The sequence below is a fragment of the Hemitrygon akajei genome, chromosome 13 (assembly GCF_048418815.1).
Source record: "Hemitrygon akajei chromosome 13, sHemAka1.3, whole genome shotgun sequence".
In the NCBI taxonomy this organism is placed as follows: Eukaryota; Metazoa; Chordata; class Chondrichthyes; order Myliobatiformes; family Dasyatidae; genus Hemitrygon; species Hemitrygon akajei.
Genome location: NC_133136.1, coordinates 109171834 through 109748549, shown reverse-complemented (window position 1 = coordinate 109748549; position 576716 = coordinate 109171834). Strand labels below are relative to the sequence as shown.

The 576716-nt window shown below is 41.8% G+C and overlaps 2 protein-coding genes and 1 non-coding gene across 4 annotated transcripts; 1 reads left to right on the top strand and 2 right to left on the bottom strand.

Annotated features, from left to right (window-relative positions):
* Positions 1–71508: 71508 nt before the first annotated feature.
* On the top strand, positions 71509–224872 carry LOC140737557 (transmembrane protein 144-like). Its single transcript, XM_073063999.1, has 12 exons — positions 71509–71546; positions 71635–71804; positions 83511–83633; positions 104011–104110; positions 149262–149342; positions 156069–156183; positions 157453–157520; positions 169372–169490; positions 174889–175008; positions 194259–194356; positions 206253–206306; positions 224598–224872. The coding sequence occupies exons 1-12, from the start codon at positions 71509–71511 to the stop codon at positions 224691–224693; spliced, it is 1182 nt and encodes a 393-aa protein (XP_072920100.1). The 3' UTR covers positions 224694–224872.
* A 5378-nt stretch (positions 224873–230250) lies between these two features.
* ptpn13 (protein tyrosine phosphatase non-receptor type 13) lies at positions 230251–525228 on the bottom strand. Of its 2 annotated transcripts, none has more exons than XM_073065248.1 (46): positions 524867–525228; positions 502161–502281; positions 480498–480667; positions 475656–475721; positions 451753–451938; positions 449786–449864; positions 414438–414977; positions 396716–396811; positions 379645–379747; positions 367361–367559; positions 365994–366068; positions 360730–360904; positions 356703–356853; positions 352375–352513; positions 349163–349315; positions 343267–343449; positions 342028–342190; positions 340108–340540; positions 337330–337439; positions 332439–332528; positions 331978–332085; positions 330516–330665; positions 329412–329845; positions 327863–328006; positions 322563–322656; positions 321890–321975; positions 319498–319678; positions 318122–318333; positions 309252–309604; positions 306338–306539; positions 304886–305044; positions 295409–295580; positions 287974–288184; positions 285135–285226; positions 283389–283450; positions 282837–282992; positions 271689–271863; positions 266909–267039; positions 250627–250712; positions 250211–250305; positions 246462–246610; positions 244738–244828; positions 243412–243749; positions 242226–242441; positions 232237–232299; positions 230251–230906 (listed from the first exon to the last, which is right to left on the bottom strand). In XM_073065248.1, the coding sequence occupies exons 1-46, from the start codon at positions 524867–524869 to the stop codon at positions 230823–230825; spliced, it is 7479 nt and encodes a 2492-aa protein (XP_072921349.1). In that variant the 5' UTR covers positions 524870–525228; the 3' UTR covers positions 230251–230822. The 2 variants fall into 2 exon arrangements, with proteins under 2 accessions (XP_072921349.1, XP_072921350.1); XM_073065249.1 differs by having other exon boundaries at positions 327878–328006.
* Positions 475175–475281, bottom strand: LOC140738151 (U6 spliceosomal RNA). Its single transcript, XR_012101316.1, has one exon. It is a non-coding gene; the product is annotated as a U6 spliceosomal RNA (small nuclear RNA).
* Positions 525229–576716: the final 51488 nt, after the last annotated feature.

Genomic DNA, 576716 nt, shown 5'->3' with positions numbered 1-576716 from the left:
GGGGGAAACACCAACTATATAATGAATAAAGACTTCCCACAGTGTGGGAAACACACACCAACTATATCATGAATAAAGACTTCCCACAGTGTGGGAAACACCAACTATATAATGAATAAAGACTTCCCACAGTGGGGGAAACACACACCAACTATATAATGAATAAAGACTTCCCACAGTGGGGGAAACACCAACTATATAAAGAATAAAGACTTCCCACAGTGGGGGAAACACCTACTATATAATGAATAAAGACTTCCCACAGTGGGGGAAACACACACCAACTATATAATGAATAAAGACTTCCCACAGTGGGGGAAACACCAACTATATCATGAATAAAGACTTCCCACAGTGGGGGAAACACACACCAACTATATAATGAATAAAGACTTCCCACAGTGGGGGAAACACCAACTATATCATGAATAAAGACTTCCCACAGTGGGGGAAACACACACCAACTATATAATGAATAAAGCTTCCCACAGTGGGGGAAACACCAACTATATCATGAATAAAGACTTCCCACAGTGGGGGAACACCAACTATATAATGATAAGACTTCCCACAGTGGGGGAAACACCAACTATATCATGAATAAAGACTTCCCACAGTGGGGGAAACACACACCAACTATATAATGAATAAAGACTTCCCACAGTGGGGGAAACACCAACTATATCATGAATAAAGACTTCCACAGTGGGGAAACACCAACTATATAATGAATAAATACTTCCCACAGTGGGGGAAACACCAACTATATCATGAATAAAGACTTCCCACAGTGGGGAAACACACACCAACTATATAATGAATAAAGACTTCCCACAGTGGGGGAAACACCAACTATATAATGAATAAAGACTTCCCACAGTGGGGGAAACACCAACTATATAATGAATAAAGACTTCCACAGTGGGGGAAACACCAACTATATAATGAATAAAGACTTCCCTCAGTGGGGGAAACACCAAACTATATCATGAATAAAGACTTCCCACAAGTGGGGAAACACCATCTATATAATGAATAAAGACTTCCCACAGTGGGGGAAACACCAACTATATAATGAATAAAGACTTCCCACAGTGGGGAAAACACACACCAACTATATAATGAATAAAGACTTCCCACAGTGGGGGAAACACACTCCAACTATATAATGAATAAAGACTTCCCACAGTGGGGAAACACCAACTATATAATGAATAAAGACTTCCCACAGTGGGGGAAACACCAACTATATAATGAATAAAGACTTCCCACAGTGTGGGAAACACACACCAACTATATAATGAATAAAGACTTCCCACAGTGGGGGAAACACCAACTATATAAAGAATAAAGACTTCCCACAGTGGGGGAAACACCAACTATATAATGAATAAAGACTTCCCACAGTGGGGGAAACACACACCAACTATATAATGAATAAAGACTTCCCACAGTGGGGGAAACACCAACTATATCATGAATAAAGACTTCCCTCAGTGGGGGAAACACACACCAACTATATAATGAATAAAGACTTCCCACAGTGGGGAAAACACCAACTATATCATGAATAAAGATCCACAGTGGGGAAACACACACCAACTATATAATGAATAAAGACTTCCCACAGTGGGGGAAACACACACCAACTATATAATGAATAAAGACTTCCCACAGTGGGGAAACACACACCCAACTATATAATGAATAAAGACTTCCCACAGTGGGGGAAACACCAACTATATAATGAATAAAGACTTCCCACAGTGGGGGAAACACCACCAACTATATCATGAATAAAGACTTCCCACAGTGGGGGAAACACACACCAACTATATAATGAATAAAGACTTCCCACAGTGGGGGAAACACACTCCAACTATATATGAATAAAGACTTCCCACAGTGGGGGAAACACACTCCAACTATATAATGAATAAAGACTTCCCACAGTGGGGGAAACACCAACTATATAATGAATAAAGACTTCCCACAGTGGGGGAAACACACACCAACTATATAATGAATAAAGACTTCCCACAGTGGGGGAAACACCAACTATATAATGAATAAAGACTTCACACAGTGGGGGAAACACACACCAACTATATAATGAATAAAGACTTCCCACAGTGGGGGAAACACCCTCCAACTATATAATGAATAAAGACTTCCCACAGTGGGGGAAACACCAACTATATAATGAATAAAGTCTTCCCACAGTGGGGGAAACACCAACTATATAATGAATAAAGACTTCCCACAGTGGGGGAAACACCAACCATATAATGAATAAAGACTTCCCACAGTGGGGGAAACACCAACTATATAATGAACAAAGACTTCCCACAGTGGGGAAACACACACCAACTATATAATGAATAAAGACTTCACACAGTGGGGGAAACACCAACTATATAATGAATAAAGACTTCCCACAGTGGGGGAAAACCACCACTATATAATGAATAAAGACTTCCCACAGTGGGGAAACACCAACTATATAATGAATAAAGACTTCCCACAGTGGGGGAAACACCAACTATATAATGAATAAAGACTTCCCACAGTGGGGAAACACCAACTATATAATGAATAAAGACTTCCCACAGTGGGGGAAACACCAACTATATAATGAATAAAGACTTCCCACAGTGGGGAAACACCAACTATATAATGAATAAAGACTTCCCACAGTGGGGAAACACCAACTATATAATGAATAAAGACTTCCCACAGTGGGGGAAACACCAACTATATAATGAATAAAGACTTCCACAGTGGGGGAAACACCAACTATATAATGAATAAAGACTTCCCACAGTGGGGAAACACCAACTATATAATGAATAATGACTTCCCTCAGTGGGGGAAACACCAACTATATAATGAATAAAGACTTCCCACAGTGGGGGAAAAACCAACGATATAATGAATAAAGACTTCCCACAGTGGGGGAAACACCAACTATATAATGAATAAAGACTTCCCACAGTGGGGAAACACCAACTATATAATGAATAAAGACTTCCCACAGTGGGGGAAACACCAACTATATAATGAATAAAGACTTCCCACAGTGGGGGAAACACACACCAACTATATAATGAATAAAGACTTCCCACAGTGGGGGAAACACCAACTATATAATGAATAAAGACTTCCCACAGTGGGGAAACACACACCCAACTATATAATGAATAAAGACTTCCCACAGTGGGGGAAACACCAACTATATAATGAATAAAGACTTCCCACAGTGGGGGAAACACACACCAACTATATAATGAATAAAGACTTCCCACAGTGGGGGAAACACACACCAACTATATAATGAATAAAGACTTCCACAGTGGGGGAAACACCAACTATATCATGAATAAAGACTTCCCACAGTGGGGGAAACACACCCCCAACTATATAATGAATAAAGACTTCCCACAGTGGGGGAAACACCAACTATATCATGAATAAAGACTTCCCACAGTGGGGAAACACACCCAACTATATAATGAATAAAGACTTCCCACAGTGGGGGAAACACCAACTATATCATGATAAAGACTTCCCACAGTGGGGGAAACACCAACTATATAATGAATAAGACTTCCCACAGTGGGGGAAACACCAACTATATCATGAATAAAGACTTCCCACAGTGGGGAAACACACACCAACTATATAATGAATAAAGACTTCCCACAGTGGGGGAAACACCAACTATATCATGAATAAAGACTTCCACAGTGGGGGAAACACCAACTATATAATGAATAAATACTTCCCACAGTGGGGGAAACACCAACTATATCATGAATAAAGACTTCCCACAGTGGGGGAAAAACACCAACTATATAATGAATAAAGACTTCCCACAGTGGGGGAAACACCAACTATATAATGAATAAAGACTTCCCACAGTGGGGGAAACACCAACTATATAATGAATAAAGACTTCCCACAGTGGGGGAAACACCAACTATATAATGAATAAAGACTTCCCTCAGTGGGGGAAACACCAACTATATCATGAATAAGACTTCCCACAGTGGGGAAACACCATCTATATAATGAATAAAGACTTCCCACAGTGGGGGAAACACCAACTATATAATGAATAAAGAATTCCCACAGTGGGGAAACACACACCAACTATATAATGAATAAAGACTTCCCACAGTGGGGAAACACACTCCAACTATATAATGAATAAAGACTTCCCACAGTGGGGGAAACACCAACTATATAATGAATAAAGACTTCCCACAGTGGGGGAAACATCAACTATATAATGAATAAAGACTTCCCACAGTGGGGTAAACACCACCAACTATATAATGAATAAAGACTTCCCACAGTGGGGGAAACACCAACTATATAAAGAATAAAGACTTCCCACAGTGGGGGAAACACCAACTATATAATGAATAAAGACTTCCCACAGTGGGGAAACACACACCAACTATATAATGAATAAAGACTTCCCACAGTGGGGGAAACACCAACTATATCATGAATAAAGACTTCCCACAGTGGGGAAACACCAACTATATAATGAATAAAGACTTCCCACAGTGGGGAAACACACACCAACTATATAATGAATAAAGACTTCCCACAGTGGGGGAAACACACTCCAACTATATAATGAATAAAGACTTCCCACAATGGGGGAAACACCAACTATATAATGAATAAAGACTTCCCACAGTGGGGGAAACACCAACTATATAATGAATAAAGACTTCCCACAGTGGGGGAAACACCAACTATATAATGAATAAAGACTTCCCACAGTGGGGAAACACCAACTATATAATGAATAAAGACTTCCCACAGTCGGGGAAACACCAACTATATAATGAATAAAGACTTCCCACAGTGGGGGAAACACCAACTATATAATGAATAAAGACTTCCCACAGTGGGGGAAACACACACCAACTATATAATGAATAAAGACTTCCCACAGTGGGGAAAGCCCAACTATATAAAGAATAAAGACTTCCACAGTGGGGAAACACCAACTATATCATGAATAAAGACTTCCCACAGTGGGGGAAACACACACCAACTATATAATGAATAAAGACTTCCCACAGTGGGGGAAACAGCAACTATATCATGAATAAAGACTTCCACAGTGGGGGAAACACCAACTATATCATGAATAAAGACTTCCCACAGTGGGGAAACACACACCAACTATATAATGAATAAAGACTTCCCACAGTGGGGGAAACACCAACTATATCATGAATAAAGACTTCCCACAGTGGGGGAAACACCAACTATATAATGAATAAAGACTTCCCACAGTGGGGGAAACACCAACTATATCATGAATAAAGACTTCCCACAGTGGGGAAAACACACACCAACTATATAATGAATAAAGACTTCCCACAGTGGGGGAAACACCAACTATATAATGAATAAAGACTTCCCACAGTGGGGAAACACCAACTATATAATGAATAAAGACTTCCCACAGTGGGGAAACACCAACTATATAATGAATAAAGACTTCCCTCAGTGGGGGAAACACCAACTATATCATGAATAAAGACTTCCCACAGTGGGGGAAAAACCATCTATATAATGAATAAAGACTTCCCACAGTGGGGGAAACACCAACTATATAATGAATAAAGACTTCCCACAGTGGGGAAACACACACCAACTATATAATGAATAAAGACTTCCCACAGTGGGGGAAACACACTCCAACTATATAATGAATAAGACTTCCCACAGTGGGGGAAACACACACCAACTATATAATGAATAAAGACTTCCCACAGTGGTGGAAACACCAACTATATAAAGAATAAAGACTTCCCACAGTTGGGGAAACTCACACCAACTATATAATGAATAAAGACTTCCCACAGTGGGGGAAACACCAACTATATAATGAATAAAGACTTCCCACAGTAGGGGAAACACACACCAACTATATAATGAATAAAGACTTCCCACAGTGGGGGAAACACCAACTATATCATGAATAAAGACTTCCCACAGTGGGGGAAACACACACCAACTATATAATGAATAAAGACTTCCACAGTGGGGAAACACCAACTATATCATGAATAAAGACTTCCCACAGTGGGGGAAACACACACCAACTATATAATGAATAAAGACTTCCCACAGTGGGGGAAACACCAACTATATCATGAATAAAGACTTCCCACAGTGGGGGAAACACCAACTATATATGAATAAAGACTTCCCACAGTGGGGGAAACACCAACTATATCATGAATAAAGACTTCCCACAGTGGGGGAAACACACACCACTATTTAATGAATAAAGACTTCCCACAGTGGGGGAAACACCAACTATATCATGAATAAAGACTTCCCACAGTGGGGAAACACCAACTATATAATGAATAAAGACTTCCCACAGTGGGGGAAACACCAACTATCTCATGAATAAGATTTCCCACAGTGGGGGAAACACCAACTATATAATGAATAAAGACTTCCCACAGTGGGGGAAACACTAACTATATCATGAATAAAGACTTCCCCACAGTGGGGGAAACACACACCAACTATATAATGAATAAAGACTTCCCACAGTGGGGGAAACACCAACTATATAATGAATAAAGACTTCCCTCAGTGGGGGAAACACCAACTATATCATGAATAAAGAACTTCCCACAGTGGGGAAACACCATCTATATAATGAATAAAGACATCCCACAGTGGGGAAACACCAACTATATAATGAATAAAGACTTCCCACAGTGGGGAAACACACACCAACTATATAATGAATAAAGACTTCCCACAGTGGGGGAAACACACTCCAACTATATAATGAATAAAGACTTCCCACAGTGGGGGAAACACCAACTATATAATGAATAAAGACTTCCCACTGTGGGGGAAACACCAACTATATAATGAATAAAGACTTCCCACAGTGGGGAAACACCAACTATATAATGAATAAAGACTTCCCACAGTGGGGGAAACACCAACTATATCATGAATAAAGACTTCCCACAGTGGGGGAAACACCAACTATATAATGAATAAAGACTTCCCACAGTGGGGGAAACACCAACTATATCATGAATAAAGACTTCCCACAGTGGGGGAAACACACACCAACTATATAATGAATAAAGACTTCCCACAGTGGGGGAAACACCAACTATATAATGAATAAAGACTTCCCACAGTGGGGGAAACACCAACTATATAATGAATAAAGACTTCCCACAGTGGGGGAAACACACACCAACTATATAATGAATAAAGACTTCCCACAGTGGGGGAAACACCAACTATATAAAGAATAAAGACTTCCCACAGTAGGGGAAACACACACCAACTATATAATGAATAAAGACTTCCCACAGTGGGGGAAACACCAACTATATAATGAATAAAGACTTCCCACAGTAGGGGAAACACACACCAACTATATAATGAATAAAGACTTCCCACAGTGGGGAAACACCAACTATATCATGAATAAAGACTTCCCACAGTGGGGGAAACACCAACTATATAATGAATAAAGACTTCCCACAGTGGGGGAAACACCAACTATATAATGAATAAAGACTTCCCACAGTGGGGGAAACACACCACCAACTATATAATGAATAAAGACTTCCCACAGTGGGGAAACACCAACTATATCATGAATAAAGACTTCCCACAGTGGGGAAACACCAACTATATAATGAATAAAGACTTCCCACAGTGGGGGAAACACCAACTATATAATGAATAAAGACTTCCCACAGTGGGGGAAACACCAACTATATAATGAATAAAGACTTCCCACAGTGGGGGAAACACCAACTATATAAAGAATAAAGACTTCCCACAGTGGGGGAAACCACCAACTATATCATGAATAAAGACTCCCACAGTGGGGGAAACACACACCAACTATATCATGAATAAAGACTTCCCACAGTGGGGGAAACACACACCATCTATATAATGAATAAAGACTTCCCACAGTGGGGGAAACACCAACTATATCATGAATAAAGACTTCCCACAGTGGGGAAACCACACCAACTATATAATGAATAAAGACTTCCACAGTGGGGGAAACACCAACTATATCATGAATAAAGACTTCCCACAGTGGGGGAAACACCAACTATATAATGAATAAAGACTTCCCACAGTGGGGGAAACACCAACTATATCATGAATAAAGACTTCCCACAGTGGGGGAAACACCAACTATATAATGAATAAAGACTTCCCACAGTGGGGGAAACACCAACTATATAATGAATAAAGACTTCCCACAGTGGGGGAAACACACACCAACTATATAATGAATAAAGACTTCCCACAGTGGGGGAAACACCAACTATATAATGAATAAAGACTTCCACAGTGGGGGAAACACCAACTATATAATGAATAAAGACTTCCCACAGTGGGGAAACACCAACTATATAATGAATAAAGACTTCCCTCAGTGGGGGAAACACCAACTATATCATGAATAAAGACTTCCCACAGTGGGGGAAACACCATCTATATAATGAATAAAGACTTCCCACAGTGGGGGAAACACCAACTATATAATGAATAAAGACTTCCCACAGTGGGGAAACACACACCAACTATATAATGAATAAAGCCTTCCCACAGTGGGGGAAACACACTCCAACTATATAATGAATAAAGACTTCCCACAGTGGGGGAAACACCAACTATATAATGAATAAAGACTTCCCACAGTGGGGGAAACACCAACTATATAATGAATAAAGACTTCCCACAGTGGGGGAAACACCAACTATATAATGAATAAAGACTTCCCACAGTGGGGGAAACACCAACTATATAAAGAATAAAGACTTCCCACAGTGGGGGAAACACACACCAACTATATAATGAATAAAGACTTCCACAGTGGGGGAAACACCAACTATATAAAGAATAAAGACTTCCCACAGTGGGGGAAACAACCAACTATATAATGAATAAAGACTTCCCTCAGTGGGGGAAACACACACCAACTATATAATGAATAAGACTTCCCACAGTGGGGGAAACACCAACTATATCATGAATAAAGACTTCCCACAGTGGGGAAAACACACACCAACTATATAATGAATAAAGACTTCCCACAGTGGGGGAAACACCAGCTATATCATGAATAAAGACTCCCACAGTGGGGGAAACACACACCAACTATATAATGAATAAAGACTTCCCACAGTGGGGAAACACACACCAACTATATAATGAATAAAGACTTCCCACAGTGCGGGAAACACCAACTATATAATGAATAAAGACTTCCCACAGTGGGGGAAACACCAACTATATAATGAATAAAGACTTCCCACAGTGGGGGAAACACCAACTATATAATGAATAAAGACTTCCCTCAGTGGGGGAAACACCAACTATATGATGAATAAAGACTTCCCACAGTGGGGGAAACACCATCTATATAATGAATAAAGACTTCCACAGAGTGGGGAAACACCAACTATATAATGAATAAAGACTTCCCACAGTGGGGAAACACACACCAACTATATAATGAATAAAGACTTCCCACAGTGGGGAAACACACTCCAACTATATAATGAATAAAGACTTCCCACAATGGGGGAAACACCAACTATATAATGAATAAGTCTTCCCACAGTGGGGGAAACACCAACTATATAATGAATAAAGACTTCCACAGTGGGGGAAACACCAACTATATAATGAATAAAGACTTCCCACATGGGGAAACACCAACTATATAATGAATAAAGACTTCCCACAGTGGGGGAAACACCAACTATATAATGAATAAAGACTTCCCACAGTGGGGGAAACACCAACTATATAATGAATAAAGACTTCCCACAGTGGGGGAAACACCACTACCCCAACTATATAATGAATAAAGACTTCCCACAGTGGGGGAAACACCAACTATATCATGAATAAAGACTTCCCACAGTGGGGAAACAGCAACTATATAATGAATAAAGACTTCCCACAGTGGGGAAACACCAACTATATCATGAATAAAGACTTCCCACAGTGGGGGAAACACACACCAACTATATAATGAATAAAGACTTCCCACAGTGGGGGAAACACCAACTATATCATGAATAAAGACTTCCCACAGTGGGGGAAACACCAACTATATAATGAATAACGACTTCCCACAGTGGGGGAAACACCAACTATATCATGAATAAAGACTTCCACAGTGGGGGAAACACACACCAACTATATAATGAATAAAGACTTCCCACAGTGGGGGAAACACCAACTATATATGAATAAAGACTTCCCACAGTGGGGGAAACACCAACTATATAATGAATAAAGACTTCCCACAGTGGGGGAAACACCAACTATATCATGAATAAGACTTCCCACAGTGGGGAAACACACACCAACTATATAATGAATAAAGACTTCCCACAGTGGGGGAAACACCAACTATATAATGAATAAAGACTTCCCACAGTGGGGGAAACACACACCAAACTATATAATGAATAAAGACTTCCCACAGTGGGGGAAACACACACCAACTATATAATGAATAAAGACTTCCCACAGTGGGGGAAAACACCAACACCAACTATATAATGAATAAAGACTTCCCACAGTGGGGGAAAAATCCAACTATATAATGAATAAAGACTTCCCACAGTGGGGGAAACACCAACTATATAATGAATAAAGACTTCCCTCAGTGGGGGAAACACCAACTATATCATGAATAAAGACTTCCCACAGTGGGGGAAACACCATCTATATAATGAATAAAGACTTCCCACAGTGGGGGAAACACCAACTATATAATGAATAAAGACTTCCCACAGTGGGGGAAACACACTCCAACTATATAATGAATAAAGACTTCCCACAATGGGGGAAACACCAACTATATCATGAATAAAGACTTCCCACAGTGGGGGAAACACCAACTATATAATGAATAAAGACTTCCCACAGTGGGGGAAACACCAACTATATCATGAATAAAGACTTCCCACAGTGGGGGAAACACACACCAACTATATAATGAATAAAGACTTCCCACAGTGGGGGAAACACCAACTATATCATGAATAAAGACTTCCCACAGTGGGGGAAACACACACCAACTATATAATGAATAAAGACTTCCCACAGTGGGGGAAACACACACCAACTATATAATGAATAAAGACTTCCCACAGTGGGGAAACACCAACTATATCATGAATAAAGACTTCCCACAGTGGGGGAAACACCAACTATATCATGAATAAAGACTTCCCACAGTGGGGGAAACACCAACTATATAATGAATAAAGACTTCCCACAGTGGGGGAAACACCAACTATATCATGAATAAAGACTTCCCACAGTGGGGGAAACACACACCAACTATATAATGAATAAAGACTTCCCACAGTGGGGGAAACACCAACTATATCATGAATAAAGACTTCCCACAGTGGGGGAAACACCAACTATATCATGAATAAAGACTTCCCACAGTGGGGGAAACACCAACTATATCATGAATAAAGACTTCCCATAGTGGGGGAAACACCAACTATATCATGAATAAAGACTTCCCACAGTGGGGGAAACACCAACTATATAATGAATAAAGACTTCCCACAGTGGGGGAAACACCAACTATATCATGAATAAAGACTTCCCACAGTGGGGGAAACACACACCAACTATATAATGAATAAAGACTTCCCACAGTGGGGGAAACACCAACTATATCATGAATAAAGACTTCCCACAGTGGGGGAAACACCAACTATATAATGAATAAAGACTTCCCACAGTGGGGGAAACACCAACTATATAATGAATAAAGACTTCCCACAGTGGGGGAAACACCAACTATATCATGAATAAAGACTTCCCACAGTGGGGGAAACACACACCAACTATATAATGAATAAAGACTTCCCACAGTGGGGGAAACACCAACTATATCATGAATAAAGACTTCCCACAGTGGGGGAAACACACACCAACTATATAATGAATAAAGACTTCCCACAGTGTGGGAAACACCAACTATATCATGAATAAAGACTTCCCACAGTGGGGGAAACACCAACTATATAATGAATAAAGACTTCCCACAGGGGGGGGAAACACCAACTATATCATGAATAAAGACTTCCCACAGTGGGGGAAACACATACCAACTATATAATAAATAAAGACTTCCCACAGTGGGGGAAACACACACCAACTATATCATGAATAAAGACTTCCCACAGTGGGGGAAACACCAACTATATCATGAATAAAGACTTCCCACAGTGGGGGAAACACACACCAACTATATAATGAATAAAGACTTCCCACAGTGGGGGAAACACCAACTATATCATGAATAAAGACTTCCCACAGTGGGGGAAACACACACCAACTATATAATGAATAAAGACTTCGCACAGTGGGGGAAACACCAACTATATCATGAATAAAGACTTCCCACAGTGGGGGAAACACCAACTATATAATGAATAAAGACTTCCCACAGTGGGGGAAACACCAACTATATCATGAATAAAGACTTCCCACAGTGGGGGAAACACACACCAACTATATAATGAATAAAGACTTCCCACAGTGGGGGAAACACCATCTATATAATGAATAAAGACTTCCCACAGTGGGGGAAACACCAACTATATAATGAATAAAGACTTCCCACAGTGGGGAAACACCAACTATATAATGAATAAAGACTTCCCACAGTGGGGGAAGCACCAACTATATCATGAATAAAGACTTCCCACAGTGGGGGAAACACACACCAACTATATAATGAATAAAGACTTCCCACAGTGGGGGAAACACCAACTATATCATGAATAAAGACTTCCCACAGTGGGGGAAACACACACCAACAATATAATGAATAAAGACTTCCCACAGTGTGGGAAACACCAACTATATCATGAATAAAGACTTCCCACAGTGGGGGAAACACCAACTATATAATGAATAAAGACTTCCCACAGGGGGGGAAACACCAACTATATCATGAATAAAGACTTCCCACAGTGGGGGAAACACATACCAACTATATAATAAATAAAGACTTCCCACAGTGGGGGAAACACCAACTATATAATGAATAAAGACTTCCCACAGTGGGGGAAACACCAACTATATCATGAATAAAGACGTCCCACAGTGGGGGAAACACACACCAACTATATAATGAATAAAGACTTCCCACAGTGGGGGAAACACCAACTATATCATGAATAAAGACTTCCCACAGTGGGGGAAACACACACCAACTATATAATGAATAAAGACTTCCCACAGTGGGGGAAACACCAACTATATCATGAATAAAGACTTCCCACAGTGGGGGAAACACCAACTATATAATGAATAAAGACTTCCCACAGTGGGGGAAACACCAACTATATCATGAATAAAGACTTCCCACAGTGGGGGAAACACACACCAACTATATAATGAATAAAGACTTCCCACAGTGGGGGAAACACCAACTATATCATGAATAAAGACTTCCCACAGTGGGGGAAACACACACCAACTATATAATAAATAAAGACTTCCCACAGTGGGGGAAACACACACCAACTATATAATGAATAAAGACTTCCCACAGTGGGGGAAACACCAACTATATCATGAATAAAGACTTCCCACAGTGGGGGAAACACACACCAACTATATAATGAATAAAGACTTCCCACAGTGGGGGAAACACCAACTATATCATGAATAAAGACTTCCCACAGTGGGGGAAACACACACCAACTATATAATGAATAAAGACTTCCCACAGTGGGGGAAACACCAACTATATCATGAATAAAGACTTCCCACAGTGGGGGAAACACCAACTATATCATGAATAAAGACTTCCCACAGTGGGGGAAACACCAACTATATAATGAATAAAGACTTCCCACAGTGGGGGAAACACCAACTATATCATGAATAAAGACTTCCCACAGTGGGGGAAACACACACCAACTATATAATGAATAAAGACTTCCCACAGTGGGGGAAACACCAACTATATCATGAATTAAGACTTCCCACAGTGCGGGAAACACCAACTATATAATGAATAAAGACTTCCCACAGTGGGGGAAACACCAACTATATAATGAATAAAGACTTCCCACAGTGGGGGAAACACCAACTATATCATGAATAAAGACTTCCCACAGTGGGGGAAACACACACCAACTATATAATGAATAAAGACTTCCCACAGTGGGGGAAACACCAACTATATCATGAATAAAGACTTCCCACAGTGGGGGAAACACACACCAACTATATAATGAATAAAGACTTCCCACAGTGTGGGAAACACCAACTATATCATGAATAAAGACTTCCCACAGTGGGGGAAACACCAACTATATAATGAATAAAGACTTTCCACAGGGGGGGAAACACCAACTATATCATGAATAAAGACTTCCCACAGTGGGGGAAACACATACCAACTATATAATAAATAAAGACTTCCCACAGTGGGGGAAACACACACCAACTATATCATGAATAAAGACTTCCCACAGTGGGGGGAAACACCAACTATATCATGAATAAAGACTTCCCACAGTGGGGGAAACACACACCAACTATATAATGAATAAAGACTTCCCACAGTGGGGGAAACACCAACTATATCATGAATAAAGACTTCCCACAGTGGGGGAAACACACACCAACTATATAATGAATAAAGACTTCGCACAGTGGGGGAAACACAACTATATCATGAATAAAGACTTCCCACAGTGGGGGAAACACCAACTATATAATGAATAAAGACTTCCCACAGTGGGGGAAACACCAACTATATCATGAATAAAGACTTCCCACAGTGGGGGAAACACACACCAACTATATAATGAATAAAGACTTCCCACAGTGGGGGAAACACCATCTATATAATGAATAAAGACTTCCCACAGTGGGGGAAACACCAACTATATAATGAATAAAGACTTCCCACAGTGGGGGAAACACCAACTATATAATGAATAAAGACTTCCCACAGTGGGGGAAGCACCAACTATATCATGAATAAAGACTTCCCACAGTGGGGGAAACACACACCAACTATATAATGAATAAAGACCTTCCCACAGTGGGGGAAACACCAACTATATCATGAATAAAGACTTCCCACAGTGGGGGAAACACACACCAACAATATAATGAATAAAGACTTCCCACAGTGTGGGAAACACCAACTATATCATGAATAAAGACTTCCCACAGTGGGGGAAACACCAACTATATAATGAATAAAGACTTCCCACAGGGGGGGAAACACCAACTATATCATGAATAAAGACTTCCCACAGTGGGGGAAACACATACCAACTATATAATAAATAAAGACTTCCCACAGTGGGGGAAACACACACCAACTATATCATGAATAAAGACTTCCCACAGTGGGGGAAACACCAACTATATCATGAATAAAGACTTCCCACAGTGGGGGAAACACACACCAACTATATAATGAATAAAGACTTCCCACAGTTGGGGAAACACCAACTATATCATGAATAAAGACTTCCCACAGTGGGGGAAACACACACCAACTATATAATGAATAAAGACTTCGCACAGTGGGGAAACACCAACTATATCATGAATAAAGACTTCCCACAGTGGGGGAAACACCAACTATATAATGAATAAAGACTTCCCACAGTGGGGGAAACACCAACTATATCATGAATAAAGACGTCCCACAGTGGGGGAAACACACACCAACTATATAATGAATAAAGACTTCCCACAGTGGGGGAAACACACACCAACTATATAATGAATAAAGACTTCCCACAGTGGGGGAAACACCAACTATATCATGAATAACAGACTTCCCACAGTGGGGGAAACGCACACCAACTATATAATGAATAAAGACTTCCACAGTGGGGGAAACACCAACTATATCATGAATAAAGACTTCCCACAGTGGGGGAAACACACACCAACTATATAATGAATAAAGACTTCCCACAGTGGGGGAAACACCAACTATATCATGAATAAAGACTTCCCACAGTGGGGGAAACACACACCAACTATATAATAAATAAAGACTTCCCACAGTGGGGGAAACACACACCAACTATATAATGAATAAAGACTTCCCACAGTGGGGGAAACACCAACTATATCATGAATAAAGACTTCCCACAGTGGGGGAAACACACACCAACTATATAATGAATAAAGACTTCCCACAGTGGGGGAAACACCAACTATATCATGAATAAAGACTTCCCACAGTGGGGGAAACACACACCAACTATATAATGAATAAAGACTTCCCACAGTGGGGGAAACACCAACTATATCATGAATAAAGACTTCCCACAGTGGGGGAAACACCAACTATATCATGAATAAAGACTTCCCACAGTGGGGGAAACACCAACTATATAATGAATAAAGACTTCCCACAGTGGGGGAAACACCAACTATATCATGAATAAAGACTTCCCACTGTGGGGGAAACACACACCAACTATATAATGAATAAAGACTTCCCACAGTGGGGGAAACACCAACTATATCATGAATAAAGACTTCCCACAGTGGGGGAAACACCAACTATATAATGAATAAAGACTTCCCAAAGTGGGGGAAACACCAACTATATCATGAATAAAGACTTCCCACAGTGGGGGAAACACACACCAACTATATAATGAATAAAGACTTCCCACAGTGGGGGAAACACCAACTATATCATGAATAAAGACTTCCCACAGTGGGGAAACACACACCAACTATATAATGAATAAAGACTTCCCACAGTGTGGGAAACACCAACTATATCATGAATAAAGACTTCCCACAGTGGGGGAAACACCAACTATATAATGAATAAAGACTTCCCACAGGGGGGGAAACACCAACTATATCATGAATAAAGACTTCCCACAGTGGGGGAAACACATACCAACTATATAATAAATAAAGACTTCCCACAGTGGGGGAAACACACACCAACTATATCATGAATAAAGACTTCCCACAGTGGGGGAAACACCAACTATATCATGAATAAAGACTTCCCATAGTGGGGGAAACACACACCAACTATATAATGAATAAAGACTTCCCACAGTGGGGAAAAACCAACTATATCATGAATAAAGACTTCCCACAGTGGGGGAAACAGACACCAACTATATAATGAATAAAGACTTCCCACAGTGGGGGAAACACCAACTATATCATGAATAAGACTTCCCACAGTGGGGGAAACACCAACTATATAATGAATAAAGACTTCCCACAGTGGGGGAAACACCAACTATATCATGAATAAAGACTTCCCACAGTGGGGGAAACGCACACCAACTATATAATGAATAAAGACTTCCCACAGTGGGGGAAACACCAACTATATCATGAATAAAGACTTCCCACAGTGGGGGAAACACACACCAACTATATAATGAATAAAGACTTCCCACAGTGGGGGAAACACCAACTATATCATGAATAAAGACTTCCCACAGTGGGGGAAACACCAACTATATAATGAATAAAGACTTCCCACAGTGGGGGAAACACCAACTATATCATGAATAAAGACTTCCCACAGTGGGGGAAACACACACCAACTATATAATGAATAAAGACTTCCCACAGTGGGGGAAACACCAACTATATCATGAATAAAGACTTCCCACAGTGGGGGAAACACACACCAACTATATAATAAATAAAGACTTCCCACAGTGGGGGAAACACCAACTATATAATGAATAAAGACTTCCCACAGTGGGGGAAACACCAACTATATAATGAATAAAGACTTCCCTCAGTGGGGGAAACACCAACTATATAATGAATAAAGACTTCCCACAGTGGGGGAAACACCAACTATATAATGAATAAAAGACTTCCCTCAGTGGGGGAAACACCAACTATATCATGAATAAAGAGTTCCCACAGTGGGGAAACACCATCTATATAATGAATAAAGACTTCCCACAGTGGGGGAAACACCAACTATATAATGAATAAAGACTTCCCACAGTGGGGAAACACACACCAACTATATAATGAATAAAGACTTCCCACAGTGGGGGAAACACACTCCAACTATATAATGAATAAAGACTTCCCACAATGGGGGAAACACCAACTATATAATGAATAAAGACTTCCCACAGTGGGGGAAACACCAACTATATAATGAATAAAGACTTCCCACAGTGGGGGAAACACCAACTATATCATGAATAAAGACTTCCCACAGTGGGGGAAACACACACCAACTATATAATGAATAAAGACTTCCCACAGTGGGGGAAACACCAACTATATCATGAATAAAGACTTCCCACAGTGGGGGAAACACACACCAACTATATAATGAATAAAGACTTCCCACAGTGGGGGAAACACACACCAACTATATAATGAATAAAGACTTCGCACAGTGGGGGAAACACCAACTATATCATGAATAAAGACTTCCCACAGTGGGGGAAACACCAACTATATAATGAATAAAGACTTCCCACAGTGGGGGAAACACCAACTATATCATGAATAAAGACGTCCCACAGTGGGGGAAACACACACCAACTATATAATGAATAAAGACTTCCCACAGTGGGGGGAAACACCAACTATATCATGAATAAAGACTTCCCACAGTGGGGGAAACACACACCAACTATATAATGAATAAAGACTTCCCACAGTGGGGGAAACACCAACTATATCATGAATAAAGACTTCCCACAGTGGGGGAAACACCAACTATATAATGAATAAAGACTTCCCACAGTGGGGGAAACACCAACTATATCATGAATAAAGACTTCCCACAGTGGGGGAAACACACACCAACTATATAATGAATAAAGACTTCCCACAGTGGGGGAAACACCAACTATATCATGAATAAAGACTTCCCACAGTGGGGGAAACACACACCAACTATATAATAAATAAAGACTTCCCACAGTGGGGAAACACACACCAACTATATAATGAATAAAGACTTCCCACAGTGGGGGAAATACCAACTATATCATGAATAAAGACTTCCCACAGTGGGGGAAACACACACCAACTATATAATGAATAAAGACTTCCCACAGTGGGGGAAACACCAACTATATCATGAATAAAGACTTCCCACAGTGGGGGAAACACACACCAACTATATAATGAATAAAGACTTCCCACAGTGGGGAAACACCAACTATATCATGAATAAAGACTTCCAACAGTGGGGGAAACACCAACTATATCATGAATAAAGACTTCCCACAGTGGGGGAAACACCAACTATATAATGAATAAAGACTTCCCACAGTGGGGGAAACACCAACTATATCATGAATAAAGACTTCCCACAGTGGGGGAAACACACACCAACTATATAATGAATAAAGACTTCCCACAGTGGGGGAAACACCAACTATATCATGAATAAAGTCTTCCCACAGTGGGGGAAAACACCAACTATATAATGAATAAAGACTTCCCACAGTGGGGGAAACACCAACTATATCATGAATAAAGACTTCCCACAGTGGGGGAAACACACACCAACTATATAATGAATAAAGACTTCCCACAGTGGGGGAAACACCAACTATATCATGAATAAAGACTTCCCACAGTGGGGAAACACACACCAACTATATAATGAATAAAGACTTCCCACAGTGTGGGAAACACCAACTATATCATGAATAAAGACTTCCCACAGTGGGGGAAACACCAACTATATAATGAATAAAGACTTCCCACAGGGGGGGAAACACCAACATATCATGAATAAAGACTTCCCACAGTGGGGGAAACACATACCAACTATATAATAAATAAAGACTTCCCACAGTGGGGAAACACACACCAACTATATCATGAATAAAGACTTCCCACAGTGGGGGAAACACCAACTATATCATGAATAAAGACTTCCCACAGTGGGGGAAACACACACCAACTATATCATGAATAAAGACTTCCCACAGTGGGGGAAACACCAACTATATCATGAATAAAGACTTCCCACAGTGGGGGAAACAGACACCAACTATATAATGAATTAAGACTTCCCACAGTGGGGGAAACACCAACTATATCATGAATAAAGACTTCCCCACAGTGGGGGAAACACCAACTATATAATGAATAAAGACTTCCCACAGTGGGGGAAACACCAACTATATCATGAATAAAGACTTCCCACAGTGGGGGAAACGCACACCAACTATATAATGAATAAAGACTTCCCACAGTGGGGGAAACACCAACTATATCATGAATAAAGACTTCCCACAGTGGGGGAAACACACACCAACTATATAATGAATAAAGACTTCCCACAGTGGGGGAAACACCAACTATATCATGAATAAAGACTTCCCACAGTGGGAGAAACACCAACTATATAATGAATAAAGACTTCCCACAGTGGGGGAAACACCAACTATATCATGAATAAAGACTTCCCACAGTGGGGGAAACACACACCAACTATATAATGAATAAAGACTTCCCACAGTGGGGGAAACACCAACTATATCATGAATAAAGACTTCCCACAGTGGGGGAAACACACACCAACTATATAATAAATAAAGACTTCCCACAGTTAGGGAAACACACACCAACTATATAATGAATAAAGACTTCCCACAGTGGGGGAAACACCAACTATATAATGAATAAAGACTTCCCACAGTGGGGGAAACACCAACTATATAATGAATAAAGACTTCCCACAGTGGGGGAAACACCAACTATATAATGAATAAAGACTTCCCTCAGTGGGGGAAACACCAACTATATAATGAATAAAGACTTCCCACAGTGGGGGAAACACCAACTATATAATGAATAAAGACTTCCCTCAGTGGGGGAAACACCAACTATATCATGAATAAAGAGTTCCCACAGTGGGGGAAACACCATCTATATAATGAATAAAGACTTCCCACAGTGGGGGAAACACCAACTATATAATGAATAAAGACTTCCCACAGTGGGGAAACACACACCAACTATATAATGAATAAAGACTTCCCACAGTGGGGGAAACACACTCCAACTATATAATGAATAAAGACTTCCCACAATGGGGGAAACACCAACTATATAATGAATAAAGACTTCCCACAGTGGGGGAAACACCAACTATATAATGAATAAAGACTTCCCACAGTGGGGGAAACACCAACTATATCATGAATAAAGACTTCCCACAGTGGGGGAAACACACACCAACTATATAATGAATAAAGACTTCCCTTAGTGGGGGAAACACCAACTATATCATGAATAAAGACTTCCCACAGTGGGGGAAACACACACCAACTATATAATGAATAAAGACTTCCCACAGTGGGGGAAACACACACCAACTATATAATGAATAAAGACTTCCCACAGTGGGGGAAACACCAACTATATCATGAATAAAGACTTCCCACAGTGGGGGAAACACCAACTATATCATGAATAAAGACTTCCCACAGTGGGGGAAACACCAACTATATAATGAATAAAGACTTCCCACAGTGGGGGAAACACCAACTATATCATGAATAAAGACTTCCCACAGTGGGGGAAACACACACCAACTATATAAGGAATAAAGACTTCCCACAGTGGGGAAACACCAACTATATCATGAATAAAGACTTCCCACAGTGGGGGAAACACCAACTATATCATGAATAAAGACTTCCCACAGTGGGGGAAACACCAACTATATCATGAATAAAGACTTCCCACAGTGGGGGAAACACCAACTATATCATGAATAAAGACTTCCCACAGTGGGGGAAACACCAACTATATAATGAATAAAGACTTCCCACAGTGGGGGAAACACCAACTATATCATGAATAAAGACTTCCCACAGTGGGGGAAACACACACCAACTATATAATGAATAAAGACTTCCCACAGTGGGGGAAACACCAACTATATAATGAATAAAGACTTCCCACAGTGGGGGAAACACCAACTATATAATGAATAAAGACTTCCCACAGTGGGGGAAACACCAACTATATAATGAATAAAGACTTCCCACAGTGGGGGAAACACCAACTATATCATGAATAAAGACTTCCCACAGTGGGGGAAACACACACCAACTATATAATGAATAAAGACTTCCCACAGTGGGGGAAACACCAACTATATCATGAATAAAGACTTCCCACAGTGGGGGAAACACACACCAACTATATAATGAATAAAGACTTCCCACAGTGTGGGAAACACCAACTATATCATGAATAAAGACTTCCCACAGTGGGGGAAACACCAACTATATAATGAATAAAGACTTCCCACAGGGGGGGAAACACCAACTATATCATGAATAAAGACTTCCCACAGTGGGGGAAACACATACCAACTATATAATAAATAAAGACTTCCCACAGTGGGGGAAACACACACCAACTATATCATGAATAAAGACTTCCCTCAGTGGGGGAAACACCAACTATATCATGAATAAAGACTTCCCACAGTGGGGGAAACACACACCAACTATATAATGAATAAAGACTTCCCACAGTGGGGGAAACACCAACTATATCATGAATAAAGACTTCCCACAGTGGGGGAAACACACACCAACTATATAATGAATAAAGACTTCCCACAGTGGGGGAAACACCAACTATATCATGAATAAAGACTTCCCACAGTGGGGGAAACACCAACTATATAATGAATAAAGACTTCCCACAGTGGGGGAAACACCAACTATATCATGAATAAAGACTTCCCACAGTGGGGGAAACACACACCAAATATATAATGAATAAAGACTTCCCACAGTGGGGGAAACACCAACTATATCATGAATAAAGACTTCCCACAGTGGGGGAAACACACACCAACTATATAATGAATAAAGACTTCCCACAGTGGGGGAAACACCAACTATATCATGAATAAAGACTTCCCACAGTGGGGGAAACACACACCAACAATATAATAAATAAAGACTTCACACAGTGGGGGAAACACACACCAACTATATAATGAATAAAGACTTCCCACAGTGGGGGAAACACCAACTATATCATGAATAAAGACTTCCCACAGTGGGGGAAACACACACCAACTATATAATGAATAAAGACTTCCCACAGTGGGGGAAACACCAACTATATCATGAATAAAGACTTCCCACAGTGGGGGAAACACCAACTATATCATGAATAAAGACTTCCCACAGTGGGGGAAACACCAACTATATAATGAATAAAGACTTCCCACAGTGGGGGAAACACCAACTATATCATGAATAAAGACTTCCCACAGTGGGGGAAACACACACCAACTATATAATGAATAAAGACTTCCCACAGTGGGGGAAACACCAACTATATCATGAATAAAGACTTCCCACAGTGGGGGAAACACCAACTATATAATGAATAAAGACTTCCCACAGTGGGGGAAACACCAACTATATAATGAATAAAGACTTCCCACAGTGGGGGAAACACCAACTATATCATGAATAAAGACTTCCCACAGTGGGGGAAACACACACCAACTATATAATGAATAAAGACTTCCCACAGTGGGGGAAACACCAACTATATCATGAATAAAGACTTCCCACAGTGGGGGAAACACACACCAACTATATAATGAATAAAGACTTCCCACAGTGTGGGAAACACCAACTATATCATGAATAAAGACTTCCCACAGTGGGGGAAACACCAACTATATAATGAATAAAGACTTCCCACAGGGGGGGAAACACCAACTATATCATGAATAAAGACTTCCCACAGTGGGGGAAACACATACCAACTATATAATAAATAAAGACTTCCCACAGTGGGGGAAACACACACCAACTATATCATGAATAAAGACTTCCCACAGTGGGGGAAACACCAACTATATCATGAATAAAGACTTCCCACAGTGGGGGAAACACACACCAACTATATAATGAATAAAGACTTCCCACAGTGGGGGAAACACCAACTATATCATGAATAAAGACTTCCCACAGTGGGGGAAACACACACCAACTATATAATGAATAAAGACTTCCCACAGTGGGGGAAACACCAACTATATCATGAATAAAGACTTCCCACAGTGGGGGAAACACCAACTATATAATGAATAAAGACTTCCCACAGTGGGGGAAACACCAACTATATCATGAATAAAGAGTTCCCACAGTGGGGGAAACACACACCAACTATATAATGAATAAAGACTTCCCACAGTGGGGGAAACACCAACTATATCATGAATAAAGACTTCCCACAGTGGGGGAAACACACACCAACTATATAATGAATAAAGACTTCCCACAGTGGGGGAAACACCAACTATATCATGAATAAAGACTTCCCACAGTGGGGGAAACACCAACTATATCATGAATAAAGACTTCCCACAGTGGGGGAAACACCAACTATATCATGAATAAAGACTTCCCACAGTGGGGGAAACACACAGCAACTATATAATGAATAAAGACTTCCCACAGTGGGGGAAACACCAACTATATCATGAATAAAGACTTCCCACAGTGGGGGAAACACACACCAACTATATAATAAATAAAGACTTCGCACAGTGGGGGAAACACCAACTATATCATGAATAAAGACTTCCCACAGTGGGGGAAACACCAACTATATAATGAATAAAGACTTCCCACAGTGGGGGAAACACCAACTATATAATGAATAAAGACTTCCCACAGTGGGGGAAACACCAACTATATAATGAATAAAGACTTCCCTCAGTGGGGGAAACACCAACTATATCATGAATAAAGACTTCCCACAGTGGGGGAAACACCATCTATATAATGAATAAAGACTTCCCACAGTGGGGGAAACACCAACTATATAATGAATAAAGACTTCCCACAGTGGGGAAACACACACCAACTATATAATGAATAAAGACCTCCCACAGTGGGGGAAACACACTCCAACTATATAATGAATAAAGACTTCCCACAATGGGGGAAACACCAACTATATAATGAATAAAGACTTCCCACAGTGGGGGAAACACCAACTATATAATGAATAAAGACTTCCCACAGTGGGGGAAACACCAACTATATAATGAATAAAGACTTCCCACAGTGGGGGAAACACCAACTATATAATGAATAAAGACTTCCCACAGTGGGGGAAACACCAACTATATAATGAATAAAGACTTCCCACAGTGGGGGAAACACCAACTATATAATGAATAAAGACTTCCCACAGTGGGGGAAACACACACCAACTATATAATAAATAAAGACTTCCCACAGTGGGGGAAACACCAACTATATAAAGAATAAAGACTTCCCACAGTGGGGGAAACACCAACTATATCATGAATAAAGACTTCCCACAGTGGGGGAAACACACACCAACTATATAATGAATAAAGACTTCCCACAGTGGGGGAAACACCAACTATATCATGAATAAAGACTTCCCACAGTGGGGGAGACACCAACTATATAATGAATAAAGACTTCCCACAGTGGGGGAAACACCAACTATATCATGAATAAAGACTTCCCACAGTGGGGGAAACACACACCAACTATATAATGAATAAAGACTTCCCACAGTGGGGGAAACACCAACTATATAATGAATAAAGACTTCCCACAGTGGGGGAAACACCAACTATATAATGAATAAAGACTTCCCACAGTGGGGGAAACACCAACTATATAAAGAATAAAGACTTCCCACAGTGGGGGATACACCAACTATATAATGAATAAAGACTTCCCACAGTAGGGGAAACACACACCAACTATATAATGAATAAAGACTTCCCACAGTGGGGGAAACACCAACTATATCATGAATAAAGACTTCCCACAGTGGGGGAAACACACACCAACTATATAATGAATAAAGACTTCCCACAGTGGGGGAAACACCAACTATATCATGAATAAAGACTTCCCACAGTGGGGGAAACACACACCAACTATATAATGAATAAAGACTTCCCACAGTGGGGGAAACACCAACTATATCATGAATAAAGACTTCCCACAGTGGGGGAAACACACACCAACTATATAATGAATAAAGACTTCCCACAGTGGGGGAAACACCAACTATATCATGAATAAAGACTTCCCACTGTGGGGGAAACACACACCAACTATATAATGAATAAAGACTTCCCACAGTGGGGGAAACACCAACTATATCATGAATAAAGACTTCCCACAGTGGGGGAAACACCAACTATATAATGAATAAAGACTTCCCACAGTGGGGGAAACACCAACTATATCATGAATACAGACTTCCCACAGTGGGGGAAACACACACCAACTATATAATGAATAAAGACTTCCCACAGTGGGGGAAACACCAACTATATCATGAATAAAGACTTCCCACAGTGGGGGAAACACCAACTATATAATGAATAAAGACTTCCCACAGTGGGGGAAACACCAACTATATCATGAATAAAGACTTCCCACAGTGGGGGAAACACACACCAACTATATAATGAATAAAGACTTCCCACAGTGGGGGAAACACCAACTATATCATGAATAAAGACTTCCCACAGTGGGGGAAACACCAACTATATAATGAATAAAGACTTCCCACAGTGGGGGAAACACCAAGTATATAATGAATAAAGACTTCCCACAGTGGGGGAAACACCAACTATATCATGAATAAAGACTTCCCACAGTGGGGGAAACACCATCTATATAATGAATAAAGACTTCCCACAGTGGGGGAAACACCAACTATATAATGAATAAAGACTTCCCACAGTGGGGAAACACACACCAACTATATAATGAATAAAGACTTCGCACAGTGCGGGAAACACACACCAACTAAATAATGAATAAAGACTTCCCACAGTGGGGGAAACACACACCAACTATATAATGAATAAAGACTTCACACAGTGGGGGAAACACACACCAACTATATAATGAATAAAGACTTCCCACAGTGGGGGAAACACCAACTATATCATGAATAAAGACTTCCCACAGTGGGGGAAACACCAACTATATAATGAATAAAGACTTCCCTCAGTGGGGGAAACACCAACTATATCATGAATAAAGACTTCCCACAGTGGGGGAAACACACACCAACTATATAATGAATAAAGACTTCCCACAGTGGGGGATACACCAACTATATAATGAATAAAGACTTCCCACAGTGGGGGAAACACACACCAACTATATAATGAATAAAGACTTCCCACAGTGGGGGAAACACACACCAACTATATAATGAATAAAGACTTCCCACAGTGGGGAAACACACACCAACTATATAATGAATAAAGACCTCCCACAGTGGGGGAAACACACTCCAACTATATAATGAATAAAGACTTCCCACAATGGGGGAAACACCAACTATATAATGAATAAAGACTTCCCACAGTGGGGGAAACACCAACTATATAATGAATAAAGACTTCCCACAGTGGGGGAAACACCAACTATATAATGAATAAAGACTTCCCACAGTGGGGGAAACACCAACTATATAATGAATAAAGACTTCCCACAGTGGGGGAAACACCAACTATATAATGAATAAAGACTTCCCACAGTGGGGGAAACACCAACTATATAATGAATAAAGACTTCCCACAGTGGGGGAAACACACACCAACTATATAATAAATAAAGACTTCCCACAGTGGGGGAAACACCAACTATATAAAGAATAAAGACTTCCCACAGTGGGGGAAACACCAACTATATCATGAATAAAGACTTCCCACAGTGGGGGAAACACACACCAACTATATAATGAATAAAGACTTCCCACAGTGGGGGAAACACCAACTATATCATGAATAAAGACTTCCCACAGTGGGGGAAACACCAACTATATAATGAATAAAGACTTCCCACAGTGGGGGAAACACCAACTATATCATGAATAAAGACTTCCCACAGTGGGGGAAACACACACCAACTATATAATGAATAAAGACTTCCCACAGTGGGGGAAACACCAACTATATAATGAATAAAGACTTCCCACAGTGGGGGAAACACCAACTATATAATGAATAAAGACTTCCCACAGTGGGGGAAACACCAACTATATAAAGAATAAAGACTTCCCACAGTGGGGGATACACCAACTATATAATGAATAAAGACTTCCCACAGTAGGGGAAACACACACCAACTATATAATGAATAAAGACTTCCCACAGTGGGGGAAACACCAACTATATCATGAATAAAGACTTCCCACAGTGGGGGAAACACACACCAACTATATAATGAATAAAGACTTCCCACAGTGGGGGAAACACCAACTATATCATGAATAAAGACTTCCCACAGTGGGGGAAACACACACCAACTATATAATGAATAAAGACTTCCCACAGTGGGGGAAACACCAACTATATCATGAATAAAGACTTCCCACAATGGGGGAAACACACACCAACTATATAATGAATAAAGACTTCCCACAGTGGGGGAAACACCAACTATATCATGAATAAAGACTTCCCACTGTGGGGGAAACACACACCAACTATATAATGAATAAAGACTTCCCACAGTGGGGGAAACACTAACTATATCATGAATAAAGACTTCCCACAGTGGGGGAAACACCAACTATATAATGAATAAAGACTTCCCACAGTGGGGGAAACACCAACTATATCATGAATAAAGATTTCCCACAGTGTGGGAAACACCAACTATATAATGAATAAAGACTTCCCACAGTGGGGGAAACACCAACTATATCATGAATAAAGACTTCCCACAGTGGGGGAAACACACACCAACTATATAATGAATAAAGACTTCCCACAGTGGGGGAAACACCAACTATATAATGAATAAAGACTTCCCTCAGTGGGGGAAACACCAACTATATCATGAATAAAGACTTCCCACAGTGGGGAAACACACACCAACTATATAATGAATAAAGACTTCCCACAGTGGGGGAAACACACTCCAACTATATAATGAATAAAGACTTCCCACAGTGGGGGAAACACCAACTATATAATGAATAAAGACTTCCCACTGTGGGGGAAACACCAACTATATAATGAATAAAGACTTCCCACAGTGGGGGAAACACCAACTATATAATGAATAAAGACTTCCCACAGTGGGGGAAACACCAACTATATAATGAATAAAGACTTCCCACAGTGGGGGAAACACACACCAACTATATAATGAATAAAGACTTCCCTCAGTGGGGGAAACACACACCAACTATATAATGAATAAAGACTTCCCACAGTGGGGGAAACACCAACTATATAATGAATAAAGACTTCCCACAGTGGGGGAAACACCAACTATATAATGAATAAAGACTTCCCACAGTGGGGGAAACACCAACTATGTAATGAATAAAGACTTCCCACAGTGGGGGAAACACCAACTAAATAATGAATAAAGACATCCCACAGTGGGGGAAACACCAACTATATAATGAATAAAGACTTCCCACAGTGGGGGAAACACCAACTATATAATGAATAAAGACTTCCCACAGTGAGGGAAACACCAACTATATAATGAATAAAGACTTCCCACAGTGGGGGAAACACCAACTATATAATGAATAAAGACTTCCCACAGTGGGGGAAACACCAACTATATAATGAATAAAGACTTCCCTCAGTGGGGGAAACACCAACTATATCATGAATAAAGACTTCCCACAGTGGGGGAAACACCATCTATATAATGAATAAAGACTTCCCAGAGTGGGGGAAACAACAACTATATAATGAATAAAGACTTCCCACAGTGGGGGAAACACCAACTATATAATGAATAAAGACTTCCCACAGTGGGGGAAACACCATCTATATAATGAATAAAGACTTCCCACAGTGGGGGAAACACCAACTATATAATGAATAAAGACTTCCCACAGTGGGGGAAACACCAACTATATAATGAATAAAGACTTACCACAGTGGGGGAAACACCAACTATATAATGAATAAAGACTTCCCACAGTGGGGGAAACACACACCAACTATATAATGAATAAAGACTTCCCACAGTGGGGGAAACACCAACTATATCATGAATAAAGACTTCCCACAGTGGGGGAAACACCAACTATATAATGAATAAAGACTTCCCACAGTGTGGGAAACACACACCAACTATATCATGAATAAAGACTTCCCACAGTGGGGGAAACACCAACTATATAATGAATAAAGACTTCCCACAGTGGGGGAAACACACACCAACTATATAATGAATAAAAACTTCCCACAGTGGGGGAAACACCAACTATATAAAGAATAAAGACTTCCCACAGTGGGGGAAACACACACCAACTATATAATGAATAAAGACTTCCCACAGTGGGGGAAACACCAACTATATCATGAATAAAGACTTCCCACAGTGGGGGAAACACCAACTATATCATGAATAAAGACTTCCCACAGTGGGGGAAACACACACCAACTATATAATGAATAAAGACTTCACACAGTGGGGGAAACACCAACTATATCATGAATAAAGACTACACACAGTGGGGGAAACACACACCAACTATATAATGAATAAAGACATCCCACAGTGGGGGAAACACCAACTATATCATGAATAAAGACTTCCCACAGTGTGGGAAACACCAACTATATAATGAATAAAGACTTCCCACAGTGAGGGAAACACCAACTATATAATGAATAAAGACTTCCCACAGTGGGGGAAACACCAACTATATAATGAATAAAGACTTCCCTCAGTGGGGGAAACACCAACTATATCATGAATAAAGACTTCCCACAGTGGGGGAAACACCATCTATATAATGAATAAAGACTTCCCACAGTGGGGGAAACACCAACTATATAATGAATAAAGACTTCCCACAGTGGGGAAACACACAACAACTATATAATGAATAAAGACTTCGCACAGTGCGGGAAACACACACCAACTATATAATGAATAAAGACTTCCCACAGTGGGGGAAACACACACCAACTATATAATGAATAAAGACTTCACACAGTGGGGGAAACACACACCAACTATATAATGAATAAAGACTTCCCACAGTGGGGGAAACACCAACTATATAATCAATGAAGACTTCCCACAGTGGGGGAAACACCAACTATATAATGAATAAAGACTTACCACAGTGGGGGAAACACCAACTATATAATGAATAAAGACTTCCCACAGTGGGGGAACACACACCAACTATATAATGAATAAAGACTTCCCACAGTGGGGGAAACACCAACTATATCATGAATAAAGACTTCCCACAGTGGGGGAAACACCAACTATATAATGAATAAAGACTTCCCACAGTGTGGGAAACACACACCAACTATATCATGAATAAAGACTTCCCACAGTGGGGGAAACACCAACTATATAATGAATAAAGACTTCCCACAGTGGGGGAAACACACACCAACTATATAATGAATAAAAACTTCCCACAGTGGGGGAAACACCAACTATATAAAGAATAAAGACTTCCCACAGTGGGGGAAACACCAACTATATAATGAATAAAGACTTCCCACAGTGGGGAAACACACAACAACTATATAATGAATAAAGACTTCGCACAGTGCGGGAAACACACACCAACTATATAATGAATAAAGACTTCCCACAGTGGGGGAAACACTCACCAACTATATAATGAATAAAGACTTCACACAGTGGGGGAAACACACACCAACTATATAATGAATAAAGACTTCCCACAGTGGGGGAAACACCAACTATATAATCAATAAAGACTTCCCACAGTGGGGGAAACACCAACTATATAATGAATAAAGACTTACCACAGTGGGGGAAACACCAACTATATAATGAATAAAGACTTCCCACAGTGGGGGAAACACACACCAACTATATAATGAATAAAGACTTCCCACAGTGGGGGAAACACCAACTATATCATGAATAAAGACTTCCCACAGTGGGGGAAACACCAACTATATAATGAATAAAGACTTCCCACAGTGTGGGAAACACACACCAACTATATCATGAATAAAGACTTCCCACAGTGGGGGAAACACCAACTATATAATGAATAAAGACTTCCCACAGTGGGGGAAACACACACCAACTATATAATGAATAAAAACTTCCCACAGTGGGGGAAACACCAACTATATAAAGAATAAAGACTTCCCACAGTGGGGGAAACACACACCAACTATATAATGAATAAAGACTTCCCACAGTGGGGGAAACACCAACTATATCATGAATAAAGACTTCCCACAGTGGGGGAAACACCAACTATATCATGAATAAAGACTTCCCACAGTGGGGGAAACACACACCAACTATATAATGAATAAAGACTTCACACAGTGGGGGAAACACCAACTATATCATGAATAAAGACTACACACAGTGGGGGAAACACACACCAACTATATAATGAATAAAGACATCCCACAGTGGGGGAAACACCAACTATATCATGAATAAAGACTTCCCACAGTGGGGGAAACACCAACTATATAATGAATAAAGACTTCCCACAGTGAGGGAAACACCAACTATATAATGAATAAAGACTTCCCACAGTGGGGGAAACACCAACTATATAATGAATAAAGACTTCCCTCAGTGGGGGAAACACCAACTATATCATGAATAAAGACTTCCCACAGTGGGGGAAACACCATCTATATAATGAATAAAGACTTCCCACAGTGGGGGAAACACCAACTATATAATGAATAAAGACTTCCCACAGTGGGGAAACACACAACAACTATATAATGAATAAAGACTTCGCACAGTGCGGGAAACACACACCAACTATATAATGAATAAAGACTTCCCACAGTGGGGGAAACACACACCAACTATATAATGAATAAAGACTTCACACAGTGGGGGAAACACACACCAACTATATAATGAATAAAGACTTCCCACAGTGGGGGAAACACCAACTATATAATCAATAAAGACTTCCCACAGTGGGGGAAACACCAACTATATAATGAATAAAGACTTACCACAGTGGGGGAAACACCAACTATATAATGAATAAAGACTTCCCACAGTGGGGGAAACACACACCAACTATATAATGAATAAAGACTTCCCACAGTGGGGGAAACACCAACTATATCATGAATAAAGACTTCCCACAGTGGGGGAAACACCAACTATATAATGAATAAAGACTTCCCACAGTGTGGGAAACACACACCAACTATATCATGAATAAAGACTTCCCACAGTGGGGGAAACACCAACTATATAATGAATAAAGACTTCCCACAGTGGGGGAAACACACACCAACTATATAATGAATAAAAACTTCCCACAGTGGGGGAAACACCAACTATATAAAGAATAAAGACTTCCCACAGTGGGGGAAACACACACCAACTATATAATGAATAAAGACTTCCCACAGTGGGGGAAACACCAACTATATCATGAATAAAGACTTCCCACAGTGGGGGAAACACCAACTATATAATGAATAAAGACTTCCCACAGTGGGGGAAACACCAAGTATATAATGAATAAAGACTTCCCACAGTGGGGGAAACACCAACTATATCATGAATAAAGACTTCCCACAGTGGGGGAAACACCATCTATATAATGAATAAAGACTTCCCACAGTGGGGGAAACACCAACTATATAATGAATAAAGACTTCCCACAGTGGGGAAACACACACCAACTATATAATGAATAAAGACTTCGCACAGTGCGGGAAACACACACCAACTATATAATGAATAAAGACTTCCCACAGTGGGGGAAACACACACCAACTATATAATGAATAAAGACTTCACACAGTGGGGGAAACACACACAAACTATATAATGAATAAAGACTTCCAACAGTGGGGGAAACACCAACTATATCATGAATAAAGACTTCCCACAGTGGGGGAAACACCAACTATATAATGAATAAAGACTTCCCTCAGTGGGGGAAACACCAACTATATCATGAATAAAGACTTCCCACAGTGGGGGAAACACCAACTATATAATGAATAAAGACTTACCACAGTGGGGGAAACACCAACTATATAATGAATAAAGACTTCCCACAGTGGGGGAAACACACACCAACTATATAATGAATAAAGACTTCCCACAGTGGGGGAAACACCAACTATATCATGAATAAAGACTTCCCACAGTGGGGGAAACACCAACTATATAATGAATAAAGACTTCCCACAGTGTGGGAAACACACACCAACTATATCATGAATAAAGACTTCCCACAGTGGGGGAAACACCAACTATATAATGAATAAAGACTTCCCACAGTGGGGGAAACACACACCAACTATATAATGAATAAAAACTTCCCACAGTGGGGGAAACACCAACTATATAAAGAATAAAGACTTCCCACAGTGGGGGAAACACACACCAACTATATAATGAATAAAGACTTCCCACAGTGGGGGAAACACCAACTATATCATGAATAAAGACTTCCCACAGTGGGGGAAACACCAACTATATAATGAATAAAGACTTCCCACAGTGGGGGAAACACCAAGTATATAATGAATAAAGACTTCCCACAGTGGGGGAAACACCAACTATATCATGAATAAAGACTTCCCACAGTGGGGGAAACACCATCTATATAATGAATAAAGACTTCCCACAGTGGGGGAAACACCAACTATATAATGAATAAAGACTTCCCACAGTGGGGAAACACACACCAACTATATAATGAATAAAGACTTCGCACAGTGCGGGAAACACACACCAACTATATAATGAATAAAGACTTCCCACAGTGGGGGAAACACACACCAACTATATAATGAATAAAGACTTCACACAGTGGGGGAAACACACACCAACTATATAATGAATAAAGACTTCCAACAGTGGGGGAAACACCAACTATATCATGAATAAAGACTTCCCACAGTGGGGGAAACACCAACTATATAATGAATAAAGACTTCCCTCAGTGGGGGAAACACCAACTATATCATGAATAAAGACTTCCCACAGTGGGGGAAACACACACCAACTATATAATGAATAAAGACTTCCCACAGTGGGGGATACACCAACTATATAATGAATAAAGACTTCCCACAGTGGGGGAAACACACACCAACTATATAATGAATAAAGACTTCCACAGTGGGGGGAAACACACACCAACTATATAATGAATAAAGACTTCCCACAGTGGGGAAACACCAACTATATAATGAATAAAGACTTCCCTCAGTGGGGGGAAACACCAACTATATCATGAATAAAGACTTCCCACAGTGGGGGAAACACACACCAACTATATAATGAATAAAGACTTCCCACAGTGGGGGAAACACCAACTATATAATGAATTAAGACTTCCCACAGTGGGGGAAACACACACCAACTATATAATGAATAAAGACTTCCCACAGTGGGGGAAACACACACCAACTATATAATGAATAAAGACTTCCCACAGTGGGGGAAACACACACCAACTATATAATGAATAAAGACTTCCCACAGTGGGGGAAACACCAACTATATCATGAATAAAGACTTCCCACAGTGGGGGAAACACCAACTATATAATGAATAAAGACTTCCCACAGTGGGGGAAACACCAACTATATAATGAATAAAGACTTCCCTCAGTGGGGGAAACACCAACTATATCATGAATAAAGACTTCCCACAGTGGGGGAAACACCATCTATATAATGAATAAAGACTTCCCACAGTGGGGAAACACCAACTATATAATGAATAAAGACTTCCCACAGTGGGGAAACACACAACAACTATATAATGAATAAAGACTTCGCACAGTGCGGGAAACACACACCAACTATATAATGAATAAAGACTTCCCACAGTGGGGGAAACACACACCAACTATATAATGAATAAAGACTTCACACAGTGGGGGAAACACACACCAACTATATAATGAATAAAGACTTCCCACAGTGGGGGAAACACCAACTATATAATCAATAAAGACTTCCCACAGTGGGGGAAACACCAACTATATAATGAATAAAGACTTACCACAGTGGGGGAAACACCAACTATATAATGAATAAAGACTTCCCACAGTGGGGGAAACACACACCAACTATATAATGAATAAAGACTTCCCACAGTGGGGGAAACACCAAATATATCATGAATAAAGACTTCCCACAGTGGGGGAAACACCAACTATATAATGAATAAAGACTTCCCACAGTGTGGGAAACACACACCAACTATATCATGAATAAAGACTTCCCACAGTGGGGGAAACACCAACTATATAATGAATAAAGACTTCCCACAGTGGGGGAAACACACACCAACTATATAATGAATAAAAACTTCCCACAGTGGGGGAAACACCAACTATATAAAGAATAAAGACTTCCCACAGTGGGGGAAACACACACCAACTATATAATGAATAAAGACTTCCCACAGTGGGGGAAACACCAACTATATCATGAATAAAGACTTCCCACAGTGGGGGAAACACCAACTATATCATGAATAAAGACTTCCCACAGTGGGGGAAACACACACCAACTATATAATGAATAAAGACTTCACACAGTGGGGGAAACACCAACTATATCATGAATAAAGACTACACACAGTGGGGGAAACACACACCAACTATATAATGAATAAAGACATCCCACAGTGGGGGAAACACCAACTATATCATGAATAAAGACTTCCCACAGTGGGGGAAACACACACCAACTATATAATGAATAAAGACTTCCCACAGTGGGGGAAACACCAACTATATCATGAATAAAGACTTCCCACAGTGGGGGAAACACCAACTATATAATGAATAAAGACTTCCCACAGTGGGGGAAACACCAACTATATCATGAATACAGACTTCCCACAGTGGGGGAAACACACACCAACTATATAATGAATAAAGACTTCCCACAGTGGGGGAAACACCAACTATATCATGAATAAAGACTTCCCACAGTGGGGGAAACACCAACTATATAATGAATAAAGACTTCCCACAGTGGGGGAAACACCAACTATATCATGAATAAAGACTTCCCACAGTGGGGGAAACACACACCAACTATATAATGAATAAAGACTTCCCACAGTGGGGAAACACACACCAACTATATAATGAATAAAGACTTCGCACAGTGCGGGAAACACACACCAACTATATAATGAATAAAGACTTCCCACAGTGGGGGAAACACACACCAACTATATAATGAATAAAGACTTCACACAGTGGGGGAAACACACACCAACTATATAATGAATAAAGACTTCCCACAGTGGGGGAAACACCAACTATATCATGAATAAAGACTTCCCACAGTGGGGGAAACACCAACTATATAATGAATAAAGACTTCCCTCAGTGGGGGAAACACCAACTATATCATGAATAAAGTCTTCCCACAGTGGGGGAAACACACACCAACTATATAATGAATAAAGACTTCCCACAGTGGGGGATACACCAACTATATAATGAATAAAGACTTCCCACAGTGGGGGAAACACACACCAACTATATAATGAATAAAGACTTCCCACAGTGGGGGAAACACACACCAACTATATAATGAATAAAGACTTCCCACAGTGGGGGAAACACCAACTATATAATGAATAAAGACTTCCCTCAGTGGGGGAAACACCAACTATATCATGAATAAAGACTTCCCACAGTGGGGGAAACACACACCAACTATATAATGAATAAAGACTTCCCACAGTGGGGGAAACACCAACTATATAATGAATTAAGACTTCCCACAGTGGGGGAAACACACACCAACTATATAATGAATAAAGACTTCCCACAGTGGGGGAAACACACACCAACTATATAATGAATAAAGACTTCCCACAGTGGGGGAAACACACACCAACTATATAATGAATAAAGACTTCCCACAGTGGGGGAAACACCAACTATATCATGAATAAAGACTTCCCACAGTGGGGGAAACACCAACTATATAATGAATAAAGACTTCCCACAGTGGGGGAAACACCAACTATATAATGAATAAAGACTTCCCTCAGTGGGGGAAACACCAACTATATCATGAATAAAGACTTCCCACAGTGGGGGAAACACCATCTATATAATGAATAAAGACTTCCCACAGTGGGGGAAACACCAACTATATAATGAATAAAGACTTCCCACAGTGGGGAAACACACAACAACTATATAATGAATAAAGACTTCGCACAGTGCGGGAAACACACACCAACTATATAATGAATAAAGACTTCCCACAGTGGGGGAAACACCAACTATATCATGAATAAAGACTTCCCACAGTGGGGGAAACACCAACTATATAATGAATAAAGACTTCCCACAGTGTGGGAAACACACACCAACTATATCATGAATAAAGACTTCCCACAGTGGGGGAAACACCAACTATATAATGAATAAAGACTTCCCACAGTGGGGGAAACACACACCAACTATATAATGAATAAAGACTTCCCACAGTGGGGGAAACACCAACTATATAAAGAATAAAGACTTCCCACAGTGGGGGAAACACACACCAACTATATAATGAATAAAGACTTCCCACAGTGGGGGAAACACCAACTATATCATGAATAAAGACTTCCCACAGTGGGGGAAACACCAACTATATCATGAATAAAGTCTTCCCACAGTGGGGGAAACACACACCAACTATATAATGAATAAAGACTTCACACAGTGGGGGAAACACCAACTATATCATGAATAAAGACTACACACAGTGGGGGAAACACACACCAACTATATAATGAATAAAGACATCCCACAGTGGGGGAAACACCAACTATATCATGAATAAAGACTTCCCACAGTGGGGGAAACACACACCAACTATATAATGAATAAAGACTTCCCACAGTGGGGGAAACACCAACTATATCATGAATAAAGACTTCCCACAGTGGGGGAAACACCAACTATATAATGAATAAAGACTTCCCACAGTGGGGGAAACACCAACTATATCATGAATACAGACTTCCCACAGTGGGGGAAACACACACCAACTATATAATGAATAAAGACTTCCCACAGTGGGGGAAACACCAACTATATCATGAATAAAGACTTCCCACAGTGGGGGAAACACCAACTATATAATGAATAAAGACTTCCCACAGTGGGGGAAACACCAACTATATCATGAATAAAGACTTCCCACAGTGGGGGAAACACACACCAACTATATAATGAATAAAGACTTCCCACAGTGGGGGAAACACCAACTATATCATGAATAAAGACTTCCCACAGTGGGGGAAACACCAACTATATAATGAATAAAGACTTCCCACAGTGGGGGAAACACCAAGTATATAATGAATAAAGACTTCCCACAGTGGGGGAAACACCAACTATATCATGAATAAAGACTTCCCACAGTGGGGGAAACACCATCTATATAATGAATAAAGACTTCCCACAGTGGGGGAAACACCAACTATATAATGAATAAAGACTTCCCACAGTGGGGAAACACACACCAACTATATAATGAATAAAGACTTCGCACAGTGCGGGAAACACACACCAACTATATAATGAATAAAGACTTCCCACAGTGGGGGAAACACACACCAACTATATAATGAATAAAGACTTCACACAGTGGGGGAAACACACACCAACTATATAATGAATAAAGACTTCCAACAGTGGGGGAAACACCAACTATATCATGAATAAAGACTTCCCACAGTGGGGGAAACACCAACTATATAATGAATAAAGACTTCCCTCAGTGGGGGAAACACCAACTATATCATGAATAAAGACTTCCCACAGTGGGGGAAACACACACCAACTATATAATGAATAAAGACTTCCCACAGTGGGGGATACACCAACTATATAATGAATAAAGACTTCCCACAGTGGGGGAAACACACACCAACTATATAATGAATAAAGACTTCCCACAGTGGGGGAAACACACACCAACTATATAATGAATAAAGACTTCCCACAGTGGGGGAAACACCAACTATATAATGAATAAAGACTTCCCTCAGTGGGGGAAACACCAACTATATCATGAATAAAGACTTCCCACAGTGGGGGAAACACACACCAACTATATAATGAATAAAGACTTCCCACAGTGGGGGAAACACCAACTATATAATGAATTAAGACTTCCCACAGTGGGGGAAACACACACCAACTATATAATGAATAAAGACTTCCCACAGTGGGGGAAACACACACCAACTATATAATGAATAAAGACTTCCCACAGTGGGGGAAACACACACCAACTATATAATGAATAAAGACTTCCCACAGTGGGGGAAACACCAACTATATCATGAATAAAGACTTCCCACAGTGGGGGAAACACCAACTATATAATGAATAAAGACTTCCCACAGTGGGGGAAACACCAACTATATAATGAATAAAGACTTCCCTCAGTGGGGGAAACACCAACTATATCATGAATAAAGACTTCCCACAGTGGGGGAAACACCATCTATATAATGAATAAAGACTTCCCACAGTGGGGGAAACACCAACTATATAATGAATAAAGACTTCCCACAGTGGGGAAACACACAACAACTATATAATGAATAAAGACTTCGCACAGTGCGGGAAACACACACCAACTATATAATGAATAAAGACTTCCCACAGTGGGGGAAACACACACCAACTATATAATGAATAAAGACTTCACACAGTGGGGGAAACACACACCAACTATATAATGAATAAAGACTTCCCACAGTGGGGGAAACACCAACTATATAATCAATAAAGACTTCCCACAGTGGGGGAAACACCAACTATATAATGAATAAAGACTTCCCTCAGTGGGGGAAACACCAACTATATCATGAATAAAGACTTCCCACAGTGGGGGAAACACACACCAACTATATAATGAATAAAGACTTCCCACAGTGGGGGATACACCAACTATATAATGAATAAAGACTTCCCACAGTGGAGGAAACACACACCAACTATATAATGAATAAAGACTTCCCACAGTGGGGGAAACACACACCAACTATATAATGAATAAAGACTTCCCACAGTGGGGGAAACACCAACTATATAATGAATAAAGACTTCCCTCAGTGGGGGAAACACCAACTATATCATGAATAAAGACTTCCCACAGCGGGGGAAACACACACCAACTATATAATGAATAAAGACTTCCCACAGTGGGGGAAACACCAACTATATAATGAATTAAGACTTCCCACAGTGGGGGAAACACACACCAACTATATAATGAATAAAGACTTCCCACAGTGGGGGAAACACACACCAACTATATAATGAATAAAGACTTCCCACAGTGGGGGAAACACACACCAACTATATAATGAATAAAGACTTCACACAGTGGGGGGAAACACCAACTATATAATGAATAAAGACTTCCCACAGTGGGGGAAACACCAACTATATCATGAATAAAGACTTCCCACAGTGGGGGAAACACCAACTATATAATGAATAAAGACTTCCCACAGTGGGGGAAACACCAACTATATAATGAATAAAGACTTCCCACAGTGGGGGAAACACCATCTATATAATGAATAAAGACTTCCCACAGTGGGGGAAACACCAACTATATAATGAATAAAGACTTCCCACAGTGGGGGAAACACCAACTATATAATGAATAAAGACTTCCCACAGTGGGGGAAACACCAACTATATAATGAATAAAGACTTCCCACAGTGGGGGGAAACACCAACTATATAATGAATAAAGACTTCCCACAGTGGGGGAAACACCAACTATATAATGAATAAAGACTTCCCACAGTGGGGAAACACACACCAACTATATAATGAATAAAGACTTCGCACAGTGCGGGAAACACACACCAACTATATAATGAATAAAGACTTCCCACAGTGGGGGAAACACACACCAACTATATAATGAATAAAGACTTCACACAGTGGGGGAAACACACACCAACTATATAATGAATAAAGACTTCCAACAGTGGGGGAAACACCAACTATATCATGAATAAAGACTTCCCACAGTGGGGGAAACACCAACTATATAATGAATAAAGACTTCCCTCAGTGGGGGAAACACCAACTATATCATGAATAAAGACTTCCCACAGTGGGGAAACACCAACTATATAATGAATAAAGACTTACCACAGTGGGGGAAACACCAACTATATAATGAATAAAGACTTCCCACAGTGGGGAAACACACACAACTATATAATGAATAAAGACTTCCCACAGTGGGGGAAACACCAACTATATCATGAATAAAGACTTCCCACAGTGGGGGAAACACCAACTATATAATGAATAAAGACTTCCCACAGTGTGGGAAACACACACCAACTATATCATGAATAAAGACTTCCCACAGTGGGGGAAACACCAACTATATAATGAATAAAGACTTCCCACAGTGGGGGAAACACACACCAACTATATAATGAATAAAAACTTCCCACAGTGGGGGGAAACACCAACTATATAAAGAATAAAGACTTCCCACAGTGGGGGGAAACACACACCAACTATATAATGAATAAAGACTTCCCACAGTGGGGGAAACACCAACTATATCATGAATAAAGACTTCCCACAGTGGGGGAAACACCAACTATATAATGAATAAAGACTTCCCACAGTGGGGGAAACACCAAGTATATAATGAATAAAGACTTCCCACAGTGGGGGAAACACCAACTATATCATGAATAAAGACTTCCCACAGTGGGGGAAACACCATCTATATAATGAATAAAGACTTCCCACAGTGGGGGAAACACCAACTATATAATGAATAAAGACTTCCCACAGTGGGGAAACACACACCAACTATATAATGAATAAAGACTTCGCACAGTGCGGGAAACACACACCAACTATATAATGAATAAAGACTTCCCACAGTGGGGGAAACACACACCAACTATATAATGAATAAAGACTTCACACAGTGGGGGAAACACACACCAACTATATAATGAATAAAGACTTCCAACAGTGGGGGAAACACCAACTATATCATGAATAAAGACTTCCCACAGTGGGGGAAACACCAACTATATAATGAATAAAGACTTCCCTCAGTGGGGGAAACACCAACTATATCATGAATAAAGACTTCCCACAGTGGGGGAAACACACACCAACTATATAATGAATAAAGACTTCCCACAGTGGGGGATACACCAACTATATAATGAATAAAGACTTCCCACAGTGGGGGAAACACACACCAACTATATAATGAATAAAGACTTCCCACAGTGGGGAAACACACACCAACTATATAATGAATAAAGACTTCCCACAGTGGGGGAAACACCAACTATATAATGAATAAAGACTTCCCTCAGTGGGGGAAACACCAACTATATCATGAATAAAGACTTCCCACAGTGGGGGAAACACACACCAACTATATAATGAATAAAGACTTCCCACAGTGGGGGAAACACCAACTATATAATGAATTAAGACTTCCCACAGTGGGGGAAACACACACCAACTATATAATGAATAAAGACTTCCCACAGTGGGGGAAACACACACCAACTATATAATGAATAAAGACTTCCCACAGTGGGGGAAACACACACCAACTATATAATGAATAAAGACTTCCCACAGTGGGGGGAAACACCAACTATATCATGAATAAAGACTTCCCACAGTGGGGGAAACACCAACTATATAATGAATAAAGACTTCCCACAGTGGGGGAAACACCAACTATATAATGAATAAAGACTTCCCTCAGTGGGGGAAACACCAACTATATCATGAATAAAGACTTCCCACAGTGGGGGAAACACCATCTATATAATGAATAAAGACTTCCCACAGTGGGGGAAACACCAACTATATAATGAATAAAGACTTCCCACAGTGGGGAAACACACAACAACTATATAATGAATAAAGACTTCGCACAGTGCGGGAAACACACACCAACTATATAATGAATAAAGACTTCCCACAGTGGGGGAAACACACACCAACTATATAATGAATAAAGACTTCACACAGTGGGGGAAACACACACCAACTATATAATGAATAAAGACTTCCCACAGTGGGGGAAACACCAACTATATAATCAATAAAGACTTCCCACAGTGGGGGAAACACCAACCTATATAATGAATAAAGACTTACCACAGTGGGGGAAACACCAACTATATAATGAATAAAGACTTCCCACAGTGGGGGAAACACACAACCAACTATATAATGAATAAAGACTTCCCACAGTGGGGGAAACACCAACTATATCATGAATAAAGACTTCCCACAGTGGGGGGAAACACCAACTATATAATGAATAAAGACTTCCCACAGTGTGGGAAACACACACCAACTATATCATGAATAAAGACTTCCCACAGTGGGGGAAACACCAACTATATAATGAATAAAGACTTCCCACAGTGGGGGAAACACACACCAACTATATAATGAATAAAAACTTCCCACAGTGGGGGAAACACCAACTATATAAAGAATAAAGACTTCCCACAGTGGGGGAAACACACACCAACTATATAATGAATAAAGACTTCCCACAGTGGGGGAAACACCAACTATATCATGAATAAAGACTTCCCACAGTGGGGGAAACACCAACTATATCATGAATAAAGACTTCCCACAGTGGGGGAAACACACACCAACTATATAATGAATAAAGACTTCACACAGTGGGGGAACACCAACTATATCATGAATAAAGACTACACACAGTGGGGGAAACACACACCAACTATATAATGAATAAAGACATCCCACAGTGGGGGAAACACCAACTATATCATGAATAAAGACTTCCCACAGTGGGGGAAACACACACCAACTATATAATGAATAAAGACTTCCCACAGTGGGGGAAACACCAACTATATCATGAATAAAGACTTCCCACAGTGGGGGAAACACCAACTATATAATGAATAAAGACTTCCCACAGTGGGGGAAACACCAACTATATCATGAATACAGACTTCCCACAGTGGGGGAAACACACACCAACTATATAATGAATAAAGACTTCCCACAGTGGGGGAAACACCAACTATATCATGAATAAAGACTTCCCACAGTGGGGGAAACACCAACTATATAATGAATAAAGACTTCCCACAGTGGGGGAAACACCAACTATATCATGAATAAAGACTTCCCACAGTGGGGGAAACACACACCAACTATATAATGAATAAAGACTTCCCACAGTGGGGGAAACACCAACTATATCATGAATAAAGACTTCCCACAGTGGGGGAAACACCAACTATATAATGAATAAAGACTTCCCACAGTGGGGGAAACACCAAGTATATAATGAATAAAGACTTCCCACAGTGGGGGAAACACCAACTATATCATGAATAAAGACTTCCCACAGTGGGGGAAACACCATCTATATAATGAATAAAGACTTCCCACAGTGGGGGAAACACCAACTATATAATGAATAAAGACTTCCCACAGTGGGGAAACACACACCAACTATATAATGAATAAAGACTTCGCACAGTGCGGGAAACACACACCAACTATATAATGAATAAAGACTTCCCACAGTGGGGGAAACACACACAACTATATAATGAATAAAGACTTCACACAGTGGGGGAAACACACACCAACTATATAATGAATAAAGACTTCCCACAGTGGGGGAAACACAACTATATCATGAATAAAGACTTCCCACAGTGGGGGAAACACCAACTATATAATGAATAAAGACTTCCCTCAGTGGGGGAAACACCAACTATATCATGAATAAAGACTTCCCACAGTGGGGGAAACACACACCAACTATATAATGAATAAAGACTTCCCACAGTGGGGGATACACCAACTATATAATGAATAAAGACTTCCCACAGTGGGGGAAACACACACCAACTATATAATGAATAAAGACTTCCCACAGTGGGGGAAACACACACCAACTATATAATGAATAAAGACTTCCCACAGTGGGGGAAACACCAACTATATAATGAATAAAGACTTCCCTCAGTGGGGGAAACACCAACTATATCATGAATAAAGACTTCCCACAGTGGGGGAAACACACACCAACTATATAATGAATAAAGACTTCCCACAGTGGGGGAAACACCAACTATATAATGAATTAAGACTTCCCACAGTGGGGGAAACACACACCAACTATATAATGAATAAAGACTTCCCACAGTGGGGGAAACACACACCAACTATATAATGAATAAAGACTTCCCACAGTGGGGGAAACACACACCAACTATATAATGAATAAAGACTTCCCACAGTGGGGGAAACACCAACTATATCATGAATAAAGACTTCCCACAGTGGGGGAAACACCAACTATATAATGAATAAAGACTTCCCACAGTGGGGGAAACACCAACTATATAATGAATAAAGACTTCCCTCAGTGGGGGGAAACACCAACTATATCATGAATAAAGACTTCCCACAGTGGGGGAAACACCATCTATATAATGAATAAAGACTTCCCACAGTGGGGGAAACACCAACTATATAATGAATAAAGACTTCCCACAGTGGGGGAAACACACAACAACTATATAATGAATAAAGACTTCGCACAGTGCGGGAAACACACACCAACTATATAATGAATAAAGACTTCCCACAGTGGGGGAAACACCAACTATATCATGAATAAAGACTTCCCACAGTGGGGGAAACACCAACTATATAATGAATAAAGACTTCCCACAGTGTGGGAAACACACACCAACTATATCATGAATAAAGACTTCCCACAGTGGGGGAAACACCAACTATATAATGAATAAAGACTTCCCACAGTGGGGGAAACACACACCAACTATATAATGAATAAAGACTTCCCACAGTGGGGGAAACACCAACTATATAAAGAATAAAGACTTCCCACAGTGGGGGAAACACACACCAACTATATAATGAATAAAGACTTCCCACAGTGGGGGAAACACCAACTATATCATGAATAAAGACTTCCCACAGTGGGGGAAACACCAACTATATCATGAATAAAGTCTTCCCACAGTGGGGGAAACACACACCAACTATATAATGAATAAAGACTTCACACAGTGGGGGAAACACCAACTATATCATGAATAAAGACTACACACAGTGGGGGAAACACACACCAACTATATAATGAATAAAGACATCCCACAGTGGGGGAAACACCAACTATATCATGAATAAAGACTTCCCACAGTGGGGGAAACACACACCAACTATATAATGAATAAAGACTTCCCACAGTGGGGGAAACACCAACTATATCATGAATAAAGACTTCCCACAGTGGGGGAAACACCAACTATATAATGAATAAAGACTTCCCACAGTGGGGGAAACACCAACTATATCATGAATACAGACTTCCCACAGTGGGGGAAACACACACCAACTATATAATGAATAAAGACTTCCCACAGTGGGGGAAACACCAACTATATCATGAATAAAGACTTCCCACAGTGGGGGAAACACCAACTATATAATGAATAAAGACTTCCCACAGTGGGGGAAACACCAACTATATCATGAATAAAGACTTCCCACAGTGGGGGAAACACACACCAACTATATAATGAATAAAGACTTCCCACAGTGGGGGAAACACCAACTATATCATGAATAAAGACTTCCCACAGTGGGGGAAACACCAACTATATAATGAATAAAGACTTCCCACAGTGGGGGAAACACCAAGTATATAATGAATAAAGACTTCCCACAGTGGGGGAAACACCAACTATATCATGAATAAAGACTTCCCACAGTGGGGGAAACACCATCTATATAATGAATAAAGACTTCCCACAGTGGGGGAAACACCAACTATATAATGAATAAAGACTTCCCACAGTGGGGAAACACACACCAACTATATAATGAATAAAGACTTCGCACAGTGCGGGAAACACACACCAACTATATAATGAATAAAGACTTCCCACAGTGGGGGAAACACACACCAACTATATAATGAATAAAGACTTCACACAGTGGGGGAAACACACACCAACTATATAATGAATAAAGACTTCCAACAGTGGGGGAAACACCAACTATATCATGAATAAAGACTTCCCACAGTGGGGGAAACACCAACTATATAATGAATAAAGACTTCCCTCAGTGGGGGAAACACCAACTATATCATGAATAAAGACTTCCCACAGTGGGGGAAACACACACCAACTATATAATGAATAAAGACTTCCCACAGTGGGGGATACACCAACTATATAATGAATAAAGACTTCCCACAGTGGGGGAAACACACACCAACTATATAATGAATAAAGACTTCCCACAGTGGGGGAAACACACACCAACTATATAATGAATAAAGACTTCCCACAGTGGGGGAAACACCAACTATATAATGAATAAAGACTTCCCTCAGTGGGGGAAACACCAACTATATCATGAATAAAGACTTCCCACAGTGGGGGAAACACACAGCAACTATATAATGAATAAAGACTTCCCACAGTGGGGGAAACACCAACTATATAATGAATTAAGACTTCCCACAGTGGGGGAAACACACACCAACTATATAATGAATAAAGACTTCCCACAGTGGGGGAAACACACACCAACTATATAATGAATAAAGACTTCCCACAGTGGGGGAAACACACACCAACTATATAATGAATAAAGACTTCCCACAGTGGGGGAAACACCAACTATATCATGAATAAAGACTTCCCACAGTGGGGGAAACACCAACTATATAATGAATAAAGACTTCCCACAGTGGGGGAAACACCAACTATATAATGAATAAAGACTTCCCTCAGTGGGGGAAACACCAACTATATCATGAATAAAGACTTCCCACAGTGGGGGAAACACCATCTATATAATGAATAAAGACTTCCCACAGTGGGGGAAACACCAACTATATAATGAATAAAGACTTCCCACAGTGGGGAAACACACAACAACTATATAATGAATAAAGACTTCGCACAGTGCGGGAAACACACACCAACTATATAATGAATAAAGACTTCCCACAGTGGGGGAAACACACACCAACTATATAATGAATAAAGACTTCACACAGTGGGGGAAACACACACCAACTATATAATGAATAAAGACTTCCCACAGTGGGGGAAACACCAACTATATAATCAATAAAGACTTCCCACAGTGGGGGAAACACCAACTATATAATGAATAAAGACTTCCCTCAGTGGGGGAAACACCAACTATATCATGAATAAAGACTTCCCACAGTGGGGGAAACACACACCAACTATATAATGAATAAAGACTTCCCACAGTGGGGGATACACCAACTATATAATGAATAAAGACTTCCCACAGTGGAGGAAACACACACCAACTATATAATGAATAAAGACTTCCCACAGTGGGGGAAACACACACCAACTATATAATGAATAAAGACTTCCCACAGTGGGGGAAACACCAACTATATAATGAATAAAGACTTCCCTCAGTGGGGGAAACACCAACTATATCATGAATAAAGACTTCCCACAGTGGGGGAAACACACACCAACTATATAATGAATAAAGACTTCCCACAGTGGGGGAAACACCAACTATATAATGAATTAAGACTTCCCACAGTGGGGGAAACACACACCAACTATATAATGAATAAAGACTTCCCACAGTGGGGGAAACACACACCAACTATATAATGAATAAAGACTTCCCACAGTGGGGGAAACACACACCAACTATATAATGAATAAAGACTTCACACAGTGGGGGAAACACACACCAACAATATCATGAATAAAGACTTCCCACAGTGGGGGAAACACACACCAACTATATAATGAATAAAGACTTCCCACAGTGGGGGAAACACACTCCAACTATATAATGAATAAAGACTTCCCACAGTGGGGGAAACACCAACTATATAATGAATAAAGACTTCCCACAGTGGGGGAAACACCAACTATATCATGAATAAAGACTTCCCACAGTGGGGGAAACACCAACTATATAATGAATAAAGACTTCCCACAGTGGGGGAAACACCAACTATATAATGAATAAAGACTTCCCACAGTGGGGGAAACACCATCTATATAATGAATAAAGACTTCCCACAGTGGGGGAAACACCAACTATATAATGAATAAAGACTTCCCACAGTGGGGGAAACACCAACTATATAATGAATAAAGACTTCCCACAGTGGGGGAAACACCAACTATATAATGAATAAAGACTTCCCACAGTGGGGGAAACACCAACTATATAATGAATAAAGACTTCCCACAGTGGGGGAAACACCAACTATATAATGAATAAAGACTTCCCACAGTGGGGGAAACACACACCAACTATATAATGAATAAAGACTTCCCACAGTGGGGGAAACACCAACTATATAAAGAATAAAGACTTCCCACAGTGGGGGAAACACCAACTATATAATGAATAAAGACTTCCCACAGTGGGGGAAACACACTCCAACTATATAATGAATAAAGACTTCCCACAGTGGGGGAAACACACACCAACTATATAATGAATAAAGACTTCCCACAGTGGGGGAAACACCAACTATATCATGAATAAAGACTTCCCACAGTGGGGGAAACACACACCAACTATATAATGAATAAAGACTTCCCACAGTGGGGGAAACACACACCAACTATATAATGAATAAAGACTTCCCACAGTGGGGGAAACACCAACTATATCATGAATAAAGACTTCCCACTGTGGGGGAAACACCAACTATATAATGAATAAAGACTTCCCACAGTGGGGGAAACACCAACTATATAATGAATAAAGACTTCCCACAGTGGGGGAAACACCAACTATATAATGAATAAAGACTTCCCACAGTGGGGGAAACACCAACTATATAATGAATAAAGACTTCCCTCAGTGGGGGAAACACCAACTATATCATGAATAAAGACTTCCCACAGTGGGGGAAACACCATCTATATAATGAATAAAGACTTCCCACAGTTGGGGAAACACCAACTATATAATGAATAAAGACTTCCCACAGTTGGGGAAACACCAACTATATAATGAATAAAGACTTCCCACAGTGGGGGAAACACCAACTATATAATGAATAAAGACTTCCCACAGTGGGGGAAACACCAACTATATAATGAATAAAGACTTCCCACAGTGGGGGAAACACCAACTATATCATGAATAAAGACTTCCCACAGTGGGGGAAACACCAACTATATAATGAATAAAGACTTCCCTCAGTGGGGGAAAAACCAACTATATCATGAATAAAGACTTCCCACAGTGGGGGAAACACACACCAACTATATAATGAATAAAGACTTCCCACAGTGGGGGAAACACCAACTATATAATGAATTAAGACTTCCCACAGTGGGGGAAACACACACCAACTATATAATGAATAAAGACTTCCCACAGTGGGGGAGACACCATCTATATAATGAATAAAGACTTCCCACAGTGGGGGAAACACACACCAACTATATAATGAATAAAGACTTCCCACAGTGGGGGAAACACCATCTATATAATGATTAAAGACTTCCCACAGTGGGGGAAACACCAACTATATAATGAATTAAGACTTCCCACAGTGGGGGAAACACACACCAACTATATCATGAATAAAGACTTCCCACAGTGGGGGAAACACACACCAACTATATAATGAATAAAGACTTCCCACAGTGGGGGATACACCAACTATATAATGAATAAAGACTTCCCACAGTGGGGGAAACACACACCAACTATATAATGAATAAAGACTTCCCACAGTGGGGGAAACACACACCAACTATATAATGAATAAAGACTTCCCACAGTGGGGGAAACACCAACTATATAATGAATAAAGACTTCCCTCAGTGGGGGAAACACCAACTATATCATGAATAAAGACTTCCCACAGTGGGGGAAACACACACCAACTATATAATGAATAAAGACTTCCCACAGTGGGGGAAACACCAACTATATAATGAATTAAGACTTCCCACAGTGGGGGAAACACACACCAACTATATAATGAATAAAGACTTCCCACAGTGGGGGAAACACACACCAACTATATAATGAATAAAGACTTCCCACAGTGGGGGAAACACACACCAACTATATAATGAATAAAGACTTCACACAGTGGGGGAAACACACACCAACAATATCATGAATAAAGACTTCCCACAGTGGGGGAAACACACACCAACTATATAATGAATAAAGACTTCCCACAGTGGGGGAAACACACTCCAACTATATAATGAATAAAGACTTCCCACAGTGGGGGAAACACCAACTATATAATGAATAAAGACTTCCCACAGTGGGGGAAACACCAACTATATAATGAATAAAGACTTCCCACAGTGGGGGAAACACCAACTATATAATGAATAAAGACTTCCCACAGTGGGGGAAACACCAACTATATAATGAATAAAGACTTCCCACAGTGGGGGAAACACCATCTATATAATGAATAAAGACTTCCCACAGTGGGGGAAACACCAACTATATAATGAATAAAGACTTCCCACAGTGGGGGAAACACCAACTATATAATGAATAAAGACTTCCCACAGTGGGGGAAACACCAACTATATAATGAATAAAGACTTCCCACAGTGGTTGAAACACCAACTATATAATGAATAAAGACTTCCCACAGTGGGGGAAACACCAACTATATAATGAATAAAGACTTCCCACAGTGGGGGAAACACACTCCAACTATATAATGAATAAAGACTTCCCACAGTGGGGGAAACACCAACTATATAATGAATAAAGACTTCCCACAGTGGGGGAAACACACTCCAACTATATAATGAATAAAGACTTCCCACAGTGGGGGAAACACACACCAACTATATAATGAATAAAGACTTCCCACAGTGGGGGAAACACCAACTATATCATGAATAAAGACTTCCCACAGTGGGGGGAAACACACACCAACTATATAATGAATAAAGACTTCCCACAGTGGGGGAAACACACACCAACTATATAATGAATAAAGACTTCCCACAGTGGGGGAAACACCAACTATATCATGAATAAAGACTTCCCACAGTGGGGGAAACACCAACTATATAATGAATAAAGACTTCCCACAGTGTGGGAAACACCAACTATATAATGAATAAAGACTTCCCACAGTGGGGGAAACACCAACTATATAATGAATAAAGACTTCCCACAGTGGGGGAAACACCAACTATATAATGAATAAAGACTTCCCTCAGTGGGGGAAACACCAACTATATCATGAATAAAGACTTCCCACAGTGGGGGAAACACCATCTATATAATGAATAAAGACTTCCCACAGTGGGGGAAACACCAACTATATAATGAATAAAGACTTCCCACAGTGGGGGAAACACCAACTATATAATGAATAAAGACTTCCCACAGTTGGGGAAACACCAACTATATAATGAATAAAGACTTCCCACAGTGGGGGAAACACCAACTATATAATGAATAAAGTCTTCCCACAGTGGGGGAAACACCAACTATATAATGAATAAAGACTTCCCACAGTGGGGGAAACACCAACTATATCATGAATAAAGACTTCCCACAGTGGGGGAAACACCAACTATATAATGAATAAAGACTTCCCTCAGTGGGGGAAAAACCAACTATATCATGAATAAAGACTTCCCACAGTGGGGGAAACACACACCAACTATATAATGAATAAAGACTTCCCACAGTGGGGGAAACACCAACTATATAATGAATTAAGACTTCCCACAGTGGGGGAAACACACACCAACTATATAATGAATAAAGACTTCCCACAGTGGGGGAGACACCATCTATATAATGAATAAAGACTTCCCACAGTGGGGGAAACACACACCAACTATATAATGAATAAAGACTTCCCACAGTGGGGGAAACACACACCAACTATATAATGAATAAAGTCTTCCCACAGTGGGGGAAACACCAACTATATAATGAATAAAGACTTCCCACAGTGGGGGAAACACCAACTATATCATGAATAAAGACTTCCCACAGTGGGGGAAACACACACCAACTATATAATGAATAAAGACTTCCCACAGTGGGGGAAACACCATCTATATAATGAATAAAGACTTCCCACAGTGGGGGAAACACACACCAACTATATAATGAATAAAGACTTCCCACAGTGGGGGAAACACACACCAACTATATAATGAATAAAGACTTCACACAGTGGGGGAAACACCAACTATATAATGAATAAAGACTTCCCACATTGGGGGAAACACACACCAACTATATAATGAATAAAGTCTTCCCACAGTGGGGGAAACACCAACTATATAATGAATAAAGACTTCCCACAGTGGGGGAAACACCAACTATATCATGAATAAAGACTTCCCACAGTGGGGGAAACACACACCAACTATATAATGAATAAAGACTTCCCACAGTGGGGGAAACACCATCTATATAATGAATAAAGATTTCCCACAGTGGGGGAAACACACACCAACTATATAATGAATAAAGACTTCCCACAGTGGGGGAAACACACACCAACTATATAATGAATAAAGACTTCCCACAGTGGGGGAAACACCAACTATATAATGAATAAAGACTTCCCACATTGGGGGAAACACCAACTATATCATTAATAAAGACTTCCCACAGTGGGGGAAACACCATCTATATAATGAATAAAGACTTCCCACATTGGGGGAAACACCAACTATATAATGAATAAAGACTTCCCACAGTGGGGGAAAGACACACCAACTATATAATGAATAAAGACTTCCCACAGTGGGGGAAACACCAACTATATCATGAATAAAGACTTCCCACAGTGGGGGAAACACCAACTATATAATGAATAATGACTTCCCTCAGTGGGGGAAACACCAACTATATCATGAATAAAGACTTCCCACAGTGGGGGAAACACACACCAACTATATAATGAATAAAGACTTCCCACAGTGGGGGAAACACACACCAACTATATAATGAATAAAGACTTCCCACAGTGGGGGAAACACACACCAACTATATAATGAATAAAGACTTCACACAGTGGGGGAAACACACACCAACAATATCATAAATAAAGACTTCCCACAGTGGGGGAAACACACACCAACTATATAATGAATAAAGACTTCCCACAGTGGGGGAAACACACTCCAACTATATAATGAATAAAGACTTCCCACAGTGGGGGAAACACCAACTATATAATGAATAAAGACTTCCCACAGTGGGGGAAACACCAACTATATAATGAATAAAGACTTCCCACAGTGGGGGAAACACCAACTATATAATGAATAAAGACTTCCCACAGTGGGGGAAACACCAACTATATAATGAATAAAGACTTCCCACAGTGGGGGAAACACCATCTATATAATGAATAAAGACTTCCCACAGTGGGGGAAACACCAACTATATAATGAATAAAGACTTCCCACAGTGGGGGAAACACCAACTATATAATGAATAAAGACTTCCCACAGTGGGGGAAACACACACCAACTATATAATGAATAAAGACTTCCCACAGTGGGGGAAACACACACCAACTATATAATGAATAAAGACTTCACACAGTGGGGGAAACACACACCAACAATATCATGAATAAAGACTTCCCACAGTGGGGGAAACACACACCAACTATATAATGAATAAAGACTTCCCACAGTGGGGGAAACACACTCCAACTATATAATGAATAAAGACTTCCCACAGTGGGGGAAACACCAACTATATAATGAATAAAGACTTCCCACAGTGGGGGAAACACCAACTATATAATGAATAAAGACTTCCCACAGTGGGGGAAACACCAACTATATAATGAATAAAGACTTCCCACAGTGGGGGAAACACCAACTATATAATGAATAAAGACTTCCCACAGTGGGGGAAACACCATCTATATAATGAATAAAGACTTCCCACAGTGGGGGAAACACCAACTATATAATGAATAAAGACTTCCCACAGTGGGGGAAACACCAACTATATAATGAATAAAGACTTCCCACAGTGGGGGAAACACCAACTATATAATGAATAAAGACTTCCCACAGTGGTTGAAACACCAACTATATAATGAATAAAGACTTCCCACAGTGGGGGAAACACCAACTATATAATGAATAAAGACTTCCCACAGTGGGGGAAACACACACCAACTATATAATGAATAAAGACTTCCCACAGTGGGGGAAACACCAACTATATAAAGAATAAAGACTTCCCACAGTGGGGGAAACACCAACTATATAATGAATAAAGACTTCCCACAGTGGGGGAAACACACTCCAACTATATAATGAATAAAGACTTCCCACAGTGGGGGAAACACCAACTATATAATGAATAAAGACTTCCCACAGTGGGGGAAACACCAACTATATAATGAATAAAGACTTCCCACAGTGGGGGAAACACCAACTATATAATGAATAAAGACTTCCCACAGTGGGGGAAACACCAACTATATAATGAATAAAGACTTCCCACAGTGGGGGAAACACCATCTATATAATGAATAAAGACTTCCCACAGTGGGGGAAACACCAACTATATAATGAATAAAGACTTCCCACAGTGGGGGAAACACCAACTATATAATGAATAAAGACTTCCCACAGTGGGGGAAACACCAACTATATAATGAATAAAGACTTCCCACAGTGGTTGAAACACCAACTATATAATGAATAAAGACTTCCCACAGTGGGGGAAACACCAACTATATAATGAATAAAGACTTCCCACAGTGGGGGAAACACACACCAACTATATAATGAATAAAGACTTCCCACAGTGGGGGAAACACCAACTATATAAAGAATAAAGACTTCCCACAGTGGGGGAAACACCAACTATATAATGAATAAAGACTTCCCACAGTGGGGGAAACACAGTCCAACTATATAATGAATAAAGACTTCCCACAGTGGGGGAAACACCAACTATATAATGAATAATGACTTCCCTCAGTGGGGGAAACACCAACTATATCATGAATAAAGACTTCCCACAGTGGGGGAAACACACACCAACTATATAATGAATAAAGACTTCCCACAGTGGGGGAAACACACACCAACTATATAATGAATAAAGACTTCCCACAGTGGGGGAAACACACACCAACTATATAATGAATAAAGACTTCACACAGTGGGGGAAACACACACCAACAATATCATGAATAAAGACTTCCCACAGTGGGGGAAACACACACCAACTATATAATGAATAAAGACTTCCCACAGTGGGGGAAACACACTCCAACTATATAATGAATAAAGACTTCCCACAGTGGGGGAAACACCAACTATATAATGAATAAAGACTTCCCACAGTGGGGGAAACACCAACTATATAATGAATAAAGACTTCCCACAGTGGGGGAAACACCAACTATATAATGAATAAAGACTTCCCACAGTGGGGGAAACACCATCTATATAATGAATAAAGACTTCCCACAGTGGGGGAAACACCAACTATATAATGAATAAAGACTTCCCACAGTGGGGGAAACACCAACTATATAATGAATAAAGACTTCCCACAGTGGGGGAAACACACACCAACTATATAATGAATAAAGACTTCCCACAGTGGGGGAAACACACACCAACTATATAATGAAGAAAGACTTCACACAGTGGGGGAAACACACACCAACAATATCATGAATAAAGACTTCCCACAGTGGGGGAAACACACACCAACTATATAATGAATAAAGACTTCCCACAGTGGGGGAAACACACTCCAACTATATAATGAATAAAGACTTCCCACAGTGGGGGAAACACCAACTATATAATGAATAAAGACTTCCCACAGTGGGGGAAACACCAACTATATAATGAATAAAGACTTCCCACAGTGGGGGAAACACCAACTATATAATGAATAAAGACTTCCCACAGTGGGGGAAACACCAACTATATAATGAATAAAGACTTCCCACAGTGGGGGAAACACCATCTATATAATGAATAAAGACTTCCCACAGTGGGGGAAACACCAACTATATAATGAATAAAGACTTCCCACAGTGGGGGAAACACCAACTATATAATGAATAAAGACTTCCCACAGTGGGGGAAACACCAACTATATAATGAATAAAGACTTCCCACAGTGGTTGAAACACCAACTATATAATGAATAAAGACTTCCCACAGTGGGGGAAACACCAACTATATAATGAATAAAGACTTCCCACAGTGGGGGAAACACACACCAACTATATAATGAATAAAGACTTCCCACAGTGGGGGAAACACCAACTATATAAAGAATAAAGACTTCCCACAGTGGGGGAAACACGAACTATATAATGAATAAAGACTTCCCACAGTGGGGGAAACACACTCCAACTATATAATGAATAAAGACTTCCCACAGTGGGGGAAACACACACCAACTATATAATGAATAAAGACTTCCCACAGTGGGGGAAACACCAACTATATCATGAATAAAGACTTCCCACAGTGGGGGAAACACACACCAACTATATAATGAATAAAGACTTCCCACAGTGGGGGAAACACACACCAACTATATAATGAATAAAGACTTCCCACAGTGGGGGAAACACCAACTATATCATGAATAAAGACTTCCCACAGTGGGGGAAACACCAACTATATAATGAATAAAGACTTCCCACAGTGTGGGAAACACCAACTATATAATGAATAAAGACTTCCCACAGTGGGGGAAACACCAACTATATAATGAATAAAGACTTCCCTCAGTGGGGGAAACACCAACTATATCATGAATAAAGACTTCCCACAGTGGGGGAAACACCAACTATATAATGATTAAGACTTCCCACAGTGGGGGAAACACCAACTATATCATGAATAAAGACTTCCCACAGTGGGGGAAACACCAACTATATAATGAATAAAGACTTCCCTCAGTGGGGGAAAAACCAACTATATCATGAATAAAGACTTCCCACAGTGGGGGAAACACACACCAACTATATAATGAATAAAGACTTCCCACAGTGGGGGAAACACCAACTATATAATGAATTAAGACTTCCCACAGTGGGGGAAACACACACCAACTATATAATGAATAAAGACTTCCCACAGTGGGGGAGACACCATCTATATAATGAATAAAGACTTCCCACAGTGGGGGAAACACACACCAACTATATAATGAATAAAGACTTCCCACAGTGGGGGAAACACCATCTATATAATGATTAAAGACTTCCCACAGTGGGGGAAACACCAACTATATAATGAATTAAGACTTCCCACAGTGGGGGAAACACACACCAACTATATAATGAATAAAGTCTTCCCACAGTGGGGGAAACACCAACTATATAATGAATAAAGACTTCCCACAGTGGGGGAAACACCAACTATATCATGAATAAAGACTTCCCACAGTGGGGGAAACACACACCAACTATATAATGAATAAAGACTTCCCACAGTGGGGGAAACACCATCTATATAATGAATAAAGACTTCCCACAGTGCGGGAAACACCAACTATATAATGAATAAAGACTTCCCACAGTGGGGGAAACACACACCAACTATATAATGAATAAAGACTTCCCACAGTGGGGGAAACACACACCAACTATATAATGAATAAAGACTTCCCACAGTGGGGGAAACACCAACTATATAATGAATAAAGACTTCCCACATTGGGGGAAACACCAACTATATCATTAATAAAGACTTCCCACAGTGGGGGAAACACCATCTATATAATGAATAAAGACTTCCCACATTGGGGGAAACACCAACTATATAATGAATAAAGACTTCCCACAGTGGGGGAAAGACACACCAACTATATAATGAATAAAGACTTCCCACAGTGGGGGAAACACCAACTATATCATGAATAAAGTCTTCCCACAGTGGGGGAAACACCAACTATATAATGAATAATGACTTCCCTCAGTGGGGGAAACACCAACTATATCATGAATAAAGACTTCCCACAGTGGGGGAAACACACACCAACTATATAATGAATAAAGAGTTCCCACAGTGGGGGAAACACCAACTATATAATGAATTAAGACTTTCCACAGTGGGGGAAACACACACCAACTATATAATGAATAAAGACTTCCCACAGTGGGGGAAACACCATCTATATAATGAATAAAGACTTCCCACAGTGGGGGAAACACACACCAACTATATAATGAATAAAGACTTCCCACAGTTGGGGAAACACCAACTATATAATGAATAAAGACTTCCCTCAGTGGGGGAAACACCAACTATATCATGAATAAAGACTTCCCACAGTGGGGGAAACACACACCAACTATATAATGAATAAAGACTTCCCACAGTGGGGGAAACACCAACTATATAATGAATTAAGACTTCCCACAGTGGGGGAAACACACACCAACTATATAATGAATAAAGACTTCCCACAGTGGGGGAAACACACACCAACTATATAATGAATAAAGACTTCCCACAGTGGGGGAAACACACACCAACTATATAATGAATAAAGACTTCACACAGTGGGGGAAACACACACCAACAATATCATGAATAAAGACTTCCCACAGTGGGGGAAACACACACCAACTATATAATGAATAAAGACTTCCCACAGTGGGGGAAACACACTCCAACTATATAATGAATAAAGACTTCCCACAGTGGGGGAAACACCAACTATATAATGAATAAAGACTTCCCACAGTGGGGGAAACACCAACTATATAATGAATAAAGACTTCCCACAGTGGGGGAAACACCAACTATATAATGAATAAAGACTTCCCACAATGGGGGAAACACCAACTATATAATGAATAAAGACTTCCCACAGTGGGGGAAACACCATCTATATAATGAATAAAGACTTCCCACAGTGGGGGAAACACCAACTATATAATGAATAAAGACTTCCCACAGTGGGGGAAACACCAACTATATAATGAATAAAGACTTCCCACAGTGGGGGAAACACCAACTATATAATGAATAAAGACTTCCCACAGTGGTTGAAACACCAACTATATAATGAATAAAGACTTCCCACAGTGGGGGAAACACCAACTATATAATGAATAAAGACTTCCCACAGTGGGGGAAACACACACCAACTATATAATGAATAAAGACTTCCCACAGTGGGGGAAACACCAACTATATAAAGAATAAAGACTTCCCACAGTGGGGGAAACACCAACTATATAATGAATAAAGACTTCCCACAGTGGGGGAAACACACTCCAACTATATAATGAATAAAGACTTCCCACAGTGGGGGAAACACACACCAACTATATAATGAATAAAGACTTCCCACAGTGGTGGAAACACCAACTATATCATGAATAAAGACTTCCCACAGTGGGGGAAACACACACCAACTATATAATGAATAAAGACTTCCCACAGTGGGGGAAACACACACCAACTATATAATGAATAAAGACTTCCCACAGTGGGGGAAACACCAACTATATCATGAATAAAGACTTCCCACAGTGGGGGAAACACCAACTATATAATGAATAAAGACTTCCCACAGTGGGGGAAACACCAACTATATCATGAATAAAGACTTCCCACAGTGGGGGAAACACCAACTATATAATGAATAAAGACTTCCCTCAGTGGGGGAAAAACCAACTATATCATGAATAAAGACTTCCCACAGTGGGGGAAACACACACCAACTATATAATGAATAAAGACTTCCCACAGTGGGGGAAACACCAACTATATAATGAATTAAGACTTCCCACAGTGGGGGAAACACACACCAACTATATAATGAATAAAGACTTCCCACAGTGGGGGAGACACCATCTATATAATGAATAAAGACTTCCCACAGTGGGGGAAACACACACCAACTATATAATGAATAAAGACTTCCCACAGTGGGGGAAACACCATCTATATAATGATTAAAGACTTCCCACAGTGGGGGAAACACCAACTGTATAATGAATTAAGACTTCCCACAGTGGGGGAAACACACACCAACTATATAATGAATAAAGACTTCCCACAGTGGGGGAAACACCAACTATATAATGAATAAAGACTTCCCACAGTGGGGGAAACACCAACTATATCATGAATAAAGACTTCCCACAGTGGGGGAAACACACACCAACTATATAATGAATAAAGACTTCCCACAGTGGGGGAAACACCATCTATATAATGAATAAAGACTTCCCACAGTGGGGGAAACACCAACTATATAATGAATAAAGACTTCCCACAGTGGGGGAAACACACACCAACTATATAATGAATAAAGACTTCCCACAGTGGGGGAAACACACACCAACTATATAATGAATAAAGACTTCCCACAGTGGGGGAAACACCAACTATATAATGAATAAAGACTTCCCACATTGGGGGAAACACCAACTATATCATTAATAAAGACTTCCCACAGTGGGGGAAACACCATCTATATAATGAATAAAGACTTCCCACATTGGGGGAAACACCAACTATATAATGAATAAAGACTTCCCACAGTGGGGGAAAGACACACCAACTATATAATGAATAAAGACTTCCCACAGTGGGGGAAACACCAACTATATCATGAATAAAGACTTCCCACAGTGGGGGAAACACCAACTATATAATGAATAATGACTTCCCTCAGTGGGGGAAACACCAACTATATCATGAATAAAGACTTCCCACAGTGGGGGAAACACACACCAACTATATAATGAATAAAGACTTCCCACAGTGGGGGAAACACCAACTATATAATGAATTAAGACTTTCCACAGTGGGGGAAACACACACCAACTATATAATGAATAAAGACTTCCCACAGTGGGGGAAACACCATCTATATAATGAATAAAGACTTCCCACAGTGGGGGAAACACACACCAACTATATAATGAATAAAGACTTCCCACAGTGGGGGAAACACCAACTATATAATGAATAAAGACTTCCCACAGTGGGGGAAACACCAACTATATAATGAATAAAGACTTCCCACAGTTGGGGAAACACCAACTATATAATGAATAAAGACTTCCCACAGTGGGGGAAACACCAACTATATAATGAATAAAGACTTCCCACAGTGGGGGAAACACCAACTATATAATGAATAAAGACTTCCCACAGTGGGGGAAACACCAACTATATCATGAATAAAGACTTCCCACAGTGGGGGAAACACCAACTATATAATGAATAAAGACTTCCCTCAGTGGGGGAAAAACCAACTATATCATGAATAAAGACTTCCCACAGTGGGGGAAACACACACCAACTATATAATGAATAAAGACTTCCCACAGTGGGGGAAACACCAACTATATAATGAATTAAGACTTCCCACAGTGGGGGAAACACACACCAACTATATAATGAATAAAGACTTCCCACAGTGGGGGAGACACCATCTATATAATGAATAAAGACTTCCCACAGTGGGGGAAACACACACCAACTATATAATGAATAAAGACTTCCCACAGTGGGGGAAACACCATCTATATAATGATTAAAGACTTCCCACAGTGGGGGAAACACCAACTATATAATGAATTAAGACTTCCCACAGTGGGGGAAACACACACCAACTATATAATGAATAAAGACTTCCCACAGTGGGGGAAACACCAAATATATAATGAATAAAGACTTCCCACAGTGGGGGAAACACCAACTATATCATGAATAAAGACTTCCCACAGTGGGGGAAACACACACCAACTATATAATGAATAAAGACTTCCCACAGTGGGGGAAACACCATCTATATAATGAATAAAGACTTCCCACAGTGGGGGAAACACCAACTATATAATGAATAAAGACTTCCCACAGTGGGGGAAACACACACCAACTATATAATGAATAAAGACTTCCCACAGTGGGGGAAACACACACCAACTATATAATGAATAAAGACTTCCCACAGTGGGGGAAACACCAACTATATAATGAATAAAGACTTCCCACATTGGGGGAAACACCAACTATATCATGAATAAAGACTTCCCACAGTGGGGGAAACACCATCTATATAATGAATAAAGACTTCCCACATTGGGGGAAACACCAACTATATAATGAATAAAGACTTCCCACAGTGGGGGAAAGACACACCAACTATATAATGAATAAAGACTTCCCACAGTGGGGGAAACACCAACTATATCATGAATAAAGACTTCCCACAGTGGGGGAAACACCAACTATATAATGAATAATGACTTCCCTCAGTGGGGGAAACACCAACTATATCATGAATAAAGACTTCCCACAGTGGGGGAAACACACACCAACTATATAATGAATAAAGACTTCCCACAGTGGGGGAAACACCAACTATATAATGAATTAAGACTTTCCACAGTGGGGGAAACACACACCAACTATATAATGAATAAAGACTTCCCACAGTGGGGGAAACACCATCTATATAATGAATAAAGACTTCCCACAGTGGGGGAAACACACACCAACTATATAATGAATAAAGACTTCCCACAGTGGGGGAAACACCATCTATATAATGAATAAAGACTTCCCACAGTGGGGGAAACACCAACTATATAATGAATAAAGACTTCCCACAGTGGGGGAAACACACACCAACTATATAATGAATAAAGACTTCCCACAGTGGGGGAAACACCATCTATATAATGAATAAAGACTTCCCACAGTGGGGGAAACACCAACTATATAATGAATAAAGACTTCCCACAGTGGGGGAAACACACACCAACTATATAATGAATAAAGACTTCCCACAGTGGGGGAAACACACACCAACTATATAATGAATAAAGACTTCCCACAGTGGGGGAAACACACACCAACTATATAATGAATAAAGACTTCCCACAGTGGGGGAAACACCAACTATATAATGAATAAAGACTTCCCACAGTGGGGGAAACACACACCAACTATATAATGAATAAAGACTTCGCACAGTGGGGGAAACACCAACTATATAATGAATAAAGACTTCCCAAAAGTGGGGGAAACACCAACTATATAATGAATAAAGACTTCCCACAGTGGGGGAAACACACACCAACTATATAATGAATAAAGACTTCCCACAGTGGGGGATACACACACCAACTATATAATGAATAAAGACTTCCCACAGTGGGGGAAACTCACACCAACTATATAATGAATAAAGACTTCCCACAGTGGGGGAAACACCAACTATATAATGAATAAAGACTTCCAGTGACTGTTAACTGTCACAACAGAGCCATAGGATTCTCAGAAAGATGGTGTCTTAGAAAGGCAGTGTTCATTATTAAGGACCTCCAGCACCCAGGACATGTCCTTTTCTCACTGTTACCATCAGGAGGGAGGTACAGAAGCCTGAAGGCACACACTCAGCGATTCAGGAACAGCTTCTTCCCCTCTGCCATCCAATTCCTAAATGGACATTGAACGCACGAATACTACCTCACTTTTTTAAAATATACAGTATTTCTGTTTTTACACTTTTTTGTAATCTATTCAATATACATAATTGATTTACTTGTTTATTTATTATTATTATGTTTTATTTTGCTGCTGTTAAGTTAACAAGTTTCACGTCACATGCCGTTGATAATAAACCTGGTTCTGATTCTGAAGTTTGCAGTCAAGGTACCAATGTCTATAAATTGGATCCATTCAGGTAAAAAGCTGCCTTTTTGAAGGAGCACACCAGGCCAGGCCCCCATAAAAATAGGATGCATGGAGATGTTGTAAGGAGAGGAATAGGTATGATAGGACACATGATAGCGTCCTTCCCAATGAAATGAACAGCTTTGTGTATAGAAAATGGAAACATAGAAAACCTATAGCACAATACAGGCCCTTCGGCCCACGAAGTTATGCCAAACATGTCCTTATCTTAGAAAGTACTAGGCTTACCTATAGCCCTCTATTTTTCTAAGCTCCATGTACCTATCCAAAAGTCTCTTAAAAGACCCTATCAATCCACCTGCACCACCATTGCTGGAAGCCCATTTCACGCACTGACAATTTTCTGAGTAAAAATCTTACCCCTGACATCTCCTCTGTACCTACTCCCCAGCACCTTAAACCTGTGTCCTCTTGTGGCAGCCATTTCAGCCCTGGGAAAAGGCCTCTGACTATCCATATGATCAAGGCAAGTGTGTGTGTGTGTGTGCAGATTAAATTATCTTGGTGCCATTGGTTTGTGACTAACATGTACAAAGATGCTACGGAAGGAAAAGTTTGCAGAACTTTGGGCAAATTGACTACATTCCCACATGATCTCTTGCCTGATGGAGTCGTTGCCATGAATGGACCCCAGCCACTGGCATGCATAAAGTGAAAAGGCTAATGCAGTGTAGGAGCAAGTAACCATATAAGTATTCTGATCGTTTGAATATGAGTCTATAGTTACTGTGATTGAAAAAACCTCCAAATTGGAATGGCAACATTATAAGTCTCCGTGGGGATCTCAGTGGGAAGTGCTGCTTCTTTCTGTGATAGGTATGTAGTAATGGTTTCCCCATTGTGGGAGGTCTAAGTACAGCCAGAATGGAATGGAAATTGTAGTACTGACTGTGGGATGTCACTGTATGTGCTTCTGATACTGGCTAGAATATGGGTCTGGACTGGAAGTACCGATGGGAGTTGCTTATTTGCAATCTTACGACAATTGCAATCTCACCCAGACTGATACAGAATGTGATCATTCTGTCCTCTGGGTGAAAGTGGTATTTTATTGTGATGTCACAAGGAAATGTTGAAATCAGTGGTGCTGTTATGACATCATAAAAAATATTCTACAGTATGGTGGCAAGCAGAATCAATGGTACATACTGCCACACCTTCAGAATGAAGGTTAACAAGAGAAATAAACAGCAGGAATAAAGTCAAGATCTAACGAGTTCTTGTTGCTTTCAAAAGCATTCCCAGTGTGGTGAGTATAATATCGATCAAAAGTGTATGTACATTAAAAATAAGTTACAAATTATTACACTAGCAAACACGAAGAAATCTGCAGATGCTGGAAATTCAAACAACACACACAAAATGCTGGTAGAACGCAGCAGGTCAGGCAGCATCTATAAGGAGAAGCACTGTCGACGTTTTGGGCTGAGACCCTTCGTCAGGTCTAACTGAAAGGAAAGATAGTAAGAGATTTGAAAGTAGTGGGGGGAGGGGGAAATGCGAATTGATAGGAGAAGACCAGAGGGGGTGGGATGAAGCTAAGAGCTGGAAAGGTGATTGGCAAAAGTAATACAAAGCTGGAGAAGGGACGGGAGGCCTCGGGAGAAAGAAAAGGGGGGGGAGCACCAGAGGGAGATGGAGAACAGGTAGAGTGATGAGCAGAGAGAGAGAAAAAAACAAACAACTAAATATGTCAGGGATGAGGTAAAAAGGGGAGGAGGGGCATTAATGGAAGTTAGAGAAGTCAATGTTCATGCCATCAGGTTGGAGGCTACCCAGCCGGTATATAAGGTGTTGTTCCTCCAACCTGAGTGTGGATTCATTTTGACAGTAGAGGAGGCCATGGATAGACATATCAGAATGGGAATGGGACGTGGAATTAAAATGTGTGGCCACTGGGAGATCCTGCTTTCTCTGGCGGATAGAGCGTAGGTGTTCAGCGAAACGGTCTCCTAGTCTGCGTCGGGTCTCACCAATATATAAAAGGACACACCGGGAGCACCGGACACAGTATACCACACCAGCCGACTCACAGGTGAAGTGTCGCCTCACCTGGAAGGACTGTCTGGGGCCCTGAATGGTGGTGAGGGAGGAGGTGTAAGGGCAGGTGTAGCACTTGTTCCGCTTACAAGGATAAGTGCCAGGAGGGAGATCGGTGGGAAGGGATGGGGGGGACAAGTGGACAAGGGAGTCGTGTAGGTAGCGATCCCTGTGGAAAGAGGGGGGAGGGAAAGATGTGCTTGGAAGTTGGATCCCATTGGAGGTGGCAGAAGTTACGGAGAATTATACGTTGGACCTGGAGGCTGGTGGGGTGGTAGGTGAGGACAAGGGGAACCCTATCCCGAGTGGGGTGATACCCTTGTAAGCGGAACAAGTGCTATAAGACGTGAGAGCAGAATTAGGCCATTTGGCACATTGAGATGCTCTGTCATTTGAATCCTGTTGATCCATTTCCCTCTTATCCCCTGTTCTCCTGCATTCAGTTAAGGAAGCATTAATGTTTAGGAGGCTGGGGATAAATGAATCCTTTGATGACCATAGCAAGATTCGGAATACTCTTAAGAGGGAAAACAAGAGAACAGAGAAAGGGTGTGAGAAGCATCTGCCAGATAATGTTAAGAGAAGTCCCGAGAGGTTCTGAAGATACAATAACAGTTGAAGCTGACTAGAGGGAGAGCAGGTCCCTTAGAGATCAGCAGAACTCCCATGTCTTGAGCCGAAGGAGATGGGTGGGATTTATAATGAATCATTCTCATCTGTGTTTACTGAGGAAGAAAGTGCCATCAAAATTTTCTGATATGACCTAAGTGTGGATAAAGAGACACCAATGCAGGCCAACAGTTCACTGATTTTATTGAAAGTTGTTGCAGAATTTAAAGGAAGGGGAAAACAATAAATGCCAGGCCATCAGGACCATTAACTAAAACTCTCAAACTGAAAGTTAAATGCCAACATTGCAGATGGTAACAATAACTAAATCAATACCGCTCCTTTATGCCGCCAGTCAAAATGGTAGTCCTCTTTTCCAGGCAAGGACTAGAGTAAGCAGGGAGAGTAAACATTGCTGTACTTTTGGTCAAGTCTCAACAAGAGGTTAAATACAATCATAATGATATAGACATCTACTGATGTCTATTATATCTCTGGAGACAGCTTATGTACTGGTCTACTATAAACCCATGGACTCTCACAGCTACCTGGACTATACGTTTTTCATTCTAGAACGAAGGAGATGTCCTTCTTCTTCAAAGAAAGGGGCTTCCCTTCCTCCACCATCAACGCTGCCCTCATCCACATCTCTTCCATTTTATGCACATCTGCTCTCACCCCATCCTCCCACCACCGTACCAGGGATAGGGTTCCTCTTGTCCTTACCTACCACCCCATCAGCTCCGTGTCCAGCTGATAATTCTCCTGAGCTTCTGCCATCTCCAACGGGATCCCACTCCCAAGCACATCTTTCTGCTTTCCATGGAGATCACTCCCTATGCAACTCCCTTGTCCATTCGTTCCTCCCCACTGATCTCCCTCCTGGCACTTATCCTTGCAAGCAGAACAAATGCTACACCTGCCCCTACACCTCCTCCCTCACTACGATTCAGGGCCCCAGAAAGTGAGAGGACACTTCACCTGCGAGTCTGTTGGGGTCATATACTGTGCCCAGTGCTCCCGGTGTGGCCTCCTATATACTGGTGAGACTCGACATTGATTGGGAGACTGCTTTGTTGAGCAATTATGATCCACCCGCCAGAGAAAGCGGAATCTCCCAGTGGCCACCCATTTTAATTCCACTTCCCGTTCCCATTACGATATGTCTATCCATGGTCTCTCTACTGTTACACTGAGGCCACACTCAGGTTGGAGGAACAACGCCTTATATTCCTTCTGGGTAGCCTCCAACCTGATGGCATGAACATTGGTTTCTCAAACTTGCAATAACGCCTTCCTCCCCCTTACCATTCCCCATCCCCTTTTCCCTCTCTCACCTTATCTCCTTGTCTGCCCATCCCCTCCCTCTGGTGCTCCTCCCCCATTTCTTTCTTCCATGGCCTTTTATGTCTTTGAACTGTACTGCACATGAAAAGCAAATTTCACATCAAATGATAGTGGTAATAATCAAATTCTGATTCTTAACACAAACATATATGGCTGAAATGCAGAGTAAAGTTTAGGACTGAAAGGAAAATATATTGTGATACCACTGCCAAAGAAATGCACCAAACTTCTGTATACATTACTTTTGTCATATCTTCTGCTCAAGGACATTCAAAAAGATTTCAATTTCATGGCTAAAAACAAAAAAATTGTATATTCTGCGAGTTAATAGCATCACTGGAAAGAGAAGTAGAGTTAATGGTTCAGCTTGTTAGTACTGGGAAAGGGAATAAAAGTTTTCAGGTTTCAGAGCATCTGTTAGATGGCCATTGTTAAACAACAGCAAGTGATGCATTTTACTGTTGTGCTTTGACATTCTCGTGATAAATCAACTTGATTCTTGAATCTTGAAGTAACAGTGATCAAAGAGGTCTCATTCTGCTTATTTTTGGATGACACCAAAGAAGGTGCTTAGTATGCACAACTAAACCAGATTTCATGTCTGTGACTCCCTCACTTTGTCATCCAGACTATCCAAATCAGAAGTTAACTGAGCAGGACAGCAGACATTTCACCCTGTAGCACTGGGTCAGGCATGAATGGCATAGCTGCAGGGTCAAATGTGACCAAATCTCTCCAGTTCTCTAACCTGAGTTTTCCCCGGTGCCCACTCTCTACCAGATGTCTCTCACACAGGTAGCTTGATTACGACAGAATGATTGGACTCCACGTTTTGATGGGTACTATGCTGTTTGTATAGATTCACATAAAGGAATATGTTTTCTGTTCTTTACGTGTTGGTAAAGAGACTGCCTTCCTTACTGAGACTTTCTCTATACATTTCTGAGCAATTTACTTTCTGCCAAGTATGATCCACCTCTAACATCTACTCATCAATCCTGTCCTCAGAGGTATGATGTTTATACATTGTTATCCTCAAAACAGATTCCCAGGATTCCTGAAATTGTATCATCATACTGTAGGGTTGCAAGGCACACAATGGAATGTGTTAGGTTTCGGGATCTCCATCTGGAGTGCGTTGGTTTGGAGATGTTGGAGGTGATGAGTTAGCTGCAGGGATGTGGGGAGAGGGAATGTGTCAGGGTATGGGATTCTAGAATGATGTAAAGTGATCCTGGAGTGGTCATTTTGTTATATTTTGCTATACACCCAAAGTCCAGAATAGGCCTTAACAATCAGGAGCTCCTTTCATTCCACTTTGTGAGCAATATCTCGTTTCTACAATAAAAATGTTTAAAATTATTTTCCCTTTTCTTTGGCAGGTAATGTGCAAAGTTCCAACATAAATAATGACACTGTAGACAGGCTGAAGTTTCTCATCATCGCCTGTGTGAAGGCATGCCTTGTCACACTGTGCAGCTCAGCCTTCACGAGACCAGTCACTGCAGAACCGTGGTTCTCTGTCAAGCAGCATGTTACCTGGCCTGAGATGGTCTCTAGTGTTGATCTGTGTTGCAGCAGTGTATGGCATGGGATGCAGCTCAACAACTCCCAAGAGAAGTTTCAACAACAGTAAGTTAAATACATCTTCCAGATAGCAGTTACACCCTGCAAGAGAAATAAATGACATTGTTCATTGTAGTTTCTTTCTACAAGACAGGATATTGAGAAATGACTCTGTGGAGAAGGGATTTACTTATTCAACAGAAGCCGTAGCAAAGAATCTCACAGGCACTTTGCCACTAGTGAAAGGTTTTGTTGCCACAGCCGTCGCTGTGATCTGCTTTGGCAGTAATTTTGTTCCAGTGAAGAAAATTGATACTGGAGATGGTGAGTTCCTTGTTATACTTGATTTAGACCCTGTAATAACTTGTAATAGTTGAGGCAAAAATATATTTACTGAGTACACCTTTGCCAGTAAACTGTCTGTCCCAATCCATATTTGGCAGATCACTTCTGATACCATCAAAACTGTCCTTTCTCCAAATTAGAATCTCAACCCATAGACCAGACACATCTTTTTCCATAGTTTTTGAAACTAATGGCATTATGATCACTAGATGCAAAGTGTTTCGCTACTCAAATTTTTGTCACCTGCTCTGTCTCATTCCCTGATAGCAGATTTAGTATCATGCACTCTCTCGTTGGGACTTCTATTTAAGGAAATTTTCATGAACACATTTGACACACCCTATTCCATCTAGTCATTTTACAGTATTGGCACCCCAGTCAATATGTGCAAAGTTAAAATCACCTACTATCACAACCTTATGTTTCTTGCAACAGTCTCCGATCTCGCTACAAATTTGCTCTTCTAAATCCCACGGACTGTTGGGTGGCCTGTAATACAGCTCCGTTAACATGGTCAAACCTTTCTGATTCCTCATTTTCATTCATAAAGGCTCTCTAGACATGTTCTTCAGTCTGTCCTGACTGAGCGTCCTGTGGCATTTTTCCTAACTAGTAACACCACCGTTCCTTCCTTAATCCCTTTCACTCTGTCGCGTCTAAAACAATGTTACCTTGGAATACTGAGCCACCAGTCCTGCCACTCCTGCAACCAAGTCTCACTAATGGCTACAATATCGTAATTTCATGTGTTAATCCTTGCCCTGAGCTCATCTGCCTTTCCTATGATGCTTCTTGCATTGAAATATATGCAACTCAGAACATTAGTCCAACTTTTTGATTCCTGACTTTGCCTTAACAATATCTTTTTCCACAACCGCACCACAATCTTTTCTGGGAATCTGGTTCTCATTCCTTGTAACTCTAATTTAAACACCCCTGTGTAGCACTGGCAAACTATCCTGCTGGGATATTTTAGACTACTTCCAGTTCTGGTGCAAACCTTCCTTCTGTACAGGTCTCATCCTCCCTGGAAGAAAGCCCAATGATCCAAAAATCTGATGCTCCCCCTCCTACACCAACTCCTTAGCCATGCATTAAACTGTGTAATCTTCTTGTTTGTGGCTTCACTAGTATGTGGCTCAAGTAACAATACTGAGATCACAGTCCTGGGGAGGTCCTATCCTTTAACTTAGCACCAAATTCCCTGAACTCACTTTGCAGAACCTTGTTACTCTTTCTATCTATGTCATTGGTACCTTTGTGGACCCACCTCTGGTTGATCACTCTCCCACTGAAGAATGCTGAGGACTCAATCTGAGATGTCCCCGGACCCTAGCACCTGGGAGGCAACATGCCATCCAGGAATCTTGTTCTTGCCCACAGAACCTCCCGTCTGTTCCCCTAACTAATGAATCCCTTATCACCACAGTTCACGACTTCTCCTCCCATTTCTCTTCTATAAAAACCAGAGGCAGATTCAGTGGCAGAGACCTGGCCGCCATGACATTCCTCTGTTAGGTAATGCCCCCAGCAGTATCCAAGGTGGTAAACTTGTTGGCTACTGGGATACTCTGCATTGGCTGTTTAACCCTTTCCCCCTTCATGACTGTCATAGTTTCCTATATCCTGAACCTTGGGAGTACCTCTCTCTGTTCTATCCATCACCCCTCAGCCTCCTGAATGATCCGGTGTTCATCCAGTTTCAGCTCCAACTCCTCAACATGGAGTGTTAGAAGCTGCAACTGGGTGCACTTCTCGCAGGTGTAGTCTCCCTGTCTTCCCACATCCTGTAAGACGAGCATTCAACTCTCTTGCCTGGCATCCCTACTGTTCTAATTGAACAAAAAATCTAACCGTAGCTTTTTGCTTTCTCTCACTCAAACCTCTCCTCACTGAAGCCTCAAAATCTCCACTCTAACACTGTTCACTCCAACAATGGCCGCTCCACCAGTGACTGATCTGCTTGCCCCTGCTTTCTTTTAGCTTGTTCTTGCCAATCAATCCTGATTGCTGATTGGCCGCTGCTCTAAAACACCTAACTGCTGTGTGTCGATGCCTTATGTACTCAGTCTTTGAAACTGAGTGAGCTACATCTTCTCATGCTTCGGATCTCCAGTTGGCAGCTGCTCCAAAACTCAATTATATGGTTTTGTTTCTTTATTCGCATTAATATGCTGACATATAATCTCTATCATTTCTAAAAGAGATGTGGCCACTGTGTTTCCCCAGTTCTTCCACCATTTCTGTAAGTCCAAGAGTTATAAACTTTTCTGGAGTAACAAACAGAAGATGCAGAAACTCAACGGGTCAGGCAGAATCTGTGGCGGGTAGTGGACAGTTGGACGCTGTCGGTCGAGACACTTCATCCACAAGATACAGGGGAGATAGCCAGTATAAAAAGGTGGGATAAGGGACGGGGCAAGTGATAGGTGGAACTTGGTGAGGAGAGAAGATTGGAAAGATCATCAGAGGCTACTTATTGCTCCTCCTCACCTGGATCTAAGTATTATTTGCCAGATCTTGGTCCATCCCTTCCTCACACCTCTTTTTACTGGCTATCTCCGCTCTGTCATTATGCCCAAATGAAGGGTCTCAACCCAAAACATCAACTGTCCATTTCCCTCCACGTTGCTGCCTGATCTCCAGACTTTCGTGTGTTGGTCCAGATTCCAGTATCTATAGTCGCTTATGTTCCCATTTACCTTTTCCGGGGCACAACTCATAAATAGGCATACAATGGCTTCAAGATGCATAATAGCTTCCATCTTGCTGGCAACCTGTTATCTTTACTGGCTATCTTGCAAGTCTCTTTGACATAATTAGTTATAAATCTACTTTCTTGTTCAGCATTTTAGTTGCTTCCAGAATAAACAATAAAAACACAATGTCTTTCAAAAAGAAAGGAAGTGGAGTCTCAAGGGGCAGAGAGAGTGTGCAATATTGTAAATAGAGCTTAATAGCACCCCAGCAGTATCTAAATCTATCTGAGGGCACCTTATATTTGGTGACAAGGCCCTGTGAAGTTGCAACACCGTAAGTACAAAAATGAAATTCTCTTATCATTTTAACAGTGCTTCTTTATTCCAGACTTCATGTGACCCAAAGGGGTAAAAATAGTATAAAAACAGGGGCAGAGTGTTACAGTCCTCAAGCATCAGATGTGTAAATTTAATGACAAAACTCTAGGCCTGTGACCTCAAACACACACACACACACACACACACACACACACACACACACACACACACACACACACACGAGAGAGAGTTCATGAGTGAGAGAGAGATAGAGAGAAAGGGAGAGGAAGAGAGAGTGAGAGAGAGCATCTGCACTGGTTTGCTAAATAGCTACACTTGATTTTAAAGGTACAGTAACTAAACTTAAAGTGAAATTATAGCAAGAAAGATAAAATCAAAAAATAGAACATACTGAGAATGAAAGTACAAAAGAAGGAAATATGGCCACTTTATTGCACTCAAAAATCTGTAAAGATTTTGAACTTTATGGAGAGGTTGATGTGTTGTTTAAAAGATGAAATTCTAAGCCACAAAATATTTGCATCTGAATTGATTTTTGAGCTGCATCATTCGTGGAGATGGCAGCCAAGATTTCAACAGAATTCCTGACTGCCAGATACATCTGTCACGAACAATGTCATGTGATTACATATAGCACAGAGGGTTTATTTATCCAGATCTTTTAGAGTTCAAGTGCTACAGCTTCCAGAAGAACATACAAAGCACAATGGGTTTGAAAATGGAACATAAAATAACACGGGGAATATTACCGTACTTGTATTAACATGAAAAGCATGTCTTCTATGAAAATGCACACAAGGGGAATCTGCACAGTATTGAACCTGCTGTGGATGACATGGGACGGGACTTTAGGATCACAGTCCTGACTGATGGGTGACCATTTGAGATACAAGTCAATACAATCTTATGGAGAAAGACAATCAGGACAAATGGTTTCCTTCATCAAGAACAAGCACTGTGTTGAAGATTTTAAAGTGACATATGCTGGAGACAATCAGCTAGTCAAGAGGCATTTGTTGGAAGGGTGGAAGGTAGGAATTGTTGATATTAGTGGTGAGAATCCTGCATCAGGGACTGAGGGTGGAGAGGGAAGGCAGATGGCTAGTTTATGGAGGAGTAGGAGAGTGGTGAGACTATATCCAGTGGGTTCCGGTTTAAGATGGCACTACCAAAGATGTGCAGCAGCTTACTGGTAAATCATAAGGCATGAGATTCGACTTAAAACATTACTTATTACATCTTTTATGAAGCAAATTGTGGTGAACAATGGCCGCAGACAGAGAGGAGGCAGGCAGAGGCAAGGCAGGTTTGGGGGATGAGCCGTGCTGGGGCATTGCGAGGCGCAACGTGTTCAAGCAGGGTTTTGTAGACATTGATGGAGATGGAGTGAGCGACTTGGAGAGGAGTGGATGCGAAAGAGATTTGATGCTCATCCACCTAACCTGGCTGCGAGGTTGGATCGATTCAAGTGCCGAGATGATATGGTGAGATCAAGAATAGCTCTGGCTGGGTGGCCCAAGCAATATCAGGGTGCTGGGGTCCGGGTCCCAGAGCGTGGCACTGCCCGGTGCTTAGACAATTTAACCATTGGCTCAGATAGACTGGAAGCCTGAGTGTTGGGTACGGAGGCAAAGGTCGGGCTGAGGGCACTGAGGCTTGGGCCTACTCTGGCTACTCCGGGAGCAGATCTGGGACTCAGTCTAGCTTGGGATGCTGTTGGCTTGCTATTGTTTACACTATGTGTGATTTTTTTCTCTCTCGCATTCTCTGCACAATGGTTTTCTGTCTTTTTTAAAATTGGGTTATTTTGGTTTCTTGCTTTGTGGCTGCCTATAAACAAACACATTTCAAGGCACATGTAAGGAAGGACAAGCCAGTGATTGGGTACAAATGCAGACAGAGCAAAGAGTTAAGTTGTACCACAGAGGTAAAATTCAAAAGAGCAAAAATGCAGGACTGAAGGTGCTGTATTTAAATGCACATTGCATTCGGACAAACTCGTGGCACAATTAGAGACTGGTCGGTATGATGTTGTGGGCATCACTGAGTTGTGGCTGGAAGAAGGCCATAGTTGGGAGTTTAACATCAAAGGATATACTTTGTATCGAAAGGACAGGCAGGAAAGCATAGGTGGAGGTGCGGCTCTATTGGTAAGAGCTGGAATTACATCTTTAGAAAGAGGTAACATAGAGTCAGAAAATGTTGAATCTTTGTGGATGGAGTTAAGAAACTGTGAAGGTTGAAAATAAACATTATTGGAATCATACGTAGGCCTCCAAATAGTAGCCAAGATGTGGGATTGAGATTGCAAAGGGAGCTGGAAAGGGCTTGTAATAAGGGGAATGTCACAATTTAATGGGGGACTTCAGTATGCAAGGGGATTGGGAAAATCAGGTTGATGTTGGATCTCAACAGAGGGAATTTGTTGTATGCCTGTGAGATGGCTTTTTAGAGCAGCTTGTGTTTGACCCTACTCAGGGAAAGGCTATCTTAGACTGGGTGTTGTGTAATAACCCAGATTTTATTAGGGAGCTTAATGTAAAGGAACCCTTAGGAGACAGTGATGCAGTGATCATAGAAACATAGCGAACCTACAGCACAATATAGGCCTTTCAGCCCACAATGCTGTGCCGAACATGTACAAATTGAATTCATGCTGCAATTTGAGAGTTAGAAGCGTAAGTCACATATATCAATATCACAATGGAATAAAGAGAATTACAGAGGCATGGGCAAGCCCAGGTGGATTGGAAGGGGGATACTGGTGGGGATAACAGCAGAACAGAGGTGGCTGAAGTTTCTGGGAATATTTCACAAGGAGCAGGATAGATATGTCTTACAGAAGAAACAGTTCTCAAATGGTATGGAGAGGCAACCATGGCTGACAAGGGAAGTTAAGGACTGCATAAAACCCAAGGAAAGGGCATATAAGGTAGCAAAAGTGAATGAGAAGTTGGATAATTGGGAAGCTTTAAAAATTCAACAAACGGCAACTAAAGAGCCATAAGAAGGGAAAAGATTAAATATGAGGGTAAACAAGCCAATAATATAAAAGAGAATACTAAAAGTTTATTCAGTTATATAAAAAGAAAAAGGAGGTGAGTGTTGATGTTGGAATATGATGCTGGTGAGGTACTAATAGGGGACAAAGAAATAGCAGATGAACCTAATGGGCACTTTATTTCAGTCAAAAATGTGGAAGACACTAGCATTGTGCCAGAGGTCCGTGAGTGTCAGGGAGCAGGAGTGAGTGCCATTGCTATTACAAAGGAAAAAGTGCTAGGCAAACTCAAAGGTCTTAAGATGGATAAGTCAACTGGACCAGATGAACTACATCCCAGAGTCCTGAGAGAGGTTGCTGAAGAGATAATGGATGAATTGGTCATGATCATTCAAGAATCACTTGATTCTGGCATGGTTCCAGAGGACTGGAAGATTGCAAATGTCACAATTCTCTTTAAGAAGGGAGAAAGACAAAAGAGAGGACACTTTAGGCCAGGTAGCCTAACCTGAGTCAATTATTCAGGATGAGGTTTCTAGGTACTTGGAGACTGATGATAAAATAAGTCAAAGTCAGCATGGTTTCTGTAAAGGGAAATCTTGCCTGACAAATCTGTATAGAGTTCTTTGAGGAAGTAGCAGGCAGGGTGGACAAAGGAGAGGTAGTTGATGTCACTTACTTAGATCTTCAGAAGGCATTTGATAAGGTGCCTCACATGAGGCTGCTTAATAAGATAAAATCCTATGGCGTTACGGGAAAGATACTGGCATGGGTTGCGGAAGGACTGACAGGCAGGAGGCAGGGAGTGGGAATAACGGGGACCTTTTCTGGTTGGCTGCCAGTGACTAGTGGTGTTCCTCAGGGGTCAGTATTGGGACCACTACTTTTCACATTGTTTGTCAATGATTTAGATAACGGAATTGATGGCTTTGTGGCAAAGTTTGTGGATGATATGAAGATTGGTGGAGGGGTAGGTAGTGTTGAGGAAGCAATACGATAGCAGCAGGACTTAAACAAATTGGAAGAATGGGCAAACAAGTGACAAATGGAAGTGTTGGGAAATGTCTGATAATGCATTTTGGAAAAAGAAACAACAGTGCAAACTATTATCTAAATGGGGAGAAAATTCCATCTTCAGAGATGCAAGGAGTCCTCGTGCAAGACTCCCAGAAGGTTAATTTACAGGTTGAGTCTGTGGTAAAGAAGTCAAATGTAATGTTGGCATTCATTTCAAGGAAAATAGAATATAAAAGCAAGGAGATAAAGCTGAGCCTTTATAAGACACTAGTCAGGCTGCACTTAGAGCATAGTCAACAGTTTTGGGCCCCTTATCTCAGAAATGATGTGTTGTCATTGGAGAGAGTCCAGAGGAGGTTCATGAAGATGATTTGAGGAATGAAAGGGTTAACATATGAACAGTGTTTGCCAGCTTTGGCCTGTACTCAAGAATGAGGGGAGATTTCATTGAAACCTGCTGAATGTTGAAAGGACTAAATAAGGTGGATGTTTCCTCTGGTGGGGGTATCCAGAACTAGTGGGCACAGCCTTAAAACTGAGGAATGACATTTTAGAACTGAAGTAAGGATGATTGTTTTTAGCCAGAGTAGTAAATCTGTAGAATGCTCTGCCACAGACTGCGGTGGAGGCCAAGTCCGTGGGTATACCTAAAGTGAAGTTGATAGATCCCTGATTGGTCAGAGCATCGAGGGATGTGGTGAAAGGGCTGGTGTATGGGATGGTCTTATCGTCTAAGGTGTATAATTTAAAGATTCTTTGATTAGAAATGCGCTTTGAATCTTTTGATTGGTAGGCCAAAGAAGGGCATAGAATGATTTACAGACAGAGCCAATTGGGGGAGTGTGGAGAATCTGTCCTCCACACTATTAGTCTCAGTGGGCTGACAGAGCAGTTCTACAAGCTGTCAATGAGAGGATGAACCCAGCATGGACAAGAGACCATGCGGAGAGTTACAGACATCTTAGAATTGCAGTTTTGAATCAACAATTCATTGACAATATTTCAAACAGGGACATGATTCATTGTTCCCACATGTTATATCTCAATGCATGGAGTACAAGAAATAAGATGGATGATTTTGTTAGCAAACATGAGGAAATCTGCAGATGCTGGAAATTCAAACAACAACACACACAAAATGCTGGTGGAACACAGCAGGCCAGGCAGCATCTATAGGGAGAAACGCTGTCGATGTTTCGGGCCGAGACCCTTCGTCAGGACTAACCGAAAGGAAAGATAGTAAGAGATTTGAAAGTAGTGGGGGGAGGGGGAAATGCAAATTGATAGGAGAAGACCGGAGGGGGTGGGATGAAGCTAAGAGCTGGAAAGGTGATTGGCGAAAGTGATACAGAGCTGGAGAAGGGAAAGGATCATGGGACGGGAGGCCTCAGGAGAAAGAAAGGTGGGGGGGAGCACCAGAGGGAGATGGAGAACAGGCAAACAACTAAATATGTCAGGGATGGGGTAAGAAGAGGAGGAGGGGCATTAACGGAAGTTAGAGAGGTCAATGTTGACTTCTCTAACTTCCGTTAATGCACCTCCTCCCCTTCTTACCCCATCCCTGACAATATTTAGTTGTTTGTTTTTTTTCTCTCTCTCTGCTCATCACTCTGCCTGTTCTCCATCTCCCTCTGGTGCTCCCCCCCACCTTTCTTTCTCCTGAGGCCTCCTGTCCCATGATTCTTTCCCTTCTCCAGCTCTGTATCACTTTCGCCAATCACCTTTCCAGAGGCCTCCAGATTACAAGTAGGATAGATAAAGTTGATACAATCGATATTGTATATTTGGACTTTCAGAAGGCCTTTGGCAAGGTGCCACACATGAGGCTTCTTACCAAGTTAAGAGCCCATGGTATTACAGGAAAGTTACTGGCATGATTAGAGCATTGGCTGATTGGTAGGAGGCAGTGTGGGAATAAAAGGATCATTTTCTGGTTGGCTTTCAGTGATTAGTGGGGTTCCACAGGGTTGGTGTTGGGACCGCTTATCTTTAACTGTATATCATTGATTTAGATGATGGAATAGATAGCTTTGTTGCCAAGTTTGCAGATGATATGAAGATTGGTGGAAAGCAGGTTATGTTGAGGAAACAGGAAGGCTGCAGAAGTACTTAGACAGATGAGGAGAATGGGCAAGAAAGCAGCAAATGAAATATAATGTTGGAAAATGCATGTCATGCACTTTGGTAGTAAAAATAAATAGGCGGACCATTTTCTAAACAGGGAGAAAATTGAAAAATCTGAGATGCAAAGAGACTTGGGAGTCTTGTGCAGAAGACCCTAAGGGTTAACTTGCAGGTAGAGGTGGTAGTGAGGAAGGCAAATGCGATGTTAGCATTCATTTCAAGAGGTCTAGAATATAAGGGCAGGGATGTGATGCTGAGGTTTTATGATGAGGTAAGGCTTCACCTTGAGAATTGTGAACAGTTTTGGGCTCATCATCTAAGAAAAGATGTGCTGGCATTGGAGAGTGTCAAGAGAGGGTTCACAAAGATAAATTCGGGATTGAAAGTGTTCATACAAGGAATGTTTGATAGCTCTGGATTTGATAACTCACTGGAATTTAGAAAGATGAGGGGGGATTTCATTGAAACCTTTCAACTGTTAAAAGGCCTAGACAAAGAAGATGTGGAATGGAGTCTAGGACAAGAGAGCACAGCCTCAGGATAGAGGGGCGTCCATTTAGAACAGAGATGTGGGGAAATTTCTTTAGCCTGAGGGTGGTGAATTTGTGGAATTTGTTACCACATGCAGCTGTGGAGGCCAGATCATTGGGTGTATTTAAGGCAGAGCTTGATAGGTTCTTGATTGGCCATGGCAGCAAAAGTTATGGGAAGAAGACCGGGGAGTAGGGCTAAGGAGGGGAGAATAAAAGAGTCTAGGACTCAGCTATGATTGAATGGCAGAGCAGACTCGATGGGACAAATGGCCTAATTCTGCTCCTATGTCTTATGGCCTATTCCAAGTGTTCTCAGGGAAAGGACTGTAGAGAAGCTAGTTGCCAACTATACTAGAGTCATCAACATGAGGTCATTAATGTGAGTTTTATTGCTACTGGTTTATTGGGTATCCATTTCCATGCTTCTTTTGACTTGCAGGGACTTGATCCCTACACTGATCCCACTCACTGGATCTTCATTTCCAGGGTCTCTTCCTGGTTTTCCTTGACTCACCTGACTCTGATCCCATTCTGCTGTCAAACTCATAAGATTCTGTTCCCAAGATCTCTTAAAACTCCCTTTGATACATAAACACTCTTTCAACCTACCAGTTAACTGGAAAATATATCATGTATCATTTGAAGTTGTGTTTCATTGAAAAATATGAATTAAAATCATGTGTTGGAATATTAACAAAGCAACTGAGATGTTAGCTGGTCCTGAGCATATCAGATTAATGATATTATACTATAATTGGAGTAGCCTCTTACTGAAGGCGGTAGCTCTATACTGTCCAAATAGATTGTGATTCAAACTGATTCAAAGCAGGATTTTACACATTTATACATTGCTAGGATAACAGCATTCAAAACACCCTTGCATGAAATAGTGTAGTCTGCTTTTAACAAAGATACAAGGGCAGTTTCAAGTAAATTCATAAACTTGGAGATCACAATGTAGATAGCAACAAAAAAACTTGTGACAAAGAAGATCAGTAACGTTAGCTACGTTGGAAAATTTATAGAAGATGTTTTGCAACACTTTGAAAGAGCTGGATGTCCATTATTCAACAATGCTTGCAGATTACTTCACTTTTTTCATTTTCAATCTTTTGTTATTGATTTTAAAAAATTATATGAATAGGTACAAATCAGAGGAGAAGTTATATCAAATACATAATACAATAAACATACAAAGAAAGGGTTATACACTGTCAAAATCATCTATAATATTAGGCTAGTATATATAAACAGAGAGCCACAACTTCTTGACGATTCATTTAAAAAAAAGACTGGAAATTTACTATTGTTAAGAAGAAAAAAAACCCCACTAAACTAACCTAAAACAAAAAAAAAGAGACTGGGCAGTCCATTTGAGGATAAAATTACAAAAAAAAATCCTTCCGGTCAAATCTGAAACTTTGTGAAGGGAGAAGAAAAAAAATTACCTAAAAAATAGAAAAGAAAAAAATTAGATCATATGAAAATATTGAATAAAAGGTTGCCAGGTTTGCTCAAATTTGAAAGATGTATCAAATATCCGACTTCTATATTCCTCCAAACTTAAACAAGACATAATGGAGGAAAGTCAGAAAAAAACAGTAGGTGGATTATCATCCTTCCAATACAACAAAATAGCTCTCCTAGCCAATAAAACTGAAAAGGCTATCACATGTTGAGCGGAAGCAGGAAAATTTCCTGCTTCCTTTGCAGATTTCTTTTTTCATGGACAGCACGGCCTAAGTTCTTTTGAAAAAGCAGCACAATTGTAGAACATCTGTTATGAAAAAAATGTAACTTTATGGCCAGCTCTCATTTCTAATGAAATGTTTTGTCATTGACCAGAGACCAACAATTGAACTAACATTGGTGTAAATCATTTTGAATTCAGTGTCATAGCCTAAGATAAATTGTTCATTCTGTGCATCCTGTTGTTAATCCTAGTTGAGGTTTTAAACTTTGTGTATTGCAGGCTTGTTTTTCCAGTGGATATTTTGTACTGCAGTTTGGGTTCTGTCACTGGTGATCCACCTTATCCAACAGTGTCCAAGGTTCTGGCCTCTCACAATGCTTGGTGGATTTCTGTGGGCCACAGGTATGGTTAATTGGTATTGTATAATTACACTAAAAATCACTTTCCTTTCATGGCAGGGGTGGGTCATTTTTCTGGATTGTGAATTATTGAAAGAGATATGTCCAAAGTTTTATTTTCTGAGAGGTATAATTTCTGATAGAACGTTTGAGTCTGGTATTGAGGCAGGAATGAGCTTGGGGTCATAGTGCTCTGTCTTGTCACTGCAAAATCCTTGTCATATCAGTCATTGAAAGGCTCACTCTAGTGCCTTGAGACAGAACTTGAAACAAGGAAAGAAATGGAGTGGGAATCTATTCCCTGATTGCTGACTGAAGGGTTTGAATGATCTGTACTTGGTTTATATAAAATCCTCCTGGATATTGTGGTGTAGGATTTTGTGAATAAAACATGCAAGAGTCCTTTTGTGTACTTAACAAAAGCCACAGTCCCTTTACTTCCCTTACCAACAAAACCACAAGCAGTCACCTTACACTGATGTCATTACGCCAGACACCGTGTCTTAAGGAGAACACAACTTAGTGACGGTGTTTGTGAATAATGTAGAACAGTTTCTACTATGAACAATATGTGTCATCTGTCACCCATTACATTACCCTGCACAAGCCCCATGCCCCCCCAGAATTGACCAAAACCGGGGCTGTGTTGGAGCTTGAATGAGCTCCTGGTTCGGGTCCTTTATGCCTTGGTCCCATCCTGCGCACGGACTGTTTGATCTGCTTCCGTCTGGTAGGCACTTCAGATCCCTCCAGACTAAGACTAATAGGCATTGGAGAAGTTTTTCCCTACTGCGGTCACTTTGCTGAACAGTTAACTGCCGGTTAACTGTCGGCTAACTATTACTTGGATTGCACTACCTGTATGTATAATCTATATTTTCATTTATATTTATCATTATTATTGTTATGAGCAGAGAGACAACATCTGTCGGAAGTAAATTCCTTGTATGTGCATAGGTACTTGGCGATTAAAGTCTGATTCTGATTCTGTTTCTGGTTGGAGCAACAGCAGATGCCTCTGGCTCATCCAGGGGAGTACTGACACACACGTGGTCATGTCGTGATGCATGGTTGAAGGTGATCTATGGAAATATATTCAGGTTTACCCTTCCTAACGACAATAAAAATCCTCTTTTCCATTCCAAAGTGTGGAATGAGCCATTGTAAGGGGGCTTAAAGGGGTTTTGATCTGTATCACCGCGGACAAATATGAACGAGATAGAACAAAGGTTAACTGGAACCCAAGAGAGCTATACGCCATGATGGGAGGTAGGAAGAGGTGTAAAAGAATTGAGTTCACTGAGGAGGATGGAAGCTGCTGAGACACTGACCAGACAGTTGTGGCTTCGGGAATAAACATCACTTGGCACCCGTAGCGGCTGCCCGTAAACCAACTCAGCTGTGGAGGACTACAGATCCTCTTTCAGAGCCATTCTGAACTCAGCAGGAGCCGCAGGAGATGATCGTGCTAACACTCATCCGTCCTCAGATCAGCCTTTAAGGAACGGTTAAGATGCTTGCATAGGCTGTTGGACCATGAATGATAATGCTGTGGTCTGTTGTGAACTGGCAACCATAGTTAGAAGAAGTATCAGATGGGGTGCTGAACGGAGCGACCCAGATGTTGATGAACACCTAAGTCCCGACCGCAGGCCTCGTTCACCTCTGGCCACTTGGTGGTTCGGTCCACCATGGTAAGGAGATGCATGAAACCATGGGAGGGAGGTAGAGGATCAACCAGGTCCACACCGGTGTGGTCAAAGTGTCACCCAGGGATCTTGAAGGGTGCTGATGGTGCCTGAACATGACAGTTAATTTTTACCCACTGACACACACAGGCTACACTCCAGTCTTCCCTAAGGCCACGCCACACAAACTTTAAAGCAAACAGCTTCTGAGAAGCCTTCCCTCCTGAATGCGATAGGCCGTGAATGTAGCTATAAATGGCATGTCTCCAGTTTCCAGCCACTATGGGGTGAGGGTGATAGTGTTACGTACCCGTGACACGTGACAGTGGTACCCTTGTCACGTGACTGGGGTTGAAGTTATACTGGACTTGAGGTAATGGTCTTGTGATGGTGGAGTGACATCATTTTCCCGCCAGTAGAGATCATGTGACAGGTTTTTTTTACAGGGTATAAAAGGAAGACCCCACCCTGTGAGGGGGGGCAGTTCGTGGCTGGATTTGCCAAGTTGACTTCATGCCACTGCATGATTTAATGTTATGACGCAGCTTAGTTGAAAAATGAAGTTTTATCTAATGCCTAAAGTTTAAAAGGGCATTGCCAGCAGTTTCTTTACAATACTGCTAGTGGAGAGTGAAGATAAGAGTTCGGGAGTTAAAGATCGAGGAGAATCGATTTTCGACATTGAAACGGGTTCGACCTTGTGTGATCCTCATTCAGAAGGATTTCGTTGACTATTCTCGTGTTAATCCCTGGGATTCCAGAAAGGATTGAGAACAGTGCAGTAAAGGAAAGGTCAGTGCCTTTAAGCCGTTACGTTTCATAAAATTCTTTGTGGGAAGAGTTCGACGCCGGGAATCGAAGGATAACGACGTGGAAGAGAATTTAAATCGCCTTAAAAAGTCTCTCCTTTTAAATGGACTGAGCATTTTGAACTTTTGGCAATATCGCTTTAAACAACTGTTTTTGCAACATCGCTTTAAGAACTGTTTGAGCTGCATCGCTTTAAGAGCTGTTAAGCTGCCGCACAGCAGCTGTTTTCCGGTTACGTTAGTGTTTGTTTACTTTTGGGGGTTTGTTTTCAGTGTTTAATAAACGTGTTATTTGTTATAAAAACACTTGCCTAACTCACATATATTTATTGTTGCCTGAATACGTAACATAAATATGGGGGCTGCGTCCGGATTGGATCGTTTGAGTTTAAATGCTTGTTAACTTTTGAATCGGTGTTTTGGAAACGGGGAATACTCGATTCTTTTGTTTGATTGGCTTGTGAGTGGTATTCAGCAATGATGAATATTGATGAGAAATTAGCACATTTACAGCTAGAGCAGAAACAACAGATGAAGGAATTGATTTTTAAATATAAGGATTTGTTTCCAGATGTTCCGAGAAGGACTACTATAGCTTCACATGATGTAGATGTTGGAGATGCCAAACCTATCAAACAACATCCATATAGGATGAACATGGAAAAATGTGAACTTGCTGAGAAGGAAATTGAATACATGTTAGAGAATGATATTATTAGACATTTTAACTCGAATTGGAGTTCGCCATGTGTTATGGTGCCAAAACCTGATGGTAGTATAAGGTTTTGTACGGACTATAGGAAAGTGAATGCTGTAACGAAAACAGATGCATATCCAATTCCTAGAGTAGATGATTGTGTAGATAAAGTTGGAAAAGCAAAGTTCCTTACAAAGATTGATTTATTGAAAGGGTACTGGTGTGTTCCATTAACGGACAGAGGTAGAGAGATTTCTGCATTTGTAACTCCATCTGGGTTATATGAGTATAATGTTCTTCCATTTGGGATGAAGAATGCCCCAGGTACTTTCCAGAGGATGATTAACTCTGTGATTCAGGGATGGAAAGATACTGATGCTTATATTGATGATTTAGTGACAGGAAATGATACTTGGGAAGCACACATTATTGCGGTGGAGAAATTGTTTGAAAGGCTTTCAAAAGCTAACTTAACTATTAATTTAGCTAAGAGTGAATTTGAACATGCCACTGTGACTTACCTTGGTTATGTTGTGGGTCAAGGTAAGGTAGCTCCTGTTCAGGCAAAAGTTCAGGCAATTTTAGAGATTCCCACTCCAATGGGGAAAAAAACTCTTAGAAGATTCTTGGGAATGGTAGGATATTATCGAAAATTTTGTAAGAATTTTGCTAATGTTGCCCTTCCATTAACTAACCTTCTGCAGAAGAACATGAGGTTTGTGTGGACAGTGCCTTGTCAAGGAGCATTTGAAAAATTGAAAACAATGATATGTCAACAACCTGTGCTTAAGGCACCTGACTTTGAAAAACCTTTTTCATTAGCTGTAGATGCTAGTGATGAGGCTGCGGGAGCAGTATTAATGCAAAGGAATGAGGGTGATGAGGTTGATCATCCAGTAGCTTACTTTTCTAAGAAATTTAATAAGCATCAAAGAAACTATTCGACCATAGAGAAAGAATTGTTATCTCTTGTTTTAGTTTTAGAATATTTTGAGGTATATGTTGGTACAACTCAAAAACCACTTATTGTTTACACTGATCATAATCCGTTAGTTTTTCTGAGTAAGATGAAAAACAAAAACAGAAGATTATTAAATTGGAGTTTGATGTTACAAGAGTACAATATTGTGATAACTCATATTAAAGGTAAAGATAATGTGGTTGCTGATTGTCTATCTTGATGTTGAATGTACAATGTAATTTTTTTTATGGAGTGGTTTTCCCAATTGTAACACTCCTACTGTATTGTGAGTTGTAAGATGTTATGTGATGGTATTGTATATTGTGTATGTTATATAATTTATACTTTTGTTTTTCTAGTAAATAATTTTTGAAATTTTTGTTCTTGTCAGACCAAAAATGTTTTTTTGGAGGGAGGTGTTATGTACCTGTGACACGTGATAGTGGTACCCTTGTCACGTGACTGGGGTTGAAGTTATACTGGACTTGAGGTAATGGTCTTGTGATGGTGGAGTGATGTCATTTTCCCGCCAGTAGAGATCATGTGACAGGGTCACAGGGTATAAAAGGAAGACCCCACCCTGTGAGGGGGGGCAGTTCGTGGCTGGATTTGCCAAGTTGGCTTCATGCCACTGCGTGATTTAATGTTATGACGCAGTTTAGTTGAAAAATGAAGTTTTATCTAATGCCTAAAGTTTAAAAGGTCATTGCCAGCAGTTCCTTTACAATACTGCTAGTGGAGAGTGAAGATAAGAGTTCGGGAGTTAAAGATCGAGGAGAATCGATTTTCGACGTTGAAACGGGTTCGACCTTGTGTGATCCTCATTCGGAAGGATTTCGTTGACTATTCTCGTGTTAATCTCTGCGGGATAGCAGAAGATTGAGGACAGTGTGATAAAGGAAAGGTCAGTGCCTTTAAGCCATTATGTTTCATAAAATTCTTCGTGGGAAGAGTTCGACGCTGGGGATCAAAGGAAAACGACGTGGAAGAGAATTTAAATTGCCTTAAAAAGTCTCTCCTTTTAAATGGACTGAGCATTTTGAACTTTTGGCAATATCGCTTTAAACAACTGTTTTTGCAACATCGCTTTAAGAACTGTTTTTGCAACATCGCTTTAAGAGCTGTTTGAGCTGCATCGCTTTAAGAGCTGTTAAGCTGCCGCACAGCAGCTGTTTTCCGGTTACGTTAGTGTTTGTTTACTTTTGGGGGGTTTGTTTTCAGTGTTTAATAAACGTGTTATTTGTTATAAAAACCCTTGCCTAACTCACATATATTTATTGTTGCCTGAATACGTAACAGTGACCAGTTGAGATATTACACAGGAGCGAAACTCCTGTGTCCTCGAACTTGATGTCAGCTAAATGTAGCCCGCAACTGCTGGCCTGTGAGCCTGGACCCCTAGGTTGGCAGCTTGCCGACTGCCATGCAGCATAATGGCGTCGATGGCGGGCTGTGAGAGGCAATCACCCCCAGCTTTATTTTTCCCTTTGACGTGCTGTATGCCATCATGAATTCCAACACGTAGGCCAGGTGACGTTGCTATCATGCAGACCAAAGGGTCTGACACTTAGGCCATCGTATGCACGAGGGGTTTGTGGTCAACTTCAGTTGAAAACAAAAATGGCAGACAGCCAGATAGAGAGTGAAAAGCTTGTGGTCAATCGTGCTGTACTTCTTCACGGGGGTGGGGTAGGGTCTGGCTGCTGAAGAAGGCGAGCGGCTGCCACATGCCTCCAGCCGATTGCTCATGCACAGCAGCCGCAGCATTGTCTGAGGTGTCAGTGGTGATGGCTATAGGTGTGTTGGGGGGACGAGGCATATGCACCAGTAAGCTGTGTTCGAAAGAGCTCATTTGGTGTTTTCAAACGCTCTGGTCATGTTGGTTGACCACTCAAGCATGCGATTAGGGGCACTGTCTTTAAGGGCACTATACAAAGGAGGCATAAGTTCAGCAGCTCGAGGAATCCAATGGTGATGGAAATTCACCATGCCTAAAAACTCTCACTGTACTTTGGTAGAGCAGGGCAGCAGAAAGTCCATACTAGTGGCAACTTTTAACGGCAAGCGTGTCGCACCTTCTGTGGGGATGCAGCGGCCAAGAAGATAAATTGTAGACAACCTGAACAGGCATTTAGCAGGGTTAATGATCAAAGTGCTCAGTTTTGGATATGAGGGTGTGGGGTGATGACAATGACAATGACAACAAGTATGTCATTCATTTCTTTAGTGATCAAGGCATGACTCCGCAAGCATGTGGATATCAGCCAGGTAGAACAGCGAGAAGAGTGTAAAAGGAGACAGATTTATAGAGCAGGCGCCAGAGGATCGGGCGATGAACTAGAGGGAGACAGAGTAGGAAGGCTTTGGTTCAACAGTGATAATGGGTCGAGGCACAGTAAGTTGCCTGTGTACAATACAGACAAGAAGTATGTGTGTGAGGCCGGTTTTCTGTGCTCAGTATCAGATGTAGGAAGTCCAGGAGACTCCTAGCCTCCCGGATGGCCACATCTGCACCAGGTGTGTCGAGCTGCAGCTCCTTAGGGACCACGTTAGGGAACTGGAGATGAAGCTCAATGTCCTTCATCTGGTCAGGGAGAGTGAGGAGGTGACAGATGGCAGCTATAGGCAAGTAGTCACACCGGGGCCTCAGGAGACAGGTAAGCGGGTAACAGTTAGCAGATGGAAGGGCGAGAAGCAGATACTAGAGGGCACCCCTGTGGCTGTCCCCCTTAACAACAAGTATTCCTGCTTGAGTACTGTTGGCGGGGGCGGCCTTCCTGGAGGAAGCAACAGCAGCCGTGCCTCTGGCACAGAGACCGGCCCTGTGGCTCAGAAGGGTAGGGAAAGGAAGAGGATGGCAGTAGTGATAGGAGACTCTATAGTCATGGGGTCAGACAGGCGATTCTGTGGATGCAGGAAAGAAACACGGATGGTAGTTTGCCTCTCAGGTGCCAGGGTCCGAGATGTTTCAGATCGCGTCCACAATATCCTGCAGTGGGAGGGAGAACAGCCAGAGGTCATGGTACATATTGGTACCAACAACATAGGTAGGAAAAGGGAGGAGGTCATGAAAACTGACTACAGGGTGTTAGGAAGGAGGTTGAGAAGCAGGACCTCAAAGGTAGTAATCTCGGGATTACTGCCTGTGCCAGGCGACAGTGAGTATAGGAATAGAGTGAGGTGGAGGATAAATGCATGGCTGAGGGATTGGAGCAGGGTGCAGGGATTCAGATTTCTGGATCACTGGGACCTCTTTTGGGGCAGGTGTGACCTGTACAAGAAGGACAGGTTGCACTTGAATCCCAGTAGGACCAATATCCTAACAGGGAGGTTTGCAAAGGCTATTGGGGAGCGTTCAAACTAGAATTGCTGGGGGGTGGGAACTGAACTGAAGAGACGGAGGAAGAGGTGGATGGCTCACAAATAGAGAAAGCTTGGAGTCAGTTCAAGAGATAGGCAGGTGATAGAGAAGGGACACACTCTGACCGATGGTTTGAGATGTGTCTATTTTAATGCAAGGAGTATTGTAAACAAAGTGGATGAGCTTAGAGCGTGGATCAGTACTTGGAGCTGTGATGTTGTGGCCTTTACAGAGACTTGGATGGCTCAGGGACAGGAATGGTTACTTCGAGTGCCAGGCTTTAGATGCTTCAGAAAGTACAGGGAGGGAGGCAAAAGAGTTGGGGGCGTGGGACTGTTGATCAGAGATAGTGTCACGGCTGCAGAAAAGGAGGAAGTCACGGAGGGGTTGTCTATGGAGTCTCTGTGGGTGAGGTTAGGAATAGGAAGGGGCTAATAACTCTACTGGGTGTTTTTCATAGACCATCCAATAGTAACAGGGACATCGAGGAGCAGATAGGGAGACAGATTCTGGAAAGGTGTAATAATGACAAGGTTGTTGTGGTGGAAGATTTTAATTTCCCAAATATCAATTGGCATCTCCCTAGAGCAAGGGGTTTAGATGGGTTAGAGTTTGTTAGGTGTGTTCAGGAAGGTTTCTTGACACAGTTTGTAGATAAGCCTACAAGAGGAGAAGCTGCACTTGATCTGGTATTGGGAAATGAACCTGGTCAGGTGTCATCTCTCAGTGGGAAAGCATTTTGGAGATAGTGATCATAATTCTATCTCCTTTACCATAGCATTGGAGAGGGATAGGAACAGACAAGTTAGGAAAGTGTTTAATTGGAGTAAGGGGAATTATAAGGCTATCAGGCAGGAACTTGGAAGCATAAATTGGGAACAGATGTTCTCAGGGAAACGTATGGGAGAAAGGTGGCAAATGTTCAGGGGATATTTTCGTGGGATGGTAGGGTACAGGAACTGTGATGTACAAAGAATGTTGGAAATCTGGTCAAGAAGAAAAGAAGAGCTTACAAAACGTTCAAATACTAGGTAATGACAGCAAACTAGAAGATTATAAGGCTAGCAGGAAGGAGCTTAAGAATGAAATTAAGAGATCCAGAAGGGGCCATGAGAAGGCCTTAGCGGACAGGATTAAGGAATGCCCCAAGGCATTCTACAAATATCTGAAGAGCAAGAGGATAAGACCTGAGAGAATAGGTCCAATCAAGTGTGACAGTGGAAAAGTGTGTGGAACCGGAGGAGATGGCAGAGGTACTTAATGAATACTTTGCTTCAGTATTCACTATGGGAAAGGATCTTGGTGATTGTACGGATGACTTACATTGGAGTGAAAATCTTGAGCATGTAAATATTAAGAAAGAGGATGTGCTGGAGCTTTTGGAAAACATCAAGTTGGATAAGTCACCGGGACTGGACAAGATGTACCCCAGGCTACTGTGGGAGACGAGGGAAGAGATTGCTGAGCCTCTGGTGATGATCTTTGCATCGTCAATGGGGATGGAAAAGGTTCTGGAGGATTGGAGTGTTGCAGATATTGTTTCCTTATTCAAGGAAGGGAGTAGAGATAGCCCAGGAAATTATAGACCAGTGAGTCTTACTTCAGTGGCTGGTCAGTTGATGGAGAAGATCCTGTGGGGCAGGATTTATGAATATTTGAAGAGGCATAATATGATTAGGAATGGTCAACATAGCTTTGTCAAAGGCAGGTCATGCCTTATAAGCCTGATTGAATTTTTTGAGGATGTGACTAAACACATTGATGAAGGTAGAGCAGTGAAAGTAGTGTATATGGATTTCAGCAAAGCATTTGATAAGGTACCCCATGCAAGGCTTATTGAGAAAGTAAAGAGGCATGGGATCCAAGGAGACATTGCTTTGTGGATCCAGAACTGGCTTGCCCACAGAAGGCAAAATTTGGTTGTAGACAGGTCATATTCTGCATGGAGGTCAGTGACCAGTAGTGTGCCTCAGGGATCTGTTCTGGGATCCCTACTCATTGTGATTTTTATAAATCACCCGGATGAGGAATTGGAGGGATGGGTTAGTAAGTTTGCTGATGACACAAAGGTTGGGTGTGTTGTGGATAGTGTGGAGGGATGTCAGAGGTTACAGCAGGACATTGATAGGATGCAGAACTGGGCTGAGAAGTAGCAGATGGAGTTCAATCCAGATAAGTTTGAGGTGTTTCATTTTGGTAGGTCAAATATGATGATAGAATATATTATTAATGGTAAGACTCTTGGCAGTGTGGAGGATCAGAGGGATCTTGGGGTCCGAGTCCATAGGACACTCAATGCTGCTGTGCAGGTTGACTCTGTGGTTAAAAGGCATAAGATACATTGGCCTTCATCAATCCTGGGATTGAGCTTAAGAGCCGAGAAGTAATGTTGCAGCTAAATAGGACCCTGGTCAGACCCCACTTGGAGTACTGTGCTCAGTTCTGGTCACCTCACTACAGGAAGGATGTGGAAACCATAGAAAGGGTGCAGAGGAGATTTACAAGGATGTTGCCTGGATTGGGGAGCATGCCTTATGAGAATAGGTTGAGTGAACTCGGCCTTTTCTCCTTGGGGCGACAGAGGATGAGAGGTGACCTGATATAGGTGTAAAAGATGATGAGAGACATTGATCGTGTGGATAGTCAGAGGCTTTTTCCCAGGGCTGAGATGGCTAGCACAAGAGGGCACAGTTTTAAGGAGCTTGGAAGTGGGTACAGAGGAGATGTCAGGGGTAAGTTTTTTATGCAGAGAGTGGTGAGCGCATGGAATGGGCTGCCGACAGTGGTGGTAGAAACGTATACCATGCCATTGGTCCCTGCCTTTGGCTGATGTCATTACGTCAGACACCATCTCTTAAAGTGAGCACAACAACTCAATGATGGTGTTTGTGAATTATGTATAACAGTTTGTTATGAACAATACGTGTCATCTGTTATCCCATTACATTACCCAACAGCAGCAAAGAAAATTTAACAAAAATGTACATCGGCTGCTTCCCATGCAACTCCGGAGCTAGTTGCTGCATCTGGTTGTTACAATTGGGCACCATTTCTTCTGGACTGACACTGCTTAATTTTAGTTTATTCAGGTAATATTATTAATCCAGCCTGCCAAAGTTCAAAAGTACATTTATTGTCAAAGTATGTATACTTTATACAACTTTGAGATTCATCTCCTTACAGGCTGCCCTGAAGCAAAGAAACCCAATAGAACCAATTAAAAATAAAAGAAGTCCATCAAACACCCAACGTGCAGAGAGAGAAGAAAAAAGTCACGCAAACAGTAAAAGCAAGCAAAGAGCATTCAGAATTGAAGTTCACAAAGTCAGAAATCACGGAAGCCAATCCAGAGGTCCACTGGTTGCAGGCCACGGTGAGGAGCAGCAAACCGAACTGGGCCATCCCTTGCCTCCGACCCTGAAACCCTGACCATTTCAATCTGACTCTACGCTTAAATCATCCAGATCTCAGGCTGTCCTCGCTTTCTGTCATTTCGATATGTCCCTGGGCTCTGCCAGTATGATTTGGACAGTACCCACTTTCCAGTTTGGCTCAGCTCTTAAATCAATCAAACCTTGTATCTTTCCTCAACTTCACCTTGCCTCAGCTTCACCACATCGAATTGCCTCCAAGTCTGCTCCAGCAACTCCAACCCAGACCAGCTACAACCACCCTGCCCCTCCAATACCCCAGCCCACACCGCAAAAATGCCCATTTGTACAGGTGAATCAGTTCAACTTCGACAGGGAAATCACAGGACTCTGTTTGCAATGATCATTAACCAGAAAAAGTGTGAAGAGCGAAGTAATTAGTTGCTTTCTGTGTTTCATTGGACTTCAGCAGTCACTGAACTTCAGCAGTGCCATCTTAAACTGGAGGCTTCTGAACACCAGTGAAAATTAACCAGATTAGGGTTAGTAAACGTGGCTTTATGTGTGGTAAGTCATGTCTAACCAGTCTTAAAGAGGTTTTTGAGTAAGTTACCAGGAAAGTTGATGAAGGAAAGGCAGTGGATGTTGATGAAGGAAATTCCATTTAGACTTTGGCAAACTTTTGACAAGCTCCTGCATGGGGGGTGGGTCAGGAGGGTTCAATTGCTCAGCACTCAAGATGAGGTAGTAAATTGCATTAGACATTGGTTTCAGGGGAGAAGCCACAGAATGAGTGGTAGTAGATTTTTGGTTCTCTGACTGGAAGCCTCGAGGATCGGTGCTGGGTCCCTTGCTGTCTGATCTGAGTGATAAGGTGGTTAATTGGATCAGCAAAGTTTCGGATGACTCCAAGATTGCGAGTGTACTGGATAGTGAGGACGGCTATTAAAGTTTGCAGCAGCATCTGGACCAGCCGGAAATATGGGATGAAAAATGGCAGATGGAATTCAATGCAGACAGATGTGAGGTGTTGCACTTTGGGAGGACCAACACGGTGAACGGCAGAGCATGGAGGATTGTTGTAGAATAGAGGGATCTGGGAACACAGATCCATAATCTGTTGAAAGTGGTGTTACAGGTTAATAAAGAGAGTTCTTGGCACATTGGCCTTCAGAAATCAAAATATTTTCAAGAACCACATCAATAAGACAAAGGCAAAATTGAGCGCATGAAACAACATCCGGAATAAGCTCACTGACAGAAAACGGGGAGCAAGCTGGAAAACATTGCGAGCTAGTGCACTTGCCCTTTGCTATTCCACTGCCGAATACGCCTGCCCTGCATGGGAAAGATATACTCGTGCTGAGAAGATGGATGCCATTCTGAATGCAAGCTGCCGACTTATCACAGGTTGTTTAAAACCAACAAACACCAACAGCCTATGTATCCTGGCGGGTATCGCTCCCCCGATATAAGAACGGTAGCCAGCAAGAAAGAACGACTCTGTCAAACATCAGATGAGAGGCACCCTCTACATGGTCATACACCCACACCCAGCCGCCTAAGGTCAAGGAAGAGCTTCATGAACAGTGTTGTCCCATTACAATCAACCCCATCTGAAGCCCACATCGCCTTGTGGAAGGACCGGCTCGCCAGTCTCAAACAACCCCCAACCATGGAAATTCCACCGGATGAAAGCCTTCCCCCAGGAGCTAATTGCAACTGGGCAACCTGGAAGTGCCTGAACAATCTTAGGATTGGTGTAGGTTGTTCAAAGGTGTCACTAGGCAAATAGGGATACACAACCAGCCCGACAAGTTGTGAATGTGGAACTGAACCACAAACTCTGCAACTTCTGCTGCAATGCCCATCACTAGAAGAACCCTGTACTGTTGCCAAATTCAACAACAAGGCACAAAAATGTGTCCAGTTCTGGCTGGGCCATGTATAGACTGTCCGTCTTTCGCATGTTGATGGGGCTTGAGGACCTGTGTTATAGGAAAAAGTTGAACAGGTTAGGACTTTATTCCCTAGAGCATGGGAGAGTGAGGGGAGATTTGATAGAGGTATACAGAATCATGAGGGTATTCACAGGGCAAATGCAAGTTGGCTCTTTCCACTGAGGTCTGGTGAGACTAGAACTAGGGGTCATGGGTTAAAAGTGAAAGGTGAAATATTAAAGGGGAACGTGAGGAGGAACTTCTTCACTCAGAGGGTGGTAAGACTGCGGACAAGCTATCAGTGGAAGTGGTAGATGTAGGTTCATTTTCATGATTTAACTGAAGTTTGGATAAGTACATGGATAGGAGGGATACGGAAGGCTATGGTCCTGGTGCAGGCGGACGGGCAGAATAATAATTTGGGACAGATTATATGGGCTGAAGAGCCTGTTTTTTTAATGCTGTAGTGTTCTATGACATCATGAATGCTATCACCTCCTACAAAATGAAACCAAGCAACACAGGGGACATCAAAGCATCACTCCCAGATGTGCTCAATTTCCTTGATGCTCGCTTTGACATGGAGGCACCTTCACAGTCCCCAGTGACCCAGTGATTTCAGTCTCTGAGTATCCATCAGGAGGAGTGAACCGGTCCAGACAGGGTATCCGGATGAGTTCCAAAGACTTATGCATATCAACTGGCTGAAGTGTTCACTGATATCTTTAACCTTCCACTTCAGCAGACTGATGTACCTACCTGCTTCAAGCAGTTTCAGTTATACCAGTGCCTAAGAAGAACATGGTAACCTACCTCAATGACTATCGTCCAGTAGCACTTACATCCACAGTGATGAAGTACATTGAGAGGTCGGTGATGAAACATATCAACCCCTGCTTGAGAAGCGATTTAGATTGCCTCCAACTTGCTGACCATCACAACTGGTCCACAGCAGATGCTATTTCATTGGCTCTTCACTCAACCCTGGAACATCTGGACAGGGAGGGTACATACATCAGGATGCTCTTCATTGACTGCAGTTCGGTTCAGTACTATCATCCCCTCAAAACTAACCAATAAGCTTCAACATGCAGGCCTCAATACCTCCTTGTGCAACTGGGTCCTCGATTTCCTCACTTGCGGACTCCAGTCAGTTCAGATTGGCAACAATATCCCCATCAGCATAGGTGCTCCGAAAGGCTTTGTGCAAAACCCGTTGTTCTTCTCACTTTACACTTATGACTGAATGGCTTAGCACAGCTCCAATGCTATATTTAAGTTTGCTGACAACACCACTGTCATTGGGCAAATCAAAGGTGGTGATGAATCACCATATAGGAGGGAGATTGAAAATCTGATTGAGTGGTGCCATAACAACAACCTCTTTCTCAGTGTCAGCAAGACCAAAGAGCTGATTATTGTCTTCAGGAGAAGGAAGTGCATTTACTTCCTTAGGAGTTTGGGAAGATTTGGCATGACATCTAATACTTGACCAACTTCTAAAGATGTTTGATGGACAGTATATGGACTGCTTGCATCACAGCCTGGTTTGGAAAATTGAATGGAAATTCCTACAAGAAGTAGTGGATACAGCCCAGTACATCATGAGTAAAGCCCTCCCCACCATTGAGCACATCTACATGGAGCACTGTCGCAGGAAAGCAGCATCCATCATCAGAGACCCCCACCACCCAGGTCATGCTCTCTTCTTGCTGCTGCCATCAGGAAGAATGTGCAGGAGCCTCAGGACACACACCACCAGGTCCAGGAACAGTTATTGACCCTCAACCATCAGGCTCTTGAACCACTTACCCCATCACTGAACTGTTCCCACAACCTACGGACTCACTTGCAACAATTCTTCATCTTGATATTTATTGCTTTATGTATTAATATTATTATTTCATTTTTAAATTTTGTATTTGCACCGTTCATTGCCATTTGCAAACTGATTGTTAGACTGTCCTGTTGGGTGTGGTTTTTCATTGATTCAATTGTGTTTCTTGTATTTACCATGAATGCTCACAGGAAAATGATTCACAGGGTTGTCTATGGTTACATATATGTACTTTGATAATAAATTTACTTTGAACTTTGATGTTATTTTCTGTGAAGGTTCTACTCAAATTCAGAAGTGTGGGAATATGTGAAATTTTAAAAACTACTTTAATTAGAAAATGTCTCAATTGTATTTTCTCTTTTAAAATTTTTTTTATTAGTTTTTCAAAACATTTTACAAAATTAAAAACCCCAAATCCCAATGAGGAGCATTAATACAATGCAAGATTAAGCATACAATAACAATATGCTACAAAGGAAGAGAGTTTAACAAAAAAGCACCTAAATTGAAGACAAGTGAGCTTAGTGTCCTCCCCAAGCCCCACAACACAAGAAAAAAACAACAACAACAACTCCTCCAGACCAACCATCACACAGTATAAAGAGTATAAGTCCGGACAGTCAAACTCCCAGACTGTAAATACACTTAGTAACAGAGGATAATAATGCCTACTACCAGAAAAAAAAAGGAGCTGAAAGCAAGGGACCGAAAAGAAGAAATAAACACCCTAGTCAAGAGGAAGGTTATGAAAGTACTCGATAAAAGGTCCCCAGACCTTATGGAACTTTAGATCCGAATTCAGAACTGAATAATGAATTTTTTCGAGGTCCAAGCAGGCCATAATGTCGTTAAGCCATTGTGCATGAATGGGCGGGGCAACATCTCTCCATCTAAGGAGGATCAAGCGTCTCGCCAGGAGAGAGGCAAAGGATAGTATTCGGCATTTGGTCGGACCCAGACATAAATCTGTCTCGCCCCAAAAACCGAACAGAGCAATTAAGGGGTTTGGTTCTAGGTGCTGATTCAGAATACCCGATAATGTAGTGAAGACATCTTTCCAGAATTTCTCCAAGCTAGGACAGAGCCAGTACATATGGATGAGAGAGGCCACGCCCCTCTTGCATTTATCACAGAGCAGACTAATGCCAGGGTAGAATCGAGATAGTTTAGATTTAGACATATGGGCTCTATGAACAATCTTAAACTGTAAGAGGCAATGGCGAGCACAAAGAGAGGTTGAGTTAACCGATTTGAGAACTGAGTCCCAGCTCTCCTCGGATAAGGAGATATTTAAATCCTGCTCCCAGGCCATTTTAATTTTATCCACAGGGGCCCGTCGTAAGGCTGCTAGTTTATCTCGGATAATTGAAATTAAACCTTTACCTAGTGGATTAATGGAAAGAAATAGGTCCATAGCATTTTTCGCAGGCATTTCAGGAAAGTTAGGAATTAAAGGAGCAGTAAAGTGTCGGATTTGGAGATATCTGAAAAAGTGAGCGTTAGGCAGGTTGAACTTAACGGAGAGCTGCTGAAAAGAAGCGAAGCGATTATCAATGAAGAGATCTTCAAAATGTCTAATGCTCTTCCTGTACCAAACATGGAATGCTGAATCATACGTAGTAGGTAAAAAAAGGTGATTATGTGCGACAGGGCTAGAAACGGAAAACCCCTGGAAACCATAGCATTTCCTGAACTGAGCCCATATACGCAAAGTGTGTCTAACCAGAGGATTAGCTATTGATCTGGGCAGACTGCTAGGGAGTGCAGAGCCAAGAAGTGCAGATATAGATAATTCTTTAGTGGAGCTCAACTCCATTGCCACCCAGTTAGGGCACTCGGGTTGACCATGGAAGAAAGACCAGAAGGCAGCACAACGTATATTAGCTGCCCAGTAATATAAGCGAAAGTTAGGTAAAGCCATGCCACCCTCTTTTTTAGATTTTTGGAGGTGGATTTTATTAATTCTAGAGTGCTTATTCTGCCACAGATATGACAAAATAATAGAGTCTAAGGAATCAAAAAAAGATTTAGGAATAAAAATTGGGATAGATTGAAATAAGTATAAAAATTTGGGGAGAACATACATTTTAACAACATTAATACGACCTACCAAGGACATAGATAGAGGTGACCATTGTACCAGACTCTGTTTTATAGCATATGAAAGATTGACAAAGTTTTCACGAAAGAGATCTTTAAACTTCCTTGTGACTGTAATTCCAAGATAAGTAAATTGATTATGGACTACTTTAAAAGGGAGATCACAAAATATTAGTTCTTGTGCTTCTTTATTAATTGGGAAAAGTTCACTCTTATGTAAGTTGAGTTTATAGCCAGAGATCTGGCTAAACTGGTCAAGAAGTGAAAACATTAGAGGTAAGGATGTAGACAGATTTGAAAGAAAGAGTAATAAGTCATCAGCATAGAGAGAAACTTTATGCTCAACACCCCCTCTCCAAATCCCGGTCAATTCAGGACAATTTCGAAATGCTATCGCCAGAGGTTCTATAGCCAAATCAAAGAGAAAGGGACTTAAGGGGCATCCCTGACGGGTGCCACGTTTGAGATTAAGTACTTGGGATTTCTGAAAATTAGTTAGAACAGAAGCAGTAGGACACAGGTACAGCAATTGGATCCAAGAGATGAAACTTTGGCCGAGGTCAAATTTTTCTAAGACTGCAAAAGGTAGTTCCACTCTATACGATCAAATGCTTTCTCCGCATCAAGGGAGATAACACATTCAGGAGTCCCAGTTGGAACTGAGTATAAAATATTAAATAGACACCGAATGTTAAAAAAAGGGAGACGGTTTTTAATAAAGCCTGTTTGGTCATCAGAGATAACGGAGGGAATAACGGTTTCTAATCTATGAGCCAACACTTTAGCTAAGATCTTTACATCAACATTGAGCAGAGAGATCGGCCTGTATGAGGAACACTCTGTTGGGTCTTTGCCCTTTTTTAAAAGAAGGATAATAGATGCCTCATTGAAAGAGGGTGGCAATTTGCCGTAGTTAAACGAGTCAGATAGTACTGAAAGTAACTGAGGGGAAAGAAGTGAGGAGAATGATTTATAAAATTCCACAGGGAACCCATCAGGTCCAGGAGATTTCCCTGAGGACAGTGCAGAAATTGCAAAAGATATTTCTTCTGGTGATATAGGCGCATTGAGTTTGGCTTTGAAATCAGATGAAAGTGAGGGGATGTTCAGATTCTGTAAAAATTGATCCACAGAGATATTGTCATTCAGGGATTCAGAGGAATAAAGCCGAGAATAAAAAATTTTAAATGCGTCACTAATTTCTAAATGATCCGATGTAAAGTCTCCGTTCTCCTTCCGGATCTTTGTAATCAATTGTATTTTCTGTGAGGCCATTTCCCCTTTGGACCATGCCCTTCTCTCTTACTTCCTGCAGATTTTTCCGCTGGAAACTCACCTCATGTTGAGGAAGCCAGCATTCTTCCACTATTAATTTGCCAGGGGTCCTCTGCTGTATATTTAACTGGATGCAGATTAGGATTGGAGATGAAAAGCTTAATGATTAAAATATTTGGGGAAATGTGTGGAAAATCTGATCTTTGAACCCAAATGTAATTACAGTTGGCTCTCCTTATTCACAAGTTCTGCATGTGCGAATTCAACCAACCATGAATCGAGAAAATCTGGAAGTGCTTTTCCAGCACTCATTGTTCGAACATTGGTCGCCTCGCGTCTCGTTCATTCGCTACTTTGTTCCTGTGAAAAAATGGCTCCTAAAAAGCAATTACATTGTCAAAGCAATTCCTCAAAGGCTAGGAGGGAGCGTAAAGTGCTCTCTCTTGCCGAGTGTGTGGCTAAAGGACATGTCACAGAAGCATATCCCTGTCAATGGCCAAATTATATGTAAAAAAGCTCTTAGTCTCTACGAGCTGTGATGGGGTTGATGAGAGCGAGAGAAAAGAGTTTAAGGCTAATAAGGGATGGCTGGTTGGCTATGTAAAGCGCTAAAGCTTCAAGATTGTAAAGATCACGGGAGAATGGGCATCGGCTAATGACGAAGCCAGGGCGACATTCCCAGAGGAGCTCAAGAAACTCATAGAAGAGAAAAGCTACCTTGTAAGATTTGTTTGATGATGCAAAGAAAAAGAAGAGACAGCTTCCTATAACAATGTTTCTAACTAAAGCATGTGTAATTCCGAAGTCTCGACGTTCAACGCTTGAGGGTCCTCAGCCCTCAACCTCCACAGTTCCTGACTTTAGTATTATCGAGCCTCCTCCAAAGCGTCCTAGTGGGGTGCCGCAAGGTTCGGTGCTGGGACCGCAGCTGTTTACAATATACATTAATGATTTAGATGAAGGGATTAAAAGTAACATTAGCAAATTTGCAGATGACACAAAGCTGGGTGGCAGTGTGAAGTATGAGGAGGATGTTAGGAGAATGCAGGGTGACTTGGACAGGTTGGGTGAGTGGGCAGATGCATGGAAGATGCAGTTTAATGCAGATAAATGTGAGGTTATCCACTTTGGTGGCAAGAACAGGAAGGCAGATTACTATCTGAATAGAGTCAAGTTAGGAAAAGGGGAAGTACAATGAGATCTAGGTGTTTTTGTACATCAGTCACTGAAAGTAAGCATTCAGGTACAGCAGGCAGTGAAGAAAGCTAATGGCATGTTGGCCTTCATAACAAGGGGAGTTGAGTATAGGAGCAAAGTGGTCCTTCTGCAGTTGTACAAGGCCCTGGTGAGACCCCAGCTGGAGTATTGTGTTCAGTTTTGGTGTCCAAATTTAAGGAAGGACATTCTTGCTATTGAGGGAGTGCAGCGTAGGTTCACGAGGTTGATTCCCGGGATGGCAGGACTGTCATATGTTGAAAGATTGGAGCGACTGGCTTGTATACACTGGAATTTAGAAGGATGAGAGGGGATCTGATTGAAACATATAAGATTATCAAGGGACTGGACACACTAGAGGCAGGAAACATGTTCTCGATATTGGGGGAGTCCAGAACCAGAGGCCACAGTTTAAGAATAAGGGGTAGGCCATTTAGAATGGAGTTCAGGGAAAACTTTTTCACACAGAGATTTGTGGATGTATAGAAGTCAGTGGAGGCCAATTCTCTGGATGCTTTCAAGAAAGAGTTAGATAGAGCTCTTAAAGATAGCGGGGTCAAGGGGTATGGGGAGAAGGCAGGAACTGGGTACTGATTGTGGATGATCAGCCATGATCACATTGAATGGCGGTGCTGGCTCAAAGAACCGAATGGCCTACTCCTGCATCTATCGTCTATTGTCCTTATTCCCTAAATGAAACAGTGTAACAACTACTGAACAGGTATTACAAGTTTTACTCATCATTTGATCATTGTTCGCCTCGTGTCTTGTTCATTCGCTGCTTGTGTTGTGAGCGACAGGAACATGTACAGTTTTTTTTCTTGTCAATATTCCCTAAACAAGACAGTGTAACAACTATTTACATAGCATTTCCATTGTATTAGGTGTATAAGTTCTGTAATCTAGAGACAATTAAAAGTTTTACTTGTTGTACATTCCTTTTTGTGACTAGTGTTGCAGTAAGACTTCTAGATGATACAGAAATGGTCATTTTTTATATACATTAGTGGTGATGTCTCTGGGTAACTAATGAGGCTTCTTCATGTGGAAAGAAAGCAGAATCCTATAACAGTATTTTAATAAACATTAGAATGTTTTTGATTACAGTATGTCTTTTCTTCTAGGGAATGTCTCAGTTATTCCCATTTTAAAAACTATTGGCCTTGGCATGGGAGCTTTGATCTGGGCTACATTTAGCCTTCTAATGGGCTGGGCTAGTTCAAGGTAGGTAAGAAACTTTAATATAATTATTAAGTTAGTGCCTTGTGGTAATTAAACAGCCCTGAAAATGTCTCTCAAGACCAAAGAATTGAAGTGCCACAGTAGGAATTGCACTTCAATTAGATTTTCTGATGGTAAAATTGCCCAGACTGCAGACTCACTGGTTCAATGGTTCCAGTTAGTATCAGAGAATGTGTACAATATACAACCTGAATTTCTCACTCTCCAAAGGCATCCATGAAACAGAAGAAAAGCCCTGAAGAATGAATGACAGGGAAAACATGATCCCAAAAGCCCCCTGCCTCCATCCCACACACAAGCAGCAGCAACCAGAGTTAACCCTCCCTTCTCCCCCTCCCCCTCCCCTTCCCCTTCCCTCACTTATTCTAGCCAAAAGCATCAGCACCACCTACCATGCAAACAACAGCAAAGCCACATAGAGAGACCATGGTCCTCAGTCCATCGAAAACTATGGTTCATCCCAACAGCTCAATATCCCTCAGGCTCTCTCTCACCCCAGTAAGGAGTCAGAGGTATTACTTCTTCCACAGAGAGAGTGGGGAGACAGGCAGTCTCCATTTTGATGTTACAGTCTGACTGTAGCACTGCTTTTATTTTGAGTTTCAAGAACAAACTCTCATTCACCATCGAGAGTGGGAGAGAGAGGGCGATTTCCCAAGTGCAGAGGTCTCTGACAGCCATACACGCTGTGTCAATGTTCCGACTCTCCCCCAGCACTTCAGTTCATGACACTGACAAGAAATCGGGTCCACAGGGCTGAACCGCGAAGACATCTATCTTCAGACCGGTCCTGGAGATGTCAACCACGCGGCTGATCAGCGAGCTCCAAGAATGGGAACACGCCACCGTGCAGACCCACAGCTGTAGATTGTGGACTGTGACAGGACCCCAGCCACCTTGAAAAGGAAGATGGGATTCAGCCTATCTAACTTTGTTTGTAAGGAATTGGAAATATAGAATATAGAAGGATGGGAAAAGAGAAGGGTACCATGCATGATCTATAAGAATAGATGAATTTGAAAAAACACTGCAGAACTACCCATAGAAGAAAGACTCTAGTGGCAGTGGCAATGGGTACAGATAAGGAGATTAAAATTCTGCATCATGGGCTAATACTGATTAGATCCCCTCCATGATCACAACAGTAGTGGAGCAAAAAGTGTTTTCTCCTCAAGGTACTCCCAGGATTTGGTTGGAGAATCTTTCGTAGATGAGAGTGAGTTTATGACTTGATCCATCAATGAGAAGGTAAAAAGCAAGAAGCCTCTCTGTACCGTTTCTGGATGAAGAAATTAAAGTTGCAGCAAGCCTTTTGCCTGAATTGTAAAGTAGTTGAATAACTGGTGTTATTATAGGAGTATAGTAGCAGTCAGTCATCTTGACCCCAGCTGGTCTCTGCAGGAACTGTGTTTTTGACACCATCCTCCCTCAGCTGTTTCCTTACCAATATCCAACACTACATAGAAATGGGAATATTCCCTGATGGTTTCATAATGCCCAATTGGAAAAAAAAAATCTTTTTAAATAGTAAAAGAATTGAGGAAGGGCTAATGGAAGAAAATGGAATTGGGAGGTAGGATTAGCAGGGAAGCTATTGAATGAGAACTAGAAGCAGGACTGGACATGAGAGGCAGATTAGCCAAGTCCTGCTTTTAGTCCTCAGGTCTTTATTAGTTCCTCCCCATTCTTCTTTCCACACAGCCTTCAATTTCTTCTTACCAGGATCTTCTGTCATCAAGTCAGATAACAAATATTTGCTCAAAATCCGTCATTTGCAGTAATTGTTTCCTAATTCTAATTTCCCATTCTTATTCTGTATGCACAATATTTACTTTAATTAAGAAGCTTCATATTCTTTAGAAGATTGTACTGTCTGTATTTGCATTTGAATCTCTTGCTAAATTACTCTTATAATCCAGCTTATTCCTCATTTTTTCAGCTGTAATGTAGCATTTATTAAAAATTCCCCATCTATTAGACTCTCACTATTCTGTACAATAATTAATGTTTTTCTTTCTATTCTATATAATGTTAAACAGCTTTAATTTGCTACAAATGGATCATCCTTCTCATTTGAGTGTTTTTTTCTTTCAATAGATAATATTTTTGTCAATAATTATTGTAGTGTTCTGGGGTGGAGTGGGGGGAGGCATGGTTGACAGCCCACCCCAACATTCTGAGTGGCCTAGCAGCTAGCGCTGTTTATTGGTCCTCTTTTAAAATGCTTTTGTGGGATTATGGTGGGATGTTCAAGTTCATTTATTGTTACATTTTTGCTTGAGTTATTCACATGTGTGTTTGTGTGTCCTCCTGACTGTTACCAGGGTGTGTGATCCTCACCTCCCCCATTTGTATGTGACTGAGTGGGTTCCCTCCCCGGTCACAGAGCATCATCTGTTTTTGTGCTTCTCACAATAAAAACAGCAGTTGAGCTAAATAAAAAAGATTTTCTCATCCATCATCATGGACCAAATGCTCGCTACGTTATGAAATATTCTCAAAAATGCCGTAGTTTATCAGTTGTCTTACTTTTTAATGTTTTCCCATCCCAATCTAGCCATCACTGTCTTTGTACTTTTATATAGTTTTATTTAAGTTTAATTTTTCTTGGAAGTTTAAGACAATAGTTTCAGACCTATTATTTTCAGTCCAATTGATTATGAAATTCAATCATAATGATATTCTATCATTCTCCAGAGGATATTTGACAATGAAATAATTAAACATGATTAGGTCTTAAAAGCCTGTCCACTGGCTAATCCACATTTTATTCTAAGAAATTATGCCAAAAACACTTCATCAACTTGTCCTCAAGTCTGTTATTTGCCCATTTAGGTTTCCAATCAATATCAAAATCATGTCACTCACATTAATTTTAACAGCTACCTTCAATAGTTCAAATGCTCGTAGAAGGCCTGACAATTACTCTCACCATTCACCTTGATAAGAAGAAGTTTGTTTATAGTAGTTGCCAAGCCATGCATTAATATGCAAAGATAGGTTCGTTTGATCTTTTGATGCAAGATTTTTCACTTTGTAATAATCCTTTATTAACAAAGCTAGTTCACTTCCTTCCTCTTTCTGGCTATCCTTCCAAAATATCAGAGATGCTGGAATATTCACTTCCCAATCTTGATCAGATTCTCACTCTATTAGCTGTCAGATTTAAGTTATCAGTCGATAATTAGTGCTAAGGGGAGTCATTGCATTAAAAGAAATAGAACCCTACACTCATTTCCTCCTGCTTTAGATTAAAACTGTAACAAAACTTTCAGTTTCCCTTTAGCAGACTGTGTTCACAATAACAATGTTTGCTTGATTTAAATAACAGTCTATAACTAACTTCACTATACTAAAGATCCAGTCTTCAGCATGGTGCACTGTTTCCTTTAGGATAGTGCCTCTGGACCTGTGGCAGGTGTCTTGTTAAAGACAGCTTTCTCTGTTGCAGGTATCACGTTGCTGTCTGTGACGTGATCATCACTGAGCGGTAAGTCTGGTGGATGCAATGTGTCCATCTTGTTGCGTTCTTTGGCTGAGCATCCAGGATCTGGTCCACATGACATCTCCCTGTATGATCTCCAACATCCACTGTGTACATCAATGGTATGGATGTAGTAGCTATCCTACCGGGTGTCCACTTGTCTTCTCAGCAATCATGTGCTAGAACTTCCTGTCCAACCTCAATGTTCCTTGCTGATTTACTTGGCAACTGGCTGAACTGTTTATTCTGCACTTCCCTCCATAGACCTAGATTCGGGGTGTCTATGCAAGATCTCAGATTCCTGCTCATGAAAAACATTGCTGTGTTTCACTCTAAACTGTACACCAGAGTGTTAGAAGGACATCTGGGAAGAGTCTCGCCTAGAGCTACATGTGATGGCCAGGAATAGATAGACAGATTGAAGACTAGACCAAAAACTGTTAGGGATATCACAAAGTTCAAAATGCACCACCACGGGCATCTTTACACCCATGAGAGTGGCTGTTTTCGCCATTGCAAAGAGTGCATATTGACTTTGCTGGGCCATTCATTCATGAACTCCACATTTCTAATTGCTGTGGATGCTCCTTTGAAGTGGCTAGAGGTGATACCAATGAAGTCAATCACATCAGAAAAGATTGCTTCCACTCTGAGGAATTTCTTCTCCAGAAATAGCTTACAGGAACAAATTGTGAGTGACAACAGACCACAATACACACCAGAAGAGTCCAGACTATTCATGAAGAAAAATGGAATCAAACATTTCAAGTTAGCTTCTCACCACCCAACATGAACAGAGTTCAGACACACAAAAAGGAAGTTGTCAGCCTGGCAGACACTTTAGTAAGGGTCTAGAGGTACTCTTCATCAGTCTTGCCAGTCATGATGATGTTGTCATGGTGGCATCGCGTTTCTGGAATATCTTGGAGCACTTGGTCTATTGCTCTTTGCCAAATTGCTGGAGCTGATGCGATCCCAAAGATGAGACAATTATATTGGACAATCCCTTGTGAGTGTTGATTGTGAGGTACTTCCTGTTTGACTCCTCAATCTCTATTTGCAAATAGGCTTGTGTTAAGTCAATCTTTGAAAACCTCTCCCCACCTGTCAAAGATGCAAAAATGTCTTCTATTTGTGGCAGGGGATATTACACAGTTTGCAGCACTGGGTGGATGCTCACATTGAAGTCCCTGCATATGCAAACAGCTCCAGCCTTCCCTTTTCTGATCACCGGGACAATGGGCAGGGCCCAATTGCTCCACTCAGCCTTGGAGAGAATGCCAGGTGTGTCCAAGCTCTGAAGTTCAGCATCTACTTTAAGATGTGATGTGTAAGGCTCTGGGCACACTTCAAGGAACCTTGGTGTTGCTGCTTCACCCAGTTAAATTTTGGCCTTCATGTCCTTGAGTTTACCAATACCTTTCTCAAACACATTTTGCTTAGCATTAAGCAGCTGTGACAGTCTCTGCTTGGTGCTAACATCTGGGCTGCATTTGCTGGTTGATGACACATTGAGAGCTTTGATTATGTGCCAGACTAGTTGGATTTTTCTCAACCATTCATGTTTGAAAAGTGCTGGGTTTTTGCTCCACTTTTCAATACATTAAGTTCTAGCTGCTGTGTTTTGCCTCTGTACATTGAATTCACTTTCAATTTGCCTTTGGAAGACACTTTTCGCCTGTGTAGGTCTTTTAGCATCGTAACTTAGAAAACAGTCTGTTGTTTGTTGTAGTCAGCCTCAGAAATTACAGACAAAGCAGACCCTGTATCTAGCTCCATTTTCAGTTTTACCCCAGAAACATCTGTTGTGCTCCATTATGATTTTCTGATCTGCTTCAGTAATGCTATGCAATTCTAGGCATGGCAGCTTACCTTTGTCAAGCTCTTGTCTGATTCAGTTTCATATTCAGTCACTTTATGCACTTGTTTAGTTCTATGTTTGAAACTTTTCGCACTGTGTGGTTTTTCTCTTTGGTTGTGCTTTTTATCAAACTTACACCTTCTTTCTATGTGTATTGTCTGTGACAATTTCTGCAAAGTTTTTCTTTGAACAAACAGTTATTTTCATCATGTGAGAATTTACCCCATTGATAACATTTTGGCTTTTTGCACTATTCAGGGACATTTTGTGCATCTCACATCCTAAACTGTTTTTTAATAGATCTGACACATCCTTTGCTGCTGTCTCCATTGATATTGCAATGGTCAATGCCCATTCTAAGTTTTTGACTCTGCATGCCACATACAAGCCTGTCCCTTAATGCATCAGAAAGTCCACCTCCAAAGTCTCTGTACTGGGAAAGTTTCTGCAGTTCTGCAAAGTATTTAGAAATGCTTTCAACCTTTGACTGGTTCCTTTTTGAAATCTAAATTGCTTAGCTATTACTAGAGGTTTTGTGTTCAAGTGATTTTGTAAAATTTCAACAATTTTGTTGAATGTCTTGCTTGCTGTCTTCTCAGGAGTTACTAATTTGCATAAGAGACTGTATGTTTTGGCATCCATTAAGCTAAGAAGTGTGGAGACTTTCTTTTCCTTATCCACATCATTAGCATTACAATACAATTCAAAGCTCTTGATATACAATTGTCAGTCCTCATTAGCACTATCAAGTACGGAAACTTTCCTGACTAAGGCCATTATCACATTATTTTCACTTTAGCTTAGCAAGTTGTGCGTCTCTCACTGTGTACTGTGTACTGTCACTCATGCATTCCTGTGCTAGCATCCAAGACTACCCTCTCTATACTGATTCACTCTTTCCTCTCACTGTCTCTCTCCTTTCCTCTGAGTTCTGTCATCTTGTAACTATTAGTGAAGTTGGTGATACTCATTAATATTCAGACTTGTACTCGTCACCAATTAGTTCTGTCTGTACAACCACATATCAAATAAATAAAGAAACACACCTGGAGGTGAAGTTAACATGTGTATATTCACTTTCCAGACAGAGTAACAAATCAACGTGCATGGGTAAGTTATCAGTCAATAATTAGTGCTAAGGAGAGTCATTATGCTAAAAGAAATAGATCCGTACACTACATTATCCTCTACCAACACTTTACTCTTTCTCTTTAACCTTCCATGAATTGAAATTTATTTCTTCCTCACTAATCTTTGAACAATTCATTCAACTCTCTGGTTCTTGCACTTTGTATATGGCGCAGCTAACAATCTTGAGGCCGTGGGGTAGCCTGGCTGGAAGGACTGTAAGAGCCTATTCTGTGTGGTGTCTCAATAAATTCTAAAACCACAAGACAGATGCTTATTCAAGCAACTTATTTAGAATATTACCCAAATGCACAACATTCCTTCCTGCTTAGCTATAAACTTCAACTCAACATAGAATTCAATTTATACACAGTACAATTTGTGATTCAACTACTATATAGACAATAGACAATAGGTGCAGAAGTAGACCATTTGGCCCTTCAAGCCTGCACCGCCATTTTGAGATCATGGCTGATCAACTACTATCAATACCCGGTTCCTGCCTTGTCCCCATATCCCTTGATTCCTCTATCCATAAGATACCTATCTAGCTCCTTCTTGAAAGCATCCAGAGAATTGGCCTCCACTACCTTCCGAGGCAGTGCATTCCAGATCCCCACAACTCTCTGGGAGAAGGTTTTTCCTTAAATCTGTCCTAAATGACCTACCCCTTATTCTCAAACCATGCCCTCTGGTACTGGACTCTCCCAGCATCTGGAACATATTTCCTGCCTCTATCTTGTCCAATCCCTTAATAATCTTATATGTTTCAATCAGATCCCCTCTCAATCTCCTTAATTCCAGTGTGTACAAGCCCAGTCTCTCTAACCTCTCTGCGTAAGACAGTCCAGACATCCCAGGAATTAACCTCGTGAATCTACGCTGCACTTCCTCTACAGCCAGGATGTCCTTCCTTAACCCTGGAGACCAAAACTGTACACAATACTCCAGGTGTGGTCTCACCAGGGCTCTGTACAAATGCAAGAGGATTTCCTTGCTCTTGTACTCAATTCCCTTTGTAATAAAGGCCAACATTCCATTAGCCTTCTTCACTGCCTGCTGCACTTGCTCATTCACCTTCAGTGACTGATGAACAAGGACTCCTAGATCTCTTTGTATTTCTCCCTTACCTAACTCTACACCGTTCAGATAATAATCTGCCTTCCTGTTCTTACTCCCAAAGTGGATAACCTCACACTTATTCACATTAAACGTCATCTGCCAAGTATCTGCCCACTCACCCAGCCTATCCAAGTCACCCTGAATTCTCCTAACATCCTCATCACATGTCACACTACCACCCAGCTTAGTATCATCAGCAAATTTGCTGATGTTATTTTCAATGCCTTCATCCAAATCGTTGACGTAAATTGTAAACAGCTGTGGTCCCAATACCGAGCCCTGTGGCACCCCACTAGTCACCACCTGCCATTCCGAGAAACACCCATTCACCGCTACCCTTTGCTTTCTATCTGCCAACCAGTTTTCTATCCATGTCAATGTCTTCCCCCCGATGCCCTGAGCTTTGATTTTACCCACCAATCTCCTATGTGGGACCTTATCAAATGCCTTCTGAAAATCGAGGTACACTACATCCACTGGATCTCCCCCATCTAGCTTCCTGGTTACATCCTCGAAAAACTCCAACAAATTAGTCAAGCATGATTTACCCTTGGTAAATCCATGCTGGCTCGGCCCAATCCTATCACTGCTATCTAGATATGCCACTATTTCATCCTTAATAATGGACTCTAGCATCTTCCCCACCACCGATGTCAGGCTGACAGGTTGATAGTTCTCTGTTTTCTCCCTCCCTCCTTTCTTAAAAAGTGGGATAACATTAGCCATTCTCCAATCCTCAGGTACTGATCCTGAATCTAAGGAACATTGGAAAATGATTACCAATGCATCCATAATTTCCAGGGCCACCTCCTTTAGTACCCTAGGATGCAGACCATCCGGACCTGGGGATTTGTCAGCCTTCAGTCCCATCAGTCTTCTCATCACCGTTTCCTTCCTAATGTCAATCTGTTTCATTTCCTCTGTTACCCTATGTCCTTGGCCCATCCATACATCTGGGAGATTGCTTGTGTCTTCCCTAGTGAAGACAGATCTAAAGTACTCATTAAATTCTTCTGCCATTTCTCTGTTTCCCATAACAATTTCACCCAATTCATTCTTCAAGGGCCCAACATTGTTCCTAACTATCTTCTTTCTTTTCACATTCCTAAAAAAGCTTTTGCTATCTTCCTTTATATTGCTGGCTAGCTTGCGTTCGTACCTCATTTTTTCTCCACGTATTGTCTTTTTAGTTAAGTTCTGTTGTTCCTTAAAAGCTTCCCAATCATCCGTCCTCCCACTCACCTTAGCTCTGTCATACTTCCTTTTTTTTAATGCTATGCAATCTCTGACTTCCTTTGTCAACCACTGTGGCCCCTTTCCCCCCTTTGAATCCTTCCTTCTCTGGGGGGATGAACTGATTTTGCACCTTGTGCATTATTCCCAAGAATACCTGCCATTGCTGTTCCACTGTCTTTTCTGCTAGGCTATCCGTCCAGTCAACTTTGGCCAGCTCCTCCCTCATGGCTCCATAGTTTCCCTTGTTCAACTGCAACACTGACACCTCCGAGCTGCCCTTATCCTTCTCAAATTGCAGATAAAAACTTATCATATTATGATCACTACCTCCTAATGGCTCCTTTACTGCAAGATCGCTTATCAAATCCTGTTCATTACAAAACACTAAATCCAGAATAGTCTTGTCCCTGGTCAGCTCTCGTACAAGCTGTTCCAAGAACGCATCCCGTAGGCACTCTACAAACTCCCTATCCTGTGGTCCAGCACCAACCTGATTCTCCCAGTTCACCTGCATGTTGAAATCCCCCATAACTACTGCGACATTACCTTTGCCACATGCCAATGTTAACTCCCTATTCAACTTGCACCCAATATCCATGCTACTGTTTGGTGGCCTGTAGACAACACCCATTTGGGTCCTTTTGCCCTTACTGTTCCTCAGTTCTATCCACACAGACTCTACTTCTCCTGACCCTATGTCCCCCCTTGCAAAGGACTAAGCACTATAGCAGACTAAGTACTACACTGTCCAATTCAGGTCTAAAGATTTAATTACTGAGGATCATTTCTTACTCTTGTGGGATAATGTCTTTCCTGAAAAGGTGGAGGGTGGGGGGGGTGGTCACTCTGCTTGGTGGGACAGACCGTGGCTCTGAAACAATCTGGGGTTCTGGGACCTCCTTCGTGGTGGTTGAAGGAGGTGTCTCTGGGACTGCTGGAAGTGGTTCTGACAACTCTGGACATGTTTCTTCCCTAACAATTGACTCTGCTCTTCTCAACTGATCGATGTGTCATCTCCAGATGGTACCAGACTCATCTCCACTGTCCAGTTCTGTCGCTATTCTTTTCAAGTACCCACTTTTGATCACCTCGGTAGTCCCTCAACAGAATTGCTTGTCCAGAAGAAATGAAGCATCGAAACTCATTGTTTGAGGAGCCCTCAATTTGTCTCAGCTGTTCGTCCTGCATACTCCATCTGAGATTGGGTTTGAGGAAATCCAAGTGTGAGCATAAGGACGAACCCAGGAACAGCACAGCTGGTGAGCTGTTGGTTGTGGAATGTGCCGCATTACGATATGCAAGGAGAAAATCGGTGAGCTTCTGGTTCACTGGCAGTGTAGCATGTTCTGCTGACATTGCTTCAGTGTGTTCTTTAGACTCTGGACAAACCTTTCCACCAAGCCACTTGTAGCCGTGTGCTGCTGTGCAGATGTAATATGTCTTATTCCATTCATTTTCAAGAATGACTGAAACTGCTCTGCTACAATCTGTAAAAGGACTAGACAGGATAGAGTCTGTCAAATGTTTTCATTAAAGTTTCATTAATCAGTAACAGGAGTCCCAATGAGATAGTGTGCAATACTGTTAGGGAATGAGTCAGGGCAGGTGACAGAGGTTTGTGTAGGGGATCTAGTGATCATAAGGCCACTTACTTCAAAGTTAATATGGAAAAAGATAAGTTTGGTCAGCAGGTTGAGATTCTAAATTGGAGAAAGGGTGACTGATGGTATCAAGAAAGGATCTGGCAAATGTGAATTGGGACAAGCTGGTAAAGATGCACATGGTAAGTAGGGTGCCTTCAAATATGAAATTGCTTGAATGTTCCTGTCAGAATATAAGGTAAAGATAACAGGTTTAGGGCATCTTGCTTCTCAAGAGATTTTGAGGCCCTAGTTAAGAAAAAAGAAAGGGGGTACATAACAGGTATAGGCAAGTAGGAACAAATGAGGTACTTGAGGAGTATAGGAAATGCAAGAGAACACTTGAGAAATAAATCAGGAGGAGTAACAGAAGGCATGAGGATGTCCTAACAGACAAGGTGAAGGAGAATCCTAAGGGATTCTACAGGAGCAAAAAGATTGCAAGGGATAAAATTGGTCCTCTGGAAGATCGGAATGTTAATATATGCTTGGAGTGAAAAGACATGGGGAGATCTAAAATATATTTTTTTGCATCTGTATTTACTCAGAAGATGAACATGGAGTCTAAAGAAATGAGGCAAAGTAGTAGTGAGGTTATGGACTTAATACATATTACAGAGGAGGAAGGGTTAGCCATCTTGAGACAAATTAGGGTGGATAAATGCCTTGGGCCAGACAAGGTATTCTTTCTGACCCTGTGGAAGGCAAGTGGAGAAATTGCAGGGGCCCTAGCAGAGATACCTAAACTATCCTTAGCGACTTGTGAGGTACTGGAGGATTGGAAGACAGCTAATGTTGTTCTGCTGTATAAAAAAGGCTCTGAAAATAAACCAGGAAAATATAGGCCCGTGAGCTAGTGGGAAAGTTATTGGAAGGTATTCTAAGGAACAGGATATATGACTATTTAGATAGACATGGGCAGACTAGAGATGGTCAGTATGACTTCGTGCGTGGTAAGTCATATCTGACCAATCTTATAGACTTTTTCAATGAAGTCACCGGATGAAGGATAGACAGTGGATGTTATCTACACACATTTCTGCAAGGCATTTGTCAAGATCTCATGTGGGAGGTCGGTCAAGAAGGTTCAGTTGCTTGGCATTCAAGAATGATGTAGTAAACTGCGGTAGTCATTGGCTTTGTGGGAGAAGCCAGAGAGTGGTAGTAGATGGTTTCCTCTCTGACTGGAGGCCTGTAACTAGTGGAGTACCGCATGAATCGGTGCCGGGTCTGTTTTTGTTTGTCATCTATATCAATGATCTGGATCAAACCGGATCGGCAGATGACACCAAGATTGGGGCTGTAGTGGACAGCGAGGAAGATTCTCAGAGCTTGCAGGGGGGTTTGGACAAGCTGGAAAAATGGGCTGGAAAATGGCAGATGGAGTATAATGCAGACAAGTGCAAAGTGTTGCTCTTTGGTAGGAGCAACTAGGGTAGGTCTTACAATGATAGGGCATTGAGAAGTGTTATAGAGGACAATAGAACAAAAGGATCTTGGAATACAGGTCCATAATTAATTGAAAGTGATGTCATAGGTAGATAGGGTCATAAAAAAGTCTTCTGGCACATTGGCCTTTATAAATCAATGTATTGAGTAGAGGAGAATGGATGTTATGTTGAAGTTTTATAAAACGTTGGTGAGGCTTAATTTAGAGTATTGTGCGCAGTTTTGGTCACCTACCTACAGGAAAGATGTAAATAAGGTTGAAAGAGTACAGAGAAAATTTACAAGGATTTTGGCAGGACTGGAGGACCTTAGTTATATGGAAAGATTGAACAGTTTGGGACTTTATTCCATGGAACACACAAGATTGAGGGGAGAATTGATAGAGGTATACAAAATTATGAGGGGTATAGATAGGGTAAATGCAAGCGGGCTTTTCCCACTGCAGTTGTGTGGGACTACAACTAGAGGTCATAGGCTAAGGGTGAAAAGTGAAAATTTTAAAGGGAGCATGAGGTGAACTTCTTCACAGTGGTGGTGAGAGTGTGGAACAAGCTGCTAGTGCAACTGATGCATGCAAGCTCTATTTCAATGCTTAAGTGAAGTTTGGACAGCTACACGAATGGTAGGGTATGGAGTGTTATGGTCCAGGTGCAGGTCGATGGGAGTAGGCAGTTTAAATTATTTGGCATGGACGCGATGAGCTGTCGGTCCTGTTTCTGTGCTGTGCTTTTCCATGACTCTATGTCTTTATACCCATTTTCTGCCTTTTTTTTAACCTAAACTGACTCTGTCCCTTCCCGAAGAAGCACATGCTTAAATGTCTCCAATGTCTCGCTGAGCTTTTTTAAAAAGCTGAATTCCTCACTGCGCTTCAACAGGTAGGTAGTCACCTTGGATTTGTTTAAAAACTCCTCATCACCATTGTTGTGTTTTCTAACCCCAAAACATAAATCTTATTGAAATAAAAGCATGAAGCTGGGATTGTGTGTCTTAGTTTTGTTTTGACTTTAACCAAACTGTGCACATATGACATGGTGGCATGATAACGTATGCCATTCACAAACTTTCACATATAACCCAAAATGCATTATGTAATCAATAAATAATACTTAATCAAACAATATGTTTACAATATTACTCAAATATTACTGAAATATTAAATATACATTTAGCACTTAAAAAGATGTTGCCCTTCCATTCAAAGTTCTCTCTGATATGTAAGAGGAGTCTTTGATCCTGCCTTAAGATAGCCTTAAGACTGACATTCATGGCTGCCAGAGAACAGTATGGATTCTTACAGCAACGCATTCCTTTTTCCTTGGACAGTTTGGAAAGCCCTATGTACCACAACACATTGACCAGTTTGACTATCATCTTACCAAGGCCACAAGAACCTTGGTCTGGGTGAACAACTGGCAGAGATAAGAATCTTTCGGGCTGTGGTGCTGGTCATTGGGAGTAGGGTGGTTAAATGGTTTCAGTATGGACTAGATGGGCCTAAAAGCCTGTTTCTGTGCTGTATTACTCTATGTTCTCAACCCCCTGTACACGTAAATACACCTTCCATTGCCCAGACCTACAATATAAGTGGTATGATTGTCTCCTTGAATAATGTATCCAGGTTCATGAATATGAGGAAGATGGAGGGATATAGACATTGGGTATGGAGGAAGGATTATGTTCTGTGGGTTTTGAATTACCTTTTAGCTGGTTTGGCACAACATTTCAGGCAGTAGGTCTGTTTCTGTTTCCATTAATCAGAATCTGAAGCTTTCTGAATCAGTCCCAAAACTTGCTCAACTGTGGATATTTATGGAAATGGCTACACGTGTTTCCAAGAAGGGAATATTAAAAAAACATTTCCATGAAATTTATGTGGATTCCAGTTGCTGAACTTATTGTACATAATACCACAAGATTGATCACTGACCAGCAATTCAGTCACCAGTTATATTAGTTGCCAGTGCAGGTCAGAGTCTTGGTGATTTAGAGAAAATGATTCATATCCTGATGTTTCAGGGCCTTCCTGACATCTGTGAAACTGAAGACAGGGTTATGGTAAAATACTGTGTATTTTGATCGGCATTCCATTCCCACTCTGACATGTCTGCCCATTACTCCGTCACTCTCAGTCTGTAGCTACGTGTAAACCAGGGGAGCAGTACCTCATATTCCGCCTGAGCTATCATCAACCTGGTGACATTGACATCGAATTCTCAGACTCGCAGTAATCTCTCCTACTCTTTCTGTTTCCCTAATTTTTCTTTTCTCTCTCCTCCTGATTCACCTATGCCTCATCATTATCTCTCTCCCCTCTCCCACACTCTCCTCCGTCTGCCCCTCACCCACATGTTCCTCCCACCAGTTCCCATCCCCACCTTCCTCCTGCTCCACTGTTGTCCTTTTTTATTAGTTCCATCATCTCAATTCTTGAAAAATAACACACCTTTATGAAAAGCATTTCTATTTCTTTGACCAACTGAACTGAGAATAGTAGAAACATCATTTTCTTCTTAATTCTTTATTCCTCGTCTGTTAGGGTTAGTAGTTTAGTGAGAGTGGCTCAGGGGCAGTGATTTGCACTGCGTGTGAGATGTGCAGACCTCCAGTCTCCCAGAAAAACACATCGGCAGCTGAAGCACCCAGCTGCAGCTCCTGAGAGAACTGAAGCTGCCTCTCGGTGCCCCTTGTCTCATACAGGAGAATGAGGAGGTGAAAGACAAAAGATGAGAGCTACAGGGAGGAATTCACCCCTAAATTGCAGGAGATGGGTGATTGGGTGGCTGTCAGAAGGAGGGGGAATGCGCAGCCCGTGCAGCGTACTCCTGTGGCCCTTCCCCTCAATAACAAGTGGGCCATTTTGGGGGAATGACACACTGGGGGAGGGTGAAGGGCACAGTGACCAGGTCTCTGGCACTGAGGCTGGTGCTGTGGCTCAGAAGAGAAGAGAAGTGAAGAGGACTGCAGTGCTGACAGGAGATTCCACAGACAGAGGAACAGAGACGAGATTCTGCGGACGTGATAGAGGCACCTAGATAGTACAATGCCTCCCAGGTGCCAGGACCAGGGATGTCTGGGATTCTAAAGCGGGAGGGTGAGCAGCCAGAACTCTTGGTACATGTTGGCACCAATGATATAGATAGAATAGATGAGGAGGTCCAAAGACAGATTTAGGGAGCCAGGTTGAAAGCTGAAAAACAGGACCTCGAGGGTCGTAATCTCGGGAGTGTTGCCTGACCCTGCTACATGCCACCGAGGTTAAGAATAGGATGAGTTTGCTTGTGAATGTGTGGCTGAGGAACTGGTGTAGGGGGCTGGGGTTCAGATTTATGGATCATTGGGATCACTTCTGGGGAAGCTATGACCTGTACAAAAAGGAACTGGTTATACCTGAACTGGAGGGGGACCTATATCCTCGTGGGCAGGTTTGCTAGAGTTGTTTGGGAGGGTTTAAACTAATTTGGCAGGGGGTGGGATCCAAAGGATAGTGAGGTAGCTGGATTACAAACAGAGTCAGTGTGTAGTGAGACTGCTGGCAAGGAGAGACTGACGATAGGGCAAAATTGCAGTCACTAGGATGAGTTGCAACATAAAAGATGGACAAAATTGAAAAAGATGAACACAGGACTATAGGTGCTATATTTGGAAACATGCAGTATACAGAATAAAGTAGATGATCTTGTAGCACAGTTACAGATTGTCATGTATGATGTTGTGGGCATCACTGAATCATGGCTGAAAGAAGAGTATCTCTTAGAACTAAACTTTCAAGGATACACATTATATCGAAAGGACAGGCAGGTAGGCAGAGGAGGTGGCCTGGCTCTGTTGGTAAAAAACAAAATCAAATCATTAGAAAGAGGTGATATAGGTAGAGCTAAGGAACTACAAGGGGAAAAACATCCTTGGTAAGGAAGTTGCATACAGAACCCGAAACAATGGTAAAGATGCAGTCTACAAATTGCAACAGGAGATGGAAAATGCATGCCAAAAGTCATGGGGGATTTCAATATGCAGGTACATTGGGATAGTCATGTTGGTGCTGGATCCCAAGAGGGGGAGTTCCTAGAATACCTAGGAGGTGGCTTTTTAGAGCAACTCATGGTTGAGCCCACTAGGGGATCAGCTATTCTGGATTGGGTGTTGTGCAATGAACCAGAATTGATTAGACAGCTTAAAGTAAAGGAACCCTTAGGGGAATATAATTATAATATGTTAGAATTCACCCTGAAATCTAAGAAGGAGAAGCTAAAGTCAGATGCATCAGTATTATAGTGGAGGAATGAGAGAGGAGCTGGATAAAATTGATTAGTAAAGAACACTGGCAGAGCTGCAATGGCTGGAGTTTCTGGGAGCAATTCGGAAGGTGCAGGATATATACAGCTCAAAGAGGAAGAATTATTCTAAAGGCAGGATGATACAACTGTCAAAGCCAACATAAAAGCTAAATAGAGGGCATAGATATAGAATGAGTAGAGACATAATAGAAGTTTTCAAAATCATTAAGGGTATAAGTAAGATAGGTGCCAGCTGCTACTTCAAAATTAATCCATCATCAAAGACACAGAGTCATAGGTGAAGATTGGTTAAATGGGAGATTTCAGATTAATTAACATCAGGAAGCATTTCTTTACATAGTGAGTGTGGGCACATGGAACAAACTACCTAATTATGTATTTGAGAGTAGTACCTTAGAGACTTTCAAATCTAAACTCAATAGTTATTTCAACACAATATGTGAACAGGACTTTGAAAGGCTTTGTTGGACCAAATAGCCTGTTGTTGTCAAAATCTTTATAATGTTGTAATTTTCTAATATAGAGCAAAACTTAGTGAAAAGTTAGGGAACTGGGAAGCTTTTAAAAACCGTGAGAAGATTACTAAAAAGTCATAAGGAAGGAAAAGATGGAATGCAAAGTTAAGCTAGCCAATAATTTTAATTTTTTTCAGATACATAAAGTGTAAAGACAAATGTAGAGGCAAGAATAGATATTGGACCACTGGAAAATGATGCTGGAGAGGCAATAATGGAAACAAGGAAATGGTGGATGAACTGAAAAAGTATCTTGCATTAGTCTTCACTGTGGAAGATGCTAGCAGTATGCCAGAAGTTCGATAGTTTCAGGTGGCAGAAATGTGTGAAGTTGCCATTATTTTAGGGTGAAGGTTCTCAGGAAACTGAAAGGTCCGAAGGTAGATAAGTCACCTGGACCAGATGGTGTACCCCCAGAATTCTGAACGAGGTGGCTGAAGGGATTGTGGAAGCTTTATGGATGATATTTCAAGAATGAATTGATTCTGGCATGGTTCTGGAGGAATGAAAAATTGCAAATGTCACTCCACTCTTCAAGAAGGGAGAGAGGCAGAAGAAAGGAAATTGTAGACCAGTTAGTCTGACCTCAGTGGATGGGAAGATGCTGGAGTTGATTATTAAGGATCTAATTTTGGGGTACTTGGAGGCATATGATAAAATGGGCAGGGTTTCCTTAGGGAAAATCTTGCCTGACAAATCTGTTTGAGTTCTTTGAGGAAATAACAAGCAGGATAGACAAAGGGTAATTTGTGGATGTTGTGTACTTGGATTTTCAGAAGGCCTTTGACAAGATGCCACACATAAGGCTGCTTAACGAGTTAAAAGCCCATGGTATTACAGGAAAGATACTAGCATGGATAAAGCAATGGCTGATTGGCAGAAGCCAAAGAATGGGAATAAGGGGAGCCTTTTCTGACTGGCTGCCAGTGACTAATGGTGTTCCAAAGGGATCTGAGTTTGGACTGCTTCTTTTGACGTTATGTGACAATGACTTGGATGATGCAATTGATGGCTGATAGGTGGAGAGAGAGGTAGTTTTGAGGAAGTAGAGAGGCTACGGAAAGCCTTAGATTAGGAGAATAGGAAAAGTAGTGGCAGATGAATACAGCATCGGGAAGTGTATGGTCATGCACTTCAGTCGAAGAAATAAAAGGGAAGACTATTTTTTAAATCAGAGAAAATTCAAAAATCTGAGGACCAAAGGGACTTGGGAGTCGTTGTGCAGGATTCCCTAAAGGTTAATTCGCAGGGTCAGTTGGTGGCAAGGAAGGCAAATGTGATGTGTTGTGATACTAGTATTAATTTCAAGAGGACTAGAATATGAAAGCAATGATGCAATGTTGAGACTTTATAAAGCACCAGTGAGGTCTCACTTAGAGTATTGTGAGCAGTTTTGGCCCTTATCTGAGAAAGGATTTGCTGACATTGGAGCGGGTTCAATGGAGGTTCGTGAAAATGGTTCTGGGATTGAAAGGCTTTTCATATGAGGAGTGTTTGATGGCTCTGGTACTCTACTCACTGGAATTCAGAAGAGTTTTAGGGGTGACTTCATTGAAATTTGTCGAATGTTAAAACATCTCAACAGAGTGGATGTGAAGTATGTTTCCTATAACATAACCATATAACATATAACAATCACAGCACGGAAACAGACCATTCCGGCCCTCCTAGTCCGTGCCGAACTCTTAACCTCACCTATGGTGAGGGTGTCCAAGACCAGAGGACACAGCCTCAGAATAGAGAGGAGTCCTTTCAGAATGGAGATGAGGAGTAATTTATTTAGCCAGAGAGTGGTGAATCTGTGGAATTCGTTGCCACAGGCAGCTGTAGAGGCATATTTAAGGCAGAGATTGGTAGGTTCCTGATTAGTCTAGGCATGAAAGGATATGGGGAGAAGGCAGAAGATTGGGGCTGAGAGGGGAAAATGGATCAACCATGGTGAAATGGTGGAACAGATCCTATGGGCCTAATTCTGTTTCTATATCTTATGGTCTTATCGTCTAATTGCAGCAGTGCATTTAAATCTGGGCTGTAAACTGATCATGCTAGGTAAGAGGATAAGAAGGACCATTTCAAATCTGCCAAATTACATGACAGGAAAGGTAACACTTGACTCAGTGGCATTAATATATTTTAGTCATATGTTCCAGATAATCTAGATGAAGTGATTTATTGGTACATAACTTATTCCTTTAGCTTTCTTGTTATTTTATTATCAAAAAACTTTCATTAGCTTTAGACAAAAGGAAGAAATATTTTTTTCCAGGATACATGCAGTCCTAATAAAGGAATAAGCATTAGAGCAGTGGGTAGTTCTTGGATTTCTTGTTATTAGACTTAGTTTTTATTTTCTGATAATACTGATTGTACTTAAATTTAAAAGGAATAATTTCAATCTTTTCCATGTAAGGCAGTAGAAATCTGGAAGTGCGCCACATGGAAATTCCCTGTCAAGTGAGAACTTTTATAACATTGCAACACACACAAAATGCTGGAGAAACAGGTCATGCAAAACCTATGGAAATGACTAAACAGTTGATCTTTCAGCTTGAGACCCTCCTTCAGAATTGAAAAGGAAGGGAGAAGATGCCGGGATAAAAAGATGGGGGGGGGGGGGGGAATGAGGACAGTGCGAAGGTGATAGATGAAGCTAAGTGGGTCAAGGATTGGAGAAGAAGGAATCTGATAGCAGAGAAGAGTGGACCATAGGAGGAAGGAAAGGAGGAGAGGTCCCAGGGGAAGGGGAGTCCTTTCTGTTACATCCTTCTTTAAGATATTGCCAAATTATTTTCAAATCTTTTTCTTATTATTATTATTATTATTATCCAAAATACAAGAGTACATCGAAGTTAGAAACACAATGTCTCAAAAGAGAAAAAAAATAATATTAAGGATTGAAAAATATGGTGACACAAAAAAAAGAAAAGAAAAAAAACCCTACTAAAGCAAGAAAAAAGTGAGGAAAAAAAGAACCCATGAGGTGTTCAACCCCGGAGCCATGTGTCGTACAAAAAGCTTCTAAAGATAAACATCAAACCGCCAGCAAAAAAAAATTATACCAAAATTTACAATTAGATCGTGGAGGAAATCTATCAATTAACTCAAATGGTAGTAACGAGCAAATGAACCCCATCTTTTCTCAAAATCAAACATAGGTTCGAAGGTTCGACTTCTAATTTTCTCCAAACTAAGACATAACATCACTTGAGAGAACCATTGTGACAGAGTGGGAGCCGACGTATCCTTCCACTTCAACAGAATGGCCCTCCTAGCTATCAATGTAACAAACGCAATCACATGTTATTGCCAAATTCATAAAACATCTGTGATTAATCAAATGCTTGTCAATTAGATAATTTAATTTCAAGACAGGGAAACATTAAAATATAACAGTCTTTCCCAAAATAACATATTCTGTAATGTATTCAAAACTGTTTATCAGCACAACATATTTAAGTGTAGAGAGAAAGGATCATACTGATTCCAAGATAAACAAAAAACTCTGTGTTTAATTAATATACATTTGCCATATTATGATAAAGAATGCACTGCAGCAAAGTACTGAGGAAATCAGCAGGTCAGGCAGCAGCTGTGGAAGGAAATGACCCTTCAACTTCTTCAAAAGATAGAGCAGAGATAGTCAGTGTGAAATGGTAAATGGATGGTGTAAGAGTTGGCAAGTGATAGGTGGATCCTGGTGTGGAGTTACGATAGGTAGTTGGAAGAATGAAGATTGCCAATAATGACAGGACTAAGGAGTGAAGCTGGAGACAACAAAGGGATAGATGGAGAAAATTGGAATCAGAATCATGTTTATTATCACTGACTAATATATGGTGAAATGTGTTGGTTTGTGGTAACAGGACAGTGCAGAGATATAAAATCATCATAAATCACAAAATAAGTAAATAGAACTAAAACCTGACAGTGGAAGGAAAGAAGCTGTTTCTGAATTATTGAGTGTGGGTATTTAGACTTGTGTACCTTTTCCTTGATGGTAAAAATGAGAGGAAGGCATGTCTCAGATTGTGAGGGTCCTTAAAATGTTGTTTTGTGGTAGTACTACAGTGCAAGGCAGAGGAATTACTGTAAGTCACAAAAATAAATAAATGCTTACATACATAATGCAAAAAGTGAATAGTATTCAAGGATTCAAGGGCTGTTCAGAAATCTGATAGTGAAGGGTCTTCAGGCTCTTGTACCTTCTTCTCAATGGTAGTAACTCGAGGAAGGTATGTCTTAGATGGTGAAGGTCCTTAATAATGGATGCTGCCTATGTGAAGCACCACCTCTTCAGGATATCCTCAATGGCAGGAAGCATTTTCCCGGTGATGGAACTGGCTGGGTCTAAAACCCTCTTGCAATCTTGTGCACTGGAGCCTCTATACCGGGCTGTGATGCAACCAATCAGAATGTTCTCCACAGTACAACTGAAGAAATTTGCAAGAGTCTTTGGTGATATATCAAACCTCCTGTAGCTCCTAAAAACAAAGAGCAGCGGACATGCCTTCTTTGTGATTGCTTCAGTTTGTGGATCCAGGACAGATCCTCCAAGATGTTAATGCCCTGGAACTTAAAGCTGCTCACCCTTTCCACTGCTGACTCCTCAAAGAGGACCAGACTGTGTTGAGCACGGCAAAGTTGTTGGGATACCACTGAACCACCGTGGATCAGGCAGGGAGGTGAAACATTGGATCCAATAGGGAAGTCGGAAAGGCCACATGGAAACAGAAGGGAGGGACAGGAATCAGTGAGAAGAGTGTGTGAGTGACTGGCAGATGCAGTAGGTGAAGGAGGAGAATGAAACAGGGTGAAGGGTGATCTGGAGGGGAGAGAATTGGGACAGAAGGGGATCAGTTTACCTGAAATTGAAGATATCAGACTCACCACAGATTCCAGCAACTGCAGATTCTGTTAGTAAATTACTGAGGTTTTATTAATAAAACTGACTTCCTTCCCTACATGGAGGGAGGGTCACACATATGGATTTTAAATTTACTTAGGGAAGATTGTAAATTTAAAATCCAGATAAACTGAGCTGCAAAAAAGGGGTAAACAATCAAGGGAACTATTTGATGATATGTTTGATACAATAAATAAATCTGTATAAACAGCTAAAAATCAAAGAACACATTGGAGCAATTTAACAGACTTGGTCCAAAAATAAAACATAGGATGGCTTTAATTAAAAGTAAAAATATGCACAATATAAGGAAGAATGAATACCAACAGACTAGGAGAGATAGGAAAACAGCAAAAAGTAAGCCAGTAATTTGGACCTTACACAACTTTAGTATCCCAAATGGATACTGATGTAACTTAGTCTCTAACGGTGACAGCGAAATAAAAGTCAGGAAAAATCCCCTTGAAAAGTCATTCGATTGATTTCACACTGATTCATTCGTAAAAATTTTAACTGCTAAAAAACTGAAAGGGTAAAAAGACCCTGATGGAAGTTATATACAGGCCTCCAAACTGTAGCCAGGATGAGGGGTACAACAAACAGAAGAGGTATACAAAAAGGGATTTCAATATGCAGGCAAATTGAGAAAAATCAAGTTGGTGGTGGATCCTAAGAGAAGAAATTTGTAGAATGCCCTTATGATAACTTTTTAGAGCAGCTTGTGGTTGAGCCTACAGGGAAAGGGCAATTCCAGATTGGCTGTGGTGCAATGAAGCAAATTTGATTAGGGAATTTAAGATATAAGGAATTCTTAAGGGACAATGACCATAATATGATAGGATTTACCCTACAGTTTGAAAGGGAGAAGCTAAAATCAGACATATTAGCATTGTAAAGTTAAGTACTACTGCATGAGAGAGAAGCTGGCCAAGTTTGATTGGAAAGGAACACTAGCAAGGATGATGGTGGGGCAGCAATGGCTAGAGTTTCTGGGAACAATTTGAAGATACAGGATTGGCTCATCTCAAAGAAGAAGAAGCATTCTAAAGGGAGGATGAGACAACTATGGATGATGAGGAAAATCAAAGTCAAGTCAAGTTTATTTATATAGCACATTTAAAAACAACCCACGTTGACCAAAGTGCTGTACAGATCAGAGCAGATAGCTATAATCACAAATACAAGAAACACAGACATAACCAACAAGGCAAACAGCTTATAGGCAGGAAAGAAACAACACAAGGGCCTAGGCACAAGCCAAAAATCAGCCACATCAATAGGATTCAAACGCTAGTGAATAAAGGTAAGTTTTGGGCCTGGATTTTAAAGAGTCAATGGAGGGGGCAGATCTGATAGGGAGGGGAATGCTGTTCCACAGTCTAGGGGCTGCACCAGCAAAGGCGTGGTCACCCCTGAGCTTAAGTTTAGATCGTGGGACAGCCAGGAGCCCCAGGTCAGCCGTCCTGAGGGACCTGGAAGTGGAATAAGGGGTTAGAGGGTCTGCGATATAGGAGGGGGGGGGGGGAGCCAGCACATTTAGGGCTTTAGAAACAAACAGGAGAACCTTAAAATCAATTCTAAACTGTACTGACAGCCAGTGCAGAGAGGCCAGGATCGGAGTAATATGGTCCCTCTTCCAGGCACCTGTCAGGAGCCTGGCTGTGGCGTTCTGGACCACTTGCAGGCGGGACAGGGATGAATGACTAATCCCACTAAATAGGGGGTTGGAGTAGTCCAAGCGGAAGGTTATAAGAGCGTGGATGACTTTCTCGAGATCTTTGAAAGAGAGAAACTGCTTGATTTTGGCAATAGTACAAAGCTGGAAAAAGCTGGCTTTTACTACTGCATTAACTTGCTTGTCAAACTTAAAATCAAATATCACACCAAGGGATTTTACGTGAAGTTTGACGAGGGTGGACAGGTTACCAAGACAGTTGGTGATCACTTTGATGGAGTCAGGGGGTTCAAATAGGATAACTTCAGGCTTGCCTTCACTCAGCTTGTGCCATCCAACACTTTATGTCCTTAAGGCAGTTCACCAGGCTGACTAGATTTGACTAGTCGCTTGGCTTCAGGGGGAGATAAAGCTGTGTGTCATCAGCATAACTGTGGAAAGAAATGTCGTATTTTTGAATGATTTGGCTGAGGGGAAGCATATATATAGAGAAAAGAATGGGGCCTAGGATGGAACCTTGTGGGACCCCACAGGAGAGACTAGCTGTGGGAGAAGAAAATTTGCCTATGTTGACGGAGAAGCTTCCATCTTTGAGGTAGGATGTGAACCAGTTCAATGTAGTGCTATCAACACCAACCCCGTACTGGAGACAGTCTATTAAAATGGCGTGATCCACAGTATCGAACGCTGCACTGAGGTCAAGAAGAATTAGAATGGCAGTCGCCTGAGTCGATAGAGAGGAGCAGGTCATTGTACACTTTCAGCAGGGCAAACTCTGTGCTATGACAAGCCTTAAAACCTGACTGAAATCTTTCCAAGAAATTTGTTTTAGTGTAGGTAGGGCAGCAATTGACTGAGAACAACCTTTTCGAGAACCTTTGACAGGAATGGAAGTTTAGAAATAGGTCTGTAGTTACTAGGTAAGGTAGGGTCTAAGCTGGGTTTTTTCAGGAGGGGCTGGACCACGGCAGGTTGGAATGGTGCCAGTGGCCAGGGAGCTGTTGATAATAGAGAGGGTGCTGGGACCGGCTATGTCAAAGACATCCTTCAGGAAGGTTGTGGGGACAATGTCAAGGGGGCAGGTTGCAGGTTTCATGGTGGACACAATCTTTGTAAGGACGGGAAACGTGATGGGTTGGAAGCAGTCCAGTTTAGATGAAGAAACCAGTGAGACAGCTAGGTCATGGGTGGGGGAGGAAATGTTCATTCTAATGTCCTCAACTTTGCTAATGAAGAATTTTTAAAATCCTACGCACTTAGCAGGGGACACATCTAAGCTGATACTAAGTTTAAAAGCTAAAGGGAGATATATAAAAAATACTAGTGGGAAGTTAGAGGATTGGGAAGCTTTTAAAAGTCAACAGAAGGCAATTAAAAGAGAAAAGATGGAATGATAATATAAAAGATTATACCGAAAGTTTTTTTTCAGATATATAGAGAGTAAAAGAGAGGAAAGAGTAGCCATAAAATCACTGGAAAATGATGCTGGAGAGTCATGGGGAACAAAGAAATGGAGGATAAACTCAATATGTATTTTGCATCAGTCTTCACTGTGGAGCATCACAACAGCATGCCAAAAACTCAAGAGTGTCAGGGGGCAGAAATGAGCACAGTGGCTATTACTAGAGAGAAGATACGTTGGAAGGTGAAAGGTTCAAAGGTAGATAAGTCACCTGGATCAGGTGGGCTATACCCCAGAGTTCAGAAAGAGGAAACTGAAGAGATGTGGATGCATTAGTAGTGATCTTTCAAGAATCACTATATTCTGGAATGGTTCAAGAGGACTGGAAAATTACAGAAGCCACTCCCCTCATTAAGAAGGGAGGGAGGCAAAAGACAGGAAATTATAGGCCAGGTAGTCTGACTTCAGTGATTGGCAAGATGTTGGAGTTCAGTATTAAGTTGAAAGTTGATAGGCCAGACATTCGAATGGATCGTTGCCACCACGAGGACATATGATTGGCCCCAGGTTACCTAGAGTCACCAATTTGTCACTACCTTCCCGAGTTGGGAGTGGGTAATTTGTGTGCCTGTTGCTTTCCTTGGATGTGGTAGCCATTTCTCAGGCTCTGGATTCAATAGGGTATTTTAAGAGCCTCTTAGATAGGTACACGGAGCTTAGAAAAATACTTGGCTATGCACTAGGGAAATTTTAGGCCATCTCGAGAGTAGGCTACATGGTCGACACAACATCGTGGGCTGAAGGGCCTGTAATGTACTGTAGATTACTATGTTCTATGTTCTATTATTAAGTACTTGGAGGAACATGATAAAATACATGGAAGCCAGCATGGTTTTCTTCAAGGGAAATCCTGCCTGACAAATCCGTTGGAATTCTTGAAAAAAATAACAGGCAGGGAAGGCAAGTTCAAATTCATGTTTAATTGGCATTCAACCATGCATATGAATACAGCCAAATGAAGCAGCATTCCTCCAGGGTTAGGGTGCAAAACACAGCACCAGCACACAACACACAGCACATAAAGTTGCATTAGAAAAACGTATAGTCACAAAATTACATCTAAATATAGCTCAAGTCCCTGAGTGTCATGGCCTGTAGACTTGTGGTGTGGCAGTCCTCATCACTTGCTCGTGCAGCCGTAGACGAATTCAATGAAACTTGTCTTCCACCATGCGAACACTGGAGGGCAGCACCAATGGGAGGGTACAGCCCTCAACCCAGAATGAACTCCAGCTTCCTCCACCCCCTACCTCCTACACTGGCTCCAACATCTCCTTCCTGATCAGCTGCTCCAGGGTACCCCGTGTCACGAGGACCTGGTCCGTGCACCAAATGAGGCCATGCAACTCCCCTGTCGGTCTTGCCAATGAACTAGCGAACTGAATTTGGAGTATTATTGATGTCTAACAGGGTCTTGAGATCACAAGAAAAATGTCCAAAACAATTATTTGCACAACTTGGTGGACAGTGTACCACCTCTGTGCACATCGGATACCTTCCTCCTTAAGTGGCTGTAGCCACTGGCAACACAGTGTGCAGTAAGTCCAGCTCCACTGCCACTGAGCTTCTCATCAGTGGGACAGATTTGCAGCACTTGACGTCCTCCACAGGACAGTCAATGGATCTTGCTTGCTTGGATTTTCAGTAGGCCTTTGACAAGGTGCTGCACATGAAGCTGCTAAACAAGATCAGAGCCTATGGTATTACAGCAGAGATGTGGGCAATGGGTAGAAGGTTGGCTGATTAGCAGGAGGCAAAGTCTGGGACTAAAGGGGAACTTTTCTGGTGGCTCAAGTTGAATGGTGTTGTGCCGCAGGAGCTGGTGTTGGGTCTGCTGCTTTTCATGTTATATGTTAATGGTCTGGATGATGAAACTTTCAATTCCCTGGCCCTGACCACCTCATTTTCACCAAGGACATTCAGTCCCTTTACACTTCTACCCCCATCAAGAAGGCCTTAAAGTTCTCTGCTTCTTTCTTAACAAAAGAACCAACCAATTCCCCTCCATCAGCACCCTTTTCCTTCTGTCAGAACTGGTCCTCACCCTCAGCAAGTTCTCCTTCTGTCAGTCAATATAAAAATGGTCTTTGCATACAGGCAATTTTATTAGCTGATATGTACTTAATCAAGAACTGCTTTGGACTGTCTCCCCCATGAACTAATCCACTTGGTCAGCCTAATATGTGCAAGACAGGTTTGTTTATTTAAAAAATGCACAATTAAAATAAACAATGAAATTTGAAATGCAGGCTGCTGAATTTAATTGCATAGAGTCGATTCATTTACAAAGCTTTGCCTGAGTGTCCATGGCAAACCTTCAACATTTTCTACTTGAAGCATGTCTTTTTGTTATTCTAAGGTTAACATTATATAACTCACATCAGGGTCCTGCTACTTTATTTGAGTGGTGTCCTAAACAAACCTTTCCATTTTAACTAATGACACTGAACAGTCCATCATCATCAGGGGCCATGCCCAGTTCCAGGGCCCACACACTCCTGTTTCGGGTCAAGTGGATCAATTCATTGATATTCATTTCCAGTTCTCTGGCTGCCGTCTCCATCATCATTTGTCTTTGCCTTCCTCTTGCTTTCTTCCCTTCAATCTTTCCCTTAATTACCATGCATTCTAACTCCTCTTTCCTAATCACATGTCCAATGAAGTTATGTTGCCTTTTCATGATCTCATACATTATTTCTCAACTTTGAGAAAGTGGTAACTCCACATTCCCCAAAGCTCTGAAACTCCCCAGTCAGAGCCTCATCACCATTTGCAGTTCAGAGTCATACCCAGGACTGTACTGAACAGTTACTCCTGAGATAACCCTGACTGAGCTGAAAAGCCTTAAAGCTGATTTATACTTGTGCGTCACATCTACGCCATAGGTACCACATACCCTACACTGTACCCTAGGCGTAGGGTGATGTGCTCCTCCTTAAAAAGGTAACTCACATGTTGCGACGACGCAGACTGCAACAACTGTGATAGGTCCGCTTGGTAGCATCACATTCCCTCCTATGCATTTCCGGTTGCTTCTTCTCCGCCATGTCTGTACACTGATGTGAAACAGATGAGCCAAATCATCAAATCTACCTGCCGACATGCGAAAACGTTTGAAATGCATTTCCTCGTCCATGTCTCTCATGAAGAAACTCAACAGAGTGGCATAGAAACCCCACTGCCAACTAACGTTCTGGCACACTCCAACGCATGCTTGCTACGGTGCAGAGCCAATGCAGGAGTATAAATCAGGCCTATGGCATAGGCTATGGCGTAGCCCATACGCACAAGTATAAATCAGCCTTTAGATTCCCCAGTCTGAACTCAGAACATGGCATGTGTAATGAGGAAAAACCTCACAGCGATTTTTAACATTCAGCCAGAGGTCCAAGCTCTCTGGAATTTCTAGATTACTAAAATAGCACCTAATTTTCAAAAGAGTAGTCTAAAAGCATGCTGCAGCTAGTGTTGTATTCTCAGCTAAATTGAGATCTTTTCATTTGAGAAGTTCAACTTCCTGCAAGCTTTAGAACATAACATAGAACTTAGAATATTACAGCACATTACGGGCCCTTCAGACCACAATGTTGTGCCGACCCTCAAACCCTGCCTCCCATATAACCCCCCACCTTAAATTCCTCCATATACCTGTCTAACAGTCTCTTAAACTTCACTAGTGTATCTGCCTCCACCACTGACTCAGGCAGTGCATTCCACGCACCAACTACTCTCTGAGTGAAAAACCTTCCTCTAATATCCCCCTTGAACTTCCCTTCCCTTACCTTAAAGCCATGTCCTCTTGTACTGAGCAGTAGTGCCCTGGGGAAGAGGCGCTGGCTGTCCACTCTGTCTATTTCTCTTAATATCTTGTACACCTCTATCATGTCTCCTCTCATCCCCCTTCTCTCCAAAGAGTAAAGCCCTAGCTCCCTTAATCTCTGATCATAATCCATACTCTCTAAACCAGGCAGCATCCTGGTAAATCTCCTCTGTACCCTTTCCAATGCTTCCACATCCTTCCTATAGTGAGGTGACCAGAACTGGACACAGTACTCCAAGTGTGACCTAACTAGAGTTTTATAGAGCTGCATCATTACATCGCGTCTCTTAAACTCTATCCCTCGACTTATGAAAGCTAACACCCCATAAGCTTTCGTAACTACCCTATCTACCTGTGAAGCAACTTTCAGGGATCTGCGGACATGTACCCCCAGATCCCTCTGCTCCTCCACACTACCAAGTATCCTGCCATTTACTTTGTATTCTGCCTTGGAGTTTGTCCTTCCAGAACGTACCACATCACACTTCTCGGGGTTGAACTCCATCTGCCACTTCTCAGCCCACTTCTGCATCCTATCAATGTCTCTCTGCAATCTTCGACAATCTTCTACACTATCTACAACACCACCAATCTTTGTGTCATCTGCAAACTTGCCAACCCACCCTTCTACCCCCACATCCAGGTCGTTAATAAAAATCACATAATGTTGAGGTCCCAGAACAGATCCTTGTGGGACACCACTAATCACAACCCTCCAATCTGAATGTACTCCCTCCACCATGACCCTCTGCCTTCTGCAGGCAAGCCAATTCTGAATCCACCTGGTCAAAACTTACCTGGATCCCATGCCTTCTGACTTACTGAATAAGCCTACCGTGTGGAACCTTGTCAAATGCCTTACTAAAATCCATGTAGATCACATCCACTGCACTACCCTCATCTATATGCCTGGTCACCTCCTCAAAGAACTCTATCAGGCTTGTTAGACATGATCTGCCCTTCACAAAGCCATGCTGACTGTCACTGATCAGACCATGATTCTCTAAATGCCCATAGATCCTATCTCTAAGAATCTTCTCCAACAGCTTTTCCACCACAGTCGTAAGGCTCACTGGTCTATAATTACCTGGACTATCCCTACTACCTTTTTTGAACAAGGGGACAACATTCACCTCCCTCCAATCCTCCGGTACCATTCCCGTGGACAATGAGGACATAAAGATCCTAGCCAGAGGCTCAGCAATCTCTTCCCTTGCCTTGTGGAGCAGCCTGGGGAATATTCCGTCAGGCCCCGGGGACTTATCCGTCCTAATGTATTTTAACAACTCCAACACCTCCTCTCCCTTAATATCAACATGCTCCAGAACATCAACCTCACTCATATTGTCCTCACCGTCATCAAGTTCCCTCTCAGTGGTGAATACCAAAGAGAAGTATTCATTGAGGACCTCTCTCACTTCCACAGCCTCCAGGCACATCTTCCCACTTTTATCTCTAATCGGTCCTACCTTCACTCCTGTCATCCTTTTGTCTTTCACATAATTGAAGAATGCCTTGGGATTTTCCTTTACCCTACTCGCCAAGGCCTTCTCATGCCCCCTTCTTGCTCTTCTCAGCCCCTTCTTAAACTCCTTTCTTGCTACCCTATATTCCTCAATAGACTCATCTGATCCTTGCTTCCTAAACCTCATGTATGCTGCCTTCTTCCACCTGACTAGATTTTCCACTTCACTTGTCACCCATGGTTCCTTCACCCTACCATTCTTTATCTTCCTCACCGGGACAAATTTATCCCTAACATCCTTCAAGAGATCCTTAAACATCAACCACATGTCCATAGTACATTTCCCTGCAAAAACATCATCCCAAATCACACCCGCAAGTCCTAGCCTTATAGCCTCATAATTTGCCCTTCCCCAATTAAAAATTTTCCTGTCCTCTCTGATTCTATCCTTTTCCATGATAATGCTAAAGGCCAGGGAGCGGTGATCACTGTCCCCCAGATGCTCACCCACTGACAGATCTGTGACCTGACCCGGTTCTTTACCTAATACTAGATCTAGTATGGCATTCCCCTTAGTCGGCCTGTCAACATACTGTGACAGGAATCCGTCCTGGACACACTTAACAAACTCTGCCCCATCTAAACCCTTGGAACTAATCAAGTGCCAATCAATATTAGTGAAGTAAAAGTCACCCATGATAACAACCCTGTTATTTTTGCACCTTTCCAAAATCTGCCTCCCAATCTGCTCCTTGGTATGTCTGCTGCTACCAGGGGGCCTATAAAATACCCCCAGTAGAGTAACTGCTCCCTTCCTGTTCCTGACTTCCACCCATACTGACTCAAAAGAGGATTCTGCTACATTACCCACCCTTTCTGCAGTTGTAATAGTATCCCTGACCTGTAATGCCACCCCTCCTCCCCTTTTCCCTGCCTCTCTATCCCTTTTAAAGCACTGAAATCCAGGAATATTGAGAATCCATTCCTGCCCTGGTGCCAGCCAAGTCTCCGTAATGGTCACTACAACATAATTCCATGTATGTATCCAAGCTCTCAGTTCATCATCTTTGTTCCTGATGCTTCTTGCATTGAAGTACACACACTTTAGCCCTTCTACCTTACTACCTTTACACCCTTTATTCTGTTTCTCTTTCCTCAAAGCCTCTCTATGTGTTAGATCTGGCTTTACTCCATGCACTCTTTCACTGCTCTATCGCTCCGGGTCCCATCCCCCTTGCAAATTAGTTTAAACCCTCCCGAACCATGCTAGCGAACCTACCTGCAAGGATATTGCTCCCCCTCGAGTTCAGGTGCAACCCATCCAATCTGTACAGGTCCCACCTTCCCCAGAAGAGATCCCAATGATCCAAAAATCTAAAACCCTGCCCCCTGCACCAACTCCTCAGCCACGCATTCAACTGCCATCTCCTCCAATTCTTACCATCACTATCACGTAGCACTGGCAGCAATCCTGAGAACGCCACCCTTGAGGTCCTGTTCTTCAGCCTTCTGCCTAGTTCCCGAAACTCACACTTCAGGACCTCATCCCTCTTCCTGCCTATGTCGTTGGTCCCAACATGTATCACAACTTCTGGTTGCTTTCCCTCTCGTACCAGGATGTCATGAACCCAGTCAGAGACATCCCGGACCCTGGCACCTGGGAGGCAACAAACCATATGGGTTTCCTTCTCACGTCCACAAAATCTCCTGTCTGCTCCCCTGACTATAGAGTCTCCAATGACGACAGCTCTCCTCTTCTCCGTCCCATCCTTCTGCACCACAGGGTCAGACTCAGTGCCAGAGGCCCTGCCACCGTGGCTCACACCTGGTCGGTCGTCCTCACCAACAGCATTCAGGACGGTAAACTTATTATTCAGTGGAATGGCTACAGGGGTGCTCTGCACTACTTGTCTACTCTCCTTCGCTTTCCCCCCTCGGACTGTCACCCAACGACCTGCTTCCGGCAGCCTAGGTGTGACTACCTCCCTGTAGCTCTCATCTATGACTGCCTCATTCTCCCTTATGAGTCGAAGGTCAGATTCCTCACACGGTCTTCCAGATCGCCCAGCCGCAAGCACTTCTGGCAGATGTGACTCTGCGGGAGAGGGGAGTTCCCCCAAGACTGCCTCATCTCACAGGAGAGGCACATCACCGTCTCATGAATCATTGTAAAGACTAACTGGGAACAAACTCGTCCTCCGCCTCTTCTCGTCGAAGCCTCTTGAGTCAAAGTCTCAAATCTCCACTCCTTCACTGGCCCACTCACTCACTGGCCACTTTTTTATCTGCATATGTCAGACAAGAAGTTGGCCAGTTCGACTCAATATTTAAAATTATTAGCTTGGGGCCTCTGGAGCATTCTTCTATTCTCTGGAACAAGCTTGCTCAAATGGGGTTCCATGAGAGGTCGTAACGGGTTCTGCGAGCGATCACAGTTAATAAAATACATCATCTCTTGATTTTCGCGCAACGCGCAATCCTAGTATTGGCAGTGATGGGCAGCGACCGAGCAGCTCCATTGGCAATCTCATTAGAGATCTCTCAACCCAGTGTGTCAGTGCACAGTAGGACCATGTTTATTGTTTGAGTTCATTCTCAGTTTTTGACGCAAAATAGGAGAGGCTGTAGATAATTGGTGAGTGTTGTATTGCACAGAGGGGAGGACGGTAGGCTGATAATTGGTGAGTGCTGTATTACACAGAGGGGAGGACGGTAGGCTGATAATTGGTGAGTGCTGTATTGCACGGAGGGAAGGACGGTAGGCTGATAATTGGTGAGTGCTGTATTGCACGGAGGGAAGGACGGTAGGCTGATAATTGGTGAGTGCTGTATTGCACGGAGGGAAGGACGGTAGGCTGATAATTGGTGAGTGCTGTATTGCACGGAGGGAAGGACGGTAGGCTGATAATTGGTGAGTGCTGTATTGCACGGAGGGAAGGACGGTAGGCTGATAATTGGTGAGTGCTGTATTGCACGGAGGGAAGGACGGTAGGCTGTTGAGGAGAGTGAAGTGTGTTTTCCAAGCTTTGAATGGACTCGCCCACTTGGGCTGTGATGTCAGACTCTCCCTTCTGATTACCTCCTGCAAATTCCCCTGACGTGCCGCCGACGGACTTATGGGAGCAAACAAACTATCAGTGTCGTAGAAAATTGGACGGAAGTTCTCATTCTAAAGACAGTCCATTGTGGTGAATTCTGAAGAGGGTTCTAGGCCTAGGCTTACGGACAATTTTGATAAGGTTAATGATGAAATATTATAATCTTCTGAGTTTTACTACACTAGTACAACAACGGACACAAAAAGATCCATCTTTTTTTAGTAGAAGTTTATTTACACAACAAATACAGAAAGTAGAAACATTATTTACAAGGCAGTGAATAAATTCAAATTAAACCATGATTACTACTCTTTATAAAACAGTCAATTCCCTGGAGAGTCCGCTGTTCCTGGAACTGCCCCTCTGTACCCATTGTGACCACATGCTCCCTCTCAAAGGACAGTCAGGCATAAATGTACCCTCAGAAGAGGGGCAGGAAGTTGGCCCTGGTAGAGCCCTTAACTTTCCGCCGCCTGGGTCCTTGAGTGGCCATCTTGGCCAGGCCCGGGAGCAAGCCCACCAGTAGATCCTCCTGCCGCCCAGCTTCCTTCCATACTGGGTGCCCGTATGTGAGGAGCGCCGGGCTGAAGTGAAACCAGAACATGAGCAGCAGCCTCTATAGATAGAGGGGCCGCAACCCCTCACACTCCAGGTAAGCGTGGTACATCAACTATTCCGAGACGCAGAATGGACAGGTGGACAGGGTATCAGTGAACCTGCTTAGGAACCTGTTGCACAGTACAGCCCAATGCAATACCCTCCATCCCAGGTTCCAAATGTACAGGGGATGGACCCCTCCATAAAGAGATTTCCACCGGGGACCTCCTCCGCTGTCGGATGGTAACACAGACCGCCTTGATGAGTCAGGTCAGCAGATGCAGGCAAGGAGTGAAAGGTGTGCAAGAGGCAGCTCGTACAAGAAACACTTTGGAGCATCATGATAGAGGACAGTGGGCATCCCACTGGGACGGCTCACGTTGTGCGGGATCCTCCCCTGTGTGGTATCCCGAGGCCTGGATACAACAAGCAACTTGGCCCATCGGGTGGTGCTGCAGCTGGACCACTCCACTTCCCCGAAACGCCCTCTACACCCAGAGTGTTAGGATGAGAACCAGTGCCCCATGCAGCAGAGCACCCTGTTTGGATGAGACTAGACCCCAGGGTCAGACTGAGCTAGTGCGGGGCCTGTAGCATGTCTTATAAAGGGGCCCTAAATTTTAAAAATGTGCATGAGTATAAAAACATAAATTATTTACTTGCATAGTTAAGTAATTCAATTTTTTCATTTGCTGTACAGCCGAATAATACAACAAATGTCTGACACTTCAGTAATCGTAGTACTTACATGTAGGTATCAGTTTCAAATGTCAAAAGTAACAAAACTACAATTTAAAAGTTACATTTTCCAGATTTAGCATGAGCAAATTTGTGATTGATACTGGAAATGTCTATTTCATGCAGAAGTTCACGTTCAATGCTTATTAGAGTGAGATTGTTCAATCTGTTTTGACCCATGGTGCTCCTTGGTTCATTTTTAATCCTTTTCAGTTTTGAAAATGAGCGTTCTCCACTGCAGTTGGTAACCATGAGTGACAAATAGACACGCAAGGCATTTTCTACATTTGGAAAACATGACTCCAAAGAATTATCAGTTTTCAACAGATCAGTAAACTGCACAAATTCTTCATCAAGACTTTCTTCCAGATCTTCCGGATATGATTTAATAAAATTTGATGACCTCTGGTCAAGACAAATGTAGGTCCTTTACAGTCAGAAACAGGTGAATTGATCATAGGGAACAAAGACATGGCAGATCAATTGAATAACTACTTTGGTTCTGTCTTCACTAAGGAGGACATAAATAATCTTCCGGAAATAGTAGGGGACCGAGGGTCTAGTGAGATGGAGGAACTGAGGGAAATACATGTTAGTAGGGAAGTGGTGTTAGGTAAATTGAAGGGATTAAAGGCAGATAAATCCCCAGGGCCAGATGGTCTGCATCCCAGAGTGCTTAAGGAAGTTGCCCAAGAAATAGTGGATGCATTAGTGATCATTTTTCAAAACTCCTTAGATTCTGGATTAGTTCCTGAGGATTGGAGGGTGGCTAATGTAACCCCACTTTTTAAAAAAGGAGGGAGAGAGAAACCGGGGAATTATAGACCGGTTAGTCTGACATCGGTGGTGGGGAAAATCCTAGAGTCGGTTATCAAAGATGTGATAACAGCACATTTGGAAAGAGGTGAAATTATCGGACAAAATCAGCATGGATTTGTGAAAGAAAAATCATGTCTGACGAATCTTATAGAATTTTTTGAAGATGTAACTAGTAGAGTGGATAGGGGAGAGCCAGTGGACGTGGTATATTTAGATTTTCAAAAGGCTTTTGACAAGGTCCCACACACTTAAAGCACACGGTATTGGGGGTATGGTATTGATGTGGATAGAGAATTGGTTGGCAGACAGGAAGCAAAGAGTGGGAGTAAACGGGACCTTTTCAGAATGGTAGGCAGTGACTAGTGGGGTACCGCAAGGCTCAGTGCTGGGACCCCAGTTGTTTACAATATATATTAATGATTTAGACGAGGGAATTAAATGCAGCATCTCCAAGTTTGCGGATGACACGAAGCTGGGCGGCGGTGTTAGCTGTGAGGAGGATGTTAAGAGGATGCAGGGTGACTTGGATAGGTTAGGTGAGTGGGCAAATTCATGGCAGATGCAATTTAATGTGGATAAATGTGAGGTGATCCGCTTTGGTTGCAAGAACAGGAAAACAGATTATTATCTGAACGGTGGCTGATTAGGAAAAGGGGAGATGCAGCGAGACCTGGGTGTCATTGTACACCAGTCATTGAAGGTGGGCATGCAGGTACAGCAGGCGGTGAAAAAGGCAAATGGTATGTTGGCATTCATAGCAAAAGGATTTGAGTACAGGAGCAGGGAGGTTCTACTGCAGTTGTACAAGGCCTTGGTGAGACCGCACCTAGAATATTGTGTGCAGTTTTGGTCCCCTAATCTGAGGAAAGACATTCTTGCCATAGAGGGAGTACAGAGAAGGTTCACCAGATTGATTCCTGGGATGGTAGGACTTTCATATGAAGAAAGACTGGATCGACTAGGCTTATACTCACTGGAATTTAGAAGATTGAGGGGGGATCTTATTGAAACATATAAAATTCTAAAGGATAAGGAGGGCCAACTGTATATTTGCCACTCATGTTGCTGGCATTTTCATAACTTTGACCAAGGCAGTCTTTTATATCAATGTCATTTTCCTTTAAAAAGTCAAGTAAACTTTGAGCGAGCTGTTCAGCACCATGACCTTCCATATCCAAAAACTTCATGAATCTTTCAACTGGTCCAGATGGCAAAACATAGCGCACAGTCGAAGTCAGCTGGTCCACATTAGATATATCTGGAGTAGAATCCAATGAAACAGAATAATACTTGTATTTCCTCACTTCACCAATAATGTGATCTAGTATGCTGGGTCCAGTCAGGTTGATGAATTCCTCACATGTTGTTTCAGATAGGTATGATTTATGTCCCCTTCCTTAGTTTGCATGAGCATTTATAAGCTCTGCCAGAAAAGGGTCAAACTTGGCCAGCAATTCTAACAACCCCAAGCAACTTCCATTATGTGGAGAGCCAACAGTTTCATCACTACCACGAAATGAAAGGCCTCGTTCTGCTAAAAACTTTGCAACTTCAATTATTCACTCTAGAAGTGTGTGCCAATACTTTTGTTCAGTCTCCATTTCTTTCACAAGGTGGGAATCAACACATTTACCTTTGCTTTTGCGCATTGACAGTTAAATTAAAGCTTGTCTATGTGAGGAACTTTCTTCATGTCGGCGTAATAGATTGCTTGCATTTTTCCAGTCATTAAACCCCTCTTCCCTAAACTTTGATGAACATCCTGAAGTCATAACCTTGCATGGGATACAGAATAGGCTTCCTTTGCTTTCTGAATGGTATAACCAATTGTTGTGGCTCTGAGCACGTGTGGATCACGTGCACCCAACAACCAACTAGGAATAGTGTTCTGAAAATTATCTGTTTAGGTGCTTATTGAAACTCATTTCAATTGGGAAATACAGGTTGAAACTCACAGTCTAATCTGATCTTGTATGTTCCTGAGCTGGTTCAGACTATGTAAAATCAGGAAAACAATGAGGAATCATGAACTGGGTGACATAAAACTGTTGAGTCGCACATCCCTTGTTGCAGGCTCACCGCGGCGGCGCACCCTCCAGCAGCGTAACAGCGCACGCTGCAGCGGCTTGGGAGCGTGGGAGATAGCACGAAGGTCACCACGACACAGCAAGGAGCCAACACACACCTGCACACACACACACCACGCAGCATGCAGCTCCCCCGACATGAAAACAACAGCGTTGCCAGATCATCGTGAGAATACGGTGAGATGCTGATTTGTGCGGGGCCTGTAGCATATGTCCGCTGGAAGCCTCACGCCCTCATGCAGCCAAACTCCTTGGCACAGAAAGTGCGTTGCCAGTACAAGCCATCTCAGAGGGTGATTGGTATACAGGTATCTCCGAAAGATCCTGAGGCGGAGAGCCAACAGCTGTCTGTGCACACAGCAATGACTGTGATTGGAAGACTCATGACCATAGCAGAGACCCAATGCCTCCTGTTGCCCCAGGAGAAGTCCACCAGCCTCTTCTGGGTCCTGGAGGCAAAAGCAGTGGGTGGAACTAAAGTAATCGGCTGGTACCATATCTTTACAATGAAAGCTCTTATCGATGGATTTCACATGGACTGGTGATCTAAGTTGTCCTATTCCATTGTGCCTAGTCTGTGGCAAACAAGTTACAAATATAGCAATGGTTCCTGCAAAATTGAGAAGACACTTAACTACAGATCACAGCCATATGACATGTAAAAGTGCTGATTATTTTAAATTACTATTGAAATCTCACAACAACCAGATTAAAGCTTTTGAAAATACTGCAAAGTCACAGTTAGTAAAAGGATTCAGGAAGCATGTTATTTAGTAGCTTTAAAACCAGTTCACTTGAAAATGTTTTAAAAACTGTGTGAAAACCTGGACAAAGAGCACACCAATCTCCTGCTACATACAGAAATCCGGTGGCTTAGGAGAGGAACAGATCTCAACAGGGTGTTTGACCTGAACAGTGAATTGCAGGACTACTTTCAAGAAAATGAAAGATTTTGCTAAGTACTTTGAAGATGAATGACTGCAGAAACTAGTCCACTTAACAGGCATTTTTCATCAGATGAACCAGTTGAACACGTCTCTGCAAGGCCCTGGAGAAAATGTTTTGATGTCAAGTGACAAGATTCTTGGATTTAAAAGAAAACTGAATGTTTGGAAAGATCATGTTGCAAAAGGAAATCTTTAAATGCTTTCACTGATGCTTGGGCTTGAGAGTAAGGAAGGATTGAGTCTTATTGAAAACACCTGAAAGAACTGCAGAGCAAAATTGAACAATATTTTTCCTCCCTTTCAACACAAGTTTATGACTGGGTGAGGGGCTCTTTCTCTGAATCTTCTGCTCAGCCTGAGAACTTAACTTTAAGAGAAGAGTAAGATCTTTGTGAGCTGCATTCTGATTACGTACTCAAGATGAGATGTACTGACTTGCCCCTGGACAAGTTCTGGATTTCTGTGGAAGAAGAGTATCCTACCCTCCATAGGAAAGCAATGAATGTTTTGTTGCAGTTTTTTCAACTACTTACATGTGTGAGCAAGCTTTCTCTTTAACAAGCATCAACAGCAAGGATAGAAATCATCTCATTTCAGTTGAAGGTGATATTTGTGTGTGCTTAACTTAAGTTTGACCCAGAGTTGAGAAATTTACTATGTTTGCCTTATGAGTTTTTAAAATTGATGAAAGAGAAAAGAAGAATAATTTCAAGCTAAGCTTAACTATCTTTTTTTTCAAGGAAGGTTGGCTAAAAACTCATTCTCTACTCAAAAGAGCATTGACAACTATTTTTGGATTATTATATCTACAACTTACTGATCATGCTAACGTGCCATGAGCTGTAACTTTAATAGTTTTTATGCAGGGGTTCCCTGAGACCTGAAAATTATTTCAGGCATTCTTCCTAGGCAGAAAGGTTGAGAAAGGCTGCTCTGGAAGGAAGCTTAGGCCAGAGAACATAGACCACAGACCATACAGCTTAGGCCAGAGCCAATGGATTTAATTCAAAATAGTTCCGGGTTTGTGGTTAGACTGCAGAGGGTGCATTTTTGCTCATAACATCCAAGAGGGCTGATAAGGTCTCACTGGAGTGCTTGAAATGTTGAGATTCTTTTATTATGACCAATAAAGTTAAATTGTTTCTAACTAATGGATTAACAACATTGGGGTGATGTGATTTGGTAAACAAATAAAGGCAACACGAGGAAGACTTTAATGCAAAAATATATAGAGGGTTTAGTACATCATTAGTAGGATGAGAGAAACAGATCCAAATGTAACTTTAAAAAGGGAATTTGATAAATATCAAGAAAAAGATTCAGATTCGGAGTAAGAAGGCTGCGAGTGAACGGCTAAGGATTTCCAGAGCGAAGACAGTTTTACTACTCGGGGTAAAAGAGAGGCAAGACTGCGCAGGCGCATGATGTCAGCCAGTAGAGTGGGAAAGGTTTAAAAGGAAGACCGCCATATCCAGTGGGCACCGTTTGGAACGGGCAGCGGAGTGAGAGGCGGCAGAGTGATAAGGCTTTGGCTCAACAGGCTTAGATGCTAATGGGATGAGGCGAGATAGGTTTACCTGTGTTAATTGCGGAAAGGAAGTAATATGTGTGTGAGGTCGGTGTCAGATGTGGGAGGTCCTGGAGTCTCCCAGCCTCCCAGATGGCCATATCTGCACCAGGTGTGTCGAGCTGCAGCTCCTACGGGACTGAGTTAGGGAAATGGAGATGCAACTCGATGACCTTCGCCTGGTCAGGGAGAGCAAGGAGCTGATAGAGAGGAGTTATAGGCAGGTGGTCACACCGGGCCATGGGAGACAGACAAGTGGGTCACGTTTGGGGGGGGAAGGGGAAGAGTCAGGTACTAGAGAGTACTCTTGTGGCTGTACCCCTTGACAATAAGTACTCCTGTTTGAGTACCTTTGGGGGGTGGAGACAGCCTACCTGAGGGAGGCAACAGTGGCCATGCCTCTGGCACAGAGTCTGGCCCTGTGGCTCAGAAGGGTAGGGAAAGGAAGAGGATGGCAGCGGTGATAGGGGACTCTATAGTTAGGGGGTCAGACAGGCGATTCTGTGGACACAGAAAAGAAACTGGGATGGTAGTTTGCCTCCCTGGTGCCAGGGTCCGGGATGTTTCAGATCGCGTCCACGATATCCTGCAGTGGGAGGGAAAACAGCCAGAGGTCATGGTACATATTGGTACCAACAACATAGGTGGGAAAAGGGAAGAGGTCCTGAAAAAAGACTACAGGGAGTTAGGAAGGAAGTTGAGAAGCAGGACCGCAAAGGTAGTAATCTCGGGATTACTGCCTGTGTCACGTGACAGTGCGTATAGGAATAGAATGAGGTAGAAAATAAATACATAGCTGAGGGATTGGAGCAGGGGTCAGGGATTCAGATTTCTGGATCACTGGGATCTCTTTTGGAACAGGTGTGACCTGTACAAAAAGGACAGATTGCACTTGAATCCCAGGGGGACCAATATCTTGGTGGGGAGGTTTGCTAAGGCTACTGGGGAGAGTTTAATTGTTGGGGGGTGGGAAATGAACTGAAGAGACTGGGGAAGAGGCAGTTGGCTCACAAATAGAGAAAGCTTGGAGACAGTGTGTGAGGGAGGATAGGCAGGTGATAGGGAAGGGACATGCTCAGACCAACAGTTTGAGATTTGTCCATTTTAACACAATGATTATTGTGAACAAAGTGGATGAGCTTAGAGCGTGGATCAGTACTTGGAAATATGATGTGGTGGCCATTACAGAGACTTGGATGGCTCAGGGACAGGAATGGTTACTTCAAGTGCCGGGTTTTAGATGTTTCAGAAAGGACAGGGAGGGAGGCAAAAGAGGTGGGGGCGTGGGACTGTTGATCAGAGATAGTGTCACGGCTGCAGAAAAGGTGGACGTCATGGAGGGATTGTCTATGGACTCTCTGTGGCTGGAGGTTAGGAACAGGAAGGGGTTAATAACTTTACTAGGTGGTTTTTTATAGGCTGCCCAATAGTAACAGGGATATCGAGGAGCAGATATATGATGGGAGATTTTAATTTCCCAAATATCGATTGGCATCTCCCTAGAGCAAGGGGTTTAGACGGGGTAGAGTTTGTTAGGTGTGTTCAGGAAGGTTTCTTGACACAATATGTAGATAAGCCTACAAGAGGAGAGGCTGTACTTGATTTGGTATTGGGAAATGAACCTGGTCAGGTGTCAGATCTCTCAGTGGGAGAGCATTTTGGAGATAGTGATCACAATTCTATCTCCTTTACCATACCATCTAGGGCTAGGAACAGACAAGTCAGGAAAGTGTTTAATTGGAGTAAGGGGAATTATAAGGCTATCAGGCAGGAAATTGGAAGCTTAAATTGGGAATAGATGTTCTCAGGGAAAAGTACAGAAAGAATGTGACAAATGTTCAGGAGATATTTGTGTGGACTTCTGCATAGGTACGTTCCAATGAGAAAGGGAAGTTATGGTAGGGTACAGGAACCATGGTGTACAAAGGCTGTAGTAAATCTAGTCAAGAAGAAAAGAAAAACTTACAAAAGGTTCAGAGATCTAGGTAATGATGGAGATCTAGAAGATTATAAGGCTAACAGGAAGGAGCTTAAAAAGGAATTTGGGAGAGCCAGAAGGGGCCATGAGAAGGCCTTGGTGGGCAGAGTAAAAGGAAAACCCCAAGGTATTCTGCAAGTATGTGAAGAGCAAGAGGATAAGATGTGAAAGAATAGGACCTATCGAGTATGACAGTGGGAAAGTGTGTATGGAACTGGAGGAAATAGCAGAGGTACTTAATGATTACTTTCCTTCAGTGTTCACTATGGAAAAGGATCTTGGTGATTGTAGTGATGACTTGCAGTGGACGGAAAAGCTTCAGCATGTACGTTTGTACGTTTGTAGATATTAAGAAAGAGGATGTGCTGGAGCTTTTGGAAAGCATCAAGTTGGATAAGTTGCTGGGACTGGATGAGATGTACCCCAGGATACTGTGGGAGGTGAAGGAGGAGATTGCTGAGCCTCTGGTGATGATCTTTGCATCATCAATCGGGACAGGAGAGGTTCCAGAGGATTGGAGGGTTGCAGATGTTGTTCCTTTATTCAAGAAAGGGAGTAGAGATAGCCCAGGAAATTATAGACCAGTGAGTCTTACTTCAGTGGTTGGTAAGTTGGTGGAGAAGACCCTGAGAGGCAGGATTTTTGAACATTTAGAGAGGTATAATATGATTAGGAATAGTCAGCATGAATTCGTCAAGGGCAGGTCATGCCTTACAAGCCTGATTGAATTTTTTGAGGATGTGACTAAACACATTGATGAAGGAAGAGCAGTAGATGTAGTGTATATGGATTTCAGCAAGGCATTTGACAAGGTACCCCATGAAAGGCTCATTGAGAAAGTAAGGAAGCATGGGATCCAAGGGGACATTGCTTCGTGGATCCAGAATTGGCTTGCCCACAGAAGGCAAAGAGTGGCTGTAGATGGGTCATTTTCTGTATGGAGGTTGGTGACCAGTGGTGTGCCTCAGGGATCTGTTCTGGGACCCTTACTCTTCATGATTTTAATAAATGACCTGGATGAGGAAGTGGAGGGATGGGTTAGTAAGTTTGCTGATGACACAAAGGTTGGGTGTGTTGTGGATAGTGTGGAGGGCTGTCAGAGGATACAGTGTGACATTGATAGGATGCAAAACTGGGCTGAGAAGTGGCAGATGGAGTTCAACCCAGGTAAATGTGAAGTGGTTTATTTTAGTAGGTCAAATATGATGGCAGAATATAGTAAGACTCTTGGCAGTGTGGAGGATCAGAGGAATCTTGGGGTCCGAGTCCATAGGACACTCAAAGCAGCTGCGCAGGTTGACTCTGTGGTAAAGAAGGCATACTGATTAATGAGGCTATTGGCCTTCATTAATTGTGGAATTGAATTTAGGAGCCAAGAGGTAATGATGCAGCTATATAGGACCCTGATCAGACCCCATTTAGCGTACTGTGCTCAATTCTGGTTGCCTCACTATAGGAAGGATGTGGAAGCCATAGAAAGGGTGCAGAGGAGATTCACAAGGATGTTGCCTGGATTGGGGAGCATGCCTAACGAAAACAGGTTGAGTGAACTCGACCTTTTCTCCTTCAAGCGACGGAGGATGAGAGGTGACCTGATAGAGGTGTATAAGATGATGAAAGGCATTGATCATGTAGTTAGTCAGAGGCTTCTTCCCAGGGCTGAAGTGGTTGCCACAAGAGGACACAGGTTTAAGGTGCTGGGGAGTAGGTACAGAGGAGATGTCAGGGGTAAGTTTTTTACGCAGGGATTGGTGGGTGCATTGAATGGGCTGCTGGCAATGATGGTGGAGAAGGATATGATAGGGTCTTTTAAGAGATTCCTGGATAGGTACATGGAGCTTAGAAAAATAGAGGGCTATGGGTAAGCCTAGTAATGTTTGGCACAACTTTGTGGGCCAAAGGGCCTGTATTGTGCTGTAGGTTTTCTATGTTTCTATGTTTCTGAAAAAATGGTGCTGTTATCAGGGACAAAGGAAGGAGGTTGGGTTGCAATTGGGCAAGGTGAATTAAGAGACCATGCAGACTTGGGCTCAAAACTTTGAATGTTTCATGATTTTTTTCTTTTTTTTTATCACTAATTTTTATTGCAACACCAACAAATTACCTTCAATACAACCAATTGCCGATTACATTTTGACTGTTTAACCCAGCCACCCCCCAACCCTCATCCCCATCCCCCTCTCCACCACTCTCTCTCCCCCCCACCCCTCTCCCCTGAACCAACCAACTGAATAGTAGTGCACACACAGAAAGAGCATTCCTATTTTAACAAAAGATCTTTTAAGTTAGTTATCAAATTTGTCCACATTAAGATTGTGTTTGGTCGTGCATCATTTTCTCTTGTTGATGATAATTCCAGGTAAGAAATGTCCAAAAAGCTCCGAAGCCAGTGAGTACTTGAAACATCACGAGGAGGTTTCCAACGCTGGACTACACTCTTCTTAGCTGCAGTCAGGCCTGCCAGCCAGACTTCGTGTGTTTTTTTCATAAGGGAAAGGTGGGAATCATCATTTTGAAGATGTACAGTGGGGTTCATTGGTAATTGTACCCCCATTAGTTCTGTAAGAGTACTGATAACCTTCCCCCACAAGCCAAAAACCCCTGGACATTCCCATACAACATGTATAAAAGAGCTAACGGTTCTGTGGGGGCAAAATGAGCAATATGGGTCAGGAACCAGTCCCATTTGATGTCTAATTCTCGGTGTTAACCATGCTTCATGATTTTTCATTGAGTATTGATATACTAAGATTCTACACCGCTTGCGATTTCATCCTCAGCTACTTTTGTGTTATTCATTATGTCAGCGTGCTGTCAATTTTTTAGTCTTCATTAGATGTTAGCCAGCACTTATTTATCTAGTTTTGTTTGTTCTGGAGATTGTGGGCCGCCCTTGTGGATTAAGTCACCCTGTAAGGTAGCTTGATGTGTTGAAGGAAGCCTGCACAATGCCACAATATTTCACAGGTTCTTTCAAGGGATGTGCTGTAATGTTAGGCAGGTAATAAATAGCGTATATTACTTCAAAGGCCTAACACTTTCTACTTCATCACCACCTTCTGATGCTAATCTTGGAATAACATTGAAAAATTGAGTGTTATTTAATGGGCAAGTTGTTTGCACATGAAATGCTAATTGGTTTCCTTTTACTAGAATTAATTTGTATTATATTGTTATTCAATGGTATGCAAAAGCACATACACCTGTTTAATGTGATCAGATGTCTAAAATGATCTTTCCTCAGGTTTGGCTGGTTTGGATTGAATGCACAGAGTGTTCCAAGTCCCATCCTAAACTATATTGGAACAGCAATGACAGCACTAAGGTAATATTGATTTGATATTCAGAATGGGAGTTCACTGCTAGATTATTTATGCCACACTTCCACTCAGGAAGGCATACAGTTCTTCCAATATGTGTCATAGATTCATGGAACTATCCAATGATAACATACAGAAGGATTCCAGTTGAACCTTTGTAACATTGTTGGCCATTGGTAGAGAAATCCAATTTATCTCACTATCTTACGTTGTCCCTGCTGTCTTACAACACAATTTTTTCATTCAAATATTTATTCAAACTACTTTTGAAGTTCCTTTTGAATCATCTTCCATCAGCCTTTCACATTGTGAACTAGCAATGTGCTGCGTGAAGAAAAAGGTTTCTTCATGTCACTTGTGGTCTTTTTTGTAAGCTCCCTTAAATCCTTGCCCTGAAGGTCAACTCATCTACAAGCTGCCTAATATTCTTCTGTGAATTAAAGAGAACAATCCCAGATTCCATAATTGAACATAAGGAACAGGAGCAAAAGTAGGACGTATGGCCGTTTGAACCTGCACTGACATTCATTGATTCCTTTTACCTCTGCACTATTTTCCAGCACCATCCTTGTATCCCTTGTCCCATGATGTTGACCTCTGTTTTGAATGAGTTTCCACAGCACTGTGGAGTAAAGGGTTCTAAGTGAAGAAATGTCTCCTTGCTTAGGGAAAACATTCTCTTGTCAAGTTCTGTTAGGATTTTGTCAGCTTTAAGGAGATCTCCTCTCATCCTTCAAAACTCAGTCCAGTCCACTCAATCTCTCCTCTTATTGTAAATTCACTATTCTAAAACTGGACAAATGAATTGTTATTCCATTCCCTCTATAACAAATATATCCTTTTTTTTTAGAAAGGTAGACTACAATTCTACACATACCTGTATGTGTGGCCTGACCAAGACCCTGTACAGTTGCAACAGGACTTCCTTACTCCTTCAAAAAGTCCTCTTGTAATAAAGGTTAAAATACAATTTGCCTTCCAGAACCTGCATGAACCTTCCTGAACCTTTTAGTGTCTTGGGTATAACAACACAACCCAATCTCTAGCCATTTAATACTATTCTTTTTCTCTCTTTTGTGGATTAAAGAGATGGCCTCCCATTTTTGCACATTATGTAGCATAACGTGGAAAGATGTGAGGTCTCCACTCACTCAGTTTGTTCTTATCACCTTGAAGCCCCTGCACATCTTCCTCTATATTTCCTGTCCCTCCTTCTTTAATATTGTCAGTCCTGGAAACAAGACATTTCATCCCCTCTGACAAGCTATTGGTATAGTTTATAATTAACTAAGGTCCAAGCACAAAAGCTTACTGTAGCTCTGTAGTCACAACCTTCCAACCTCAGGACATTCTGTTTACTTCTATTCTTTGCTTGCTGAATTGCTTCCTGTAACTGACCTTTTATCCCTGGATCATAATTCTCTTTCATCCCTGGATCATAATTCTCTTTTGCATCCTCTATATACATAGTCAGTCTCTGAACGGAATTGCCCACAGAGCTCTATATTGTGTCTAAACAGCAATTATACAATGCTTTAGGGTAACGTTCAAGCTCAAGTTTATTGTCATTCAGCCACACACATGTATACAGCTAAACAAAACATTATTCCTCTGGAGCCAGGGTGCAAAACACAGAACATACAGTCACACACAGCACATATTGTTATTATCCAGCACATACAGTCACAAAATAATATCAGTACAAATCCCTGAGTGACATGACCTGAAGATTGACAGGTTGACATAAAGTGTGAGCTGCATGTTTATGTAAGACAGTATAATGTTACTGGTACTATTATAGTAAAACAAACAGTTGTGTAAATATGTGAAACAGCAACAATAAAGGATGAAAAGTGAAGAGTGGAGGATCAGAGGATGTCTGCGAGTTGGGGGAATGGTCTGGTGACCATTCAGACAGGATGTACAGTGTGCTGGGTGGCTGTAGGGTGTTAAAAAGTCTAACACCCCATGGGAAGAAGCTGTTACCGACCCTGACAGTTCTAGTTCTTATGCTGTGGTACTTTCAGCCTGATGGTAGGAGGTAATGTCGGAAGGATGGGAGGGGTCTTTGACATTGCTGGAGGCACTGAAATGCAGCACTTTGATGGGGAGGGAGATCCTGATGATGTTTTCATCAGTCCTTGCTGTCTGTTGCAGGATCGTTGCAGTTCCTATACCAGACGGTGATGCAGCCAATAAGGTCTCTGGTGGAACGTAGTGAGGATGGGGGGTGAGGGTTGGAGAGCTTTGCTTGTCTCAGTCTCCTCAGGAGGTGGAGGCACTACTTGCTCTCTCAGCTAAAGAGCTGGTGTTGAGTGATCAGCTGAGAGCATCACTAATGTGCATGCCAAGAAACTTGACTCTCTCCACTGAGAAGCCGCTGATGTGCATTAGGGAGTGGTCAGCCTGAAGTCTACAATCATTTCCTTAGCCTTGTCCCCATTGAGAATCAGGTTGTTGTGTTTACACCAGTGTTCAACCTACTTTACCTCCTCCCTATGAGCTGGTTGGCCACACCATAATTACACTGTTGTGTCATTAGCAAACATAATGATGTGGTTAGAAGTGGATCTGGCTGAACTGTCATGCATTAACAGTGTAGACAGCAGCAGGCTGAGCGTGCAACCCCATTCTTAGCACAATGGCGCCAGAAAGATTACTGTCAATACACACTGTCAGGGAGTCTAAGATCCAGTTACACAGGGAATATTCCATTTGCATTCTATTCTATTGAAGAAAACATAAACCCTGCATGGCTTTAAAACAGCATTTATGCTATCCTACTATCTTCAAGGAGTGTTGTACATACAAATCCAAACTCAGTTACTAGCTTTCTTTTAAACTTGTATCATTTAATTTATATTGTTTCATACATTTCAGTTTCATTACCTTACCTTACACTTCTTCTCTTTTTGCACGTTTATCATAGTTTATTAAATTTCTGAGCTTTGTGCCAACTCTAAATTTTAAAATTATGCTCAAAAAATGAGAATAAGACAGTCATTAATTCCATATAACCATATAACCATATAACAATCACAGCACGGAAACAGGCCATTCCGGCCCTCCTAGTCCGTGCCGAACTCTTAATCTCACCTAGTCCCACCTACCCGCACTCAGCCCATAACCCTCCACTCCTTTCCTGTCCATATACCTATCCAATTTTACCTTAAATGACACAACTGAACTGGCCTCTACTACTTCTACAGGAAGCTCATTCCACACAGCTATCACTCTCTGAGTAAAGAAATACCCCCTCGTGTTTCCCTTAAACTTTTGCCCCCTAACTCTCAAATCATGTCCTCTCGTTTGAATCTCCCCTACTCTCAATGGAAACAGCCTATTCACGTCAACTCTATCTATCCCTCTCAACATTTTAAATACCTCGATCAAATCCCCCCTCAACCTTCTACGCTCCAATGAATAGAGACCTAACTTGTTCAACCTTTCTCTGTAACTTAAGTGCTGAAACCCAGGTAACATCCTAGTAAATCGTCTCTGCACTCTCTCTAATTTATTGATATCTTTCCTATAATTCGGTGACCAGAACTGTACACAATATTCCAAATTTGGCCTTACCAATGCCTTGTACAATTTTAACATTACATCCCAACTTCTGTACTCAATGCTCTGATTTATAAAGGCCAACGTTCCAAAAGCCTTCTTCACCACCCTATCTACATGAGACTCCACCTTCAGGGAACTATGCACTGTTATTCCTAGATCTCTCTGTTCCACTGCATTCCTCAATGCCCTACCATTTACCCTGTATGTTCTATTTGGATTATTCCTGCCAAAATGTAGAACCTCACACTTCTCAGCATTAAACTCCATCTGCCAACGTTCAGCCCATTCTTCTAACCGGCATAAATCTCCCTGCAAGCTTTGAAAACCCACCTCATTATCCACAACACCTCCTACCTTAGTATCATCAGCATACTTACTAATCCAATTTACCACCCCATCATCCAGATCATTTATGTATATTACAAACAACATTGGGCCCAAAACAGATCCCTGAGGCACCCCGCTAGTCACCGGCCTCCATCCCGATAAACAATTATCCACCACTACTCTCTGGCATCTCCCATCTAGCCACTGTTGAATCCATTTTATTACTCCAGCATTAATACCTAACGACTGAACCTTCTTAACTAACCTTCCATGTGGAACTTTGTCAAAGGCCTTGCTGAAGTCCATATAGACTACATCCACTGCCTTACCCTCGTCAACATTCCTCGTAACTACTTCAAAAAATTCAATAAGGTTTGTCAAACATGACCTTCCACGCACAAATCCATGCTGGCTACTCCTAATCAGATCCTGTCTATCCAGATAATTATAAATACTATCTCTAAGAATACTTTCCATTAATTTACCCACCACTGATGTCAAACTGACAGGTCTATAATTGCCAGGCTTACTTCTAGAACCCTTTTTAAACAATGGAACCACATGAGCAATACGCCAATCCTCCGGCACAATCCCCGTTTCTAATGACATCTGAAAGATCTCCGTCAGAGCTCCTGCTATCTCTACACAAACTTCCCTCAAGGTCCTGGGGAATATCCGGTCAGGACCCGGAGATTTATCCACTTTTAAATTTCTTAAAAGCGCCAGTACTTCCACCTCTTTAATTGTCATAGGTTCCATAACTTCCTTACTTGTTTCCCACACCTTACACCATTCAATATCCTTCTCCTTAGTGAATACCGAAGAGAAGAAATCGTTCAAAATCTCTCCCATCTCCCTCGGCTCCACACATAGCTGACCACCCTGATTCTCTAAGGGACCAATTTTATCCCTCACTATCCTCTTGCTTTTAATATAACTGTAGAAGCCTTTCGGATTTACTTCTACCTTATTTGCCAAACCAAACTCGTAACTTCTTTTAGCTTTTCTAATCTCTTTCTTAAGTTTCCTTTTACATTCTTTATATTCCTCGAGCAATTCCTTTACTCCATGCTGCCTATATCTATTGTAGACATCCCTCTTTTTTCGAACCAAGTTTCTAATATCCCTTGAAAACCATGGCGCTTTCAAACCTTTAACCTTTCCTTTCAACCTAACAGGAACATAAAGATTCTGTACCCTCATAATTTCACCCTTAAATGACCTCCATTTCTCTATTACATCCTTCCCATAAAACAACTTGACCCAATCCACTCTCTCTAAATCCCTGCGCATCTCCTCAAAGTTAGCCTTTCTCCAATCAAAAATCTCAACTCTAGGTCCAGTCCTGTCCTTCTCCATAATTATATTGAAGCTAATGCTATTGTGATCACTGGACCCGAAGTGCTCCCCAACACATACATCTGTCAGCTGACCTATCGCATTCCCTAACAGGAGATCCAACACTGCCCCATCTCTAGTCGGTACTTCTATGTATTGTTGCAAAAAGCTATCCTGCACACATTTCACAAACTCTAAACCATCCAGCCCTTTTACAGAATGAGCTTCCCAATCTAATTCACTAATAAATATCTCAGACCCTCTTTAAATTTCTTCACCTACCTAACTTTCTTTCCAGCATTTAGAGACTCCATAAAATCTCTTTCTGACCAGAATTTGTCATCTACCCTCATATGTGTCTTGGTGTCAAATTTGGTTTAACCTTGATCTGCTTGGCAGTGTTAAAGGTGTTGGATAGGCCCATAAGCTTGTTGCCATGGAAAAGCTGCATTTCTCTTCTACAGTCAATATTTTTGATAGACAAAGCTATTTACCTGTAGCAAGAGTTGATCACAACTCACTTTAAGTTTTTGGCGCGAAACCATGCATCTTGTCTCAGCAGAGTGTGGAAATAGGAAACCTGCCTTGATATGTTTTTTATTGCCACCAGGGACTTGCCCATTAATATGTGCTTATCAGCGTTTCAAGGCCAACCTAGCTGAGCCTCTGCTTTGCTGAATAGAGGTATACTGATGGATGAGGAGTTATAGCCTTACGCAAAGGCCGGCCCCGGCAGACGGTTTATTGCCCATTGTCTCACAAAAGAGGGCAAATGGGGCAGGCTGGATGGAGTGGAAGCTCTTTCCTCTGTATCATTGCCAGCATATCTCTCTGCATGTGGTGTTAACAATCTTGAACCTTTCCATTTATTTTAAATAAACTTTCTTCCCACGGGACTTGGTGTGAGGTGAAGAGGGGTTCTGGGCACCAGCAGCAGGAAGTAAGATTGAAATCTCTTGTCTCTGATGTGCAGACTCTACTTTGAATTGATAGATAAAGATGCGGTTATGAAACATCCATCAGCTCAAGACAGCCTAGAGTGGTTTAACCAATAAAGTGGGATCACTGTCATGGTAGATGAATATAAAGAAAGTGAGATAAAAATCTAAACTCTCCTATCTGCAAAGCACAGAAGTAAAATGTAAAAATTAGTCAGATTAAAATTACTTGGAACATCTCCCTTTCTTTGTGCATGAATTTAACATGAATTTACTGAACTATTAAAAATTTGCTTACGATGCCCTTTCTAGTTGCTATCCATGGGTCGTTCTTTTCTCACATTTGAATTCCGAGCCCATCAGTGAGTTACTCTTCGAACGTATGGAGCATAACTCAAAGCGATTGGCAAGAAACTGGCTAATTTTCTATATTTAACTGCATGTTGATCTAAAATTTGCTTGCTAATTTGATTTTTTAATTAAACGCAATCATGATAATGTGAGTTTTATCCTCATTTTAAAATCCACGTCTTTAGTTAAACAAATCTGGTTGTTCTACAGTGCTGGGATTCTTATATTTGTGAAAACGGAGAGTAAAGACCCACCGCCAGAAGAAATATCCCCCTTAATACAGGAAAAGAAAATGGAAAAGGAGAAGGAGCTGGGAGGCTTACAGGTTTGGGAAATGATCAAAAACATTGACCGTCATGCATCCTTTTAGACAATCCTATTTTATTCCCCACACTCCCACCTACTACCATCCCCCATCTGGATTTTACCATTCATTTACAGAGTAAGGGCAATTTACAGTGGGCTATTAACTTGCCAACCCACACACACTTGAGACATCAGATCACCCGGGGAGACGTGGAGACAGGGAGAACACAAACTGTAGATGCCAACGCCTGAGGTCAGGACTGAGCTTGGATCTGTGGAACTCAGGTGCAGTAGATCTATTAGCTGTGCCATTGTGTCCCCTCAATTGCAGAGAAACTTCATTCTTGAACCACCTTTGCTCAGTTTTCTCTCTGGTTGTCAATGTGTGGAGAACTCTAAGCTTATGGTGGGTGCCAAGAGGAGGCAAAGGGTGCACACACTTATGTGGAAATGATAGGTGCCAAAGGAACAGAGTCCTGAGAGAAAAGTTAGTAAGAAGTCTGGCAACAAGAGTGTTTCTTAGCAGAGGGAAAATACGAACAAGAGAAAGAACATATATCTGAAACTTAATCACCTTTATTTAGAAGAAAGAAATATAGCAACTTGACAAGAACTTAACAGTATTGGTGTAATAGAAAGACAAGAAGGACAGATCAGAGATTAGGCGACCTCTGGATTATCAGAGGTCTTATTGTATTGGTTGCAGTCTGTGGGTACACCTGATGTGTTGACATCAATAAAGGACTGATTTCAATGACTCACAAAATAATTTTCAAATACTAGGTCACAGTAATCAGCTGCCCCCTCAACAAAGATATGAACACACCAGTGCACCTTCAAGCATGTTTGTAGAAGATAGCTTCCTTTTGTTCTTAGTTGCCTTCTCTACAATGTTGGGAAAATTTGAGAAGTGATTAATGGTAAATTGTGTTGCTTTTTCACATTCCTTAATAAGACTCAACATGGAACATTTGACACATAAAAAGCGGGATGCCCTTTTGGCTTCAATCCATCAAAAGGATTCACGAGAATGAAGTCATCTCCCCATTGGCCAATGATTCACAACTGCTTTAATGCTGAATAGCATCATGTCTTTCTGAATTTTGGAGCTGGATTTAGAAGGCTTACCTCATTTAGTATAATGAGATAACACTTCTTTTACTGCTATGATTTTTGATTGTTGATAAACATCGATTATGTCTGAAAAAAGTGTGAAGAAAACATAGGAAACCTGCCATATGCTTCAGGGTTACTATTGTCTTTTTTAAACCAGTTCTCATCTTCATAGGAGACTTCTACAAAACAGGGAGATACCTGTTGGACTGATAAACTCAATCCACCGCAAAAGAAATTGGTGTAAGTAAACCAACTCCACACTAAGAGCATTTTATATTTCCATAAGACCATAAGACAAAGGAGAAGAATTAGGTCAATTGGCCCATTGAGTCTGCTCTGCCATTCAGCCAAGGCGAATCCTTTATTCCCCTACTCAGCTCCACTACCCAACCTTCTCCCCATAACCTTTGATGCCTTGTCCAAGCAATGATCTATCAATGCCTTAAATGCACCCAACAGCCTGGCTCCTACAACTGCCTGTGGTAATAAAGGCCAAATTTCTGCCAATAGCAGGCCAATTATTAGTCATAAGACTTTAGTTTTAAGGGATTGCTTATTTCATGTAAGTATTTACTGGTAAATAAATTTCCTTTTTGTCTCAGTGCAATTTCTAGTGATTTTTGTCTTGAACCACAGACTTGGCCAGATAGATTCCGATTTAATAATTTCATCAGAAAATCAACAAGGATGCCAATGACCAGACATCAAGAAAGTTACAACTGTGCATCATAACATATCTGCAGATCCAAGGCATTTTCACCCAGGAAATCTTCTTTCCGGGGTGCCTCTGCCTGATTTTGGGCTCTGAAAGTTGAACACATGATTGGTTATTTGTTTGTTATTGTTATGGGTATAAAATTGTAATGAAAAGCTTTTGCTTTTTAAAAATCCAGATAGACTATTCCATACGTAAATACTGTACCTCAAGGTAGTACAAAACCGTCGCAACCAGGGGTCGTTTTTAAAAGGGGAAGAAAAGTTTTTTCCCTTTAGTATGTGGGCTGTATTTTCTCAGTGTCACCTTGTGGGTATACAGTGTTTCTTGGATTGCTTTCCTTTTATGTTTAATTGTTTGTCTTTGCACTGGGTTTTCACTTTGTTTTCCCGGTGTCTCATTTGGGGTCTTGGGGATTGTTACACTCTTTTTGTATTTATCACTTTCATTCAATTTTGGATAATTAAATCAGCACGAAGTTTTCAATATCTTGCATTGCAGTTAATATCTTTGGGGGTTATTGCTTCCTCTGGACATGTGGGCTGTCTGATTGGTCCTGAATACCTACTTGCTCCAGGGTACATTTCTAGGAGCCATGCCAACCCCTCTTTCCTCATTGGTTGTGGATTTTTGGTGAAACTCTGACTGAGTTCTTCGGTGTATCTGTGATCTCAGTTCTTCAAGATTCTGTACAGTTTGCCTGAGTTCTTGTTAGTTTTGCTGGTTAATTCCTGTAATAAATATTTTGTTTTGTTTGAATAGCTGAAGTCTCTGTGATTCCTGAACTTGAGTTTGCTAGTGACAGAAACAGAAAGCAGAGTACGGTGTTGCTGTTAGACAGAGCAGATAGACAAATAAAGTGCAGGGTTCATGAAGCAGTAGAGAGAGATGTTTCTTACCTTGAGGATGTGGAGAAGGACTAAGAATAAATGTAAGGCAGGTGGAAAAACTACTTGGAAGGAAACCTTATTAGAAAAACCTACATTAGTGTATGCAGTAAAAGAGAGAAGTAAACATTATAATGTTTATAAGTAAAGATAAAACCTAGGTGGGTTATCAGCTCCTTTTGAACTTTGCAGGCACCATATCTTCAGGACAGGGAAACCAACCACAGAGGGTTTATTAATTGAGACAAATGGAAAGACACTTTTATCCTGAAACCTGCAGGCATCTGTATATTGTCTGTGATTTTTCAAAAAGGAACTGTCCAGACTAATTCCGCTTGCTATCACTAAGTTTATAGCTCTACAAGTCACATCTGCTCAAGATGACTTCTGCTTCCATCACCTTTCAGAAAGTGAGGTGCAGGCCTTTATTAGTAGTGTTAGTGCATTCACTCAAGCTGAGTATGATGTTCTCCTGAGGGGTTGTCTATAGGTAGGTCCTCAGGCCGATCTGGGATCCACCTTTCTGGTGTAATGTGGGCTATGAGTAAGTGGTGGCTGTGGTCAGTGGTTGGGTCTCCTGCTGGTTCAGTCTCTCCTTTCACAGCTGCTGCTTGCTCTCCGTGGCACAGCAGAGGACGTTCTCACCTGGCACAGCCCAGATTCTTTTCACTGTATTTTTATAATTTCTTCCTCATTGCAATTTGGAGTTTCTAAAATTATGAAAACAATCTTCTGTGAAGAATCTATTCAGACTGCTCCTCAGCATAAAATATAAAGGGAAAATAAAATTAATAAAGGAAAATATGAGAGAAAACATTTCAATATTATTACTTGTAGTGGTGCAATAATTCAGATCTTAATCTCCTGTACTGAAACTTTTATCATCTATTAAAACCAAATGTAAAATTGAGATAAATCTCACTACTATTTTGTGCTTGCCCAGTTAAGGACGGTTATTACTTCAGAACTCCAGAATGATTTTTGTTTTAACTATGTTGGCAGCAACAATTCTCAGATCAGCTACAGTGTGTATTTCTCCTAATTATGTCCCCATTCCTTGCCTCTGGGCTGACTGAATGAAAATGACACTGCTTGCACTCTCCTCTTTAATCTGTCCAGCTATAACTTCAGGTAGTTTAAATTGATTGGCTCAATACCCACTGGAAGCTGTTGGGAACACCAGTAGCACTCAGCAGGCCATAGATAACTGAGACTTTAACCCCGTCAGTCTGACCGGGTTTGATCTCAGCTCCTGGAGGTGAAAGGGCCAAGAGACCAGAGGAAGTGTTTAACAGTCTGTAGCAAATACTGAAATGCCAGTTTAAGATTGGATCTATATTTGACAAAATAGTTTTAACTAGAATTTTCAATGCCCTTTTAAAAGTATGTACTGAATAAGTGACCACAGTATGGGAAGTTGGGTTTGCAGCAGCTGATCTGCTGATTTTGGGATTTTGGAGAGGAAATTAGCCAAGACCCCTTTCAGTGGAAATGCTGTCAGATCATGTGTTGTGGCCCACAACGAGTGGTGTTCACAAAGCAGCATCTTAAGAAGATAGCATCCATCGTAAGACCTTCAAACCATAAGTTATAGGAGCAGAATTAGGCCATTTGGCCCATTGAGTCTGCTCTGTTGTTTAGGGAGTCCTGCACAAGGATCCTGCGCATCCATCATTAAGGACCCTCCCCATCCACACATACCTTCCTTCCATTTATACCAATGGGGAAGAGTGTAGGACCCACACTCGGCAAGTCAGGAACAGCTTCTGCCCCTCCGTCCTCAGATTTCTGAAAGTCCACGAATCCATGAACACAACCATTTATTCTTTACTTTTTACACTGTTTATTTATCCTGTCTAATTTATAGTTTTTTATATCTTTGCACTGTACTGCAAAACAACAAGTTTCATATTTTATGTCAATGATAACACATCTGATTCTAACTGTGTTAACGAGCGGAGGGGTATTGTGCTTCCTGTTGAAGGGACACTTGAAGGCCCAGCAAGTCACAGTAGTACTCAGCTATGCGCTAATCCTTAGCAGTAGTGACTTGCCTAACATTTTGAATTGCCTACCTTTGAGACTTCTCCATGGAGTAGCACTACAAGGCACTGACCAACAACACAGGACTGGGACCTCTTCAATACACATTGGAGTTGTTTTCCTTAAAACTGTTCATCTGTCTTTTATTTCCCCTTGCCACACTGCCCTTTGGTAACGGATTGCAAAGCAAACCTTTGAACGGCTGGTTGGAATAGTTAATAATATTCTACCTGTTGCTCCTCCCGCTACATTCTGGGTACCGGGTGCAGCTGCTACAGGAGAGCAGACCATAAATATGCCCATAGATGGCACTTGTTAACCCCACTGCCTTTCCTATTCCTCTTCTTCCTGCTCCCACTTGTCTCTGAAGCAACAGACAAAGTATGTGGGGGCCCGAGCCCAGTGCTGCCCCAGTCTCAGTGCCTCTCTCGTTTGCAATGCCCTGTGGTCTGGGGATGACGAACATGGAGTTGCTCACTGCCCCACGATACACTGGTGTTCTTAAAATATTTTGCTCACTGATGTTGAGTATTGGCAGGAACCTCAACACAAACTCCACCACCCAAGATAAGTGTTAGAGCGTGCCCCAGGTCATCCTGAAGAACAACCAAACCCTTTCAAACAAAGTTTGGTGTATCTGGGGGAAAAGCCCACCAGCCAGCCTGTGGACTTCTGTGTGAGGGGACTAGCGTTCCCTCCAGGCACACTGGTCAGTTGAAGGAAAGCAAGGTGGTGGGGAGGAGGAGGATCTTTGAAAGGAGCACCCACCTTGTCTGTGAGCTGCTGGGCCATGGATCAATGGGTGATAGAGCTGGACTCTGTGGAATTAATGCATCATTCCTCTTCTCTACCTTCTGTATGTATTCCCTTAATATACTAACACCCACCAACTGTTTAATTAGCAACTTAATAATATGAAATTATAACAAAGTAACATAATAATAATTATTATTATTATAAATCAAGTCTTCTCGGCCTCTCTGGGTAACGTATGCCCTGCTTTGGGGAATGAGTCTCCACAGGTACATCAGGTGGATCTTTTGACATCCAGAGCAGTTCTTGGTCATGTCCTCAATTTGTTTATCGATCCCTGGCCACTGTACATAGGCACGGGCAAGACTTTTCATCTTCACGGTACCCAGGTGCCCCTTGTGCAGTTCCTCCAGCACTCTGGTGCGTAGCTTGGGAGGATCCACAACTCGTGAACCACACATTAGTGTTTCCCGACACACTGACAACTGCTCCTTCCTTGCTGAGAAGGCTGGAAACAGTGTGTTACCATGTGCTGGCCATCCCTTTACCGTGATGTCATACACTTTTGACAGCATAGGGTCATTGCGTGTTTCCCTTTCAAAGATGCTGTTCATTACTGGTAATTCTTCAACTATTGTTGTGTGAAAGATCTCTGCTGGATCCATTTGTGTAGTTATCTCTGAAGTGGGCAGTGGTAAATGTGACAAACCATCTGTGTTACCATGTTGCCTGGTCCCCTTGTGTTCGATGTCATACCTGTGACCTCCTAAGAAAAGTGACCATCGCTGCAGCCTTTGTGCTGTCATCACTGGAAAACCTTTCCTTGGGTTGAAGATTGACACGAGAGGCTGATGGTCAGTCAACAGGGTAAACTTTTGGCCATACAGGTAGTGACTGAATTTCTTGACTCCCCACACGAGGCCTAATCTGTCAATCTGTGCGTAGTTGCATTCAGCTGAAGTTAGCATTCTTGAGGAAAAGGCTATTGGTCTTTCTGAGCCATCTGGAAACTTGTGCAATAACACAGCACCTATTCCATGGGGCGAGGCATCACAAGCTAGTTGGATAGGTAAGGAGGGGTCAAAGTGCGCGAGCACCCTGTCTGAAGTTATGAGTCTTTTAGTTTTCTGAAATGCTTTCTCACAGCTCTCAGTCCACTTCCATTGTGTCCCTGTTTGTAACAGTGCGTTTAGTGGGTGTAGGACTGTGGATAGGTTATAGAACATAGAACATACAATAGTACAGCATATTACAGGTCCTTCGGCCCACAATGTTGTACCGACTCTCAAACCCTGCCTCCCATATAAACCCCCACCTTAAATTCCTCCATATACCTGTCTAACAGTCTCTTAAACTTCACTAGTGTATTTGCCTCCACCACTGACTCAGGCAGTGCATTCCACGCACCAACCACTCTCGGAGTGAAAAACCTTCCCCTAATATCCCCCTTGAACTTTCCTCCCCTTACCTTAAAGCCATGTCCTCTTGTACTGAGCAGTGGTGCCCTGGGAAAGAGGCGCTGGCTGTCCACTCTGTCTATTCCTCTTAATATCTTGTACACCTCTATCATGTCTCCTCTCATCCTCCTTCACTCCAAAGAGTAAAGCCCTAGCTCCCTTAATCTCTGGTCATAATCCATACTCTCTAAACCAGGCAGCATCCTGGTAATTCTCCTCTGTACCCTTTCCAATGCTTCCACATCCTTCCTATAGTGAGGCGACCAGAACTGGACACAATTCTCCAAGTGTGGCCTAACTAGAGTTTTATAGAGCTGCATCATTACATTGCATCTCTTAAACTCTATCCCTCGACTTATGAAAGCTAACACCCCATAAGCTTTCTTAACTACCCTATCTACCTGTGAGGCAACTTTCAGGGATCTGTGGACATGTACCCCCAGATCCCTCTGCTCCTCCACACTAGCAAGTATCCTGCCATTTACTTTGTACTCTGCCTTGGAGTTTGTCTTTCCAAAGTGTATCACCTCACACTTCTCGGGGTTGAACTCCATCTGCCACTTCTCAGTCCGCTTCTGCATCCTATCAATGTCTCTCTGCAATCTTCGACAATCCTCTACACTATCCACAACACCACCAACCTTTGTATCGTCTGCAAACTTGCCAACCCACCCTTCTACCCCCACATCCAGGTCGTTAATAAAAATCACAAAAAGTGGTGGTCCCAGAACAGATCCTTGTGGGACACCATTAGTCACAACCCTCCAGTCTGAATGTACTCCCTCCACCACGACCCTCTGCTTTCTGCAGGCAAGCCAATTCTGAATCCACCTGGCCAAACTTCCCTGGATCCCATGCCTTCTGAATAAGCTTACCGTGTGGAACCTTGTCTAGTGCCTTACTAAAATCTATGTAGATCACATCCACTACACTACCCTCATCTATATGCCTGGTCACCTCCTCAAAGAACTCTATCAGGCTTGTTAGGCACGATCTGCCCTTCACAAAGCCATGCTGACTGTCCCTGATCAGACTATGATTCTGTAAATGCCCATAAATCCTATCTCTAAGAATCTTTTCCAACAGCTTTCCCACCATTGACGTAAGGCTCACTGGTCTATAATTACCTGGACTATCCCTACTACCTTTTTTGAACAAGGGGACAACATTCGCCTGCCTCCAATCCTCAAGTACTATTCCCGTGGACAACAAGGTCATAAAGATCCCAGCCAGAGGTTCAGCAATCTCTTCCCTCGCCTTGTGGAGCAGCCTGGGGAATATTCCATCAGGCCCTGGGGACTTATCCGTCCTAATGTATTTTAACAACTCCAACACCTCCTCTCCCTTAATATCAACATGCTCCAGACCATCAAACTCACTCATATTGTCCTCACCGTCATCAAGTTCCCTCTCAGTGGTGAATACCGAAGAGAAGTATTCATTGAGGACATCGCTCACTTCCACAGCCTCCAGGCACATCTTCCCACCTTTATCTCTAATCAGTCCTACCTTCACTCCTGTCATCCTTTTGTTAATCACATAATTGAAGAATGCCTTGGAGTTTTCCTTTACCCTACTTGCCAAGGCCTTCTCATGCCCCCTTCTTGCTCCTCTCAGCTCCTTCTTAAGCTCCTTTCTTGCTACCCTATATTCCTCAATAGACTCATCTGATCCTTGCTTCCTAAACCTCATGTATGCTGCCTTCTTCCACCTGACTAGATTTTCCACTTCACTTGTCACCCATGGTTCCTTCACCCTACCATTCTTTATCTTCCTCACCGGGACAAATTTATCCCTAACATCCTTCAAGAGTTCCTTAAACATCAACCACATGTCCATAGTACATTTCCCTGCAAAAACATCATCCCAATTCACACCCGCAAGTTTTAGCCTTATAGCCTCATAATTTTCCCTTCCCCAATTAAAAATTTTCCTGTCCTCTCTGATTCTATCCTTTTCCATGACAATGCTAAAGGCCAGGGAGTGGTGGTCACTGTCTCCCAGATGTCACTGACAGATCTGTGACCTGACCCGGTTCATTACCTAATACTAGATCTAGTATGGCATTCCCCCTAGTCGGCCTGTCAACATACTGTGACAGGAATCCGTCCTGGACACACTTAACAAACTCTGCCCCATCTAAACCCTTGGAACTGATCAAGTTCCAATCAATATTAGGGAAGTTAAAGTCACCCATGACAACAACCCTGTTATTTTTGCACCTTTCCAAAATCTGCCTCCCAATCTGCTCCTCGGTATCTCTGCTGCTACCAGGGGGCCTATAGAATACCCCCAGTAGAGTAACTGCTCCCTTCCTGTTCCTGACTTCCACCCATACTGACTCAAAAGAGGAGTCATTGCTACATTGCTCACCCTTTCTGCAGCTGTAATAGTATCCCTGACCAGTAATGTCACCCCTCCTCCCCTTTCTCCCCCCTCTCTATCCCTTTTAAAGCACTGAAATCCAGGAATATTGAGAATCCATTCCTGCCCTGGTGCCAGCCAAGTCTCCGTAATGCCCACTACATCATAATTCCATGTATGTATCCAAGCTCTCAGTTCATCAGCTTTGTTCCTGATGCTTCTTGCATTGAAGTACACACACTTTAGCCCTTCTACCTTACTACCTTTACACCCTTTATTCTGTTTCTCTTTCCTCAAAGCCTCTCTATATGTTAGATCTGGCTTTACTCCAAGCACTTCTTTCACTGCTCTATCGCTCCGGGTCCCATCCCCCTTGCAGATTAGCTACGTGAGAACTTGTGGTAATAGTTCACTAGACTAAGATATGCTCTCAGCTGAGACACATTTTCAGGTGGTGGTGTCTTAAGCACAGCTTCTATCTTGTCTTGAGACATGTGTAAGCCATCCGTGTTGATCGCATGCCCACAGTATGAAATTTCCTTTTTGAAAAGCTCACATTTCTGTCGATAGCTCTGAGCCCATATTCTTGTAACCTGGTGAGTACTTGTTTAAGGTTAGAAAGATGTTCGTCATCATGTTTGCCAGTGACAATGATGTCATCCAGGTAACACTGAGTCCCTGGAATCCCCTGCAGGACCTGGTCCATCGCCCTTTGCCAGATTGCAGGAGCAGATGCTATCCCAAACACCAACCTGTTGTACTGGTAAAGTCCTTTGTGTGTATTTATTGTCAGGTATTTCTTGGATGCTTCTTAGATTTTCTTTTGAAGGTAAGCCTGGGTCAAATTAATTTTTGTGAAATGTTCCCCTCCTGATAGGGAAACAAAAATGTCCGCAATACGAGGTAGAGGATACTGTACCGTGCGGAGAACTGGTTAACAGTCACTTTAAAGTCTCCACATATGTGCATCTTGCTTGGTCTTCCTGGTTTTGTGCTGGAGGTTTTCTTCATCACTGGAACAATAGGTGTGGCCCATTCACTCCAATCCACCTTTGACAGGACCCCAGTCTGCTCCAGATGTTTCAGCTCTGCCTCTACTGTAGGACCGATTGCATATGGCACTGGTCTGGCTTTGTGAAATTTTGGACATGAATTTTCCTCAATCTCAATCTTTGCCTTCATGCCCTGGAGTGTTCCTGTTCCTTTCATGAACACTTCCTCAGAGTCAGCAAGTATTTGTGACAGTCTCTCAGATGTGGCCTTGCTGACACATCTAGTACCTTGATGGTGTGCCAATCTAACTGGATTTTCCTGAGCCATTCACGTCCAGGCAATGGTGGTCCTCCATTTTCAGTACATAGAGGTTCAGCTGCTGTGTTTTACCTCCGTGGGTCACTGTCACTTTAATTTTGCCTTTGGGACGCAGTTTCTGTCCTGTGTAAGTCTTTAGCAGTAGTTTAGTTTGTTTCAGAGGGATGTGCGAAAACAGTCATTTGTAGTCGCGTACAGAGGTCACTGTTAAGGTTGAGCCTCTGTCCAACTCCATTTTCAGTGTCACGCCTGCCACTTGTGAAATGATCCATGTTACTTTTCAATCATCTGTCTCTTTCACGCTGTGAAGTGGCAGACAAGACAATTCACTTTTGTCTGAGTCATTTTCATCAGAACTGCTTTCTTTCATTTGGTGCACATTGTTGTATTTTCCTTTCTGGGGTTTCTTGTTTCTCTGTATTTTGCCCTTTTCCTGCTGTTTAGCTTTGCATACTCTGCCAATGTGGCCCAGTTTGCCACAGTTTCCACATTCTTTATCATTAAACCAACAACCATCAGGGTCATGTAACCTGTTCCCACAATGGTAACATTTCTTTCCAACATTTCTGCGCGGTGACATTTTATTCGTAGCATATTCCAGAGATTTTTGTTGTATCTCTGGAGCACCTCGTGTGGCTATTTCTAATGAGATTGAGGTGTTCAACGCCTTCTTGAATGTAAGGTCTTTTTCACACAGGAGCTCCTTCTGGGTGGTTTCACAGTACATGCCACACACTAACCTGTTCCTCAATGCATCTGATAGACCCGTTCCAAAATGATGATGTTCTGATAATATGCGCAATTCAGCCCAATATTCAGAAATGCTTTCGTTTTTGCTCTGACTCCGATTGTAAAATTTAAATCTTTCAGTAATGACCAGTAGTTTGGGGTTTAAATGCTGTTGGAGGGTGTCTACTATTTGCTTGAATGTTTTGTCAGCTGACTTTTCAGGGGTGAACAAGCTCCGTAGTAGGCTGTATGCTTTCGTGCCCATAACCCTGAGTAATAAGTGGGCTTTCTTTTCATCACTAATACCATTAGCATCATAATATAACTCCACCCTTTCAATGTAAGATGCCCAGTCTTCAATGCCTCTATCAAATGTAGCAATGGTTCCAATTAATGCCATCCTTGTTGTGTTGATTTATCCTTGTTATGTAAACTTAACCCCAGTCCCTTGTTTTCTTGACTCACGTGACCTTTTTTTGCGAGCGTTGCAAGTGTGCTCTGGCTAGATGTGTGTGTCACTCCTTTTCTTTAAATTTCCCTTCCGAGGCAGGCAACCCTGGGGTTCAGCCCCGACTGTGGTCTTGCCTGGACGTGCCACGGCTTCGACTGTGTCTTTCGGTCTCCCGATGTTCCAGACTCTGGCTGAATTCCCGCTTCCTTCCAATTGCCGTTATCAATTAAAACAGGGCGTTCTGATATGATGTAGGTTCATTAACCTCATCGCCAATTTTTTGTGTATGTGACCAGTTACACAACAAAACTATAAGTAAAAACACTAGAGGCTGGAGCTAAGTTAACAGGGGTTTTTACTTACGGAACCCAAACCGAACACATATATATACACAGATCAATACGCACCTAATAGCACATACTCAATAACATGTTACTACGACATAAAATAGTCCCATATTATACAGTAGGCTATATGGTACAGCTGGAATAATAGTTTACCCAGCCACCTTTTTTATGAAGTTTTCTTATCTTTTCAATTCCAGCTGCAAACTAATCTGCTCCTTATTTATATATAGTGTTGTGATGATGCTTGCCCAATACATGCTCACATCCTTTTCGTAACACCACAAGAGACACTACCATGCTGATATCTACTGCTCACCCTTAACATTTTCAGCACTGCATGCACAACACTGGGAACATTGAGGGCAAGGAACAAATTTGCTCGCTTGTTGGTTTTATACTGGATCTGTCTTAGTTTGAATCAGCGATATGATTCCCAACATGATCAACAACAACAAGCTGTATTTCACTAGTACCTTTAACTTTGCAAAAACGGCCAGCTGATTATCAAATTGAAACTGAACCAAGCCACACTTTGGAATTATCTGGACAGCTGACCTAAAGCTTGGCCGTAGGTATAGGGTGCAATGCATAGAGGAGGTTAGGGTTTCGGCAGGTAAAGGTATATTTATGAACAGATAAAATGAAGATGTACCAAAAGCCCGAGATGGAGGAGTGATCAAGTGTGTTGTGGGATATCTGTAAACGGCTGTGGAGGCTGGATTACTGATGCCTCCAAGACACAATTTTTAATGTGAAAATATCTAAGGTTATGGATCATATTGATTAAGAACAACAGTGAGATACAGATCAGGCAGCATGCAATTAAATGTCAGAATAGACTAGGGAAGGTGGGATATCCAATCTTGCTCCTACGCTGTTATTTACTCCTCTAGCTCTGTCTTTCTTATTGCAGCAGCTATTTTAAGTTACAATTAAACTAAAACTGTGACAATGTAAAGGTATATGATGCTTATGAAACATTTGGCTTGGCTTTCCGATTCATGCCTAATTTATTATTTTATAATATTCCACAGAGGCTGCAGTCTTGCAATGTGTGCAGGGTTGTTTTATGGTTCCAGCTTTGTACCAGTCCTCTACATTAAGAACCATGCTGAAAGAAATGAAACTGAATTTTTTGGAGCTAGTCAGTTTGGTAAGAAATTTAGCTTCTTCAAGCAGAACTTAAATTTACATCCCTTTCTACTGCAAGAATATTTACATCCCTTTCTACCGCTAAGTGTTTTTTGGCTTAATGCAAACCAGTCTTAGTTTATCAAACATCTGGGAATTTGAATTACTGTATGTGCTAATGCTAGCCTTGAAAGTCCTGTCAACAAAGGCATGTGATGACTAACTTGGTATTTATTGCAATATCAGTGTCGTTTATAAATTGTTTACTCTCTGAAAGTTTTCTACTAATGCTTTGACAAACTCATGTTACATCTTATTTGATTCCATTACAAATATGTTCTAAGCTCATAGATAAGTAAAACCAGAATGTAAAAGGAGGATTGTTTGGCGTACTGTGAGCAGTTTTCATCCCCATGTCTAAGGAAGAATGTGGTGGTGATGGAGAAGATCCAGAGGCCAAATAATTAATCTACGAGGAAATCTGAGTCAGGGAGTAATAATGTGGCTTTATCAAACTCTAGTTAAGTCAGGTCCGGTGTATTGTATTCATTTTAGTCACTCCATATAGAAAGCATGTGATGGCTTTGGAGAGGGTTACCAGGATTAGGCATGTCCTACAAGGAGAGGTTGTTTTCTCTGGTACAGTGGATGCTAAGGGGAGACCTGACAGAAATTTATACGAAAAGTATTGAGAACGTAAGTGTTATATAGAGTGGGCAGATGCTTGGAATGTCCTCCTGGGAGTGGTAGTGGCGGTAAATACGACAGGGGCTCTTAGGTAGGTACGTGAATGTGCAAAGAATGACAGAGGGATATGCATAGTTTGCAGGAGGGAATTAATTTGGTTAAGTATTTAATTGCTAGTTGAGTTGGTTCAGCACTACATTGTGGGCTGAAGGGCCTGTTCCTGTGCTGTACACACAAAGTACACTGCAGATGCTGTGGTCAAATCAACACGTACAAAAGCTGAATGAACTCAGCAGGTCGGGCAGCATCCGTTGAAAGGAGCAGTCAACGTTTCGGGCCGAGACCCTTCATCAGGACTGAAGAAGGAGGGGGCAGGGGCCCCATAAAGAAGGTGGGGGGGAAAGTGGAAAACCAATCAGAGGAAAGATCAAGGGCTGGGGGAAGGGAAGCAGGGAGGGGATAGGCAGGAAAGGTGAAGAAGGAATGTAAGGGGAAAGCTCTATGGGTAGTAGAAGAAGGTAGAATCAAGAGAGAGGTGATAGGCAGCTAGAAGACAAGGCAGAGTGAAAGTGGGATGGGGGAAGGGAGGGGAAGGGAATTACCGAAAGTTGGAGAATTCGATGTTCATGCCAAGGGGCTGGAGACTACCCAGACGGTATATGAGATGTTGCTCCTCCAACCTGAGTTTGGCCTCATCATGGCAGTAGAGGAGGCCATGTATGGGTATATCCAAATGGGAATGTGAAGCAGAGTTGAAGTGGGTGGCAACCGGGAGATCCTGTCTGTTGTGGCGGACGGAGTGGAAGTGCTCAACGAAGCCGTTTCCCAATCTGTGTCGGGTCACGAAAGAGAAGCTATTATACACTTCAATTCCCCATCATGAAGGCCTCAAAGCCCTCCGCTACTTTCCTGACAATAGACCTCACCAGTTCCCCAACACACCACACTCCTCCCGTTGGCAGAACTGGTACTCACACTTAATAACTTCTCTTTCGACTCTTCCCACTTTCTTCAGATCAAGGGTGTAGCTATGGGCACTCGCATGGGCCCCAGCTATGCCTGCGTCTTCGTGGGTTATGTGGAACAGTCTATGCTCCAGATCTATACTGGTACTGCTCCCCAACTTTTCCTTCGCTACATTGACGACTACATTGGTGCTGCTTCCTGCACCCATGCTGAGCTCGTCAGTTTCATTGACTTTCACCCAGCCCTCAAATTCACTTGGTCCATCTCGGACACTTCTCTCCCCTTTCTCAATCTCTCGGTCTCCATCTCTGGAGACAGACTGTCCACTGACATCTTCTATAAACCCACTGACTCCCATAACTACCTTGATTATACCTCTTCCCACCCTGCCAAATGCAAAAATGCTATTCCCTATTCCCAGTTCCTCTGTCTCCGCCGCATCTGTTCCCAGGATGAGGCTTTCCGTTCCAGGACATCCCAAATGTCCTCTTTCTTTAAGAATCGTGGTTTCCCTTCTGCCATCATCAACGATGCCCTCACCCGCATCTCCTCCATTTCCCGCACTTCGGCCCTCACCCCATCCTCCCATCACCACAACAGGAACCGTGTCCCCCTTGTCCTCACCTATCACCCCACCAGCCTCCAAATCCAGCATATGATCCTTCTGCAAATTCCGCCACCTTCAACAGGACCCCACCACTAAGGACATCTTTCCCTCTCTACCCCTCTCTGCTTTCCGCAGGGATCGTTCCCTCCGCGACTGCCTGGTCCACATGTCCCTCCCCACAGATCTCCCACCTGGTACTTATCCCTGCAAGCACAGGTGCTACACCTGTCCCTACACCTCCTCTCTTACCACCATTCAGGGCCCTAAACAGTCCTTCCAGGTGAGGCAACACTTCACTTGTGAGTCTGTTGGGGTCATCTATTGCATCCGGTGCTCCCAATGCAGCTTCCTCTACATCGGCGAGACCTGACGCAGATTGGGGGACCGCTTCGTCGAGCACCTACGCTCCGTCCGCCACAACAGACAGGATCTCCTGGTTGCCACCCACTTCAACTCTGCTTCACATTCCCATTCGGATATGTCCATACATGGCCTCCTCTACTGCCATGATGAGGCCAAACTCAGGGTGGAGGAGCAACACCTCATATACCGTCTGAGTAGTCTCCAGCCCCTTGGGACAAACATCGAATTCTCCAACTTCCGGTAATTCCCTCCCTCTCCCTTCCCCATCCCAGCTTCACTCTGTCTCCTCTTCTAGCTGCCTATCACCTCTCATGACTCTTCCTTCTTCTACTACCCATAGAGCTTTCCCCTTACATTCCTTCTTCACCTTTCCTGCCTATCCCCTCCCTGCTTCCCCTCCCCCACCCCTTGATCTTTCCTCTGATTGGTTTTCCACTTTCCCCCCACCTTCTTTATGGGGCCCCTGCCCCCTCCTTCTTCAGTCCTGATGAAGAGTCTCGGCCCGAAACATTGACTGCTTCTTTCAACGGATGCTGCCCGACCTGCTGAGTTCATCCAGCTTGTTTGTCCTGTGCTGTACGGTTTTCTGTTCTATGTTCACTCTCTGCTTTATCATACACACACAACACATATTCAGGAGGTCTGTCAATACCACTGAAAACTAAAACATAATTCAAATGATGAGACATATCAGATCACATTAAAATGTGGACTGTATCTTTCCCTGTGCCTCAGATATTATTTCAACCTCTTCAATGTCACAAAAACAAAGAAACTGGTTGTGGATTACAGGAGGAATGGAGATGGGCTAATCAATGGATCTGGGGTTGAGAGGGTGATCAGCTTTAAGTTCCTCGGCATCCACATCACCGAGGATCTCATGTGGTCTGTACACACCAGCTGTGTGGTGAAAAAGGCACAACAATGCCTCTTTCACCTCAGACAGTTGAAGAAGTTTGGTATGGACACTCCAAATTAAATGAGCTTTCTATAGGGGTACGATTGAGCTCATCCTGATTGGCTGCACCACTGCCTGGTATGGGAACTGTATGTCCCTCAATCGCAGGACTCTGCAGAGAGAGGTGTGGACAGCCCAGCGCATCTGTAAATGTGAACTTCCCACTATTCAGGACATTTACAAAGACAGGTGTACAAAGAGAGATCATTGGGGACCCGAATCACCCCAACCACAAACTGTTCCAGCTGCTACCATCTGGGAAATGGTAATGCAGCATAAAAGCCAGGACCAACAGGCTCCAGGACAGCTTCTTCCACCAGGCCATCAGACTGATTAATTCATGCTGATACAATTGTATTTCTATGTTATATTGACTGTCCTGTTTTACATGCTATTTATTATAAATTACTATAAATTGCACTTTGCACATTTAGACAGAGATGTAACGTAAACATTTTTACTCCGCATGTATATGAAGGATGTAAAAAAAATGACACTTACTGTATTTTGCAGATGTTACAAACACCCTGGACTCTGCTAATGTGGGAACATCCTGGAATAAGAATGAAGTAGAGAGCCTTATGTTGTGAAGTATCAAAAGTGTGTGAACAGTTAGATTCAGGGTAGAGAACACCAGGGATCAGGAATGTGGGAAGTTTTTGGCTGGAGTCAGGCTGAAACAAAGAAGGTAATGAAGGACAGTTTGAGAACCATATGGTTTGAGTAGAAAGTGGGAATAAAAGAACAGAGTGCAAAAGGAAGGTAGAGAGAGATACAGTATTTGCTTTAAAACTCAAATTTGTTGGCATTTTCACAAGGGATTAGTTAAGGCAGTGAACATAGATCAGGTAGATGTCCACATGCATAAGTTTCATTCACTTATGAGGCCATTTCCTAGAAAATTATTCTTCCACTATACAATTAAACATACATGCCAATGAAGATTTTTGTTTTAAACACAATCCTTAGGTAAGCTTTTCTGTGGCTAAGATGCTGTCTCAGAATTACCATCTCAGGTTTCTATAGTTAAACAAACTCTGGGGACCCTATGTTCATGCATTTATCATTGCTGTCCAATACTGGGTTATGTAATAGATTAAATAGCACTGGCAGCAAAGCACTTGGTATTGTGAATCACATAACTGTAGTTAGTTGTATGTTCCCTCAGAGATTTCTCAAAAGCAGATCAAAGAAATATATTGAAATATAAATGCATCCCTATTGCTTCTTTAGAATTTCAAACACAAAGACAAATTAAACAAATTAAGCCCCTTATAAGGCTCTGCTTATCTTCAGTAAATGGGAATAGTGACACTTTGTAAGATTTGCAAGGGGAGATTTACTCAAACCCCCCCCCCCCCCCCAACTGATGCTTCTTTCTGCAGCTGGACAGGAAACCTAAAGATTGTCCAATGAATCGTTCCTGGCTCTGAGTTTTCTCAACTGAGGAACCATTCAACCTGGCTGCTGCTTTGCTAGATATGGACATCCATGGATACTACACCCCGGCTAGTCTAGTTGCAAGGATTTCCAAACATTATACCCAGTTTCCTCCAATGAGCAAATCTCCTAGCTTGTCGCCATTCATAAATCATTATCTTGGATATTAGAAAGTGCTGTCTTTGATATTAATTCAAAGAATGTCAATTGTTTAATTGTTTAAAATTTCCACGTGCCTAATTGTGAGAGGTCACAAAACAAGATGGTGTGGAATGATCTACAGTGGGTTGATTGAACTATAGACTAGGTTACAAAGCATTGCATATTTTACCAGCTTGACAATGTAATTGCGTGCCATTTTCTAGATAAACTCCTAATTGTCTTTCTTTTCTATTTTAGACATGGATTATGTTTTTGCATACTGCAGCGGGATTATTCTAACCAGTACCATTTATTTTCTCATCTACTGTGGTGTGAAGAAAAATAAACCATCTGTTTATTCAACAGCAATATTACCCGGTAAGGTGAAGTGACTCATAGTCGCAATGCACAAGATACCCTTATCCAACATAAGCAGGCAATTTGGAAACATGTTATCATAGACTAATCCTGTGGGGATTTTCCATATTCATCTAAAAGGAGATTATTTTGCTGCTGGAGAATAATCTGTTATCTTAAGTTACTAACTGATTGATTGTGAAATAAGTCATAGTGCTACTCTTCCCAAGAGCAGAATGAGTAATAAGTTTGTCATTGCATCAATGCTCTTGACCTCAGCTCAGCCAACATTAACGTTCAACTGGCTTTTATAAACAGAGCTGCCAAACTAATGTTTTCAATCTTCTGTTGATTTAGGAAGTTGAAGGGATAGATAATTTAATAAACAAGATGCCTGTAAGGTACATGTCTTCAATGAGATAGGCACGTAAGGGGGCAAAAAGAAAATAAGGAAAGGAAACTTTTCACAGAGAAATATAAGAATATTAAATTTGGTAGGAAGAACCAAAATCAGAACATCATTTAATTGGTTGAAATGACCAAATTTTGGCACTGAGAGGAATCAGAGCATTCCCCTAATGAATCGTGGAAAATCTGCATAGAGATGTCCCAGGTACTTAGGACGATTTTTGACCATTATTGCAGAGGTGACGGCGTGTCAGGGTGTTCAGTCTGCTACTGTACAGGTCACTGGAGGGAATGCACTTGTGCCTACAGCACAGGTCTTAAATGAGAATAAATTGACAGATACGGTCAGAGGCCATAGCTGCAGAATCATTGACCCTACTGCAGGCTGAAACAGATAGTTTTTGTACCAGAGGATTCAAAATATAAGAGGCCATAAAGAAGATCAAAGTATTGGGCAGGTAAATGAGATTTTATTCATTTATGTGATGTGGGTATTAATTTTGTTGGCGAATTGTAGTAAAAGAATAGATAAACCATAATCTTTCTGAGTAGCAGAGAATGCTTGCTACCAGTATGCCTGTTTCAAACACAGTTTCATTTGAGTCATGTTTTCTTGGTGTCAATTAAATAATGGCTTGCAATCATAGGCAAAAGCCTAAATCCACTTTCCATTGGACGAGTGCAAGGTCAGCTACATGTACGTAATGCTTTTGGATTTCTTTACACAATATCCATTTTTTACACAAAGCTTTTTGATACTTAATGCAGGAAACTTGCTTAGTTTTAGAATGTCAGGGTGCAAGTCTTGACAAGGTGCAAGTCTGTTAAAGCCAGGTCCGTCCTTCTGTGGATATTTGCAGCTCACATCCAACTTCAAACTTGTCCATAGAAGAGTTATGTTCTTATCACAGGTTATTCCTGCCTGGATTTTCCATGTTCCAAAAAAAAAGATTTTTTATTAAATCTAGGCTGCAGAAGTAAGGGAGAATTACTAGTTTAGATTTTAGTCACTTGTCTACTAATTGATTGCAAAGAGAGTCAGCAGAGAGAAAACAAAGGATCAGTTAAACACAATTACTAATGAATAGTGAAAAGCAGTTCAGATCTGCAGGGAATGCCCAACAAAGAGAGAAAAACCGAGCTAATGTTACAGATAGATAAGCTTTAATATCAATGGAGAGAGTCAATTGCCTAAAATTGTTGAATCCTAAACATAAATGAAAGCACAACCCAGAAAAATGTAGAAATTATGACTTTTGAAGAAAAAGTCAACTAATTGAAGAGCATGATTCTCAAAGGAAAACACCTCCACAATCTGAACAGATAGATGTCGACAAAGAAGTATTGAACACCTGGCTCAGAGTTGGAGATCTCTTCCCAGAAACAGACACTTCTTGTGGCAATATGGGACCAGGGCTTTCACAGAAAAATGATCAAAAATACAGAATAAAAGACCAATAAATTCAAGATGATAAATGCAGAAAAAACAAACAAAAAAAACCCCAGAGACAATCCAACACATTACAAGAATCTGCAGTAGTTTAACTCAATCTTATTACTTACACAGGCTCAATCAAGTTATTCACCAAAATCTTGCTTCAAAATACAAATTCATAAAAAGACACCATACCTTCTATAAACACACGCCTGATCCAATTTTAGAGTCAGAATCCTACAAATTCATCATTGACAGATCCATCCATCATTGCAGATAGGACAATCCACAATAACCAGCCAAATATAATATTACAGGATAAACAAGCAAGGAAAATTTACTTAATAAATATACACATTCCATACACACAAAACACGCAGAAATCCATAACACCAAAAATATGCAGAATTAAAAGAGGAAATTGAAAGACTATGGAGCATGACCAGGTTGTTCATGTCTCAATAGTAATATCTACAACTGGTAGCCCAAAATTAGTATTAAACAATTAAAAAAGTATTAAACAATTAGACAATAGACAATAGGTGCAGAAGTAGATCATTCGGCCCTTCGAGCCTGCACCGTCATTCTGAGATCATGGCTGATCAACTACTATCAATACCCGGTTCCTGCCTTGTCCCCATATCCCTTGATTCCTCTATCCATAAGATACCTATCTAGCTCCTTCTTGAAAGCTTCCAGAGAATTGGCCTCCACTACCTTCCGAGGCAGTGCATTCCAGACCCCCACAACTCTCTGGGAGAAGAAGTTTTTCCTTAACTTTGTCCTAAATGACCTACCCCTTATTCTCAAACCATGCCCTCTGGTACTGGACTCTCCCAGCATCTGGAACATATTTCCTGCCTCTATCTTGTCCAATCCCTTAATAATCTTATAAGTTGCAATCAATTAGGTCCACACAGCAGCAATGTTTATGTAAATCTCCAGAAAGCCACAATAGTAAACACCACTGGAATAGCAATTGAGAAATGAGTGTTCTTGTTAAAAGTGAAAGTCTATCCTGAGCCTTAAGGGCTCATCAGGCAGGTGCTTATGAAACGGCTGAGAGTACGAGACTCCGCCCCCCCCCCCACCCCGGATAGGACGCCAGTCTATCGCCAGGTTAACCCCCAGCATTTTGCCGGTACCCATTTTCAGCTGGGTGGATTGGAGCAATGTGTGATTAAGTGCCTTGCTCAAGGACACAACATGCTGCCTTGGCTGGGGCTCAAACTCACGACCTTCAGATTGCTAGCCTTAACCACTTGGCCACATGCCACACATTCCATGGCCAAAACTCAGAAAAAAACCCCAAAAGTAATCATTTATTTATACAGCACTTTTCGTACTTCCGGTTTAAGATGGTGCTACCAAAGATGTGCGATGGCTTACTTGTGGCTCGAAAGTAAAGGAATTCAATTAAAAATATTACTAATAACACTTTATTTTGAAGTAAATTGTGGTAAACTATCACCGCACACAATGAAGAGACGAGTGATGGCAAATTGAACTGGAGAGACGTACCCTGCTGGTGTGCTGCAAAATCAACACACTTGGAGTTGGATCCGTGCTGGTTAGAGTGACCGATTCAGAGAGGAGAAGTCGGGACAGAGGAGTTTCAATGCCCGTCCAACCAGTTTGGGGGCAAGAGTGGATCGCTCTAAGAGCCTAGCTGATGTGGTGAGGTCGAAAATGGCTTCTTTGGCAGCAAAATCCAGGTCTGAAGTGAATCACTGGGCAGTGCATTCTAGACCCAGAGCAATTCGCTGCAACGAGGCCCAAGTCCTAATGCGAGGTACAATAAGCAGTTTGGACAATCTAAACGCCAGCCCAGGTAGACTGGAAAGGCAGGGTGTTGAGAGTCGGGCGAGTTAGACTGCTCAAGGCTCTGAGTTGATTTGGAGAGGTTGAGAACGGCTTCTTTGGCAGCAAAATCTAGGCCCGGAGCGATTTGCCTCAGTGAGGCCAGGTTCCTAGTGTGAGGATCTGACTATTTAAATACCAGCCCAGATAGTCTGGGGGCTCCTCTCTCTGCACTGCTAAGGCTGTGAGACTGCCCCAGCTGCTATGCTTCCTCTCTGTGAACTTTGTGGCGATTTGCCCTGCTAATACAATGAACTGAACACCAAGGCTTTGGGATGCTCTGAGGATTTGGATCTGGGAACTCAATTTGGTTTGGAATGCTGTTGTTGTTGTTGCTTGCTTCTATTGTTTGCATGACTTGTTTTCTCTTTCTCTCTCTCTCTCTCTCTCTCTCTCTCTCTGTGCATTGGAGGTTCGTCTTATTCTTTTTAATTGGGTTCTTTCGGATTCCTTGCTTTGCGACTGCCTGCAAGCAAACAAATGTCAAGGTTGTATGATTTACACATTTGTTGACAATAAATGCACTTTGATTCTTTGAATCATACAAACAATGTAGTTGAATGTGGAATAAAATGCAAACATGAAAACAAAAGACAAAAAGGTGTTAGTTACAAGGAAGATTAATAAATAGTGTTTGGGCTGGTGTTTAAAAGTGTCAGCTGAGTCTGCATCCCTTATCGTTTTATGTACTGAGTTCTGCAGTTTAGGGGCATAGTTTAAAAAGCTGACCTGCCTGCCAATTATCTTTTGAGGGAGACTGTCTAAATTTAAGAGACTGGCAGAAGAAGGTCAAACAGGATTATAGAAGGAAAATGATTCTGTGACGTACTTCTTCCCAGATCTTTGAGATTACAGATGGTGACAAGGAGCCGAACAGGAGTGAGACAGATCAGCTGGCTGAGTGGTGTCACAGCAACTTCACACTCAGTAATAGCAGTGGGAAAGCACATTGCCAGTCCTCACTGAGGGGTCAACAGTAGAAAGGATGAACATCTTGATCTATCCTGGACCCAACAAATTGATGTAATCGTGAAGAAGGAACACCTTTGGCTTTACTTCACTAGGGGTTTGAAGAGATTTGGTATGTGAAGCCTCTTTTTGCCAGACGTCTCTAGAGATGCGGCTTGCTCACCTCTGGCTAATGGCCACCAGACTCAGTGGTGAGAAAACCACCTTTCCCAGACTCTGTAAGTCTAGGGTTGGTATAATTTGGGTCCTACCAAAACTGGGAAGTTGGGATGCCTTGCCCTCCCGAACTCTGATCTGTGTGAATACTGTCTAACTACTGCCCCCATGCAATTTGCCATCGGCAAGAAATAACAGATCGTACACTGCATACAATTGTAAAGAAAGTATATTTATTTAACCAAACCATTATTAAAGAAGAAAGCAGGAAAAAAAAAAGAAAAATAGAAGGGCCCATTATAATTAAAACAGTCAAATGTGCAGAAGGTCAAATGTGCTCACGGTCCTATTCACTGATCACCCCTCTTGAACCCAATTGACTCACACATTCCCTATGGCTGGTTCTCTCAAGATTCTTCTCTCTCCATCTCCCACCAAAAAAGACCTCGACCCACCCCAGTGTCCATAACAAAAACCTCTCCAGCCAGCGTTCTCTAGAATCTTCTCCCAATTCTCCCATCCTGTCTGGATGACATGAACATCACACCCCCTTATCCTTAACAGTAACCCAAACACTACTAGTAGAACACATTGCTAATGTTGTAGGGTGTTTCATTTTGCTTAATTGAAATATCCTACAACATTAGTAGTAAAATCTTAACTAGGATGTTACATTCTCCTCCACCAACATGTCCTCATGACTTTTAAATTTGTCAACCCATCATCAATAACAAAGTTTTCAAAGGAATTTTGTGATGCCATGACTTCTAATCCATTTGTAAATAGTGGTGACACATCTCACTAAGGGGATAGACACCACATTCTGGTCTCCCCATAGGTCAGCCTATCTGGGGGTTTCCTGACTTTTTGAGACCTCTTTATCCCATCTTCTACTTCTTCAGCCTCAAGCATTCCTTGGGATCTTTCCTGTCTACTTGAGAATGCCTCACCCTGTCCATTACTCGTGCCCTCTGGCAACACAAGTCACCCTGCCACTCGACTAAACTCAGCTTCATCCCAATTACTTTGGGATCTTTCCTGTCATTCTCCAGCTGCAAGACTGCCTGTCCTGACCACCGCCCCACTACATCTGAGTCAGCGTGGGGAGGTTTGGGAATCTTTTCATCAATTATTGGGGAGTTTGCATGAGGTAACATATACCATGCGTATAAGACGTAGTCCTTGACTTCTCAACTCCAAGCATGATCAGTAACTCATGTATGAGCCAACTCTCAAAATCCCTTCCCTGATCGCTGTGTATCCATCTTGGAAGGCCATCATGAATGAAATACTTTTCCCATAACACTTCGACCTCAGTGGACACCCTCTGATCTTCTGGAAGGAAGGCTTGAGCATATCTGGTGTAGTGATCAGTAATAACCAAGACATTCACAGTGTTGCTGGAATCAGGCCTCTATGGATAGGAAATCATACATACTAAATCAAGTGGCCCTGCACTCTGTAAATGGCATAAGGGAGTGACCCTTGTAGGCAGCATCTGAATACATCAAATGCATGACTTGCAGTACTCTTCGACCTCTGGTTCCATTCGGGGCCAGTAGAACCAATCTCAGACGAATCCATAGCTCTTGTCAAACCCCAAATGACTTGAATGATCATGAAGTGACTTCAACACAATCCTTCGATACTTCTCCTGAAAACTGACTACAGGGAGTTAGGAAGGAAGTTGAGAAGCAGGACCTCAAAGGTAGTAATCTCAGGATTACTGCCTGTGCCACATGACACTGAGTATAGGAACAGAGTGAGGTAGAGGATAAATGCGTGGCTGAGGGATTGGAGCAGGAGGCAGGGATTCAGATTTCTGGATCATTGGGACTTCTTTTGGGGCAGGCGTGACCTGTACAAAAAGGATGGGTCGCACTTGAATCCAAGGGGGACCAATATCCTGGCAGGGAGGTTTGCTAAGGCTATTGGGGAGAGTTTAAACTAGAATTGCTGGGGGGTGGGAACCGAACTGAAGAGACAGAGGAAGGGACAGTTGGCTCACAAATAGAGAAAGCTTGTAGACAGTGCAAGAGGGAGGATAGGCAGGTGATAGGGAAGGGACGGGCTCAGACCGATGGTTTGAGAAGTGTCTATTTTTTTTCCATTTATTTTTATTGAAGGAATGACACAATATAGAATACATAATGCATTACATTTTCCTCCAGTTTGCTTTTATACCTTACCCCTAAACAAAACTCCCCTCACCCACCCTCCCCAAACATACCATGGCAGCTAATGTATTTACAATACAACACTTCACAGATACAAGTACGGACATTTCACAGCCACAGTCCTTCAAGACGAAGGCCCACACACATCCACAACATGTCAGACGATCCAGAATACACTCACATTGCAATTCATCAGCCACCCTGAGAGATAAACCAGATGCGTGTTAAAAGGGGCCAAATCCCCAAGTACAATTAAATGCCCTTAACTAGTAGGTAATTCTAAGACTCCCAAAATATGATGAGAAAGGTCCCCATTTCGAATAGAACTTTTTCACAGACCCACTCGGCGTGAATTTAATCTTTTCTAATTTCAGAAAAAACATTATGTCCTCTAACCAAGCAGCATCAGATGGGGGAGTGGCAGATTTCCAGACCAGCAAGATTCTCCTACAGGCCAAAAGCGATGTAAATGCAACGATATCCGACTGGCTTGCATTTAAACCCAAAGCATCATCTGCCACACCAAATACAGCTATAAGCGGGCAAGGTCTCAGTGTCACCCCAAAACCTCACTGATAATTTTAAAAACCAGTGCCCAGTAGCCATCAAGCCGAGGGCAAGACCAAAATGCATGCACTAAACCAGCCGGAGAGAAGGAACACCTGTCACAGCCAGCGTCTGTCCCGGGATATATGTCAGCAAGCCTGGCTTTACTTAAATGTACCCTGTGTAAAACTTTAAATTGTATGAGCCCCAGTCGAGCACATGATGACGAGGAATGAACCCTATTCAATGCTTTTGCCCAATATTCCTCAGCCAGATCCATACCAAGGTCATCCTCCCACCGAGTCTTAGTTTTGTTTAGGTCTTGAACTCCCAAAGACATCAGCTGAGAGTATCGAACAGAGATCAGCCCTTTATCATTAAAGCTAAGAGTGAGTTTTTCCCACAACATAGCAGGTGGTAGATCAGGAAAAGAGGGAAATTTTCCTTGACAAAGTGGCGAATCTGTAGGTATTTTAAAAAATGATTATGCGGAAGGCCATATTTACTGTACAGGTTATCAAAACTATCAAATATATTATTGGCGTACAAATCCTTAATGCGCATAAGACCATTCAAAACTCATTGTCTAAAAACTGAATCGAGTGTTGAGGGAAGAAATAAATGGTTTCTATGAATGGGACCCAAAACTGAAGCTGATGTGAACTTATACTGGCAGCGAAATTGATTAAAAATTTTGAGGGTGGAGAGCACAACCGGGTTAGATGTGAATTGAGAGGATTTCAATGGCAAGGAAGAATACACTAAAGCTGGGAGCGACGAAGAGCGCAAGACCGTGTCTCAAGTAGGCCCCAGTTTATATCTGGCCGGTGGAGCCAAAATAATACCTTTTGAATGTTCGATACCCAGTAATAATGAATAAAGCTAGGAAGGCCCATTCCACCTACGTCACGACCTTTTGGAGACTGCGCTTATTAATCCTTGGGACCTTATTTTCCCAAATATAGGAGGTTATAGCTTGGTCGACTGATTTGAAAAATAACTTAGATAAGAAAACTGGCAAGCACTGGAACAAATAAAGAGATCTAGGAAGTACAGTCATTGTCACTGATTGAATTCTCCCAGCTATAGTAAGGGGTAAACTGGGAAGGACAGTCATTTTCACTGATTGAATTCTCCCAGCTACAGTAAGGGGTAAACTGTGCCATCGCTCACAATCAGCCTTCATCTGGCTAACCTGAGGCCTGTAGTTAGCTTCAAATAGAGATGTAAAAGAGTGAGTAACGTGTATTCCTAGATATACAAAACCATCTTGAGATAAAGGAAAAGGCAAAGATTCCTGTCACATCTGTAGGGCCAAGTTATTAATGGGAAAGCATTTGCTTTTTTGAAGGTTCAGTTTATAGCCAGAGAAGGCTCCAAATTGACACAATAGCAGGTCTGCTACCTACAGGGTCGCTCACATAATGTAGGAGGTCATCAGCATATAGGGATACATGGTGTTCCATGTCCCCTCTCCTAATGCCTTGAAATAATGTAATTGACCTAAATACAATAGAAAGAGGTTCAACTGCAATTGCAAAAAGAAGAGGGGACAATGGACAGCCTTGGCGAGTGCCACGTGTTAATGGAAAACAGTCAGATCGAAAATAATTCATCTGTATACATGCTAAAGATGAGTGATATAACAGCTTAACCCAGGCTACAAATATTCTGCCAAATCCAGATTTCTTCAAAGCACTAAACAAGTATACCCACTCCACTCTATCGAACGTCTTCTCCCTGTCCAAGGAGATAACAACCCCCGGACTCGGAGAATCACTGGGTGAATAAACCACATCAGCCAGTGTATGGACATTAAAAAAAGAATGGTGATTTTTAATAAAACCCGTTTGATCATCTGCGATATCTTGGGAAGGGGGTGTTCTAAACGGCACGCAAGCACTTTAGGCAAAATTTTCACATCCACATTCAAAAGTGAGATAGGACGATATGATCCACATTGAGTCGGATCCTGGTCCTTTTTAAGAAGAAGTGAAATAGATGCCTGTGAAAGAGTAGGGGGTAAGGAATTGTTCTCCAAAGATTCCTGAAACACTTCTCGAAGGACCGGTATGAGCTTATCCTTAAATTTCTTATAAAATTCTATCGGATAACCATCAGGACCTGGAGACTTAGCACTCTGCATAGTCATAATGGCATTATTAATGTCTTCCTGCCCAGGAGCCTGATCTAAATTCTCCACCCCCTCTGGTCCAAGAGTTGGTATTTCCAAATCATCTAAAAAACGTTCCATATTTGTTATATCTGAGGGAAATTCTGAGGTATACAGAGAGGAATAAAAAGCTGCAAAGATATTATTAATCTCTTTTGGATTGTTTGTCAAGTTTTGGTGCATGTCTCACATCTGGGGAATAAGTCGTGTTGCAGCTTGACGCCTCAACTGATGAGCCATAAGCCGGCTCACCTTGTCACCATATTCATAATAGAGGCCACGTGTCTTAAGAGTTAATTGTTCTGACAGGTTTGTAGATAGAAGATTAAACTTTGCTTGTAAATCAGCCCGGCTTTTATATAATTCCGCAGTGGGTGCCTCAGAATATTGCCTAACCAGGTCCAAAATAGATTGTGATAACACTTGCATTTCCTGCCTACGCTCTTTATTGGCATGTGAAGTATAAGATATTATATGACTCTCAAGTAAGCTTTTAAAGTTTCCCAAAGTAAAGAGTATGATACCGACTCAGTTTGTTAGTCTCAAAGAATGTGTCAATGTTAGTTGATATATAACTACAAAATTTCTCATTGGAAAGCAAAAGGGGGTTAAGTCTCTACAGAGGCCATTCTCTAATGTTTAAAGGAAAACATAGGTCTAGTTTCACGAGTGAGTGATCAGATAAAACTATAGCAGTGCACTCAATTTGTCTAATCATTGGTATCAAGGAGCTATCTATAACGAAATAGTCTAGCCTGGAATAGGAGTGGTGAACGTGAGAAAAGAAAGAGAATTGCCTAACCAATGGATTCACCTATCAAGCAGTGGGTCAATAGCACAGTTCAAATCTCCTGAAAAGATTAGCTGGTGTGTATTCGGGTTAGGTATTAATGACAAAACCTTATTTGCAAAGTGGATGTCGTTCCAATTAGGGGCATAAACATTTACCAAAATGACAGGTATCTGAAAGAGAGATCCAGAGACTATAATAAAGCGACCATTAGGGTCACTGATCACATCAGATGGTGTAAACTGCATTCTTTTGGTGACTCATATTGCCACCATCCCCCCCCCCCACCCCCAGACCTACTATTAAATCTGGAAAAACCTGACTAATCCATGCTTTACGGAGTCTATTATGGTCTTCCACTCTTAAATGTGTCTCTTGTAGAAATAGTATATCCGCTTTTAATTGTTTCAGATGAGAGAAAACTTTAGCTCTTTTAACAGAACCATTGAGCCCCTTTACATTCCTAGAAATAAACCTCACAGGGTGGCCTCCATCAGCAGCACCCATGTTAACCATATCAGGAGACACACAGGGCCCACAATCCAAAACAGTGCACAAAACAGCACAAGCTGCACACAATAGCGCACAATGAAAAGAAAGTCTGGCCAATCCGTAACACACAAAAGAATAAGCTGCCATGGTGATCTCTGAAAACACTCCCTCTACCCCTTTACACAAACAAGAAAAACAATTAACCCCTGAAACCTAGATCTACATCCCCAACTGAGGATGATCGCAGGCATTATCAAACAAAAAACTTCCAAAGCGTTCTCCATACAACCAAACCTTCAATCTAATCTAGGGTGGCTCCCCTCCTTAGAATTTATACCAACACTTATTCTACCTTTGATATATATAGGCTAAAGATAACACAGGTCAAGCAAAGCATTAAAAACACAAAAGAAACTAGGAAACTAAACACCAGAGATGCAAATCACAAATATTTACATTTTGCTGGTTGAAAGTTTTTGTTTATCAGATTCCGCAGCATAGCAGTTCAACCTGATCGTGTTTCACAAGAAGTGAATTGCGAAAATCAACAGTTTCCCTTGGCGGGAGACCCCTTCAAAGCTGCATGAGTAACCTAAAAAAAAGTCATTGCTGTTCTCATTCTTCTTCCAGCGCGAATGGTAAAACTCTTTGGCCACCTTTGGTGCATCGAAATAATGCTTTTTACCTTCATTGATGACCTGGAGCCAGGCAGGATACAAGAGGCCAAACCTGACCACTTTCCCGTAAAGTAGGGATTTCACCTCCTTGAACACTGCTCGTTTTTTCCCCAGCTCCGCACTAAAATCTTCATGAAAAAAATACACCTTATGTTCGCGGAAATACAGCTCCTGCTTTTGTCTACTGATGATGCGTTGCTTCTCTTGAAAGAAGTGAAAGAGAACCAGGAACATTCTTGGTCACTCAAAGCTGCTGCGCAGGTTGACTCTGTGGTTAAGAAGGCGTACAGTGTATTGGCCTTCATCAATCGTGGGATTGAGTTTAAGAGCTGAGAGATAATGTTACAGCTATATAGGACCCTGGTCAGACTCCACTTGGAGTACTGTGCTCAGTTCTGGTCACCTCACTACAGGAAGGATGTGGAAACTATAGAAAGGGTGCAGAGGAGATTTACAAGGATGTTACCTGGATTGGGGAGCATGCCTTATGAGAATAGGTTGAGTGAACTTGGCCTTTTCTCCTTGAAGCGGTGGTGGATGAGAGGTGACCTGATAGAGGTGTATAAGATGATGAGAGGCATTGATCATGTGGATAGTCAGAGGCTTTTTAACAGGGCTGAAATGGCTAGCATGAGAGGGCACAGCTTTAAGGTGCTTGGAAGTAGGTACAGAGGAGATGTCAAGGGTGAGTTTTTTACACAGAGAGTGGTGAGTGCGTGGAATGGGCTGCCAGCGATGGTGGTGGAGGTGGATATGATAGGGTCTTTTAAGAGTCTCCTGGTACATGGAGTTTAGAAGATTAGAGGGCTATTGATAGCCCTAGGCAATTTCTAAAGTAAGTACATGTTTGGCACAGCATTGTGGGCCAAAAGGCCTGAATTGTGCTGTAGGTTTTCTATGTTTCTGTGTTTCTAAGTATCATCTCACTGTGCGGCCACCACTTCTCCAGAACTCAATGCAGGCAACTACTGCTTCATATTCAGAGTGGTCAAGTTGCAGTAAGCTTGTGGAATGGTGCAATCAGAAGCTCCCAACTGATCCAAAGCTCTATCCTGCCCTGGCCTTGCCTCTGATTTCCCTATGGCAGAAGACTGGGCACATTGCTTTTACTCCAGATGCAGGAACGCTCTCCCATTATCCGTTCATTTCTGGCCCTTCACATGAATGCATCCACATGAACGTTCAGCTCCTGGCCTGTACTTCAGGCTGAAGTCATAAGCAGACAATGCCACCAACCATAATGACCTGTGGCATTCAGTTTTGCCAAGTTCAGGATAGAAGTCAATGGATACTCGTCAGTCCTCACCTAGAACTTGGCACCATGTAGATAACCATTTAACTTATCTACCACAGCCCATTTCAACTTGTGCATGAGATAGTTTTGCTCAGAGGGTGACAGACTCCAGCAGACAAAAATGCCAGATTTCAACCCTGATCGTGATATAAACCCTCTTGGCTGGTGTCTGTTTGTAGCAAATGGGAGTTTGCAAAGGCCAACACAGATGTTTTCATCAGCAGTTCCTTCAGCAACTGGAAGACCTCTTCACATTTTGCATCCCATCTTGCTCCAAAAGGCTTGGAAGGGCTACGATAAGCTTTACCATCCTTTCCTTTTATCGTCCTTCCTTTCTTCCTCAAGGAGGGGTAACGGCACAGAAGCTGATTCAAGGGGCAGTGGTGGCTTACTTTGGAGTAGTCCTTCATGAACCCCTGGTAGTACCCACAGAATAGAAGGAATGATCGCAGGGCTCTCACATTCATGGGCCTTGGCCGTGTTGTCCCTTCCTCTATCAAAGACAGATCTGTAGCTACTCCATCCTGTGAGACTCTGTGTCCAACATGGTTGACAGTTGTCTTGCAGAACTGGCACTTGTCCAGTGACAGCTTTAACCCTTCAGCTTCCAGGCAGTCTAACACCTTCAGTAGCTTTTTCTCATGCTGTTCCAGGGTGGACCCAAGCACTATGGGATCATCCAGGTACACCAGTACCTTAAGCAAGCTCATGTCCCCAGCAGTCTTCTCCATGACACTTTGGAAAGTAGCCTCCTACTCCTCCATCGCGTTTTCCTTCTCTCTTACTTCTCTGATCAGCTCACCAAACGAGGGAGAGAGTGCATCCTACGAGATATTCAGAGGCTTAAAGCAATCACGTCTCGTGACTATGTGCCCTTTGCCAGGTGGTCCAACCTTTTAGTTAATTTGCCTCAGCCGGATGAATGGCCCCTTTGTGCTGTCTCTGTAGCTGAACAATGTAGGCAGGAAGTTTCGCCCCTTTCTCCTGGAACTCCACCATGATCTCTATTGGGCTTCCCAGCATGCCAACAATGCTTCTAGCACTTGCATGTAGCCTGCAGAAGTGGGAAGTGGATTCTCTGCCTTCAAGGACCTCACTACTTTAGCAGCCGGGCCTTTTAGATGCTCTACCATTTGCTGTCCTTTCACATTATCAGAGCACTGCCATTCATCCAGCATCTGAGATATCTGCTCCACCCAAGTCTCATACTCCTCCTTCCCCTCAGGGTGGGCTTCACACCCGAGAACATGCTCAGCCTACGATAACTTTGACTGTGTGTCAGTGCACTTTACAGTTTATCCATCAGTGACATAATTGCCAATACCAACTCAAAATTTTCACCCCTCGCTGAAGGACTCATTAGTCTCTCCACAACAGACAACTGCTTCCTGTCACTCCGCAGAAATGAGAGCAACTTGTCTTTAAAGTCTCCATCCTCAGCTATAGGAAACTCGGCTTCCAAATCGGCACCCTTGCCTACACTTCCATCTTCTCTGAAAGTCTGGATTTCCCATTGCTCTGCTTCTCCAGGTACCCCAATTGTAACAGGCAGATCCACTCCTCTCATGTCATTGTCAGTCTGAACTAAAATGACATCTTTGTCCGCCATTTGGTAAAACTGCAATTCCATGATCGTAACTTTCCTTAAAACTTTAACATTACTTAAAACCATAATCAACGATTCATCTGGGCTGCAATATCCACCCCACTCAGAACACAAGCTTTAGTTACGAGTAATCTCTTTGAATTGCATCAACACTTAATTCCTGCAGCATCCATAACCACATATCCTAATCACTTTCCTGGACAATAGTTTAACACGCTTAAACACACAAACCACTTAATCAATTCTTTGAGCAATTACACAGTATTCAGATACTCCAGTCTCGGATGAGCCCCCACAATGGAGCCCCTTTTTACCTGGCATCTCTGGAGATGCAGTTCATTAGCCCATCAGTAACAGCCACTGGACTCAGTGGTGAGAAAACCACCTTTCTCAGACTCCAGACTCCATACGTCTAGGGTCTAGGGTCGATTTAACTTGGATCCCACCAAAACAGGGAAGTTGCGATGCCTCACCCACCCAAACCCGATCTGTGTAAATACTGTGTAACTACTGCCCCCATGCAATTTGGCATTGGCAAGAAATAACAGATCATACACTGCATACAATTGTAAAGAAAGTATACTTATTTAACTAAACCATTATTAAAGAAGAAAGAAGAAAAATAAAGGGAAAAAAACAAAAGTTCCCAGTATAATTAAAACAGTCAAATGTGTATAAAATTGGAACTCAAATCTTCCAAAAGCCGTGCCTGATGTACTCACTGCACTAACTCCTATTTACTGATCACCAGTAGAAATTCTCCTCTTGGACACCATCAAATTGCACATTCCTGTTGGATCAAATCCTATGGCTGGTTCTCTTGAGATTCTTCTCTTTCCATCTCCCACTGTAAAAGACCTTGACCCACCGCAGTGTCCATCACAAAAACCTCTCCACACAGTGTTCTCTAGAACCTTCTCCCAATTCTGCCATCCTGATTGGATGACACACATTCCTAAGCTATCACAACTCTTATCTTTAATGGTAACCCAAACCCTACCAGCAGAACACACTGCTTCTACAGAAAACCATTAAATGAAATATGCTACAAAATTAGCAGTGAAACTTTTACAAGTTTCTACAGGTGTTTGGTGTGGAGCGTCCTGACTGGTTGCATTAGAGCTTAGTATGGAGGTGCCAATGTATAGGATTGCAAGAGGTTGCAGAGGGTTGGAGACTCATTTAGCTCCATCGTGGGCACAATGCTCCCCACCATCAAGGACAACATCAAAAGGTGATGCCTCAAGAAGGTGCTATTCATCACTAAGAACCCTCACCATCTGGGATTTGCCTCTCTTCTCATTATTACCATCAAGATGGAGGTGCAGGAGCACGAGGACCCACACTCAGTGAGTCAGAAACAGCTTATTCCCCTCCACCATCGGATTTCTGAATGGTCCGTGAACACTACCTCAGTACTCCTATTTTTGCAGCATTTATGTTGTACTTTTTTAGCCATTTTGATGTCTTCGCACACTATTGCTGGTGCAAAACAACAAATTTCATGGCATCACAAAGCAGATAATAAATCTGATTCTTATTCTGATTTTTGCCAATACAAACATTAAGCAATAAGGTTATTAAATCCAAACAGTCAAGTACCTCTACAATAGAGTCACAATCAAACTTCAATATCCCGTCCATGCCTTGGACTCCTTCATTTTCAATTTCAGTCCACTTTATGTGTTGGCACAGTTGTATCGGTTATAAATTCCAATGTATAATTTGAAGCCTCATAAAGAATTTGAGTGGAGAAAACAGTGCGGAGCTTTGAGTTTCTTTCCAAGATGTTGGAGACATGCTGGAACATACACTGAGCCTGTTTGCTCTGTCTGCCACAAGTGGTGGGATTTTCTGGTGGCAGCCTATTTTATTTTACTTCCCATTCCAATATGTCAGACAATGACCTCCTCTACTGCCACAATTATGCCACTTTCAGGTTGGAGGGAAAACATCTCATTTTCCATCTAGGTGGCATCCAACCTGACAACATGAACATGGCTTTTGCTAACTTCCAGTAATTTCTCCCCAACACCACCCCACTTCTCTTTTTCCATTCCCCATTCTGGGTCAGCTCTTACCTTTCTCTTTTCCTTACCTGCCCATCACCTCCTTCAGGTACCCCTTTCTCCATGGCCCACTCTCCTCTCGTATGAGATTCCTTCTTCTCCAGCCCATTGTCTTTTCTGCCTATCACTTCATTCCCCCCTCCCCATCCCCTGGTATTTCCCGCTCACCTGGTTTCACCTTCACATTCCTTGCTTGTCTTCCTTCCCCTTGCCCCATCTTCTCATTTTGGCTTCTTTCCCTTTCCTTTCCGGTCCTGATGAAGGGCCTCAGCAATGAACAATAGCTGTTTGATCCCCTCCACAGACGCTGCCTGACCTGCTGAGGTCACCCAGTAGCTTTTGTGTATTCAACATCAATTTCTCGAACTTCTGGTAACTGCCCCCCACCCCTGTTATTCACCATTCCCCAGTCCCATTTCCCTCTCTGACCTAATCTCCTTTCCTGCTCATCACCCCCCTCTGGTTCTCCTCCTGCTTCCCTTTCATCCGTAGCCTTCTGTCCTCTCCGATCAGATTCCCCCTTCTCCAGCCCTTTATCTATTTCACCAATCTACTTCCCAGCTCTTTACTTCACCCCTCCCCCTCCGGATTTCACCAACCACCTTGTACTTCTTCCTCCCCTCCCTCGCCTTCACACTCTGACTTCTCATCTCTTTTTCCAGTTCTGCTGGAGGGTCTCGGCCGGAAACGTCGACTGTTGACTCTTTTCCATAGATGCTGCCTGGCCTGTTGAGTTCCTCCAGCGTTTTGTGTCCGTGTTGCTTGGATTTCCAGTGCCTGCAGATTTTCTCTTGCTTTTGTGTGTTACTCGATACCTCCTGCCTCTGCAGAGTCTCTTGTGTTTATCACCTGCTGAAAGATCCCTGAGCTTCAGCCACAACATCCGGGGACTGACTTGTGTGAAAAGCTTAGGCAGACATGTGTTTTTAGCCAGATAATGAGGAAATGAATTGATCATAAATTAGGATTAATGAAGTAAAGAGAATGTAAAGGGATGTTCCTGAAAATTACACAGGACTCAATTGCCATTTGTGGACCAGGGAACATAACTTCAAACTGCTGAATATGAAAATTAACATTTCACCAGGAAGTTGTTATTCGCAAAAAAGTTATCTAAATAAGGCTCAGATGTTTAGAAAGGCAATGAAGAAGCTAACAACTGCATGTGTAATGAAGAGAGTGAAGGGTCTTCATCCTTGAACGACCACAAAGTCAAAGACTTTCCGCATCCATTTCAATAACAATCGGTTAAAAGCTTATTCCAGAAAATTTAGAAATTAAGATTTAATTGACAGAAACTTGATGGCACATTAGACTGATGATTCTCATAACCACCTAAACTTTATGCTGGTTGTATTTTTTTAAGTGAATTAAGTGGTTCAATGCAGTTTGAAACTTGCTTCTTCAAGCAGTGACAGAAGCCAAAGTTTTCACTGTATTTATTTCCTACAGTGTTTCTCTGAAAACTGATAGAAAGCTTGGATTGCTTTTAATCTTCCAGATCCAAAGCCACATTCTCAGAGGATTCAGTAATGTTTGAGTGTTTGGTGCAATAACAAACTGATTTGGCTAGCAAGAAGCAGGGTTTGTATATCTGATCCATTGCACTTTTTGATGATCTAATGAGAGCTTAATTATTGTTGAATACTCCTGGAAAAGTTCAAAAAAGTTCAAAGGAATTTTATTATTTAAGTACATATGTGACACCATGTACAACCCTGAGATTCAATTTCTTGTGGCATACTCAATAAATCCATAATAGAATAATAACCAGAATAAAGTCAATGAAACAACCACACCAGTTTAGGTGTTTAACCAGTTTGCAAAAGACAACAAAACTGTGCGTATACAAAAATAAATAAATAATTACAAATAAATAAGCGATACATATTTAGAACATGAGATGAAGAGTCCTTGAAAGTGAGTCCATGGGTTGTGGGAACAGTTTAGTGATGGGGCAAGAAAAGTTGACTGAAGTTATCCCCTCTGGTTTAAGAGCCTGATGGTTGAAGGGTAATAACTGTTCTTGGACCTGGTGGTGTGAGTCCTGAGGCTCCTGTACCTCCTTCCTGATGGCAGCATGACCTGGATAGTGAGGTCCTTGATGACTGGTGCTGCCTTCCCATGACAATGCTTCATGTGGATGTTCTCAGTGGTTGGGAGGGCTTTACTCATGATGAACTCCACTACTTTTTGTAGGATTTTCCATTCAAGGGCATTGGTGTTCCCATACTAGGCGGTGATGTGGCCAGTCAATATACTCTCCACCACACATCTATAGAAGTTTATCAAAGTTTTAGATGTCATACCGAATCTTCACAAATTCCTAAAGAAGTAGAGGTGCTGCTGTGCTTTCTTTGTAATTACATTTATGTGCTGGGCCCAGGACCAGGTCCTCTGAAGTGATAACACGGAGGAATTTAAAGTTGCTGATCCTCTCCACCTCTGATCCTCCGATGAAGACTGGCTCATGGTTTCCTCCTACTAAAATCAATAATCAGCTCCTTAAGATAAATCACGAGCTGCTAACACTTACTGATTAATTTCCCTAACAGTACTTTTACAGATGCCAACAGTCATCTGCTAACACTTAATAATTCTCCATTCCTTTTTTCCTAGCTTTCTTCTCAGGATTGCTGTGGGGAATTGCAAACAGTGCTTGGTTTCTGGCAAACTACTACCTTGGTGCAGTTATCACATTCCCTCTTATTACTGCCGTAAGTATCATAAAGGACTGCTCATATTGATAATAAAAACAGTGAATGCTGCAAACACTCAGTAGGTTAGGCGGCATCTGTGGAAAAAGAAACAGTTAATGTTTCAAGTTCAAAGGCCCCTGATCAAAACTGGGGAAGACAGAAAGCAAGTCAGGTTTAGGTTGCAGAGATGGTAGATGGATGGGTAGAACGCAGGAAGTATCTCTGATAGAGTGGGCTCAGCTGACCGAACGTTGCATTTAAGGAGTTGATAAGAATGGATTAAGCTTCAAGGGTGTCATCATGTTCAGAGGCACAAGGAATTTGTAGAAAAGTTGGCAATAATGCAAAGTTTGAAAGAACGGAGAGAGAGACAAGCAGTAAAAGCAATAGTCCCCATGCTTGCTGATCAAATTAAACAAAAAGACAAAGAGGTGGAGAAAGCTACAGTACATAAATCAAACCTGATGTCTGCAGGAGAGGATTTGTGGTTTCAGCAGGAAATGCTGGTGTTCCAGACACATTGTCTGGCATCTGTTCACCCTCTGGCCTACTGGCATGTAGATACTCTATGACAAGCATCAGGTTGCTTGTACTGTAAAGCATTGTGCTAACCACTACCTTCAAGGGTTTTTACACAGAGTGGAACATCCTGCCAGGGGTGGTGGCAGAGACAGATACATTAGGGCATTTAAGGAAGTCTTGGGCACACGGTTGATAGAAAAATGAAGGGCTATACGTGAGGGAAGGGCTAGATTGATCTTAGGGTAGGTTAAAAGGTTGGTCTTTTGGGACTATTGTTTTTTGTGGATCAAAGGGTGTGTACGGTGCACTTGTGTCTTTGCTATATGTACACACTCATTCGTGTGTATGCCAGTGAGACCAGGAATTGTTGGCTACCCTACTTATTCCAGTGGTCATGCTGAGCTGTCCTCTTGTATTGTCTCAATCCAGTGAACAAACTACCTGTCGTTTGTATCGTTCCCCGGAATCAGATGGCCTGCAGGGTTGTCAGTCTATCTCACAGCCTAGATGCTATTCATGGTCAACCCTGCTCTGTCCGCAGTGGTTGTAATTGTTGCCCGGGTTCCCGTAATGTTGGATTTTTATGGGAATCTAACTCTCTCTGTATTGAGTTTGCATTTAATACCACGGTCCTGTTGTTTTGACTCCCATTTTTTTAAAAGCTACTGTCCTGAGTTCTGACCTGCACAGTGAATTTGAAGGAGTAGGTGAAGGGCGATTGTCGGCGAGACTCTAAACGTTATTGCAGTCACAGGACTCAGTCATTGTTTCTCGATCTTGTTTCTTGTTTCAGGAGATGTTGTTCAATTATCTGTAATGTTGCACCCGGTACCGACTGTATTCCCTCACGTTCCAAACTACCATGTCCATGGAAACTTCAAAGCTGCACATAAAATCCAGTGGTTTCTGTTGGATCTTTAAACCTCTCAGTTTTCTGATAGGTATGAGCTGTTAAAAATAGGTTACTATCTCTGATTCCTTATCTACACAGTGTTTTGAGGACCAGTAAGCTTGCTATCACTTTCAAATGTCTACGGGCAAACCACTTGAATAAAGTGTATCATCTGAAAAGAGCTTGAAGACCACTCTATTGAACTAATAACAGACCTGTCCTCTGGGTGCACACTCCAAAAGCTTCCCAAAATTATAAAATCATGTTAGATCTTTGAGAACATCTATTTGAGCACTAATGCTTTCTTCCTGCTTCTGGACATATCTTTCAAATCTCTTAAATGGCTGAGGTTGAAATAATCTTCCAACATTTATAATACTGAATTGAGTAATCGGTAGCTTCCAGGAAATTAGCTAAATTAGCGGACATGTATTACATTTCAAAGCTAATCATAATGATTAATGTTTGTTTCTTTCACGGCTGTATTCAACATCAGATGCTGAAAGCTGGAGCTACTCACGAGTATCTTGGGTCAGGCAGCATCTGCAGATGAAAGTTAACACTTCTGGTTGAATCCCTTCAGATGATTAACAGATGGAGGGTCTTGACTTGAAACATCAACTGGCCATTTTCCACTAGAGATGTACGTTGGGCTGCGGAGTTCCTGTCACGCTTTGTGTTACTCTGGCTTCAAAGCTTTACTGAGCAGGAGAAACATCTCCATCCTCTCCTCATAGGCTGTGAACAAATCGAATGCTTTGTTAAATACTCCAAGTTGCCAGAGAAACCTGGCTAATCCTGAACCGCTGTTTCATTTCTTCTTCCACACCCAAACCACTTGTACAGTAGGACATTTACTTCTAGCTTTGTGCAGACTTGCACAATATTTCTTTCAATTTACTTTAAAAAACAAATGCAGCTTTAAGGACAAGTAGTGTTGGTTCTCGTGCAAAACAAAATCACTCTCCTCCTTTTGATCTGATCAATAGGATTTGAGCAAATGGACTGACTTAGCCTATGATGGGAGATTAACTACTGGGTCCCTTTTGGTGCTGCTCCTTTTGCTGTATTTACTTACAGCCTCAAAATTGCCATGGCCTAGAATAGTTCTGATTCTGAAAAGAAATGCCAAGGACAAACAACAACTTGTTCAACCCCACTAAAGCTTCCCTTCCCGTTTGTCACGAGGGCCCACAGAAACTCACGGAAAATGAAGGATGCCCAAAATGTTCATCACAATTGTTCAGTGACTTCATGGTGATGTAATGGCCATATATAACCATATAATGTAATGTTCATCACAATTGTTCAGTGACTTCATGGTGATGCAATGGCCATATATAACCATATAATGTAATGTTCATCACAATTGTTCAGTGACTTCATGGTGATGTAATGGCCATATATAACCATATAACCATATAATGTAATGTTCATCACAATTGTTCAGTGACTTCATGGTGATGTAATGGCCATATATAACCATATAACCATATAATGTAATGTTCATCACAATTGTTCAGTGACTTCATGGTGATGTAATGGCCATATATAACCATATAACCATATAATGTAATGTTCATCACAATTGTTCAGTGACTTCATGGTGATGTAATGGCCATATATAACCATATAACCATATAATGTAATGTTCATCACAATTGTTCAGTGACTTCATGGTGATGTAATGGCCATATATAACCATATAACCATATAATGTAATGTTCATCACAATTGTTCAGTGACTTCATGGTGATGCAATGGCCATATATAACCATATAACCATATAATGTAATGTTCATCACAATTGTTCAGTGACTTCATGGTGATGCAATGGCCATATATAACCATATAACCATATAATGTAATGTTCATCACAATTGTTCAGTGACTTCATGGTGATGTAATGGCCATATATAACCATATAATGTAATGTTCATCACAATTGTTCAGTGACTTCATGGTGATGCAATGGCCATATATAACCATATAACCATATAATGTAATGTTCATCACAATTGTTCAGTGACTTCATGGTGATGCAATGGCCATATATAACCATATAACAATTACAGCATGGAAACAGGCCATCTTGGCCCTTCTAGTCCGTGCTGAATGCTTACTCTCACCTAGTCCCACTGACCTGCACTCAGCCCATAACCCTCCATTCCTTTCCTGTCCATATACCTATCCAATTTTGTTTTAAATGACAATACCAAACCTGCCTCTACTACTTCTACTGGAAGCTCATTCCACACAGCTACCACTCTCTGAGTAAAGAAATTCCCCCTCATGTTACCCTTAAACTTTTGCCCCCTAAGTCTCAACTCATGTCCTCTTGTTTGAATCTCCTCTACTCTCAATGGAAAAAGCCTATCCACGTCAACTCTATCTATCCCCCTCATAATTTTAAATACCTCTATCAAGTGCCACCTCAACCTTCTACGCCCCAAAGAATAAAGACCTAACTTGTTCAATCTTTCCCTGTAACTTAGCTGCTGAAACCCAGGTAACATTCTAGTAAATCTTCTCTGTACTCTCTCTATTTTGTTGACATCTTTCCTATAATTCGGTGACCAGAACTGTACACAATCCTCCAAATTCGGCCTTACCAATGCCTTGTAAAATTTTAACATTACATCCCAACTCCTATACTCAATGCTCTGATTTATAAAGGCCAACATACAAAAAGCTTTCTTCACCACCCTATCCACATGAGATTCCACCTTCAGGGAACTATGCATCATTATTCCTAGATCACTCTGTTCTACTGCGTTCTTCAATGCCCTACCATTTACCATGTATGTCCTATTTGGATTATTCCTACCAAAATGTAGCACCTCACACTTATCAGCATTAAACTCCATCTGCCATCACTCAGTCCACTCTTCTAACTGGCCTAAATCTCTCTGCAAACTTTGAAAACCTACTTCATTATCCACTACACCACCTACCTTAGTATCATCTGCATACTTACTAATCCAATTTACCACCCCATCATCCAGATCATAAATGTATATGACAAACAACATTGGACCCAGTACAGATCCCTGAGGCACACCACTAGTCATCGGCCTCCAACCTGACAAACAGTTAACCACCACTACTCTCTGGCATCTCCCATCCAGCCACTGTTGAATCCATTTTACTACTTCAATATTAATACCTAACGACTGAACCTTCCTAACTAACCTTCCGTGCGGAACCTTGTCAAAGGCCTTACTGAAGTCCATATAGACAACATCCTCTGCTTTACCCTCGTCAACTTTCCTCATAACCTCTTCAAAAAGTTCAATAAGATTTGTCAAACATGACCTTCCACGCACAAATCCATGTTGACTGCTCCTAATCAGACCCTGTCTATCCAGATAATTATATATACCATCGCTAAGAATACTTTCCATTAATTTACCCACCACTGATGTCAAACTGACAGGCCTATAATTGCTAGGTTTACTCTTAGAACCCTTTTTAAATAATGGAACCACATGAGCAAAACACCAATCCTCCGGCACCAACCCTGTTTCTAATGACATTTGAAATATTTCTGTCAGAGCCCCTGCTATTTCTACACTAACCTCCCTCAAGGTCCTAGGGAATAACCTGTCAGGATCCAGAGATTTATCCACTCTTATATTCCTTAAAAGTGCCAGTACTTCCTCCTCTTTAATCGTCATAGTTTCCGTAACTTCCCTACTTGTTTCCCTTACCTTACACAATTCAATATCCTTCTCCTTAGTAAATACTGAAGAAAAGAAATTGTTCAAAATCTCCCCATCTCTTTCTGCTCCACACATAGCTGTACACTCTGATTCTCTAAGGCATATATGTCAAACTCAAGGCCCGTGGGCCAAATCCGGCCCGCGGTGGAATTATCTTTGGCCCGCGAGATAATATCTAATTACTATTAAAGCTGGCCCCAGTAATCGAAGCGCCTATGGCTGAGTTTATTCAGGTACCAGGTTTTCAGGGTTTTTAGTGTTTATTCGGCAGTCTTGCTCGGCAATCTTCTTCATAAGAAACGGAATTTGTAAAGTGAAACACTTTGTAGTTATAGCAGAGACTGAGACACATGAGAGCAGGCTGAAAAAATGGAGGCAACGAAAGCTGCGTTCGCACGCGTCCGACTGATCCGGCCCGCATGAAGCTGCATTTTGCTCAATCCGGCCCGTGACCTAAAATGAGTTTGACACCCCTGCTCTAAGGGACCAATTTTATCCCTCACTATCCTTTTGCTATTAATATAACTGTAGAAACCCTTTGGATTTATTTTCACCTTACTTGCCAAAGCAACCTTGTATCTTTTTTTAGCTTTTTTAATTTCTTTCTTAAGATTCTTCTTACATTCATTATATTCCTTGAGCACCTCATGCTGCCTATATTTATTGTAGATACCTCTCTTTTTCCTAACCAAGTTTCCAATATCCCTTGAAAATCATGGCTCTCTCAAACTTTTAACCTTTCCTTTCAACCTCATAGGAACATACAGATTCTGTACCCTTAAAATTTCACCTTTAAATGACCGCCATTTCTCTATTACATCCTTCCCATAAAACAATTTGTCCCAATCCATTCCTTCTAATTCCTTTCGCATCTCCTCAAAGTTAGCCTTTCTCCAATCAAAAATCTCAACCCTGGGTCCAGTCCTATCCTTCTCAATAATTATATTGAAACTAATGGTATTGTGATCACTGGACTCAAAGTGCTCCCCAACACATACCTCCGTCACCTGACCTATTTCATTCCCTAACAGAAGATCCATTACTGCCCCTGCTCTAGTCAGTACTTCTGTGTATTGCTGCAAAAAACTATCCTGCACACATTTTACAAACTCCAAACCATCCAGCCCTTTTACAGTATGGGCTTCCCAGTCTATGTGTGGAAAGTTAAAATCTCCCACAATCACAACCCTGTGCTTACTACAAATATCTGCTATCTCCTTGCAAATTTGATCCTCCAATTCTCGCTCCCCATTAGGTGGTCTATAGTACACCCCTATAAGTGTTTCTACACCTTTCCCATTCCTCAATTCCACCCAAGTAGTCTCCCTAGACAAGCCCTCTAATCTATCCTGCCAGAGCACCGCTGTAATATTTTCTCTGACAAGCAATGCAACACCTCCCTCTCTTGTCCCTCCAATTCTATCACACCTGAAGCAACGAAATCCAGGAATATTTAGTTGCCAATCGCACCCCTCCTGCAACCATGTTTCACTAATAGCTATAACATCGTATTTCCAGGTATCAATCCATGCTCTAAGCTCATCCACCTTCCTTACAATGCTCCTAGCATTAAAATAAATGTATTTAAGAAATTCTCCACCTCTTCCTCTCTGTTTATCTCTAACGGTACAAAGAACTTTACTGTCTTCTTTTTCTTCCTTCTCCCATACATCTGTTCCTACACTCTGGTTCCCCTCCCCCCTCATATCTAGTTTAAATCCACTGGAGCCTCTCTGGCAAACCTACCCACAAGAATATTTGTCCCCCTCCAGTTCAGATGTAAACCGTCCCACCAGAACAGGTCCCACCTTCTCTGGAAAACTGCCCAATTAACTATAAATCTGAAGCCCTCCCTCCTGCACCATGTCTTCAGCCATGTGTTGATCTGCACTATCTTACTATTTCTAAACCCACCTGCACGTGGCACTGATAGCAATCCTGAGATTGCTATTCTGGAGGTCCTGTCCTTTAACTTGGCACCTAGCTCCCTAACCTCACCTTTCAGGACCTCCTCACTCATCCTACCCACGTCATTGGTCCCTACATAGACCACGACATCCGGCTGCTCATCCTCCCTCTTGAGAACACTGAGAACTCGATCCGAGATATCACGGACCCTGGCACCAGGGAGGCAACAGACCATCCGGGATTCTCGATCTCTTCCACAGAACCTCCTATCTGTCCCCCTAACTATCGAATCCCCTATCACTACTGCTCTCCTCTTTTCCCTCCTTCCCTTCTGAGCTGAGGGTCCAGTCTCGGTGCCAGAGACGCAACCACTGCAACTTGTCCCTGGTAGGTCGTCCCCACCAACAGTATCCAAAACGGTATACTTATTGTTGATGGAACAGCCACAGGGGTGCTCTGCTCTTCCTGTCTATTCCCCTTCCCTCTCCTGACAGTCACCCAGCTACCTGTCTCCTGACTCCTAGGGGTGACTATCTCCCTGTAACTCCTGTCTATTTCTGCCTCTGCCTCCCGAATGATCCGAAGTTCATCCAGCTCCAGCTCCAGTTCCCTAACTCAGTTTGTCAGGAGCTGCAGCTGGATGCACCTTTTGCAGGTGTAGTCATCAGGGACAGCTGTGCTCGCCCTGACTTCCCACATACTGCAAATGGAGCACTCAACTGCCCTAACTGCTGCCTCCATTACCTACTCCTAAGCTAATTAGATTAATTAAAGGAGCTTACCCGACCTTACCTCACCTGGAGTGAAGCTCCAGGTGAGGTAAGGCCAGAGTCACAGATGATGGGGAGCCTTCAGTCCCATTCCCAGACACCTGTGATAGGAATCAAGACGATGTGCTTGCCCACGCACTATTGGGTATAATGTTCACTGTAATGTAGTCTGATGCCTACCCAGATAAAGAAGATTTAATCAAACTTGAATACAGAACTACCGGCACTCTTCTTAATCTAGGATGGATTCTCAGCAGGAATCAACGTATGAGCGAACACTTCTTTGCAGATGACTGGGCACCCAGTGCCAGCTCAGAGGAGAGACCGGACAATTTTGCCAGTGTCTGCGGTCACTTTGGCCTCACAATTCACACAAAAAAGACAGAAATGCACCAATCTTCAGCAAACACCTCAAAGCACTGACCCAAACATCCTGGTGAATAGTCAGAAGCTTCTGCTACTGGGCAGGTTCGTATAACTCGGCAGGAAATCTTCACAAACTCACAACGTAACAACAATAGAGTTGCTTTTATTCGGTATGTATTTAATACGTAAAATAGCCAGTGGGAGTGTTATTAGTCCTATGTCTACAGAGAGAGAAATGTGGAGATGTTCGGATGTGTCCAGAAGCGCAATCCAAGATTTCAGTTTCGAGACTGTCTTTAAATGGAGAAAGAGGGAAGCAAGCCTATTTAAGGCATGATTTCCAGAAATCAGGCTAATAATGGGTCAATTATTATCTGGGGCTGTGCAAGAGGCCCAATTGTGGAGATCTTGGAAAGCTGTAGGGTTGTTATGGGGATAAAGCAGATGTTGGACCTAGGAACGATATTGTGGTTAACAGCCTGGTTCACCCTCAGATCCTGTTCCGCTCTGAAAACAACCTTTGCTACTAGGAAATAATAATTATTAGCACCCGTCATATTTTCTGATTCCTGTTATATTCAAGTATCAGAAACAATTCATTGCAATAGTACAAAATGTTCAATGGCAGATGTACTGTAGCATTGCAAGTTATCTCGTAGAGGGGCTGTATTTTTCTTAAACCTTTGCTCATTGAGAGGAAGTTCAGTCTGACTTGCGATTGCACACGTGAGTCCTGTTGTTTGAGAGGTTGCCCTGCCACCTTGTGGAACGAGTGAGAATAACAAGCATTATCCAATAATACTAGATAGAACTGGAATCTGTCAACTCATTGGCCAGAAAGGTTATTGCCGTCCCTCTTTTCGATGATATTCCTGACTGCTGAAATCTTCAGGATTTTCTGATGGATCAAGATTTTCAGTACTTCCATTGTTTTTCAGCATTATGGTTATTTCAATGCACCCTAGGTCAAATGACATATTAGGAGTGCAAGGATTATAAAGTGTAGCGCCAATTTGAATTGTAAAATGTTGTATATAATATTGTAGTGCTCCGGGGGGGAGGGGGAGGTGCGTGTGGTTGACAGCCTACCCCAGCATTCCTGGCAACCTGCGCTATTTATTGTTCTTAAGTTAAAATACTTTTGTGTGATGTTCATTTATTGTTACATTTTAGCCTGGGTTATACATGTATTTGCCTGTGTGTGTGTGGGTCACCCTGACTGTGACTGGGGTGTGTGATAATCACCTCCCCATCCGTATGTGACTGAGTGGGTTCTCTCCCCGGGTCATAATGCCCGGTCTTTTTTTTATGCTTGTTACAATTAAAATGGCTGTTAAGTTCAACGAGCTTTCCTCGTCTGTCATCATGGACCGAATGTTTGGCTCATTGGTGTCAGGAGCGGGATTAGAAATTGAATGCAAGATTGAAGAACTACAGTGTTGGATGGACCTGGGGAATAAGTCAAGGGGCCTAGCAGCAGGCCTCCCCTGCACCCCTGGGCCGGGCTCATGAAGATGGGACTCCAATCCAGAGGGAGGATCTGGGAAGTCCCCAGAGAACTCCGATGAGGTGAGTGTCCCCAAGCTCCTCAACCCAGGGGACACTGGCATCACCTACCTCCCTTGTGGCCCGCACCAGGGAACCCAAGTTACTGCAGACATGGGAGGACGGGCAACAGGGCAGGTACCACCAACGCTGCCAGAGCAAGTGGAATACCTATGGGCCTCAGCAACTCAAGCGACAAGGTCCACCCTGAAGATCCCCAGATACGATGGTGCCAGTCGCCCGGAGCCTTGCCTGGCACAAGTCAAATGCCACATGGCACAACAGGTGGAGTCCCACCGATACAGTGGTGTAGCTTGCCTGGTGCTGGAGGGGAATTCCCTGCGGACCCTCCTCAACCTAATGAGCAATATGACTACAGGGCTCTCGTAGCAGCGTTTTGCACAGAGGCCATTGGAAGAAGCAATCAGGGAAGATCTGGGCAGCGGGCGGCCCCGTATGGAGAAAGCTGGGGGCGTTTGCAGCAGATATCTGTTTTCAACATGGCTAATCCCAGTTTCCTCCCGTGGTCCAGAAAGAGCTTGCCCTCCACGCTTTTGTAAAGGCTCTGGTGCTGGAGCACCTTGGGCAGTGTGTTCGCCTGGCATCGCCACCATCGCTGGCTAAGGAGCAGGCTGAAGCAATTTTAGCCCCCCAAGGTGTTCCTGCATCGCCCTGCATGCTGCGAGACTGGGCTTCTGTCACCGAGGCGGTGTAGTAAACTGATGAGGAGGAGCTGTGAGGAAGGTCTCACTGTCGCCCACCCGTCCACGTGTGTGGTGAGACAGGCCATGTGGCCCGGGACTGTCCCATTCCAGTGCCACGTTATGGACAATTCAGACATCAGGAAGCACCAAGCGGGCAGCGCTGCCCGAGTCCTCCGACAGACCTCTCCATTGTCGCCCCTCTGGCTGTGCATTTGGGTGAAGAGAAGAGCTTTTACGTGGACTGCGTGGTGGAGAAAATCTGACGCCAGGCAGTGGTGGACATGGAGTCAACCGTCACCATCATCCTTCCCAGGGCAAGTAGTGACAGCCGGCAATGAGATAGACCTCCCCACCATTGACCAGCAGCAGCAGCAGCAGCAGGGGAGCGATCTGCTGCTTGTCCAGGTGAGGGGACGGCCAAGCGTGGGCGAGACCAGAGCCCCAGACTCTCAGTGGAGATGCGCGATGGGTTGCTGTTCCAGCATTGGCCATTTTCAGACAACAACAGGCACCTCCTACAGCTGGTGGTCCCCGGGGACTCCACGCGGCAGTGTGCAGGCTAGTGGAAGCCGGCCATTTCCGCACAAAAGCTACCACTGGCCTGCGTACAGGCAGGCCATGCAGCTGTTTGTGCACTGCTGTGATGCTTGCCTGTCTCAGAAGGTGCCGAGCTTGGAAGCCACTGGAAGGGTCGGGGAGAGGTCTGAACTGCATCTCCAGTGTGGTATAACTCCAGAGGGGCAGAAGGCGGATGTGCTGCATCGGGACCGACTGGCACCATACTGGCCCTCGGCCACCGTCTACCCAGCGAGGCTGAGGGAGGGAAGAAACACTCCGGGTGCCCTGACTCTCACCTCACCAAACAGTGAAGGGGCTACAGACATCCCATTGCACCACAGGCAGCGTCAGCTGGACTTCCGGACTTTGTTGTGGACTCTGGGGTTGCTGGGGATGGCTGGCCCCTCGGTGTAGTGCTCTGGTGGGGGGGGGGGGGTGCATGGCTGACAGCCTGTTCCAGCGTTCCCAGTGGCCTAGTGGCCTGTGCTATTTATTCTTCTTGTATTAAAATGCGTTTGTGGGATTATGGTGGGATGTTCAAGTTCAGTTATTGCTACATTTTAGCCTGGATTATACATTTATTTGCTTGTGTGTGTGTGGGTCACCCTGACTGTGTGTGTGATAATCACCCCCCTATCCATATGTGACTGAGTGGGTTCTCTGTCCGGGTCGTTGTGCCCGGACTGTTTTTATGCTTATCGCAATAAAAGTGGCTGTTGAGTTAAATGAACCTTTCTCATCTGTTGTCATGGACTGAATGCTCGTCACAATATATTCAGTGAGCTGCACCACAGGGATGAGGTACTCCAAGCATAGTCTGGCATACAAGAAAATAGATTGGAAGAACTTATTTTTACAGCAGTATTAAAAGTAATATGACAGTTTTTCTTTATTGAAATAACCCTAACTTTTCTTTCTACTTTACAGGGTCCATCTGTAATTTCGCTAACATGGGGAGTGTTTTATTTTAAAGAGATAAAGGTTGGTTGATTTGAATTTCACTAACAAAATTGACTCACTTTTTTGAAGTGAGAAACAACATTTTCTTGCAGTGGCGATTAATGGCTTGTTACATGGTTCTACGGAGCAATAACTTGTGGGTTTAGTAGGGGACTGCACTGAGGTATGAGCTCAGACAGGCCATTAGTGAGTGACCATCAGAGGTGAAACTAAGCTGGTATAGATCAGGATCATGAACCAGTAAGAAAATAGCTAACCCAATCTGTTTCAATGGGTTACATTGGCAATGTTAGCTGTATGATTGTACTATTATCACCATACCCAAGCTGCACCTGTGACTAGCTGGGACAAGGGCAACTACTCTGACTGGCCCGTGACCGGGATACTGTCTCAGCACTGGGTGAAAAGAAAGGGAAGACACTGAATGGTACATTACTCTTTCTTACAAGTCAGATTAGCCCCCCATAATATTAGAAAGCAAAAAGTGAAGCAGTGTTAAATATATACAGTACTGATTGGAATCCTGGGCCCTACGTTACTCACAGATTGGAAACACCGGAGAAAGCTATGAAAAGATTTACAAGAACGAAGGTTACAAGGGCAAAGTCAGGTTTCCTTTATCTTAAAAAAAGATGAAATTATGAAGAGGAATGTTTGTCTTGTAGAAGTATATTCAATAATGAACCCAGAAGCAATTGCTCAAGGGTAATAGGATTGTGGAACTCACCAACACATGGAGAGATTGAGGTGAAGAGCACAGGGGCAGGTGAGAGGCACCACATGAACAGGTGAGGGTGCAATTGTGTAAGGTGGGAGGAGAAGTTTATTGAGATGATATCATAAAAAAATTTTAACCTTGAAGGGTATATTACTGTATATGAGCTAGAATTGTCCATTTCTCTTCCATAAACACTGTGTCATTTTGCTCAATGAAATAATTGAATGAAAAGCACCTGATAGCTTCCTGGATCCAAATGCAAGACCCAGCTTGTTAATTCAAAATTGGTCAGCCAAAGTTTATGCTGACTGTCATGTTTAAAGAAGCTAAGGTGTTGGATCATTTTACAGCACACTCAGGGCAGCAGATTTGGGTATTTCCACTGTAACTCAAATCTTTATAAAGTAGAGATGATTGTAGGCACAGAAAACTGCAACACTACAGTTGTGATTTACTAATACTTGAACTTAATAGACATAACTTCAATTTTTAACTGATTTTGCAATAACAGATCTGGGAGCGTTTGTTCAAAACAGGAAAGTGCATCGTTACCCACTACTGATACATTTATTCTATCCTGACTTATGGAAGTGAATGCTGGACCATTTCCACAGCAATGGAAAAGAGACTAGAAGCAGCTGAATTACAGTTCTACAGGAGAATGTTAAAAATATCATGGACCACACACATCAAATGAAGAAGTTCTCAGAAGAGCCCGAGCAGTTAGATCACTCATACAAATGATAAGAGAAAGACAACTCAGATTCCTAGCACACATCATGCGGAAAGATGAACTAGAAAAACTCGTACTCTCTGGAAAGATTGAGGGCAGCAAACCTAGAGGAAGACCTCGGCTTATGTACATCAAAAGCCCAGCCAGGTGGCTACACATGGAGGAAATGGAAGTCATCCAAAGAACGAGGGATAGATCTGAATGGAAAACCAATGTCACCAACATCCGCATTGGATAGGGTACCTAGACAGACAGATAGCCCACACCTGGGTGATACACTAACAATGAGAATTGCTAAAGCAGCTGAATTAAACCTCATTAACGCACACTCACCACTTCACTGAATTTATTGACAGGCAATTAAACCAGCAAATAACAAAATAGGTTCTTAGTGGCCGTTTATGTTTGCAAGTAAAATAAAACTGTTTTGCCTGAGTTTCTGGTTATGTCTGAAGTAGAGCAGAGAGCTGAGAATAATCAGGCACCGTCTACATTTCAGATAGAGTTTTTACACAATGACAGGTGGCATAAGAAATTGAATGATATGAAGAGGTCATAATGCAGGGTAAAAGAACAAACAAAACACAAAAGCAAAAGGTGGATCTTAAGGTGCAAATGCTGAATAAGTATTTTGGCTTAAAAGTTGGATGTTAAATGAATATTAGAATTTTGAAGACGCCCTGGCATCTAAAGCTGTTGAGTTGAACATTGTATTCGGAAGATTTTAGTGTGCCTGGATGGAAGCTGAAGTGATTGGAATAGTGTTCTTCCAGAGGGAGAGTCTTGAACAAGAAGACAGAACTAAATGATAAAGGTCATTTCATACTGAAAATTCCTCCTGTGGAGGTGTGTCTTTGGAATTCTCTGCTTTGGTAGCCGGTAGAAGCTGGAACATGAGAAAAATTAAAAGTGGCGGTGAGCAAATATTTGATAGACCAAGGAATGGAGGATGATGGAGAAATGACACAGGAGCCGAGGTCAGTATTGATCAGTCATAATCGTGTTAAATTGTGCCGGAGGCTTGAGGGGCTTGATAACTTATTTCAGCTTCGGTTTTCCTGAGTTCCTGTGAGTAATGGAGGCTTAAAGCGGGAAGATTGGCATGTGGTTTGATGGAAATTTGAAGTTCTAGGCAACTGGAAGCATTGGGGTCATGTTTGCAAGCTGAACAAGAGAGTTCCACTAAATAATCACCCAATAATCATTTGATCTCCCACCTCAGACCCCTTCACCACACTTCTCCCATGAAGTGTGAGTCAGTAATTAAAAGAAGTTATTTTGTCGGATTGGGCGTTACAGGCAATCTACTGCCCTTCTCCTGAATGTACTTGTGAAAGTCATGGCGAACTGCTGCAGTCTCACTGCCCTGTTGGGGGAGTGAATCTGGAGCCAGCAGCAGTGGGAAAGCTGTACACTTTTAGATTGGGATGGCTTGTGACTTGAAGGTTTGAGGTGAGAAGAAGGAGTTTTATGGGGGATCTGCTGGATTTTTTTTAAAAACCAGAGATTGTTTGCTATCTGGAAAGAGGACAGTAATTGGTTCCACCTTGTCTTCAGGACTCCACCATCATGGAGTTGCGTCCTCCAATTTATTTTATTTGTCCTCCATTGCTCAAGACAAAATGTGACAGCCCTGCAGAACTTTGATGATTGCTTGTTTGTGGCCGTTGCAAACTGGTCTTTGCAGAACACAGTATACTAAATAAAAGTGATATTGAGTTGTCGTAAGCCTCTTTGGATTGTCCATCCGTAGATCCTTAGAGGAAGCAGGAGTTTAAATAAAATCTATGGGATGTTTTCCTGTAGTAGCCCACAGCAGGGCTATTGCACTGCCTGCAATACTAGTTAGAACACAACCTGAGAAGGGCATACAGTTCTGGTCATTACAGGCAGAGAGAAACAGAATTAATATCTCAGGTTACACACACAAAATGCTGGTGGAACACAATAGGCCAGGCAGCATCTATAGAAAGAAGCACTGTCGACGTTTCGGGCCAAGACCCTTCGTCAGGACTGACAAAGGTTCTCGGCCCGAAACTTCGACAGTGCTTCTCCCTATAGATGCTGCCTGGCCTGCTGTGTTCCACCGGCATTTTGTGTGTGTTGTTTGAATTTCCAGCATCTGCAGATTTCCTCATGTAATATCTCAGGTTGATGGTTTCAGAAACAGAATCCGTTTTCTTATCACTGCTTCACATGGTGTGAAATTTCATCAGTTCTGATGCTGCCTGATCGACTATTTCCTGTACTTGCAGTTATTAGCTGAGATTTAATGTTTTAAAATCAGAAGTGATTGGTAATTGGTTTATTATTGTCAGACGTACTGAGGTACGGTGTAAAGCTTCTGTTTCCGTGCTACCCAGACAGATCATTTCATATATACAGTGCCTTGAAAATGCATTCAGCCCCTTACCCTTTGAGTATTACAAACAGGAATTTTTAATACTTTAACTGAGAATCTGTATTTGCGAATCTCATCCTCTTTTTTTTCCCACAGAGAGGCCCAAAAACAGGGAAAAATTTTAAAGCATGAAAAACTAAAAGCTCAAAAACTGAAATGTTAGTAGTTCATAAGTATTCAGCACCGCCCCCCCCCCCCCCACCACCCCCGAGCCTTTGCTCGGTATTTAGTTGAACCACCTCTCACAGCTATTACAGCCAGTTGTCTCTTTGGACAAGTCTCTATTAGCTTTGCACAAGATTTGCCCGTTGCTCAGGGCTGTGCCAGGTTAGTTGGGGAGCAGCAGTGGACAGCAACCTGGCCAGGGATATTTGATTGGGTTAAGGTCAGGACATCAGGGACATCAATTTTCTTCATTTGAAGCCACACATGGTTGCTCTGGCGGTGCGCTTTGTGTCATTTCCCTGCTGAAAGATTAACTTCCTCCCCAATTTAAACTTTCTGGCAGAAATGAGCAGGTTTTTCTCCAGGATCTCCATTTATTACCATTCCTCTCCCCATCAATCCTGACCAGATTTAAAGTCTCTGCAGCTGAGAAGTGTCCCCATAGCACGAGGCAACCTCCACCATACTTCACAGGAGGGATGGTTAATGCCACACATATCAACCCCATGAGGCAACCTCCACCATACTTCACAGGAGGGATGGTTAATGCCACACATATCAACCCCATGAGGCAACCTCCACCATACTTCACAGGAGGGATGGTTAATGCCACACATATCAACCCCATGAGGCAACCTCCACCATACTTCACAGGAGGGATGGTTAATGCCACACATATCAACCCCATGAGGCAACCTCCACCATACTTCACAGGAGGGATGGTTAATGCCACACATATCAACCCCACGAGGCAACCTCCACCATACTTCACAGGAGGGATGGTTAATGCCACACATATCAACCCCACGAGGCAACCTCCACCATACTTCACAGGAGGGATGGTTAATGCCACACATATCAACCCCATGAGGCAACCTCCACCATACTTCACAGGAGGGATGGTTAATGCCACACATATCAACCCCACGAGGCAACCTCCACCATACTTCACAGGAGGGATGGTTAATGCCACACATATCAACCCCATGAGGCAACCTCCACCATACTTCACAGGAGGGATGGTTAATGCCACACATATCAACCCCACGAGGCAACCTCCACCATACTTCACAGGAGGGATGGTTAATGCCACACATATCAACCCCACGAGGCAACCTCCACCATACTTCACAGGAGGGATGGTTAATGCCACACATATCAACCCCACGAGGCAACCTCCACCATACTTCACAGGAGGGATGGTTAATGCCACACATATCAACCCCATGAGGCAACCTCCACCATACTTCACAGGAGGGATGGTTAATGCCACACATATCAACCCCATGAGGCAACCTCCACCATACTTCACAGGAGGGATGGTTAATGCCACACATATCAACCCCATGAGGCAACCTCCACCATACTTCACAGGAGGGATGGTTAATGCCACACATATCAACCCCATGAGGCAACCTCCACCATACTTCACAGGAGGGATGGTTAATGCCACACATATCAACCCCATGAGGCAACCTCCACCATACTTCACAGGAGGGATGGTTAATGCCACACATATCAACCCCATGAGGCAACCTCCACCATACTTCACAGGAGGGATGGTTAATGCCACACATATCAACCCCATGAGGCAACCTCCACCATACTTCACAGGAGGGATGGTTAATGCCACACATATCAACCCCACGAGGCAACCTCCACCATACTTCACAGGAGGGATGGTTAATGCCACACATATCAACCCCATGAGGCAACCTCCACCATACTTCACAGGAGGGATGGCTAATGCCACACATATCAACCCCATGAGGCAACCTCCACCATACTTCACAGGAGGGATGGTTAATGCCACACATATCAACCCCATGAGGCAACCTCCACCATACTTCACAGGAGGGATGGTTAATGCCACACATATCAACCCCATGAGGCAACCTCCACCATACTTCACAGGAGGGATGGTTAATGCCACACATATCACTTAAAATTCAGGCCAGAAAGTTCCACTTTAGTTTTATCCGACCACAAGACTTTCTTCCACATCCTTACAGTGACACTTTACAAAGTCTTTAAAGGGAAAGGCTTTTTTTTTATTTTCTTTTTTTGTAATTTTTTTAATTGAAGTTCATCATCAAACAAACATTTCCATAAGATGTATTTCAGACATTGTACATATATATCATATAATCATATATATCACAAATATCCACAAAGTATTTATCTGAGGTATACACTTATAGAAAAGTGTGAAAAGAAAAAACAAGCAAAAGGAAAGAACTATGTACAAGTAGGGAGTGATCTTTTTTTTTACAACAGATTCACTGATTTGTGAGAATAAAATCAGGCCTATGAGGCATTATGTAGTTAAACCATTTTTCCCAGTATGAATTAAATTGTTCCAGCTTATGATTAACAGATGCTGTTATCTTCTCCATTTTGTAAATGTCCATTGTAATTTCCATCCATGTATTTAAAGTCCGGCTCTCCTGTGATAACCATTTCCTAGTAAGAGTCTTTTTACCAGCCACCAACAGTATATTCATTAAATATTTATCTCTTTTCAACCATTCTTGAGGTATATATCCAAAATATATGGTCTTACTCTCCAAGGGTAGTTCACATTTAAAGATGTCTTGCAGGGCATTGTGTATCCCCCTCCAATAGTTTTTAATAACAGGGCAGTCCCAAAAAATATGATAATGATTTGCATTTTGATTTCCACAATTTCTCCAGCAAACAGGGAGGTTACTATCATAATGGGATTTCTGAGCGGGTGTAATAAAATATCTTATCAAGTTTTTCCATCCAAACTCCCTCCATTTCTGTGAATTGGTACACTTCCATTGTTATCTCCATATTGTTGTCCATTCTTCCTCAGATATAATTATCCCTCCTTCCTTCTCCCATTTTGTTTTAATGTATGAAGTCGAATGTGTTTTAAGATTTGACAACCCCTTATACATGCTTGAAATGATTCTACTACCATTATCTGAATTATATGCTTTTCTAAAGAGCTCTATCAAGCATGTATTTGCCTTGGTTACATTTTTACGCGTCTTATTAACATATTGTCGCATCTGTAAATACCAATAAAAATCTTGTTTTTCTAATAAGTGTTTCTCTTTAAGCATTTCAAAACTGAACACTGTTCCTTCTGTCATTATGTTGCAAAGAACTGTTATTCCTTTAGCTGTCCAGTCCTTAAATCTAGCATCCAATTTATTTGGTGTAAAATCAGAGTCATATGCACACCATTTAAGAATTGCAATATCTCCCTCTAGATTATATTCTTTTATAGTAGTTTTCCATATTTTAAGAGTCAATTTCACCCATGGGTTATCAATAGTATTTATGTACCTTTGCAGGTTGTTATCAGCCAAAATTGCTTGTATGGGGATGGGATGTACCCGCTCCTCAATGTTTTTCCATTGAGCGTTATATGATGGGTTACACCAACCTATCACAGCTCTCAACTGTGCTGCAAAATAATAATCTCTAAGAGAGGGTAGTCCCCATCCCCCCCTTTTCCTTTGTTAATTGCAAAGTTTTGAGACGAACTCTAGGCCTTTTACCCTGCCAAATATACCTTGATAGCATCTTGTTCCATTCATTGAATTGATTTTGATTAATCTCTATTGGTAGGGTCTGAAAGAGATATAACAGTCTGGGCAGTATATTCATTTTAATAGACTCAATCCTTGAACTGAGACTGAAAAAAGGAATCAGGCTCCATCTTGCCACATCTTCCTTAATTTTTTTATATAGAGGCTGATAATTACATTCTGATAATTTTGCCAAATCTTTTGGCATAATGATGCCCAAATATTTGAAAGACTCTGTGTGCCATGCCCAGGGGTATCGACTTTCAATTTCTCTTGGTGGGCTATAGTAATATGAAAGTAATTGGGTTTTATCTATGTTGATCTTGTATCCTGATAACTGACCATATTGTTCAAAGGATTGCATCAATCTAAGTAAAGAGTATGTTGGTTGCCCTAGATAGATCAAAATGTCATCTGCATAACAAGCCAATTTATGCTCTGTCCCTTTAATAGTAATTCCCCTGATATCTTCATTTTGTCTGATGTATTGAGCTAATGGTTCCAGATATAATGCGAAGAGTAGTGGTGACCATGCACAACCCTGTCTCGTGCCCCTTTCTAGGGTAAGACTATTTGATAAATATCCATTGATTTTAATCCTAGCAGTAGGATTGTCATATAGTGTCTGTATAGTTTTAATAATTGTGTCTTGGAAACTAAGTCTATGTAGAACTCTGTAAAGAAAATTCCAATTAACCGAATCAAATGCTTTTTCAGCGTCCACGCTTATCACTATTGCTTCGATTTTATTTTTTTGTATATGATCCATAATGTGAAGTGTCCTTCATATATTGTCTTGTGTCTGGCGTTGTCGTATAAAACCTGTCTGATCATTACGTATCAGTATGGGTAGAAACTCCTCTAATTGTTTGGCCATGATGGAGGTAAATAACCTATAATCTACATTATGAATGGATATTGGTCTAAATGACCCGCATTCCATTTTATCCTTGCCTTCCTTTGGTATAGCTGAGATTATCGCTTCCTTCCAACTGGGTGGCATTTGTGCCTTTTTTAGAGCCCAGTTCAGTGTGGGGAGTAAAACAGGAATTAACTCATTTTAAAATTCTTTGCACCACTCTGCTGTATACCCATCTGATCCTGGTGACTTGCTTAATTTAAGCTACTAATTGCAGCTTTTAATTCAACTTCAGTTATGTCAGCAGTCATCGTTCTATTTTGTTCTTCGCTTAAAGTGGGTAACTCTAGAGAATTCAAGAAGGTGTCAATTTGGATTATGCTTTCCCCTAGAACTTTGGAATATAGCGTTTTGTAAAACACTTCAAAAGCTTCTTGAATTTCACTTAGCTTATTTTTTATCATTTTCATTCTTGGGTCCCTAATTCTATGAATTGTATTTCCTGCTATCTTTTTTTTTCAGTTTCCATGCTAGTATTTTCATAGATTTCGATCCACTTTCATAATGTCTCTGTTTCAGAAACATTAAGTTTTTCCTGATTTCTTGCGTAGCCAAATTATTTATTTCATTCCTAATTCTTTTAATTTCCCCTAATGTATCCTGTGCCAAATTCAATTTGTGTTTTTTTCTCTAGTTCCTTCAGCCTATTTTGTAATTCCTCTAATGTTTTATTCCTTATTTTTTTCTTATATGAAGATATCGCTATAATGTTCCCTCTTAAGACCGCCTTCAGAGTATCCCATAAAATGAGAAATGAAACCTCACCATTATCATTAATTTCTAAGTAGAGACCAATTTCTTTTTTAATTTGTTCCTTAAAGTACGGATCATTGAGTAGACTTGAATTTAGTTTCCAAATAGTATTCTTTGGTTGTTGGTCAAAATCAACAGATAAATATATAGGGGCATGGTCACTTACATCTATTGTCCCAATTCCACAGGTGTTTATTTTGTCTTTGTCTTTTCCAAATGTTATGAAATAGTCTATTCTTGTATATACAGAATGGGGAGCAGAATAATGAGTGTAATCCCTTCTGTCGGGGAAAAGGTCCCTCCATATATCGATTAAACCAGCATCCTCAAAAAGTGTATTAACTTTCTTATGTAAAGATTTTGTTTCATAGGTTTTTCTATTGGAAGAGTCTAAGTTTGGTTGTAATTGTAAATTTAAGTCTCCCCCACATATCAGGAGACCTTCTGTTTCTGCTACCATAATATTAGTAATTTTCTAAAAGAAACCAGTATCACTTCCCGGGGGTGCGTATATATTCAATAGAGTAACTGAATTGCCATCTATATTCGCCATTACCAGAATATATCTGCCCTCTTTATCTCCCATTTCGAATACTTTTTCAAAATTTAGCTTACTTGAGATAAGAATAGCAACTCCTCTCCTATGTCCTGATTTATACGAGGTGAAAAACAGATTAGTGAAGCCCATTCTCTTTAGTTTTCTATGCTCATTATCACTTAAATAAGTTTCCTGTAAATATACTACATGGGCTTGTTCTTTTTTCATTTTGGATAAAATTCTCTTACGTTTGATTGGATTTAATAGCCCATTTACATTAAAAGAAATGAATTTTACCTTGTCCTTAGCCATCTGTATTTATCTGTCAATGTATCATTGAAATTAGAATAAAACTTAATCGATCTACTCCCTGAACAAATAAGAACCAAGAAACTCAAATAATAACAAAAATGGCAACGAACGTGTGATTCCAAGGCTGAGGTCTCTAGTAGATGACCCTGCGTTGAGCTGGAGGAAATGTCTAGCTGTGGGAGATAACCCCTCCTACTTGTGAGTTGAGGGCCCCCATTGCAGTATTCATAAAAGTCAGTGAACAAATCCATTACACAGAAAAGATTTCCCTGTGTACTTCTATATATATATATATATATATATATATATACACACACACACACGTATATTCTCATTTTGGTGGGGAAAAAGGATTAAGTGAGCGAATAAAGAATAACAACTAAGTAATATAAAATCCACATTATAATAAGTATTTCTCGAGATAGGTATATCACCGTGTGCTTTTGCTTCTGTTTAGCTTCTCAACATTTTTAAGGTTAGCCAAACCTTATGGCTCTTCTGAAGGGGGTGAGGACTGTCTTTGGGAAACTCCCAGTCTCTTCCTGATATGTTTCTCTCGGCCTCCTCCGGTCTCCTGCCTTTTCGTTTCTCGCACTATTTCCCAAGCCGAGCGGGACAATTCCTCAGCCAGGCTTTCCTTTGTTTTGGTCATGCTGACGGGCAACCCTCTGGCCTTCATGTCTGTAGTCGCCTCTTCCACTGTCTGGTACAACTGCGTCCCGTTGTCATAAAACACTCGAAGTTTAGCAGGGTACGGAGTTTGAAATCTAATCTTATTTTGCTTTAATACTCGCTTTACTTCAGAGTATTCTCATTGAAAAAAACTGATCCTCCAATTTTCTACTTCATCAAATTGGGTGAATTGTTAAGGTAATAGTATTGCACCTGAGGAAAGTTAGTAATTACAAAGAGGATGAATACTTTCTCAGCTTCACAATTTTAATTTTTAGTAAATTGTTGACAGCTTTTGGAATTGTTCTTTTGATTTGACATGAAGCAATGTTCTGTAGATCAGCTCAAAAATCTTACTTCAGTATATTATAATTTAAATATAAATTTAGAAAATGAGAGTAAAATGAGAAAATCGTGGGGGCCGAATACTGTTTCAAGGAACTGTAAGTACATTGCAGTAGTACAAAAACAATGCAGAATGTAGTGTCACAGTTACAAAGAATGTGCAGTGTGGGGAGACAAATAAAGTACAAGGCCATGATGTGGTGGACTGTGAGATCAAGACTTCATCTTTAGTGCAAGGACTCCATTCAAGACTTAAATAAAGATGTTGCCAGAGCTGGAAAACTTTAACTTTAATGGAAGATTACATAAGCTACAATTTTTGTTTTGGAATGGCTGAGGAGCGCTGCACTGCGGTTTATAAAATATACAGGAGCCTGAGTAAATAGGGTGAAGTAAAAGTAATTTGGAGGAAAATAAAAGAAGAAGGGAACATTTTTTCACCCAGAGAATAGTAAGGATCTAGAATACTATCTGGAGTAATCCACAGATTACTACCTTGGAGATCCTGCTCTGCAGCCTCTTTCCTAACTCCCTATACTCACTGCACAGGACCTCTTTCCACTTTCTACCTATATCATTGGTACCAATGTGCACCACTGCCTCTGACTGCTCTTCCTCCCTCAGGAGAATACTCCGCAGACACTCTGAGACCTCCTTGGCCCTAGCACCTGGGAGACATCATCCTGTCGTCCCTTTCTTGGCCACAGAACCTCCTGTCCATCCCCCTCACTGTTGTGTCTCTTATCACCATCACTCTGCCTGTCTTTCTCCTCCCCTGCTGAGCCTCAGAGCCGGCCGCAGTCCGACTGCTGTGCCTGGATAGGGAACCCTGCACTGACTGCTTACTCCCCTTACTTTCAAGCTGATGTTTCCACATATACAACACTCCTTTCTCAAGTCTGAGGAGCACAGACGTGAAAGTTAGTGCCAAACATTTGCTACAACCATTCACAAGCAAGGGATGCCGATTCTTCAAAATGTAAACCCAAACATTCCCTGAAGATCCAAGCATTAGTCCTGAACTTCCATCTTTCTTATTTAAGCTTGTTTTAGCTTGCCCATTAGATTTGCCTCCTGGTCATACATCAATAATGATAAGTTCTGCACCCAACTTCTTTTCCTCACAGATGCGGCAATGGCTATTGTAAACAACGTGCTCTCTTCAGATTCTGGCGTCCTCATCAAATCTGCCATCATCATGCTTAAACTGATTCTTAACTTGCAAACAAATTATCTTGCTTGAATATGTTGAACCTCCTACATCCATGTCCCTATACCTGGAATTCCATGTTTAGGTCCTTCCTGTCCTCTACCCTTGCCCCTGAACTGAAAGGTTGCCTATCAGGTTGTGTGTAGCTGCTGCAAACTACCCTTTCCACACACTATTCGTTTCTGTCACTCAGATGAGGGTGTCTTCCCTCGTCTGGTTCTTCTTATCAATATACTCACAGCTGTAAATGGCTTCTCTTCTTTCTCCTATGTTATTCTCCCTGGTGTGGCCTGGGATTCTGTTCCTGGCCCTATCACATTTCTCTGCTGAGTACCGCCATTCAACGTTATCCATACACATCCTTGCTGCTGACACTCAGCTCTGCCTCATCACTACCTTCCTTAACCTTCCCATTGTCACACTGCGTATCAGATCCTCAGCAAAAAACGTGCCAACACTGAGTACTCTTCACTTGCCTGCAGCGTATTGGCTGATTGTGTGCACAAACCCATCTATTTAAGTACAGGTCCTGGAACAGCACAAACCATAGCGCAGGTCCTAAGTAACCTAATAAACATCAGGTTTATTATCAAGTGTCATGAAATTTGTTAATGTAGCAGCAGCAGTTCAATGCAATACATGATATAGAAGAAAACAACAAATACATAAATAAATTACTGTATATATGTATATTGAATACATTAAAATTGTGCAAAAACAGAAACAATGAATATTCAAAAGTGAGGTAGAGTCCAAAGGTTCAATGTCCATTTAGGAATGGGATGGCAGAGGGGAAGAAGCTGTTCCTGAATGGCTGAGTGTGTGCCTTCAGGCTTCTGTACCTCCTACCTGATGGTAACAGTGAGAAAAGGGCATGCCCTGGGTGCTGGAGGTCCTTAATAATGGACGCTACCTTTCTGAGACACCGCTCCTTGAAGATGTCCTGGGTGCTTTGCAGGCTAGCACCCAAGTTGGAGCCAATTAAATTTTCAACCTTCTGCAGCTTCTATCGGACCTGTGCAGTAGCCCCTCCATACCAGACAGTGATGCAGCCTGTCAGAATGGTACATCATTAGAAGCTTCTGAGTGTTTTTGTTGACATACCAAATCTCTTCAAACTCCTAATAAAGTATAGTCGCTGTCTTGCCTTCTTTATAGCTGCATTGATAGGTTGGGACCAGGTTAGGTCTTCAGAGACCTTGACACCTAGGAACTTGAAACTGCTCACTCTCTCCACTTCTGATCCCTCTATGAGGATTGATATGTGTTCCTTCATCTTACCCTTCCTGAAATCTACAATCAGCTCTTTCATTTTACTGATGTTGAGTGCAAGGTTGTTGCTGTGACATAACTCCACTAGTAGGCATATCTCACTCCTGTACGCCCTCTCGTCTCCAGCTGAGATTCTACCAACAATGGTTGTATCATCAACAAATTTACAGGTGGTATTTGAGCTAATCCCAGTCACACAGTCATGGGTACAAAGAGTAGAGCGGTGGACTAAGCACACCCCCCTGAGGTACATCAGGGTTGATCATCAGTAAGGAGGAGATATTAGCACCAATTTGCACAGATTGTGGTCTTCTGGTTAAGAAGTCAAGGATCCAATTGCAGAGGGAAGTACAGAGGCCCAGGTTCTGTAACTTCTTAATCAGGATTTTGGAAATGATGGTGTTAAATGCTGAGCTATAGTCGATGAACAGCATCCTGACATAGGTGTTTGTGTTGTCCAGGTGGTCTAAGACCATGTGAAGAGCCATTGAGATTGCATCTGCTGTTGACCTATTGTGGCAATAGGCAAATTGCAATGGGTCCAGGTCCTTGCTGAGGCAGGAGTTCAGTCTAGTCATGACCAACCTCTCAAAGCATTTCATCACTGTCGATGTGAGTGCTACTGGGCAATAGTCATTAAGGCAGCTCATATTCTTCTTCTTAAGCACTGGTATAATTGTTGCCTTTTTGAAGCAAGAGGGAACTTCTGTCCATAGCAGTGAGAGGTTGAAAATGTCCTTGAACACTCCCACCAGTTGATTGGCACAAAGTTTCAGAGCCTTACCAGGTACTCTTTCAAGGCCTTCCACCTTGCAGGGGTTCATTCTCTTTAAAGAGAGCCTGACATTGGCCTCTGAGACAGAGATCACAGGGTCACCATGTGCTGCAGGGATCTTCACAGCTGTAGTTATAGTCTCCCTTTCAAAGCGGGAATAGAAGGCATTGAGTTCATCTGGTAGTGAAGCATCGTCGCTACTCATGCTATTGGGTTTCACTTTGTAGGAAGTAATGTCTTGCAGACCCTGCCGGAGTTGTTGTACATCTGATGTCACCTCCAACCTCATTTGAAATTGTCTGTTTGCCCTTGAAATAGCCCTCGGCAGATCATACCTGGTTTGCTGGTACAGACCTGGGTCGCCAGCCTTGAATGTCACAGATCCAGCCTTCAGCAGATGACGTACCTTTTGGTTCATCAACAGTTTTTGGTTTGGAAGTAACCAAAAGTTACTTCTACAAGCAAAACCAAAGTAACATTTCTTGCAAATGTTCAAAATCTAAATGCCATGAAAATATAATTTCAGTAGCCGAAAAGGCACAAACAATTTGCATTAGGGGAATACGTCAAGAGGAGTGTTCTCTTTTGTAAGTTTTTAAGGTATTTCCTTTTCCAATGATAAACAGGACAATCCATCAGTTTTTCCATGATTAGTTGACTTCTTGAATTCAGCCTTGTAACTGTGTCTTCCAAGAAATGGAGCCCATCTCTGCGTTTGTGCTGCTGCCGTTAGTGGAACACCCTTCTGTGGATTGAAAATGGTCACTAGTGGTTGATGATCTGTAATGAGGGTAAACTCTCTCCCAGACAAGTAATGGTTGAAAGGTTGTACATATCATGGCCTCTCTATCAATCTGTCCATTATTCTTCTCTGTAGCAGTAAGGAAGAATGATGCAAAGGCTATGGGGTGCTCACTTCCATCGCTCATAATATGTGACATGACTGCACCTAGATCATGAGTCACAGGCAAGCTTCAGTTCACAATCTGGATCATAATGTGTGAGTACAATGCCTGATGTCACCATTTTTTGAAAAGCCACCTCACACTGCTTTGATCATTGCCATTTCTTCCCAATCTGTTTTAGTGAGTTCAAGGGGTTGAGTACATTATTCAGGTTTGGCAGGAACCTGTTATAGTCATTGGCAAATCCTGAAAAGGACCACAACTGTGACATGTCCTTTGGCCTTTGGGCATGCTCCACTGCTTGACTTTCTCAGCACACGCGTGTAATCCTTGTGCGTCGATGGTATAACCATCGTAAGTGATGCCTGGTTTAAAGAACTCACACTTGTTGCATCATACTCTGAGCCCATAATCTTCTAATCTTTTTAACATTGTCTTGAAATTTTGGAGATTTTCTTTGTCATCCTCACCTATAATAATAAAGTCATTCAGGTAACACTTGCAGCACCTGTTCCATAGCTTTCTGCCAGAGTGCAGGTGCAGATGCTATTCAAAAAATAATCTTATTATAGCAACAAAGCCCTTTGCAAGTGTTTACGTTGAGGAACACTTTGGACTCTTCTTTCATCTCCAGCTGTAGGTAGGCCACTCTGTGAAGTATTCCTCTGCTGAAAGTTTTGCAAAGGTATTTTCTATCCCAGGCAGAGGATATTGATCTACTTTCAGTACTGGGTTAATAGTGACTGTAAAATCACCAGAGATCTTGACAAACCCATTCTTCTTGGCTACTGGGACAACTGGTGTTGCCCATGAACAACATGGAAACCTTGGAAAGAATTCCTTCAGACTCTATACGATCGTGCTTACTGACTACATTATCATGGATGGTATAAGGAACAGGGCAAGCTTTGTAAAACTTGGGTGTGGCATTTTTATCTGCACTATTTTGCCCTTGATACGTTTGATTTTTCCAGTGCCACCCTTGAACACTCCAGTGATATCATCCAGTAACCTTCTTAAATTGCTTCCAGTTGACTCTATTGCAGAGGATGTGGCATGGATGGATCTCCAATCAAGTTGTAGTTGTCTCAGCCATTCACACCCCCACAATACTGGTCAACATATAATCCCAATGTGGCTTGTTGGCTATTGTATTTCACTATTACGAATGCCATTTCTACAGAAGTCTTGTTTCTTTAGTACAAGTCCTTAGTTAGACATCTTAGCTTTGAAATGCTGCTCAGACTCACTTTGTGGAATGATTGAAGCAGCTGTCCAGTTCAATTTTAATGAATTTGCCGTTCACTTCTGTTGTGAGGCATATGGCTTTTCTATTGTTAGTTTTCACACTGTAAAAATTAAGGCTACGCAGTTCTGTGTCACTCTCATCATTATCAGATTTTTCAACAACAACATGCAGATTAGTGCCCTTTTTGAAACTGTAACTTGACTTTTTATCTGTTTCTCTTCCCTATGCAGTCCATTTATTTTTGTCTGCCCAGTTTGCTATTTGTATGTGTCCTAATTTGTTGCATTTTCTGCAAGTTTCACCTTTAAATCTGCATGTGTCTGGTGTATCTGAGCCCCTGCCACAGTGGTAACAGTTTGTTCAGCCAGGCAATTTTCTGTTTAGATGTCATATTTGTTCATGCTCATTTTTATTCCTGACAATGTCTGACTACTGTTTCCATTGATACAGCAATTACAACTGGTCTTTTCAATGTGAGTTGCACTTCAATTAGGAGGCATTTTTGAATACTTTCTTAGAAGATTCTACAAACTAAACCATCTCTCAGTGCATCATTAAGGCCATCACTGAAATGGAAATGCTCAGGCAATTTCTTCAATTCAGCTATGTAAGCTGAAATAAACCTCCCTGCCTTTTGGTTCCATTTTTGACACTGAAAACATTCTGCAAACAATGGTTTTGGTTCTAAATGCTCCTGTATTACTTACATGATATTAACAATGGTCATTTCAGCTGGTTTGGTTGGAGCAGTTAAACTTCTATGTGAATTGTATGCTTTTCCACCTAGTAACCTCAGCAAAACTGGCACTAATTTAAAAAAATCAACTATTCATTTAGAATAGTCACACAAAATGCTGGAGGGACTCAGCAAGCCAGGCAGCATCTATGAAAAAGAGTAAACAGTCAATGTTTCAGGCCAAGACCCTTCATCAGGACTGGGAAAAAAAGATAAAAAGTTAGTGCAAGAAGCTGGGGGGAGGGGAGGAAGAAGTACAAGGTGGCAGGTGAAAGGTGAAACTGGGAGAGGGGAAGGGATGAAGTAAGAGTGTGGACATGCTCCTTGGAAGGATACGTGGCTGTGGTGGTGTGTTTGGGTGAGTACGTGGTGGGAGAGTTGGAAGATAGCAGAGATCACAGAGGGAGAGCAGTGAGAAAGATTCACAGAACTGTCAGTGGAGGCTCAGTGGTGAAGAAAGCACAATGTATGCTTTCTTTCATTGGAATGGGCATTGGTTCTAGGAGCTGGGACTTCATATTTCTGCTGTGAGAGTGCATTTAGGATGTTGCTGGTACTAGAAGAGTTTTGTTATGAGGAGAGATTGGACAGGGTTGAATTGTTTTTCCTGGAAAAAAAGGATGACCACGGAGGTTTATCAAATCATAATGGGCAACGGTAAGGTGGATGGCTAGAGTCTTTTTATGGGCTGGTCTAAAACTAGAGGGCATATGTTTAAGGTGAGATGGGGCATTTTAAAAGAGGACCCAAGGATGCAAGTTTTTCCACACAAAGGGTGGTATGTATATGGAATGAACTGCCAGAGGAAGTAGCAGTGACAGATACCACAACAACATTTAAAAGGCATTTGGACAGGTTCATAGATAGGAATGGCTTACAGGAATATGGGCCAAATTGGTCTAGTTTGGTCTGTATAGATGAGTTCGGCTGAAGGACCTACATCCATGCAATATTTGCTCACCACTTGTTAGACATTTACTGATTTAATAAAAAGTTCATCCAAAGTTAACTATGTTTTTTTGTGTTTTTTTTTTAAATGTCTCCAGGGCTCAAGGAATTTCATAATACTTGGTGTTGTGCTAGCCACTGCTCTTACTGGAACCATACTCATAGGCTTGTCGAAAGTGGAGGGAATTGTTTGACCTAACTTGTGGAACAACTGAGTTACGGAGTTCACCATTTCTCAGAAGCAAACGAAACCTGATAAAATAAATAATAATTATCTAATTGCATGCCTGTGTATAGTATATCATGCTGCTAATTTAAGATAAAACATCAGGAAACAGAAACTCATGATTTTGAAGCATTGACTCAATTACATAAAGTGTACAGGATAGACAGGAGTGCCTTGGTAGTATTTGTGTCATAATGTGAAAAATTATTGTCTGGATTCTGACTGTCATTCAGTATTATTGCTCTAAATTAAAAATTTACCATATGAAATGTTTTGTCAGTAACTTAAGTGGGTGATTTGGTATCCACAAAACATTAAACAGGACGGGAAGTAGCTCACTCTCTACTATAATCACAAATGAAATCCAAGTGCAGTGTTCCACCCCCCCCCCCTTTGTCTGTTTTGGTCCAATTAGAATAAATCTCAACTTCATCAATTAATTTCCTTTTTTTGTCTCTGCACATGAGTAAGCAAGGAGGAATCAATTTGTATAGAAAGCATTAATAGTTAAAAGTCAGTTAAATATGGGACAGAGAATACAATTTTATTATGGTTAAAGAAAATTGCTAGTCAGGGATTTCAATCAATAGGCAAATACTTTATGCTCAAAGATATCCTGGATCTGCAGACAATAATGGATTACTAAAATTCAGTCACAATGAGCAATGAGATCAAACTGGTAACCTACTTTGAAGTAGAGTACAAATATGAAAAATAATCAAATACTTTATAATAAGCTTTCACTTTGATGTTAGAAATATTGAGCACTCAATCAAGAATAGATCAAATATTAATGAAAAGTAGGACCTCCTCAAGGTTGGACTAAACACACATTATGTCTACAGCATTAGGCTTTGTTGTGTTAATGTCATTATGCAAGAGATGTATTACGAGGACAATCAACAGCTCTGTTTAGTACAGGACAATGCAAGTAAATAGGTGAAAGTAATGTAATGATAACAGCATTAGAGATAAGTAGATGCTTTGAAAATTGCAAATCGAGAGGGAATGGCATTAACAAAGGTACAGAAAAAAAATTATTTGATCAGAAGTGATAGTCTTCAACTTCTAAAGCTTCAATGGGGAAAGATTTTAATTGGATAATTATTTTATATTGTAAAGTGCAACACCGCAGGAAAATCATTGGCATTGGATTAATGCTATGGTAAATGCATAAGATTAACTGTTATGTAGAAATTGCAATGTAAGTAAATCTTTGAACCTTTGTTTTCCAGTCTAATTTGAGCATGTGTAAATTTATTAATGCTGTCAATAGAATATGTTTTTCTCTGTGTTGGTACTGAACACCTGAGATCCCAGCACAAATGGAAAAAAAAATCTCCCCCATTGAGGCCAAGTCATATTTAGTCACAATTAAAAATCTGTCAGAAGCCCAAGCATGGGGAGGAAGTCTAATGCAGATCAGTATACATGTTTACTGGTATCAATCCACTACTCACAAGTAAAAGTACAGATAATTTAGTTTGAACTTGAAGTACTTCAGAGTAATGGTCATTCTTTTTACAAAGGTCGCCAGTGTGGGCCCTAGTTTAATCTCAGAAACTAAAATCAGAATCAGATTTAGTATCAGCAGCATATATCATGAAATTTGTTACTACTGCAGCAGTACAATGCAAAACATAACAAAAAGTGAATTACAATAAATTTAAAATCATAGATATAGTAAAATAGTTAAATTATAAGAAATCGGATGGCAGAGGGGACAAAACTATTCCTGAATTGTTGAGTGTGTGCCTTCAGGCCCCTGTACTTACATTCTGATGGTAGCAATGAGAGGGCATGTCCTAGGTAATCAGGGTCCTTAGTGATGGATGTCACCTTTCTGAGGCATGAGGTATCATTCCTTGATGTCTTAGATGCTACAGAGGGTAGTGCCCATGATGAAGCAGACTGAGTTCACTACTTTCTGCGGCTAAAAATACTTCCCATGTAGCAGCCCATCCCATCCCACCCCAAACCCCCATACCAGACAGTGATGCAGCCAGTCAGAATGCTCTCCGTGGTACATTTGTATAAGCTTTTGAGTGTTTTAGTTGACAAGCCAAATCTCCTCAGACTCCTTATGAGATATAGCTGCATCAATATGTTGTGTCCAGGTTAGGTCAGAGATATCATCACCCAGGAACTTGAAATTGCTCCCTCTCCACTTCTGATTTTCAATGAGGATTGGTTTGTGTTCCCTTGACTTACCCTTTCTGAAATCCACAATCAGTTCTGTGGGCTTACTAACATTGAGTGCAAGGTTGTTGCTGCGACACCACCCAACCAGGTGATATATCTGGCTCCTGGACTCCAAAGGGGGCATCTGACAGCATCTGAAATTGTGTCTTCAGCAAATTAATAGATGACATTTGAGCTGTGCCTAGCCACACAGTCATGGGTGCAGATAGAATAAATACAGAAGTGGGCTAAGCACATATCCTTGTTGATTATCAGTGATGAAGATGTTATTTATAATCCACCCAGTTTGTGGTCTTCTGGTGAGGAAGTTGAAGATCCAGTTGCAGAGGGAGCTACAAATGCCCAAATTTTGGAGCTTTTCATTATAATTGTAGAACCAATGGTGTTAAACACTGAGCTGCAGTCAATAAATAGCATTCTGACATAAGTATTAGTCTTGGCCAGGTAATCCAAGGCCACATGAAGAGCCAATGAGATCACATCCACTGTAGACCTATTGTGGAAATAGGCAAATTGCAGTGGGTCCAGGTCCTCGCTGAGTCAGGAGTTAAATCTAGTCATAACTAACCTCTCAAAGCACTTCATTTAACATAGATGTGAGTGCTACTGGACAATAGTACCCTGCTTCTTCTTGGGTCCTGGTACGATTGTTGCCCTTTTGAAGCAGATCTTCCGACTGTAGCAACTAGAGATTGAAAATGTCTTTGAACACACCTGCTGGTTGGTTAGCACAGGTTCTCAGAACCCTACCATTTACCCCACTGGGGCCTGTTGCCTTGGGAGGGTTCACCCTCTTGAAGGAGGCAAAGATCACAAGGTCACTGGGTGCTGCTGGGATCCTCATAGCTGTAGTTTTATTCTCTCATTCAATGCGAGCATAAAAGTCATTGACCTGACCTGGGAGTGAAGCATCACTGCTATTTACGATGTTAGGTTTCATTTTGTAGCAAGTAATAGCCTGCCAGCTCTTTCAGAGTTGTCTGCCTATCTCCAACCTCAACAGAATTGTTCATTTGCTCTTGAGATAGCCCTTCATAAGTTGTAGCTGGACTTCCTCCGTAGTCCATACTTGCCACAGATCTAGCCCTCAGCAGACTATGAACCTCCCAGTTCATCCACAGCTTTTGATTTGGGAATGTGCAGTATGTTGTTATAGACACACACTGATCCACAAAGGTTTTAACGAAGTCAGTGACCTTCAGACTCAAAGAATCCCTGAATATAGTCCAGTCCACCGAATGAAAGCAGAAATTATTAAACAATGGAGCAAACATGAGTATGTGTTTTTGAAAATTTATAAGAGATTCTTTGAGAGATAATGTGATGGGACTCAGATAAAGGCCAAAGAGGAGTATAACATGGGCCAAAGTGAAGGAACCATAATTTAACAGATTACCGTAGATTCCGGACTACAGAGCGCACCTGATTAAAAGCCGCTGGCTCTAATTTTAGAAATAAAATCAATTTTTTTACTTGTAAAGGCCGCACCGGATTTTCGGCCGCAGGTGTCCCACGTTGTAATATGAGATATTTACACAGAAAGATATTACACGTGAGGATTTTTTAACTTTTAATTAAATCCATATGGTAACAAAAACAAATACATATTGCAAATGCTTTTTTTCGAACTGTGTCCGTAACGCGGCTACTTTTAAATATACGTTGCGTATACTTCTTTACTGAACAACATTCCAATATCTCCTAACGACTGGTAAAAAATATATATACTGCAGCCTACCAGGAAAAGTTATTGATCGCCTTTAACTTAAAAGCAGCGTTTTGGCTCCGCCGCTCCGCTCGCGTAATGCCGCTCCCCCCCGCCATCCCGTTTTATCGCAAACCGGCGTTTTCCCACAAGACGCGGCAAAACCGGGTGTGACGTCATAGCATCCCGCGATGTAGTACAGAAAACAAATATAGTTAAAACTCTTCTAACTTTAACTAGAAAATGAATTACTAAGCGAAAATATTATAAACTAAATAACTGCCATAAGGCAGCACAATGCTTCGAGTGTTTTCCATGTTGATGAGGGTGAGTACAAATGACTGATTTACAATAATTTAATTGTGAAAGTGCGCTTGATTTATCGTACAATTTCATTGGACCTCTGTGAACTACTCATCAATTTTATTGGTCTACTGTTACGAGGCAAAATGTTTACGAGGCGGCATGAAAAAAATCATGTATTAGCTGCTCCGTTTTAAAGGCCGCAAAGTTCAAAGCTGTTCAAAATGTGGGAAAAAAGTAGCGGCTTAAAATCCGGAATCTACGGTACCTTGGAAATGGCAAGGACAAAAGATTCTGCAGCATCTGTGACAGGCCTGGTTTGATTGAAGTTTCAAGTTTTGATATCAATTTTTATTTTAAACTTTAAATTACCATTCTCACTAAGAAAAAGAATAACACACAAAAACGTTCCAGGTTTTACAGTTGGCAATTTCTGCCAAGCCATGCAGTCAGGATGGTTTGGTAGAATAGCAGTTAGTGCAATACTTTACAGCATGAGCTGTAAACTCTGGGTTCCATTTTCACTGCTGTCTTTAAGAAGTTAGTAAGTTCTCCCCATGACAGTGTGGATTTCCTCTGGGTTCCTCCATCATTCCAAAGGTGGTGTACAGATAGGGTTAGTGAGTTACAGGGACTGGAAGTGTGGCGACATTTGTGGGCTGCCCAACACAATCCTTGCTGATTTGCTGTGACAGATAAAGCTAATCTTCCTTCACTAGAAGCACGACCTGGGATTTTAGAAAGCGTCAGTGAAGAAAGTCTATTCTGAATATTGAAGAATGTTACATAACTTTGGGCCTTAATTTTCTTTTTTCATACTAGATTTCCCCACCATATCCTGATTTTATAACACCACTTCATCTTGAAAATTAAGATACGCAGCACCAGTAACTGAAAGCACTGCACTATCATATTAGGATTGCATTCTTCTGTCCTCTAACTTCTCTCTTGCCTTTGTCAAGTCCAGCAATATGGAAATCATTTTGCTGCCCTGCAATATTGCTTAAAGAGACAGATCTTGGATGCCTTTTTTGAAATGAAGGGTTAATGCCACCTTTTATTTCTAGTAGCTTTGTAGTGAAAGTTGGGTCTACTTCCAAAGATATATCGGACTTAATAGTTCCCAGAAAGAGCAGCATTTGAATTTGACCACAATGTTATGAACACAAGCAACCATGACCTATTTTAAAAGAAGCAATCACTCGGGCAGTTATGCTTCATGCTTGATTATTGTAGGGGAATAATAAACCTTTTAGATGCTTTTCCAGCATGTCTCATTGAATTACAGAATTAACTGTAACTATACAACAAGATGCTGAAGCATTTTCATTTTTTATTTTCAATTTTTGGTCATCTAGTTTATAATATGTTTAATTATATCCAGATAAATGTTAAATGTAACTATGTACAAAAACACCATAAATGGAAAGCAATTTGAAAATTGTTTTATACAGAAATCTCTAACTTCCAATGTAAGTAAATCCATGAAAGATATAAAATCAATACTGTTTTTATTATCTGTACAATAAAATATAAAATGCATTGGGTTTTTTTAAAACAAATACCTCAATATTTTGACAGATGTAAACTAGGGATTAAAATTACTTATGCATGTGCTTAAAATCATTGTTATCAATTCTTAAATATAAACAGCTTAATATTTGCATAAAACAAATCAATTTAGTAAGTTTACATTATAATCTACTGTATGGCAGATCCTGGTAAGTACAAAATATTCAACTTTTGACATTTTTTTCCTGAAAGTTGTTCCTTGAAATATTCACAATGTCTTGAGGTCAAAATAATTAATAAAAAAATGTGGTTCTAGAATAAGGCAGGTATGTTGGTGTCAAGAGTACTTCTGTTCCTGTAGGAAAGAATTGTTTATCATATCTTTGCCATTTCTTTCTCCTTCTGTTGAAGTTGAGTGAGAATATGTAGAATGACTTGATAGCAGAATAGGTACTGAGCCTACATATAGCAAAAGATAAAGACTTTAATAAAGTTGCACTTAATTGAAGGAAAAATCATTATTCAGTATACTTGTTATATTCTACCTATCATCACAATTACACAGAAAGTGAATGGATTTGATGCCAATATGTCGTAATAGTAGCTACGAGATTTTATAACTATAAAATTAGTAAACAAACTGAAGTTTTAGCTCCATTGACAATAGGTTACTGAAAAGTAGTGACTTAACAGAAGACACAGCCATGACCTAAAAAGAATGCTGTTCTTTTTGCATGAATTTGAATCCAGGTGGAATTCTCCTTCATGTCTCACTTATCCCAATGAACTAATATCCTTTCTCCAAAGGCTTCACCTCCCAACAGTGCATAGTTCTTGGTCTCCTTCTATACTTGTGTGTGAACTTGTGCTACAAAATTGAAACTTCATGTTTTATTCATTTATTATTTCATAAAATAGATAATATGGCACAAATGCAGTGCATTAAAATTTCATTGCACAATTTTGCTGCAACACTTCCTGAAAATTTGCAGTGAAGTTGAACATTCAAGAGATCTCACCGATTCACAAAGTAATAGCTATTTGTAACCTTTGATTTATAGACTCCAGATAATGGGTTTTCACTAAATACATAAGAACATGTGCCCTTGATTTAGACAACAGAAAGCCTACTGAGCAGAGGATGATTTTTCCTCAGCTGTGTCAACACTGAATGGCTTCCACACAACTTAGCTGCCCAACGGCATGCAAGTAGTGAAGAGGAAATGGGGAATGGTAGGAGAATGAGAAGAGGGATGTGCAAGAGCTGGTGGGGAGGAAGTGAGTTAAGAGAGTGGCTGGGCAAGCAGGGCAGAGGGGGAATGCAACATGACACAGGACAGAATATTGATGTGGGTAGCAGGAGAGAGGCAGAACACAAAACAGGGAAAGGGAAGAGAGGGAAATGTAAAGGTAATGTGCAGGGTCTAATTAGAGTGGGTTGGCTTGAGTGTAAGGAGCTTCAAAGTTTCCTGGTGAATTTCTGAAAGGGCATATTATGAACAGTTTAATCACATCTTCTTAATTGTCAATACTTTATTCTTTCAATTACACTAATGTATTTTTAAGTGCTTAGGTATCCTTGATTGACTGCAGCTTTGAAATGTAAAAAAAAAGAAATTAGATTGAAACCAATAGGAATTCTTAATCGATTTATAAGTTTTAGTTTGATGCAATATTCTTTCACGATATAAACCCTCCATAGGTTAAGGAATACCAGATCTACATTCTGAAACAACTCACCAACTCAACAATGGAGCAGTTTCATACAGCTATACTTCCCAAAACTCACCTCAGTCTGGATCATCCCCTGTCGTTGGCTTCTCATGGACTTAACAATATGGGAAATATCAAACTGTTTTCAAACAAAAAGAGAAGTTAGAAAATCTGAACACTTCAAATAGAACAGTTGCAACATGGGCCTTGTAAAGATTTCAGAACATATCCAAAATGCACGGGTTTTATCAAACCTTTACAACTCTGAGGTATGACAAGATACCTTCCACTATTTCCAGAGCTGTGCTTCCTACCTGAGATTCACAGCTTTGCAATTAAGTGAGGTTTCAAAGTTCTTATATCTCTGGATCTGTTACTATGCTCTGTGGCTGGTGACAGCTTCTTGTTGTCCTTCAGCAACCATGGTTAGAGAGCTGATGTGAAGAAGCAAATTATAGCAGTTTTTTTGGTAATTATAGTGATTCTTCATCTTATGCTCTCGATATCTATTGCTTATCTCTATTATTAATTTTTCTTTTTGTATTTGCATAGTTTCTTGTCTTTTGTACACTGTTTGTACGCCCAGTTGGTGCAGTTGTTCATTGATTCCATTATGGGTATTGAATTTATTATGGGTATTGAATTTATTGAATTTATTGATTCCATTATGGGTATTGAATTCATTGATTCCATTATGGGTATTGAATTCATTATGGGTATGCCACAAGAAATTGAATCTCAGAGTTGCATGTGGGTGACATATATGCACTTCGATAATAATTTTGATTGGTTTGGTCCAGGAGGTTTTTCCCCCAGCATGCTTTTCTTTCTACATTTGCCTTTGATAAGTGCAAGACTGTGGTTTATAGAAAAAGTGCATTTGGGCAGTAAGCTCCACTTGGCAAAATAACATGCACCTTTTTAATTCACTTCTGTAACTACAATTAATCCTCATTACCTGCAAATCTACTATATATGGATCTGCACGCTCATGATACAAGTCAAACCCAGGCACAACTCGAGATTTTTAAGATACATCTAATACATATTCAGATAACCACACAACTAATGATCAATTTCCAGTCCACTTGTCTGGAATGGCTGCCTGCTATTCACTATCCTAATAGGGAGCAGTCTTTGTTAACACAATTGCATACGGTGATTTGGAAATCTATCTTTGCTTGCTAGTTTGAATACATTCAACTGAAATGGCTTGTAACCAAATCACTTCCTTGTGGCATTTGATGTTTTAGTTTAATAATATTTTTAGATTATTCAACATACTTATAAATATTTGGGCAGCATATCAAATATAAAAGAGAGAGCCTTAGTTGTATTTAAAATGTGTTATTTGTGAGAAGTCTGTACACCTGTCCCTTGCAGATAACAAGGACTTGAAGAAGTCCAATCTATTTGATAATGTGAAATATAGAAATTGCTCTGATGTATCTTCTGTAATAATTTAAGATCAATTTATAAGAGATATTTCAGTAAGCAATAACAGCTTAGTAGAAGAAGCGGGACTTAAAACGCTGTAAATTATTAGCAAAGGGTAAGGGACCAGGGCATATTTTACAGAGGATGCCCTGGAGTTTATGCTCTAGATATTGAAAGGCGACCACCAATGAAGCTTTAAAAAATATGCACGTACTCAGAGGAAAGTGGGTATGGAGGAAGCTGAACAAGCAAAAGGATTGTAGCCAGGAAAGGATCTGAAAAAACAAGAAGGATTTTTAAAGTGTGGGTTTTCGAAACTTGGTCTTAATATTTCTCAGCAGGTAGTGAGTTAACAGATGAAAATGTCCCTGTAGAAACTAAGGGCATGATTAGCAGAGTAAATTAATTATTTGGAAAGCATTCTCCTAGAAGTAATACACCGTTTTCCTATAGTACAATCAAATTAAATTGGTAAATTTGTCAAATTAGTTTATTATTGATACAAGTACATAGGTACAGAGAAATAAGTTGTTTTGCATTCCATCCATAAAGTTAATTTCATCACATCAGTACATTATGGTAGAACATAGTAACTACCACATTGCAGAAAAACAGCAAACTAACAAATGCTGAGGGAAGATTCAGCAAACTGATGCAAGGTTTGATTCAGAACCAAATAGAAACCACATTAACAGGACAAAACTGATAGCTGGTCATGTGCTAAATTATGAACTAGCCTTGTACTTTGATCATTTTTGTTGTGGAGATAAATTTGTCACTCATCCATAATGTTAATGGATTCCAAGCCAATTGTAAAATCCAAATCTAACAGATGAGATTTTTACTAGATAAAGTTATTAAAGAATGCAGGACAGTATCGTGTAAGTGACAAGTCAGCCATTATCTCAGTGAATCTGGGACAGGCTACAGATCTAAATAAAATCCTTACTCTTTGTATGTTAGAACAGATGTAATCCCTACAGTACACCAGCTTGCTGATGAGAACTGAATTTCTAATAGGCTCACCTTCCCCATAAAACTTGTTCTTTTAATATATGGACAACAACTTTATTGCACAACATTCAAGCTCAACAGCCCTAAATCCTACTAAGTTAACAGTTAACTTGATGTGGAAATGCAAAAAAACAAAACTGCTGGTAGGTCGGGCACTGTATGTGGAGGCAGAGGGATGATTAACATCTTGGATTAAGACCTTGCACCTGGTCTGAGAGTAAACAGGAGAGACAGCCAGTATAGAGCGCATGGGGGAGTGAGGCAGGAGCTGGCAGGTGACAGGTGAAATGAGGTGAGGAGGATGGATGGATTCAGGTGGGAACTGGGAGGGGCAAGGCTGGAGATCAGAGACAAATGTTGGTGAATGACAGTTAAGAACAGATTGGGTGAGAAAAATAGAGGGCACGTGGGACCCAAGCAGTGAGAATGAAGGGAGAACATCAAGACAGAGGTGAGAAATGATAAATGGAAGTGCTATGTGGAAACACAAGAGGCTGCAGATGCTGGAATCCAGTATGCTAGGGCAGTGATAGAAAAGTACAGCACAGCAACAGACTATTCAGCCCATCTAGTCTGTGCTGAACCATTTAAACTGTCTAGTCCCATCAACCTGCACTGGGACCATAGCCCTCCATACCCCTGCTATCCATGCACCTATCCAAACTTCTCTTAAATGTTGAAATTGAGCTTGCATGCAGCACTTGTGCTGGCAGCTCCTTCCGCACTCTCATGGCTCTCTGAGTGAAGAAGATTCCCTCATGTTCCCCTTAAAGTTCTCACCTTTCATCTTTATTCCATGAACCTCTGACCCCCCCCCCCCAACCTCAGTGGAAATAGCCTGCTTGCATTTATCCTATCTATATGCCTCATAATTTTGTATACCTCTATCAATTTTCCTCTCAATCTTCTATGTTCTAAGGAATACAGTCCTAACCTATTCAAACTTTCCTTATAACTCAGGTCCTTCAGACCCAGCAACATCCTTGTAGATTTTCTCTGCAGTCTTTCAACCACGTTTACACCTTTCCTGTAAGTAGGTAATGAAAACTGCACTACTCCAAATTAAGCCTCACCAACATTTTATACAACTTCAAAGTAAAGTCCCATCTCTGTACTCAATACATTGATTTATGAAGGTGAATGTGCTGAAAGCTTTCTGTAGAACCCTATATACACTTGGTATTGAATTGTATATCTGTACTCCCAGATCCATTTGCTCTAACACACTCCTAAGTGCACTACTTCGCTGTGTAAGACCTACCCTGATTGGTCCTACAGAAGTGCAAAACCTCACAGTTGTCTGCATTAAACTCCAGCTGCCATTTTTCATGTTGATGCAGATCCCTCTGCAAGCTCTGATAGACTTCCTCACTGTCCATTACATCCCCAATCCTTTTTATCACCTGCAAATTTGCAGATCCAGTTAATCACATTATCATCCAGATCATTGATACAGATGACAAACAACAATGGACCCAGCACCGAACCCTGTGGCACATAGTCACAGGCCTCCACTCAGAAAGGCAACCCTCTACTACCACTCCCTGGCTTCTCCCACAAAGCCAGTGTCTAATCCAATTTACTATCTCATCCTGAACGCCGAGTGACAGAACCTTCTTGACGAGCCTCCCATGCGGGATCTTGTCAAAAGCCTTGATAAAATCCATGTAGACAACAACCGCTGCTTTGCCTTCATCCACTTCCGGTAACATCCCTGAAAAACTCTGTAAGACTGTTTAGACATGACCTACCAAGCACTAAGCCATGGTGACTATCCTTAATCAGTCCATGTTTATCTAAATACTTATATAGTTGGTCCTTTAGAATAGCTTCCAATAACGTTCCCACAACTGATGTCAGACTCACTGGTCTATAATTTCTTGGTTTCTGTTTAGACAGTGTAAACAGTGGAACAACATAGGCTATCCTCCAATTCTCTGGTACACCTCCTGTTGCTAAGGATGTTTTAAGTATCTCTGCTAGGGCCCCGGCAATTTCTGCACTTGACTCCCACAGAGTTCGAGGGAACACCTTGTCAGGCCCTGGGGAATTATCCACCCTGATTTGCCACAGGGTAACAAAAACTTGTCCTCTGTAATCTTTACAGGGCCCATGAAGTTGGTGCTGTTTTACCTCACTTCTAGACTCTGTATCCGTCTCCCAAGTAACTGCAGATACAAAGAATTCATTTAGGATCTCCTCCACACATTTTGGCTCCATACAAGGATTACTATTCTGGTCTTCCAGAGGACCAATTTTATCCCTTGCAATCCTTTTGCCCTAACATATCTGTAGAATCCCTTATGATTCTCCTTCACCTTGACTGCTAAAGCAACTTCATGCCTTCTATTAGCCTTCCTGATTTCTTTCTTAAGTGTTCTCTTGCATTTCCTATACTCCATAAGCATCTCATTTGTTCCTGCTTGCCTATACTTGCTATGCACCTCCCTTTTTCTAAACCAGTTCTCAATATCTCTTGAAAACCAAGGTTCCCTACACTTGTTATCTTTACCTTTTATTCTGACAGGCTTATACAAGCTTTGTAATCTCAAAATTCCACACAGTAGGCTTATTCAGAAAGTCAGAAGGCATGGGATCCAGGGAAGTTTGGCCAGGTGGATTCAGAATTGGCTTGTCTGCAGAAAACAGAGGGTCGTGGTGGAGGGAGTACATTCGGATTGGAGGGTTGTGACTAGTGGTGTCAATAGACAATAGGTGCAGAAGTAGACCATTCGGCCTTTCAAGCCTGCACTGCCATTTTGAGATCATGGCTGATCATCTACTATCAATACCCGGTTCCTGCCTTGTCCCCATATCCCTTGATTCCCCTATCCATAAGATACCTATCTAGCTGCTTCTTGAAAGCATCCAGAGAATTGGCCTCCACTGCCTTCTGAGGCAGTGCATTCCAGACCCCCACAACTCTCTGGGAGACGAAGTTTTTCCTTAACTCTGTCCTAAATGACCTACCCCTTATTCTCAAACCATGCCACAAGGATCTGTTCTGGGACCTCTACTTTTTGTGATTTTTATTAACGACCTGGATGTGGGGTAAGAAGGGTGGGTTGGCAAGTTTGCAGATGACACAAAGGTTGGTGGTGTGGATAGTGTATTGTCGAAGATTGCAGAGAGACATTAATAGAATGCAGAAGTGGGCTGCGAAGTGGCAGATGGAGTTCAACCCAGAGAAGTGTGAGGTGGTACACTTTGGAAGGACAAACTCCAAGGCATAATACAAAGTAAGTGGCAGAATACTTGGTCGTGTGGAGGAGCAGAGGGATCTGTGGGTACATGTCCACAGATCCCTGAAAGTTGCCTCACAGGTAAATAGGGTAGTTAAGAAAGCTTATGGGGTGTTAGCTTTCATAAGTCGAGGGATAGAGTTTAAGAGTCGTGAGGTAATGATGCAGCTCTATAAAACTCTGGTTAGGTCACACTTGGGAGTACCGTGTCTAGTTGGTTGCCTCACTACAGGAAGGATGTGGAGGCATTGGAAAGGGTACAGAGGAGATTTACCAGGATGCTGCCTGGTTTAGAGAGGATGCATAATGATCAGAGGTTAAGGGAGCTAGGGCTTTACTCTTTGGAGAGAAGGATGAGAAGAGACATTATAGAGCTATACAAGATATTAAGAGGAATAAGTAGAGTGGACAGCCAGCGCCTCTTTCCCAGGGCACCACTACTCAATACAAGAGGACTTGGCTTTAACATAAGGTGTTGGAAGTTTAAGGGGGATATTAGAAGAAGGAGTTTTAATCAGAGAGTGGTTGGTGCGTGGAATGCATTGCCTGAGTCAGTGGTGGAGGCAGATACACTAGTGAAATTTAAGAAACTACTAGACAGGTATATGGAGGAATTTAAGGTGGGGGGTTATGTGGGAGGCAGGGTTTAAGGGTTGGCACAACATTGTGGGCCGAAGGGCCTGTGCTGTGCTGTACTATTCTATGTTCTAAAATTTTGTCTTTGAATGCCTCCCACTTTCCAAGTACACCTTTGCCAGAAAACAGCCTGTCCCAATCCACACTTGCCAGATCATTTCTGATACCATCAAAATTGGCTTATCTCCAATTTAGAATCTCAACCAATGGACTAATCTATCTTTTTGCATATTTACTTTGAAACTGATGGCATTATGGTCTCTAAATGTAAAGTGTTCTTCTACACAAACTTCTGACACCTGCCTTGTCTCATTCCCTGATAGCAGATCTAGTATTGCACACTCTCTTGTTGGGACTTCTATGTACTGATGAAGGAAACTTAGTGAACATATTTGACAAACCCTAGTCCTTTACAGTATGGGATTCTCAGTCAATCTTTGGAAACAAAATCACCTACTATAGCAACCTTATGTTACTGCCATGACATTTTCCCTGATTAGTAACACCATTCCTCCTCCTTTAATCCCTCCTGCTCTGTCACGTCTTAAACAACAGTACCCCAGAGTATTGTGCTGCTCCTCCTGCAACCGTCTCACTAATGGCTACAATGTCATAATTCCAACTGTTCATCCATGCCCAGAGCTCATCCGCCTTTCCTATGATGCTTCTCGCATTGAAATATACGCAACCCAGGACACTAGTTGCAGCACGCACAATCTTTTGGTTCCTGACTCTGAGCTCTTACCAACATCTGCCTCTACAACCTGTTAATTGTTCTGGCACTCTGGTTCCCATCTCCCTGTAACTCTAGTTTAAACCCCACCGTGCAGCATTAACAAACTTTCCCACTAGGATATTAGTCCTCCTCCAGTTCAGGAGAAAACCATCCCTTCTGTACAAGTCCCACCTTCCCTGGAACAGAGCCCAATGTGATCCAAAAATCTTATGCCCTCCCTCATACACCAACTCTTTAGCCATGTTAAACTGTAGAATCTTTCCATTTCTGGCCCCACTAGCACGTGGCTTGGGTGGCAATCCTGAGATCACAACCCTTTAACTTTGCCCCCAACTCCCTGTGCAGAACCTCAGCACTTGTTCTACACGTCACTGATACCTACATGGATCATGATCCCAGGCTGTATACCCTCTCACTTAAGAATGCTCAGAACTTGATCAGAGATGTCCTGCACCCTGGCACCCAGGAGGTAACATACCTTCTGGGAATCTCATTCTCGCCCAGAGAACCTCCTGTCTGTTCCCCTAACTAATGAGTCCTCTTATCACCACAGCATGCCTCTTCTCCCCCTTCCCTTCTGAGTCACAGAGGCTGACTCAACACCAGAGACCTGACCACTGTGACTTTCCAGAGTTAGGTCAACCCCTCCAACAGTATCCAAAGTAATAAATCTGTTGTTGAGGGGGATGGCCACAGGGGTACTCTGCACTGGCTCCTTAACCCCTTTCCCCTTCCTGACTGTCACTCAGTCTCCTGTGACCTGCTCCTTGGGTGTAACTACTTCTCTACATGTCCTTTCTATCACCCCTTCACCCTCCAAACGATTCTGGAGTTCATCCAGCTCCAGCTCCTTAACACAGACTGTTGGAAGCTGGCAGCTGGATGCACTCCTCACAGACACTGGAGATCTCCCTGCCTTCCACATCCTGCAAGAGGAGCATTTCACTATCCTGTCTGGCATCCCTATTGTCCTAACTGAGCAGATGCAAAGAAGGGAAGGAACAATAAAACTTCACCTCAAACAAGAGAAAATCTGCAGATGCTGTAAATCTGAGCAACACACACAAAATGCTGGAGGAACTCAGCAGGCCAGGCAACATCTATGGAAAAAAGTACAATTGACGCTTCGGGCCAAAACCTTTCATCGTTCATAAGGGTCTCGGCCCGAAAAGTCAACTGTACTTTTCTCCATGGATGCTGCCTGGCCTGCTGAGTTCCTCCAGCATTTTGTGTGCGTTGATAAAACTTAAGCCTCGAAGAGCTAAAGCCTCAAAAATCACCATTCTGACACTGTCCACTCAGACGATGGCCACTACTCTTACCCCTGCCTTCCTTTAATTTGCTCTTGCTGGTCAATCTCGAACGTGGATTGGTCAGTGGCCAAAGCTCGATTATGCTGCCGTGATCTGCCACTGCCTTTTCGCAAGTTGAAACATAAAGACAGACGGCAGCCATTGGAATAGTAGGTTAAGTGAATGCATGGTGAACATATGGAACCAGATTAGGGAGGAGGCGCAGAATTAGATAATGGGGGCGTTGCTGGGGCTTGCATAAAGAGGGGTGAGAGCACCTGGGTTGATCAGAAGGAAGAATTTGAATATCCAAGGGTCACACTTCTAGCTTATAGATGACCAAGGCAGAACACAAGGTGTTATTCCTTGAGTTTACATTTGGCCTGACCCTGGCACTGGGGAAGGCTGAGGGCAAGAAGGTCAGAGGTCAATGAGAAGGGGAGCTGAAATAGCAAGTGACTGGGGGCTCAAGATGGACAGTGCAGACAGAGCTTAAGTGCTCTGCAGGGAATTTAAATGCTTTCACTATTGAGTATTGGTGAAAGTGTAAGCCACAGAACTACATTGAGGAAGACTTTTGGGATAGTGTAGAAGGTGGTCATACATAGAGTGGACAACCAGTGCCTTTCTCCCAGCTTGGAAATGGCTAATATGAGGGGCCATAATTTTAAGGCAACTGGAGGAAAGTACAGGGGTGGATATCAGAGGTAGGTTTGTTTGCTTCATATAAACACAGTGAGCGATGGGTGTATGGAATGCACTGCTGGGGTGGTCGTAGAGGGAGGATATATGAGGGGCATTTAAGAGATTCTTAGATAGGCATATGGATGAAAGAAAAATGGAGGGCTGTGTGGAAGGGAAACATTAGAAAGATCTGGGAGATGACTGAAAAATTGGCACAATATTGTGCGTTGAAAAGTCTGTACTGTGCTGTGCTGTTCTATGCCAAGTTTTGTGACAATGTCACCATAAATAGCCCAAGCTTGGATAGGCATCTCTTGTTTACATGATAAACTAAGTACAGTTGCCCACCAGTTATTTCTACAAAAAGAGACCATTTAAAATTTTGACTTTGGGGGCCCAAGCCATGACTTTTTACTGGAAGCTACAACTTGTCACTATATTCATTCTTTCATGTCCAGCATACATCTCACTAGACATTCTTCCTCAGGGCACACTCTTCTGTTCTTTAATGGCGTGGTATGGCAACTCTAGGAATCCCAGATATCACCTTTGGCAATGGGCTAATGTATTTCCCGGGTATTTTCTAGCTATTATTGTCAACAATATTCAAGATAATGATGGGAACGTGTGGATCATCAGCTGCACAATGTACAGATGAGTTAACCTACTTTTACCGCTGACCTTTACAATAAGAACCCACCTACCCCCACTGGCTCGTATTTTGACTTTTACTCTTGTAGTTTATCAATATTTCAACAGAATCTGAGTTTACAAACTTAAAATTCCATTACCATTTCTTCACAGTTCAAATAATGTAACTGCATTTTGTAATCTTAATTTTCCTTTTTTTTAAAAAAAAATCACATCCTTTGCAATACTAAACAAGTTTAATGGTTATATTTCCAAAGGTAAATTGATGACATGCAAAATTATCTTTTGCTGTGGCAGCTTGGATTATATCTTCATATCCTATGAGTGGGTAAGAATAATTTTGTATGAATCATTAATTTAAAGTTATACTTACATCAAGACCTTTGCTGATGAATGTCAGCACTGCATCTAGACAAATAAGAGTCCCAGAACGGCCAATCCCAGCACTGCAGTGGGCAATGAGGGGCCCAGAATGTTTGATGTACCTCAAGAAGGTGAGAAAGTCGACTAATTGTTCTGGTTGTTTTGGAGTCCCATGATCTGGCCAGGCAGTAAAGTTCAGATGAGTAATTTGTCGTGATTCGCCACTCTATAAATAAAAGAATTGTTATCAATTACAAACCAATCGTCATCTGGAAGCAATAATCAAATGGAAACGTGATTGCCAGTGTTCCTTTGGACTTAAAACCCCGTTTTGTTGTAGTTCCAATGATTTAAACCCATCAGATTCAGATAATATATTTTAAAAAAAGGTCTGGCAGCCTCCAGGTGGAGGCTCAGATACTGAAGTATGAGGAAGAAAGTCCGCTGTTGAGGCCAACTGGCTTCACATTAGAAGAATTCAACATCTGGCACCTTGGGAACAATATAGCTAAAGGCAAGGAGTTATCCATCTAATTTGCTGCAGCACTTTGTGCTACAGTGCACATTACCAATTATCAAGCTATTCTGTGCTATTATAAGGAAACAAAACAGCATAGTGTATATAACACACGAGATGCTGAAAATCCACAGCAACACACACAAATTGCTGGAGGAACTCAGCAGGTAGAACAGCAACTTTGGAAGTGAATTAACAATCGATGTTTCGGGCAGAAACCCTTCGTCGGGATTGGTAAGGAAGGGGGGAGGATGCCAGACTAAGAAAGTGAGGGGATGGGAAAGAGCACAACTTAGATTATGATAGGTGAAGCCAGGGAAAATGAGGGATGAAGTAAAAAGCTGAGAGGTGATAGGTGGAAAAGGTAAAAGGTTGGAGAAGGAGGAATCTGATAGGTGAATGGACTATGGGAGAAAGGAAGAGGAGCGGCACCAGGGTGAGATGATAGGCAGGTGAGGAGAAGAGGTAAGGGGGGCAGAGTGGGGAATTGAAGAGGGGGAAAAGATTACTGGAGGTAGGAGAAATTGATGTTCATGCCATCAGGTTGGAGGCTACCTAGATGGAATACAAGGTGCTGCTTCTCCAACCTGAGAGTGGCTTCATTGTGGTAGAATAGGAGTCCATGGGACTAACATGTTGGAAAGGTAATGGAATAGTGTAAATACTACTTTGTGCCTACCCATACATCATTTATCTCAATTTTCCGAATAATAAATTCTTTCAGTAGTTCACTGCTCCGAAGGATTATCTTCATTCTGTTATTGATCATCATGGATTGGCCCTGAAGTTCTGGCCAGTATCTTTGACACTTGATTTTCCCCCCTTCGACCTCTAGGGTCATCATGGCAATGACATTAGATTTCTGTTCCCAAACCATTTGCCAGAAGTCTGCCACTGTGAGAGTTAGTGGTCCCTGACATGCAATATATATGCATTCTTTCTTATCCACAGGAATCCTTATAAAGCTGGCATTAATGTATCCATGCTCTGCTCCAAGAGGGACCCGTGTGCCATCATCTATAGGTAAAATATAAATAATTGAACAATTTTTACAAATATTTCATAACTAATCAATGTCAAGACAGAATTGAGAATTATACAAAAAAATCAAAGATTCAAAGTACATTTATAATCAAAATATAAATTATACAACCTTGAGATTCATCTGCTTACAGGCAGCCACAAGAAACCCAAAAGAACCCGATTTTAAAAAGACCAACACCCAGTGCGCAGTGAAAAACACAGATCATGCAATCAACAGAGGCAAGCAACAGCATTCCCAGTCAAACTGAGTTCATAAATATAAAAGTAACTATGTTTTGATAAAATCATATGAAAAATTATGATGGTTACACATTGAATTCAGTCTTAAAGTTGTTTTTGTGAGTAGAACTGATGAGGGGACAAGGAAATAAAAATAGAAAATGCTGGAAACACTATGCACGTCAGGTGATCCCATGGAAAGAGAGAGCTTCAGATCAAAAAACCTTTTACTTCTTCTAAAGTTTCTGAAAAACTGTATTCAAAATTAGGAGATGCATTGTTACCAAAAGTTCAGATCTTAAATGAATGGTACAGTGTATTAGTCTTACAATGAATGTGTGTACTGAATCAATTCTTGTTAACAAGATCTAGCTGGTCACCATTCCTTTTCTCCTTTCACATTTGTCTGGTCTCTTCTACACAGCAGAGCTCCCTTACAGTCACAGTGATGTTACTGCAGTAACATTTAAATGAACCCAGTCTTTAAAAAAGAAAGTGAATTAAAATTGTGAAGCATCCAATAGTTCAGAAAATCTGCTGGATAGACATAACCAAAGTCCCAGACATGCCAGTTCATTGGAGTTTTACTACCTTAGAGGCTATGTGGGAACTTCGGACCGGTTAGCTTTTAATTAAGGTTGTCATGTCTAGACATCTAACATCTTTGATCTATACTAAATGATTGTTATTTATGTACCAAAGGATCACTCATTTAAAATATAAAATAATACGTTTTACTTACAAGGCAGTATATTTTTATATCTGTTCTTCCTCCGATTTTCTTTTGTTTGTCCAACTAAACATTCATCTAAAGGTTTCAGGTCCTGTAGGTGCTATTGAAATGTATCATTTAGATTAAAGAGGTATAATGTTCTTTTACACAACACTGCCTCATATCTGATTAAAAACTCTCCTGAGATTACGATTCCCTCACTGTAGACTTCCCAGCAAGGGGAGACACCTTGCTATTTGCACTTTAGGTAGCCCTGCAGAATTCTGTATGTTTCAATGAGGACTCCTCTGATTCTTCTAATCTCCCCTCTAACGATAATCCTACCATCGCAGGATTGTACAATTTCTCAAGCATTTCCAACTAAGACTCTATACACATTACAGTAAGGCATCATGCTCCTGTGCTCAAAACATCCTTGCAATGGGACACCAGTTGCTTCCTTAAACGCTTACTGCACTCTTGATGTTTTCTTTCAATAACTCTGGTCCCTTTGCCCTAATCTATCATCATTTTCCAATGGTGAAATATTTACATTTATTTATATTGCCCTGCATCTTCAATATAGTTGCCTACTCACTTAAATTACTGTCTTAAAGCCTCTTTATTTCTTCATAACCCACAATTCCACCCAGATACATTTCATTGGCAAATGCAAAAGTATTACATTTAACTCCATCACCCAGATCATGGGTATATAGTCTTACTCAAAGCACAGATCCCTGTCACCCTCTTCTTACCACAGAACAGGGCACCATTATGGATCGGTTGGCAGGAACAAACCCATCATTCACTTCTTTGTATCTTGCCTATCAACCAATTACCAATCCAAGTTAGTATAATGCCATAGTGTCATAGAAAGCTACAGCACAGAAAAAGGCCCATTCAACTCATGTAGTCTATGTTGAGCCATTTAAACTGCCTTCTCTCATTGACCTGCACTCCATACCCCTCCCATTTACGTACCTATCCAAACTTCTCTTCAACAATGAAATCAAGCTTGCATGCACCACTTGTGCAGTTCATTGCACACTCTCATGAGCCTCTGAGTGAAGAAGTTTCCCCTCATGTTCCCCTTAAACTTTTCACTTTTCAGCCTTAACCCATGACTTCTAGTTGTAGTCCCACCCAACATTGGTGGAAAAAGCCTGCTTGCATTTACCCTATCTATACCCTTCATAATTTTGTACATCTCTATTAAATCTCCTCTCAATCTTTTATGTTCCAAGGAATAAAGTCTTAACCTATTCAATCTTCCCATCTCAAGTCCTCCAGACCTGACAACATCCTAGTAAATTTTCTCCGCACTCTTTCAACCGTATTTACATCTTTCCTGTTGCTAGGTGACCAAGACTGCACACAACACTCCAAATTAGGCTCCACCAATGTCTTAAAGAACTCCAACATCCCATTTCCTATACTCAGTACTTGGATTGATGAAGGCCAACGTGCCATAAGCTTTTACCTATCTTCCTTAATCCCACCTGCTTTGACTTTGCACAGCAGCTTTTAATATCAGATTTTAAAAGCAAGCTTTTAAAAACCCAAATAAAGCACACCCACTGACTTTTCCTCATCTATTCTTCCAGTTACATTCTCAAAAATAAAAACACTCCAGAAAGTTTCTCAACTACAACTTCCTTTCATAAATCTAGGATTACTTTTCAAATCCTGTCTATGTGCTCTGTTACTACATCCTTTATAATAGACTCCAGTATATATGTTTGAGAACATACCTCAAATTCTTGCATAGGAATCTTTTGTTCCAGCAACCTGTGTAGTGTTTTAATGATCGCCTCCAGTTTGGAGCCTGTATACTGACTCTCAGGGGGAACCTTTACAACTGAAAGGGCAACTAGCTTCTCTCCCATTGCTGGATGTTCTTCTGTAGTATAACAAAGAAAAAAGTTATCAGTTTATAAAGTAACATAATCACTGTGAACAAAGTACAGCAATACTGTGATTTAGATATTCTTATTGTTAAAAACTAAAATTCAATAATTTCTGGTGCAATTCACAAGTAACAGAAATTAACATAATTAATTTTCTTATGAATTAAAGCTTGCTACATTTAGTCAAATGCAACTACATACAGAAATACACATGAAATTATGTCCCATTCTGTAGCAATGCAGAGTACAATATTATTCCAGACCAGAATATTCAGCATAATTTACTTCAAAGTTCAAAGTAAAATTTATCATCAGAGTATATACATATACAACCCTGAGATTCATTTTCCTGCAAACCTACAGAACAGTAACAGTAAACAGGATCAATGAGCAACAAACTGTGCGAATGCAAATATAAATAAATAGCAATAAGTAATGAGAGCATGAAATAACAGGATAAATAGTCCTTAAAGTGAGACCATTGTTTGTGGGAACAGCTGAATCAGGATGAGTGTAGTTGTCCCTTTTGGTCAAAGGCCTGATGATTGAGGTGTAGTGACTATTCTTGAACCTGGTGGTGAGAGTCCTGCCACCTGTACCTTCCACCTAATGGCAGCCTTGAGAAAAGAGCATGACCTGGGTGGTGAGGATCTTTGACGATTGATGCGGCTTTTCTATGACAACGTTTCATGTAGATATGCTCAATGGTTAGGAGGTTTACCCATGACTTACTGGACCAAATCCGCTACCTTTTGTAGGATTTTCCACTCAAAGGTATTGGTGTTCCCACACCAGGCCATAACATTGCCAGTCAGCATACATCTATAGAAGTTTGCCAAGATTTTTGGTGCCATGCTGAATCTCCGCAGGCATTGCTATGTTTTCTTTGCAATTACATTTATGAGTCCAAGACTTACTTGAGAAACAGAGGGAAACTGAGGATTACACAGATATTTATCCTTGCAAGGGCTTTCTACCTTCCTAAAGTGCAGCCTTGATCAGTTCAGGGGCACCTTTGCTTTAGGATGGGAACCAAAATAATTCTTCCATCACTGCCGTGGGCGTAGCCTTCTCTCCAGAGACTGGGTCCCAGCAAATTATGAGTTCACAGTGCAGAGCAGGAGCTGCCTCAGGCAAACAGCAGTCTGCTCATACTTTGACTCCGAAACTCAATGAGGGCCCATTCCCTGCCATGCTACTTTCAAATTTGTCTCCAATATTCATACATTCATACATCTCTAAAAATATAAAAATAACCGCACTTCCTGTTTTGGCTCAGTTCTGTAAGAATCTGTCCATCTCCCAATGCAGATACAAAAAAATCTATTTAAGAACTTTTTCGTCTCTTTTAGCTCCATAAGAGACCACATTGACCTTCAAATTAACCAATTTTGTCCCTTGCTAGCTTTTTGTTCGTAATATATCCATAGAAGCCCTTAGGGATTTTCCTTCACCTTATCTGCCAGAGCAACCCTATAGCTTCTTTTAGTCCCCATGATCTTCCTCATGTATCATCACTACTTATACTTCACAAACACCTCATTAGTTCCTTGCTGCCTATACCTGCTATGCACCTCCATCTTTTACTTCTTAACCAGGGCTTCAACATCACTTGAAAATCAAGATTCCCTAAACTTTTTAGCCTTGCCTTTTATTCTAACAGGAACATACAAACTCTGTACTTTCAATATTTCACTTTCTACTTGCCGAGTGTCCCTTTGCCAGAGAACAAATTATCCCTATCCACACCTGCCAGATTCTTTCTGATGCCATCAAAATTGGCCTTACTTCATTTTAGAATCAGACTCATCCTTCTCCGTAATTATCTTGAAACTAATGGAATTATGATCACTTGATCCAAAGTGTTCTCCCATTCATACTCTGTCACCTGTCCAGTCTCATTCCCTAATAGGATACACAGTACAGGCAGTCCCCGGGCCACGAACAAGTTCCATTCCTGAGTCCGTCTTTAAATTGGTTTTGTAGGCAAGTTGGAACAAGTACATCCGGTATTATTTAATGTCAGTTAGTCAAACGTTTGTCTTAGTATATACAAATCTATATTTTACCTTTCTATGCATATAAAACTCTTAAGAAATGTATGTATTCCAATAATTAAACCACTGCGTTGCTTAGTAATAATTGTAGCTTTCATCAGGGCAGGGCCTTTCACATGCTCCATTTTTCGACCAGAACCGGGGTGTGGGGGCGGGGGGGGGGGGGGGGGGGGGCTGGGATCAGGGTGAATCTTGCTAAGAAAAATTTAAATCAAATACAAAGTTACACACTCAACACAATGTCAACTGCAACAACTTAAAATAGCAGACGGCGTTCTCCTTCCTCGGTTCGTAAGTACAAGTTGTCCATAAGTCGGGCAGGTAACAGGTAACTCGGGGACTACCTGTATCGCACTCTCTCTAGTTGGGACTTCTTTGTATTAAGGAACCTTTCCTGAACACATTTGATGAACTATCCCATCTTGTCCTTTTACAGTATGGAAGTTCCAGTCAGCATGTGGAAAGTTACTTTCACAACCCTTTTTTCCTTAGAAATGTCTGCTTTCTCTCTATAAATTTGCTCCTTTAAATCCTGCTGACTATTGAGATGTCTATAATGTAATCCCATTAACATGGTCATCCTTTATTTAATCCTCATTTCTATGTATGTAGCCTCAGTAGTCCTCCAGTCTGTCTTGTCTGAGCACTGCTGTGACATTTTCCCTGAAAAGTAGAGCAACTCCTCCCCCTTTAATACCTCCACTCTACCATGTCTAAAACAAAGGGGCCCTGGAACACTGAGCAGCCAGCCCTGCTCCTTCTGTAAGCAACTTTCACTAATGGCTGCAATATTATATTTCAATGTGCTGATCCATGCTCTAAGCTCATCTGCCTTACCAACAAATCACCTTGTCACTCCTTTTTTTTGTCGCTATAGTTGTGCGATTTTGACTGGGGTAGACTGGCTCTGCAGCTTGGCATTAACAAATGACGCAGCGGTAGATTGAGCTGAACTGAATATTGCCTGGACTGGTCCAATGATTTGTGGTTTGTTGTTTTATATTCTCTGTCTCTTGCTAATTTTTTTTGCTGTTTGCACAATTTGTTTCTTTTTTTACTGTGCGTTAGGGGTTTGATACTTTCCTTTGAACTAGTTCCATGGTTATTCCTCTTTGTTTTTGTGGCTGTCTGTGGGAGGATGAACCTCAGGGTTGTATACTGCATACATACTTTGATAATAAATGGACTTTGAACTGAAATAGATGCAACCCAGAATATCAGTCATATCATGCCCAACCTTTCAGTTCCTGTCTATGAATATAGACAACCACTTCACTAGCTGCCCTGGCACTCTGGATCCTATCACCCGGCAACTCCAATTTAAATGCACCACCCCAGAGCAGCACCAGCAAACCAGCACCTTCCACTGGTCCCCATCCCTTTTCACAGGTCACACCTTCCCTGGAACAGAACCTAATGATCCAAAAAATAAAAATAAAAATTTGAAGCCCATCCTCCTGCACAGTCAGTCAACAGTCAAATAGGTGTTCAGTATTCTGAAATGTAACATAGCTCATTAAAATTGTAGGAGTTTACCTTTGGATAAATGGGTCTGCTGAAGAGAATCAACTGGAAGTTCTTCACTGCCCCAGGTAATCTCATCCTCTCCTGTGTTATTCAGGCTGACTACCCTACAGTGATCCAATAATCACACAGTTGTTATTGTCAGCAGAAGTCTATATTTAACAGGTCATAACATTACTGGATAAGCATATTTTATCTTCCAGCAATACAAAGCCAAATTGAAATTAATAATTGTTTGACAAACATATTTGCTTCAAGTATGCAAGTACATTTTGATATACATAGTTAACCATAAATTCAAGTTCGGATTTCATTTTGCAGTCAAGGCAATTAAAAATCTGATTGGACTTTGTGTCAAGCAGGTGGAAATTCCAGGTCATTTAACAGCATAGCTCTCATCATTGCTTGAATTGTTTGACGTATATTACCTTTCCGAGGATATATCTTTAACAGAGGATTCCTGGACTATATCTTCTATATTTGTTGGAAAATGGCAGCAATATTTCCTTGCTGGCTGTAACATTAAAATAAATGAAAATAAATATTTAAATAAATTAACATTAAAGAGTAGCAAAATTAAAAAACTATCAATCCCACAATCCTGAAGGTAATCCCACAAAAACAACTGCACTATTTTTTCAACATAGATAAACATTGATAATTATTGTTTGTAAGGACACAAGGCTCACCTGAGTAGATGAAACTGAACTATTGATCCAGATTTTAAATAAGGATTGTAATGTACCTATTGACATGTGATATACGGAGGGGTTGAGTATAGCTGATGGGAGAATGGTGAGAAATATGCAGCCACCAATAAGAAACTACTGAATTATTGTTTCTATTGTACAACGCAGAGGAACATTAATGAACATTAAACACCAGAGACTCTGTAGATGCTGGAAATCCAAGGCAATACACACACAAAATGCTGGAGGAACTCAGCAGGTCAGGCAGTTTTCTTGGAAATGAGGGAAGAGTCGATGTTTTGAGATGAAACCCTTCTTCAGGACTGAGAAGGAAGAAGGAAAGATGCCAGAATAAAAAGGTGGGGTGAGGAGAGGGTGAAGCCAAGTGGGTGGGAAAGGTATAGAGGGCTGAAGGAGGAATCTGATTGGAGAGGACAGTGCAGCATAGGAGAAAGGGAAGGAGGTGGGACCGGGGGAGGAGATAGGCAGGTGAGAAGAGGTAAAAGGTCAGAATTAAGGAACAATGAAATTTGTCAATTATATAAGGATACCAGAGTAAAAGTAGGGCAGAAACCCTTGAGCAAGGCACAATCCTGTACTGTAAATCTACTTTCCTCTGAGATACCCGTTACTTAATTCCCTGCATGTTCAAAAATACATTATTCTCAACAGTTAAACGCCCACAACTATCGCAACTCAGTCCTAAATGGCTGACCGCTTAATCTGGAAAAATCTGTAGCAGAGCTTGTCATTTTAAAGTAGTGGTCGCCAATCCGTCGATCGCGATCGACTAGTTGATCTTTGAGACTTTCCCAGTAGATCCCGAAAAAAAAAGAAAAATAAATACACAAATACTGTTGAGAGATTGTTTCCGGGTTGTGGGGTTTTAGTTCCGTTCTTTCTGCCCAGTGCGCATGTGTGTAGCTCCCCCGCACTACACAGTGTAATTCAGTGGTCCCCAACCACCGGGCCGCGAGGAAACGATAGGAGTCAGCTGCACCTTTCCTCATTCCTTGTCACGCCCACTGTTGAACTTGAACACACGCGAAGTCATCAGTCGCCTAAACGCAGTGACACCCTTGCGCCAGGGATCACTGGTTGGCCTCCGGCGGCCGGCGGGAAGTGCCGTCGCTACTGGCCTGGAGCGCTGCCTCTAAACCTGTTTAGCACATCGAATGTTTGTGGGGAACCTGGCGCTAAAATATTCACAGATGACCTAATTCGGGCTCAGGGTTTCCTAAGTATCAGAGCAGCTACTGCGCTGCGATCTACTGAAACAAACTTTTGTCGGCCGATAGATCCTACAAGGGGGGCGGCGTACCCTGTTGCTCTCCTCGCTTGGTCGCTCCCTCCCTCCGGATGGCGACTGCCGCGGGCCCGGCTTGGGGACCTCCAGCCCTGACCTTGTCCTCTCACCCGACCCATGCCCAACCGCACCTGGCCAAGGCGTCTGGTGGTAGGTGGGTGGGAGGCTGGAGCTCGGACCCGGAGGCTGTCTAATAAGGCAATGAAGCCCTCAAAACTGCTTTGGTACCTTGAGTCCAAGCACCCCGCACTTAAAGACAAACCCGCTGAGATTTCTCAGCAGAAAAAACGTAAGCAGCGCGGGACAGAAGCCAAGTGCCGAGAGCCGCAAAAACGAAATTGCAGAATAGACTGGACATAAGGAACCTGCTTCGAGTATTGCTGTATTCCAGTCGTGTTTAACCACACACCCCCCCATCGGCTGGTCTGCAAGAATATTGTCAATATTGAACCGGTCCGCGGTGCAAATAAAGGGTGGGTACCCCTGGTGTTTATACATTATTTCTACTTCCGGGTTGCGGGGTTTTACTTCCGGTCTTTTCTGCCTCAGTCGATCTTGCCTTTTACAAAGGCCGAGGTAGGGGATCTTGGGCTTAAAAAGTTTGGTGACCACTACTCTAAAGTATACTACAATGTAAACAACAGATACTCCGTTAACCCTTCTCAGGTTCTTTTAGGTCTCAATCAGATCCCCTCTTTCCTCTAAGCTTAGTAATCATGGTATAATCCGCTGATCCTATCAATTAATGAGTACACTCACACTGCACTGACTCCAAGATAAAAACATCTTCCTTGGCATGGAAAATAAAACTACATCCAGATGTCCTCAGTAAAACTCTATATGACTACAGAGGATGATGCTTTTCATGTCTGCTGTATTTTTTTATTGCCGCGATATTCCTCCCTGTCACTGCCCCAGTCCTCCTCAGCTACTTAAGATAGTCAATAAAATTGTTGACTAGGATCTGACTACGCAAGAAGAGGTGGGAAAATTTGAAATGCAATCACTGACAAGTACAGCTGCTAGAACATGAAACAGTACAGCACAGGAACAGGCCCCTTGAAGTTGTAATTAAATGCCGAGCAAAATACCACATCCTCCATCCTCTACAGGTTCCTTTGGCTATCCAAGAGATTCTTAAATACTATTATGATTAAATACTATTAAATTCTATTATATTTACCCCCACTACCACCTCCGGCACTGCATTCCAGACACTCACCTCTCCGTGTAAAAAAACGTCAGCCCACACATCTCCTTTGAACTTACCCCTTACATTAAATGCATGTCCTCTAGTAGGAAACATTTCAACCTGAGAAATAGACACTGGCTGTCCATCTACACCTCTCGAATGGCAACACTTGAGAGCTATCCCCAGCCCATCTGTGGGAGTGTTGGTTCTTAATTCAAATGGCACACTTCACTAAGTTTCAATATACATGTGGTAAATAAACCTGAATCTTATAAACTGCTATTGGGTCTCTCCTCCAGAAAAAGCAAAGGAAGCTTGGTCAGCATCTCTTTACAGGACATGTCCTCTAATCTAGGCAGCATCCTGGTAAGTGTGCACCCTCTCCAAAGTTTCTACATCCTTCCGGCAACCAGAAATGAATGCAATACTCCAGAAGTGGTCTAAGCAGAGTTTTATAAAGCTGCAACTTAATGCGCTAAGTTATGGGGGCAGGCACGTTAAGGGTCTTGTCATTAACAGTGTACTGTTTCTTTGCATTTGATCTCCCAAACTGAAACAATTCACATTTGCCTGAATTTACCTCCTTCTGGCATTTATCCACACACATCCGCAACTAATCTATATCCTGCTGTATCCTTGGGCAATCTTCCACAAAACCACCGATTTTGTATCGTCTGTGAACTTAGTGATCCACATGGATTTCTACCCAGAATATGTCCTCATCTGTCTTCTACGTGCAAGCCAATTCTGAATCCAAACCACCATGGATCCTAGGTATCTTAATCCTCTGGATGAGCCTAGCACCAGGGACCTTGTCAAATGCCTTACTAAAATGCATGAAGACAACATCCGGTATTTACTTTCATCAATCACTTTTGTCACCTGCTCCTCCAATAGATTCCTTACAACTAATGTGAGACTCACTGGATTATTCCTAATTCCCTTATTGAATAATTAGAGCCCTAATGCATAAAATTTACTACTTATCAGTACTCTGAGACATCACCTGTGCCTAGATAGAACACAAAGATCTTGATCAAGGCCTCAGCAATCTGATCTCTTACTTCTCCCAGTAACCTGGGTATATCCTTTCAGGCCCTGTGGACATATCCATATCCATCTTAATGTTCTTCATTTACTCTAATACTACCTTTTTTCTTTTTCTCAAAATGTTAGCATGTTTCACACTGCAAATGAAAAATAACATCCCAACTTCTAAACTGACAGACCAACATGCCAAAAGCCTTCTTCACCTCCCTTTCTACTGGTTACACCACCACACATACCTGTGCTCCTAGGTCCCTCTGTTTCATAGCACTCCTTAGGGCACTACTGCTCCCTATAAAAGTCCTCCCCTGGTTTTACTTCCGAAGATGCAAAACCTCACACTTATCTGAATCAAATTCAATTTGCCATCACTTGTACCACTTATTCAGCTGACCAAGGCTCCACTGTAACCATTTTCATTGACTATGATACCACTTATTTTAGTATATGTAAACTTCCAAACTATTTTCAGTACATCCTCATCAAATTGTTGTTATAGATGATGAACAATCATCGACCCAGCATTGAATTCTGAAGCACACCACTAGTCACTGGTCTCTGGCCTGTAAAACCATCTTCCACCATCACACTTTGCTTCTTATCATCAAGCCTTTTATCCAACTAGCTAGCTCTCCCTGGATTCCATACAATCTAACCTGTCAGCGCAAACTACTATTTAGAACCCGTGTTGGCGCGTGGCCAAGTGGTTAAGGCGTTCGTCTAGTTATCTGAAGGTCGCTAGTTCGAGCCTTGACCGAGGCTTGCATGTGTATCCTTGAGCAAGGCACTTAACCACACAACACTGGTGCCAAGCTGTATGGGTCCTAATGCCCTTCCCTTGGACAACATTGGTGGCATGGAAAAGGGAGACTTGCAGCTTGGGCAACTGCCGGTCTTCCACAGAAAAACCTTGCCCAGGCTTGCGCCCTGGAAAAAGTTTGCAAATTCATCGTCTATGGAGACTAACGATTTAATTGGGCATTTTTGAGACTGATCAACAGAAAAGACTCTTTCAAAGTGAGAACAAATTTCCACAAATTGGTCTAAATTTATTACATTTATTAAACACAAAATAATTGATTGCATAATTACCCACCCCTTCAGGGTAATTACTTAGTAGGTGCACCTTTGGTAGCAATTACAGCTTTGAGTCTGTGTGGATAGGTCTCTATCAGCTCAGCACATCTGGACACTGCAATTTCCCCCCATTCTTCTTTATGAATCTGCTCAAGCTCTCTCAGATTGCATGGGGATTGTGAGTGAACAGCCCTTTTCAAGTCCAGCCACAAATTCTCAATTGGATTGAGGTCTGGACTCTGACTTGACCACTCCAGGACATTAACTTTGTTCTTTTTAAGCTATTCCTATGTAGCTTTGGCTTTATACTTGGGGTCATTGTCTTGCTGGAAAACAAATCTTCTCCCAAGTTGCTGCTCTCTTGCAGACTGCACCAGGTTTTCCTCCAGGACTTCCCTGTATTTTGCTGCATTCATTTTACCCTCTACCATCATAAGCCTTCCAGGACCTGCTGCAGTGAAGCATCCCCACAGCATGATGCAGCCACCAACATGCTTCATGGTTGGGATGGTGTGTTTTTGATGACATGTGGTGTTTGGCTTACATCAAACATAGCATTTAGTTTGATGGCCAAAAGTTCAATTTTGGTTTCATCAGATCAAAGAACATTCCTTCAGCTGACTTCAGTCTTCCACATACCTTCTGGCAAACTCTAGCCAAGATTTCATCTGAGTTTTCTTTTCCAACAATGGCTTTCTCTTTGCCACTCTCCCATAAAGCTACCACGACTGGTGAAGCACCAGTTGAACTCCTCCAGAGTTGCCAAAGATCCCTTCGCGAACTCGCTCACTAGTCCCCTTGCGTGGTCACTCCATTTTTAAGGATGGCTTGCTTTAGGCAGGTTTACTGCTGTGCCGTGTTCTTTCCATTTCTTGATAATTAACTTAATTGTACTCCAAGGCATATTCAGTGAGTTGGAGACTTGGAAGCTTTCTTGTATTCATCTCCTGAATTGTGCTTTCCAATAACTTTTTTGCAGAATTACTTGGAGTATTCTTTTGTCTTCATGGTGTAGTCTTTGCCAGGATACTGATTCACCAGCAGTTCGACCTTCCAGATACAAGTGTATTTTTACTAAATCAATTGAAACATCTTTAGTGCACACAGGTAATCTCTATTTAACTAATTATGTAACTTCTGAAACCAATTGGCTGCACCACTGGAGATTTGGTGTGTCATACTAGAGGGGGGTAAATTCTTATGCAATCAATTATTTTGTGTTTTATATTTGTAATTAATTTAGATCACTTTGTACAGATCCATTTCCACTTTGACACAAAACAGTCTTTTTCTGTTGATCAGTGTCAAAAAAGCCAAACTAAATCCCTTGTGATTCAATATTAGAACCATAGAACATTACAGCACAGAAACAGGCCCTTTGGCCTTTCTTGGCTGTGCCGAACCATTTTTCTGCCTAGTCCCACTGACTTGCACCTGGACCATATCCCTCCATACCCCTCTCATCCATGTACCTGACGAAGATTTCTTAAATGTTAAAAGTGAGCCCACATTTACAACTTCATCTGGCAGCTCATTCCACACTCCCACCACTCTCTGTGTGAAGAAGCCCCCCCTAATGTTCCCTTTAAACTTTTCCCCCTTCACCTTTAACCTATGTCCTCTGGGTTTTTTCTCCCCTAGCCTCAGTGGAAAAAGCCTGCTTGCATGCACTCTATCTATACCCATCATAATTTTATATACCTCTATCAAATCTCCCCTCATTCTTCTACGCTCCAGGGAATAAAGTCCTAACCTATTCATCCTTTCTCTGTAACTCAGTTTCTCAAGTCCCAGCAACATCCTTGTAAACCTTCTCGGCACTCTTTCAACCTTATTAATATCCTTCCTGTAATTCGGTGACTAAAACTGCACACAATACTCCAAATTCGGCCTCACCAATGCCTTATACAACCTCACCATAACATTCCAACTCTGATACTCAATACTTTGATTTATAAAGGCCAATGTACCAAAAGCTCTCATTATGACCCTATCTACCTATGACGCCACTTTTAGGGAATTTTGTATCTGTATTCCCAGATCCCTCTGTTCTACTGCACTCCTCAGTGTCCTACCATTTACCTTGTATGTTCTACCTTGCTTTATCCTTCCAAAGTGCAATACCTCACACTTGTCTGCATTAAACTCCATCTGCCATTTGTCAGCCCAATTTTCCAGCTGGCCCAAATCCCTCTGCAAACTTTGAAAACCTTCCTCACTGTCCACTACACTTCCGATCTTTGTATCATCAGCAAATTTGCTGATCCAATTTACCCCATTATCATCCAGATCATTGATATAGATGACAAATAACAATGGACCCAGCACTGATCCCTGTGGCACACCACTAGTCACAGGCCTCCACTCAGAGAAGCAATCCTCCACTACCACTCTCTGACTTCTCCCATTGAGCCAATGTCTAATCCAATTTACTACCTCATCATATATACCTAGCGACTGAATCTTCCCAACTAACCTCCCATGTGGGACCTTGTCAAAGGTCTTACCGAAGTCCATGTAGACAATATCCACTGCCTTCCTTCCATCCACTTTCCTGGTAACTTCCTTGAAAAACTCTAATAGATTGGTTAAACATGACCTACCACGCACAAAGCCATGTTGGCTCTCCCTAGTAAGTCCCTGTCTATCCAAATACTTGTAGATCCTATCTCTTAGTACTCCTTCCAATAATTTACCTACTACTGACATCAAACTTACTGGCCTATAATTTCCCAGATTACCTTTGGAGCCTTATTTAAAAAACGGAACAACATGAGCTATCCTCCAATCCTCCAGCACCTCACCCATAGATATCAACATTTTAAATATATCTGCCAGGGCCCCTGCAATTTCAACACTAGTCTCCTTCAAGGTCCGAGGGAATACCCTGTCAGGTCCTAGGGATTTATCTGCTCTGATTTGCCTCAAGACAGCAAGCACCTCCTCCTCTTTAAACTGTATAGGTTCCATGACCTCCCTACTTGTTTGCCTTATTTCCATAGACTCCGTGCCAGTTTCCTTAGTAAATACAGATGCAAAAAACCCATTTAAGATCTCCCCCATTTCTTTTGGGTCCATATATAGCCGACCACCCTGGTCTTCAAGAGGACCAATTTTATCCCTTACTATCCTTTTGCTCTTAATATACCTGTAGAAGCTCTTTGTATTATCCTTCACCTTGACTGCCAAAGCAACCTCACGTCTTATTTTAGCCCTCCTGATATCTTTAAGTATTTTTTTGCACTTTATGTATTCCTCAAGCACCTTATTTGCTCCCTGTTGCCTACACATGTTATACATCTCTCTCTTCTTCTTTATCAGAGTTCCAATATCCCTCGAGAACCAAGGTTCCTTATTCTTATTCACTTTGCCTTTAATCCGGACAGAAACATACAAATTCTGCACTCTCAAAATTTCTCCTTTGAAGGCCTCCCACTTACCAATCACATCCTTGCCAGAGAACAATCTATCCCAATCCATGCTTTTTAAATCCTTTCTAATTTCTTCAAATTTGGCCTTTTTCCAGTTTAGAACCTCAACCCGAGGACCAGATCTATCTTTATCCATGATCAAGTTGAAACTAATGACATTATGATCACTGGAACCAAAGTGTTCCCCTATGCACAGTTCCGTCACCTGTCCTAACTCATTTCCTAATAGGAGATCTAATACTGCATCCTCTCTAGTCGGTACCTCTATATATTGATTTAGAAAACTTTCCTGGACACATTTTACAAATTCTAACCTGTCTAGACCTTTAACAGTATGGGAGTCCCAATCAATGTGTGGAAAATTAAAACCTCTACTATCACAATTTTATGTTTCCTGCAGTTGTCTGCTATCTCTCTGCAGATTTGCTCCTCCAATTCTCGCTGACTATTGGGTGGTCTATGATACAACGCCATTAATGCGGTCATACCTTTCCTGTTTCTCAGCTCCACCCATATGGCCTCAGCAGACAAGCCCTCTAATCTGTCCTGCCTGAGCACTGCTGTAACATTTTCCCTGACTAGCAATGCCACCACTCCACCCTTCATCCCTCTGCCTCTATCACGTCTGAAACATCGGAACCCTGGAACATTGAGCTGCCAGTCCTGCCCCTCCTGTAGCCAAGTTTCACTAATGGCTATAATGTCATAATTCCATATGTCAATCCACGCCCTCAGCTCGTCAGCCTTCCCCATAATACTCCTTGCATTGAAATTAAACATACCTCAGAAAATTATTACCACCACACACAACCCTTCTATTTGTGACTTTGCATGAACTTTTAACATCATTTATTTTCACCCCTGCTCCACTATCTGCTCTGTCACTCTGGTTCCCCTCCCCCTGCAAATCTAGTTTAAACCCTCCCCAATAGCACTAACAAACCTCCCTGCAAGTATATTGGTTCCCTTGTAGTTCAGGTGTAACCTGTCTCTCTTGTACAGGTCCCACCTGCCCCAGAAGAGGTCCCAATGATCCTGAAATCTGAAACCCTGCCCCCCACACCAGTTTCTCAGCCAAGTGTTCATCCTCCAGAGCACCTTACTCTTACCCTCACTGGCACGTGGCACAGGCAGCAATCCGGAGATTACTACCCTCGAGGTCCTGCTTTTTCAAATTCTTACCAAGCTCTCTGTACTCACTCTTCAGGACCTCCTGACCCTTTCTTCCTACATCATTGGTACCGATGTGTACCACGACATCTGGCTGATCTCCCTCCCATTTTGGAATGTTGTGCACGCGATCAGAGACATCCCTGACCCTGGCACCCGGGAGGCAACAAACCATCCAGGAGTCTCTGTCACGACCACAGAACCTCCTGTCTGTACCTCTAACTATCGAGTCCCCTATCACTACCGCTCTCCTCTTCTTCCACCCTCCCTTCTGCACTGCAGAACCAGACTCAGTGCCAGAGATCCGGCTGCTGCAGCTTGTCCCAGGTAAGTCATCCCCCCAACAGTATCCAAATCGGTATACTTGTTGTTGAGGGGAATGGCCACAGGGGAGCCCTGCTCTGCCTGCCCTCTCCCCTTCCCTCACTTGACAGTAACCCAATTACCTGTGCACTGCTCCTTTGGCGTAACTGTCTCCCTGTGGCTACTATCTATAAACCTCTCATTCTCCTGAATGATCCGGAGGTGATCCAGCTCCTGCTCCAGTTTCCTAACGCAGTTTGTTAGGATTTACAGCTGGATACATTTCTTGCAGGTATCGTTGTCAGGAGGTCTCCCTGACTTCCCACATCCTGCAAGAGGAGCATTCCAACATCCTGCCTGGCATTCTCTTTATTCTAAATTAACAAAACTTACCAGAACTTACCCTCGCCTCTGCCTGTTCACGCCTCTGCCTGTTGAGCCAAAGCCATCCCTCTCTGCTCCCTCTCACTCCGCAGCCCGCTGGATATGGTGGTCACCTTTTAAAACCTTTGGTGCTCTACTGGCTGACATCATGCACCTGCGCACTCCAGCCTCTTTTCCCCGAGCAGTGGGAAAATAAATGGCTTCTCTCCGAGATTCCTTACTCCTTCACTCTCAGCCTCTAGCTCCGATTTAGATATTGTTGTGAAACAATAAACCATGAAAACTTCCAAGGGGGGGGGGGGGGGGGTGTGATGGTGAATACTTTTTATAGGCACTGTACATTAACTCTTTCATATATCTTAGCTAGAGAGAAGAAAATTGTCAGGACGTCAAGAAAAATAACAGAGCACTAGAGCACTAGACGACCATGACCAGTAGCCTCTATAATTTTGTCCAAAAATAATCCCATACCTGACAATATAGTATCTTTCAGCAGTGCAGTGAAGTATATGATGTAATCCTGCACTGTAATCCCGAGAGATGGGAGACTGACTCAGCAGGTGTAAACATCTGTCACAGCTCACCACAATTCTTGCCCACATTTCCCATGCAGTGCATCAAAGCACAGAAAATGCCAATAAACACAGAAATCATGACTTGTAAACTTTAAAAACTCTCTAATTTTTGAACATGATGCTGCTGCCCTAGTTACTGTCACCCAATGAAAAATTCCTTCTTAAAAAAATTCTTTCCAGATCTGCAACACTGCCACCCCTTTAATCAAGTGGAAATAACATGGCACAGCAGTTAAACTGCCTAGAGATTATGACTAATCTTTCTTCTCTTTAAACTCAACACAGACAAAAACTCTTTTGACCAATCCATTCAAGTCAGGTGTAGTACATGTGCTTATCTCTCCAATGGTCCGACTTGTAATGTTTTCTGTATCCAGTGCCAAATACAACATTTTAACATTAATTACATCTCTCTCTTGGGCTGGAATACATGCGGCAACAGATTTGCACGAGCCAGTTGCTGTTGCATGATCCTCAACCATCTCGGCAGCTCAGTTTAAAACATTTAAACTTAATGCAAAAAAACTAAAAATAATTTGAGAAAAAAATAAACTCATTATACATGTACTTATTAAAACAAATTATTCAAAGAAAATTAAAAAATAAATGTATCTTTTCCATTACAACCAATGATTCCATTTGTACGAAGGGGGAAGAGGAGGATGTAAAATAGATATGCCAGCAATGGCTGGTATAAAACTGATGAGGCAGATGCTGTGTATCTGGACCCAGGATTCAGCAAGCTGTGGAATGCCTCAGGACTTGGTAAATAAGATCAAAGTTGAGGTTGTGTTTGTGTTAGAATGATACAGCCTCTAGGAGCTGAATGAGAATGCAGAGAAAGCTGCCAGAGTGTTAGGATTACTCAAATGGTGAGAATATTTAAATTTGCAATAGATATTCACTTATGGGAATATGGTGGTAAAGTAATATTAAAGAATTCAGACATAAGAGATTGCAGATGCTGGAAATCTAGAGCAATACTCAGAATGTGCTGGAGGAAAGAAGCAAGTCAGGCAGCATCTATGGAGAGAAACGAAGAGCTGATGTTTTGGGGCTTCAATGTGGCAGTAGAGACGGCCATGAACAGAAATATGAATGTTGGAATGGGACGTGGAATTAAAACTTCTAGGATCCCATTGGAGATGCCGGAAGTTGTGGAGAATAATGTATTGGATATAGAGGTTTACGGGGTGGTATGTGAGGATAAGGGGGCATTTTCTGAAAAAAAAACAGGACAGCCGAGATGGAAGGACTCATTGTAGTAACAGATGTGCTGGAGAATTAGGAATGTGAAAAGGGAATGGCATCCTTTGAAAGTGAGAGTGGAAAGAGGTGTAGTCGAGGGAGCTGTGCAAGTTGATGGGTTTGTAGCAAATGTTGGTGGATAATCTAGCTCCTGAGTTGGAGACAGGCCAAGAATGGTGAGAGAGGTGTTGGAAATGAACCAAGTAAATATGAAATCTGGATGGAAATTGGTAGCAAAGTTGCTAAGCTGACAAAGCTCTGCATGGGTGCAGGAAGCAGCACCAATGCATTTCAATGCTTATCAAACACAAGAACACTAGGTAAATTAAAAGAATACTTGGCCAGACAAAATGGCTGAAGGAGTGCTTTACTGAGATAGCAGCCCATTTCACCAAGCTGCTTATAATTGTCCCATCAATATGGATGCCAATTCAGCATACTGAATAATCACTTTTACATTAAAGTTTTTTTTTTTAAAAGTAATGCACACGGTTTGTGTCTGGCTGCAAGATCACAACTTATTGCCCATCTCTAATAAGCTCCCTGAAGATGGTGGTGGGTCAACTTCTTGAACTGCTTCAGTCAAATACTTAAGGCACCCTCATATCTTATTAGGCAAAGACTTACTGGATTTTGATACAGCAGCAGTGAAGAGAAACTCTTTATTTTTAAAGCCAAGATGGTGCATGAAGGGAAACTTGGGAGATTCCTTTGTACCAGTTGGCCTTGTCCAGTTGAGTAGCAAAAGCTGCAGTTTCTTTTTAAGATGCCAGCAAGTTGCTGCAATGCATTTTGTAGATGGTACAAAATGGTTCATATTTTTACCATGAGGAGAAGGGTGTGAAGGTTTAATATGGGCGTAAGTCCAGGATAAAAGAAATGCTAGAGTCTTGTTAGACTAGGTGAACAGTCCAAAACACTCTTGACTTCTGGCTTATAGATAGTTAATGTGATTTTGTAATTCAGGAAGCATAGCTTCTGATTACCTCTGTCTATTTGGCTACTCCATTTAAGATTTTGGTTGCCCCCACCCATATCACTAACACCTGCTCCCCCAATGAATACTTTGAGGGGGAATTAAATGGTAATGCTATTAAGCTTCAGGGCAGTGTAGAATCACTTCCTATAGAAGCTCATTATCTGACACCAGTGAAGATCAAATATTAAACACCATTTGTCACTAGGAGCTCGGCTATTGTCTGCCTTTTACTGTACACCAGAATGGACATCTCCTTACCTGCTAAACACTTAATGCAACTGAACGTTACAAAATTACCAGTGAACACGTTCACTCCTTAGCATGGAAAAAGGTCATTGATGAAGGAGTTGAAGATGCCTAGGACACTGCTCTCAGGAGCTCCTTCAACAGAGTGCTGAGATGATTGCTCTCCAACAGTCACAACCACCTTACCTTTTAGTGGGTATAATTCAGCTGAAGGAGATTCTTTCCGTTTCCCACAGACTTCAATTTTACTAAGGCTCCTTGAAACTGTACTCAGTCAAATCGTACCTCGATGACAAACCGATTCCACTGCAAAGCTTGAAGCTTGCTATCAATGAAACCTCGCAGTGCCTTATCCATACCCAACTTTCAACACCTAGGTCTGCTCTGAATCTTGCATTGGAGGGCAACAATGCGAAGCATGGCTAGTTTCCACAACAGCTGTACATAGTTATTCCTACCAATATTATTAAGGACAGTTGTAATTTGCACATTGATTACTGAAGACGAGCTCTGGTTGTTAACCTTGTACTGGTTTGCTAACTATGTGCAACACAGCCCATTCATCAGTTAACCTGATCACCCTTGTAGAATAATGAAATCCTCATTCAGGGCATGGTCTGTGCCTTATCTATGTGATATTGAGATGGAGCATAGAACTTCAATAGCTGAGTAGGACAGGTTACTTTGCTGATGGTTTGATCAATGAGACTTCATGGGAACTATCAGAGCATTGATCAGTATGTGGAAATACAATGCTGTGACTATTACCGAGATGTGGATATAACAAGGGCAGGACTGGCTACTTGATGTTCTGGGGTTTTTAGATGTTTCATAAGGGATAAGGAAGAAGATGAAATGGGAAAGGAATGGAATTGTTAATGAGGAATGATATCATAGCTGTAGAAAGAGAGGACATCTTGAAGGTAATGTCTACCAAGTCAGTGTGGGTGAAAGTCAGAGACAGGAAGGATCAATCACCCTACTGGGAGTATTTTGTAGGCTCACCAATAACTACCAGGACATTGAAGAGCAAATAAACAGGCAGATTTTGGAAAGGTGCAAAACTAACAGGGTTGCTGTCAGGGTGACTTCAATTTTCCCAATATTGATTGGCACCTTCTTAGTGAAGAAGATTTAGATGGGGAGAATACGTTAGGTGTGTCCAGGAAGGATTCCTCACACAATATGTGGACATGCTACTAGCAGAGAGGCCATATTAGATCTAGAACCAGGTGCTGAATCTGGTCAGGTGCCAATTCACTTGGTGGGTAAGCATTTCAGAGATAATGAGCATAATTCCCTGACATTGAGCATGGCCATGGATAAAGACAGGGAGCAGAAAGTATTAAATTGCGGAAGAGCTAATTATAAGCGTATTAGGCTGGAACACTGGAGTGTAAGTTAGGAACAGATGTTCTCAGGGAAATGCAAAGCAATAATGCAGAGGTTGTTTAGGGAGCACTTGCATGGGATTCTGGACAGGCTTGTCCCGTTGAGACAGGGAAAAGATGGTAGAGTGAAGGAACCATGATTTATAACAGAGGTGGAACTTTTAATCAAGAGGAAGAAGAATGAAGACTCGAGGTCTAGGGAGCAAGGATCAAACAAGGTTCTTGAGAGTTATAAGGTTAGTCAGGAAGGAGTTTAAGAAGGGACTTAGAAAAGTTGGTAGAGCTGGAATGGGATATAAGAAGGCTGCAGCAAGTAGGATGAAGGAAAACTCCAAGGTGTCCTACACAGATGTGAAAAACAGCAGGATAACTACAGAGGGTAGGATTGTTCAGGACATCTGCCTGGAGTCATAGGAAGTAGGGGAAGTTCTTAGTGAATACTTTGCTTCAGTATTCACCAGTGAGAAGGACCTTTATGAATGTGAGGTCAGTGTAGAACAGACACATCTGCTGTAGCATGTTGTGATTAAGAAAGAGGCAGTTATAGCTGGAAGAACACTCGGATGAGTAAGTTCCTGGGGTCGGACAGGATATAACCTAGAGTATTATGGGAAACAAGTGAAGATATTGCTGGGGCATTGAAGATGATCTTTGCACCCTCACAGCCCACAGCAGTAGTACGAGAGAATTGGAGATTGGCTAATGTTATTCTTTTGTTCAAATAGGGTAATTAGAAATAATCCTGGGAATTATACACCAGAGAGTCTTTATGTCAGAGGTGGAAAACTATTGGAGAGGACTGTTAAGGAATTGCTGAGCAGTGCTTATTCTGCTCTGTATGTCAGTAAATAAATAAACAAGACATAACAGGATGCAGAGCCAGGCTGAAAAATAGCAGATGGAGTACAATCCAGAACAGTGTTTATTGCAGATTTTTCGTAGTGTGGAGGATCAGAGGGTTCTTGGGGTCCACATCCATAGTTCCTCAAAGATGCAGTGCAGGTTGATAGGATGGTTAAGGTGGAGTATGTTGACTTGTAATTCATTAGTCAGGGGATTGAGTTTAAGAGCCGTGAGGTAATGTTGCAGCTCTGTGAAACCCTGGTTAATCCACGCTTAATCTTTTCCTTATAGAATTTAATTAGACTTGTGAGGAAGTTTGACCAGCCGTAGTGAACTTTATTTGTATTTGCATCTGGTCACAGTCTACATCAGGTTGGTTTATAAATATCCCTGCTGAATACTTAACTGAAAACACACTATTTTCACATAGGAAGTTACTCCCAGTAGCGTTAAGATAAAGGACCAAATAATCTGATTTTGTTTGTCATCTGACATAAATAATTGCCCATGATATTAAGAGAAATACCACCTTCTTTCTGAAAAGTGCCATAGGTTTTTTTTTACATTAATATCAATGGAAGCGATCTTGGTTTGTTTCATCTGAAACACAGCACAACTTAACAGAAGACCGCCACATCAATACTGCAATGGAGTTTGTACAAGAGTTAAGTGATACTACTGGGGCACACCAACAGCCATCAGTCCCAAAGTCAAATAATGAAAGACATTTTGCTTTGGTAAAATGTTCTACATGCAGTTTGACCTCATGCTAATGGCTCTAACAGTTTCATTTGTACAAAAAGAGATACAAGTTATAACTGTTAAGTACCTCAGGGGAGTCTTCAGGCAGAGAAAACCCTTCACAATCTGTATCTTCTGATTTGGCAGATTTTTCTTCCTCATTCTGTTCACTTAACTGTTTAGAATTACCATCTTCCTCCATACCAAGCGGACTATTCTCTGCTCAAGAAATAAAACAAGTTAAGGAATCTTGCCACTCAAGTCTGAATATTTGGTACAGTGAGGTTTGTTCTCTCTAACTGGCTGTCCATCTTTAGAGGGCCCCATCCAGCTTAAATGGAAGCCAGCCTGTTAGTATCAGTCCTTGCAATTTTTGAGCAGAGTATATTCACTTATGAAAATGAATGTTCCATATTTCTTTGGGCTTGAAAGTAACACTACATTTTTGTTAGGTCTCAGTTATTCAATTGACCAGTGAGAATATCCTAAATGTTTTCAAAGAACATGTTTTTATTTTCTAACACTCAACAACTAATATCTTATTACAAATGTCATAGGCAATTTCATTGATGACATCACTGTTGTTGGACAAATCACAGGTGGTGATGAGTCAGTGTACAGGAGCAACACATAGAACACCTTGTTGAGTACTGCCATGGCAACAACCTCTTGCTCAAATTCACTAGAACTACAGAATTGATTGTTGACTTTGGGAAGGGAAAGAGAGGTGAACATATACCAGTCTACTTTGGTGGATCGGCATATTGGATGACCTGTCCTGGGCCCAACACATAGATGCAATCACAAGGAAGCCATGATAGTATCTTTACTTTCTTTGAAGTTTAAGGAAGTTTAGCATGTCACTCCAAACTCTTTAAACATCTACAGATATACTGTTTAAAGTATCCTGACTGGTTACATCATAGCCTGGTCTGGCAATTTGAATGCAATGGAAGGTAAAAAGTTGTAGAGAGTACTGGACTCAGCCCAAAATATCACGGGCACATCCTTCCCCACCATCAGTAGTATCTACATGAGGTGCCGCCGCAAGAGGGCAACATTTAATACTAAAGATTGTAGCTACCATGTGCAAGAGGTACAGATGCCTGAACTCACAGGACACCAGGTTTACGAACTGCCCCTTCTCTTCAACCATTCAGTTCTTGAACCAACCTGCACAACACTAATTACTACCTCGGCATAGCAACACTTTTACCATTTTGCAATACTAATTGCATTCTTTCTTAATTCTGTAGATTTTATATATTTTTATTGTGAATGCTGTGTATCAGATGTTATGTGCCCGTGGTACTACTGCAAGATTTCCATTGCACCTGTGCATACGTATACTGTGCATTTGACAATAAACTCAACATTGACATTAAAAAGGCTTTATTTATATTTAGACCATAAGACATAGGAGCAGAATTAGACCATTCAGCCCATCGAGTCTGCTCCACCATTCCATCATGATTGATCTATTATCCCTCTCAACCCCCTTCTCCTGCCTTCTCCCCATGACTTTTGATGTCCTGATTAATCAAGAACCTATCACACTCCACCTTAAACAATGACTTGGCCTACATAGCCATCTGTGATCTAAATGGACGTCCTTCTGTTGTGAGGCTGTGCTTTCTGGTCTGAGTCTCCCCACTATAGAAAACATCCTCTCCACATCCACTCTACTTAGGTCTTTTAATATTCGACAGGTTTTAGTGAGGTCCTCATTCTTCTAAATGCCCACAATTTTAGGTCCAGAACCATCAAACACTCCTCGTACATTAACCCTTTCACTTCTGGGATAATTCTCGTGAATCTCCTTTGGGTCCTCTCAAATGCCAGCATATCACTTCTTAGATTAGGGGCCCAAAACTGAACACAATCCTGCAAGTGTGACCAGAAGACATAGAAGAAAAATTAGGCCATTTGGCCCATCAAATCTGCTCCTCCATTTCATCATAATTGATTTATTATCCCTCTCAACCCTATTCTCCTGCTTCTCCCTGTAACCTTTGACACCCTTACCAATCAAGAACATATCAATCTCTGTTTTAAATATACCTAATGACTAGGCCTTCACAGCCATCTCTGGTAATGAACTACACAGATTCACCACCATCTGGCTAAAGAAATTTCTCCTCATCACTGTTCTAAAGAGACATCTTTGTATTCTGAGGCTGTATCCTTTGGTTCAAAACTCCCTCACTGCAGGAAATACCCTCTTCATGTCCACTCCATCTAAGCTTTTCAGTATTCAATAGGTTTCAATGAGATTCACCTTCATTCTTCTAATTGCCAGCGAGTACAGGCCCAAGGCCATCAAATGTTCCTCATATGTTAACCTGGGATAATTCTCGTGAACCTCCTCTCTACCCTCTCCAATGCCAGCACATCTTTTCTTCGATAAGGGACCCAAAGCTGCTCACTATACTATGACTGCAGTCTAACCAATGCCTTATGAAGCCTCAGAATTACATCCTTGCTTTTGTATTCTAGTCCTCTCAAAATCAATGCTAACATTGAATTTGCCTTCCTTACCACCAACTCAACCTGCAAGTTAACCTTTAGGGAATCGTGTACAAGCACTCCAAGGCCCTTTGCAATTCTGATTTTAGAACTTTTTCTCCATTTAGAAACAGATAGATAGATAGATAGATAGATAGATAGATACTTTATTCATCCCCATGGGGAAATTCAACTTTTTTTCCAATGTCCCATACACTTGTTGTAGCAAAACTAATTACATACAATACTTAACTCAGTAAAAAATATGATATGCATCTAAATCACTATCTCAAAAAGCATTAATAATAGCTTTTAAAAAGTTCTTAAGTCCTGGCAGTTGAATTGTAAAGCCTAATGGCATTGGGGAGTATTGACCTCTTCATCCTGTCTGAGGAGCATTGCATCGATAGTAACCTGTCGCTGAAACTGCTTCTCTGTCTCTGGATGGTGCTATGTAGAGGATGTTCAGAGTTTTCCATAATTGACCGTAGCCTACTCAGCGCCCTTCGCTCAGCTACCGATGTTAAACTCTCCAGTACTTTGCCCACGACAGAGCCCGCCTTCCTTACCAGCTTATTAAGACGTGAGGTGTCCCTCTTCTTAATGCTTCCTCCCCAACACGCCACCACAAAGAAGAGGGCGCTCTCCACAACTGACCTATAGAACATCTTCAGTATCTCACTACAGACATTGAATGACGCCAACCTTCTAAGGAAGTACAGTCGACTCTGTGCCTTCCTGCACAAGGCATCTGTGTTGGCAGTCCAGTCTAGCTTCTCGTCTAACTGTACTCCCAGATACTTGTAGGTCTTAACCTGCTCCACACATTCTCCATTAATGATCACTGGCTCCATATGAGGCCTAGATCTCCTAAAGTCCACCACCATCTCCTTGGTCTTGGTGATATTGAGACGCAGGTAGTTTGAGTTGCACCATATCACAAAGTCCTGTATCAGTTTCCTATACTCCTCCTCCTGTCCATTCCTGACACACCCCACTATGGCCATGTCATCAGCGAACTTCTGCACATGGCAGGACTCCGAGTTATATTGGAAGTCTGATGTGCACAGGGTGAACAGGACCGGAGAGAGTACGGTTCCCTGCGTGCACACCTTTATTCCTTCTAACAAAGTGCATGACCACACACTTCTCTAAGCTATGTTCCATCTACCACTTTGTTGCTCATTCTCCCAGTCTGTCTAAGCCCTTCTGTAGACTCCCTATTTCTTCAACACTATCTGCCCCTCCACCTATCTTTGCATCATCCACAAACTTGGCTATAAAGCCATCAATTCTGTAATGCAAATCCTTGACATATAATGTTAAAAGAAGTGGTCCCAATGCAGACCCCTGTGGGACTCCTCTAGTCACCGGCAGCCAAGTAGAAAAGGCTCCCTTTATTCCCACTCTTTGCCTCCTGCCAGTTAGCCAATCTTCTATCCATGCCAGTACCTTTCTTGTAATACCATGGGCTCTATCTTGTTAAGCATCCTCATGTGCAGCAGCTTTCAAAGACCTACTGAAAATCGAAATACCATATGTGGACTGCCAGATGCTTCATGTTAAGGCCACTTCCCAGTCCTGCTGCCATTTAATTACATTTTGTTAAAGACATTTAAGTACTGTGACAGCTGTTCTACATAATGGCTAAAAACTAGCACAAAAAATGTATTTTCAATTAAACTGTGATGCCACCTTTAATGCTAGGTGAGTCAATTTGCTATCACTATTGAGTTCGGTTGCCAGTCTCCAGATGTATTAACTTTGTCAAGTACAGCTGAGTAGTTCTACCTTCAACAGAGATTAAATTTGGAAGATTCAGGGGTGCTTTTTTTTATATAAAGAAGACAGGATGGATACTTCAAGAATCAGAATGTTTAAGATCTGAGAAATGTTAAAGGGATGAAGCTTGACGTAATAATGGCAGAATGGAACAAAATGAATGACCAGGATTGGAACTAAATGATTACAATGCATTGGGCCCTTTGGACAACCAGTAACTACAACACTGGGGCAGAAAGGGATAGAAGGTGGCAGGTTAAAGCCTGAGAAGGGGGAAAAAATACAAGGGATAGTTTTAATGATAAAACAAGGATATAGCTAGAGTAGGTGGACACTGTATTCAATCCAACAGTAGGGTGAAATGTAAAACATCACCATCACAATAGAACAACTGATCACCACTGCTAACAAACAGTTAATCTGATATTTGAACTGGAAATACAGGTTTGAAACCCAATGACCTTCAGAACTATTCATCTTTACATTATAAATCTGCCTATGTACACTGAACCAAAGATTTACCATTGCATCCTCTACCTCAAGATTAAAACGTCAATGTTTGAACCCAAAAAATGTCTTACCTTGATCACTCTGTGCCTTGGAGAAAGAAACTGCCACATCAGAACCCTTGCTTGTATTGTTCACTTTGGTGGAAGATTTAACTCTTGACACAGTTAAGATCACAGTCCCCTTTGTTCTACGGACTGTTGTTACTGCTTCACCATGGGAGAATCCAACTAAAGATTCATTATTCACCTGTGTTTGAAGAACAGAAGTAGTTGCAAGTGTGTGCATGTTATTTTAGAAAGACATATCATTGCAAGACTTGTGTTGTTTTCTATAATATACCCAATCAGTCCTCCTCCACCTTGTGCCAAGTAGAATGTATTGTAAAAAAGGGAGTGTGAACAAAATATTACATTCAAAGAGTTGTTACAGAGAAATAAAACAGTCTATATTCATTTTAATTCTCCATGTTTATTTTCTACTAGCATCAACCAATTGGCTTTCCATCTTATTAAAAATCATTTAGGCAAAATAATTGGTACTTATTCAATTCACAACTTTACCAACCAACTATGATACAAGCCTTCCAAATATTGGTACTATAACCTAAAATGTTACTCTTATACTTGGATCTCAATCATTTCAGATTATACTGAAGATAAATGCAACACCACAGGCAAAGCAAAAGAAAAATGCTATTTATAGAAACGTTAGGCACAGGAGCAGCCAGTCAGCCTATTGAATCCATGTCTGATTCCATGTTCTGGCTCTTCACATATCTACTATTACCCTACTACTGAAAGATCCAGTGAAGGTTTCTGCAATTATTGACCTCTCTCAATAGTATATGCTTAAAACTATAAAGTAAGTGACTTTGTGTAGGAATATTTATCTACCTATCTATGAAATAAGAAATGATCCATTATGTATTTACATGAACAGTTTAAATCTAGATGGAATTAAATCTTTGTGTCTCTGACACATTTGCATTAGAGTCACATGGTTATTGGGAACAAATTAGACCCCAATAGTCAGAGTAGGTGGTCACAGTTAACCCACATTAGTTACTTTCTGCAGCCTTTGCTGCTATTCTACTGATTCCCCCTTTGTCGAAAATTACCAGCATTCACTTCTTCCCTGCTTTCAGTACAAATCTACGGAGAAGATCTCCAACTGTCCAGCTGAGCAAATCTCATGCACCTCACTATAAATCTGCAGCCTAGCCCATAGTCTCCACTTCAGTTTACCACCAATGCATCAACCCTACACAACTGGTTAACCATTTTCACTGTCACCTGATCATGCAACATTTCAAACTGGAACATATCCTTAACCCTTTCTGACTTGCAGTCTATAATATTACCCCCCTCTGAAGGTGAATTCACTTGAAGCAATATTTGTAAGAGAAATATCAGAAATTGAATAAATTATATATAAAATTTAAATACAGACTGAAAATTGAAAGAGAGAGGTCCACTGTATCTTTTGCAACATTTGAAGAGCAGTGTAGAACCAAGTGTGGATGTGTCATAGTCACATGATAACTTATAATGAGGGCTTTTATTATGTTCCTTGGGAATGATAGCACACATTTAGCTTATATCAAGGAAACACCCTTTTACTTGGTTTTCAGATCATAAAATAGAGAATTTTGATGAAGTAAATTCCGAGACATATTTGGCATGGAGTACAATGTAATCTAATTAGTCTCAACACCACAAAAGCATAAAAATTATTATAATTTTTCAGTTCTGGTGAAAGGAAAATAGGCAACAGAACCTCAAGAGCAATAGAAATAATTAAACTGGAGATCTAAAAAAAATACCACCCCGGTGGCAACAACATTCTTAACAAGTGGTGTTGTGTGGATGTAGAAAATTATATCAAATCTTCAATGAATACTATTTAACATATATAGAACTGCTAAGAGTAAGGAACATCAGGATAAAATAGTAAGAATACGCAATTATTTTGGAAAACTGGCCAAAGCAGAAGAACATCATATAAACAGCTTGTTCAAAGGACAGAGCAACTCAAAGCAGCGAGCTCGCAATATAATAAGGCAGAAGATATAATGCATATTGTGCCTGAGACTGAAAGATGCAAATCCCGTCCCTCTTCATGTATATCCAGTGATGGGACAAGATATTATAGATCACTGTTATGCTTTGCAACTCCAAAAGCATAAAGCTAATTATAAGAAAAACCAGAAAATCTGAAATGCAAGTCTAGCTTAGTTTTTACTTTAAGCATAACATGCACGTGTGACATGATGGCATGATGTTGTATGCCATGCACGTACTTTTATATATAACCAGAAATGAATTAAACAATTAATAATTAATCAAACAGTACATCTACAATATTATTCAAACAATACTGAAATATTAAATACACTGCAATCACCTAGTTTCTAATTGCTATGAAACTAATGTAGTCACCAGTGTGGGAATTTACAAAGCAGTCAACAAGCAACAGCTGCATATGCTTTCTTGAAACAGATTGCCCAAAACTACACAGATTACTTCAAAAGTGGTTCTGCCCATACGTTTAAGATTAGCCTCTTGGCTTTTATATCCTATGCCAACCATATTCTTTTTTTGGGTTAGGAGTACAAAATGCATAGACCAGCACATTTTTGAGAGGTTTCTGCTGTCTAGCTGCAGTATCATGCAGAGTTTTGGGGACGACATTCTTCTGATTAGACAGTCCCCCAGTGTCAGCTTTGTTGATCTCATTGAGCTATAAAATTCTTACATGACTTTGTAAGATGGGTGCAAGGATAATGTCTCATATAGCTAGGGTATTTAGAAGCAGGGATCACAGCCATGGAATGTAATTATTTATCAGTCGCAAAGAATGCCTTTCCCACCCTTCGAGCCACACCACCCAGCAACCCTCAATTTAACCCTAGCCTAATCAAGGGACAATTTACAATGCCCACTTAACCTTCCAACTGGTACATGCTTGGTCTGTGGGAGGAAACCAGAGCACCCAGAGGAAATCCATGTGGTCACAGGGAGAATCCCGCCACTGCCTGTATTGAACCTGGGTCACCTGTGTCATAAAGTGTTGTACTAACCACTACACTACTGGGTCACCAATTGTAATGGAGATGAGATGTTTCTTCAGCCAGAGGGCAGTAGCTATTTGGAATTCTTACCCAAGTACTATGGAGGCTCAGTTTTGTTCAAGAAAAAGACCGATAGATGTTTGGATATTAAGGGAAGCAAGCGACAGGGGGCCAGGAAAGCAGAAAATGGGCGACAGATCAGATGTGATTTATTGAATTATCAGGCCAGGAGCAAGGAGCTGAGTGGCCTACTCCTGCTTGTCTTTCCATTACTTTCACTTGGACAAAGACATAAGCCATTGCCGAATGTGGAACATTGCCTGAGATCTTGGATTTATCTCTCTGACAAACAGAGTGCTGTTATGATCAAGTTGTGCCTTTTCGTTATGAGATCACTTCACTGGAATTAGCTTTCCTTTCCAATCATGCATTTTTAAAGGTTTATTTCCTTTCTGCCCATGGCACTGAAGTTGACCAGGAGCATCAGGTTGTCTTCTCCAAGGGTTTGGGCCAAGATTTTCTCACGGTCACATCTGCAGCTATTAGTGTTGATACATAAGCACTGATGACCACTGCAGCTAATTCCATGCTAGTGTGAGATCTTCACATCACCATACAATAAATGAAAGGGGTAGGGGAGGGTTGCTATTATGAGAGAGGCTATTAAAGCAATGGAAAGGGTGCAGTGAATGTTCACAAGAAAGTTTATAGGTAAACAAGTAAAATAGAGAGAAACATGAGTATCCGAGCATCCTGGAGAGTCGAAACAATGAATAATTTACCACAATATTATGAATGATAATGATATAGGAATAACAATAGTTAATTTTATTAGTGAGATTCATTAAACAATTTCACAAAGTTAGGGGTAAGAAATTAAAAAGATTCATTCAATGGATGAATTTAGTGTGGCATTCTCTGGTACAAAAACTTCTCAAAGCAAAATTCACATTTTGTTTAAAAATAGCACAAATGTTTAACTGAAAAAGAAAGAATACAGAGAACAACTGTAAGGTCTTTCATTTAGACTATAGAGTTGTAAGGTTGGATAGTGCGAAGGGCTGTCAGAGGTTACAGCGGGACATTGATAGGGTGCAAAACTGGGCTGAGAAGTGGCAGATGGAGTTCAACCCAGATAAGTGTGAAGTGGTTCATTTTGGTAGGTCAAATATGATTGCAGAATATAGTATTAATGGTAAGAATCTTGGTAGTGTGGAAGATCAGAGGGATCTTGGGGTCCGAGTCCATAGGACACTGTACAGCTTGATTCTGTGGTTAGGAAGGCATACAGTGCATTGGCCTTCATTAATCATGGGATCAAGTTTACGAACCAAAAGGCAATGTTACAGCTATATAGGACCCTGGTCAGACCCCACTTGGAGTACTGTGTTCAGTTCTAGTCGCCTCAGTACAGGAAGGATGTGGAAGCCATAGAAAGGGTGCAGAGGAGGTTTACAAGGATGTTGCCTGGATTGGGGAGCATGCCTTATGAGAATAGGTTGAGGGAACTCGGCCTTTTCTCCTTGGAGTGACAGAGGATGATAGGTGACCTGATTGAGGGGTATAAGATGATGAGAGGCATTGATCGTGTGGAGAGTTAGGGGCTTTTTCCCAGGGCTGAAATGGTTGCCACAAGAGGACACAGGTTTAAGGTGCTGGGGAGTAAGTACAGAGGAGATGTCAGGGGTAATTTTTTTTATATGAACGCAGAGAGTGGTGAGTGCGTGGAATGGTCTGCTAGCAACGGTGGTGGAGGCGGTTACGATAGGGTCTTTTCAGAGACTCCTGGATAGGTACATGGAACTTAGAAAAATAGAGGGCTATGGGTAAGCCTAGTAATTTCTAAGGTTGGTAGGGACATGTTTGGCACAACTTTGTGGGCCGAAGGGCCTGTATTATGCTGTAGGCTTTCTATGTTTCTAAAAACTTCCCAAAATGCTTTAAAATAGCAGTCGCCAACCCGTCGATCTTGATCGACTGGTCGATCTTTGAGACTTTCCCAGTAAATCCTGAAGAAAAAATGAAAAATAAATACACAAATACTGGTGAGGGATTGTTTCCGGGTTGCGGGGTTTTCGTTCCGTTCTTTCTGCCCAGTGCGCATGCGCATAGGTCCCCCGCCACGCACTACACAGTGTAATTCAGTGGTCCCCAACCACTGGGCCACGAGGAAACAATATGAGTCAGCTGCACCTTTCCTCATTCCCTGTCACAGCCACTGTTGAACTTGAACCCATGCGAGGTCATCAGTCGCCTAAACGCGCGGCTGGCGGGAACCGCCGATGCTACTGGCCTGGAGCGCAGCCGGCGGGAAGAGCCGATGCTACTGGTCCAGAGTGCGGTCGGCAAGAACCGCCAATGCTACTGGCCTGGAGTGCAGCCGGCGGGAAGAGCCGATGCTACTGGTCCAGAGCGCGGTCGGCAGGAACCGCCAATGCTACTGGTCCAGAGCGCGGTCGGCAGGAACCGCCAATGCTACTGGTCCAGAGCGCGGTCGGCAGGAACCGCCGATGCTACTGGTCCAGAGCGCGGTCGGCAGGAACCGCCGATGCTACTGGTCCAGAGCGCGGTCGGCAGGAACCGCCGATGCTACTGGTCCAGAGCGCGGTCGGCAGGAAATGCCGATGCTACTGGTCCAGAGAGCGGTCGGCGGGAACCGCCGATGCTACTGGTCCAGAGAGCGGTCGGCGGGAACCGCCGATGCTACTGGTCCAGAGCGCGGTCGGCGGGAACCGCCAATGCTACTGGCCTGGAGTGCGGCCGGCAGGAAATGCCGATGCTACGGCCCGGAGCGCGGCCGGCGGGAATACCCGATGCTACAGGGCTGGAGCGCGGACAGATGGGCCTCTGAACCTGTTTAGCACACCGAATGTTCGTGGGGAACCCGGTGCTAAAATATTCGCAGACGACCTAATTCGGGCTCAAGGTTTCGGAAGTATCAGAGCAGCTACCTCGCTGCGATCTGCTGAAACAAACTTTTGTATGCTGACAGATCCTACAAGGGGGGCGGGCGTGCCCTGTTGCTCTCCTGGCTCGGTCGCTCCCTCCCTCCGGACGGCGACTGCCGTGGGCCCGGCTTGGGGACCTCCAGCCCTGACCTTGTCCTCTCACCCGACCCATGCCCAACCGCACCTGGCCAAGGCGTCTGGCAGCCAGAGGATGGAGTTCAGCCCGGAGGCTGTCTAATGCGGCAATGAAGCCCTCAAAACTGCTTCGGTACCTTGAGTCCAAGCACCCCGCACTTAAAGACGAACCCGTTGAGTTTTTTCCGCGGAAAAAACATGAGCAGGGCGGGACACCAGCTAAGTGCTGGGAACCGCAAAGGTCGTGTTTAACACAGCCCCCACCCCCTCCCGTCGGCTGGTCCACAAGAATATTGTCAATATTAAACAAAAAGGGTGGGTACCCCTGGTGCTTATGCATTATTTCTACTTCCGGGTTGCGGGGTTTTACTTCCGGTCTTTTCTGCCCCAGTGCGCATGCGTGTGACTAATCAATTTGGAGTCGATCTTGCCTTTCATTAAGGCCGAGGTAGTGGATCTTTGGCTTAAAAAGGTTGGTGACCACTACTTTAAAGGAATAATATTAGAGAGGAGATGTAAAAGACTACAGTTAATGGAGTAACAAAATCTGCAGGAAAATTGTTGCTATGTATCTATTCTCTGTCTGTCTTTATTGTATTTAGTGTTGCGTGTTTAATATGGATAACTTGTCATGTGGGTAGGGGTGTGGCAGATGTTTAGAGTATTGTTACACATTCATGTGTTGCCTTTAAGTCAGCTTTAGTCTGGTTAGAGCAGGGGGTAGGTCAGGGCAACTGTACTTCGAAGCTGAGCGCCTGGCTTAGTATGTTTAACACTAATGTTTGAGTAGGTTGGAATATGCTTAGAATGCTTATTTCGTTATATCATTAGTTTTATTGTTACAATGTTGTTAGTCTTTGCTGGCTTCTTAATAAAGGATCGAACATACTTTCTTCCACTGAGAACTTTGTTACTTGTGGAGTGTGTCATACATTGTCAACCCCCCCCCGTGCTTAGTCTCTGAGTGTTTTTTTAAAAAGTAACTGCTACAGGTGGAACATCCAAGTAGGAATCTAAACCTACTTGGTAGAGAATCAATCTTTCCAGCATTTTGCTGGTGTAAATTTCTGCTTGCCCATCACTATATATCAAATAAACAATATGTCAGAAGGATCAAGACGACTGATAGTAGTGATGCAAGACTGTGCGTTACTAACATATATTTGCAAACTGACAGTTCTGAACGCAAACAAGAATCAAGAGGATGCATAGATCACAGAGGGCACAGTTAATGAAACATTTACAACAAATTCACTCTCAGATAACATGGATTAAAAATGGAACCAAGTAAGTGAAGTCCCATTCCGTTAAGAGATTTGAAAATGGTATGGTCAGTTGAGTCCAAGGGTGTACATGGGTCAGGAAGAAGAATGATAAGAATACCTGTGCTGTGAAGGAGCAGAAGAGTTAAATAAGTAACTGTAGCGGTGTGCTACACGCAGCGCTGAAATAACGACATGGAGTCGGTAAACTGCAGTTAAAAAAGATTTTATTCGAACTTCGCGGCCTCGCTTTAAAGCCTCCCTGATCCCGCCCTCCCCGGGCGCGGATGCTGTAGGGGGCACGTATTCACAGTCCTGTCCCGTGTGTGGATGCTGTAGGGGGCACGTACTCACAGTCCCGCGCGGGCTTTTCCCCTTGTTGGTGAAGCAGACTTGGCGCCCTTTTGGGACTGGCCTTTGTGCCGCGCCGGTCCACGATAGCGAGGAGGTGCCGCGCTCCACGCGACACTAGCAGGGGGACCACGACATCCACATGAATGTGGTCGAAACGCCGGTGGGTGGGGTGGAACTGCTGCGGCAGAGCTTTGGTGTGCCGCTGCACCTTGGCCGTCTGGCAGTGCATGCATGTTTTGGCCCATTCACTGACCTGCTTGTGGAGTCCGTGCCAAATGAACCTGTTGGCTACCATCCGGACGGTTGTCCTGTTGGAGGGGTGCACTAAGTTATGAATGGAGTCGAAAATGCGCCGACGCCAGGCTGTCGGGACGACGGGAAGGGGTTGGCCGGTGGCAACGTCACAGAGTAGGGTCCTCTCACCTGGGCCTACGGGGAGGTCCTGGAGCTGCAAACCGGAGACTGCGGTTCTGTAACTAGGGATCTCCTCGTCTGCCTGCTGCACCTCTGCCAGCGCCTCAAAGTCTACCACTTGGGAAAGGGCATGAACGTTAGGGTGAGAGAGCGTGTCGGCCACGACATTGTCCTTACCCGAGACGTGCAGTACATCCGTCGTGTATTCAGAGATGTAGGACAGATGGCGCTGCTGGTGGGACGACCAGGGATCGGACACCTTCGTGAACGTAAAGGTAAGCAGCTTGTGGTCCGTGAACGCGGTGAAGGGCCTACCTTCCAAGAAGTACCTGAAATGCCGGATTGCCAGGTATAGCGCCAACAGTTCCCAGTCGAAAGCACTGTATTTGAGCTCGGGTGGTCGCAGGTGTTTGCTGAAAAACGCCAGGGGTTGCCAGCGCCCCTCGATGAGTTGTTCCAGCACCCCACCGACTGCCGTGTTAGATGCGTCCACTGTGAGGGCGGTAGGGACGTCCATTCTGGGGTGCACTAGCATCGCGGCGTTTGCCAAGGCTTCTTTCGTTGTAATGAAAGCGGCGGCGGACTTCTCATCCCAGGTAATGTCCTTGCCCGGACCCGACATCAGGGCGAACATGGGGCACATGATTCGAGCAGCTGAAGGGAGGAAGCGGTGGTAGAAATTTACCATACCCACGAATTCCTGAAGGCCTTTGATTGTGGTGGGTCGGGGGAAATGGCGGACTGCGTCTACCTTAGCGGGCAGAGGGGTTGCCCCGTCTGTAGTGATCCTGTGGCCCAGGAAGTCGATGGTGTTGAGCCCGAACTGGCATTTGGCCAGGTTGATTGTCAGGCCGTATTCACTCAGTCGGGCGTACAGTTGACGGAGGTGGGACAGATGCTCCTGACGACTGCTGCTGGCTATGAGGATGTCGTCCAAATAGATGAAAGCGAAGTCCAGGTCGCGTCCCACCGCGTCCATTAACCGCTGAAACGTCTGTGCGGCATTCTTCAGGCCGAACGGCATGCGGAGGAACTCGAAAAGGCCGAACGGGGTGATGAGTGCCGTTTTGGGGACGTTGTCCAGATGCATCGGGATTTGATGGTATCCCCGGACGAGGTCTACCTTGGAGAAGATCCGTGCGCCGTGCAGGTTTGCTGCAAAGTCCTGAATGTGCGGCGCAGGGTAGCGGTCCGGTGTTGAAGCCTCGTTCAGCCTGTGGTAGTCGCCGCATGGTCTCCAGCCCCCTGTCGCTTTGAGCACCATGTGCAGGGGGGAGGCCCATGGGCTGTCGGACCGCCGTATGATCCCCAATTCCTTCATCCTCTTGAACTCCTCCTTCGCCAGTCGGAGCTTGTCCGGGGGAAGCCTTCGAGCACGGGCGTGGAGGGGTGGTCCCTGGGTTGGGATGTGGTGCTGTACGCCGCGTCTGGGCATGGCTGCCGCGAACTGCAGTGCCAGAACCGATGGGAAACCCGCCAGGACTCTGGTGAAGTCGTTGTCTGACAGCGTGATGGAGTCGAGGTGTGGGGCTGGCAACTGGGCTTCTCCCAGGGAGAACGTCTGAAAGGTCTTGGCGTGGACCGGTTTCTGCCTCGGCAGGTCGACCAGCAGGCTGTGAGACCGCAAAAAATCCGCACCCAGAAGCGGTTGGGCTACGGCGGCCAGTGTGAAGTCCCACGTGAAACGGCTGGAGCCGAAGTGTAGCTGCACAGTATGGGTGCCGTAGGTCCTTACTGTGCTGCCGTTCGCGGCCCTCAGGGTGGGACCCGGTGCCCTGTTGCGGGTGTCATAACTCGTTGGAGGCAAGACGCTGATCTCGGCTCCGGTGCCAACCAAAAAACGGCGTCCCGACCGCTTGTCCCACACATACAGGAGGCTATCCCGATGGCCAGCCACCGTAGCCATCAGCGGCGGCTGGCCCTGGCGTTTCCCGGGAACTGGCAGGGTGGGCGACAACGTCGGGCTTCTGCGCCCCACCGCTGGTGGTAGAAGCACCATTGTTCGTTGGTCTCCTCACCCCTCCCTCTGGGGTTAGCGGGCTCTGTGGCCGGGCCTGGACTGGTTTGCTGCTGGGAGCGTGGCCTGGTGATCTGTGCAACGGATGCCCCACTCTCCTTCTTGGCGTTCCACAGCAAGTCTGTCCGGGCTGCCATCTTCCGGGGGTCGCTGAAATCCGTGTCGGACAGCAGCAGGCGTATGTCCTCAGGCAGCTGCTCCAGGAATGCCTGCTCAAACATGAGGCAGGGTGTGTGTCCTCCGGCCAGAGACAACATCTCATTCATTAAAGCCGATGGAGGTCTGTCTCCCAAACCATCCAGGTGCAGTAAGCGGGCAGCCCACTCGCGCCGTGAGAGTCCGAAAGTCCTTATGAGCAGGACTTTGAATTCCGTGTATTTGCCGTCCACTGGGAGAGACTGTAGGAACTCCTCAACCTGGGCCGCTGTGTCCTGGTCGAGGGAGCTCACCACGTAGTAGTAACGTGTGTCCTCTGAGGTTATCTGCCGAACGTGGAATTGGGCTTCTGCTTGCTGGAACCATAGGTGAGGTCGCAGCGTCCAGAAGCTTGGCAGTTTCAACGAAACCGCATGAACAGATGCGGCGTCGGTCATCTTCGGCCCAAATATCGTTTGGGCCGTCGGGGTCACCAATTGTAGCGGTGTGCTACACGCAGCGCTGAAATAACGACACCGAGTCTGTAAACTGCAGTTAAAAAAGATTTTATTCGAACTTCGCGGCCTCGCTTTAAAGCCTCCCTGATCCCGCCCTCCCCGGGAGCGGATGCTGTAGGGGGCACGTACTCACAGTCCTGTCCCGCGCGTGGATGCTGTAGGGGGCACGTACTCACAGTCCTGTCCCGCGCGGGCTTTTCCCCTTGCTGGTGAAGCAGACTTGGCGCCATTTTGGGACTGGCCTTTGTGCCGGCGCGCTGGCTATTTGTGAGCCGGTTCGAGTGCGCTAGGAAGTGGGTCGCCACATAACATTATTTTTTAAAGATGCTGCAATGGTTTGTGATTCAACAAGACTGACGGACTTGCCTGAAGCAATTGGTCACCAACTTGTAGCCTTCCATCCAAAGCAGCTGCCCCACCAGGATGAACACTCTTTACGAAAACACCATTATCACCACCCACTAACGAGAATCCTAATCCTCCTGACGAAGGTTTCTCAAGCGTCAAGTGGATCACATCATTCTATAGAGAGAAACAAAGGTAATGAATTTCCTTGTGCAATTACGACTGGGCTTTAAAGCTAACCTAATGAGGCATGTGATAAAAACCAACAACATTGCAATGCTTTGCTTTTCATTTACTGAACTGTTATGTCCATCAGTGTAAACTCGGAGATCAAAATTTGCAATAACAACTAGTGTATTAAGCTCTTAATTTGCCTTTTTTCAAAATTGTGAAAAATCATGTTGAATATTAACTTTTTCTTAAAATGTATTATAATAATTACAGGAAGGTAAATGCTCAACAACATTTTATCTCTTGTTTAAGTCATCAGAAATCATTTTTAATTTGTCAGTTGTGCAAACATTGAAAAATGTTTATCTTCCATTGATGAATATTGATAAAGTACATTCCTACCTTTGGCATATTTGTGCTAGATGTTACATCACACTCAATTCTCTTGTTTCCACAAAGCTGTCCTGTGGACAGAAGAGGAACTTAAATTAATCTTGAATATGGAGAGTAAATTTAATAAAAATCCCAACCACAAACAAAATTACAAAATTACATTTTTTGAACAAACCTGAGCTACGTACTTAGATGTAGATAATCTTAAATTTGGAAGTGTAGAATCAGCATGAAAACAGTCTTTGCATCTCTCACATCTCCAATGCATCACATATAGCACAATCAACAACTTCTGCTATGTCATATCTGTCTTGGTTCTTATCCAAGGGACTTCGATATCTACTCATAGTGAACAAATTTATTTACAGTTCTGCCTCACTCTAAATTCACAACCTCAGTTTTCTTCAGGGTTTTGTTCATTCTCATATCATTTCTCTTTTCAGCATCACCATCCATTGCAAAACACCCAGTCACCTCGGCTTTACTTTCTGGACAACCTCAAAACTCCTCTGCTCTCCATACATTATGCTTTCTCCAAGTCAATTTTCTTTTGTGAAGCTTTCAGATCAATTGTCAAATACATTCTTTTCTTCCTCTGTGAGCTGCCGTGAGACATTCTATGAAGAGACGAACGTGTTGAAACTGATTTCTCCCTTTGGTAATAGAGTGTAATTCATGAACATCAATAAATCTGATTTCAAAGCTTGTACCTGTGTGTTGAAACTGTTATTTTACTTCAGTTTAAACCATGCCAAAGAAAAAATATGGCTTGATCTTGAATTCAGAACATTGTTTATCTGATTACTACAAACAATCGAAGAAAATCATTCAAGATAGCATCTCTGAAGATAAATTTATGGAAAACCATAAGCAGCAGCATGGGCACACATATTCTCAAAAAAGAATGAACTCTGATTTATTATTTAGTCATTCAACAAGTGTTTACCTTCCAACAACCAGGCACTCTTTCTTTCTTTTTTTTCTTTCTTAATTTTTTTTTTTATATAGGGAAGTTAGGGGGGAGGGGTTAAGGGGAGGGGGGAAGGGATACATACTTTTTTTTCTACACTTGTAATCATTTAAAAATGCAATTAAATAAAATTTTAAAAAAAACAAGTGTTTAAAATCCAATATATTTTTCAAAATACAGCTGAAAATATTGATGAGAAACTGTGCTTGTAATGAAAAGACAAAAATGTAGTGCTCTCCTTTCACTTGAATGTGTAGAACTGCTTACATGGAGGTAAAAAGCCTCCAGAAGAATAAAAATGTTTACCTGGTGCTCAAGCTAAAATTAATCTCTTTGCGAACATCACCAAAATAATTTAACTTATGAATTTATTAGCCCTATGTAATGCCAATTATTAACAAACAACAGGAGAATCAGTGGATATTGTATACTGGATTTCAGAAGGCCTTTGACAAGGTGTCGTCTATGCAATTAGAGGAATGATACCAGCATGGATAGAGCATTGGTTGATGGGCAGGGGGCAAAGGGCAGCCTTTTCTGGTTAACTGCTGGTGACTAGTGATTCTCCACAGGGGCTAAGTCATTGGGTGTATTGAAGGCAGAGGTTGATAAATTCTTGGTTAGTCAGCCCATGGAAGGATTGGAGCTGAGAGAGAGAAAAGGGATCAATCATGATGAAATAGCAGACGAGTCAAATGGCCTAACTTTGCTCCCACATCTTATGGTCTTAATTTAATGCATTTTAATTTATTGAAATTGAACAAGTCGTTAAAACATAAACTCACCATTAACTTCAACAAATTCATTGAGTTTTGTATTTTTATCACTGTATGGAAAATAAGCCACCATTGGTTTTGCAAATCCAGGGTCTTCATCTCTGTAAAATAAAAAAAAGTTTAAAAATATGCAAACAGTAGACTTTGAATAAAAATATTCATTAACAATATATGACACCTTTACTATCAATTTACTTTTTAACAGGAGCCAAGTAAAATTACATGTAAAATGTGCATTTACTACATCTCTCACAGCTAATGTGCTTTTCTGCAACACATTAACTTTTCATGAAACTGATGCCTTTGAATAATTTTGATGTGGATAGCTACCTTTCTTATTTCTTAACACCAGTAAAACGCTGTGACACAACTTGCAAGAACATTTTAATTCCATGCAATGAGCAAAATTAATTTTATACAACATGTAGCAAAGCACCAACACTGAAATACAAGTCTAACTTCGTGTTTACTTTAAGCAAGGCGCGCATACTGATCATGTGGTAGTGTCATGAAGTATGCAATTCACATAATTATAATATAACTTGTAATGAATTATTTAAATGAACAAGAATGCTTAACCAACCAATACAGGATTATTCAAATATTAATGAGATGCTAAATACACAGCCATCACTCACTTCCTCTTTCAGTCACTGCTGATAACTTACATGCTGCAGGATGTGGATTGATGTTGCTGACAGAAGTGGAGGTAAGAGACCAGCAGATTTCCATTGAGGGAAACGAATGTGTGCATTGCAATGTGGGAGAGTGGAAGAGGGAAAAGACCCACGTGATCAGAGCAAATTAATACAAATTATAACCGATGATCAAAACAACAGCAGGAGAACGTTTTGAAAGGTCTGGTTGAAAAGCAAGATAACAAAACTGTTACATTCTACAATATAACTAAGGATTTATTTTAAAGATATTCTGCTGAAGTTAAAGAGTATTAGAGATATGAAGTAAAGATATTCGTTTAGGATAATGCCCCGCACAGACACCATTGTCCAAATTGCTGCCAACTGCTCTTCAAAGTTATATATTCTTCCACACACAAAGAAAAGGTTGGAGGAACTCAGCAAGTCAGGCAGCATCTATGGTGAGGAATAAACAGTCAACGATTCGGGCCAAGAGCCTTCTTCATGACTCATGCTTGACTTGTGGAGTTTCTCCAGCATTTTGTGCGTGTTACTCAAGAATTCCAGCATCTGCAGAATCTTTCGAGTTTGTATGTTCTGAAGATTGCTTGAAAAAAAGTGCATAAAGATGTTAAGGGTCTTGATGGGAGAGATGAAGAATTATGGGTTATCTGGAACCAGTGATTTCAGCACTTAAAAAAAATTCAGAAGCAAGCTCATTATCCAGGTGTGAAATCTGGAATTCACTACCTGACGGGGCTGCAGAGGCTCAAATGCCAATTCCATACAAGAGTGAAATTGATAGTTTTTTTAATATATATATATATATATCTGAAGTAGTAAGGGATATAGATCCAGTGCAGGAAATTAGCACTGAGTTAAAAGATCAGTCAATAATTTTATTTAATGTCTGGAAAGGCACAGAAGGTGCTACCATACAGCATAGGAGAAGGCCTTTTGGCTCAGATCCAACGTATTTAATTGAGCTAGCTCTTTTTCCCAAAGTTTGACCCATATCCTTCTGGTTCTCTTCTATCCCTCCATCGGTAGAAATGCCTTTTAAACTGTACCCCAGGAGTGGCCTCTTCCTGCTCTTTACTTGGTTGTCAACCAACCCCAACAGCCTCACTCTGAGACAAGTGAATAGGTTAATCACAGGGAAAACAATTTGTTACGAAGGATGAACAGCTCTGATGGGCAGAAGGGTGCAAGGTTGCCCATGTCCCCCTCCCCTGGGAGAATTACAAACCATCTAATGAGAGAGAAAGAGATGGAACAAAACATACTGGGACTGGAACATTTGCTTCAGACAAGGGAGAGATAACACCGGGGGAGAGAGACCATATTATGACTCCTGTAAGACTTACGACTCCAGAGAAAGCTGTTTACTTGGTACTATTCTGTTCATTAAAATTCCTCAGTGGACAGCCGAAGTGGGCTGGTTTGATGGGCTAAGCCATTCAAAACTGATTGACACCTGAGACCCTGTGAGTAGGGATAAAAGTGAGGTCTGGGGAGACGCACCAGGAGACACACTCGTGAGCACTGTTTAAGTGTTGGGACCCACGAGAAGGTGTGGGGGCATCGGAGACCGAACGAAGGATCGGTCAATTTTAACTCACAGTGTTTATAGCGAGGCCGGTGGGGGCTTGTGTGTGTGTCCACCCTTGCCTGGGTGACGAGTCCACCATAGAAGAACGGTCTAGCTAAAGGACAGAGGGGTCATACCTGAATGGCCACAATAACACATTGACGGATCAAGATCGTAAAGGAAGGTTTGCAAGACAATAGCTGTCACTGTTTGCTCGCTCTCTCTCTCTCTCTCCCCAACAATTACAACAAAATCAAACAAAACCACCAACAACTACCTCAGCCTGTATGAACTGAACTGAACTTTATATTCACATATGACAATTCATTATCCCCTAGACATCGATAGAGCTTGTTTATTATTGATTATTATTATACCCACACTTTTAGGTTTCGTATTGCTGACGTGTATTATCTGTATATTTGCATTGTTGATAGATTTGTATATTTTACTAATAAACGCTGTTTTGAAAATAGTACCAGACTCCAACGGACACTTCTATCTTTGCTGGTAAGACACCCAGTTATTATAGAGCTGAGACAAAACTGAAACAAAGTAAACAATGAGATTTATAACGGTACATGATGCAACAATATAATGTATACAAATTGCATGATACCTCGTGGCCTTTAAGCTGATGACAGGACTTGCATTTTTAAGAGCTCTGCTTGCTTCATTTGCTGTCATCCCATGTGTGCTGACCCCATTAATATAATGAATAAGGTCCAATGGTTGCAAAGTTTCCTCCATATCAGCTGCTGATCCTGGAGTAATGCCACTTATGTAAACTGTCTGGTATGGTGTATCACTGCCTCCTGCCAGAGAGAGACCTAAACCAAAGAGATTTATTTAGCTTGAGAAAAAGATTAAATACTGAATCATTTATGAACAATAACTCATAATTACAATTTGCTAAATTCAAATATTCAGGGAATAAATTGTTCAGAATATTGAGAAAAGAAAGTGGATAACTTTGACTGTGTCACCAGAAAAGATGATTGGTTAAACATCAACCCATTTTCTATCTCTCTTGATTTTCAATTCCACTCATTTCAAAATTACTTCAATAGTCCTTATCAGTAATTCCTGGATTATTTTGATGCATTCTTTAATTAAATTTTGGTTCTAAATAGAGTTGTTACTATTAATATTGACCATAACCCATATAATTAATTCACATAAAGATGGATGACAGACCATACAAAAGGAGGCTTGGCAGGGTTTCTTCAGACCATTTTCCAAATTTGGGCTTTTCTGTGGTAACCTGCATGCACTGATTTATGCAATTGCAACCCTTTCCTTTCAAGCCCCCCTTTATGCCACTTCTCGCCTATCGGCTCCTCATACCATCTTCCCAAAATGTTTCACTTCATATGAACAAAATAAATGGGGACACTGTCCCACTGCAATTGAACATCATCCACTCTCAGCGTCATTAGGAGCAGCTCAAAGACTGGCACCACTAGTACATAGAGAGTCCGCCTATGGTGAGTCACCGAGCACAGACATGATAGATGAGCAGAAGGTAGGATGGGGACAGTGGAATACCAGCCTTGCTGTAGGTTTCAGCCCAACAAAAACTGGGTGCTATCGGCAAGCGTGCATAAAATAACCCAGAGCACAGATGCACCCATCTCCAAGATCAGACGATTTTCTTTGCCTACAGAGTTCAAACTCATTCTGGTACAAACTTGGCTCCAATGACCACTCAGCAAGAACTGTAGTATTTTATTAATCTGTACTCTATACACATGAAGAAATGGAAAAGTGCTGAGAGATAGCCCTAACATTGGTCATTGGATCCACAGGAGAGGCTTCCTGGGTGTCAGAATGTGCCTCCTGCATTGATCTGATAGAGAAAACAGATGGAAACAGATGACATACATTTCCATGACACCCTTTGTTCAGACAATGACAAAATCTGAGAGGTATCGCTGTCTGGATCAGTAGTGCTACCATAGGGTCTCTGTTTGTCTCGCTTGAGTGCTGGCTAGGACAAGACAAACTTGTGTGCATTTTGTCAGGAGGACCACTTGGCTGGAATAAACTTCCCCTTCTCCCTTACAGCTCGCCAGGGGATTAAGTTTCCATTGATCCTGGTATTGAAGTCTCACAGGAGTATTAGGTCGTCTTCCTCTGGGCTCCAGGCTAATATTTTAAAGCAGGAATACAATTTCTCCTTGACCTCATCACAAGCTCTCAGAAAGGGACATACAATATATACCTGAAGACCACGGTGTTTCATGTTGTGTGACATTCACTTATTACACGGGGGGAAAATCACAAGAGTAGCATATTTTTAATTGATTTCAAAATCCGTCCAATGAAAACGGCGTTCATCTTCTGCTATGCCCTCCCAGTCACGTCTGCTACCATCTTCTTTAACCGGACTCTTTCCTTAACCTACCCTATCTCACTTGAGGCAGCAGCGTCAATGTTGCTCTGATAGATGGCAGAAGGTCAGTAGCCTGCCACTGTCGCAGTTGTCCTTCAATGGGAGTGGAGGCTGCCTTTGTTTCATTTCTGTTAAGGCGGCATTGTCACTGCATGCCAGTTACTACATTAACTTTAGAAACTAAAATGCTGGCCTGGTGGCAGGAATGTGGGATGGTGGGGTACAGGATGAATAGAGATCATTGTTGTGCCAACACATAACTGGGATTAATGCACACTGCATTCATGGATCCCAGGGACAGAAACTATCATTCACCTCTTCTTGTACCTACTGCAGACAAGAGAGAAAGGAAAGGGGAGAGTTCTTAAAGCAGGGCAAGAAAGGGTTAGAAGCCTCTAATGGATAGTGGATGTAGGTTAAAGAGTGAAGTTATCAATCAATGGTAGAGATGAGGTAGAGACGATTCGGGAAGATAAAAGGGGAGATGCCTAAAAACAATGGTGATTTACCATATTCCATAATGTGGATGGAAGCAAGTGTCTCTTTGATGAGTCTTTCACCAATAACTCTGACAAAATTGCCTAGCACTTCTCTTTCTGTGCCTGCTCCACATTATCCTATCCACACAATCATCCCTTGTGATGGAGTCTAGAAATCTGGATATCCTTTCAGGAGCTTAAAGCAAGGCTTCCTCTGAATTACTGACAAAGCAATAAGATGTCCCTGATGTCTAATACTGTGGTCTGGAGAAAGCTCGAGGTTGTAGGGAACTGAGAATCACACGCCCCTATCCTGAAGAAGGGTCTTGGCCCAAAAGATCAACTATTGATTCATTTCTATTGATGCTGCCTAACCTGCTTGATGCTTCCTCCAGCATTTTGTGTGTGTTGTTTGAATTTCCAGCATCTGCAGAATTCCTCGTGTTTGATCTGTAGCTCATGTTTATTATTCAAGTTAATGTGAAATCATTCTCACTTTCAGAAAACATACCGGCATTCTTCAATGTACCTTTACCTTCCAGGTAGGCATGTCTTTTAGCTACTTATTTAGTACTCAAATTAAACCAATGAGCTGATACTTATTTTTTCATTTACTACGCTTTTACGTGCCGATATAGCAAAAATACATCTTCTCTCAGAAATTTATCAGATCCCTTAGTTCGATTGATTCCAAATGCAAAGTACTGGAAAAATCCTTGTTTGGGGCTTATTTAGGACCACTTCCCTAACACTTTCTCCCAATACATTCAGAATCAAGGTGCAGCCACCTTACTTTGCAAGGCTCCCAACTACATCTATATTTTTGCAAAATATGTGAAACATCTCTTGTTCCAGCCTTACTCGTTTGCAAGTCCCCAGGCCTTTTCCAGATACATTCATTGCCTCGACACTCTTAAAAGCTTGTGCAGATTTGGCATGTAATCTAAAACTTTAACTAACTTCTATAGATGCACAGTGGAGAGCATCTTGAATGGTTGCATCACAGCCAGGTTAAAAACACCAACGGCCGTGAATAGAAAAGCCTACAAAAGCGGTGAACACAGCCCAGTATATCACAGCCAAAGCCCTCAACATCCATGAACACATCTACAAGAAGCAGCTTCCATCATCAAGGATCCCCCCTATGGAAGCCACGCTCACTTCTCACTGATGCCATCGGGAAAGAGATAAACAAGCCTTAGGTCCAACACCACCAGGTTCAGGAACAGTTAGGATACTTTAACCATTAGGCTTCTGATCCAGAGTGGATAACTTCACTCACCTCAATTCTGAACTGATTCCACAACACAATCTATGGACTCACTTGCAAGGACTCTACATCTCGAGTTCTCAATATCATTTATTTATTTGTACAACCTCCGGAAAGCCATTTCACATGCAAAGTGGCAATTCTGGACCAAACTTGCACCACAAAACTGTGACAGGGCTTGAGCAGAACCAAGCGACATAGGTGACAACAAGGTTTCGCTCCCAGAGGAGTTCAATGCCTTTGATGCTCACTTTGACTGATGATGTGGTCATCTTCAGCACCAGATCGCCTGAAGCACCTTGAGGACATCTTGAAGAAGATTGCAGCTGCTGGCTTGACACTGACATCCAGAAATGTGAGAAAGCCTGTACCTGGGTTACCAACTAGGGCAAGGATTCAGCCACTGGTCGACAAGGTGGAGGCCATCAGAAATAGTCCCCAGCCCTGCATGAAGAAACAGCTCTTGTGTTTCCTGAGGTTAATCAGGTGGTATCATTGTTTTAGGCAAAGAATCCGCTCCAGTGAACTAAAGAATGTGAGGAAGCCTTTGAGAAACTGAAGGAGGCTTTGTGTTCCTGGCCGGTCATCATCAGCCCAGACTTCACCAAACCATTCACCATCCAAGTCAGTGTCTCAGCAGTGGAGATTGGAGCAGTCTGGGCCCAGGGGAAAGAGGGAGCAAACAGCTGGTATTATACTTTAGTCAGAAGCTGCTACCACGGGAGACAAGGTATTCCACTGTTGAGAAGGAAGCTCTTGCCATAAAATAGGCCTTGGAGAGCCTCTGGTATTACCTGCTGGGCAGAGAATTCATTCTGGAGACTGACTACAAAGCATTCACCTGGATCCACTCCATGAAAGGCCACAATGCACACATCAAGAAATGGTACCTGGCTCTAAAACTGTTCCATTTCAACATCTCTCATAAGGCAGGACAGTACAATGCAATGGCAGACTATCTCTCCCAAATTGCCCACCTTGTGCAGTCTAGATGAGGTGGGGGGGGGGGGTGATGGGACAGAACAGGTTGGGAATGCTAATTCTCCCGCTAACTTTGCCCCTTTGCCCAGTTAGTCACTCCTCCTCGTTCTGTCCCTGGTCTAGTTTCCCCAGTAGTTCACACTATTTGCCCTCCCATTTTGCAGGTCCTGGGAGTTCACCATTTACACCCCCCAACAGTAAAACAATAACTAGCTTCTAACAATCACAATCTCCACAGTTAACATGCCCTAGTGATTTATAACTCATAAAAATAAGGATTCTAGACACTGACATTCCAAACAGTTTCATTTATTTTCACTCTCCCCATTACACTGGTTTGTAGACAGCAGGACAGCCCCAAAAGACCCAAGGGACAGTTCGGGGTGTCCTAAAATAATGCTTGTGTTAGTGGGAGCAGGTAGACCACATCCTACACAGATGACACCACTGGGGGGGGGGGGGGGGGAGGCATTATTCTTTTATATTCATCTGAGCAAGTGGACACTGATCTGTTGGTTTAACTAGGGCACTTATTGTGAAATAAAACTGCAGGATGTTAGAATCCCTGTTTAAAATGTTCCAATTCTGCATCTGAAATAATTATTATGGCCTGGTCATGTGATTACTTCCCCCCACCCCCCCCCCCCCCCCCAGACCAACAGCAGAATTTCCTCGTCCTCCTAGGCCAGGTGGAGGTAGATTTAAACCCTCAGTCTGGCTTTGCTGGAGAGGGGTGGAAGTTGGATTTGACGGTTGGTGAATAGTTACATAGAAAGTCTCTGTACATTTGTAAATTTTTGTACATACATGTTTTTATTTTTAATACTTTTTTTCTTCATAGCTTTTGGACAGGGTTTGCATTTTTTTCCTATAGGCACTAAATAAAACCCCTTTGCATGAATGTACTGTTGGGACTTACCGTCTGTATTTTTCCCCAACTGGTGACCCTCGCTGGGCACGTTTACCCACACCTGATAGTGAGGTGTGACAGGAGGAAACCAGAGTTCCATCAGCCAGTTCTCACTGGGGGATCACAGGTGGGGGGAGGGGAGGGGGGGGTCAGCAGCTTTAAATTCCTTGGTATTATCATCTCACAGCCCTAGCACAGCATGTAACTGCAATTACAAAGAAAGCATGGCAGCACCTCTACTTTCTTAGGAGTCTGCAAAGATTTGGCATGTCACCTAAAACTTTGACAAACCTCTATAGATGTGCAGTGGAGAGTATATTGACTGCTGGCATCATGGTCTGGTATGGAAAAACCATTGCCCTTGAATGGAAAAACCTACCATAAGTAATGGATAAAGCTCTCCCCACCATTGAGAATATTTACATGGAGCACTGTTGCAGGAAAGCAGCATCCATCATCAAGGATCCCCACCATCCAGACCATGTTCTCTTCTCACTGCTGACATTAGGAAGAAGGTACCCACACCAACAGGTTTAGGAACAATTATTACCCATCAACCATTAGGCTTTTAAACTACTCAATTTCATTCACCCCATCACTGAAGTGTTCCCACAACCTACGGGCTCACTTTCAAGGACTCTTCATCTCATATTCTTGATATTTATCGCTTACTTATTTATTATTATTATTTTGCTTATTTTTTGTTGTTTCTTCGCATTTACTGTGAATACCTGCAAGAAAATATCAGGGTTGTATATGGTGATGTATACGCACTTTGATAATAAATTTACTTTGATCTTTGAAAAGTGTTAACAGTTAATTTCTGAATTAAATGTAAGAGAAATTACAACAAAATTACAATTGGTTAATATTGATGAAATAGGTAATAACATTTGTAGATTAGAAAATAAAAATAATAAAACTAACTCAATAAGTCTTTAATACAATTAAAGAAATTATTGTAGGTTGGTTGGAATAAAGATGAATTTGGTGTGGGTTTATGTTAGAACATATTATTACTGAACTGCTGTTCAACACTGAGCACATGTGGCCTGCTAACCATTGTAGCTCCAGCTTGGGGTGGACCACCCGCATTGCTCATTGAGACCAAAGTTCTTTATTATACACACATTACAACACATCTTTCCCCCTTTAAAGAAAAACAAACACAATACTATGTCCTGAAACCTGCAAGGAACAATAATCCTTTCCAATCTACATTCTGTAGCTGAGCCCTTTTCTTCCCTCCCCCTCAAATTTTCAATTTCTGTTGTAATAAGCATATACAGCCCCTTATCCACTTATCAACATTCAATCAGTCTCTGAGGAGGTTAATGCTCCTTTTTGATCTGCTATTTGTTTCCACAGCTGCATTCCTTTCATTTATTGCACTAATATTTGTATCTTTTAAAAAAATGTAAATAACTATAAACTTTCCTGTTACCCCCTTTGAAATAAATGGGCTCACTGTTCCTGCATCAGGTCTAATCACTGAGGAATTGCAATAATTTTTTGTTCTAGACACATCATGAATTCAATAATGGTACTGAGAGAGGAAACTGTTAGAAGTTTGGCTGGCAGGTTTGGGGCTTCCATACTTGTATGTGTCCAAGTAATGATGATAGGGTAAGTGGGGCTGGTAAATGATGGCAATTCACAGTAAGCTCCAGCCAGTATTTCCTGTACCCTCATTTTTAATTTAATCAAATGCTATTTACTTTTGCCATATAACAAATGCATTTTTTGCTTTTCTCGAAATACTTTGTTCAATTTACACTATTAATTTCTATGAAGCTAGGTTTCAAGTATGCTGGACATTAAGCAAACAATTTTGTTGGCATACTTTGACAATTGTGCATGTTTAATAATAACAGCTTCATTTTCAGGTTTGCTTTAAATTGTCCCATACAAAGTAGTAGCAATGAGAGCATCTCTTTAAAATTCTGTAAAAATTCACATGGTTCTAATTTTGTTTTACTTACTACAAATGCAACAAAGACAACAGTTTAAAATTGTTACCTAGTTCATGGTTGTGACACATCACTGTGATATCAGGGAGCATGTCCGGATTTATTGGAAACTCTGGTAGCTCTAGCACCCGTCCAATTACCAGAGTGACTGTATCTGGGATAGATCGAAGAAAATCTACTGCTTCTGTATGACTCATACTGGTGATGTCAACATCATTCACCTATGACAAGCAACAGAAAAGAAAAAAAAAACTAAAACAGTGATTGTGCACAGTATATCATTCAAATACATGAGTCACTGAACTAAGTATCCACGCATGCTTAGAATTTGTGTCTCGGCTTGTTCTGTCTGTTAGCAGTTGCTCCAAAGAATCCAACTTTGCAAACAGATTTTATTAGTTATTCAACAGATATGAAATTCTGTAGGTCATAATTATTATGTTGTTGTGGCTTCATGGTTATGATATATGTTGTGCAACAAAGCCTCTGCTAAATATCTGTGTTATCTTGTAATTATTTTGTTGCATTTGAAAAGGACCATCCACATAATATTATTCTTGTATTGTTGGACATGAAGGAATTAAAATATGGAAGAAAACATCAAACTCAAAATGGTCAAGGTCAGTGGAAGTAGACAAACTAGATGTCTTTGTTCTTGCCACCTGCTTGAAGGAATTGAGGTTGCCATTCTGTGAAGCTGCTCTGTAACCTCCATTTTGTGAACTGTTTGATGAACTGATTTTTGCTCTGGGACAACTTAGTTAGTGCAATTGAATGTAGACAAGGATCATTCTCAGGTAAGCCGTTTATTGTGTACAATGGCAGGCGTGCAGAAGTAATCCTGTTATCTCCCATTGTTTGAGAGACTCAGTTTGTCTGTTTTCTTTTTTCTTTCTTTTTAAATCTTTTTATTAATTTTAAGAAAAACATTAGTGAAATATGAATACAAAACGTTTGAGAGTACATAATTAATAGTTTAAATAAACAATCAGATACGTAATAATCAATATATAAGGCCTCCCAAACTCATAGTATTAATGTAAAAGAATCGAAAAAGAGAAAAAAAAACCCCAACAAAAACTAAAAGAAAACTTTAAAAAAAACTAACCAACATGGGCAATTGCATAATGTTAAATACATACAGCAGTGCCGATAACTCCGAACCTCCATCCAAATAATTAAGGATAATAACAGTAAGGTTTAGGATCAGACCATTTAACTTGTATGAAAATGTTGAATAAATGGTCTCCAAGTTTCCTCAAATTTAACTGAAGAATCAAAAACCACACTTCTAATTTTTTCTAAACTCAAACAAGAAATAGTTTGAGAAAACCACTGAAATACAGTTGGAGGGTTAATTTCTTTCCAATTCAGTAAAATAGATCTTCTAGCCATTAATGTAACAAATGCAATCATTCGTTGAGATGAAGCGGATAGACGATTATTATCTATCATTGGTAAACCAAAAATTGCAGTAAAAGGATGCGGTTGGAGATTGATATTTAAAACTCTTGAAATAATATTAAAAATATCTTTCCAATAATTTTGTAAACAAGGACAAGACCAAAACATATGAGTCAATGAAGCAACATCAGAATGACATCTGTCACAGGTTGAATTAACATAAGAATAAAATCGAGCAAGTTTATCTTTAGACATGTGAGCTCTATGTACAACCTTAAATTGTATTAGGGCATGTTTAGCACAAATAGAGGACGAATTTACCAATGATAAAAAAAATTCCCATTCCTCAGTAGATATAGGACAATGCAATTCTTCTTGCCATTCCTTCTTAATTTTTCCTGATACATCTGGCTGTACACTCATAATCATATTATAAATGATAGCTACTAAACCCTTTTGACAAGGATTGAGGGCTAAAATTCTTTCTGTAATGTCCAATGGACATTCTTTCGAAAAAGACTTTAATTCATTATACAGAAAATTTCTGACTTGCAAATATCTAAAAAAATGGGTTTTAGGTAAATTATATTTATTAGATAGCTGTTCAAAGGACATAATGTTATCATCCAAAAACAGATCACAAAAACATGTTATACCTTTTGTTTTCCATAAAAGAAAAGCTTGATCTATAGATGAAGGCCGAAAAAAGTAGTTAGATATTATAGGACATGACAGCATAAACTTATTCAAGCCAAAAAATTTACGAAATTGAAACCAAATTCGTAATGTATACTTGACTATAGGATTAGTTACCTGTTTATTCATTTTGAATAATGAAAAAGGAAGTGAAGATCCTAAGATTGAGATCAGTGAAAAATCTTGCACAGATTTACATTCCAAATTTACCCATTGTGGGCAAGCAGCTGTAGTCAATTCTTGTGTCCAGAATATTAAATACCGTATATTAACTGCCCAATAGTAAAATCTTAAGTTTGGTAGAGCTAAGCCGCCCTCCTTCTTAGGCTTCTGTAAATATTTTTTGCCTAGTCTAGGATTTTTGTTCTGCCACAAATAAGAAGATATTTTAGAGTCAACCATATCAAAAAAAGATTTAGGAATAAAAATTGGTAATGCTTGAAATAAATATAAAAATTTAGGTAGTATCATCATCTTAATGGCATTAACTCTGCCTACCAAAGACAAAGATAATGGAGACCACCTATTAACCAGTTGCTTAATTTGATCGATTAAAGGTAGAAAATTAATTTTAAATAAATCTTTATGTTTTTTAGTAATTTTAATACCTAAATAAGTAAAATAATCTGTAACAATTCTATATGGTACATGATTATAAATTGGAACATGCATATTTAATGGAAATAGTTCACACTTATTAAAATTCAATTTATAACCAGAAAAGTTACTAAATTGAGCGAGCAAAGAAGAAATAGCAGGAATAGATCTTTCAGGGTCAGATATATATAATAACAAGTCATCCGCATATAATGATACCTTATACGTTGTCTCCCCACGGGTAATACCAAAAATATTGGGTGATTCACGAATAGCTATAGCCAAGGGTTCTAAAGCAATGTCAAATAATAAAGGACTTAAAGGACAACCTTGCCTTGTACCACGAAATAGCTGAAAAAAAGGGGATCTTTGATTATTGGTAAAAACCGAAGCTAAGGGTTTATGGTATATTAATTTAATCCATGAAATAAATTTTGAACTAAAATTAAAATGTTGCATTGTATTAAATAAATATGGCCATTCAACTCTATCAAATGCTTTTTCGGCATCTAAAGAAATGACACAATATGGTATTTTAGATGAAGAGGTATAAATAATATTAATTAATTTTCTAATATTAAAAGATGAATAGCGATTTTTAATAAATCCAGTCTGATCTTCAGAAATAATTTGAGGTAATATATTTTCCAATCTAATAGCCAAAATTTTACTAAAAATCTTAAAATCCATATTCAACAAGGATATAGGCCGATAGGATGTGCATTCAGTAGGGTCTTTATCTTTTTTAAGAATTCAAGAAATAGAAGCTTCATAAAAAGATTGTGGTAGTTTACCTATACTTAATGCATCTTTAAAAATTTTACCAAGCCAAGGAGAAAGTATGGAAGAAAAAGATTTGAAAAATTCTGTAGAAAAACCATCTGGACCAGAAGCTTTACCCGAATTCATTGAAAAAATAGCCTTTTCTATTTCAGACTCCGTAATAGGTGTATCCAAAAATACACTATCCTCAACAGTTACTTTTGGAATATTCAATTTCCTTAAAAATTCATTTATTATAGAAGAGTCCTTAGTACATTCTGATTGATATAAGGAATTATAAAAATCTTGAAAGGATTTATTTATCTCTTTGTGATCGATCGTCAAAGTACCATCTTGTTTACGAATCCTAGTAATCTGTCGTTTATCCGAAACAATTTTCAATTGGTTAGCTAGTAATTTACCAGACTTATCTCCATATATATAGAATTGGGCTTTTGATTTAATTAACTGACTTTCAATCGAGGAGGATAATAGTAAGCTATGCTCCATTTGAAGTTCCACTCTTTCTTTATAAAGTTCTTTGCTAGGGGTCATTGAATAAATCTTGTCAATTGCTTTGATTTTATCAACTAGTGTTAATATTTTAGAATTAGTTCGTTTCCTAACTCCAGCAGAATATGAAATAATCTGTCCACGAATATATGCCTTAAAAGTATCCCACAAAGTTCCACTAGAGATCTCTGCTGTAAAATTTGTTGAGAACAACAAATCAATTTGCTGTTTAATAAAGTTGACAAAGTCAGGATCCTGCAATAAAACAGGATTAAATCTCCAACCTTTAGTATTAATATATGAATCCGTCATCTTAATAGATAACTTCAAAGGTGCATGATCAGATATGGTAATAGAGTCATATTTACAATCCATAATATCTGTAAGTAAATGGTGATCAATGAAAAAGTAATCAATTCTTGAGTAATTATGGTAAACATGGGAAAAGTATGAAAATTCTTTGTCGTTAGGGTGTAAAAAATGCCAAATTTCACAAATAGCTGAATCAATCATAAAAGAGTTAATGAGAGAAGCCGATTTATTCGGAAGAGTTTGGGTGGGCTTGGATCTATCCATCAAAGGGTTTAAACAACAGTTAAAATCCCCACCCATTATCAATCTGTATTGATTCAAATTAGGAAAGGATGTAAATAAACATTTAAAAAATTCAGGACAATCAGTATTTGGAGCATAAACATTAACTAAAACAACTTTTTGATTAAAAAGTAGACCAGTAATAAGCAAAAATCTACCTTGCGGATCTGAAATTGTTTCATGATGTATAAAAGAAGTTGATGAATCTATAAAAATAGAAACACCTCTTACTTTGGCTTGCGAATTTGAGTGATACTGTTGGCCCTTCCAAAACCTAAACAACCGTTGACTATCCACCTTCCTTACATGAGTCTCTTGAACAAAAATAACATTAGCATTCATTCTATGGAATACTTTGAATGTTTTTTTCCGTTTGATTGGATGATTTAAACCATTAGTATTCCAAGAAACAAAGTTAATAGTCCTATCCATATTGACAATATTTATTACAATTAACACATAAGTTTGAAAAAAAAGTGAACTCATGAACCCGGAAGAAGGAATTAAGTTCAAGGAGAAACCGGAAGTCACGGCACTGCGACCATTTTTGTAGTTTCATATAAGCCCATGAAATAAAACTAAGCAGAAGGCAGGCCAAAAGAAAAGAAAAAAGAAAAATCCCCCTCCCTCCACCCTCAAAACCCCAGGAAAAAAGCCAAAAAGAGGCAAGCAAGCAATCTAATACTAAAATTACCCCCGGGTCTCAAGACGGCAACTCAGACACAACAAAGTTAAAAAAAAAAAATACAAACAACCCACATTATAAGAGAGGGTTGGTATAACAAAAGTTAAAATATAAAATTAGTATTATAAATGTATATAAACAAAAGGGTTAAAAAAGAATTAAAACGATAAAACCCATAAATGACTAATACTGGATTGGTATTTTAAATGAAAGTTTAAAACTTTCAAACACATCAAAACAGATATGACGTTCCAAGCACTAAAGTCTGTCGGGAAGAAGAAACGACATTTTATTTTTTTTTAAATCTTAATATTTAAATGTTAAGAGTATAAAAAAGCATATATCAGCTTAAAAAGAAAAGCAAAAAGGAGAAAAAAACCCTAAAGTTATTTTCAACGCTAATAGATTAATAATATAGAAAAATAATAAAGTCAAAATAAACCGAGCAAAAAAAGCTTTAACCGTATATAAGAAATACATGTAAGCTATACCCAAAAAAAACCCCAAACATCATTCTGTAACAGATCCAAATCTATAGGCTAAATTACATTAGTCAGCCCGATAGAATGTCATTGTTCCAGAAAACTTTGAGCATCCGCTGGAGATTTAAACAGCCGAAAAGTTCCGTCCTCAAGAGTGACTCTCAAGTGTGCTGGAAATAACAGCGCTTGCTTGCAGCCTTTCTGGTGAAATTTCGACATTAACCGATCTAAAAGCCATTCTAGCCCTTAAAACTTCAGGGCTATAGTCTTCCAGAATGCGAAATTTAAACTCTTGATAGCAGATCATACCCTTTTTTCGAGCCGCCCGAATCAAACGTTCTTTGGTATGAGGGTAATGGATCCGAAGAATTACATGTCGTGGTTTCAAACTTGAATCAGACCGAAAACGGGAAACACGGTGTGCCCGATCGATTACCGGGGGAGAGTCCAGTACCTCTGGACCCAAGACATCCATTAGAAATTTAGAGAAGAAAACGGTAAGATCACCGCTCTCAAATTTTTCCGGAATCCCAATTAATTGAAGATTTTGTCTTCGAGAGCGATTTTCCAAATCAGTAATTTTAACTTTAAAACGATCCATCTGTTGAGAAGTCGAAGTTTGCTCTTCTTGTATTTTTTCAATTATATGATCTTTCTTGCGAGCGGCTTCTTCAAGAACCAAAATACTTGCTTGTTGTTTTTGTGATTCCAATGAAAGTGTCTGGAGCTTTTCTTCAACTAATTTCAAACGTTCATCAAACCGAAAAAACTTTACGGTTATTTTTCTCTCCAGTTCTTCAAATTTGTCTTCTATAAGCTTCACAATTGTTTCTAAAGTTATCGGTTCTTTCGTCTGTTTCGATTCTTTTGCTCTAGACATTTCAGCAAGTTGAGAATAATTCAAATAGTTAAAAAGAAAAATTCTGTTTTTTTTAGACCCCTTTAGAACAAGTATAAGAAGATCCTTTAAGGGGTGTTTGTAGGTTAAAAAGACGTAAAAGGTTTGGAGCAAAGCCTAGAAGCGGTTTACTCCATGAGCGCCATCTTGAGACTCCTGTCTGTTTGAGTTGAATACAGCTAAATAAGTCACATAAGGCACGAAGTATTGTAGCCCCTGGCTACATCCAATGGGAATCTGACACAGGTTAACTTTGAGCCAATGAGATTGAACTTTGAGGAATGACTACAAGATTGAAGGACTTCAAATGTAGAGAAGCGAGAACTCTGGGGATGAACAATAGCAAGGAAGAACCCCGTGCCAAAGGCTGAGAAAAAAAACTGATCATCTGGCCAACGAGAGAGATTTTATTTCATTATTATAAATTGGAGAAGTGGTCTGAGTGAGTATTGTACAAAGGGAACAATGGGATTTATGTTTTAAGTTGCTGGTCTGGGGTTAAGTTACATTAATATTTGAGTAGTGACAATAAAGTGAGAGCTTGATTAATTAAGAGATGCGTAGTAAATTGTCTTGGTCCAGTTGATGAATAGTCAACAATATTCTTGTAATAGTTTTCAAGGTGACAAAAATTTTAAGCTGGCATGTCTCAATACATCTGTATAGATCTGTAAACTAGATTTGACTTGTTCTGCATTCTTTTTTTAAAATACCACATACATGGCTTTAAAATGTGAATCTTTTGTGCAATGAATTGTGAGGCTAAATTTGTACTTCAAACACACAAAGCCAACCGGGGGAAAGTGATAATGAACAATTGTTGCAAAAGTTTTAAAATCCCTGAATTGTAAAGATCTTTCATATTGTTAAGGCAATTAAATACATGAGGAAGAGTTTGTTTTGAAGTTCTACAGTAGTCATTCAAAAATTTTGAAATCTAATTTTTATTGGAATTAGAGACATGATTTGGCTTGTATTATTTCACCTATCTGCAACTACTCTTCAATATCCCTATTAAATCATCTGGAATTATTTTCCAGCTTTCCTATTCATTGTCAAAGTAACTCTTGCTAAGCGTTCTTGCTGTCTGTCATCCCTACGGTTACTAAATTTGCACTAATTTCTGAGCTCTTTGGGGAGGGATCTATTATTCTCTGCTGAGCTTTAACTTTGTACTTTGATAATGTTATACAAAGTCCTGTCAACTGTGCAAAAATCTTGCTCATTCATTATTGGGAGAGCTGTTTCCAAGCCCAGCACCCCTATCTTTTTCAAATCATATTTTTCAGTCTGTTACCTAAATCCATCTAGCATCATCCCTGAGGATATCCTGCATCTACAGCAGTGCAGACCCACTAGAGGTGGTGGCACTATTTCAGAAAAACAGTTCTGGGAGTCATCAGTAATGACTTTGGATGGATAAAGTCTTATGGTAAACATGGCAAAGAAAACCAATTATCACACACCTCAGTTACATATCTGTCCGAAGTGCTAGTGATGAGTGTACCATGGTTGTTGCACCTGCAGCTTTTCAGGTAATGAAGCATTCTATACCCACACGCAACAGGACCTCAACAGAGTTTATTATCACTGTTTCATATGATGTTAAATTTGTTGGTTTGTGGCAACAAACAGCACAAAGACATAAGATTGCTATAAATTACAAAGTAAATATATAAATAAAGACTTCATAGAAATCTGATGCTGGCAGGAAGAAGCTGTTCTTAGAACATTGAGTGTGGGTCTTCAGGCTCTTGTACCTCTTGCCTGATGGTAAATATGGATGGTCCTTAATGGTCCTTAATGATGGAAGACATCTTCTTGAAGTGCTGCCTTTTGAAGATGTCCTCAGTGCTGGGGAGAGCTGTGCTAGTGACGGACCTGGCTACACTACGAATCTACAACTCTTTTGCAGCCTCTTGTTATCCTGTGCACTGGAGCCTCCATACCAGGCAGTGATGTAACCAGTTAGAATGCTCTCCACAGTAAATCTGTAGAAATTTCTAAGTCTCGGGTGATATACTAAATCTCCCCTAACTCGCAAAGGACAGATCTTTTAAAGCTACTCTCCCCTCAATGAGCACTGCTGTGTGTTTGCCTGACTTCCCTTTCCTGAAGTCCACTACCAATTCCTTGGTCTTGCTTACATTGAATGCAAGGTTGCTGTTATGACACCACTCAAGCAGCCAACCTATCTTACTCCTCCTTCTCACCTTGTTGCCATCTGACATTTTAACAATGGTGGTGTTATCTGTAAATATATAAATGGCATTTGGATCTGGACCTAGCCACACAGCCACAAGTGCATTTTTGTTGTGCAAATTATACTTTATTTTCCACTATCCAGTCTGCTTAGTCTCCTTGGGTGCTTTCAACTCCTTCCTGAGATTTTCAACTCTATTGTTGCAATTTATTCTCCTTCCCGGGTGTAATTACACCCCTCCTCAACAAAGGCACTAACTCCAAATTTTACTGAAACAGAAGTTTTCACTCAAACCTTAACTATTGAGAAGCTGCTCCAAGATAGGTGCCGGCACTCCCAGCCTCATAAGTTCCACCAACGCAACATACTTTTCTCAGAACTTTTTTTTAAACAAGCTCCCTTGGTTTCTCATTCTTTAATAAGTCTGTATTTTTTTTTTCAGTTATGTACTACAAATTCCCCAAGTTTTTATCCAGTAACCACAACATGAAAAACCATAGCCCCCATTGCAGAAGTTTGTACAATCTACTTGGGTTGTCATTTCCTTACTGTCCAGACAGTTGATGGGGTCCAGACTTCATCTTCTATATTTATGTTATTGATGTCTATGAGAACTATGTACATGACTGGATTCTATGTCTACATGCATTTCAGTATGGACTGTGCACATTTTTTGCATAGATTGGGCATACCGTTATGAGCCTGTCACCTGGTCGCAGCCGTCCATCACATTTTGCCGGGTCCTGGACAACGTCATGAATGTAGCAACCAATGTCATCATCCCCTTTGGTTACAGTGAAACCCAGACTTCCCTTTTCCGATTTTTTCAATGTGACATGCAACTCTGCTTCCTACAACACAGGAAATGCTGGTTATTTTACAGCAAACATCTGATATTGACAAAAAATTATTGAAAATAGGATAGAAAGTGTTTGAGCACCAAAGTGCACTGGATTTTTATTTCCCATTTATATACAGGCCTGGAGTTTGCTACTTGGCGTTCACCTCAAAGCAAGATATGTAGATATCTTCCAATGTAGATATGGAAATCTCCACAAAAAACTTGCCTTTTTTTTAAATATAAAGACATCGACTGCCATCAGCTTCTAGTTCAAGGATACTCATGGCCTGCAACCACAGCATAGGAACCAGCTCAGTAGTTGTCTCTGGGCTGGGAGAGCTGTGCTGCCAAGACAGGAGCATCTGTCAGAACCACCAGGTGACAAGAGACAAGACAGCACCTGGGGATCGTTGATACATGAAGCAGCCACTTGCGGCCCCTACCAATCAACGGTCATTTTGGCATTGCCCACTCAGCAACAGCTATCACAGGCATCCTCTCCACACAGAGCTCTAGGGGCATTCATTGCTGTGACTGTGCTTGTGGAGGTACCTGGCACAGCAATGCACAGTACCAGGAGGGGCAAGGATTTACAAGAGGCTCCTGGTGCAGCCTAAGCAGGTGCCTTTTCTTAAAGCAAGCGTGCTACAGATCTGGAATGGAGGACCAAGAACTGGGTGCACAGGTTGGTAGTGTAATAAAAAGTACAACCTTAACCAATATTTTATAGCGTTTTACAGAGTACAAAATAAAGATTTTGAATAAAGAAGTCAAACAGCACAGAAGCAGGCTCTTTGGTCCACCCTGTCCATCGAGTGACCATCAACATTAGGGTTGCAAAACCTTAAAAGTGCAAATAAATATATTATAAAACTCAAAATATATTAATGAAATGTTGAGGTGGAATTAAAATGCAAATAGACTTTCCTCAGGGCTAGAAATCTTGCTAAACAGTTATTTTGGATTAATGCAACATAAGAAACTCACCTACATCTCATGCAACTAGATGCAATATTTTCAGGACATCAGAATGGTTTATAAATAGATATCTTGGGCATTCATGGATTACATTGGGGAAGGGTGCAAAATATCACACCCTAAGGATGTGATTTCCAGATTTAACTGCGTATGTGCATACCCCAGATTTCAATCACAATGCCTACTTTGCTTTGAAATTTGAGATAATGAGATGGTAAATGATAATTTCATCAGAAACTAAATTCATTACATCATAATAGCATAAGAAATAAATGTAGGAGTTACCATGTCAGAAAAAGTTATCACAGGCAATGTTAACATTTACCAGCTGTAATTCTGATTTTTCCTCCTCTTTGTACTTTTTGATATCCTCACACTGTGCAAGCCTTGAAGACAATGACTCTACTTCTGATTTTGAGCCAGAACTAATGCAGTTCTCATCGACAGGAGTGAGAGAGGGGACTTTAGGTTTAAGTTCACAACCTTGTTCTGTCGTAAAGTCCAGAGTTATTGGTGAAGGTGGTTTTCTGAAACATAATAATGGTTTGTAAAAAAATAACTTAAACTAGAGACATCTGCATTAACAAATTAAGTCACAAGTGAACTAAATTACATCAAATAAGTAACTTCTTTTTGCAAAGGATCATTTTAATCAGCATTAGATTAATTTTAAATAGCATTGTTTTGAAACTAGGAATGCATAAATTCCCATGGTCATTTTGAGCAAGATGTCATAACCTGCCTTTCTGTCAGCTTTGTATCAATACAGTATACTCCTCTGTCCATTCCTTTTGCAAATTCTTTCTATGAAAGAACTAATTTAGTCCACTTCTGAACAACACAACTCAATCTATTTCCACCATCTCACCAAATAGTGTTCCAGACCCTAATGACTTTTACTCAAGTCATGAATATATTATGTAAAGAAAAACACTGGTCCTGTTTTTTTTCTCGTCTTGACTTAGCAATTTATTCACATTAGGAACACCTAGCTTTTCCTGTATCCCTTCTTTAGCGGTTTTTAGCTTTGAAGACACTTCCGTAGCATCATTTTCCATGGTCAGTCCTTGTTACCTGTGTTTGCTCCTGCAAGATTTTTTGATTTATTTTTATATTTGCTGTCATTTCTCACACCCTCATTTTCTGCTCATATATATTGCCTTTTTTTTTTTACCACCTACCCCAGTTACTTTCTATGATCAGCTTTGTTCTCCCTTGTCTTGGCAACGTCACATATATCAAAGCCCAATTCCCGTTCTTTATTTTACTCTTTGAGTATCCAATGAGCCCAGGTTTTATCTTTCTTATATTTTTGCCTTTTAGGAAAGTATCCAGACCAAATTGCAATGACCTCGTCCAGAGAGGATGCTATTGTCCAATTATAATTTAGTCTAATTGCAATTCATCTTATCCCATTGAATTGAACCCTTTTCCACTTGACAATTTTTAGAGTGGTCCACGTTCTTTTCCACAGTTACTCTAAGTTGTTATTAATATAATCACTGTTCCTTAAATGTTCCCCACTAAGTCTATTTCATCCCCCTGAACCAAGTCCAGCTGTGCCCCCTTTCTCACTGGCCAGAAACATACTAGTCAAGAAAGCTGAAGACAATTCATAAATTGTTTTCCCTCTTTGCCTTTTCTTCTATTATGATGAAAATCTACACTGCTATAGATGAAGTCCCCTTGATATAGCTTTTGTTCGTTTCCTTAAAAATTGCTCCACTGGCCTTCCCACTAGTTGGCAGCTTTTAGAAAATTCCCAGTAGTCGAATGCCATGTTCAACACTTCTTGAATTTAAACCAAATAGAATTATTGCCCCAAGACAATCTCACTCCAGCACTGCAATATTCTCCCTAATCAATACACTTTTCCCACTGCCCCAACTTTGGTCTTCCTTTGCCTACCATTCCCGAATATCCCAAATGTAATGTATGGACTTATCCAGCACTTGCTTTTAGCCAGGTTTCTGTTAATGGCACAAGATCTGTAACAAAGATGACTAATCCTGGATGACTAATTCTGTGTAAAGTTCTCCAGACATGTTTTGTACTTGTTATGCACTTAAAAATTTTACTGCAAACTCCTTAGATTATTTTATACCCTTAGACTTGCCCTATCTAAACCTTGCCCTAGTGATGCCCATCTCTGCAGTTCTATGTGCACCTCTTGCACCCATTTCAATTCTACAACCTGGTTACCACCCCTACCTAATTACTTCAGACACTTGGCCCTCAAAATCTTCCTTTCAGCAACTGTAAAACTCATACTCTTATTGTCACCAAAAGTACCAGTGTTATTTGTTGCTGTTAAAAACACGAACTTTTCTACCCAATAATATCCAGCAGCTTCGTAACTCAAGTAAGACGAACTCCAGTACTGAATGGTGTATAGGCCTGCAGACTGGTTTGAAGAATGTGAATGTGTGCATTCGCCTATCTTTAAGTGAAGATATTAGAGTGAACATTGTTTCTTATGAATGCTCCTATTCTTTTGTGATTTACTACATCTGAACGTACCACCTTTTAATTCAGAGTGGAAGCAAGGAAAACATGCATTTACAAAACACTTTTCTAAACCACAGGAAATAATTAGTTAATTAAAATGCTGTCAACATTTGCAATCAATCAGCATCATGAAAAAACCTGCAAACAGCAAGTGAAATTGTGGGTAGTCTGATTTGATGAAGTTAGTTCAATGATAAAGATTTCCCTGTTAAAGCCATTGCACTTCAGATGAAATATCTAAACAGAAGCTCTATGCACTAAGTGGAATGAATATGAATGACCTGGAGCAGGTGATCACCTGACCAAATTTTCTTTCATCAATCAATCTTGCAAAAAACAAGATAATTTACTCATTGTTTTGAGTTGGGATGCAAAATCAGGTAGAATATTCTCAACAAAAATACCTGAAGTTTGCCTTAATTTCCTAAGAAAACAGCATATGGGGGAAAAAAATCAGCACAAGTAAGATTCATCTTCTTCATCCAATGAAGTAGAACTTGTATTTTCTCAAAAGAGTTGGTGTTAATGTACAATACTAATGTTTATGCAAGTAACACACTTCAACTGCTAATGTACTAGAATTTGTGGAAATTAAGTACCTTGTACTGTATATTACCATACTTTAGATGAGATTAGATGAATCAGTGAATTAATAAATGTGGCCATTGACATTTGTAGAGATTTCTCTTACAGTTTTGTTGTACTTTCAAAGGGAAATTCCCAGAACTAACCTGATGATCAGATCCAGTTTTGAAGATTCTTGCTTGTCAAAATAAGTATTTCTGATACTTTCTTCCTGGATGTATGGTATATCACACTGATTACTGGAGAAAGATATTGTACTCCCAGATACTTGACAGGCAGTGTTCTTATTGATAATAATATCTTCTTTCAACATGGAATGCTCATCAACATCGTCACTGTAACAATCCCTTAGAGAAGATGACTTCAGTCTTGCATTCTGAATTTCACTTTCAATCTTTTTATTATTATCCATGTTGATACTGTTCATCTTTTCAGACAGCAGGGAATTATTCAAGTGTAATTCAGTTCCATTTATTTCTTTTGGAGGATTACTTGCACTCTGTAAAAATTAGTCTCTCTTTTAATTGAATTATACCTTTAATATATTATTTCCAAACCAGCTTTCAATAATTACACATTTCAAAACATTTTGTTTCAACTTTATACATCTTGAAAGGAACGTATTCTCTTGTTAATTTACAATCAATGAAATTACATGCAACTGCATGGGCATGTGCTAAGAAGGCAGAGAAACTCAAATCTTAAAATGCCAAATGCATTGTGGATATGATCAAATTCAGTTGCATAACAACTTGATTCATTGTTTCTTTTTAATGAGGTGACTTTATAAAGAACAGTTGGGGATGAGTTACTAATTAAAGATTCCTGGATAATGCTGACTGTAGGGAGGACAGTATGCAGAACTAAACACCATTGTGATAACAAGTGATATCCAAAACAAAATTTAGGTACAAACTTTGTATATGAGGAACAAGCAAGTCTAGAAAAAACAAACAGAATGTGAAAGGTTAATCGACCTTGCAGCTAGAATGAAATAAAATCCCTCCTTTGTTGATGAATCATTGAATGCATGCGCAGAAGTGAAACAGACACATTACTAATTTGGCTGAATTTCCTGGTTGCAGAAGGCTACCAAACACTGAACGAACAAAGGAAAGGATGGACATTAAATCACTGTTGTCTAACTCCTGGCCATAATATATTAAGTCAAATGCAGGAGTGTGAGGACTAACATTTTCTTTCAAGATGGGAACGAAGACAACTGAAGGCTCTGGAAAAGGGGAGAGGGATGATAACATTCCAAAATGAAGAGTGAGTGCCTAAACCCAAACCGTCATGGACAAGGTTATCTCTAAGTTAATTACTTCATTTTGTAATAGGGAGGTTCTTCATTAATATGAGTTCACTCAGAGCAACTGAAGCCCAATGTAAATTTAACATTTACTAGGAATGTTTCCCCACAGGATAACAATTCTCTTACATGACACAAAAAAATTTCATTCTCCTTTCAAAAGCGCAAGAGTGGATCTCTTAGAGGCCCACAAGAGAGCTGAGACCAACTACCTTCTACACCCTACCTTAATAAGCCTTGCCCCAATTAGGAACACTCTCATTCCCAATTATCTACACCTTAACAATTCTAATCCCATACTCTTGCTAGTCCAATTGATATCCTTCTCTCATTTAATTTTGAATCTACGGCTCACTCAGCCCTTTCCCATTATCTCTTGCTTTATTGCTCACATGAAGAATCACTGCTTTCACACCACAGTTCCTTTGATATAATTACATATAACTTCAGGTCCTACCTGCTTCACCCAAGCTTCAGATGCCCCATCTCCGATTTTCCCTCTTCCTCTGAGTTGTTTCAATTACTTCCCTGGTTATTTTAACTTTCAGCCAGCAAAGAAGAAAACTCCCCATTTCATAGAACATTACGTGTGATTCTGAGGCAAGCATCATCTTGCAAGACATCCAGGCAAGCAAAATTGGCTCAATTATCAGGCTTAGACAAATGTAAACCCATCCCTAAAAACAATCAACTGCTCCCAAATCAACAGCTGGTTGAATAAAAGAGTCAACATATAAAGAGTAGAAAATGGTTGAGTAGAAAATGGCTCAGAATGTATTCAAACTCTCTTTAGTAAAGGGAGTTCCATACAGTATTTCTGAAAATTATTAGTCCTCATTAAATTGAATGCAGCAGCTTCTCAGTGCTGTATAAAGCACTATACTTTGTTTTGAAGTGCATTCATTTTTGAAGTGCAGTTAAAACATTTGAAGTACTGAGGGGTTAGCAGCAATTCAGATTTAAGCACTAAGAGGCATGCAGAAACATGTACTGGCCGTTTCAAGCATTTTCATGGTTACAGTAAAAAGATCTATAATGAATACCTTTCTAAACGGTGTTCATGTAATAAATACTTGATTTAATGACCATCTTTTTATATAGAAGTGACATCAAAATATGGGTTTCAATGAATACTAATTTTCAATAAATTGCTTAAATTTAGTATGTTTAACTTTTTAATTTCAATTGTCTGAGCAACTGGCTAGCTAATGCATTAACACTTCAATGTAATAACATACAACTGGAAAAAGGCCCTTTGGCACAGTAAGTCCACATGGACCATCATGCACTTTTTTAATTTTAGCACTAATCATACCCTAAACCTTTTCATTCTCCCTATGTTTTTATCAACTCTCCTACATGAGGGGAAAACTAATGTGCTGAATTACCGAGGAACCCACATGGTATGACGTAGGAAGAACACGGAGAATCCAGGAGAAACTCAAGGGAGAGTATTAAACTTCACTTGGGCAGCCCTAGAAGGCACAATTAAATTTAGGTCACTGAATCTGCGAAGCAGCAGCTACACTTCTCTCTGAATCTATTTTGTTAAAAGGAATGGCAAGATATTCCAATTAAATGTATCTTTAGACTAAAAAGCTCTCACGTGTAAGCTAATTGAGAATTTGAATCACTGTAGCATTCTTAATCATGGCAGTTCTTCTTAGGCTCTGCAGGGTTCAGTTCCTGTCAACTGTTAATAACCCAAATAGCTCATAAGGTAACACACACAAAATGCTGGAGGAACTCAGCTGGCCAGGCAGCATCGAGGAAAAGAGCACAGTCAACATTTTGGGCTAAAACCCTTTGGCAGGACTGGAGAAAAAAGCTGAGGAGTAGATTTGAAAGGTGGGGGGAGGAGAGAGTGAAACACCAGGTGATAGGTGAAACCTGGAGGGGGAAGGATGAAGTAAAGAACTGGGAAGTTGATTGGTGAAAGAGACAGAAAGTCATGGAAGAACAAAAAGGGGAGAGGAGCACCAGAGGGAGTCGATGGGTGAGCATGGAGAAAAGGTGAGACAGGGAAAAGGGGATGGGAAACGGTGAAGGAAGGGGGGGGGTTGGGGACATTACTGGAAGTTTGAGAAATCGATGCTCAAGCCATCAGGTTGGAGGCTACCCACCCGGATTATAAGGTGTGGCTCCTCCAACCCAAGTGTGGGCTACTGACCTGCTGAGTCCCTCCAGCATCTGCAGATTTTCTCTCGTTTCTGATTTGATTATTACTCTGGGAAGTTTCTTCCTTGGATGCCTAAACTGAAGAAGTTTAAATCTTCCCTTCGACGGGAGTTCAGTGAAACCCTCTCTCACTGCTCCCCCATTGTGATCCCTGCTGCTCTCTGACTCTTTGACCATGTGCTTATCCAGACCCACTACTACAGCCACGTATCCTTTCTGGGAACACGACTTCACCACCAGCATATCATCCTTCCCCTTGCAGGTTTCACCTGTCTCCTTGTATTTCGCTCTCTCCTCCCCCCACCTTTGAAATCTACTCCTCAGCAATTTTCTCCAGTCCTTCCGAAGGGTTTTGGCCCGAAACGTCATCTACACACTTTTCCTAGATGTTGCCTGGCCTGCTGAGTTCCTCCAGCATTTTGTGTTTGGATTTCTAGCATCTGCAGATTTTCTCTTTTGAGCTCACAAGGAAAAATGTGGCCATAATCTGAGTCCCAGGCAGCCCCGAAACAGTTGGCAAAGCCACCCCAATGGTCTCCCAAATGCTTGCTCTTATGTACGTGCTATACACAAGTTGGACTTTCATACCTAGGGGACGATCTGTAAAATGGAAATTAAGGCCAGCAAATAATAACATTTAACCTAATAACTAAAATCAATTACTGAAAGGTCTCTTGTTGCAGTTAAGCGATAGATATGTCCGTACTGGGTGCGAAAGGGCAGCTACAAAAGCAAAATATGCCTTTTTTCTTAAATTAAGATATGATTTACAGTATTATAGAAATGCATGGATTCTGTTTCTCCTCTTGAAGACGGCAGGTACTTCCAAGATTTCACCAGAGATGACGCATCGTCTCCATTCTTGGAGCAGATTCACATTCAAACATAATAAGGACATTCAATCCTCTGCATATAGATTTATACAATCTAGACTATAAAGTTCAAAGTTGTACTGTAGACCTGTTCTAACTTGGCAAACAAGGTTAGTTGTTATTATATCAGCTGAACCTCTTATTATTCTGTCATTCATCATCTGCCTTTGCTATTATATTACAGAGAATGCGCATAACATGGTGTGGAAATAAAAACTGATCTGACCAAATGGCACGAGAAAAGACATTTTTTATGTTTGATGTTAGATCTGGCCATGCAGAAGATCATCACTCCCTGAGAGTGAGTCAGATAGCCCTGGGCTCGAAGTCCACTTCAAAGGCTTCAGCACAAACATACAGGTCGGCAGGTTGGTGCAGTACTGAGAGAATGCTGCATCGCCAGCTGTCATTTGTTCATGACGTTAACCTGAGGTGTTGTTTACCCTTACAATTGGAGGTAAAGATACCTTTATTTTGTAATTTATTTTTTATTGAAGTTTATCATCAAACATTTCCATAAGATGTATTTCAGATACTATACATATATATCATATTTATCACAAATTTCTACATAATATTTATCTGAGGTGTACACTTATTTCTAAAGAACTGCAAGGAACTGTCCTGGTGTCAGCATCAATATCCATCCCAAAAATCAGTATCAGAAAAATAAATGAACTGGCCATTACTGCAGTGCTCTTTGTGACAACCAGCTCTTGGGCTTCTGCATTAAACAGTCCCTCTCCAAAAGTGTTTCACTGACTGCACTGTTCTGCAAGACTCTGAGACGATGGCTCTGTATAAACGTGAGTACTTTTTTTCATTGCTTGGATTATAATTCAGTTAATTTGTGCCATTTACAAGAATAGTTCTGAGGTTGAGGGACTACATTTACCAGGGCAGGTTAGGGAGAATTTGACTGTTTTCTTTAAGAAGTGAAGAGGAGATCTGATAAGAGGTACCGTAGATGTTGGATTATAAGCCGCTACTTTTTTCCCATGCTTTGAACAGCATTGAACATAGCGGCTTATAATAAGGTGCGGCTAATAGAAAGTTTTTTCCCATGCCGCCAAAACATTTTGCCTCGTAACAGTAGACCAATAAAATTGATGAGTAGTTCACAGAGGTCCAATGAAATTGTACGATAAATCAAGCGCACTTCACAAATTATTGTAAATCAGCCATTTGTACTCACCCTCATCAACATGGAAAACACTCGAAGAAAAGCATATGATGCAGCTTTTAAGTTAAAGGCAATCAATCTGGCGGTTGAACAAGGAAATCGAGCTGCTGCGCGTAATCTTGGCATACATGAATCGATGGTGAGACGGTGGAGATTTAATTTGGGACTGCCGCTTCAGGTCAGGAATGGCTCACGTGATATTAGACAGCAGTACAAGGGAGGGAGGGAGCGAAACTGAGGATTCCGCTGCACAAAAACAGTAAAACTCGTGTGTGAATGTTATCGGGCCAATAAGGACACAAGTGTCCGATGTTACCAAATACCGGTAGGTATAACAAAGTTTAGCCTTACCAAATATGTGTAGCGAGGGTTTGGTTTGGGGGAAAAAGGAGTATAAATAAGAGCAGAATGTAAGGGGAAGGCAAAACGCGTTCTGCAATAAAGCCACGCTGCACTGTAATCCGGTGTTGGTTGTCTCTCTTCCAAAACGAACACAGGGCAGAATTTGAAGCCCAACACGTGTAATATCTTTCTGTGTAAATATCTCATATTACAAGCGGCCGAAAATTCGGTGCGCCGGAAATCCAGTGCACCGAAAATCCGGTCCGCCGGAAATCCAGTGCGCCGAAAATCCGTTCCGCCTGAAATTCGGTGCGGCCTAAAATCCGAAGCGGCCTGTATAATAAAAAAAATGATTTTATTTCTAAAATTAGAGCCAGCGGCTTTTAATCAGGTGCGCTCTGTAGTCCGGAATCTACGGTATATGGAATAAAGGATCCAGACACAGTGAATCATGGGAAACTGCTTCCTTTTTTGCTGGGATTGAAGATAAGACATCAGATGTGTAAAGAGAAAGAGAATCCATAGTATACATGAGGGAAAAACTTGCAATGCTGTGTGTAGCTGGTAATTGGAATGCACAGCCTGTGAAGGTGCTTGAGACCGATTTTAAAGGGGCCTTCAACAGAAAAATTGGATAAATACCTGGAGAAGAAAAATTAGCAAGGCTGGGGTTGGAACACGCGAGATGCTTTGGCATAGACCTGGTCCTGACATAGTGGGCAGCTGGTCTTTTTCTATGCCATGACCATTTAATAATTCATGAACGAATAGTTTTAACTTACATATCTTTAAATGGGAACATCATTCAAATAAAAGCTCTACTCATAACAGAAGGTGGCATAACTTTTAACTTAAGTTCATTGCACCAAGCTTAAGGAATGCTCAACAATGTTTTGCAGATAAATGGACAAAATAAAAATGGATACTAAATCAGGAATATACTTATTAGAGGAGATAACAGAAAAACTGAGGGGCAAAAAAATATTTTAAAGGGCTTTAAATGCAGAGAGGTAGAGCATTTTAGGAAGGGAACAAGGAAGGAGGTTCAAAGGATCAGTAAGTGGGGCAAAGAGTGAAAGCCAGAGTCAGTATTTTCAAAGGTCTACAAGAGAGAAAGAGCTTCCAACCACTACAATAAAATCACTTCCCCATCTGAAGGATTTCATTTAAGGTACCCAGAAAGAGGGCGGCACTTGAATGCCATGGTAAAGTGAGCTTGCATTGGAGGTAGATGACAGATAGATATAGAATAGTACAGCACATTACAGGTGGAAAAACTGAACAGAATACGATCCCTTCCGTTTGGTAAAATATGAAGACAGGAAAGATGTGTCTGATGATAGCATTGTGGGAGACTCAGTAGAAGTGACTGTGGGTGATCCACTGAATTTAGAGACTAGTGTGGGGGAAAACAAAGCCCAAGGGCAGAAGATGTAGGGCTAGTAGCTTGAGAAATGAAATGGACTACTCTATTGTGAGCCGAAATCCACATCTGAGGCACTGGAAAGACATACTGGAGTTACTCAAATGCAAAGTAAGTCATAGATACAGAAACCTAGAACTAATGAATTTGAAATGAGTAATGTAATATTGTCATACGGTGGTGGTGGAGATACATCTCTACAAAAGCTGGTTTATATCAGTTGGTTGTCCTGGTTATGTGATCGTTGATGCCAGGCAGACAATCTCTGAAGAGTATTGATAATGGTTGGGGTCACCTGTCTTGTAAAAACACTGCCCAGGAGTCGGCAATGGCAAAGCACTTCTGTCAAAGAATTTGCCAAGAACAATCATGGTCATGAGATATGGCACGTAATGATAATGATGATAAATGTAATATTGGAGCCAGCATGCACAAAGCAGATTTTGTTTGACAGACTATCCCAGAATACAGGATAGGAAGGTGCTGAGCTGAGGAAGGAAGTGGAGAGGAAGTGATCAAGCATTAGAAGGGGAGGCAAGGGTGAAAACTAGAAGTTGAAAAAAAAACTTCCAGTTTCACACTGCACCACAAATGAGCACTGAAATAGATAAAGCCTTGGTAAGGTAAAGAGAAGGGGACTTTGAGTACAACTAGAACAAAGAATCTTTCAGTCTGCCCATATAAAAGGGTGGAATAGTCTGGATCAATCTACTTGCATCTTGACACTTTACTTAAAGGAAATAAGCTGAAGGAGAGAAGTACAACTTCTCATAGCATCACAGCTCTGGTGAGTTTAATTAATTCTCAGATGCTTTCTGTGTGGAGTTTGCAAGTTGTCTCCCACTTTTGTCAGGAGTTCTAGCTTCCACGCATATTACAAAATTGTGCTGGTAGGTTCATGGGCAGCTGCATTTGACCCCTTAGTACCTGGGCGAGGGCGAGGGAGAGGGGGTGGAGAAATATATTACAAAGTTAAAGGAAAACAAGGGAGGGGAAATAATACCAACAGGATTGCTCTACCAAGACTGGATACTTCCTACACCACACTAAATAACAGTGGAAGTGAATGGTACTGGTTGGATCTGCACTCCATGAAGATGTGGAAGGTAACCCTGATGGAAGTGATCTAAGCTAAAAGGCATGGTTGGGACCAGGAAACTGGAAATTGCTGGAGGATCAAGGACATGAAAGGAGTTTACTCCTGTAAAAGTTGAAAATAACACACACTCACTCTGGAAGAAATGATTCCACATTTGAGAACAGGCTAAAATCATCAACAGAATGACATCCTGTTTATGGCATAAGATTTAGAGTGTGCTGGGCTGGGCTGGGCTGGGCTGGTCTGGGCTGGGTCTGGAACTGCGAAGATTTGCAGAGTAGACAATGCCAGTGATGGTGTGCAAGTAAAGGCTGACAAGTTGATAGTGAAATTATTGCTTAAGCACAGACAAATTCAACATCTGCGAGAGCAAATTAAATAGTGCCTTGCTGTTATGGCTAATTCTTTCAATGACTGAATTAACAGGCCAGAATACGGTCATACCTTGTGACTTTCAGCCCCTCTCTTAACCTAATCAATTCCAGATTACCAGTTCAATAGAAACTTTAGCTTTTGCAAACACTTGGATATTCAACAAATTGTTTCTGCTGTTCATGACCCTTTTAGGTGCAAAGAAGATAGTAAAATTATTTCCAGCTTAATGTACCTGTTTTGAAAATACCTTCAAAAGACCATCATTCACTTGTAGTGTGAAGTTTCCAACATTACTCTTCCCACACTCTGCTACTGGCTGAGCAGGAACTTGTTTATTTATTCTCGCTATATTTCTGCAGTATTCAGAAGCATCTTCATTGCACCCAGCACAATCCATACCTAACCCAGAGGAATCTTTCAATAACTTGACCTTGGATGTATCTTCTGTAACGAGAATAAATAATTGTTGATATTTAAAATAAAAAAGAATTACAAAAACAGCTCAGTGTGAAACATGATTTTAAAAGGGCTGAACCTCATGCACAAAACCACAGTCCACTGCAAGGTCATTTGGGTTGTTGAGTCTGCACCAGGTGTAAACCATTAAAAGCACCTCACCTGCTTCTTCAATATTTTGAAGATTATGACTGAATCTGCAGACATTTTAATTATCATCCACACGTAAGAATCAATTTCTTTCTGTTCTGTAAAAGCTCCATCATTTAAATAGTTCTATCATATTTTCACTTCATATTCACTGTTTTGAAGAAACCAAACCAAGATTCTCCAATCCATTTACATTACAATGCTCCCTCATCCTTGAAATTAATCGAGTTAATACCTTCTGGCTTACACGAAAGAAATCTGATTTCCTAAATAATATGGCACCAAAAAGTGAGTATGCAAGTTCTTTTTGGATAGACAGCATTTTAAATAGGTTTAATATAACTTGCTTGTGTCTGCAGATTAACCCTTTACTTACAAAGCTAATAATTCCATAAAATGTTTTAACCAATCACGTATCTTCAAAGAGCGTGCAAAATCCCCAGGCTTCTCTTTTCTTGCACCCACTCCTAAATGCATCATTAGGTAAATTTCACCCTTCTTATCAAGTTCATTGAAAAATATCAGCTTGTATTCTACCATTTTGAATTTTATTTTCCATGAACCGATTTCCACAGCATATCTACATCCTCTTGATGTCCATTCTATTTTCCTTACCATTTACTGCACTTCCAAGTTTTGCATCACTTGAAAATTTTAAAATTCACTTCAACCCTCAACTCCCAAATCAGAATATAAATTAAGAACTTGTTCTAGAAATTAACCCTGGGTAGCACCACCGCATACTTCCATCCCGCCCAAAAATCACCCAGTCAACAGTCTTTACTTTCCCAAAGCTAATTTTACACAGAAGCTGCTATTACAGCAAGTTTTTTAAAAAAAAACACGTCATTCACTTTTACTAATAAACCTAAAACATCATTCTTTATCAAAGACTCTTTGAAAGTGTAATCCAGTGCACATCTTTCTTGTAATGGGGCAACCAGAGCAATGCAGAGAACATAGCATGAAGTATGTTCTTACAAACCCTGAACTGTTCTTTACCTGTAGCAAAAGCATGGTCATTGGCAGCTGATGGCGTGAGATTTGTTCCTAATTTTCCTTTGTCTACTGGTTCACATGGTCCATTTTGATTGGTTGTTGATGGAGGTGTGCACTGTGGAGTTACTGGAGCATGGACCTTGGCTGCAGGAAGCTGTCCTTTCTCCAATAATAGAGTAACAAACTGCAAATAAAGAAATGCTTTATATAGTTTCGTTTGAGACTGAATCTACAAGCCATTTCTAAAAATCACAAAATTGCTTTAGTGTCACGTTAATGATAAAGTTTGAAACTTGATGCCTCCCTTAGATGTACAATGCTATTTTCACTTTGTCCTATGTGATGGCATCGATACTGCACGGTGCATAAAATTGCGGTAGAATGTCAATGTAAGAGAGGCCAGAAGAGTTGATAGGCAAGTGATAGATTACATTTATGTAAAATTGCATTTTGGTTAGCAGAACGAAGGGAGGCACAATTTTAACAGGAGTAGAGGGGCTGAATATTGTGGGTAAAAATGTGCAGAGATTATCAGAAAGAATTTTAGTAAGAAACTAGGTCAGCTAAAGTTGGCACTTTATGTCTAGTTCCGTTGGAAAGATTTATTGCAATTATTCCAGGGATAAGGGAATTTAATTATTTAATAGACTGCTGTAGTTGGGAAAGCTCTCCTTGTAAAAGAAGTTGTTAAAAGTAGGGGCCAGCACGGGAGTTTGTGGGAGGTATTTAACATCACGTAGGGTGCAGGTAGAGCAGAGAGAAACCTCCCAGTAGTGAGAGGGAAAGAAGCAGAGGACACAGAAATGTGAGAAAACAAAATTGTTTCAGGAAAAGAGTGCTCAGGGTATGGAATACACTGCCGGTGGCAGTGGAGCGATAGCTTCAATATCATTTTCAAAGGAAATTTTGTACAAAAACATTGACAGGGCTGTAGGAGACAGAAAGGGACTACCTAGATTATCCCTATATACAGCTGGCCTAGACAGGGCTATAAGAGACAGAAAGAAACTACTTTGATCATTTCTACATACAGCTGGCCTAGACAGAATGAAGTAAGTGTCACCATCTTTGCAGTAGCCTGATTGTGCTTCTGCAATTTCCTTTCAAGCACTGGAAGTACTTTTAAATTGACAGCCGTAACAACTACACATGTTCTGTAAAGGTACAATGTATTCTCTTTGATTGGAACATAATATAAAATGTTATAAGGGATGAAGAGCTTTGAAAAGAAACCAATGAAGACTTGAAATAAAATGTAACATCACAGGGACAGCTTAAATTGATGCTTTAAATGTAAACAAACAATATAAATTAGAAGGACAAAAGATTCTGCAGATGCTGGAAATCCAGAACAACACACACACATACAAGATGCTGGAAGACCTTGGCAGGTCAGGCAGCATCCATGGAAAGGAATAAACAGTCAAAGTTTTAGGCAGGTGTATGGGATTGAGTGGGATCCTGGATCAGCAAAGATGCAATGGCAGAACAGACTCGATGGGCTGAATGGCCCAATTCTGCTCCTATGTCTTATGGACCTGCTGAGTTCCTCCAGCATAATGAATTAGAATAGTTGGAATAAGTATTATGATAATGTGACCCAATATTATAAGCATTATCAGACAGAATTGTTCAATAAAAAAGGCTTTAGTTGGTTACACAGACATGAGAAAATCTGCGGATGCTGGAAATCCAAAGCAATACACACAAAATGCTGAAGGAACTCAGCAGGTCAGACAGCCCTGATGAATGTTTCAGCCGAAACATTGACTGTTGACTCTTTTCCATTGATACTGCCTGGTCTGCTGAGTTCCTCCAGCGTTTTGTAGGTATTGCTTTAGATGGTTAAATTGGCATATTAGTTGTGCCAAAGAATTTTAAGGTAAATTTGTAGCATCCAATTATGTTGTAGCAGCTAATTACATAAATTAAATTTATTTACCATCCTTTTAAAACTTGCACCATAATGGTTTTAGACAAATTCATAACAGAGTAAATACATATGAAGAAACATCAACATTTCCCCTTTCCTCTCTTCCAAGAGGCTATTAACAGAAACTCAACATCAAGAAAAGGCCTTAAAAGGAATCAAGTGACATTTAACAGCAATTTCCACCAGCCTCAGACTGTGTCCAGACAGTAATATTTCCCATATTTACATGGAAATACTTCATCAGTAAACTTACCATGAAATTGCACTCATCCTGTCTCCTCATCTTAAAGAAATATTGACTAAAGTGGTAACAGCCATTTTTGATGAAAGTTGTTTCTAAAGTATCAGGTTGTGAAGGAAGAGATGTGGCCTGGGCAGTAAGTGATGCTCAAGTTGGCTCACTTTATATTTACCACAACCAGTTGCATGCTAGGAATGTATCTGAAATGATGATCTGCATACCTGTCCTGTGCTCCTCAGTGTTTCGACAGCTTGTTTGTGAGTTGCACCCTCCAAAGAGATATTATTCACAGAAAGAACACGGTCACCTAAAATGAGCCAGCAAAACTTTAGCAAAAAACATGTAGCTGTGAACTTCCAAACCACATACAGCAAGTTTTGATTGCCAAACGAATATGGATGCTACATGATTTCCCACTTCAATGATAAAAATGGTAGAGACATTGTATCAAAATTATTATAATATTATTTGTGTCAGTTAAAGGCAAAGCAGAAGACTTCAAATTCCTCAATGATAATGCACTGGAAGGATGCATTGTGGAATTTACACTGTTGCTTGGGAGTAATCTCAGTTAAATTACCTGCTGGGATAATTTTTTATGTTTTTTATTTTACTACTGTGTGCCAATGGCAGTATACATGGCATGGCATGATGAAAGAAAAACTGACACAAATTTAACAGCTGTTTGCCTTCATAAAGTCTTGATCCAGTATCATTACTATTCTATATATGATGATAAAGTTAATCTGAGCAAAAATTGTCCATTAGTGCATTATTTTGGACAAGTGCCAAAAATTGGTGACTATCATAATTTGGAGGTACTGCTCCTTAAGACACTTGATACTGCAAAATTTAATTTGTGAAAGTAACTTTAAATGTGCATAAATAACTCACCTTTCCTAATTCGTCCGTCAGCCTCAGCTGCTCCTCCTGGTATTATGGCTTTTACATAAATCCCACCATGTCGCACACTTGTGTTTATACCACCCTAAAGTAATGCAAATGCATAGAAAGAAAAATAACTAACTGGTTTAAAAAACTTCTCTCTATGTGCTTTTTTTTAATGAAATCCTTTCACAGCAAATGGTAAGGATTGCCGGTGGGAAAAGAGCAAAAGATGACAGATACATTTACTAATAAGTTGCATATGTAAAGTTAAGAAAAGGAACTTCCCTTATTTACTAAGCTTCATGTACATTGTACGAGAGGAGAGAATGGACGTTGAGGTGTATAGACAAAACAGACTTTAAATATTTGTAAGGGAGAGAACTGATAGCTTTGCCAAGCATACAAGTTATATTGTATTTATACATTTCTTGTTGTGGGAAGGATGTGGAGCCTCTGACATAGTGAACAGAGTTCACTAACTCACGTACAGAATGAGTTGTCTTAAAGCAGTAAACATTTTGCTGAAAAGGGAAGCATTACGGAAATATCTAAACAATGTCCCAAATACTGGAAAAGATTTTAAGAAGGCTGGAGAGTACTGAAGGATATTTTCCCAATGGTAGGTGAATTAGGGACAAGGCATACAAGTTTATGAAAGGGAAATTAAAAGGAATCAAGACCAACAGAGAGGAAAAATAGTAATTTTGAAACCAGGCCTTATCATTTCCTTAGGTAAATGAGTAAAATATAAACTTCCAAAAGTAACTTTAAATAATAGCTATTTTGATAGATTCACCTTAAAAAAATTGTTAGTTATTTATTTAAAAGCTATGTGCATGAACACCCACTGCTTTGATAATTATAACAGCTGGCAACTGGTTGAGCATGACTTTCTGCCCATGATTTGTATCTGGATGGCTGAACTTGCTGACAAGTTCATTTCCAATACGCTAAAGGGCTTGCACAGCAGGTGGACATTCCAAGGATGATAGTGTCACATGGGTGAAGTACAGACTGGTTCATTGTAAAGAAAAGGTAGTCAACAAAGTCAGAACACAAGTTTATGAATTCTTTCAAGTATCTTTCAGTAAGTTTAATGGACAATTGTATCAAACTACCAATTAAAGATTTCAAAAAAGTAAAATCACTTAAAACATTCTAAATCATTAATTGATTAAACACTTTAATGTGTCTAATGAAACACATAACTAATCTTATTTCCCGCCCCCCCCCCCTCCGATTCCTTTTGTCTGTTTCTGTCCATGGGATTGTAACCAGGTGCAGGATCAGTGGAGAAACTTTCCAGTCTACATGCTGGGGAATTCAGCAAGTTCCTGCTCCACTGCAGGAGTCCATACAGGACACAGCAGGAAATGCAGCCAGAAATTTGCTGGTTGAGCTTGGTCTCTGAGGCTGGAACATCTTGCAGAGGAAAAGGATTCCAATAACTTATGAGTATACACTCTGTCAGATCTGCACTGTATTTCCTAGCACATTCAAAGCTAATGCTGTGTGCTCAATATACACTTCTTCCAGTCTGAATCAAAAGCTATATTGCAAATGACTCTCACAGCACTTTTCTTTTTGAGTACATACAAGTCTTCTTGGGCAGTGACAAAGACAGAATGCAAACTCAAAATAATTTGCTGCAAAAGAATCAGCAAAAAGGACCTAAGCAACTTTAACCTATAATGATGGCAAATCTGATGAATTAAGGAAAAAGTTTTAGACAAAGAGAAAATTTGTTTAAGCTTCTGTTGGCAATTGTGATGCTGAAAAGCTAACATACCTTGAGCAGTAACACAAATAAGCCAGTATTTTTCCATGTCAGTTATCCATTATCTGTCCAATCAAGTTGTATTATCCTTATCTGATAGAAAATTGCACCTCGGTGATTTTCCTCCCTTGCAAAGGTTTATTTTCTAGATACAAATTGTAGAAAGGAGGAGGAAAGAGAGAAGTAACCAGGTCTCCATCTACTTTACATCCCCAGGATTTAAGTCTCCTTCAGGTGCAGTTTCCTCTGGTCTAGTATTCATGTGGACAGGGAAGAAGAAAGGCAAAAGTGATGCCGTTGCTTCATCTTCTCATCACTCTCCTCACAGGGCACTCCAAGGTGATACAAACATCTAAGAGATCCAATAATCAGGCAAAGATGACCAGGAAAGTAATTGATCCCTTTCACCTGTACAGTGTTAACCAAATTCTTTAGGTCTGAAGGTCTTCTGACTGCTTATAATCTAATAAGAAAACAGTGGTTCCTTAAGGTTGTTTTTCGCCAGAGGGTGGTTTCAACTCCCACTACTGTTAAATACTCCTAATGGCATGCACCTCAAATAGCCTCAGACAACCAAGTTGAGCTCCTGGCCTTCATGAGACACTTAGCCTGGCAGAACCGTTTCTACTGACAGGAGGCTAAGGCAGATTACTGGAGATGGAGCTCGTCAGCTGTAGTTGGCAACTCATCAAGGAAAAGGAAAACTCGAATCTCAAACCTCTGCTGCCTTGTGACTATTCCCACACTTGTGGAGAGGACTTCAGGAGTAAACTCCAAGGTAAATTCCGGAGCTGGAGCCCCTAAGGCAGTCCTACATTGAGCTCAGTGCTGATTGCCACCACTGGTGCAAAGCTGTATCAGTCCGCTCTTCCTCTGGATTTGTCAGCTGTGTTGAGAGGGGAAGCCTGTTGCTCTCTATATCGCACTGGCCTGGCTTGCGTATCACATACAGTGGTCTCCCACCATCGGGCCGCAAAGCACGTGCTACCGGGCCGCGAGGAAACAATATGATTTGGCAATATGAAACAATGAGTCAGCTGCACCTTTCCTCATTCCCTGTCACTCCCACTGTTGAACTTGAACGCACACGAGGTCATCAGTCGGTTATTAACCTACAACTACTCGATGAGTAAAAACCAAACGCCGCTTGAAGGTTTCTTTGGAAGAGGTGGTAGGGGACATAAAAGGCCCAACGATGATGATAATGCAGAGACAGCTGAGGCAGAGACTACAAAAAAGCTTCCTTCAACAGAAAATACGACAAGTCGTACATAAAATATGGCTTTAATGCCACCGGTGACTCTCACGCTCCAAGCCCCCCGTGTGTGATATGTGGAGACAAGCTGTCTAATGAGGCAATGAAGCCCTCAAAACTGCTTCGGCACCTTGAGTCCAAGCACCCTGCACTTAAAGACAAACCCGTTGAGTTTTTTTTGAGTGGAAAAAACGTGAACAAGCAGGACAGAAGCAAGTGCTGAGAGCCGCCCCCTCCACAAATGCTGCTGCTCTGAGAGTATCGTACTTAGCGGCGAGCCATGTTGCTAAGGCTAAGCAGCCTTTCACTGTTGGTGAAGAATTGATTCTGCCTGCTGCCAGGGACATGTGCAGTGAACTGTTGGGAGAAGCTGCAGCTAACAAGATGGCACATGTTTCTCTTTCAGCTACCACAGTTTCAAGGAGAATCGATGACATGGCAGAGGACATCGAAGCACAGCTGTTGGGACGGCTTAACGAGTCACCATGGTATGCTATCCAGGTCGACAAGTCTACCGATGTTGACGACAAGGCAATACTGCTGGTTTATGTGCGATATAAATTTCAAGACAATGTGCACGAGGATATGTTGTGCGCACTGCCACTGCCAACTAACACAACTGGAGCAGAACTATTCAAGTCTTTGAATGACTACATGTCAGGCAAACTGGACTGGTCATTCAGTGTTGGAATATGCACAGACGGGGCTGCAGCTATGACTGGACGGCTGTCTGGTTTCACTACCCGAGTCAAAGAGGTTGCTCCTGAATGCCAGTCTACACACTGTGTCATAAACAGGGAAATGCTGGCTAGCCGAAAAATGTCACCTGATTTTAACAGCGTATTGAGTGACTCACGTCTGTTTGAGCAGCTTTGCGAGGAAATGGATGCAGAGCACAAACGCCTTCTCTTACACACTGAAGTCAGGTGACTATCAAGGGGGAGAGCCCTGGCCAGGGTTTTTGTGCTAAGAGAGCTGCTACAGAGATTTCTTTCAGGAAAAAAGTCACCACTGGCAGCACACTTCAATGACAAGGAGTGGATAGCAAAACTTGCTTATCTGTGTGACATCTTCAACCTGCTCAATGAACTCAATTTGTCACTTCAGGGGAGAATGACAACTGTTTTCAAGTTGGCAGATAAAGTGTCTGCTTTCAAAGCCAAACTGGAACTGTGGGGACAACGAGTGGACAGGGGCATGTTTGACATGTTCCTAACATTAGCTGGGATTTTGGGAGAGACTGAGGCTGCACCATCCTTCTCACAGCTGGTGTGCAATCACCTTTCTTTGCTGTCGACAGAATTCGAGCGTTACTTCCCAACAGCAAATGACCCAAGATGTGGAAAGGAATGGGTCTGTGACCCATTTGTGAATGTCCCCGGTGAGTCATCCATGTCAGTGTGAGAAGATGATCAACTCCTCGAGCTTACAAATGACGGTGAGCTGAAAAGCATGTTTGACATAACATATCTGCCGGCATTCTGGATCAAGGTCAAGGCTGAATATCCTGAGGTAGCCACAAAAGCACTGAGAAGGTTGCTTCCATTTCCAACATCGTATCTCTGTGAAGCGGGGTTTTCTGCAATGAATGCAATGAAAACTAAATTGCAGAATAGACTGGACATAAGGAACCCCCTTCGAGTATCGCTGTCTCCCATCACCCCTCGATGGGACCGTTTTGTTGCAGGGAAACAAGCCGAGGGCTCCCACTGATTCACCGATATCGGTGTGTTGCAATGATTTTATATGTTCATACGAGGAAAATATGCACTGTTTTTAATAATAAATTCGTTAGATAAACCCTTTCAGAAATGAAATGGAGTGTATTAGCCACTTATAAGTGACTTATAGTTGACTTATCGCCTATATTCCGGTCGTGATTAACAACCCCCTCATTCCCTGGTCCGCAACAATACGGTCAATATTAAACCGGTCTGCGGTGCAGAAAAGAATGGTGACCCCTGACATAGACAAGCAGAGATGCAACATCCATGGTCGATCCCAGCCAACGAAGAGCCTCAAAAGAACAAGGTATCCATATTGTAGCAGACACTGTCATTGCCACCAGCATTAAAGATCTAATTCTATAAATTCCATGTCCACTGATACCAGAGTAATCTGGTTCCCAACAGGATTGGGAAGGCAAGAATATCACTGATAATTTCTAACACATACAGATAAATTAGCCTATGATTCCTGAAAACCAGCTCCATTGAATTTACATTCTATATGTTTTAAAACTGAACTGAAATAGAGAAAAAGAAAGCTGAAAACCTTGCCAAACAGTACCGTGACACTTATGCCCAAGCTATTCTCTATTTTTGACAACTCCACTTCAAAAACATCGCCTGGTTTTAGCACGGTGTTGCTTTTCATATCAGGAAATATTCTTCTTTTGGTCTTTGCCACTGGAGAATCCTTCATGTAAGAAAAAGTTAAGATTAGTTCAAACAGCAATATGGGATATGCAATTGAACTTTTCTTCTTTTTCCCTCATTTTTATCATTCAAAGACAGGAAAAGACTTTACTGTCTTTGAATGATATAGAAAAATACTATTTTCATAGACATACTTTTTCCATTCTCAAGTGCAGCAAAGTATATTAATTTAGTTTAGTCCAATGAAGACAAAACACAAAAATACAGAAAAATAATAGGTAAGAATTGGTCATTTCAAGTTTTTTTTGTAAATTATATTACCACTAAAAGATGGTGAACAAATTTCATGATATATGACAATGATATTAAACATTCTGATTCTGGCTTTAATTTAAGGAGGTAATTTCAGGTTTGATACACTGTTCCTTAAAGTAGCTTGACATGGTATTATAAAACAATATGAACTGACTTCTACAAAAACCTGTTACAATGCAATGATGAGAAACTCAACAGTTTAGAGAACATACAACATATTGTGTAGACCTTGAAAAGTTCTACTCTTCGTACATGCAGCATATAGTTAACTAATCTAGACGAACAAAATTACAAATGGATTTTGCACCTTCATAGTCAGGAAAAACAAGAGGCAGCAGAAAATTAACAAGCCCTCAAGGTATTCCAAATCAACTCAATCATTGCATTGCTATAAAAATTGGGAATTTCTGCACAAGGGTTCAATATAATGATCGTGATAAATGTCCATTCAAACAGCTTGGTATAACTAGGGCAAGGAGTTTTGATGTATCAAATCCCACATCTTCTGGCTTAGCATGTTTAAGTCTGATCCTAATGAAGTCATGGGATTTAAATTTTGATTGTTCTCCTGCTCTTGGGTTTGTAATTTAATGACCTTTCTGAAAGTGTGTATGAATAATGAATATAATCAACAAGTAATGTCCTTCTCTCCCTTGCTCTAAACTGTCTGCCACAGCCTCGGGGAAGCACCCAATGTACTCAAAGCCCTCACACCCTGGTCATCCTCTCCTTCCCCCTTCCATCAGACAGGTGGTATAAAAATTTGAGAACATGTACCACCAGGCTCAAGGATAGCTTCTATCCTGCTGTTTTAAGACTCTTTTACAGACTTCTTACATGACACAGAACTCCTGATCGCTCATCAAGGCGCAGGCACTTTCTCAAACAATGTAAGGATTTAATTATGATTTTAACATGATATAAGCAGCGCACAGACAATTCACTCTGAAGAGTTGAATAAGGAATAAATGAAAGGAAAAATCTTCTGCCATTACTTCAGCTATTTGGAAATTATTGCTTTACACCTTGTAACTTTCTATAGATGTACAAAGAAAAGATGGTAGTGTAGGCAGTGGATGGGTGAAAATTAGGTGGGGAGGTTGGAAGAGTTGGAGGGGGAAGCACATTACCTTTTCGGGGCTTTGTTGCTCTTGACTGCTGGAATATGTTGCTTCATCCATATCAGAATCGCCCCGATCAGAGCAATCTGTTTCTTTAGGCGTTTCAGTATTAATGCTACTTAAATGCCCTGTGCCTTTTAGCACAGTTTGAATCAAGTCCTGCCTTATGCATCGTGACGTTTTGGAAGCAGTCTGGTGTCTGTGGAGACCATTCACCTGGCTTTGTGAAAGGCCTGCACTTTCAGTTCGTGAGTCCTGGGAGCTGGTACTTCCTCTTCGTTTTTCTTCAGATGGAACTGAGCCACGGACAGGATGAGTTCTCTGGTAACTCTGTGATTGATTAAGTTCTTCTGAAGAAGAGACCTCTTCATAATCCTGTTGTCTCACTTTAAGACAAGGACTCTTGGACTGGCTCCTTGTCCCCTTTTTAAGGGGAGGAGATGCTGGACAACAAATGATAAAACAATTAGATATTACTTCAAGCAATAGTCTACACTTTTTTAATAATTAATATGCAGTCATTTTGACTGTATGCTCTTAGTTAAAATAATATTTGCAAATTCAAATCCAGAATGCAGGCCCTCATTGTGTCCAACCAAAATCTATAACTCAGTTTTGAGCTTATGCACACTTTTGATGCTTATGCAACAATTTAATGCTCAACTAGATATTTTGCAAGCAGTTATATCATGATAAGTATCCCACTTAGTTATCTGACTCAAACACCAAGATTCACCCTCAGAGGCAATGTTAAACTTTAGAGTGAATTTACAATCATTGTGATTGGACGTTCACTTTCAATACTTTATAGTAAATAACAAACAACATCCTTTGCATGACAAATCTATGAGTCATTTCTAGTCTTACTAAAGGTAGTTTCTAATTTCCCTCATGGTGAATGACTTTTAACCCATGGTACGAGTCAATACAGCCTACACTTGCAACCAACACACTTCCACGTGAGGGATCTCTGAGCTTGAATGCACAATTCACTATAGGTTGTATCATGAGTTAATAAGCCACATCCTCCAACTCCACATTGTCTGACCTTACTCATAACTTTGTAATATTTCAGATTAACAGATTTTTATTTTTAAAACCTAGAACAAGTACCTGAAGGAATGCCAGTTCTTCTGTAAAGTTTCTCTTTTGGCTGAGAGACAACCAGGGTTACATCTTCAGGAGCATTTTGTAAAATTTCCACTGCTGCATTGTGCGCAACACCTTCTAAACGGATTCCATTTACGGATATCAGACGATCACCTGTAAACAGCAAAAACTTCCCTACTACTTCACAAGAATTTTTGAAACATGCATAGACCCTAAATCACAATGAATTTTGCAGATTCAACTTGGAATTATAGCTAATGTGATTGGACTCACTGAGAATTTACTCAACTCTTAAGACAATATTAAGCTTCATATTTTGTAACACTGGGTTTCTTAATTCTACATAGAACAGTACAGCATAGGAACACAACCTGCTGGCCATTATAACACCATGAGATATAGAAGCAGAATTAGGCCATTTGGCCCTTTGAGTCTGCTCTGCCACTTCATCATGGCTGATCCAATTTTCCTCTCAGCCCCAATCTCCTGCCTTTTCCCCATATCCTTTCATGTTCTGACCAATCAAGAATCTATCAACCTCTGCTTTAAATATTCATAAAGACTTGGCCTCCACAGCTGCCTGTGGCAAAGAATTCCACAGATTCACCACCCTCTGGTTAAAGAAATTCTTCCTCATCTCCATTCTAAAAGGACAACCCTCTATTCTGAGGCTGTGTCCTCTGGTCTTAGATTCTCTCACTATAGGAAATTTACAAGAACAATCAGAGCAAACTAATTAAACACCTAACTAGACTAATCCTTTCTATTTACACAATTATCTATATCCTCCCCCATTCTCTGCAAATTCATGTGCCTAAGATGCTTTTAAGTGCCTTTATCATATCTGCCACCACTTGGATCTCATGCATCTTAACCGTTTGGATAATTAATTAACCCTCTGGATGATTAATCTCTGCCTACATTTTTAATATTATAAAATTCTTCAACAAACTGGAGAATTGGTTTAAAATATTAATTAATATTCAAAATTAAGATATGAATTAATTAAAACACTAATTTAATGGTATAAGCTATGGTAAATCCCTATTGAAATGCAATAAACATTGTGTTATTCCAAGACAAAACACTAAGGGGCGCACCTAGACAACCACTTGCTGGTAAGATCAATAAACCGCAGTGTTTAGTTAACCAGCTGAGGCACTGCCTCTCTTTCTGGAAGAAAATTGGGAGTTGGGTAAAGAATGCATTAAAATATGTGAAAGAAAACCAGTGTTATCAGCTTTAAGTCACAGATTCATCCTGTCTGATGATGATGAGCTGTCAGATCCTAGAGCTTGGTGCTTAGGGAATATCAACACTGACAGACCATAGTCGCAATCCCTACAAGAACAGCCCTTTCAAAACCTGTAGCCTCCTTGCCTGACAACTCATGCGCTTAGCAGGGAATTGTGATGATCATGTTGGAGGATATTACTACTTATCATGTGCAGAGGCAATACAATACCTGGGTTTAACCGCTGATCAAGTTCTGCTGGACCTCCTGGCAAGATCGTAGAGACAAAGATTCCCAAGTCCAGTTTTCCTGTCTTTGCTCCACCAATAATCTGAAAACCTATTTTTAATCAAGAATTTGGTGAGTGGCGTTATTATTAGAATGCCTGCAGTTCTTCCCCTTTTGGCCAGAAGAGAAGAACACTGTTGCATGAGGCTGAGCATCTCAATTTAAATTCATTCTTTGGAATCAGGTAGTTTTTATGCTTTTGTTATTACTTGGTCAAAGCAACTAATTCCATTCACTACCGTGCAAGATTTTGTCTAATAATTTTTTATGTGTTTGTCCACAAAATTATCCAGATAATTTTATATGCGTTTGCTTTAAAATTGTTGATAATAAAATTATTTTGGCAGCTAAATGACATTATTTCAACCATAGTTAAAACACCCAAACACACTGAGCCAACGTACCCAAACCATGTTTCACATCCTTCTTCAGCTTTATACATCTAAGCTCCCTTTCTGGTGAAGGCAATGTACTAAATTTCTGATGAAGAGTACCTATCAAATACAAACAGTTCAAAAGTTAGGCTAGTATGGCTGTCAATTAAGGAATTACTATATATAAAAAGTCAACTTTATAAAAAAGGAATTGCAATTAATTTCAATGCTGGATTTGGAATTAATCTGGGCAGTCACCTATTTGGGACAACTCTTAACAAATAAAAACAAATCGAGAAAACTGCCAGGATTTTCTTTATTTGGGATACTATGTCATTTAACTGACTCAAGAAACGGCTGCCAAATAGGTTCAAAGTTGCAACAATCACGTGTACTTGCGTGGCTAACAGACATGACACTGTGCTTACAGTGAACACTTTTAAATAGTGTCAGTTGTGTGTTTGTGTTAAAAAAAAGTGATTTACGTCACTAATAGTTGGCAGGAAATGAGCAATAAAGCAATTCCAAACTGTTCTGCTCACTGTGGTTTCGAGCATCTGGCAATGTCCGAAACGGGCAGGAGTGAAAATAAAACGAGTTTACTACTTCAACAAGTTGGAAATGATGAAAAATTTGAAGGTATTAACATAACCTTGAATGCTACAGTGAAAATGAAGATTTGGAGGATATAATCGTCAACAGCAGTATATGAAGTCAGTCCATTATCTTCACTCAGTGCCTGAGCTGACTTTGTTCACTGCATACACTGGATGAATTCCTCCGTTGCAAACTATTCGGAACTAATACACAGCTTTATAGTACTCTGGTACTATTGGTAGCGTTATAATTTGTTCTGTATTTCATTTAAATACATAATTTGTTACTCAGATGGTCTTATGTATACCTTTTTGAACTATTTCCATGAAACTTCAGTTAATTGGGGCAGCCATTTATTTGTGCCAAAATGTACTGGTCCTGTTGTATCCCAATTAACCGGAATTCACTGTAAATATGTCAAATCACATTTGCATAACACTTAAAGCTATTGAACAAACTCTTGGCAATAATTACCACACCCCTGCCCTTCTAAAGACACCTTCAATTTGTTCTAAGCATCCATTAATTAGAAATAAGTACTATTTCACAATGCAGCTGTTTATCTTCATAAAGCTGATTAACATGCCACAGTCTCAAAACATTTAAAGAGCAATTAAGAGAACGTGAAAGACTCAAATATTTCTGTGTGAAAATTAAACAACATGTCACACAATAATTTAAATGGGTAACTAAAAAGTTTACAATTTGTGTCATTGCTTGACCTCTTGATTAGTGCACAAAGAAAGGCATAAGCTTCTCAGTGAGAAAAAAGAATCAATGCTCAGTTACTGATTTGCTTTTGCTCATTTGCACTTTAAAAATCCAAATTAAACCACAATTAAATCAATAATTGCAGATTTTCTGGTGCTATATAGGATAATTAGAACACTAATGCGTAAATTTGAATCTATCAACCCCTTCCCAATATATTAAAGGCCTCTTGTGCACAATATATCCATTATACATTCCTACAACAATTCAGTGTCAATTATTTATATGTAAATTTATTTCAGCCGAAGAAATTCTGTTTGGGTCATGTTTCATGGGATGGCACTTTGCACAAAAGAAAAGTTAATCAGAATTTATAAATGCTCGATTATCAAGGACTGTAAAAGTTGGATAAAACCCAAACAGCTGATGCAATTGGAGAACATGAATTTTTCCTTTTTAGTTCTGTACACAAAGGAAAAATACTTCTTGTGGCCAGTTCAGCTGGACTACCTAGGGCAAGTACTATGTATGGCTCAGCATTCTCCAGAGGACATAATAGAACACACAAGGGCCTGCAAACTTCCACACATCTGCTAGTTGCTGCTTCAAACTATGATGAATCATGACCAGACCTGCTGCCAACTTGCTAATGAAGGATCTCGGGAAGTTGATCAAAGTCAGCATAAAGAGACAAAAAACTGTCAGAAATTAAGAAAATATCTTCTGAAGATCAGTGGTGGAAAAATATGATTACATTTAGAAGGGCACTGTTTTCATATTAATCTATTTAATAAATTCATTAAGTTGAAGTAAGACAAATGTGATACATTATTAGGAAATCTCAGAATCAATAATGCACTTTAAAAGTGGCAAATATTATGTTCTAAAACATAAAGAATTGGACAATATGCATGTTATATTTCAGACATCCAAAAGTTAAGCTAAAATTCTACATATGAAGCAACACACACACACACAAAGTGCTGGAGGAACTCAGCACGTCAGGCAGCATCTATGGAAATGAATAAACAGTCAACATTTCAGGCTGAGACTCTTCTTCAGGACTGAAAAGTAAAGGGAAAGATGACAAAATAAAAAAGTGGAGGAGCAGCTGGTCGAAGAGTCAGAGGGCAGCAGAAATCACAGTGGGGGAGCAGTGAGAGAGAGTTTCACTTAACTCCCATCAAAGATTTAAAACCTATAACCATGCTATTGATAGGTCTCAGTCATTATATAAACTATTCTAAATTATTAGATAACTAGACAAATTATTTTAGCAGCATAAATACACAAAATAAGAAATAGTGCAACATTTAAGATTGTGCGTGCGTCTGTGTGCACGTTTTAGAACATGTTTCCCTTTTATCCAATACTTCCAGTGATGTAAAAACTGACAAAACAGCTTGTGGTGTGCACATCAAGTACAGTACAGGCTTAATTTTCTCCTTGCATGTATTTACTGTAACTAGGAACTAGAGAAAGAGAATAATAGGAGTAGAAAAAGAGGGTGGAGACCAAGAAAAGCTGAATGATATGAGTGGTGATGGTGCTAACTGAAAGACAGAGGTAAATACATACCTAGAGGATGTGAAAACAGAAGCAATTAACTTTAAATATTATAAAATAAAGAATGAAGGCTAGAAATGTGAGCTGGATTACCTGAAATCATTGAATCCTTAAGTCTATAATGTGCCATGTCAGAAGATGTGGTTCTAACCTTGAGTTTCTAATGAGTTCCACTGGAGTACATAAGATTAGGAGTGAGATATCAACTGGCTCGACTTCAGCACTCCTCGAACCATACCGCTTCTGAACATACTATCCTCTGCTTTCTCCGCACCAATCTCAACCTTACCATCAAATCTGCGAAGGGGTGCTGTTCCTGTGTGGTGGACTTACCTCTGAGGTGGCAACGCTCAGACACCTCCACAAAAGATTTCAAGACATCTCAACAGAAGGCCCAACCAGTTGCCCTCAATCACTGCCCTGCTCAGTCGAGCAGAACTGGTCCTCACCCTCAACAATTTCTCATTTGGCTCCTCCCACTTCCTCCAAACTCAAGGGGTAGCATTGGCAGCCGCATGGTTTCCAGCAATACATGCCTTTTCCCCGGCTACCTTATTTGTCTTTCTCTATCTCTGGAGACAAACTGTCTATCAACGTATTTTATAAACCTACCAACTGCCACTACTATCTTGACTATAACTCTTCCCACCGTCTCCTGTAAAAATTCTCACTGCCGCATCTGTTCCTAGGATGAGGCTTTTCTTTCCAGAACATTGATGAAGTTCTCTTTCTCCAAAGAACAGGGTTTCCCTTGCTCCACCATTGATACTACTCTCAACCCATCTCCTCCATTTCCTGGGCATCTGTGTTCAACCCATCTTCCTGCCACCTTAACAGGGATAAGGTTCCTTTTGTCTTCACCTACCACCCCATCAGCCTCCACATCCAATACATCATTCTACTCAACTTCCGCCATTATCAATGGGATCCCACTACCAAACACATCTTGACCTTCCTCCCGCCTCACTCTCCACTTTCCACAGGGACCACTCCCCCTGTGATTCCTTTGTCCATTTTTCCCTCCCTACTAATCTCTCTGCTGGCACATTTCCCTATAAGTGACAGAAATGTGACACCTACCCATTCATCTCCTCCCTTACGTCCATTCAGAGCCCACCTATTCCTTCCAGGTACAGGCTCCTCTACATTGATGAGATCCTACATAAATTGAGGCACCGCTTTGTTGAACACCTTCGTTCCATCTGACAAAAGGAGAAATCTCCTGTGGCCAACCATTTTGATTCCTATCCCCATTCCCATTCCAACATGCCAGTCCATGGCCTCCTCGTTTGACACGATGAAGCCACTCTCAGGGTGGAGGATCCCATATTCCATTTCAGTAGCCTTCAATCTGATGGCATGAACATCAATTTCTCATTCTGGTTACCTTTTTTTTCCCTCCCCCTTACCTCTTCTATTCCCTACTCTGGCCTCTTACCTTTTCTCCTCACCTGCCTATCACCCACCATGGTTCACTCTCTTCAACTTTCAGATTCCTTCCTCTCCTGCCCTTTATCTTTCCTACCCACCTGGCTTCACCTGTCACCTTCCAGCTAGTCCTCCTTTCCCTCCTCTTCCTTTTTTGTTCATCCAAAATGCCAACTGTTTATTCATTTTCATAGATGCTGTCTGACCTGCTGAATTTTGCCAGCATTTTGTATGTGTTGACCCGAATTTATTCTAGGTACTAAATATATGTATGAACTCAATTGGTCCTTTGGTGTTTTTATTTCAGAAGATCTGGGCCCAACAATTATGAAGAAAACACAGTATTGCCAGTGACATCTAAAATTTTGATAAATTTTTATAGATGTGTAGTGAAGATTATATTAACTGGCGGCATCACAACCTGGTATTCTTTCTTTTTTGTATTTGTGAAGTTTGTTGTCTTTTTGTTGAACTGGTTGTCCACCCTGTTGGCAGTGTCATGGTTATTGGATTTATTGAGTATGTCTGGAGTAAAATGAATCTCAAGGTTGTATATAGTGACATATAATTCACTTTAATAATAAATTTACTTTGAACCTTGAAATATTTAGTGTCTGACCTATAGCATTTGCCTGAATAGAATCTTCTGCAGGTGGCGAATCAGGCGCTGGAATTCTTCGGGGAGGGCTTCGGTGTAAGGTAGCCTGAGACTTCTTTGGACAAGTGACACTTGAACAAAATAATAAAAGTGATAAAATGGAAGAAAAATAAATGAGACATTTTTTTCAGTAAATTGCAAAAGCAAAAATTGAAACTAATTGTACTTTACATACACCATTCTCCATAAAACATAGTTCCTTAAGTGTAATTAAAAACAGTCATATGATAAAGAAATAATACACTTTAATCAGAGATTTTCTGAGTATTCACTAAATAAGTCATCTTAAGATTTTAAAACTAAAATTGATTGTTTCCTTATGATTTCAACAAGAGGCGACATGACAAACTACTTTTTTCTTTAGATTTGATGCCATCATTCGCTTTGATTGAGGAAATTGACACAAATGTGTCTAAATCACAAAGCAACTGAGGAAGAGTAATATTTAACTTCAACAGCTGCATCTAGATCCAGGGAAGATTTTTTTTAATTGACTAGTTTACACATTATAAAATACAAAATGATAGAATCTTTCTCATCTTGGTGTTTACTTTTATGAAATGCCTGGAGGTACAAGTTTCCTGCACTAACCTTACTGGGCTGAGTGGAGTTGTTGATTCCAACAGGAATCATACAGAGTCATACAGCATTACAGGCCCTTCATCCCAATTCTGTGCTGACTTACAAACACTTACTTTCACTATTTCCATTTTATTCTGCCACAACTTCTATCACATAAACACTCACTTGTAATGGCCAATTAACATACATTTCTAACATGGGAAGAAACACTGATGATCGTAGGGAAATGTGCAACTCGATATAAACAATACCAGAGATTAAGTGCAAACCAGAGTTGCTGGAAATGCTTTGCTACTGTGCAAAGCAATGGCCAGCCATCAATTGCCCAAACCCTACAACATCCAGCTGGCACATGGGCACAGACCCCCGGAGCTGGAACTAGAGGATGGCACACTGGATCATCCACTGATGACAAGATCTAGATGCACTGCATTTGGTTCATAACTTTACACCACAATGGCCCATGCCAGAACAATTCTGACAACTGCTGTTAAGATCTTTTAATCTTTCATTTAAAAAATTGCAGGTGGAACACCCTTTATCGAAAATGCTTGGGGCTGGAAATGCTTCAGATTTCGGAATATTTGCATCTGTATAATGAGATAGCTACAATATTCAGAAGCTGATGAATTCACACTTTCAATACACGATCAAGATCTTTATTTTTTGCTTTCTGCAGCGCTGTTCTGTTTTTAATTAAATCCCGTTCATTACTGTCAGCATAGAACTTTAACAGTCTATCCTTGTGTTTCTTCACGTTGTAGATGGTGGTCATTCCAACACCATACCGTCAGACACTTCACACTTACACCAATGTCAAGTGTCTCCAGCAACTTGACTTTCTGTGTTATAGAGAAGCAAAAATGCTTCTTCTTTTACTTTCAACTATTACCCAAAGGCCTTGTTGACACTTCACAGCACAGCACAAGGAATAATTGTAAAATGCGTGATCATCACTGTCAGCAATGCATGAAGGTCTGTTTAAGATGATTGCTGAAAACAACTTAACACCAACAAGGTACCCTACTCAGGACAGGCGTGGTCGCTTCTCAGCGCTATCTGTGAAGTGCAGAGACCTGCACACAGCTTGGGAACCTTCCCAGTGCCTTGCAGATTTTCCATCTGTGCTGTCATGTCATCACTCAAAAACATTTCAGATTTTGGAACAAACACGAGGAAATCTGCAGATGCTGGAAATTCAAACAACACACACAAAATGCTGGTGGAACACAGCAGGCCAGGCAGCATCTATAAGGAGCAGCACTGTCGATGTTTTGGGCCGAGACCCTTCGTCAGGACTAACTGAAAGGAAAGATAGTAAGAGATTTGAAAGTAGTGGGGGGAGGGGGAAATGCGAAATGATAGGAGAAGACCGGAGGGGGTGGGATGAAGCTAAGAGCTGGAAAGGTGATTGGCGAAAGTGATACAGAGCTGGAGAAGGGAAAGGATCATGGGACGAGAGGCCTCGGGAGAAAGAGGGGGGTGGGGGGGAAGCACCAGAGGGAGATGGAGAACAGGCAGAGTGATGGGCAGAGAGAGAGAGAAAAAAAACAACTAAATATGTCAGGGATGGGGTAAGAAGGGGAGGAGGGGCATTAACAGAATTTCAGATAAAGGGTGCTATAACCTGTAATAGATTGTTTTCATTATATAAATCTATCCAACAGCATTTTTTTTTTTGGAAACATCTGACAAGCAGGTGCATTTAAGCACAGGTCGGAAAACATCTGACAACTTTTGAGCAGTCAAAGCCTGCGGGGATGCTCTGAGGGGAGTTTCTGTGGTCGGGAGCCGAGGCCCAGTTGTTGCTGATGCCTGGCTGTACCTTGCCTTCCAACTGGAGGGTTAGGATGTCCACAATGACTGAACTTGCAAGCCTACGTGAGGCATAATGCTGGTAGATGAGTACAAGGGTCAAGGGTGGACATGGTTTTGTGCTGTGTGACTAACACAGGAATGGGGAGAGCACAGCAGAGGGGAAAGTGCCACTCTGGGCAGGGTTGAATCCATTTTATAAATGGAGCTTTCCATTTTGTTGACAACGATATCATGTGGCGAAAAGGTTTGCTCAGTCACAAAGGTTTGCTTTGGTCATAAAGGTCTTAGTTACAGCAGTTTCTAACACCACGAACCCACTCCTTATGTGAAAAAACATACCTGCTTTTGACCCACTGCTCACTGTCTACCACGGACTCGGTGTCTGAACGGTGCTGTGGATGCTTCAGCTTGAGTCCGGTCGGCCCTTTCAGCATACTTGGAGGAGGAATGAGCTGGCTGCTAAAAATGGATGTACTTCTCCGTTTTGAATCAGAAACTGGACGAAGGTCGTAGTGAGATTTGCTGAGAACGGGAAGATATTGATCCCACAGAGCTCTACACACCTTATCTTTGGAGATGCTGTGCAGAGGCTGGTTCAACGCAGCCTCTGACCGAGACATGCGTTTCAGGAGATCAGACTGTGCAAGTTGTAATGGATCTGTTATTTTGCTGTAGGCACTGGCGGCAAGACTAGAACTGCTATTCACCCTGCTTGTGCTGAATACACCTGCTGAGTCTCCATTGTAGTTCAAATTGTTGACCGATAAGCTTTCTAAAAAAATAAACATAAAAGTGAGTTTGGTCCGCATGTCAGGCAGAATGAACGTACAACCAGGATACCTTCCATCCCACAGTTAGGACAGCTCCATCCCACTGTTAGGACTGCTTCTATCCCACTGTTGAATGGCCCACTAGTACAATAAGCTGGCCAGGCAGCATCTATAGGGAGAAGCGCTGTCGACGTTTCGGGCCAAGACCCTTCATCCTGATGAAGGGTCTCGGCTCGAAACGTCGACAGTGCTTCTCCCTATCGATGCTGCCTGGCCTGCTGTGTTCCACCAACATTTTGTGTGTGTTGTTGTTTGAATTTCCAGCATCTGCAGATATCCTCGTGAGTACAATAAGCTTGACTCTTTACCTCGCAATCTACCTGTTTCAGCTTTGTGCCCTATGCCCTGCCTGCACTTACACTTTCTCTGTAACTGTAACATATTATTCTGCTTTCTGTTATTGTTTTCCCAGTACCTCATGCACTGTGGTACTAAAATAATCTGTATGGATAACATGCAAAACAAAGTTTTTCACTGTACCTTGCTACATGCGATAGTAAGAAACCAAATTCTCTACCCAATCTCATCTGTGATGTACATCTTCTTGTCAAATCTAGACACCTCCATACTATACCCAACCTCTAACAACAAGGAAATATAGCAGACAGAGAATGGTGTTTCCAATTTATTTTACTCATTGTGGGAAAGGCTTTTCTCTCAAAGTAATATTGAAAGTTTAACATATGGGGAATTGCCAACACAAACACACTTCTTAATTGTTAGTGGTCCTGTGAATATAAGCCTTAAAGGATCTATACTGTCACCACAATTACAATTTACAATATTTAACTACGTAAACTGGAAAAAAATGTAACAAAACAAACTTATCTAGTTCTGTAAATTATGACCCCAGTGGCCATCTTTCGTTACCTCCCCATTTTGACAACTTTTGCTAAATCAACGATCAGCAGTGTAACTATTACTGCCAGATTGTTTAACACCTAATATCACAACCACATTAATTTCCAGCAAGATTGAACAGTAACAAACAGAGACTTAAATATGCTTTACCCGCACCTGTTACCTTCAGCATATACCTGGTTTTAAAAAAACTTAACAATTAATTTCTGTAATCAATGTTATTCTAATCCTATTAAATATCTTATTTACTTTTCTGTTAACCTGTAACACATTCTTTTCTATCATTCTTCACTGTATTTTGCACCAGGGTAATGAGATTTTAAATACTGAAGTACTGTGTACTCTACATTGGAGGTGTGTGTATTATGATCAGTGGCATGGTATCACCTGTTATCCAACTTAAAACAGAACTAAGGAAGTTAAATAGGGAAACCAATGGGATATTTTAGTAATTTTAAGGTTTTCTTTCCAGTTCTAAAGCTTATGGTTGCAGATGTTAATAACATATTTTATTTCACATTTCAAGGCTCAGCAAAGCAGAAAAATGAAGAATAGCTTGCACCCATACCAATTTCATCCATGTTCTGATTGTCCCTCCGTGCTCTCATCTGCAGTTGAAATTTGTGCTGGGATGAGACTAAATGCAAGAGATATTGACACGTCTTGCTGCTATCTGTCTGAAACATATGCTTAATACCATCTGAAGAACTTTGTAACGTAATCTTCTTTCTCTGTACGTATGAAGAAGAATTTGGAATGGAGTGGAAATTAGAACTGCAGCACAATGAAAACTTTGTTTACATTTAAAAGATATTTACCCCAAATTATATTACAATCAACGCTACAGAACTTCATTCATTTTAAGGTAATATGTAACCTTAATGAACAACTTAAATCAGATAATTTTATCTTTGCTTCATTCACTAGAAACGGTTAAGCACCAACACTTGCTTCTAACTCAATCCATGTCATGGTGAAAAAACTGTTTTCAAATCACTGAAGCACAACTATGAAAAAATGTGGGACTTAAATAATTGGAGAAACAAAAAGACAATTTATTCTATCAATAACAACTACAATATCTTAATCTCCTTTTGTCTTTTCCACGCATTATTGCTGCAGAAATATCTTTCTGCAACTGTGTAAAATGCATTATCATGCATATTTGTACATAGCTTATCATGTACATAATCTGTCCAATTGTTTTTAATCTTCTTTATAAAGAATTTCAACTACAATATTTGATAGAACATGATGAACATGTAAAATGAGTAAAATAATAAACTAGAGACATGAACGACTGCAGATGCTAGAATATGAAGGAACAAAAACAAATGGCTGCAGGAACTCCAGCTGCATCAGACGTCACTGATTCCCATTTCAGGTTGTACAATAAACCAGTTTTAGTGGTGTAATCTCAAATAATGATGAGGCAGCCTACAGAGAAGAAGTCATCACTCTGACACAGTGGTGTCAGGAAAACCTCTCCCTCAACGTCGCAAAAACAAAGGAGCTGGTTGTGGATTACAGGAGGAATGGAGACAGGCTAAACCTACTGACATCAATGGATCTGGGTTTGAGCAGGTGAACAGCTTCATCCACCAGGTCATCAGGGTGATTAATTCATGCTGATACAATTGTATTTCTATGCTATATTGGCTGTCCTATTGTACATACTATTTATTACAAATTACTATAAATTGCACATTTAGATGGAGATGTAAAGATTTTTACTCCTTGTGTATGTAAAGGATGTAACTAATAAAGTCAATTCTATTAATGGTACTCAGAGCCGAAGTTCACTTACATTGAAAGAAATTTTTTTTGTATCTCTCCATGGAAACCGAAGGACTTCTGTTCTTGCCCCATTTTGTAACATATAAACAAAGACACCTTTCGAACAAATGCCTAGGTTTATTCCAGTTTGAGACTTTTTTTCTGGTAGAACCCGATGGAACAGCACTCCATACTCAGGCAGTTTCTGACATACCTGAAAACCATGTTAAAAAAAAGTTTCTTATAAATAAGCACACATTCAAAAGGACTAAAGTAAGAAAATATACTGAGTTCTAATTATTATACATAAGAGTCAGGGGATCCTAATGAAAACTTAGATACAGCTCCATAAAAACATGATCACTGGCCTGTTCATGGCACTCAGCCAAATGCGTGAATGTAACATGTTATCACTGTGGTTTCCCACTAAAGTAATCTCCAGTCGATTTCTGGAGATCTCCTTCTTAGGCAATACCTTCAAGACTGAGAATGTCTTGCTCTATAGTTTGGTGTGCTCTGAGATGACTAATCGACCTTTGTGGGATCTGCACACTCTTCCACAGACGGGGCAAGCAGAGGCAGATGGGGTGAATGGGTGGGATGTTTGGGATGAAATGTGATCTTTTCACTATTTGTGGCTAGCCTCCAACGTTCCTGAAGGAATTGGAAGTGTTTGATATCTTAGAATATAGAATGGGACATAGAGCAGCATAGGAACAGACAGTATGGCCATTATATCAGTGCCAATCAAAACTAAATCTATCTGCCTACACATAGTCTATATCTCTCTATTTCCTAATGTTCATGTGCTTGTCTAAAGGCAAGTTAGATGTGGAGATTGTTTCTCCTTTGACCATTTCCACCAGCAATGTGGTCCAGGGACCCTCTGTGTAAAAAAAAGTCTCATAAATCTTCTTTAAACATTCCCCCCTCATCTGAAATCCTAGCCGTTAAGTATTTGGTGTTTCTATCCTGGGAAAAAGATTATCTACCAGCTCTAAACAATCCAAGTTTTTCTAACTCTCCTTATAGTTAATACTTTCTAATCCTGCAAACATCCTGATGCACCTCTTCAGTACAAACTCCAAAGCCTCCACATCATTGAAGGTGGATAAATCCCCTGGTCCGGATGGCTTGCATCCTAGGGTCTTAAGGGAAGTGGTGGTTGGGATTGTGGATGCATTAGTGATAATTTTTCAAAACTCGCTGGACTCGGCAATGGTCCCAGCAGATTGGAAAAATGCTAATGTAACTCCTTTATTTAAAAAGGACAATAGACAGAAGGCTGGGAATTATAGGCCAGTTAGCCTAACATCTGTGGTTGGCAAAATGTTGGAATCGATAATTAAGGAAACAGTAACAGGGCATTTGGATAAACATAGCTTAATAGGACAAAGTCAGCATGGCTTTACAAAAGGGAAGTCATGTTTGACAAATTTGTTGGAGTTCTTTGAGGACATAACATATAGGGTAGATAAAGGGGAACCAATGGATGTGGTGTATTTGGACTTCCAAAAGGCATTTGACAAGGTGCTACACCAAAGATTATTACTTAAACTAAAAAAATCATGGGATTGGGGATAATATTCTGGCATGGGTGGAGGATTGGCTTTCTAACAGAAAACAGAGATTTGGGATAAATGGTTTATTCTCAGACTGGCAGTTGGTGACTAGTGGTGTTCCGCAGGGGTCGGTGTTGGGACCCCAACTCTTTACAATCTATATTAATGATTTGGAGAAAGGGACTAAGTGCAACGTATCGAAGTTTGCTGATGACACAAAGATGGGAGGGAGTGTAATGAGTGCGGAGGACATTGAAACCCTGCAGGGGGACATAGATAGGCTGAGTGATTGGGCAGACATTTGGCAGATGAAATATAATACTGACAAGCGTGAGGTCTTGCACTTTGGCAGGAAAAATAATAGAGCAAGTTATTATCTAAATGGAGAGAAACTGTAAAGTGCTTCTGTGCAAAGGGATCTGGGGGTCCTGGTGCAGGAAACACAAAAAGTTAGTATGCAAGTGCAGCAGGTGGTCAAGAAGGCCAATGGAATGCTGGCTTTTATTGCTAGGGGGATGGAGTATAAGAACAGGGAGGTCTTACTGCAGTTGTACCGGGTATTGGTGAGACCACACCTGGAGTACTGCCTGCAATTCTGGTGTCCATATTTAAGAAAGGACATACTGGCTCTCGAGGCAGTGCAGAGAAGGTTCACTAGGTTAATTCCGGGGATGGGTGGGTTGATGTATGATGAGAGGTTGAGTAGATTGGGACTCTACTCATTGGAGTTCCGAAGAATGAGAGGCGATCTTATTGAAACATATAAGATTGTGAAGGGGCTTGATCGGGTGGATGTGGGGAGAATGTTCCCAATGATGGGTGAAACTAGGACTAGGGGGCATAATCTTAAAATAAGGGGATGCCGTTCCAGGACTGAGATGCGGAGAAATTTCTTCACTCAGAGGGTAGTGGGGCTGTGGAATTTACTGCCCCAGAGAGCTGTGAAAGCTACTACACTCAATAAATTCAAAACGGAGATAGACATTTTCCTGGATAAAAATGGCATTAGGGGATACGGTGAGCGGGCAGGTAAGTGGACATGAGGCTAGGTTTAGATCAGCCATGTGATCTCCTGGACCAGTTTTCGATAGCCTGGATGAGTCGGAGAGGAATTTTCCAGATTTTTTCTCCTCAATTGGCAACTCGGTTTTTTTTCCCCCGGGTGATCACATGGGTTTGGGCGGGATGAATAATAAAATAAAATGGGCGGCATGGTGCCCTGTTGGTTGGCACTGTTGCCTTGTGGGATTCGGTGAAAACTAGAGTTAAGATTGGATCAGCCATGATCTTGTTGAATGGCGGAGCAGGCTTGAGGGGCCGATTGGCCTACTCCTGCTCCTATCTCTTATGTTCTTATCATTCCTGAACTGGATACCGTACTCCAAATGTAGATGAACCATAGCTTTATACAACTGTAATGTGGCTTCCGCCCTTTATATTTAGCTGACAGATCGATGAAGCCAAGCATACTGTATGCCTTCTTTTTCACCCTACTTACTTCTGTTGTCACTGTCAGGACCTGCACTCTGAGATTCCTTCGTACAGCAATTGTCCTATGGGTCCTGCCATTTACAGTATACTCTCCTCCCTAGATTTAACCTCTAATACACAACACCTTGTCTGAATGAATTCTATTGAATGACTTAAAAACACATTGTTACTGCACTGCAATTTTCAGTTTTAAAAGGAAAAAGTCACCACAATGTACTTTGCCTTTTTTCTTCCATATTTGTATTTTTTCTTGTAAAAACTGTGTGTTTAATGTCTACATGTTTAATGGAAGGCTCTCATAAGCTTCTTCATTGATGAAATCAAGTCTGGAACTCAACGTCCATGCTTGCACGTGCAAGAACAATTACTGGATGTTCACCAACAGGGGAAAAATGCACGCCTCAGTGCTTCTTCAAACTACTTTGCAAACGTGTACTCACACTTATACAGGAGTGACTGCTGAGTGTATGCTTGTGATCTTCTGCTGCTGTAGCCTATACACTTCAAGGTTCAATGTGCTGTGCTTTCAGACATTCAGGGAATCTCTTCTGCACAACACTATTGTAACGTCTGGTTATTTGAGTTGCTGTCACTTTTCTGTCAGCTTGAACCAGTCTGGCCATTCTCATCTGAACTCTCTCATTAACAAGGCATTTTCACCCACAGAACTGCTATTCTCTGGACAACTTTTTATTCTCTGTAGACTAGTGGTCGCCAACCCACTGATCACGATCCACTGGTCGATCTTTGAGACTTTCCCAGTAGATCCCGAAAAAAAAGGAAAAAAAATACACAAATACTGTTGAGAGATTGTTTCCGGGTTGCGGGGTTTTAGTTCCGTTCTTTCTGCCCAGTGCGCATGCGTGTAGCTCCCCCGCACTACACAGTGTACTTCAGTGGTCCCCAACCACCGGGCCGCGAGGAAACAATATGAGTCAGCTACACCTTTCCTCATTCCCTGTCACGCCCACTGTTGAACTTGAATACATGCGAGGTCATCAGTTGCCTAAACGCAGTGACACCCTTGCACCAGGGATCACTGGTTGGCCTCGGGCGGCTGGCGGGAAGTGCCGTTGCTACTGGCCTGGAGCGCGGACAGATGGACGTCACCTCTGAACCTGTTTAGCACACCGAATGTTCGTGGGTAACCCGGTGCTAAAATATTCACAGACGACCTAATTCGGGCTCAGGGTTTCGTAAGTAGCAGAGCAGCTACCTCGCTGCGATCTACTGACAGTCATCCCTCGAGCCAAACTTTGGTCAGCCGATAGATCCTACGGGGGGGGGGGGGGGGGGGGGGGCTGTCTAATGAGGCAATGAAGCCCTCAAAACTGCTTCAGTACCGAGTCCAAACACCCTGCGCTTAAAGACAAACCCGTTGAGTTTTTTCCAGCGGAAAAAAACATGAGCAAGCGGGACAGAAGCTAAGTGCCGAGAGCTGCGAAAATTAAATTGTGGAATAGACTGGACGTAAGGAACCTGCTTCGAGTATCGCTGTATTCCGGTTGTGTTTAACACCCCCCACCCCCTGGTTGGCCAGTCTACAAGAATATTGTCAATATTAAACCAGTCCGCGGTGCAAAAAAAGGGTGGTGACCCCTGGTGTTCATGCATTATTTCTACTTCCGGGTTGTGGGGTCTTATTTCCGGTCTTTTCTGCCCCGGTGCACATGCGTGTAACTAATCGACTTGGAGTCAATCTTGCCTTTCACTAAGGCCAAGGTAGAGGATCTTGGGCTTCAAAAGGTTGGTGACCATTACTCTAGATACTGTTGTGCATGAAAATCTGAGGAGGTCAGCAGTTTCTGAGATCCTCAGACCACCATGTCTGGTGCCAAAAGTTAATGCCTTGCCAAATTTTCACAAACTCCAAAGGAAGCAGGGGTGCTGTTGTGCTTTCTTCATAATTGCACTTGCGTGCTGGGCCCAGGACAGGGCCTCTGTAATCATGACACCAAGCAATTTAAAGCCACTTAGATTCCATTCTGATGTTTGGTCCGAACCTCTTGATCATCTCTGCCTGCTTTTATGCACTGAGTTGATGCTATGTGACTGACTGATCAGATATTTGCATAAAACAAGCAGGTGTAGAGGATTATCGAATAAAATGTGCAGCTTACTATGACTGCTTTGTCTGTAACTCTAACCAACTGACAGTATAACAAAGAGAAAATTTAGAGGAATACTGTGGAGACACCGTTGTTGGTAGCTATTCCAGTTTTTGGATGCCTGTGGTAGGTGGTCTTTCCTTTCAGCACACCAACAAATCAACTGTTTGCAGTTTTATGCAAATACGCATCTCAAGGCCTTTTGTATTTATTCAATTCTGATCACTCACCATGAAATACTTCAAATAGTCTGTTGTACTATTCATACATGTCTTTTCTAATGTTATGAAGGAATAATGTAATCATTAAATCTTCTGTAATGTAGTTGGGAACTCAAATCTCACTGACCAGCAAACAGCATGCATACAGTAGTTCACTTTTCACTATTAACCACCTGCAGAAATGCAGAGTAACACTTCAAATTCACCTTCAGAACCCACTTAACAAGGGTCTAAGTACAGCAATATGAAACAAAAATAAAATAACATTTTCAGCTTCAGACCGCCTTACTGTTGAATGTTAACACATGCATATAATCAGAGAGTAACATGCACCTTTTTTTCCTTTATAATCTGATTTTATTGAAGTTAAAAAGGTTCCAAAACTGAGCATAGCTTTCTCCCTTGGTGAAAATTATTGTCAGCCCAACCTCATAAATGGTCAATAATTAACTGATCAAAATGGTCCAAATTTTAGGGGTGAGCAAAATAAAAATGCTGCTCTTTACTCCAATCTCTCCCCTTATTTTCCATGTTAAGATGATCACCTTAAGAAACTCAAGCTCAGATTCTGCTTCGGAGGCTCCACAATATGTGATGTGCAACTTCGGAAGCTCCTCCTTCGTGTATGACTGATCCAAGGACTCCATCACTCCAATTGGCAAATAATGCTCGAGCCGGAAATAACTTCTCCCATGAATCTGCAATTAAATTATGTAACTAAATACTTCCAAGAGAAAATATCGCTTGGAACAGTTTATTTTTGGAAAGAAAGGATTGGATACATTTTGTCACGTAACTGAAGTAGAAGTTTTCAAATATTTGGAGAAATGTTAATACACCTGTACAGATACTCTCTCAAATGACAAAACACAGCTTCGGTTACCCAAACTGCTGTTAATGCTGGTGCCAAAAGAAATGTCAAAATCAGGCCAACAAAAACAAAACTACAAAAATGCAATCAGCAGATCAGGCAGAATTTAGGTACTCCACAAAGCAGTGACACAACCTGTATTTGGATTTTCTATTGTAGAGGAGAGCACCAAATGTTGCTCACTACATTGGAGGAAATGCATGTACATTGCTTCTTCACCTGGAAGGAAAGTTTGGGTAGGAAATCTGATTGGTAGGAAGAGAAAAGGTAAAAACACAGTATTGCACTTTCTGCAGTTGATGGGAGATGGAAAAGTGGGTCAGAGGTCCTAAGTAAAAATGCTCTGAAATAAAGATTTTTTTTCACATATCTCAGAAAAAGCGGATATAAAATATAACTGAATTTAGGTGAAATAAGTAAATAAACAAACAAGGTAGCTATGCAGAGAGCTGAATTAGTTTACCTAAGTCAACAATGACTGGTTGCTGGCTCACTGATTGAGGCCCCTTATGCAATTTACTTTAGAAACCGACAGGGCAATCTCTTCTGTTGATACTTGTACAACAATACTTTATCAAACCATATAACACCAACTTCTAATTAATAAAACAACTCTTTTCTCTTTTGCTCACAATGTTACCAATGTAGATCATGTACTGCAGGGGCACTAAGAAAAAGTTCCTGTAGGAATGTACCTCCACCTAGAAAATGGAACTCTATGACAAAAACTGTTTACTTGACTGGACATCTCAATATAGGCTATTTTCTAGGAATGGAATCTGCTTCATAATGCTGGTGTGCACTGTACTTCCCAACTATTTTCTCTTCTTGATCTTTCACTTTATTTTTTCCAGATTGGTACGATTCAATTTTAATCAAATGTCTTCAATTTTGCTAAGTAGCAAGTTGATTATGTTGTAGCTTGCTGAATATATTTTGGGGGGTGAAAAAATTACACACAGAATGTTGGCCAAAATACCTCCAAAGGTTTCAATTAAAAATTTATGCTGTGTTTTCTTTTGTAACTGATATGTAGTTTTCTAAATTCCTTTTAACTTTGTACCAACTCATTTTCTCCAAATGTTTTCTTCACTACCAATTCTAGACAGATTATATAGTTGCTAGGTTTAGCCCATTTCCCCTTCTTAATTTCTTTCTGGAGTATCTGCAATCTATATCCTCTGACAGCACCCTGCTGCTTTGGCTGGAATGCTGTAGATGCATTCAGTCTTTACAATTTTCACCTTTGTTTTCTATCATAAATTGGAAATACAGTCCACATGGACCAGGCAACACTTGGACTTCAAAGACTAAGTATGCCCTGCCCATTTTTTTAAGTACCCCATCTTTATTTAATGGTATCCTTTCCAAAACTACTATTACCTACCTCTTAAGTCAGATATTAATGTTATTTTATTGAGTGAATACAAGTGAAATTCTAATTTAGTAGCTCAGTTTACTGTGTTTAAAAGTTTGTGAAATTCCATATTCTTCCATATCAGTAGGCCACTAATCTATTCTCAATCTGCATCTTTTACCCACTTACATTCCTTCTAAATTCAGCTGGATAATCTCTACTTTACAAAAATAAGACAAGTTGCAAGACATTGCACTTGTCTCTAACTCCAATGACCAGTGCATGGAAGTTAAACGCTCTCAGTGACCTTGGCAGTTTCTGACAAAGTCACATTAGCCTAAGGCAGCAGCTCTGGGCACATTAGTAGAATATTTCAACAAGTAGATTCTTACTTAATATAGAGTGCTCACATATAAACATTTCCCAAGGCTGAGTAGGTAGGATTTCTACCTGAACTCCTGGATATGTGCTTTCCTGCAAAGTCCTTTACTCCTCTTCCTCCTTCTCCTGGTGCCAATTTAATGCTACTTTAACAATATTTAATTGTCAAGTTAATGCTGAACTTAACTCTAAGATTCAATTTATTTTCCCAATACAAGTAATTTATGATATTAACCTAGATTTTTCTGTATTATAATGACAATCTATTAATATTCCCTATTATTACTTGCTAAAATTAAGTTGAATTATTCTGGAGTTACTTATTTCTTGGTTGGTAGCTAGCATTAAACCTCACAGTGATGATCTTTGCAATATTCTGGTTTGGTTTGCAGCCAGGACAATTTCTCACAAACACGCAATTGCAGTTAAAGTTCTCTCAGTGATAATGTTACCACTCCACAGGCTGGGGTTTTGGGCTCTTCACAGACAGAATCCACATATAAATAGATTAACTGCTGTAATATGACAAACAGGCTAATTACTCACTAACATCAAAAAGTACACAAAGGAAGCACAAGGTTTAACTTGTTCAATCAAGCAAAATTTTTACTAAATTAGTGTCCTGGCACTGAAAAATTCTCTAAGAAACATGGTGTGTGCAATTTTAAAATGAAAAGAAAATTAATTATATCTATTTGAAATTTTACACAATCCCATTTAACTCAATTTTTATTTCAATTTTCTGTTTCTACTTGTTTTGTTGTCTGTATGGATTTTTCAATTTGAACGACACAGATTATCTGCAGAGAAACCTACTTCAAACATTCACAAGCTGCTTTCCTGCAGGTCAGCATGATTTTTCTCACAACTGACCCTAAAAGTCTGGGTGATTGAAGTAATTTTTAGTTAGGGGAAAACTCGATCTATTGTTAGAGTAAAAAATACTTCTTACAGTTTTACTCTGACATTGTGCATGTTGTAAACTCAGTTTTCACTGAGTCCCTTCAAGCTCTCCACCGACCAGCTTACTTACACTACAGCTGTTCAAACCAACAATGTTACGAATGAGCAGAAATTTTAAAAATTGCAAGATGAATCTGCATCTGTCGCTTATTGAGAACACCACAGAACAGTAAATGTACATGTACCTCTGGCTGGTAGTTCCCAAATTCAGACTGAAGAGCCAATGACGCAAGAAGCAAAGCTGTTTCATTGCTGCAGTGTAACCTCTCCTCTAATATATCCCTTCGAAACTGCAAATAGTACTGATGCCTGGTCAGTGTGTGCCTTCAGAGAGAAAGAAGAGTGCTCCAATATGACAAACTGTATATCTTGAAATAATGAATAATGTTATTATAAAGTACTTTTGAACATAAAGGTCCTTTAAACCTAAATGTGGTGCAGACCTACTCCATGACCAATCAATCCTCACCCGCCCCCTCTCAACACAGCCCATTAGCCCCTATTTTGCCTATCAAAAGTCTTTCAAAATGACTTTTTCTTGAACTTCATTCCATAATACAAGCAACAGGATAAGCACACTTCTCTTAGGGAAACAGGTTCCGAAGCTCTCTCCCAGAGGACAAAAATATCCTCTGTTGGGTAATTGCGAGGAACCTGCGAAAAGCAAATTTAGACAGTCTTTATTTTAATTCCTACCCATGCACAAAGAAGCTATAATTTAGAACTAACTGGCACAAAACGGTGCATAACTATCCATTTCTCAAATATGGTCAAAGAGACTCAGTGACAGTAATCATTGGGTGGTTCAAAAAGATGGAATATTGTCCTTTCATTTCAGAGTCTGATTCTATCCCAGACACAAGGCTTGCTTTCTACTGAACTGAAGGTCTCAAATGTAATTTATTTAGACATTCAGCAGCTTCATACAGAGCGACCTCCAGGAATGCCAGTTAGATATTCTGAAAAGTAGTAGCGCTGGAAACATTCAGCAAGTCATGCAATATCAGTGGAAAGAAAAATAAGAATTAAAATTTCAGATTTCATCACACTGCTAAGCCACAGTCAACAAACTATGCACACTATCTCCAAGGTCCTTCTGTTCCATTACACTCCGTAGTACCCTACCATTTATAATAACAGTCCTACGCTGGTTTGACTTACCAAAATGCATCACTTCACACTCATCTGTATTGAAATCTATTTTCCACTCCTTGACTCACTTCCCTAACAGACCAAGAACCTCCTGTAATCTACAGAAACCCTCTTCATGATCAACACCTCCTCCTAATTTTATGGCATCCACGAACTTACAGATCAAGCCCTCTGTAGTCACATCCAAATCACTAATAAAAATCACGGATAACCAAGATTGCAACATGGGCCCCTGTGGCACACCACTGGTCAAGTCACAGCATCCATTTTCAGAAACAACCTTGAACCACAACTTTGTTTCCTACCTCCAAGATGATTTTGAATCCATCTAACTCGCTCTCCCTGGATTCCATGGGACCCAACCTCCCAGGCCAGCCTGGCATGCAAGACATTGCTGAATGCCTTGCTAAAGTCCAGACAGACAACATCGACTCCCCTCCAACAGCTTCCCTACCAGTGACATTAGGCTGCCTAGTTTGTAGGTCCCTGACTTGTCCTTGCTTCCTCTCTTAAAACAGCAGAACAACATTAGTCCCATCCAGTCTTCGGGAATTTCACCAGTGGCTAATGATGAAGCAAATATATCTGCAGCAGCCTCCACAATTTCTTCTCTAGCCTCCCTCAACAACTGAGGATGCACTTGGTCAGGGCCTGGGAATTTACCTACCATGATGTGCTGTAAAATTGTCAAAATCTCTTCTCCACGAACATCTCCACTTGTTTCTCTTATCTCTTGAACAGCCATGACATTCTCCTCAGTAAACTCTGCGGCAAAATATTCATTAAAATCCCATCCACCTCTTGAGGCCCTGTTTATTTCTAAGGAGGCCTACTCTCTCCTCAGTCACCCTTTTACTCTTAATATAGCAATAGAACCTCTTGGGAATTTCCTTAGCTGTATCTGCCACATCCACCTCATAATCTCTCTTTGTCCTCTCCTCCAATTTCCTTAAGAGTATTCTTAAACTTTTTTATTGTCATGGATTCTCATCCCTGGCTTCCCAAACCCAATGTACATGTCAAGACATTGACCAGAGCCTCAATATCCCTAATCAGGCAGGATTCCCCAAACTTGCCAGGTTTACTCTTCACCCTAACAGGAACATGCTGCTCCTTGACTCTTTATATCTTGATAATGCAAAGAAATGGAGAAAAATGGATAATATGTAGGCAGAAGAGATTTTGTTTAATTCTGCATCATGTTTTCTGCAGGCATCATGGGCCAAAGAGCCTATTCCTGTGCCATACTGTTCCATGATAGAGCGAGGTTGACATTATCATAGTGATGAATTGCCCAAAGGGGCTTACGGAGCTTCTCAGGAAGTGATTATGCCTCTTCATCTGTATTATATGCTGCTAATAGCAGGTTGTGGGACATGCCCAACATATCAGGCTGCAATAACAGTGAAAGGTCAACTGGGCCACCATCACAGCAGAAAAGGGAGGTTCTAATATATAGAGAGAACGCAAGTTACAGTCACAGAACTCAGAACTTATGAACTTGATCGAGTTTTTTTGATGATGTCACCAAGGTGGCTGATGAGGGCAGAGAGGAAGACATTGTTTATGTGAACTTTGATAAAGTTACATATGTTAGGCTGCTCTGGAAGGTTAGACTGCACAGAATTCAGGGGAGAGCTGGGTAATTTGAGACACAATTGGCTTGATGGTAGTAAGCAGAAGGTGATAGTGGAGGTTGTTTTTCAGACTGGAGGCCCGTGACAATTATGTGCCTCAAGGGTTGGACCTGGGCCAATTGTTGCCTATCATCTATATCAACAATTAGAATAAGAATGGACAGGGTACGGTTAGCAAGTTTGCAGGTGAGAATAAATTAACTAAAATAGGTGGTAGAGTGGACAACAACAAAGTTTATCAACATTTACAGGGGGGGTCATGATCAGCTGAGTAAGTGGCTGTCAACTAGAGTTTAATGCAAGACACAGCATTTTGGAAAGTCAAATCCGGGTAGGGTTTCACAGTGAATGGCAGAATGGCGTCCTGGGGAAGCACTGTAGAACTGGGTACAAGTACATGGTTAACTTAAAATGGAGTCACACATAGATAGGATGGTGAAGGTGGCTTTTGGCATGCTAGCTTTCATTAGTCAGGGCGCTGAGTATAGAAAGTGGAAGGTGATGGTGTGGTTATACAAGGTGCTGGCAAGGCCACACTTGGTGTACCGTGTTCAGTTTTGCTCACCCTGCTACAAGGAAGATGTTATTAAACTGGAAAAAGTGCACAAAGGATTTACAAAGATGCAGTCAGGACTGGAGGAAAGATTGCAACATGGGCACCTATTATTCCCATGGGCATAGGAGGTGATCTTATAGAGGTGCTTTAAAATCATGAAAGTGTTGATAAGGAAAATGCACTCAAGTCTTTTTCTCCCCCCCCAGAGTTGGAGACTGAAGAACTGTAGGGCATAGGTTTAAGGCGAGAGGGGAAACTCCTTTTATATTTACATAGAAGGTGGTATCTATGTGGAATCAGCTGCCAGAAAAAGTGGTTGAGGCAGGTACAATAATAACTTAGAAAGAGTGGGAGAGATTCCTGGATTAGACAGGTTGGAAAGGATATGGGCCAAGTGCTTGCTATTGGGACTATAGGGCATCTTGGTCAGCATGGATCTACTGGGCAGAAAGGCCTCTTCCCATGCTGTATGACTATGACTAACTGAAAACAATACGTAATGAACAAGAAACATCTGAAATACATAAAAGTGACAAAAATGTCGCAATGACTAAAATTCAAAATTCAATACCTGTACTTTCTTCACAAAAATATAAAGCAACAATGACAATATCTTGAAGGGAGGTGAGTTTGTGGGTAAAGAAAGTGGGGATGAGAACGATTCCAAACACAACCATTTTTGAAAGTGAGCACGGCTCCTGTGTTACTTCTTTCAGAGTTGCCAATTGCTTTCATCCCTTGTTTTTCAGTGGAGTCCTAAAAGATCTTTCTCTTTCAAATATGTATCCATTTCTTTTTTGAAGATCATTTTAAAACTAACTCTATCAGCATTTCTAGCAAAATGCTCTAGATAACAGCTGGGTGTATTTTCTTTTTGACCCCCCCCCCCCCCCCCCGGATACCTCCCCTTCAGCCCTCGCCAGTCCTGATGAAGGGTCTCAGCCCAACATGTTTACTCTTTTCCATAGATGCTGCCCTGGTCTGCTGAGTTCCTGCAGCATTCTGTGTGTATTAGTCACCACACCTGTGCTGATTTTAATTCATTCACCAATTGCCTGAAGTTTGTTTACTCCAATTACAGGCTGTCTTCCCTATTCCCTTTATGTGAGCCTCCTTCAGCTGGTCAACATCAAACCTGGATTTTCCACTGATAACACAAAATACTTACTGGATTAAATCAACATCTTCTACAAAGAATTTTATTCGGAGGAAAAGGTTGAAATGTACTGCAGACTTGTTCCGCTTCTTCACCTCTTTCCATCCTTCTGGTGCCACTTTGGACAATTTCGAGTCAAGGTCAACAAAAAAGAATTCATTTTCTATAAAGCAAAAAAAATCCAGTTTATATATTTAAAGTGGCTTTAAATATATTTTCCATAGTATTCTTAAAAAGTCTGCAAGAACCCTTAATGACTGCAAACTGATTCTACGTCCAATCCCACTATCCCCCACCCCCGCTCACCCTATTATTTCCTTTCAAAGTTCAAAGTTAAATTTACTATCAGAGTACACACATCACCAAATACAACCCAGAGATTTTTTCAGATTTCAGATATGTATACAACACTTTTTTATTGCAATGATTGAATATGCCTCTACTCTTACCCATTGAAGTACATTCCAGGCCTTAATCACCCACTGTGTAAAAAAAATCTACAGTTCATGACCCCTGCACCAATGGAAACAGTTCCTCCCTAACATCCATACCCTTCATGATTTCCTTCCAATCATTCCCATTTCAAGGAGATTACTATTAGCTTCTTTGATCTACCCAATATAACTAAAGTTCTTCATTCTTGGAATAGATTTGGTAAATCTTATTACAAAGCCTTCATATCCTTCCAAAGGTATGACATCGGAATTAGGCACATTAACCTCCACTGTGGCCAAACCAATGTTTTATGAAAGCTCAACTGTGACTTCCTTGCTGGTACACTTTATATTTTTCATAACCACTTTCTTAATCTTCTGTGCTACTATCAATGATTGTTCACATGCATTCTTTTACTCTGCCTTTGTACCCCTTTTTGTTTTTGTTTTTATTACCTCTTTTCTTTTTCCCTGCCTTAACATATTGCATTTCTGAGAATTAGATTTCATCAGCCATCTATCCAATTAGTTGCTCTATAGCCTTCTGATGCCTGTTACAATCCATCTCACAGTTCATCCTGCTTTCTGTCACCTGCCAAATTGAAAATTGTGCCCTGTGTATCCCAAGCATGCATGAAGAAAAACTGAGAAAAAAAAATACTATGTTCTTATAGAAAACCCCTTAAAATCTGTACTTCAATCCTTTATGTGTTACCTTACTAAATATATTTGTAATTAATTTAGATCACTTTGTAGTGATCTGTTTTCACTTTGACACGAAAGTCTTTTTCTGTTGATCATGGCAAAAAAAAAGCCAAATTAAATCCACTGTGATTCAATGTTGTAAAACAATAAAACATAAAAACTTACAAAGGGGAATGAATACTTTTTATAAGCACTGTACTACTACCCTCTGCCTTCTGAGTATCCAGTATGAAAAACAAAAACACAAGAAAAAAAATACAGCTAATTCCAGACATATTCAGCATCGTAACACACAGGATTAAGCATTCAGTTTTAATCAAGAACTTGATTACCACCTGTAGTAATTCGTTTCCTCCAATCCCTATCCACCAACAATATGTCACTAAATGGGATATAATATTCAGCGATACCATTATTTAACAGTAAATGAATTGACCATCTCGTCCAAAAATTGACCACAAAGATTACTGTAACAGGCTGATTCAAGTGGAATTAGACAGTATACAGAACCAAACATGGAGGAGATACTGCCGAATCCAATACTATACCAGATCATAGGAAACAATTCACAGGTAACTTATAATATAAACATGACAACCCATTGAATCATTCACTAAAAAGTCAAGAATTGCACAAACCTGTTTTGAGAAAAAATACAGGCTTTGTTCACAGTACATACAGAAGATTAATTAATTTTCTCCATGTTGCAACAAGACAGAACCACAGTAATAGCATGCAGAACACCACTTTGATCTTAAAGCTGTTCCGCTTTTACCTGTCCTGATGAGATTGCGTAAAGCAACCTCACCAGATTGTGAAGAAAGGTTTACCTATCTGAATTATTGCCCAACATTTTTCAACAATTAATAAGAACTTTATTACACAGCCTTGAAAACATTTAAAACTGGCATTCAGTATATCACAATGTAGTATCATTGTACTGACACTTCACCAAGGTAGGGTAGTGGTTAAGTTACTGGGCTAACAGCCAAAGTTCTGGACTAATGTTCAAAGGACACAAATTTGAATTGCATCAAGACACCTGGGAATAAATAAGGTATTTTAGTTTCTTTTAAACTAAAGTTCTGTAATGGAGACCATGAAATTGACAGATTGATATCTGGATCCTTCAGAGAAGATCAGTCACCTTTAACCCTGTCTGGCCTCAATAAAAGTTTACTCTTCTCTGCTCCCACACTTAGAGCTGGAGAACAAATGCCAGCATTGCCAGTAATGTCCATCAACAAGTAAAATAAGGACCACAGAACAGAACGTCTCACCTCTAAAACTGCTCTCGAGTTAAAACATTACGAAACTCACAAAGTGATAAGCAAAATTTGTGTAATTTACAGAATAATGCTATCAGATTTCCTTGCGTATTCACTGGGTATATTTCAGGTGGAGGTTGATAAGTTCTCGATTAATGAGGGCATCAAAGGTTACAGGGAGATCAGGTTGAGAGGGGGAATAAATCAGCAATGATGGAATGACAGAGCAGACTCGATGGGCCAAATGGCCCATATCTCCTGGTCATAAGATTGTGCTGAAAACAGTTTTGCAAGCAGTTCTTAAAGGTACATAAAGTACGTAACACAACTGAGGCAACACTATTTATTCAGATACAACACAGTAACAGATCCTTCTGGCCCAACAAGCCTGCACTGCCCAACTACACTCATGTGACCAATAAACCTACTAACCCGTACATCTTTGGAATGTGGGAAACCCACTGGGTTACAGGGAGAACATACACACCACTTACAAATAGCTGCAGAATTTAACCTGGAATGCTGGTGCGGTAATCAGGTAATGTTAACCGCTACTCTGCCATGCATTTCTAGCCTCTGGGCAAGTGTCAATAGCAAAGGAAGAGATGCTGCACCAATGGAAAGGGATGGGAGAGTGCTCCCAAGAGGTTAGAGGGAACCACACACGCTGGAATTACACATGACATGATTTCTGTACAAGGTATACCACAGAAATCCACCAGGACAACACTCATACCAGAACACCTGAAAAGAAACTGCCCAAGGGATCAATTTGTTAATGGCTGCAGTCAGAGGAAACCCACAATTAAATTCCCTTGTCTACTCTGTTTCCTCCTATGAGCTAGAGAGAAACAAAATAGGTTAAGTCTCTTGTCCTTCTGTTTGAAATTGGGAACCTCCACAATGCACCAGTGAGCACCAAACATGACAATGAGCAGTATCGTGGAATGACTAGGAAGTTGAAGTAATCACAACCCTGACCTCCACTGCATATAGCAATTAAGGCAGGAGATGTTGCAGGAGGCGAAGACAAACAATACAACCCTTTAAGATTCTGTTTCAGGTCAATGAGACCAGTAAATATTAACGTATGAATGAAGAAAGCAATGTCATTTTTCAGATCAGAAAGATTGAAAAAACACAGGTACTGCATTTTGTGTGCCAAACATTGCTTTTTGGATAGCTTTATGCGGGACAAAAAAAAAACGCTGGAAGAAAGATTCAACTGGAATATAAGGAGGCAGATGCTAACACATCTAAAAATGTGCACAAAATTGTTCAGCGTGGGATCAAGCCAATTTTCAATGGCACTGCTCTGATGTTTTAAATCAGATTTCTAGTCCAGGATTACCAAACAAAAATGTGCTGCTTAATGCAGTGATCACTGCCAATTTTAATGAGGTTATAAAAATGCTATTTAAAAACTAAACAGAAGCCAAAAAGTACAAAAATATGAACCTTCAGCTCTTTGTGTTGAATATGATCTCAAGTCAACAGGAAAATTAATTCTCATTTGATTGCACCTGTTTCTAGTAATCTGCAGGTGAATTTTGAAAGTATGGTTCTTTACCCATGCTCATTGTATGCAACTGAGGACAGTTTAGTACCCGGAAACTTTTAACATTTATGTACCTTTTAAATATGCCAATGAAAAGAAATGATGTTCCACCAGGCCAACGTGAGCAACCACCATATCAAACACATCCTTGCATGTTGACTTGACGTCACAGGTCAATTCCAGGCATTGCCCACTGAGCAACAAGATGTTCACTTTGCGTCGAGAGTCCTCACCTTTTCCATTCTTATTCTGTAATCAAATGTAAAGAGCACCATCAAGCTGGTTTTGGTCGTGAGAGATCAAAATGAAAAAATCAGCTGATTATTGCAATGTTTATCTGACCAAATGCAAGCAAATAAATTGCAAGGAAAGCATTAAATGTGTTTCTTCCATGGTGCATGCTAAAATAAAGTTGAAGTCTGTAAGACAAAATGGTATTAGCTGGCAGTGGAATTGTTGTGACAAAGTACAAGACAATGAGTCCAAAGCAATGTTTTGAAAAATAAGGTGGTGCATGTCTACAGACATAAATGTGGATACTGGTGAAAACATGTTTGTGTAGAAAGGTGAGATCATTGTGCAGGTGTAGGTAGCATATGCATAGGAATTTACCACTGTAGGGAGTTCTGAAGGATATGAAATGAAAGGTCAATTCCTTGGCAGGGAGGGTGGAGTGCCGAGGTGCCAGGAAGGGAGAGGGCGAGGGGCAAAGAGGGGGAAGGGTGAGGGGTAAACATGGGGGAGGGTGGAAGATGGGGGGGGGGGGTGTGATCGAAGAGGTGGGAGGGGCCAGGTGTGAGGTGCGAGGTGTGAGAAACATAGAAAACCTACAGCACAATACAGGCCCTTCGGCCCACAATGCTGTGCCCAACATGTCTTTACCTTAAGAAATTATGAAGGGTTGCACATCGCTCTCTATTTTTCTCAGCTCCATGTACCTCCGCAGGACTCTCCTAAAAGACCCTATCGTATCTGCCTCCACTACTGTCGCTGGCAGCCTATTCCACACACTCACCACTCTGCTTAAAAAACTTACTCCTGACACCTCCTCTGTACCTACTTCCAAGCACCTTAAAACTGAGCTTTTTTGTGCTAGCCATTTCAGCCCTGGGAAAAAGTCTCTGACTATCCACATGATCAATGCCTCCCATCACCTTGTACACCTCCATCAGGTCACATCATACCCTCTGTTACTCCAAGGAGAAAAGGCAGAGTTTACTCAATGTATTCTCATAAGGCATGCTTCCCAATCCAGGCAACATCCTTGTAAATCTCCTCTGCACCCTTTCTATGCTTTCCACATCCTTCCTATAGTGAGGTGACCAGAACTGAGTACAGTACTCCAAGTGGGGTCTGACCAGGGTCCTATATAGCTGCAACATTACCTCTGGGCTCTTAAACTCAATCCCATGATTGATGAAGGCCAATGCACTGTATGCCTTCTTAACCACAGAGTCAACCTGTGTAGCAGCTTTGAGTGTCCTATGGACTCGGAACCCAAGATCCCTCTGATCCTCCACACTGCCAAGAGTCTTACCATTAATACTATATCCTGCCATCATATTTGACCTACCAAAATGAACCACCTCACACATATCTGAGTTGAACTCCATCTGCCACTTCTCAGCCCAGTTTTGCATCCTATCAATGTCCTGCTATAACCTCTGACAGCCCTCCACACTATCCACAACACCTCCAACCTTTGCGTCATCAGCAAATTTACTAACCCATCCCTCCACTTCCTCATCCAGGTCATTTATAGAATCACAAAGAATAGGGGTCCCAGAACAGATCCCTGAAGCACACTACTGGTCCCCGACCTCCATGCAGAATATGACCCATCTACAGCCAATCTTTACCTTCTGTGGGCAAGCCAGTTCTGGATCCACAGAGAAATGTTGCCTTGGATCCCATGCCTCCTTACTTTCTCAATAAGCCTTGCATGGGGTACCTTATCAAATGTCTTGCTGAAATCCATATACACTACATCTACTGCTCTTGCTTCATCAATGTGTTTAGTCACATCCTCAAAAAATTCAATCAGGCTCGTAAGGCACGAACTGCCTTTCACAAAGCCATGCTGACTATTCCTAATCATATTATGCCTCTCCAAATGTTCATAAATCCTGCCTCTCAGGATCTTCTCCATTAACTTACCAACCACTGAAGTAATATTCTGGGTTATCTCTACTCCTTTTCTTTAATAAGGGAACAACATCCGCAAACCTCCAATCCTCTGGAACCTCTCATTGATGATGCAAAGATCATCACCTGAGGCTCAGCAATCTCATCCCTCGCCTCCCACAGTAGCCTGGGGTACATTTCATCCAGTCCCAGTGACTTATCCAACCTGATGCCCCACCACATCCTCTTTCTTAGTATCTACATGCTCAAGCTCTTCAGTCTGCTGTAAGTCAAACCTATAATTGCCTAGATCCTTTTCCGTAATAAATACTTTGCTTCAGTATTCACTAAGTATCTCTGCTATATCCTACAGTCCCATACACACTTTTCCACTGTCACACTTAATTGGTCCTATTCTCTCATGTCTTATCCTCTAGCTCTTCACATACTTGTAGAATGCCTTAGGGATTTCTTTAATCCTGTCTGCCAAGGCCTTCTCATGGCCCCATCTGGCTCTTCTAATTTCCTTCTTAAACATCTTCCTGCTAACCTTATAATCTTCTAGATCTCTATCATTACCTAGTTTTTTTGAACCTTTCGTAAGCTCCTCTTCTACATTTCCCTGAGAACATCTGTTTCCAATTTGTACAGGCGGCCCGTTTTTCGAACGTTTGCTTTACGACAGCTCGCTGTTACGAAAGACCTACATTAGTACCTGTTTTCGCTAACTAAAGAGGATTTTCGCTTTTACGAAGAAGACGCCCGCTTTATACGTGTGTTTACCCCAAGAAAGACTACCATGACCGTGAAGCCTTGTGTGTACGTATGTATGTGTGTATGTGCCGATTTTTTTTTCCTCCAAATCGATTTTGGCTCAATGTTTTCCCGACTTTGGTAAGTGAAACTACCCCATACATACAATATTTCTACTTTATATAGGCTGTATATTTATCATATCATTCCTGTTTTTACTATATGTTCGTGTTATTTTAGGTTTTATGTGTTATATGGTTTGATTCGGTAGGTTATTTTTTGGGTCTGAGAATACTCAAAAATTTTCCCATATAAATTAATGGGAATTGCTTCTTCGCTTTACACCACCTTGGTTTCATAGGAACGTTCTACCTTCAGATAGCGGGGGAAACCTGTACTTCCAAGTTCCTGTCTGATAGCCTCATATTTCCTCTTACTCCAATTAGGCGCTTTCCTAACTTGTCTGTACCTATCCCTCTCCAATGCCATGGTAAAGCAGATAGAATTGTGATCACTATCTCCAAAATGCTCTCCCACTGAGAGATCTGACACCTGACCAGGTTCATTTCCCAATACCAGATCAAGTACAGCCTCTCCTCTTGTAGGCTTATCTACATATTGTGTCAAGAAACCTTCCTGAACACACCTAATGAACTCTACCCCATCTAAACCCCTTGCTCTAGGGCAATGCCAATCGATCTTTGGAAAATTAAAATCTCCCACCATGATAATACTGTTATTATTACAACTTTCCAGAATCTGTCTCCCTATCTGCTCCTTGATGTCCCTGTTACTATTGGATGGTCTATAATAAAACACCCAGTAGAGTTTTTGACCCATTCCGCTTCCTAATTTCCACTCACAGAGACTCCTTCGACAATCCCTCCATGAGTTCCTCCTTCTCTGCAGCTGTGACACTATCTCTGATCAGCAGTGCCACGCCCCCACCTCTTTTGCCTCCTCCCTGTCCTTTATGAAACACCTAAAGCCTGGCACTTGAAGGAACCATTCCTGCCCCTGAGCCATCCAAGTCTCTGTAATGGTCACAACATCATATCTCCAAGTACTGATCCACGCTCTAAGCTCACCCGCTTTGTTCATAATACCTCTTGTATTAAAATAGACACATCTCAAATCATCGGTCTAAGCGTGTCCCTTCTCTATCACCTGCCTTTCCACCCCCTCACATTGTCTCCAAGCTTTCTCGATTTGTGAGCCAACTAACTGCCTCTTCCTCCGTCACTTCAGTTTGCTTCCCACTCCCCAGCAATTCTAATTTAAACTCTCCCCAGTAGCCTTAGCAAACCTTCCCGACAGAATATTAGTCTCACTGAGATTCAAGTGCAACCTGTCCTTTTTGTACAGGTCACACCTGCCCCAGAAGTCGTCCCAGTGATCCAGAAATCTGAATCCCTATCCCCTGCTCCAATCTTTCAGCCATGCATGTATCCTCCACCTCACTCTATTCCTATACTCACTGTCGCGTGGCACAGGCAGTAACCACGAGATTACTACCTTTGTGAGGTATGAGGTGGAGAAGGGAGAATTGCAGTAAAGGTGGAATGGAACTTGCATTGGTTGGCGCCATTTTATAAATGTACAGTATACATATTAGATCTAAATGAAAGATGTAAGTCTCTGAGACTGGAAGGTAAAGGTTGATAATTTGAGAGGTCTTTCAGGTCAACATTTATTTAAAGTACTACTACAAATTTTCAATAAAATGTTTAAAAATTCTCTAAATGTTGATTCAAATTGCACTTTAAATATACATATATACTGAAATATATTAAGTTTAAATTTTTCACTTATTTAATATTTTTGTGTGATTTAGTGTCTTTAAAAGTACGTATGAAGATTTTTGAGTGCTTAACAGCTCCAGATATCTTGGAAGACAGGACTTAACAGTCTCTTATTTATAGGAAAGAGCTTGTTTTGACCACCCCGTGTGATGCACCTATAGTAGCACAGTTCATCTCAGTCGAGAACCCAACATTGAATTTCTGTACGTATACAAATGCAAGTAGGTTTTGTTTCCACTAAGGTTGGGTGGAACTACAACCAGAGGTCATAGGTCAAGGGTGAAAAGTGAGAAGTTTAAGGGGAACATGAGTGAAAATGTCTTTACTCAGAGGGTCATGAGAGGGTGAAATGAGCTGCCAGCAGAAGTGGTGCATGCAAGTTTGATTTCAATGTACAAGAGAAATTTGGATAAGTACATGGACAGTAGGGGTATGGAGAGCTATGGTCCTGGTGCAGGTCGATGGGAGTAAGCAGATTAAATGGTTTCGACATGAACTAGATAGGTTGCAGGGTTGTTTCTGTGGTGCATTTCCCTATGACTCTCTGACTTTCCTGTTGAGAGAATAGTATGAAGTCCAACTTCACATTGTTTTACCAAGGACTATAGAGTACATGGTTGGCTTTTTGATTACAGCAACTTCCTTCCCACTAAACTTACCAGAATTGATTTCGGAAGATCCAATGCAACAGAAGGCTCACTGATCATCTTAACAAACTCAGGCCCAAAGAAATTCTGAGGGAGGAAAACAAAGTACCTTTCAATTATTATATGGCAATGTATATCATTGAAACGAAGGGAGGGAGCAGGGAGGATTATTTCAAAATAGCTATTTAACTTTACCATGGTTTTTACAGACAAAATGTGCTTTTCCAGTTACGTACAAAAAATATTGATATACTTATTTTAAATTTCAATTTAAAAATTTTAAAAAACATGATGGAAATAGAAAATGAACCAGAAAATGCTGGAAATAATCAAAATCTACTGTTGATCTACCTACAAATGCAGTCTGCCCTGCTGAATATTTCCAATATTTCCTTTTTTAACTTCATTTTAAAAACTGTACATTAAGTCAAAGCAACAATGCTGAGCTAAAAATTTCTAAACTAAATGGAACACATGCAGTGAATAGCTGTCCAATCCATAACCTGCTCAGCAAGATGGTTAATGTGAAGTAATTCAGCATGCTTGCCCAAAATTTAAATTACCATTTAAGTGCTTGCGGTTGGCTAAGCTGGCACAGGAAATTTATTCCTCTTCAATCTTTAGTCTAAAATATGTCAAAATTAATTATGCTACATTTTTGTTGGGTAACAGCCAAAAGATGCTGGGCGAGAAGCCATGAAAACAAATATTCCAAATCTCAACATGACAAGATGTAAACATTTCTGGGGCTGGTCACAGAATCAAAGAACTTGTAAACTGGCCAAACCTGTAATAAAAAACTGACTGATGAGGCTCCAGCCCCATACCACATGACTGATTTTTAATACTTTGACTTAAACAAATATTGCTGAATAAATTCAACACCAACCTTTCAGAAAAGCTAAGGCTGGGCACAGAATGCAGACTTGCCTATGTTGCCCACATCCTTAAAACAAAAAAAATGTCATCATAGGGCAACAGTTCATTTATTAACAATTTATATTATTCACTGAACACTCCCAGGTACAGAATATATTACAAGCCTCAAAAAATTAAATTTATCCAAGCTTAGAACTCCACTCCACTACTGCCCTATATCAGCCTAATTTATCCCTTTCTTACACCAGCGAACCATCTGACACTTCCAAATGGGATTATTAATTTTTATATTAAGTAAAAGATCAGTTTTTGATACTAAGTGCATAAAATCTGTAGCTGGTCCAAATATAATTCACAACCTGCAAAAGTTCCAAATGTAACTTCCCTAAGTTTATTGATCCTCAATGTCATACTGAGCCATGTTGATTTAAAAAAAACTCAAATACAAGTCAACACGAGTCAAAATGTTCCTTCTTTGTACATTAAAACAATATTCTTACCTTAAATTTTCTTTGTGTCAGGGTTGTTTCTTTTACCAGGTCCTTGGTAATATCTAACATGGATGCTTTAACAATGTCAGCTTGGTGAAGTCCTGACTTTTGAGTTAATTTGCTTTGAAGCAGCTTTAGTTCTTCCTCCTGACGTTTTAGCATCAACTCCTGACTGATGATATTCTCATCCTCCAGATTGTCATACAGACTGTGGAGTTTAAAAAGGTTAATTTTAGAGCTTTGTGAAACACAAACTGAGCAGTCAGATGTTAAACTGGTTCACTCAATTGTCCGCATTTGACTAATGTGGACCCAAATGTGACGTAAAGTTGAGGAGGCCAATCTTCACTGACCAGACAGTCTTGAGGCAGGGTCTCAGTAGATGTCATGGACAGCTGAGGAAACTACATACTTCAAATTTCCTCTGGAAACTAACAGGCAGCATAAGCCTTACAAACCATTCAATTCTTTTCACCACTTCTGAATGATACTGATGCTCAGAATTATTTTAAAACAATTAAAACCAACATAAATAATTTGAAACCTTATTTGTAAAACATGAAGATATAATCTCTTAAAACATTTAGGTAATTAAGAACATTATACAAAACACAAGGAATTGAAAACATTTACCCTTTTAATCTCCCAATCTATACAATATTCTCTCAAACAAATGGGCTCACATATCCTGCATCAGATCTCAACTGTTTCAGGACTCAAGAGATTTCCTCAAGTAAATGCTGGGAAATCTCACCAACCATCTCCTCTCCCACTAGACTCTAAATGCAGCTGGGATTTGGCCAGTAGAGCTCAGTCACTAAGTTTGGAGCCTGTCTACATGCACATGTGTACTGAGAAATGCCCATAGTTTTCAACCACCAAAACTGAGTAAAATCTGCGCTTTTGATTTTACTACCAATCAAAAATAAAGATTTCTTTTTCTTCTTCTCTCTTTGCCCTTCTTTGTGCTGTGGTCAATTTATTAGAAGTGTGCCAAGTTGGCAACACTGCCTCATAATTAAATCATGTGTGAGTAACAGCACAGGATGACTCTTTGCTATTCTTTTCTCCCCCTCCCCACCCACCCATTGTTGCTAAGGTTAACTGGTCACAACCAGTAATGGCCTGACACTGTGTGGAAATTGCTAACACTCTTGTCTCTGTACGGCTCAATACAAAAGTTCAATTTAGTACTTCAAAGTAAAAACGAAATTTTTTAAATGTGATTTTTGCCCAGTTACAATTAATACTGATAAATTGATGGCTCTTAAGGCAACAAATTTCTAGAATTTCCAATGCTTTAATATATATTTTCTCTTTAATGTCAGTTCACGGGGAATACAGCTACCGTAGATTCCGGACTACAGAGCGCACCTGATTATTAGCCGCAGGCTCTAATTTTAGAAATAAAATCAATTTTTTAATTGTAAAGGCCGCACCGGATTTTAGGCCGCACCGCTACTTTTAAATATACATACGTATCGGTAACACAAATTACGTTGCATATACTTTTTTACTGAACAGCACGAACAACATTCCAATATCTCCTAGCGACTGGTAAAAATATATATATTGCAGCCTACCAGGAAAAGTTATTGATCGACTTTAACTTAAAAGCAGCGTTTTCGATCGGGTCTAATCGGGTCTGACGCTTGCGCAATGCGATCGGGTCTAATCGGGTCTGACGCTTGCGCATTGCGATCGGGTCTAATCGGGTCTGACGCTTGCGCATTGCGATCGGGTCTAATCGGGTCTGACGCTTGCGCATTGCGATCGGGTCTAATCGGGTCTGACGCGCTCGGGTCTTGCTTCGAGTATTTTCCATGTTGATGAGGGTGAGTACAAATGACTGATTTACAATAATTTAATTGTGAAAGTGCGCTTGATTTATCGTACAATTTCATTGGACCTCTGTGAACTACTCATCAATTTTATTGGTCTACTGTTACGAGGCAAAATGTTTACAAGGCGGCATGAAAAAAAACCATGTATTAGCCGCTCTGGATTATAGGCCGCAGAGTTCAAAGCTGTTCAAAATGTGGGAAAAAAGTAGCGGCTTATAATCCGGAATCTACGGTATATTTGGAAAAAACAGAGGAAAAACAGAAGCAAATCTTTACTAATAGCAGAAATATTGTGTCATGGCATGCAAAGTCTATGTTTTTAATTATACTGTTAAAAAACAACTAATAATGACTGTAACGTTCTCGCTCGGGTGTGAAGTAATGCCGAGGTAAACGTCGAGATAAACCAGAATCAATGCAAACGAGACCGCAGTAAGATTAACCATTTACTGTTCACTCTTCACATTAACGCATGGTGAAAACTGTTGAAAAACAATACAAGATTGGTACAGTGTTTGTTCCCTTCTAAATATCACATTTACATTGTGAATACTTGCAAAGGTAAAACTACAATAACTACATTACATTAAAGTGCAGCATACAGTCAGAATCTAGCTGCTCCATTGGCTGCTTTAGATACACTTCAATACAAACTATCCCGACTCTTTAACTGACGAAAAGGTAAACCTTACCGACCGTCGTTACTTTTAACAGAATCGGCGTTAACATTTTAACTCAAAATACCGATTATCCAATGACTTACAGCGTTGCTTTCACTGTGTCTTTGGTGCATAGAGAGACCCTAGTCAGCGTTATGGTGGCACATGTGAGTGACCCCCACCCTTGCGTGAATCTCAAACCGGTAATTCCCCACAAGACGCGGCGAACCCGGATGTGACGTCATCGCAGCCGCGATGTATTACAGACAAATCAATTGATTTAAACAATCCTAACTTTAACTAAAAAATGCTAACAAATTACTACGCGAAAATATTATAAACTAAATAACTGCCATAAAGGCAGCACAATGACAAACCCATTAAACTACCGTAGATTCCGGATTATAAGCCGCTACTTTTTTCCCACATTTTGAACAGCTTTGAACTTTGCGGCCTTTAAAACGGAGCGGCTAATACATGATTTTTTTCATGCCGCCTCGTAAACATTTTGCCTCATAACAGTAGACCAATAAAATTGATGAGTAGTTCACAGAGGTCCAATGAAATTGTACGATAAATCAAGCGCACTTTCAAAATTAAATTATCGTAAATCAGTCATTTGTACTCAACCTCATCAACATGGAAAACACTCGAAGAAAAGCATTGTGCTGCCTTTATTGCAGTTATTTAGTTTATAATATTTTCGCTCAGTAATTCATTTTCTAGTTAAAGTTAGAAGAGTTTTAACTATATTTGTTTTCTGTACTATGCTATGACGTCACACCCGGTTTTGCCGCGTCTTGTGGGAAAAATGCCGTTTGCGATAAAACGGGACGGAGGGAGGGAGCGCATTACGCGAGCGGCTTTGGATCTGAGCGAACGCTGCTTTTAAGTTAAAGGCAATCAATAACTTTTCCTGGTAGGCTGCAGTATATATATTTTTTACCAGTCGTTAGGAGATATTGGAATGTTGTTCAGTAAAGAAGTATACGCAACGTATATTTAAAAGTAGCCGCGTTACGGGCACGGTTCGAAAAAAAGCATTTGCAATATGTATTTGTTTTTGTTACCATATGGATTTAATTAAAAGTTAAAAAATCCTCACGTGTAATATCTTTCTGTGTAAATATCTCATATTACAACGTGGGACACCTGCGGCCGAAAATCCGGTGCGGCCTTTACAAGTAAAAAATTGATTTTATTTCTAAAATTAGAGCCAGCGGCTTTTAATCAGGTGCGCTCTGTAGTCCGGAATCTACGGTAGTACTACCTACTATGAATATTCCTGTAAATTAATATAAACATTGGGTATTAACTCTTTAAAAGTGTACACTTCATTCCACATATACAAAGTTGTTCAGTCAAATAATACTTCTAAGTGGTGTGGGAGTACATTTCACAGGGCTGGAGAGGAGCAAGTGTGGGGGAAGACTCCAGTCCTTTACCTTTCCAACCCACCTAGCTTCACCTATCACCTTCAAACTATACTCCTCCCCCTCCTCTACCTTTTTATTCTGGCATCTTCCCCTTTCCTTTTTTAGTCCTGAAGATGGGTCTTGGCCAGAAACGTCGACTGTTTATCCACTTCCGTAGATGCTGCCTGACCGACTGAGTTCCTCCAGCATTTTGTAGGTGTTGCTTTGGATTTTCACCACCTGCAGACTTTCTCTGAAATACTAGTTAACTGAATGGACATTTCATTAAATGCTGCCTTTACACGCAGAAAATATGAACCACCAGTAAGTCTGCAGATCCTAGAAATCCAAAGCGACACTCACAAAATGCTGGAGGAAAACAGCAAGTCTATAGAAATGAATAGATAGTCTGTGTTTCGGGCCGAGACCCTTCTTCAGGACTGAGAAGGAAGGGGGAAGACACCGGAATAAAAATGTTGGGGGGGGGGGGGGGGGGAGGAGGGAAGGAGGTTAGCAGGAAGTTGATCGGTGAAGCCAGGTGGGTGGGAAAGGTCAAGGGCTGAAGAAGAAGAAATCTGATAGGAGCAGAGAGTGGACCATAGGTGAAAGGGAAGGAGGAGGGGACCCAAGGGAAAGTAACTGGCAGGTGAGAAGAGGTAAAAGGACAGAGTGGGGAATAGAAGGAGGTGGGGCAGGAGTGGGGGGAGTGGAAGTTATTTACCAGGGAAAAAAAAATCAATATTCATACCATCGGGTTGGAGGTGAAAACAAGGTATTGCTCCTCCACCCTGAAGGTAGCTCCACTTTGGCACAAGTGGAGGCCACGGACCAATACGTTGGAATGGGAATCAGTAATAAAATGTTTAGACACTGGGAAGTACATTGATGGAATGGAGTTGCTCAACAAAACGGTCCTCCAATTTACGACATATCTCACCAAAGCAGAGGAGGCCGCATTGGGACACCGGACACAATAGACAACCCCAGCAGATCCACAAGTGAAGTGTTGCCTCACCAGGAAGGGCTGCCTGGGGCCTGAGTGGAGAAAGAGGTGTAGCACTGAGGTTGTTTGCAGGGGTAAGTGCCGGGAGGGAGATTAGTAGGGAGGGACAAATGGACAGAGAGGAAGGAAGCATTCCCTGTGAAAAGTGGAGGGAGCAGGAGGTAAAGATAAGTTTTGTGATAGGATCCCTTTGGAGATGGCGGAAATTGTGGAGGATAATGAGTTGGATGCGGAGGCTGATGGGATGGTATGTAAAACCATTAAAGAGAGGAGCAGAATTAAGCTATTTGGCCCATCAAGTCTCTTCAGTCATTTTATCATGGCTGATCCATTTACCTTTATAGTCCCAATCTCCTGCCTTCTCTGTGTCCCTTCATGCCCTGATGAATCAAGAATTTGTCAACCTCTGTCTTAAATACACAGACAGCATTAGCCTCCACGGCTGCCTGTGGTAACGAATTCCACAGGTTTACCACTTTCTGGCTGAAGAAATTCCTCCTCATCTCTGTTCTAAAAGAAAGACCCTCTGTTCTGAGGCAGAATCATGGGGTCTTCGACTCCCCCCACCACAGGAAATATCCCCTCCACCAAAGCCTTTCAACATTTGATAGGTTCAATGAGGTCACCCCTCATTCTTCTGAATTTGAGTGAGCGGAGACCGGGAGTCAAACGCACTTCATATATTTCAACCCTGGAATCATTTTCATGAACTTTCTTTGAAGCCTCTCTAACGTCAGTACATATTTTCTTCGACAAGGGGCCCAAAACTGCTCACAATACTGTAACTGAGGCCTCATCACTGCTTTATAAAGCCTCTGCGTTACATCCTTGCTTTTGTATTCTAGTGCTCTCAAATGAATGCTAACATTATATATGCCTTCCTCACTACTGACTCAACCTGCAAATTAACATTTAGGGAATCCTACACAAGGACTCCCAAATCACCTTGCAACTTAGATTTTTAAATTTTCTCTCCATTTAGAAATTTTTTTCTCCTTTTATTTTTTCTGCCAAAGTGCATGACCAGAAACTGCCCAACACTGTATTCTATCTGCCACTACTTTGCCCATTCTCCCAATCTGTACAAGTCCTTCTGTCATTTCTCTGCTTCCTCAAAGCTACCTGCACCTCCACCTATCTTCCTATCATATGCAAATTTGGCCACAAAGCCATCAATTTGTCATCCAAGTCATGGGCATATAACGTAAAAAGAAACAGTCTGAAAAGAGACCCACTAGTCAGTGGCAACCAAACAGTAAAGGCTCAACTTTTTTCTCACTCTTTGCCTCCTAATAATCAGCCACTGCTTTATCCATGCTAATATCTTTCCTGTAATACCACGGGCTCTTAACTTGTTAAGCAGGTAAAGGCCTTCTGAAAATCCAAGTACACAACATCCATGGATTCTCCTTTGTCTATCCTGCTTGTTATTTCTTCAAAGAATTCCAACAGATTTGTCAGACACGAGTTTCCCTTAAGGAAACCATGTGGACTATGGCCTAGTTTATTACGTCCTCCAAGTACCCCGAAACCACATCTTTAACAAACGACTCCAACATCTTTCTAACCACTAAGGTCAGACTAACTTGTCTATAATTTTCTTTCTTCTGCCTTCCACCCTTCATGAAGAGTGGAGTAATATTTGCAATTTTCCATTGCTCCAGAACCATGGTTCTTGAAAGATTATTACTAATACCTTCACAATCTATTCAGCCACCTCTTTTCTGAACCCTGAAGTGTACACCATCTGTTCCAGATGACTTACCTACACTCAGAGCTTTCAGTTTCCCTAGAACCTTCTCACTAGTAAAGGCAACTTCTGCTCGCTGACACTCTCCAACTTCCTGCATACTCCAAAATACTTATTCAGTTCATTCACCATTTCCTTGCCCCCATTACTACATCTCCAGCATTGTTTTCCAGCAGTCTGATAGTCACCCTTGCCTCTCTTTACACTTTTATGCATTTGAAGAAACTTTTAGTATCCCCTTGAATATTATTGGCTATCTTACCTTCGTATTCCATCTTTTCCTTCTTAATGACATTTTTAGTTGCCTTCCATTGGTTTTTAAAAGCTTCCTACTAATTTTTGCTCTATTATATGCCTTCTCTTTGGCTTTTATGTTGGCTTTGCTTTCACTTGTCAGCCACAGTTGCGTCACTCTGCCCTTAGAAAACTTGCTTCTTTCTGGGATGTATATATCCCTGCGTCTTCTAAATTGTTTCCAGAAATTCCAGCCATTGCTGCTCTGCCATTATCCTACCAGTGTTCTTTTCCAATCAATTTCAGCCAGCTCCTCTCTCATGCCTCTGCAATTCCCTTTACTTCACTGTAAAACCAATACATCTGACTTAAGCTTCTCCTTAATTTGCCAGGTGAATTCTATCATGTTATGATCATTAGCCCCCATGGGTTCAGCTCTCTAATCAATTGTAGTTCATTGCACAACCCCCAATCCAGAATAGCTGTTCCCTTAGTGGGATTAACCACAAGTTGCTCTAAAAAGACACCTCATAGGCATTCTAGAAATTCCCCATCTTGGAATCCAGCACCAAGTTCAATCTCCCCACACACTGAAATCTCCCATGACTATTGTAAAATTGCCCTTTTGGCATGGATTTTCTATCTCCCATTGTAATTTGTAGGCCACATCCTTACTACTGTTTGGGGTCTGTATATAATTCCCATCTGGGTCTTTTTATCCTTGCAATTCCTTAGCCCTGTCCACAATGATTCAACACCTTCCGACCCTATGTCAGCTCTTTCAAATAATTTGATTTCACTTTTTACCAACAGAGTAATGCCACCCCGCTCCCTTCCTGTCTGTCCTCTGGATACAATGTGTATCCTTGGACACGAAGCTCCAAGCTACAATCTTCTTTTAGCCATGGTTCAATAATGCCTACAACATCATACATGCCAATCTGTAACTGTCCTACAAGTTCATCTACCTTAGTCTGTATATTGTGCAAATTCAAATATAACACCTTCAGTCCTGTATTCACCCTTTTCGATTTTGTCCACCTTTTACATTGCAACTCATCCTGTTGACAGCAATTTTGCCCTATCATCAGCCTCTCCTTGATAGTAGTCTCACTACACACTGACTCTGTAAACCACTACCTCATCCTCAGCCCTATCACTCCGGTTCCCATCCCCCTGCCGAATTAGTTTAAACCCTCCCGAACAACTTTAGCAAACCTGCACGCAATATTGGTTCCCCTTGGGTTCAGCCATATCCCATCCTTCTGTACAGGTCATACCTTCCCCAGAAGAGATCCCAATGATCCATAAATCTGAAGGACAGGAGGAATTCTTTCATTGGTAAGGGAAGATGGGGTGAGTGCAGATGTTCGGGACATGCAGGAGATGCAAGTGTGGAGGGAGGGAAACCCTTCTCTTTAAAGGAGGAAGACATCTCTGATGTCCTGGAATGGGAAGCCACGTCCTGGGATAAGAGAGCACTTAAAATATTAAGTTAAAGAATAACTTGATAGTTTGCCGTATCTTAGCAAGCTAAACTAAAGGTGGAAAGGCTCATAAAGAATGTCAGACATGGTACAGTCCTGGTAACAGACATATCAATTGTATTTTAATGTAAAATTCTAGACACTGCAGTCCAAAATAATATACTACTTTATTTTTGGTAATGTGCTGGGACCTTTTGAGATTAAGGAGGAGGTAGTGCTGCGTCCTCTGAAAAACATTAAGGTTGATAAATCCACAGGGCCTGAAGGCATATATCCCAGAATACTGAAAGAAGCAAGGGGGGAGATTGGTGGGATTTTGACAAGGATCTTTTGTGTCCTCATAAGCAACAAGGCAAGTTCCCGGAGAACTGGAGAGTAGAAAATATTGTTCCTTTGTTCAAGTGGGGAAATAGGCTTAGTTCAGATAATCATAAGCCTTTCAGCCTCATGTCAGTGGTAGGGAAGGTATTGGAGAGGATATAGAAGGATAGAATTTATGACCATTTGGAAAGGCACAGTCTTTTTAGCAACAATATGCATGTCTTTGTGCAGAGCATGGTGATCCCTTAAATACCAGATCTAGATTTTTGAAAAGGTGACAATGTTTGATTATGGCAAGTTAGTGGACATTATCTCCATGGACCTTTGTAAGGCATTTGATGAGGTCCTTTATCGCAGGTGGACTCAGAAGATAAAACTGCATGGGATCCAGGGTGAATTGCATGTAAGGATTTAGAAGAGACTTGTTCATAGGAGACAGAGAGTAGGGCAGAAGCCTGTAATTCTAGCTGGAGATCAGTGACTCCAATGATGCTCCCCAGGGATTGGCACTGCGATTTCTATTTATGACATATATCAATGACTTGATGACAATGTAATTGGTGGATTACTAAGTTTGCAGGTGACAAACACTAGTGAAGCACTGGACAGAAAAAGGACAAAGAATACAGTGGGACATAGATTAGTAACAGATATGGGCTGAGAAGTAGCAGATGGAATTTAATTTGAGTATGTGTCAGCTGAAGCATTTCGGGTGGCATGGCAGCAACCCAGGTTCAATTCCTGCTGCTGCCTGAATGGATATTTGTTCGTTTTCCCTGTGACCGCGTGGCTTTCCTCCCACAGTCCAAAGGTGTACCAGTTAGTAGGCTAATTGGTGATTGTAAACTGTCCCATCATTAGAGTTAAACCAGGGGTTGCTGGGCGGCGCAGCTCGAAGGGCTGGAAAGGCCTATTCCACGCTGAATCTTAATAAATAATAAATTTTAAAGATGAAAGGAGGAAGTATACAGTTAAAATGATTGAGATAGAGAGAGATCCTGGGAACGGAGTTACAAAGTTCACTGGAAGTGGATAAGGAGATAAAGGCACAGAGCATGCTTGCCTCCATTGTTAGAGCAGTACAAGAACAAGAAAGTCGAGCTGCAACTACACAAAACTTTAGTTATACCATTCTTGGAGAAACGTGCGCAATTCTGGTCACCCATTGTGCAAAGGATGTGGAGAACGTAGAGAGGGTGCAGAAGAGAATAACCAGGATGATGCCTGGATTAGAGGGTGTGAGTGGTAAAAGGAAAGAATGTAGATACCTGAGCTGCTCTCCCTACAGCGTCCAAGACTAAGGTGAGATCTGACAGATGTAGACAAATTATAAAAGGAATAGATGAGGTACGCAGTAAGAAATAGTACACCAGGGTAGAAATATAAAGCACTAGATGACATGTTTTAAGGTGAGAAGGGGGATTTTTAGAAGTGACATGAGAGGCAAGTTTCTCACGCTTTGAATTTTTTCAATGATTTTAAGTTCCCTGGCCCCCACCGCCTTATTTTCACCATGGACGTCCAGTCCCTATATACCTCTATCCCCCACCAGGAAGGTCTCAAAGCTCTTCGCTTCTTTTTGGATTCCAGACCTAACCAATTCCCCTCTACCACCACTCTCCTCCGTCTAGCGGAATTAGTTCTTACTCTCAATAATTTCTCCTTTGGCTCCTCCCACTTCCTCCAAACCAAGGGTGTAGCCATGGGCACCCATATGGGTCCCAGTTATGCCTGCCTTTTTGTTGGCTTTGTGGAACAGTCTATGTTCCAAGTCTATATGGGTATCTGTCCCCCTCTTTTCCTTCGCTACATCGACAACTGCATTGGCGCTGCCTCCTGCACGCATGCTGAGCTCGTCGACTTCATTAACTTTGCCTCCAACTTTCACCCTGCCCTCAAATTTACCTGGTCCATTTCCAACACCTCCCTCCACTTTCTTGATCTTTCTGTCTCCATCTCTGGAGACGGCTTATCTACTGATATCTACTATAAGCCTTCAGACTCTCACAGCTACCTGGACTATTCCTCTTCCCACCCTGTCTCTTGCAAAAATGCTATCCCCTTCTCACAATTCCTCCGTCTCCGCCGCATCTGCTCTCAGGATGAGGCTTTTCATTCCAGGACGAAGGAGATGTCTTCCTTTTTTAAACAAAGGGACTTCCCTTCTTCCACCATCAACTCTGCTCTCAAACGCATCTCCCACTTCCCGCACATCTGCCCTCACCCCATCCGCCCGCCACCCCACTCGGGATAGGGTTCCCCTTGTCCTCACCTACCACTGCACCAGTCTCCAGGTCCAATGTATAATTCTCCGTAACTTCCGCCACCTCCAACAGGATCCCACTACCAAGCTCATCTTTCCCTGCCCCCACCTTTCTGCTTTCCGTAAGGATTGCTCCCTACGCGACTCCCTTGTCCACTCGTCCCCCCCCCCCATCCCTTCCCACCGATCTCCCTCCTGGCACTTATACTTGTAAACGGAACAAGTGCTACACTTGCCCTTACACCTCCTCCCTCACCACCATTCAGGGCCCCAGACAGTCCTTCCAGGTGAGGCGACACTTCACCTGTGAGTCGGCTGGTGTGGTATACTGTGTCCGGTGCTCCCGGTGTGGCCTTTTATATATTGGTGAGACCTGACGCAGACTGGGAGACCGTTTCACTGATCACCTACGCTCGGTCCGCCAGAGAAAGCAGGATCTCCCAGTGGCCACGCATTTTAATTCCACGTCCCATTCCCATTCTGATATGTCTATCTATGGCCTCCTCGACTGTCAAGATGAATCCAAACTCAGGTTGGAGGAACAACACCTTATATACCAGCTGGGTAGCCTCCATCCTGATGGCATGAATATTGATTTCTCTAACTTCCGTTAATGCCCCTCCTCCCCTTCTTACCCCATCCCTGACATATTTAGTTGTTTTTTTCTCTCTCTCTGCCTGTTCTCCATCTCCCTCTGGTGCTCCCCTCCCCCTTTCTTTCTCCCGAGGCCTCCCGTCCCATGATCCTTTCCCTTCTCCAGCTCTGTATCACTTTCGCCAATCACGTTTCCAGCTCTTAGCTTCATCCCACCCCCTCCGGTCTTCTCCTATCATTTCGCATTTCCCCCTCCCCCCACTACTTTCAAATCTCTTACTATCTTTCCCTTCAGTTAGTCCTGACGAAGGGTCTCAGCCCGAAACGTTGACAATGCTTCTCCTTATAGATGCTGCCTGGCCTGCTGTGTTCCACCAGCATTTTGTGTGTGTTGTTTGAATTTCCAGCATCTGCAGATTTCCTTGTGAGAGGCAAGTTCTTTGTTTTTTGTAAAAAAAAAAAATGCAGACAGCTGTGGGTACCTGGTGTGGGTAAACAGGGATGCTAGTGGAAGCAGGAAGCTTGTTGGAATTTAAGAGGCTTTTAGATAGACATAGAAATCTGAAGGGATTGGAGGGATATGGATGATTCACAGGAGGAGGATATTTAGTGTAAATTGGCATTAAGATTAGCACAACATTGTGGGCTGAATGGCCCACTGTTTTGTGTTCCAGGTAAACAGCTGCATCCATTTAGGGATGATAAGAATGCAACTAAGGGTACCTGGATCTCCTATTTGGACTGTAACTGTCAACTGCACAATCATCCTCCACGGCTCGACCTGTTTGACAACTGTACCTTCGCATATCTTCATTCCTGCGGACAACTAGGAAGGAAAAAACAGACAGCTCAGATTTTCCAGAGCAAACAAATACTCACAAATACAATTACCAAATATTTCCCCTAAAGAAAAGCATAGCATGTATAAATGGAGTGCAATAAATGCAGTATAAAAAATCCCAAATCTTTTCAACAGTAACATTATCAAATAGCAGGATAGACAAAAGCTTAATCAAAGTGGAGATTATAAGAAGCAACTTAAAGATAATGGAAAAGGTCAAGGACAGAGTTTCAGAGCACGAGGTCTAACTGCTGAAATCATGTACATACATGATTAGATATTGCAAAAGCTCTTCTTTTTTCATCAGGTATAATTGCAGTTTCGTAAGGTGGCTAAGAATACGATTGCTCATTTGTGAAGCTCTGTGTGTTCAGCTGTGCAGACTCATGGCACTTTTGACACAATGCAAACACTGAGGCACTCATTTATAAAATTTCTGCACAATGTTGAATGGCAATTCTGTCCCTTAGAGTTTAGTCATTCATTACTATTTCAGATTGTAGGTTGATAATTTGTAGAATTTATATTCAACGTTAGTTTATTTCACGTTCTCATCGGAAATTTAAAAATACAGACCATCAGCTGGTGTTCCCATCCATATTTAACTGTGCTGGATACGGAGCACGGTTCGGACTGAGCCTCTGCACCTGTTAAGGCTTCAAGCAAAGCTGAAGGGAATACCCCACCGCCCCCATCACCACTCCCTGACACTCCTTCAGTGAGAGTTGTGTGTCATTATGTGGGTAAATAATAAAGAACTTCAGCTCCCAGTGGACAATGCGGGTGGTTCACCCTGAAACCGGAACTGGAAATTACGTTGGTGAGCTGGTCACACGCACTCAGTGGTGAGCTGAAGCTGTTCGGTAAATAAAATGTACAAGCGTTAAATCCATGCTAAGTTTACCTTCATTAAAAAACAAACATAACATGGTGTCAGAAGTTGACATGAGGTCTAAACACGGAAAGTACATGGATACCATGCCCGAGTGGGGAAAAGACTGACTGCGTACAGAAGGTGCTAACAGCGACTGAAGTCGGCCAGCAAGGCAAGAAGAGAGCACATTGTGTCTCAAAATTCACCAAGAGATTCAGGAGAGACGCTGAGAGTTCCCATCAAGGCTAAGTCCTCCTATACCGAAGCTGCTTACCGGCAATTTAGTGGATAATTGGAAATGCTTCAAACAGCAATTCAACATATATTTAGTGGCTAGCAGAGTGGGAGGAACTGATGAAAATTGAAAGCATCTATTTTGCTGTACGTAATTGGCCAAGATGCTTTGGGCATCTATAACAGCTCATAAATTTAAGAGACAGTTTTTACATTCGACACGCTGCTGACAAAATTTGAGGAGCATTTTGTCCCAAGTAAAAACACCATGTTTGAGTGATACAAGTTTTCTTCCTGTGACCAGAAACAAGGTGTTAAGTTTTGACCATACCTAAAAGTTGAATTTCACACAAGTCCTGTGAGTTTGGAGATTTGAGAAACTCACCAGTTAAGAGACAAAATAGTTTGCAGAATCCCAGCTAATGGGCTCAGAGAAAGACTGCTCCATGAAAAAGATTTGATGCTGGAAAAGGCTGTGGATATGCGTAGGGCAGCGGAGACCGCACAAGCACAAGCTAAGGAGCTGCACAAAGCAGAAACGACAGGGCATACTATGAAAACAGGGGTGCAGAGCACAAAGCATTTCCCAAAGCAGTGGCAAAGCAAAAAGGAAGGCCCAAACAAAAAATGCAGCAAATATGGAGGCAGTCAGGTGCTGCTTATGGAAAACCCTGCAATAATTGTGGGAGGAAGAAGCATTTCGCAAAGTGCTACAAAGCTGGGGCTACCAAGAGAAAGTTGCACATAGTTTCTGAGGAAATTGAGGAAGTCTTTGTAGATTCTCTGCTGACTGCTGGTGCTGGTAAAACAGAATGTATCATTCCAGTGACTGTGAGACAGTAACTGACATCAGAGCCCAGGTAAATTAGTAATCTATGGATGATTACAAGATTCTCAAAGTAAAGAGCAAGATTTACCCAGTAAAATTAAAAGTGAAGAGAATGATTAAGTAAAGGTTAAACTCTGCCTCCCGTAAATCCCCCCAGCTTAAATTCCTCCATATACCTGTCTAGTAGTCTCCTAAATTTCACTAGTGTATCTGCCTCCACCACTGACTCAGGCAGGGCATTCCATGCAACCAACCACTCTCTGAGTAAAAAACCCTTCCTCTAATATCCCCCTTGAACTTCCCACCCCTTACCTTAAAGCCATGTCCTTTTGTACTGAGCAGTAGTGCCCTGGGGAAGAGGCGCTGGCTGTCCACTCTGTCTATTCCTCTTAATATCTTGTACACCTCTGTCATGTCCCCTCTCATCCTCCTTCTCTCCACAGAGAGGAGCCCCAACTCCCTTAATCTCTGATCATAATGCATACTCTCAAAACCAGGCAGCATCCTGGTAAATCTCCTCTGTACCCTTTCCAATGCTTCCACATCCTTCCTATAGTGAGGCGACCAGAACTGGACACAGTACTCCAAGTGTGGCCTAACCGGAGTTTTATAGAGTATTGTGGAAAAACTCAACCTGGTTGAAAGAATTTTCATAGAGGCTTTACAAACCAAAGATGAACAGCCAACACACATCTTTGAGGAATATGATGCTTACCTAGTGGCCAGAAGCTCATGTAGATGAGACAGCAGCCCCTTTCGTCCATGCTTGCACGGAAGTTCCGTTTGCATTTAGAGACAAACTTCAGAAGAAATGGCACACATGGAACAGATAAATGTCATACAGAAAATTGAAGGACCAACAGATTAGGTGAGCTCACTGGTTGAAAAGGAAAATGGAGCATTGTGGATATGTCTGGATGCATAAAGCCATCAAGAGAAAGCATTTTAAACTGTCAACACGGAAGCAACTCGAGTCCCAGTATGCAGGCGCTATGTGATTTTGTAAACTTGACGCATTGTCTGGGTTTTGGCAGATGAAGCCTGACAAGGCAAGATCGAGACTGTGTTCTTTTCACACACCACAGGGGTGATATCACCTTCATCAGCTACCGTATGGGATTTTGTCTGCACCATATCTATCATAAAACCATCCACGTGATCTTTGAGGACGTACCTGGTGTTGAGACCATGAGGGATGACATCATCATCTGGGAGTCAACCAAGGATGAACAGGATGCATGACTGATACAGGTGCTTGACGTGACACAGAATGTCAATTTGAAATTAAAGAAAAATGTGAGTTTGATGTTAAGACATTGACATTCATAGGAGATGTCGTATCAGAAGAGGGAAGAGGTAAAAGAAGCTCGGAGAGAAGCTGTTTTTTTTAACTGATCGCGGCAAAGAGGCTAGACTGTGTAGGCACGTGACGGAGTGCCAAAGGTTTAAAAAGGAGAGGAAGTTTTCAACGGTTATTCAAATCGCAGCAAGAGGCGGAGAGGGAAGAGGTAAAAGCAGCTCGGAGAGAAGCTAAACACGAGGAAATCTGCAGATGCTGGAAATTCAAGCAACACATACAAAATGCTGGTGGAACGCAGCAGGCCAGGCAGCATCTATAGGGAGAAGCGCTGTCAACGTTTTGGGCTGAGACCCTTCATCAGGACTAACTGAAAGGAAAGATAGTAAGGTGCATCCAGCTGCAGCTCCTGACAAACTGAGTTAGGGAACTGGAGCTGGAGCTGGATGAACTGCGGAACATTCGGGAGGCAGAGGCAGAAATAGACAGGAGTTTCAGGGAGATAGTCACCCCTAAGAGTCAGGAGACAGGTAGCTGGGTGACTGTCAGGAGAGGGAAGGGGAATAGACAGGAAGAGCAGAGCACCCCTGTGGCCGTTCCATCAACAATAAGTATACCGTTTTGGATACTGTTGGTGGGGACGACCTACCAGGGACAAGTTGCAGTGGTTGCGTCTCTGGCACCAAGACTGGACCCTCAGCTCAGAAGGGAAGGAGGGAAAAGAGGAGAGCAGTAGTGATAGGGGATTCGATAGTTAGGGGGACAGATAGGAGGTTCTGTGGAAGAGATCGAGAATCCCGGATGGTCTGTTGCCTCCCTGGTGGCAGGGTCCGCCATATCTCGGATCGAGTTCTCAGTATTCTCAAGAGGGAGGGTGAGCAGCTGGATGTCGTGGTCCATGTAGGGACCAATGACGTGGGTAGGATGAGTGAGGAGGTCCTGAAAAGTGAGGTTAGGGAGCTAGGTGCCAAGTTAAAGGACAGGACCTCCAGGATAGCAATCTCAGGATTGCTACCAGTGCCACATGCAGGTGGGTTTAGAAATAGTAAGATAGTGCAGATCAACATGTGGCTGAAGACATGGTGCAGGAGGGAGGGCTTCAGATTTATAGTTAATTGGGCAGTTTTCCAGAGAAGGTGGGACCTGTTCCGGCGGGACAGTTTACATCTGAACTGGAGGGGGACAAATATTCTTGCGGGTAGGTTTGCCAGAGAGGCTCCAGTGGACTTAAACTAGATGTGAGGGGGGAGGGGAACCAGAGTGTAGGAACAGATGTATGGGAGAAGGAAGAAAAAGAAGACAGTAAAGTTCTTTGTACCGTTAGAGATAAACAGAGAGGAAGAGGTGGAGAATTTCTTAAATACATTTATTTTAATGCTAGGAGCATTGTAAGAAAGGTGGATGAGCTTAGAGCATGGATTGATACCTGGAAATACGATGTTATAGCTATTAGTGAAACATGGTTGCAGGAGGGGTGCGATTGGCAACTAAATATTCCTGGATCTCGTTGCTTCAGGTGTGATAGAATCGGAGGGACAAGATGGGGAGGTGTTGCATTGCTTGTCAGAGAAAATATTACAGCGGTGCTCTGGCAGGATAGATTAGAGGGCTTGTCTAGGGAGACTATTTGGGTGGAATTGAGGAATGGGAAAGATGTAGTAACACTTATAGGGGTGTATTATAGGCCACCTAATGGGGAGCGAGAATTGGAGGAGCAAATTTGCAAGGAGATAGCAGATATTTGTAGTAAGCACAGGGTTGTGATTGTGGGAGATTTTAACTTTCCACACATAGACTGGGAAGCCCATACTGTAAAAGGGATGGATGGTTTGGAGGATGTAAAATGTGTGCAGGATAGTTTTTTGCAGCAATACATAGAGGTACCGACTAGAGAAGGGGCAGTGTTGGATCTTCTGTTAGGGAATGAAATAGGTCAGATGACAGAGGCATGTGTTGGGGAGCACTTCCGGTCCAGTGATCACAATACCATTAGTTTCAATATAATTATGGAGACGGATAGGACTGGACCCAGGGTTGAGATTTTTGATTGAAGAAAGGCTAACTTTGAGGAGATGCAAAAGGATTTAGAAGGAGTGGATTGGGACAATTTGTTTTATGGGAAGGATGTAATAGAGAAATGGCGGTCATTTAAAGGTGAAATTTTGAGGGTACAGAATCTTTATGTTCCTGTTAGGTTGAAAGGAAAGGTTAAAAGTTTGAGAGAGCCATGATTTTCAAGGGATATTGGAAACTTGGTTAGGAAAAAGAGAGATATCTACAATAAATATAGGCAGCATGGAGTAAATGAGGTGCTCGAGGAATATAAAGAATGTAAGAAGAAACTTAAGAAAGAAATTAGAAAAGCTAAAAAATACGAGGTTGCTTTGGCAAGTAAGGTGAAAATAAATCCAAAGGGTTTCTACAGTTATATTAATAGCAAAAGGATAGTGAGGGATAAAATTGGTCCCTTAGAGAATCAGAGTGGACAGCTATATGTGGAGCCGAAAGAGATGGGGGAGGTTTTGAATAATTTCTTTTCTTCAGTATTCACTAAGGACAAGGATATTAAATTGTGTAAGGTAAGGGAAACAAGTAGGGAAGTTATGGAAACTATGATGATTAAAGAGGAGGAAGTACTGGTGCTTTTAAGGAATATAAAAGTGGATAAATCTCCAGGTCCTGACAGGATATTCCCTTGGACCTTGAGGGAGGTTAGTGTAGAAATAGCAGGGGTTCTGACAGAAATATTTCAAATGTCATTAGAAACGGGGATGGTGCCGGAGGATTGGTGTTTTGCTCATGTGGTTCCATTGTTTAAAAAGGGTTCTAAGAGTAAACCTAGCAATTATAGGCCTGTCAGTTTGACATCAGTGGTGGGTAAATTAATGGAAAGTATTCTTAGAGATGGTATATATAATTATCTAGATAGACAGGGTCTGATTAGGAACAGTTAACATGGATTTGTGCGTGGAAGGTCATGTTTGACAAATCTTATTGAATTTTTTGAAGAGGTTACGAGGAAAGTTGACGAGGGTAAAGCAATGAATGTTGTCTATATGGACTTCAGTAAGGCCTTTGATAAGGTTCCGCACGGAAAGTTAGTTAGGAAGGTTCAATCGCTAGGTATTAATATTGAAGTAGTAAAATGGATTCAACAGTGGCTGGATGGGAGATGCCAGAGAGTAGTAGTGGATAACTGTTTGTCAGGTTGGAGGCCGGTGACTAGTGATGTGCCTCAGGGATCTGTACTGGGTCCAATGTGATTTGTCATATACATTAATGATCTGGATGATGGGGTGGTAAATTGGATTAGTAAGTATGCAGATGATACTAAGGTAGGTGGCATTGTGAATAATGAAGTAGGTTTTCAAAGTTTGCAGAGAGATTTAGGCCAGTTAGAAGAGTGGGCTGAGCGATGGCAGATGGAGTTTAATGCTGATAAGTGTGAGGTGCTACATTTTGTAGGAAGAATAATCCAAATAGGACATACATGGTAAATGGTAGGGCATTGAAGAATGCAGTAGAACAGAGTGATCTAGGAATAATGGTGCATAGTTCCCTGAAGGTGGATTCTCATGTGGATAGGGTGGTGAAGAAAGCTTTTGGTATGTTGGCCTTTATAAATCAGAGCATTGAGTATAGGAGTTGGGATGTAATGTTAAAATTTTACAAGGCATTGTTAAGGACGAATTTGGAGGATTGTGTACAGTTCTGGTCATCGAATTATAGGAAAGATGTCAACAAAATAGAGAGAGTACAGAGAAGATTTACTAGAATGTTACCTGGGTTTCAGCAGCTAAGTTACAGGAAAGATTGAACAAGTTAGGTCTTTATTCTTTGGAGCATAAAAGGTTGAGGGGGGTCTTGATAGAGGTATTTAAAATTATGAGGGGGATAGATAGAGTTGACATGGATAGGCTTTTTCCATTGAGAGTAGGGGAGATTCAAACAAGAGGACATGAGTTGAGACTTTGGGGGCAAAAATTTAAGGGTAACACAAGGGGGAATTTCTTTACTCAGAGAGTGTTAGCTGTGTAGAATGAGCTTCCAGTAGAAGTGGTAGAGGCAGGTTTTAGTATTGTCATTTAAAGCAAATTGGATAGGTATATGGACAGGAAAGGAATGGAGGGTTATAGGCTGAGTGCGGGTCAGTGGGAATAGCTGAGAGTAAGCGTTCAGCACGGACTAGAAGGGCCGAGATGGCCTGTTTCCGTGCTGTAATTGTTATACGGTTATATGGTTATAAGAAAGATGTCCGCCACTGGAAACTTGGAGAGGCCCCAAAACAAGTAAGAGGGGAGACATTTCCTGGGAATGGCGACTTACCTGACTACTCTCTACTGTGTCAGCATCACTTAGGTCACTCTATGGACAAGCTTTTGAAGTGGAGACAGACCATAACCCATTGGTTTCAATTATGTTCAAACCACTGACTGTCCCATAAGGATTTAGTGCATGTTGATAAAGCTGCAGAAATACAACGTGAATATGGCCTAAAAACCAAGAAAATACATGTTTGCTGCTGATGTGCTGTCTCGAGCAGTCAACAAGAAAGAAAAGAGTGACCAAGAGATTAATGCTGAGATACAGGACAATGTTGACATGACTGTCACCTCCATTCCAGTATCTCCCAATAGAACAGAGAAGATTATGAAAGCAGTAGGGACGGACAGAACAATGAAATTACTCAAAGAACTAATCCAAAAAGGATGGCCAGCAACCAAGAACGATTGTCCAATGTGCATTTGGGATTATTGGGCATGCAGAGCTGAACTATTGGTAGTTGAAATATGGCCTTCAAAAGGGAACAGACCTGTGATTCCAGTGTTGAATGGAAGGAAATGCTCCAAAAGATTCATGAAGGGCACCTCGGTGAGGATAAATGGAAATGTAAAGCTCAGGAAGTGAGGTACTTAGCAAAAAGAAACCAAGACATCAGCCAGACCTCTGCTTCAAGTGAACAATGCCTTAATTATAGACCAAAGAATCAAGCAGAACCGCTTACACTACACCCTGTACCAGATAGGCCATACTTTCAAAGTTGGAGTGGATTTGTCTGTTTGTAATGCTAAGAGTCATATTATTGTAACAGACTACTTTTCCAGTAACCCAGAGGTTGCAACACTGCAATCAACATCCAGCAAAGCAGCCATCACCTTCCTGAAAGCTGTGTTTGTGAGGCATGGAGTTCCACGTGAGGTTGTATCCGTCAATGGTCCACGATTTTTGAACCATGAATTCGAATCTTTTGCTCATGATTGGAAGGATTCAACATATAACTTCAAGCCCACATCACAGAAATCTAATGGCCTAGCAGAGAGTTTGGTCAAGGTAGTGAAGGGCCTCATGAAGAAGGCACACAATGGACGAGAGGATTTCCACAAAAGTCTGATGATTTACAGAAGTGTGCCACTGCAGGATGGCCTTCCACCTGCCCAAATGCTGGTGGGTTGACACATATGCATTAACCTTCCAGTGCATGACACCTAATGCAGCACACAAAATCAAACTGGCTAAAGAAAAAGGACAAGAAAAACAGAAACAGTCAGTATCACGACGAGACTGCAAAAAGCCTACCAACCCTGAAGCCTGGGGATGAAGTGTGAATCCAAGACCACAATTCAGGCACGTGGTCCATTAAAGAGTAGCTTCAGATTCTTACCAGATCCAGACGGAGTGAGGGACACCTCTGAGAAGGAACTGTGTGGATTTATGATCACAAGCTCAATCCCATAGCTGTGACAAGTCACTTGTCAGCACACCAAAGTGGCCAGCAGATGTAAAAACTGTATCAGAGTTCTCAGAAAGACACTAATACAAACTCAACAAATTAAAGCAATACATCAATGGAAACAAATACCAGACCAAAAAGGATAATCAAACCACTGATTGAAAGTTGATGAGTGAATAAGGGACTACATTTGCTCATTACAATTAAGTTAGTGTAGATACTTTTGTTGGAAAGGATGATTGTTCCTTGCAGGTTTTTGAGGACATGGTATTATGTTAGTCTTCCTTTAAAGGGGGAAGATGTGTTATTACGTGTGTACATAATAAAGAACTTAATTTCCCAGTGGGCAATGTGGGCAGTTCACTCCGAACTTGATATGACATTGGTGAGCTGGCTGCACACGCTCAGTGTTGAGCTGAAGCCATTCTGTAAATAAAATGTTCTAGCCTTAAACCCATGCTAAGTTTATCTTAATTAAGAACAAAGATAACAAGTAGAACCTGTTCTCTTGTTTAAATCTCAGGGTTTTTTTTGTTTAAATGCTTCTGATGTTCAGAGATAATTACTATGGCCTCCTCTGCATCGGCGAGACACAACGTAGATTGGAAAACTGCTCCATTGAGCATCTTTGCTGCATTTGCAACAGGGAGGATTTCCCGGTGGCCAAACATTTTAATTCCACTTCCAATTTCATTTCAGTATGTTAGCTGATGGTCTTCTCTACTGCCATGATGAGGCCACTCATATTCCTTTTGGATAGCCTTCAACCTAACAGCATGAACACTGAATTCTCTAACTTCCAGTATTTTCTCCCTTCCCCATTCCCTCCTTTTCCATTGATTATTCTGGCCTCCCTCTTACTCCTTCTCTTCTCCTCACCTGCTTATCACCTCCCTCTGGTGCCCCTTCTCCTCTCCTTTCTTCTGTGATCCACTCTTCATTTCTACCAGATTTGTTCTTCTTCAGCCCTTTATCTTTTCCAACTATCACCTCCCAGCTTCTCACTTTATTCCCCTACCCCCACCCACCTACCTCCCCCTCCACCTGGCTTCATTTATCACTTTCCAGCTTGTACTCCTTTCCCCTTCGTCCCACATTCTTATTCTGGCTTCACTCCTCTTCCTTCCCAGGTCCTGAAATGTCACCCCTCTATTCCTTTCAGAGACGCTGCCTGATCTGAGTTGTCCCTGATTGACCACACCTGCAATAGGTGCATCCAGCTGCAGCTCCTATCAGACCGAGTTAGGGGAATTGGAGCAGGAGCTGGATGAACTACGGATCATTCGGGAGGCAGAGGCAGAGGCAGAGATAGATAAGAGTTATCGGGAGGTAGTCACACCGAAAAGACAGGAGGTAGGCAAATGGGTGACAATCAAGAGAGGCGGCGGGGGAGCAGACAGAGAGAGAAGAGCACCCCTGTGGCTGTTCCATCAAAAAATAAGTAGTACCAATTTTGGATACTGTTGGTGGGGATGACCTACCAGGAACAAGCTGCAGTGGTCCTGTCTCTGGCACTGAGGTTGGACCCTCGACTAGGAAGGGGAGGAGGGAGAGAGAAGAGAGCGGTATTGATAGGGGATTCTATAGTCCTAGGGGGGCGGATAGGAGATTTTTGTGGGGAAGATCGGGAGTCTCAGATGGTATGTTGCTTCTCCTGGTGCCGGGGTCCGAGACATCTCAGATCGGGTGCAGGTTATTCGCGAGAGGGAGGGCAAGAATCCAGATGTTGTGGTCCCATGTAGGGACCAATAATGTGGGTAGGATGAGTGAGCGGGTCCTGCGTAGGGAGTTCAGGGAGTTAGGTGCGAAGCTGAAGAGCAGGACCTCCAGGGTAACAATCTCAGGATTGCTACCTGTGCCACATGCGAGTGAGGCAAGGAACAGAAGGATTATACAGATTAATACGTGGCTGTGAGGTTGGTGCAGGAGGGAGGGCTTCAGGTTTGTAGATAATTGGCCTTGTTCCAGGGAGGTGGGATCATGTTCCGAAGGGGACGGTTTTACACCTGAACTGGAAGCGGGTACTAACATTCTTGCAGGGAAGTTTTGCTAGAGCTTCTTGGGGGGGGGGGGGGGGTTTAAACAAAATCTTGCAGGGGCAGGGATCCAGAATGTGAGAGAGGATAGCGAGAGGAAGAATAAAGGACAGGTGGGGACTACTCGGTTTCCGGAATATTAAGTGTGTAGTAGAGGAAGGTGCGCCGAACAAGTGGACAAGGAGGAGTCGTGTACAGAGGGATGGTCTGACGGAACATGGAGTTAAATGTGTTGAAAGAATAAGTAAATGTAGGAAGGACAATAAAATTCTAGGGGTGTATAGCCCGATGGGAGTTCGGGGAGCTGGGTTAAAGCAGCAATAGGCAGCGATTCAAACAGAGAAAGGAGAAATAGGTTAAAATTCTATATCTGAATGCACGGGTGTCAGGAATAAGGCGGATGAGCTTGAAGCCCATGGTGCGAATGGGTAACTATGATGTTGTTGGGATAACGGAGACATGGCTGCAGGGAGATCAGACCTGGGAAATGAATGTACAAGGGTATACGTGCTATCGTAGGGACAGAAATGTGGGCAGAGGGGGGTGGGGTGGCCCTGTTGGTGAGGAATGAGATTCAGTCCTTTGCAAGGGGGGGACATAGGGTCAGGGTGTGGATAGAACTGAGGAACAGTAAGGGCAAAAGGACCCAAATGGGTGTTGTCTACAGGCCACCAAACAGTAGCATGGATATTGGGTGCAAGTTGAATAGGGAGTTAACATTGGCATGTGGCAAAGGTAATGTCGCAGTAGTTATGGGGGATTTCAACATGCAGGTGAACTGGGAGAATCAGGTTGGTGCTGGACCACAGGATAGGGAGTTTGTAGAATGCCTAAGGGATGCATTCTTGGAACAGCTTGTACGAGAGCCGACCAGGGACAAGACTATTCTGGATTTAGTGTTATGTAATGAACAGGATTTGATAAGCGATCTCGCAGTAAAGGAGCCATTAGGAGGTAGTGATCACAATATGATAAGCTTTTATCTGCAATTTGAGAAGGATAAGGGCAGCTCGGAGGTGTCAGTGTTGCAGATGAACAGGGGAAACTATGGAGCCATGAGGGAGGAGCTGGCCAAAGTTGACTGGACGGATAGCCTAGCAGAAAAGACAGTGGAACAGCAATGGCAGGTATTCTTGGGAATAATGCACAAGGTGCAAAATCAGTTCATCCCCCCAGAGAAGGAAGGATTCAAAGGGGGGAAAGGGGCCACAGTGGTTGACAAAGGAAGTCAGAGACTGCATAGCATTAAAAAAAAGGAAATATGACAGAGCTAAGGTGAGTGGGAGGACAGATGATTGGGAAGTTTTTAAGGAACAGCAGAACTTAACTAAAAAGACAATACGGGGAGAAAAAATGAGGTACGAACGCAAGCTAGCCAGGAATATAAAGGAAGATAGCAAAAGCTTTTTTAGGTATGTGAAGAGAAAGAAGATAGTTAAGAACAATGTTGGGCGGTTGAAGAATGAATTGGGTGAAATTGTTATGGGAAACAGAGAAATGGCAGAAGAATTTAATGAGTACTTTAGATCCGTTTTCACTAAGGAAGACACAAGCAATTTCCCAGATGTATGGATGGGCCAAGGACATAGGGTAACAGAGGAAATGAAACAGATTGACATTCGGAAGGAAACGGTGATGAGAAGACTGATGGGACTGAAGGCTGACAAATCCCCAGGTCCAGATGGTCTGCACCCTAGGATACTAAAGGAGGTGGCCCTGGAAATTGTGGATGCATTGGTAATCATTTTCCAATGTTCCTTAGATTCAGGATCAGTTCCTGAGGATTGGAGAATGGCTAATGTTATCCCACTTTTTAAGAAAGGAGGGAGGGAGAAAACAGAGAACTATCGACCTGTCAGCCTGACATCGGTGGTGGGGAAGATGCTAGAGTCCATTATTAAGGATGAAATAGTGGCATATCTAGATAGCAGTGATAGGATTGGGCCGAGCCAGCATGGATTTACCAAGGGTAAAACATGCTTGACTAATCTGTTGGAGTTTTTCGAGGATGTAACCAGGAAGTTAGACGGGGGAGATCCAGTGGATGTAGTGTACCTCGATTTTCAGAAGGCATTTGATAAGGTCCCACATAGAAGATTGGTGGGTAAAATCAAAGCTCAGGGCATCGGGGGGAAGGCATTGACATGGATAGAAAACTGGCTGGCAGATAGAAAGCAAAGGGTAGCGGTGAATGGGTGTTTCTCGGAATGGCAGGTGGTGACTAGTGGGGTGCCACAGGGCTCGGTATTGGGACCACAGCTGTTTACAATTTACGTTAATGATTTGGATGAAGGCATAGAAAATAACATCAGCAAATTTGCTGATGATACTAAGCTGGGTGGCAGTGTGACATGTGATGAGGATGTTAGGAGAATTCAGGGTGACTTGGATAGGCTGGGTGAGTGGGCAGATACTTGGCAGATGGCGTTTAATGTGAATAAGTGTGAGGATATCCACTTTGGGAGTAAGAACAGGAAGGCAGATTATTATCTGAACAGTGTAGAGTTGGGTAAGGGAGTAATACAAAGAGATCTCGGAGTCCTTGTTCATCAGTCACTGAAGGTGAATGAGCAAGTGCAGCAGGTAGTGAAAAAGGTCTCCAGGGTTAAGGAAGGATATCCTGGCTGTAGAAGAAGTGCAGTGTAGATTCACGAGGTTAATTCCTGGGATGTCTGGACTGTCTTACGCAGAGAGGTTAGAGAGACTGGGCTTGTACACGCTGGAATTAAGGAGATTGAGAGGGGATCTGATTGAAACATATAAGATTATTAAGGGATTGGACAAGATAGAGGCAGGAAATATGTTCCAGATGCTGGGAGAGTCCAGTACCAGAGGGCATGGTTTGAGAATAAGGGGTAGGTCATTTAGGACAGAGTTAAGGAAAAACTTCTTCTCCCAGAGAGTTGTGGGGGTCTGGAATGCACTGCCTCAGAAGGTAGTGGAGGCCAATTCTCTGGATGCTTTCAAGAAGGAGCTAGATAGGTATCTTATGGATAGGGGAATCAAGGGATATGGGGACAAGGCAGGAACCGGGTATTGATAGGAATTGATCAGCCATGATCTCAAAATGGTGGTGCAGGCTCGAAGGGCCGAATGGTCTACTTCTGCACCTATTGTCTATTGTCTTTTATCTACTGAGTTACCCTAATTAATTCAGTTTAATTAGTAAAAACAAATAGGCTTAACTTCCTTTTTCATTTGCATCTTCAGGCCACGAATCCCCAAATCAGTTTTGAATTCCAGACTCATGACAGATCCAATCACAAACAAGAGAAAATGTGCAGATGCTGGAAATCCCAGCAACTCAGCAGGCCAGGCAGCATCTAGGAAAAGAGTACAGTTGACGTTTCAGGCCGAAAACCTTTGGCAGGACTGGGGGTTTTGGCCCGAAACATCAACTGTACTCTTTTCCTAGATACTGCCTGGCCTGCTGAGTTCCCCCAGCATTTTGTGCGTGTTGCTCATGATAGACCTACCTAGGTCTAGGAATTACTAAAGTGGGAGGAACTAAACATGCAGAAAATACTGGTAGAATACAGCAGGCTAGGCAGCATCTATAGGGAGAAGCGCTGTCGACGTTTCGGGCCGAGACCCTTCGTCAGGACTAACCGAAAGGAAAGATAGTAAGAGATTTGAAATGACTACTTTCAAATCTCTTACTATCTTTCCTTTTGGTTAGTCCTGACAAGGGGTCTCGGCCCGAAACGTCGACAGCGCTTCTCCCTATAGATGCTGCCTAGCCTGCTGTATTCTACCAGTATTGTGTGTGTGTTGTTTGAATTTCCAGCATCTGCAGATTTCCTCGTGTTGGAACTAAACATGGGCAGTTTGTCACGTTTCATCTCCACTGAGCTGCGCACGAACTGCAGGCAACAACATAAGTCTGTGTGTTTTAATCCAGTGGTGTTTCATCAGGAGTAAATGTCTTTCAAAAAAAAAAATGGATGAGAGGGATGGTGAATTTTGCAGATTGGGAGCACAATTTCGGAGGAGCTGAAAATGATGGAAAGTCAAGAAGAAAGTAGGAAAAGTACGTTTTGAATTGGACAAGAACGGACTTGACAGCACCATGGATCAAGTCAACACCCACCGTGCTTGGGTTAGCTCACAAGCTGGTTACCTTTGGAATGAAAAGCATATAAGATTGGAAGTTAGGGGGTCATGTGGACCATAGGGACTCCAATCATCCTGGTTCAAAGTAAAATCAGCAATCATGGATGTTAAAGGATTAGTCTGAGCATGAAGTAGTCAATGGTTTGTGAACCTGAAATTCAACTAAACTTCCGGTAAGATGGCGACGAGTATACATGCAGCAGCTTCTTGGGGGCCAATCAAAGGTGCTTTTTCTTTTGTTAAATGTGTTTTTGTACAGAGTGAGACTATTCTTGACTCCAATAACTATGTGTACAGCAGTCCACCACATCAGTGAGCTGCTCAATGCTCGGAGTACCCGGCCGAGGTGTTGTAAGAGCCGACTGTTGGTTCAGAGAAGGTGAGTCAGCCCAGTTGGCCGAGAAAGTCACGTCGAGCCGGGCTGTTGGGCCTCAGGAAAAGATGACCTGGGTGCAGACCATGCTGCTGCCTGCTACTCGGAGGCACCGGAGTTGGTGCCATCAAGTTGGCGCGAAGGCAGCATGCAGTGAAACCACCAGTGACTGTCTTGGATGTTTACTTTGCAATCGCAAGACCCTGTTGGACATTGTTTGGTGGCGAGACGGGCAGCGAGGCAGCAGCGTCGCCTTGAGGACTTGACCTCAGTCCGAGGGCTTGTGTGGCATCTGAACTCAGTTGGCAGTGTCCTCTCCCAATGGTTCTGCCCAAGTGTTGGATCGGCGGAATTACAGGCTGGACTGCTGGGAACCATCAATTTGTGGGATGTGTTGCTCAGGGTCATGGACTAAAAATACATTTTCTTACGTGACTTTTTTTTTGTTCCTTCCTTTCTCATCATTTTGAATGCGCATGCATGTTTTTGCACCTTGGCCCAAGAGAAACACTGTCTCATTCAGCTGTTATCCATGTGTGGTTTGAACGACTAGTAAACTTGATTTGATAGGTCATCATAATACACATATGCTCAAGCTAAGCTCACATTGATGGATGACAGGATTGAGACTGAAGAATCAGATGATCTTAATACATAGAGAACAAAGACTAGATTCACAGCAGATGTGATGCAGCCACAACAGGAGGAATAGCTAAGACTTGGGGAACTATCTGCAGTAACATAGGCAAGGAGGAACAAGCTTATTTTGTAGCACATTAGAGAAGATTGTGCACGCTGGTATGATCTGTCACAAAAAATGATTCGGCGAGACTGAAAAGATGAAACATGCACATGGCAGAGAGGCTCAGATCGTCCACGTTCAGAAATCGCAACGGTTCAGCTTCTGACTCACCGGTGACATTTGTTGTGCTCCCTTTCAGCTCCTCAGAGCCCTGGCTCCTGCACTACCTTCAAGCTTACCTGGTTCAAAGGAATGTTTTTTATAATACTGCTTAACATCCCAGAAAAGGGGAATGAAAGTATGCTGTGATATTAGTAACAATTCCATTCAATCATGTGGAAGATTTGCTAGTTCAGCAAAGTCCTGAGCATGCTGAATTATCACATTTTTACTGTATTGTGCCCTCAGATATGTCTGCTTAGTTCTGCAGCTCAGAGAGAATGATTAGGGTGACCCGAATGATCAGCATGAATTTTGAAGTTAAATGCTTGGCAAAGAAGAGCATGACCGGACAACATTTGAATGTGTTTTATTTTGATTAAGGACACGAGGCAAACTCGCTTGAATGGACTGGGAATGGGAATTATTTGCAACCTCATACGAGTCAGGGGCAGGAAGAGAGGTTGATAGGCTAGGAGGTTGAGTTGGATACAGTTACCAGACTTTAACCTGGGGGTCAGAGTTAATCAAAAAAAACCTGACAGATTTGTATATTAAAAGTTACCTTGTCGATAATCCAGGTCAGAAGAAGTAAGAGAAGGGCTCTCGCTTGATGCACTATATGTGTCACTATGACAAGGTGAACGTACCTCTGCAGCTTCTTTAAAACATGAAAAAGGATGCCAACATTACGTGACTGGAGCAAAATGCAAACAATGATTTGTAACACCTCCCACCCCAACCACCACCAAATCCATCAAAACAAGTTAATCAAAATAAGTTAATTACTGTTATATGGAATTTTATGAACAACCATGCTGGTTCATTTCCCTTTACAGCTTACTTCCTTTGTGACATTGGCAAACTTAGCAAACGTACTATTGGTGTTTTTTCACGACATACAGGTTGAGCCCCGCCCCCATCCAAAATCCAATTTTTTTTTTTTGAGTGCTGACATGACACCACAAATGGAAAAGACGCTGGGAAGGTTCCTGGGTGATATGCAGGTCTCTGCACATCACAGGTGCTTCTGAGAAGTGACCTCACATATGTAACGAACAGAAATTAATAAGAAACAGAAAAACATGAAAAAATGAAGATCTTAATCGTGCACTGAAAAAGTGGATTCATAGGCTTTGGAGTGAACATATGCCACTTAACAATATGCTGATCGTGGAACAAACAAAGCTCTATCATGACCAATTGAAAATTTAAGGTAATTGCAAATATTCAGCAGGCTGGTTGCAGAAATTTTTAAAAAGGCAAGGCTTTCATTTTTTAAAGATAAACCATTTGCTGATCATAAAGCAGTAGAAAATTCATTGAGTATGCAAAAATCATCACTGATGAAAACTTAACACCAGAAATAGTCTATTGTATCTTCATTATATTAATGGTACGTAATAACTTTTATGTTATGTATGCATTATGAACAAAGACTGCTTATCAGTGGTGCAAAAATTCAGAGTCAGAAATGATGCCAATCCTAAGCTATCACACTTCCAAAAACCAAAATCTGATAAACTTCCGGCCCCAAAAATTTTGGATAAGGGGTGGTGGCTACTGTTAGTCTCACGAGACCATGGATCTGCACCTGGAAAGTCTGTTGGGAGTATCCTCTCCAGGGCACAGGCCTGGGCAAGGTTGTATGGAAGACCGTTGGTTGCCCATGCTGCAAGTCTCCCCTCTCCACGACACCGATGTTGTCCAAGGGAAGGGCAAAGGCCGGTACAGCTTGGCACCAGTGTCATCGCAGGAGTTGCCAGAACGAGGTTGAAGGCAACGTCGGACTGCCTTAGGGACTCCAGCTCTGGATTTGTCCTCAGGGTTTTACTCCCGAAGCCTTTCCCACAAGTGGGTATGGCCGCAAGGCAGCGGAGGTTTGAAATCAGTTTTCCCTCTCTTAGATGGACTGCCTTCCCAAGCTGACAAACTCCAAAGATAAGGGGTTTTCAATCTGTATTTATACAAATTTAAGCCACCATAGTGCCCCACTTTTAACACCTTACCAACCAGACAGATGTCCATTTATACCTAATTGATTATTTCCTGTTAGCCTGCTAATACTATATCCATGCCAAACTGTTACCTTTTATACTACCAGCTTTTATTTTTTCCAATAATTTTTGTTGTAACATCTTACACTTTTTGTCAATCTAAACAGTATACTAACAGTATAAACAACTTCCTCAAAGAATTCCAAAGTTATAGATCACTGCCCCTTAATATAGAAACGTTTGATCATCCCTACTTTTTGAGGTTTTCCAGATTTTCTTTTGTACAAGAAGAATATCCTAACTTCTGTATTAACCAGCCACTCTTATCCAATTGACTGCCTTCTGTATTCTCTGACCAGAGGAGGTAGCTTCTTCCTATCTATGCTACTGGATTCTTTAACCTTTAACCTCAATTAGATCATCCCTTAATCTACTACATTCAGTTGAATACAAGTCTATTTTATGCAACTTGTACTCTATTAATTCAAATCTTTGATCATCCATCAATGCTACATCAAGGCTAATATTTCCCTCCCAGAGGAACACTGTCAAGAACTAAATGGAATATTCTTGTTACTAAATGAAACCATAATATTCAGATCTTTATATATTCACACGAGATAAAGGTCAACATGTTATATTCGGATTTTAATCAATATTTGTATCTAGATTTTAATTATTTCTGTACTTGATCTCTTTGCTGCACTAAAGTTTTCACCTTCTTATCACCAGTACCATAAAATTGTTTGATTTATGCCTATTCTGTGGGAATAAAGGCTTCCTTGAGATAGTATTTTCAATACTCAAGTAGTCTTAAATTCAAATTGAGGCTCACAATGGAGGAAAGCAGCAGAGGTATACCTAATTAAAATTCTGATTTACTTACAATGACAGCAACACATCAACTCTGAACCCAAATCTGCCCACATTATCTGAGCAAATATTGCAATGCATAATAATTGAGTTCTTATCAAATAATTAAAGCAGAACCAGTTCAATTATTTTGGTTGCAAACATCATGGCTTCCTGCTTAATACAACTTAAAAAGACTGGAACAATGTCATAAACTAGCAGTAAACAAGAAAAGATTCCGTAGTGATTGATCCCACCTGGATCTATTAGGAATGTTCTTGTATGTTGCAGCAGCTAACATACAGTATTTTGTTTCCTTCAAAATACCTATTATTTTAAAAAGTGAATAATTAATTAGAAATATAAGATTCAACTTCCACTTCCCATCATCATCAATTGATTATCTATCTTTACATTCGAGACATGAATTGAATAAGAATCCTTGCATGACAAATCGGGCGAGATCAGTGCACACACTCAGTGCAACGACGCAAGCAGCATATGCCCCAGAAAGACATGAAGGCTTTGCACATAACTGGAAATAAAGCAAAGTGAGCTCACATAATAGATACATTGTTCTAGCAAGTTATTGACTTGAAATAGACTTTTCATCATGTCAGTTCTTAGCATCAGGTTTGAACTGATGCCAAAGAACAGCTATTTTGGCTAGATGGCATATTTGGGCATTATCTCCCTAATTAAAAATTCTTTTTTTTCTGTTTTTAGGTACACAAAAAAGTCACATTAAAGACAATACTGTTGGCATAGATTTATAAAGTACTTTTTTAGAAAAATACTTTCATTTCTTTGATCTTTAAATTAAGTGACATTATATTTAATGTTTAATATCCAGATTTGAATGCAGAATCCATTAGCAAAATTAGCTTTGAGAATGGTAGGAGTATGAATGGGGTAGTGAGGGGGACTTCACCAAACCTACGAGTACAACTTGTGCCATTGGACAACCATCAAAGACACATCTTGATTTTTTTCCCCCAAGTATTGGGGAATCAACAAAACCGCCCAAAATCTACAAATGTATCAAAGAAATAAGAATTTGAAATATCATTTTATTGTAAAATTCCATGGAACTTCATATTTCAAACTATTTCACTTTCATGTACAAAGTATTTGCCTTATTTATAATAAAGGGATTTAAATTGAGTTTAATATTAAGGACATGAGCATGATAAATAGTAGCTACCTTTTTGCATCATACACCCAAATTAGTAACAGTGCAAAAAAAAAATTCATATTGAAACTAAAACTGCTTCTGCTAAGTAATGCTTACAGTTTCTGTACTTCTATTCTAGTTGAATGCTATCGATTGCCTTCATTGGCTGGGCAAATCCTTCATTAACTGTGTCCTTCTTTCTTCCTGCTCCCAAAAGACCTGCCGTGTCTCCATAGGCTCTATTCTCTTGCATGTTGCTGCTTAATTTCACTGCAAAGATCATATTCTAATTATACCTAACGAAATTTATTCTCTTGGTGAAATGAAGGCCTGAGGCTCAGTGTCCATTTTAGATCCCCCCCCCTTCACGCTTTTTTTGTGTATAGATGAAATCCCAAAATGTCATTGATTAATGTGATGTCTGGATGTTACTTTTCAAATTTGGCACAAAGGATATTCTATACTCTTGCTACCATTGACACTATCAAGAGCTGTTCAACATTTAATTCCATTTTCCTTTCAGCAAATCAAATGTAACCTAAAGTTCTCTTGGCTCTTTCCTCTTTATCTTGTTCCCTTGTATCTGTGATTTGAATTTCTACTCCTCTGTTAGTGAAACTTCAGTCAGCAGAAGCAGAATCTCCTGTTTAAAAGAACCCTTTGAATTTTATCTCTGATGTACGTTTGTTTAACTTTCTCGGCTTTAAGGTGGGCAAAATCCTAGTTTACTTTGTCTGTCCATATAATGACAATCTCTCACCTGAAAGGCTCTGCTGCATTCTATCAAAGACCCAGAGGTTAAAGGGCAGAAGCAATGTTGATACAAAATTAGCTATGAAGCAGAAACCAGTGAATGGCAGATATTAACAGGAGTTACGACCAAGGGTCATTATTTTGTCCACAACTCTAAGAAACAATTCGATAGAGGAATAATTTTTAAAATTTCAAATTAGAAAAATATTGGGAAATGTTGAAAGAGCGTGAAAAAGATGAAATGCAAAAATATACAAGGTTGAAATCTAATGCAAGGTATACACTATTAAAGTAGGACTTGGAAAACCATACAAAAGCACCGAGAAACTTAGGCAGGTTAGCACAAATTTTTTGAGCTTCTGCGACAAATTGACAGATCTGCTGATAAACTAAATAGGATGCATTGTATCATAAATGGCGTCACACTCTACCAAGTTATATAGCAAACCCAAACTGGAAAATGTGTTCAATTCTAAGCATTACACTGTAGATAGGAAGTCAAGATCCTGGTTAGAATATAGCAGAGACTTTCCAAAATGTTACCAAGGCTGAGATATTTCCATTATATAGACAGACAAAGAAAACTTGGATTTTGCCCACCTTCAAGCTGAGAACGTTAAAGAAAGGAAACGATAAAATTCAGTAGGTTATTGATAGCAGGAGTTTCTACTTCTGCTGACTGAAACTTCAGTAATCAAGGTGCAGAACTTCAAATCCAAGAGGAAAAGAACAAAATAATTGAGAAAGAGCAGACAGGAGAACTTTAAGTTAAATCTGATGCGCATTTATTTTCAGTGGCATTGTCAGTGATAGCAAGGGCATAGAATGTTTTCTCAGCCAAGTTCTGAATCTCACTGCTACTAGCCTAGGGTTATAGTACACAGCAAAACAGAACCAGTAAAAGGGGGTGAAAGCCTGTATGATCTCATCTTTGCTAACCTTCCCAAGCAGATACAAAAACCCATGTCTAAACTGAAAGGTGTAATCATCAACCAGTCAAATGTAACACTTACCCAACAGGCTGGTATATGTCTAGGGGAAAAAGGGATCCAGCCACACACCAACCCCGCCTCCCGTACACGCAGGTGCTGTGAGAATCGAGTTTATGCCTCGCGCTCCCGCCGGCAGTATCAAACTCACAACAAATACCGTTATGAAATACACTTTAAAGAGTTTACTAAAATTAAAAGAGTATTAGGCAGTACAATATATATATATATACACACACAAGAAAAAAACAAAAGGCGCCAACTTATCAAAGTTCAGTCAGTTTAGTGCACATCGGTGGAGCTCATCCAGCGAACCATTCGACTCCTCGTTGGTCGTCCTCCAGAAACTCCCACTTCGGACTCCCCGGTGGTCTCCCGAGCGCACGTCCTCCTTCCTCGGCGTCTCCCTCCGGACTCTCCAAGCCCGCGCAACCCCCCCCCCCCCAAGTTCCCAGCCTCACAAAACACAATAACATTCCCCATTGATTAACAAATGAATACAATTACCATATCAGCCATTCTAAAGCGAAACAACGGCAAGAGAAACTTTTAACAGACAAAGAAGCATTCCTACTCGTAACAAACCAAAGAAGCCTTTTAGTAATATACACAGAACATTGTACATTCTCTCCCCACCAGCAAATGTCATGCCCTCATTGCATTACTAGAGTTCCCCAAAGCTTCTTGCAACACCCAAAACCCAACCCAGGTGCAGAAAGCAGTGACATAACTACCCAGAGCAGTAGAAATCACACTCGGTTCTCCGGGTACCACATATGTCAACCGCTCTGGGGGGGGCGCCTAATCCTCTGAGATCTCCATACCCCTTCTGCCCCACTGGGCTCCCTCTCCACCTGCGAACCCACTGTCTCGGACACCCCAGGTCTTCCTGACAGACCCTCACCCCCTTCCTCACGGGGGTCCTCCCTCACCTGAGATCTCTCCGGCTCACGCTCAGGCTCCATCCTCTCTCCCACCACTGTTGGCTGCCTCTCCATCTGGCCCTCAAGACCTTCCCTCCTCTCACCCAATTCAGTATGGGAAGGGCCAGGAGCCTCCTCTCCGGGTACTGGAGCACCAGCGAATGGGAACAGGGGCCACTCATCTGAGTCGTCCTCTTCCGAATCAGTAGCCATTTCCGGGCGAGGGACCCGTCCCCGCTCTTCAGCAGCAGGCTCTTCCCTTTCTCCGCGCCCTCGCAGAGTCCTTGTACTAGGCGTAACCTCCCACTCTGGCTCCATATCCACCTGCACCGCTTGACCCAGCGGCAGCAGGTGATTCCGATGGAGTACCTTGATAGGCCCTTTCCCATCCTCAGGTTTCACCCGGTAAACTGGCAGATTCGGCATCTGGCTCTCTATTACATAGGGGCTGGCCGCCCATCGATCTGCCAACTTGTGCTTACCAGGGAGTCCCAAATTCCGTAAAAGGACCCGGTCGCCCGGCAATAATTGAACAAACTTCACCTTTCGATCATACCGCATCTTATTCCTCTGATTTTGTTTGGTACAATGTCCTGTGTATGTTACTAAAAAGGGCTTCTTTGGTTTGTTACGAGTAGGAATGTTTCTTTGTCTGTTAAAAGTTTCTCTTGCCGTTGTTTCACTTTAGAATGGCTGATATGGTAATTGTATTCATTTGTTAATCAATGGGGAATGTTATTGTGTTTTGTGAGGCTGGGAACTTGGGGGGGGGGGGGGTTGCGCGGGCTTGGAGAGTCCGGAGGGAGACGCCGAGGAAGGAGGACGTGCGCTCGGGAGACCACCGGGGAGTCCGAAGTGGGAGTTTCGGGAGGACGACCACCAAGGAGTCGAATGGTTCGCTGGATGAGCTCCACCGATGTGCACTAAACTGACTGAACTTTGATAAGTTGGCGCCTTTTGTTTTTTTCTTGTATATATATATTGTACTGCCTAATACTCTTTTAATTTTAGTAAACTCTTTAAAGTGTATTTCATAACGGTATTTGTTGTGAGTTTGATACTGCCGGCGGGGGGCGCGAGGCATAAACTCGATTCTCACAGCACCTGCGTGTACGGGAGGCGGGGTTGGTGTGTGGCTGGATCCCTTTTTCCCCTAGACATATACCAGCCTGTTGGGTAAGTGTTACATTTGTGGGGTGCTCGCCCGGGATTGGATTGTCAGGGGGCTGTGGAATCGCGCAGGTAGTGAGGGTAATGGAGAGAGAGAAAATTGTTCACTGGTGCCGATTTGAAGGTGTACCGGCACAGTACGCATGCGTAGTGAGCGGAGTGGATTTTCGAGTCTCGGGAGACACGGTAGTGCGGGGGTTAAGTTTGGTGAAGGGTATGGGGCAGGTAGAATTGGTAGCTAGACGGTGTGGTAAAGAAATGGAGTCTCGCTGGGTGTTGGTTAGTACGAGTGCTGACGTCAGGACGGTGGAACTGCCGGCGATGGTCAGTGTGGGGGCTCCACACCCTCTCCAAGGATGAGGCTGAGGAGACATTGGAGGAGGAGCTAGAGCTAGAGGAAAACCCCGGAGAGGTGGCAGGCACTAGCAAAGGGAGGAGGGAGGAGGGAGTCGTGACTAGGCCCCACTCCCCAGGTAGGGTGGAAGCTTCCGAGCTGGCAGCCGCACTTAACTCCCTGGTGGGAGTGGCCGAGAGGCCACGGCTGAAGCTGGGGGTGTTCTCCGGAGCCAAGCCTACTCCGGACGGGGAGGTGGACTATGAGACCTGGATCGAGCATACGTCCTTGATGTTAGAGGAGTGGCCAGGCTCGGAGGAGGAGAAGCGGCAGCGATTGGTGGGAAGTTTGAAGGGTTTAGCAGCCAAAACAGTTCGGGAGTTGAAAGCGGAGAAGCCTGGGGCCTCAGTGGAGGAATGTATAGAAGTTTTGGAGGGAGCGTTTGGGTTGTCAGGGGAACCCTGGCTGCTTTTAGCAGAGTTCCCGCGCCTGGAACAACGGAGAGGGGAAAAGCTCTCCGAGTACATATTTAGGATGGAGGGGATGCTCTCGGGGCTGCGGCGCCGGGGGGTAGTGAAGGCACCGGACGTGGCTAGCGTGAGGATGAGTCAGTTATTCAGTGGCTCTCTGGAGGAGGACAAGGTGGCGTGGACTATTAGGCAGGCTTATAGGAAAGGCTCCCCTCCATCGTTCGGGCAATTGATTAGAGAGGTGCGGGAGGAAGAGAGAGCGTTGGGGCGGAAAAGGGGCGCAGGCCTAAGGGAGCGATCCTCAGTGATACAGGAAGTGGTGGCTGGGTGGAGGAATGACAACCCACTGAGGGGTAGAGAATCCCCTCTGGAGGGGAGGGACAGGGGAGGTACCCACTCTCAGGGGCGACCAGTGCCGTGGGTTGGGAGTGGGAGTCGTCCTGGGAGAGGAGGGGCGGCAGGCAGCGTGTGCTTTAACTGTGGGAAAGAGGGGCATTTCAGGCGGGACTGTGGGCGGCCGAGGGTGTGCTATAGCTGTGGAGAGGAGGGACACTTTAGGTGGGATTGTGAGAGACAAGGAGTTCCGCGGAGGACAAGCCTCCCTGCGACTAAGAAGGGGGAGGTGTCGGGAAACTTAGGAGAGGCTCAGTGAGGGAACGGACTGGAGCCTCTGGAGGAACACATTCCCAGAGATCAGCCAGGGGACCACCGGGTGCCCACCCCTCTATTCCAGATGGGCTGGTAGGACCCCGTGCCAGTGTGGGTCTACGGATAGAGGGAGTTTACGCAAAAGCCGTTCTGGATACGGGATCGCAGGTGACCTTATTGTACACAGATATCCACCATCAGGTTCTGTGACACTACCACAATGCTAAAAGAGATGGATTCATAACAGACATCCCATTTCAGGAGGTCTTCATCCTGAGGCATCAACAATCACAAAGGCCAATACTCAGACAATACAGTTTACTCCACACAACACAAATCTAATGTAGAGAAAAGGCGACAAGCCCAAAGAACATTCTGGATGCATTTCTGAAGACATATACACCAGAACTAATCATGTCACCAGCCAAGCTGTTCCAGGATAATCATAACTCTAATTGTTAACCAGGAATGGGAAAACTGCTGCTTGCATCCTGTCCATAGAATCCCATCTAAATTCAGACTAGCCATCACCACTGAACTGTTCTGCATATGTATAATAATGACAAGGTCATCAACAGTGCTGCCAATAATTTGTACACAAATCTTTTCTTTGTGTGGTATTGGTCTTGGTTTCAGACGTTGAAGAGCTGAATTTCCTTTGGTAAGTAAATACATCAGGCATCAACTAAGCACTTGGTCAAGTATGAAATGAAAGACAACAATAAAATTAAAGTCAGCCAAATTCAGAGTGAATAAAACTTCCCACTGGCTGGAGCTACATACACCCTAAATATTCTCAAAAGGAACTAAGATTGGATCAAAGCTGCTGGCCTTATCAGATACACCATCATCACATGTATGAATAAAATAATAGCCAGATTAATTGACAGCAGGATTTGGAATAGGCAACCAGTCAGATCACGAGTTCTATTGCAGCAACAGTCTTCAGAGAAGCACCTTGTACTATAAATCACATTGTATGAAATTCAAAACAACAAAGATTATTAAACAGTGTTGTTGAAGAATTACACACTCAAAATTTTACAATCTGTGACACTGAAATTTATATTAAGTTAGAGGTATATGACAACCCAACAAATCAAAAGCCCACCACAGATTATGCTACTGCACATAAGGTCTTACAATTTTGTCTTGTTTAATAGCCGTAAGTCATGTACTCTGTCAGTCACTTGTGTTTTATTTTCAGGAGGTCCAGTCTATCCTGCTACCTACTGGAAACATACATTCAGCTTTTGACATATAGATTCTTTTAAACTACAAGACCATAAGACACGGGAGCAGAATTAGACCCATCTGGCCCATTCAATCATGGCTGATCCTTTTTTTATATCTTCTCCTCATTCCCAATTCCCAGCCTTCTCCCTGTAACCTTTGATGCCATGTCCAATAAAGAACCCATCAATCAATGCCTTACATACACCCAACGATCTGGCCTCCACAGTTGCATGTGGCAGCAAATTCCACAAATTCACCACCCTTTTGCTAAAGAAATTTCTCTGCATCTCTGTTTTGAAAGAGCATCCCTCTATTCTGAGGCTGTGCCTTCATGTCCTAGACTCTCCCACCATGGGAAACATCCTTTCCACATCTACTCTGTCTAAGCCTTTCAACATTTGAAAGGTTTCAATGAGATCCCCTCTCATCCTTCTGAATTCCAGTGAGTACTGACACAGAGCCATCAAATGTTCTTCATATGATAACCCTTGCATTCCTGGAATCATCCTTATGAACCTCCTCTCGACCCTTTCCAATGCCAGCACAGCTTTTCTAAGATGAGGGGCCAAAAACTGTTTACAATACTCAAGGCCACACCAGTGCCTTATAAAGTCTCAGCATCACATCCTTGCTCTTGTACACTAGACCTCTTGAAATGAATGCTTAACATGGCATTTGCCTTCCTAACCACTGAATTAACCTGCAAGTTAACCTTCAAGGTGTTCTGCACAAGGACTTCCAAGTCCCTCTGCATCTCAGATTTTTGGATTTTCTCCCCGTTGAGAATGCAGTCCCGACATTTATTTCTACTACCAAACTGCATGACAATGCATTTTCCAACATTGCATTTCAATTGCCACTTTCTTGCTCATTCTCTTAATCTGTCTAAATCCTTCAGCATCCTACCTGTTTCCTCAACACTACCTGCCCCTCCACCAATATTCATAACATCTGCAAACTTGGCAACAGCAATCTATTCCATCATCTAAATCATTGATACACAGCATAAAAAGATGTGGTCCCAACACTGAGCCCTGCGGAACACCACTAGTCACTGGCAGCCAACCAGAAAAGGATCCTTTTATTTCCACTTGCTGCCTTCTATCAATTAGCCAATGCTCTAACCAGTACAGGAATTTTCCTGTAATACAATGGGCTCTTAACTTGGTAAGCAGCCTCATGTGTGACATCTTGTCAAAGGCCTTCTGAAAGTCCAAATATACAACATCCACTGCATCCCCTCTATCTAGTCTACTTGTAATCTCCTCAAAGAATTCCAACAGGTTTGTCAGGCAGGATTTTCCCTGAAGGAAGCCATGCTGACTTTGTCCTATCTTGTCCTGTGTCACCAAGTGCTCCGTCACCTCATCCTTAACAATTGACCCTAACATCTTCCCAACCACTGAGGTCAGGCTAACTGGTCTATAATCTCCTTTCTTAAAGAGTGGAGTAACATTTGCAATCTTCCAGTCCTGTGGCACCATGCCAGAGTCCAATAAATTTTGAAAGACTACCGTAGATTCCGGATTTTAAGCCGCTACTTTTTTCCCACATTTTGAACAGCTTTGAACTTTGCGGCCAATAATCCGATGCGGCTAATGCAAGGTTTTTTTCATGCCGCCTCGTAAACATTTTGCCTCGTAACAGTAGACCAATAAAATTGATGAGTAGTTCACAGAGGTCCAATGAAATTGTACGATAAATCAAGCGCACTTTCACAATTAAATTATTGTAAATCAGTCATTTGTACTCACCCTCATCAACATGGAAAACACTCGAAGCATTGTGCTACCTACCCTACTTAGTTTAAACTATATTTGTTTTCTGTACTACATCGCGGGATGCTATGACGACACACCCGGTTTCGCGGTGTCTTGTGGGAAAATGCCGTTTGCGATGAAACGGAAAGGAGGGGGGAGCGGATTACGCGAGCGGCTTTGGATCCGAGCGAAATCTGCTTTTAAATGCCGTTTGCGATGAAACGGAAAGGAGGGGGGAGCGGATTACGCGAGCGGCTTTGGATCCGAGCGAAATCTGCTTTTAAATGCCGTTTGCGATGAAACGGAAAGGAGGGGGGAGCGGATTACGCGAGCGGCTTTGGATCCGAGCGAACTCTGCTTTTAAGTTAAAGGTATCAATAACTTTTCCTGGTAGGCTGCAGTATATATATTTTTTACCAGTCGTTAGGAGATATTGGAATGTTGTTCAGTAAAGAAGTATACGCAACGTATATTTAAAAGTAGCCGCGTACGGGCACGGTTCGAAAAAAAGCATTTGCAATATGTATTTGTTTTTGTTACCATATGGATTTAATTAAAAGTTAAAAAAATCCTCACGTGTAATATCTTTCTGTGTAAATATCTCATATTACAACGTGGGACACCTGCGGCCGAAAATCCGGTGCGGCCTTTACATTTAAAAAAATGATTTTATTTCTAAAATTAGTGCCAGCGGCTTAAAATCAGGTGCGCTCTGTAGTCCGGAATCTACGGTATTTCCAATGCCACCACAATCTCTAACGCTTCCTCTTTCAGAGCCCTAGGGTGCAGTTCCTCTGGTCCGGGTGACTTGTGTACCTTCAGGTCTTTCAGCTTTTTGAGCAGTAACTGCACCCACTTCACTTCCATCACACACTCAACATCGGGCATACTGCTAGTAGTGAAGACTGAATCAGTGACACAGTGAAGAAAGAGTTAGATAGAGCTCTTAAAGGTAGTGGAGTGAAAGAGTTAGATAGAGCTCTTATAGATAGCGGGGTCAAGGGATATGGGGAGAAGGCAGGAACAGGGCACTGATTGTGGATGATCAGCCATGATCACAGTGAATGGCAGTGCTGGCTCGAGGGGCTGAATGGCCTACTCCTGCACCTACTGTCTATTGACTGATGCAAAATACTCACTTAGTTCATCAGCCAGCTCTTTGTCCTCTGTTATTATTTCTCCAGTGGTCCTATATCCACTCTCATTTCTCTTTTATTTTTAACATACTTGAAAAAACTTTTACTATCCACTTTGATATTATTATTTTCTAGCTTGTTTTCATATTTCATCTTTTCCTTTACAATGATTTTTTTTAGTTGCTCTCCGTAGGTTTTTACAAACTTCCCAATCCTTTATCTTCCCACTAATTTTTGCTTTGTTGTATGCCCTTTCTTTTGCTTTTACAATAGCATTGACATCCCTTGTCAGCCACAGACGTACTATTTTACCATTTGAGTATTTCTTCATTTTTGGAATACACGTGTCCTGCACCTTCCTTATTTTCCCCAGAAATGCAAACCATTGCTGCTCTGCTGACATCCCTGCCAGCAGCTCCTTCCAGTTTACTTTGGCCAACTCCTCTCTCATACCACTGTAATTTCCCTTACTCCACTGAAATACTGCTACATCAGACTTTACTTTCTCCCTGTCAAATTTCAAGTTGAACACAGTCATATTGTGATCACTGGTTCCAAAGGGTTCTTTCACCTTCAGCTTCCTGGTTCATTACATAACACCCAATCCAGTATAGCTGATCCCCTCTAAAAAGCTCTCTCTTAGGTATTCAACAAACTCACTCTTTTGAGATCCATTTCCAACCTGATCTTCCCAATTGACCTGCATGTTAAAATCTCTTATGACTACCATAACATTGCCTTTTTTACTCGCCTTTTCTATTTCCTGTTGTAACCTGTAGTTCACCTCCCAGCCACTGCTGGGAGGCCTGTATATAACTGACTTCAACATCCTTTTACCCTTGCCTTTTCTGAACTCCACCCACAAAGATTCAACATCTTCTGATGTCAAATCTTTCTACTGATTTGATGCCATTCTTTACCAGCAGAGCCACACCAACCCCTCTGCCTACCTTCCTATCCCTCCAATACAACACGAAACTTTGGACATTCAGCTCACAACTATAACCATCCTTTAGCCTCGACTCAGCGATGGCCACAACATCATACCTGGCAATCTGTAATATTGCAAGATCATCATCCACCTTATTTCTTATACTACGTACATTTAGATACAACACCTTGAGTGCCGTATTTGTTATATTTTCTGATTCTGCATCCCTAATGATTTGATACTCAGCCTGTTGGTGTAACTAAGTTCCATCACCTGCCTGCCCTTCCTGACAGTCTGACTGCATACTATCTTTACTGTTTTTATCATCTGTCCTATCCTGAATCCCTTCATTCCAGTTCCCACCCCCCTGCCAAATTAATACAAACCCTTCCCAACAGCTCTAACAAACCTGCCCATGAAAATATTGGTCCCCTTCGTTCAGGTGCAAACTGTCACTTTTGAACAGCTCATACCTCCCTCAGAAGAGATCCTGGGGTGGTTTCAGTATCTCAGAAACTGCTGATCTCCTGGGATTTTCACACACAACAGAATCTAGAGTTTTACAGATAATGGTATGAAAAACAAAACAAAAAATCCAGTAAGCAGCAGGTCTGTGGTTGAAAACACTTTGTGAGTGAGAGAGGTCAAAGGAGAATGGCCAAACTGGTTCAAACTGACAGGAAAGCAGCAGTAACTCAAATAACCATGCTACAACAGTGATGTACAGAACAGCATCTCTAAACACGCGGCATGACAACCCTTGAAGTGGACGGATTGCGGGAGCAGAACACCATAAACTTATACTCAGTGGCCACTTTATTAGGTACCCAATGAAGTGAGCACTGGATATAGCAAAATTGTCAATTCCAGAATTACAATTGATACATTAAACCAGATTTTTATGCCAAAAAATCATGAGTAATGGCAGTCACAGTTATTTATCCATAAATGGTATGGTAAATAAAAGAAAGAAATACACAAGCTACTAAATGCAGAAATAAAAACAAGTGTTAATTATGTTTCTCAATTGTCATCATTAATATGCATTGAATGTCTTGTAATTCTGCATCTGTCTAATGGATACACACTCTGTGTCACAGACATCTAATGCTAGTGGATTAATCGCACATGTACAATCCAACACAAACCCCTTCAAATTGATTTAAACAACTTTTTTATGTTAAATTTAAAGTGTTTAGTTTTTTGTCTTTCAGTACATCCAGTTCTTTTTATTCCTCATTTCTTTATTTTATTTAATACTGGGTGCATTCAATCTACTTCCTTTCTTTTATAAAATTCATCCATTACCGTGACATCTTGTTGGTACCTGTGCTTCCCTATTTTGGTCCCATCCATTTGTTTGTTCAGCGACTTTGCTATTGCAGTGCAGGGGAGGAGATGCTGGAGGCCGGGCAGCGTGGTGTCCGTGCTCATTTGGGACTGGTCTCTCCCATCAGTGCTGCTCTCCCGTGTTCAATCGGTGAAATGACAGGCTGGATTGCAGTGCAGGGGAGGAGATGCTGGAGGCCGGGCAGTGTGGTGTCCGTGCTCATTCGGGACTGGTCTCTCCCATCAGTGCTGCTCTCCCGTGTTCAATCGGTGAAATGACAGGCTGGATTGCAGTGCAGGGGAGGAGATGCTGGAGGCCGGGCAGCGTGGTGTCCGTGCTCATTCGGGACTGGTCTCTCCCATCAGTGCTGCTCTCCTGCTCTCCCGTGTTCAATCGGTGAAATGACAGGCTGGATTGCAGTGCAGGGGAGGAGATGCTGGAGGCCGGGCAGCGTGGTGTCCGTGCTCATTTGGGACTGCTCTCTCCCATCAGTGCTGCTCTCCCGTGTTCAATCGGTGAAATGACAGGCTGGATTGCAGTGCAGGGGAGGAGATGCTGGAGGCCGGGCAGTGTGGTGTCCATGCTCATTCGGGACTGGTCTCTCCCATCAGTGCTGCTCTCCTGCTCTCCCGTGTTCAATCGGTGAAATGACAGGCTGGATTGCAGTGCAGGGGAGGAGATGCTGGAGGCCGGGCAGCGTGGTGTCCGTGCTCACTCGGGACTGGTCTCTCCCATCAGTGCTGCTCTCCCGTGTTCAATCGGTGAAATGACAGGCTGGATTGCAGTGCAGGGGAGGAGATGCTGGAGGCCGGGCAGCGTGGCGTCCGTGCTCATTCGGGACTGGTCTCTCCCATCAGTGCTGCTCTCCTGCTCTCCCGTGTTCAATCGGTGAAATGACAGGCTGGATTGCAGTGCAGGGGAGGAGATGCTGGAGGCCGGGCAGTGTGGTGTCCGTGCTCATTCGGGACTGGTCTCTCCCATCAGTGCTGCTCTCCTGCTCTCCCGTGTTCAATCGGTGAAATGACAGGCTGGATTGCAGTGCAGGGGAGGAGATGCTGGAGGCCGGGCAGCGTGGTGTCCGTGCTCATTCGGGACTGGTCTCTCCCATCAGTGCTGCTCTCCTGCTCTCCCGTGTTCAATCGGTGAAATGACAGGCTGGATTGCAGTGCAGGGGAGGAGATGCTGGAGGCCGGGCAGCGTGGTGTCCGTGCTCATTCGGGACTGGTCTCTCCCATCAGTGCTGCTCTCCCGTGTTCAATCGGTGAAATGACAGGCTGGATTGCAGTGCAGGGGAGGAGATGCTGGAGGCCGGGCAGTGTGGTGTCCGTGCTCATTCGGGACTGGTCTCTCCCATCAGTGCTGCTCTCCCGTGTTCAATCGGTGAAATGACAGGCTGGATTGCAGTGCAGGGGAGGAGATGCTGGAGGCCGGGCAGCGTGGCGTCCGTGCTCACTCGGGACTGGTCTCTCCCATCAGTGCTGCTCTCCTGCTCTCCCGTGTTCAATCGGTGAAATGACAGGCTGGATTGCAGTGCAGGGGAGGAGATGCTGGAGGCCGGGCAGCGTGGTGTCCGTGCTCACTCGGGACTGGTCTCTCCCATCAGTGCTGCTCTCCTGCTCTCCCGTGTTCAATCGGTGAAATGACAGGCTGGATTGCAGTGCCGGGAACAGTACCATGTGCTTTTATTTTTGCTTGGCTCTTCCCCCCTACCCCCTCGCTATTTTGAAAGTGCTTTATATGTTTTGCACCATGGCCCCAGAGGAACACTGTTTTGTTCGGCTGTATACATGCAAAGTTGAATGATAATTAAACTTGAATTTGATCTGATTTGTGGACAAATCTTTGTTGAGATGAATGCTGCTGAGGTAGGTCTAGCTAATAAGATACCAAATCACATGCTGCAACAGAAAATCTGAGTCATTATATCTGTAATCAAACACATTTTGGAAGGTGCCACACATGATGCTGGTAATAAGATAGGAACCTGAACTATTACAGGGAAGGTACTATCATGAACAGAAGATTAGCTGACTGGTAGAAGGCAAAGAGAAATAAAGGGGGACTTTTCTGGTTGGCTGGTAGTGTTGAGGAAGCAGGGAATCTGCAAAAGGACTTGGACACATTAGAAGAATGGGCAAAGATGTGGCAGACGGAATACAATGTAGAAAAATGTATGGTCACGCACTCTGGTAGAAGAAATAAAGGTCCAGACTATTTTCTCAATGGGGAGCAACTTCAGAAATTAGAGGTGCAAAGAGACTTGGGAGTCCTAGTACAGGTTGTAGAGGATTTCCTGAAGGCTGTCTTTCAGTTTGAGTCAGTAGTAAGGAAAGCAAATGCAATGTTAACATTCATCTTGAGATACTAGAATATAAAAGCAAGGACATAATGCTGAGACTTCATAAGGCAACGGTCAGACCACATTTGAAGTATTGTGAGCAGTTTTCGGTACCATATCCTAGACAGGATAAACAAATCAGCCGATTGCCAACTTTTGCTCTTATGTCTTATAGTCTTATGCACTCTTCCTCTGCATTTGCAACTCTTAATTTCCGTATACAAAAAATTACTATGTTGTACTTACCATCCACATCCATTGCTTCTCTCAGAACTTGTAATTTCTTCTGTCTTTCTTTAATTCTTTCATAAACACCTGAGAGAGCTGATGAGATGGAAAGTTGAGAAGTATGATGAGATCTTTGAATACCAAGTGAAGCTGGCACTTGCCTCAACTCCGAGTGCATTCTTTCTCTGACTTGGGAAGTGTTTTTGATCTGTCGGCCCATCCCCTGTGGGCAAAGGCTATGTCGATGAGAACGATCTCCTGGTGCCATCGTTCTGGCCTTGTAACAACCCAGGTCAACTGTGGAGGTCCAGTACTTCCTATTACCATGATCACAAATGAAACTGGAATCCATCCCCAATCCATTGGGTGTAGATTGTAACTTCCGGTGTACACTTATAGTATCTTCATGCCCAGAAAATGTGTGATAAGAATCCAAGTCCAATGTCTTGTCAGTAATTGCCAAAAACCCCATAGATTTGCTTAGTCCTTTGTTCAGTGAGACCTGCTCACAGAATTGTGCTTTGGACTTTCTTGTTACACTCGGTGCAGTGCTTCTTTCTGCAATATTAACAAAGAAATATTACATCAATGTACTCAGTGAATAACTGAACAAATGCTGCCCTGACTAAAATTAATACCTGTAAATATTAGCTATCTGATATGCAAACAGAAAATGTTTGAAACATGTATCAATTTAATAATCCAAAACACAAGAAATTTTGCAGATACTGCTAGAGAGAGGCGTCTCCATCTCTATTATCCTCTGTCTGGCAGAACTGATACTCAGCCTCAACGATTTCTCTTTTGGCTCCTCCGACTTTCTCCAAACCAAAGATGTAGCCATGGGCATTTGCTTGGGCCCCTGCACCCATGCTAGCTCGTCAATTTCACTAACGAAATCCCTCCATCTTTCACCCTGCCTTCAGATTTACTTGATCTGATAAATCTATCTTCTTTTTGATATCGCTGTCTCCAACTCCAGAGGCAGATTGTTCTCTGACAAATGTCACTGATGCTCACATTTTACTTCTTCACACCCTATTATTTACTATTCCTTTCTCTTAGTTATTCTGCCTCCACCGCCCTCAGGATGAGCCTTTCCATAAAAGAAACTCGCTTTTCAGATATCGGGGTTTCCCTTCCATCATTATCGATGCTGCCCTCTCTCGCATCTTTCCCATTTCCCACATGTTCTACCTCCATCACAACCACCCCAAAATAAAAGGGATAGAGTTCCCCTTGTCCTCACCTTCCACCCCACAAGTCTCTATATCCAGCATATCATTATCCTCAACTTCCCCCATCTCTAATGGGATCACACTTTCAGGTACATCTTCCTCTTCCCTTCCCCACCACACCTCCGCTTTCTGCAGGAATCACTCTCCATGACTCCCTTGAAAACTCCTCCCACCCCACTGATCTCCCTCCTGGCACTTATCCCCTGCAACTATGACAAATGCTACAACCACCCCTCCTCCTCCTCCGCCACCATTCAGTGCCTTAAACAGTCCTTCCACGTGAGGTGGTGTTTCACCTGTTGGACCTGTTGGACAATACACCTATTGTATTGGTCTGGTCTCCTCCACATCAGTGAGACCCATGCAGATTGGGAGACCATTTCATCGAGCACGTTTGCTGCGTCCAGTGTAACACCCGGGATCTCCCTGTGTTTACCCATTTCAATTCAATATCCCTTTCCCACACCAACATATCTTGCCATGGCTTCCTTACTGCTACAATGAGGCCAAATGCAGGCTGGAGAAGCAATACCTCATATTGTCCAGTTAGTCTCCAATCTAATAGCATGAACATTGATCTTTCTAACCTTCAACAGCCCCCTCCCAATTCTGTGGCCCTTTCACCCCTTTTCTTCTCCTCCCTCACCTATTACCTGTTTACCCACTTCTTTCCCATTATCCCATGATCCTATGTCTTCTCCTATCAGAGTTCTTCAGCCTTTAGCTCTTCTACTTGTCACCTCCCAGCTTTTCTCATTACCCTTCCTCACCCCCACCCACTTTCCCCTCACCTGGATCCACCAATCATCTGCTAGCTTTGCTCTGACCCCCTTCCCCAACCTTCTCATTCTGGCTTTGTCGTGGTTTTTCGTGCCTTACAAATGACCAGGAGACGCAGAAGATTCTTCAAGAAGGGTTAAACTTTAATTTGCAAATCAAAGCTGAGACAGTCATTGAACTAGTTGCTGATTGCCCACCGATCCTCGGACACAGCAGCTTTTAAAGCAATCTCCTGGTCTAGTTGCGATAGTTGCATATCACACGTACTATCTTGTCCCTATTGTTTCTACCCACTGACCCAACCATGTTCCAATCTACATCTCTTTAGCTGCCTCTCATTAACATACTATTGTCTTCTACATTTTTAAGATCTCGGTCTCCTACCAAATTGAATACATGCATAGAAAATAATAAACTCAGAACTGAGCAATGTTCTAATCTACATTTCTTTAGTTCTTTCTTTAACACACCATTGTCATCTTCAGACTGCAGTCTCCTACCAAATTGGGTACATGCATAGCAAATAGGAAAACTCAGAACTGAGCAATGTTCTAATCTACATTTCTTTAGCTCTTTAGTTACCTCTACATTCCTAAGATTTCATTCTACTAAATTGAGTACATTCATAGCAAATAACTAACTTCATAGTTAAGTTTATACTTTTATACTCCAATAGCTTCTACCCCTCTCCTTTCCTGTCCTGATGTAGGGTCTTGGCTCGCAATGTCAATTGTCAATTTCCCCAGCAGACACTGCCTGACCTGCTGAGTTCCTGAAGCATTTTGCATGTTGCTCAAATCATCACCAGTAATTTTTCCGCTCACATATGATAGGTTTTCATTGACAAACAAGATTTACAATAACAGTTAACAGCCAGGTGACCAGCACTCACTATTATGAAAGACTAACTTACCATATGTATTAAATGCTGAGGTGATATTGCCCCTGCTGACTTGCTCTTCTACCATATTCATCATACTGAATGCCACAGTTCTCAGTGAAGCATCAAACAGGTTAAGGATGTAAGTCTGCTGTTAATAAATTTAGGCCTTATTACTTTTAATTTAATGGGTCGGCTGGCCTAATTCTGTTCCTAGTTCCATTTATTACAATTTTAATTGGGAGATTATTTTTAAAGGGTGAAATAATTCTTTTCTGTCCATCTACCATTTCAATTTCTATTTTTGTGATCACATATCCACAGCCTTCTCGATGCAATGCATTTAACAGCTAACTGCAAATTTGCACAGTATCCTAAAGGTGGTTAGTTATTCAGTGAAATGTTGACTATTTACCAGGCGCAAGGGCAATGTCTCAAGCACCTCACTGTTTGTTTCACTGGGATAGTTAACAGGTCTGGCCATTAATAAGCTGATGCAATGGCTAGTTTGCTAGGAAAATCATCTAAATCATATTGAAAATCTTCATTTCATCCCTGCTTACTTTTTATAAATGACATAATTTGTTAATGATTTTAAACTTTGTTTACTGAGAGACTCTACCAAAGAATAACTTTTCTGTTTAAACAACACATACAAAATGCTGGTGGAATGCTGCCTGGTCTGTTGCGTTCCACCAGCATTTTGTGTGTGTTGCTTGAATTTCCAGCATCTGCAGATTTCCTCGTGTTTGCCTTTCTGTTTAAACAGTTGTGTTTAGTTAAAATATACCTTAAGATAAGCCAAACAGTAAGATATCACTATAAAATTGATCAATTGTTTCCTATGCATGAGTTACAAAATTCCAATTTACAGATGACATGGAAAAGTACATTTCTTTAAATAAAACTATAACATGCTTTACAAACAACTGCATTTGACTGGTTAAATTCTTGTCAATTATGGTGGGTGCATTGAAATACACTCAAGTAATTCCCACACTAAGATGAAGTCATTTTGCTTATGAGTATCTTTTTAGGTTGACGCAGTTCACATTAACCTCATCTTTGTCTCTTGCATAAACAGAACCTTTGCACTGACATTCCTACTAGCTCCTGCATACCAGAGTACAGTAATTGGAATAAGGAGCAGGAGCATAGCAGCTAGGTGCAGGTGAGTTCAAAAGGAGTGGGGGAGGGAAACAGAATCCCAGTCAATTTACCAATGCATTTGGCTGACACAAACAGCTGGGTATTGCCAAGAAGTTTCTTTCAGACAAGGAAAACTGGAAATAATCTTTGAGTGTATTTTGTTAGTTGTGTTGATCTAATAAACTTTAGATGCAAGGAAGACACATACTGCATCATGTGAAAACTTCAGGCTGTTTCCCATGTCCTGGCCAACCACAGATGCAGTATGTTTAATCAGCTGGAGAGACTTAAACTTTGTATGTTTGGATCTTGGGCAATAGCTGATGTTTCACTGGCTCATCTTTGAGGCTGATTATTTCTAGTGGAACTGGAGAAAATTACATAGAAGGCATTCAAGGATGTTTTTGAAAATTTTCTTCGCTGAATTGCCTGTCATCAATGACCTGTTTGATTTGTGGACCAACAAAAATGCCTTCCTTAATTTTGGCATCAGTTATTCTGGGAAACATCTATCTGAAATATCAAAATCCTTCAGGGAAATTTTTGTGCCTGGTGAGAGCATTTTGCCTTTAACAAACCCAAGTCTCTAACCAGGTCATTTAACTCAGATTGAGTTATCAGATGAGTCTGACTCAACATAAAGGGTTCAAAATCTGTATCAGTATCATTTTCCATTACTGGCTCCTGCATCATGGCATCTTTGTCTGCATCCTCTAGACTGCATGTCTCTGGTAGCTTCAGTACTGGAAGACTATCGTCATGCAGCAGAATGCTCATGGCTGAAGGGAGATTAGGATATTCAATGGATTTCTTGTTTTTAGCAGGGAAATCAGATGCACTGGTCAGACGGAAGTAGCAGTCTGTCACATGATCCTTCTGCTTTCGGCAGATCATCCGGTCAGTGACCTCTGAGCCAAACTCGAGTTTCGACAGCGTATGTTGTGCAACAAGTTTGAGGAGACCAGGCCATATTTTGTTCACCAATTTTACACCAAAAGTAGAGCTCACAGAGTTTCTTAATAAGAGGAGTAATGCTCTTTGAGATTTAAGTGTGTACACTTCGCATATGCAACAGAAAGCATCGCAGTTGTTGCAACATTGGTGAGACAATTTACTACCACAAATACTCCAGCAAGTACAATTACTTTAATATACTGAGTACACACAATATGCTATGTGCATAGACCATGCACTTGAATGTGATGCAAACCAATATACAGTGGGGCATGCAAAAGTTTGGGCACCCCGGTCAAAATTTCTGTTACTGTGAATAGCTAAGCCAGTAAAAAAAATAACCTGATTTCCAAAAGGCAAAGTTAAAGACAACACATTTCTTTAATATTTTAAGTAAGATTACTATTTAAATTCCATCTTTCATAGTTTCAAAATAACAAAAAAGGAAAAGGGTCCGAAGCAAAAGTTTGGGCACCCTGCATGGTCAGTACATAGTAACACCCCCTGTGGCAAGTATCACAGCTTGTAAACGCTTTCTGTAGTCAGCTAAGAGTCTTTCAATTCTTGTTTGGGGGATTTTTACCCATTCTTCCTTGCAAAAGGCTTCTAGTTCTGTGAGATTCTTGGGCCGTCTTGCATGCACTGCTCTTTTGAGGTCTATCCACAGATTTTTGATGATGTTTAGGTCAGGGGACTGTGAGGGCCAAGGCAAAACCTTCAGCTTGCGCCTCTTGAGCTGTGGATTCTGAGGTGTGTTTACGATCATTATCCTGTTGTAGAAGACATCTTCTTTTCATCTTCAGCTTTTTTACAGACGGTGTGATGTTTGCTTCCAGAATTTGCTGGTATTTAATTACATTCATTCTTCCCTCTACCAGTGAAATGTTCCCCGTGCCACGGGCTGCAACACAAGCCCAAAGCATGATCGATCCACCCCCGTGCTTAACAGTTGGAGAGATGTTCTTTTCATGAAATTCTGCACCCTTTTTCTCCAAACATACCTTTGCTCATTGCACCAAAAAATTTTATTTTAACTTCTTCAGTACACAGGACTTGTTTCCAAAATGCATCAGGCTTGTTTAGATATTCCTTTGCACACTTCTGATGCTGAATTTTGTGGTGAGGACGCAGGAAAGGTTTTCTTCTGATGACTCTTCCATGAAGGTCATATTTGTGCAGTTGTCGCTGCACAGTAGAACAGTGCACCACCACTCCAGAGTCTGCTACATCTTCACGAAGGTCTTTTGCAGTCAAACAGGGGTTTTGATTTGCCTTTCTAGCAACGCAGTATACTAGCAGTTCTCTCGGAAAGTTCTCTTGGTCTTCCAGACATCAACTTGACTTCCACCATTCCTGTTTACTGCCATTTCTTAATTACATAACGAACAGAGGAAACAGCTACCTGAAAACGCTTTCCTATCTTCTTATAGTCTTCTCCTGCTTTGTGGGCATCACTTATTTTAATTTTCAGAGTGCTAGGCAGCTGCTTAGAGGAGCCCATGGCTGCTGATTGTTGGGACAAAGTTTGAGGAGACAGGGTATTTATAAAGCTTTGAAATTTGCATCACCTGGCCTTTCTTAACGATGACTGTGAACAAGCCATAGCTCTAACAAGCTCATTAAGGTCTGAGACCTTGGTAAAAGTTATCTGAGAGCTCAAATCTCTTGGGGTGCCCAAATTTTTGCATGGTGCTCCTTTCCTTTTTTTCACTCTAAAATTGTACAACACAAAAAATGATACACTAATCTTGCTTAAAATGTTGAAAAGAATGTTTCATCTTTAACTTTATGAGTTTCGGAGATCAGTTCATCTTCTACACACTTAACTATTCACTTTTGCATGCCACTGTACATGTAACAGTGCATAGAACAGTGAGTGCATGATGCTTTTATAGTTTTTTAAAAATATCTCCTGCCTAAGTATGCTCAGGTATTCCTGGAGAAGATAGAAAACTTCTCAGCTTATGTTGTGGGTAAGATTTTAGTTGTTAAAATGATAACCAAATTCCAGAATTCTAAATGCATAATAATATTATCAAATGCATTGTGCACGTCACAACAATGGACTCTGTTGCTGGGGTTACACATCCATGCAGCAAGCTCAGCAATTGCACTCATGAGTGTGCACATTCTAGCTAATTACTGTTTCACAATAATGGTATTTAACTCCCTTCTTTCGTTCTAGTCTTGTCTAGACTTGACCAAAAACACAGCAACGTTTCTACTCCCTGCTTACGCATATCCTTGTCCGGTGAAGAGGACTACCATTTCCAGCTTACAGCTGGAAAGAAGCTGTATTTATTTAATATTTAGTTATTGCTTCCAACCCGTGTTGGTATTTAGCTTTCGGTTTGAGGGTTTTAGTTAATGGCCCTGTTGGCCAAGGGTTTATTCTTATTCTTTACCTTTAAATTCTGCAACAGTTCTCATTAAAGTGAGTGAACGGTCAGCCCGCATCAGAGTCTCTCTCCCTCTCCCACCCCCCCCCCCCCTCCATGCTTGGGTCATACCCAAACATTCTGAAAATGCAAATCTGTACTTCTGCATCATCTTCAGATGCTATGGGAAAATGTGAAGTCTAAAAGTGATTATCCTTGTCTCAGCTGTTGAAACTTCAGATTCTAGTTCATGATATGTTCAGATTAATTTGTTATGTATGTGGCAAAATGCACAAAAACCAAGACATCAAGTTGCCAATAAATAAGTCACTATCACCAAGTGAGCAGTGTTCTGCCTTTGGCTGCAATTGTTAAACCAGCATTATGGCGATGTGTCCTTAAGTCACTGTACTCTTTCCAAATATTCTCTTTCACTCATCTATTTCTAACCCAGTAACTTTCAATACACTCGAGCAATTTTTAACATGCAGATATCGACAATCCATCATTTCTTATGTCTATATAATCACGGAATCCCCTACTGGAAATGTTCTGATATTTTCCGGCAATCGTTCCTTATTTCAGCCCATGGACAATGCACTGTCATTAATCTGAATTTGTACAAACAAAACTGTCTGTGGTGCCACGATAGTATAGCAATTAGCGCAACACTGTCACAGCTTTGAGTTCGGATTTCGATTCCGGCATTCTCTGGAAACAAGTTTGCACCTTCTTTCTCATGTTCACGTCGGTCCCCTCGCCCCAGCGCTATGATGTACTGGTTAGTAGGTTGATTGGTCATTGTAAATTTCCCTGTGATCAGGCCAGGGTTAAGTCGGTGTGTTGCTGGGTGGCACAGCTGAAAGGGCTTGTTCTGCGCTGCATCTCTAGATAAATTGTTTACCACTTCTTTCACAACTATAACTACAAAAACATTTTCCATTTAGATGCGAGGAGAACTTCCAGCTTTATATTCCCCTGCTTTATCCTAAGCACATATTCTGCTTCATCTAGCTCACTCCCATTTTAGTGTCTCTTTCAAAGAAGACATCTATTGCCTTTTCCATGGTGTAAGCCTGCTTCTGTCCTGCAAAACATTTAACCAGACCAAACATGTCTCTATTCCAGTACAGCCACCCTACTATAGCCCAAGTGTAGTCACACTGAGCCATCAAGCAAGACTAAAAGCACCATTCCTCCCACAGGATGATCACCCCCTTTCAGCACACTGCCATTTTGACCCACTCATTATTCCAACCCTCAATCCATTCTGGTATCAATTCCTAACCCACTTTATTCAACTTGCACATCACACCATATTCCAACCAACCCTTCTTGGTGCTGATTCTAGCCTTTACTCATATTCACTTTAACATATTAAGGAGACATTCCAAGATAAAATTAAGGATACAAATTTGGAACAATAAAAAAGTGGAATGGACATGTTCATCAACAACAAGGATAAGAAAGTGATGTTGTGAATTTGTTAGTGGCGAAAGTACTAGAACTATCAACTGCAACCTACTGCTGTAAGTTCTGAAAGTTAAGCACCAAGCAGAGGTAGGATATGCAGTAAATTGTAGGGTGCCAAGATATGTTAATGAGCAGAGAAACCTAGGGATCCAAGACCATAGCTCCCTGCAACTGGTAATTCAGATAGATAGGGTAGCGAATAAGGCATTTGGCATGGTTTGCCTTCGTAGGTCAGAGTTCAAAGTAAATTTGTTACCAAAGCATGTACATGTTACTATATACATGGTGACATATACTATTCTGAGAATCATTTTCTTCCAGGCATTTACAGGAAAAGAAATACAACAAAATCTATGAAAAACCACATATAAAGACTGACAAACAACCAACGCGCAAAAGACAAATTTAAAAAATACTGAAAATGTGAGTTGTAAAGAGTCCTTGAATGAGAGTTTGTCTGTAGGTTGTGGACACAGTTCATGGTTGTGCTGAGTGAAGTTATCCACACCAGATCAGGAGCCTGACAGTTGTAGAATTAGTACTGTTCCTGAACCTGGTGATGTGGGACCCAAGGCTTCTGTACTTTCTGCCTGATTGCAGTAGTGAGAAGAGAACAAGGACTGGAGGGCGAGAGTCTTTGATGATGGATGCTGCTTTCTTGTGGCAGCACTCCTAATAAATGTAATCAATGTTGGAGAGGGCGTTGCTTGAGATGGACTGGGTTGTATCCACCACTTTCTGTAGTCCTGAGATGTTATGTTCAAGTACAAGTTTATTGTCATTCAACCACACATATGTATACCGCCAAACAAGACAAAATTCCTCTGGACCAAGGTGCACCACACAGCACATATACAGTGCCTTGTAAAAAAAATTCAGTCCTCATGACCGTTCCCACATCTTACTGCCTCATTTTCTAAATTAAACATTTATTGACGTGGGATTTTTTGAGTTAATCTACAAAACATTGTACACAATGTCAAATCAAAAGAAAAATTCCAAAACCTGTAACCAATTTACAAAAAATTAAAAACTAAAATTACGAGGCTAAAAAAGTATTCATCCCCTTTGTAATTACTACACTAACTTTCCTCAGGTGCAGTAATAGACAATACAATAGACAATAGACAGTAGGTGCAGGAGTAGGCCATTCGGCCCTTCTGGCCAGCTCCGCCATTCAATGTAATCATGGCTGATCATACACAATCAGTTCCCCGTTCCTGCCCTCTCCCCATATCCCTTGACCCTGCTATCTATAAGAGCTCTATCTAACTCTCTCTTGAATGCATCCAGAGACTTGGCTTCCACTGCCTTCTGGGGCAGAGCATTCCACATATCCACCACTCTCTGGGTGAAAAAGATTTTCCGCACCTCTGTTCTAAATGGCCCACCCCTTATTCTTAAACTGTGGCCTCTAGTTCTGGACTCACTCATCAGCGGGAACATGCTTCCTGCCTCCAGCGTGTCCAATCCCTTAATAATCTTATGTGTTTCAATCAGATCCCCTCTCATCCTTCTAAATTCCAGTGTATACAAGCCCAGTCGCTCCAATCTTTCAACATATGACAGTCCCACCATTCCGGGAATTAACCTTGTGAACCTACGCTGCACTCCCTCCTTCCTCACATTTGTTTATTGCTAAAGTGGATTTTCAACAGACCAAACCAAAATGAAGACAAAAGAGCATTCAAGGGAAATTAGGGAAATGATAATAGAGAAGCACAAATCTGGGGAAGGGTACAAGACCATCTCAAAGGCACTGGAGCTCAGTGCAGCCCATCGTGAAAAAGTGGAAAAAATACGAAACCACAGCCACACTGCCTAGGTCAGGCTGCCTCTCTAAACTTAGTCAATGGAGAAGAATGGCACTTGTAAGGGAGGCTACTGTGATGCCAACAGTCACTCTGAAGGAGCTGCAGAGGTCAGTGGCTGCAACTGGAGATGAAGTTCATGGCTCTGCAATCTCTAAGCCTTACACAAACAGGGCATTTATGGAAGAGTGGCAAGGAAGAAGCCCTAGCTGAAAAACAAGCATATCCTTGCCTGTGAAGACTTTACAAAGCATCACTTAGAAGACACCACAAAGATGTGGAAGAAGGTCTTGTGATCAAATGAGACTGAAATGGGACAGCTTGGCCGCAATGCTAAGCAAATCTAATATTGTGCATCAGCCTAGTAACACCATCCCTACCGTAAAGTATGGTGGAGGTAGCATCATGCTACAGGGATGCTTTTCAGAAGCAGAGACTGGAAATCTGGTCATGATTGATGTGAAGATGAATACTGATAAGTACAGAGAGATGCTGGATTTGAAAAAACATGCTAGCCTCTGCCAGAAAGTTTAAACTGGGGAGTGAGCTGAAAAGCAGGACCTGCAGGGTAGAAACCTCTGGATTGCTGCCTGTGCCACATACCAGCGAGGGCAATAATAGGGTGATTTGGCAGATGAATGCATGACTGAGGAACTGGTGCAGGGGGCAGGATTTCAGATTCCAAACAAGAGAAAATCTGCAGATACTGGAAATTCAAACAACACACACAAAAGCTGGAGTTCAGGCCAGGCAACATTTATGCAAAAGAGCACTGTACAGACCTGCTGAAGGGTCTCAGCCTGAAACGTCAACTCTTTTCCATAGATGCTGCCTGGCCTGCTGAGTTCCTCCAGCATTTTATCTGTATTGCTCATGTTTCAGATTTATGGATCATTGCATCTATTTTGGGGAAGGTATGACCTGTACAAAAGGGATAGGCTACACCGGAACCCGAGGGGGACCGATATCCTTGTGGGCAGGTTTACTAGTGCTGTTGGAGAGGGTTTAAATTAATTTGGCAGGGGGAAATGGGGACCAGAGTGATCGGGCTGAAGATGGGGATGTTGGTTTACAAACAGAGGTAGTGTATAGTGAGACTGTCAGGAAGAACAGGCAGATGATAGGGCAAAATTGCAGTCAGTGGGATGGGTTGCAGTGTAAAAGAGGGCCATAATTAAAAAGAGTGATAAATATTATATTTGAAGGTATTATATTTGAATACACGCAGCATACAAAATAAACTGGATGATCTTAATAGCGCATTTAGAGATCAACAGGTACAAGGTTGTGGGTGTCACACAGTCATTTTGACAGCATCCTGACTGGCTGTATCACTGCCTGGTACGGGAACTGTACTTCCCACAATCACAAGACTCTGCAGAGAGTGGTGCAGACAACCCAGCACATTTGCAGATGTGAACTTCCTATATTCAGGACATTTACAAAGACAGCTGTGTAAAAAGGGCCTGGAGGATCATTGGGGACCCAAGTCACCCCAACCACAAACTGTTCCAGTGGCTACCATCCAGGAAGCAATACCACAGCATAAAAGCCAGGACCAACAGGCTCTGGGACAGCTTCTTCCACTAGGCCATCAGACTGATTAATGCATGCTGACACAGCTGTATTGCTATGTTATATTGACTGTCCTGTTGTACATACTATTTATTATGATGGTGGCATCCGTTACCATGGATCTGTGCCTGGAATGGTTTCCAGGGCGCAGGCCTGGGAAAGGTTGTATGGAAGACCAGCAGTTGCCCATGCTGCAAGACTCCCCTCTCCATGACACCGATGTTGTCCAAGGGAAGGGCAAGGGCTGATACAGCTTGGCACCAGTGACGTCGCAGGAGTTGCCAGGATGAGGTTGAAGGCAACGTCGGACTGCCTTAGGGACTCCAGCTCCAGATTTGTCCTCAGGGTTTACTCCCGAAGCCTTTCCCATGAGTGGGTATGGCCGCAAGGCAGCGGAGGTTTGAGATCAGAGTTTTCCCTCTCTTAGATGGACTGCCTTCCCTGGCTGATGAGCTCCATCTACCTGAATTTTAGTATTATAAATTACTATAAATTGTGCATTTAGACAGAGATGTAATTTAAAGATTTTTTTCATGTATATGAAGGATTCAATTCATGGCTGAAAGACGATTGTAGATGGGAGCTTAATATTCAAGAATACACAATCTATTGAAAGGACAGGCAGGAAGAGGAGGAGTGGCTTCTCTGGTAAAAAAAAGAAACCACATATTTAGAAAAAATTGACATAGGATCAGAAGTTGGAAAATCATTATGGGCAGAGTTAAACTACAAGCGTAAGAAAACCGTCATGTGAATCCAAACAGAAGCCAGGATGTGGTCTACAAATTGCAGCGAGATAGAAAAAACATGTCAAAAAGGCAATGTTATGCTCGTCATGGGGGATTTCAATATGCAGATGGATTGGGAAAATCCCAAGAGAGAACTTGTGGAATGCCTCAGAGATGCCTTTTCGGTTATTGAAAAGCACAAGTCAAGAGATGGAAACAAGAACATTTCCAAATCACTAAATATGCTGTGGAGTACTATTAAAGTCAATCATTAAGAAATGGAAAGAATATGGCACAGCTGTCCTGGAAAACTGAGTGACCATGCAAGAAGTGGACTAGTGAGTGAGGCCACCAAGAGACCCAAGACAACTCTGGAGGAGTTACAAGCTTCAGTGGCTGAGATGGGAGAGACTGCACATACAACTGTTGCCCGGGTGCTTCACCAGTCACAGCTTTATGGGAGTGTGACACAGAGAAAGAAAAACACTCACATGAAATCTCAGCTCACACAAGGAAATCTGCAGATGCTGGAAATTCAAGCATTTTGTGTGAAATCTCAGCTAATGTTTGCCAGAAGGCACGTGGGAGACTCTGAAGTCAGCTGGAAGAGGGTTCCATGGTTTGATGAAATCTAAATTGAGCTTTTTGGCCTAAAGACTAAACACTATGTTTAGCACAAGCCAAACACTGCACATTATCAAAAACACACCATTCCTACGTGAAGCACGATGGTGGATGCATCATGCTGGTAGAGGGTAAAATGATGCAACAAAATAGAGGGAAAACAACACACTCAAAATGCTGGTGGAACACAGCAGGCCAGGCAGCATCTATAGGAAGAAGCACTGTCGACGTTTCGGGCCGAGACCCTTCGTCAGGACCCTTCGTCAAAATATAGGGAAATCCTGGGGGGAAATCTGATACAGTCTGCAAGGGAACTGTGACTTGGAGAAGGTTTGTTTTCCAGCCAAGTCATTACACCAAGCATAAACCCAAAGCTACACAGGCAAAGGTTAAAAACAAAGTTAATGTTCTGGAGTAGCCAAGTCAACGAGTCCAGATCTCAATCCAATTGAGAATTTGTGGCTGTACTTGAAAAGGGCTGTTCACTCACAATTCCCATGCAATCTTAACAGAGCTTGAGCAGTTTTGTAAAGAAGAATGGGGGGAAATTGCTGTGTCCAGATGAGCAAAGCTGATAGAGACCTATCCACACAGACTCAAGGCTGTAATTGGGGCGAAAGGTGCATCTACTAAATATTAACTTGAAGGGGCTACAAACTTATGTAATCAATTATTTTGTGTTTTATTTTTGTAATTAATTTAGATCATTTTGTAGAGATCTGCTTTCACTTTGACACTAACGTCTTTTTCTATTGATCAGTGTCAAAAAAGCCAGATTAAATCCACTATGATTCAATGTTGTAAAACAATAAAACATGAAAATTTCCGGGGGGGGGGGGGTGAATACTTGTTATAGGCACTGTATTTTTGAACTGCACATGTTTCAGTGTTTGAATTTTCAGTTGTTCATGCTTTACAATTTCCCTGTTTTTTTACTCCTATTGTGAGAAAAGGAGCATGTGATTCATAAATAAAAATTCTCAGTTAAATTGATTAAAAATCCCAGGTTGTTATACTCATATATCAGAACAAAGTGTGGGGGCTGAATACTTCTACAAGGCATTGTAAATTCACACAAAACACATCAAGTAATATTACCACAAATATTAAGGTGCATTTACGATACAAGTTTAAAAAGTAAATAATATAATGCTACTGGCACTTCAAACATGATGAGACGCAGGGAGTTCAGTATCTTACAGCTCGGGGGACGAAGCTGTTTCCCACCCTAACAGTTCTCGTCTGAATGCTACGGTATCTCCTGCCTGATGGTGGGGTTCTGAGACACAGCTGGACGAAAGCAGGGATCACTAACAATGCCAAGGGCCGTGTATACAGCGCTCCTGGTAAGTTTCTCTAACGGGTGGAAGAGAGTCCCCCGCTGATTCTCTCAGCAGACCTCGAAATCCTTTGTGGTGGTGAGATGCATCGCAATGCCCATACCAGATGGTGACGTAGCTGGCCAGGACAGTCTCGATGGTGTTCCTGTTGAAACTGGGGGGGGGGGGGGGGGGGGGGGGAGAGAGAGAGCCTCACTCATCTCAGTCTCCTGAGGAAGTGGAAATGCTGTTTGTGTTTTCTTGACCAAAGAATGGTGTTGAGGATCCCGATGAAATCATCTATTATATGCACTCCCAGAAACTTAGTGCTCCTAACTCTCTCCATGTGTATTTGCAGTGAGGCATGGTCAGTCTGCATCTTCCTAAAGTCCACAATCATCTCTTTGGTTTTGTCCATATTGAGACTCAAGCTGTTGTGCTCGCATCATTTTACCAGCTTCTCTACCACCTCTCTGTTTGCCATCTAGTTGTCGTTGATGAGGCCAGTCGCTGTTGTATCATCAGCGAACTTGATGATTCGGTTTGACCTGCATCCAGCAATGCAATCATGCATCAACAGATTTGCAACTTCACAAGACAATGGATAGGTGGTAGTTCTGATAATTACACTGGAGAGAGTGCAGAGGAGCTTTATCAGGATGTTACATGTAGTGGGAGAACTTTAGTTATGGGGAGAGATTGGATAGGCTCGGGTTATTCTCTCTAGAGTAAACGGGACTGATGGGTGACCTGATAGAATTATATACAGTTAAATATGGACATAGATATGATACTTATTCCAAACCCTTTTCCAATTGTAGGGGAATCAAAAACAAGAAGTCATAGGGTTAAAGGGTTGTGGAGGATCTCAGGAGTAAGTTTACCTTATTCAGAGTAGTTGACATCTGAAACACACAGCAAAAGGTGGTGATGAAATCAGATCTGATTACCACTGTTAGGAGGCATTTAGACAGACACTTAAGTAAGCAAAGCATAAAAGGACACAGTTGTAATGTGATAAAATGGGATGAGTATAGATAGGTAAAAAAGGTCAACAAGGATACGATGGGCGAAGGTCAAAGTTTCTGTGCCAATGACTTCTGTGAAAGATGGAGAGGAAGGCAACTGAATCAGAATAACAGCTGAGTTCATTTTGATTCTTGAATATGTGCATAAGATGAAAAATACTACGATTTCTGTAATTTCACTGTTACAATAAATCTCAATAAATTACAATTGCTACCTTATGGGTGAGGTTACACATTCTTTTAAGAGATACTATTTCAACACCTCTGCAAATTGCTTAAATTTGTTATTTCCTGTTTTTCTTCTCAATTATGACATAACTGAAGAAAAAAGGCCAATTAGCAATACACTGCATGTTGCATTTCACCGTGTTAATCAGCATGACATGACATCCATCGTAGATTCAAGGCTTGCTCTACCAATACTGGGCCATCTTAATATCACTGTACTTCCAATATTTTTCACTTTTTTCTATTATTATAATGTGCATTAAAACCTGTTTTGTGTTATCCAGATTTCTGGTAATTAGGCCAGAGCTCTTTAGATACCGAAACAATACCGTATTCAAGTATGCTTATGGCAATTAATTCTACTAGCACAAAAGAACCACCCACGTGTTGACATTATAAGCACTGAGATTGAAAAAAGGAATATACAACAGAAATGTAAAATAGAAATAAAATGTCACATGGTTCTAATCTACCAGAGACTGGACTTTGCTCAACATTTGTGAGTAATCCATTCCAATGAGTTAACAGATTTTAATAACCATAGACTCCCTCAAAATATGTTACACATTAACACCTTCATTGCACAAATCCTTTCTAAATGCACTTTTGCAATCTGTTCAAATATGATAAAGTATGATAAATCTTATCTGACTTTAACATTTTAGATACTTAATTAAAAACCACATACTGGTTTCCAGTGACATCATCGTCGAGAATGGCAGCTTAAGTCACTAGCTCCTCTGGAAAAACGTGTATTAAGCCTCGTTAATCCATCAAATACAGTATTTTTCAAAAAAATATTTGAACTGAAAAGAGGGGCAAGAATGGGGAAAAGGAATGGAAATTAAAAAAAGTGACACTGCAGAGCCTCCGGCCAAGAGGAGTGCAGCAAGCGGCTCTCCTACCTAACCGCGTGCTAGCGAGGCGGCCGCTGGGACTCGTTCAGGCAAAGCGGCGAATACGATCGAAATCCTGAAAGAGGTAAGGGAATTTCAGAAAGAAATAAGGCAACAGCTACACGATATCGTCAGAGCTCGCCAGCGTCAATCAAAAAATAGCGGTGGCAGAGACTCGAATTGAGAAGGTGGAAGATCACGTTCAAAACGTGGAATGGATACTGAGTAAGACAATAAAAATATTAAATCACCAAGAAGGTAAACTGCTTGACCTGGAGGGAAGATCACGGCGGAAAAATATCAGAATCTACAACGTTCCCGAAGGAGCGGAGGGCTCGTCTATGACGGAGTTTGTCGGAAAGTTGCTGCGGGACACACTGGAGCTTCCCTCGACTATGGAGCTGGAAATCGAGAGGACGCATTGCGCGTTAGTCCCAAAACCTACCCGGGATAAGCCACGCTCAATAATAATTAAATTCCTTTGGTACAGTACCAAGGCAGAGATTCTACGAAGGGCCTGGGGTAAGAAGAGTGTGTTTTTAGGTGATAAATTAATATATTTCGACCAAGATTACCCCCCCCCCCCCCCGCGATCCTGCAGAAATATAAAGTATACTCTGAAGTAAAGCAAATACTAAAGAAGGAAATGATTAGATTTCAAACTCCGTACCCTGCTAAACTTTGAGTGTTTTATGACAATGGGACGCGGTTGTACCAGACAGTGGAAGAGGCGACTACAGACATGAAGACCAGAGGGTTGCCCGTCAGCATGATCAAACCGAGGGAAAGCCTGGCAGAGGAATTATCCCGCTCCGCTTGGGAAATAGTGCAAGAATCGAGAAGGCAGGAGACGGGAGGAGGCCAAGAGAAATATATCAGGAAGAGACCGGGAGTTTCCCAATTACAGTCCTCACCCCTTCCAGAAGGGCCATAAGGATTGGCTAACTTTAAAATTGTTGAGAAGCTGAACGGAAGCAAAAGTAGACGGTGATATACCTATCTTGAGAAATACTTATTATAATACGGATTTTATATTACTTAGCTGTTATTCTTTATTCGCTCACTTACTCCTTTTTCCCCATCAAAATGAGATGCGCGTGTGTATATATATATGTGTGTGTGTGTCAGGGAAATTTTTTCTGTGTAATGGATTTGTTCACTGACTTTTATGAATACTGCAATGGGGGCCCTCAACTCACAAGTAGGAAGGGTTACCCTCCCACAGCTAGACATTTCCTCCAGCTCAACGCAGGGTCATCTACTAGAGACCTCAGCCTTGGAATCACACGTTCGTTGCCATTTTTGTTATTATTTGCGTTTCTTGGTTCTTATTTGTTCAGGGAGTAGATCGATTAAGTTTTATTCTAATTTCAATGATACACTGACAGATAAATACAGATGGCTAACGACAAGGTAAAAATTCATTTCTTTTAATGTCAATGGGCTATTAAATTTTATCCAAAATGAAAAAAGAACAAGCCCATGTAGTATATTTACAGGAAACTCATTTAAGTGATAATGAGCATAAAACACTAAAGAGAATGGGCTTCACTAATTTGTTTTTCTCCTCATATAAATCAGGACATAGGAGAGGAGTTGCTATTCTTACTTCAAGTAAGCTAAATTTTGAAAAAGTATTCGAAATGGGAGATAAAGAGGGCAGATATATTCTGGTAAGGGGGAATATAGATGGCAATTCAGTTACTCTATTGAATATATACGCACCCCCGGGAAGTGATATTGGTTTCTTTCAGAAAATTACTGATATTATGGTAACAGAAACAGAAGGTCTCCTGATATGTGGGGGAGACTTAAATTTACAATTACAACCAAACGTAGACTCTTCCAATAGAAAAACCTATGAAACAAAATCTTTACATAAGAAAGTTAATACACTTTTTGAGGATGCTGGTTTAATTGATATATGGAGGGAACTTTTCCCTGGCAGAAGGGATTACACTCCTTATTCTGCTCCACATTCTGTATATACAAGAATAGACTATTTCATCACACTTGGAAAAGACAAAGACAAAATAAACACATGTGGAATTGGGACAATAGATGTAAGTGACCATGCACCTATATATTTATCTGTTGATTTTGACCTACAACCAAAGAATACTACTTGGAAACTAAATTCAAGTCTACTCAATGATCCGTACTTTAAGGAACAAATTAAAAAAGAAATTGGTCTCTACTTCATATAAGAAAAAAATAAGGAATAAAACATTAGAGGAATTACAAAATAGGTTGAAGGAACTAGAGAAAAAACACAAATTGAATTTGGCACAGGATACATTAGGTGAAATTTAAAGAATTAGGAATGAAATTAATAGTTTGGCTATGCAAGAAATCAGGAAAAATTCAATGTTTCTGAAACAGACATTATGAAAGTGAATTGAAATCCATGAAAATACTGGCGTGGAAACTGGAAAAAAAGATAGCAGAAAATATAATTCATAGAATTAGGGACCCAAGAACGAAAATGATAAAAAAATAAGCTACGTGAAATTCAAGAAGCTTTTGAAGTGTTTTACAAAACTCTATATTCCAAAGTTCCAGAGGGAAGCATAACCCAAATTGACACCTTCTTGAATTCCCTAGAGTTACCCACTTTAAGCGGAGAACAAAATAGAACAATGACTGTTGACATAACTGAAGTTGAATTAAAAGCTGCAATTAGTAGGCTTAAGTTAAGCAAGTCACCAGGATCAGATGGGTATACGACAGAGTGGTACAAAGAATTTAAAAATGAGTTAATTCCTGTTTTACTCCCCACACTGAATTGGGCTCAAAAAAAGTCACAAATGCCACCCAGTTGGAAGGAAGCGATAATCTCAGCTATACTGAAAGAAGGCAAGGATAAAATGGAATGCGGGTCATTTAGACCAATATCCGTTCGTAATGTAGATAATAGATTATTTACCTCCATCATGGTCAAACAATTAGAGGAGTTTCTACCCATACTGATACGTAACGATCAGACACAAGACAATATATGAAGGACACTTCACATTATGGATTATATACAAAGAAATAAAATCGAAGCAATAGTGATAAGCGTGGATGCTGAAACAGCATTTGATTCAGTTAATTGGAATTTTCTTTACAGCGTTTTACATAGATTTGGTTTCCAAGATACAATTATTAAAATTATACAGATACTATATGACAATCCTACTGCTAGGATTAAAATCAATGGATATTTATCAAATAGTCTTACCCTAGAAAGGGGCACAAGACAGGGTTGTGCATGGTCACTGCTACTCTTCGCGTTATATCTGGAACCATTAGCTCAATACATCAGACAAAATGACGATATCAGGGGTATAACTATTAAAGGGACAGAGCATAAATTGGCTTGTTATGCGGATGACATTTAGGGCAACCAACATACTCTTTACCTAAATTGATGCAATCCTTGGAACAATATGGTCAATTATTAGGATACAAGATCAACATAGATAAAACCCAATTACTTTCATATTACTATAGCCCACCAAGAGAAATTGAAAGTCGATACCCCTGGGCATGGCACACAGAGTCTTTCAAATATTTGGGCATCATTATGCCAAAAGGTTTGGCAAAATTATCAGAATGTAATTATCAGCCTTTATATAAAAAAATTAAGGAAGATGTGGCAAGATGGAACCTGATTCCTTTTTTCAGTCTCAGTTCAAGGATTGAGTCTATTAAAATGAATATACTGCCCAGACTGTTATATCTCTTTCAGACCCTACCAATAGAGATTAATCAAAATCAATTCAATGAATGGAACAAGATGTTACCAAGGTATATTTGGCAGGGTAAAAGGCCTAGAGTTTGTCTCAAAACTTTGCAATTAGCAAAGGAAAAGGGGGGGATGGGGCTTGCCTTCTCTTAGAGATTATTATTTTGCAGCACAGTTGAGAGCTGTGATATGTTGGTGCAACCCATCATATGACGCTCAATGGAAAAACATTGAGGAGCGGGTACTTCCCATCCCCATACAAGCAATTTTGGCTGATAACAACCTACAAAGGTACATAAATACTATTGATAACCCATGGGTGAAATTGTTTCTTAAAATATGGAAAACTACTATAAAAGAATATAATCTACAAGGGGGTATTGCAATTCTTAAATGGTGTGCATATGACTCGGATTTTACACCAAATAAATTGGATGCTAGATTTAAGGACTGGACAGCTAAAGGAATAACAGTTCTTTGCAACATAATGAAAGAAGGAACACTGTTCAGTTTTGAAATGCTTAAAGAGAAACACTTATTAGAAAAACAAGATTTTTATCGGTATTTACAGATGCAACAATATGTTAATAAGATGCTTAAAAATGTAACCAAGGCAAGTACATAGAAACATAGAAAATAGGTGCAGGAGTAGGCCATTCGGCCCTTCAAGCCTGCACCACCATTCAGTATGATCATGGCTGATCATCCAACTCAAAACCCTGTACCTGCTTTCTCTCCATACCCTCGATCCCTTTAGCCACAAGGGCCATATCTAACTTCCTCTTAAGTATAGCCAATGAACTGGCCTCAACTGTTTCCTGTGGCAGAGACTTCCACAGATTCACCACTCTCTGTGTGAAGTAGTTTTTCCTCATCTCGGTCCTAAAAGGCTTCCCCTTTATCCTTAAACTGTGACTCCTCGTTCTGGACTTCCCCAACATCGGAAACAATCTTCCTGCGTCTAGCCTGTCCAATCTCTTTAGAATTTTATACGTTTCAATAAGATCCCCCCTCAATCTTCTAAATTCCAGTGAGTATAAGCCTAGTCGATCCAGTCTTTCTTCATATGAAAGTCCTGCCATCCCAGAAATCAATCTGGTGAACCTTCTCTGTACTCCCTCTATGGCAAGAATGTCTTTCCTCAGATTAGGGAACCAAATCTGCACACAATATTCTAGGTGCAGTCTCACCAAGGCCTTGTACAACTGCAGTAGAACCTCCCTGCTTCTGTACTCAAATCCTTTTGCTATGAATGCCAACATACCATTTGCCTTTTTCACCGCCTGCTGTACCTGCATGCCCATCTTCAATGACTGGTGTACAATGACACCCAGGTCTCGTTGCATCTCCCCTTTTCCTAATCAGCCAACATTCAGATAATAATCTGTTTTCCTGTTCTTGCAACCAAAGTGGATACATGCTTGATAGAGCTATTTAGAAAAGCATATAATTCAGATAATGGTAGAAGAATTATTTCAAGCATGTATAAGGGGTTGTCAAATCTTAAAACACATTCGACTTCATACATTAAAACAAAATGGGAGAAGGAAGGAGGGATAATTATATCTGAGGAAGAATGGACAACAATATGGAGGTATCAATGGAAGTGTACCAGTTCAGAGAAATGGAGGGAGTTTGGATGGAAAAACTTGATAAGGTATTTTATCACACCCTCTCAGAAGTCCCATTATGATAGTAACATAGAACATAGAATAATACAGCACATTACAGGCCCTTCGGCCCACAATGTTGTGCCGACCCTCAAACCCTGCCTCCCATATAAGCCCCCATCTTAAACTCCTCCATATACCTGTCTAGTAGTCTCTTAAACTTCACTAGTGTATCTGCCTCCACCACTGACTCAGGCAGTGCATTCCACGCACCAACCACTCTCTGAGTGAAAAACCTTCTTCTAATATCCCCTTGAACTTCCCTCCCCTTACCTTAAAGCCATGTCCTCTTGTACTGAGCAGTGGTGCCCTGGGGAAGAGGTGCTGGCTGTTCACTCTGTCTATTCCTCTTAATATCTTGTACACCTCTATCATGTCTCCTCTCATCCTCCTTCTCCCCAGAGTAAAGCCCCAGCTCCCTTAATCTCTGATCATAATCCATACTCTCTAAACCAGGCAGCATCCTGGTAAATCCCCTCTGTACCCTTTCCAATGCTTCCACATCCTTCCTATAGTGAGGCGACCAGAACTGGACACAGTACTCCAAGTCTGGCCTAACTAGAGTTTTAGAGAGCTGCACCATTACATCGCATCTCTTAAACTCTATCGCTCGACTTATGAAAGCTAACACCTCATAAGCTTTCTTAACTACCCTATCTACCTGTGAGGCAACTTTCAGGGATCTGTGGATATGCACCCCCAGATCCCTCTACTCCTCCACACTACCAAGTATCCTGCCATTTACTTTGTACTCTGCCTTGAAGTTTGTCCTTCCAAAGTGTACCACCTAACACTTCTCTGGGTTGAACTCCATCTGCCACTTCTCAGCCCATTTCTGCATCCTATCAATGTCTCTCTGCAATCTTCGACAATCCTCTACACTATCTACAACACCACCAACCTTTGTGTCATCTGCAAACTTGCCAACCCACCCTTCTACCCCCTCATCCAGGTCGTTAATAAAAATCACAAACAGTAGAGGTCCCAGAACAGATCCTTATGGGATACCACTAGTCACAACCCTCCAATCTGAATGTACTCCCTCCACCACAAACCTCTGCCTTCTGCAGGCAAGCCAATTCTGAATCCACCTGGTCAAACTTCCTTGGATCCCATGCCTTCTGACTTTCTGAATAAGCCTACCGTGTGGAACCTTCCTGTTTGCTGGAGAAATTGTGGAAATCAAAATGCAAATCATTATCATATTTTTTGGGACTGCCCTGTTATCAAAAACTATTGGAGGGAGATACACAATGCCCTACAATACATCTTTAAATGTGAAATACCCTTGGAGAGTAAGACCATATATTTTGGATATATATCTCAAGAATGGTTGAAAAGAGATAAATATTTAATGAATATACTGTTGGTGGCTGGTAAAAAGACTCTTACTAGGAAATGGTTATCACAGGAGAGCCCAACTTTAAATACGTGGATGAAAATTACAATGGACATTTACAAAATGGAGAAGGTAACAGCATCTGTTAATCATAAGCTGGAACAACTTGATTCATACTGGGGAAAATGGTTTAACTACATAATGCCTCATAGGCCTGATTTTATTCTCACAAATCAATGAATATGTTGTAAAAAAAAAATCACTTCCTACTTGTACATAGTTCTTTCCTTTTGCTTGTTTTTCTTTCCACTCTTTTCTATAAGTGTATATCTCAGATAAATACTTTGTAGATTTGTGATATATATGATTATATGATATATATGTACAGTGTCTGAAATACATCTTATGGAAATGCTTGTTTGATGATAAACTTCAATAAAATAAATTACCGTAGATTCCGGATTATAAGCCGCTACTTTTTTCCCACGCTTTGAACAGCTTTGAACACTGCGGCCTTTACTACGGTGCGGCTAATGCGTGGTTTTTTTTCATGCTGCCAAAAATATTTTGCCTCGTAACAGTAGACCAATAAAATTGATGAGTAGTTCACAGAGGTCCAATGAAATTGTACGATAAATCAAGCGCACTTTCACAATTAAATTATTGTAAATCAGTCATTTGTACTCACCCTCATCAACATGGAAAACACTCGAAGAAAAGCATTGTGCTGCCTTTATGGCAGTTATTTAGTTTATAATATTTTCGCTTAGTAATTCATTTGTTAGTATTTTCTAGTTAAAGTTAGAAGTGTTTTAAGTATATTTGTTTTCTGTACTACATCCCGGGATGCTATGACGTCACATCCAGTTTCGCCGCGTCTTGTGGGGAAAATACCGGTTTGCGATAAACGGAAAGGAGGGGGCGAGCGCATTAGACCCGCGCGAGAACGCTGCAAACATATGATGCAGCTTTTAAGTTAAAGGTGATCAATAACTTTTCCTGGTAGGCTGCAGTATATATATTTTTTTACCAGTCGTTAGGAGATATTGGAATGTTGTTCGTGCACTGTTCAGTAAAAAAGTATATGCAACGTAATTTGTGTGTTACCGATACGTATGTATTTTTAAAAGTAGCCGTGTTACAGGCACGGTTCGAAAAAAAGCATTTGCAATATGTATTTGTTTATGTTACCATACGGATTTAATTAAAAGTTAAAAAATCCTCACGTGTAATATCTTTCTGTGTAAATATCTCATATTACAACGTGGGACACCTGCGGCTTAAAATCCGGTGCGGCTTGTACAAGTACAAAATTGATTTTCTTTCTAAAATTAGAGCCTGCGGCTTTTAATCAGGTGCGTTCTGTAGTCCGGAATCTACGGTACCAAAAAAACCACATACTGTGCACTTCAGATAGCGTCTGTCCAAACGTATGAGCTTGCCTATTCTCTGCCGCAGCTTGCAGAATATCAAATGCATTTTACATCTCATCTCCTTTTCACACTGTACCAATTTAAATTTATTGTATGTTTTTCCAGTGAGAAAACTGGATTCCTAAGTGAGAAATACTGGACTCCTATAGTATCACACACAAAACGCTGGAGGAACTCAGCAGGTCAGGCAGCATCTATGGAAAAAAGTACAGTCGACAATATATTGAGTCCTGCTGAAGGGTCTCGGCCCAAAACGTCAACTGTACTTTTTTCCATAGATGCTGCTTGGCTTGCTGAGTTCCTCCGGCATTGTGTGAGTGTTGCTTGGATTTCCAGCATCTGCAGATCTTCTCTTGTTTGGCCTTTATACTGTATATTCAACCAGTACCTTTAATATAAAATGTTAAGATGAGCAAAATTAACGAAAACAATTTTCAATTAAAATAATGAACAACTTATGACATTCAGTGAATTGTGATTATAATGATGTTGCAGAATAATTCAGCAGTTTCTTCACATTTGCAATTGGGTTTTTTTATGCCTGATTAGTAAATTAAATGTCACTTGATACCATTCCAAACTTCTGTAATCATGCACTTGATCGTCAAAATGTCCTTTGTAAACCCGTACACAAAATTTTATTATCAACAGATTAACTGGAAGCACATCCAGCTTCTTGCACAGTTCTAGTTCCTCTCACCTTCGCATGTAAACACTGGCACAGAAATCTGATTTACCCTGAAGACACAGAAATTCATGCAGACAATTTGTCATGAAGCAGACTTAGACATTACCAAGTCTCTCAACAGCAATCTGCTTCACTGGGGAGTGAGAAATTAATTGCCACTTATGTTATTTTAAGGCTGCCTGCACCTCTTGAAGGAGAGTTGTAACAAAGCTGGAGGCAGCAGTTTGTGATGTTATGGCCCAGTCTGATGAGCTTTGGGCATGACTTCCTGATTTTCAGAATCGGCTCTCATCAGGAATCTCATCATGATTTTTGGAGGCTCTCATCTAAGCAATAGCACAGGGAGGAAAATCTTATTCACCTCAAAGGGCAAAATGCTCTGTGCAACACATGTACAGTCAGTGGAAGGGTGCAGTTAACCTTTGGGATAACAATTGATTAGCTCAAGCAGTCAGGAGAAGTTGAACACCTACAAGGCCAAAAGCAGAACACTGGAAAACTCAGCGGGTCAAATAGCATCTGGTGTACGTTGAAATTTCAGATCGCGTCCTGGTGTAGTGTCTCGATCTGAAACAAGAATATACAACTTATGTCTCCACAGATGTTGCTTGACCCACTAAGTTCTTCCAGCATTGTTCTTTGTTCCAAATGCCAGGAAATGCAATCTTTTAACACCATCAAAGACAAAACAGCTTGCTCGACTGGCACCCGATCCACCACCCTAAACATTAATTTCCTGCCACATTGGCACAAAGCAACTGCAGTGTGCACCAGTGACAAAGTGCAATGCAGATACATACCTGGGATACTCCTGCAGCAGCTTCCAAAACTGCAACTACTACTTGAGATAATCAAGAGTAACAGATGCATGGGAACACCACATCATGTGGGATTCCACCACCACCAGGTCACCCATCCTTTTGGCTTATTTTCATTCATTTATTGCTACTGGGTCTAAATCTTGGCACTCCCTCCCCGCACAACACTGAGAGCACCTTCAACAGAAGGACTGCAGCACCGTACCATCTCACGCGCAGTTAAGCATGGCATTAAACATTGGCCTTAACCAGTGATATCCAGATCCTCAAAAAAAAAGAAATATTGGTAGTTCTAATATAATTCAACAGTTCTTTTCCTAAGGATCCTCTAGTTTAGAAAGTTGTGTTACAGAAGAACAGGCTTTTGCCTTCAAAGCACAAACCTTAACAGGTTTTCAGGACTGTGATTGTGCTATAACTAATACCTACAGCCCGTGTAATACAAATAGTGTTCCTAATCCATTAATTACACTTAACCAATTTGTATTACAGTAGAACAATGTCAGTGAAATGGAGGCCAGTGCCCTCACAGTTTCTGGCAGTGTGGAAAATAAGCGAGATCAAGGCAAGATTCTAAACTTCCAAATTATTCGTTCTCATTTCACACTTGAATTTTTTCCCCTCTTGGAGGAATCTCCCACATCTCCGGTTGAGTAATACACCACATCTCCTTAGGCACTCATTCTCTCTCCTCCGGGTGGGTACCTGTTCGGAGCGTGACTTTCCCAAAGAAGCTCTACATGATTAAACCCGGGCAGCTAGTATTGGAGTATAAAAGTTGCATTGTTTGCTGTGTAACCAAAACTATGTAGTCAGTTTTGATGTAAATTATGTAGTCTGAGTTTGCTATTTGCTATGCATGTATCCAATTTAGTAGGAGAATGAAATCTTAAGAATGTAGAAGACAATGGTGTGTTAATGAGAGGTAGCTAAGAGATGTAAATTAGAACATGATTAAGTCAATGGGTAGAAACAATAGTGGCGGATGTACTTGTGATACGCAACTATAGACCTAGACCGATTGCATATGCTAATAACTAAACCAGGAGATTGCTATAAAAAATGCTATGTACAAGGATCGGTGGGCAATCGGCCACTAGCTCAATGACTGTCTCAGCTTTGATTTGCAAATTAAAGTTTAGTACTTCTTGAAGAATCTTCTGCGTCTCCTGGTCGTTTGTGGGGCACGAGAAACCACAACAAAATTGGCGACCGCGGCAGGACGGGAAAGAGACCCGCGGAAAGGAAATGGCAGATTGGGGACGCTTCCCAGCCCTCTAGGGACCCCCACAAGGCTAACAGAATAAAGGGTGCACCCAAACAAAAGGTAAGCGCTTTGGACTAAGAATTCTGTTGGTTTTGGGGAGGTCTTGGAATCTCAGAAGTGTGGAACCACTGCCGAAGGGTCTCTCCGGTCCAAAGAATCTGGCAAAATTGGGGGTTAACAGGAGGCTCAGAGGATTGATCGAGAACACTACAGTGAGGGTAAGTACAAATAAGCTAATAAGAAGTGAAGAAAAATTACTGAGAGGGGATTGCCAGAGGAGATGCGAAAAATACTCCAGGGGCCAACCAAGTATTGAATCAGGACAGAAAGGAAGGACTCCACAGGGAGACCGAGGGAAGAAGAGGACCCCGGAGACATTTGTGTGGGAGGCAATAAAGACATACCCTGAGACAGATGGGGAGTCAGGCGAGGAGGAGAGCCAGGGCAGGTGGGAAGAAGGAGGAAGAATGATGCCGTTGTTAGTTAAAGGATCAGGACAAGTGCAGTACATCCCTTGGGGATCCCAGGACCTAGAAGGGCTGAAAAACACTCTGCCCAATCTACATGAAGGAGCAGGGAAATGGATTAAAGCCTTTGAAGAAGAAACGGTGGGCGATTATTGGCTATGGGAGATTTGAAGGCACTATTGATAAGGTTGATGGGAGCCTCCAAATTTAACAAACTAATGGAAATGGCTGGCATAGTAAACTCGAACGACCCGAGAACTGATGGAGACGGGTTTGACAGAGTGAGGCAGAGGGTATGGCAGGCCCTCAGGAAGCTTTATCCACCCAAAGTGGACCCCAAAGCCTTAAAAGGGGATCCACTGGGAGACACTGAAAACCCAGCAGCCTACGTAGAAACCCAGTTGAAAAGGTGGAGACTGGAGACTGAGCAAGAGGTGCAGAATAGCTTATTTATGACCTCACTGTTCCAACATAGCATTTTGGATGCAATGCCGCCACAAGTAAAATCCAAACTGGAGGAGGTGGTTGGGCTAACGTCAAAGACCCCACAAGAATTTAGAGACGACGTAGTCCATGCAGTTGAGAAATACCGGAAAGACAAATGAAGGTTGGCTGAGCAGCAGGAAGAGCTGCAAAGAAAGTTAATACAAATGCAGCTCGAAGAACTCAAAAAGAAGGAAAAAGAGAAAAGCAAAAAGATGCTGCCAGCAACCACCGGTCCGAGTACAGCCATCGAACTGGACAAAGCACTGCTATATGGAGGAACCGATCATACTGTAAGACAAGGGCCGGAAAACCCCATGCCAATAATCAAAGTCTTTGGAGGAGCATTCCCACAAATGCCCTATCAGGAACAGACTAAATTCAAACAGCCCAGACAGGACTGGAAGTCCCAAGGAGGGGGACAGAGGAGCTATGGGCAGAGGGGACCAGTGAGGAAACAGGGGGAAAGAGAGGTAAGAGAGATTGTGCTGGGGATGTAGTCAGCCAGGTCACACGAGAAGAGATTGTCCGTTTACACCATGGCCTGTCACACACCTGCAGGAACCGATAAGAAGGGAACTAAAGTTTAGCCAAGGACCAGCCCCCACAGGCCCAAGCGGACCTGTGAACCCCTATGCGAGGTATTAGGGGTGCCCCGAGAACTCGAGTGGGAATGGACATTACCCAATGATAACAAGGGAGGCAGACGAGGAACCCATTGTTCAGGTTATGTTAGAAGGGCAACTGACACCAATGATGATAGATACTGGAGCCACGTACACTTGTGTACAGCCACAGTACGCCCTTCACCTTCTCATGTCAGGAAAGTTTATTAAGACGGTAGGGTTCTCGGGGAAAACACAGCTGACACAGTACACGGCTCCAGTGCAGTTGAGAATGGGAAATAAAGGAATTGTTTTGCTGGTGCTAGTATCTAAAGGAACTCCGATTAATTGGTTAGGCAGAGATGCCTTATTGAAACTGGAATTAAAATTAGAATGCACCAGAAATGGGTTGAGTGTGGAAAGAGCAGGGGCTCAATTGATAATGCGAGAAGACAAGAAGGCTAATGTCTTTTGGATAGGAGACATCGCAGATCAGATTCAGGAAACCTGGGAAAAATGGAAAAAGGGCATGCAGGCTATATTACCCAGGGCTGTAATGCCCAAATCTGAGCTACATTGTACAGTGATTTTTGACGAGACTCAGAACAGGGAGTTAGAGGAGAGATGGCACCTGGAGGCATGTACCCAACAGCACTTGGAAGGGGAGGCTGAGATAATTGGAAAGCAAAGGGCAGCTTTACGAGTTAAGTGGAACATCTTTTTAGAAAAATGGCACAGGATACCAGAGGCTGCGCCCCACATAACGTTGTTGGTAAACAAGGGATATCAGTCTAAAGACTTAGGACCCTTAGTTAAGAGTGCTGAAACCGTAACAGTGTGGAGGAAAATCACGCCAGAGGTGTGGATATCAGAAGACAACAATTGCATTAAAATAATGGTAAGTGTAGATATGGTAGGGACAGTGAGAGAGGTCGAAATAACTCCCCAACCACACCTGCCATTGCTGGGAAAGGAAAGAGGCCAGCAGAAAGATAGAAGGTTAGATGAGTTGCCGACTATTATGTGGTCACAGCATGACACGGACGTAGGGAAAATAAAAACAGCTAGTCCGGTGGAAATAAGGCTGAAAAAAGGAGCAATTCCATCCAGGAGACCACAATACCCTCTAAGACCAGAAGCAGAAGAGGGAATAGCATCGACAGTGCAGGGGTTGCTTGCAATAGGAGTGCTTAAAAGAACAAACAGTCCATGCAATACCCCGTTGCTGCCGGTCTTAAAAGCAGATAAATCTAAGTGGAGATTGGTGCATGATTTGCGAGTGGTAAATGATGTGGTAGAGGACTGGCCAGCGGTAGTCCCCAACCCACACACGCTTTTGACTAATGTTCCACCAGAAGCAAGTTACTTTTCAGTGATTGAATTGTGTTCGGCTTTCTTCAGCATTTCTCTGGCTGACCAGTGTCAGTATTTGTTTGCATTTACTTACAGAGGTGCTCAGTATACCTATACCAGAATGCCGCAAGGGTTTAAACATTCACCACATGTTTTTAATCAGGTGTTGAAGGCAGACCTAGAGGGCATGCCATTGGAAAGTACATTGTTACAGTATGTGGATGACCTGTTGATTTGCTCCCACAGCGAGGAACAGTGTGAGCAGGACACTATAACTCTGTTAGAAAAGCTGGCGCACGGAGGACATAAAGTATCCAAAAAGAAACTGCAATTTTGCAAGCAGCAAGTGGAATACTTAGGCAGGGTCATATCCAAGGGAGTAAAGGCGATAGCACCAGATCAGATTGAGGCAATAACTAAGGCCCCAAAACCCCAGACTGTAGGGCAGATGATGACGTTTTTGGGAATGACAGGGTACAGCTCAGATTGGATAGGAGAATATGCTGAGATTGTGGCACCTTTGAGAAAGATAATGAAAGAAGCAGGACATACAAATTTGAAGAACGGCTTACGGTGGAATGGAGAGGTGGAGATAGCTTTCAATACTATTAAGCAGGAATTGCAGTCAGCACCAGCATTAGCTTTGCCTGACTACGAGAAGGTTTTTCATTTGTATGTATCCAACCGACAGGAGGGTTATGTCACAGCGGTTCTAACACAAGAGACAGGCACAGGAAAAGCAAAGCAGCCGATAGCATACTACAGTACGAGACTAGATGAGGTGGCTCAGGGGTATCCACCCTGTTATCAGGGATTGGCGGCGCTGTACTATGCATATGAAAAGGCATAATCTGTAACCCTGGGCTATCCTGTGACTCTGTACACACACCACAAAGTAGCAGAATTACTGGAAAGAGGGAAATTTGTGCTGACGCCAGCCAGGATAGCAGCATATCAGATGCTATTGACATTTCCAGACATAACTATACAGAGATGCACTACCAGTAATATAGCCGATTTCATCCCTTTGGGCTATGAAGGAGAACCCCATGATTGTGTAGGGAAGATGATGGCATTTGCCAAATTGAGAGCAGATTTACGGTCAGAACCACTAGAGGATGCAGATAAAAAGGTTCTGTTCGTAGATGGCTCTTGTTATAGGGATTATGATGGAAATCACTCAGGGTTCTCAGTAGTGCAGCAGGATCAGTCGAGCTATAAGATTATTAAGATGAAGTCCTGTCCCCAACCGTGTTCCGCCCAACTAGCGGAAATCAAAGCCCTGACAGCTGCATGTGAAATGATGGAAGGTGAGAAAGTAGACATCTATACTGATTCGGCATATGCTCATGGAGTATGCCATTTGTTCGGGGCAGTGTGGAAACAGAGAGGTTTTTTAAAAAGCAGCGGAGATCCCATACAACATTGTCAGCAAATTCTAGACTTAATAAAAGCCATAATGAAACCTAAAGCATTGGCTATAGTAAAATGCCAGGCACATAAAAAGGGAAATGATGTAATAACAAAGGGAAATCAAGCTGCGGACGAGGCAGCCAGAAAAGCATCTGGATGTACATCAGCTGTCATTGCCCCCAGGTAAGCCTAGCTCCAGAACCTGAGGTAGAGGACCTAATTGAAATACAAGGTAAGGCAACTTTGGCAGAACAGACAATGTGGAGACGAAGGGGGGCCAAGCAGAACCTGGAAGGCTTGTGGAGCACGGAAGACGGTTTGTTGGTAGCACCCACCCCTCTACTGACGATTCTGATTTCAGAAGCGCATGGGATTGACCATTGTGCAAGGGGGGAAGTGATAAAGAAAATAAAGAAGGATGGTTTTTGGTCACCTTATTTACAGGCTTCAGTGGACTTTGTCTTGTCACAGTGCGAGGTATGCGCACAGAATAATGTTTGGAGAGAAGTGCTGTACTTTTATACCAAATAACACTAGTCCAGAAGGATCGTTTACTAAGGCAATGTATAAGTTGAAAAGTCTAAGAAAGGAAGTTAAACAGAATGCAGGGTTCGGACATCAGTTCTTTGATTGGTTAGAAAGTAGACTCGGAGGATGGGGAGCATGGCTGACTAAAATGGCAATAACTGTCAGTATTGTATTGTTGAGCTGTGCGCTTGTGCTGTGCTGTTTTCTTCCTTGTCTCAAGTCTCTTGTAGTGCGTGCTGCAACCAAACAATTTCCGATACTCGTGGCAATTACTGAAGCAAGCTTAGTGGAGAAAGAAGCACCGAAGAAGTATTGTTACAGCCTACAACACCTGCAGGATGAACAAGAGCAAAACGACAGTGTGGGAGTAGATTGTAAGGGCTTCTGAGTTTTTTTCCCTGTCTCAGGTACAAAGGGACAGGTTTTTGGCTCAGCAGCCCAGGGTAACAGGGAGAGAATACTTTGAGGTCTTGGCGCAGAAAATTATAGTTTAACCCGAGATTTGGGAATATGTGCTTGAGTTTATTGGGGCGTTTGTGCGCAGACTCTTAGTCTTCTTTCTCTGTGTGGGGGGGATATATTGGAGTATAAAAGTTGCATTGTTTGTTGTGTAACCAAAACTATGTAGTCAGCTTTGATGTAGATTATGTAGTCTGAGTTTGCTATTTGCTATGCATGTATCCAATTTAGTAGGAGAATGAAATCTTAAGAATGTAGAAGACAATGGTGTGTTAATGAGAGGTAGCTAAGAGATGTAGATTAGAACATGATTAAGTCAATAGGTAGAAACAATAGTGGCGGATGTACTTATGATACGCAACTATAGACCGATTGGATATGCTAATGCAACTAAACCGGGAGATTGCTATAAAAAATGCTATGCACAAGGATCGGTGGGCAATCGGCCACTAGCTCAATGACTGTCTCAGCTTTGATTTGCAAATTAAAGTTTGATACTTCTTGAAGAATCTTGTGCATCTCCTGGTTGTTTGTGGGGCATGAGAAACCACAACACTATCTTCTCTGAGGCCATCCCCACTAATATTCTTTGTTCTTCACTGATAAAAAAGCCAAAAACAAGCAAGGGCAGACAGCTGATGCGAGGCCACCTATACATCCAGTCTCTTCTGTATGTTGATCCTGAAAATGACAAAGAAAGCTACTCATGCCTGTATAGGAGGCAGACTAAGTCTGTATAGGAGTCAAACATTGGCCTCCGTTTCATTTACAAGCTGTTCTACTGTAATGCAAATTGGTTATAATGCAATTGACTGATCAGGTATGTGATTTGCATTAGACGGGCTGCATTGATTATCGCCCAATCAACCTCAATCTTACTTCACTATTACACATCCAAGTGCGACAGGCCACCAGACCAAATCAAGGCATTGCATCTACAACAAAGAAATGGAAGTTCATCACTGAGGAGATATGTGGAGCAAGTTTTCTTTTCACACAGAGTTATGGGAGACTGGATTGCACTTGAGTTGTGGTGCTGGAGGCAAGCATGATAGAGGCATTATGAGGTTCTTAGAAAGGTGTGTGAATGCTCAGAGAATGGAGAAAAATGTACATTCTGTAGGCAGAAGGGAGTTGTTTAGTCAGGCATATAATTAGTTTGGCACAACATCAAGGGCCGAAGGACCTGCTCCTATTCTGTACTGTTCTGTGTTCTAGATTCTCTCTCCCTAGCTGTGATCCATTTCTCAGGAGTACCCAGGCAGCTAAGCCACGATGTACTGGTTGTGGCTGTGCGAGCACTAATGTCAAGCAGACAATCTCTGAAGAGTACTGATAATGGCTGGGGTCACCCATCTTGTAAAGACACTGCCCAGAAGGCAAAGGCAAACCACTTTGTAGAAAGTTTCCCAGAACATTCATGGTCACCATGATCGCCCATGTCATACAACATGGCACATAATAATGGTGGTGATGATGATGACTGATATTTTCAGCTAAATGTGGGCAGCAGAATATCTCTGCCCTGGGCAGAGTATTCAGATGGTCACTACAGTCAGCTGCAAAATGTTCAACCGGGAACATTCAATTTAGTTTTCTAATAAGAAAATGATCAACAATAAAAAAGGTGAAATGTAATACATCAGAACAAACCAGTAGCTGGGTGAGATAAAATAATTCTTTTAAATAGTGCTCTTCCCATGAGTTTCCTGACTTTTGCGATTTGCTACTGTATATGGGAATTCAAGAGGCTGACAAATTTACTATTAGATCCAACTACCAGTGCAGGGCTCAATAATTTGAAACTTATTAAATGCTCCATCCAATATGGCAGTCAGTGCCCACTACCTCAGGGAAGACGACAGCTACGTGTCATGTTAAGCACAATTCATGCCCAAAAGCTGATTCAATTCTTGTGTTACCATGTCATCATGCTGCTGAAGAACACTGCAGTACAAACCAGGGACTGTGTTTGCTCAGCAGCATATTCTGTGTTGGCTGCACTCAAGCCTTCTTAAACATTTTCAATAGCTGAGCTTTATGCCAACTCACCTGATGGAAAACCCTTGCCCCTTAGTCGATCCCGAATTTCCTGGTTACGATCCAACTTGCTGACTGGATGCTGATTAAGCTACAACATATAAAAAATTACACTTCAGTAAAGTTCATTTTCTCTTTGATCAGTTGTAACTTAGATTTGTTAAATATCCATAATAAAATTGGGTTATTATGTAAAGTGAAGATTCATGTTTCTTATCGTTAAACTAATACCCAGTGTCTTAAAAGGCAACACAGTGGGAAGGAAAGAATAAAAGCAACCAACACACCAATAAAATCACTGATGTTTCTCATTGAATACGGTCTCCATATGTTGCGTTGGAATACACTCCCTCATTAAACATCTTTGAGACTAACCGTGGTTTTTAAAGAAGTGTAGTTTCATTAATCTCCCCCCCCCCCCCCCCCCAGTAGACCCTTAAGGTCAAGGATATCTTGCTGTCACACTATTTCTGCAGATTCTGAGGTGTCTGAAGAGTTCTACATAGAATATGTATATTCCACTACAGGTGAGGGATGAGGTGCCTGGCGGTATAGCTATGTGGGTTATTTGAAATGATCTGAGCTCAGTTTCCGTTGCTTCACTCAACCTCCAGGTGATCCTCACTTGAGATGCTCATTTACCATTTTGAGCAGTCATGGACCAGGTACTCCAATGTCATTACATCAGTCGTTGGAAACATCTTCGAACAATCTCCTAATGGAAATCTTACTCTTATAGCTGAACACTTCAGGAGTTTAGTGGGAACTATGAGGATAATATGACCCACCCATTGTTGCTGACTGAGGATAACTAAGCCTTGATGCTGAGAAGATTGGACCAGGATGGGATGCTGACTCTGTTATTTGGAGGATTTTGCAAAGATGTCTTAACTATACTATTTCAGTGTTTGAAGCACCTACTGTCTGCATTCATAGAAAAGAGGCTTCCAATCTTTGGAAAGTGATCTTGGTTTGCAGGATCTTGTGTATGTTTGTTGTCAGGGGAGTGGTGTGATGCAGCAAGGGAGAGTTGGAATAGGATCAGTGCCTTTCTGATATTTAAAAAAAGACCCATTCATTTCAGTCACTGTGTTAATGATGACTCAGGTTCCAAGCTTGTGTCTTTTTAAAAATGTTGCCCACACACGGCTGATGGAAGACTCATGCTGGAATAACTTTGTTCCAGAGTGGAGGCAATTCTTCCCATTCCACCTGTATACTCCAATGGAAAGCTCATTGGAAATGAAGTGCAATACGGAGATGAGAAAGGAAACTCAGGGCTGAAATGATGAGATAGCTCTGCCTGACATCAGGCTGTACTGGGATGGGTCAGCGGTGAATGAAATGGTTAGAATCACAGCTGACATAACAACATACAGCAGGTGTAGACTGAAGACCAATAACTGAAGGGAGCTAAATTTGAAAAGAATTCTCCATAGTCTATCTTGGAGTACAGAATTAAAGGCTCTTCTAAAGTCAAAAGTATACAATAGTTAATGTTATAGCCTCAGTTTTTCTTGGAACTCTTTCCAGTGAAGGGCATGTCCATTTTGCTGATGGACTATTCATACTGAAACTTGGGGAGGAAATTGAGCATCATCCTGAGGGGCACCGAGAAGTGAATCATCTGATAGTCATTGTTTTCCATCACTCCAGCCACCAGGAGAAGATGGTTAAAGGAAGTTAAAATAGAGAACATTTTTATATCAAGCAACACAGAAACCACTGGAGAGATACAGTGGGCCAGGCAACGTCCATGGAGGAAAATGTACGGTTAACATTTTCAGACAAGGCCCTTCATCTGCCCAAAGTTCCTCTGGCACTTTGCATGTTGTTTCATAGTTCAGCATCTGCTGTCTCTTGTGTTAAGAAATTTATATCTGACTTTTCACAAACACATTTTTAAGAAGGTGAGTGAAAGGTCAAGAAATTTTAATGATAAAATGTAAAAAATAACAGAATGTCATTATTGTACTTACAGTAGTTAAACTTCCCAAGACAAGTTTAACCAGCTGCTTGACATAAGAGAAAGCTGGTTCACAGCTGCTATTGCGGATATGAGCACTGCAAGCATCTAGAATGGTTCTCATTGAAACTCTTGTGCACATCAGGTCTTCACACATATTTAATAATATGCTATTCAGGTGTTCCCCAAGTTTCATTGGCTAAAAAAATCAGAAAAACTGTAGATTAATACAGTTGCATTTCTTTTTTTTTAAAAAGAGCACAGTTCAAATCTGAAGAGTATTAGTTCAATAGACACGAGGAATTTCAAGCATGCTGCTTCACTGCCAGGGAGGTTATGGAAAAAAGGAATAAGCTCTTCTATTTAGAAAAGTATGCAGGGGAAATTTTATAAAGGTGAATTATAAAACAATCCCATCAACAACAGCAACTTTGTTTTTTTATGATGGCCGTAACCTACTACAAATTTCGGAGAACTTCTTGGACCACGAGGAAACAATTTCAAAACCCATAAATTTGCACTGTGTTCCTTTTATCTGTCATTTCCCAAGCCATGCTTCATTATCCTTTGAACTTAGTCACCCAATCTCCTTTCTTGCACAACTTAAAATTCTGACTCCGGTCAAATTTGCAAAGTTGCACAACTTTGATACTGAATTACAAACTAGGTAATAAGAAGCCAAAATGCTTATTAGACAACTTGATGAGAAGACACTCACAGGCAAATTACTTTTGTTAATGAGAATTGATCACAGCTGTGCTCTTTATTATAAGAATCAGAATCTATAACTCCAAAATAAGTGAATTATGATTCTAGCTACAAGAATATGACAAAATTGACTTCCAAAAATGAATATGTCAGATCCAATTAATTAAATTAGAAAGATTTGGTGATCAGTTTATTATTTCCACAGTGATACTCATTAAAAAAAATGTTGGACTAATAAAGTCACAAGGGGTCCACTTCTTGTAAGAATTGTGAAATGCATTGTGGAAATTATTTTACAACAGGCATTCAAACAGGCAATATGAGTATCTCTTCCCAGCTTAGCAAACTTCCCTGCTTGCCATCTGATCACTATCCATGATCAGATCTTCCATCCCCTCCAGAACAGGGAACTAAAACCAGTTCACCCCACCACAACACTAGTGTTAAGGTTCCTAGCTGCTCCTGGGCTTCTGGGTGTTCCTTGCTTGACAAGCAGCCAACCCTAAGAAATAAACTGGCTAAGTGGGGAACCCGCTAAAGAAAAAGATTTTTAAGAAGGTATAGCATACAGGACCAAATTGATAAAAATGTATTGACACCTTGAGTTTAGAAACTTAGCAGAAATTTAATATTGTGGATTTTTTTAAAGATAAGTTTACTTCCAATATCGTTTTAATTACAGATAGTGGTGTTAGATAGATTTCTTTCTAATAGTACATTGTACTTAATATGATACTTTATATTTTTAAATTATTTATAACTATATAGGCACAGATTCATTCAACAAAAAAGCAGGCTCGTAAATGCACCTTGTCCTGTGCCAACCATTAAATACCAATCTCTACTAATCTTCTTTTTCATCATTTAGCCCATGGTCATCTGTGGCTTGGCATTTCAAGTATTTGTCAAATTATTTAATAAATATTATGAAAGTCGTTACCTACAGCACCTCCTCAAGCAGCACATTCTAGATATTAACCATCCTCTGGGTGAACAAAATCTTCCAATCCCCTCTAAAGATCCAGCCCCTTACCTTTAACCAACACCCTCTGATTTTACACACTTCAGCAATTTGGGGAAGTATTCTTATGATGATTTGCATATAATGTCCCATCTCAACCTTTTTCACTCCAAGGAAAACAAACCCAGCCTCTCCAGATTCTCCTCATAAATAAAACTTTCCATCCTGATGAAGCTCCTCTTCAAACTCCCCAGTGATATCATGTCCTTTCTATATTGTGGCAACCAGTACTGCACATAGTACTTCAGCTATGGTCTAACTAATGCTTTGTAAAGGTGTATAAAGTCTCCTTTTGTATTCTATGATACGGCTAATGACACGTTCCATAATCTAGTCTACCATCTGATTTCTAAATAGGGGTTGAACCCATGAACACTACCCCACAACTTTTTATTACTTATTATTTCTGTTTTTGCTCTATATTTATTTTAACTGTTTAATACACACACACACACACACACACACACACACACACACACACACACACACACACACACAAACGTATATACTCCAATTGATTTTTTAATCATGTATTGCAATGTACTGCTACTGCTAAGTTAACAAATTTCACGACATATGACGGTGATATTAAACCTGACTTTGATTCTGGTTCTGATTCATAACGGCTTCTTAACTACCTTATTGACCTGACCTGCTGCCTCCAGAGACCCTTCTATTCCTCAATACTCCCCACAAGTATTTCAATTTCCAATGCCAACTTGCTTCCCCCCCTCCCAAATCTTCAGAAGAAACTTCCTGAAGGTAGACAAATAAGATCCAAGAACCATAATGAGTAGGATGTGAGATGAAGATTTCAACTTTATCATACAAGACACCCATTCAAGAGTCTTATAGTGGCAGAATAGAAGGAGTCCTTGAGCGAGCCTGGTGGCACATAACTTACAAACTCCTTGAAATTCTAGAAAAATCAAGCCTACTGTGTATTCAATTTCATTGTGAAGAAAGACTGAAATCAAAGAATACTTTATTTTAAGTATGTCACTATTATTGATATTATTGGTTTAACATCTAAACAGCAGATTTCGAGTTCTTGTATAATTGTTACATGGCTTTCCCAATGTAGACATCTCAAAAACTGCAAGCACTGGAAATTCAAAATAAAAACATGAACTGCTGAAAACACTCAGCATCCATGGAAAGTAAAACTAAATTAACATGTCAACTCAAAGACTCTTTGTCAGGACTCCCCAACGTTGAGCACATTTACATAGAAGACTATCGCAGGAAAGCAGCATTGATAAAGGACCCCCGCCATCCAGGCCACGTTCTCTTCTCGATGCTGCCATCAGGAAGGAGGTAAAGGGGCCTTGGGACCCATACCACCTGGTTCAGGAGAAGTTATTACCCCTCAACCATCAGGTTCTTGAACCAGGTGGAATGATTTTACTCAACTTCACTCAACCCAACACTGAACTGAACACAAACTATGGACTGTCAAAGACTCTTCAACTCATGTTCTCAATATTTATTAATTATTTATTATTATTTTTCTTTTGTATTTGCTAGTTGATCTTTTGTAGTAGATCGCTTTTGTTATTTGTCCATCTTGTGTGTGTTCTTTCATAGATTCTACTGTTTCTTTGTAAAAATTGCGAGTACCCTCAAGAAAATGAAGTTAGTTTAAGTTGCAGAGGATGGGTTGAGAGACTGATACAAGGAAAGCAATCTTCCTGATTGTGTGACACAAGCTTTGCCTTAGTGTTAAACTGTTGATAAAGCCACAGGTGCCACAGGGAGTGCGCCATCCCCAGTATCTCTATCTTCACCATGAAGTAAATCCCGGTGACAAGGGTGATCCCAGGACAACCAGTCCCACATCTTGGCTGCAGGAGGCTGCCGGGTCCTTGGTCTGTTAAGGCCTGCCTATCACGCACCGCCAGCGCATTGCTTTTCTGTCAGGGCGTGCTCCCTTAGCCTTGTCTCAACAGACTTACCACAAGGCAGTGGGGCTACTTACCCATAGCTGGGACAGCATTCTCTCTGAGGATTGACAACGACATCTAGAGCCACATTAAACAGGCATCAGCTGCCTTTGGGAGACTTTGGTGTAGAGTCTTTCAGAACAGGAGCCTTCGTCCCTCCACAAAGGTCACTGTATACCAAGCGGTCTGTGTCACCACCCTCCTTTATGGCTGTGAAGCTTGGGTAACCTACAGCCGTCACATCAAGTCCTTGGAGTGCTTCCACATAAGCTGCCTTCAGCGCATCCTGGGAATTACCTGGTGTGAGTGGGTGCCTCACACTGAAATACTTATAAAGACCAACTGCAGAAGTATTGAGGCCATGATCACCCAGCGTCAGCTGCAGTGGCTGGGGCACATGATAAGGATGCCCCCATGTCGGCTACCCCGCAGAATGTTATACGGGCAGCTACATCATGGTCGACCCTCAGCTGGAGGGCCGAAGAAGCACTATAAGGATCAGATGAAGAACGCTTTAAGGAAGTGCAAGATCAGAGCTGAGGACCTGGAGGATGTTGCTGCTGACCGTAACACTTGGCAACAGCTGTGTAGGGATGGGGTTCGTATTCTGGAGATGGAAAGAACAACCAGAAGACAGCAGAAGAGAGCCAGGAGAAATGCAGCCATGGTTGCCATCACTACCACCACTACCACAAATACATGTCCCACCTGCAACAGAACTTGTAGGTCCAGGATAGGACTGTATAGTCATCAAAGATCTCACCGTTAAAGGAGTGGACATCGTCATCGGATTCCGATGGACAACCGAAGATGATAAAGCCATATAGTTGGTAAATTAATGGGGAACGTTAGTGAAAAAGATGAAACTTAGAAAGAAAAAGCAAAGAAAAAAAATGTGAAAACTGCAAAATACATGTCAGAGCTTTAGGAAATGCCCAACAGATCAGACAGTGAAAGAGAAAAGCAAGTTAAAATTCTAGATGGATAAGCAACAATAAAACTAGCCAGGTCTGATACAGTGAAAGTGGGTTCCAAAAAGCTATTGAACCCCCAAGCTTACATTGGACCTCATTAGAACAGCGGCTGAAGGCCACTAGCAGATCGGTCAAAGTAGGAACGAGATTGAGAATTTAACAAGGCAAGCAAATGGAAGCTCAGGGTCAACCCAGCACACTAAATGCAAATACAGTACATTAGAAAAGTCACCAATCTGTGTCAGTTTCTCCGATGTTGAGGAAACTCCATCATGGCACAAAATGCAGTACATCAGAAAAGTCACCAATCTGTGTCAGTTTCTCTGATGTTGAGGTTTCTCTGATGAGTGTGTGCCTTCAGCCATTTTCTGCCATGATGGAGTTTCATCATGGCACAAAATGGCTGAAGGCACACACTCAACGTTTCAGGAACAGCTTCTTCCCCTCTGCCATCAGATATCTGTATGGAGGTTGAACCCATGTAAATCTGTTTTTTTTTTAATTCTTTTTGTACTACTTGTATACATAGTAGTGTAACTTACAGTTCTTGTTTGCATTACAATGTACTCATGCCACATAACAACAGGGGCGGGGATATGTGGGCAAGGGAATTGATGGCGGTAGAGGTGGTGGCAGAGAAGGAGTAGTAGCTAAGAATGGAACTCATCCAAGATGTCTTACAATCTGAATTCACAAGCAAATGTTTTATAATTAAAGCAATCCTTCACTATATTTCTTTGTCATATACCATGTCAGCAGCAACATCAAGCATGGTTGAAAAGCTAGAGCTTCTGTATATATAAATTCAACACAAAAGTGTTTTTGTTTAGAAACCTTGTGTTATATTTGCTATTGTACCAAAAGAAATCTGCTTGGTTTACAACTCTCCACTTCGAGCAGTAAACATTATTCATAATTCAACAGTAATTTCTAAAGTCATTGTTTTGTAGTTAATGACTATTAGTAGAGAGGTTGACATATACAAAATTCAGTATAGCAGTAAGCAAGTAAAAGTGACAATATTTATATTGCTTCACAGGATATTTAATGGTGGAACAACACTGACAATTGTTTTGTTTCTCCTTTTATCCACAGTTAAATTTAAAACATTCATACAAAATCACTGAAATGTAATCACTTACACATGTGGCCAAGATGGACAAAACTTAATTACAAAAAGAGTACTTTTGATCCATTCAGTTATAGTAAGAATTAAACTCCTCTGCCTTACTGCAAAACTTGGTAGCAACCAAATACTTCTTTAAAATCAAAGCATAATAGTGCATTGTAGTCTTTGCCTGAATGCACAGAGGGAAAAACCTTCAATTACACCATTATATCTAGATTAAGCCAGTTTCAACTGAAAGATTCTCAACACAAAACCAACCTAGAAGGTATGATTATAATGATGACATTAGACAACTCTGGTTGACAATGTGATGATGATGATGGCTGGTTCTTCGCTTGCAAAGATCATGAGTGAAGAAGAGTCCTCAAGAACAACAGCATGATTGTTGGTGACTGTAGATGCCAATTCTGGGTCTGCAGACCGTGAAGCAGTGGAGACATGGGAACAGCTGGGATGTGGGCGCTTGGGTAGTAGGATCCTTCCTGCGTCCCCTCTTCTCTTCAGCAGTTGCTCTCTGGTTTCCTCAAAATTCTTGGCTGCTTTGTGGATCAGTGTTCTCCAGCGGTCTCTGTCACAAGCCACTCACTGACCTCGATATTTGCTTGAGAGAGCTGATGCTTAAGTTGGTCTTTGTACTTCTTGCACAAGGCACCAACTATCTCTCTATGGAGTACAGCTTTCGGTAACCTGGAGTCATCTATGTGAGACACGTGGCCTGGCCAGGAGAGCTGCCTGAGCAACAAAGTGGCTTCAACGTTTGGAGGTTGAGCCTTCCCCATGACTCACTGTTGGAGACTCGATCCTGCCATCTGATACCCATGATGGGGCAGAGGCAGCACTGATGGAAGTGCTCGAGCCAACGGATTTGCTTGCGGTACAAGGTCCGCAAGGGGGAAGGGGAGGGGGAGAGGGAGAGGCACAGTCATCCACATATGGTAGCTTAGGAATGGGCTCTTGCATGGCTTTTGTTTGGCAAGAAGGCGGTGGAGGTTGACAATGCATCAGCTATGGAAATACTTTATAATACAAAAGCATTATTGCTTGATAATTTGATGTTGCTGATTGAATGGAAAGGATGCATGAGAAACAACAATGAAATAATACCCTTTACTGCTGGCACTGCTTAAGCTGCTCAAACTAGATTTATGATCAAGGGGAAGATAACAACAGGAGTCAGCGCCAAACGCTGACATTGCTATGTTGGTTGAAGCACTGGAATATTGCTCGTCTTACTGAAGGTTTAATAATAATGTCTGGAATAAAGAAAGACAGTGCTGACTGGCGGCATTACAGCCTGGTCTGGGAACTCCAATGCCTTTGAGTGGAAAATCCAACAAAAGGTAGTGGATCCGGCCCAGTACATCACAGGTAAAACCCTCCCAACCATTCAGCACATCCACATGAAATGTTGCCTTGAAAGCAGCATCCATCATCAGAGATCCTCACCACCTAGGTCAGGCTCTTTTCTCACCGCTGCCGTTGGGTAGAAGGTTCAGGTGCCTCAGGACTCACACCACCAGGTTCAAGAACAGTTGACACCCCTCAATCATCAGGCTCTTGAACTACACATTTAAAGACTCTTTTATATTGTTATTTTATGCTTGTTATCGGTGGCTATTTATTTATATCTGCACTTGCAGTTTGTTTACAGCTCCTGATGTTTACAATTTACAGATTCTGTTTACAGTTCCTGTTTTATAGATTTGCTAAGTATGCTCACAGAAAAAGAACCTCAGGATTTTATGTGAAGACATACATGTACTCTGATAATTTTTACTTTGAACTTTGCTATTTATTTCTGCACTGGCCTTTCAAGCTACACTTTAGGCAAAATGAAGATGGCATTGGCCATTGGGTCTGATAAGTCCTATCAGCATCTTTCAGTTCCCAAGTAAGTGTGCCCCAAACTCTATATAAAACTGGATGTGGCAAGTGACAGATGGCAATGCATGAAGTCTAACAACGGCATGAAATACTCTGCATTCCACAACATTACGCTGTGGAAATCGCTTGATCAGTCCTACACTAGCCACCTTGCCATAAAAATGAAGGCCCTACTGATTTGAATGAGAATACCTAGGCCTGCAGATTACATGGGAAAGGAAAGTTTGTTCTGGTTTTTTTTGACACCGTTGGTAGATGGCGAGGCTACATCCAAGAGCCAAGGTATTTAGAGCTTGCTGGAAATGAGGACCCTCAGTAGTTCACGTCCAAGCTATGCATTGGCCATAGCTTTTGGGATGGGTGAGTAGACTGGGGAAGCTAGAGGTAGCAGATCATTCCTGCTGAAGTCCAGCAGTTGGGGCGGTGGGGGTCAAGTCCATGACCAACACTACCTACTTCCATCATGACAACAGTTAACTTTCACAATCTATAGATTCAAGATACAGCAATGTGGATATCTCTTAATCGCCCTTCAACATCGGGCAGTCCAACACAATACCCTGTTGAATCCAAACTACTCTGTTAAAACAGAGAAATGATGAAACTGTACCATATATGTGACATCAGCTTGGGCTCTGATCTCACCTGTGCTCATAAAATAATACCTCAGAATCAGGTTTAATAACAGTACAAAGTGTTAATCTTCTCCATTAAAAGCCCTGCCCCACCTGCGGGAAAACATACCAAACCAGCTGGCACAGCGATACTGTACACAGGCAGGAAGCAGTAGCCCCAAGGTAAGCTTGTGTATCAACTTCAAAGCCCATAGGGTTTCATGGTATCAAGTCAAACATGCAAAGGAAACCTCTCCTGGCTTACCAACTACCATCCTCCCTCAGTTGGTGAATCGGTGTACAGAATGTACAACGGACTGGAAAGCTGCCAGATCTATCACCATGCTGCCTGGGTAACACCATTGCTGACTGATCTGGCCTCATCCCGAAGGCCAAAGTTGCTCAGGCCAGAAAATTAACATGAGGAGCAAGCCTGCTTGATCTCATCCCCATGAATCTATCCACAGCAAATGCTTCATTCCATGAGAGTATTGCTAAAAGTGGCCACTGCACATTCCAGACAGAAGCATCGACTGGAAATGGAAACCCCAGCATCAATGTGGAGCTGTGGACCAGGAGCAGAGAGGTATTCATCACATCTTTTCTTCTCCCTTCTATACCATTCGCCCTTATGTCAGTCTCACCCTTCTAAAATAAAATTTATCTAAAGTAATTTTTACAATCTGTCTTACTGCTTAATTCATCTTCTTTACTTGGTATCTGTTTCTATAATGCATTCTTGTCATGTTCCTTGGGGTATTTTTGTTTAGTAAATATATTAAACTAGAAGGTGTAATATTTTCTTCCAGCTTTTTTGTTTGCTCGTTTAGCACTAAACTATTAACAATAAGCTCAAGAGTTCTATGCATGGATACATCCCAGACTAAAAAAATACATTTTTCCTATCTGTCCTTTCCTGACAGGTATCACACAATTTCCCTCAGCTCCTTTCATCTTATAAGTTGCTTAATGAAAATTCAACCCCTGTACTCCAGACTGAAGCTGCCCTTTGCAATATCTGTGACACAGTTCTTGGTATTTTTGAAGCTCATTTTATCTTTAATTTGAGTATCCTGTGGTTACCATCCACCAAAAAAACTCATTTCCTGCATAGTTGCAGAATCATAATCCATTTCCAAGTATAGACTGTCTCTCTGTCAGACTGTGTCATGAAGCAGTCATCTATTATTAGGTTCACCAACTTGGACTTTGAACCAAACAAGTACTCAAATTATACTTTGTTGGTTGAGTTTGAAATAAACCTCTTCATTTACAATTATGCCTCTTATCACAGTATAGCGAGTATGGTTGTCATTTTCTGAACTGGTGACCTGCTGCAGATGCTAGCTTCATCCTTTTTCCAAGTGTTATGATACCAGCCCCCTCCTTTGTGAGAATTGCAAGAGCCCTAGAAAAGGGGGGGTCAATGACCCAAAAGAGAGAGAGAGAGAGACAGGCTGAATGGACACAGGAAATGGAAAGACATTCCACTGGGACAAAAGCTGGTGACTGTGGCATTGTTCTCAGGAGACACCTGGGAACTGCAGACGTGCCAACTCGCAGGGACATTGTAAAGCCCTCGGGCAAAGTGGGCTGGTTGAGAGAGAGATTGCACCACCTGCAACCTGATTGACACCTGAGATCCCGTGAGGCAGTATAAAGAAGGGTCTGAAAGAGGACGACCCTCAGACGCACCAAGGAGACACCAAGAAGCACGATAACGCTTCCCGTGGGAACGGGAAGCCATTTTGAAATAAGCCACGTGCGTTAAATTCCGAATGCGGGGTTTGTGGCTGGAACCAACGGAAGATCGCTTTTAACTAACAACGGGGAAGATCGCTCCCCTGATTACACGGATGTAAACGGCAAGTTTTTCCGTTTTATCTCTCTCTCTCTCCAACACGTGAAACCGAAAGCCTGCAGACTTCAGAGTGACTCTTTATATTTCCAATTGGACTCAGTATTATATACCCTAGACAACGAAAGAGCCTATTTCTGGTTGATTATGGTTACACCGGTGTTTTAGATTGAGTTTTGACGATTTGAATGTTTTGTATTAACCATACGTTTGTGCCCTTATTGAATAAAACGTTTGAAAATAGTAGCATCCGACTCAGCTGATCCATCTATCTTTGCTGGTAAGTTACCTGGTTACGGGGTTTTCGTAACAAGTGGGGTTCTCGTCTCGGGATTTGACACCAAAAAGGGGGGAGGTCAGTGAATCGGGCTGTAAGTCCAAACTTAAATCTGGTTACGCAGGTAGTCAGACGGGAAACCAGCAAAGATGGATGTGGGTGAATTCATGAGAAACCCGACGGTAGAGGCGCTAGGGAAGGCTACAAAATCAGACTTAGTAAGTTTGGCGCAGGCCTTAGACCTCACAGCGGTGAAGCCAGCAATGAAAAAGCAGGAAGTGCTAAGGGTCATACAACAGCACTACGTTGGGAAGAAGGTGTTTACAGCTGAGGATTTGGAAAATATTCCCGAAAGGAGATTAGTGAGTGGGACAAATCAGGCAGAGTTGGAGAAAGCAAGGCTGGAACATGAGTTTAAAATAAAGCAGCTAGAAATAGACGCAGCTCAGAAGGCTGCAGAGAGAGAAGCCGAGAGAGCCGAGAGGGCAAGAGAAGCCGAGAGAGCCGAGAGGGCAAGAGAAGCCGAGAGGGCAAGAGAAGCCGAGAGGGCAAGAGAAGCCGAGAGGGAAAGAGAGCAGGTGTTCAAACTAAAGCAGCTAGAAGCAGAAGAGAGAGAGAAACAGAGGAACTATGAATTGGAGCTGGACAGGCGAAAACAAGAGCGAAGAACTCAAGGGGGAGAGAAAGAGGGGTTTGATATTAGTCGGGCGTTGAGGTTGGTCCCCCCGTTCGAGGAGACGGATGTTGATAGTTATTTCTTGCTCTTTGAAAAGGTGGCAGAGAATCAGCAGTGGCCCAGAGAGCAATGGGTGGCGTTGTTACAAAGTGTGTTACGGGGAAAAGCACAGCGGGTATATGCCGCGCTGCCCACAGAAAGGGACGGGAATTATGATCAAGTAAAGGAGGCCATTCTCCGAGGTTACGAGTTAGTACCTGAGGCGTATAGACAAAGGTTCCGAAATTTAAAAAGAGGGTGGAATCAAACGTATACCGAGCTAGCCCATGAGAAGGGTGTGCTCTTGAATCGTTGGTGCACAGCTGAAAAGGTGGCCGAGGACTATGGGCGTCTCAGGGAGCTAGTTTTGATTGAGGAATTTAAAAGTTGCGTTCCGGAAGAGATCCGAATGTATTTAAATGAGAGGACGAATCAGTCCATCTCAGAGATGGCTAGGCTCGCAGATGAATATGCCCTAACCCACAAGACAAAGTTTTCCTCGCCAAAAAGTTACCCGAGAGACCGTCGGAATGGTAGGGACAGTCCGCCGGCTAAGGGAGAGACTCCACCGGGAGCTAGCACAAAAAGTGAGGATAACAGACAGGAAACCTGGAGATCTCCTGGTTTAAACTGTTTTAATTGTGGAAAGGTGGGACATATTGCATCAATGTGCTTTGCTCTGAGAAAGGAGCCAGAGAGGGAGAGAGCAGCGATCCCTATCGGGCGTTCAGTGGTAATCAGGACGTTGACAAGAGGGCCCCAGGTAGATGGAGTACCGGAGGGGCGGGAGACATTTAGTTCCGAAGGAACCGTGTCTTTGAGGGAAGGGGACCCCCCCATCCCTGTACGAATTTGGAGAGACACGGGGGCGGAACTATCGTTAATTAGCCGTAATGTGTTAAATTTCGGCCCTCGGACGGGGGAGGTTGCCCTGAGAGGAATCGGGAACCAGATCACGGTCGTGCCTTTGCATAGGGTCTTTCTCGATTGCGAGTTGGTGTCGGGACCTGTGGAGCTAGGAGTCCTGCCGGAGTTACCGGGGGAGGGCGTGGACCTCCTGTTGGGTAATGACCTCGCGGGTGGGAAGATGGGAACCGCCCTGATAGTTGAGGCCCCGCCCATGGAGTCCCCGAGCTATCGCGCATGCGCGGTCACTCGCAGCCTGTCGAGAGCGGCGACTGGGACCGCGCGCAGTTTGAAATTGGCCCAGACGTTTTTACCGACCCTACACCACGAGGGTTCAGAGGGTGGTAAAACGGAAGGTAGTAAAGTAAAATGGGGTAAGGGTAAGGAGATAGCCCTCCCCTTAGTGAAGAGAAAGGTCCTAGAGGTAGGAAATAAAGATGAGAAACGGATAAAGCTGTTAAAACGTCCAGAGTTGGACGTGGTTGATCTGTCTGGTTTGGCAGAATTGTTTGGAGAAGTTGAGAGTCCTAAAGATGTTCTCGATGGTCCCGAGAGTGAAATGAGGGCAGTCTTAGAGGAGAAGGGTACCCTTGCCGTGGAGAAGTCAGCTGAAATGGCCGAGGAGGTTGTTTCAGCTCGCAGGGTTGCGCCTTCCCCAACGGGGGGCTGCCTAGAGAGTAACTGGAAGGATCGGGGGACGTTAGAATTTGAAAAAGGTACGGGTATTGAAAGCCTGGAAGGGGCCAATGTCCCGTTTGAGTGTGTCCAAGATGGGGGCGCACGTGGTGCTGAACCTGGTAACAGAGCTCAGGGGAAGTCTGAGGTGTTTGATTCAGGGGGACGGGGCGGCCGTCCTCGTGAGTCAGATAGACCTGGTTCGGGGAAAAAGGGGTTAACCTTGGGAAGTGTGAGTTCCCAGAGGGTTGTACAGAAGGGGGTCTTCAGAGTTAATGTGGAGTTTACGAATGGGGAGATAACTGTTGTTGTGGAGGGAGACGGGAAATCTGTAATTCCCAAATCAAAGGAAGAAAATTTAAGGTCTGGATTGATGTCAGAAGCAGCAACCAGGCTGCAGAGACAATGGCTTGGTAACACGGTGCCTGCGAATCAATTACAGGTTGATTTGGAATGTAAAGGTGCCCCACACGCTATTGTTATTCAAGAGGGTGCTGTGAAAAGGCAGAATTTGAAATGCTGTCTGAACAAAGCGAGATCGCTTGCGGATCTTAAATTGGAAACTAATAGCATGACGGGTCCTGAAGAGGAAAACGACAAATGGCCTAAAATTAAGGAATTGGGTGGTCTAAGTTTGGAACACGCTGACAAAATAACTCCTATGAAAGGAGCGGGCGAAAGCTTATTTCGCCAGGGTGCCCAAGATCGCCACGAGGGAATTAACCGGAAAAAAGGCGAGGGTTAATGGGGGCGCGATTTTTAAAATAGCAGAAGCCGGTTTTAAGGGATTTTGACAAAGTATGTGAATAATAAAGACAACACCCATGGAAGCTTGACTGTTAAGTTTGAAAGTAGCATAAAAATTTGTCTTTTGCATGAACCTTTGTAGATGTATGTAAGCTAAGATCACACCTCCTTAGTTATGTTGCCGAAGAAAGCAAATAAATAAGGTGGTTATTGAGCTGAAGTTTGATGCTACCAGGCGTTAGTAGGGCACACGAGGTTAAGGTATTAAAGGAAAGGGGCACTGTACTTGTTAACTGTTTAGATGCTGACTTGAATGTATAACTGTATTACTCTGTATTAGATTCAAAAATTTCTGTAAGACTGTACCACTCTGGGTTTTAACCGCTGGTAAAAACCTTTTTAAGAGGGGAGGTGTTATGATACCAGCCCCCTCCTTTGTGAGAATTGCAAGAGCCCTAGAAAAGGGGGGGTCAATGACCCAAAAGAGAGAGAGAGAGAGACAGGCTGAATGGACACAGGAAATGGAAAGACATTCCACTGGGACAAAAGCTGGTGACTGTGGCATTGTTCTCAGGAGACACCTGGGAACTGCAGACGTGCCAACTCGCAGGGACATTGTAAAGCCCTCGGGCAAAGTGGGCTGGTTGAGAGAGAGATTGCACCACCTGCAACCTGATTGACACCTGAGATCCCGTGAGGCAGTATAAAGAAGGGTCTGAAAGAGGACGACCCTCAGACGCACCAAGGAGACACCAAGAAGCACGATAACGCTTCCCGTGGGAACGGGAAGCCATTTTGAAATAAGCCACGTGCGTTAAATTCCGAATGCGGGGTTTGTGGCTGGAACCAACGGAAGATCGCTTTTAACTAACAACGGGGAAGATCGCTCCCCTGATTACACGGATGTAAACGGCAAGTTTTTCCGTTTTATCTCTCTCTCTCTCCAACACGTGAAACCGAAAGCCTGCAGACTTCAGAGTGACTCTTTATATTTCCAATTGGACTCAGTATTATATACCCTAGACAACGAAAGAGCCTATTTCTGGTTGATTATGGTTACACCGGTGTTTTAGATTGAGTTTTGACGATTTGAATGTTTTGTATTAACCATACGTTTGTGCCCTTATTGAATAAAACGTTTGAAAATAGTAGCATCCGACTCAGCTGATCCATCTATCTTTGCTGGTAAGTTACCTGGTTACGGGGTTTTCGTAACACAAGTTAAAACACCAAAAGCAGATTAGTTCACATTAAAGCTTATAACCTCTGATAAAATGGCCTCCATTTGTCTCCCTGCTGTTCCCAATACGCAAGATAAACACCCACCTTTCCCTAACGTGGGCCCTGAAGTTGAATCCATTACTATCCTCTCTGATCAGTCATGCTCTAAGATTACAATGATATATTTCTGAAGTTTACATTGCATTTAACTATAGGTTATTCCTCATTACTCTCAATATCTGCCAGTTTATTAGAACTAATACTGAAAGTCCTTTGTTAGCTCAGTCCTGTGAAATCCTATCTGATCCCACCTCTATGCATTTCCTGTTCCTTCTTGGTATATGAAGCCATCACCCCTGCACATTCACACTTAAATGTTTCTTTAAAGAGTGATGCCTTTGGCTGGGTGGGTACTAAGGCTACGTCCACACTAGACCAGATAATTTTGAAAACGCCGGTTTCACGTAAAAACGATAAGCGTCCACACTATGCGTTTTTGAAAATATCGCTATCCACATTGAAACAGAGATTTTGGCAAATCTCCTCCTGCTGCGCATGCGCAGGACACTTCTACCGAAAACAAGCAACATGTTTGGTGTCGAATCTCGCCATAAAAGTGCGCGTTTGTGTAGTTACAGACTAGAAAAACTTAAAATGACGGACAGCTGTTGGCTTTCGCGCAGGAGAACTTAAAAGTTAAAAAAAACAAATACTGGAGCGTACGGAGGCAACCGACAGGGAATTCATGACCCGGCTGACAACAAACATTGAAAAACTGACTAACTCTGTTGCATTAATAAAGCACCTTGTTAAATGTATGAATGTTTTAATGTCTGCGTCAGTGTTATCTTGTATTTCCATACAATGTTACATTAGGCTGTTACACATCTATTGTCAGAGAAGTACTTGCATAAATAGGTAAACCACCTTCATACGAGCAAGGACAGAAAACAGGGCAAAGTGAGTACAGTATACTTATTTATTCAGTAAGTTATGGGTCAAAGTATTTGGTGAGTACATTTCTAACTCTTCCGGCGTCAGTTTCGTTGCCGTCTTCGAGAGGCTCTAGAGTCTTCAGCGAGGAGGCTGAGGGAGGAAACTATGCCAGGCACAATTGGAGAGGGTGAAGACATGACCGCTAAGCTGATTCAGTGTGCTACGTGCATGATGTGAGAGATCAGGGACACTGATGGTGCCCCCGGCTGCTACAGCTGTGGAAAGTGTGTCCAGATTCAGCTTCTGAAGGAGCATGTTGCAGCACTGAAGAAAGAACTGGATGACCTCAGGTTTATCCGTGAAAACGAGAGTTTTCTGGACAGGACCTACAGTGAGGTCATTACACCGAGGATACCGGAAGAGAGAAAGGGGGCGACAACAAGGAAGGAAAGTATGCTTGAAGTACAGGAGGCCCCAGGGGATGTACCTCTCGTAAACAGGTTCACCTTCTTGGAAGCTGTCAGGACAGAAGATACTGCCAGTCTGAGAGGCGGACAGGTCTGCGAGCCGAAAATTGGTGCAGAAGCAGAGACGAGGAGTCAGACATCAGGAAGAGCCGTGGTAGTAGGGGACTCTATAGTAAGAGGTACGGAAAGGGGTTTCTGCGGCAACAGGCGAGATTTAAGGATGGTGTGTTGCCTCCCTGGTGCTAGGATCCAAGATATCATGGACCGATTGCAGGGAATCCTCAAGGGTGAAGGTGAACAGCTGGAAGTGGTAGTGCATGTCGGCACAAATGACATCGGGAAGAAGAGGAAGGACATTCTGCAGCGGGACTTCAGAGAACTCGGAAGAAGGCTGAAAAGCAGGACTTCCAGGGTGGTTATCTCTGGTTTGCTTCCAGTTCCTCGTGCTGGAGAGGGCAGGAACAGGAAGATAATGGATCTGAATGTGTGGCTGAGGAACTGGTGCAGGAAGCAAGGATTTACATTCTTGGACCACTGGGATCTGTTTTGGGGTAGGGATGAATTGTACAAAAGGGACGGGTTGCACCTTAATAGGCGGGGGACCAGCATTCTGGCAGACAGGTTTGCCACTGCAACACGGATGTGTTTAAACTAAGTAGTGGAGGGGGAGGGGATGAACTGGAAATATAAGGATGGAGTTAAAGGGAAAGTGAAAATAAGTTAAAAAGGACAACAGAATCAATGGAGTAGAAAGCTCAAGAAGAGATCATACAGTATGGCCAAGTGAAATAGGAATTCATATGAAAGGAGAGGGGAGTAACGAATTAAAAGTATTATATATGAATGCACGAAGTATAAGGAATAAAGTAGATGAGCTTGAGGCTCAGTTGGAAATTGGCAAGTACGATGTTGTGGGAATAACAGAGACATGGCTTCAAGCAGACAGGGCCTGGGAAATGAATATTCAAGGATATACGTCTTATCGAAAGGACAGACTGACTGGCAGAGGGGGTGGGGTGGCTCTGTTGGTGAGGAATGATATTCAGTCCCTTGCGAGGGGGGGGACATAAAATCAGGGGATGTAGAGTCAGTATGGATAGAACTGAGAAATTCTAAGGGTAGAAAGACCCTAATGGGAGTTATCTACAGGCCCCCAAACAGCAGTCTGGATGTAGAGTGTAAGTTGAATGAAGAGTTAAAATTGGCAAGTCACAAAGGTAATGATACAGTTGTCATGGGGGATTTCAACATGCAGGTAGACTGGGAGAATCAGAATGGTACTGGACCCCAAGAAAGGGAGTTTGTGGAGTGCCTCCAAGATGGATTCTTAGAACAGCTTGTACTGGAGCCTACCAGGGAGAAGGCAATTCTAGATTTAGTGTTGTGCAATGAACCGGATTTGATCAGGGACCTCGAGGTAAAGGAACCATTAGGAGGTAGTGACCATAATATGATATGTTTTAACCTACAATTTGAGAAGGAGAAGGGAAAATCGGATGTGTCAGTATTACAGTTGAACAAAGGGAACTATGGAGCTATGAGGGAGGAGCTGGCCAAAGTTCAATGGAACAATACCCTAGCAGGGAAGACAGTGGAACAAAAATGGCAGGTATTCCTGGGAATAATGCAGAAGGTGCAGGATCGGTTCATTCCAAAGAGGAAGAAAGATCCTAAGGGGAGTAAGGGGCGGCCGTGGCTGACAAGGGAAGTAAAGGGCAGTATAAAAATAAAAGAGAAGTATAACATAGCAAAGATGAGGACTGGGAAGCTTTTAAAGAGCAACAGAAGAAAACAAAAAAGGCAATATGCCAAGAAAAAATGAGGTACGAAGATAAACTAGCCAAGAATATAAAGGAGGATAGTAAAAGCTTCTTTAGGTATGTAAATAGCAAAAAAAAAGTTAAGACCAAAATTGGGCCATTGAAGACAGAAACGGATGAATTTATTATGGGGAACAAGGAAATGGCAGATGAGTTGAACAGGTACTTTGGATCTGTCTTCACTAGGGAAGAAACAAACAATCTCCCAGATGTAATAGTGACCAAAGGAACTAGGGTAAAAGATGAACTGAAGGAAATTTATATTAGGCAAGAAACAGTGTTGGATAGACTGTTGAGTCTGAAGGCTGATAAGTCCCCGGGACCTGATGGTCTGCATCCCAGGGTACTTAAAGAAGTGGCTCTAGAAATCGTGGACGCATTGGTAATCATTTTCCAATGTTCTATAGATTCAGGAACAGTTCCTGCTGATTGGAGGGTGGCTAATGTTGTCCCACTTTTCAAGAAAGGAGGGAGAGAGAAAACAGGGAATTATAGACCGGTTAGCCTGACGTCACTGGTGGGAAAGATGCTGGAGTCAATTATAAAAGAGGAAATTATGACACATTTGGATAGCAGTAGAAGGATCAGTCCGAGTCAGCATGGATTTACGAAGGGAAAATCATGCTTGACTAATTTTCTGGAGTTTTTTGAGGAACTATGAAAATGGACAAGGGAGAGCCAGTGGATATAGTGTACCTGGACTTCCAGAAAGCTTTTGATGAAGTCCTACATAGGAGATTAGTGGGCAAAATTAGGGCACATGGTATTGGGGGCAGAGTACTGACATGGATTGAAAATTGGCTGGCTGACGGGAAACAAAGAGTAGCGATTAACGGGTCTCTTTCAGAATGGCAGGCTGTGAACAGTGGGGTACCGCAAGGTTTGGTGCTGGGACCGCAGCTGTTTACAATATACATTAATGATTTAGATGAAGGGATTAAAAGTAACATTAGCAAATTTGCTGATGACACAAAGCTGGGTGGCAGTGTGAAATGTCAGGAGGATGTTATGAGAATGCAGGGTGACTTGGACAGGTTGGGTGAGTGGGCAAATGTATGGCAGATACAGTTTAATGTGGATAAATGTGAGGTATTCCACTTTGGTGGCAACAACAGGAGGGCAGATTACTATCTAAATGGAGTCAAGTTAGGAAAAGGGGAAGTACAATGAGATCTAGGTGTTCTTGTACATCAGTCAATGAAAGCAAGCATGCAGGTACAGCAGGCAGTGAAGAAAGCTAATGGCATGCTGGCCTTTATAACAAGAGGAATTGAGTATAGGAGTAAAGAGGTCCTTCTGCAGCTGTACAGGGCCCTGGTGAGACCCCACCTGGAGTATTGTGTGCAGTTTTGGTCTCCAAATTTGAGGAAGGACATTCTTGCTATTGAGGGAGTGCAGCGTAGGTTCACAAGGTTAATTCCCGGAATGGCGGGACTGTCATATGTTGAAAAATTGGAGCGACTGGGCTTGTATACACTGGAATTTAGAAGGATGAGAGGGGATCTGATTGAAACATATAAGATTATTAAGGGATTGGACACGCTGGAGGCAGGAAGCATGTTCCCGCTGATGGGTGAGTCCAGAACTAGAGGCCACAGTTTAAGAATAAGGGTAGACCATTTAGAACAGAGATGCTGAAAAACTTTTTCACCGAGAGTGGTGGATATGTGGAATGCTCTGCCCTAGAAGGCAGTGGAGGCCAAGTCTCTGGATGCATTCAAGAGAGTTAGATAGAGTTCTTATAGATAGCGGGGTCAAGGGATTATGGGGAGAGGGCAGGAACGGGGTACTGATTGTGTATGATCAGCCATGATCACAGTGAATGGCGGTGCTGGCTACAAGGGCCGAACGGCCTACTCCTGCACCTACTGTCTATTGTCTATTCTGAAAATTGTTAGGTTGCATTCAAGAAAACAATGAAATAGCACACTGCCATCTGATAGTGTTTTCAGAAGTCTCCGGTTACCCCGTCGACGCTGATCCGGCCAATCCAGCGTTTTCAAAAATACACACTTTGGAGAGTGTTTCTGAAAAGCTCCGGTTTCAGGGGACGAAAACACTATTTTAGTGTGGACGAAGGGTAAAAACGAAGAGAAAAAGATTCGGTTACGGATTTATCCGGTGTAGTGTGGACATAGCCTCAGACAACTTAACATGTTTTTTAGATGTTTGACATCTGCATCTTTATACCTATTGTATAGAGCACTTTCTAATCAGTCCTTTCTCACAAGTTCCTTCCCACCACCTCTACAGTTTAGGTGATTCTTGATGCACCCTCCTATATTTGTTATTTTGTTATTGTTTGGTCTGGGTGCACTCTATTTCCACTTTTTGTTTCAAAAGTGTCCCCAAATATGTACAAATAAACCATATTTCCACTCAAAATTACAGGGCAGAAACAGGCCTAAAAGCCCATGACGTAATGCCAAATTGATTATGCTAATGACAACTAATTCCTTCTTTCTGCACTATGTCCATATCACCTCTGTTTTCTGCATATACAGTACATATGCCTCTCTAAGAATTCCTTACAAACATCCACCCTTTAGCACATTCTAGGCACCTACCATTCCCTCTGTGTAAAAAAAATAGTCCACACATCTCATTTGAACTTACCCGCTCTCACATTAAATGCATACTCTTTGGTTTTAGATATTTCAACCCAAGGAAATGGATACCAGTTGTCTATCTTACCAGTAGCTCTCACAATTTTATAAACTTCTATCACATCTCCCTTCAGCCTCTGCCACTCCAGAGAAAACAACCCAAGTTTGTCTAACCTTGCCTTAAAGCACGTGTCCTCTAATCCAGGTAACATCCTGATAAACCTCTCCTGAATCTCTCCATAGCATTCACATCGTTCCAATAATAGAACATCCTGAAACGAAATCCAACTCTGAAGATGTGACCAAAACAGGGATTTGTAAAACTGCAACATCCTGGTTCTTGAACTCAGTGCCTTGAATAATAAAGGCAAGCATGTCATTTATCTCCTTTACTATCCTGTTAACATTCAGGAATCTCTAGATATGGATCTCAAAGTCCTTCTGTATGTCAACACTGTTAAGGATCCTGCCATTAACTGTGTACTTCCCCTGTACATCTAATCTCCCAAAGGGCAATATCTTACACATGGTTTGATTAAACTTCATCTGCCATTTCTCCATCCATATATGCAATTGGTTTAGATTCTGCTATATCTTTTGGCAACTTTCTACACTATCCACAATGCCACCAATGTTTATGTCATCAGCAAATTTTGTAATCCACCAATCCATGTTTCCATCCTAGTCATTTATAAAGATGTCAAACAGCAGAGAACCCAGTATGGATCCCTGCAGAACACCAATAATCACAGACATCCAGGAAGGAAATGTCCATCAACATCACCCTGTGTCTACTATTTGCAAGTGAGTTCTGAACCCATACATCTTAACCTTCTGGATGAACCTGCCATCAGGGACCTTGCTGAATGTCAAACTAAATTCCATGTAGACAACATCCATGGCTCTACCCTTACTGATCACTTTAATCACCTACGCAAAAAACTCAATCGTTAGTAAGGCATGACCTGCCCTGCACAAAACTATGCTGACTGCCCCTAATTAGGCCATCATTTTCCAAATGCTCATAAATTCTATTCCATGAATCCACTTTAGCTCTCTGATCATTTATCTTCCATTTTCTCTCCAAAATCCAGAGGACACTATTCTGTGCTGTTTACTTTCGATCTGTGAGGCGACCTTTGTCTAATAGATGTTTTCTTTCTTTACCCCTTCATGTTGACCTTTCTTCTTGGTTTTAAACCCTTTCGTTTACATCACCAAAAATGGACTCAAAATTCCTCAACTAAAATTACCCAAGCCTTTCCCTTTGTCTTTATGTATGGATCATTCTGAGGTTACAGAATTATGGACAGTGTAATTATGGATTACCTACAATGAGAACAAGCCTTCAGGAAATAAAACCTGTACAGACTTTAACTTCTGATACTTTGTGGCTCGTGAAACTAATTGTTTGGGTGTGGGAAATTGAATCACTCCCATTGAAACTACATAGGAATCACAGTAGATGAATGCTCCTGCTTTTAGCACATTGTTAAAGGTGTGTCCAGCCATTTAATGCAAATTCAGGACAGATCTGTTTTGTCACTTAACTTTCTGGTTCATGGAGCCATCCTTTAACACTGTAACAAAAGGGGTATATTTTGGGTGTATGGCTTTCAAAAGGGGCACCAATATTGACTATTCAAAGGACTCCTTCCGCTAGTTGGGATGTGCTGCCATTGTAAATATGTAATTCTGTAAATTTACCTGACTATATTGCAAATGTTAAAGTAGGCAATGATAACAATTGAAACTGAAATCTTTTAATATCTTTGTACTTAAGTACAAAACATCTTCTCAGGAGAGTGAGAGTCTCCTGGACCCTCATTCACTCTCTCCTGGAGGTCTGCTGTGCGAATAAACTTCTGCATTTCCCAGTTACAGCTCCCACATGGCTCAATTTTAATCAGTGGTGCCTCTTCCCTTAAACATTAGTATCAATAAAATCTTTCACAACCCTTCTGCATCCATTTTCTTATTCATAAATACAATGCAATAATATATCTCAAATTATATTAATAGTGACAAGAAAATATGCATGAAATTGTGGTTTACTCAGACTGTCTAATGTGGAATCTAAAAAGCAGCCATAAGTTAATAAGCTCAACCTGTCATGCTAACTTTTTTGGCTAACATTTTTTTTGACCACTCTTTAATTTCATTAGCTCAGAATTTCCAAAGTCCTGTTGGTCATATAATTCAAGTTATGTTTACTTTGTTCTTTCTGTGTTTAGCAGGGATTCTATTGTTTTTTACCCCCAAAAATACAATTGGGTTATGGGCAAGCAGAAAGCTTCTTCATTGCTGAATCAGCCTGCCGGCTAATTAAACTTTACTTATCTTCTGAAGAAAACAATCCAGCATTTACAAAACAATGTGAATGCTTCATGTATCCGAGAAGATTGAAAAGAGTTTGTGCACATCTTTTCTGGTAATTTGAAAACTCAAATTTTCCAACAAGATTACATGTTTTCTGACAGGTTGAATAATGGCCTGGTATGGAAACTCTCATGTATAGGAACGTAAGAGGCTGCAGAGAGTGGTGAACTCAGCCAATTCCATCATAGGTACAATCTCTGCCCATTATTGAGGATATCTACAAGACGAAGGTAGCATCCATTACCAGATTCTACCATAATCCGGCAATGCCCTCTTCTCAGTGCTGTTTGCAAATGGCACAGAAGTCTGAAGACTCGCATCTCAAGCTTCAACAACAGTTTTTTACCTACTGCCATCAGGTTCTTGAACTGATCTGAAAAACTCTGACACTACCTTGGATTATTTCTTCCCTCTCACTCAAGCCTACACTAGTATTATGTTTATTTTGTGTTTTTTTAATATATGGGTATAATTTATGCTAGTTTAAGATTATGCTAATTTACATTCATCCTCACCTTGAAATGTATTGTGCTAATCTGCTAAAAGCAATTTTTTTTAAATATGGAACGCTTCACGAATTTGCGTGTCATCCTTGCGCAGGGGCCATGCTAATCTTCTCTGTATCGTTCCAATTTTAGTATATGTGCTGCCGAAGCGAGCACAAAAGCAAATTTTTAAGGGCATTTATATCCTGTGTTATTAGCCAATGATAACTTCATCTTGAAACATTAGGAAACTGGCACCCACTGCTTGGTAATGAGAACAGATGTGAAGATTTCTGTGAAGTCCAATTTAAAAGAGCATAATAAAATTAAACTCTTTCAAAGAATATGAATTTATTTCCTTCCCATCATACTAATTGGTGGTGAGGAGAAAGATCACAATGCAAAGGACAAATTTAAATATTTTTAAATGCATGAACATAAGTATGTCTGGCTTCAAGAGAATAGACAACTTTAGCCGTTAACTGCATTTGGAACAATTCCTCAAAATAAAAGGATAAAAGGCACCTGATTCAATGACGCTTAACACTCACCTGATTCAGAGGCATTTTATAATCGGCTCCCCAGTACAAAGTCATACCGAGCGAATACACATGCATCTGCAAAAACAACAAATCCAGATCAAAACAATTTATGCATCATGTAGCTGAGGAATAAAGTATATCTTTTGAGTACAAAGAAAGATTCAAGCATTTAGAATACTCCGCGCTTGCTAGTCATTGCTTTTAACAATTCTTTTTACTGATTACACCAAGATTTCCAACAAAAATGTTGCAACAAATGGCCCACAGAATACATGTTTACGTTGCCATTTAGGAGCATTGCCATGTTTTGACCAGATTACTTTAACAACATAGTAAGAAGTCAAAAATTGTTTTATAGGGGAAATGCTTTTCACAAAACATTAATTCAAAGTTCAAAGTTTTAAGTAAATTTATTATCGAAGTATATATTTGTGAAAACTGTGTGATGGTTTCTTTCGAACTTATAGTCTTTTAACATCTTTGGACTATTTTTACTGTGCCCATGGTCTGTTTTTTTTAATCAATTATGCTATTGTTTGCACTATTGTAACTATATGTTGTAACTATGTAGTTTTGTGCAGGTCTTGTAGCTTTAGTTTTTGGTCTTGTTTTGTCTGGTGGGTTTGGAGCTCCTTTCCGGGGAACGCGCTAAGATGGTAGCGCGATATTAATACGCAGCAGCCTCTCCAGACTCTGGACTGGGGATTGTCAAACGTTATGTGGATTTTCTGGTGTAGTCTGTTTTGTCATATGCTTTTGTGATATCATTCCGGAGGAACGTTGTCTCATTTTTTAACTGCATTGCATTTGTGGTTTCTAAATGACAATAAACTGTATCTGAATCTGAATTGTCACCATATACAACCCTGAGATTCATCTTCATGTGGGCATACTCCATAAACCCAATAACTGTAAAAGAATCAATGAAAGACTGCAACCAGTGTGTAAAAGGCAACAAACTGTGCAAATACAAAGAAAAAAAAGAAATAATAATAAATAAATAATGAATGAATAAATGGCTGAATAAATAAACAAATAAATAAGCAAGCAATAAATATTGAGAACATGAGAAGAAGAGTCATTGAAAGTGAGTCCCTAGGAATGAGATCAATTCAGTGATGGGACAAGTGAAGTTGAATGAAGTTATCCCCTCTGGTTCAAGAGACTGATGGTTGAGGGTTAATACTGTAGATTTCGCACTACAGAGCGCACCTGATTAAAAGCCGCTGGCTCTAATTTTAGAAATAAAATCAATTTTGTACTTGTACAAGCCGCACCGGATTTTAGGCCGCACCGGATTTTCGGCCGCAGGTGTCCCACGTTGTAATATGAGATATTTACACAGAAAGATATTACACGTGAGGATTTTTTAGCTTTTAATTAAATCCGTATGGTAACATAAACAAATACATATTGCAAATGCTTTTTTTCGAACCGTGCCTGTAACGCGGCTACTTTTAAATATACGTTGCGTATACTTTTTTACTGAACAACATTCCAATATTTCCTAACAACTGGTAAAAAATATATATACTGCAGCCTACCAGGAAAAGTTATTGATCGCCTTTAACTTAAAAGCAGCGTTTTGGCTCCGCCGCTCCGCCGCTCGCCCCCCGCCTTCCCGTTTATCGCAAACTGGTATTTCCCACAAGACGCGGCAAAACCGGGTGTGACGGCATAGCATCCCGGGATGTAGTACAGAAAACAAATATACTTAAAACACTTCTAACTTTAACTAGAAATTACTAACAAATGAATTACTAAGCGAAAATATTATAAACTAAATAACTGCCATAAAGGCAGCACAATGCTTTTCTTCGAGTGTTTTCCATGTTGATGAGGGTGAGTACAAATGACTGATTTACAATAATTTAATTGTGAAAGTGCGCTTGATTTATCGTACAATTTCATTGGACCTCTGTGAACTACTCATCAATTTTATTGGTCTACTGTTACGAGGCAAAATGTTTTTGGCAGCATGAAAAAAAATCATGCATTAGCCGCACCGTAGTAAAGGCCGCAGTGTTCAAAGCTGTTCAAAATGTGGGAAAAAAGTAGCGGCTTATAATCCGACATCTACGGTAACTATTCCAGAACCCAGTAGTGAGAATCCTGAGGCTCCTGCATCTTCTTCCTAATGGCAGTAGTGAGAAGAGAGCATGACTTGGGTGATGTGTAGATGTGCTCAGTGGAGGAGAGTGCTTTATCCATGTTGGACTGGGTTGTATCCACTACTTCTTGTAAGATTTTCCACTCATGTGTTTCCATACCAGCAGTGATGCATCCTGGCAATATACTCTCCACCACACATCTATAGAAATTTATCAAAGTTTTAGGTGACATGCCAAATCTTTGCAAACTTCAAAGGAAGTAGTGGCGCTGCTGTGCTTTCTTCATAATTGCACATATGTGCTGGGTTCAGGATAGGTCCTCTGAAATGATAACACTGAGAAACTTCCCTCTCCACCTCGGATCCCCTGATGAGGACTGGTCCATGGTCCTCCAGCTTGCTCCTCCTGCAGTTAATCATCAGCTCCTCGGTCTCACTGACACTGAGTGAGAGGTTGTTGTTGTGGTGCCACTCAGCCAGATTTTCAATCTCCCTCCTATATGCTGATTCATCTCCATCTTTGATTCAGCCAACGACAGTGGCGTCATCAGAAAACTTAAATATGATATTGGAGCTGTGCTTATCCACACATTCGTATGTGTAAAGCGAGTAGAGCAGGGGATAAGCACACAGCCTCGTGGCGCACCTGTGCTGATGGAGGTTGTGGAAGAGATGTTGTTGCCAATCTGATCTGACTGGCAATCCAGGTTCCTATTGCACAAGAGGCATCGAGGTCAATGCCGTGAAGCTTATTGATTAGTTCTGAGGGGACAATTGTATTGAATGCTGAGCTGTAATTGATAAAGAGCATCTTGATATATGCACTATTGCTGTCTTTTGTTCCAGGGTTGAGAAAAGAGCCAATGAAATGACATCTGCTGTGGACGTGCTGCGCTACTAGGCAAATTGGAGCAGATCCAAGTCACTTCTCAGGCAGGAATTGATATGTTTCATCATTAACCTCTCAAAACGCTTCATCACTGTGTATATAAGTGCTACTGGGTGATAGTCATTGAGGCAGGTTACCGCAATTTTCTTAACAACCCATATAATTGAAGCAGATGGCAGAAGCAGGAGGTTAAAGGTCTCAGTGAACACCACAGCCCGTTGATCAGCATATGCCTTCAATGCTCGGTTAGGTATCACATCTGTGCTAAATGCTCTTTGTGAGTTTCCTCCCTCAATCACCCAGACTCTGACGTGTGATGGGACGTGGGAGTCTTTGTGCAGGATTCCCTAAAGGTTAACTTGCAGGTTGAGTCACAACGAAGGAAGGTAAATGCAAGGTTAGCATTCATTTCCAGACGACTAGAGTATGAAAGCAAGGATGTAATGCTGAGGCTTTATAAGGCATTGGTCAGACCACATTTGGAGTATTCTGAGCAGTTTTGGGCTCCATATCTAAGAAAGGATGTGCTGGCATTGGAGAGGGTCCAGGAGCAGTTACAAGAATAATCCCAGGAATGAAAGGGTTAATGTATGAAGAGCATTTGATGGCTTTAGGCCTGTACTTGTTGGAATTTAGAAGAATGGGGGCCGGAATCTCATTGAAACTTAACAAATATGGAAAGGCCTAGAAGGAGTGGGTGTGAAGAGGATGTTTCCAATAGTGGGAGAGTCTAGGGCCAGGGGGCACAGACTCAGAATAGAAAGACATCCTTTCAGAACACTCTTTAGCTACAGTGTGGTGAATTGGCAAAATTCACTGCCAGAGGTGCCTATGTAGGCCAAGCAACTGGGTACAGTTAAAGTGGAGCTTGATAGGTACTTAATGAGTAAGGGTGTCAAAGATTACAGGTAGAAAGCTGAAGAATAAAGTGGAGAGGGAAAATAAATCAGCCATGATCAAATAGGCTGAATGGCCTAATTATGGTCTTATGTTCTTCCAATTCCCACTGCTAAACCTGGTAAACTTTCTGTTCCCTCTCTGACCTTCCTTTTCCTTTAGTCTCATGCATGGGCCCTTTGCCATGGGTCTCAAACCTCTCATAATTCTGACCCTACAGTCTTCCAGTTTTCCTTTCCCCACCACTTCCCAAGCCAGCCTCCACCTCTGCTCCCCTGTTTACAGACTGATCCTAAAGATCAGTCCACCTAGTAGTCAGACAGCCTGGCTGTCTTAGACAAGAAACTAGGATAAGATATGCAAATTAGGCCCTACCAATACATTGTAGGATACTTAGGATAAACCTTTCAACTTCAAGACAGAAATTCCTAATTACCCATTCCGTCATTGCTTAGAGTCCAAGGAACTGCTCAGTCAGAAGTTTACAGTGTAATAGGGAAGCAAAATTCTGCAGCTAACTGTATCAATGCATCACTAACATATTTTGAAGCATAATTTTAATTTGGAGCTTTTGATTATTTCCCAAAATGCACTCTCAGTGGTGATGCTACCCTGACAGTTACTTAAACTTCAAAGCTACATGAATTAATTCATGAAACAGATACAACTATTATTTAAAATCAGTGTTCCACTGGGTGGTCAATAATTTTAAACACACATTGCCTAAAACAGTTCACTTAAGTACAGAGTTAAGTTTTGCTTAACTAGTTATGTAATAATGGGTTTTTTTAAATATAATATGCAACTCATTACATAAAGCATTGATCTTAGCCACACACGCACAATATTGAAATGTAATGCTTTCGCTCCATTCACATTTTGGCTTTTTTGACATGTTTTTTGACGAGATCCACGTGGATCCTCAGAAGACACAGCTGATAGATTAGTCCCATACCTTCTCAACATCAGACAGAGAAGTCAGAGCCTGATTCTGCAAAACCTCAGGGGCTGTAAATGCTCGCAGATCTTGATTGGAAACCATTTCATCAGTGTAAGAAATATTGCCGGAGGGTAACAACAGCAGAGACCACGGAGAAATGATAAAACCTAGAGCCATTGGATCAGCTGCGGAGAAATGAAAACATAAAAACGTTACTTAGATATTTTCATCCAATACCCCAGGCCCTTGTTAATGTATGCTATCTGATCAAAACATCAGAGATTGTATATTGTTGTTCCTGAGAGAAGGAGAGATGGAGATGTACTGCAACAGACACTTTGAATTATGATGGTCATCTTTCAAATATCAAAGTTGACATCTGACACATTACCATACAATTGTTCTTAGGCCATTTGAAATTAACCAGTGTTTTTTTTAAATCACAAGAGATTTGTTCATGCACATCTGTGATCCCTTCAGTTCCTCTACATTACTTAAGAACTTAATTTTGTCTTTCTGCATTTTGTCAGTTCTCCTTTGTGTTAACCGCAACAAACAATTTTATGCTGATGAATGTTTTGAGTTGTATTTCTGAAACAATCTACCGTATTTAATATACATGTGGTGAACAATAGTGATCCCAGCACTAATCATTTCAGGCCACTAAATTTCATCATTTGCTAGTTTAAGGACTGCATTAAAAATTCCTGCTGTGCTTTGTGGTTAGTGATTTGTCTTCACATGTTCTAAGCTTAGTTTGCCTTCTACAGATATAAGCTATATCATTGTTATAAACAATATTATTTCTTCACCCTGCACTGCCAGGGAGCTACAGCCATTCAAAACAGGGAAAAAAAAGAAAATTAGAACAAAATATCTAGAAAAACTTGCTTCAAAATATTAGTGTGATTTTTTTTCCTCTTAAGGGATTTTAGTATATTTAGTGATTTATGATGGGTATATAAACAACAAGACAGAACACTAGCAAAACAATAAGAACATCTTCTCTTGCTTGTATTAAGAATATTTTGAATACACATATTATAATTAAGTAAAGATACACTAAAAACCCAAGGGAAGATAATCATACTTAAGATTTTGAAGCAAATACAAATTATAATATTACTATCGTGTTCCCAACTACTACAGATTCCAACTCCTTAAATAAAATAAAACTATTGTTAATTTGTCATCCATGTAAAATCTAATTTCTACACTTCATTATTGCATACATGTAATGTTCATATCTTGTCACTCGTATGCAAATACATGTAACTGGGATCCAAGAAATTAATCTACTCATTTTGGCAAACAAGCCATCAGAACTACCATGAAATAGTCTGAAAAACTGTCAGACTGTAGTGGCGCGCAACTCGCTACTAAAGAAACACACGGAGGCAGCGACAGCTGAACTCAGAATGCCTTTACTGATTCAACATTGCGCGCTTAAATCTCCCCCCCCCCCCCCCCCCCATGGGCCCCTGCGACCCACGGGGCAGATGTGACGTCAGACTGTTCCCGGAAGGTCCGCCCCGAGCGGGCAGTTCTAAACATGCTACCGCATGTCTGCCCGCGGCTCCCGATGGCGGCTCGAGTCCCGCGTGTGCGGGCCACCACACCACCACCCCCCCCCAGAAACGTCCATCGGGGGAGTGGAGTCCCCAGTCTGTGTGGCTTGACTGGATGGCCGGCCTCGCCGGCGAGGTGCGGATACCCTCACTGGTTGCTCAGTGTCCAAGTGCGTCGGTTTGAGGTGGTCCACTGTAAAAGTCTCTTCCCGGCCACCCACCTCCACGACACACGTGGTTCCGTTGTGCCGGATCACCTTGAAGGGTCCTTCGTACGGCTGCTGCAGAGGTGACCTGTGCATGCCCCTGCGAATAAAAACATACTCACAGTCTCGGAGGTCTTTAGGGGTGAAGGATGGTGTGGGACCATGCCTGGAGGTCGGGTCCGGTGCCAGGGTCCCTACCTTGTCCCGCAGCCTCATCAGCACCGCTGCTGGAGTTTCTTCCGAACCTCGAGTCTCTGGTACGAACCCGCCTGGGACCGTCAAGGGGGCGCCGTAGACCAATTCCGCGGAGGTGTCCAGGTCCTCCTTGGGGGCTGTGCAGATGTCCAGTAGGACCCAGGGAAGCTCATCTGTCCAGTTGGGGCCCTTGAGGCACGCCATCAGGGCCGACTTGAGATGCTGGTGGAATTTCTCTACCAAACCGTTGGACTGGGGATGGTACGCTATGGTGTGATGCAGCTGAGTGCCCAGGAGCTGCGCCAGTGTTGTCCACAAACCAGTCGTGAACTGCGCCCCTCTGTCGAAGGTGATGTCCATTGGGAGGCTGAACCTGATGATCCAGTTTGCAATGAGCAGCCTGGCGCAGGACTCAGTGGACGTGTCTGCGAGCGGTACGGCTTCCGGCCATCTGGTGAACCTGTCTACCATGGTAAAGATATATCTGGTGCCCCGGGAGACTGGCAGGGGGCCGACGATGTCCATGTGGATGTGTTGGAACCTCCTGTGCGTCGGCTGGAACTGCTGGAGGGGAGTCTTCATGTGGCCGCTGGACTTTGGCGGTCTGGCAGTGTATGCATGTCCTGGCCCAGTGTCTGACCTGTTTGGGCAAACCGTGCCAGACAAATCTGTCCACTACCAGCTTGATGGACGCCCGGATGGACGGGTGGGCCAGGTCGTGCAGCGTGTCGAACACCCGGTGCCTCCATGCTGCTGGTACCATGGGTCGGGGTTTGCCAGTAGACATGTCGCACAGGAGTCGATCTGCTGCTGGGCCGATGGAGACGTCCTCCAACTGGAGCCCTGAAACGGCAATGCGGTAAGCCGGGATCTCAGTGTCCGACCGTTGTGCTTCCGCCAGTGCTGCGTAGTCTATTCCTGTGGACGATATGCCTATTGAGTGGAGGCAGGGGCCAGACAGTGTGTCGGCGACAACGTTGTTCTTCCCTGCGATGTGGGGGACGTCCGTGGTGAATTCTGAAATAAAGGACAGGTGCCTCTGCTGCTGAGCCGACCATGGGTCCAATACCTTGGCCAGTGCAAAGGTGAGGGGCTTGTGATCCGTATAGACTGTGAACTCCCTTCCCTCGAGGAAGTACCGGAAATGCCGGACAGCCAGGTAGAACGCTAGCAACTCCCTGTCGAAGGCGCTGTACTTCACCTCTGTTGGCCATAGGTGCCGGCTGAAGAAAGCGAGTGGTCGCCACTGGTCCTCGACGAGCTGCTCCAGGACTCCGCCAACTGCCCTGTAGGAAGCGTCGACTGTGAGTGCCGTGGGTACATCGACTCTGGGGTGCACTAGGAGGGCTGCCTTTGCCAGCGCCTCCTTGGTCTGCTCGAACATCTCCGTGGACTCCGCGTCCCATGCCACTTCTTTGGCCTTGCCGGCCATCAGGCTGAACAAGGGTCTCATGATGTGGGCTACCGCCGGCACGAATCGATGATAAAAGTTGACCATCCCTACGAACTCCTGCAGGCCCTTGACCGTGTTGGGCTTGGGGAACTGGTGGATAGCCTGGACCTTAACTGTGCTGGGCTTGGGGAACTGGCGGATGGCCTGGACCTTGTCCGGTAGGGGAACTGCGCCATGTCGGTTGACTCTGTGGCCTAAGAAGACGATCTCCATCAGCCCGAACTGGCACTTTGCCGGATTGATCGCCAGTCCATGGTCACTCAGGCGTTGGCAGAGCTGGCGCAAAAGTGCCACGTGCTCTTGGTGTGAACTGCTGGCCACCAGGATATCATCTAAGTAAATGAAAACGAAATCCAGGCTGCATCCCACCGAGTCCATGGGCCTTTGGAAAGTTTGGGCTGCATTCTTGAGACCGAAAGGCATCCTCAGGAATTCGAACAAGCCGAACGGGGTGATGAGAGCTGTCTTGGGCACGTCGTCGGGGTGCACTGGGATCTGATGCTATCCCCTGACCAGGTTGATTTTCGAGAAGATGGTCGCTCAGTGCAGGTTCTCCGTGAAGTCCTGGATGTGGGGTACCGGGTATCTGTCGGCGGTTGTGGCGTCATTGAGCCTTCTGTAGTCTCTGCAGGGCCTCCATCCTCCTGCGGACTTGGGCACCATGTGCAGCGGGGATGCCCGCGGGCTGTCTGAGCGGTGAACGATTCCCATCTCTTCCATCTTACAGAACTCCTCCTTGGCGAGGTGGAGCTTGTCAGGTGGGAGCCTGAGAGCTCGGGCGTGCAGCGGCGGTCCTTGTGTGGGGATGTGGTGCTTGGGGTCGGCCGTGGAGAACTGCGGGGTGACTACGGAGGGGAATTCCGCCAACACCCTGGCGAATTCGTTACCCAAGAGGGTCACGGAATCCAGGTGGAGGGCCGGTAGCTTGGCTTCTCCGAGCTGGAAAGTCTGGAATGTCTCGGCGTGGACCAAACGCCGTCCTTTTAGGTCGACCAGGAGGCAGTTGGCTTGTAGGAAATATGCCCCTAGTAGTGGCTGTGACACCGCTGCCAACCTGAAAGTCCAAGTGAAATGGCGGGACCCGAAATGCAGTGAGATAGTTTGCGGGCCGTCCATCCGAATACCGGTGCCATTTGCAGCGGTGAGTTCAGGGCCTGGGACCGCGTTACGAGTGTCCACGTTCGGGGGGGGGGGGGGGGGGGGGGGAGTACACTAACTTCCGCCCTGGTGTCTACCAGGAAGCGCCGCCCGGAGTGCCCATCCCAGAGGTACAGGAGGCTGTCTCGGTGGCCAGCCGCCATAGCCATTAGCGACGGCTGGCCCCGGTGTTTCCCGGAAAAGCACATGGTGGACAGCAGTGGCGTGCGCCTGAGCCCCATCTTTGGTGATAGAAACACCATTGTTCCGAACTTTCGTCTTTATCCCCCCCCCCCCCCCACCCACCGTGGGTCGCGACGGCTTCGGTTGTGGGGCCTGGGCTTTGGGGCGCGCGATCGTGGCTGGGCCAATGGAGGCTGCTCCACGTTGCTTGCTCTGCCAAAGGACGTCTGCTTTAGCCGCGACTCTGCGTGGGTCGCTGAAATCCTCCCTCGCGAGGAGGCGACGGCGAATGTCCTCTGGCATTTGCTCGAGGAACAATTGTTCAAATAAAAGGCATGGCTTATGGCTGTTTATGAGCTCAGATGGCGTGCAGTCGCCCAGGCCGTCCAAGTGTAGGAGCCGCGCGGCCCGTTCGCGGCGGGAGAGTCCGAAGGTACACTGTCCTCCGTTGGTGGCTGGCGTAGGGAAGTCATCTGCTGGTCGAGCAGTACCACGTGGCGTCAGTTGTAATGACTCTGATTTTGAACTGGGCCTCAGCCTGCTCGAACCAAACGTGGGGCTGAGTGGCCCAGAAAGTCGGGAGCTTCAGAAAGACCGCGCTGTGCGAGTTGCTCGAACTCATGGCTGGTCGCTGAGTCCCCTGCTCCAGATGCCGTCTGGAACGTCGGGGTCACCAATGTAGTCGTGCGCAACACGCTACTAAAGAAACACACGGAGGCAGAGAGCTCAACCCAGAATGTGTTTACTGATTCAAAATCGCATGCTTAAATCTCCCGTCCCATGGGCCCCTTCGACCCGCGGGGCGGACATGACTTCAGACTGTCCCCGGGACGTCCACCCCGAGCAGGTAGTTCCAAACGCGCTACTGCATGTCCGCCTGCGGCTCCCGATGGCGGTTCGAGGCGCGCATGTGCGGGCCGCTACAAGACTATAAACAAGACAATAAGACATGGGAGACACGGAGCAGAATTAGTCCATTTGGCCCAGAGTCTGCTCTGCCATTCCATCAGGGCTGATCCTTTTTTACCCCTCCTCAGCCCCACTTCCCGGCCTTCCCATAACCTTTGATGCTATGACTAATTAAGAACCTATTAAGCTCTGCCTGAAATACATAGCAGCCTGTGGTGCTAAGTTCCACAAATTCATCACCCTCTGGCTAAAGAAATTTCTCTGCATCTCTGTTTTAAATTGATGCCCCTCTATCCTGAGGCTGTGCCCTCTTGTCTTAGACTCCCCCACCATGGACTAGAAATTTTTAAAAAAATCACAGTTTCATCAGATGAGGTTGTCCCTTAAGGAAACCATGCTGACTTTGTTCTGTCTTGTCCTGTGTCACCTAGTGCTTCATAACCTCATCCTTAACAATTGACTCCAACATCTCCCCAATCACTGAGGTCAGGCTAACTAGTCTATAATTTCATTTCTGCTGCCTTCCTCCTTTCTTAAAGACCGAGAGATATTTGCAATTTTCCAGTCCTCTGGCACCATGCCGGATTTTTGAAAGATCATTACTAATGCCTCCACAATGTCTATACCTGCTACTTCTTTCAGAACCCTAGGGTGCAGTTCATCTGGCTGGGTGACTTATGTACCCTCAGGTCTTTCAGCAACAGTTGTGCTGAGCAGCCTGTTAATGTCGCCACGCTCCTGCCACTCATGCCAATGATTCACTAACCCTAACCAGATATCTTTGGGATGTGGGAGGAAACTGGAGCCCCCCAAGGAAACCCATGTGGCCCTGGGGAAAATGTACAAATTCCTTCCAGATAGCGGTGGGAATTAAGCCCTGATCTTACAACTGGCCCATGCTCCCTCTAAGGCAGGGGTGTCAAACTCATTTTAGGTCACGGGCCGGATTGAGCAAAATGCAGTTTCATGCAGGCCGGATCAGTCGGACGTGTGTGAACGCAGCTTTCATTGCCTCCATTTTTTCAGCCTGCTCTCATGTGTCTCAGTCTCTGCTATAACTACAAAGTGTTTCACTTTACAAATTCCGTTTCTTATGAAGAAGACTGCCGAATAAACACTAAAAACCCTGAAAACCTGGTGCCTGAATAAACTCCGCATTAGCCATATCATATGCCATAGGCGCTTCGATTACTGCAGCCAGCTTTAATAGTAATTAGATATTATCTCGCGGGCCAAAGATAATTCCACCGCGGGCCGAACTTGGCCCGCGGGCCTTGAGTTTGACATATATGCTCTAAGGTGTGTGCCTTCACCCATCTTTTGCTACTGGCACACAAAGGAATTTAAACTGTGCACAAAAGGTGCAGAGTTTACCTCTACCTCTCCCTCTACCTCAATGGCATGTTAAGGATATTTCATGATTGTACACAATTACAATTCCTTTTCCCGTTTCTGATGCGGACGATGTTGACAATGTGTAGCTTGCAATGATTTGTCTGCAGATTTTAGAACTGGCTTATTTATACAATTTTTATTGAAGAAATTATTGATTCACTATGTCAAATTCCAAAGAAGTAAAGGATATGAAGCACAAAAAGAACTGCTGGTTCATCGAGAGCAGAATGGTTTAATGAAGACCAATCTGAATGAATGACTGATTTGAAGAGCTTGGGAGTGGCTTTGGGCTGGGCGATGAAATCTGGGCCCAGAGCTTTTCACAGCAATAATGTCTGGATCCTCATGCGAGGCACAATGCACTATTTAGATCATTTAAACACTGGCCCAGTTCGAAGGCGAGAGCTGATTTTGCCAGCTCTCTGTGATGTTCTCTCCTCTCTCCTCTCTCCAGGGCGTGGAGCTTCTTGCTGTTTCGTTGTTGGGTCAATTTAAACACTGGCCCAGATAGACTGAAAAGACAAGGTGTTGGTCGGGGCAAGAACTGATTTCACTGCAATGGTCATCTCCATGGTGCTGAGGCTATGAAAACTGCCCCGGATGCTGTGGCCTGTGCCCGCTAATATGATGAACTGATAAGCGAGGCTTTGGGCCTACTCCAGGCTGCTCCAGGGTTCGGGTCTGTGGGCTCAATTTTGGTTCAGAATGCTTGTTCAATTCAAATGTTTGCATCATTTTTATTTATTTTTCTTTCTCCTGCAGATCGGGTGTTGTTTTTTTAATTTTTATTCTTTTTTTTAAAAATTGGACTGTTTTGGTTTTCTTGCTTTGTGGTCACCTGTGAGCAAGCAAATCTCAAGGTTCTATAATTTATACATTCTTTGATAATTAATGAATCTTGAAGCAGTAGAAACAGCTACACCGAAAGCTTATGAGATCAGGAATGTGCAGCCATGAGAAATATTTATGTACAATACACAAACTGAAGTTAGTTGTGTGTATTGCCCTGTTGCAAAAATTGCTCGAGAATTTACAAGTGGAAACTTGAGTTTTTAAAGTATCATTTAGCAAGCAAATCACATATGGATGGTGAGCAAGCACTCTAGCAAGAAAATCCTTCTTGCCCACTGCAGGCCTGCTACGTATGTTTTGTGAGAGTGCAGATGAACGAGAGCGAAAACAATCAAACCGAGAGGAGATCAAAGTTCAAAGTGCTTTGCTAGCTGTTAAGATGAATAGCCCTACATATAAATTTCAGTGCGCACATGTTGTCACTGGGCAAAAAACTGCAGGGCATAAAGATTTTTGCACACTCTGGTCATTACAATTTAGAATGAACTTTGCAGCTAGTGCTGTAAAGTGATGCACTAACTGCTAGGCTACAGTGCACCCCTCCTGTACATTAAAATATAATTTGAGATTGCAAATTGTATATAATAATACGTCTATGGTTTAAAATTACAGGGGTGATTTTTTTTCCAGGGAAGCTCGTCCTCTCCAACTATTTATAGATATGGGCTGGCCTGACTACAGTTGAAATCTAGTGTCTGTGCACAAATGACATGACTCCTGGAAAAATCATCATGTATGTTGGCTTACACTTAATTCACCAGTGAAGACAATTGATAAAATTGCATAATGGCTAACTATACTTTGCTTTGTTCAGGAAACATCCAGCTGGACCCCTTACTCTCCCATCTACCATCTGAACCAAGTTCCCTTCCAAAGTGAAATCTGATTATGTAAATTAGCAATCTTGCCCAAGTACAACGAAATGCAAAAGTATACATGATCTTTTACGTGGGTGTCTGAAAGTATTGCTTGGCCTGAAAACCAGTAAGAGTATTTCACACTATTTTTTTTTAAAAAGTTATCAACTAGACAAATATAAAAACACTGCAAAAGATCAGTTCTCTGACATGCACTATATATTTAAAAAATCTGAAGTTCTCTGAAGTTTCAATCCTGGGTTAAATTATTGTTTGCATTTGGTAGACTACAAATAAACTATACTGCTAATGACTATGATACTAGAAGCAATGCAAGGTAATGGGTGCACCATATCACTGGAAAACTACCCCCACCCACTCAAAGCATGTAGCTTGCCAGACAACTACAAAAGGCACATTGAGGCAGCAGTGAAGATAATTGTCCAGACTGTCTTGATGCAATTAGAGTTGTAGAGTGGCACTCAAACAAAGTAGATTATCAATTTAAATGCACAATACAAGGGTCTGTTTGCATTGCTAAATCATTCACAACAATGCAAATCTTTGATTTCTACATACAGCAGAGCAGAGCGAATTCCACAATTATAGACAGTTTTACCAAGTTAATAAAAACATGTAAATTGATCTGCTTTACTTACAAAAATAAGTCTTATTTTAGGTAGCTCCACAGCAGCCTAAGACAATCTGATATATGGCATTATCAAGAAATATTACTGACCTGAAACATTCATAACATTTTCTTCAAAAGTTCAAAGCAAATAAATTATTAAAGTATGTATATATTACTATACATTTATCTTGAGATTCATTTCCTTGCATTTATAAGAAAAAATACAATAACTTTTATGAAAAACTACATAAACAGACAAAAACTGACAAACAACGTGCAAAAGTCAACATATCTTGCAAATAAAAATAAACATGAGAATATGAGTTGTAAAGAGTAATTGAAAATGAGTCTGTAGGTAGTGAAATCACTTAGAGCTGTGATAAGTGAGTTAGGAAATCTGGTTCAGGAGTCTGATGGCTGTAGGGAAAATAGATGTTCCTGGATCTGGTGTTGTTGGACCCAAGGCTTCTGCACTTTGTGCCAGACATTAGTTGCAAGTAGAGGGCATGGCCTGGATGGTGGGAGTCTTTGATGATGGATACTGTTCTTTTGTGGCTGCACTCCAACTAAATGTACCCAATAGTGGGAGAGCTCTGCCTGTGATGGACCGGGCTACATCCACCACTTTCTGCAGCTGTTTCAGTTCCTGGGCACTAGTGTTTCCATATAGGACATGATGCAACCAGTTAGGATACTGCCCACTGTGCATCTATGGAAGTCAGTCAAAATTTTTGGTGACATACCAAATCTGTGCAGATTTCTAGCCTTCTTTAGATGCTGGCCCCAGACCAGATCCTCTGATATGTTGATTCCAAGGAATTTAAGGATACTGAGCCTCTTCACTTCTACTCTCCAAATGAGGACAGGCTCATGGACCTCTGGCTTCTTCCTTCTGTCGTCAATAATCAGCTCTTTGGTTGTGCTGATGCTGAGTGAGAGGTTGTTGTTGTGGTACCATTCAATTAAATTTTCAATCTCCCTTCCTATATACCAATTCATCACTACCATTGATTTTGCTAATAACAATGGTGCTGTCAGCAAATTTAAACATGGAATTTGGGCTGTACCTAGCCACACAATCATGAATATAAAGTGAGTAGAGCAGGGGGCTAGGCACACATCCTTGTGGTGCATCTGGGCTGATGGTGAGTGTGTCAAAGGGAACCACCTAGCCGCTAAGCTTTTCAACTGATTTTAATCTGATCATTATCGTGTTTTCATAATGTGTGCTTAACACTTCAGATGTTAACTTACAGTAACTGGGAGTGTGAATCTCTTTTTTTTCTGTTATTTCATTTTATTAATAAACTACTCATGAGAGCTGCATGGACAGGTGTACAGATAAATTGCGAAACATTACTAGATGTAATTGGGGGCAGGAAATACATTAGGCTTCAAAGGTGTTTATCACCCTGGTTTCAAAGTATTCTATTGGAAAATGATTCTTGCATTAAAGTGTACAAGCATTAAACTTCAATTACCCTGAAAACTTTCATTAAAATAACAATGTCAGGAGACTACAGCCAGTTTGTCCTGGTGGAGCTCAGTTCTGAAGGTTGTATACACACCAAATTAAACATTTCCAATCTTGTAGTTCTTTTTCATATTAATGCACAGTAGATGCAAGTTCAAGGGTGCTGTGCACCAATCAAGTGTAACTCATTCCGGTTAATAAAGTCATATCTGTATCTTTTGGGATGGTGCTCACCTACGATTGGAAGTTGTTCAACAGCTTGGAGAGCACTTTGTGCTAGAATATCAGGCCAAATATGACAACAGCAAGCACCTGACAGCTGAAGATAGGTTTTCTGATTTCCACTCTTAACCAGAAGTCCAGATGATGTTACTGGAAATTCAATTCTAGGAACAAAACCCCAAAGATCAGCAGATAAATTGCAAGATTCCCACTACCACATTTCCCATACTCAGTTAGTTTTTAATTGGCTTTGGAGCAGTACAGCACCATACTGATTCCTGGGAATGAGCAGGTGGTCCTACGATTGAGTAAGAAGAGTTATTAATAATTTGTTCAGAAGAACGAGAAGCAAACTCATTGAAACATACAAACTCCAAAAGGAAATGAGGATAGAAGCTGATTGTCCAAAACTAGTCAACACAGGTGCCTGATAAGGGTAAGCCATTTAGGACTGTGGATGAGAATACATTTCTTTATTTTGCAGGGGTGTGGGTGGGAGTTATATAAATTCTGATGCTCAGGCTTCAAATGCATTCAAGGTTGATACTGATACATGCTTTGGGCAACTAAGCAATTAAAGTTTGGGGGAACAGGTAGGAAATGGCCAGAAACTTACTGAAACTTTGGGAAGCTAACCCAAAGAGGTTTTCATGATCCACTACTATTTTTAATAGTTTGTATCTCAGCTACTCCATTTTTAGTGGTGAATATTTAATTTCTGAAACTGTTTGTAGATGACCTCTGCAAAGATACCCAGCCTGACACTCATGCACCCATTCCAATTACATGCCTGGCTTAGGCCATGTTTACTACATCGTGAGCTCAGGATTTCACTAGCAGTGGACAAAGAAGGTAACACCTCTGAGCGCCATGGGGAGATGATTGGACTCCTTCCAGCAGAACATGATCATTAGAAGTCACACTGGCAGCGTCAAAAGCTTCCTATCTGAAAAGTGGAAAAATCCAGTAGAAAGGCAAGAAAGGAATGACTTTGTCTGAGCTCATATTCACTGGTGGAGCTCCTGATCTGAACCATAAGGATAAGACTCATCCGTATCAAAATTTTCATTATGCTTCTTTCTTGATAATATTCTACAGTAACCTGTGAAATTTTATCAAGAACACTGCCCTCATTATGGGCAGATTCCGTAAGACACATAAAATAGGATTCTCTCTGGAGTGCAATGACAGTCTTTCCGAGGATCCCAGCTGATGCCAGGACAAGGTCTGTTCATATTGGCCTGATGGCTTGATCGCATGGCAATTCATTACGCTTGGTGCTCAAAAGAAGAATCAGATTGTATGGTTTTAATGTCTCAGAACTCATCCGTCCATCTGGCAAAATGGCATTCATGCAATAGGGAGAGTAGGCTGCAATAATTTACGGGACCTTCCTGGGTGCATATCGGTAATCATAAAGATTTTTTTTGCAGTGGTCACCAACCATTTGTATTTTCAGAGAACAACTACATTTTTGATGAACAGCTAGGGCTTTATGCATATGCAAGCTACAGGAAGATGACTGTCTAAGGAAATTCTCATGACTTCCCTACCTGTGGTCCTCTTCTAGAAGGATGAATTCCCCTCTCAGTCACATCATGAATGCCATGGTTTAATGCAATAGTGAAGTACGTCACCAGCCACGGCTTGGAATGAAACGGGGACCAAGTAGTTCAGGCCACTGTGACCTTTATCCCACCTGCATTCCAAGCACCGGCACACTGACAGATCCTTGTCTACAGCATGTGATATATCTCAGTGATGTTCTTTTGAAATTATTAACAAGATTACTGCCAGACCATTTCTCCCCCTCCTCCTTCTGTCTGTGTCATTTGGCAAGCTGTCTTAAGAGCCCTCCCACATCTTCCTGGTTGTGGCCCAGTGAGACCACTTTTAAAGCTGCTTACTGCTCAAAGACTTGGCGATATTCAGTTTAATGACACGTGTAAAATATTGTGAACCTGGCAGCTCCAAAGTTTAGCACACTCAGCACAAATGAGCTCCTCCTCAATTCACACGAAATGCTGGAGGAACTCAGCAGACCAGGCAGCATCAATGGAAAAAGAGTACGGTCGACGTTTTGGCACAAGTGCTGCCTGGCCTGCTGTTTGTACGTGCTACTCGGATTTCCAGCATCTGCACATTTTCCCTCCCCAAATCAATCCAATTCAAGAAAACAAAAATCACTTTAAAACCCAGATGCCCCCTCCCTTCACCGCATGTTAAGTAGCTCAATGAAGCCCAGTGTGGTACAATTATTGCCCAAGGTTTATCACCACTGCTTACTATGTAGACTATACATTTGAGCATGCAATGCAAGATGCTCTGTTAACAAGCATCAAGAGATACGGAAATATTATTTTGAACAGCAGTCAAAATGCACACAAATGGTTGCAAAAACACAAATGAATTGCAGTATACAAGTGAATATATAGCTCATAATCTCGATTGGAAAATAAAACCACTGACAACACTTAGAGCGACAGCACACATGATCGGATGTTCACACCCCATTTTGATCTGGTCTGAACCAGGTGTGCTTCAAACTTTATTGATGGTGGATTGGGAAAACTATCAGCAACATCTTGCAAACAACAAAGTGCAGCCACAATGTGGAATCCAGATTTTGGAAAATGATTCACCAATACCAGCAGTCTGGAGAACTGAAGCTCCAATCATCACCTCCCCATGCCTCCCCAAATTAACCCCAGACTCTACCCACTCCCCTTTCTCACCCCACCTCCTGGAACTTACAGTGAAACCAAAAGTCTAACTGCTCAAATGTTAAGTTATTTCACCAGAAGAAATAACTTAATTTTATTTCCACCAGTGACAGCTGATGAAACGTTTAAATTACCAGACAGAACAAGTGAAAATCCTGGAAGACTACTGTTTTAGTTTGCATGTCCTACTGTAACCAATGATAGAAACTGAATTCAGACAAATAAACATTTTTTTTAAAAAAGGAACATTTCATTGCACATGGGGAAAAGAGTAAAATAGGACCGGAGCTAGTTATTTGCATTTCACCCATACTGGCCTGCTGTTCTGGTTTCATCACAGATAAGTAATTAAATTATCTAAAACAGTCATGGCATTTGATATAATAAAAGCTGCAGCTAACGCACCTCGTTATATTTACAATTTCCTTGAGGAACAGCGCACATTCTCATGAAAGTAACCATTTATACAAGCAGCAGAAACAGAACAAGGATGTAAATATCTCCAGTTATCTTTTATGTTGCCATTCATACAGTGGATTCTGTTTAATTGGGACACATCAGGACCAGTACATTTTGGCCCAATTAAGTGGCTGTCCCAATTAGCCAAAGTTTCATGGAAATAGTTACAAAGGTATATATAAAAAAAGACTAACAAATTAAGTATTTAAATGAAATGCAGAACAAATTAGAATGCCACCAATAGTACTACAGTGTTACACTATTACAGTGTGCAATAAAACTGTATCAGTTCCTAATATTTACTGGAGGAATTCATTCAGTGTACACAATGTACAAAATCAGCGCAGGTACCTAGTACAGATAATGGACTGCCTTCATAAAATGCTGTGGATGATTGCATCTTCCAAATCTTCATTTTCATTGCAACATTCAAGATGATTGTTGATACCTTCAAATTTATCATAGTTCCTAGTTTGTTGAAGTAGTTAATGGTTCATTTTCACACCCAGCCATTCCTGGCATCTCTTAGCCTGAATGCTTGAAACCACAGTGAGCAAATCAGTTTTGATTTGTCTTGTTGCTTATTTCTATCAGTGACAAAAATCATTACTGGTCATCACAAACACATGCAATTGACGCTATTTAAAAACTGTTCGTTCCGAGCATGATGTAGCATCTAACAGGCACACAAGTGCGCACAACTGATACAGTACTAGTAAGAACCTGTTCGGCAACAGTCTCTTGCACCAATTAAGTGGCAGTGCGTCCCAAATAAACAAAGTGAATTGTGACAATTTTCTCCATCAGTTTTTGTTCTTTAAGAGTTGTGCCAAATAAGCCATTGCCCTGATTAACTGAAGACACAATTAACTGGAATCCAATGTACTTGGAAAAAGACTACTCCAATACTTTTGGCATTTTGGTAACAAAGATATTCTGGCAGATTCTTTAATGATACCAAAAATGCTGGACTCTTTTTCTCAGAATACTAAATTAATTGCAACATTCTAATTCAAAATATAAATGCAATGCACAGCATCTAGAGATTTATTGTGTTCTCCACAGAAATTTCATTGACTAAATAAAACACTCAATTAGAGTATGGCTGAACATATGGGAACCCACACACAACTCATCCATTTGCTCTTTTAATAGAAACGGGTCAGGAAGCAGCCACTTCTCTCCAGAGGCAGATCAAGAAGCAAACTGTCTCGGAGGCATTGTGCTCCAATTGAAATGAAATTTGACTTTGATCACTTGCTTCTGGAATTCCCAGAATTCAGGAAATCCAGCTGCTGAAGCGAGGTAGGACTGATTAGTTCATTCACTCAAGCAACTTAATGGTGCTGGTAGGAGGCAGGAAATGGCTCATTCATTGTTTGTTGGAAGAACTGGGTGGAGCAACACCTGTAGAGGGAAAGGGATAGCCAATGTTTCAGCTTGAGGTTCTACATCAGGACATGTAGATGGAAGACAGTCAGTACATAGAAGTGAGAGGAAGACTGGAAAATGAAAGGTGGAACTAGATTGGGGCATTCAGGATGGGGTCAACAGAGGCTTAATATTGAAACAGAGATGGAACCAGATGAGGAAGAGGGAAAGAATAAAAAAGTGAACAAAGGGGAGAGTTGACACTGGATGGGCTGACGGAAGTGTGAAAGGAACAATGGGACACGGTAAGTGAATTACCTGACATTCAAAAATTTTAATGTCCATATAAATTGGCAGTAGACAACCCAAGTGAAATATGAACATTTGGCTTCACTCTGGTAGTGGAGAAGGCAGAGAACAGGCAGATTATCATTTTCTCACCCCACCAGTTCCCAGGCTTGGCCTCAACGAGAGACTTCTTTTCCCATTAAACCTCATCCCTCTACCCAAAGTTCCCCACCCACATACAATGGCTGACTTGCTTCCAATCCACGGTCTGCCTGCTTTCCAGCCCCACAATCAGCTGAATGCCAGACGGAAAACTTGTAAGAATTTATATCTGGCTTAACCAGTTAATTTGTCTAGTTCTTTGAAAAATCATTACTGCTAGATTTCTTGACTGAAACTCTTGCTCTTCCTTCACGACATTACCAAGATTTCTTCTCACACCAGAGCTATCATCAAGCCAAAACTTGTTTTACAATGTATTAAAGTACATAAGTGTCACTAATTGTCAGAGGCTTGGAGTTGATGTTATATGACTGCCTTCTGATCCAAATCAAGTGTACAGTTATCAAAACAGAGGAGATAAGTAGATACTCCCAAGGAGAACATTAGCAATTGATCCTGCATTACCTACCTAGAAATTTTTCTAAGCTGCTTTCACTTAATGTACTTTGAGTTGACCCCAGAAAGATACGAACATCTGACAGTCCATGACTATATTGAAACTGATGTAAAGTGGAGCCCAGAGTAACCATGTGCACTTCACCAAACTAGAATAACAAATACAAGGAGTACAAGACAATACTGTCTCCTTGTGCCTGCGCCATTGTTCAGAAAAATCCAATGTCAGCAGAAGGGAAGTATTTTTTAATTTTAAAAATTCTGAGACAGGAGTAATCTAGACTTAGAAAGGCAGGGATTTTACAAAGATAGCCAGTATGACTGTGCTAGGACAGATCCAATTTAATTACACTGACTGACTTGTTAAAAAGGTAACACAAAATGTTTAAATGAGAGCAGTACAACTGATGCAGTCAGTGTTCACTTGGGCTTCTCATATGGTTCCTATGTACAGTTGGAGAAATGATAGACCTATGGAATCAAAGACATGTTGGCAAATTGAATCCAAACTTGTCTCAGTAATGGGAGGCAGAAGATGATGATAGAAGGTTGCTTTTGTAATTGGAAGCCCGTAATCAGTGGTGTACCATAAGGATTGATGTTTGGACCCTCACAGTTTGTCAAATGCATTTGTGGTTTGGTCGTCAATGCAAGATTCAAGTTTATTTGCCATGTGTACATTGAAACATACACCCAATGGTCACCGCACATTCCTATGCCAGCATCACATACCCCACGAAGCTTACAAGAACAACACATACAGTCGGCCCTCCTTATCCACGGGGGATTGGTTCCGGGACCCCTTGTGGATACCAAAAAATGTGGATGCTCAAGTCCCTTATTTAACCTGTCTCAGTGCGGTGGTCTTTAGGACCCAGCGGAACCCCAGACCTTATTTAACCTGTCTCACTGTGGTGGACTTTAGGACCCAGTGGAGCTCTGAATCCGCAGTCTTTCTGTTCACGAAAATAATCACAATCACGATTGAAAATAAAATGGAAGTAATAAAGCAATCGGAAAGAGGTGAAACACCATCGGTCATTGTAAAAGCGTTAGGCTACGTCAGTCAACGATCGGAACAATTTTAATGGAGCATGTGAAAGGCCCTGCCCCGATGAAAGCTACAATTATCACTAAGCAATGCAGTAGTTTAATTATTGAAATACATATGTTTCTTAAGTGTTTTATATGTGTAGAAAGGTAAAATATATATACTATATACTAAGACAAACGTTTGACTAACTGACGCTAAGTAATACCGGATGTACCTGTTCTGACTTAAAGACAGACTCAGGAATGGAACTCGTTCATAACCCGGCGACTGCCTGTACATTAAAATCATCTCTAGATTACTTATAATACCTAATACAATGTAAATGCTATGTAAATAGTTGTTATACTGTCTTGTTTAGGGAATAATGACAAGAAAAAATAGTCCGTACATGCTCAAACAACAAGTACCGGAGAGAGAACTTCCGGGTTTTCCCGGTCCGCGGTTGGTTGAATCCACACATGCAGAACCCATGGACAAGGAGGGCCGACTGTATACAACTATCAGACAACAGCAAAAACAAACCCCACTCCTCTGTACCAGCCATGCACATACAGCTCTTTAACCCCAGCACCAGCCTCCAGCAGACACAGACTTGGGCCTGCAGACACCGGGCTTCGACCTCCCCAGCGGATCCAGAGAGATTCACAGACTTGGCTCCAGCCAACTGGCTTTGGCTTTTAGGGTCCCAATTCACCCTCGGACCTCGACCCTTGGCATCAATCCCAGGACACGTCGATTATTGATAACCAGGCATCGGATTCCCAATTGGCCGATGGCTGGAACCCAAATACGTGGCCTCAATCTCCAGTCTCACTGATTCGTGAACCCCGGAGGTCATCAGATTTCTAACTATGGAACCTGTTGACAATTCGCTGACCGTTGGGGGGGGGGGGGAGGGGGGGGATGCATCATCAATAACACTCGGAGACGGAAGGCGAACGATAGGCTTTTATTAACAGCGAAAAGGGACCACGACCATGTTGAAGACTGTGGGAGGAGCAGTGCCCCAATCACCTTTACACAGGGGTCTGTGGGAGGAGCCACAGGAGCAGTCAGCAGAGAGGCGTGTCCAGACAGGTATACATGGTTACCATAGGGGAGGTCACCCACTCCCTGCCACCCTGACATCCAACCATGGATATGCAGCAGTGTAAATTTGCAGGTGACATGGAAATGGTTAGGTTGTTGATAATGAGGAGGGTGACCTTTAGGTCACAGGATGAACCTGATGGTTTGTTGTAAATGGACAGAATAAGAACAGATGGAAATTAATCCCAGTAAGTGTAAGCTGTGCATTTTGAGAGGACAAATAGGGATAGGACACACACAGTGAAAGCTAAGGCCCTAGGAAACATTGAGGAACAGAGGGACCATGGTTTACAAGTCAAGGAATCCCTGGAAGTGGTAGCACAGATAAATAAGGTGATGAAGGTGGCACACAGGATTCCTGTCTTCATTAGCTGAGGTTAGAACATAAGAGAAGGGAGATTTTATAGTACAACCTTATAAAAGTGTTTAAGTGGCAGCTGGAATTCCGATCACCACACTAGGAAGTTGTGACTGTTGTGTAGAAGAAATTCATCAGGATTTTCCCTGAGATGCAGCTTTTTACAGTTTTGAGGAGATACCGATAAGCTGTATTTATTTTCCTTGGATAAGAAGAGCCTGGTGGTGATAATCGGGGGTGGGGGGGATAGCCAATAGAGGGATAGAGTAGATAATTAAAAATATTTTTACCCACAGCAGAATTCCAAAAATTCACTACACTCTGCAGTCTAATCCTGAATTGTTGACCCTTTACTCTGACATTGTGATCCCCTGGTTCTGGGCAGCACATACAGGATACACTGATACCTGCATCTACGCTGTAAAGTGCTACAAAAATAAGGTAGAGTTTAATCAGATTACTTGGGTCAGTTTGTTTAACCTTCAGTTCACTCATGCTTTCATAAGCACAAGCTTTCTTAGGGAGAGAGGCCAGAACTATACATAATATTCCAGTGTGGTCTCAAGGGACCCCTATAAGCAGCAAGATATCTTTACTCTTGTGCTCATATCCTTTGGAGATTAATAACAACTAACTATTTGACTTCCAAACTGCTTTCCTCTCTCAATTAATCAAAAGGTCTATTAAGTACAAAGTAGAGAAAACTTGTTAGAAGATGCATTTATTTGAATTGTCTAAGGGTAACAAGTAGTTTGCACCTGCAACTATCACCATTGTTAGAAGATATACTATGATTAGGTGCATTATCCAATTGTCTAGAATATACATTGATTCACAAAACATATAATTCATTTAAAATAGTATTCACACATTAGGAGAAGCAGCTTGGGAGTTCTTAAAAAGTGGCCATTCTGGATTCAAGTTTATCCACTTGTCCAAATTACAAAAACAAGTTGTTCATTGAGTTTGTTCAACTAGAAACCCAAGTTCATCTGAAAAGCAAAGTCATCTCAATATCCACAAAATATACAGGGTTAGTGGGAAACAATACTAATAACTGCCAAAGGCACAACCAATCCACTTTCCATCTGTTTGCTTCATGTTTCTTACCTTTCCTTACTGAGGTGTCAAATAAATTTTAATTAATTCTCAGTAGGTCAATGTCTGAGCGGTAATGCCTGGTGTTTTTCTCATGGTCTACCTATGCTATGATTAAGCTGCAGCTGTTTATCTCAGTTAATTCTTCTGTTTTTCTCTCATTCTCCCTCTGTGGTATTTCTGCTCAGCATCTGAGATACATTGCACCAAAAATCAATGGAGCTATTTTAGCTACAAATAGCAAAGTTGAAGTCAGACCCCCTTGCTCCCAACTACAGGGTGAATTTGTAAAATTGCACAACTGGCCCTGTGGATATTTATAATGTAGTAACTCAGCACAGTGATAGCCATGTTATCAGTGGGGGAAAAAGGAAGCAAAAGTGAAATACAATAGCTGGCAGTTGTGTAGCTTTATTTCCACATAGGCTCAAAAATTCTGATCCAAATTAAATTCTTGCCTTCTACGTATTATCCAAGACTCTAGTGGTAAAGTATTTTCTGGCAAACACTTCACTTGTGTGCCATATTCTTGAAAAATTCACTAAAATGAAAACCAGAATATGTAAACTTACAGAGTGCAGGTATACATACAAGAACAAATCTAAATGGAAAAAAAAATCAACTTTCATTCAAACCAGAAACAGTAACAGATTGGTCAGGACTCAGATGCAATATACTATTGATTTTCATCCAAAATTTTATATGCCAAGTGTTCTGAAAACGAGTTCGCAGCACAAGAAATATTGATCAACACAGGATTTAATTTAGAGAATTAATATTTCCATCACCAGCTCTTTTTCATAATGATAAAAGATTTGAAATATCAGTGGTTAGCAAAATACTTAAATTCTTTCTCTGAAATCACATGCAAATCTATGGCTACATAACTTTATTTAAAATAGCTGCAGCTGCAGCTAGGACACAAATAAGAAATGGCAATCAGGCAGGTTTTTTTGTTATTGCCAAGACCATCTTTCTCTCTCCCCTCATCCTGTGAGGTGAATGCACTAACAGGAAATATTCAAAGCCAATTTCCACTATTGCTCAGCACAAAGCAATGGTTTTGGAGTGCAAACCAAACCCAGCCATTAATTTAATCTCTCACATTAAACAAGGCAAATCCAATTTAAAAGTTACTGCTTAACATGTGGGTTAGATATTGAATTAGTTCCGTACTCCATAGAATTCACATGCTTAAATTACTTAATGCATGTGATGCACAGAATTATCCTACTGGAAGCTTGGAGGTGGTGGGTGGACATGGAAGACTATAAAATAGCAAGAATAAACCTAATAGAGAATTTAAGATAAAGCTGTTTTTCCCAGCATTGTTACAATATGCATTTGGGTAATATATGAACTGGGGAAAGACGTGTAGCTTAGAGGCATCCAAGGTATGGTTAGGTGACAAAGGATTAGAGGACTTTCTATGGGACCACAGACCAAGTGGAGTGAGTGATCTATTTCTATTCTTTTTGTTCTATATAATTCTAAATAATGCAGAACAAGCAACTCTTTAAAATTTAATAATTCCTTACCTTTCTGAAAAAGGTTATGTAGACATTCTGCACTCTGAATTAACAAAGCCCAGATCTCCTCTTCCTCCAATGGCCCTCCCCGAACCTCCAGGGCTTCGGCCAGTGAAACGTGCATTTTTATCTAATTGTCAGAACAAAACTGGTTAAAAAAAGTACAAAGTATTTACATAGTTGTACCTTAAACTAAGCAATAAAACTGAACACTAAATGTTTCAAAAATATTTTGACAATTATGCTATTCTTAATAAACATTATGCAGAGCACTGAAAATGCAGTAAAACTTTAAAAAATAAGGAGGCAGGAATACTCCTCAATCCACTCAGCTCAGAATCAGATAAGTTGTTTATCAGGACTACGAAAGTACATTTTTCCATCAACCAATGATGTAGCTAAGAATAACTAGAATAAGGGTAAACCTATCAACATTAAGTGTACATTAAAACTTCGGATTCTCACTTATACAGTAAAGATCCAATAATCTACCTTCCAATTTTCCAGAAATTCCAATGGTTAAACATCTGGCTCAGCTGCTGAATTTTGCCATAGTCCATTAATTTTGATTGGTTCACTGGATTCCCTTTTCCAGCAGTCCCTTTAAATTCAACAGGTTCACTGGAAAATTTATTATAATACTGAACACATCAAAAAAATGGATTAAATAGGTGTTGTTGTATTTCATTCCCTATTATAACTCCAATATCTGCAATAATCCACTGGTCTGGCACCAAAGTCCCAAGCACTGAATTTCACTTTTTGTGAAATTAGGAAATCAGTTTCAGAGGTACTCAGGAAAAAAATAGAAAATACTGGAAACACTCAGCAGGTCAAAGAGGGTATGTTAAAAAGAAACAAACAACATATTAGATACAGGATTCCTTTGTCAGAATTCTGGAAAAGAGAATACAAATTAGTTTTCAGTAGAAGGGAAGGTGTGGGAGGCTGCGTAGAAGGGACTATTTCCGTTAGCTAATGTGGCAGAAGTCTTTGAATTGCTTTGCTTAAGCAAGGCCAGACTGTACTAATGGAAAAAGATCAGCCAAAGGTAGAAAAGATCTCATCTGATACAGATAAAGAAAGATAGTGTGAGCTAAAGCTGAAACATTTAATATCAAGTCTGGCTACAGTATCTTCAAATGGAAGGTGGTATGCTATTCCTTGTTTGCATTGGGCCTCAATATTAGAGTGCTGGAGTCCACAGACAGACAGATCAGAGCAGGAATGAAATGGCAGAATTAAAGCAGTAGTCCCCAACCACCGGGCTGCAAAGCATGTGCTACCAGGCCACGAGGAAACGATATGATTTGGCGATGTGAAACAATAGGAGTCAGCTGCACCTTTCCTCATTCCGTCATGCCCACTGTTGAACTTGAACACACGCGAGGTCATCAGTCGCCTAAACGCAGTGATACCCTAGCATCATGGATCACTGGTTGGCCTGGGGTAACCGGCCACGTGAGGCGGCCGGCGAGAAGTGCCGTTGCTACTGGCCTGGAGCGCGGACAGATGGGCGCCGCCTCTAAACCTGTTTAGCACACCGAATGTTCGTGGGGAACCCGGTGCTAAAATATTCGCAGACGACCTAATTCGGGCTCAGGGTTTCGTAAGTAGCAGAGCAGCTACCTCGCTGCGATCTACTGAAAGTCATCCCTCCAGCCAAACTTTTGTCGGCCAATAGTTCCTACCTACCTACGGGGAGGGGGGGGGGGGCACGGGCACATGCCCTGTCACACTCCTCACTCGGTCGGTCGCCCTCTTTGGACTGCGACCACCGTGGCCCCAGTACGGGGACCTCCGGCCCTTACCTTGTCCTCTCACTGGTGTGTTGCAATGATTTTATATGTTCATACGAAGAAAATACGCACTGTGTGTTTAATATCCAAACATTACTTAAATTAAAATGTTATGATGCTATTTACTTAAGTGAGTTATAATTGACTCATCACTATATTCATGCGAGGAAAATATGCACTGTGTGTTTAATATTAACTTCGTTAGATAACCCCTTTTAGAAACAAAATTCAGTGTGTTAGCCACTTATAAGTGACATATAGTTGACGTATCACCTATAATATAGGTCCTATGTTCCGGTTGTGATTAACACCCCCACCCCCCCACCCCCGTGTCGGCCAGTCCGCAAGAATATTGTCAATATTAAACCGGTCCGCGATGCAAAAAATATTGGTGATCCCTGAATTAAAGGGGCATACAACCAGCATCACTCCTGCTCACTGGAATAGGTGCTTCACAAACCAATCATCCAATATGCGTCTGATTTTGACAGTGGGCATGGACTCACTGGGCTGGGCTGGGCTGGGGGCCTGTGTAGTGTTGTATTACTTGATGACTTTATGACACCACTAAATGCAGCACATTACATTGGAATAAGTATAAATTAATTGCTGCTTTATTTGGAAAGACTGTATCCCTAGATGTCACGAAGGAAGAAATGTTGTACAACAAGTGTGGTTGGTGGGGATGGAACACAAAAATAGAAGTCAGCTTCAGCTCACCATGCCCTGCAAGGTTGTACCACCATTGAAGATGATCACGGCACTTCTGTGGTGGCCTCAGCTCCTCTTCTGCACACCCTCCTATTCCTCATTCTATCAAATATTTATCAAACATGACTTTAAATATTTCTAATGATCCAACTTCCACCAGTTACCAGGGAAGACAATTCTAGATATTCAGCTCCCTCTGCAAAAAAGAACTTCCAAGTGTTTCAGTTTTAAATGACTGGCCCTAAACAAGTACAGTAGTTATGTCCCCAGTAAAGGGAAAGCAAATTACAAGTTGTAAATGAAGTGATGTCTTTAAGGAAAGGGAATAAACATCTCGTGGTGGGATCTCACTAGAGCTAGTAGAAATTGCAAAAGGTGATCCATTAAATGTTAAGGCTAGTAGTGTTGAAGAAGAGAACCACTGCACCTCTGCTTTCACTGTCTGAGGAGATCGGTTAAAAGGAGATACGTGGGAAACAGATATAATGAAGACAGAGTCACAAATCAAGAATGAAGACATTTCAGAGGGAATATATCTCTCAGAGGGAAAGTGGAATATATTATCTCTGGGGAATTTCAACAGAGGCAGAAGAACTAAGATAATGAAGTCATTGCAAGAGGCAGTGGGAGGAAGTACAATCAAGATAACCATGGGAAACAGGAAAATGTCAGGGTATCTGTCCATAAACTGAAGCTCAAGAGAAAGTGGGTCATGCAGCAAGATGACCCAAAACACACAAGTCAGTCTACCCTACCAAAGAATGGTTAAAGCAGAAGAAATTTCACATTTTGGAATGGCCAAGTCAGTCCTGACCTTAATCCTACAGAAACTTTGTGGAAGAACTTGAGCAAGCAGTTCATGCAAGGAAGTGCACCAACAGCTCAGAGTTGAAGCAGTTTTGTAAAATTCCTCCAAGCTAATGTGCAGGACTGATCGACAGTTACCAGTAATGTTTGGATGAAGTTATTGCGGTACAAGGGGGTCTCAGCAGTTACTGAAAGCAAAGGTTCACATACTTTTCCCAACAAATACATGTAACATTGGATTATTTTAATAAATAAATGAAAAAGTATAATTTTTTGTGTTTTTTAAATGTGGTTCTCTTTAACTAGTTTTAGGATTTGTGTGAAGATCTGATCATTTTTGAGGTCATACTTATGCAGAAATCAAGAAAATTCTAAAGGGTTCACAAACTTCCTAGCACCACTGTACATACAAATGTCCACTGAGAAGTAAAAATCACTAACTCTTAAATTCCTTGCCTCTGGATCTTCCCAGACAGCTGCCATTGAACTCTGCCAGTTCTCAGTTCAGATCTGATTTAAACAGATTTCAGAGTGCACTACTCCTGCTGGAATGAGTTTATAGTTTTGAACATTAGCAGCAAGCAAATGGCAGAATGTGGATACTGATTTGCTTCCCAAATGTTGAGCGCTTCAACAGATTTGCCTTGCTTGTTATTCAGGGCATCCATTAATAAGCCCTTCCTCAGCAGAAACACTTAGTAAATGCTACATTCCACGAGGGTTTGCGCATTTTCTTTATTCCGCAAGATCTAAGCTGCCACCTATTCGAGGGAGGATTCAGTCACATGAAGGTATACTAGGAAACTAGGGTTATTCTTCCCTGCCATGACTTCTCACACTGATATTGAAACCAGAATGTCAAGCAGAGCAAAGGTATGGCAAGAGCCACTTTGCATTACATCAGTGGGGAATGCCACAGATAATCCTGAATATAAGATTCTGCTCTTTTCAGTGAATTCACTTAACTCTGTCTTTCACTTTATTATAACATGCTGAAACCAAAGAAGTAATTATTGTGTGATTACGTTTAAGGAATGAATGTAGTATGGCCCAAAGATGTGTCACTATATTGTTCTTTAGACAGTGTGCATTTAATTGCAAATTTTGCAGGTGTACCTTCAGCTCGCAAGGTATTATATAGTCTCAATTACTGAGGAAAGGCTAAAACGGTAAGGACTAGAAATTAAATATATTGAATTCAAAGAGTGAGAAGGTCCAACAAGACTTGAGAGTAACTGCATAGAATAGATGATGACCTTGGAACATTTCCAGCAGTGAAGCACTTCGAAAGTGCACCTACTGTTACACTGTACATAAACTCCAGTAATATGTGCACAGCAAACTTCATAATTAGTAATCTGATAATAACCCTGATAGCCTGTTCATCAAGTTCTAAAATACCAGGTATTAATGTCCAATTCTTATTGTGTTGCTTAACACAGCTTCACCTAGTGTTATTATTGTCACACGTCCTGAGGTATGGTAAAAACGTGTCTTGCATACTGTTCAACAGGTCAGTTTATTACGCCAGTGTATTTATTAAATTTAGTTAACGACACCACATGGATTAAGTCCTTCCAGCCACGCCACCCCAGCAACACCAATTTAAACTTAACCTACTGTTGGGACAATTTACAATGTAAACTACCCTGTACTTCTTTGGACTGTGGATGGAAACTGGAGCACCCAGGGAAACCAATGGATTCCAAGGGGTGGACGTACAGAGACTCCTTAAAGAGTACACCAGAATTGAACTCTGAACTCCAACGCCACAGAGCTGTAATCGCATCACATTAGCCACATCTTTTGTGTTTACTTATTATTTAGAATTACAGCAGGGTATCAAGGTCCTTCTGGCCAAAAAGCCCACGCTGCCCAATTACACCCGTGCGACCAACTAACCTCCTGACCTGTAAGCTTTTGGAAAGTGGGAAGAAGAATGGATTGTGGATTTCAGAAAGAGCAAGACAAGGGAACACACACCAGTCCTCAGAGGGATCAGAAGTGGAAAGAGTGAGCAACATCAAATTTTTAGCTGTCAACATCTTTGAGGATGTTGGGCCCAACATAACGATGTAGGTACAAAGAAGGCACAACATTAGGACTTTGAGGAGATTTGGCATGTCACCAAAGACACTCACAAATTTCTACAGATGTACAGTGGGGAGCATTTCAACTAGTTGCAACACTGTCTAGTGTGAAGGGGCTACTGCACAGGATCAAAATAAGCTGCTGAGAGTTGTAAGTGCAGTCATCTCCAGCATGGGCACTAACCTCCACTGCATCCAGGACATCTTCAAGGACCGATGCCTCAAAAAGGAGGCATCCATTATTAAGGACCCTCATCACCCAGGACATGCCCTCTTGGATCAGGGAGGAGCCTGAAGGCATACACTCAACAAATCAGCAACAGCTTCTTTCCCTCTGCATCAGATTTCTGAATGGACACTGAACCCATGAACACTACCTCACTACTTTGTTTTTGCACTACTCACTTAATTTAACTTTATATACAGTTCTTGTTGTTATTCACAGTTTTCATTATTATTATTGCAAAGTACTGCTGCCGCATAACAACAAAATTTCACAACCTATGCCGGTGATATTAAACCCAATTCTGATTCTGAATAGAGTAACCAGAGGAAATCCACAAGATCACAGGGAGTACATACAAATTCCTTGCAGACAGCAGCAAGGACTGAATCCAGGTCACTGGCATGGTAGCAGCATTATGCTAACTGTTATGCTACTGTGCAGCCCGAATATTCCAAGAAAATCAAATATAATGCTTTGCTGAAATATTATCCATAGAGATCTTGTAAAAACACAGAAATACAATGCCAATTTTTGATCAAATTAAGAATGGAACGCAGATTTCTTTTCCAACTTAGCAATTATAATTTCATGCTCTCAACACTCAGTCTGATAACCGTAGCTAAGACTAGCTGAGAGACTAAGCAGCTGCTTCACATCATATTACAGCCATGGGAAACTATCATTACAGTTCTCACCTTAAAAATTGTACAAATGTAGGTCAGGAAAGAAAACATTTCACTCTTACTGAATTAGACCAGTTTGTGCCCTCACCAGGACCCTTCAGCATAAAAAATATGACCTAGCTAGAATTATGTATCTTCTCATATTGACTCAATGTAATTGTTTGTACTCTTGGTGCCACGAAACACCACTGATTAAATACAACAACTTAAAATTCACGTGTCCATTATCCCTCACACCCGAAAGAAACCTCCACAAAATTCTGCTGAAGCATGGAGTTATAAAGCACAGAAACAAGCCCTTCAGTGCAACTCCATTCTTGGCCAAAAAATAGGTCTATCTGAGCTAATTCCAATTCCCTACCTTTGTCTCATATTCCTCCAAGCCTTTTCCATCCATGTCCAAATCTCTTTTAAACATTGTAACTCTACCTGCCTCTGCAGCTTCTTCTGGGGGCTCATTCCAGTTACCTGCCACTCTCAGTATGGAAAAAGTTGTCCCCCCAAACCCCCATCAGGTTCCTTTTGAAGCTCTTCCACTCACCTTATTTCTATGCCCCCACCCTTAGGAAAAGTCTGCAACTATTCACCTTCCAACCGTTTACTCACTTTATAATTTATTTTGTCAAAGGAGTTGTTCAAAGTCCATCAGGACAACATCCACCACACTGCTCTCAATCTTCTTCATTGATTCTTCAAAAATCTCTGACAAATTTGTGAGATGATTTCCCATGCAGAAAACCACACTGAATCTCCCTTATTCAAAAGCTGACAAACCTATTTCTATTGTAAGAGTGGCCAGTGAAGGAAATTGCACAAACTTGTGACGTCCAATATTACTGTTGAAGAGTTTTGAGTTTTCCAAGGAACACACACAAAATGCTGGAGGAACTCATAGGCAGCATCTATGGAAAAGAATATTGTTGACATTTTGGGCCGAAACCCTTCTTTTTTTGAAATATTATTTTCCATAGATGCTGCCTGGCCTGCTTGGTTCCTCCTGCATTTTGCATGTATGTGCCCCTTGGATTTTTCAACATCTGCAGATTTTCACTTGTTTGTAGTTTTCCAAGGAAAGTGATGATAGCCTCTTTGCATAATATGAGACTGCAGTTTTCTTCCTTCTGTTTGCTTAATAAATTCAGTTCTTCAAATACATCTGACAGGTAAAATATGTCAGCTGTTTTGCTACCTCATTTACATCATCAAGAAACGGAACTTTTAAGTGTGTTTTGGGAAGTTTCCTGAAGCTTTAAATAGATGGCCCGACTAGAGAGGGTGTCGTCGTCTGAACCCTTAGTGCCTAGGTGGCACATGGGGCCTCCACAAGGGTCTGCCGGTCTTTCACTCTGCTGCTCGCCGTTACTCAGTTCATGCCAACTTCTTTCAGTTCTGCTTCCACAGGTCTTCACCACAACATTTTGGGCCTGCCCCTACTTCGCTTTCCGTGTGGGGTCCACCTTAGTGCTACTTTTGCTAGTTGATCATTTGGCATTCTCATTACAAGGCCCAGCCATTTCCATCGTCTTCTTTTCACACAAACTGAGATTGATTCCATATTGCAAGATGTAAGCAAGTCTTGGTTTCTGATTTTCTCAGGCCAGAAGATCTTCTTGATACGTCGTAGACACTTTGTCTGGAACGTGTCCAGTTTCTTGCAGATGCCTTTTGTCATCTTCCAACATTCACTTCCATAAAGTAGCACGCTTAGGACGTTGCTTTTAAAAATTCTGATTTTGGTGTTGAATTTGAGTTGTGTGGATTTCCAAACTGCATTGAGGCTGCCAAAAGCTTGATTTACTTTAGATAGACTTGCTAATACGTCCTTACCAATATCTCCATCAGTGCTGACTTTACTCCCAAGGTACATGAACTCATTTACCTCTTCCACTTACTGATTATTGATGATTACTGGTTGGAGGTTGGAAGTGTTCATCTTCATGATCTTTGTTTTTCTCACTTGAATGTTCATCCCAAGTTGTGATGCATATGATGTAAGTCTGTCTGATTTCTCCTGAATGTCACAATGATAACTCGTTAGCAGACTGATATCGTCAGCAAAAACTAGGTCTTCAAGTGTTGAGGTAAGTGTCCATTGAATACCTGTTTCTTTTCTGTGATTGTTTCCCTCATAAGCCAATCCATTGCTAAAATGAAGAGCAAAGATGATAGGATACATCCCTGTTTAACTCCCGTGCATAACCCTGAAGCTTTCTGTCAGTTGCTTTCCACAAATCACCTTGCACTGAAAGTCGCTGTACATCATTTGGATAATGCTTACAATTTTTGGGGGAAATCCGTATCTTAGAATTTTCCCCAGAGTGTTTCTCGGTGGATACTGTCAAATGCTTTTTCAAAGTCCACAAATAGTACATAAAGATTGCTGTTCCACTCTGCAGATTGTTCGAGAATTTGTCTTAGTACGAATATATGGTCTATGCAAGATCGACAACTAGGGAGGGGTAGTACTTATTTTCTTGTCAGGAAATGAGGCTAGGAAAGTGTCTGAAGTGTCAGCGGGGAGATCTTGAGAACCAACGACTATCATTTTATTATGTTTAAAGTAGGTATGGGAAAAGATGGGACTGGTCCACAAATTAAAATTCTAAATTGGGGCAAGACAAATTTGAAGACATTAGACATGATCTTACACATGTTGATTGGGAGAGACTGTTTGCAGATAAAGAAATGCCTGGCAAGTGGGAGTATTTTACAAGTCACATAAGAAGAGTTCATTGACAGCATATTCCTATTGGATGGGCAAGACTGGCAGGATTAAAGGAACACAATGGAACGTGGGAAATTGAGGTAATGGTCAGGAAACAGAGGAGGCATGTGTCAGATCAAAGAGCTGGGAGAAAGTGAGTTACTTGAGGAATATAAAAGATGTAGGAGTACACTTAAGAAGAAAATCAGGAGGGCAAAAAGAAGGCATGAGATAACTTTGGCAGGTAAGGTTAAGGAGAATGCAAAATGACTGTACAAGTAGGTTAAGAGTTAAAACAGCTCTATTTCTATCTTTAATATCTTTCGGAAACAGCTCTATTTCTATCTTTAATATCTTTCGGAAACAGCTCTATTTCTATCTTTAATATCTTTCGGAAACAGCTCTATTTCTATTTCTATCTTTGGTATCTCTTTTTTCCCCTTCCAAGGTTATTTTGAAGACCCTGACATGGAGTTGCATGCTGATTTTGATTCTTTGCGGAAATGGGACCCGCTCTCAGGGTCTCACGACCAGCCGCTTTTTGATATGCCAAGAATGCAGCCCGGAAGACAACTGCGCCTTCAGGACACCAGTTTTCTGTGGCTCTGGAGGAGGCCGGATTCGAGGCCAGTGCAGCCGCCTGATGTGTCGTAGGACTACACGGAAGATCGAAAGCAGTGAACTGGCTGCTGGCTGTGTGCCCGAGACCCGAGTTCTTTGGGCACAGAGCTCGGAAAAAGCAACGCAACAGACTTTTAACATCATAAATTGGTAACTTGTTTTGTTATGTCTCCTCTCTGGCTGTGAAACAGGGACACGTCTTTTTCCCTTATTTGGGGGAGAGAGAGCCTGTGGTATGTCGAATTACCAAGTGAGCGAGTAGTATTTGGGGTACTGCAAGTCAGTGTCTTTACTGATGCTTTGCTGCATGCTCAAGTGCTCGGGGGGGGGGGGGTGCTGATGCTTTTTGCTGCTGGTGGGGGAGGGGGTCTCATTGCTTTGCTGCTGCTTATGTGTGAGGGGGGAGTTGGGGGGATTTGGGGGTTCTAACATTTAACTGTCATTCATTCTTTGGGGAACTCCTCTGTTTTCGTGGATGTTTGCGAAGAAAAAGCATTTCAGGATGTATATTGTATACATTTCTCTGACATTAAATGTACCTATTGAAATGTTAACTGGTGAAAGAATATATTCCCTTAAGGATCAATGCTGTCCTCTGTGCAAAACTTGAGAGATGCGCGAGGTGTTAAATGAATATTTCTTTTCTGTACTTACCATTTTGAAGTTCATGGAAGCTAAGGAATTAAGGGAAATCAATAGTGATGTTTTGGAATATCTACACTCAACAACTGGTGGTGTAAGGCAGTGGTTCTCAGCGTGGGCATTTACTGCTTTAATGAAATAGTACTAAAATATACAAATAAATATATTAATTGGAACCCTGAATGAAATGAACTGGGCAATATGCTAAATAATGCAAATGAGGCAGCAAAACTGGGACATATTTTACCTGTCAGATATATTTGAAGAAATGAATTTATTTAATAAACAGTCACAAGGAAAAACTGCAGTCTCATATCACGCAAAGAGACAATAACCACTTTCCTTGGAAAGCTCAAACTCTTCAGCAGTAATATTGGACGTCACAAGTTTGTGCAATGTCCTTCACTGGCCAATCTTTAAGAAGAATGGCAAGATGATGATCTAATTGTACAGCTCGCTCATTTAAAACAACTGCACACTGATATGGAGAGAAAACAGTCAATGTTCCGGGCCAAGACCCTTCTTCTGGACTGGAAAGGAAGAAGTCAGAGCACAAAGGTGGAAGGAGGGGAGAAAGCAGTACAGGGATGCAGGTGATAGGTGAAACCGGGAGAGGGTGAGGGAAAGAGCTGGCAACATGTTCCTTTTGAATGTTTTGAAATAAGAATGTCAGATATAATCTGCTCATTATGTACCAGTGATTATCAGAAATCCCTTACAAGATGAAAGTCTCATGATTGAAATGAATGATTTCAGAACTAAAAAAAATTTCTTGCAGCCCTTTGCTTCCCTATTGAATACCAAGTTGAACATACAAATGTAAAGCATCTTACACTTCTTTTCTTCTCCAGAATTAATTTGAATGTTGTTGTCCTCAATCATTCCGTTACCGCAGAAACAGAATGTCATTTTTTTTCCAAGTCAGTTTCAAAAATGGAGAAATAGCAATGCAAATGTGAGACAGTTATTCCGTTGCACACCCTAGTACTTGGTGATTCCAGACTGCAAAAGTTACTGCAAGCAATCTTCACAACAGGAAAAGAATCCAAACATTTGAAGATGATATACTGGCTTCCAAATAGCACCTCGCATACCAGAAAAGAAATAAACGTGAACAATCAGGGACAGAGCATTGGAAGCATGTTCCCACCAAGCAAACATTTAAAAACAAGCTCAGGAGGCAACTACAAGGTGATTAAATGTTTAAGACTTAGAAAGAGACTTGAAAAGAATTTTGCATCAGTAAACAAGACCATTAGTGAATAATGAAGGCTATGACTGAATTCAGTGAAACGTGGATCATGTCACCTAAAGTGCATAGGTTAACAAATCAGAGAAAAAAATAACACTGGAACATAGAACTTACAAAGTAGGTAAACCCCAGCTGAGGCACATAAACGTTTTTTTCACAAGCATTCAGAGGGCACAATCTACAAAAATTGCCAATTGCTTCAGAAAATACCTTTATAATATATCAGATTCAAGCTTTAATTAAAAAACTGTTAATTCAAAATAGACTACCTGCAGAACATGTTGTGAAATATAACCTCTTACAAGTAATGCAATGGAAAGAAATGTCAAATTATATCACAACGTTCAAGTGCCGGCATCCAGCATCTTTTATCTCTGTCCTAATACAAATAATCTAATGAAAACAAGCTCCTCGCATACATTCAATGTTAACATTATATATTGAAAACAAAGAGCAAAAACAGTATTGACAGTCTTTCAGAATCATTTTGAATCCTGAATGAATTGAGAACAATGTGGCTATTTTTTCCAAAGTTATGTGACAGCAAATTCCATCTACCCCAACACAAATACTCCACACTCATCACTTCCCCAGCTAAAAATAAAACCAATCTCAAAAATATTAATAATAAAATCTAGGAAGCACAAGATTCTTTAGAAAATCTATATTAGTTGAGTTCTGGTTCTAACACAAATCCCCTTCATTAGAAATTGTTGACTACTTGAGTAGGTAAGATACGTTTAGGAAATGCTGTAGGAGGTGGGTGATATTTGATTTAATTTCCTAATCTCACTCAAAAACATATTCAAAGCAAATGGATTAAACTTAACACTGATGACCATTAGTATCAGTACTTTATTAATCTAGTTACTCGGACGTACTAATACAAGGGAGCACAAGCAGCTGTAAGGAATCTTGCATGAATGACTACAATAATTGAGTATGGTCATGATCTTTACAACACTTTGATGTAAACAGGAACTTGGCACTCACCAGCAATACGTTCACTTACAAACTTCATACAAGTGATAGTGGAAAAACTGCTCTGAAAGCTGTGGGCTTTAATTTGGAGGAAAAACTTTTCGAAGTTGATTTTTACATCATGGCATATTAACTTTAAATTTATTGGTGCTATCATTGCAGAGGATGTGTCCTGAGCCCAGCACATAAATATAATTATGAAGGAAGCATGGCAGCGCCTCTACTTATGAGTTTGTGAAGATTCGGCGTAACATCTAAAACTTTGACAAACTTCTACAGAGTGTGGTGGAGAGTATATTGAATGTCCACATCACAGTCTGTATGGAATCACCAATGCCTTCAAACAGAAAATCCAACAAAAAGTAGTGGATAGGCTAAGTCCGTCGCAGGAGAGTAGCATCCATCTTCAGGAACCCCTGCCACCCAGGCCATACTCTCTTCTCACTGCTACCAAGGCAAGGTGGTACAGGAGCTTCAGGACTCACACCACCAGGTTCAGCAACAGTTATTACCCCTCAACCATCAAACTCTTGAACCAAAGGGGATAACTCCGTTCAACTTCACTTGCCCCATCTTTGAAATGGTCCCACAACCTGTGGACTCAACTTCAAGGACTCGTCAGCTCACGTTCTTGATATTTATTGCCTAGTTATTTATTATTACTTCCTTCTTTTTGTATTTGAACAGTTTGTTGTATTTTTGCACACTGGTTGAACACGCAAGTTAGTGCAGTCTTTCATTGATTCGATTATGGCTATTATTCTATCATGGATTTATTGAGTATGCCTGCAAAAATATGAATCTCAGGGTTGTATATGGTGACATATATGTACTTGGATAATGAATTTACTTTGAACTTAATACCATCACTATCTGTTACAGTGTAACAGTGGGTAAATGAAAATTTTAATTTCTCATCTTTGTATCAGTGCTTTCTCCACATTAATCCAACTCCATTTTCATACTTGTTCCCCAGCCATGGACTGTCAACGGCTAGTTAATTTTCTTAACTATTTATGAATTTCATCATTCACCCCTAACAACCCAAACTATGTAAGCCGTGAATAATTTTACTGATTAATCAACATTGATTTAAATGGATTATTTTTAAATCATGTGCTATGTGTTACAAATCCATTAATGATCACAATCACAAGTGAACTACATATTTTTTACTGTCAAAGAACTAGTTGTTAACTTACTTCACTTGCAACCTGATCATCCAAAGCACACCTACCTCCATCACCTCACACAATATAACTGGAATTCAGCTATCCATTCCTTCCATTTCTGGATCTGTTTGTAACCACAGATACACTGTAGCTGTGATGAAAATATGATTATTTGCCCCATTTCAAATCACATAACATCTCTCACCATAAGCACGTTCTTTCTCCTAAATTCATTCACTGACTATGACCATAACCGGCAAAGTCAGCACTTAGTGCTCATACCCAGATGGCTCAAATCATATCCAAGAGCTATTCAGATTCAACTGCATAGGCGTGGGACTGGAAACATAGGTAAATCAGACTGTGTAAGCAATGGTTGACTTAGTAAAGCACTGATTACTCAACCAGGAACATGCATAATCTCCCTTGCTATCACCATATGCTTCAAATGTTTATTCATTTTCACTCCTACTGATCATCTTAAAGACCACCCAGCCAATCTCTCTATTCCCTATTCATCTCATCTAAACATTTCACAATTTTAAATGTACAGTATCTATCAAATCCTTCAGGCTCCAATGCTCCCATATCTTGAAATCTCAAGCTCTCCTCAGAACTTTGATTTAATTTACCTAAAGTAATCTCCCTCACATCTGTCACATAATTCTAACAGATGGATAGTACAGCACAATATTGTTCTAAGCTCTACACAACTTATTCATGATTTCTTTATTTTAGTATTCTGCACTCCCAATTATTTCATAGTTTCAACCATCTGCAATTGCTTTTAATGAATCAAGATTTTGCATCCAGTGTTAGGGACCTTTTCTTATACTTAAATACTAAATTTTCAAAATGGACTCATCCACCCAAAGGCTAACCAATCCAAAAACAAGGCTATTACTGCATTTCCTACTGAGGTTTTATAAAATTAGCTCATTGACAAACTGAGCAGCTCAAATTCAGTTTTCTATTAAGGTCTGAAAATATCTGGTTGTCAACGCACCTGTGCAATTGCGACCATGATACCTCAATGTCCTTTGTTTTTAGATCATCTCTGCTGGTTGGATCACTAGATTTTCCTACACCATTATGTCCCCTCTGTTACGTACCCCGTAACTGGGTCACTTACCAGCAAAGATAGAGAGGTCCGTTGAAGTCTGATGGTACTATTTTTAACAGTATTTATTGATAGAAATACACAAAAATAATATCAATGCAAACACACAGATAATATACGTCGTGAATACTAAACCTACAAGTATCTGGGAGTACAGTTAGACGAGAAGCTAGACTGGACTGCCAACACAGATGCCTTGTGCAGGAAGGCACAGAGTCGACTGTACTTCCTTAGAAGGTTGGCGTCATTCAATGTCTGTAGTGAGATGCTGAAGATGTTCTATAGGTCAGTTGTGGAGAGCGCCCTCTTCTTTGTGGTGGCGTGTTGGGGAGGAAGCATTAAGAAGAGGGACGCCTCACGTCTTAATAAGCTGGTAAGGAAGGCGGGCTCTGTCGTGGGCAAAGTACTGGAGAGTTTAACATCGGTAGCTGAGCGAAGGGCGCTGAGTAGGCTACGGTCTATTATGGAAAACTCTGAACATCCTCTACATAGCATCATCCAGAGACAGAGAAGCAGTTTCAGCGACAGGTTACTATCGATGCAATGCTCCTCAGACAGGATGAAGAGGTCAATACTCCCCAATGCCATTAGGCTTTACAATTCAACCGCCAGGACTTAAGAACTTTTTAAAAGCTATTATTAATGCTTTTTGAGATAGTGATTTAGATGCATATCATATTTTTTTACTGAGTTAAGTATTGTATGTAATTAGTTTTGCTACAACAAGTGTATGGGACATTGGAAAAAAAGTTGAATTTCCCCATGGGGATGAATAAAGTATCTATCTATCTATCTAAAAGCGCGGGTATAATAATAATCAATAAGAAATAAGCTGTATCATTGTCTAGGGGATAATGAATTGTCCAATGGAAATATATAGTTCGTTCAGTTCATACAGGCTGCAGCCGTTGGGGACCCTGTGTGGCAATTGTTGGAGAGAGAGACGGGTTAAAACTTGCCCATTCCGTTTATGATGTCAATCCTTCGAGAGTCATTGGGAGTTGAGTTCCCCGTTGTTAGCTAAAAACCGTTTTTCCGTGGCAAAGGTCACCGATTCCGGGCAAATGGAAGCGGACGCACGTGGCCTTCCACCGGCTTTCGCTATTACGGGATCGCTAGCGTTTCTTCTGGTGCGTCTGAGGGGCTGTTCCCACAGACCCTCTTTTTATCCTGACTCACAGGGTCTCAGGTGTCAATCAGGTTGGGGATGATGCAATCCCTCCACCAACCTCCTCCTTGGTTCATTGCCTGGGGCTTTGATTGCATCGTACAGGATGCAATACACAAGTCCGTCTCCAAGAGACAATAGCCGGTATCAATGGGTCCGCCTTTCGGAGGCCAGGACACATTCCAACCCTTTTGTGGATTCTGCATGCCTTTCTCTCATTTCCTGTGTCCCCTGAACTGACTTAATAGTGATCTTGCGATTCTCACAAAGGAGGGGGCTACCCCGCACCCTTCGGCCCCTCAGAGCTATGGCACATTCGTAACACCTCCACATCTCTCCATTGATCCATTCTTTGGTATCACTCTCTCAATCCATTCCAAGAGAGTCTCCACATACCAAGCAATTCTGCTTGTTCCTCTTTCGATAGGTTTTCCAGGGGAGAAAAATCACTGCAGGTAGAGCATATTACTAACACCTACAGAATGATATACATTACTGAAGCCTCCAGGCATAGAATCGTTCAACATTAGACACTTGTCCCCTGACATTGTGCTCATCCTGATGCCAATTTATATTAAAGGTCCTCCCCCTGTGTATTATCCATATCCCTCCATTCCCTTCAGATTTGTGTGTCTATTGAAAAGCCTCTTACCCTCCAACAAACTGCCTGCTTCCAATACTACTCCTCCTCACTCAATCCAGGTACCTACCATGCTCTGTGTAAAAAAATTTTGCCCCTCATGTCCTCTTTAAACACCACTTCCTCCCCCCCCCCCCACCATCCTTAAAAGCCACATTCTCAGGTCTCTGACATTTCTACTCCGGGCAACAAACTGACTGCCTAACCTTTGTTTGCCTCTCATAATTTTAAATACCTCAATCAGGTCTCCCCTCAGCAAACTGACACTCTAGGAAGATCAAGCCATGTTTGTCCAAGCTTCCTTTATGCTGTAGCTCTTTCCATAAATCCATCCTTCATATAATGGGCTGATCAGAATTTCACACAATACTCCAAATGTGGTTTGACTTAAGGTTTATATAGCTGCAGCATGACTTCCTTACTCTTAAACATAACACTCCTACCAATGAAGGCAAGCATGCCATGTCTTTTATCACTTTATCTAGTTGTGTAGCCATGTTCAGTGATCTAGGGACCTGGACCTCAATACTATTAAAGGGTCTAACATTTACGCTATATTCTTCCTTTTCATTTGTCTCCCAAAGTGCAACACCTCACACTTGCCCTCATTAAACTCCATCTGCCATTTCTTTGCCCATGTCTGTAATTTATTAATATCGCACAGAATTCTTGGAATTCGCAGTGCCACTCATCTTGGTGTAACTTGTTAATTCAACCACAGACATTTTTATCCGAATCATTCATATGCATCAAAAACAGAGATCCTTGCAATGATCCTTAAAGAGCACCTCCAGCAAGATTACTTCCCAATACAAAAAAAACCTCTACCCCACAAATGTTGCTTAATCATCCAAGAAAATTATTGGATATTGCAAAAATCAAAGTATCTTAATGCTTGGGTTTCTTCCAGTGCCAAATTCCACCACTGCATATGGAGTCCACATGCAACCTACCCGGAGACTTTACCTAATTTTCTCGGTCTTGTTACTTGCTTGTAAAATATTTTCAAACCCTCATCTGTAAGTGGTTACCCAAACAATTTCATCCTTTCCTTTCTCATATTGTTTTTCTTTCTTCTGCTGTTACTGTACTGTTAAATGTGTTTCTTTTGAATGTGAATAATAGGTCAATATAAGTAAATAAAAATATCTTCAGGTAATAGAAATACAAAAAAAAATCAGAAACTACTGGGAACAGTCAGATCAGGCTTTATCTGTGGAAAGAGGACAGAGTTAACCGCAAAAGTGAAAAAGATTATAGGGCAGAGACCTACATTCAGTCAGGATTGATCCTAATCTTCCATTTCCTACCACTTTAATTCTCCGTTAGACTTCTATCTCTGTCATGGCATGTTGTTGAGTGCCATCAAGTCACCCTGTGAATAGTGTAGTTGTCCATAGGGTTTCTGTGGCAAGATAGAAAAGTAGATTGCCAGTTCTTTCTTCCATTCAGATACTGCTGCTTACCAGGTTGGGACCCAGCTGGATTCGAACTCAGGACTGACTATCTGCCTCAAAGTCCAGTGATGATGGCACTACACCACCGATCACAGCATACTGCACTATTAAAATGAGGAACCACATAAGCTGGAGGAACAGCATATCATCTTCTGCCTGCAAACAATGCCAATATCAAATTCTCCAATTGAAACTCCTATTATAGTGCATTGCACTTATGTGACACACTGTCCCTTGAACGACTTGACCCCAGCTTCAACATATCAAATATATTCCCTTTGTCCTCTCAATCTTTTACCTCACTTTCTCTGCAACTCTGCAGCAGCTCAAATGCCATTTATAAATTCACTGATAGCATAACTGCTGATGGCATAATCTCAAATGGTGATGAGAAAGTATACTGGAGTGAAATAGATCAGCTGGTTGAGTGGCATTGCAACAAATACCTTACGTTTAATGTCAGCAAAAAACCAAGAAAGACCAAGAAAGTAACTGCGAACTTCAGGAAGGGAGATCACACACCAGACTTTATTTGAGGAGTGAGTGGTGGAGCAGTTTCAAGTTCCTGAATATCTATCTGGGGCCCAACATATTGATGCATTTACACCAAAGACATGCCAGTGGCTATATTTCATTAGGAGTTTGAGGAGATTTGGTATGCTACCAAAGACATTGGCAAATTTCTACAGATGTATCATGAAGAACATTCTAATTGATTGCGTCACTGTCTGGTATGGAAGCATCAATGCACATGATTGGAAAAAGCTGCAAAGGATGTAAATTAAAATAGCTCCACATTGGACCCTAGCCTCCCCACTATCAAGGGCATCTTCAAAAGGTGACACCTCAAAAAGGCAGCATCTATCATAAAGGACCTTCACCATCAACAACATGCCTTCTTATTATTACTGCCATCAATGCGGTAGCACAGGGGTCTGATGATGCACACATAACGATCCACCACCAGATTTCTGAATGCTCTGTGAATATATTTTGCTCTCAATTTGCAAGCATTTTTTTAAAAATATATTTGTATTTGTAGTCATTTTTTTAATGTATTACACTGCACTGCTGCCACAAAACAAATTTCATGACATACATCAGCAATAAACCTGAACCAAATCAGATTCGGACTTAAAACTAACTTTTGACAAATGAAGATAAAGAGACAAAATAAAGATTGACAAAACTTATAACCATATTTGTTTCAACTCAAAATCACAATGACCAACTTTCCTCCAAATGTTGTGTTACAGTGTTGCTTCTGTGATATGTTACTGTTTTGTAGAGATCTTTTACACATAAATTCATGTTAAATAATCCCACACATTTTGGTCATAAAAGTGTCTCAGGCATTGAAATAGTAATCAAACACAAAGCAACTGAAATGAAAAGCCAAATGTGTACCAAGCAGATTTAAGGCATTCCACTATCTAAGCCTTGGGAATTAATTTAGGTAATTATAAAGAGAATGAAAGCCCCAACGGGTTTCAAGATAAAGATTAAAGGTTAGCTTTATTTCTCATATGAACAGTGAAATGTGTCATTTGTGTCAACAACCAACAATGTCTGAGGATGTGCTGGGTGCAGCCGGAGGTGTTGCCATGCTTCAATCGCCTACACAGCATGCCCATCACTTATGAATCTTAGCCCGTACGTCTCTCACAAAATCATTCCATCCTCCCCAACCAATGTGAGAGCATCCTTCAGAAGGGTGAATGCACAGAAATCATCTAGCCCAGACAAGGTATCTGCCAAATACTGAAGACCAGTGCGAATCAATTGGCTGGGACATTCACTGATATCTTTAACCTTACAATTTGGCAGTCTGTGGTATCCATTTGCTTCGAGCAGGCTTTAGTTAAACCGGTACCCAAGAAGAACGAAGTAACCTGCCTCAAAGACTATCATTCAGTTGCACTTACATTCACGATGAAGTGTTTTGAGAGATTGGTGATGAATCAATCCTACTTGAGGAGTGATTTGGATCAACTCCAATTTGCCTACTGTCACAACAGGTTCATCTGGATAGTAAAGATGCATATATCGGCATGTTCCTTATTGACTACAACTCTGCATTCAACACCATCATCCCATTGAAATTACGGTAATCAATAATCTCCCAAGACCTTGGCTTCAATACTGCCTTGTGCAACTGGATCCTCAATTTCCAGTCAGTTTGGATTGGCAATGTCATCTCCCCCAGCAATACCAAACAGCTGACTGTTGACTCCATGAGGAAGGAACGGAAGGTCCGTGAGTCAGCCCTCATCGGGCGATCACAGGTGGAGAGGGTTAGCAACTTTAAATCCCTAGGCATTATTATTTCAGAGGATCTGTCCTGGGTCCAGTACGTAACTGCCATTACAAAGAAGGCATGGTAATACCTTTACTTTCTCAGAAGTTCGCAAAGACATTGAAAATCTTCTCTTGAAGTGTATACATCATTGCCTGGTACGGAAAACCAATCCCCTTAAATGGAAAAGCTTACAAAACGTAGTGGGTACAGCTCAATCCATCACAAGTGAAGCCCTCCACACCACTGACCACATCTACAGGGGGCACTGTCTCAAGAAGGCAGATTCGATCATCAAGGGCCCCCATCATCCACCCCATGCTTTCCTCTCACTGCTGCCATAAGGAAGGAGGGACCGGATCCCATGGTCCCAAGCCATAGGTTCAGGAACAGTTATTACCCCTCAAACATCACTCTTGAACCAAAGGGAATAATTTCACTCACCCAAACACTGAACTTATCCCACAAACCATGTCCTCACTTTCAATGACTCTACAACTCATGTCCTCAATGCTTATTGCTTATTTATTTATTATTATTTTGATTTTTTTTCTCTTTTTATTTGCAGTTTGTTGTTTTTTGCACTTTGGTTGTTTGTCCATCTTTGTTGTCTGCGGTTTGTCATTGATTCTACTCTGCGTCTTTGTATGTACTGTGAACGTTCACAGAAAAGTGAATCTCATAGTAGTACGGTATATGGTGACATATATGTACTTTGATAACAAATCTTCTTTAAACTTTCGATATTGCCCTGCTGCCTGGGTTGTAACAACTTTAAACATCAAATTTAATACAGTGGATTCTGGTTAACTGCTCCATTGGTTAATCAGGGCAGCCACTTACTTGGGACAACTCTTAAAGAACAAAGTAAATAGGGAAAATAGCTGGGACTCCCTTCGTATACTTGGGGCACTACGCTGCTTAATTGGAGCAGGAGACTTTTGCCAAACATTTTCCAGCCAGTGCCAGTCGTGCGCACATCATGTTGCTGTTAGACACCATACCATGCTTAGACTGAACAGCTTTTAAATAGCATCACTTGCATATTTATGTTCAAAAAAGCAATGATTTTTTGTTACTGATAGTTGGTGAGTAATAAAAAAGTAAACTATTTAGAACTACTTTGCTCATAGCAGTTTCAAGCATACAGGCTTGGAGATACCAGAAACAGCCGGGAGCGAAATGTAACAATTTCACTACTTCAACAAGCTAGGAACTACGAAGAGATTGATGGTATGGAGAAATACTTTGAATGGTACAAAGAAAATGAAACCTTGGAGGATGCAACCATCAAAAGCTCTGCTTGAAGGCAGACTGTTATTTCCACTGGGTGTCTGCACTGACTTTGTTCACTTACAGTCAATCAAAAGAACACAGCAGATGAATTCCAACATCGACAACTATTAGGAACTAATACAAAGTTTTATAGTGTTGTAGAAGTATTTTAATTTCTTCTGCATTTCATTTAAATGTATAAATTGTTACCCAGTTAAATAGTAGTTTGTCTTTCATTGTATAGCTTTTTAACTATTTCTACTATTTAAACTTCGGGTTATTGGGAGATTTACTTAACTGGGCCAAGATATACTGATCTCTATGTGTCCCAATTAACAGGAATCCACTGTATTTATTTACTAACAGATCTGAAATGCACAAGATGAAAATCACCACTTAAATAAGACTTTGACTTATTCTTATCTAATACACGTTCTGATAACGTGCCTCTTCAGATCCCACCCCACTGTACCTCTGAACGAAAACACAAAGAATTATTATGGAGATTTTTTAAAAAGTAATTCCTTGCAATTCTTAACTGTAATTTACGCAATCTGTACAAACCACGGGTAACATTTTACACCAAACGTGCAAGTGACTATGATCTCACTCTGTATTTTTTACGAAAACAACATGATTGAAACTTCAGAAATGGCTAGTCAAAAGCAACCCTGCCTCTTATCTACAGAAGTCTCAATTTGAAGAATACTCTGAAATGCTCATAAAAATCTTCCTAACAATTCAACCCACCCCATCCAATTGGGGGGGGGGGGTCGGTAATGTAAGTTTTTTAATGAAAGGAAAGCAAACAACGAGAAAAACGGGGGAATGTATTGTTCAGTATCAAATAGGGAATATCCAATTGCTATCAACATCGTCTTGGCTAGTTGGTCTCGATGGACCGAGTGGCCTATCTGCTGTTATGTCTTGTGCCCTTATAATGCAAACTAAAACTAGACCCGGGATGTTTTGACCCATTTGTGCTTGTTACACTCCCCCCCCCCCCGCCCCCGTCACAAACACTGGAACAATTTCTCCCAAACGTGCTCCCACACTGGCTCTGATACCTACCATATACTCGTACTCGCTTGTTTTGAAGTCGGGGTTCGCCTCCTCCACACCATCCGTTTAAACACCCTCGACTGGAACAAATCCACCTAGTCTTGCAACTCATCAGCAAGTTGCAGCAAGTTGCTCCCGAGGCATTGCGGTCTTGGTCCTCAGCGCAACAGCCGCCGCCGCCGCCGCATCTCCGCACAGGAAGCCGCTGAACATCTCACAAAACATTGGGACTTTTCAGAGCCGGAGAACCCGGCCACAGCAACTCCAGAATGTTCTCCTTTGAGCAGGGGTCCTCCTTCCCCCGCGCTGCACGCCCGCTCCGGCTCCGGCTCCGACTGCGGTCCGATTGTTTGCAAGCCGGTGTCGAGCGAGCGGACTTGGCAACGCGGTACGCGTGCGCATCGCTCAGCGCCCACCTACTGCGTGCTGGGAGACAACTTCTCACGGCTTCCAAAACCAGCTGTGTCGGCCGGTGGGCGTCGATCTTTCTCACAGTGAGGAGATTCATGTCAGGGCAGGTAGCTGTGCATATGGTAATTTTAACAGTGATATCATTTAATGAGGCGTGTGTTCGACACTCTGAAAGAATAACATTGGACAGTTTGTATTGTTGCAAAAGACTGGGGGTGATAGCAATCTGAAACAGAAAATTCTGCAACCAGAAAACAGAATTCACTTTAGGTCAAGTATTTTATATCGGATTATTGCAACTTTTAAGAAAGTACATCACTGCGTGTAGAACCTGCTCCTGAATGGACATCACTACTGTGATACAGTACCTGATTTCAGACAAATCGGAATGCCGGAGGTACCTTCACACATACAGCAAAGGATTTTGAAGTCAAATTGGATCAGTTAGGGATGGCATTTGTGTCTATCTTTGATCAATTGTGTTCAATTCATTTGTAAGAAGTTATAGAATTCCAACACGCACACTCACCGCCTGATGTGATTCCATAAAAGTTATTGAGATAGAGAAAGAGGAGGTTAATCTTTCAGTTTTGTCAGAAATGAGAAATGTTAGGGGTAGTACATTTTACTTAAATTTCACGTTACAGTACTTTAATGAAGTACCAGCCACTGAAGTTGAGAGTTCTTTTTTGTCTGCCCTCTGCCATTTCATAGAATCACGGAATCTTAGAGCGGAGAAAGATTATCTCTTAATTCATGTCGACGATTATGCTTATCTGTGCAAATCCTGTTTCCCTGCATTAGATCCATTAAAGTTCAGAGTAAGTTTATTATCGAAGTCCATATATGTCACCATATACAACCATGACATTCATTTTCTTGTGGGCATACCCAATAAATCCATAATAGAATAGTGACCATAATAGAATCAATGGAAGACTGCACCGATTTGGGCTTTCAACCAGTGTGCAAAAGACACAAGCAGCACAGATACAAAAAGAAATAAATAATAATAAATAAACAAATGGGTAATAAATATCAAGAACATGAGATGAAGAGTCTTTGGAAGTGAGTCCACAGGTTGTGGGAACATTTCAGTGACGGGGGCCAGTGAAATTATCCCCTTTGGTTCAGGAGCCTGATGGTTGAGGGGTAATAACTGTTCCTGAACCTGGTGGTGTGAGTCTTGAGGCTCCTGTATCTTCTTCCTGAAGGTTGAGGGGTGATGATAACTGTTCCTGAACCTGGTGGCGTGGGTCTTGAGGCTCCTGTACCTTCTTCCTGAAGGTTGAGGGGTGATGATAACTGTTCCTGAACCTGGTGGCGTGGGTCTTGAGGCTCCTGTACCTTCTTCTTGATGGCAGCAGCCAGAAGAAAGCATCTAATGGGCGGTGAGGGTCCTTGATGATGGATGCCGCTTTCCTGTTACAATGTTTCATGTCGATGTGCTCAATGGCTGGGACCCCTGATGGACTGGGCTACATCCATTACTTTTTGTAGGATTTTCTGTTCAAGGGCATTGGTGTTTCTGTACCAAGTTGTGATGCAGCCAGTCAATAAGCTCTGCACATCTAAAGAAGATTGTCAGAGTTTTAGATTTCATGCTGGATCTTCGCAAACTTAAAGGAACTAGAGGTACTACTATGCTTTCGCAGTAATTGCACTTACATGCTGGGCCCAGGACAGGTCTTCCAAAATAATAACACTGAGGAATTTAAAGTTGCTGACCCTCTCCGCCTCTGATCCCCCGATGACTTTACTCCTTGCCTGTCAAATGTTTGTAACTGCTATAATTTTACCTGCCTCTTCTCTGGCAACTCTTTTTCCAACAACATCCCTAACACTGACATGAAGTTCATCAGTGTGTGGTTTCCAAGCTAACTCCAGATTGCTTCCTTCCACAAGGGGACAACTTCAAAGGTTTGTTTATTATCAAAGTAAATCTGCAGTACACAACTCTGAGATCCATCTTCTCCATTAAGGAAAGAAAAACTCTGACGTTCATCTTCTCCACGAGACAAAGAAAACAATGGAAGTCGTCAAAGAGCAACATCAACCCTATGCCCCACACACAAAAAAAAACTAACGAATCGTGCTAACTAGCAACAAGAAAGAATGACAACAATATCATCGCTTTAGCTATTCTCCAGTCTTCTGGTACCTTGTCTATGGCAAACAAAGATGAGAAAGTTCTATCAGAGCCCTACCAATTTCCGCCCTTGTTTTCCATAGCACCCTGGGATAGATCCCATCAGGCCTTCGTGATTTATTCATCCTATGGCATGCCAATACTTCTGGTGCAAACACATGTATCAGCGTACCTCTTCCTGAACTCTCTAGCCTCCATCTCCTCTGTGGTCAATACTTGTGAGAAGAATTCACTTAGGACCTCGCTCATATCCTCTAACACCTAGCTTTCTCTTTTTGTCCCTCCGGAGAGCTGTTCTTTCTTTAGCTATCCTCTTCTAATATGCTATAAAAGGTTTTAGGATTGTCCTTAATCCAATTTGCCAACATCATTCTATGACACTTATTCTGCCTTCGTAATTTTTAAAATTCTTTCCTATATTCTCTGTAAACCTCCAAGGACTCATTCAATACCAGTTCCTCCAAGAAAACCTTTGATAACTAAGGTTCCCTAAACTTTACCATCTTTGCCTCATATCCTTACATGTACATGCTGACCCTGGACTTCCCAGTTTTAAGCATCTCCCACCTATCTGATGCTACAGTCACTGTTCCCAAAGGGCTCCTCCAAAGATAATTATGTTTGATTTGCTCTCACCTGGAGAGGAGAGTCTCCAGACTGGTTACAAAGTGGTCTGGTATGGAAACACCAATGCCCAGGAACAAAACGCCTGCAAAAAGTGGTGTATACAGCCCAGTCCATCATAGGCAAAGCCTTCCCCACCGTTGCACATGTTTACAAAGACTGGTGGCTCGTCAAGGACCCCCATCTAGTCCACACTGTCTTCTTCCCACTACCATTGGGCAGGTGGTACAGGAGCCTTAGGTCCCGCACAATCAGGTTGAAGAACAGTTATTAGCGTTCAACCATCAGGGACCTAAACCACCATGGATGACTTCTCACCTCAATGCTGAACTGCCTCCATACCTATAGATTCAATTTCAAGGACTCTACAACTCATGCTCCCAGTATCATTTATTCACTTATTTTATTATCATTATTTGCATGATTTGTCTTCTTTTGCACATTAGTAGTTTGTTAGCCTTTGTTTCTGCATAGTTTTTCAGAAGTTCTATTGTATTTTTTTATTTTCCTGTAAAGCTTGCAAGAAAATGAATGTCAAGGTAGGGTATATGATAGCATATACATACTTCAATAATAAGCCTACTTTGAATTTGACTTCTAAAACCATAAATGGGTTCCCTTATCCTCATTTTTGAGGATTTGGGCAGTGCTGGAGATTTCAGCATTTATTTTCCTTCCGCAGTTACCCTTGACAATATGGTGGTGAACCACCTTCTTGAACCTCTACAAACCTCCTGATGAAGGTCCTCCCATAATGTTGTTGTACAAAGAGGTACCACGATTTAAGCCCAGCAATGATGAAGGAATGGTTAAAAAAAATATCAGAATAATAGAGGGAAATTAGAATGGAATCTCCACCACTATCAGTGTAGCTAATGTGTCCTGACAGAGGATACCTCTTGTCTTACCTCTGCTTATGGCCTCATGCACTCTATTTACAATACTGCATTCAGTCCTTTGCATTGGGAATACAGAAAGCAGATTGGATTCCGCTTTGCGAAATACCTCCAGCCAGTCAACAAGCATGAACCTGAGGTTTCCACCATTCACCCCTTGAATTCATCGTTCCACTCCAACTTTTCCTTTGCTTCCTAGACTTCTCCATTGAAGTACACATAAGATGGAGGAACAGTACTTCATCATTTAACTGGGCATGTTACAGGTTTACAGAGTTTATGAGTAATTTCTCTGTTTATCTCTCTGGACATAATACTCAAAGTTATTGTTAATTTCCAGCATTTAATACTTATGAATCCTGAAGCTTCACCATCTCTACGTGCAGAATCTAGATCCTGTTACTCCCCTTTGCACAGTTTGCATTTTTCCCATGTCTTGCCATTTCTAATGGCAGACTTGCTTTAGGACACCATGACCTACTTTCTTCCAGCAATGGTCTGAACAAGCATTGCAGTGGGAAAGAAATCATGAATACCCATGTTCAGCACAGAAAGCACCTCACTATGTAATTCATCATGGGAAGTTCCCAGTTGTTCTTTCAGAATGGCACAATACAACCTGGAAAGATTCAAAATCACTTAATGTAGTTCCCAGTACACAAGTGTAAAGGAGAAAAATATCACAGTTCCTCCAGATCCGATGCAGCACAAAAGCACAATAAGATAAAGAACACAATAATAAAAAATATATATAAGTACATGAAATGGCTTATATACCTAGATTGATTGTATGTCCATAAAGTGACACTAGGCACAGGAATGTCTGTACATATGGTGTGAGACAGGAAATGATAAAGTAATGGTGGCGGTGGGATGTTGGAAGAGTTGGTTTGTGGTGCAGAAAAACTAACGTCGTATTGTGCACCAGTACATATTGATACTCTGCAATATTAATCGTCAGTCTTTTTCAATCTCAATTTACAAATGATACAAAATACGTATATATGAAGGCTAGTACTTAGAAAGGAATATGAAATGATGCTTTTAAGAATTCAGTTAAACAAATGCAAATATTATTTTTTATGTCAATCTTCCAGAAGCAAACCTATATTTTTTTTAATATACAAATGCTCCCTTTAATAAAAGTGATAGACTACCTGCAGGAAGAATGAGGGTTCAAGCCAGTCAGGTGCATTAGAGCAACTACAGCTCTTTAGATACTTGTAAGGACTCTCCATAGAGGTCGCCCTGCAAAAGGAGGGTTGGGGACATTTCTTAAAGATGCCACATGGTAAAAATTCTATGCCAAAGTTACGTGTCCACAGGACAAAAGAGAAAGGCTTTTGTTATAATTTAATACCACCTCAGAGCAGCTGGGGGCCGGCTGGTGGTGTAGTGACATCAGCACCAGACTTCAAGGCAGCTGGTCCGGAGTTAAAACTCAGCTGGGTCCCAACCTGGGCAGCAGCAGTGTCTGTGCGGAAGAAAGGCCCGGCAATCGACTTCAGTGTCTTGCCATGAAAACCCTGCAGACCCTGTGGTCCATGAAGTCTGACGAAGACTCAGACGCAACTGAATGACTGAACAACAACAACGGGGCAGCAGGAGCACACTCTCAAGCAGGAGGATGAACATCTGGAGTTCTTGGTGCAAATGACTATGCTAAAAAGAGGGATGAGGTCCTGTGTAGTGAATATGGAGAGTTAAGAGAGAGATGGGAAAGCAGGACCTGAAAGGTAGTGATTATTGAAAGTCCCATGTGCAAGTGATAGTAGAAATAGAAAGATAGTTTAGATGAATATGGCTACTATAGTGACAGGGATTCAAGTGCTTAGTCAGGGGTGTCAAACTCATTTTAGGTCACGGGCCGGATTGAGCAAAATGCAGCTTCATGTGGGCCGGATCAGTCGGACGCGTGCGAACTCAGCTTTCGTTGCCTCTGTTTTTTCAGCCTGTTCTCATGTGTCTCAGTCTCTGCTATAACTACAAAGTGTTTCACTTCACAAATTCCGTTTCTTATGAAGAAGACTGCTGAGCAAGCATTATTTTTATGATTGGTATTAACTTACAATCATAGGCTTCATATCGCCGGGTCATTAATAATTAAAATAATAGATCTATCTAAAATGATCTCGCGGGCCGGATATAATTGTACGCCGGGCCAGATATGGCCCGCGGGCCTTGAGTTTGACACCTATGGCTTAGATCATTGAGATCTCTTCTGGGGTAGAGGTAACATTTACAAGAGGGTTACAAGATCTGAGCTGGAGGGGGACCAATATCCTGGCTGGAGAATTTGCTAGTATTACTCAGAGGGTATTAAGTTAGACTGCTGGAGTGCTGAACAGTGAAGTGGAGAGTGGCTGATGAAAAATTGGGACATGATACTATAACCAATGAGAGAAAACTGAGTTGTCAGGATAGGCAGGAGAACAGTAAAGGGAGAGGAAAGACCATTTTAAAGCAAGACACCTGACAAGTAAGGCACATGAACTCAGGGCATGGATTGGCTCTGAAAACCGAACCGTTTTTGCCCTTCCCAGTTACAGTATATAAATTCTACAGGCGCAGGTAAGAGAGGAAGGGGAGTTGCCTTCTTGATGGAAAAGGACATAACAATTAGACACAATTAGAGAAGATATTCTTGGGAGGTCATCCAGTGAGGCTATTTAGAAACACGAAGTGGGATTGTATTATAGGCCCCCTAAAGGTCAGTGTGAATTGGAAAAGTTCGTATATATGGAGGGCATAGCTAGCTATAAATATAGCAGGGTGGTATCAGTGGGGGATGTCAACTTCCCTGAATTTAACTGGGCCAATCGTAGTGGCAAATTGTCAGATGGAGTGGAATTTTTCAAATGTATCCTTTCCTTTATCAGTATATAGAGGGAACAACTAGAAAGGGTGCAAAGCTGGACCTTTTCCCAGGATATAAGGGAAGTTGTTGATGTGTCTGTCAGCAAGCACGTTGTGTTCGGTGACCGTATTTCTATAACTTTTAAAAATGGCTGTGGGGAAAGATACAACTGGTAGGAAAGATACAATGTTATGGAAAGGTACAAGGTTCCAGAAGAAGATGGCATGAGCGAACAATGCTACCAAAGGCAACATCAAGATGGTTCACAAAGCAATTCCTTTCACATCTTTTACATCTTCCTTTTATTTCAGATATGGTCTGCTGCTGTTAGAGCCTGTTATCTACATTCTAGCAGTGTGATTTCGGGCCGATCAAGTGATCTGGTTCTTTGCCATATCTAAGAGTGTTCCACGGGGCTATGACCAAAGTGTGTAGCATAGAGGTCAGGAAGCCAGGAGATGGTGCGGACCCATGACTGACTCCATCTTTTGCCGATTAAAGCGCTGACGAAGATTGAAATTATCAAGGCGGGTGCTGAGGGTAAGTGAGTGTTCAGCACCATCTGCCAGCCTTTCACTCACTGCAGCCAGAGGAAGGTATCTGCGTGTGGTGGTCCGTTTCTCTCTCTCACTCACTGCAGCTAGAGGAAGGTATCTGCGTGTGGTGGTCCGTTTCTCTCTCTCACTCACTGCAGCTAGAGGAAGGTATCTGCGTGTGGTGGTCCGTTTCTCTCTCTCTCACTCGCTGCAGCTAGAGGAAGGTATCTGCGTGTGGTGGTCCGTTTCTCTCTCACTCACTGCAGCCAGAGGAAGGTATCTGCGTGTGGTGGTCCGTTTCTCTCTCTCACTCACTGCAGCTAGAGGAAGGTATCTGCGTGTGGTGGTCCGTTTCTCTCTCTCACTCACTGCAGCCAGAGGAAGGTATCTGCGTGTGGTGGTCCGTTTCTCTCTCTCACTCACTGCAGCCAGAGGAAGGTATCTGCGTGTGGTGGTCCGTTTCTCTCTCTCACTCACTGCAGCTAGAGGAAGGTATCTGCGTGTGGTGGTCCGTTTCTCTCTCTCACTCACTGCAGCCAGAGGAAGGTATCTGCGTGTGGTGGTCCGTTTCTCTCTCTCTCTCACTGCAGCTAGAGGAAGGTATCTGCGTGTGGTGGTCCGTTTCTCTCTCTCACTCACTGCAGCCAGAGGAAGGTATCTGCGTGTGGTGGTCCGTTTCTCTCTCTCTCTCACTGCAGCTAGAGGAAGGTATCTGCGTGTGGTGGTCCGTTTCTCTCTCTCACTCGCTGCAGCTAGAGGAAGGTATCTGCGTGTGGTGGTCCGTTTCTCTCTCTCACTCACTGCTCTCGGCAGGTTAAGGGAACCCTGGTTAAATGAGAGATTGAGGCTCTGGTTAAGAAAAAGAAAAAGGCATATACTGCACATGAGTAATGGAGGACAAGTGAATCTCTCGATGACTACAAATGTGTAAGAGAGAAGTTAGGAGAGCATAAAGAGGATTTGAGAAGGATCTGATAGGCAAGATGATGCAAAATCCCAAGAGATTCTATAGGTATTTAAAGAGTAAGAGGGTGGAATTATCTCCCCTTAAGGGTCAGCATGACTGTGTGTGGAACCAAAGGAAATTGGTGAGATTTTTAATTAATGTTTCTCTTCAGTTTTTACTGTGGAGAAAACAGTAAAATCTATGACAATAGGGGGAAAGAGTCTTGTTGTCATGGACCATATAAGAATTGTGAGGGAGAAGCAATTGAAACACAGAGGCCTTAGACCCCCCCCCCCCCCACCACTTGTGTCTATCCTTCTAGCGAATGTGCAATCTCCAGAAAATAAAATCGAAGACCTCAGGACAAGATTATAGTACCAGAGGGATAATAATGACTGCTGTGTACTTTGATTCACTGAAGCATGTCTCACTCCGCCCATTTCAGATGCAGCACTGCAGCCTGATGGTATTGGAGTATAAAAGTTGCATTGTTTGCTGTGTAACCAGAACTATGCAGTCAGCTTTGAGTTTGCTATTTGCTATGCATGTATCCAATTTAGTAGGAGAATGAAATCTTAAGAATGTAGAAGATAATGGGATGTTAATGAGAGGCTAGCTAAGAGATGTAGACTATAATGGTGTGTTAATGAGAGGTAGCTAAGAGATGTAGATTAGAACATGATTAAGTCAATGGGTAGAAACAATAGTGGCGGATGTACTTGTGATATGCAACTGTAGACCGATTGGATATGCTAATGCAACTAAACCAGGAGATTGCTATAAAAAATGCTATGTACAAGGATCGGTGGGCAATCAGCGACTAGCTCAATGACTGTCTCAGCTTTGATTTGCAAATTAAAGTTTAACCCTTCTTGAAGAATCTTCTGCGTCTCCTGGTCGTTTGTGGGGCACAAGAAACCACGACAATGGCTTCATCATTCTCCGCAAAAACAGATCAGTTGAGTCTTTTAAAGGTAGAAAATGGACAGTATGCTTGTTGGTTAACTCATCATGGTGCACAAATGTGATGTTTCTGTCTCAGTCACACTCACCTGACCTGGAACATCTAGCAGTGAAATGCCATCCATTTTATCCACCAAGGGAGATTTTCGCCATCATTCTGGTAGCGGTGTACATTCCATCTCAGGCCATTGTCAGGCGGGCACCGGGAGAGCGGCAATTACAAAACTGTGCACCCTGATTGCCTGCCCTATCATTGTGGGAGATTTCAACCAGACCAGCTTGAAGAAGCCTCTGAACAACTACTACCAACATATCACCTGTGGAACCAAAGGAGGCAACACACTTCACCGCTGTTATCCCACTAATAAGAACACCTACCCTAACATCAAACACCCACACGTTGGAAAGTCTGATCACCTGGAAGTACTACTTTCGGCTAAAGACCACAGCACCAGTGGTGAAGACCAAGAAGGTATGGACAAGAGAGGTGGAAGAGCACTTACAGGACTGCTTTTAGTCGATGGATTGGACAATATTCAGGGACTCATCTTTGAATCTGAATTAATACACCACAGTTGTCACCAACTTCATCAAGACTGAAGTGAATGTGTGTTTGCCTTCAATACCATACCAGACATACCCAAACCAAAAGCCATGGATGAACCTCGGTTTTTGTAGTTGGCTGAGGTCTAGATCTGTGATATTCAAGACCAGTGATCCAGAACTATGCAAGAAGTGCAGGTATGACCTACAGAAGGCTTTTTAAGAGTAAAAGAAACAGTCCATTTGAAGTTAGAGACAGCTCTGGCGGGGTTTGCATGCCATTACTTCCTACATGGCGAAATGTTATGTCATGAAGCTTCACTCCCAGATGAGCTCAATGCCTTTTATGCACACTTTGAAAAGGAGAATAAGACTATACCTGTGTGAATACCTGCAGCACCTGGTGACCCTGTGATCTCTGTCTTGGAGACCAACTTTAGAGCATCTTTCATGAGGGTGAATTTTTGCATGGCATCAGGCCCTGATGGTGTACCTGGTAAAGAACTGAAAACCTGGGCCGACCAGATGGTGGGAGTATGCAAGGACATCTTCAATCACTCACTGGTGCATTCGGAGTTCCCCACCTGCTTCAAAATGTCAACAATCATACCAGTGTCCAAGAAGAGCAGAATAAACTGCCTCAATGACCCATTAGACCATAAGGTATAGGAGCTGAATTAGGCCATTTGGCCCATTGAATCTGCTCCAGCATTTCATCTCGGTTGATCCAATTTTCCTCTCAACCTCAATCTCCTGCCTTCTCCCTGTATCCCTTCAAGCCTTAACCAATCAAGAATCTATCAACCTCTGCCTTAAATATACATAAACACTTGGCCTCCGTAGCTGCCTGTGGCAAAGAATTACACAGGTTCACCACTCTTTAGCTAAAGAAATTCCTTCTCATCTCCATTCTAAAAGGATGTCCCTCTATTCTGAGGCTGTGTTCTCTGGTCTTAGACTCTCCCACCACAGGAAACATACTCTCCACATCCAGTCTATCAAGGCCTTTTACAATTCGATAGGTTTCGATGAGGTCATCCCTCATTCTTCAGAATTCTGGTAAATACAGGCCTAGACCCATTAAATGCGCTTCATATGACAAGCTATTCAATCCTGGAAATCATTTTCATGAATCTCCTTTGAACCCTCTCCATTTTCAGCACATCCTTTCTAAGATAAGGGGCCCAAAACTGCTCACAATACTCCAAATAAGTCTTCACCAGTGCTTTATAAAGTCTCAACATTACATCCTTGTTTTTATATTCTAGTCCTCTTGAAATGAATGCTAACATTGCATTTGCCTTCCTCACCACAGACCCAACTTGCAAATTGATCTTTAGGGAATCTCGCACAAGGACTCCCAAGACCCTTTGCGCCTCAGTTTTTTTTTGTATTTTCTCTCCATTTAGAAAACAGACAATCCTTTCATTTCTTCTACAAAGTGCGTGACCATACACTTCCCAACACTATATTCCTTCTGACATTTCTTTGCTTATTCTCCTAATCTAAATCCTTCTGTAGCCTTCCTACTTCCTCAAAATTACCTGCCCCTCCACCTATCTTTATATCACCTGTAAACTTTGCAACAAAGCCATCAATTCCATCAACCAAATCATTGACATGTAAAAAGAATCAGAAGAACATCACTAGTCACTGGCAGCCAACCAGAAAAGGCTCCCTTTATTGTCTCCTGCCAATCAGCCACTGCTTTATCCATGCTGAATCTTTCCTGTAATACCATTCGCTCATAGCTTGTTAAGCAGCCTCATGTGTGGCACCTTGTCAAAGGCCTTCTGAAAATCCTTTGCCCAGCTGCACTCACATCCACTGTGATGAAGAGCTTTGAGAGGCTGGTCATGTCAGAATCAACTCCTGCCTAAGCAAGAATTGAACCCACTTCTGTTTGCCTATCACCACAACAGATCTACAGTGGATGCAATCTCACTGGCTCTGCACTTGGCCTCGAACCATCTAGGCAAAAGCGGCACCTATATCAGGCAGCTTTTAATTGATTACAGCTCAGCTTTCAACACCATCGTACCCTCAGTACTAATCAACAAGTACCAAAAGCCGGTCCTTTGTATCTCTCTGCAGCTGGATCCTTGACTTCCTCACCAGGAGACCACAGACTGTGTGGATCAGAAATGGCATTTCCTCACTGACAAACAATACTGGTGCACCTCAAGTATGCTGCTTAGCCCTCTGCTCTACTCTCACTACACCCACGACTGTGTGGCTAGGCACAGCTCAAATGTCATCTATAAATTTGCAGACGACACAACTGTTGCTGGCAGAATTTCAGATGGTGACAAACAGTGAGATAAATCAGTGGGGTGAGTGGTGTTGCAACAAAAAACCTACACTCAGCATCAGTAAGACCAAGGAAATGACTGTGGACTTCAGGAAGGGGAAGTCAAGGGAACACACACCAGTCCTCACTCAGGGATCAGCTGTCAAAATGTTTGGATTATGGTGTGTGTGTGTGTGTGTGTGTGTGTGTGTGTGTGTGTGTGTGTGTGTGTGTGTGTGTGTGTGTGTGTGTGTGTGTGTGTGTGTGTGTGTGTGTGTGTGTGTGTGTGTGTGTGTGTGTGTGTGTGTGTGTGTGTGTGTGTGTGTGTGTGTGTGTGTGTGAGTGAGATTGAAGTGGGTCAACAGTTCACTGACGTTAATGAGAACTGTTGCAGAAATGAAAGGAAAAGAAAAACAATAAACATTAGGCCAACTAAAACTCAAACTGACAGTTAAATGGCAACAGTGCGGCTGGAAGCAATGACTAAGTACTAAATGAACATTGCTTGCTCCTGCCCCACTGAACTCATTTCTGCCTATCTCAACTCTGTTTTATCTCCCCTTGTTCAATCCCTTCCCACCTATGTCCGTGATACTTCCCATGCTTTACATCTCTTCAAAGATTTCAAGTTCCCTGGCCCCCACCGCCTCATTTTCACCATGGACGTCCAGTCCCTATATACCTCCATCCCCCACCAGGAAGGTCTCCAAGCTCTCCGTTTCTTCCTGGATTCCAGACCCAGCCAGTTACCCTCTACCACCACTCTTCTCCGCCTCACGGAATTAGTCCTCACCCTTAACAATTTCTCCTTTGGCTCCTTCCACTTCCTCCAAACTAAAGGTGTAGCCATGGGCACCCGCATGGGTCCTAGCTATGCCTGCCTTTTTGTCAGCCATGTGGAGCAATCTATGTTCCAAGCCTACACCGGTATCTGTCCTCTTTTCTTGCATTATATCGACGACTGCATTGGCGCTGCTTCCTGCACACATGCTGAGCTCGTCGATTTCATTAACTTCGCCCCCAACTTTCACCCCGCCCTCAAATTCACCTGGTCTATTTCCGACACCTCCCTCCCCTTTCTAGATCTTTCTGTTTCTATCTCTGGAGACACCCTATCCACCGACATCTACTACAAACCTACTAACTCCCACAGCTACCTAGACTATTCCTCCTCCCACCCTGTCTCCTGCAAAAATGCTATCCCTTTCTCTCAATTCCTCCGTCTCTGTCGCCTCTGCTCTCAGGATGAGGCCTTTCATTCTAGGACAAAGGAGATGTCTTCCTTTTTTAAAGAAAGGGGCTTCCCTTCGTCCACTATCAACTCTGCCCTCCATCGCGTCTCCCGTATTTCACGTACCCCTGCCCTCACCCCATCCCCCCGCCAGCCCACCAGGAATAGAGTCCCCCTGGTCCTCACCTATCACCCTACCAGCCTACAGATCCAACGTATAATCCTCCGTAACTTCCGCCACCTCCTATGTGATCCCACCACCAACCACATCTTCCCCTCCCCCCCACTCTCGGCTTTCTGCAGGGATCGCTCCCTACGCGACTCCCTTGTCCAATCATCCCCCCCATCCCTCCCCACGGACCTCCCTCTGGGCACTCATCCCTGCAAACGGAAGAAGTGCTACACCTGCCCCCACACTTCTTCCCTCACCACCATCCCAGGCCCCAGACAGTCCTTTCAGGTTGTGGTGAACTACATATACCTGTCTGGACACCCCCACCACCCCCCCCCCCCCCCGCTGACTGCTCCTGTGGCTCCTCCCACTGACTGTGGCTCCTCCCACGGACCCCGGTATAAAGGCGATTGGGGGCACCGCCCCGGCCTCAGTCTCCAGGATGTAGTGTGGTGGTCAATTGCTGCTTGTCCTTTCTTCCAGCCAATAAAAGCCTATATCTCACCTCGTGTCTTCAAGAGTTATTAATGGTGCATCAATTTTATTGGCTGGAAGTTTTAAAACATGTAAAGTATTTTACGTCCGGAAAAATTAGACTTGGACCCCCAAGCCCCAGAAGCAGTTCTTGCCTTTGAACTCTGGCTTGCATGCTTCTAATCATACTTGGAAGCGATTCCAGTGACTGAGCCTGCCACAAGGTACAAAATCCTCCTATCCAGAGTAAGTCCGAAAGTATTCTCCCTTAGCAGGGACCTGCCGACCTACCAAGGGGCACTGGACGCCCTCAAAAGACAGTACCTGCAGCCGGTGAACACCGTCTACGCAAGACATCGCTTAGCGACGCGGCGACAGCGACCCGATGAGATGAGCGCTGCGTTTCTCCGAGCCCTACAGACACTCATGTGAACTTGCGACTGCAAAGGACTGACGGCGGAACAACATTCGGAGTTCCTGGTAAGAGACGCCTTCGTTACGGGGATCAGGTCAGTGTACATGCGCCAGCGGCTGCTGGAAAATGCCGATCTTACCTTACGCTTGGCGATCAAGACGGCCGACACGCTGGAGGCTGCTCTGCACAATGCTGACGCTGTCCAGCCTCGCGATCCCCCGCCGGTTCCGTGGACACTGCAGACCCCGCCGCCGCCGGTTCCCGCGAGCGAATTTGCCAACGCCGCTGCCAGTCACGATTCCACGAACTCCCCGAACCCGACCACAGCTGCTGCCAGTCGCAAGTCCGCGCAGTGTTACTTCTGCGGACTCAAAAAGCACCCCCGAAAACGCTGCCCGGCCCGAGAAGCGACCTGTTCCAGCTGCGGGAAGAAGGGCCATTTCACCAAGGTCTGTAAGTCGGAACCACGAGTGGGGTCGGGCAGCGCTGCATGTGAGGCATGGGGGCCGCCATCTTGGTCGCCGTCATCTTGCCTGCCCGCCTCGTGCGAGACATGGGGGCGGCCATCTTTGTCGGTGCCACCTCGCCCCACCCCCGACCCACGGGTGCTTACCGGGCACCAAGACGGCGGTTCAACTCTGGCCTCCATGACCCTCAACCAAAGTGCCCCACACCAGCTTGCAAGGTCAATGATGGACATCCTGGTGGAGGGGCACAGGGCTAGCTGCCTGTTTGACACGGGCAGCACTGAGAGTTTTATTCACCCGGACATGGTGCAACGCTGCAGACTCGTGACACAGCCGGTAAGCCAGAGGATCACCATGGCTTCTGGGTTGTATTCCACAGACATCCGGGTGGGTTGTGTAGCGACATTAGTGGTGCAGGGCACAGAATATGGGAACTTTGTGCTACTGGTCATGCCTCAACTGTGTGCCCCTGTGCTATTGGGGCTGGACTTCCAGAGCCATCTCGAAAGTGTGACTATGGCATATGACGGGCCCCTCCCACCGATCACTGTCAGGAATCCTCAGTTTTGTGGGACTTCATCATATACCCCGCTACTGACCACACACACACACACACCGACCCGCACATCCCACCCAGCACCATGCCGACAGCCGCACTACTGACACCACTTGCAGCCACTCCACCCTCAAGATCCCTCCCCCACCGCTGTTTGCCAACCTGACCCCCGACTGTAAAGCTGTGGCAACTAAAAGCAGGAGGTACAGCGCGGGGACAGGGCCTTCACTAAGTCGGAGGTGCAGCAGCTGCTCAGGGAGGGGATCATTGAGCCAAACACAAGTCCTTGGAGGGCCCAGGTGGTTGTTGTTCGGACCGGGCAGAAAAATAGGATGGTCGTGGACTATAGCCAGACCATCAATAGGTTCACGCAGCTTGACGCGTACCCCCTACCCCGCATCGCGGATATGGTCAACCAGATAGCTCAGTACAAGGTGTACTCGACAATAGATCTGAAATCCGCTTACCATCAGCTCCCCATCCGACCGGAGGGCCGTCCCTACACCGCCTTCGAGGCGGGCGGCAGGCTCTATCACTTCTTGCGCGTCCCCTTCGGTGTCACAAACGGTGTCTCTGTCTTCCAGAGGGAAATGGACTGGATGGTGGACCAGTGCCAACTGAAGGCCACATTTCCCTATCTGGATAACATCACCATCTGTGGTCACAACTGGCCGGATCACAACGCCAACCTCCAACGATTTTTCCAAGTGGCCAAAGCCCTGAACCTTACTTATAACAGGGACAAATGTGTGTTCGCAACCACCCGACTTGCTATCCTTGGGTATGTCGTGGAGAACGGGGTCATTGGCCCTGATCCCGACCATATGCACCCCCTGTTGGAACTCCCTCTTCCCACCACCCTCAGAGCCCTCTGACGGTGCCTGGGCTTCTTTTCCTATTACGCCCAATGTGTCCCTCACTACGCAGAAAAGGCCCGCCCCCTGGTCAAGTCTACCACTTTTCCCCTCTCTGCCGAGGCCTGCGCGGCCTTCAGCCGCATTAAAGGGGACATTGCCAAAGCAACGATGCATGCGGTAGACGAGACCATTCCCTTCCAAGTAGAGAGTGACGCCTCTGATTTCGCGCTGGCTGCTACCCTCAATCAGGCAGGCAGGCCAGTAGCATTCTTTTCTCGTACCCTTCAAGGCCCTGAAATTCGGCACTCCGCGGTGGAGAAAGAAGCACAGGTCATAGTGGAAGCTATTAGGCACTGGAGGCACTATCTCGCCGGCAAAAGGTTCACCTTGCTGACTGACCAGCGCTCAGTTGCGTTCATGTTCAGCAACCAACAGCGGGGCAAAATCAAAAATGATAAAATTTTGCGAGAGAATAGAACTCTCCACCTACAACTATGATATCCTGTACCAGCCTGGAAGGCTCAATGACCCCCCTGATGCCCTATCCCGGGCAGCGTGTGCCAGCGCGCAGCTCGACCAGCTACACACCCTCCATGCAGATCTTTGCCACCCGGGGGTCACCCGATTTTACCATTTCGTGAAAGCCCAGAACCTGCCTTACTCCCTTGAGGACATCAGGACGATGACCATGGACCGCCAGGTCTGCGCTGAGTGCAAACCGCACTTCTACCGTCCTGAAAAGGCGCAACTTATCAAGGCCACCCGCCCCTTTGAGTGACTGAATGTTGACTTTAAGGGCCCCCTTCCCTCCACCGACCGCAATGTCTACTTTCTCAACATTATCGACGAGTACTCGCGGTTCCCCTTTGCCATCCCCTGCCCCGACACCACTGCCACGTCTGTCATAAAAGCCCTGCGCCAGCTCTTCACTCTGTTCGGATATCCCTGCTATATCCACAGTGATAGAGGGTCCTCCTTTATGAGTGACGAGCTGCGCCAGTACCTGCTGGCTAGGGGCATTGCTACTAGTAGGACCACGAGCTATAATCCCCGGGGAAATGGACAGGTGGAGAGGGAGAATGCCACAGTGTGGAAGGCCACATTTTTAGCCCTTAAGTCAAAAGGGTTGCCGGTCTCTCAATGGCAGGAGGTCCTCCCCGAGGCACTCCACTTCATCCGCTCTCTGTTATGTACGTCCACCAATGCCACCCCTCACGAGCGCCTATTCTCTTTTCCCAGGAAGTCTGCCACTGGGACCACCCTACCAGCTTGGCAGACATCCCCAGGGCCAGTGCTGCTCCGGAAACATGTGAGGAACAATAAATACTCCCCGCTGGTTGAGAGGGTTCACCTACTACATGCGAACCCCAGTATGCTTACGTGGTCTTACCTGATGGGTGGGAGGACACGGAACCATCTGCGACCTGGCGCCCGCAGGAGCAGCAGACCCCTACCCCGAACACTCCACGGTAACTATGAACCCTGTACCCGAGGTGACACCGCGCACACCAAGCCCTACACAGACTCCTCACGACACTCCTATACTGGGCATCTCGTACGCGCATATACCAGGCACCTCGCACACGCATGAGGGATCACTGACGCCTAGTGGGCTGACACCTCCAGTCAGGCCGGAACCAGCACAACCACCGTCTCCGGTGCAATCACCACCGGCACCTGTGCAATCACCGCCGGTGCTACGTCGATCGCAGCGACAGATTCGACCACATGATAGACTTAACCTGTAAATATACTTGTAAGAAACTTCGCCCCATGGGGACTCTCTTTTAAAACAAAGGGGGGGTGAATGTGGTGAACTACATATACCTGTCTGGACACGCACCCCCCCCCCCGCTGACTGCTCCTGTGGGGCCTCCCACGGACCCCGGTATAAAGGTGATTGGAGACACAGCCCCGGCCTCAGTCTCCAGGATGTAGTATGGTGGTCAATTGCTGCTTGTCCTTTCTTCCAGCCAATAAAAGCCTATATTTCGTCTCACGTTTCTGAGAGTTATTGATGGTGCATCACAGGTGAGTCCCGTCTGTCATTCATAGGGAGACATATCAGTAGAGGACGACTGGATGTTATTGTTGGCGTAGGGCTGGAATAGGTAAGGCAGTGCAGGATTGTCTGCTGATTCACTCTCGCAGTTGGTCATGGAAATCGGATGGCCATGACTCCCACAACGGTACAGAATGCTTTCCAAAAATGGGATGTGAACTGTGGTCCTTGATCAGACCCTAGGTCCCTGAGGAAAGCCATGCAGCCTGAACACATGTTGAAGCATGAGGGTGGCAGTCTCACGAGCTGACAGGAGCTTAGGGAAAGCAATGAAATGGGCAGCCTTGGAGAGTCAATCCACCATGACCAGAGTGGCATGGTTTCCATTAGATGGGGCAGACCCATGAAGAAATCCACCACCAGGCAAGGCTAGGGGTGATGGGGCACAGGCAGCAGATATAGCAGACCCTTAGGGAGCTGCCATGACATCTTGTTTTGAGCACAAGCGGGACAGGCAGACCTTGTGGACATCCTGCCACATAGATGGCCGCCAAAATCGTCTCTTAATAAACTCCTGCATCTGTTGAATTCCTGGATAGCCAGCCGGGCGGGTGAAGTGACCCCATTCCAACACTTTGGAGCACACCGTAGCAGGGACAAACAACGGGTTAAGAGGTTCCCCCACCCCCCCCCCCCCCCCCCCACCTGCATCTGGATCCGACTATTGGGCTGCCCTCACTTCCACCTCTATTCCCTAAGTTACTGGAGCAGCAATGCACCAGCAAGGAAGAATGGGCTTTGAATTGGTATTGTGCTCGGGCAAGTCGAACTGCTGGGAGAGAGCGTTGGCCTTGGTATTCTTGCTACCCGGACAATATGAGAGGATGAAATTTAACCAGGTGAAGAAGAGAGCCCAATAGGCTTGATGGGAGTTGAGTCGCTTGGAATCCTGAATGTACATAGAACATAGAATAGTACAGCACATTACAGGCCCTGCAGCCCACAGTGTTGAGCCGACCCTCAAACCCTGCCTCCCATATAACCCCCCACTTTAAATTCCTCCGTATACCTGTCTAGTAGTCTCTTAAACTTCACTAGTGTATCTGCCTCCACCACTGACTCAGGCTGTGCATTCCACGCACAACCACTCTCTGAGTGAAAAACCTTCTTCTAACATCCCCCTTGAACTTCCCTCCCCTTACCTTAAAGCCATGTCCTCTTGTACTGAGCAGTGGTGCCCTGGGAAAGAGGCACTGGCTGTCCACTCTGTCTATTCCTCTTAATATCTTGTACACCTCTATCATGTCTCCTCTCATCCTCCTTCTCTCCAAAGAGTAAAGCCCTAGCTCCCTTAATCTCTGATCATAATCCATACTCTCTAAACCAGGCAGCATCCTGGTAAATCTCCTCTGTACCCTTTCCAATGCTTCCACATCCTTCCTATAGTGAGGCGACCAGAACTGGACACAGTACTCCAAGAAAGAGATATTCTTGTGATATTTCCAAACCAGAAAGGGATACTCTACCCCCTCCAGCCAGAGTTGCTTTTCTTCCAGGGCCTCCTTGAGAGCCAGAAGTTCTCCTGACACCATACTAAAAGGTCAAAAACTCTCCTTAATTTGGCAACAAAATATTGAAACAACTGAGCTGCAGAGGAACCTTGCTGCCAAGAGAGTATTGAACAGGCTGAGTAGAGGTCCTCTGGGAGATTTACCATGTATGCCAGTTTACGTGCATCATCACCAAACTGACCAGGCTGGGCTTGGAAAGTCAGCTGACACTTGGTCATGTAATTCCTGCAGCCATTGGGGTTACCAGAGAGTAGCTGTCCTGTAGAGGGATACCGGTTTTGTTATGGACACAAGAGTTGGTTCAGGTCTGGACGTGGGAGTCGAGGCATTAGTGGCTGAGGTTATTGGGGCAGCAGAAAAGGTTGATCTGCAAGATGCTGAGAGTAGGCCTGATATGGCCAAAGACTGTTGAATTGCGTATGCAAGAACTCTATTAGCTGCCAACTGATGCGGCTGCCAGCTGTGAGAGCAGAACCTCAGCCACCTGATTTCGATTGTCTGCGGTGAGCTGCTGAATTGTCGTTGCAAGGGATGACACCTCTTCTGCCAGCTGAGACTGGATTTGTCGAACTCAGATTATCTGTCACATTGCTTTGGTCACTTTTCCCAGCACAGATTTGATTGCTTGTAACTTCTCCCCTACCTGGCCAATGAATATTCAGGGGCAAGGTCAGCTGCTGTCTCTCTGCTGGGTCCATTTTTATTATGAGACTTGTCAAGACATTCGGATATGGGCCAAGTGCAGAGAGAGAGACATGGAGCAGGTTAACAGTTCATTGATTTTAATGTTGCAAAATTTAAAGGAAATGAAAAACAATAAATGCTAAACAGGGCTGTTAACTAAAACTGCCTAACTGAAAGTTAAATGCCAACACTACATATTAAATGAATACCACTCCTTTACAGCATTAATGGAAATGGTAGTCCTCCTTACTGGACAAGGATGAGGGTAAGCAGGGAGTGGAAACGTTACTGTGCTATTGGTCAAGTCCTGACAAGACTAGAACAAAAAAGAGAGTAAGGGGCCATCACAATGAAACAGTAATTAACTGGAATGTAATTGCTGAACTGATTCCACAGCCCACCTGTGCAGGTGCATAAATCCTGCTGGTTGTGGCATCAGCGTTGGAAAGTATGAGCAATTTCAATTTCTTAGATATCAATATGTCTGAAGATCTATCCAGGGCTCAGCATATTGATGCAATTACAAAGAAGGCACAACAGTGTCTATATTTCATTAGGAGTTTGAGGAGATTTGGTATGTCACCCAAGACTCTAGGAAATTTCCACAGATGTACCGTGGAGAGATTCTAACTGGTTTCATCTCATCTGGTGTGGAGGGGCCACTGCACAGGATCAGAAAAAGCTGCAGAACGTTGCAAACTCATCCAGCTCCATCATGGACAATGGTCTCCCCAGCATCGAGGACATCTTCAAAAGGTGATGCCTCAAAAAGGCAGTAGCCATCATTAAGGACCCCCTCTTCTCATTTTTACCATGAATGAGGATGTACAGAAGTCTGTAGACACACACTCAACATTTTAGAGACAGCTTCTTCCTCACCATCATCAGATTTTGGAATGGATAATGAACCCACATACACTATCTCACTTTTTCTTTTTTTTTGCTCTCCTTTTGAACTAACTTGATTTAACTTTAGTTTTTATATATAGTAATTTATAGTTTTTTTTATTATGTATTGCAATGTACTGCTGCTGCAAAGCAACTTATTTCATGGCATATGCTAGTGATATTAAACCTGATTCTGATGATGGTTTTGGGGGACTTTCAGTGCATTGAACTAGATAAATTTCCAAGGCCAGATCTAGTGCCTTCTTGGACATTGTGGGAAGGCAGAGGAGAAATTTCAGAACCCTTGCTGAGATATTTCCTTCACCATTGGCCACAGGTGAGCTTCTGGAGGACTGGAGAGTGGCTAATGTAGTACCATTGTTTTTTGTTTGTTTTTTTGTTTTTTTTAATTTTTTTAAAATTAGTTTTTCAAAACATTTTACAAAATTAAAAACCCCAAATCCCAATGAGGAGCATTAATACAGTGCAAGATTAAGCATACAATAACAATAGGCTACAAAGGAAGAGAATTTAACAAAAAAAGCACCTAAATTAAAGACAAGTGAGCTTAGCATCCTCTCCAAGCCCCACAACACAAGAAAAAAACAACAACAACTCCAGACCAACCACCACACAGTATAAAGAGTATAAGTCCGGACAGTCAAACTCCCAGACTGTGAATACACTTAGCAATAGAGGCTAATAATGCCTACTACCAGAAAAAAAAGGGAGCTGAAAGCAAGGGACCGAAAAGAAAAACAAAAAGAAAAAAAACCCTAGTCAAGAGGAAGGTTATGAAAGTACTCGATAAAAGGTCCCCAGACCTTATAGAACTTTAGATCCGAATTCAGAACCGATTGAATAGCTAAGGCAGATTTAGTAGGTGATCTGGTAACAGAGGACGATCGGTCCAGTTTAGGATCCAACCAACAGTTGAAATCACCACCCAATATAAGAGAGTATGAGTTTAAGTCTGGTAGTGAGGAAAAAAACCATTCAAAAAAGTTAACATCATCAAAGTTGGGGGCATACAGGTTTGCTAGTGCAACTTTAGTGTTATATAGTTTACCAGAAACAATAATAAAACGGCCATTTGTATCAGATATTTTATTATGGAGTTCAAAAGGAATATTTGAATTAATAAGAATGGAAATTCCCCTAGCTTTAGCGGCAAAGGATGAATGAAAATGCTGACCCGCCCACTTTGACAGAAGCCGGGAGTTATCAAAACAACGAATATGAGTTTCTTGAAGGAAAGCAATGTCAGCTTTGAGTTGTTTGATATGTGAGAAAACCTTCCTCCTTTTAACAGGGTGGTTCAGTCCCTTTACATTCCAGCTCACGAATTTAAGTGCACCAGCCATTATCAATTACTAATGCATAAAAGGCAGCAGGCATATAAAATGTCAAGCAGTACAATAACAGTCTGGGAGCAGAGATGTAAACATAGATTCGTAAGGTCAAAATATAAAGACATGTCCTAAGCAATAAAGAGATGTTGGAACTGGAAAATCTACCCCACCCGCACAACCCAAAACTAGACGGCTACCAAAACAAGTAGCTAGCTCTACCAAAAAAATTAACCCAAATACAACTTCCAGATCTGTGTCATTAACAACATTTCCATATAAATATTATAGCAAATAATAACTAGTTTATGCACTAGAAAACATAACTACAGATTAGAACACCTTCTGCAGAAATATACAACTTAATACAGAGAAAATCGGAAGAAAACCAAAACTAACCTACCCGCGAAACATTATAGAAGAATAAAGTAAGAGAAAGGGAAAATAAAAGGGTAAGAAGGAAAAAGAAAAAAAAGAAGAGGAAGGGGAAAGTTATAAATTCAAGATGAGTGTTTATCAACCATTTACAGAGAAGGGAGAAAAAAATTCAGAGATTAGAAAAAAGGGGTGAAAAGAAAAAGATAAAATAAATAAATATTTAAAGCAAAGGAAAAATAAATCAGCAGTTGAACTGTGAACCGACAAACAGGGAGGCCTTCACTAAAGACTTCGAACCTCCAAAACAAGTTAGAATTAGTTGCAGAACTCTGTAAGTAAAGTTATACAAGAATAAAAATAGATTACACACACACCAAATCCCGGGAGAGATTGTCAACGGCCCTTAAAGTTTCAATGAATAATGTCCGAGTGATTCAAGTGAATTCCGAGTCCAGAGAAAGTAATTTTACTACGAGGAGTACTTATCCACCATTTTATGAGGTCCGATCAGATTCCGAAGATGACTGGATAGCCGGAAGACTTGCCACAAACGCTTCAGCTTCCTTCGCTGATTTGAACTACTTATATTTCCCGGTGTTAAGCTTGATTCGTAGATCAGCAGGGTTACGAAGGGAAGGTTTGAAACCATGATCAAAAAGCACTTTCATTGCGCCTTTAAACTCAGCGCGCATGTAGTACCATTGTTTAAGAATGGTAACAAAGACAAACCACAAAACTAGGTGCTAGTGAGTCTGACGTCAGTGATGGGTAGATTTCTGGAGAGGATTCTAGATGGTGGGATAGGATCTACTAGAGTTTGAAGAGAGTCTGGTTCAGGACAGTCTGAATGGCTTTTGGGCGGGGGTGGGCAGTCACGTCTAACAAATCTCTTGTTCATTGTGAAGTTAACCAGGAAGGTATATGAATGTATCACAATGGATGTTATCTACATGGAGTTTAGCAAAATCTTTGAAAAGGTCCCTCATGGAGGGAGAGTCTGGAAGATTAGATTGCATGGGATCTAGGGGAAGATAGTGGATTGGATTCACAATTAGCTCAATGGTAGGAAACAGAGGGTGATGACTGAGGGTTGTTCTTTAGACTGGAAGGCTGTGTTTAATGCTGGGACTTCTGTTGTTTGTGATGTATATTAATGATTTGGATGTGAATATACAAGTCATTGTTAGTAAGTCCGAGGATAATATTAGAATACATGGTAAATAAAGTAGAAGGCTATAGTAATTCTCAGAGGAATCTTAATCAGCTCAGTTGAGGATTAGCAAATGGGTTTCAGTCCAGACAAATGTAACTGTAATTGGGGAGGTCAAAGCAGGGTGGGATTTATACAGTGAGTGGTAGTGCCCTGGAACGGAGAGATTTCGGAGTACAAGTGAAGTATGTTGACAGCAGCATCACAGGTAGATAGGTTGATGAAGAAGGCATTTGACACATTGCCTTCATCAGTCAAGGCAATAGGTTGAGAAGTTGTGTTACAGATACATAAGGTATTGGCGAGTCTACACGGAGTGGTCACCTCGTTGTAGATTTCAATAGGTGCATTTAATGTCAGAGAAATGTATACAATATACATCCTGAAATTCTTTTTCTTCACAGACATCCATGAAAACAGAGTGCCCCAAAGAATGAATGACATTTAAAATGTTAAAACCCCAAAGCCCCCACCCCAACTCCCCCTCCCACACACAAGCATGCTGCAATGCAATGACCTCTCCCCCACCCCACCAGCAAAAATGCCTCAGCACCCTCCACCGAGCACTCGCGTGCAGCAAAGCATTCATAAGGACGTAGACTTATTAAACTAGGAAGTGTGCCGAAAAGATTTACCAGGATGTTGCCTGGAGTCCTGAGTAACAAGGAGAGGTTGCATAGGATAGAAATTTATTCTCTAGAATGTAGGAGGTTGAGGGGTAATCTGATAGCGATATATAAATTAGATTATGAGGTGTGTGTGATCTTTTTTCCAATTGCTATAATCAGGAGGGCATAAGTTTAATATTCGAGGTGAGAGATTTAAAAGGGACATCAGGGGCAGTTTCTTCACACAAGGAGTGGTGAGCATTTGGAATGAGCTGCCAGAAATTGTGGTTGAGGTGGGCCTATTAGCATAATTAAAAAGCCATCTAAAAGTATATGGATGGAGAGGTTTCGAGGGCTATAGGCCAAATTCCCTGAGCAACATGCTTGCTGGACAGCATGGACAAGATGGGCAAAGGGCCTCTTCATGGCTGTGTACAATCTGGTAAAAACACAGCAATTTTACAAAGTGTATTTGGACAAAGTTGGTGTAATTAGTGAATTTATTGAAATATTTCATCCCATCTCGTGGGAAACCATTAAACTATTTTCTCTCTGCTCTGTAATGTATCCACTTAAAGTACTCTAGAGTTCTCTGAAGGTTATATTATGGAAGGCTTGACAATTTGTAACTAAATACAGAGCACAGGCCTGAGAGGAGTCTTCATATAAAATGACTCTTCCAAAACATGGCCGCCAGACTTCTGTAAATGCAATAAGGCTCGTTGTTTGAGAGCACAAATATTGCGAACTATTTTCATTTACAAATATCGTAAACATTGGATTGGTAAATATTGTTGAGGAAACTATTCCAAAGCAATGAGTGGATCATCTTAATTTGAAACACGATGAAAGAATAGTTCTTTTAATCTTAAAAATGGAGTATTCACTCCTTGAAATCTTTTAACACAGCACAATTTTTTGTTGTTATGAAAGTTGCTTAATGCTAATATTCTCTTCTCTATACTGTCTTCTTTCTGTTTTCTTCCTTTGTATTTTATACACATTCATGATATATGGATTACACCTTATAACAATTATGTTACCTTGTCCTTTCCAACATTAGATCTTGTTCCAGAAAGGCATCTCACTTTTTAATGTTGAAATACCCCTAGATTAAACTTTTTCTCCAAGTGTTCAGTCTGTAGCTGCAGGTTTTGACTTTCACAGTCTGCTTGGATGAAGCAATTTGAAACATAATAATTACATAATAATGCATAATCATAAGACATCTTGGGAATTCTTTCAGGCTTTGAAAATATTTATATCAGTCATTGATACGTGTGTTAATAACATGGAGTTTTATAATATGAGGAAAGCTTGTTTCTGCACCCACCCACCTTGCCTCACCCCTCAGAATACTGATAGTGGATAATATATCAATGATAGTACCATTGAATATCAAGAGAATGTGGTTAGACTCTTTCCTGTAATGGAGATGACTATTGTCTAGCACTTCTGTAGCTAAATTGTCAATTCACATCATCTCAAGTCTGAAAGTTGTCTTGGTCTTCCTCCATGCAAGTATGATCTGGTTCACTTGCTGGGGGTGTCCTTTAGGACACAATCATTAGTGAACATCCCAATTTCTCATGTGATGGAAGAAAGGTAATTTCTCAAGTATCTAAAGATGGTTGATGCTGCCCTGAGGAACTCCTCCATATTTGAAGCAGGACTGGGGTAATTTACCAATGTTGGCACAACTGTCTTCATTTGAGTGAAGTACGACTGCATCCATCTGTTGTTTGTTGATCAGGTTTACCAGGATAACTTAACGTCACACTCAGTGAAGTGTTTCCTTGATAACAAGAGCAATCAATCTCTTGGGTCAGATCTTTTTCCAGGTTTGGACAGAGTCTGTGATGAGATCTGGAGTCAGGAAGTACTAGTAATACACAAATTTGGCATTGCTGTGTATTTTATTACTGGAATTTCTGGAATTCCAATGGAATTGTTGATGCAAACTTCTATCACCTGGTTAATGATTGATATTAGAATTATTAGGCAGTAACTGGCTAGATCGGCTTTTTGCAGTTTTAAGGCAATATTGCATATTATGGGACTGGTGCAAATATTGTAATTATACTGAAATAGCTTGACTAGACACAGCTAGTACTGTTGCACAAGTATTCAGCACAGCAGCTGGGATGCTGCTTTGCCTTTGCTATATCCAGTGCTCTGAGCTATTTCTTGTTAATACATGGAGTGTATCAAACTGAGTGGAGATTGGTTTCTACGATGGTGAGAAACTCAAGAAGAAGCAGGGGTGGGACATCTATTTGGCACTTTTATCTGAACAGAACTGCTAATACATCAGCCTTTTCTCTAGCATTGACTTGGGCTCTGCTTTCCATGAGGATGGGAATGTTCCTCCTCCCATTAGCTGTTTAATTGTCCATCATGATTCATGACTTGATGTAACAGAATGTATTTATCTTCATAAATAGATCATTTATCTCCATTCACTGTATGCTGTAAATAGAAGCTTTGCTAGGCTGAGTCCTCATCATTTTTAGGCATACCAGGTACTGTTCCTTCTACACTTTACATGGAATGGGAATCAATCTCCTTGTTTAGGTTTAGATACTGGCTATCAGTACAGTTTAGAATTGATTTTAAGATTCTCCTGTTTGTTTCTAAAGCCCTAAATGGGCTGCCCCCACCCCTCCTATATCGCAGACCCTCTAACAACTTATTCCACTTCCAGGTCCCTCAGGTTGGCTGACTTGGGGCTCCTGACTGTCCCGCGATCTAAACTTAAGCTCAGGGGTGACCAAGCTCTATTTAACTCTATATAGGGGCTGTTGCAGCCCCTAGACTGTGGAACAGCATTCCCCTCCCTATCAGATCTGCCCCCTCCATTGACCCTTTTAAGTCCAGGCTCAAACTTACCTTTATTCACTAGCATTTGAATCTTCCTGATGTGGCTGATTTTTGGCTTGTGCCTAGGCTCACGTGTTGTTTATTTTGTGCCTATAAGCTGAGTGCCTTGGTGTTTATATCTGTGTTTCTTGCATTTGTGATTTTAGCTACCGGTTCTGGTTTGTACAGCACTTCAGTCAACATGGGTTGTTAAATGTGCTTTAGAAATAAATTTGACTTGACTTGTTTGATTGTAATAGAGGAATGAAGTAGATGCCAGGCCATGAAGTCACAGATTATGGTAATGTACATTAATGCTGCTACTGATGGTCCATAGCACCTTGTGTATGATCTATCCTGAGCTTGCCCCAGTCAGCATGATTGCAGTATCATATCATTGAGTGGTCTTCAGTATGAAGATGAGACTGTGCTGGTCATTTCTACCACTGTAAACAGGTACAGATATATTTCAACAGGTTGGTGAGAATGAGGTCAAATAGATTTATCTGTCACGTTGGTTCTCTCTCTACTTGCCACAGACCCAGTCTTACAGCCGTGCCCTTCAGGACTTCACCAGTGCTGGTGCTTGCAAGCCAATCTTGATGATGCATGTTTAAGTCCCCCACTTTGAGGGTTTCCTTGCCCATCTTTAACCTGATGTTGTGAGAACTCCTGGGGTCTGGAATCAATTTCTTTTGACTGCATACCACTAGTGGCTTTGTCACACAAGTGAGACAAGACATACACAAGGTTTGTGATGGAGGATTCTGATACGTTGTGTGCTAAATAACCACAACTATGTTGAGCCATTTCTTGGTTTGTCTGAGGGACATGCCTTTCAATTTAGATATCCGTCTCTTGATGTTTATGATCTGGCAAGGTCAGGAGTGACTTTGCAGTATCTGAATCCTGTGCCCAGGTCAATGCCAGGTTCGCAGTATCTGAATCCTGTGCCCAGGTCAATGCCAGGTTCGCAGTATCTGAATCCTGTGCCCAGGTCAATGCCAGGTTCGCAGTATCTGAATCCTGTGCCCAGGTCAATGCCAGGTTCGCAGTATCTGAATCCTGTGCCCAGGTCAATGCCAGGTTCGCAGTATCTGAATCCTGTGCCCAGGTCAATGCCAGGTTCGCAGTATCTGAATCCTGTGCCCAGGTCAATGCCAGGTATTTCCTCCAGTTTTATTATTTATTTCTTTAAGCATAGTGACAATGGAGCAATCGAATTGTTTCTGAAGCCACATCAGTGGGTACTTAAAGCTCAATTGCATTGGCAGTGAGCTTGGGGTTGCATCAAAAATAGATCAGGTAAGGACGGCGAACTTCTTCCCACGAGTTTTCACAACAGTCTAGGCGTTTTCATGGTTATCTTTCCCAGGACAAGTAAGTGTTTATTTTTCCAAATTCCAGACCATTCACTGAATTTAAATTCCACAGCTGCTGCAGTGTTGGTGTCTCGTTATTCATTCGTCAACTGGTGAAGATAAAATGTATCCATATTTGACTCACAAGCTTGAACATTTTATATTTATTTTTATTCCCAATAATATGATATCTATATTCTGTAACTCTCTTCGTAACCATTCAAAGATTAGCTTTGCCACATGTGCATTGAGACACCAAAGCATGCAGTGAAATGCTTCTTTCCATCAACGACAAACACAGTTCGAATACGAGCCCGTAAGTGTCGCCACGCTTCTGGCACCGACAGAGCGTGCCCACAACTCACTGATCCGAACCCATGTGTCTTTTGGAATGTGGGAGGAGACTTGGAGGAAACACATGCGGTCACGAGGAGAACATGCAAACTCCATACTGATAGTGGCAGGAATTGAACCCCAATCTTACAGCTGGCGCTGTAAAGCATAATGCTACCTGCTGCGCCACTGTGTCATCTGTCTCCATGGCTCTTACATCCTGTCCTGTTTGAAGTCGAGCATCCAAAACCAGGCGCAGTAGTCTAGTTGTAGTATAACCAATAACAACATCAGTTGTATTGGGTTGGCACAACATAGTGTGCCGAAGAGCCTGTACTGTTCTAACAATTTCTTTAGATTTCATTTTCACTTTTGTTTCACAGCCTGTGTTCTGATTCTGAAACCACCATCCCATTGTTTCTTCTTAAATTAAAATGGACCAGCCCAGTACACTGGTGTGAAATTGCTGTCTTACAGCTCTGGCAACCGGTTTAATCCTGACCACTAGTGCTGTATAAAGTTTGTACATTCTCCGCAAGTCTGCTTGGTTTCCTCCCACCTCCCAATAATGTGCAGGTTAGTAGGTTAATTGCCCGAGCATACTGTAGATATATGGTAAAATCCGGGGTGTGGTAGGGAGTAGGGGTGTTGGGTGGGCAGGGAATTGATAGGGTTGTAGGGAAAATGAAATGGGTTAAGGTGAGATTGGTGTGAAAATGGGTGGTTGCTATTCAACAGAATATTGGTGAGACAAAGGTCCTGTTTCTGTGTTGTATCTCTCTGTGACTTGTTTTGACTTGTCTTCAAACCTTTAGGGATGTACATGCCTGAGTCATTCTGCTGATCATGTCATGTCTTTCTAAAAACATTAATCTATACTTACTGTCAACCCACACAAAATGCTGGAGGAACTCAGCAGGCCAGGCAGCATCGATGGAAAGGAGTACAGCTGACATTTCTTGACCCTTATGCAACCATCTGAGACATGCGCTCTTCCTGCTACCACTTCTGTACAAGAGCAGGAAGACCCACACTCAGTAATTTAGGAACAACTTTTTCCCCACTGCCATCAGATTTCTGAAAGGTCCATGAACACGACTTTAAGATTTTATTTACACCATTTCTTTATTTTGTAATTTATACAGGCTGAGCACCCCTTATCTGAAATGCTTGGGGCTGGAAGTATTTTGGATTTTGGATTTTTTTCAGATTTTAGAAACATAGAAACATAGAAAATAGGTTCAGGAGTAGGCCATTCGGCCCTTCGAGCCTGCACCGCCATTCAGTATGATCATGGCTGATCATCCAACTCAAAACCCTGTACCTGCTTTCTCTCCATACCCTCGATCCCTTTAGCCACAAGTGCCATATCTAACTTCCTCTTAAGTATAGCCAATGAAGCGGCCTCAACTGTTTCCTGTGGCAGAGAATTCCACGGATTCACCACTCTCTGTGTGAAGAAGTTTTTCCTCATCTCGGTCCTAAAAGGCTTCCCCTTTATCCTTAAACCGTGACTCCTCATTCTGGACTTCCCCAACATCGGAAACAATCTTCCTGCATCTAGCCTGTCCAATCCCTTTAGAATTTTATATGTTTCAATAAGATCCCCCCTCAGTCTTCTAAATTTCAGCGAGTATAAGCCTAGTCGATCCAGTCTTTCTTCATATGAAAGTCCTGCCATCCCAGGAATCAATCTGGTGAACCTTCTCTGTACTCCCTCTAAGGCAAGAATGTCTTTCCTCAGATTAGGGGACCAAAACTGCACACAATATTCTAGGTGCCTTGTACAACTGCAGTAGAACCTCCATGCTCCTGTACTCAAATCCTTTTGCTATGAATGCCAACATACCATTTGCCTTTTTCACCGCCTGCTGTACCTGCATGCCCACCTTCAATGACTGGTGTACAATGACACCCAGGTCTCGTTACATCTCCCCTTTTCCTAATCGGCCACCGTTCAGATAATAATCTGTTTTCCTGTTCTTGCAACCAAAGTGGATAACCTCACATTTATCCACATTAAATTGCATCTGCCATGAATTTGCCCACTCACCTAACCTATCCAAGTCACCCTGCATCCTCTTAGCATCCTCCTCACAGCTAACACATTATATATTTTGGAATATATAATGAGATAGCTTGGGATCGCCATCATTTCCAACTCTGAATTTATGTGCTACTGGTAAGCAGTCTTTGTCTTACACTTGTTCATCACATGCATGCACTGATGCAGCCATTCAGTGTGTTAGAATTTCATCAGCGACCATCTTGGCAAACTCATTAATGAATTAAGACGTACAGCATCTGCAGTGTACTTTGTGTTCATTAATGAATTACTCTTCTGCGTTGTGATTAGCAAAAGCCTTATCACCACAAATCTTAAAAATTTAATGTTGTGCCTTTTCTTAAATTTCTGCAATCAGTTCATTGAGCTAGATCGACACTAACAAATCCGCTCTTTCAATACACAATCAAGATCTTTAATTTTCACTTTATGCAGTGTTTTTCTATTTCTCATTAATTTCTGTTCACTACGTATTTGACGTCACTTTTCAGAGCTGTCTGTGGTGCATAGAGACCTGCACATTGCCTGGGATCCTTCCCAGCTCCTTGTGAACTTCTCCATTTGTGATGCCGTCTCAGTGATTAAAAAATATTTGGATTTCGGAGGTTTTTGGATTTTGGAATTTTGGATAAGGGGTACTCAACCTGTAGTACCTTTATGTCTTTGCCCTGTACTGATGTTGCAAAGAACAAATTTCACACCACATAAGTCAATGATAATAAATCTGATTCTGATTCTGAACCTTCTTTTAAAATGATAATAATGCTATGCATTTTCATTTTTGGTACAGGCTTCCAAAGTGGAACTATGTACACCATCTTTTAAATGCAAATATTTGTTGTTTGGTTTAATTAATGAGTATTGACTTCACGGAAGGTGAACAATCTTCAGCCTATCCAGTTTGCACCGTGTGATATCAAGCAACGACTCAGGACACTGGGCATATCAAAGATAATAGAAACCAGACAACATCCCAGTCGCAGTACTGAAGATCGGCATTCCAGAGCAACCTCTACCTCTAGCCAAGCCACTCCGGGGAAGTTGGCATCCATCCAATAATGTAAAAAACTGCCCTGGTATGTTTTGTACATATAAAGCAGAACAAGTCTAATCCAGCTAATTAATCTATTCTCCAGCTTCAGAAAGCTTCAGAAGATGTCATTTACAGTGTTACCAAGTGGCACTTATACACCAATAATTAAGTTAAACTGATACTCAGTCTGTGTTTTACCAGAACTTTCCCACTCCTGTTCTCAACATTGGTTTTGGTCCATACATACTTCAAAGTGCTGAATTCCACATGTGAAGTGAGAGTGACTGTCCTTGACATCAAGGCTGTGTTCCATCAAGTGTGGTATCAAGGAGGCAGTCTGGGCAAAACTGATGTCACGGGGCATCACACTCCAAGATTTGGAATCATACCTTGGATAAAGGAGAGACATTTGTAGTTGTTGGAGATTAATTATTCCATCCCCAACATATTGCAGGTGTTTCTCAGGGTACCATCCTAAGCCTAACTATCTTTACAGCACACAACAATGTCCTTCTTTTCATTATAAAGTCAGAAGTTGGTGTGTCTGCTGATGATTGCCTGATATATTGATCCATTAACAATGAAGAAGTCCATACTAGATTCAATAAGATCTAGTTAGCATCCATACTTTGGATGAAAGAGCAAACTATCTATGAAGTCCAGACAACCAACAATTTGAGAAAGAGGGAGTTTATTTGCTTGTTTATTTATCTGTTGCATTCTGTGGGATTACCAGTGCCAATTTCCCCCACCATTAATGCCCTGGATATTGAGCATTAACCAGAAACTGAAGCTGTAAGTGCAGATCCCATGGCAAGTGACTCACTTCCTGATGCTCATCGCAAGTATTTATGACCATTTGCAAGGAGTAAGTGTGGAGCTTGATAGAAAACTCTCCACTGGCCTGGATGAGTATAGCACCAACACCTGTCATGAAGTTTCACATGATCCTGGACAAAGAAGTCAACTTGTTTGATACGCTATACACCACCAAAACATTTCTTTCCCTAAACCTTTGGCAGACCCTGGCTGCATTGTGCACACTAGATCCCAGAACTCATTTCCCAAAGTCCTGTGAAAGTCAGAAGAGTTGGTGTGGTTCAGGAAGGGAGCTCATCACCAACTTCTCATAGACAATTGAGATGGAGAGTAAACTCTGGCCTTGCCTGCAACACCCAGAAGAGCGAATGCCAGAAGTAAGTATTTCTAAACCAGTTTTTAAAAATCTCAGAATGCTATCTGTATGGTAGTTTGATTCTACTGTACATTAAGGTTTTAGAAACTCATCCAGAAGCATTGTAAAGCTGACTTATCTAAAGCCATTTAGTTTATCCTTTTCTCTCATTTTTAATGGAAGTGTTAATCTTTATGACCCACCACCTTGCTGGCGTTTCTTTAATCTCCATTATGATTCCAAAATAATGAGGACTGCATATATCATATCTGTAATATGAGTTACAGTGAATGCCATATTGGAAACGGCTTAAGTACTTAATTATCAAACACCCATAGCAGGTTAATTTGTATTAATTAGTGTGCAACATCGACATGGTGCTAAATGTCCATTTTGAGCTGAAGAATCCAGCTGATGCTTCCCTTAACCTCGATCAGCTAGACACGTGTTCAACTATACTGCTACAGGAAGGAACCCTCATCAATTTCTTTGGAAAGAACAATCATCTGGATTATTAGTTGATTGTTTTTTCACTGGCTGCTTCCATGATGCTGTAGATATTTAGTGTTTTGGAAAGATTTTTAAAATCGCTGACATCTACAGGAAGTGGAGTGGCAGCTGGTGAAGGCTTTGCCCTGAATAAGACAAATTTATTAATTCATGGGTGTAGCAGTAGGCATTCCTCTTGGATTAAAGCATGAAAAATCAGAGGTGAGTGCACAGCTGGATAGATACCTAAGAGATGGAAAGAGAAAAATAGGGAGGTCAGTGGAAGGGAGGGTGGGGTAGTGATGACATTTGGGGTGGGAGTAGAGCATAGGGGTGAAATTCTCCAAGGATAATGCTTTATCTGCCCAAAGTGTTCAGGGAGCATTCACCTTGCTCAGATTTGAGTGACAAAAAGTGAGTGGGACTTCGCACTTCTGCACTTCGGTAAGGCTACCCTTAGAAAAATATGCTAGCTGCTCTGACAAAAGTTAGGAGGTGCATGGTGGTTTTAAGTTGTCAGAACTAGGTTTAAGAGGTGCTAAAACAATAAATTTGCGTTGCTGTAGTAATGTGCAGCCACTCAATAGGGCAGCGAGCTCTGGTTGTAATTATGTTAATTTGCAATCAGCATTTTGTTGGTTGTTTTGTCCGTATTGGAAATAATGACATAGGTTAATCCCACATCACAATCCCTGTGCTCATTTACAGTGGCTATCCAATTTATCACTCCATAGGGTTTACTTGTCAAGATTATGGAATAAATTTTCCAAAACAATGCAGCAACAGTGCATGTTAGAAAATTAAGAGTACATGCTCTGTGAAATCTTGACCCTCAGGCGGTGGGTAACATACCACGTCAGACAGTAATTTCGGTTATAATTCAATGTTGTGCTGCTGCCAAGTTTTCTGATCTCAGTGTGAGATTCTTCTTGTATTATAGAGCCTTGACAGCAGTTTTCTGTTATCTGTACTTTTACTTCAACTAATATTAAAGAGCCAACCCTTATTCTCCCCGTGTGATGTCAGGGCTCAGTTCTGGACTCGGAATAATCTCATATGAAAAATCTCTGAATATTGTTTGTTATTATTTCATAGTTATTTTGTCTCAGCCAATGAAATTAGTACTAGGCAAGGAAGTGCAGGAAGTCTGAATTGTGATAGTTTAGCTAAAAGTACTTCAATTGTTTCCTGTTTGACAGAAAGTGTATAGCGAAGGGGGAAAAAACTTTTAAAAGGAGGATCAGAGCATCGAGACACCAGGTGTGGCTGTCAGAGGCCATTGTGCACTCTCTCTCTCTCTCTCTCCCTCGATGGTGAGAGAGGGTCTCAATAGGTTCAATAGGTACATTTAATGTCAGAGAAATGTATACAATATACATCCCGAAATGTTTTTTCTTTGCAAACATCCATGAAAACAGAGGAGTGCCCCAAAGAATGAATGACAGTTAAATGCCTCCCCCAGCTCCTCCCTCCCACGTGTAAGCAGCAGCAAAACAACGACCCCTCCCCTCACCAGCGAAAAAGCATCAGCGCCTCCCCAACGAGCACTCAAGCTTGTAGCAAAGCATCAATAAAGACACAGACTTGAAGTACCCTAAAGGCTACTCGTTCGCCCAGTAATTCGACATACCACAGGCTCACTATCTCTCCCTAATAAGGGAAAAAGAGATGTTCCCATTTCACAGCGAGAGGGAGACATAACAGAGCAACTCACTGATTTATGATGTTAAAAGTCCGTTGTGTTGCCTTTTTCCGAGCTCTGTGCCCAAAGAACTCGGGTCTCGGGCACACAGCCAGCAGCCAGCTCACTGCTTTCCATCTTCCGTGTAGTCCCACGACACATCAGGTGGCGGCACTGGCCTCGAATCCAGCCTCCTCCAGAGCACAAAAATCCGGCACCCTGAAGGGGTGCTACTCTTCCAGGCCGCATCCTTGGCATATCAAAAAGCGGCTGGTCGTGAGACCCTGAGAGCGGGTCCCATTCTCACAAAGAACCGAAGTCAGTGTGTAACTCCAGCTCAGGGTCTTCAAAAGAACCCTGAAAAGGGAAAAAAATGATATCAAAGATAGAAATAGAGTTGTTTCCGAAGATGGAAGCAAAAGAGTCACTGTTAGTTAAAAGTCCACTTAGTTTGCTGCTGGTTCTCGAGTCGGGGAAATGTGAAATAAAAGTGATGCTGCAAACCGTAACATCGAAACAGTGAGCTGTTGGCCTCTCCCTTCACTGTGGCAGAAGTGATATCTCTCTCTCCCTTGTTAGTGGAAGAGAGTCTGTGGGATGTCAAACTGCTGGGATGAACGGTGGTTTTTGATCCTGGACTTTCTGGCATCTTGCTAATGCTTTTACAGTGGGTGGTGGGGGGGCTAATGCTTTCTGCTGGAACGAGTGGGGGAAGGGTTGATACTTTACTACTGCTTGTGCATGGGGAAGAGGGGGCTTTGGGGTTCTAATGTTTTTCTGTCATTCACTCTTTGGGGCTTTCTGTTTCGTGGATGTCTGTGGAGTAAGAATTTCAGGATGTATAGTGTATAAATTCTCGAATATTAAATGAAAACAGTGAACCATCAGATTAAAGATAATTTTGATTTATCCTTACCTCCTCATTATTACTGAGCATTGATAAGCAAATAAAAAATTATTTCAGTGTGCAAAGTGCAGGTGAGTTTTGCTGAAGAAGTTTGGTACTGCAGTATTTTGTGCTATATTCTATACTGTTTAACACAACCATTTGCTTATAGACTGGTGTGAACTGCCAACACACAGGTGTGTTGCTTTTCATTCAAGTCGGGAGGGGATTATTGTTTTCTGGCATGTTGCTTGATGATGAATTGTAACAAGATAATAACACTGTGATAATTGTTTCCTTCTTCTCTCTCCCTATTCCCTTTCTATCTTCTCAGAACTTATTCTACTCTACACGCATTTCATTTCCAGTCTAATTTTTCAAGAAAAATCACGCTGGGCATGTCTGCAATTAGCTTTCTAGGGCAAAAGAGAGCAAAGGGCTTTGATTCTCATGCTGAATGGTTCCTGTCTTTAAAGTTGTCACACTGCTTTCCTTTTTAATCCCCTGGTGTTGTGCTTTCCAATTGTGACTTCCGTTACCTTTATTCTAAACATTACTTGTGCATTTAAGCTGTAGTGTGCCTCACTTCCAGCTGCTAAGAGCCAAGATCTGTATTGTATTTTGATGTGCAATAAAAATGTAATCACTTTTAGTCACTTTGTTGGAGCTTAGTGATCCAATTAATCACAATACAACAAAGACTCCTTTAAGTAAATCAACCAACAGCCTTAGATTTGTGTTTTGTCTCTAATAGACACTGTGCTACAAATAATAGAACATTTTATTAATCCGATGGATACCCTAACTCCCATCCTCTTCTTTAAGCCTCACCTAAATTCTATTTACAATACAAAGGTCAGTCACATTCCTTTTCTGCAGTTAGTTCTTACCTTGTTAATAGATAAATATTGCTTAATGTTGTTGCAAATCTGTTTTGCCTTTAAATGCAAGAGCAGTTTGAGTTCGGATTAGTGACCGTCACATGGAGATTCCATACTGACTTCCTCATGACATCACAACAGCAAAAATAACTGAATATCCCAAAACGTCCCGAGCGGCTATGCTGGGTTACTCAGACAAAGCTTGAATCAAGGAGGAGGACAGATCAGATTCGTGCCCAGCTAACAGGTGTTGTGACCAGCAATGTGGTAGAGAGTTAGTGTTTGTGCACAGGCACAGAATTGAAGGAATTCTCTTAAAGATGTCGGGCTGGAGTTGGTTCCAGAGGAAGGAAGGGAGTTTGATAGGAGATTGTCAAGGAAAACAATGGCTGCAGGGAGAACAAGCATAGTTGAGAATTAGAGAAGCAATGGGCTGCGGCTATGGCTGTAGCAGTGGACGAGGCACCACTATTATGGAAATGGAAGCAAGCTTTGTGTTGAAAATCACAAAGGAAAGAAGCCCAGATTAAGGTATGTTAGGAAACTCAAATATAATGCAGTCTGGTCCAGCCTCATTTAAGAGTTAACACAATGTCTGTTGTCAGTGGTTAAATTACTAAGTTTATGGTCAAGCTGAAGAAGTAGGCCAGGCCTTCTTCAGAAACACCAATTATAGTGCATGGAACTCCTGGCATTTACCTATATAGCTGTGCAAGGGTAGTGGTGATCTTAGTACCAGAATCGTCCTGGGTTACACAAAGTTCTGCAAACTCTTGTTTGAAATCCATTAGCAATGACTGTTTGGGACATTTGGTCCGGAAAACTTGACTCCGTAGTGTGTGTTCCTTAGCTGCTGAAGATGCCTGCTTGTTTCCAATCTCATGTCCAATGCCCTCCCTACACAGGCAAGAATCAAATAGTTCAATACATTGGTGAGGGAGTTAGCACATGTGTAGCTAATTTAAAATAAGCAAAATAGGAAAACTGCGGCTTCATGCAGCATGCCATTCTGGAATTCAAGATTTCAACCAATGCCCTCTCTAAATCTCACATGCAGCCCACATCTTTATCTGTACCTTTTAATGACATTGTAAACTTCTTGTGTACAAATGGTTCACTGATTTCAAAGTTCAAAGGAAATTTATTATCAAAGTACATATACGTCATCATATAAACCCTGTGATTTGTTTTCTTGCAGGCATACTCTGTAAATACAAGAACCATAACAGAATCAATGAAAGACTGCACCCCACAGGATAGACAAACAACCAATGTGCAAAAGACAACAAACTGTGCAAATACAAAAGAAAAAAAATAATAGATAAATAAGCAATAAATATTGAGAAAAAAAGATGTAGAGTCCTTGAAAGTGAATCCATAGGTTGTGGGAACACTTCAGTGATGGGGCACATGAAGGTGAGTGAAGTTGTCCACTGGTTCAAGAGCCTGATGGTTGAGGGGTAATAACTGTTCCTGGACCTGGTGGTGTGAGTCCTGAGGCTCCTATACATTCTTCCTGATGGCAGCAGTGAGAAGAAAGCATGACCTTGGTGGTGGAGGACCCTAATGATCAATGCTGCTTTCCTGCGACAGTGCTGGTTTAGATGTGCTCAATGGTGGGGAGGTCTTTACACGTGATGGACTGGGCTGTGTCCACTACTTCTGTAAGATTTTACATTTAATGACATTGGTATTTCCATACCAGGCCATGATGCAGCCAGTCAATATACTCTCCACCCCACATCTGTAGAAGTACATCAAAATTTTTGATGTCGTGCCGACTCGTCACAAATTCCTAAGGAAGTAGAGGTGGTGCTGCTGTGCTTTCTTTGTAACTGTACTTACGTGTCAGGCCCAGAACAGGTCCTCTGAAATGATAACACTGAGGAATTTAAAGTTTCTGGCCCTCTTTACTCTGATCCCCGATGAGAACTCCAGTTTGTTCCTCCTGAAGTCAATAATCAGCTCTTTGGTCTTGCTGACATTGAGTGAGAGGTTGTTGTTGTGGCACCACTCAGCCAGATTTTCAATCTCCCTCCTGTATGCTGATTCATCTCCATCTTTGATTTTATCAATGGCAGTGGTGTCATCAGAAAACTTAAATATGGCACTGGAGCTGGGCTTAGACACACAGCCATAATTGTAAAACAAGTAGAGCAGGGGCTAGGCACACAGCCTTGTGGTGTATCTGTGCTGATGGAGATTGTGGAGGAGATGTTGTTACCAATACGAACTGACTGGGGGGTCTGCAAATGAGGAAATCAAAGATTCAATTGCACAAGGAGGTAATGAAGCCAAAGCTTATTGATTAATTTTGAGGGGATGATAGTATTGAATACTGAGTTGTAGTCGATACAGGGCATCCTGATAAATGCATCTTTGCCATCTGTATGATCCAGGGTTGAATGAAGAGACAATGAAATGACATCTGCTGTGGTTCTGTTGTGCCAGTAGGCAAACTGGAGTGGATCCAAGTCACTTCTCAGGCAGGACTTGATGTGATTCATCATCGACCTCTCAAAACATTTCATTACAGTGATTGCGACTGGACAATAGTCATTGAGGCAGGTTACCACATTCTCCGTGGGCACCAGTACAATCGACACCTGCTTGAAGCAGGTTGGTACCTCAGACTGCTGAAGCGAAAGGTTAAAGACGTTGGTGAACACTCCAGCTGGTTGAACCGGACAGGTCTTTACCACTTGGCCAGGTACCCCATCTGAGCTGGATGCTTTCCTTGGTTCACGCTCTTGAAGGATGCTGTCTCCTTGGCCTCAGAGACTGAAAGCATAGGACCATTAGGGGCTGTAGGAGTTTGTGAAGGTTTCTCCATGTTTTGATGGTCAAAGTGATCATAAAAGGCATTAAGCTCATCTGGAAGCATAGCCCTGTTGGCACCTATGTTTCTTGATATCACTTTATAAGAAGTAATACCACTTAAGCCCTGCCACAGTTGTGGAGCATCCTTCAGTGATTCCTGTTTAGTCTGGAATTGCCACTTCGTCTGTGAGATGGCTTTCTGGAGATCATACCTGGATCTCTTGTATCTTACTCGGTCGCCAGACCTGAACGCCTCTGATCTGGCCCTCTGCAAATTGTGGCTCTCACTGTTCATCCAGAGCTTCTGATTGGGGATGACTGTGAATATTTTGTGGGTACACACTTGTCTATGACTATTTTTATAAAGTTCATGACAACCGAAGTATATTCATTCAGATCCTCGAATACAGGTGTTCCCAACCTGGGGTTTATGGACAACTTGCTTAATGGTATTGGGCATGGCATAAAAAAGGTTGGGAAACTTTGCCGTAATGAGTCCTTGAACACAACCCAGTCCACTGATGCGATGCAAACTCGTAGCCACTCCTCTGCCTCCTGTGACCACCTTTTGATGTCCTTATCTCTGGATTAAGAGTATATATGGAGAATGTATATCAAGAAACCCTTGGGTCTGATCGCCAAATCTGGCATGCTTGGACTCATCCATGTTTCGGTAAAACACAAAACACAGCAATACCTCATTTCCTCCAACACAGCAATACCTCATCTCCTCCAACACAGCAATACCTCATCTCCTCCAACACAGCAATACCTCATCTCCTCCAACACAGCAATCTTCCCCGTCGGTCCTCAGTTTTGTTCTCCAACAGCTGCGCATTTGCTAACAAGATCAAGTCAAGTCACTTTTATTGCCATTTCGACCATAACTGCTGGTACAGTACATAGTAAAAACGAGACAACGTTTTTCAGGACCATGGTGTTACATGACACAATACAAAAACTAGACTGAACTACATAAAAAAAAACAACAAAGAGAAAGCTACACTAGACTACAGACCTACACAGGACTGCGTAAAGTGCACAAAAACAGTGCAGGCATTACAATAGATAATAAACAGGACAGTAGTGCAAGCTATCAGTCCAGGCTTTGGGTATTGAGGAGTCTGATAGCGTGGGGGAAGAAACTGTTACATAATCTGGTCGTGAGAGCTGGAATGCTTCAGAGCCTCTTCCCAGACGGCAGGAGGGAGAAGAGATTGTATGAGGGGTGCATGGGGTCCTTCATAATGCTGTTTCCTTTGCGGATGCAGCGTGTAGTGTAAATGTCCGTGATGGCGGGAAGAGAGACCCCAATGATCTTCTCAGCTGACCTCACTATCCGCTGCAGGGTCTTGCGGTCCAAGATGGTGCAATTTCCGAACCGGGCAGTGATGCAGCTGCTCAGGATGCTCTCAATACAACCCCTGTAGAATGTGATGAGGATGGGGGGTGGGAGATGGACGTTCCTCAGCCTTCGCAGAAAGTAGAGATGCTGCTGGGCTTTCTTTGCTATGGAGCTGGTGTTGAGGGACCAGGTGAGATGCTGGTTGGAGGAGGTCTCATTCCTCTGCATTTCAGCCTGGCTTGCAGCCCATCCCTCCTCCCTTGCTTTCGGCCATGGCAATGACCCTTCATCTGCTTAAAAGTGCTGTCCCTGTTTGCGTGAGAGTGAAGTTCGCTGAGTCCTTCAGAAGATCATGAAATCTGTAGTTCGTTAAGAGGGTTCAAAAGCACGTTGGTGAAAAGGAAATTACATGCTGCAGTGAGAGTAATTCAAAAGAGGTATGCTTTGGAGTTTTATATGCAATCTGGAGAACATCAGCATGGTTCACCAGCGCCATCTTCTATGGGCTCTTGCGATGTGTTATCTGAAATCTTTTTTAAAGTAATCTCCAGAAATTCAGGAGATCACCTAATTTTTTTTCCAGAGAATGATACCTTGTCTTGATTTAAAGACTTGGCACATTCTACTTGCTACCAGATATGTGTGTACTCATAAGCACACTTCTGGAGCAGTGCTGGAACATTCATAACAGGACAACTTGCTAGAAAGAGGGGAATATAAGGGCCACGTTCAACAGTGTTTCCAGGGAGTAATTTTTCTGCCTGAACCTGTGAGATATAGTTGAAGTAAACACGTAGTGGCTGTCAGATCTCTGTGAACATGTCTCTTGAAGCACTGGCATTCTTACAGGCTGAAGCTTAAGGTCTGTAAGTTGTCCAATGTTGTGAAACAAAACTTTCTGAAGCTCTGGATTCAAACCAACCTAACTAAGTAGCATATGCCTTGCTATGGAGAACTACAGGCAATATAAATAAGTAGTTTAATGAGGGTTACACCCTTCCCTTTGGTGAAGGATGCCATTGATGCATGAACATTATTTTTTGCAGGCTACATTTCAACTTTAAGATACACCAGCCCAAATTCTTTTCCAGTCCTGATGAGAGGACCTTTACCCAAAACATTGACTTTGTTTCTCTCCCCATTGATGCTGTCTGACTTGGTGAGTACTTTCAGCATTCCCCGTGGCCATCTGTAGATCATCATGCATATCAATATCCAGCATCTTAACATAGGCTATGATGCTTTCACTCCATGGCTTTCATACCATCTGCATTTGAGCCACCACAAGTAATCATATTGCGCAACAGTGGTTATTAGCAAACAGTAGAGCTTTCGGAACTAGTAAGCAATTTGTGTAAATATGAACAACACAAATCCAGTTAATGCTTTGATGCCACATGAAGTACAGCAGCAAGGACTGTTGACATAATGGAATAACTTTTGCACTTTGTAAAGGAGGCCTCCATATTTGACAGAGCCTATGTAATATTTATTGTGGTCTGCTGTTTGCTGAAAAGTTACTCCCGCTCAGTTCTTGCAGCCTGTTGAATGGTGAATATGAGGAAAGGGTCAGGTAGTGGAATAGGGAGACAAATTAGATATCTCCAACCTACCTTCACATGGTTGTGTCTGCCCTCCACAAGAAATGTCTGGTTGTCTGATGATGTGCACCCAAAAGTCCTTCAAGCTAAAGTGAAGCACATTGGTGTGTGTTACAGGAAGTGTTTAAATGATGAGCCATGTGATTATGTGGGTAACTTGGAGTTTGCAACAGCAATAAGAATGTAAGAGTAAGTTGATTCAGTGAGAATCATAATTGGTAGATATTGTTGCCAAGTGAGCGGTGGGGAAGTAGTTGGAAGGATGTAACATTTCATAATTTATTCATTGACCTTGATCATATATATGAAGTTTTTGAACTTTATTTTACCCACATTCTTAGGGCTACAGTCATCTATCCCTACAATTTTCACTGCATGTATCTGGAGGCCTTCTGTCACGATAATATGTCTTTCATATTTAGCACTTCCATCACCAAGTGCTATGTCTCTACTGTACCAGTCTTCAATGCCTGTCTCATCTGAATGTGTTCTACAATACCTGTCATCACCTTATATTTTTGGCGAGTGGGGATTAGTCTTCTGACACTTTGGGGGTGGGTGGGGGAGGGGAATTCAAGTGTAATTTAATCTTTATTCCATTCAGAATACACCTCTACATACTGAAGCATTGGCTAATTATTCCCTCCTTAGGTCACTGATGCCATTTTTTCTGTCTTTCTAACGGCGTAGCTGTTTAACTAATCCAACGTAAGAGTGAGTCAAATTTTACGATATTTCAGATTTGTTCCAGATTATAGCAGTCAAGCTAAATTGTTTTGTAATTACAATGGATTCCGGTTAAGTGGGTCATTGGCTAATTGGGGCAGTCATTTGTCTGGAACAACTCTAAAAGAACAAAAACTAAATCAAGAAAATAGCCAGGATTCCCTTCATTTATTTGGGACACTATGCCGCTAGGTGGGGCAGGAGACTGTTGCCGAAAAGTTTCTAACTAGCATCAGTCACATGCACTTGAGTGGTCGTTAGACACTGAAGCACCGTGCTTAAAGCACGGTGCAATTTTTAAATAACATCAGTTACATGTGTTTGTATTTTAAAAATCCATGATTTTTGTCACTGGTAGTTGGTAAGAAATAACCATTAAGATAATTCAGAACTGTTTTGCTCACCGTGGTGACCATTCAGATTTGGAGATGCCAGACACAGCCAGGAGTGAAAATGAGATGATTTCACTACTTCAGCAAGTTAGGAGTTACATAGGCATCGACAATCATCTTGAAAATTACAATGAAAGTGAAGATTTTGGCAGATGCAATCGTCTAAAGCACTTTATGAAGGCAGGCCATTATCTGCAGTTAGTTTCTGTGCTGATTTTGTTCACGTACAGTTAATCGAAAGAAAACAGCAGATGAATTCTTCCATCGAGAACTATTATATAGTTTTACAGCTTTATAGTACTGTACAGGTATTGGTAGCATTCTAATTTGTTCTGTATTTCATTTAAGTACATAAATTGTTACTTAGTTAAATGGTAGTTTGTCTTTTTTATACCTTTTAACTTTTTCCATGAAACTTTGGCTAATTAGGGCAGCTTCTTAATTGGGCCAAAATGTACTTGTCCCAATTAACCTGAATCCACTGTATTTGACAGGACTAAACTTGATTGCACTTGCTTTTACAACATGCCAATGATTAGTCAGGCAGCTGGTGAGTAAGGGAAACATTAAACTACCCTTGGGTGTATATAGAGTTATGAAACCAACAATTAATCACTGCACTGAATTTAAGATAATTGTATTTACCACAAAATTAAAGAAGTTGTTAATAATGATTACTTTCCATTAGGATTTTGTTTGTATCCTTTCTTGCTTTGATATACTTTATCCATATGTACAGCAACTTTTCAAAGAGAAGTTAATAGTGACCGTACAAAAAATATTCTATTTTATAGTAAATCATTCCATTTTTGCTAGCTTTTGCTCTGCTTTCCTAAGGACCTCTTACATGTACCTCATGTAAGCAGATTCCTCTGTCAGTGAGGCCAACAGATTCACACTTTATTACGGATGACAAGAACCTTGGTTGAATCCCCAACCCTTTGAAGCCGTGGTAATGAGAATCAGAATCAGGTTTATTATCACTGACGTGTATCGTGAAAGTTGCTCCCCAGAGTGAGATTGCCAATCCAATGTATATCTCACTGAGTGATAAGGGTTTCTTGTCGTGGTGTACAATTTTTTTAGGTTGGCAATCTAAACCTGTTAGACTGGTCCCCTCACCCGGAACAATTTTACTATAATTGTACCTAACCTGCTAATTATATTTATATTTATATTTATATTTATAGCTGTCTTTTTCAAGATATAAATGCTAGAATTTATTCTCAGTCTAGTTTTGCTTTTGATTGCTGAAGTACTGTAAGTCAATAATATTCCCTCATTAATTATCACCGATGGTTTATGTTATTTTTAAAAATCATTTTAAGTCTTTTTCTGTCCCAGAGATTCAATAGATAATTTAGGGTTATGTCAAAAAAACCCCCAACATGTACAGAAATGTCTAAACTTAGAACATTTTGTTTATGCTCTGTAGCATGGAAGCATTTACTGAAGAGTTGGATTGTGCAATCATCTCTGAGCATCCACATTTCTGACATTGTCATGAAAGGAAAGTCATTGATGAAACAGTTGGGGATTGTTGGGTGTGGGAAACTGCCAAGGATCTCATGCTGTGATGTCCTGAGGTTGCTATAGCTGATCTCCAACAATGACAATATCTTCTGTTCTGAATGGAATTACTCAAACCACTGGAATGTTTTCCTTCTGCTGCCCAATGACTTCATTTTTTACCACCTTGATATCAAGAGCAGTCACTCTACCTCATCTCTGAAATTAAACTCCTTCATCTACATTTGGATTTAGAGTGTGGTGAGTTCTGGCACTGAGTGGCCCCAGCAAAATGTTCGCTTTTCATGTTGGCTGAGTAATATTTGAACTTTCCCACCATGATAAAGCATGCTTAGCTAAAGTGCAATGTTAACAATTTTAACTGCCGCAATAAAGCATCAGCTGCTGTCATTTCTGTGCTGAGCCCATTCAATGCAGTTGGAGGATCATTTATCAACATTAGTCACTTGCCAAACAATGATGGAAACCATCATGATATCATGGAATAAAAGGCTATCTGACAATTTTGCTGCTATATGGAGGCATTTCTGGATGGATTAAGAAGCCATAAATGTCAAACTGAAACAGTAGCGCAAGGTGAGAAAATCACCAGCATTTATTTTTAGCTGAAACTGAAGAAAACTGTGGATCTGGGTCCGTAATACTACAGTAAGGCCTGAAATAATCAAACTTTAAGCCACACCTCTACTCCCTATACCGGTACTTCCTCAAGAGGCTAAATAAATCATCACCCCTCACCAATTTTTATTGATGCAAGTCCTGGTTATGTGACTGCTGACACCAGGCCGACAGACTCTGAAGAGCACCATCTTGTAAAGACACCGCGGAGGAGAAGGCAATGGCAAACTACTTCTGTAGAAAAATCTGCCAAGAACTGTCGTGGTCACCATGATTGTCTACGTCATACGGCACGGCACATAATGATGATGATGGCCATAGAAAGCATTCGACCTTGATGCGTAACAGTTTGTACAGCAATTGCTCTGCATGTGACCACCAGAAACTACATGGAGTTGTGGACACAGCTCAGCACGTTATGGAAACCTGGTTCCCCTCCATGGAGCCTATCTAATGCTTTAGTAAAGCAGTCAGTATAATCAAAGACACAACCTACTCTGGACATTCTCTCTTCACCCCCATCCCATCAGGCAGAAGATACAAAAGTCTGAAAGCATGTACCACGAAACCCAAGGATTTCTCTCAACCTCAGTAAAGTAGCCAGCATAATCAAAGACTCCACCCACCGCAGAGATGCCTCCTTCTTTCTTCCTCCTTCTATTGCATGGAAATCCAAATGCATATACCACCAGGCTCATAGACAGCTTCTATATCAGGCTGTTATCAGGCTCTTTAATGGACCTTTTGTACAATAAGATAGATTCTTGACCTCATAATCTACATCATTATGATCTTGCATTTCATTGTGTACCTTCTCTGTCGTTTTTACACTTTATTCTGTACTGTTACTGTTTTTCTTGTTCTAGCTCAATGCACTGTATCATGGTAATCTGACAATAATAAACCAGTATCTTATACATTGATTCGGTATACTGGTAAATAAAAACCTATGGAGATTTACCTGTTTTTCTTGTAATGGCGCTGTATTGTCATACCTTGAACTGGCCACCAGAGTGAGGCAGAGATGACAAGACCAACCTCTTCCTGCTCACTTGCCTATTAGGCTAATTATGAGTTTATTGTTATCACATTTGCCTTGTTTGTAGCCCTATATAAGTTCCTTGACCCTTGTTTATTTACTCTGTCTTGGAATTGATTTTTGTTAATGAAGCCTCACTTCTATTTGTAGGAATCTTTAGGTTCTGGAACTCTGGTTAATTTTCTTTTGGATTTTGACTTAGATTGTGAGGTTTTTTTTGACCCACTGCATATAGCTTACCTGCTGAGGAAACCAGTAAAGCCTTGTTGGATTCTTTACTCTTATTTTGTGTGACTTGCCTCTGCAATCGCTCTGTGCTGCTGTTGCTAAGCAGGGAGTCTTGCTTGGTGCATATCAAGAGCAACCACAGTATCTTATAGATACTGTTAAGCAGTTAGCAGATCCTTTCAGCAGCTGCATGCAAGTCTTCCTCAACCCCTGCACTGGTTCTGTCTCCTGGGACGGTACTACCTGCAAATGTGCCAGCCAAGGAATCCAAGGTCCCAGCTCCCCAGTGATATGAAGGCAATGCTGGTAGTCGCGAAGGCTTTCTCTTGTTTACTACTACCAGCCACCCTCATCTGGAACAAGTCCAATGAAAAGGCCATTGAGCTCAGTGAATTTGTGGACTTGGGACATTGAATTGGCACGGACGATGTGCATTCCCTTTGAGGCCTGCTCTTACCCTGGAAGGTTGAAGCTTTGAATGCGAGTCCATTGGCTCTAGAGTACATAATCAAGTACAGAACAAAACCTCTTTGTTTGAGCAGAGAGAAAACCTACCTTCTAACAATTTCTCTAACTCCTTGATTCTCCTGACACCCTTTGATTCTTGGCTATCCCCGGCTACACTTCATGACCTAACTTCTTCTGGGCCACTGGATCTCTTGTTCTTAGGAGCCCCGCATGCCTGAATTCTGGCATCCTCTGGCTATGCTGCACAAAGAAGCATCTGCAGCAGCTGAAGGGGCAAGTCCTTGTGACCCCCTCGATTACGCATTAAAACTTGTGCATTTACCTTCTGAACATCATGATCTCCCGTGGAGTCACACTTCCCATTTTGCTGGGCATCCTAGGGTCAGGAGGACTTTGGAGTTTACTCAGAGACACTTTAGCTGGCCAGAGTTGAGGGATATACAATCACTAGTTCATGTAAGGTCTGTGCTCAATGTAAATCATCTAATCAGTGCCCTGGTGTACGTCTGCACACTTGTGGGATGGTCCCACATCCCAGATACCTGTGGATTTCATTACTGCTATCATCATAAGGTAACCCAGTAACATGGTTGACTCTTTCTAAAATTTCTTACTTCAATGCCCTGTCTAAACTTCCCTCTGCTAAAGAAACTGCTGATGTTGTCGGGATTGGTAGCATTCCAGCTGACAGTGTGTCTGGCCTCCAGTTAGTCTAGTTACTAAAAGGCTTTCTGGTTTCTGTTGAGTTCTTCTATCAGTTTCTCTTCAGGTTTCCACCCCCAGTCCGATGGTCAGACGGAATAGGGTAATCAGGACCTCGTGGAATACCTCCACTGCTTTGTGTCCTCCCAACCATCACCTGGAGCCAGTTCTCGGTTTGGGCAGAACTGGCACTGAACGCTGCAGAGCTCCTACACCTGCTCCCCCCCCCCCCCCCCCCCCCATTTAAATGCCAATTCAGGCTTCAGCTGCCACTCTTCTTCAGTCAGGAAGCAGAGGTTGCGGGTTCTAACTGCAGAGCATTTTGTTGATTGATGCAGGAGGACTTGGAGAAGGGCTCAGGCAGCCCTGAAGCCCATCTCAACCTGTCACCAAAGGGAAACCAACGGGAGGAGGAGATTTACTCATCCCTTCAGGCTGGAACAGGGCTTTTGGTGCTCAGCTGAGGACTTGCCTTTTCAAGTCAAGTCCAGAAAATTGGCTCAGAGATTTGTTGGGCCCATTATGATCATCAGATGGGTCAACCCTGTCATGTGCCAGCTGGCTCTGCCTACATCTATGAGAGCAAGCCTCTCTTCACACCTCCCAGTTTAATCCTGTCTCCTCCCTGCCTCCCTTGCATTGCATGTGGTGATCCCACTTGTGCGGTGAGAAGCTGCTCGACTCCCAACGTCATGGTCACAGCCTCCAGCACCTGGTTGACTGGGAAGGATATAGTCCAGAGGAGCATACCTAGGTGCTAGCACAACATATCTTAGACATGGCTGTGATCCAGGCTTTCCCCTGCCACCATCCTGATCGTTCTGGGCAGTCAGGAGCCGGCTGTAGGGGAGTGGGTGCTGTCACACCTCGAACTGGCCACCAGAGGGAGGTAGCGATGACAAGGCCAACTCCTCCCTACTCACCTGCCTATTAGGCTGATTATTAGTTCATTGTGATCGCCTGTGCCTCATTTGTAGCCCTGTATAAATTCCCTGTTTCTTTGCTCATTCTTAGAATCATCTTTAGTGAGTGAAGTCTTGCCTGTGTAGGAATCTCTAGTTTCTGAAATTTTAGTTAATGTATATTGGAGTATGGCTTTGCCTGTGAGTTTTTTTTGGATCTTCTGCCTGTACCTTGTTGCTGAATAATCCAGTAAAGTCTTTGATTTTCCCTTTAATTTTGCTTGACTTGTCTCTGCAGTTGGGTTCACCGCTTTCAGTGTAAGGGAAGTTAAAACTGAAGAAGGTGACACGAGTGAATCTGCAGATGCTGGAAATAAAAAAAAACACAAAATGCTGACAGAACTCAGCAGGCCAGACAGCATCTATGGGAGGAGGTAATAATGACATTTTGGGCCAAAACCCTTCATCAGAAGTCAGGAGCCTGATGAATGGTTTCGGCCCAAAATGTCGTTATTACTTCCTCCCATAGATGCTGTCTGGCCTGCTGAGTTCTGCCAGCATTTCATGTTTTTTTTAAACTGAAGAAGTTGCCTAGTAGGCTGTGACATATAGTATTCTAAGAATTGATATTTTGCTATATTTTGTAACTTAATTTTAATAGTGATCAGTAGATATTTCTCTCCCCACCCCTCTGCTGTGCAATTTCACCCTTGTTTTCCCAGTTGGAGCTAATTTAACCTAGTGCTCTTCTTCCCCACCCTCAGTTTATGCTGATGCTGTAAAATCACTGTTTATCCTGTTCTTAGACTGCTTGTAGTCTCACTATTTGTTGTTGTTCCCATTTCCTGCCACTCCCATTCTCCCAGCTCCCTCATCCTCACTGATGCAGCTTCAGCACTTCTGCCTGGATTGCTACTCGAACAGGAATTCTGTGTCATCTTGTTTACACCGGAGTTTGCCTGAGTTTGGATGGCACCGTTTCTCAGAACATCTCTGCAGTAGCAACCTGTGTGAAAATTCCACTGAGGGCAAGGGCCAGGAATGGCCCCAATGATCAAGCATTAACAAATCGTTCATGCTCTGTAAATGAGATGGGCAGTTGCCATGTATGAAAGGGTGAAAGAAACAGGCTATACTCATGTTACCATGTAATATTGTCTCCAGAGTAGGCTTGCTCTTGAAATGTGAGTAATCGTCACACAATAATAAGAAAATCTAAGTATTCTGGGTTAAGAAGGTGCTACTCAAGATTGCTATAGCTTACTTGTTCAAAAGCAAGAGAATCTTGAAAAAGCAATAAATAACTTTTTAAACTATCCCAGTTTACGATTTTATCACAAACAATGAAGAAACTAGTGATGGCAAAGCAAACTCGAGATGTGCCTTTCTGGTGCGCTGCAAAATCGACGCACTTAGAGTTGGAGTGAACAGTTCAGAGGGGAGAAGGCAGGATAGGGGAGTTCAGATGCCCCTCCAGCTAACCTGGGTGTGAGGGTGGATCGCTCTAAGCACTAAGCTGATTTGGTGAGGTCGAGAATGGCTTCAGCAGCAAAATTCACGTTGGAAGCGACTCAATGGGTGGGATGATCTAGACCCAGAGCAATTCACTGTGGTGGGGCCCAGGCCCCAATGCAAGGTATAATCTGCTC

Coding starts and splice junctions, on each gene's coding strand:
- LOC140737557 (XM_073063999.1), top strand. CDS start 71,509: ATGCAGCTCAACAACTCCCAAGAGAAGTTTCAACAACA. Junction 83,634..104,010: donor TGGATTTCTGTGGGCCACAG/GTATGGTTAATT, acceptor CTTTTCTTCTAG/GGAATGTCTCAGTTATTCCC. Junction 206,307..224,597: donor TTTATTTTAAAGAGATAAAG/GTTGGTTGATTT, acceptor AAATGTCTCCAG/GGCTCAAGGAATTTCATAAT.
- ptpn13 (XM_073065248.1), bottom strand. Junction 244,829..246,461: donor TTCCTATGCAAGAATTTGAG/GTATGTTCTCAA, acceptor ACATTTCAATAG/CACCTACAGGACCTGAAACC. Junction 242,442..243,411: donor TTGAGATAAATGATGTATGG/GTAGGCACAAAG, acceptor TTTTATTTATAG/AGTGGCGAATCACGACAAAT.